This window comes from Anas acuta, chromosome 7 (genome assembly GCF_963932015.1).
Source record: "Anas acuta chromosome 7, bAnaAcu1.1, whole genome shotgun sequence".
NCBI lineage: Eukaryota > Metazoa > Chordata > Aves > Anseriformes > Anatidae > Anas > Anas acuta.
Genome location: NC_088985.1, coordinates 1,184,886 through 1,640,432, shown reverse-complemented (window position 1 = coordinate 1,640,432; position 455,547 = coordinate 1,184,886). Strand labels below are relative to the sequence as shown.

Genomic DNA, 455,547 nt, shown 5'->3' with positions numbered 1-455,547 from the left:
ATATGCAAGAAAGCCTGCGTCAGGATGGGAGTCCAGCCAAGTGCCTGCAGAGGAACCCAGTATTTCCAGAGGCTGAAATGTCCTCCATCTATTAAGAAGCTATGGTGGTAATTATTCCTATATATTCCCAGTGATGTCTTTCATGTCGATTCCATGTTAATTACTTTATACATCCTTTTTTGTTGTTTTCCCATTACGTGGCCTGATTTTTTGTTCTAACTTCTCTTTAAACGTTATTCTACATCCTGTTGCATTTGACAATTCTCACTTTTCCTGGCTTATAACCTAAGCTTTTTTTTTCCTCCAGTACTTGCTTTTTCTTCCTGCTACTTTCAGATTTGCTTTCTGAAGGATCAGTTTAAACTCCTCCCATAATAGCAGAATAACCCCAAGCCCTCGGAGCAGCATCTGTTTTTAAAAGGAAGCCATTTGTTTATCACTGAACTTGCAAAACTTTCATAGCAAAGATGTGTCTTTGTCTTGGAGAAATGTTGTTTGGATAGGACCTCAGGAGGTCCCTTGTCCAGGGTAAAATTAGGGAATGTACAACCATATCTATACTTTCACTTAGAAGGTGTATGCAAACAGAACAACCCAAAGCTTGCAAGTTAACATCAGTTGGCTGATTTCAGATGCTACTGGGATACATCAGAATGAAGACCATCTACATTTAATAATTAATCAGCAGTTTATTTAGAAGTACTGAGGCAAAATACTTTCAAAAAATTCCAATTTGCATTGCAAATGAAAATAGTAACTTCAAACAATGTATCAGGAAAATGTTGAGAAAAAAGTTAAAACAAGGAGATCTTTCTAGTGAATGTGATTACTCAGATGTTTTGGCAAATTGTATTTTGTTGTTGTCTACCCTTCTGCTCTTGCATCAATGCCCCTGAATTTTTAAAGCCTTTCAGTCCCACCTTTATTTTTATTATTATTTCTTTTTTTTTTTTTTTTTGTGATACAGCCTGATGACTTTGTTTTATTCTTACCTGTAATTCATATATTGTTCAAGGACTTGATAACAAAATTCAGCTAGCTCACTTGGAATCCTATTTTGTTTTTCAAGAGCTTTTTATATAACAGTAATTTTCTTATGAGGCATTTTTAACTGTCATCCCTTGTACACAAATGCAGGAACTACTTCACCTACAGACAAGTCAACTGTGTGCCTACTGGGTACAACAGCCTGTGGAACAGATCTGCTGCTTCTGGTCTTTAATTTCTTCTTCACTGCACCTGTTCTATGTAGTGTCACCTCAGGTAAAGTATGTCACAGCTGATCTCTCTCTGTACTGACACCCAGGCATTCTCTGCAGTGACCCAAGTGGGATGTGATCTGCCCCGTCGAAACCATCTGACATCACATCAGTGGTGTTTTCATCATTAAATCAATACACAAAAAAAGTACTCAAGTTCTCAAAATGATTGTGATTTTACCAGAGTAGTTAAATGAGAAATTTCAGTTTGTTTCTACTTATTGGATCAATATAACCTACATTAACAACAACAACAAGCTTTTGAAACAACTTTAGCTTCTTCAGCAGTACTGGAGGTTTCCCTTTTATTGTTCTGTGTGCTATAGCTCTCCCAAATAAGAAATGTATTTGATCAGAAAATGAATGTATCAATGTCTAAATTGATTTACAGAAGGCCTTCCTTTTTCTGCTGCTTCTCCAGCCTTTAATGGTAAATAAGATGATTATCTTATAGACAATATATATTCTTTAAGTCTGTGTAGAACATGTGAACAGTTTCCCCTTGATGATTTAATAGTGAACTAGATACAATCAGTGATGCTGACAGCTTTATTATTAATTTGAGGCTTACACTAGTTCTTATAATTGTCCCTCTTGAATAGAAAAAGGATAATCAATCATTTCACTGTAAGCATTTCATGCACTAGGCAAATACTATTGTGTTTGAATCACCGATATTGTAGGAAAATATTTAGGACCCTTCTGTTTATTCTCCCACTCTTAAAAAATGACATCTGTTTTGTTGCAATTAAGGATAAATGCAAACACACACACACAAGTAATAAAACCTAGATTTTCTCACTGCTATTTGACAGCTCTAGCGTGAACCTTTGAAAGAAATCCTCTGATGAAGTACTTGTTAAAAATTTTTAATGAGTGATGCAATTTTTCAGAAGTCAAGCAGGGTCAGGTGAGGTTGATGTCTCACTGATACTCTGTGGAATCCATATGTTGCATTGGGCTCTGTTTTTTTTCAGAATACTGAGAGACTATTATTTCTTGAACAAATATTTCTTTAAAATGGTGGGAAATACCAAATTCATCCTGCTTTAACAAACAGTTTCAAAACCTTTATGTTTTGAGCCTTCATCTCAACATTAGGACTTACTCTCAAACCTGATCCTACTAATGCCTCCATACCTTTAGTGTAACTGGAGCTCTCCCTGTTTGCAGAGATCTGACCTTGGCGAGGCGTTTACATGCACCGTGCTGATGTGGAGCTGCTTAGCGCAGAGCCATGAGACACTATCAGCCTACCGCTGACTGTGGGTCTTTCCAGTGTTAATGAGAGCTGGGCCTTAGTTTTCAATGAATATCTTCCCGTAAAAGTATGTCTGAAAGAAAAATGAACTGGAAATCATGGGTTTATACTGGGGGAAAAAAAAAAAAAGTGTTTGTGGCAGTGGCTGTTGCCCAAGCATTTGGTGTCCCTTGGCTACTTCAGATCACACAGCATGCTTCCCACTCAAGGACTCGTCTAGAAATTGGCAACCTAAGTTGCAACTCTTTCAGCACACTTTTTCAATTTGGCTTTGGCAGCCAAATATACTTTCCCATTTTGGGAAAGTATAAATAACTTTTTTTTTTTTTTTAATTATTATTATTAACATAAAAAAAAAGGATATTGCAAATTTCCCCAAAAATTGTAAAATTTAAAATCCAAAGAATTGATGACCTGGCTGGAATACAGAACTAGAAGGTCTCCACAGGGACCTATCATCGTTTGAAGACACATTACAGGAGTTAAGATGAAGGCCACACAGTGTGCTGGTTCGATTTTGACCATTGAGTGCTTTGCTATGAAACATGTGGTTGAGTCACCATCCCTGGAAGTCTTTAAAAAGTGTTTAGATGTAGAGCTTAGTGATATGGTTTAGTGGAGGACTTGTTAGTGTTAGGTCAGAGGTTGGACTAGGTGATCTTGGAGGTCTCTTCCAACCTAGATGATTCTGTGATTCTATGTTATTTTTGGTGAATTTCATTGTCCAGTCACTGCAGGCTAGTGGCAACTTCTCCAGTGATCTGAACAGGAGCAAGATGGGAAAGAACTGGTGTGCTAACAGCCAAAGGATCTGTGGTGTCTGAAGGCAGGAATGGGGTTACTGTTCACTGTGAATAACAAAACAGAAAGGGAAGGAGTAGGTATGAAAGGAGATCACCAGAAAGCAAGACAAAGTATTTGGAAAGACCAAGACAAGTGATGGAAAAGAAAATGATGGCGGAAAGGGGAAGCCTGGGAACGGTTTTAATAATTGGGCAAAAGCATGCAGTGTTTCTTTCCCACTCTTCTGGGTTTTGCCAACTTGCAGACCAAAGACTTCCAAGTTAGAGGTTGTGTTGTATTTTGTAGCCAATTCTTTCATGATATTGGCCACTTTCTCCTTAAACCCACTTAAACTTTTTGTATCTGTGGCATTTTGTAGCAAAGTCACACAATTTAACTTTGTGGAACTTTTAGAGCAGGTCCAGAGGAGGGTGGATGAAACCGTTCAGGCGGCTGGAGCACCTCTCCTGGGAAGAGAGGCTGAGTGAGTTGGGTTTTTCAGCCTGGAGAAGAGAAGGCTCCAGGGAGACCTCATTGCAGCCTTCCTGTACCTACAAGAAAGCTGGGGAGGGACTCTTTGTCAGGCAGTGTTGCGACAGGACAAGGGATATTGGCTTTAAACTAGAAGAGTAGGCTCAGATTTCCTCAGAGGGTGGTGAGACATTGGAACAGGCTGCTCAGAGAAGCTGTGGATGCCCCATCCCTGGCAGCGCTCAAAACCAGGTCAAAAGCCGAGTCTGGTGGGAGACGTCAGAACTGGATGGTCTTTAAGGTCCCTTCCAACCCAAACCATTCTGTTGTTCGATGATTCTATGCCGTGACACTAAATTCTTCTCTTTTTTTTTTTGAACCTGTCTCCAGCTAGTTTCTTCTGGAGTCCCTACATATTATACTGAAGTAATGGCAAAGAAAATAGACCCTGTCAAACTTTTTCAGTAACTGAAGATTTTAGTTAAAGACAACCTCCACATAACTTTTTATCCTACTAATTCCTGGCATAGTCATGCAAGTTGGACCATGAGATTTCAGTGGTGTTTTTTGTTACAAAGATCATCACTGCACGGTTTGAAGAAAATCTATCCCATGTATGTAGCTGGAGGTCAGGAAGAGAGGGGGCAGTCTTTATACTTAAAGGACTTTCAGAAATGTTCTAAAAGATGTTTTTGATTTGCTAGCCACAACAGTATTTGTCTACAGATAACCTCCGAGTCCAGGACCTAAAAGTAGGTTTTGTGGTTTCATTTAATATATTTGAAGTTTGGGAAAGGAACAGTATGATCTTACTCCATACACTAGCTGACCCCAAAATAACTACGAGCTGCCAATGCGACCAGGAAAACAAGGCCCTAAGAAGTCTTGGGAGCAACGCTCCTAGCAGAGCTTGGAAGGGATTAATACCATTGTCCTTGGCTCTGGCAAGATACCATCGAGGACACCGCACACCATTCTGGTCATGTATATTGGAAAGAAATATTACTGAAACCGGAGCAGAAAGTCACTATGGAGACTAGTGAGATGAAGGCTAAGAGAGACGGCATTTATGTCTGCAAATGCACAAAGGGTAAAAAGGGTAAATACTGTGGCGTAGGAGCTATTTAAGGCCAACACTGGCACAAGAACAAGCGGATATAAACCAGTTACAAATATATTTAGCATGAAAATCAGAAGAAGGTTCTGGGAACAGCTTCCCAGCGGGAATAATGGTGGCAAAAGATCTTAAGATGAAATTTGATACATTTATGAAAGAATTATATAATACAGCATTTGCAAAGGCTGAAGGCTGCAGAAACCCAGGAAATCCCTCCACCTTATGTTCCAGTTTATTTTGAGCCCCTAAAGGCAAAAACATAGCATTTCACTCTTCCATTCCTCTTCCTGCTCTAACCATCTGCAAGTGGACTTCAGCACCTCTCGTAAGGCACATTTTAAATTCAGTGTCTTGTTGAATCTTATCTCATGCTTTTGAATTCCTTCTTGCTGTTCCTTAGAAAAGTTTTGGAAAGGATTGCCTTACACATATTACAAAAATCGACATTATCTTTTTATACCTACTGTATTTTATTCAATCTTCCCTACTTGCCAGAGTACTGCTTATCATCAAAATTCCCCTAGTCTCCAACCAACATGCAAGCGAGCATTAACCGAGCTGCCCTGCTCAAACAAAAGCGAGAGCCATTCCCCGGGTAATGCAACTACTAAGCAAACCAGAGACATCCTGCTGGTGTTCCTGTGAGGACCATCCTCCCTGTGGTCTGACGGGTCTAGGAAAAACACAAAGTTTCTTAGTCAAGGTGTATTTCCCCACCAGCCTCAGACACATTTGAGATAAGCGTATCAATTAGTACTGGGATCTGTTCTTTAGGGAGATTCCTGCCTGTCTGGTTCACATCATCTGCTTTTCACAGAGAAAAGGGAAAGGGATGCTCAGGTTTTCCTCCTATCATCAGGCTACTCCTTCCCATCATGTCTCTCTTACAATTGTATAGGATTTTTTTTTTTTCCCCCACTCAACAGGGTTTCACTCCCCTTTCACTTCTGTTCCTTGCAGATTGTTGAAGGTATTCATCATCCCTTAATCAAAGGACTGCCTTCACCTCCCTTTTAAATAGGAACAGCCTTCCTCCAGAGGTGTGTTACCTTTGACCTCCATGGGATATCCCTTACTGTCCAACATGAGAACACTGCAAAGGGCTCTACATTCCAAGCTGCCTTAAAAGTATTTTCTTTTGAATGACTTTACTAGGCTAGGATTTCACCTGTCTGCACACGCAGAAGCACAAACCACCAAAACCACCAACCCAAACCCACGCCACACGCAACGAAGAAGCAGCCAGGAGCTGCCAGCTGAGACCCCCGCCAGGTCTCCCCCACAGAGCTCGGGCTGCCTGACGGGCGGAGAGCCTTGGACAACCCCGGCCATTTGCGGAAGCTTTTGCACAGCGGGGACCGAGCTGCTGGAGCTCGCTGCTGCTGCGGGAGCCGGGCAGGACCCGCTGCCCCCCGCTGCCCCCCGCGGCCCCGGGCTCGGGGGGGGGCTCGGGGAGGCTTCAGGGGGCAGCGAGGAGCGGCCCCGGGCCCGGCCCGGCCACTTCCGGCCGCGGGAGGGGGAGGGGCCGCGGCGAGCGCAGCGGGCCCCCCACGTGACGATCCGCAGCACCCCGCGCCTCCCGTATCCCTCCGCCCTCCGCGGGCTCTCCCCCCGCGGGGCGGCGGCGGCGGCGGGGCGGAGAGGGAGGGGAGGGGGGCGGGGGAGCGGCGCGGCGCGGCCGGGGCTGGGCGCGGGCGGCGGGGCGGCGACGCGGCGGCGGGGCGGAGGGACTACTTTTCCCGGGCGGCGGCGGCGGAGGGGGCGGGGGCGGAGGCGGGGCGGGGCGGCGGCGCGGCCCCTCTCGGAAGCTGCAGCCATGATGGGAGCCTAGCGCTGCTGGGCGCTGCTGGGCGCGGGGGATGAGCCAGGCCGCGCCGCCGGCCCGCACGCCCTGAGGAGTCGCCGCCGCCGCCCCGCCGAGCGCCCGCCCGCCCGCCCGGCCCCACCGCGCGGCTCCGGGCCCCCCGCCGCCGCCGCTGCCGCCGCCGCCGCCGCCGCCCCGGGCGGGGAGCGGAGCGGGGCGGAGCGGGGCCGGGCCGGGGGGGCGCCCCGCGCCGCTGTCACCATTGCTGGGGCCCGGAGCGCCGGAGAGCTGCTCTCTCCGCCTCCGCCGCGCTCGCCTCAAAGACGGCGGCGGCGGCGGCGGCTCCCTCAGGGACTCGGCCCGGCCCCGAAGCCTCCCTGCTCGGCCGCCGCCGCCGCTCCCGCCCCGGCAGGAGGAGGAGGAGAAGGAGGAGGAGAAGGAGGGGGGGGGGGCAGCCGCCGCCGCTGCCGGGAGCCGCCGCCGCCGCCGCGGGGGGAGGCGGGCCCAGCCGGGGCTGAGCCGCAGGCCCCGCGCCCGGGGCTGCCCGGCGGCCGCCGGCCCTCCGCCGCCGCCAGGCCCCGCGCCCCGCCGCCGCTCGGCCTCTGCGCGCTGTCCCGGAGCGGCCCCCGGCTGCCAGACATGACCGCCATCATCAAAGAGATCGTCAGCAGGAACAAAAGGCGCTACCAGGAGGATGGCTTCGACCTGGACCTGACCTGTATCCTCCCGGCGAGCAGCGAGCGGTGCGCGGCGAGCTATTGCATCAGACCCGCGCCGCGGTTACCTAACGCCCTCCCCGCCGCGCCTCGGCCGCCTTTTGTCGGCGCCGGGCGGCCCCACCGGAGCTGCGGCCCGCCGGGGCACGGCGCCGCTTCTCGCCGGGCGCTGGGGGCCCTGGGCCCCGGGCCCCGCTCGGGTCGCTGCCGGCCGTGTGGCAGGAGGGGCGAAGGCCGGGTGCTGCGCCCTCGGCCAGGCGGATCTCAGTCTCAGTCAGATGCAGCAGAGGTCTCGATTGCAAGGAACGGGCTTAAATTAAAGTTAAAAAAAAAAAAAAAAGAAAAAACTTACTTTCCTACCGTGACACGTAAACGGTGCTTTGGCGTGACCTCGGCTGCAGTAAGCACCAGGATGTATTTGAAACGAGAACGCACCGAGTTGTTGAAGAGGATTGCGAGGAGTGTGATTTTGGAACATGTTCCTAGCGTGCAGTTATAACTAATGAATCAGGCTGTGGGGAAGCCTTGCGAGTGTATTGCCTCGGTGGCCTTTGGAGCAGATGTGCAGTAGCAACAGCAGGCAGATGTTGAGCTCCAGATACCACGCAGAGTTAATGGCGTATAGGGGCCGTGCTGTGGCTGTAGCAGTCTTCATGGTGTAGACAGTTCATTATTGTATTTGAGAGGTTTTGATGTAAGAATAAGAACTGTGCTTGAAAGTTAGAGCCATCCTGGGAAAAATGATAGTAGGATGCAGACCTGGACTTAGAGTTTGATTTTTGCGTGGCCGTGTGTGGAGCTGGGAGTTAGGCCCAGCAGCCCTCGTGGATCCCTTCTAGCCCTTCCGTGATTCTGACAAGCACTCTAGAAAGAGAGCTTGCTGCTCGACAGCAAGGTCAGGGTGAAAATTAACTGTTTTTCAGAACTCACAGCAGATGCTACAAATATACAGCCCGGTTCCTGGGCAGGATCCACACCAGTTACTGCAGTCACTAGCACAGAGCTCAAGCTGTTATGTTGATGCTTGGCCTAACGTGTTGGTGGCTTCAAAAGGGCCTGAAAGGTTCTTGACTTCAGCAGGCTACTGCCAAGCTTTTAGTTAGGAAGCGCCCTCTCTGCTACATGATTCTTTCATTCTATTTGTGGCGTTGATAAAACATAGTTTTAGACTTGCCTTTGCAATGTTTGTGCTTGGTCATCTTTTTGCCCTAATCGTAGGCCAGCTGACACAGGCCAGAGCAGCACATGGTGCTGACTTAAAGACAGAAAATCTGAGTGAGATTTCTGATTCTCTGAGTAATGCGTTCGCTGGGAACTTGTGGACTATGGAAAGAGTTCAGTGGTGGCAAAAGGGCCAGCTTTTGGCTTCATCATTGTAGAATTCGGTGTTGCAGGTATCTTTGTCCAGATATACCATTAGTTGGCATAGTTTTTTGATGCAAACAGACCCTTTTAACTAGTAATCTGCTCTTGGCAAGAAAATTGTTGAATTTTGAACCTGGATTTTCTTACTCAGGGTTGCTAAGGATATGCCAAATGGAGTTATTAGCTTTTTTTTTTTTTTTTAATTGTCTCACTATATTCTTAGATTTTGGATTAGAGGTAGGCCACTGAAGACTCGATTTGGGCTAGTTTTTTCCAAAAGCAGCAACTGGCTGCAATTCTGTAATGGAATTAGTGGAAAAAGCTTTTTTTTTTTTTTTTTTAACCGTTGCGAAGACATTTTTGGAAGGAGCTTACACTCTTTTCGTAGCTGCACATTTGAACGGATAACTAATGAACGAAGACTGCTGTGCCTACAGTATAATGACTTCACTTGAAGGCTGACGTTGCTGCAGAAGTGAAAGTTTAATTTTTTTTTAATCACTATGCAGGTTTTCTTGGACATGCTTTTTTTTTTTTTTTCAGGGTTTTGATGGAATTGTTGCTCATCATATCTGGCACTTGGAAAATAACCTGCTTATTTCTTATGTCCATAGACAGAGGACTAGACCGGGAGTCAGTTCTCTGAGGGTGTGATGTCCAGTGAAGGAAATGAGCACCCCTGAAACTCAAATGAGGTATTTGGGAAGGCGTGTGGTGCGTGATAGGAGGACTGGGATTTCGGATCTCAAAGGAACTTCTCATCCTGTGGCGGAGCACAAAATTTTGAGACTGAAACAAGCGACCATCTGCACTTCTGCTGCTGCTGAACTCTGCTTCCCTGCGTTGCCATATCTGTGGGAGCATCCTGTGCGTACTGGTTCTTTTCGCGGCAGCTGTTTCTGTCAAGCTAAAAGATGTAAGAGAGGTGTGAGGCCTAGTGATTTGCGCATTTAGCTGGGCTGAGGGAAACCGCAGCACGGATTCCTCTTGCAAACAGTGGTTTGGTGGTAATGGTGCTTCCAGGATGGCCAGCAACTGGGCATTGCTACCTAGGCTGGGCAGGTGCGGAATGAAGCCCTCCGGTGAACCTGCTAGGGCAGGAGCTTGAATCCAGCTGAAGTGTGATCTGCAGACTGCATGCGGAGGTCTGTCTCGCCTCGTGTGCCTATCCTTGAGGTGGGGTTCACCTCTCGGTATCCCAGGTGGATGAAGGATTTGTGTCTGGGTATTTCAGTCACGGCTGATTCTCCAAGGCACCGTGGGGAACACCCGAGCCCCACAACACGGCGTGAGTTAGGTGCTGGAGTGCTAATGTACCTTTCATGGATCTGGGCGGGAATGTCTGGCTTTTTTTCTTACAGGCTGCATTACATCCTTTTAAAATGAGCACAGATGGATGTACATTGTATGTTGTACATGGGACTCGTGGTTTGGTTAAGAATGATTCATGTGTTGGTAAAGTAGGGTTTTAAGAAAGGGAAATAATGACTTCTCAAAATCAGTAGATTTGCATATACTAGATGAAAATAGTCCTATATGCTAACTGTGAAATGTGTCTTTAAAAACATATTGACATTACTTTTCATCTGATCAAATACCCTTGTCCATGAACAGTCTTTTTCTGTATATTTTGTGAAAAAATATTTTTGAAATTGGAAGAGGAAAAGGTCCTAACACTGGAGCCGCTAAATCGTCTTCTTAATACTTCATTTCAGACACTGTATTCCTGATTTATTTGGGCTTTTGTCTCCCTTCTGTAATACTGGATAGCTTTTGTTGCAAATGAGTGAGAAGGAAAGTTTGGATTGATAGATTTCTTCGAAGATGGATGCAATTTTTTTACGAAGAGAAGACCATTACATTGTCCGAGGCACTGTAATCTTTGGGATTTCTGAAATTGTACAGCTCAGTTGTTGAGCGTTTTTCTGCAAAGAGTTGTGTGCAAGTCCTACACGTTACGTTGCTTGCACGTGTCTTAGGTCTGTGCATAACTGAGTTTAGCAAGTGGCTTAACCATGTGAGACCAAAGTGAAAAATCAGTGCAACTGCTTTGTGCATTATAGCATTGTTTGAGCTGCCCTTGTATTTCCAGGCCTTCTGTTATGCGTGAGCATGGCAGACTAGGCTTAGCATGGGACGGAGCATGCCTGTCCTGTGCTTAATTGCAGCATGTGTTTCTCATGACCTACATATTGTATAAACTGCTGTAATATTCAGTGAAGATCAGCTGTTGGATGCAGTTTATTTCCAAGTCTTGCCTGTGTTTGTCTCATGTACTGGAAGGCAGAGAATGGTAAAATTGTGAGTGGAAGCTGCTTAGAATATAATACAGCCTCATGCTATTTGTGGTCCTAAAGCATTTTGCATTGTTAATAAAAAAAAAAAAAAAAAAATTATGTGACTCGAGTAAAAAAGGCTCAGCTTCCAAGAAAAAAAATGAACTAATGGCATAAGGTACATCCTGAGTTTAAAAATAGAGCTGGAAATTCCATTTGTTTAAAATACTTGCTTTCATTCAAAAACTCAAGTTTGTTAGGTATTTGTAATGAGTTTGTCTTGCCAGCAAGCACAGTAAGGGCTGGTAAGGGATTAGAAGACTAGAAATGAAGTGGCGAAGGGTTTTGCTGGTGGAAGAGTATTTCTTTGTTCATGAGTAAACCAGGTTACTTAGCTGTGTTAAGCACCTGACAGATTAATTTTGCGCATGGAGCCTGGATGATTTTGAGTGTTGGACAAGATGAGTGCTGATTTTGCTTTCTTTTTTGAATTTATTGTAAAAGTTTGTTTAAATAGCCGCTTCCTCAGAGTTAGATTCAGTTACCTGCTTGCTGTAGGATGTGTTTGATGCTGGGAAAATCAGTCTTTACATACTTCCAGGGGTCAAGATTTTGAGTTGTCCAGAGAAAGTAAGGTGTCGATTGGTGCAAGTTCATGCATTTTCTCTTCTGAGGTTAAAGATGTGCCTGTTGGTCTATCCGTTAGTTTTCCTTGCAACCAAGAAAACCTTTGACATCCTGTTGTACTACGTGCATACTTGTGGATAGTGTTGTTTGACAGCTGAAGCCTACACACAGAAAAACCCCTTCCACAGAGCGCTCGGTTGTGCAATCCTTGCTGCATCAGTGCAAAGAAGCCTCAACCCCTTTCTGCCCAGCTTTTCTGGTGCAGTTAAAGGTGCTTGACAAGTTAAAAGCTCGTCTCTTTGCACTTACTTAAATGGAGTGCAGGCTTCCTAATGAAGTACTTGATCTTGCATCATCAAAATTTTTTAATCAATGCACAGCGTTGCTGGGGACTGTTTGCACAAGCTAAACATGAAGTTAAAAAATAACCGCTTGTGTACACTTTTAAGTCAACAAAAGCTGCAAACTAATTCCCTGCTTCATGTAGTTCTGCGGTTTAAGTGATGGCTAAATGTTGCTTTTCAAGTTAAAGAGAGAAATGAGTACAGATAATGTGAGCACCTTGTAAAAATTTCTCAAACTGACCTTTAAAGGAAGAACAAAAAAAAAACCAACAAACACAACTGAGGCTATTTTTCATTGAAATCTGTTTATAAGCTTAGTTAAATGTGTAATATTCAGAACAGCCGAGGCGCATAACTTCCACTGACTTCATGAAATGCTTACGGTGTGTTCAGGGAAAGAATACAGCCTCGAGTGTGGCTGATACTGGCATGGTCTGATGTGTGCTGGAAGATCAGGTGGCTCTGGATGGCTGCTAGGCTGGTGATCGCTTGCTGCATCTTTTGTAAGACACCTTATTTTGACTACCAAAAGGTTTCAAAGTACAGCAAATGCTGTAGAGGACGCTAGTATTTGCTAAATGATGTGTTACTACGCTGCACAGAGAAGTACTGAATTTTCTATTTTTTTTTTCCCAAAGAGGTGATTGTATCTTTTGTTTTCCTCCTTACAGGATAATTTGGACACCTAAGACCTCTTTGTTGTTACGGAAGCAATTGGTATCACTCATTCAGTAATAATCTTACCACCATAATGTGTTTTAATAACACATTGTTGAAAACCCCTGTGCTAAAAAAGAGTAAGACTGCATTGAAACTAGACTTTGGAATGCAATAAGTATGAAATCAATTTTTTTTTTGTTTTCTGTCTACCAAGTTGCTTTTGCCAGTTGTGAATTTCTGAATGTTTTCTTAAATTATATATTTAAATGAACTAATATTTTAGCCATATTGATGCCACATAAGCTTACAAATTATATGTATGATACTGTAGCCTAGAGTGTTCCATTACAACATGTTTAAACAAGAAAATTGTTCTTGTATAACGATTTAAGGGACAATAGTTGTGTTCTAAGAAACTAGAGGGAAAAAAAAAAGGAGAGTAGAGACAATTGAGCTGTCAAATCCCTTTACAGTCCTAAGTTACTGTCATTAGTCATAACTAACCTAATTTTAAAGCCCACCTCCTTTCTAGCTCAAGTACCCAGCTAGTAATCTGGAGCTCAAAGGTATATGTGATTTGTATTTGCTGTGGATATTGATCTTGATTTGTTGCTGAATGGCTTTTCAAGGGGATAAAGTGGCTGTGGTGTTGAGCAGTGAGCAGAGATTGCTGGATATGTCTGGTGTCTCGTCACAAATCCTAGCGTAGTCACGGGTCCCTGTGCTTTGGTACTTCTCCGGTGGTTTGGGGCCTTACAGCTGCACAAGTGATTCCCGTGAGTTACTGGCATGGGTACTTCTTGACTGTAAGGAGGGAATTTATCTTAAAATGTGGGAATGTATGTACAAAGCCCCATGGAGCATGAGCTCTTCTGAAATGTGGATGTTTTGTGGGTAGCTGACTGTGCATTGTGCTCAGAGGTTGCTCTGAGTTGTATCTTCATCCAGACTGATATTTCAGATGCAAACAAATCCTTGTTCCAGTTCCAAATTCACGCTAGCATCCCCTTTGCTCCTGTAGTCATCTGCCTCATTTACCATCTTGTGTACAGAGCCATGAAAAAAAGAGCTTTGGAGAATGGAAGTACAATAATCATGCAATTAGGCCCTGTATCATACTGCATAAATCTAGGTTATCTTAATAACGATTTTTAGGAAGCAGAGCTAAAGTAGGGGGCTCTGTGATTCAAATGGTAATTGGCTGTGCAGCTAAAAAATTAAACTCAACTGCTGTACATTTGGGATGATGACTATTGCAAAAGCTGGCATTGTTCCCTTTAAAGATGAAGTCCCGGCTTCACAGCCCCAATGTGCAGCAGCGCATAAAAACTGCGTAATATCCAGTTCTTTGCAGTGAAGTGCTTAAGAAATGTCTTATAAACTTCATTCTGCCTTTGTAGGGATGTAATATAATAGGTTTGAATTGCTTGATTAATTTTTTTAGAGGCCTGTGCTTAATTATTTGCTTTGCATGGATATATACTGGGTGAGAATTGAAGCAGTTGGGTGTTTTCTCTTCTTTGGTTTCTTGTGTGAATGGGTGTTACTTCTCCAAGACATTTTACGTGCTAACATTAAGAGGAGGAAAACACTGGATCTTGTTAGAACTAAATATTATCTACTTAGGGCTGGGTGATTAAGAAATGGTTTATTAGGCTGGCCTTATGCCTGGTTTTGCTGCTTATCTTTGTATTCCTTTGTAACCGCCCCCTGAAATTAAGTCTTCTAATGCTGAAAAATTCATATAAATCCTATTTTTTGTAGTTTAAGTTTCATAAAGCTTTTTAGTGCAATGTTTGTCCGCCAGCCTGATAGCTATTTTAAATTCCCTTGTCTCTGAAAGTTTTGGATGTCCTTGCGAGAGAGTTGCGAGAAGTTGAGTCTGAGCCATTTTTCACTTCCTGTCAGTAAATATCAACGTAGTGACTCTCTGTGCTGAGTTCTTTTACTGAATAAAATTCTTGTACTCTTCTGTGGGTGTTTGAGGTTAAGATCCGCTGAAGTACACAGCGGTGCTTCTTCAGAGGAGCTCCTGCGGAGGGTGGTGGCATTCTGCGAGTGCCACCGGGGAGGTCCCATGCTCTGTTGTCAAAGAGCTCGTCCTGATTTAGGTTCATAGGCAAAAACAGGTGCATTTGTCACGTTGGAAATCTCAAACTGAGACACGAAAGTAGAGCTGTTTCCAAAAAAGAAAAAAAAAAAAGTTCTACGTGGCTTTTTCCAAAGCATGAGCAGAAGCAGGAGACCTTCCCAACTGCGCCCCTACACAATTTCCACCTCTGGCACTGGGGACGTCTCTGTCAGGGCTGTAGAACTGGAGCTGGCATTGAGTAAGGAGTCAAGGCCCTATCCATGGTTTCTCAGCTGAAGGCTTCTTGCAAATGTAATGTGAACATTACTCTGTCCTGTTGCATTGTTTCTTACAGTGCTGCTTGCTGTTGGCTTTTTTGTAAGGGGAAGGCTAGCTGCTCCGGTCTGGTAATATCATCGGCTCTGTTAGAGGGTTTTGCAGCCCTTCACGGCAAACTTATCTCCTTTACTCTCTGCATGACTGTCGTTCTCTGTGGTTCTGTACCATGTTGAAATGGAAGTTTAATGTGTCTGTGCTTGGTCTTTGTTAGAACAAGTTCTTTGCAGTGTAAACATCATACTTCTACATGCTTCTCTTGTTAACTGTTTTTGTATTTACGCTGGGAAGTTTATGAGGTTGAGATGGGTGGGGGTAGTGGGGGGGGAGGTGCCTGGTTATTATGTAGATCCTGTGTTTTTTCAGTCTTCTCGACCCTCTTAATTGTTCAGGAAAGCTACCATGTGGCTGAGAGCTCCAGGACACTGTCTCATACACCTTACAAAGCTAAAAGGAGAGATGCTTACTGTGGGAGTAATTTCCAAAGTGCAGTGTCATGAGCGTACGTAGGTCCGAAAGCCTGCTGTGGGATGGAAGGTTAGGATGTAGCTGATTCCTGAGGCAACCTGGCAATCCCATCTACTAGTAAATCTTCTGATTTACTCCCTCCCACTATGGGAATTTGGATATGAAGGAGTCACTTTTTTTTTTCCTTTCGTGTGTAGTTTGCTGCATTTAAATTACAAGCAGGGGGATTAAAAAGAAACAAAGGGTTGCACTTGAAATCTTGAGCATTAATGGGTTAAATGCATTTTTTCTAAATCATAAAATGTTTCTCTCGGCCACATCTGATTTGGTCTCTTTTCTTGTTCTTTAAGGCACAGACGGTAGAGTTGGCAAGTACAGCTGGCTAGCTACAAGGAATCCTCCTTTGCTCTGAAGAACTTTCTTCCTGTTCATTTCCTCTATACTTCCTGATTACCCAGACTTGTAGAAAACAGTAAACTTATTTTGTATTTCATGCTGGCTAATGGAAACGCAGCCTACTTAGGGGGGGAAAAAAAGTATGTGTATATATATACAAGCTAAATGGCATATATACTGGGAAACTTTTAGATTTGGTTGGGCATATTTTCCTATGTCTGTCTTTTTTTTTTTTTTATTGGTAGGGGTGCTGTCAAGAAAATAGCACTAATAAGGGTTTGGCCATTTGTCAGGACACTTAAATCTGTTTGAGGATGGAGTGTGGACACTTCTTGCAACACTCCCTCTGTAGCTTCAGGCTGTCAAGCTGTTGAACAGCTAGAACAGTTTTTTTTTTTTTTCTTCCTCTGTTTCTATGTGGACTTGTTTAAGCTGGAGTGAAAAGGGTTGAGGTCAGCGTGCTAACCTTGCAGAGCTGGTAGGGACAGATGTTCCGCTGGACCACATTGTGTTGTTACTGAAGTGCAAGTTCCTGAAAACTGCAAATGAATGAGGCAACAAAGCAACTTTGGGGGACTTGGAAGTATCCTTGTGCCTCCACTTAGCAGTTTTGCTGCTGATGGGATGTAGCTGCTGACAGCTTGGCTGTTGCCTGGGAGAGTAGGGGATGGCTTGCAGCACACGGGGCTGGTGCTGAGGGAGGAAGCTGAAGGTTGCTGTAGTGGAGCAAAACTGGGGTGCAAATGTAGAGTGGGTCAGCATCAGTACGTGCTCTGCTTGCCTGAACTGGAAGTGAAAATTTTCATTCCTGACAGGTTGCAGAGCTTTTTTCAGGCCTGCAATTCATTCAGCAATTTAAATCTGTTCTTTGGTAAATGAAATTTGTACTTGGAAAGTGGAAAATGTGAAGGTCACCAAAAATGGCCATCTGTCCTTACATATGGAGGTTCAGGTTTTGCAGTAAGAAGTTTTTAGTTCCAAAGCAAGATTTGAACAGTGCCCGTTGTTCACAGCTTCAGCAACATTCAGCTTGTTTTACATTTCCTTTTTAACAAAAGATGAAGTCTAATGACTGATGGATCCTCCTGCAGCCTTTGATTGCAAAGGGCTAATAGTTTTTTTTTGTTTTTTTTTTTTGTAAATTCTATGTAGAATTCTATGTATAGAATTCTATTCTATATGTAAATTCTGCACTGTGTGCTCTAGCATGCTTATAAAATAGGAAGATTAAGTCATTTTCTGTCTGTTTTTGTCTTAGAGCTGCCTTCATGAGCAGAGCAAGGACAAGGGTTTAAATGCTTACTTTGTTTGAAAAAAGAATTCATAAAATTGCTTAGAAATGCTAGTGAATAAATTTCTAGATACTGAGAACATTAGTCATTAAAGGAAAGGCTATGGCTCTGTATTTGTGCAACTTTTTTTTTTTTGTGGCTGTGTAAGAACTGGTAAATATTTCAGTATGCTTTTTTTTGGCCTGCTTCCATTATTAGGAAAAAAATGAATTTGTGAGAAAATTAAGTTATCTTAGCAGAGCAACACAAGTCATTTGCTTATGTATGTATAAAAAAATGAAATTTTCAGTGTATACTGCATATTCTTTAATTTGATCATCACATAATGTGAATATATAGACAGCTATTTTTGAAAATGATTATAACTGCTGATTTGCATAACGATACAGGATTTTTCTCATAGCAACTGGAAAGGCTGTCATCTTTAGCATGTGGGAACAATTTCAGGAGTTAAGGACCAGTATTTTGTTAAATCTGCTAACAGCATTAGAACAAACCCTGTGGTCCTGTTGTAGCTCTGTTGCTTTTGAAGCAGCATATAGATCGATTACTTCGGTTTGTCTTAAGTGTTGAGAAAGCATCACTTTTTCTTTGTGGCATTTGATATCTTAGCAAACTATTAGGTGCTTCCGTTTTTACATTTCCTTGGGTAAAGCTGAAGTTTTGCAGTTAGTAAGAAGTATGAACTTAGTAGGGGACAGCATTTTATTGTTTTGCTGATGTGTATTGTGCGTCATTACATGCGGTCTGTCTCATGTATTTTTTTATTATGATCACTAGCTAAAATCCCAACCTACAGGATTGCAAGGTTGCAAAAGGAATGAGTGCTTTACAATGTATTGAAACTATTTTTGGGGATCTCTTAGGAAAGAGCTACTTTGGCAAAATGTGGCAGGGATTTTTTTGTGTGTGTGTATAGTAAGCCTGTTTCAAATTCGTGATAGTTCTTGTTAGGTTAACTTTGTTTTTGCAGGCTAGCTGGAAGCATTATAGAGCTGTGTCAAAAACTGACTGAGGTCTCCATTCGTCTCTTTTAAAATGAGGCTGGAGTTGATAATGAACTTGTTGCATGTGTTCAATCATCAGTTCTCCCAGGTTTCTAAAATTATCAGTATCATTACTGATTTCATGATGACTCAGAATTCTTGCTTTGAATGTAAGCCCAGCTTCCAGGCTCCCTTGCAAGAAATCTCATTTGGTAGCGAGTGTTTTAATTTTGGCTTTGGAGATCAGTGTTAAAATCTCTTGGGTGTGCAAAGCGGTGACCCTGAACCTTTCAGCATGGTAACAATAGAAGAACTGGCCGAAGATGATGCTCTGTGGTGCTCCCATTGCATGTTTGGCTGATGGACAGTAAATCGCAGGCTGTGTCTGGGGAGGAGCACAGCATCAGGAGAAAGTGAGCTGGTACACATGCAGTAAGGATCATCCCCTTCTCCGTGCAGATTTTGCAGGAGAGGAAAGGGCGGAACAACCTAGTTTATAAGGCAGTTTTTTAATTAAGTGATGAAGCTGCTCTTTCTGCTCATAGACTTAGATCATCTATGTAGACAGTAACAGCGCTTCCGCTCTGTTCTTACATCACCAAGCAAACCTCATTCTTTGGCTGTGTGAACCAGCAAAAGGTTTTCGGAGCAGTGCCCTTCTTCAGCATGCTTGTAAGCGAGGCGCACGTTCAGAAGACGTGAAAGGATCTTCCCCAATGGCAGAAAAGCCTTTGTGAGGTATCACTTGCTTCTGCTCAGCGTGGATGAACCCTGCAGGCTGTCAGGCGCGCCATGGAAGCGTGGCGTTGGCTTGCTGCGGCCGCTGTCCTTAACGCCAGATCTGCTGCAGACAGCAGAGTGAGTCAGCAGTGGCATGCGAGTTGCATTCCAGTCTGATACTTGAAGATAATAAGTAAGGTACTTCAGGATGCTTATATTTAGGTGGAGGAGAAATTGGCTTGCCTGTTTAAAAACAATCATGTTTTCCTAAAAACAGAACCCCCACCAGGCTCGCTGTTGGATGTTTGTTTTTCAATAACACTTCAGCTTTTGTGTTGTCAGGTTCCAAAACCTCAGAGTGCACAACGTGTTTACTGAATTGGCATCAGTAAATTGATTTAAACTCATTTTTTTCTTCTCCTTTTGAAGTCTTTTTCCATTTGCTTTACTCTTGGCATTTTTGGGAACATCTTTTGCAGTACTCTATCTGGGTTATACATGCACCTCGTTCTAAGGCACGGTTAAGCCTAAGCATTCAGTCTGTTGGTTTACTCCTGATTAAAAGAAGAAACATGCACGTGCTGTGCATGTACTGCGTGTGTAGCACCCTGAGGAGCCGCGTTAGATGCCAGAGCCACGAGAAGGTTGTGCTCTGAAAGTGTGAGACCACAATGGTTATTCAAAAGCTTTTGTCTCTGCTCTGTCTGTTTGAGACTTTATAAGGACACCTGTGAGCCTGTGAAGTGGAGGTACTGATGAGAAAATGTTGTGTTCCTTTTACCTGGCATCAGGCTGCCTTTTTCCTGTCATGCATCAGCTGGGAGTCCTTGAAAGCATCTCCTTTCTTAGTCTTTCAGAGGTGAAAGCACACAGCAGAAGAAAAGCTACTGAATGAAAACCACAGGCTGAAATGCGTGAGGAAACCATGTAGTAAAACTCACAGTTGTAAACAGGAATTTGAGCAAATTGCATCGTGATTCTGGGCATCCTGGGCACCTGTAGCATAGCTGAAACAGTTTTGTTTGGATGCAGAACTTTAGGTTTTGATGGTGTGTGTCAAAATGTATTTTAACCCTGTTGCAAGCATAAATGCGTGTCCGCTATGGGGAAGTGCTGCAGAAAACAGATTAATATACTGCTTTTTTTTTTTTTAAGGGTAAGTTATGTAGCCCTGTTGCTCAGAGCAGGATGCACATGGAGGTGCTTTTGAGCAAAAGGCAGAGCTGGCAGTAGGTAGATGTGTGCTCTTGAAATCAGGAATGAGGAGGGAGTGATTGGGTGTGCTAGCTGAAAGTCAGGTAATTTGCTCTTAAGGGATAGACATGGAGCAGTTGTACATGATTTATAACCATTTTCTTACGCTTATGGCAAGTAGTAACTGATAAAACAGCAAATAGATTGCTAATTATGTAGCGCCTTTTGCTACTTTAACAAAGAGGTGTGGACTGCTTGCAGAGTAAAATGCGTTCAGAGTGAAGTTCAAAGTTTAAGATTTATGTGATTTGATAGTATCTGAAGTTATCACAAGCTCTGAATGCTAAGCAACTTAATGGTTGTTGTTTTTTTTCCTCAAGATAAGCTTTTTTTTTTTTTTTAAGGTTTGGGGAAATACAGAATAAATTGGAAACCACATGTAACACCCTTTCAGTGTCTGTATTTGAAACTACTACAGATATTTATTTGGATTCCTCAGCAGCTTTGATTTTTTTTCTAATTATTGCCTGCATTAAATAATCTTGAGTAGTCCAACTAGACAGATGTCTTAATACTTGGATTACCACACAGTAAATGCTAGATTCTTTTTTGAGAGTAGAAAACATTGTTTCTGTGTATTCTTAACATACTTGCAAAAAAAAATGTACAAAATTAAGTCTTCTAGTTAACAAGCTGTGCAGATCTTAGTCTGTGCTGCTTTATAAGGCTTGTGGGAGTTCTGCAAGGACAGAGTAAAGCAGTTTATATCCTATTTCAAGCTTTTATTTGTGTCCAGGTAGCTGGAATATTAGTATCTTGGAAGCTACAGTGTCTTCCGTTCTGCTGCTTACTCTTCGGAGGTTTGTTAATATTGCTGGTATTTTAACCATAAAAATCATTTTTACTGTTGTAGAATAATTCGGGTTGAAATGAACCTTTGGAAATCACCCATTCCAGCCCCCTTGTTTAAAGCAGGGTCAACTTAAAGCATATCATTCTTTGTTCTTATTCCTTCTAAAATTAGCCTGAGGAGGAGTATGTTAATGTGGTAGGGCACGGTCTGTTTTTGAGCTGCTGGTTTAATTTCTGTTTTGCTTTTCAGTGAAGGCTCTTCACTGCGTTATCTCTTCTGATGTTTAAAACTCAAGAGTATTCTCATTTCTTGAGTTGTGTTAAAAAAACAAACTAACATATATATAAAATATATATTAATATATATATTAATATATATAATATATAAATAAATACTAATTGTTTTCTGGTAAATTATATAGGGTTCTTTACCATGTTTGCTATGGATGTAAACTTTTATTTTTTTAATTTGGCCTTATTTAATAGCGTTTTTTTTTTCCTTGCCAAAAGATACTTATCCTGAGCTCTTTATCTCGGGTTGTATTGCTTTTGGAATGTGGGTTACAGGTAGTTCAGCATAAGAAACTACACTTTTTCACCAGAAGTGTTGTTTTTTTTTTAAAAAAAAATATTATTATTATTTAATAAACAATATCTGTAATCCTTTTGGGATTTGGTACATTCCCATCTTTTGCAGTATCTCACGTTAAGGCATTCAGAGTCACCTTAGCAGCTGCTGCAATTGGCCTGTTATGTAGAAATCATGAAAAGTGACAAAATGTACTGTTGCCAGGGTTTACATGTATGAAATGTAATTTTTTGTTTGTTTTGAATGGTATACCTATTTTGGGATCACTGGGGACTTTAACATAGCATTTAATTTGGAACTTCTTGCAATTTAGTCACACGACTATTAAAATAGTTTCCCACTGGATTAAATATGCCAGTCAAACTGTAGAGAGCGGTACATAGCATGGATACAATTTTAGTGAGATGATGTATGACAGAGGAGGATTACTTGATTCTGCTTTTCTAATGGAATACTTTTCTATTCAGTGTTAACTGCAGCTATCCAATGGTAAAGACTTATAATCAGTTATGTATGTGAATTGTAAGGAGACTTATATTGGATGTGGACAAAATACTGTATGTAGGAAACTTTCTATACTGTTTTTTTTTTTCCTGGCCATCCTTCAATTTTGTTTTTTGGAAGAGACCCATTATTGCTGTCTATATAATGTTGAATTATTCACATATGGAAGTTGGTCTAAGCTATTGCTCTGATTTTGTTACAGGAGCATATAAATATTTAGTGATGTTCATTTAATATTATTGCAGAAATTGTACATATTTTATAAATGTTTCCCTAACTCACATATTCAGATATCTATCCAAACATAATTGCTATGGGTTTTCCTGCAGAGAGGCTTGAAGGAGTGTACCGGAACAATATTGATGATGTAGTAAGGTAAGGCTCTATTTTTCTTCCTTTTAAGTTATTCTTGTAAATCTTAAGTATCCTTTTCTGTACTCATATATGTTCTGCTCAGGAAAGGATGTGTGAGCTGACATAGAAATGCTATAAATGCTGAGAATAGCTTTTTCAATAATTTTAGTCCAGGCTGCTGTACTGGGTTGATCTCAAATCTGCTTTTTCATGTGAAAAGCTGAACGCACCAAATTGTGTTGATGTAAAAGGAGGTTATTTTAGTTTAGAAAGATGTGAATCCATGCCTCTGTTTGTAGTACTGAGAGTTTACTCAAATAACTGATGGCAATTAAGGGTGTGTTTGCCCATAGCCTTTCTCCAAGTGATAAATGAGGTGATTGATAAGTAAATTTTGATTTACAGCAGTAAATTATAGGTGGCTCTGGATAAAGGCTTTTTAAATGTGGTTGCGTGGAAGAGGAGACACACTAGCTAAAATTCACGATTGCTGGTGATGCTTATAGTGCATTTTGTAAAAAATTTTGTTTTTAACGTATTACCTGTTCTTAGCTGCTGGATACATCTGTGGGGGATTACAGAAGCACAGAACGGTTTGGGTTGAAAGGGACCTTCAAGCCCATCTAGTTCCAGCCCCCTGCCATGGGTAGAGAAACCTCCCTCTAGGCCAGGTTGCCTAAAGCCCCAGGATGTGCTTAGTGATTTAGAAGCATCATAGAAATTTGCTTGCTTAACATCCCACCTGGACAATGCAACATTAGAAATGCCTTTAAAAGCTAAATACCTGTGCAGAAGAGCCAGATATTAGTCTGTTCAACATCCTGAATTCTGATTTATTTTTTTTTTAAGCCACTCTTGCTGCTTTTGAGAACATTGGCATTTGAGCTAGTAACTTAAGTAGCTTTCCAAGAGGCTTGAATTTTGGGAATGGGGGATGATGCAAGGGGCATGGTTGGGCAGTGGAGTTGGAAGTAGCTGAACCTGGGGAAGAAGGTGCTGCGTCCAGGTTTGAGGTGCCACAAAGTTTCTCAGGATAGTTACCAGGCAGAATTAGTGACGCTTGAATTTCACTGGTGGTTGTTTGCATCCAGCTTTGTGCTGAAATAAGTGCCTTGGTCCTCACACTTGGAGGAGCTGTGGCCCTCAGCTGAGAATAAGTCATCTGGAGACAGCAGCTTTGTTGAACGGCTGCAGTTGGATGCGGATGAGTTTGAGAGGGTTTCATTTTTGAATATTTAACTGTTAAGGCAAAGCTCACCATCCATGAGTAGCACTGAAAACGTCAGTCTGGCTTTGACCATGCTTGCAGCAGTGACCTTATTCTGTCAGGTGGTAGTAAAGAGTGGGTCATGTCGGTGTGGTTCCAGTTTGTAAATACTCCTACAGAGCCTACATCTCCACTAGAATTGTCGAGATGCGTGAAGCCATCGTGTCTAATACAAGGTTTGAGTTAGTGCAGACGCATTACATGCAAACTGAGCTTTCTCTGTCCTTTGGGATGGTTGAGGGCAGTCCCACAAACTCACATTGTCTACCCAACTTCTTTCACTAGCTGTCAGAGCCGCCTTTTCGTTGAGCTGATCTGGGTACTGCACCTGCTGTGTGACACAAGGGGTCCCCGGTGGGCTCCACCTTTGGAAGGTTTCGGATAGAGCCAAAAGCTGGGTTAGGAACGAATGGCATAGGCATAATCCAAATTAATAACAATAGGTAGTAGTTTTTGAAGGTCCTCTTATGTTCACAGCATTGATTTCAGTGGTTCCTACGTAAAGGAAAATTTTATTGGTTGAGTGTATAAATAAAATGTGTAAGTCAGACTTTTGAAAGGAAGTTACTATCAACTATTAATCCATAAACACTCTGAAAAGGACTAGTGACAGCCTAAAAGTGTGATGGAACATATATGGAGAGAGAAATTAAGTAGCTGTAGTGAGTTGGATGCTAAAGTAGTGTTATGCTTGGAGTATATATTTTTTTTTTCAAGAAGTTTTTATGTCGAAATTCAGTGGGTTTGAGCTCCGGAGCAATTGGTATTGAGCCATGAGGGATAGGCCAGTGTTTTTTTTCTGGACAGCTGGTGACCTGACACATTTAATGATAATGCTGGATGAGAAGTCAGGCTTTGAGGTACACTTTGAGGTACTGTGGCTGGAATTTAATAGATAGACACTTGTATGGAAGCTTACGCTTAGTCCTGTAGATGTTACTGGAGAAAGCAGAGTCCGCTCTTGTCGTTGTTCAGCATGTTTCAAACCGGTGGGGCCCTCTGGAATGAGCTGTCGGGTCCAGGTCTTCCTGAATCTCCCCGCGTCTGCCAACAGGGGCACCAGCAGCAGTTACTGAATACTTGTGCTGATGAAATTGGAGTCCCACACTCAGTGCTGCCCAAAGAGCATGCACATCTGTTCTCATTTGAATGCATCAGTTTAACCACAAAGTTCTTCTAGGTTCTTCTGGAATATTATGACTGATAACCAGAGCTTGTTTTTGCTTGAGCTTTCCAGGATTTTAGCAGCAAGTGTTTCTTTCAATTTGAACAGCATGTTCTGTCATGGCTAATTAAATTCCTTCTGGCTGATGTGCAGATACACACTGTTGATGATGTTAAGTGTAAACATTTGTATGTTATTTCTTCTTGAACATTGCCAGGTGACACATCATATATAATTATGGCAATTTTGATGAATCACGTTTGCAGTTTAGCCCTCTGAGGCTTGTAGGGAAAGTTTTCATTACAAAGTTAGCATGAAAACGAAATGAGTACAAGTGTGAAAAAAAAAAATTAAAATGGGCTTTCTCCTTTCTGAACCTGGACTGTCGCTGGGCACTGTTTGCAGATTTCAGTGGCGAATGATGGCCCTCTTAAAAAAACAGGCTTTAAAAATAAATGATTCTGGCCATTTGAACAGGATTACAGAAGTTACTTTGACTGCTTTTTTTCATTGGAAACACCACTGTAGCAAAATATTTTGCGTAGGTGATTGTATTGGAAGTAACTGTGTACAGGTCCTTCACGTAGTTGGTACTTTCTGTTTTAAACAAACGACACTTCCCCAGTTTAATATATTGATGCGTGAGTATCTTCTAAGTCAGCGCAAATGGTGCATCCAGTAAATGTTTCAGTTGCATGTCAGCTCTTGGTCCTTCAGTTGCACAAGTAGCCTCACTCCTACTGATGGCTTATTTGTACAAGGGAGGTTTGCAACATGCTGCCTGCCCTGCTTGGAGGTACCACAGGGCCAGCTGGAATGTGGAAAGCGGAGCTGCATGTGATGGATGTTGCTTTAATGATGCTGTAAATTAAGACCATAATTATTGAAATGTATATTAATACGTGCCTTTTTCTCCCCCTATTTAAGGTTTTTGGATTCAAAGCATAAAAACCATTACAAGATATACAATCTGTAAGTATGCTCATATAGATACATTTTCTGAAATAATGGGTTCTAAAAATAGCTTCTGAGTGAAAGTGGCTTGCTGCTGTACTGAAGCAGAATTAGAGATGTTTTGCACATTTCTTAAAACAATTAAGCTTGATTGAGAGCACTGTTACTTCATTTAGTGAAGCTGAGTGAGGTTAAATGAAATGCTGGTGTGTATTCATATTACTTGAACGCTTTTAAATGACTTGGCATCCAGCCCATCTAGAGCTTGTACCGTGTGATTAAGAAGTGAAAAGTAATTCACAGCAGGCTTTCTGTTAATATATTAATGTCTGCAGTGAAGAAGTTGCCAAATTAATACTTTTCCTGTATAGTTTGTATTTTTTGGAGGTATCTAACTGTATTGGTACCCAGGTTCTGGATGTGTTCTTCACTGTCCCTGTTCATTGTATTGACTAAACTACCATAGCAATCAGTAGCCTGATGGTTTCTCAGCTTTAGAAGTGTAACGTTTTCATAAGAAAAGTTAGTCATGCTAAAAGCTATTCTTGTTACAAATCAGAAACGCTTTCTTTTTTGTCCATTGATAATCTTCATATGCTAATTTAGCCTAATTTCATTTGTATGAACGATTCTGTCCTGTCAACAGATGTTGAAGGACAGGTCCTGGTTTTCCTCCCCCCCCCCCCTTTCTTTTTTTTGTTTTCCAAAAATCTGAGTTGAGAAATTACTAGTGGAAAAATTGCAGATACTTAGAAGCATATTGATTTAAAATAAAATAATAAAACACAAAGTCTTACTGGCTTAGAATAGCAGTATCCAGGCAATGCATTACGCTTTAAAAGGATGTTTCCTTTATCCTGAAAAAAATGGATCACTTGGAAGTGGAGACTCAAGTTCCTGCTCTGTAGCTTTTAAACATTGTTTCTGGCTAGAAAAGCCAGGCTATCTATGTCTTTGAGTGCAAAATTTGTACACATATTAACTAAATAAATGCCATTGGGTGAATTGCTGGAGCGTTTGGTCGTGCAATAGGAAGAAATTACAGCCTTCAGATATTTCAGAGAAGAGCGTCTCCTTGGATTAATCTGATCCTTTGTAAATAATTGGCCTGTTGTATCTCTTTATAAGAAGGAAGTAGGAGTTCAGGGGAGCTATATGACTACATCCAGAAGGATTTCAAGCACTGGTACAGGATTTGAGTTCCCTTAAAGTAGCGGTTATGTGAAATTGATAGTGATGTGTATATTGAGCAGTTTCCTTTAAAAGGATTTAGATTTTTCTGAACTGATGCTTAAATGATGTGAGTGTGGGGTTGGCCATTGACATGTCTTTTCTGTATCCTGTGGTCCTGTCAGCAACAGGGTCATGGCTGTGACCAGGAAGGTGCCCATCTTGGCAGTACTTTGCATTGGAGTTGCTTTAAATGTGCTCATAGGATTACAAAACCCTGATGATTGACTCCTTCCAAAATCCCCCCAGAATCTTCAGGTTTCATCAGGAGATCTGACTGCATTACAAGTCTAAATGTGTCTAAAAACCAAATGCTCTTAAAATGCTAAGCAATGGAAACATCCCCAAAGTGTATGCCAGTGGGATCTCTAATGTCTATATGCATGTGTTCCATTCAGGGGAGCTGGAGGATGTCTTGTACAGCCGTGTCTGGAGTTCAGCATCTGCTCTGTGCTGTGTACAGCTCCCATATGAGGGCATAGAGAGTGACATGGCTATGTTCTGTGCTCAGTTTCTATCCTTGGTATCAAGAAGACTATTTTCTATCCCTTATGGTATTCTACTTGGTACTCTCTCAAACTTAACAATTTGAAAGCTTTTTTTGCCCATGTGTGGATTTTTTTTTTTGTTTTGAAGAGTTTTGTCCCATAGTACCACATTGAACTGGGTGTTTCTTTAGAAGGAAGAAGGAAACTTTCTTGAAGAGTGCAGTTGGATAAGATGCTTTGTATTAACTGCTTTGCTTCCTAGCAGGCTCAACTTCCAAAGTTCAGATGCTGACTAACTTGTAACAGTCCTTTGCCCAGCATGGCTGTTGGCTGCTCCAGGTGTGGTGACTACATCTTGGGCATATTTCCAGCGTCTAACCTTCTTGAAGACTCAAGTGCAGATAATGTTCTTTTGAGACTCACCTGGTAGCTCAACCTACTCTATGACACTTGGCCCAGAGGTGTCAGCAATGTGTTCAGAGCTATGAAAACCACCAGACTTTTCCCTAGCAAAGACTTAGAGCCAGAAAAGCTCTGGAATTCAGAAAAAATGAAAACATTGAGTGCACCAGCAATGCCAGCAGATTAACTTCTGTCCCTGGTGTATGAGTCTCGTGGACAAAGCTCAATGCAAGGTCTGCAAGGCTTTGGTTAGGTGGAACAGTCATAAAGGTCAGAGCCTAAAAGTCTGTGTGTCTGAAGGTGTCAAGTAAGCCGTATACAGCTCCAAAGGTGGCAGTCAAAGCATACCTGTGAAAGAAAGATAAGTTCATACCCATCCTGAAACTGGTAGGGTTATTTGAACACTCCGAGGAGTCCAGGTTTTAACCAAAACAGAAGACCTAGATGTGTATCATCTACTGAAATGATCCCCAGCATCATGTTTAACCTAGAGTCCTGTTGTTTTGAGGGAGAGTTGTTCTCATTTTCCTTTCTGAACTATATTTTTCTCGTGTGACATAGGAGCACAGCACTTTTCCTACAGAGAGTAACTCCAAGGAAGATTACAGAAGGGCATCCTATTCTTATATTTTTTCCCCTTAGCCCCAACGCCTGATATAGCTTGTTTCCTTACGGCATGCCATTTTGGCTGGATTCTGTATATCTGATCAGTTCTGCTTATCCCTAGGCAAGTCATTCTGCGTGACTAACATTGTGTGGTTTGCTTTGCTGATAGCTAGAGTGGATCTTCTGTGGAGTAGTAAAATAGACGTTGGTGCAACTCCAGAGTCTTCAGAAATGTGCTTGTTTCCAGGGTCTGTGAGGGGGATACTGGCTTACTGGCCTTTTTTTTTCAGTTGACCTAATTTCAAGAACAAATGCCAAGTTGGAGAGCAGAGTCACCATCTGTTTGATAAAAGCGATCTGGATTGTAATATTCAGTGGTGTTTTCAGTTACCTGTGATGCTTGTGTCACAGTTCTGTAACTGAAAGAAGAGTGCTTTGCTTGGGTTGCACTAGCTAAGGGTCTTAAAAATGTCCTTGTGACTCCCATGACCCCTGGCATCTGTGTTGTTGCAGATGTATCTTGACACTTAGTTTGAGAGCAGTCAATTGGTTCACGAAGGTCACAGCCATCTTGTCCATATGTACTTATGTGGGAGCAATAAAGCTGCTGGAGTGGCTGGAATAGTTAATGCTACAGTGTTAAAAATAATAGTGTATTGCATTACTTGGGTGAGTGTCTCCATTGAGAGTCACACTGACCAAAACACACTGATGGACGACAATTACCATAGGGTAAGTAATTGCATTTCAGTAAAATAACTGATATTTTGTTGAGCAACTTGATGAATCTGCAATAAAATATTTTTTTCTGTATGTAATTTCTAGCTGTAGCTTTAAATCTTAATGATGATGTGTGTATATATATATATATATATATAATTTTCCATTATGTTGATTGATATGTTCCAAGGTGTGACATGTTAAGAGTGCTTCAGAAACTTGTCTTGAACTCTTGTCTTATTTTTCTTTTTAGGTGTGCTGAAAGACATTATGACACCGCCAAATTTAACTGCAGAGGTATGTTTTCTCTGTCTCATGCGTATTCTCTTTAAATTTCAGAGTTTATGGATGAAGATAGAATGATGAATAATAATTTAGGAGAGTTGGGAGTGAGGAATGATGTCAAATAGCATTTGAATTATTGAAGAAACATAAAAAAAAAATATCCAATTTGATGATTCTTTGAGATGATTTGGTTCTTAGATACTTTGCAGAACTACCAGAACCTGTGGGGAAACTTCTAGGGGCTCCTTTTGATGAGGCTCTTGGAGAGTGGAAACTGATGTTCCTGTTTTGTCAGTATGAATGCCCCAGGTAATAAATACTAGGTCCTTAGCAAGGACTTGACTTTCTTATTATTTATTTTATAACATCCTTCTAGTTTTAAAGAGGGTGTTTAGAACGTGACCAAAATGCAATTGGCTGCTTAAATGCCTGAGTATAGAGGAACTGAGGCTTTCATTTGTAAGTCATCTTTTCTCGTCATTTGTACTAATTATGTTGAACAGCAGTGTTCTGAAACCTTACTAAGCATGTACAAGCCAGAAAAAAGGTATCTTAAGATCTCCTTGGGCAATTTTTTGGGTAAGAGAAAAGGAATAAATGAAAAGGACATGCTTCTAATATAATGTCCAGAACATGTGCTTGCATTAGTTTATGCTTTCTGTTGTGGAGGTGCTTGGATCCCTTCACTGTAAATCCCATCCAAAAATGTTGTTTGTGACTGCACCATTTACAGGTCCTCTGCATAAGCTGTTCTAGGGAGCTACATATTTTATTTTATTTTTTGTTATTGCCAAATTAGTTACCTTAGATGACCACATTGGTGACTCGGGACTAACTTTTATTAGTAGCAGCAGAAAAAAACTTTAAAATCTTTGTAAGTGAATTAATTTCAAAGGGAAGTTCTCCTTTCTATGCTGTAGAAATTACCATAGTAATTCAGTTTTCAGCTTGAATGTTCTAGCATCAAATGCAAAACCAAACATTGAAAGCTCTTCAATGCCAGATGCTGGCTTTCTGTCCAGGGCTTGTGTAGTTTCTGAAGTACTTCCATGCTGGAAATTGTCTTATACTTTGCCACGTTTTTTTGTTTTTTCCCCTTATGTGCTATGGAGTTTTTCTTGAAGTGTCTTGGAGCTTGGAGAAAGGAATCAGAGCTGTTCTCCATGCAGTGCTCTCCAGAGTTAGTAACCTTATCCATGGAGTACCTGCCCTCTCCTCAAAAAAGTTCGAGACTCTACAGCTTAATATTTCCTAAGGTTGCTTTCTGACTTCTCGTCAGAACCATTGCCGTGCACCCATTTCACCAGTTCCTCATTCAGTCTTTGCAGAAAATCCTGCAGGGTTTGCCTGTGATTCCAAATCTTGGAGAGCATCTTCAACAAGCTGTTACTACTTGGGATTTTTCAGGCAGTTCTTTTGGGACTCCTTTGTCTCTCCGCTTTACAGGAGCCTTACTGGATGTGGTTAACATAGGAGGTGCTGCAAGTCTTTGATTCTGAGTAGTTTCCTATTTTAGGGGCTTCTAAATAAACTTCTTTCACTTATACCTGCTGCAAAAAGTAACATCTGTGTAACTTTGCATGGAATAGTCACTTTGTGTGTCTTTGCATCTTCAAAGTGCACGAATTTATTTATTGTACATTCATGTTCATTAAGCTTTGCTGCTTCTTTAAGAGAGATTACTCACTTTATCAGGCTTCCATTTTTGGTCTCCTGGGAGATAAGTGGACAGTCTGTACTGCAGGAGAATAAATTGTCCTTGCAGATCCCTCTGAAAGGCTTCAGACTTGTGCTACAGTGATTTAGCAGTTCCATAACTGCATACCTCACTTCTGCTCTTTAAGTCCTTGGGGATTCATCAAAAGGAGCCTTGTGTGTATGACAAGAGAGTAGTACTTCTGAAACAAATACAAACATATGCCAGAAATGAAATGTATTCATTTTTAGACCAGAAAAGGAAATGGTGTTTCTAGCTGAGAAATTTTTAAATGAACCAGACTTGTAAGGTCCCAAGTCTATCGATCAAGAATCGGGGTGTGCTTTGAGAAGTGCTGTTCTGACCAAACTAGTACATCTCTACGTAATTCTGCCAATCAGTGTGGCATTATCTGTTGTCTGATTTGATGAGTCAGGAATAGGTTTGTTTTGGGTGCTACTATCTGTCTGTTGCTTATTTTTTGCTCAGTGTTTTTCTTTATTTCTTACATGCTTGCGTGAAATACATACGTATGCACACGCATCCACATAAAAAAAGGACAACTGCGTTTGATGGTTTCAATCTTAAAACCCATAGGTATTGCAGGTGCCTTGCATGAGATTTCTTTTTTGATTACAATTACTTAATATAGAAATTAGTTTTGTTTCTAAACTGCTTGGAGCAAATTGAGTGTTCCCCATGTAGAACCAGCCACTCAGAATTCTTGCTGCAAAATTCCTGTCTCTGATCAGTGAGTGAGGTTTGGCCCTGCTTTCTCTCAGCAGGTAGTCTGTTGACTAATGGGTTTTCACAAGGTTATTCTTTGTGCCAGTGCACTCTTAAATTTCAGAAAAATAATGTAAAATAGAGTCTGTGCGACTTGTTTCAGAAGCACTGTGAAATAGTCTAAGATATGTGCTTATGTATTAATAGAGAAATGTCTGTGATGTGTTTAGTGTATAGTATGCTGCTGAATAACAGTGAAAACAAAGCTATATGTATATACATATAAGACAGTTTTTATTTAGAATGTTAATTTTTGTGTGTGCTTGTCCAAAGATGACACGTCTAGTCAAGCTTGCTGTAGTTTCCTTTTGAGATTTTGGTAAGTTTTTCTTTCTTGTTGCAGTTGCACAGTACCCTTTTGAAGACCATAACCCACCACAGCTTGAGCTCATTAAACCTTTTTGTGAAGATCTTGACCAATGGCTAAGTGAAGATGACAATCATGTTGCAGCAATCCACTGTAAAGCTGGAAAGGGACGAACTGGTGTAATGATATGCGCATATCTGTTGCATAGAGGCAAGTTTTTAAAGGCTCAAGAAGCTCTAGATTTCTATGGGGAAGTAAGGACCAGAGATAAGAAGGTAAGTTACTTTATACTTTTCCTGGTTGAGGTCAATTTGAATAGTCAAACCCTTAAGAAATGCTTTGTAATATCTGATTTGATGCTTAAATGCTTTAATGTTATTGGATCAGTATAGTCCCTCCTAATACAAAAGCTTTCTTAAGCAGCAGAAGCAATTAGCCACAACACTGAAAGTCTGTTTTTTTCTATCTCCTGTTCATGATGATCTGGACAGTTTATTTTAAATAGCCTTTTAAATAGTGTTCTGCTGTGTGTTGCATCAAATAGGTGGTTGATGAGTGAACCTTTTTGTTTAGCATTTTCAGCTGAAATGAGAGGATTATTCTAGGTTGTTTTGCCTGAATGGATGAGCCATTCAGTTCCTCAGGTTCTCCCAACTTCTGTGGTGTTGTTCTGAGATGCATAGTCATTAAAGTGCTTTTTACAGATGAATATGCCTACTGGAAGAGTATATCCAGTCTGCTGATGGATTCTCTCTTTTCATTAAAAAGCATTGTTAAGGATAGATACTGTATGCCTCAGAGCCTGCTTTGTCAGGGGCAGCCATTTAATTTCTTGTATTTCTGAGGAGTGGGTGGTTGTCATTTCAGAGAAATGATTTTTGTGGCGACAAGAGCTTTCTGTTAAGACCTTGTCAGTGGTGCAGACTGACTTAGCAGTAGCCGTATGTTGGACCTTTTTGGCTTGGTTATGCCTCGTTAATGGGAATTAAGCCTTTTTTTTCTTCCTGAAACCTTCTCCAAATATAATAACACGTATGATGCAAGGTCATTTCAACAAGCTTCCCTGCTTATCTTCCATCATTTCCTTGTACATGTTGGTAGAGCTTACCTGGAGAATCATCTCAGCAGGCCAATTTCAACCTATTGAAGTACCGAGTGCTCCGTGTTCCTGTAATATTTGCATAAAGTATTAATTTCAGAGTGTGTAGACCTTTAGTAAGTGGAGTTTTGTGTTTGAAGGCTCTTGAGAGCTGAAGTATCCCATAAGGAATTTTAGGATTTGGCTGTTGATTCATTAGAAGGAGCAAATGAACTCCTAGTTTGCTATTTTTATGAGATGGAGCTGCTATTCCATGTTCTGCTTTAGAAAATAATTGTGGTATGATACTAGAAAGGAGACAGTGTAAAGGTTTCCCATCACAGCTTCATGAGTGTTGGTAAGAGGGCATGATAGTGAATAGGAACAAGCTGTGTGATAAACAAACAATGTAGACTGCTCTTACTGATAAGGATTATCTAGAGCCAGATAAAATGACATGAAAATCACAAACCTCAACAAATACATGGTGAAGTATACTGTACCTCAGTTTCCTTTTTGTATGAAGAGGGTGGTATTTCTGCGTGTTACTGTTTGGAGGATAAGGTCGGTTAACTGTTCATTAGTACCTCAGTGGTCCCTCTGGCATGTTTGAGGTAGCAGAGGGTTTAGTAAACAGGAATAGTGAGAGCCCTGCTTAGCTTCACTGTAAATACTGTCTATAACCAGGAGCTTTGTTTTGGTTTCAATGTCTCTTCTGGAAGAGTTGATTTTTCCCAGCTCCACTTGAGCCTGGTTATCTTTATTTGGACAGTGGGCAGTATGTGATTCCCATCATTGTAACCGTAGCGTGTATAAGCAGGTATTCTAGGGTAGGTTCTGGGAGCTTTGTCTTCCCTTTCAGCCAGTGTTTCAGTATCACATGCCAACTGCTTCTCTAGGATTTGACACTTCGCCACACCTTTGTATAATTGACTTCCTGAACTCAAAGTAATTGAGACATCAAAGGAGCTGTTTGCACCCAGGGACAAGAAACTTTTTGTTGTTGTTGCTGGGCCAAGACATGCATGATAAAGGAAAACTGGCTTTAATTAGGTACCATATTTTCTTTAAAGCAAGCACAAGGTATGCACCTTTTGTATAGCTACTCAGAATAGTACAACTAAAATCACTGTAGCCATTAATGTGCATGGCAAAGTGAGTCTCAGGAGGGTTTAGTCCATGCTGGCAGGAAGTGTGAGTCTAATTGCAAGGGGAAGTATGACTAATTGGTCAAGAGGACAACCCCTGAGTACTTTTGTAGCAAGCATTTCCCAAGTGCGTGATGGCACAAGCAGCTTCGCGGAAGCATTTGCAACATCCAGCGAGAGTTGTAGATTAAGCTGACAATTCCTAGAGAGTCTGCTGATGTACTGTTTGTCCTGGGAAAGGTAGTGGGGAATAAGACATTGCAGAGCTTGAGTCTAAAAGGTTCTCTCTCACCTAAAAGTGATTTTTTTCATATAAGCTGCCTCATTCAGCTTCTGTAACTCATCATGGGAGGGATCCTTTTTTAGAAAGAGAGAATGGGAAAGATTACAAGGCACTGGATAAAAAATAGTCTGGTCACCACCACTGTAGCAGAATAGCACTGTTGCCTTTCTCTTTAAACTAAGGGAGATACTGTTCTCTGGAATTTGATAAATAATTGTGGTTGTCCAGCCTGTTTTTCAATCCCAAAATAAGTCTTCTAAAAAAAATGCTGCTGCTTCCACAGTTTGAACTGGTTAGCTTATCACCTCTTTTTTCCTTAAGATGGATACTGAAATACTACTGTGATGATGAAAACTGACAACTCTAGGTTCCTGCAGCTGGAGCTTTCTATTTATTCCCACATCTTCTGTGAAGGGTTTTATGGTGAGGATAGTCTCAGAAGGAAGCATGGTCTACTTAATGAATAGTTATCAGCTGGGAACAATTAATCAAATGCCTGGGCTGGAGATGATCCATTCAAGAACATTCTTTGACCTTCATATTGTTGTATTTGAGGAAAAAAATTCCTAATAGTGGTAACAAACAGCAGCAGTTAAATGTAACTGAAGAGGAATTAGAAACCAATTACTTCCTGTGAGGAAGTCTCAGACTGATTTTTTCAGCAGGTAGATATCCAATGTCTGATGTATCGGAGCTGATCAGTTATGAAGGCTCAGGTGACAAGCTCTGCTAAACCCGATGCCATAAGCTTAGTCTGAGGCTGCAGATTTAGCATTGCTTTTGCAGTAGGACACTTTATTGAAGTGACTGTGGGAATATTATTTCCAAAACTGTTTATTCTTCATAACGCTGCCCATGCTACAGCGAGAGGAGAACCACGAGGCAGCAGCTTATAATTCTGGTGACGACTACACAGCTCAGCACTATCGTTGAAGCTCTGTCTCAGGGACTAGAGGAGCTTGTTGGATGCCCATGAGGAAAAAAATAAAAAAAAAAAAGTTGATGGGGGTTGGTGTGAAATACAAGCAGCTCAAGGAGAAAGCGCTTAAACTGCTTCCCTGTTCTTTACTTTTCCTTGAATAAAAGTAAGTGGGGATTGATCGTACCTCTCAGAATATTACCTTGTTATGAAAGAATTATTTTTGAAAGTAAACCTTTTGAAAAATGAGTAGTTTTCTGTTCCCTTTCAACGTGTCTGATTCTGAGGATCTCAGGGTAAAGGCTATGTCTCTGGGGAGCGGAGATCTCAGATTTGCCTTCTTGGCTGAGAACTGTTTTTGCTTTGAGATCACCTGTCACTTTAGCCATATAAGTGGCTCTGTTCCCATCATTCTGGACCCATTCCTAGTTGCCTTGGTAAGGTGTGCTGCGCTTTCTTAGTAGGGCACATCCTTTATGGCATGGAGAAGCTATGAGCAGAGAAGGGAGGCATTTTTTTCAGCTGTAAGGCTTTCTTCTAGTTGGCAGTGTTGAAAAATTACTAACGGTTTGCTCTGACGGTGGGATTTTCTCAAGCATGAAGCTCAGATTCCAATAAAGCAAACTTGAAAGCTCCCTTAAGGAGTGCGTCTGATAACTACCAAGGTGACATTTGAACCAAAAGTAGAAGGTTACTTAAGAAGGCAGTTGTACAAGTCCTATAGGGAAAAGCCTTTTGTGTGATTTTTAAGCAGCCGAAGTGGTGTAACTCTCAACATTTTTAAAATAAAGGCAGGAAGATAGCCAAGTACTCTGGCTGTCCTTAGCATTATGGCTGTTGTGAGGTGAAGGAGATGTTAGAACTAAGTGTTTATAGATGCACTGTGTTGTGGACTTCGTGACTAAAATGCTCACAGATTCATATATGAAACCTTCTGTTATTTCAGTTTATTGCAATTTCACATTGTTTTAATAAGAAAGTGTACTTAATGATGCAGTTGCAAGTATACGGTATGGCCTGTTATAAAACATAATGCATTTTCTAAATTCAGTTTGTTTTCATCTTCTTTACTTCCTCTTGAAAACAGTAGCTATAAGAGCTTTGAAACTATTTCTTGAAGTTTAAGATTGTAGAAATAGCAATAAAAGTGTTTATTGGTTACATGGTCTCAAAGTAAGGGTTTACTTCAGAGTTGTATAACTCATCTGAGAAGTTCTTCATTTAACAATTTGAACCATCAGGCCCATATTAATGAAGCTTTCTACTTTTGATTTTCAAAATGCATTTCTGAAATGTCTTTAATAGAAGGTAGTGTCAGTCGTGAGTACAGTGATATTAGCAAACCAAAGAAGAGTTCTCTGAAACAGCTGTAGAAAAGTAATCCATGTACTGGTGCTTAAAAATTACAGAGGCCTCCTCACGGTGATGCTGGAAGTCTGTCATACCCAGTCTCTGAGGGCTTTATGTTCAAGATACAGAAAAGGTCGCATTCTGTACCTTGCTGTTTGAGATTGATGCTAGGAGATACCTACAAAAGTAGCTGGAGAACCAGTCAAGTGAAAGAGATGTGTACAACTGACTGGGGAAAAAGAGGATGTGCCCACAGGCTGTTACATTTTTGCTGTTTTTTAAGGTGACCAGGCTCCAACTAACTTTCTAGTCGCAAGAAAGAAATCCCTGAGGGTTGTTAGGAGCTAATAAAAGGTTTAATGATGGGTTTCTGTGATGGAGCATTCCCCTGCTTTTGAGTTACTACCAGCAAGGGTATTTTGTGCTGTGCTAGCCTCCAGCCTAACTGCCACAAAGGTTTGCTTAGCATAGACCATGGTGGTTTATTCTGTGTACTTTTGCTTACCTTATCATTCATGGTTTATTCATCTTTAGTTACATCCCTGGATGTTATGCAGGAGCCCTGTTATTCACTGCTAGCAAATGGTCTGGATGCTTTTTGACATTTGGTTTCCCTTTGTTTAGGGAGTAACAATTCCCAGTCAGAGACGCTACGTGTACTATTATAGCTACCTGTTAAAGAATCACCTGGATTACAGACCAGTGGCACTGCTGTTTCACAAGATGATGTTTGAAACAATTCCCATGTTCAGCGGTGGAACTTGCAGTAAGTACCCAGTGCTATGTTATTCTCCATTAGCTCATGTAAGAAAACAAGGCAGCATTTGAACTTGACTTTAAGTCACTTGTGTGATGCCACGCAGCCATGCTGTAAGTTACCATTCTGATATGTGATGTGAACAGCAGCACATCTTAAAGGATAGCAAGACCATATTTAAATACCAAACTTTCCAAAATCTCCTGTTTTATTGTTGTCTATTAATTTTCATTCTCCAAGGTGTAGTTAGTTGAGGTCTGTGACAGAGTTCTATGACCATTTTACTATAATTTTAATTTGGGAAATATGTAACTGTTTAAAGCTAAATAGTGATACCACATACATATATACACAGGTAGACATTTAGGTATTTGTTCCTTTTTTAAAAAAGCTATTTTTTAAAATACAGCAACTCTTGGGAAACATAAATTGCTGAAAACCATTATTTAATGGCGAGTTGGCTTCAAGTGACGTTATTCTTCCCATGATGGTTTTCAAAAAAAAAATCAGCTCTACTGGGTACATATCTAATTAACTGTGAAAGAAATTTTTCTTTATTTAAAGACTTTTATTAAATATTACATATACCTGTAAATGAATAATGTGGGTTGCTGGTGTGCAGTATGTTAGCAAGGAACAGCAGATTCCTTGAAACTTTCTAGCGTAAGTACATATTTACTTCTGTCTTCCTGTGGGCTGTGCTTCAGAGCAGGAAGTGCCTGACGTTGCGTGTTCATTTTTTGTTACAGTGGAAATGTTTTTTCTAATGTTTTGCTATGGGGATTAATGTGTAATTAATTCCAGTGCCTCTTGCGGCTCTGATTTAAATTGCACTATTAATGTTGTTGTAAGACAGTACCTGAACTCAATGCACGTAAGAAACAATCTAGCAGCTTGTCAGGCTAGCTGTATTTACAGAAAGAGGAGGAGGAAAGGAAGAGCCAGTGCCAGAAAGCCTCTGTCTCTGGGATAGTGGTGCGGAGGTTACAGGTTTCTGCATTTTCTCCTTATTCAGTGTTTTGGATAACTATTACTTGTAAAATCAAGTTACATGAAGTATTATTACAAGAGCATTAACTTGTTTGGCCGTACCAGGTTGTTAGCGTGCTGTTTTCGCTGTAGGATGCTGAGATAAATATTTGCTAAGCATGTAAGTGGACAGTACTTACCAACTTCAACATCTTCGTGTACTGCAACAATTTGTTTCTGTGGAGATTTCAGTGATTTTTCAGAATGTGAAAACAATGATGTAGTGCTCTTTTGTGGTGATACTGTGATAGATCTACTGTGATAGTACTAATTTTACCAATATATGGTATCCTTCAATCTTAATTCTGTCATCTTCCTTCTGTTTTGAAGTCACAGACTGAGCAGAGCCACGTCTCTTGGGCAAAAAAAAAAAAAAAAAAGGTTTCACAATGCTGAGGATTTGAGAGAGATAAGTAAGTGTTACGGATAGGCTGTTCAGCAAGATAGTGTGGGTATGCTTGGTAGAGATTCCCACAGCTCCACCGTGGTGGTTTCCGCATTGCCGTGAAGTCTGAGGCAGATATGGTTTGGTGCGTGTTGTCTAGAGAGCAGGTTACATCTGCTATTAACAGAAACCAGGAGTAAATGCAGAAGGATTTTGTTGAATAAATTTCATTCAATATTTATGGCTTTCATACTAGTTTCCATTGGCAACTTCCTAATTACATTTGCTTAGGCTGCACCAAAAAACCCCCACAATTTCAGCTGTTACCTTAATTGAGAAAGCTATGCTATGGCTGGCTCTGTTTTGTGGTGATGATTTACAGGACAGACTTATGGTCTACATCTGTATAGTCTGTTGTTGGTGCAGATTGGTTTGTGTATTAAAGTTAAATTTTGTCCTTTGATTTTGTTTGCGTAACAGTTCTGTTTGTGTAAGAATAGAAATCAGTTTGATCTGACATGACTGCCCACTCTACAGTGTGAAGATGAGACAAAAGAAAACAAAACCCCTCAGTTACATCCATGTAGTATAGAGATGAGAAGGACTGTGCAAGGAAAAATCAAGTAGTAGTTACTATATGTAGTCATTATATATTAAAAAGAAACAACAACTTTTCATGAATCCTACGGGTGCCTGAGAATATTGCTACGAAGTATGGAAATCTGTCATTTCCAGTGATATCCAGTAAGGTTTTTTATTGCCCTGACTCTTAGCAAATACTTAACTTCTAAAGTGCTGTAGGTTATTATTATGGTTCTGTTTTTTTTGTTTGTTTTTACACTTAAAGGCATTTCTTGCAAAGTGACACTCTGTTTTGCCATGCAGATCCTCAGTTTGTGGTGTACCAGCTAAAGGTAAAGATATTCACCTCCCCTTCAGGACCCTCAAGACGTGAAGACAAGTATATGTACTTTGAATTCCCTCAACCTTTGCCGGTATGCGGTGATATCAAAGTGGAGTTTTTCCACAAACAGAACAAGATGTTGAAAAAGGTTGGTTTTCTTGCTTTTCTGGAAAATGTTGGACCAATGCTGATGCAGGACTAGGATTTTGTCTGTTTTTCCGTGATGTGTAATTGCTGTATTTAATTCTTTCATGTCTAGTTTTCCCAGGTAGAGAATCTACTACAAAATGAAAGCTGGATATTTTAAGTCAGTGAAATTAAGTACAAAGGTTGGATAAAAGTTATGCTGGATATGTTTTGCAGTAGTTTGGGTAGTAGTGAGCAATCTAATTGAGGAAGAAACGTTCTCGTTCTAAAAATAGACTTGCATACTGAGCAAGTTAACTCCAGCTGTTTTCTTCACTAAATTTTCTTAAGGTTTTAGCAGGCACAGAAGATCTTGTTTGTGTGCTGATGGCTGATTTCTATCCATCTGTCAAATTTGGTTGAAGTTTCGAGATAATTGAGTTCCTACACACTTTGTGAAAATATCTCTGCAATCTATTCAGCCATCTCTTGAGTTCATATTGCAGTGTTTTGTTCAGCTGCAATGCCTTGACATCAGACGTTTAGAGAATTCACTCAGAACTGAGAATTTTGTCAGTATCTCAGTTGTGGGGAAAAAATTAATCTTGAACTTAATATGGCACCAAAATCGATGACTTCTTAAAGATAAATGTCTCATTGATTCTGGTGCTTGTGGAACTAGTTTGCGTCTACTAAAGGGAAGGGTAGGAATGAAATCTTGTTGATCTAAATATTAACTTTGTATTTACTACAAAAAACATATGATCTTTATGAATAGTTGTTTACTGTTTAAGTTATAAAACTTAAGAGCATTCTTTGAGCAAATCTTGTGTACAGGCAAAACAAAAAATGAGAAAATACTAGAGTGGATTGGGAGACAAACATAATGATAAGATGATAGCCTCCTAACTGTGCGTGCAGGGTCTACCTATTAGCATGCATGTGTATTACACGTCTATTTATTTCATGGGTTTGTTCAGTTACAAGGTACAGTTAACTAGTATAACGATAAATTTTCAGTAGCTAGAAATGTCCCCTTCAGCTGTTTGCAAAAGTTTGAACAGTTTATTAATAGGAATATTTTCTTCTGCTGCTTGTTTAACCAGATGTCTTAATTGTTCAGTGCAGCTGTGCAAGACAGAACTGTAAAACAAAGTATTTGGCAAATTGGAATGTCTCATTTTAGACATTAAAATTATTGATGCTTAAAGCTTCAGTGCACAAGAGAGAGTTTTGAAAGGAGCACCCAGATTAGTTTTGTGGGCTAGACTTGAGGAATACAAGGAGGAGATGAAACAAAACCCAAACATGTGAGTCAAGGTCCTGTCTTATCTGGTCTCTGTTCTATCTGAACTGGGAGTTGTGGTTTCTTTACTGTCTTTGGTAATACCTGGATTGCAAACAGACTTCATCAAAAGCATTGTGCTGCATTTCCCAGTCCCCAAGTAAGCTTTCATAACACCGATACATAGTCCTACTGGATCTTGGGTCTGTAGCACCCAGATCATATTCCTGCATTTGTTTTACCACTGCAGAGAGCACTGAGATCCAGTGACAGCATAAACTAGATGTCTTCATTGTCACATATTACTTCTGTAGTATAAATTCAGTCATCAAGAATATGTAGAAAAGTTCATGGAATTGTCTGCAGAAATGTAGCAAGCATGTTACTGTGCTGTAGCTTCATTTCAGAATGTTGTATCAGCTGTGGTTTCACTATTCTAGGTCTCTGTATTACAGACAGTGTGAAGGTGCTCCTTTTCTCAGTGTTTTTGGACAGCTGGAACTAAGAAATGCTGAGATTTTAAAAGCTGTTCTTTCTACATCTGCAAGCTTTCCTGACATAAGAATGGTCTCTTCTCCAGACAAAAGTCTTCTGTAAAGAAATCACCTTGATAATCTGAATCAAAAATGTGTTGAACATAATGTTTAAATGTCCTCAACCTTGTGTAAGAATTCAGGCCAAAAGAAAGTGGGTGTACAGTGTTAAATAGTTCTGATAAGACCACCTCTGCTAGCTCTAGTGTAAATGAACAGAAAAATTCAGGACATCTGTCGGGTGTAAGCATCCTAGTCTGTTTTATGAAGTCACTGCTGAGTTCTTGGTATTGAGAATTAGTGAAATACTCCATCTCTGATGTTTGCTTTGGCACCGGGGATAGTCCTTCCACATGGTCCCTCCGACACTGTGTTATGTAAAGTGACTAAGACGAGAGTAGGCCAAAGGTGAATATTAGTGGCTGAAAACCTATCCTGGTGCAAATTTGAACACTTGTCTCTGTACAAATGTTTCGCATCTGTGAAATCCCCTCTGTATGAGAGGTAGTGAAGCCTTTTTCTCTTCTAGATAAGTTGACTGTGTATTGTTTTTACTCAAAACCCCAAAAGAGAAGGCCTTCTGGTGTGGGGATTTATTGCAGACTTACCACTCTGGAGTGATCACCTAAGCTACGAGGAGTAGCTTAATAGGAATGACAGTATCGTATCTTTCAAAGATTCTGGCTTACTCAGACATGTTTATGGAAGCTATAATTACAAGTCTGCTGCCCATCACTGGTTCTTCTCTTGCAAGGTTTCTTCTTAGCAGATTTATAGGTAGTTGCTAAAGAAATTTTCTTGCACACATTGAAAGTCATCACATATCTACCAGTCAGCATTTTAGCTTTCCATAGCAAACCTAATCAAGAAACCAATGGCATAAATTTAACTATAATTCTTGATCCATTCTGGACCTTGGGCTGGAGACTGGCTGTATCTCATCTCTGGAGGTAGAGTATTTTGTGCCCTCCTGCTTGGTCTGTCTTGGTGTTTGATACAACTGAGGTCAGCTTAAGCATTCTGGTCAACTCATGTACTTACTTTCAAATGTCATAGTCCTCTACAGAACACTAGTATTATCTGCAGATTGCTCTAGTATGGAGAGTGCTCTTCAACTTTGATAAAATTATTGGAGAAAATTACTCAGCATGAAACAAAACAAGCTTGAGTGGCCATGCGACTTTGATGGTGCAATGCTAAGTGCTTAATGTAAAATCTAAATCAGTCATATTTCCTGTCTTTTTTAATGGCAAAACTTAAGCAAATTCATGTCTGCTGAGATGACCTTAGCTAAAGGATTATTGGTGTTGCTGAGAAGATCTTGCTAAGAGGGTGACTGCTTTGAACGAGTTGCCCTGTTTCAGCTCTGTCACAATCTCTACTACCTGTCATCAGCTAGTAAGTTCAAAACTTCTGGTCTTTCTTGTTTAGTAAAGTTGTTTTCTATATTCTTGGACCATTATTTTTTTTTCAGTGATGTAGTTACTTCCTTTCATTCTGTATGCTTGCTAATAAGAGAAAAAAATGGCATAAGACTTGAGTACGAGTGTTATGTATGAATTTCTGATAGATAGAAGTTAGTAATTTGTTTTATTTTTGAGTGTGTTTTTTGTTCCTTTGACCTATAGCTTGGCTCTTTTTCCGTCTCAAGCTGCTGATGTAGCCTGTCACAGATTGCTTCCACGTACCTGTCTGAAGCCTTTTGTTTCCAGTTATTGATGTTGACATGATAATTTTAAAGGATTTCAAAGTATCTGAATACCATTTGGTTCAACGAGGATGTTTAAAAATAACACAGAGGATCTTAGTCTTCCTGCCTGTAGAGCCTTGGGGTAAAGGAGACCTTTTTAGGAGCCCTTCCCTTATTGATGGAGGAGAAGTAGACTATTTGCTGCTGCTGTTCCATGTGGGCACCTGTGATGCAGTCAAGAGCACTCTGAGGAGTACCAAGAGGGATTATGGAGCCCTGGGAGCAGCAGTTAGGGAATCAGGAGTGCAGATAGTTTTTTCATCAAAAAGGGGAGGGGATTGAAAGGGCCAGTTGAATCTGGCAAATCAACAGATGGTTACAGGACTGGTGCCACATACGGGTTCGTCTGCCGAGACCATGGGACTTGCTTTGAGAAACCTGGTCTTCTGGGTCTACCTGTCAGAGAAGGGAAAAGAGCATTTTCGGTCGTAGGATTGCCAAGTTGGTGAAGAGGGCTTTAAACTGGAGTTGCTGGGGGAGGGAAACTTCAATCCATCCTGTTCCTGCCAGTTTGATGCTGGAGTCAGCGATAGATGCCCAGAGCCTGGAGAAGGATCATAGGTCATCAGGAGAACACCTGAAGAGCAGCACAGAGGAGTTCCAGCCAGTAAGTCAGCTTCATCAGGAGCCAAACTTAAATGTCTCTATGCTAACGCACATAGAATGGGGAATAAACAAGAGGAGTTAGGGATGTATTTATGCCTGCAGGGTTGTGACATTGCTGGCATCGTGGTGATGTGCTGGGATGGCCCCTATACTTGGAATGTTAGCATGGAAGGATACAGACTCTTTAGGAAAGACAGGCAGGGGAGGTGAGGAGGGGACATCACCCTGTCAGTGAGTGGTTGCAATGCCTTGGGGTCTGCCTGGGGATGGATGAGGAGCTGACAGAGCTGATGGGTCAGGATTACGGGGAGGGCAAGGACAGGGGACATTATAGTGGGGGTCTGCTAGAGGCCACCTGACAAAAACCCTGGGAGGAAGAGGAGCCCAAAAAAGCTGCTTGAGAGCCACCTCCACCAAGCTCAGGAGTGATGCATCCCAACAGAGGAAGTCGGGCAAATACGCCAGGAGGCCTGCATGGTTGAACAAGGAGCTCCTGGCCAAACTCAAAGAGAAAAAGGAGGCCTGCAGAAGGTGGAAGCAAGGACATAGCCTGGGAAGGATACAGAGACATTGTGTGAGCAGCCAGGGATCAGGTTAGGAAAGCCAAAGCCCTATTAGAATTAAATTTGGCCAGGGACATCAGGCACAACAAGAAAGGCTTCTATAGGTACATCAGTGATAAAAGGAAGATTGGAAAATTGTGAGCCCTCTCTGGAACAGAACAGGAGATCTAGTTACCTGGAATAGAGAAGGCTGAGGTGACCTTTTTGCCTCTTGTCTTCACTGGCAAGAGCTCCAGCCACATGGCCCAAGCCCAGAAGGCAAAGGCAGGAACTGGGAGAATGATGATGAATTGTCCATTGTAGGAAAAGGTTTGAGACCATCTAAGGAACCTGAAGGTGCACAGGTCCATGGGACCTATGTGATGCATCCATGGCTCCTGAGGGAACTGGTGGACGTAATTGTTACACCACTGTCCATATTTGAGAAGTCATGGTGATCTGCTGAAGTTCCCACTGACTGGAAGGGGGGAAACACAACCTCAACTTTTTAAAAGGGAAAAAAGGAAGACCTGTGGAACTACAGACCAGCCAGTCTCACCTCTGTGCCTGGCAAGATCATGGAGCAAATCCTCCTGGAAACTCTGCTAAGGCACATGGAAAATAAGGAGGTGACTGGTGACAGCCAGCATAGCTTCACTACAGGCAAATCGTGCCTGGCAAATCTGGTAGCCTTCTACAGTGGGGTTACAGAATTGGTGAATAGGGAAAGAGCACCTGACATCATCTACCTGGACTTGTGCAAAACATTGACACTGTCTCAGTGATATCCTTGTCTCTGCGTTGGAGAGCTGTGGTCTGATGGACAGACCACGCAGTGGGTGAGGAATTGGCTGGATGGTTGCACTCAAAGATTTGCAGTCGACAGCTCGATGTCCAGGTGGAGACCAGTGATGAGTGGTGTTCCTCAGGGGTAAGCATTAGGACTGACGCTGTTTAACATCTTTGTCTGTGACATGGACACTGGGATGGAGTGCACCCTCATCAAGTTTGCTGATGGCACCAAGCTGAGTGGTGTAGTCGACATGCTGGAGGGAAAGGATGGGATGCCATCCAGAGGGACTTGCACAGGCTTAAGAAGTGGGCCTGTGCAAACCTTATGAGGTTCAACAACGCCAAGTGCAAGGTTCCTGCACCTGGGCCGGGGTAATCCCAAACACAGGCTGGGCAGACAATGGATGGAGAGCAGCTCTGAGAAGGACCTGGGGGTGTTGATGGATGAGAAGCTCAACAAGGGCCAGCAATGTGTGCTTGCAGCCCAAAAAGCCAACTGTACCCTGGGCTGCACCAACAGCAGTGTGGGTGGCAGGGTGAGGAAGGGGATTGTCCCCCTCTGCTCTGCTCTCATGAGACCCCACCTGGAGCCCTGCATTCAGCTCTCGCCCCCAACATAGGAAGGACTTTGAGCAGTTGGACTGAGTCCAGAGGAAGGCTATGAAGATGATCAAGAAGCTGGAGTACCCCTCATTGTGAAGACAGGCTGAGAGAGCTGGGGCTGTTTAGCCTAGAGAAGAGAAGGCTCTGGGGAGACCTGATAGTGACCTTCCAGTACCTAAAAGGGGCTACAGAAAATCTGGGGAGAGACTCCTTGTCAGAGTGTAGTGATAGGCCAAGGGGTCATGGGTTTAAACTAAAAGAGGGTAGATTTAGAGTAGATATTAATTATAACTAGATTAGTAAAATCTTTACTCAGAGGGTGGTGATGCACTGGAACAGGTGACTTAGCGAAGTTGTGGCTGTCCCTTCCCTGGCAGCGCTCGAGGCCAGGCTGGATGGAGCAGCCTGGTCTGGTGGGAGGTGTCCCTGTGCATGGCAGGGGGTTGGAATTAGATGACCTTTATGGTCCCTTCCAATGCAAACCATTCTGTGATTCTATGATTAAAGAAAACTTGGGGCAATTGCTCTTAGGAAACACTGAAGAATTCTCTGAAAATGTCAGAAGACAACAGCTGATCCGAAAATGGTACAAGTTTCATCAGTTCCATTATAGTGCTGGCCTGGAACAGCTTGAAACATGTTCTTTATCTTCTGATTGCTGGATAGCATCTCCAAATTTCTTATCTGTTGCTGCAAAGTGATTAAGTGCCTGTTGGTGTCTCTGCAAAATGAAACTCCCATGAGGATATGGGAACCCCTGGATGATGGCTTAAATGATCTGGGATTTGGATCTCAGTCTGCAGTTAGAGGCAAATATCAACTCTAGAGTGAGGCATATTTTTCTTTCAGCCTGAGAACTGGGAAACTTCACAAGGAAGGTAGGGGTTATATGTGTTGCATGTCAGAGTATTGTATGTCAGAATATTGTGATTAAATCAGCTTTTGACCCAGGTGTCTGATACTGCATTGTAGATTTTATGATGCATACTTAGTTATGGGAAGAAAGAGATCTGAGATTTTTAAGGCGAATTCCTGTGATATAACAGGTGAAGTGAAGCAAAATACATTAAAAAAAAAAAGCCATGCAACACACACACACACACACACACACACAAACAAACAAAAAAATAGCTAATACTCTTTTTCAGAAACCTCCTGTAGTATTCCTGTGGGCACTTGTTTTGATACTCGCATTTGGTATATAAAGCCCAAGTTCTGTTCATGCTTTAATTTTTTAAAATCCCTCTCTTTGACCCATACTATGTCAATTTTCTTCATGGTCTTCTCTGAAATATCTTGGAGCTTTCCACTTTTAGCTGAAGCTGACAGAATCCTCACTTTGAGTAATGGGTTTTGCTTTCCAGCGAAAACAGTGGCAGTTACCAGCCATAAGAGCTAATTCCCAAAAGCTTGATCAGGTCTTCCCTCAATTTGAATGGCTATGCAATGTTCTAGTACCCATTAACTTAGTTTTTTAAGCTAATTTAGTTAGTGTAGCAGGGAAGGAAGGAGAATAACTTGATGGTTTAAAAAGCTGGAGGGAGATAAAAAGATAAATAACCAGCTCAGTGAAATTATATTGTTTCGTTTCTGCCCCTGAAGACCTCTGCAAATTTACCCAAAGGAGACAAAGTAAAAGATACCTGGTGAGAAGTTTTTGTCTTGTCTTCTCCAGGCTGTATCAGTAGGGCTGAGTCCCTGCAGCTGCTTGTTCAGGCTGGCTTTTATATACCAAATATTTTTTTCTGGTTCTGCTCCACCTGATCAAGCTTAAAACTGAGACATGACAAGACCATGCCTTCTGCCTCTGGCAGCATTTGTTTGCATCCAGTGACCTTGTTTGCTTTGGCACTGTTTTCCTCCAAAGCTGCTTCAGCACTGTAGGTATAAGCCATTCTCTTATTTTTTTTCCATTCATTGGCTGCAGTGTCATCAGCTTCATCCTCTCCTCTGCTGACCTCACTGGAGAGGTGGCGTGGCACTGAGGACCAGCACTGAAGTACATTGCTGCTTTTGCAGTGTGGTTCTGAAGAATGATGCCAGTACTACCATCACCCACCTACAAGAGGTGGGATCTCCTTTAGCTCTGGTCAGGGCGTGGAAATGCACTTTCTTTGTATCTTCTCTGGAGTTACAACCTCTCCATCAGAAATGAGGCTGCGGGTGGTATGTCCATTGCTTACTGAGCTGCTGGAAACATCAGCCACAGGCTTGTCTTCTCCTACTTTGTATCACAGAACCTGGACTTCCAGTCCTTCCTGTTCTGTAGCTGGAGGGCTGATGTCCTTGATCTTTCTGTTTTGACCTGTCTGGTATTTTGGTTTGAGCAGGAGTGGTCATATCCTTGGATGACTATGTATCTTCTGGGGGATTCATCTTCAGAACCCAAGAGGAATATGGACCAAGTTATCCTGAAGACTTCATGAGGATTTTGCCTACTGCCACTTCTCTTCATGAGGCATTATGAGGAGTAAAACCCTCTTTTCCAGGACATTCATCTTCTACTTCCAGACCCCAGGGTGGATGTTTTTAAGACTGTATATGAGGTAGCATTAGTGAAGAAGAGGGTGCTAAGTGTCTGAATAGGTTGGGCTTGTCAAGAACCTGCTGATTGCTGTATTGAATGGATGGCCTCCAACAAGACTTCCTAATAGGTGATGACATAACCGGGGACTTGGTGTTAGTGGCAAACATCTATCAGCCTTCCAAGACAAATGGAATCATAGCATGTTAGTCTGATAAATCAGGTACTGGTGTGTCGAAGTGGGTAATTGCTTAACTACAAGAAGTGCTTCTGGCTGACATACTCAACTTTTACCTTTCCCCCTTCACTTCCTTAAAGGTATGGGGTATCTCACAGGTGCCTTATAGAAGCACTTACTAGCTGGCAACTCTTTTTGTACGTCTTACCCTAGAGTACTGAAAATGGGGCTACTGAACTTCGGTGGGGAATGCAGGTAGTTGTTTCATCAGACACCTTTTAATTCCCAGTGTTTGCGTGCTTACATGTTTTTATTAGTTTGTGAGGAAGAAGAGCATAAGAAAAGCAGCAGCTCTTCCCAGTGCCACGGGAAGATGTGATGATTTACTGGTGCCCAGTTGCTTTCATCTGGGAAGCATGGTCATATGATGTGCACTAGAATCCCTTCTGTATCACCTCTGATGCCCCTCTGCTTTCCAGCAAAGGTGTTTAGCAGGGAAGACTGGACAGGACCTCAGTTTTCCTATAAGAAATTAGATCTCTCCAGTAAACTAAACATGTGAAGTAGCTTAGAAGGAATTGCTTCCTGTTCTGTTCCTGTATAACATCAAAAATATTTTAGATTCTGGTATGTGCTATCTCCTTTTTTTTTTTTTCCTTTCCCTTCTCATGTCCCATCACCTTTAACAGAAACGCAGAAATTTTGGCTATTGTGGGAAGGCTAGCTATTTGCATTTTGGATCTTTTGCCTTAAAATTCAAAGCAGAGTAAAATAGAGGGTTCCATTTAGAGGAACTAAACGTAGCTCAAGGCTTCACATAGAGAAGTGCTTAGTGTGCTAGTCAGAACCAGCCTATTAATGGTATCTGAATGTGGAAACATCTACATTTGACTGACAGAAGTAGCACAAGGGCATTCAGAGCTATCCTACAGCTGAGAGTGTAAAGGTTGATGTTCCTGGAAGTATTTTCAGGGATTATCTAGCCCAGAGCAGAACATTTCTTTCTGCAGGTTCTGTAGCTATGACAGCCCTGCTCGTCATAACGATGGATGTAATATACTGGCTGCTATCAGCTAGTTAGTTCTCCAGTGACTTTTTAAAATCAGTGGTACATCTGTATTTTGCTTTTGTACATATGTACATAGATACCTGTTGCAGTGTTACAGTGGATAATCTAACATGTGCCTTTCCAGATAACTGTTGATGGTCATCTATCAAGTTCTGCTTCTAGTTAAAGATTTCCTTTTGTGTAAAAGAGCAGCCCCTTTCAGAGTCTTACTGCTCTTAGCACTGGGCTGCAAGCATCGGACTGTTACAAACCATCTCCATAAACGAATAATGAGTACACTGTAGGAGTTCTGTATTGTGGGGTGTCTTTGCTCAATCTCAACTATTCTGTATAAAAATAAAGAAAAGCATGGTTATGAAGGGAGCTGGTGGTGGAATAGTCAACCTATGCTGGTTTGCACAGGTTGACTATTAAGTTTGGCTGTATCTTGGCCAAGGTATGAGCAAAAAAATGTCTCTGTGCCATGTGATTGGAGGTTTAACACTTTTTTAATTGCCGTCTGCTTTTTTTGTAGGTATGATTGTTTTTAAAACTGCCTTTTATAAGGAGTCACTTCTAAAAGCACAAATGGTTAAAATTTAGTTTAATGCAGAGTTTTGCATATTGTCTAGAAGAACTGGTGAAAATGTCTTTGCCTGCAATGTAACCAATGATGTACTGTTGTTCAAACAAGTTTCGTTTAATATTACTGATTTGTTTTTGACCAGTTGATGATATTAGTCAAATTAATATGCTGCTTGAGAATATTAAAGCAAGCTTGTTCTTTGTTTTTCCTCCCCTAGGACAAAATGTTTCACTTTTGGGTAAATACATTCTTCATAGGACTGGATGAAAATTCAGACAAAGTAGAAAATGGAAGTCTAGTTGCAGATCAGGAACTTGATGGTATTTTCAGTACAGAGCGCTCAGATAATGATAAGGAATATTTAATCCTTACATTAACAAAAAATGATCTAGACAAAGCAAATAAAGACAAAGCCAACAGATATTTCTCTCCAAACTTCAAGGTCAGTATATATTTAATGTAAACAAAGCTGAAAAGCTGCATGAAGTTGTCTCATTTGTTTGTCTTGCTTTATGGAGGAACCGTTTTAAACTGTTGTCTGTAGAAATGTAATGTGTGGGTTTGCCAGTATTGTTCCAAAGTTCTGGGTATTAAAATATATCTGCTTTTCAAGGAAGTCAATAGAAGGTGTAAGTTTTTTTTTTTTCCAAAGCTGGTGAGAAACTGGGAGAAAATGCTTACTTTTTTTTTTAAAGTATTTATTTAACCTTTTAGAAATGAGTAGTAGGAAACCCAGAGACCCAGGCAGCAGTCTTTTCTGTACCTGCTGCATTGCAATTAGCTACGTGTAATTCCTGAGTTGATTTACAGAGGCACCCACTTCATGAGAATATTTTATAACCTAATCTAAGTTCAGCTTTGAGGAGTGTGAACCAATGCCAACACTGTTGCAAAATGAGAAGAGCATTTTAAAGAATCTGATGTTGTCTGGCTTGCTTATAAAATACAAGTACTATTTGAAGGTAATTATCATAGTTACCTGAATGCTGCATGGATCAGACTTTAACATAAAAAAAAAAAAAAATTAACTGGTTATAGTGTTGAAAAAGTATTTTATTAATTCCTGTGCACTCATTAAAATCTCTGTGCTATCAAAGGTCCAGAAGTTAGGACAGTCAAAAAGCTAAGTGTGGCATGGCCCACTGCAGTGATATGTCCACCTGCTATAACTCAAGAGCACGAATAGTTGGTGCAGAACTCTTCCAGCTGGGCTTGAAAAAAAACCTGCTGTATTGCCAGTTGTTCTTTATTTTGTTAGGAGTGGTACTGGGAGGCTGGCTACCATTCGAAGAGATTGTTCTTTTGTTTCCAGATTAGGGAGAGGAGCACTTGTGTGATTCAGTGTAGTGAAAGGAGCCATGCTGTTCCAAATTTCACTTGTTAACCTGTGCTCTGTTAAAGTTCAGGTTCCCTTTTTAAATTGTTGTTTTTTCCTTTCCCAGGTGAAGCTATTTTTCACAAAAACAGTAGAAGAGCCATCAAATCCAGAGGCTAGCAGTTCAACTTCTGTAACGCCAGATGTTAGTGACAATGAACCTGATCATTATAGATACTCTGACACCACTGACTCTGATCCAGAGAATGAACCTTTTGATGAAGATCAGCATACGCAGATTACAAAAGTCTGAATATTTTTTTTATCGGAGATAAAAAAAAAAAAAAAAAAAGAAGAGTGACAAACTTGAATAAACTGAAAAAAGGACCTTTTTAAATGGCAATAGGACATAGTGTCAGATTACCAATTATAGGAACAATTCTTTCCTGACCAATCTTGTTTTGCCCTATAAATCTACAGGGTTTGACACTTGTCCAGTTGAATAAAAAAGGTTACGTAGCTCTGATAATGTATATACCTTTTTGTGTCAAAAGGACATTAAAACTTCAATTAGGAACTATAAAGATGGCACTTTCCCATTTTATTCCAGTTTTATAAAAGTGGAGACAGACTTAATGTGTATACGTAGGAATTTTTCCTTTTGTGTTCTGTCACCAAATGAAGTTTTGAAAAAACACGATTATACAGGTTCACATCCTGCCCCTTTTTTTGCACTTATGTGGCAACAGAAAAGTCTGCAGTTGGCTGAGAGATGTTTCTAGAAGGTTTTACTACATTCTAATGCATGTATTTTGGATTGGGGATGGAAAGTAATGCTCAGAAAGGAATATAGTCTGCTGGAGCTTGGCCTGTGTACCATATCCGGCTATTTACGTGCACCTTTCTTTAGCATGCTACCGTAATTCATCCTGGACAATTGAAGAGTCGCCGCTGTCACTGCTTGTTGTTTGTGCATTTTACTTTTTTTAAGTGTAATGGTGCTAGAAAAGGCAGCTAGGAGGAGTGATTCTGTATAGGGGTACAGGAATGAACCTTTACAACATCCTAAAGACCCACAAATGAAGGGAGAAAAATTATTGGGGTCACAGAAAGGAAACACAGCAACAATGACTTAACCATACAAATGTGGAGGCTATCAACTAAAATATGGGCTTGAAACAAATTGTTAGAAAATTTGACAATGATTTATTAATTGTTCTTTTTCTGAATTGTAATGGCTGCTCCATCTCCTGTGTAATCAAGGCCAGTGCTAAAAGTCAGATGCTATTAGTACATACATCAGTCAACACCTTACATTTATGTTACTAGTTTTTCAATCATATTCCTGCTGTGAATACTTAATGTGCTGCCTTGCAAGCTATTTTCTCATTAATATAAAATATTTTGTAGTGGTGCACAGGAAATTTCAATTGGAGATTCTTCAGGTTAGTGTTTGTTTTTAAGATTTATGATGCATTTATTAAATCAAACCTCAGTCAGCTGTTCCACCCCTTTGACCTTACACATTCTATTACAATGAGTTTTGCAGTTTTGCACACTTTTCTAAAAATGTCATTAACTGTTGGGGAATTTTACTTGAATACTCAGTACTTATGATGTTTTCTAAAAAAAAAAAGAAAAAGACATTACAGAGGAGACTAGTGTTGCCATGAATTCTCAACACTGCGCATACATGAATACACGTATTTTAAAAAGCAGAACTTGCCCCAAGTACATTGTCATTAAAAACAAACAAACAAAAAACACAAGTCAACTACGTTGTTTGCTGTTAAAAAGCACAAAACAAATTAGATTTCTAAGCTGGCAATGTTGTATTATTTGTTCATAGGGATGTAGCGAGGAGTAGGGCTTGAGATTTACTTTAAGTATAAAATTGACATGCCCAGACTGCAGATGACTTAACAGTACAACTACTGTTGTAATATAAATGTGAAGAAGCTGACAAAAATCGTTCACTCTAAAGTATGCCATGAATTGCAGTCCCCAAATTTATACCTTTTCAATTAGATTACTAGTGCTGATGTCAAAGTTCATTAGCTGTGTTCTTGCCTAGATAACAACCGTGTATGGAATCCATAAGGGCCCTGTACAGCAGCATTAATGGTAAGAATTTTGAATGTGACAAGGCAGGAATCACTCTTGGGTAAAGGAAGGTATAAAGTGCTTTTTTTGGTATCCATTGGTCAACTTTGCTCATCAGATTCATGATTCTAACAAAACTGATCGGTATCTTCTGACTTAGAGGTCTAATTAGACTATGGTATCTTACTGGATCAAAATTGCTGGTTCCAGTGCTCATTATTCTCATTGTTTTTGACGAGCAGGAGGTGGTTACCTTGGGACATGACATTTAATTATTACCCTTTCAATCGTGTTTCACTTTGTTTTTAGCGGTTGAAAAAAGTTGCGTTGGCTAATAAACAGACCTGTTGATGCTTTAAAAGTACTCAGATATTGACACTGTTCTGTGTCCCACTCTTGAGCTCATGATAATAAAATTGGATTGGTGTGATTCCAATATGTAACACTGAGGGCTGGATTGGAAATAATGACACGATGGGCTTTTGCACTGTTTTTCCTTTGGAATGTGAAGGTTGGAATGAGGGTTTTGATTTTGAATGTTTCGATGTTTTGAGAAGCCTTGCTTACATTTTATGGTGTAGTCATTGGAAATGGAAAAATGGCATTATATATATATATATTATATATATAAATATATATTATACATACTCTCCTATACTTTATTTCAGTTACCACCCCCATAGAAGTTGACAAGAATTACTATGACTGAAAGGTTTTTGAGTCCTTATTAAAACTTTATTTATGACAGTATTCATAATTAGCTTGAAACGCATTCTGTAGGTAATCTCTCCTTGAGTTTCTGGACTGTATGCTTAAACTTTTTGGATGTGCAACAGCTTACATGTCTGAAACTACTTGAAGGCATCACTTCTGTAAGAGCTTACTGTTAGGCCCTGTAGCGTCCCTGGTCATTGGTAGCCCCACTCAAAATATTTGCCACAGCTATTAAAGGGCAGTTGTATGAATAGCATCCGGATTCATTCCTGTGGCACCCATGGTAAACTGGAGTTTACATGCAGCATCAGATGTTTCAGCTTTCAAAGAAAAATAGGATGCTAGTGTGCAAGTTCCATGTTTAGTCATAGCAAATGTGTGCAATATGTTAACGATGCCTGTGGTTGCCACGAAGTGCCTCGTTTACCTTTTAAATACTGTTAGAAAAGTGTCATGCATGCAGATGGATGGGGTGGAACTGTGCACTAAAAGGGGCTCCAACTGCAGTGTTTGGCAGAGCTGCCTTTCTCTGCCGGTTCAAATTTTCAGTCTGTTTTCATATAGCATATATATATATAGATACTAAAAGAAAAAAATCAGTCTGTTAAGCAGCCTTACTCTGATTCAGCCTCTTCAAATACTATTGTGCTGTGCAACAGTGGCTCTGTGTGTAATGCTATGCACTGAGAATACACAAAAACAAAGTATGACATGTACAGGATAATGCCTCATACAAATCAGATGTCCGTTTGTTATTGTGTTTAACAACCCTTTATCTCTTAGTGTTAAAACTCCACTTAAAACTGATTAAAGTCTCATTCTTGTCACCGTGTGGGTGTTTTATTGAAGTATTTTGAGTGTGAAATGTTCAGATAATATTTTGCTTGTAAGTGATGCGATTTTCAGCATGGTTGTTAGAGAAAAGGTTGCTTCTAAGAGGAGCTCCTTGTGTGTAAAGGGGTTTTAAGTCAACTGTGGCTTAAAACCCTTTTATATTCAGGACGTTCAAAGAAGTGTAAACACTGGAAGTGCGGATTGCGTGCACTGACCTCTCAAAACCGTTTCTTTACCGTGATGCACTCACAGTGAGGCGTAGGACTGCTTTTATGGGAAACTAAATCATTTTTAGTCTCCAAGAGAACAGTATAAAATGTGCGTTACGTTATTCTTAATGTTAATTGGTGCGTTTCCAGCAAAATGAAATGAGTCAAGTCAGAATTGTTTTCCTAGGCAATCTCAGAACTGCAGTAGCTTTAAGTTGGCAATGAGATGCATTTTTATCTAGTGGAAAAGCCCTGCTCTATATGCACATGAAGTTCGAGTTTGTGTTTTTATGTTACTTGTTGCTCGTCTATTTTCAAACTAGGCTTTCAGCCCTAAATTTAAGAAATGCATGTTCCTTTTCCATTGGTGTTAGGGTTACCCTGTCAGCCTCTGGGAGGAGCAGAGCGATAGCTCGGTGGCCAGCCTCTGCATCTCCAGTGGTCATGGAGAGATGGTGAGGAACCAGAGTCTGCTTAGCACCTTGTGAGCACTCGGGAAGTGCTTGGGATTGTTTAGCATGACTCTATTGAGAAAAATAGGACTCAGTGAATTTAGGTATCTCTTGTTATTCCTGCTTCCTTCCTGCTGGTTTCAGTGTCCACCCGGTGTTAAACCTGGCTGAGCATCTCCCCAAAAATATCCATTAGATGTTTGGTGCCATGATGCTCTCTGCTCTTTGGCGGTGAGAGAAGTGGAAAGTATTTTTGGCGCTTTATGCAGGGTGGAGGTATTGCCAGCTGTATCTGGCCCTTTCCCGTGAATGACATAAAGATTTCACATTGTTTTAGTAAAACAGCAAGCAGTGTTACCCAGTCTGTTAATACACATTTCTTTCTTGGGTAAGCTTTTTTTTCATCCAGAAAATGGAAATAGAATAGGAAGAATGGGAAGCTTTCAGGAAAGTAGTCTGGACAATGTTCAATATGTCGAGTAGCTTCTTTAAATATATAGATGTATTCACAAAGGAATTCTAGTATGAAAACTGGTAAAAAGTACTGTTGAGATGTGGATAGAACATTCAATTTATACTTATCCTGTTGATGTTAGAAGATGCATGTGCTGATACTTCACCTATGGCTAAAAGCTGGTGCTTTGGTGAGCCTTTGTTACCTCTGGTGACAGCAGCAAATGGCAATGCAGTGTATGCAGATCTCCTTTTAGACAGTTGTGAAGTGTTTGTTAATAATTAATGGATCTTTTTTTTTTTTAACAAAAAAAACAAAAAAAACCACCTGTAGACTGAGTTATAAATCAGCCTACTTTTAAGAATGAGTTATGTTGGTAGCAGGCTCTTGTAAAGCACTTTTTCATGTTTTTTTTTTTTAGTTGATTGGCATTTTGGTTATGAAATGAGCGATGATATATGCTAGTGATGATGTTTCTGTATTCAACTAAGTGGGTTCTGTAAGGTGAGGTGCTGCTGAGAACCCCCTCTTACCACCTCTGCCTTTCTTGGTAACTCTGGTTCTGTTTTCTAACATAGATGATTCTATGATTCTGTGATTTGTGCAGTTGAAAGTATCTGGTTCTAGGCAGACAAGAACTTTCTTTATTAAAAAAACGAAAAAAAAACTATAGCTTTTTTTCTTCTCCTTCTTGGCATCTCTTGTGCCCTGTCCTTTTAGACTTTTCCTGGCTGCTCTCTTTTTTACGTTTCATTTTCTTTTATGTCTGTCATCTTGTTTTCTGCTTTTTTTTTTTTTTTCCCGTGTCTCCAAATTTTAGCTACCGGTAACTTTGCAATATAGGACAGGTAATTCTTTTTTAGCCTGTTTTTTACTTCTTTTTTGTTGCCATTATTTTTTGTATAAGAAACTTTAGTCTGAAGGCATGCTTTTAGGTTGCTTTTTTTCTTTTTTTTTTTTTTTTTTTTTTTTAAAAAAAAAGCTTGAAAGTGTCAGGATTGTGAAAGTTTAGCAAACGCGTTTTGGCTAAGTGAGCTACTGATGCACTATATGAACCTGCTTGCATTTATGTAGGCTAATGTGAATGATGGACACATCATATACTTGAGTTGGTTTAAACAACCTGCACACACACACAAATCACTAATTAACTGCTAGGCTATGTTTTCAAGCTGCAAGTGTTTCCACATGGCTTATATTTTATGGCAGAGTAGAAAAGGGTTTTTACCACTTTATTTTTTGAGGACATTTCTTGTGTTTAATAACTTGTCTTGCATCGCACAGCTTAATTCTGGTTGAAAGAGGTGACACTGCGCCTTCACAGGAAATCTTTTTCCATCTTCAGAGCCTGTTCATATAATAGTTTAAGTTGATAGAAGCTGTAGAGGCTTAAGTTTGTACTTTAAAATACCATTTGTATAATTCAGTCCGCTTAAATAGGCTCTGCTTTTTTTGGGCCTTCAATGAACTGGAAATAGTATCAGGATTAAGTGGGGCTTGGAAGATAAAGGCGATGAAAGCACATGAGAAATACTGGATCAGGAAATCTGGACAGATATCCAGGGTGCCCCTTCCTCCATTACCTTTGTGCATTAGAAGGAAAATGGCAGAAGAAAATGGGAAGGGTTCTGTGATGGAAATACGTGTATGAATGAATGTTTTCAGTAGAAATCAAGATTCAAGGATAAGGAAGTGGTCTTTGATGTAGGACAGGATTTGTTAATGGGAGAGAGAAACCCTGTGGGTGGAGGCATAGACCTTGTGAAAGAAGAGGGGTGACAGGGTACATTTAGAAATATTTGCTGAGTTTTTGTGACGATGGTATAAAACAGCTGATGAGAAATGTCTGAGGCATCTGGAGGGTTGAGTTTAAAAGGGAGATGAATTTGAGAGGCTGGCTTGGGCGTCGTTTGCTCTAAAGGTGCTTGGAACTGTGGAAACAGGATGGCTCACAGCTTTAGACTGTTGGAAAGATTGCAACCAGCTTTGGTAAACCTTGTCATTTGCATGGGAGGAGAGTGAAGAGCTGGTATAAAGATCACAAAGCAGTGCAAATAGATTAGTAGCATCCATTCACAAGCAAAAGGGAGAATTACTTGTGTTCTCTGAATATTAGCATTTAGGATTGGCATGACTTTTTCATAAGGTTTCCATAAATCCTGATACACAGGTCAAGTAGAGTAGCTCTGGTCCATGATTTTTCATTATCTGAAGGTTTGCTATTGTTCAGATCAGACTTATGGTTGGGCAATTGGGGTAAACGGAGCTGCAACAGCTGGAGAGGGCTGAGGGCCTAATGACACCTTGGATGAACTGCAGTTCCACTGGAAGAGTGGAAAACAGATGGGAAATGCTGAAGCGAGAAATACTGAGTAATACAAAGAAGTAGGAGAGGAGGGAGGTTCTGCCAGGCTGGGATTATGCAAACTCCAGGGAGTTGTCCATTCTGCTGGCTCTCAGCTTTGCTCTCCTGTGTGAAGGAATGAAAAGCTTTGTCAAAGAACAAGGTCATGGCTCGTACCCTGCTTTATGAACCTGGAAATTTGCTTCTTACAATGTCTCTCCAGGATGATGCCCTCCTTTCCCATTAAGCAAGTAGTGCGTACCTGTTCACCTGGCACCGTGCAGGTTGCTTTCTGCAAGTTTGGTGCAAGTGCTTTATTGCTTCATTATTCAATCCTTAGCAATCAGCACAGCTCCTGGCCAGTGCAGGTCCTGGACCCCAAGGTGGCTCTGGCTCCCCACCCTCACTCCCCCGTGAGCATGATGCACCCTGCAATGGTTTTGTTGGGGGATTTTGCCATCCTTGTTGCTGCTTCTCCTTCACTGTTGCTCCTTGTGCTGGAGGCAGCGTGTTGTGACTGTAGGAAACCAGGTGCTCCCAACTCTCACTCTGACTGCTACTTTCCTTTAATTTAGTGAGCTGACTACTGAGTCCCTCTGATGGCTGTTCGGTGGTTGTCAGCGTCTTGACTCCTGACTCCTCCTTCCTTGAAGCAGGCAAATGTGGGGCACCCATGGATGACATCCACGAGTCCTTTTCTTGTTGGGTCTGGGCAGCAACACTCCAGGAGGTGTCTGTCCTTAATTCCCTTGAGGGTTGAAGCAAAGAAGGAAGATGCTGCAAGGAACAAGCTTTGCTCTCAACTCTGCAGCTCCATTTGGCAAGCTTCTGATCCAGGAGGATGAGATCTGGAGATCTTTTTGTAGGGCAGTAATATAGGACCTGTCAAACTTATCAAGTGAGTAGGATTTAATCCTATAGAAATCTTTACTTTGTCAGAGTATCTCTTAACTGATATCGGGAAGATAATTTGATGTTGGCTGTAGAAGTATGGACTTCTTCATGCCAGTTTGTTGTTACTATTGCCCTGCAGTGCCAAGGCACTGTGTCAACCAAGCAGGGAGAAGCAGATCCTCACTGCTTTGCTGGGAAGGACTGAAGCTGGGGGTGCTGGCCACTGACAGTGAGATCTGACTCTCTGCAGTTAATTTGCCTGGCTCCTATGTATTTCCAGTGGACAATGGCAAGACTGCAGCACAGTGAGCAGTCAGGACCTGCACTAGTTTGTGTCTTTGCTGAAAGCCCCAACCTATGATCATGAGCCTGGCTGAGGCTGCTCACTCAGGTTGTGTGCATTGCATGGCACAACTTGACTATCAGAGACAAGGTTGAGGTTCTAGTTGAGCTGTTGGCCTCCAGAGGGTTTTCTGCCTTGTGAAACACTGAGGATGGCCACAGCTAGAAGCGGGAAGTGCGGTGCTCTCAGGAGAATGCAGCAATCCTGCAGGCGCTATTTTCAAAGTACATGGAAAAATTCGTTATGCTTTGCTGTGTTCTGTAGTTCAACCTCCTCCTTGGAGTGGGACTGAAGTCCTTTTACTTGATCAGGGCATTAGGTTTGGTTTTGCTGAGTTGTGATAACCTCTGAGGATATTTCTTCCTCCCCCTCATCTTCCTCTCTTCTCCCCTGTCCTCATAGCAAAACTGTGTTCCAAATATTGAGTAGGTCTTGCATTGAGGAAAGTTCTCTGGTCAGGTGGGTATAGACCCCTGGGAGGGGCTGCTATTCATCGCACAGGATTGACCCCTTTCTAGGATCGTGGGACACTTGTACCTAGCAAACACCTACTGCTGGATGTCCACCAGCTGTGCTGTTGTTCCTAGTCCCTTCCATGGTGTGCTGGCTGTAGTGCAGGTGGCTGGGCATGGGATGGAGAAATGGGTAGCAGTTGCTGTCAGATTAAGTCAATGTTTTAGCTTCCCTGCTAAACCAGATGTCTTTCACAATCGCCTGCAGTGGAAATGGGTTCAGGGATTGAGGAGTCCCTTCTGGGTTGTTACATCTGTTGTAGATTTAGCTTTGATCGAGAAAGCCAAGCTCTTGAGCAAAGAAAGAAAAAACTCCAGGGTTTAGCATGGCCAGGCAAAAGCCACAGTGTTCAGGGTCTTATGTTACATGTTTATCCTTTCCTTTGTGAATAAATTCTGGAGTAAGAAATTTGGATTATGTAGGTTCAGAGCAGTGCAAGAGCTTCAGGCTTCTCTGAGGAGGTGAGACTCTTTTCTTAAGGCTTTGATGCATTTTGCAACAACAGGAGATGGATAGGTGGATGCAGTCTTGTGCAGACGTGTTCCCCACAGTGCTTATTTTGCTCAGTACTCACCACTGGGTCTTGCCGAGGAAGTGGCACAAGGAGATGAATGTGCCCTAGAGCTGCTCCTGTTTGCCAGAGAGGGGCTGTGTAAAGCAGTGTGCCTGGGTAAGGAAATTAGTTTGGAATCTAGTAAGCATAAGAGAGCATTCTGAGGGATGTTTTGTACCCTGTACCAGTAATTGCACTTTCATCTAGATGCTGGGGCAGAAAATCTGTGCAACAGCACAATCAGGAGAGGAGGAGGTTGTCTGAGAGCTAAAATCATGTGAATGGGAGAAGCTTGACAATTGTCTGGCATTAAATTTGGTGTTTAATCATCATGTTTTTCAATTAAGATGAGTTGCATCTCTTTGACTGGAGAGAAAGTTTTGTTCTTTTCACCCATGAGGGATGGCCATGTAGCCCAGTCTTCGAGGTAAGTAATAGTTTTTTGTTTTTGTTTTTGTTTTTTTTTTTTTTTTTTTAAAAAAAAAAGAGGCCTGCTCTGTTTTATACATGGAAAGAGGAAGCAAGATAGGAAAGCTGGGAAAAGGTTTGTAATTACGAATTTATGCTTTCTTTGGGGAGGTAGTTGAAAGTGCTGGGGTGGCTGTAAGAGATTTTGCAAAAGGAGGAAGGAATGATCTGTTGAAAGGTGTCAATGTGACAAGCAGAAGAACAAGGAGGAGTGATTACAGAAAATGCAGCATAAGTCATTACTAAGAGAAAAGAGCTGACCAGTTATTCTTGAAACAGTGGTAGGAAATACAGCAGCCACTCCAGCTGGGTAAAGAAGCAGGCAGAGCAGGCCAAAATCAAATTACCTGTCAGCAGTAAGATGCCCAGAGTATTGTTTGACATACCAGTGGCAGCAACCTCATACTCTTGCCTTGATACTCATCGACCTTTTGAAGAGTGCATTTTTCTAATTGGGTTCATGACCTTTTGGCAGATGAAATGCAGTGTCCAGTTCACCTGATGCATGTCTATAGCTGAACTTTCAATAAATCAGCCTGCTTCCTGAAGCAGTTGTGGATGAGCTGGTTTGGTCTTGCATAGTTTCGGACCCACAAATTGGTAAGCACCATCTTGGCTACTTTTTTGGTGCTTTCATTTTGATGCTCTGTTCTCTGCAGCTTTGGGCAATTTCTCTCCATGAAGTTAGCAAAGAGTGACTTGTGGCAGGAGTGGGCCTGCCGCTATTTGTCACTGCCTTTTGACAAAGGCATTGGTGTTTAGCTTGTTTGCACATATGTTTGTTGAGCTACAGTTATTTGTTTAAAATTGTGCATATTCATGTACAGCGAAGCTTGTGAAGTGTTATCCAACTCTTCTCTTTTTATAGAGAGCCATAGCCATATTTGGTTAATATTTTCTGATGTCTGTCTTCTGAAAAGTTGAAGTCCTTCAGAGAAAGCGAGCTTCATGTAGTTGCAGAGAGTGGGAAGGTGAGTGGTGAGTCAAGGTGAGATGTGTTGACAAGGAGAAGCAAGGGAGATAAAGGATACTAAATATCCTAAAAACTGAGTATCTGAGAGCAAATTTAAAATACAAGAATCGAAAAGTTCAGTGCTGACTGCTTTACATTTTTTATTTTTAAATCTCAGCATCTTGCTGTAAAGACTTAAAATGTAAGAATGACTGTTTTGGATGTACATCTGTGTAACCATACAACCGTTTGGGTTTCTGACTTACTGAAACTGGTGTCGTGCCTCTGTGGCTGGAGGTTGGTTGTTCAGAGATGATTAAGAACAGGGTGATCACATACGCAATCAGCCTGTAACCAGAAACAGTTGGTGGCCTGGGACTTTCTGAGCCTGCAGTGGCTTGTCTATTTAGTAATCTTTTAATACATTCATCTTCAAAGCACAGGTCCAGTTTCCCCTCAAATTGACGTATAAACTCTTCGCATCTGCTACATCATTGGGCAAAGGTGCAAAAGGTCCTAAGAAGAGAAGTATGTCCTGTGAGTTTTAGTTGATCACTCCCAGTCCTAGTGTTAGAAGAGAGAGTGAAAGGCCAGTCCCTCCTCATCCCTTCTATACCACTTGTGATGTTGTAGCTCTTGATAAAGACATCTCTAGGCTGAAGGCTTCCAGTCTGATCTTCGCTTGGAAAAACAATACTTACAGGACAAACAGATAAAGAAAAAAAAAAAATGTCATGCCAGAAGCATCCCTTTAGGAGCTATTTGCGTGGTCACTGCATTTCACCTTGGATTTAACATGCAGCTATGACTACTGGTTCTGTACAGACTTTGCATTCCCCAAGAGATCGTTTAATTTTCAGTCTTCCTCTCTGTGACCGGAGGGAAGTAGTTAGCAGCACAATAATGACAGCTTGGTGAGGTGCAGATGGTTTTCCCCAGGGACTTAATGTGTCAGAAATCCTGCACGTGCAACTGCCACAGGTCTGTGGGCCACCGCCTGTGCCCAAGCTGCCAATCAATGCAGGGGAAGCAGTGTTACTGGTAAAAATAAATAAATGCTATTTCTCTTTGGACTGTGTGTTGAATTTAAACTAGTAAGGGTGTAATCATCAGTTTCTATCTCAAGCATATGGTTGCTTTTTTTTTTTTTATTATTGAAGCCCATTGAATAGCCTAATGTGAGACTGTTGCTCTTGAATAATCATTTTGAATAATTGTGTGGTTTAGCAGTGTGTACACCTAGTAATGCTTTTTTATCTCACGCTTGGGTTGGTGCTCACCTGTCTCTTCTCCACATCCATGAGATAACCCAGGCCTCCATCCCCTGCTTGGGGCTATCAGGCTCTGCAGCCCTTCCACCAGCATGCTGCTCCGGCACGGTGCAGACACCCAAGGTCTGAAACCTGCCCAGAGATGGGTGAATCCCCCACAGAGATCTTGCCCCCAGCCAGGCTTCAGTAACCAAGGCATGGGTTTCACGGCCTCTCTTCTCTTGCAGGCATCCTGTCTCGCCACAGCTCCAGCTTGGTTTTTGTTCCACTTGCTGTCAAAAGATGATTTCTATCTTATCTGTGGTCTTTCACCACGAGCTGATGTGGTCCCTTCTTTGATTTCTGGTGTGAGGCGCAGTAGCCCTGCTGTGCTCAGTGCAGGATGTAGAGCTGCTGAAGCAAAGCTGTCATCTGAGAAAATCTTTTTTCTTTAGCCCTTTTCCCTTTGTCCTTGCAGAAATAAATAGAAGTAGAGTTGCTCAGCGCGGTGTATGTGCTAACTTAGCTGCTGCTCTTGCTTTCTTTATATTGGGACTTACCTCTTTAGGGCTGCAAAAAACTAGCTGTAGTCCTTTAGTCTGACCTCCTCAGGCTTCCTCATTTCGAGCAATTTCTGCCTGTAAGCTCAGGAGGAGCTAAAGCATCTTTTAAAGGACTTTCAGTCCTAAATATGCTGATAAGTGAACCTTTCCAGCCTGGAGGTGGCAGATATCTGGCTTTGATCTAATGGGCTTGTATCATGGGAGCCTCTACCAAAGCAAGATTGCAGCACCCATGGACATCGGTTGGTGTAAACTGTGTACTTTTCCATTATGAACAGTAAATCCATAGTATATACCAACAGACAGCTCTCCCCTCCATGAACACACCCATTTACCACGTTGATTTGGCAGCAGAGGCCTAATACCCTTCAAATTGCTGGTGTACTGCAAGGTGTCCTGTCTCCTCTTGTATATTGCATGGTCCCAGACGGTGGTTTCCCCTCAGTGCTCTAATCTTCTTCCTTGTAGCTTTTCCTTGTATCCATCTGTTTTCTAGCTTTCTAGCTGGATTCCTGGTAATGTGTCCAAATCTGAAGGCTGTGATTCTTTTTTTTTTTTTTTTTCCACAAGTATATGCTAACTTTTCTCCATACAACAAAGCTGGTGTTTTTAATGCTAAACATACTGTTTTGATTGGGGCCCTATTTTGCATGTATGTAGCGACTGTTTATTTGTACCAAAGCTTGGAAGTGAATTCGAAGGAAAGGTGTTTCGGATGTGATAGATAATAGACCAGCTATGCCCTTGAAATGTGAAATTCACATAATTATTTTATCAAGTTAGACACTAAATAAGGAGTCCGAACTGTGGTTTTTGTTTTTCCTTCATCCAACAGCCAAATCTTTTTTGCCAACATGTCCCTGACAGTCACCAAAGGTGCAGAAGTCTGGCAAAGTGCAAACCACCAGGTCAGCATGGAACTTGTGTGTCTTCATCTCCTCTGCCATGTGCTGTTGGGCTTGCATGGCAAATCGCCCATTCAAATGGATGTTTTCCCATGGAAAAGTTTTGCCAAATTGGTGATGTTTTCCAATAACAACAACAAAAATATCATGGGCTCCAAAGACTTCTCACCTGTCAGTTTAGTAGCAATGAGGTTCCAGGCTGTGCTATAAAATTTGGCTGGAAGTCTGTATAATAGAATAGAAAAATATTCTTTTCCTCCCATAAGTGTGATTAGATTAAGAGGGCACGTTCACTTCCAAAACATGCTATGTGGAAGTCTAGTAATACCAAACTCTGTTCACATGTACAGGGACCAGGATGTGCAAGGTAGAGCAAGCTCTTCATTGCCAATGAGCTGGAAACTGATGTGGTAGAACCTGGAGTTAAGTTGAACATAGCAGCAACAAGGGAGCGGATCCAGGTGTGTCTGCTTGACCAATTTTGAGGTATTGCATTGAGTTAAATGATGCTGTTTTGCTATCACTGCTTGCTCTCTGGGAATGTGACAGTGACCAAAACTGGACATAAGGGACCTCTCAAATAGACCCTGCATGGCTTGGATTAGAGAGTTATGTTCCATGCAAGTCTCAAGAAAGCTTTTGCTTTCTTAAAGACATGTTATTTGTTCATGATGCTCTGTCAAAGGACTCGAGTTTTTAGCTTCAGATGCAAATCACTTGGCTGTCAGTGTGCGATTTGCTGCTGGCTCAGGTTTGGTGACCTGTATTTCTTTAATGAAATTGTCAGTAAAATTTCTAAGTGTCCAAGTCTCCTTCAAGGCAATCAGGGATTTAAGCATGGATGAAGGAAGGTTGAAGAAACTTGGGGTTTGCCCTGCCCTTCACTCTTGAAAAAGAGTCTGGGGGCTCCTAAAATACTCCAGATGTCTTTGAAAATGGAACTCTGTTTGCATAGATGTAACTGAAACCCATGTTTCTAAACAGATTCAATTAAACCAAGAACATCTCCCAGTGAATTTCATATGCAGTAGTTAGTGACTAGTAAGGTATTAGGCTTACTGAAAATTTTTAAATAATCAGAACTTTCCCATTGTACAAATCTTTCTTCAGTAGTACATGGTTTCACTATTGTATGTAACTTTATTCACTATTATACATAATAGTGATTATAGTTTCTTTAATATATATAACTTTCTCACATACAGTCATGTAAAATGTGCACTGGAACAGGATCCCCAGGGCAGTGGTCATGACACTGAGCCTGCTAGAGTTCAAGTGTTTGGACAATGCTCTCAGGTCTAGGGTTTGGGTTTTGGGTGATGGTGTGGTGGAGCCAGGAGTTGGGCTCAGTGATCCTTGTGGGTCCCTGCCAACTCAGGATATTCTATGAAATACTGCTTGCTTTCTAGTAGGAAATCTAAAATGAAAGCTTTGCTAAAAATATCAGTGTTGATTATTGTGTATAGTGATCGTAGGATAAGGCTTATGCATTAGATTTATTTGAGGGATATTTCCTCTTACAAAAAAAGTCCCTCCAAAGAGTAACAATACTTTCTCACAGAGGAAGATACAGAAAGTGATGTGTTGCTTCTGATATTATTCTGCATAGTGGTTGAAGGGATGCTGAGCATGCTTTCCCACATCAGAGAAGATCAGAGCAGATTTGGGATCTTGCAGACTGTGCTGGTATCTGTTAGAAATTTTCTGACCAATGCTATTTGTCTGAATTCCCAGGAATGCTGCTTGTTCTTCAGAATGGAAAAATGTTCTATTTTTGGCTGTGACAACTTTTCTGGGAAAAAAAAAAGTATTAAACAAAGCATGGCAAGGGTTCATGTGTGTAGGTTTTCATAGTGTGTGATGGGGATGGGGTGAGACTTAGCAAATAAGCTTCAGACAGATGCATGAGGAAGCTGTTAATGCTCCACTTGCAATTTAAGGCTAAGAAAATGCCTCATAAAGTGGATGATCTGGAGACCCTGGTGTGTTGGAGTGGAGGCAGACTTGGATATATGGGAAAATATCTCTGACCAGAAATATCAAAACAAATGAATAAACAAACATAGAAGCATATGTCTCCAGAATGAGAGAGATATGTGGTGGATCAAAAAACCAGCATCACTCAGATGCTTCAGGACACCCTGGATGAGCAAAGGACTTACAACATGGCAAATATCCTCCAAAAAGCCATTTTGAACCAGCAGCTCAAGGCTCCAGTTCCTGGTGGAGACCCTGGCTGGCAGTGCGGTTTCTTGCGTCTTCGCACCCATCCTGTGGCATTTCAATAGGAGAGGTAACCTCCTCTGGGGATGTGGAAAGATGTTGTGAGCTTCCATAAAGAGCAACAATTAGTTTTTATTACAGGTTGGCTGTGGTTACCTGTGTGCATGCCGTATGTGTGAGGTTCTTTGGCTGAAGAAATGTTTCCTGATGTCCAAACTGAATCTCTGGCCTGTGATCTGGGGCTGTGGCCCCTCATTGCATCACCTGTCACTTTTCAAGAAGAGCTTGACAACCCTCCTCCCCCATCCTTGCCCGTGTCATGATGGGGGCTGATCTCAGACCACCCCTCAGCCTGCCCATGGCCAGACCAAACAAGCCCAGCTCCCTTCCAGCTCCTCATGGGTTGGCTGCTCCAGGCCTTACCCCACTGGGCAGCCTCCACAGGGCCTTGCCTGAGGTCTTTGCATTCCTCTGGAACTAGAGACCATACGTGTAAGGAGCACCCAGATGTGGCACCTCCAGTGGTGAGTCAAAATGGACACATTTTAGCCCTGGATAGAGGGCTATGTCCTGCCTTTAGTGTGAACTAGTTCAGATTGGTCAAAAATTTAGGGGTGGGTAAGTACGTTGCAGATGCAAAACTGCATGTGTTTTTACACTGCTTTCCAGGAAACCTGTAGTTAGATACCAAAGATAATGTTACTAGGAAGGATCAGATTGGCTAATTTGCTTCTAGGTGATGGTTTGCAGGAAGATTGGATTGACTCTACGTTCTGCTCGTTTCTTCTCCTGTCATAGGTGACTCCGTGCACTTGAAACATTTCAAATGTTACAATGGATGTAGCTTTTTTTGCCTCCTTTTGAAATAAAAACATATACTGGGGAATCTTAAATCTGTTTGGAGTCTGAGATGAATGAGACTGAAACTACTTTCCTTTAGCAACTGCTCTACAAAAATTCTGGTTTGAGATCTCTGAAACGCTTTGAAGTAGTACTGAAGCAGGAAGTTAATTAGAGCTGCTTTGATATCTTACAGCATGTTTTAACAGCTGCTTCAGAGGCAGCTTGAACAGTAAGAGCTAACGTGGTTTAGTGCATGTTCATGAAATTCTGTTTTACCTCTACCAAAATGTCTCTGTGTATCACTGCTGTGGCTGGTTATTTTTTTCTTTCCTCAGAGTTCAAACTCGCTTGCATGGGGACTTGGGAAAATAAATTAACCAAACCTCTCTGGATTTTTTTTTTTTTTTTAATGAATGCTATGGTGCTGCAGCCCTGTTCTAAAATTTCCCCATTTCTCATTTCTGTTTTCAGTTGTCATTCTCTCAAGTTCTCCAATAGGCTAACATTTTCCGTGGTTTGTTTGCAATTAAATAACTTCCCTGGATATTTTTAAATGAAGTCATGGCAGTGAAGAGGCATGAGTAGCATGTTCTTCTTGGTAGAGAACACCTACTTAGTCCAAAAGCAAAGATTTCATCCTGTTGTTCAAAGGAAAAACATAAAGAAAAACATTAAATAAAAAAAAGTCACATGTTTTACTGTGATAATTAATGGTTGGATGTCGGCAATGTGCTTTGTCATGGAAAACAATTTGGAGACTTTTCTACCTACTGAAACTTTTTCTTACTGTTGTTGTAACTTTTATTCTTTTTTCTTGTCTGTTGACTTATTTTTAGACTATTTACAACTTGATTTTTGTGCTTGTTAGTTTTTTGATTGAAGGACTGATGCTGTAGAATCTGCATGTAGAATCATCATGTCCTACTCTAAGTCCTATTCCTAGTTCTTGAAGCCCATCTCTGTGTCACCCAGGAAGAAACTGAGAAAACACATACTGTTTGATGTGCATTGTATCATGTCTCCATTATGCTTCTTCCCCACCGAAAGTTTTAAGGTGCAGGAATAACACAGTGCTAGGGCTGGAGTAAGCTCTTCTGAGTTGCAGTGCAGCTTTTTGTTATGACTGCCTTGTTCTGGGCAGTGTGACAGGCTTTGTCGTAAACATAATGGAAAGGGCTGCACCTTTTCCTAGAACAGCGATTGCTCAGAGGTAGCATTTTGTGCTGGTGTGGGAGTTCAGACTTGCAGGCTCCAGCCTTGAAGCTCGAGCAATGCCATCACCTGCATTTCCCTTGGTCGTATTCTGCCTGCATTGGGTTGATCTTAAGCAAGGTCAATGCCTGGTCATAGAAAAATACATTGCTGACTGTGGAGAGACAAGTTATGTCTTTAGAAAAATAAAGACATGGATGTAAAAAATAAATGAATGGTGTGTGTGTCCAAATTGTGTACTTGCGACCTGCATCACTGTGCCTAAAATGGGGGGGGGGGGGGGGAAATGGTTATATTGGTCTCACACAATAGGACTGAAAGAAATCGGTGGTTTAATCACTCACTGAGGGGGGGAGATATCTGGGCTTTTTCATTGCCCTTTGCTCCTCCTCTTTTGGCTTTGTGTGAGCTTTTAGGGAAAAAAAATCTGTCTGGGGGCAAGCTGTAAACATAGTTGGCCACGGCTGTGATTCTGTGGTACTCTGCTGAAGTGACTCAAATTGGGCCAATTAACAACAGCAGGAGGATCTGGCTTTCCAAAATCTGTGACGAGTAGGATCAAAACATGCATTCAGTCCTATGGAAGACAAGCGGCCACCACCCATTTGTCCTCAAGGTGTCCTGCAGCAGAGCTGTAGGCCAAGGCCCACAGTGCCTGCTTGTGAGGCCCTGCCTCCTGAGCAGTAGACCTGGCCACGCGGCTCCTGCTAACCTGTGGTCCTGGGCCTGCCTGGTTTCTGCAATGCCTTTGGCAACATCTGCTTTGCCCATTAGAGCAACACTCCTCTCCTGGCCTCTGGCCCATGCCTTTGCTGCCATTGATTAGCAGCAATTTCCTTCCCAAACCTGAAAGTTTGCGAATGCCAGATTGGATTGCAGTCTGCCTGCCGTCGCAAAGCTGTGGTGTGGCTGTGTGCACAGATGTATAAATAGCACAGGCTCATTGCCCTCTTAGACGTTTCAGGAACTCTTCTGCTCACTCTGAAGTTGTGATTGCTTTTCAGATGTCTCCCCTTTGAGCCCATGCGTATAAACTTATTGCCCTGCCAACTCTTTGACTCCTAAATCAACGTTCTCTTATTTGCCTTACGTTCCTCCTGTTTAACTCCAGCAGCTGTAGTGCTAGACATCTCTTACCATCTTCATCTGCTCCCTTGACACCAACGTATTGCCCTGCAAAGCCCCTTGTAAGATTTCCCCATCTGGTTGCTGGATGAAGACCTCAGTTATTCCTAAAGCCAAAAATACTGCACTTCAGTAAACTGAAGCGAGGGCATGGTGCTGCTGTTAATTACATTTTGCAGATGAAGTGCTTGTAAGCAATATATTTGGTTAGAAACCAAAGAGATGATTAGGTGAGCTTTTTGGGAGGAGTGTGATATCTTTCTATGCTGTTCAATACAGGGCTACTCTCAGAATTGATGCTTCATTTTAGAGTGAAAAACGGTGCTTTTTTTGCAAGAGTCAATGGAACCTATCACAAGCCAAGGTGCTGTGGATAGGTCCCAGCAAAGACAGTACAAGGTATGTTGGAAAGGGGGCAAAATATATGAAATACCTTGTGGTAGATCACCTCATAAAAGTTATTGTTGCTGCTTCTGCCATCTTTGTATCTTATTACTAAGCATTAATTCTATTTATTATGCTATTTGTAGTTTGCAGGAAGCATCACTCGTTTCTCCTGTGGTGGAAAATTTATGTCTGTTTTAGAGTTCATGACTTACTTGCCTTTCTGAAAAGAAAGGGAAGTTGTTAACGTAGAACTGTTTTCTTATATAAATAATCTCTTATACCCTTAATAAACAAAACAAAACAAAAACCTCTCATCCAATGCACCAGATCTGTGACCCTTTAAAATTCTAGAAAACCAATTGTATTTAGATGTTTTGTAAATTAGCAGGCTGTGAACTATTTCCTATGTCATAAAGCCAGTGCCAAATCCTTTCACTGTTAAGTCTATACCCACTCTGGCTGAGCTCTGGTATTTGGGACAATTTCCAGAAAAATTAATGGACAATCCTGGATGAGCTCTTCTCTGGTTAGGTTCCTTGTTTAAGATAATCAGATAACCTCTAAATTTTCTATCCAGCCCCAAGAAGAACAGTGATGCAATACTGGCTGAGACTGCAGTGCAGTGGTCCAACTCCATTGTAGCATGTCCACCTCTTGCCCTGGTTGTCAGGAGTTGTAGTGGGTAAACAGCTGGGTGGGATGTGGTGTTATGGGCTCTACCTCTGTGACAGCCCTTGTGCTGCAAAGCTTGGCCCTGATAACAGGGAATCCTGGCATGCTCCCCACAAGGGCTGCAGGTCCATGGGACCTGGCTAAGGTCTATCCCTTTGTCCTGCTTGAAGCTGTCAACTCCTATCTCTCCCTGCAGCAGAGATGCTGTCAGTCAATGTTGCTTTTCTTGCCATCTGTGGCTGAGCCAGATGCAAGGCTGACAGAATAGGAGGGATGCAGCAGCTCGCTCAGCAGCTTAGAGTTCCCTGTCCTTAGGTGCCAGTGCTACCAAGGTGCTGACATAGCACTACAAGAAGACCGTATAGGTGAGGCCTATTCCATCTCTTTGAATTCAAACCCATCAAAGAAGTGAACCATTTCTATAGGAAGTGATGTATCTGGGAGAGCACAGGTTTGTGGGACATCAGCTCCTCTCTAAATAAATGGACACACTGGGTTGGTTTAACACAGGATGTGGCTGTATTAAAGTATGTCCAAAGGATATGACCAAAAGAAGCTGTACCTCTATTTAACATAGCATCATAATATGGAACCAAACCAAAGCATATGAGAGCATGAAGGAGAAATCTGGTGAAGTGTATAGTGAAAGAGAGGATGGTATTTATAATTATTAAAGAATAATTTAGATCAAAAGAGCTTTCTGGAGGCCTCTAGTCCAACCTTTGCTCAACGGCAGGCCAGCTGTGAAGTTGCATCATACCACCAATGCTGGATTCTGCCTGTAAATGGTGTTACTGAAATCAAGATCAAGAAGCTGATCTTGAAGATCTGCTTAGTAAGGCACATGGCCTTCACGATCCATCTTGTTTCAAATGGTAGCTGTCACCAAGTTGCTGCAAATGGGACAAGGGAGGAAAAAATGTTCTTGAATCTCTGCAGGTTAATGTCCTTCCAGGAAAAAAATGGTGCTTGGCTCACACTAGAAAACAAACAAAACCTCCCTGACTGTCTAAATTGCCATCTGCAGTAGAGGGAAATGTTTACCATGGCAAGCTTGAGGGTGATGCAGCCTGTCAGAATTATAAAATATTCTTGAAATTGCATAATGTTGTAGATGGTAATTCTACTTCTGGAAAGTTTCCTGTTGTAAATGAAATCTACTGAAAATCAGCTTGATACAGAATGAAGCTGCTCATCGAAGTAGGAATTAGCTGCTTCTTGGTCCCAATTTATTGAATCTTGCTCAAGGATACTCTACCAGATGCTCAAAACCCTGTAACCTGGTAAGGAAGGCTGCACTAGTGAAAAAGTCAAACTGACATAGAAGAGATTGCAAGATAACTACTTAAAACCAAACCAAGCCTCAAAACAGTCTGCAAGAGATGGAAATAATAAATGGAGAACCATGGCTGTGAATGAAGTGTTAGAAGTTGTTCAAAACGGACAAGGAAGTTAAAGGAAATGAGAAGAAATTTTTGGCCAGTGGCATTAAAATGAGAACAAACACCACTGTCCCCCTTTGCGGCTGCCAGTCCTCCCTTGTCGCCACCTGGAGACCTGAGCCTTCAGGTAGGTAGAGCTGGTTCTTGAAGAATGCAATTAAATAGTTTAAGACCATTAATGGTATTAGACCTTAGAAGGTAAATTACATCAGGATAAATTGACCAGGAAGGTGTTAGAGGTTCTTAAAATCAGAAAAATCTCCCTCAGGACCTTGTGCCAGTGAGCTGATATGAGAGAGGTGGTGGACAGATGCTAACCCCCTCCTACATCACTGCCCAAATGAAAAACAGCTTCAAGAAAGATTTTTGCTTTTGGATAAGCAACTTCTGAGAGCTTTGGAGAAGTCTGAGGAGCTCTGAGAGCTGCTGGGAGCTATTAAAATGCACCATAGGGGTGGTAACAGCTCCCAGAGAAGCTGCAGGAAGACAACTCAAACTGCTGTAAACATGCAGGTTGACCCAAGCAAGCCCTGGTGATTGTGTAATTCATACTGCTCACTGGGCAGTCACAGGAAAACGCATAGTCCAGCCTTTCCTGCTCATGACTGGCAAGACTTAAACATTGAATCTCATGCAGATTAAATAAATTTGATTCCTATAAAGGCATTGTATTTGGTCCTGCAGGACCATCTGAGTGGAAACATCTAAAAATGTGCATAAAATGCATTAACAGGTTTAAAAACTGTCTGGTGAGTCTGGACATCCCTGTGGAAATAATTGTAGAGTGTGATTCCCACAGTGAGGGTCTGGCCTGGACTGATTCTTTGCCATGTGTTATTTTGCATAAAAATATATATATATATATATTTATTATTATTATTAATTAATTATTGTTATATATATATTATTTACTATTATTATTATTTATTATTATATATATATATTATTTCAACATTCTCACATGAAGCATAAAGTCTATGCTAACTGTTTGCAGGTGGAAGAGGCCAAGAAGCCTGCTGACACTGGAGTGTCTGTCATGCTTTATCTAGCCTCCAAATCAGATGAGACCATATCCTGAAGCAAGCCAACACCTTCCAGCTTCAAACACTTCAATATCAGGCAGTGGGTATTTACATTGCACTTCATTGTCAGTGTTGTTTTCATGTTTTTATGACCTTCTGTGCTCGTGAGCTTTTTCAGGTGTTGACCCTGCTTCCACAGCAGAAATACAATTTTGTGGCAGTGCCAGTACTTGCTGAGCTGCATTCAGCCCCATGTTGCAGCATGGCCATGGATCACCTTCTGCTGCTCGGACTCCTGGTCCCAACATGTGGTGCATTCATATATCCTTGCACTGTAATACTTGTAATAACAATAGCATTGTCATTACCTCTTTTTTAACCTTGCTCTAGTAAAGGGTTATTTTGGAAGGGCTGATAAAAATGCTCAATGGAAGTTGTCTTGTAAATAAGCAGTCGCACACTAACAAAATTAAGGTAGAGTTCAGAAAGGCCAGGTAGCACAGAACTTGAGTAAATCCTGCAGAAGCTGCCTGTTTCGTCTGCTGCCACCACCGTGGCTGGCTGCGAAGCTGAATAACAGCCTTGGGAGCAAGCCAAGATGCTATTCTTAAAGTAAAAAGAACGAAAAGCAGGCATGCCAGAATGCAACATCTGTTATTGGCCTCAGTGCCTCAGGCTGATGTTGCAGTACAGTACAGACTGAAGTGGGGGCTGCAGCTCTCCTCTGCAGGTACAATGAAGTCCCTTTGCTGCCAAAAGCCCTCTAAGAAACCTTTTGAGTGACAAAGCATGGTGTCCGGCTGCATTCTGCCACCAATGGAGAGCAACGGAGAGAGTAATGCCATAGTGTGCTGAGTCATTGCTTCTGGCTCTGTAGCACTGATGATGGGTGATTCAAAAAAAAAAAAAAGGCAATTTTTTAGGACAAAGTTCCACTCTCACATCAACTTCAAATGGACACCAAGCAGGCAGTTTTGGGTAGAGCAAAGCATTCATGACTGCATATATTCTGAGAAAATGCAGGGCCTACCATGACATGAGTCTGAGTAAGGTTTAGTGCTGGGAAGTCCTAGGTAGGAAGACACCTTTAGAGGTCCTAGGGACAATGCTGCAGCTCCCTAGGTTGCTTGGGGCTGTCCCCAAGGATGGAGATCCACCACCATTCCTAGGGACACCCCTCTCACGAGGGATATCACACCGACCCACGCAACACTTAACACACTCAGGTAATAAACCAGTAAGCACAACCGTCGACACTTAAATTTTGGTCTATGTCTAGAAGTCTTGCTTAAATCTGCTCTCCTTTTTGAAAAATCATATACTTGTCACACAGCAATAAATTATGCCCTTGTTGAACTGTGATTCCCTAAGAGCAATCAAACCACTAATGATGGACATATGGTTATTTTTGGAAGTTGATTTCCTATTACTTGGTTTGTTTTCATTTTTTCTTGAGTGACTTTAACCGTGGAGGTCTGTGGTTTCTTTCCTGGATTTGATAACAGGGACAAAATAGAGACACTTGAAACTTCAGCGTGCTTAGCTACTTGATTCAACAGACTTTTGAAAAATTTTCTCACAGAAGGAATTTTGGGGAAGTAGGAGCTTGCCTATCAGATGTAGTTGTGATAGAGGACAAGAAGGAATGAAGAGCAGCAAGCATAAAGAAAAGAACGCAGAAAATTCATACTGAATCCTGATCTGACTTCAGAATTATTTCCTTGCTTGCTAAAATCAAGAGTGACTCAGCCCTGTTATTTGGCTGTGCCACCAAAGGTGCAGGCTAGACTTGCTCTTCAGGAGACCAGTGGGTCTGACTGGAGATGCTTCCAAAAAGAATTTGTCTTTAGAGGTGAAACTGGTGCCACTTGGTAAAGATGCTGTGATGATCTGATCTTACCCCTCTGAACAGCCATGGAGGAATGGGATCTGTACGGGTGATATCGAATGGAGAAATGAGATAGGGAACAGAAGAAAGGCAGGTGATGCTGGAGGGGGCCAAGGGTCCTGAGGAGTTGGTAAGCTGGTCCAGAACCAAAGCAGCAGGTCTGAGGTAGGGATAATCTGTATGTAGCACTGGGGAGGTCACATCTGAATCCAGGGGTTAGTTTGGGGCCCCCAGTACAAGAGAGGCGAACTGGAGCATGCCCAGCACATGGCCTCATGAAGCTAGGGGTGGGAAGGAGCCTAGTGTTTTCTTTCAAAAAAAAACGTAAATGGTGGTTTTTCTTTGTAAGGTAACAGGCTCAGTATTTTGAAATGGGTATAAGGAAATCCTCCTTGCAATATGCGTTTCTCTTCAGCAAAATGCAGGGAACATCTATACTCATATACCCAATAAAAATAAATAATCTTCCAGAGGTAACTGCAAGCATTTGTATACAGCTGCAGAATCAAGATGCCGCAGACTGACTCAAAGCACACAAGTTTGAGTGACTGATTTCATTTAGAAAGTTTCAAATCCACTTACTTTCCAACTGTGCTGGTTGCGTTCATTTATTAACTTCCTTCTCCACCTTATTTGCTGTGTGTCAGATGTTCACACCCAGGAAATGTGCACTTGCATAACTGAAACTTTTGCAACGTGAATGTTTAGTGATAACTTCACCTTCTGTTTTTTTCTAAACTGTGCTTTGCTGTCTCCATGGTACATGCAGATCTATAGTAATAGCATACTGTTAATTCCTTAGCTGAGTAAAACAGACCCACACTCTTCCTCAGATAGGTGATAAAAGCTCTGAAAAATAGCTGCATGTAGCATGGGAATTGGCTGTTTTCTGTGTGCATGGGGCAAATGAAGCATACTGACCAAAAATGTGAAGCAACGACAAGCAGCCAGGCCACAGATAAGAGCCAGGTCTTCTCCTGTTTTGATTCTTGAATTCGTTTGTTTTGTTTGAGTGATTGGCATTGTCTAAATATCATAGACAAGTGTTCATCTCAAGATCATTTATTGCATGTCCCATTAGGAAAAAAAGGATTAGCAGAATATTTTAATTAATACTCATGAAATAATTTTGTCATCTACCCATAAATTTCAGATTAAAGTTTTCTTCATTTGGTGGGTGCACATAAAGAAGGAATGTGCATTGCACCCTATAAAAGCATTGCTCGTTTTGAGCTTTGACATGCAGCTCCTGCACTCAGGAGCATGGATTCAGTCCCCCGTTCCTTGGTACCAGTATTTCTCTGTGCTTTCACAGCTCCTCACGTCACAAGAACTCAAGTCCAGGCTCTGCAACATTGTCAAGTTATGCATTCACACTCTGCTAGCACAGTCATCTGGATCACTTGGGAAACCTCAAACTAAAGACAGACATTACTTGCAGTTGAACATAGATGGGGAAAGCCTAATTTTGAGCTAATAAATTAGCATTTTTAAGTGCAAGCCTCGTACACTGGAGGGTACAGGGGCTCTGCTTCCACCTCTTGGTGAAGAGGGAGAACAGCTGGAGAACCACAGCACCCTGAGGAGCAGATGCTTACCTGGAGACGTTGTGCTGTCTGTGGAGAAAGGGGAGTAGTGGGCACAGACCATGCAGCCATGGAATAGGCCATCCAAAGAGCAAAGGTGGTCTTTATCCCTCTTCACTGCTTGTCTGGCAAACGCGACAGTTGCTCTGGTCCTTTGGCAGGGCCAAGGACTCCTCCTGATGGGGAGGTTGCCCAGGTGCATCTCAGGGTACCCAGGCTGGAATTTGCTGTCACCTGTCTGAGTGGGATTAGTAAATAATAGGGGAAGGTATAATTTGCCTGGTGATGTAGGGAAAGAAGAAATGCCCTGTTGTCTAGGCCAGTATGAACATACTGTGGGGGCTACAATGAGCTACCAGGCAGAGCAACCCCTGCTCCAGCATCAGAGTTACCATGAAGCACATCATTTTTTCTTACAGAGGCTCAATGATGCATTATTTTGAGCAGCATATATAGAGACTACCTGAATGATGCTGTCAACATCTGCTACAAGGCTGACAGTGTGGTTTCTTACTGAGCCCTCTATAATCCAGGGAGCTGAGCAGATTTTCTGTCTATATCTGCTTGAGTGCACCCTCAGAAAATCTGCAGATGATACCAAGCTGAGTGGTGTGGTTGATAAGATGGAAGTAAGGGATGTCATCCAAAGGGACTTGAACAGGCTGGAGTAGTGGGGACATGTGAACCTAATGAGGGTCAACAAGTCTAAATGCAGAGTGCTGCACCTGGGCCAGGGCAATCCCAGATGTGAATACAGACAGGAGAATAACTCATTGAGACCAGCCCTGCAGGGAAGCACTTGGGGCTTCTGCTGGATGAAAAGCTTGACATGAGCTAGCAGTGCACACTTGCAGCCCAGAAGGCCAGCTGCATCCCACGTTGCATCAATAGAGGAGTGGCCAGTAGATAAGGGAGGTGATTGTCCCCCTCTGCTCTGCCCTCATGATGCCCCACCTGGAGTGCTGTGTCCAGGTCTGGAGCCCCCGACACAAGAAGGAGGTGGGTCCAGGGGAGGGCCACAAAGATGATCAGAGGGCTGGAACACCTCTCCTATGAAGAAAGGCTGAGAGAGCTGGGGCTGTTCAGCCAGAAGAACAGAAGGCTTCAGGGTGACCTCATTGTAGCTTTTCAGTACGTAAAGGAGGCTTATAAAAAAGGTGGAGAGCAACTTTTTGCTTGGGCAGATAATGATAGGACAAGGGGGAATGGTTTTAAACTAAAAGAGGGGAGATTTAGATTAGAGGTTGGGAGGAAATTCTTCCCTCAGAGGGTGGTGAGGCACTGCCACAGGTTGCCCGGAGAGGCTGTGGATATCCCACCCCTGGAGGATTTTTAGGCCAGGTTAGATGAGGCCCTGAGCAACCTGATCTAGTGGGTGGTGTCCCTGCCTATGGCAGGGGCTTGGAACCAGATGGTCTTTGAGGTCCCTTCCAACCGGAGCTATTGTATGATTCTGTAGACCTAACTCATCTGAGGCAATTACAGATCTTGCACAATGTAAGAACAAAATTTTTCCCGATTAAACATATGTATCTGAGTTGTTATCTAGAGCATGCATTTCATTGCTTTTCATTTGATTGTAATCTCAAAAGAATAGATATATACAAAGATATAAGATGAGATGGGTTAGATTGCCATCTACCAAGGTGCTGAAACATGCACTGATGAGAGAGTTACATGGACTTTACTGGCTTCTGTATTAAATAGTTGTACACACAAATATTTCCTCAAAGAGATGAACTGACATGCAAGAGTCTTCCTTTTCAATATGGAAAGCTACCGTAACAAAATCCTACAATGCAATGAGCAGTCTTGTATTTACCACACAGTCACACATGCTGTCATCTTTAGAAAAGTGTTTGAGGTTCTAGAATGATCCTTATTCACTGAACTATGAAAAAATGTGTTCCTTAATTTATGATAATATTTCAAGGATGGTTTAATATGAGTATTTTACTTTGAGAGCAGCTTGAGTATTTCTTTCATATGTAGCATACTGAAGACGTTGTCTGAAACCGCAAACAGAATAGCCCCTGAAAAAATATTTGTGCCATGGCTAAAAATGTGGAAACAAGAGCTCATCAGGCCTTCATTTGCAATGTTAAGGCTGCAATGCTACATTTGGTGCACGATGAAGAGATACCACAGTGAAAAACTACGCAAAGGTTCAGAGGTGGAATCAGATACGCATCATAGTGGATGAAGTGACGCTCAGTGTTTTGCAATTTATAATCTGGGTTGGGTGAGAACGAATTACTGGTGGTAGGTAAAGCTTCTCCATCCCCAGTGAAAAAAGCACTCTGAAGGCAAGATGGTCAGTGAGAAGACAGTTTGGTCTTCTCACTGTGGAATCCCAGGAGAAGGATTGTAAGCCTGACAGGACCAATGTCACTTTGCAAATGATAATGGAGCCCAAGGGATTGTGGAAGTGGGGTCACAAGCTTGGAAGTGAAACTGGAAGTAGGGTCACCAGTGAAAAGAGTTTGGGAACCTCTGCTCTCTGGTCTGTGGTGGTGGTAAGAGCCCTCACAATGTTCAAATCTCTTAAAGGGAATGTCTTAACCACCAGGTCATGTTACCTTCCAAGCTCAATAAACTAGATGTAACCACAAGCCTCAAGAAAGGAAACCAGGAAAGAGAAGAGAGAGTTTTATCTCAGATTAGGCAGTAAACCAAAGGTGAAAAATCCAGATTCTTATGGACAAGCTGAATTGTAGCAAGAATTTAAGTCTCTGTGTACTTCTCCCATACAGTTTCTAAGCACAGGCTGCTGCTGATTCCTACAGGCTTCTATGAAAAGCTGAAGTTTAAAAAAATGCAAGTTTTTTCCAGAAACATTTTGTTGAGAAAAATCCTCAAAAGTACCTGAAATCATAGGTTTGCTAAGAAAATTTTAGAAATATTACAAGAAAATATAAATGTATTATTTCCAGCATGGTGGGACTTACAAGCATTCAGTGACTGTTTAGTTGAGAGTTTGTTAGCCCATGACTATGCACTGACTGCTCAGGTATTCTGAGCCCTTATTCCTACATATAGGCTGGTGTCCTGGTTAGTGTGGAGATTTATGGCCTGCTCTTGTCCTCCTCATCATGGGGGCTGCATAAATAACTCATGTGGTCTCACAGTTCTCATATTTTAACTTGTTTTAGGAGGAGAATATAACTGCTCCCTTCAAAGAAATCCCAGCTCTTGCTTATGATAGCTAGCCTTTTCATAATGTCATCATTTCTCAACTACTCTCATGATTCCATGACACACACTACAAGTGTGTGTCAGGGCATCTGGATTTTGGAACACCACAGATATCAACTTCTTCTGAATTACCGCTAACTTGAGAAAGGTGTTTTAAATACAGAGGACCTAAACTGCTACGAAAGATAGCATGTTGCTTAGAAATCAGGGGGAGCTACCTGTTTTCCTTCTTAGGTGAAGAACAGAAAGTTTCAGAATTTGTTCTGGATGTGGCTGGATGTTGTTAGGCGTCGGACTTCAATCCCAGGGAAATTCAGCTTTGAGATAACCAGCTCCACAAAAATTCATTTATTTGGTACATTTATTTGGTTTTAACTATATATATGCAAACCATAAACTATTAACTATATATCTATCTAAAATCTTCTATCCTTTTTGTGTCCATAGCAGAAAGAATAACCTTTATAGCAGCTGCCAATGGAATAAGATGTGCAGCAGAGGGAACAGCGCATTCTTCCTGCAACCTGAAGCTTGGCTCTGGTGGTGCTCACTTCAGGTGGCTACATGTGTGGTGTAGATGCCGCGAATGACTCACAGATGACTGCAATGCTTAAAACTTATTACAAGGGGTTGATCTGAGGTGAACAGATAAAGGAACGAGAAATTTTACATAGCTCCATGGATGGGTTTGCCAATGGCAAGGTAGAACTCGTTGGCCTCCCTCTGGCAAAGCTTAGTTTTACAGCAAAATATTCTTAGGAGTTCTGCTAAACTTGTGAAAGCCAAGTGAGGGGTGATGCCTGAGAGCAACACAAGGTGACCCCTGTATCCAGCAAACCAGACACGTCTGGAATGGTGTGTGAATGCAACCAAACAACCATGCAATCTAACACACTGAACTGCTGAGAAAACACCTTCAGAACCAGAATTTAGCTGGTGCATCTGGGTCATCCTATAGCTGCTCCTACAAGAATGTGTTTAGATCTATGGGATCTTTGCCTTCAAGCTTGCCCTGTTCTCTGTTGGCTGTATCTCTTGTGGAGAACCAGAAGAACTTCAGAAGAAATGGCTATGAGTTCTTATAGTCCTCAGTATTATTTCCAGCTCATTTCAGAGATGCAGCTTGCCCATTCTCATTCCATGCTGCAACTAGAAAGGGTGGATGGATTCAAGAAATGCCAAAACAATGCACATTTAGTATCAAATACAATTTTTACCCTTTGCCACTTGTCAGCAGCCCAGACACATAAACATGGTTGTACCCATATGGGTGCTGCAGCAGAAGAGACAGAAGTTCCAGCCAACACTCATGGAATTACTTTAACCTGATGTCAGCAGTACTGAACTGTCAATGGGTGATCCCTGTGTCCATTTGAAAAATACAAGGAATTAAAATGTTGTGAAAGCTCAAGTTTCCCCTGTGTCCTAGAGCAAAAGCTTAGGAGATTCCAGAAGCTGAAGTAGCCCTAGTTTCTTGGGATCAAAATTCACATCTGCTTTTAGTGGCTTGGACCTAACCTTAATGTAAGCAACTGCTTTGTCATGTTGCACTAGGACTCTATCTGGATGGTGTTGCAATGTCCTTTGGGCTGTGAGAGAAGACAGTGCTTGAAATGTGCATGTTTGAGCAAGTTCAATGCAGCCTGACTTCCTTTCTTGGATGAAGGCAGAGATTTGTGGGCTATAATATTGTAGCAGCAAACCAAATTGGTGTATAGAAACAAGGGCATGTCCCTATTCCAGTTGCATAAAAATGTCAGAGTGTGGAGGGTATATGAAGGTAGAATGAAGGCCTCATTTATTTTCTTTCCTTTAAAGTTTATTTTGTTAGTGTATTGTGTTTCTTGCTGCTGAGAATGATTTCATAATTACAAACATATGGTGAAAATTTCTTCGTATTGGTAGAGTTGAGATCTGAACTCAGGTCTCGTCTAGACTGTATTCCTGTGGCTGCCAAGTGGGTAAATCTTGTGGCATATTTTCTTGGCATTTTACCACAAGGAGCAAAGAGAATGGACACCAATTGTGACCAGAAAGACATTGATGTAGCCAATTTATTGGGTGAAATTATTCTAACCTTTCTTCTGTCAGAAACTGTGGTTACTACTGCTTTTGTGGTTGGGCTCATGCAGTGTGCCATGGAGCTGGTATGCAACGTAAACTTAGTGATACGGTTTAGTGGAGGACTTGTTAGTGTTAGGTCAGAGGTTGGACTAGGTAATCTTGGAGGTCTCGTCCAACCTGAATGATTCTGTGATTCTGTGTGTTCATCACTGCCAGCATATGATGACCCAGCTGGTCTACTGATGATCTCAAAAAACACGGTCTGTTTGTTTACCAGTTTTGCCAGGGATGGTTTTTCGAGCCAGACCCTGTAGCCATGGCCTAGACATTTCCTTCTGACAGAAAGCAGAATTGAGACTGATGTAACTACTGGTTTTCATGAGCAGAGGCTTTAAAACAAATTGTCAGAAGTTACAAAATGTGTTGTAGAACTGACAGTTCATGTTTTACTTATTAATGTTGTTCCAAATGTAAAACTGGAGAGTACTTCAACATCATTGTTACATTGCTCTTCCCCATGAGGAAAAATGCCTTTGGTCTGCTGGGAATGACAAACAATACTGGTGGAAGGAAAATCAACAAGGCTAAAATCAAAATGAGTGTATTTATAATTGCTTTTACCATGGTCCCTGGAAAGCTCCTGTTGCAAATGCAGGGTCCTGTAGGGTTAGATTCTATGCAGAAATAGAACAGAGCATAATCCCAGTCCCTGAAGGGTTTGAGCTATGTGGAACTGTTCCACTGAACAGATTGACACCAACATGCTTGATGAGGAGGTTACAGGCATACTTCTACTGTTTCTAATTGAAAAAAAAAAAAAGATTTTTTTTTTTCAATTGCAAATTATATTTCTTCCATCTTGTCAACGGCTCTTGGATGGCCACTGTGGAAGGATCCCTTTTGTAAGACAAAAAGGCTATAAAAGTAATAGAAATGAATGTCTGCAGCTGAAGAGCTTGGCTGAGACTTGAAAAGTTTGCTTTGGGTAGGATCCAGGTCCTGCTGAGGTCTACATGAGTTTTGCCTCAGTGGGGCCAAGCTTTCACCCTTGGAGACCATGTCCTGAGGAAGAATTTAGTCTAAAATAATTTTCAAAACTTGTTTGACTCACGTCCAAGTGTAGGTGTTTTTGTTTGTTTGTTTGTTTTGTTTTGTTTTGTTTTGTTTTGACTGAGTGGTGTTGCATTTCTGGTTGACTCAGATTGCTCCCCTTAGCATCTTCCAGCAGTGAGCTCTCAAGGAATTTCAAGCACAAGAGAGGATCAGATGTGAATGAGACTGCTGCTGGGTTCTTAAACCAACAGCTTCTACAGGCATGGTGCCTACTCAAGCAATGTATTTTTGGTGGGAGATGGGACCTTCGAGCCTCAGCACATGAGCACACCACACTCAGGTCATGGCCATGACCTGGAGCCTGGCTGAGGGTATGGCTGAGGATCCTGGCCATCTTTGGGAGATCCATCCCTCCATTCTACAGATGCTTCTGTGGGTGAAACAACTTTTTGAAAGAAAAACAAATAGTTAAAATAGTAAATAGTAAAAAGCATTTTGATTCCTACCACACATGCATGCTCTTCTTTATCATTTCCCCTATTCCCTGGACATTTTTCTTGTATGTCCCAGAGACCACATTGGAAGTAACTGCTATCAAAGTGAGGTGTATGCTGTTCTTCTTTTTCTGCACAGAGGAAGGACAACACACTTGAATATTCAGTCTCAGGTTGGGAACAGGTGAGACAGCACTATTGTACCCTTATTAGGTGCAACTTCTAGGCACATTTCATATATATCTTAGATATTTACTTCCTCGTAAGGTGGTGTCGAGAGGCAGGAGACCTTTTCTCCATTAACACCAGCGACAGGACCCGCGGGAACAGGGTTAAGCTGAGGCAGGGGAAATTTAGGCTGGACATCAGGAGGGGGTTCTTCACAGAGAGGGTGGTTGCACACTGGAACAGGCTCCCCAGGGAAGTGGTCACTGCACCGAGCCTGTCTGAATTTAAGAAGAGATTGGACTGTGCACTTAGTCACATGGTCTGAACTTTTGGGTAGACCTGTGCGGTGTCAAGAGTTGGACTTGATGATCCTTAAGGGTCCCTTCCAACTCAGGATATTCTGTGATTCTATGATTCTATGAAATAGATATATATATAGATATATATCTTATATATAGAGATACAGATATAGATATAGATAGATATATAGAGATATATATCTTAGATATATATCTTAGATATATATCTTATATATATCATATATAGATCTTGCTTTGTTGTGTTGCACCGGTAGCCAGTGATGTCAGTGTGGTAATGTTGGATTTTACCTCTCTGTATCAGCCTGTGAAGAAGCATGGTGTTATCAGTGGCCTTTTTCCTATGGTGAAAGCAGAAACGGCAAGTGCTTCTTTGATCATTCAGAACACGGAGTTGGGAAAAACAGTGTGTTCAGCCCACAGCCCTGAAACCTGTGGCAATATGTGGCTTGATGTTAAGACCTGCTTTAGTATCAGATTTAAGCAGTATATAATTATCAAGATTTAAGGTTTTATTCCTGAAGTTAATTTGTTCCATAGCAGACCCTGGCAGATCAGGTCAAAATTTTATTTATTTATTTATTTATTTTCTGAAATGGAGTGTGAAATCATTTTAACAGGTTCCTCTTTGAAAACCTTGAAAACTGTTTAAGAAATAGATTTACAGGCCCCGAGACTGTCCCATTCTGATGCGCTTGAAATTGTCCAGCATGGAGTGCATGATTTAGACTTGGAAAAAAAAAAGAACCTGTGCATTAGTGACTATAGTACAGGGGCTACCAGTCATCAAGAGTCTCCTTTAAATCTCTGCTGAGCTGTGCTCTCTAAAAAGTGTGAGTTTGTGTGGGGAAGAATAATAAGAAGGAAATCTGAGAAAATTGAATTTTATTTTTAGGAAAATAACTTCTTTTTGCTAGGAGAACTTTTATTTTCTCTGCTTTAAAATAAAGCAGTGATATGGTCCTGCTGTGCCTCAGGCTGTCCACTTTACATAAGGAAGGGCTGAAAAGATGGACCATCTGGAAGCCTGTGCAGGAGTGTGCCAGTGCTGTTCTATGTGGAAAAGAACCCTTTGGATGTATTTTTGAACACCAGTGAATACACTGAGGATTTTGTGTTGTGTGTTGGGCTGATGGGAACATCTCAGAGGATTTATGCTTAACATGATAGTGCTCACTGCTTCCTTCCTGTTTCATCCTGGGAAATGGCATTTCTCTCAGGCTTGCCTCCTTGCACTATGATTAGCACCAAAACCATATTTGTAGAGAATAGAGGGTGAAGAAAAGTGTTTTCTCTTGTTGTTGGTTGTTTCCCTGTCTGGCTTCCTCTGCAATCAGGAGAGCACTCTGCATTGCTGCTTCCACTGCTTCAATAAGGATCAGTTGCACTTCTCCCATGCATGGGTGATGGTCAATCTCACTCTTGCCTTCCCTTCCCTTAGCTTTGCAGGGATGACTGGGGGTGCTGCTGAAGCAGCTGATTTTCCCAAACTTTTGGGCTGGGACTGTTGCTGGGTGTGAGGATGTCTGCTGTCTGTGGGCTCCAAATTGTTTTGATCACATATCCTTATCAGTGAAAAAGTTTTGAGTGCACACCCAATATATACATGTTTATTTATTTATAAATGTATGAATTTATTGCATACATGCACTTCTGAAGTTCCAGTATTTCTTCCTGCACTTCAGTGCATTGTCTCATGTACCACACTTAGGAGATCACCGCTCTAGGTGGTCACAATACAAATGGAGCCTGGAGGCTGGTGGCTTGATCTTGGCCAGATCTGCTCTTTTCCAGGGCACAAGAAGACCTTCCACATTTGGTCAGTTTTTCTGGGAAGCCTGGAATCTCCTTGGTTCCTGCCAGACCTGCTTACTCAGCAGGCTTTGCTTCAGTGTTGCTTCTGAGATGAGGAGAAATTCCTCACTGTCCTGGGAAAAGGGATGCATCTCAAGCACATGCAGTGTTTCTCAGTGTTTCTCTGAGGTTGTGTGTGCAGGTGTTCAAGTCCCAGCCCTGCACATGCTGATGCCTATTTGGCTTAACCTGCACATTTGATTAAGACCATGCAAGGTGCTCTGTTGCTGATGATTAAGAGACCACTCAGGCATAAGGATTAGAGCCTTGTACTCACAAGCTTCTGCAGGGAAACACAAGCCAGCTCTTTCGTTTTAAAAAATGTTGGGCGACTTTTTATTTTTTTTTTGGGGGGGGATGGAAATTTTCATGAAACATACAAGATCAACTTCACCTCCTAAAAAACAATAAAAACCTCCCATTGCTTCGTGCACCCTCCATCAGGATATGACTCTTGTTTTTGGGTGGGTTGGTGGGCAGGAGAGGGACATTTGAGAGCCGATGCATTTTCTGGAAAGGACAATTGTAGGCAATGTTCCTCCTCTTAACATGGCCAATGTAGAAAGTGATGAAGAACTAAAGGACATCACAATGTCGTGGACATTTGTGCCACTAACTGCAGTTGCTTTTGTCAGCCATATGTACAACTGCATTCTTTTTATAGTACTGCATATGGCACTATCATAATTGATTTTTTCATGATTGATCTGACCTGTATCATTCTGTTCACTTTAGCAGAGCTAATTCAAACAGATTGAGATTAGGACTAAAAATATGGTCCAGTCAGCAGAGGAACCATACAGAGCCTGACTTCATAGCAATGATGATGCACAATCTGTTTCAGCCAGTTAGGTTTGTACTATTTATATGTAGTACATGGTCAAGGCAGTGTCTGTTTTGATTCCATTTGTGTCTTCCAGAAGCTGTGATATGTGGGGAGCAAGTGGTGGTGTGTCTATGCTGAAGATCACTCTGGTTCCCATGGTTTGAGGCCTTTCTGCCTTCTGCTGCCTTTGGCCACGTGAGCACAGCCATTCATTTCCTCCAGCAAGGCCAGCAGGTCTAGGACTGTGTGGCTCATGTCTCTGTCCATGCTGCAGTAACACTATGGAAACCACAAATGCAAAGGATTAGATCGGCAATGCCCCAGCCCTGGGCAGGAAGAGGTGATGGTCTCTTGTGTCATGTGCTAAGCTTCATAAGTGAGCTACAGAAATGCCAATGAAGGAAAAATGTGGAGTAGTTGAACAGAATCTATCCTCAGGTTTAGAAGCAAAAACCTTTTGGTGTTCTCTGAATCTCCCCTTGCTGAAACTGGAGCTTGGCTCTTTGGTTCAGATTCTCAAACAGTGGTGGCAGACTGTGGATGATTGAGAACATCAGGTATGGCCCTAAAGATTAAGAAGCTGCAAAAATGAATGGCAGCTACGTTCTCTCCCAGTGTTCTCAGCTGCAGCTGAGAATCTGGACCAGATTATTTTTGGCAAAGGGGAAAAAATAAGTCTCCCTAAAAAAAAAAAAAAAAAAAAAAAAAAAAAAAAAAAAGCAAATGTTGAGCCCTGGATCTCTTCTGTTGTATAGCAGCAGTGTTTTAGAACCAAAATCCACTTGCTTTGATCATTGATGGAAAAAAAAGAAAAAAAAAAAAAGAAAAAAAAAAAGAGAGAGAGACATAAAATGGATTTATTGTGAAATAATGGATTTGATCCCCAGTAATTCTTTCTTTGTGATTAACTTGGAATATTATTTTTGTGACCGGTAGAGTTGGACTATGCTGGCATAACAAACCAAAGCATGTGAGTTTAACTGCAGGATGAGGTTGAGCTGTGAATAGATCAAGTGAATTACTTGCACAGAACAAAGCAGCTGATGAATTTACAGTTCTATTTTTGATGACGCAAAATCTCCAGACAAGCAAAAACTACAGAAAAAGCTACCCCAGACTTACAGCAGAAAAGACCCCAGACCTTCTCTTCTCTCTTCTTCATAGCTGAAAATGCACCTGAGCTATTATGATCTGAGGACTATTGGCTAGAGCTGTTTTGAGTATTTCCTGCTACGAGAATTACAGTTTCTATCTGCTCCTGATGGTATGACTAAGAACTTTGGACTTTAAATGTTGGTGTAAGTTTCCTTGATTTGTGTATAGCCACAGTGCTTTCCCAAGAGATCTGGCAAGCTCCACTTTCTCTGCCCGAACAGTGCTGCATTCACACATCTTAGGTCTTCAGCACACAGTTAATTTGGCTGGATATGTGCTGAGAAGTCTTCCTGAGCAGTTTGTTATGGGTATATTAAAGCCAAATAGGTACAAAATGTGCTGTAAATCCTTGGTATGTAACTTCTAAGTCACAGATCTTTCACAGAAAGCTACTCCAAGAAACTTCTCCCACTTTTCCTGCCAAATTTTAACTTTCTGCAGTCGAGGTGGGCCTATAGATGGTTTCTAAACAGGGGGAGAGTTCTTCTCTATTATGCTTTGAAACAGCTGATCTTAAAACAAAACAAACAAAAGCTGTGAGACAGAGAGCAAGCTAAGGAAAGGGGGAAATATTCCTTGCCAGCCCCATTCTTGGTTTTGCTGTTGGACTCAAAACCACACTTCTGTCTGCAGAGGTCACTTCTGCAGCTGAACGTTGATCAGGCTCCCAGACTCACCTTAACCTTGGGAGCTGCCGTCCTAAAGTGGCATGAAAGGAGTAGGTGAGGAAGAAAAAAGAAAGTGAGCCCTTTAAACCCCCTTTGGAGATGGGCCACCTTAGTCTGACGGCCTGCACCAGCTGCGTCTGGCAACAGACTCGGACCTTGCACTGCTTTGAATGAGAGCCGTGTTGCCTTGCAGCCCTGGGGTTTCAGAGCTGTAGACTGCCCAGCCCAAGCAAGAAACACCCCAAGTGTTACCTTTTCTGACAGGATACTTACACTCTTTCAGGTGAAGATCCAAAGCCTTCTGGAAGCTCAGAGCTGTTCTGGGATGTACCCCTAAATGTAACCTATTTCTGCATATCTCAGGCTTGATATTTTGGTCTCTTAGGGCCTCTTTGCCTTTCTCTCAGAAAATGCTAACCCAGAAAGCTGCCTACTCTCTCCTGAGGGCTGCTTCACCTGCTGCTGCAGTCATTAACCAAGCACTGATGTAGGATTGCTGTGCAGCTCTCTGAGCTTGGGAAATTCATAGAGTGCCTGGATTCCCATTAGAATGTCTGCAGCTAGCATAGGGTTCCCTATAAAAAAAAATTGCAACTACTTCTTGAAACTGGGCAAGGTGTACCATGTAATCCCCCAGGAAGCAGCTGGTGACTACTGCCCATGTTCCAAGGTCTTGTGTTTCCTTTGTGGCATAAAAATGCATTAATTATTTCCATTTTTGGTTCAGGAGGAGTGAGTTATTTTTCCTCACAGTAACATATATTGAAGGATTACAAGTGGTGCACAAGGAGTTTGGAATAAATCCTGCTTGGATGATATTCAAAAGCTTTTCTTGAGTACACTGTGTCTGATTATTGCTGCTGACAGCCTTGTACACAGTGTACTGCAGACTTCACTCCAGTATAGCACCATTACATGCCACCTGGCAAAATCAGGGGTGTCAGTTGCTGAGATTCAAAGACTGGCATCAGCGTTTCTCCCCTGAAGCCCTTAAGAAACAGCAGGAGAGATGATTCAGTTGTGCAGCCCTCTGCCCCAGGGTGGATGTGTTGGTGCATGTGTCCTGTCTGCTGTGTTCAGGCAGAGCTAGAATCCTTTCCTGTGTGCACCACTGGTGAGGGTGCCCAGTGGGATTCCCAAGCCCTCATTACAAGTCTTTCCAGCAAATCATTCTGCTTTTTTCCACTCAGCTTGCTGTGCCTGATGCTTCTGCCTTCCTTTTCAGCCACACTGGGGAATGCTGCCTGCACTTCTCACTTTTCTACCATAGAACTTTGCAGTTGGATATTCCTTTGCCTTGCATTGTTCTCTGTGCCTTCTTCCCCGTCCCCCTTGTCCCCGTCCCAGTCCCCGTCCCCATCCCATGCATGCCCTTGGACAGAACGCACACTCAGCAACTTTGCAGACAATGCAGAACTGAGGGGAGTGGCTGATGTTCTGGACAGCTGAGCTGAGCGTCGCTCCAGAGGGACCTCGAGAAACTCAGGGAGTTGGCCAACAGAAACTTCCTGAAGTTCAGCAGTGAGATATGCAAAGTCCTGCCCGGGATGAGGGGGGCGGGGGCAGGAAAACCCTATGCACCCCTCCAGGCTGGAAATCAGTTGGCGGAGCAGCAATCCTGGAAAGGACCTGGGGGTTACAGTGGGTGCTGCACTGAATGTTGTCCAATCTGTACTCTCACCACAAAAAAGGCAAATCACATCCTGGGCGCAGTGGGAACAGTTTGGAGAGTGGATCAGAGGAATTTGTTATCTCCTCTATTCAATGCCAGGGAGGTCATATCTGGATACTGTGAGCAGAACCCATATAGGAAATGCTGGTGCTTGGAGTAGGTCTGTGATGCTCTCTGCTGCAGGATGCCAAAGGTGCTAGCAGTTTCCACGGGCTCAAAGAGAGATGGTATGCAACCACAGAAGATAGACCTGCTGGGAATACATCCCAGAAGAAAAGTATGCATGGTAAATTATACTGATACCCCCTTTAATTCAGTGATGGACCTGAGCTCCAAATTGCTGGAAAAAGCATTTTCTGAAGATGTATAGTTGCAGGCATGCTCTGTTCTTCAGTAGTAAGTACCTGTTAGCAGCAGATGCTGAAGGAGTGATAATACACAGATTTGAGCTGTAGCAATTTCTTTGTTCTTCAGCTTCTTCCTGGGAAGCTCTTCTTCATTGAAAAGAGTGACAGATGGATGGAAACGCATTCAGGTTTGCAGAAAAGTCAATTAGTGGAGTCTTGGGAGGCACAGGAAAAGTGGGATTGAAGAGTTTTGCCCCATGCCCTGATCTCATGCTCAGCAGGGCTGGGAAAACAGCTGCTCTGAAGAACTTACATCAAGATCTCTAACTTGGTGGATATGGATGTGATTTGTTCCTTCTGGTCTCCTTCTAGCTTGGTAGAGACCAGTGTGATTCTTGTGTCAATAAGTGGCCTTGAGCTGACTTTCATAGAACCACAGAATCATAGAATTATAGAATATCCCGAGTTGGAAGGGACCTATAAGGATCATCAAGTCCAACTACTGGCACCACACAGGTCTACCCAAAAGTTTAGACCATGTGACTAAGTGCACAGTCCAATTACTTTTTAAATTCAGACAGGCTTGGTGCAGTGACTACGTCCCCGGGGAGCCTGTTCCAGTGTGCAACCACCCTCTTGGTGAAGAACCTCTTCCTGATGTCAAGCCTAAACTTCCCCTGCCTCAGCTTAACACCATTCCCACGGGTCCTATCACTGGTGTTTACAGAGAATAAGTCACCTGCCTCTCCTCTCCTCTCCTCTCCTCTCCTCTCCTCTCCTCTCCTCTCCTCTCCTCTCCTCTCCTCTCCTCTCCTCTCCTCTCCTCTCCTCTCCTCTCCTCTCCTCTCCTCTCCTCTCCTCTCCTCTCCTCTCCTCTCCTCTCCTCTCCTCTCCTCTCCTCTCCTCTCCTCTCCTCTCCTCTCCTCTCCTCTCCTCTCCTCTCCTCTCCTCTCCTCTCCTCTCCTCTCCTCTCCTCTCCTCTCCTCTCCTCTCCTCTCCTCTCCTCTCCTCTCCTCTCCTCTCCTCTCCTCTCCTCTCCTCTCCTCTCCTCTCCTCTCCTCTCCTCTCCTCTCCTCTCCTCTCCTCTCCTCTCCTCTCCTCTCCTCTCCTCTCCTCTCCTCTCCTCTCCTCTCCTCTCTTCATTTCAGCCAGTCTCTGCAGGCACCTGCTGACTTTAAGATGTGTGTCCACAGTTGGTATTGCAAATCCTCTGTAATACATAGCAGGTGATGGAAAGCACTTCTTTGTTCTTGCAAACTGTTACCCTGCATGTGTATTGCATGAAGTGTGGGAACACATACAACAAGCTTAAAGTTAGTTTCCATTACTCATTGTTTTAGTTCTACATAGTCATTTTTCTTGCCTAAATGGAGCAGTCTGCTTTTCAGCATTGTGTGATAGAACTTATTTCTTTCTGTGACCTGGACCTGCTGACCTTGGAAGCAAGGTCACAGCTTGCTGATCTAGCAAGCCCTGATTTTTCTTATGCTCACCCCCTAATCATACAAAATAGTTCTCAAACATACCTACGTCATGACCTCAATTTTGATTGTCAGTTTGATTAAAAAAAAATTCTTTTCACAGAGAGAAACAGGCAGCTACAGGGGAGGTTATGCTCTTTTCAGCCCTGTTAGTGCAGGAACAAAACAAACCACAATGCACAAAACACTGCAGGCAATCCAAGGTATGATGCAGAGCCTGTAGACAATGAAATGCAAGAATGGTGGAATAATCACATGATAGAAACAAAAATATTCATTTCTACATGAGTGACTTTCTTTGGGCTACAGTGGAAGGAATATCTACCTGCCAGGGGGATTCTTGATGTTAAACATTAAAGGATGTGTATTTGCATTGAGGTAGTGTCTGAACTCCTGTCATTGCTATTCAAATGTTGTGGGTCCTATTCTGTTTTCATTTTGTGCTAAGAATTTTGTTGAAAGTATGAAAACCAAACAGCTGATTGTAGGAGGCATGTACAAGCACTGCTCTTTGTAAATCTGCACTGCTCAGTGAGCACCAATAGTTTGATGTCAACACACAGCAGCTGAGTATCTGCAGCAGAAACTTTTCTACATTTTCTTGCCTCAGTATTATGCCCTGTTATAGTTTGTTGTGCAGTAAAAGCCCCACTAAAAAGCATAAAGATTCAAAAGTTGTTTAGGTTTTGTAATCACAAAAGCTTGTAACAGCCACTGTCTGTCCCACTTAAATGGGAAGTCTTGCCAAAGAGATGTCCCTTGCCCAGTCTCACCAAGGTGTTCTAGTGTGCAGCCACATGAGGCTGGAGTCTTACTCTGTGGGTCATGGCTGCAGTCAGCCCCTCTCCTCCATGGTTGCAGGTTCTCTCCTCTCATGATTCAGAATGCTCTGCCACTTGGTCTCTGTGTTTAGCAAGGTCTTGCCCTGCTGAGCTGTCTCTTCTGCCTTCCCTAAAGACTTTGTGCTGCTCTCATGGACGGCGACAGTTCCACTTCTGCCTTTTCTCCAAATTTTTTATGTAACATGACACTTCATTTTTTGACTTTTCACACTTAAGCAGCTGGTGAAGGTTTCCTCCTACCCTGGAGCTGATTATGACCATGTGCCCTTGTACCTTTTGTCTCAGCCTCTCTGGTGACTTCTGGCATGCCTGTACCGTGGAGAAGATCATCTCAAAACTTCACTTGCTGCATACGGCTTTGAAGGGTTCTGTAAAGCCAGTGTCTGCAGGATCTGTTGTGGAGTCTCACAACAGGCTGGTTTTTTAGTGCAAAGAACTCCTCTCTGCTCCTTACCTGTCTTGTCTTGAGGCAAGCCCGAGGTAAAGTCTGGGGAGGTGGCACCATCTGCAGCTGTTGGGACAGGATTGCTGTGTGAGAGCTTGGGTTATGATGGAGACAGCTCTACTACCCTCCTCCAGGATTATCACTGCACTTCTCTCCCAGTTTGCACCAGTGGGTTGGAGTAAGACAATCACCTTCCCCTCTCTGTGCTCCTGCAGTTGGTGAGGCTCCTTGGTGGGGCACCAAAGATTGGGAGGGAAGTGTTTTATTGCCTTCAAGGTTTTTCACCTGTTTTTGTTGCCTAACTTTGGTAGAGAGAATTTTGCCCACCATTGTGAGTTCTCATGAATGAAGTCTGAAGGACTTCCCAAGGAGATGTAGATATCTGCTTATTGCAAAAGGAGCATCTTCCATGTCTGTTTGGATAAAGGGTAGAAAAAATCCTCAGTTCTTCAATGGACTTTCTGGACAGCCTATGTACAATTGACATCTCCTGTAATGCCACAGAAGGAAGCAACATCTCTGACCTTTCCTCCCCACTTTATCTGGCTCTATGTCTGTCAAAGATCTCTTGTCTGCTTTTCACAGTGACAGAGCTGCACCAGATATGCCCACCAGAGTCACTGGCTCTTGACCAGCTGTATGTTCATTTCACTTGCCTGCAAGCTTGGAGGGGTCTGAAGATGAGGCAACAGGCTGTAACTGTCTTGGATACTGGATTTTACTGTGGATACTGGATTTTACTGTGTCCTTACCTTGATGACTGGTGAGCAGCTGGACTATCCAAGAATGAGGAGTTTTGGGCAACTGGTCAATGCTCACAGTCTTTTTCATCTCGCTTTTGTGAGATTGATAAATGTCATGTGATTCACCGATGCCTGTGAAAGGATAACTCTTGGTCTGAAGGAGAATCATAGAATCATTCAGGTTGGAAGAGACCTTCAAGATCATCTGGTCGAACCATCACCCTACTACAAATGTCACCCACTAAACCATGTCTTAAAATTGTGTTGGAGCCCAGTTGTTCTCAGGAAAGTTCTGTAGAAATCAATTTCTTACAGGTTCTCAGATCCTGCTGTTCCCGTTAAAGTTCATTTGACATAAGACAGCATGGTGAGAAATTTCCTGGACAAATTACAGAATCACAGAATGTTTGAAGTCAGAAGGGACTTCTGGAGGTCATCTGGCCCAACCCTTGCTCAAGCAAGGCCACGCAGAGCAGCTTGCCCAGGACCACATCCAGAAGACTTTTGAAGATTTCCAACTTTTGTTGATTTCTACAACATCTCTGGGCAACCTTTATGTTAAAGAAGTGCTTCCTGATGCTTGGAAGAGACCTCTTGTGCTTCTTCTTGTCATGTCACTGGGCACCACTGAAAAGAGCCTGACTCTGTCCTCTTTGTGCCCTTCTTTCAGGTGTTTATAGACATTGATGAGATCCCCCTCGTCTTCTCCAGGCTAAACAGTCCCAGCTCTCTCAGCCCCTCCTCACAGTGGAGGTGCTTCTATAGAAACTTTTTTTCTAAATCATTCTATAGAGTGGTGACCACTGTATAAATCTGTGCTCATCACTGAATTAAAACTCAGTTATAAACAACATAAGTATTGTAATAAATAATATTATTTGGAAAAAATAATACTAATTGAAGTGTCCTGAGGAGGAGGTCCAGTGTGCAGCTTGCAGAACAATTGGTTCCTTTGCAGCTCTCTTTCCCAATGCCTCCTTCCCTCCTGGAGTCAGCCTCACAATGCATCCCCATGGCTAAATGCCCAGGGAAGCCAACAGCTCCAGGGCAGATTCTTCCATTGCTACAGGAGAGTGCAGGATTCATGTCCATGAAGCACACCAGCAGGCCTGAGGTGTCTGAATTACTTTATTAAACCTGTATCTTGTCTCCATCCAACCCATCAGACCCATAGAAACAATCCTCAATGTTGGCACCAGCAGAAGGAGGCAACGGAAGGAAACACTTAGCAGCTCCTTGTCATTAGCAAAAGGCTGATGTTGTCCATAGCAAAAGGCTGATGCTGTCCATACCTTCACAGAATCACAGAACGGTTTGGATTGGATTATAAAGATCATCCAATTCCACCTCCCTTCCCTTCCCTTCCCTTCCCTTCCCTTCCCTTCCCTTCCCTTCCCTTCCCTTCCCTTCCCTTCCCTTCCCTTCCCTTCCCTTCCCTTCCCTTCCCTTCCCTTCCCTTCCCTTCCCTTCCCTTCCCTTCCCTTCCCTTCCCTTCCCTTCCCTTCCCTTCCCTTCCCTTCCCTTCCCTTCCCTTCCCTTCCCTTCCCTTCCCTTCCCTTCCCTTCCCTTCCCTTCCCTTCCCTTCCCTTCCCTTCCCTTCCCTTCCCTTCCCTTCCCTTCCCTTCCCTTCCCTTCCCTTCCCTTCCCTTCCCTTCCCTTCCCTTCCCTCCAGCATGCCAACTGCGCCACACAGCTTGCTGCCATCAGCAAACTTGATGAGAGTGCACTTGATCTCACTGTCCATGTCACAGACAAATGCATTAAATAGTGCCAGTCCCAATACTGACCACTGAGGAACATCACTTGTCACTGGTCTCCACCTGGACATTGAGGTGTTGACAACAACTCACAAAAAACAAACACTATATTGTGCAAACAGATGAACCTCAGTGGGGAACAGCCTTGACACTTCCATGTTGTTGTATGATTTTTAAGTGTAAAGTTAATCAAGAAATCCCTGTAACAGCTCTTTGAAGTGTACTCAGCCAGGCTGAATCCTTTCTTCCCTCCAGCTGTACAAACGCCCACAGCAGGACAGGTGGGACTGGAGGCTGGGGAAAGAGGATGTCACAAAATGGATGGGAGCCTCAGCAAAGGGAACAGCATTTGCTGGGCTGGTACACATGGCTGGCAGCCATCCTGCCAGAGGAGGTAGGTGAATCCATGCTGAAACTGCTGGAGACCTCAGGAAGTCCTGGGAGCAAAAAGTGTTGACTAAAGCTGAAGATGGACAGGTTTTCTTGTTACATTTGCTTTTTCTTGAGATTTTAAAAAGGCTCTTTGCTAAAATGTCTTCTGTTAAATATGAAGCAGTGGCTAATAAATGAAGTACTAGGATTTCAGTTTCCATTTGCTGAACTTCAACATATTCTCAGCCAGGTTTCCAGAGAAGCACAATAATAGAGAGATTAAACCCATATATTCTACTATAAATGTATTGTATACGAGGATGTATCTGTTTCAGCATGCTAGCTATAAAATACTGGTCTAATCTCCCTGGGCTGATATTGCTTCAGTTTAGTTCTAACAGGTTTATTGCCCCCTTAGGAATGGAGACCAAACACATGGGCTCCTTAATCCAGGAACCATGAAGTGTCCAAACTCAGCATGACCTAACAGATAGAAGTTTCCAACTGTCATTGCAGTTGAATAATTGTTAGAAATGTTCATTAAAAAAGGTTTGAACAAGGACATGTCCCTGGCTCAAAGGGGTCTACGAGGTGCTGGGGCCAGACCCTGCTCCCAGGGGCACAGCAAGAGCACTGGAGGCATCAGCACAAGCTGCAACACAGAAATCACCCTTTATTAGGATCCAGACTTTTCAACACAGTCATTAGCAACCTGGAAGAGAAGAAGTTTGCTGCAAATGCTCTGTTTTGCATGATATCAATGCTGTAGGACAAGGGTGAAGGACTGTAGATCCATTAAGGAGGTGCAAAGTGATGCACACAGGAAAAATAACCTGAATGCCACATACGAGATGACAGGGTCTAGCAGATTATTGATATTCCAGAACGAGATCCCAGTGCTGTAGATAGATGGTCCTGTGAAAACACCAGTAGCATCAGAAAAGCCAACAAAGCTTAGGAAATCATCAGAAAAGGAAAAAATAATATAATGACACTGCACCATAATTCCTCCATATTCTACGTATTGGATGCTGGGTAAGGTTTTGGTCTTCCCCATCTCAGAAGGGGTAAAACAGAACTGGAAAAGCTTCAGGGAGGATGAAGGATGTAGAATGGTTTCTGTAGGAGTGACTGCATATGCCAGTTCTGTTTGTTGTACATGACCTCTCCTGCCATAAAAAATTAGAGAGCATCAGATGATGCTGACTTCAACTGATGGTAGGTTCAGACCAGAAAAGAGGAGTGGTTTCCTCTCCAGACTCATGGTTCCCCTGCAGGATTCCTTGATGCACAGTTTTGAGAATGTGATAAGTTTTTGTGAATTCGAGAGAGGGGGGTTGGGGGGAACAAGTTCATGGATGAGGAATTTGCTGAATGATACTGATCATTCTTCAGATGATCTATTTCATAAAATCCCTGAACATCAAAGTACCAGAAGCTGTGAGAGCACCCTGTGCTCTTCCACAGGGAAAATTCCCTGTGTGCTTTGCTTATTCTTATGCTCTTCCCCATATTTTTGGCCACAGTTCAAGACAGTATCCTGGGTTTAGTGGATTTGAGCCAATACAGCCATTTTCATGTTCTTTTGACACAGGAAATCAAAGAGACGTTCCCTTGTGAAGACGGATGTAATGAGCAAGGCATTGTGCATGAGTGATTTCTGTTTTACATCCTGATTCAAGCTAAACATTTAAAGATGAAGCCCAGAGTTCAAAGACTGAAGGATGGAAAAATTAATTGTGTGGAAGTATAAGTAAGTATTACATTTCAGAAAACTCATGTTATTAGGTTTCTCAGTAAAGGAAAAAAAAAAAGATACCTCACATATCTCACATTCGATCATTTATGAACTGAATCAGTAAGCAATACTGACAAGACAAAAGTCACTTGCACCAAAATGCTGTATAAGCAAAGAAACGCATGCAATTTTGCAGTGTGTTCACAGCATATTTTGCCAGCAGAAAAGGGTCTCAGTCTTCTGGGTGATTCACTTGCTGCAATTTGGCTTCACTTCAGGGGTGAGGGTTTCAGAATTACTCACAGCCATGCTAACGAATCGGAAGTCATATAACGAAACATGTTGCAGCTTTGCCCCCTTTGAACCCACAGACGTTCTGAGCAGATGACTTAAAAATGAGACCTTGCCACTATTTTTTTTTCCAGCTTGATTCAAGTTTCATACCAGTTTTGCACTAGTCCTTACTTTAAACTTATTTGTTTGCTCATGGCTGATATGAACGATGACTCAATAAAACAATCTCAGTGCTTCACTGTGAAGAGACAAGTGGGCTTTAATTATTGATGATACAGTGCTCTTAGTCACTACCCAAGCCTTGCCAGCAGCCACAGAGATTTTTCAATAATACCTTAAAGCAGAGTGTTGGGGGCATGGCCTGAATGGGACACAGCAGAGCAAACCAGAGGGAAGCATTTTCTCTAGGGCAGTGTTGCTCAAACTTCTAACAGGTGTAACTCCCTGACGCATTTGGATAATGCTTTCAGACATGTGGTCCGTGTTTCTTTTTTTTTTTTTTTTTTTTTTTTTGTGTGTGTGTGTGTGTTTTTTTTTTTGGGGGTGGTCCTTTGAGGAACCAGGAGTTGAACTCGATGATCCTTGTGGGTCCCTTCCAACTCAGGATATTTTATGATTCCCATTTAAGTCTACAGATTCTTTTCCCTCCTTACCTTGACTTTCTACCTAAGGAAGAAGTATGGTAAATGAGAAGGACATGTATTTGTTGGTAGGAGATGGGAAATAGTGATGATCCTGTCCTGAACTGCCTGGCTGGTGTGAACACTTGCAGCTGGGAACTTCTCACTGCTTTGCTGCAGAGGAGTTTGGGTTTTGGCCAAACCCGAGTACTAGAAACACATCTCCAAGAGATCTTACTCTCAAGAGAACATCATCATTGAGGTCATCATCGTTGCAGTGGGAGAAAACAGTGGAAAACCATTACATTCAATTTGCTCTGACTGTACAGAAATGCGTTCCTCAATGTGCTTTTAGTTCATCTTTTCCGTATGTACTTAGCTAGTTCTGACTTTTACAGTCCTGAGACAACTACAGAGAGCCAAGTGGTACTACTTTTTTATGACCTTGAGTGTTTTCAGTACAAGCTCAATGCACATTTGTTGTTAGAACTGCATATATATGTGTGGAAGCATGCTGCCTTTCCTGAAACTAGACTCTAACACAAGAGAGCAGAAAAACAAAACAAAACAAAACAAAACAAAACAAAAAAGCCCTCAGGCAGTCTGTATATCTAAAACACTTATGAAAGGAAAGATTTTAGAGCTAAATTCCATTAATTTTAAAGCCTCTGAATGTGTTCTTTTTCCTTCCACAACTGTCATTAAAAAGCTACTACTCAACCTGCATGGAGATGGATAGTTTCCTAAGGGAGTAAAATGTTTGCCCACCAAATCCTCCAGCAGAAGCTGGAGAGGTCAAAGGAGAGACTGCCTACACTATGGTAGGGATCCTGTTGGCATAGTTGCCTCAGTCTTGCAGGGCTGGGAGCTGTGGTAGAAAATACCTGCTGGGATCTAGTTCAGTGCAGATGGGCTTGCAAGACAACTGTAGCTGTGAAGCCACACAAAGCTTCTCTGCCTCACCAAATTCTGCTTCCAGGGGTAGATGCTGAGTCCCGGGGCATATCACATGAAGTCACCAGCCTGGTGATCGCAGCACAGATGTCACATCTTCATTCTGCCTTCATGGATGGTGCCTCCTCATTAGATCTGGCTGGAGCTCTGCAGGCACCAAGGCAGTGTGAGGCTCATTTTTGCTGTGGGTTGTTTTTCTCAGCATTGCAGTCATCTCTTTGTGGGTATTGAGGAGGATGAGCAGCTCTTGCATGGGAATGTAGTTTTCTCCTTGTCCATCACAGGACCACTGGTGACAGCCTCTCAAGTCCTCATGTTTTCTGAGATGGGGAAGCTTGGCATATTTTTCTCCAGTTTTCAACTACATGACCACCTTTGTTTGTTCCATGGAGCCTCCTTAGCCAAACGAATGTTTTTATTAATACTCATCAGCAAAAATATAAACAGATAATGATTTATGTCCACAGGCTCTGTTCTGATTATTTGACCTTTAGTTTCTATTGACAACAGCAAAGTAAACAATATCTGTAGTGTCTCAATGCTGATTTCATCCAGGAATAAACAAGAACACAAAATGCATACAGTGAGCTATAAGCTATTAAACCAGAGACCTAAAGCCATCAAAACTGGCAGCTGCACTAAAAGTGTCGATGCCAAGGGAGCAATGATTGTCCCTTGCAAAACACTGCTCTTTGCTCATCCAGGAGTCAGGGATGGGATTGATTAGCATGGATCTACCTAGTGGTTATAGACTTGAAACATTTTTAAAAAGTGCTAAACTGAACTTGAGACAAGCATCTTCCCTCCTGATCATCAGGTCAGGTTTTCAGATGAACTCTGGAGCCAGCAGTTTAGGAGAGTAAATGGGAAGTGATGCCTGTGAAGGCACCTTCTGGGTATCTACATAGATAAGTATCTTCATCTGAACACTTGGGCAGACCTCGTGGGCTCTGAGGCTGTCATCTACAATCCCTGAGGGCAAGACAACACTGTTAAATGTGTATGTCCCAGCACTAGCACTATAGTCACACAAGGTCAAGCTCTGCCCCTGGGTCTCCCCAGCACACCCAGAGACAAGTGGTGTTACCAGGCTAAGAACTGAAGACACACCCCAACCAATGATCAGAGAACCTCTAACAGGATAAACCAGAAGGTGCAAGGCTAGTTTTCCAAAAATGTTTGTTGTGGAGGATCACTTTGACAGACCAGAGGTTGAATGTTAATGGAAGCTGGGGCCTTGATAATAAAATAAAATAAAATAAAATAAAATAAAATAAAATAAAATAAAATAAAATAAAATAAAATAAAATAAAATAAAATAAAATAAAATAAAACAAAATAGAATAAAATCACCTTGTTAAGAAAAATGACCTATTATTGAATTAAAACAGGATGACAAAAAGCATGAGGGCCTTTGTTATAGCTGGAGTAAAGTAGCCAGAAGTTTATTGGAATGTTTTGATTTCATCATTGTGAATGCTTTTTTTTTAGAAACTAATGCCTGTTGCTAATCAGATTTAGCTCTGCTTTGGGCAACAGGTTGGACTAGAGACCTCCAGAGGCCATCTAGCATTAAACGATGATTATTAGGCAAGCGTTTTGCCTACAGTACTGGGCTGACTCACAGATGACTTTAGACTCACCAACTGCTTTCTACCACCTTGTTTAGTTACATATCATAATTTAGGGAACTCAAAGCTACAGCTTTTCATAAAATCACAGAATCATTAAGGTTGGAAAAGACCTACAAGATTATCTGGTTCAACCATCCCCCTACCACCAATGTTACCCACTAAACTATGTTCTTGGGCACTATGTCCAACCTTTCCTTAAACACCCCCAGGGGTGGTGACTCCATGTCTCCTAATTTCCAACCTGAACCTCCCCTGCTGAAACTTGAGGACATTCCCTCTAGTCCTATCACTCGTATCACGTAGTCCTATCATCTATGAGAAGAGGCCGACCCCCAGCTCCCCATACCTCCCTTTCAGGTATCTGGAGAGAGCAATGAGGTCTTCCCTGAGCCTCCTCTTCTCTGTTCTTGACGTTGTAGCATCATTACCAGACCAAACAGCCCCAGTGCCCTCAGCCGCTCCTCACAGGACTTGTGGACCAGGCCCTTCACCACCTTTGTAGCTCTTCTCTGGACATGCTCCAGGGCCTCAGTGTCCTTGTAATGAGGGGCCCAAAGCTGAACACAGCACTCGAGGTGCAGCCTCACCAGAACAGAGTACAGGAGGACGATCACCTCCCTGGTCCTGCTGGCTGCACTATTCCTGGTACAAGCCAGGATGCCGCTGGCCTTCTTGGCCACCTGGGCACACTGCTGGCACACATTCAGGCGAGCATTGACCAACACCCTCAGGTCCTTTTCCTCTGCACAGCTTTCCAGCCACCCTGCCCCAAGCCTGTAGTGTTGCATGGGGTTGTTGTGACCAAAGTGCAGGAACCAGCACTGAGCCATGTTGAACATCATCCCCTTGGCCTCTGCCCATTGACCCATCCTGTCCAGGTCCCTCTGCAGGGCCTCCCTACCCTGTGGCAGATTGACACTTCCATCCAACTTGGTGTTCTCCGCAAGCTTATTGAGGGTGCATTTAATTCCCTCATTTCCCAATGCTGAGCTTCTTGAATGAAGTCCTGTATGCCTGCCATAGAATTTATATAGGAGAGAGCTGTCTCTGGCTGTTGCTCTGAAGAATCACAGCTCTAAATTCAGCTCCTTCAGTGGATAAATGCAGAGCTTGTCAAAATACCAAGTGACTGACCATCCTTGTGCTGGCTGGTTGTGGTGGTCCACTGAATGCATACAGCACTTCTGAGTTTACAGTATGAGTCTATGCCTTGTGTCTTGTTTAATCTTCTGACATCTCAAGACAGTAATGTTTGCAATACTTCACAGTTTTGCTACAATAAACAGACACTTCTAATGCTGGAATGAGAAAAAAGACTTGTGGGAGGTGAGGGTTGGAAGCCCAGAGCTCATCTGCCAGCACCACCCATGGAGAGCTCGTTGTGTAGGAGCCATAATTCTCTCAACCAACTGGTCCTGGAAGGAGCTAGGCCAGTAATGGACTGAAGTGGGATGAACAAGAAACAAGCTGGGGCCTTGTTTGGGCTCTGCAGAGTGGCCTCTCCAAAAACACTATGTCCACAGAGACATTACCCAGGATCTCCCTACCAGGAGATCTTCAAGCCAGGACGGTATAACCTCCTCCTGATAGTCAGCTCCTGAGGAAATCACCCCTCCTGTGTCTGAAATGAAGGGTGCTCCAGCACCTGATTACATCCATCTTCCTGAAATGCAGCATTCAAGGTCTGTGCCCCAAGCTAGGCCAGAGATTCCCAGTGATTTTTGTGAGCTGCCTGAGGAAAAAAAAAAAACTTTTTGGTTGGGTCAAAGAGGTCAGTTTTCACTCGTGTCATTATAAGCACAGGCCACTCTGCTCTTTTTCTTTTTGAGATGAAATAACCAATATTGGTTTTTAAAGAGTAATTGTTAAGGTTGATATGCTGTCTTGCAGCATGTGCATTGCTTTCTGAGTTCATGTTCTCCAGGAGTTTGTTCCACATTTTTTTTTCCTCTGGCTTTTCATACCTTTGTGTCAAGCAGAGGCAAAATAAGGGGAGTTGGGTTTCAGGGTAATCTTTACAGCTGATCAGAAATTTTCCAGTAGAAGCAATTTCCATGCAACAAATAAATAAATGTCTATTTGACAAACCTGAAAAAAAAATCAGAGGGTAAGTCCCAATGGATCTTGCACTGGAGCAGTGGCTGGCTGCCCAGCTACCCCAGCAGGTGGATTTCTGCTAGAACCCCCCAAATCCCCTCCAGCCCCTGGGACCCAATTGGGCAAGAGGGACCTCAGTCCCCAGTTTTGAAGCAAAGCCAAGGGAATCAGTGATTCAAGAGGCTGGGGAAGGAGCTGGGATGGCAGCTGGGAAATAAGTTCTTGACTGCTCCAGGGTGGACAGCCATGGTGTTACCCACTGCAGGCAGCAGCTCCAGGGGATCTTGGAAAAAAAATAAATAATAAAGAATTAAAAAATAAAACAAAACAAAGAGAATCAGTAGTTTTGACTTTTCCACCTAATTGCAAGTCCAGCTGTGTGTTTCAAAGTACTGTTGGTGGGTATCCAACAACGCCTGTGCTGAGACGAAGCAGAATTCATCTCACCTTGATGTTTTTGATAGAGCCATGTTTTCCTCAGGCTGCTGCAATCAGCCTTGATCAATGCAGAACAACAGTAAGTGTCTCAGGTTGTTATGCATTTTGATGCAGGTATTTCTTAGGAATAAGTCTTGGATACTACATATTTGCAGACACCTCTGTCCAAAACCCACTCTAAACATTCACACAGGGATTTGCTGGCATTTCCCAAAAGCCCTTAGCAGGGAGTTGAGGGATCCACAAGTTTGAAGGTGCTGTTAGATAAATAAATGTCTCCTGAGAGCCTTCACCTTCTCCCAAACCCACCCACCATATGTCTTGGGTGAGACTGCTGTGTCCCAGGCATTTTACCCCATGGAGGGGTTATTTGAAAGAAGAATGTGGGCAAAGGATGTTTGTGCCTCTGAAAGCCACGGTCTGTCATGCTACACGTTATACACATCTCCAAGAAGAGCTGCCCAAACCAAGAGGAACAGCCCTCGCTATGTCTCACAGCCTGGAAAGGGCAGCAGCAAAACTCAGTGTTCTGTGTCTGAGGTTTGCACTGCATTTCAAGAAATGGCTTGGATTGGTTTTAACAGTATTTTAGCCTGCTTGGACAGTGTTACCTCTTCCTCTGGGCTTTCTTCATTTCTGTGTTGGGAACTTTTCTGCTTCCACTCCCACCTAACCTGTCTCACATCTCTCTTTAAAACACACCTCTGTGACTGCATGCAGAGCAGGGAGGTAAAATTCCAGATCCCATTGCTTTATAATCAGGGAGAATAATGTTAATTCACAGCTAGTCCAAAGAACCCTCAAATGCCAAAGAACCCACAACTAAAGTGAATATCTTTGAAGACTGTGCAAAGAGCCCTGATTTTATTATAATGATTGCTATTATCAAAGAATAATATGCACATCTCAGTTAAATGTTCTTATCTGAACCAAGGAAGACTAATTAACAGGCAACTCCATGCTTGATATAGTTGGAGGGTTACAGTAGCTGCCTGTGCCACACTGACCTTTTGGTAGATGTGAACTGGCTGGCTCTCCCATCCCTCCCCCACAGGCTGGGACAGCTGTAAACATCCCCATAATAATGACACAATTGTAATATCCTATTCATTTTACATTAAGAACCAGATCAGTGCAGACCTAGGTGGCCTGAGGGGCTGAGCAAGCAGAGCCTGTCCCTGCCCTCCTGCCACTACCCACTGCTACTTACCCTGGGACTGGAGACACCTTGGGGTGGAGATCTCCTGTCCAAGCCCCTTCTCAAAGCCCAGCCAACACCACAGTTCCTCAGGGCTGCGTCCCAGCACACTGGGGCTATTCGTGAAGACGGAGATTCCCTGACCACATGAGAAATGCTGTTTCCTCAGGGCTGTGTCCTGTGTTGCAGCTTGTGCCAGTGCCTCCAGTGCTCTTGCTGTGCCCTTGGGAGAAGGGTCTGGCCCCAGCATCTCCAAGACCCTTTCTGCACCATACTGCCTCTTTGCCTCTCACTAGCTCTTCCCATCCAGATTTTCCCCTGGGCACAGGAACAAAGTGTGGGGAGGAGGACAGGAAGATGCTGACGTGTGTGTTTGGATTTCAGTTTGGACACAGTCCAGAAAGGAGCACCAAATATTAGTAAACAGTGAAGGAAACATTTCTGTGTTTGGTGATAACTCCACTTCTCTATGGCAGCAAGCTTCAGTGGTTTTTTCATTAGAGAAAAAGACCTACTCAGTTGCTCTGCTTAAACTGGAGCAGCTCAGAGTCTGAACCCCTTCAGATCCCAGCCATCAAATTAGTTACTCCTCTCCCTTGGGACACATCAGCAACTTCTGATGATGTCTGTGCAGGGAGCCAAGTCCTGCAGAGCAGAGGGTGCATGCTCTTGTCCAGGGGCTTGCAGGACCCTGCAGCTGTCTCCAGCATCACTATAATGATCCAGGCTGAAAAGGAAAGGGTCAAGATGGTTGGCCTATTTTGTTTCTTGAAAGAAGATTATGAAGCAGTTTTCTTGCCATGTGCTAAAGAGGGAATTATTGCATGCCAATGAGATCTTTAAAGCAATGAAAAGGGGTCTAACTAGACCTGGAGGTTCAAGCTACACCACCTGTAAGGTTAGAAACAAGACCCAAGAGTGATTCAAGCACTGAAACAGGCAACTGAATGATGTTTCACAATTTCTCAAAATCCTCAGATCAACCCTGGAAGCCTTTTTGAGAAGAATAGCCACTAATCTTGCAAAAACTAGGGGAAGTATAATGGCACATGATTTTGGAGAACTGAATTGATGGCTCCTTCTAGCACAGAGAAGTAAACCCTATGTTTCTACACTCTTCACTGACTTCCCCTCAACAAGATCAAATTTGGGTCAGTGGATGGTTCATGGTCCTTGGTGGTACATGTTCACAAACCAGTTTTGGAAGACCTCAGCTGGGCACATGTCCCACACAGGCCCTGATGGATGTTGATTGGATGGAGGTGTCCCCAGCATCAAGAAGAGCAAAACTGAGAGGATGAGGGTCAAAACGAGACCTGAAAACAATTTTTGATGAGACAGATTCTATACTGGACAAAATGCTTGCCTGACCAACAAGGAACTGCAAATATAAATGACAAGAAGAAAGAAGCAGCAGGATTTGCCTGATTTTATGCTAAAGTTTATGAGATGGTGTGAGAAACCATATGACATAATAGTCTTGCTTGACTTGAAATGTCTGATCTTAGCATAGCTTATTAGCATGTCTATGGCTTAGCATTGCTAACTATGTAATTTCAATGCACTCTCCAAATAACTGATGTGTATAGCACTTAATATGCTAGGAACTGGTTTGAGTCAGAGAAATGATGTTCAAGGTAAAAATTCTTATTTAGGTAAATTGTGAGAGCTGGACCACTCTGGTTGTCCAATCATGTGGCTGCTTGTCCACACATCAGCTTGCGGATTTGAAGCCAGAGAGCAGCAAAGTGTCATGTTCCACAGGTAAAGCAGTACTCAGCTACCAGCTCAGAGCAGTACAGAAGATTGGGAAGGTAAAAAGCATACTAGAAAAACATCATCAATGACATCTGCAATAGTAATTATCAAATGCTAATGTACCCTACCTCTTAACACTAATTTGTTTTACGTGCTGCCTAATCCAGCTTTTTACCCAACAGTGTATATTATGAAAAACTAAAGACACAAATTGAGTTGCTCTTTGTCTTTCTCAGATATTTGCAAGTTATAGCAGCTAAGAATGAGAAGGGAGGGCAGCATGGCATGATGCTGATGAAGCAGGGAGAGTTTATGCTGGGCAAGCTCTCCTGGTCCTCTCTTAAGCATACTACATTGTGTTAGGATTAGGGTTAAGATTAGGGTAAACTGATTTCATAGTATGACAGGTAGATTTACTCTAGATGGGACCTATGGAGGTCTCAAGTCCAGCTCCTGGTCAGATCTGGGCTAAATCCAAAGTTAGACCTCAGTGAAGTTTCTTTGTAAATTGTCCAGCTGAGCTTGTCTTCACTTCTGTTTTAAACATTCCTTTTCATTTTACAGATCGAATGTCTTGCTTGCAGCTGTAATCTGAAAGAGCAACAAGAGGTATTGTAGCCATATTTCATTTAATTTCATGTGGTTTTCCTGGTCTTGTCAGGAGTCCTGTCCATGTTAGAGAGCAGCTAGGGAAAGGAAGAAGATGACTGAATGTTTTCTGATTCAATGAGTCCTGCAAGTCAGGAGGGAGAAGACAGCAAACAACATTGTCTTGCAAGGAATTAGCTTAGTGAAATAAACATCTGGCCTTATCCAAAAGCAAGGCAAAAGCCATAGACCATCTTGTGGTGGAGAAGATGGGTGGCAATTCTGAGTGCTACTTGGCAGTGAAGAAGTTACTGGATCTTTTTGGAGAACTGTTCTGAGACTTCTGAAGTTACTGGAAGGCCTTCTATTATCCCAGCAATTGAATATGCTTCCTTCTATTTGATCGTAAGCATTTCACCTAGCAGCACAGTTACAATGGAAAGCCTTGGTAAGTGGAACCAGAAGTATGCTTGTAGATGGATCCCACCCAGGTGAACCCATGCTAGTCCTAGGAAGAACCTTTGCAACATAAGTTGGCAGAGGCATATGGGCCAGTAGGAGCCTTGTTCAGCAGGTTAGGGAAGGTTTCAACCCTTCTTGTTTCTCCATAGTGGGTTTAGATGATCAAAGCCATCAGGAAGGGGCTCAACTCATAAGGTGGAAGGTAGAAGCTTACTGAGCTATGGAGCTAGGCTTCTTCAGGTGAGAGGAATCACCTCAAATATACACTACATCTCTGGTGATGCTAAACGATACACACGTGAGGTCCTCAGTGACCCATCAGTGTTCGCTGTTTTGGTTCCTGTGGATTATCCACCTGTTGGGTCAACCACACTGATACACTGGCCATGATGCAATTATCAATAGTCGTTAACAGTAATTACTCCACTGTTGTTGTTACTACTAATAGTGATAATAGTAATAACAGTAGCAATAATGGCACACTGCCATTATTAAAGGTGCTACTGACAGCCACCTTTGTGGCTGTTGCACTTATGGCTCCTGAGAGACCTCTGGAGTGGAGAGAGGGATTGTTTTGCCCAGTGATGAACAACATAAAAAGGATAAAGCACACAGCTTCCAAAAGAAAGGGCTCGGCTCTGCACGTGTGGGTGGCTGAGATGTCTGGAAGAAAGACTTCAAACTGACACACATGGTGTCAGCAGGATGGAAGGATTTTTCCTTTGTAGTTATCGCTCCATCCCTACATGCACTGTCAATAAGAACAACTCTGGGGTGGTACGCATGTAAGCTCTGCTTGCTTGCTGACAGTTACACTTTTCTCCATCTAGGATGTATTCAGGTGTGTTATCAAACAGATTTACCCAAGGTTGCTGGACTGGGTTGCATTTCATTTTTCAAGAAGGAAGGAAGGGAGCTACTGAATCTATTTACAAGCCAAAAAAATTGTACATTGGCTATTAAGGACAAAGTACACCATTGGGACCCACAATGTGCCTCTCTCCGGTGTTTACCACCAGGTGTTTAAGATTAGTGATGGTTTAGAAGATGCCATCAATGCTGCTAACAAATGACATGTCGCTTTGGGAACTACTGTCTCCAGTGAGATGACATCATGCAAATCACCTCCAGCTTTTGCCATTTGAACCTCCTTCCTACACCCTTGTCCTACCTTTTCCAGTTTATAAAGATAAGGGGCCTTGGGTGCAGAGAGACTGCTAGAATAGCAGCTCTCCCCCACCCCACCTCCCGAAAATACAGCTCCTTCCTACTGCTTTGGAGGCTGGCTCCATCCCGTAGGATGCCTTCACAGAGTGTGGGACTGCCAGAGCCCCTGCAGCTGCCTGGTCCGCCTTATACTTCAGCTGGGTTGATGCATCTGGATCCTTTTTTATGCCTTTCCCTAATGCCGATGTTTTGCTTTTTTATGAATCACAAATAAAGAGGAGCGTGACACCTGAAGTCTCAGCAGTGCCTGAGAGGTGACACTTCTCTGTGGTTTTATTTCAACAGCCAGCACACTGCTGTCAATGTGATGACCACCATGGTGGAATTAGATGAAATACTGCAATATAGCAATTAATGGACAGAGGCCTGTTATCTCCTTCACTTCTGGGTCTGGGTTGGCCAAGTGGGGCAGGACCCATCCCATGGGGCAGGGTGCTCTGAGCGACCCTCCAAACTGCAGCTGGAGTGCCGCAGAGTGAAAGAGATGGATGCAATTTGGGGTTCGGCACCTTATCAGTTTGCATGGGTGGGCAGAGCACAAACAGCATCACCTGGAAGTAACAGCCTAAGTAGATTAGGAACAATTCACATGTGTAATGGGTTAGACTCCCAGTTTCCCTTCTGTGGCTTTTCGTAATTCAAGGAATACCTGCAGGCTGTCTTAGTCCTTAGTGTGCTCTGGTTCAAGTATGTTTTGTTTGCTGTCCTCACTTGGTTGGTGTTGGGAGACATTGCTGTTGGGAGGTGGAAACACCTTCTCATCCTGGGCATCCTTCATCCCAGGAGCAAGGGATTTTGAGTGTGCAAGCTGTCTGCCCTGAAGGATGTCCACAGGACTGTTTTTATCATAAACCACCAAAAATCAACCCAGAACGTGTGGACTGGTTGGGGAGAGAAAAGCCCTGCTGACCACCCCACTCTGGATGGGTCCAAGCAGGGTTTTGGGAAAGAGATAGAAAACACAGCACCCACAAGGGAGTAAATCCAGAAAGGAAATGTGGCTTCCAGAAGCTGACCCTACTCACCAATCCAGAGACATGGAGCTAACACAGCCCGAGGAAATTCCTCACACAGCCTCCCCACATCTGTGGCTGGCCAGGGAAGCCAATGCTTGGATTTATGGAGCTTTGCTGTTCAAGCTCACCTCTGGTTCACCTGGCACAAGAAGATAAGTTTGCCAGTGCACTTCAATGAGGTTTAAAAATAGTTTTTACCCATCTGCTCTGCTTGTTGGGCTTAAATGAAGCTAACAAAAATGCGCTAAGACATAGATGGAGCCTGGCTCTTTTGCTAGCAATAGTCAACTGGGAATAAGAGCTACTTCCTTATAGCAGATGTGTAGCTCAAAGTTCACCATAAGTGCATTCATTTTGAGAGCACAGCACACAGTTTTCTGCAAGAAAACTAGGCTTAGCCCTTCAGGAGACTACAGAACAACTGATTTCATTATTCAGACAATAAAGTGAGTGACAAAATTAACCCTCTGGTCACTCTCCTAGTGGGGATTTGTTTAATACCCTTGGGTTTTGCATATATGTTTTGCTCATCTGTACTCAACAAGGGATGTGAAAAATCTGAGCATGCCATCCAGTGTCCCGTCTCTGCTTTTCTCACTAGTACATGAGCTAAGTATCATATTCCTTCAAAAGTCACTCATTGTGCTAAGGCCAGGTAGAGCACCATGCTCCACCACCAAGTCCTCTGTGTTTATGCTGCATCAGTGCATGCGGGTGGGGGGTTTCATCTACACATAGGACCTCCAGGTAAAACCAAAGCAACAAATCAAGCTTTTTTTTTTTTTTTTTTTTTTTTACATTACCCATACAGGAACAAATCATTTTCATAGACCAAATTAAAAAGTAATACTTGCAGGCAAGAGGAGAAGTACCATGAGAAACAGGTATTCTTAGATGTCTTTGAGGAAAGAAAAGAAATTTAAGGCATGGATTACTTTCCTACAACTGCTAGCAAACAAAACACTTCAACTTGTAGCTCTTTGTTAATTGTTTGGTCCAAAACCATGGCAGCTACTTCAAGGACTGTGAGAGTAGATGAGGCTGAACACCCTGGTGTTTAACAGTACCAGTGACTGGAAGGAAGGAGGTTTGACTCCTGGGGGGATGGATGCACACAACTCCATAGCACGGTCCTTGCAGGATGAGGCCCACCTGGCATCATGTTGCTGGCTAGCCATGGTACTGCGATGCCAGCAACAACACTGGTAAGTCACGGTCCCTCCTGTATGCAGCCATGCACCTCCACTTGGGGTGAACTGGGGGGCAGGTACCTTTGCAAAGCAGGAGGGGTGCAGGGAGCAGACAGATCCCTTGAATTTGCTGTCACTGTTTGCAGCACACGGTCCTGGAGATGCATGTGCAAGGAGCCCTTTTGAACAGCAAAACAGCCTGAAGTCACCTCCAGCCAAGTTCTGGTTAGAAAACCTGATTTTCTCCCTAACCCAGAGCTGTTACATTCTATAGCCCCTTCCTCTCCCCCCTCCGTTTTCCCTTCCCCTCCCCAGATCCTCCAGCCAGGGGACACTGCCTTAAATCCTGTATCGTGATACATTAAGGGTTTTGTTTATACCCACTCCAATCCTTTGTGGTTCACTTTCCCAACCTGATCTCCAAAACCTTCTTTTACATAAAAGGAGAGCAGGCTTTGCAGTGCCCAGGTGTGCTAAGAGAGACGGCAAGGGTGCAGGGTGCTGACACACTGTGTTTTGGACCAAAGTTGCTCCACCAGCTCCATAGAAATAGCACTTAAAATGCACAGCCTTTAATACATCTGTGAGTAGCTGGACAACAAAAATCCAGCAGTAGATCTCTTTGTACCAGTGATGAAACTCAGTGAGACCCAGTTTCTTCTGCAATGGGGAACAGCCACACACATATTTACTGCTCACCCAGTGGCAGATGCAAACTGAGAGGCTATGTTCCACTAGGTTTTGGGGAGCTGAGCTGGGATTTTGTGTAGAGTCCTGCACCTGGGAACAACCGCATGTACATGTATCAGTACAGGTTGGGGGACGACCTGCTGGAGAGGAGCTCTGAGGAGAAGGACCTGGGGGTCCTGGTGGATGACAGGTTGACCATGAGCCAGCAGTGTGCCCTGGTGGCCAAGAGGGCCAACGGGATCCTGGTGTGCATTAAAAGGAGCAGGTCAAGGGAGGTGATCCTCCCCCTCTACTCTGCCCTGGTCAGGCCTCACCTGGAGTACTGTGTCCAGTTCTGGGCTCCCCGGTACAAGCAAGACAGGGATCTCCTGGAAAGAGTCCAGCGGAGGGCCACAAAGATGATACAGGGCCTGGAGCATCTTCCCTGTGAGGAAAGGCTGAGAGACCTGGGTCTGTTCAGCCTGGAGAAAAGACTGAGAGGGGATCTCCTCAATGTGTATAAATACCGGAGGTGTGGGAGACAGAGGGATTTGGCCAACCTCTTTTCAGTGGTGTGGGGACAGGACAAGGGGCAATGGCCACAAGATAGAGCACAGGAAGTTCCGCACTGACATGCGAAAGAACTTCTTCATGGTGAGGGTGATGGAGCACTGGCACAGGCAGCCCAGGGAGGTTGTGGAGTCTCCTTCTCTGGAGATATTCAAGGCCCATCTGGATGCCTACCTGGGCAGCCTGCTCTAAGGAACCTACTTTGGCAGGGGGGTTGAACCCAATGATCTTCTGAGGTCCCTTCCAACCCCTTCAATTCTGTGATTCTGTGATTTTCTGTGCACTGACAAGGTGGTGAATGAGGAGGGCTGATCTCATCCCCTTCCCCTCTGCTGCAGTGAGGAAAGTATCTGTCAGGGCAGAGGCTGTGACCTATATTCCGGTGCTGACAATCACTTGTCAGCACTTCTTTTTTGGGGCTGAAAAGGGCAGAGGATGGCCAAATTTGCACAGGGCTCCATGCATGTGCTTTGAGCATCAATCCCATGACCCAAAATGCACCGGGGAAATGAGATCTCAGCCCTTGCAGCAAGGCGTACTTTGCTTCAAAGATCTTCATGTGTGTGATCTCCTGGAGGAGAGATCTGAGCGGCGATAGTGCTGAGGAAGGAAGGATGTTTTGGCACTGGCATGGGTGAGGGAGGAGGTGCCTTACATTTCAGCAGGAACCTGGTGCTGAAAACAATTTCAAGCTCAGCTGTGGTTTACCGCAGTGTCCTTGTGACTGGTGGGGTGCTTGGTGGCCAGCACAGCAGGGAACAGGGTCACTTTCACACAGCCAGGGTGCAAGCAGGCCCAAGTGATGCTTGTCTGTGCAGCTCCACCGGATCCCCCAGATCTTTGGAGCCATCAGAGAGGAGGGTGAAAGCCACAAGCTGCTCAGTGCACGAGGCTTTTCCTTGCTGGGTTTCCATATATTTTCTTCCATGTGAGGAACATTTCTCAGCCCTTTCTGAAATGTAATCTGGACCCACCTTGGGCTGGAATCAGAGTTCTGTCCTGCAATGGCTGCATCCCAAGCTGCCTTCATGGGGGTCATGCTTGGCAAGGACCCATTTGCTGTCCTGTGGCTGCACTGGGAAACACCAGCAGTATCACCACTGCCTGGCCTGGAAGGTGCAACCTAAATATCAGAGTTAAGCAAAATCCTGAAGCGGCTCACACTGAGGCCACGTGGTGAGACAGGTGGAGTGGCAGCAGGCGGCTCTGGGATTTGGGGGGTTCAGCTCTGCCTTGCAAAGCAGCTTACAAGCAGCATGTCCAAGCTGGAGTGTGGATTAGAGGCAAAAAACAGCTTTGTCCCCACAGAATCTTGGCATGCCGGATCAAGGAGCTCACTTGTCAGCTCAGAAAGTTCCCATTGTGCCCCCGAGAGCTCCAGGGCTCCTGACCCCTGCATCCGCCTCCTGGTTGTGCTGCATTTTGCAACACGGAATAGCCAAGCAAAATATCCCAAGGGCAGGAAGACCATGAGCAAATCCTGGCCTCCGGAAAAGCAGGTCTTGCTCCAGTGGCTTTGGCTGAAGGGATGTTTCACAGCTCAGTGCTATGGGAGCCCACCAGGTATGTTTATCTGGGAAGTGCCTCCCATCTGCAGTCACCTTTTAAAAATAAAACAACAAAGAAAAAAACACAAAGAAACAACAACTAAAACAAACAACCAAAAAATCCTAAGTCAACCTCAATTTATTTTCATGTGCGTGCACAAAAATACAGCCTGGTTCATTGGAGACATGCAATTTGTGAACCAAGGAGCTGGGCACCTATCACCTCTTCCTAGCTCATTTTAGAACTGGGCTACATTCCTACAGACTGCATCCATCACAGCATCATTATATCTTCCCCAGGGGTGCACAGTGTGTTTTACAGATCTGGGAGAGTTATTCTAACTAACAGCCACCTCTGTTAGGTGCAAGCACAGTCACAAGAAGACATTACTTTTCAGCCTGGCAGAGGCAGCCCTGGACAGAGCAGTTGGGATAGAGTTGCCCCCGCAGTAAGCCAGGTGTGGGGACATGTCCACTGGCCATGGCAGAGTCCTGGCCTTCAGGAGGTCTTCAGGATGGGCTTACAGGCTTGGGCTACTGAACACATCCACAGCTTCTCACCTGAGAACTAGTCCAGCCTAGATCTGAATGTTTTGCCCCCAGGCTCATCTCTTCCCACCACAACTCCTGTGGTGGGGGCTATCTGCTACCATCATCTGCCCACTCATGGGACACCAGACACGCAGATCTGTCCTTGCTGGAACTGCAGGTGGGAGCAATGGAAGCTCTTTAAGCATGCCATTAAAATCACTTTTTGGGGACAGGCTTTGTGGCACTGGTGGGCTCAGCCAAGTGATGTTCTCTGGGTGGAACTTAAAGCAACTGTGCGTTAAAAGGCTTCAAGCATTTATGACCCAGTCTTTCCCTGTGATGAGGAAGACAATAGAGCTGAAATGCTTTAATTCAGCTGAAGCATTTGGACTACTGGAAGGATACGTTTTGATAGACTGGCATGCTATTGGGAATGCTGGGAGCAATTACCCTTTGTTACTCATCATGATTCAAGTTCAGTCAGGATTCTGGCCTTAAAATCTCTGAATCTGTGATTTGTTTATTATTGGGTATTTTGAAGTCTAATAATGACCAAAGCTGTAAGATTGCTGAAAGAATGCGGTCAGAAACATTTCCACTTATCTGTCATTTGTGGTATTTAAATCTGCTTCTATTACCATAGCACTGTGAATGCATCTTTACTCCTTGAAGCATGCCTCTTTATGAGGCAGCTAGAGGAACAATGTAGCATTGGGTCAAAGATGGCTAATTTTCTGTTTTCTGCATGTCACACACTTTTCAGGATTGATCTTTATTTGGATTTTCAGTAGTTTGACTCAATTCCATTCAAAATTGAAGGAGGGGAAGGAAGTACAAGTTTAGTGTGGTTTAATGCAAAATCTCTGTATATTAAGGCTTGGACGAAAGGATATTGGTGGGATGGGTCCCCACTAATCATCACCATCATCACCACCAGCAACAGCTGGCCCCACTGTCATGGTGGCACCTTCCAGGGGAACTGAGTACCCAGCGGTAAATCCTTTTGTATGGTCCAGCACCACAGAATAAATGTTTTTATTTTGGCAACCAATTCCTGGAGGATGCCTAGGCCTGGATGGAAGCTGAGGAGCAATCTGAAAAATGTGGCTTCATTGCTTTTGTATGCCATCCTCAGTGAGCTATGGTTCATTAATGAAGGTTTTCCAGCACTGCAAAATCAAACTGCTTCAGCTTGGACTTTGGTTGCTTCTGAGCTCTCACTAGATCAAGCCAATACTAAATTCCTCACCAGATTAGATTTATTCCATTACCATGTGGCTCTTCTTGGCTACCTTCATCCTTGGAAGACAGGAATTCATGTGTTCTTGTATAAAATTTGTGCACATAAATGCTCACCACTCTTTCCTGTTTCTGAGCAACATGTAGTGATGGAAACCTAAGGTCTGGAGCTGAATGATGCCTACACAATAATAAAATGTAGTTTTAAACTTGGGTTCTGCAAGGAAAGAAGAAATAAATCAATAAAACCAGCTGGTGTCATGAAATATCCTTAAAAGATATTTTAAAAACTAACTTAAACCTTAAACTTTGGTGTCACTTAAAATACTCTATTAGAAATGGTCAAATGCAGCAGGAAACTACTGTGTTCAGTTGCCATGAATGCAGGATGTCATATTTTTGTGAAATGTGGGCATTTAAAAAAGAGAGGCTTAACTGTACTTATTTAATGGATGCAGGGTTAAAATTTTGCCTGCTGTAAATAATATTTTGATAATTTTAGTGCTGGAGTACAGAGAGGTGCTGAACTTGTGACGCATGACTGAGGAGGAAGGGCAAGTTAATATCAAATTTAGAATAAATGATTTGTTAATTTCTAAGCACTTTCAAAATTAATTTCCCAGACACAGTTTCGCAGCTTAAAAATACTTGTAACTGTGACAGTATTTTCAACACAATTACACTTGCTGTTTATTATTTTAGGATTTCAAATCAAATTCCTTGTTCATTCATTCGTAAGTGTATTTATGTTCTTCCCTACACCTGCCCCTGTATTTCTACACCAGTTTTGCAAAAAAAAGTATAGAGCTTCTAGAATTCACCTTGTTTTCAGACTGACTGTTTAAGTGAGTTTTTATGGTGGCAGTGATTTAATTCTAAGCCAGAAATGTCTGCAGTTTTCTTATTAACATGCTGCCATGGAATACACTTCAATTACTTCTCCTCCTCCTCCTTTGCCAGAGAAAGCAGCCAACCCATCTTCCACATTGGCTGCTCCTACCTGATTGCTCATTCACCTGGAGGTAGGAAAAGCTGCTCCTCATGCAGGGCAGCCTGAAACTGCAGAGAGCCATAATGCACTAGCCAAACCTGGCAAATACTGAACTATTTAAAGTGCATCTCTTTTCTTTTACTTTTACCTTCTTTTATCTTTTACTGTGTTAAACTTGTGTTACAGCCCAGATGTCAAGGTAAGTCCCAAGATGCCTTTGGTACAGCAGCCCTATTTCTATGAGAGCATTAGAAACATGCACAGCTTCTATTTCACCTTATCTCCATCCTTTATTCTTCCAGCACTGCTGGGCTGATGTTGCTTGGACCACAGCCAACACGGGTACCATCGTTTCAGTAGCACATCATTTCCAGCAGCAGCATCAAGCTGTTGAAATAAATGAGGTCTTCCACCACCCTGCAAATGGGGCTCCAGAACACTGGAGGTTAAGAGAGCTGGGTGGCAGAGAACTACAATCCCTCACTTTTTTTTTTTTTTTTTTCTCCAAGTTTGCCATACTTGGAGAAATAGAGTTTGAGTAGATGTTGTTAGACTTTGTGGAGGCTGTCCAACTTGAGAAGCATAGCAAGGCATGCCCCATCACTGATTCACCATGGCCACACCTGTGACCACTGCTGATCTGCACTGACAGAAATGACCACAGGTCTACGACACCTCTGCGATCAATCGCACATGTTCTTTCTTGTCATGTCCGGAGCTCCAAATACTCAAAACAGCAGCAAACTTTGTAGCTCCATGGGTTTTTATGCTCCTTCAGGTTGGGCTCTTCTCCTTGACATTATTTTCGTATGCTGTAAAAGCATCAGGAGATCTGACAAGGCTGTTAGAACTTAGTGGCTCTAACTGGAGATTTCAAGCAAAGTAACATCTCATAAAGCACATATCCTGGAAAATTCAATTAAGTTCCATTCCAAGAATTATTACAATACACCAATAAATCTTCCTTTATTACTTTATTAATTTCTGCAAGATAGAGGCTAGTGGTGTTAATACTAAACTAGAATGCAATCCATCATAGTTAAATCCATCATAAATCTAGACTATGTTTAGCAGATAACTGAAATTGTTATAAATGAGACTTCACAGCCTCTGCAAGACTCATGGCAGAATCTATGCAGCCATCAAAGTTGGAACAAGTAAATCCATCGCCCCCACAAATCAGGAGAGGTTGAGTATGAAGAATCATGTGTCCCAGACAATTGGGCACAGATTTTGTAACCTGAAAAAGAAAAGCATATAGGAGATGGAAAAGAAAGTTATTTTATTTATCTGAATTCCATGCCAAAAAGAACAGTATTACAGAGAAACGAGCCTTCATATGAAGCACTCCTTCCATCCAGATCTCAGTTTCTACCATTAACAATCGAAGTGCTGTAGTAAAATATTTATCTTGTGTATTTAAATAATTAGAATAAAGCTTTCCTGCATATGGAAATTTTACAGCCCTGTCGTGTCTTATTCTCAATGTGTTGCAGAAGAAATAAAGCCTGATCCTGGACAGAGGAAGTGTGGAGATCTCTAAGCCAAATGGAATGATGGTTACTTCCGACTTATCAATCAATTCCACTCTTGATCAAGATCTTAACCTGCTGGCCTCATGGCCTGAACTGTTGTTAGCACACATAAAATCAATAGACTGAGTAAACATAAATTCTGGGGGATTTGACTACTGTGTTTCTATAGATGTTGTCTTTATCTGCTTTCTCTAAAGTTGAACTAACCAGGGCTTTGCTGTCCTTCATCATCTGAGAGTACAGCTGCAGGAAAATGTGCAAGTGTTAATACAGCAAAGACATTTAATCCAAATAAACCAAGTCCTCTGCTCTCTAAACTCACAAAAAGGGCAAGCACAGGAACCAGGCACTAACAGCGCCATGTTGGAAATCCGGTCAAGGAAATCCATGGGCCAGATCTTGTGGTCCTGCAAGAGACACCACTCATGACACAGCAGCACAGAAAAGCCAGTGGATTTTTATGTTATCCCATGGAGCTCTCTTGATTTAGAATCACTGTGATGCCATGCCATGACTTAATGGACAGCAGGTCAGTAACAACGAACCACAGAGAAGCCAACAGAGACTCACATAATCTGCCTCTGTTCCTTTTCCCTATATATTTACTCTCTGTTGGTTCTTCTGAGATCTGTTGGGTGGGATGGCAGGGCTGGAGAAGGAAGAGGATCCTGCCATTTCTGAGAGAGCCTGCAACACAATCGGCTTGACCAGATGACCTTCCCAGATGGGAAGTGAGGTGGACTTTAGTGGAATGACTGTTATAATGACCTGTCTGTGCTCCATGCATACGTCTTGGGACTCTAGCTCTCCTGCATTGACCTCCTCTTTTATTGGAGTAGAGTAGCACTAAAGCTTTTTAGATATTGCCCGAGATACAATCAACACTTTGTAAATAATATGATGACAAGTTCTGAACAAGGTTGCTTTGATAAATATTTAATGTCATTCTCAATGCATGAACTGTATTTATTTAAAAAATAATATTTCAGGCACTATACCCTTTGTTTAAACTTGTATTTGTGTATTTGTGGAGTGGTTTTTCTAAAATTTAACAGACTTCGCTTTACCAATATCTATTAAGCTGAAGCTACATCTAACTCATGGAGAAAAGATCTCTTTTCAGTATTGTACTTTATGACAAATTTCAGTGTGTGTCAAACAGCGGAGTAAACGCACAAAGCACTTGTGTTTTAACCATGCTTTGCTGTGTCACATTCTCAACTGTTTCAAACCTATGTACAAAGACCAAATGTCCACATTGTACCAAGTCAGTACATCCTAGAGCAGCACCGATGTATCTCAGAAAGGAGGTAAGGTAGCCGGAGCAGCACTGGTAAGCATGACACCAAAGCAGGGTCAGTCAGAGAAAAAAAAAAGATGAGAAGATGACGGAGAGCTTGATGATGTAGTGATAAGGGGAGGAAGGTGGGAATTATGACAAAAGGAATGACAAAACAAGACCTATAAGGATGAAATGTTGAAATAGAAGAAAAATATCTAGAACGACAGAGGGAAAAAGGAAGCACAACAATAGGGTAGAGTAGAAACAGAGATCGAACCAAAGAGATCATATGGCATGATATGGAGAATGCAGTTTTATTTCCATGGCTCCTTTATTTTATGCCTTATTTTTGGTCCAAAGATATGTTTTGGATGCCTGTGCAGTAAACCATTACTGTATCCCATTGTGCAAGCATTAAATTCAGTGAACAAGATCTGCAGTCCAAGATATCTTGTTGAGCCCAGGGGATTTTTCCATTGACTCACATGTAGATGACCATTGGCAAGAAAAAGACCCAGAGCCTGAGAGCTGCCATGGAAATCAGTGCAGTACCAAAAATGATTCTCACTAAAAAAGCATTAGTTTTAGCCTGCACACATACGCATATGTAGAGAGGAAACGTGAGACGTAATGCACAGGTGTACATTGCCAACAGCAGACACTGTGAGTCTAGCCAAGTCTAACCGAAAATCCCAGACAGCCATAAATGTGGAGGAACAAGAAACCAGCAGAATGGATCCACTCTCCCAGCGGCAGGAGGGTCACAAACACAGACAAGGAAGACATGCAGCATTACAGGAACTGAAAGTAGCAGGGAGCTGAATTCTAGCCACTGCCGTGCTTCTAGTTGCCTTTTCCAAGAACACATCATCTGCCAAACACCCACACTTATGTTATTTGCTGTACTGTGTGTTACCAGAATGTTAGCATGTTCTTTAAAGGAAAAAAGTACCTGAAATGAATTTGTAGCCAGTTGTGATCCATTCATTCATCTATTACTCAAGTTGATGGAGGAGTCTAGCTGTGTAGTGTCAATCTGGCAAGAGATCTTCTTTCTCTAACTTTACATCAGAAGCTAATTTATGCCTACAATTTTCTATTAGATTGAGGGCAGAGAGCACATATAATGAAGAGACGTTTAGCACGAAAAGGCTTCTAGAGTGTTCTTCCGTCTTTAATACCCAATGCTTTTTCAATGCTGGCTGTACTGAACAGTTTCTGATTTGTCATACTGATCAAAGGATCGATATGTTCACATCTCAGACTGCATCTCTTTGCCTGTGTGGCAAGGCTATGCTCGATATAGTAATACATGTATTATGCAATAATAGTAATATAGGAGTGATCATAAATAGAGTGACTGGGAAGAGGAATGATTCTGTCCCTTCTTCGAGTTCCTCTAAAGGTGCTGTACAAAATGAATTCCAAATTACTGTCAGCTACACAACACAGCCTGTTCCATCTCCAACCTTGGAAGACTTCAATGCTCAGCTAGACAAAGCCACGGTGGAGATTGATCCAGTCTTGACAACAGTTCTGCTTTGAGCAAAAGGTTGGACTAGAGACCTGAAGAGATCCTTTCAGAGGTCTTCTCTAAACAGGTCCAATTTCTGTGATTCAGTGTTTTGCCAATCTCCCTTACAAAGTGACTGTCAAAGGAACATGGTGGCTAGGAAGCTGCTGGCTCTGAATGCTAATAGTGTCTTATTGCAGTTAGAGCAGGGGATACAGAATTGCAGCTGTGCCGCTAAGTAGTGTCAGTAGAAGTTTGGAAGTCCTAGTCCCTCATCTGCCATGGATAATCATAATGTCTGTGCTTTAATCCCAGGATTATGTTTGGTGATGTGAAAGATGCTACAGATGGATTTAATTAATAAGCAGGATAAATCCAGTCTGAAAGAGTCAGGGGAAAGATGCACCCATCTTATCAGTTGCCTTTGCTTCCTCGGCAACAGCTTTTTATAATTGAAAGTAAAGATAGCTGTAAGACAAAAAGGGAACTCTGTCTCAGATATTTAATTTAGGCAGGGATTATTTTATAGGGTCCCCACCTGGTGATAGAGATCTTTTATTGAGAAAACTGATCTGACCTATGCTAACTTATTTGCAACCTAGGATATGTCCACATTCAACCACCGAGTTAAAGATTGGTGATAATTCTTCCTGTGACACAGATATAAAGCACACGCAGATGCTGAAATAGGTGATTTTGATTAGTAGCAGCATAGTATAGTAGGCAACAGTGGCAGAAGAAAGTGGGAAGACCTGTAAGCTGTACAGTGTTTTGGTGTTTGAGAAAATAACAGATAATTGTCCAGCAATTTGATATCTGAATCTAATTTTTAAATAGGGGAACCAGGACGCATACCTAGTAATTTAGAAAGATGACAAATTTGAAGCAATTGTGGAAAATAAGCGTTCATTCCTGTTCCAACTACCTCTAAAAGATGAAGCTATAGGTATAAATTTATAATAAATGTTCTCCGACCGTAAGGAAAGAAATTAATTAGCTATGATTCAGGAAGCATAGGTGTTTGATGAAATATCATTGTAATATGAGGAATCTAAAACATGAAAGTATATATATTAAGATCATCTTTATACATCAACTGACAACAAATACTATGTACTGAGAAGTAATTTGCAAACTAACAATACCTAACTCACAGAAAAATAAACTTTGTGCTAATGAGACCAGGCTCTTAGATTGGATACAGATCAAGGGGTATGAGCAGACTTCACAGCAGTCATCTACAGTAACTTTTCTAGACTTCATAAAATGAAAAATTTTTAGGGAACTGCTTTACGTAAATATTTTGCACCAATTTCCACATTCAATTTCACCAGTGTAATTTAACTTAAGAGGCTTTGGGTAAACATGTAGATATACTCCAATACTTGAGGAAATTGCCAACAATTTCCTTGGATTTTTAAGAGAAGTATGTAAAATCTACATATTTTGCTATTATTACCCTTAGATAGTTTACTTTAGTATACTTAATGTATAGCATACTGTTGAATTGAACTGGGCCAAATAAAATAATAACAAATTTGGAGTATGTCCAAACACAAGAACTTCTGCTACTCTGTGGTAGGGTGGGAATTTTGCTAATAGTATCACATACTTTCGGATGCAGAAGAGACAGACTTAGTCATATTCTTAAATACCAACAAAAATCCCAGCAAAGCATGTGGGATTTGCTTCCTTCCTGTGCACTGCTCCCATTCCAATTTATCAGGAGTGTTGCATAACTTACCACTAAGCCAGGTCCACTATGCGAAAAGATTACTAGAAATGGTTTGGCTGTACCTGGCCAGCCTTGAATGCTGCTCAAGGCTACGTGGAGGAATACAATAAGGATATCAAATGACGATATCCTTTCTTCTTGAGGATGAAAACCACTGGACTGTAGGATGTTCTGTTTCTTGTGATGCCCTCAAAGTCTGTACTATGGCATTAACCAGGCAGCACCCTCCCAGATGCTTGTTCACCCATGTCTTACCTGTGAGTATCTCCATTTCTGACACTTGACACTAGCTGGTTTGGGCAGAGATGGCATAATGCTTTCCAGGTGGCTGAGAATTAACTGCTGTACCTCTGCAGGGTCTGAATCCAGGTGCTCACTCCCAAATGTCACAGTTGTGTGAACTACAACTGAAGGTCCAATTTCAGGAGACTCTGGAATAAAGAAGAAAGATACTTTTGAAAGATTACTCATTAATATTTTCCTTCCCTTGGTACTGCCCATTGTGCCTCTAGCCTACGAGTCACTAAGAATCTGCAGCACCACCCTGTTCTTCCAGCTGCAAAAACACAAGGAATAACAACACAAGTTGTTCGCGAGAAGTACAACGAAGAAATCCAGGCTTTTTGAAGAATTTGCAGTGGTTTTCTCATTGCAGTAATCCTGTATGTTCCTAGAGGAACCCCAAGGTACTCCCACACCCCACAGCTTGCAGCTGGAGGAAGCAGTGTATGATGTGAACACACTGGAAGCAAACTCTTCCTTTCCCCCATAGGTCTGACATTGGCACAAAGGCTTAAAAGGCATCAGGGTGGCAAGGAAGAGACAGTGACAACAGGACAGAGAGTCAGCATGACTGTGTGCCCTTGCAAATACCATGATGTGGCTGCCAAGAACTTGGGAGATCTAGCTGGCAAGCTGGCCGAGTCCTGGCCTGGCTTGAAACCAGCCCGGCAAACAAAGTGCCACCAGACTCCTCCTGTAAACTGGGCTTGAAGCTCAGCAACAAATTAAGATTAAGGCACTGGATGATGCTTTGTTTTGTTCTGAGATGAAAATGAAACTCCAAAATGACAATTTGAAATTTTATCTTAGAATTTTGATTTTTTTTTAAATTTCCTTTAAAAGGGTGCAAATGGGCAGGAGAAGGTGCGCCATGCTCTGAGCTCTGCCATGTCGCTGCTCACTTTCCTGCTCCGCTCCCTACCAGCCAGCAGCAGCCACACAACTCAGTTTTCACCAGGGGACTTCCAAACTGCCTGCAGTTAAGCTTTATGATGGAGCCAATGCATAAAGAACTGAAAGCCTGTTGGTACAGACCCACCACTTGTGCATGACCCGTTCCCCTGTGTGCTCTGCTCTTGCCCCATGTCTTGCTCCCCTTGGGTCTGCTGCAGGTCATGGAAGCAATCAGGGCCAGCAGGTGAGGACAACAATGCTGCAGGAGACCAAGGTGTTACACGGGGCAAATCATGTCTTCTGCCACTCAGCACTATCAAATCGCACAGAAAGTATCCTGTAAACAGCTGCTAGATATATCTGCCGTTACCAGGACACAGAGGAAGCAACCTTTCATGAACAACAATGAAGAAATTATCTCAGACACCTTTAATGGGACAATCTCTACAAGACAGACATACTAGAGTCACACACATGAAATTCATCAGGAGATGAAAATGATCGTTAAGGCAAAGGCCAAAAAAAAAGTAATGTTTGTTGCATTATTGTGAAAAACATCTGCTCACTCCATAATTGGTTGGATATTGACCATGCAACACAATTTACATAGTTGAAAGGCTACAATAAAACTAATACTTTACTTTCAGGGATGGGGAGAGGGGAAACAGAAGCCAGGGCAGGTTGGCTTGATAAATCAGTGCTTCCTCTTTGCCTGCCCACCTGAACCCAATTTTAGTTTTGTTGCTCTAGCAACTACCAGGACATCAGCATGTGGTCTACAAGCAAGCATGTCTACATGCAAGTTTTGGGGAGCATTAAAGCTTCAACACAACTTCTCTCCTCGGGCAAATACTTGCAAGTGAGCAAAAGTCAAAGAAAATAATTTCTCCCTTAAAAATACACCTAGCTGCAGCACAAGGGGAGGAAGCAAAGGCAGTTCAAGTGCTATTGCTAATCCCAGCAGACCTGGAGATAGCTGGGATTAGCAATAGCTTCGTTATTGCTGGGGTAGGTAGTTTATGGGTTCTCTGTAGTGAGCTACTTCTGTCCACACCAGTGTGTTGGCTTGTCACCTTGCAGACTTGCTCATTCATGCTACAGTCTCTGTACCTTCCCTTTTCAAGGATCTCCTTTATAAGATCCAGACAGACACCTCCTGCACTGTGAGCAGAGTGGGAACATGATGTCAGTCATGGCCATGACTGGATGTGGCTTCCTCTAGTCGATGAAACTCCTTGATATTTAAAAACATGTCAAATCATCTATCTTTCCAGTGATAAAACTGAATAAAAATAACACAAGGGCATGAGGACAGCCAATAAGAGAATTTCTTTATAATATCGGATTTTAAGGCTTGGTGATTTCGCTGTGCCAAGGCACTATGAAGGCCCAGCAGATCCTTGTGTGAGTCCTTCCTGCTGGGACTTTTCCACTTTGAATGAGACAGATGCATTTGGAGGAGCAAGGGCATGACCTGGATTCTGCTGTATTTCAGCTGAGGGACTGAATTCACAAAGCTGGTAGTTACATTCAGTGATTCCCTCTCACCCCATTAACCAGAAACACCCTCCTTTAGAAAGCAGAAAGCCTTTTCCAGCTAAACCTTTGTTTGAACTACCACATATTCTTAGAAAATATATTTCAGTTTCAGCAAATGAGCACTTTCTGACCAAAGAATCCACATGGAAAGAGGCAGCTGAACACTTTCCAACCAGTTCTGGCTATTGCATATCAGGCTTGATCAAAATCTTTATGTTTAATTTGTCAGTGAGGATATACAGGCCGCCTCCTCCTCCAAGAAGACAGCATATTCCAGCTTTTAAAAGCAACATTAATTTCCTTCTCTGGAAAACTTTAGGCTGATCATTTCAGATTACACTACTGAGGCACAGCAGGACTAAGTCCCAGCATCACAACATGAATGAAAGTGATGGCTTTCGCTTCAACTGGAAGGATACCTTCACTGAGTCTTTTTCTTGGGTAGGCCAGCTCAGCCAACGCTTACTCTTAAGAACTGGGAAAATGTGGAAAAATGGGTAGGGAGCTGTTTCCTGGTTGTGGTCAGGAATGCACTGTGAGGCCACATCTGAAAGCACCAAGCCATGGTGCTGCCTTTTCTTAACATTCTCTTTTTCCAAGTGAGGCACTTGTAAGAGCAGATCACTTCCTCAATTTGGCTTACAGGCTCTACTTTCAGCAAGTCACAGAATCACAGAATTTCTAGGTTGGAAGAGACCTCAAGATCATCGAGTCCAACCTCTGACCTAACACTAACAGTATGAACCAGTGCTCCCAGTATGGACTGGGAGGCGGCCAGGAGGCGCTAGGTACGCTCCCGGGCCCTCCCAGTACCGCATCTCTTTTCCTGAGTGGTTTCCTGAAGCATCCAGAGACTTTTAGTTTGTTTCCTATTTTAATAGAAGAAATAACTTCAATAAATCTTAGCCCTCAGGGGTGAAAAGGCCCATGATCTCCACATGACATGAATTTGGGATGAGGCAGAGCATATCAGGGGACTAAGACTGTATAGTGAAACAAGGCCTACTCTTGCCTAGAAGCAGAGACTCAACTGAAGGAAGCATCTTCTCCAAGCTCTGATGAACTGATTGCCTAACATCCAGCCTTAGACTTGTCTTCCAGCAATTCCTCCTGCCACCCTCAAGCCTGGTTTCGTAGGCCAGAACAGGACATACTTCTGTTTACATCAGCTTTTCCAAATGTCTGGAAAATCCACGGGAATGCTACTCCCGTGCTGTCTGTCCTTCTCATTTTCGGATGGAAAACAGGTATTCTAAATCTGACATTTCTACGCAGACTGTCAGGGACAGAAGACTGTTCCTGACTCCCAATAGGGGAAGCCTATTGGGTACCTTGGGATTTATTACAGTGCACATGGTATTTGGCAAATTCTTCCACACAAACTTGGTAAAAAGGCTCATTAAAAAATGTCTAAGCATTTTAATAACATAAACATTCATTGCTTGCTGTGACTTGTTGTAGCCAATGATTCTTGGACAGGGTCTGCTTCTTCCAAATCTCTCATCTCTTCCATAGCATGTACAAAACAAGTTTCAGGAAAACAGGCAGTTCGTTGAGTTTTTAATTCCTCCTTCAAGCTACTCATAGCTTGGAGAGCTTCCAGAGGCCACTGAGTCACAGCCTTCCAGTATTGAAATGTGCAGACTGCAGGGATCAAGTTTAGCCTCAAGCCCTTTTATTTCTTTCATTTTTTTTTCCTACAGAAATGCTGGCTAAGAGAAAAGTTTAAAATAGATTTTTCCCTGAAAGCAACGGGGGTATCTCAGCCTTGATACCTTAGAACTCTTTGATCAGGTATGTTCACCTGTCACAGGAGTAAAACTGGCACTTTCCTCCCAGTGTGTTTAGATCAGGCTGCAACAGCTAGTTTAAAAACCAAGGTTTCTGGCAGGACTTTTCCATGAGATTTTAATTTTCTTTATTTGTGGCAAGAAGCTAGCAGTCTATAGCCATGCTAGCAGATGACAAAGTAGCGTGGGAGATGTAGCAAGCCAGAGAACTCTCGGCAAAGTGAGGGGTAATGATCTGAAGGCAAATGGAAGCAGCATAAAAGCTTTCATCTGCTCCCAGTTCTCCCCCCTCTCATCCCAGCTGCACAGCAATTAATCCAATCAGTCGATGTGGTGGAAGGCATAAGACACCGGGTAGATCAGAGCTAGAGTGAGACAGCAGAGTTGGCTGGAGCTTATGCCTACTTAATTAGCAAGCAACTGCTCAGCCAGTGTTGGCAGAGTCCTTGCCATCCAGAGTTGCTGAGGGATCCCACCAAAAACTCAGCTGCAGAAAGCTTGTGCCTGGTGCTCCTTCATCGACTGCACAATCAGCCCAACCGGGTGTGCACCTGCCCCAGCCACTCTGGCCTGCCCCCACTCACTCACAGCAGGAGGAAAGGGACTTTATTTGCACAGATCCCCTTGAGGTCGCAGTCAGGGAGGGGAGTACTGGCAAAATCTCGTGCAGCTGCAGCAACTTGTACCCTAAGTTCAGACTCTCCTCTTCCCTACGGCATGTAGAAGATGGAACGCCAATATTACAGACTTTCTTTGTTTTGGTGTTGGTTTTCTCCTTTTCAGCGTGAATTTCTTTTGCTCTGCTGTGTCACACAGGACCAACACCAAGAGATGAAAAGCGAAGAACATAAAGATAAACACTTTCATGCTTCCATGTAAACAGAAAAGCACTGTGTGATCTGTGGCATATTGCCCTATCCCGCCAGAGTCCTGTCTGTGACAGTGAAGTTGTCACAGAACTGACTCAGTCCCTGCCTGGTCCTGCAGCAGTGCTGGGGCTGTGTGGACCTTGCAGATTCTAAAGCTGCTGGCTCATGGGGATGAGGAGAGGGGCAGAGTCAGCCTCTGATGCGGGATCCAGATTTAACAAAACCTTCCTCCTTGGGACATCTTGACCACCATGTTTTGGCTGCCATCACAACCTACCTGCAGTCATTCTGAGCAGCCTGTAGGGCTGAACAGTGTAGTAGGAATGAAGAACAATTCTCTTTTTTTGTCTCAAAGTCAACATATGAAGCTCCACCAGTCCCCCAGAAGTTAAAGACATTAGGGGAGACACTGAATCACTTGTGACCAAAGTACAGATGCACTATCAGCCTGACTAGCAGTATTTTCTCCTCTTAGCAAGTCTGAAACCATATCCATGGAAAAGGAGAAGGGATGAATTGAAAAGAAAGGAGATGAAAAAAAAAGTGAGGAATTGAAAAGTGAGGATCTATCTGCATCTTCCACATCCTAAAGGGAAGGTGACAGAGAAGACAGAGACAGACTTTCTTTAGAAGTCCAAAGCAAAAGGACATGAGCCAATGGGCACAACTGCAACAAGAGAAAATCCCAACAGGACATGAGGAAGCAGCACTTCTCCATATGACCGGGACTTCCCTGGCCCCAGGCTGCGTGGGGTCTAAATCCTGAGGGACAGCCCTGACTCACCTCGACATGGCCCTAAGCCACCAGGGGAGTAGAAGATTGCTGAGCCTGGTGGGATTGTGAAATCTCTGAAACCAGATGAGAAAGGGCACCAACATGTCGTAGTGTGAAGTAGAAACTGCCACAGGTAGAGGACGTATCAGCTATCTGGAAGGGGTGTCAAAGACAGGAAGCATGAAAGAAATTAAAACTCACCATCCACTACATTTCAGCCAGTTGTAACAGTGAATTAAGCACTAGCAGTCTGTTTTGAACTCTCGAGGGAAGCTGGTGTTCCTCCACAACCTGGAGATGAGGGGATGGGTATTTGTTTGGCTAGCAAGGAGGGGAGGAAGGCCATCAGCTTCTTGATATTTCTGGACTGTCTTCATACTCTTCATCAATTCCCAGCTGGAGAAAACAAAGGCTATGGAAAGAAAAAGAAAAACCGACTGCTGACAGAGCGAATTTATGCAGTATTAAGCCTGCTAGGAGTATAATCATCCAGAAAAATACTGGGGCTAATAAAAGATGTTCTGAAGAAGAGGACAGAAAACAGAGCCCAGTGCCATTCTCCCAGCACAGTGCTTGTGGCTTGTGTGTCAAGAACATCTGGGGTTAGAAAGGTGGCTTCTAGCTTTGAATAACACATTCAATGCAGAACACTTAGATGGAAGAGCACAGTATCCTGGGTGAAGCTGCTGAGCAAAGCTGCTCAGGCTAGAAGCATAGCTGTCACTATTACGATAGGATAAAAGACTTATCAGCCAAGCCCCTGCACTCACTCAGTACTGCAGGATGGTGACAATACGAATAGCCTGTGGTACCAAGTCCTCCCACAGAGACCTTGTTCTGCCCTGGGAAACATTCACATGATATTAAAGGCATCAAGTCAGCTCTTGCAGTGGCTATGTCCTCCTTACCATCAGTGTCAGGAAAGGAAGGGGTTTAAGATGAAAAGGGACACAGATTAAAAGTTTGCTGAGAAAACCAAACTAAACCAAACAAAACCATAAACATCCCAATAAAACAATACCACACAACTTCTCAGAGAAAACCTAATGTGGACTATGTTGTCCACCAAAGTATATACTCTCCCTTGTAAAATACAAAAGCTACTTCTGTGCTGTGTGAATCCAAGCCTAAGTCAGCGTTCAGAGTCCCTAAATTCAAAAGACATTTTAGAGATATAGGGCAATTAGCTGTGATCCCTAGGATCAAGAGGCCTGAAGCTGAATGTTTCTTTAGCTTAGAGAACATTCTCACAGCCTGAAAGTTGTAGGATCCACTTGGCAAGTGGTCAGCACAGCTATGTATATTGTTCTGGGAGTGTGATGGGTCAATAAGCAACCACAGTAGGGGAGGATTCAGTGGGCAACACGGATTTCTGTGCTTCAGGAAGAGGGCAGAGCACGGTGCTCCTGGGACTATTTTAAAGGTAGAAGGTAACTTGAGAACCATCTGTCTGCCCTTGAGACCAGCAGCGAAGACTTGGCACAGATGGAGAGCAGCAGATACCACTTCCCTTGCCATCTCCTAAGAAAGCAGAAGCCAACTGCATTTGTCCAAACAACTAAAATCCAGGAGTGAAAATCATGTCTGCAGGCCATCAGGGAGTATGTCTCACAGCTACTGAGCTAAAAGACTTTGAAGCAAGAAACCCTGAACCATAATAGATGCAGCTGCTCCCAGTATCCAGCAAGGTGCCAAGGATGGGGCAGACCGAGAGGCTGACCAGCCTCATGCCTAGAACTGGTTGGGCTAGCCTGGGACCAGAGCACACTTGAGAGCATGAGGCAGCATGTGCTGCAGCTGGTTGGACTCACTTCCCAGTTAATGTATCAGTATGTTCAGTAAATAATCACCAGAACACTGCCACAGAACCACAGGATTTAGGTAGGGAGGGACCTCTGGAGGTCTCTAGCCCAACCTCTTGCTGAAAACAGGGCCAGCTTCAAAGTCATGCTGTATTGCTACAGTTCCAGGGCTCAGTTGAATGGCTGGGAACTCTTCCAGCACTGGCATGAACAGCACATTGCTCCTTCCTAGGGGATCTACAGATGTCGGTTTACAACCTAGTCTGCAGAAGAGATCTGTGCATGGATGCAATAGGCACACATCTTCCACAGGGATGCTTTCTTCGTTCCTAGAGGAAGAGTGTCAAGTATTTTTCTCGTATTCCTGCCCAGTGACACAAAACCTAGAGTTAAAAAAAAAAAAACAAAACTTGTTTGCTTCCTGCCTCTAAGGAATGTTTAATTTGCCTGGGGGGATGTGTTTTGCTATCCAGAACCCATTCTGATTCTATATAACATGAGGGGAAGGGAAAGGACTTTATCACTGCCGTGTCAAACAAACCCTAAAAGCTAGGCTGTGAAACAGTGCATGGAAATATTGTTGGTCAGTGCAGAGAACAGCAGACAAGCTGGGCTCCTTCAGACAGGCTGGAGTGGTATCCCTGCTCCCTGGGAGGGACCAGCAGGATGAGTTTCTCTGATGGAAGAGAAGTCTACAAGCAAGCCTCATAAAACTAGAACCAAAATGAAAAAAGAATAGTGAATAATTTCAGCACACCTAGAAAATAAGCAAGAGAGATGGAGATTTCCTTTCAAAATGCCACACTGCTGTTTTGCAAAAGAGACAGATTCCTGAGTTATCCTTAACAGTTTTCATGGTTTGTATGGCCCCTTATTCTCCACGGAGTAAGATCTGCTGTAATTCGCAAGGCACAGTTTGGAAGACTTCCTGTAAAGAACAGCATATATTATATTCAGAAATTCAGCATTTCGTTAGACTTACAGATCGTTTCTCATTAGTTTTCCAAAAACAAGCAGGGTAGGCAGGGGATTACAAAACAATTGGCCAGGTAATGAGGGTAAAAACCTAAATAACTCTTTAACTCTACCGAACTCATATTTTGGTACTGAGAAGATAAAGGAATCTTTATTTTAAGTTTAAAAAGGATACTCAGGAATTACAATGATCCTGAAAACCTAAAAAATAAATCTTCCCTCTAAATTATACGACCTCACAATCCTTACGCAAAAGAAGTAAAGGAACTGCTTCCATTGTTGTGCGTCATCTATCTTTAGTCCTTCAAATGCAAAGAGATGCAAAGACTACAGCATTGCAGAAATGAGGTTTGAAATAATTTATACTGAAGAATTCCCACCATCCCCCTGACCAGTTATAAATATTGATGGGGTGTTTAAAGCAACCAATCACACAAATATTTAATATTCATACATACTGCACAGGGAATTCAACATACACTTCTCGTAGGCTCTTCCTTATGCAACTTTTGAGCACATTACATCTGTGGATGGAGACACAGTTTTACGATCAGCTGCTGAGATCCTCAGCTGATGCAAAAAGCCTTCCTTCTCAGAGGCCTGGTAATGGCTTATAATGCTCCAAATTACACTGCTAATGGCAGCATCAGAGAAAAAGCTTTGTTACTGATTCCTCTGCATAAACTGGGAAGAAAACAGATGTCACCCATAGCTATCAGTAAGGAACTAGTCAGAGTCATAACAAAGCCAACTGATGGCAGCACTCAAACTGCAGCCTCCTCTGATAGACAGGTGAAGCCATCTTGCAAAGCCAGCCCTGGGCTTTCCATGCTGCAGGGAAGAAAGGCAGGGGAAAGGGCTTGTATTTCTGGAGAATTACAGACCTGCCACTCTGCCCAGCCATTTGAAACTCACCGCCTCTGGTAACAAACTGATCTTGCTGAGGATGTGCCACACTACCCTGTATGCTGAGGATGTACTCCTCATAAGCACTGCATTCACCTCTGATGTGCAACAAAGCTAATTTTCATCTTAACACTGAAGTAATCGAGGGATTGATGCAGGCAGGCACAGAAGAAATACACACCACTGAATATAAAGGGACATTCATGCGTTAAGGTGCTGGCTGTTGGGGAAGGATCACTGTCTGAAAAAGCTCATCTGCTTCACCCAGGACACTGAACTCTGACGTAAATCCTAGTCTGAGCATTTCTGATTTCTCTTGCTGGACACTGACATTTTCATTGTTACCATAATCTTCCTCAGATGAGGAAGGTTTATGAATGGAGGAATGGGGTAATGATGAGTGAGTGGAACATTGTGCTAAAAGATCAGCAATGGCACTGAAAAAACAGTGAGTGAAAAAAGTTGTTGCTGTTCCCCTTATTGAAATGTTCTGCAGGTCAGATCAGCTGTTCTAGATGTGCCCCTCTTTGCAGATGGGTGCCAGTAGCTCCTGGAGTGCCTCCAGAAACAGCAGCTTATGCTGGAAGCAAAGTTATTGCAGAGATGAATAAAGTCACCACTGTGAAAGCCTGCTTTTACTGTTTCTCCAAAGAATTTAGCTTATTGGTCTGAAAAGATGGAAAATGAAGGAATGTCTGAACTGGCCAAAACAAAGATGCATCCATTCTGATATGCTTCTTCCTGCAAGGGCCAATAGTGAACACATAAAAAAGAGAGTAAGAAAAGCCAGATGCAAAGTGATTTTTTTTTTTTCTCTGGCATTGTCTCCTTGTTACTGACAATGTGCAGCTGGAGATTTTCTTACATCTCAGATAACATCTCCACTGTTGTGTTTAATGGGAAGTACCTGATGGTTAATAGCACTTACCGGTATTGTCCACCCCAGCTACCTGATTCTAGCTGTGCAGAAGAGGAGGACACAGCCCAAAGGAGAAAATCACCCATCTTTTCCTCACCTGATCATTTCTGTTGGTTCAAAGCACCAGCGCTGAGAGCAATGAATATGTAATTATAATTAAATTATCAAATAGCTATCTGCAGTATCTTTGATGGTTCCAAAGGAAATTCAACCAGAGTATTTGGGACATAGCACTAACAACTACCTAGAAACTACTAGAACATCAGTGTTGACACATACCTTTCTCATTGAGATTTCCCTCATATCATGGGAGAGATCTGTTTATACAAGTGAATTTTTCCAAGAAGAGCAAATTGGAACAAACTGGGGCCAGCGACTGAAGATGATTTCTCTCCCGTAAGGCCCTCCTCCTTGTGACTTATAAACAGTCAACCAGACTCCTTGACTGTGCTGTCTTTCTTGGTGAACTTGCGTTTTGCTGATCTGAACTTTGTTCCAGGAAAAGTAGTACTAGGATGAGAGAGCAGTGCATGTTAGTTGGAGCAGTATTTGTGGCTGTGAGCATTCCAGCTGAGCACAGGAGGATTGGAAAACATGCCTGTATCATGCTCAGTAGGGATATGCTGATATACAGAAATGGAGCAACCAAGAGAAGAAGCAAGAGCGGTCACCAAATGATTCATTTTTCTTCAAACACATGCATGGCTCTGCTCTAAATGGAAATACACAGACTCAGGCACTCAAACCCTATTAGACAAATTGGGCAAGGGGTACTGAACATGAAATTTACTTATTCATATGCCATTATCACCACAGCGCAGAGGAGCACAAGGTCCTGCATCTGTCAAAGGACAGCCCCATGTAACAAACCATTCTGAAAAGATTCTTCTACAAGTTATGGTGGATCCACCACTGTATTTAAGCCACCAGTGATGGCAAATCACATCATGAGAAGCACAGCCAGCAGATCTCAATTATTTATCAACCCTCTCTACTTGGCACCCACAAAGATGTACCTGCAGTGCTGTGTCCAGATAGTCCCTATCCCCTGCAGTGAATGAGGATGTGGAACACTGAACAAAAACAACGTGAAGAGCTCCCAAGGGCTGGAGCACACAGCATAGAAGGAGAGATGATGAAGGGAGCTGGGCTTGTTGGACCTGGTTGGGGGAGGCTGAGGGAGCAAGGGATCTAAGAGCAGCTGCATTGGATTTATGTGGGGAGAGTTTGGTAGCAGGAGGGCTGCAGGGGTGGCCTTTGTGAGAATAGACAAGGAAATCTCCATGTTAGAGAAGAACCACAGATCACAGAATCACAGAATTTCTAGGTTGGAAGAGACCTCAAGATCATCGAGTCCAACCTCTGACCTAGCGCTAACAGTCCCCACTAAACCATATCCCTAAGCTCTACATCTAAACATCTTTTAAAGACTTCCAGGGATGGTGACTCCACCACTTCCCTGGGCAGCCTGTTCCAGTGTCTAACAACCCTTTCAGTAAAGAAGTTCTTCTTAACATCTAACCTAAAACTCCCCTGGCGCAGCTCCACCTATCTTCAAAATGGACCCATCATTGGCCTGAGCTGTGCCACTGAGTGATGCTGGTTGTGCCTCTGGGAGAGCAGATTCAAGGCTTAAAAACATTGTGCAACAGCACAATGCTGGGAGTGATGAGTGAGAAAATGTGAGAGAAACAGCCCTGCAAACACCAAGGTCAGTGCAAAAAGATGGCAGGAGATGCTCCAAGTATGAGAGCAGAAGTTCCCCTGTGGCCTGTGGAGAGGAGAGGCCTCTGGTGGAGCAGACTGTCCCCCTGCAGCCCATGGGTCCCAAGGCAGAGCAGATCTCCATGCTGCAGCCCATGGAGGAGCCCACAGTGGATCAGGTTCATGGCCAGAGCTGCATCTCATGAGGGACCCATGCTGAAGAAGTCCTGTCCTGAAGGGTTGCACCCTGTGGTACAGGTCCATATAGAACAGTTCAGGAAGGACTGCATCCAGTGGAGGGACCCTACAGTAGAGGATGACGTTTAAAAAGGAAAATGTGAAGCCCTGCAACTGAAAGGGGGCTGGCCCATGCAACACTACATGCTGAGACTAAGGGAACAGAAAGCAGCTCTGCAGACAAGGTCTTGTTGTCCATATGGTTCAGAAGTCATCAGTGTGCCTTTGCAGTAGTAGTACTGCAGCCCCACTCCATCTCCATCCCTGAAGATATTCAAAGGCCAGGGCCTTGAGCAACATAATCCAACTTTGCAGTTGTATCTAACTTCAAACCTTGAGGGGCAGTAGGACCAGACAATCTCCAGTGGACCCTTCCAACCTGAATCACTGCAATTCTGACTGGCAAGGGCATTCGACACAAGCTGTAATATCCACAGGGTGACCCTTGGGAAGTTCAGACTGCAGATGAAGAAACACCTCTTTCCCCAGTGAAGGTGCAGCCCTGGGAAAGGTGCTCAGAGATGTGGGGTATCTGCATCCTGCTTTAAAAAAAAAAAAATAACAACAACAAAAAACTCAGCTAGACGAGGTGCAGCTGCTCTGATGTTGTGTTCGCATGGTCCTGCTCTGAGTGGGAGAAGAGATTGCTCTCATCATGTGTACCCAACACCTGAAACTGTGTGCGTGCTTGGATATAAGTGTGACAGGCAAGGTTTGCAATGCCCTGCCAACAGGTACTACCACCACTGGTGTTTATGGACTACAGTGAATCCTGACTGAACAAGGAAGACTAGAAACAGAAGTTTCCTAGGTCTAACTTGAAACATGCTTTAGCACAGTGAATTTTGTAATGTGTAAAAATTATCCCTTGTATTAAGCAGCATAAGATTATGGAAATCTTTCCTTAGTCTGTGGCAGTGCATCATAGTACTTCTTAGGTCACTGCAAAGGTGGAGAGATTTTCACCCCCACTTCACTAATGTGGCTAAACTTGGTAACCATCACAATGTGATCAAGTAATAGAATTGGGAAGAATTTTAAGTTCCTAACGTAGTCGATTAAACTCAAATGCCAGCAGATATTCCTGAGATACTCTATGCCAACATACTTAGCAGACTGTTTAGTATATGAAGTACATTTAATAAATAAAACATATAGCTATTTCACTGCCATCTTCCAGAAACAGATGAGAAGTGTCTGAGTTGTGGGATGTTCTCCAAGCTTTACTGAGCAGCTGTACAACATGCAGCCATTTCAAGGATTTTCCGTCATTATAAAAGCAAACTAGCTAACTGTGAATTAGACTGAACAGCCTCAATTATATAACTTGTTACTACTTCCAAACATGCTCAGTGGAAAGAACAGGAGTTGTAAAGTAATGGATGACGGGAGATAAATTGGCATGTATGTGAATCAACGTTTGAACAAAGGAACTCCAGTTCTTTCTTGGAATAGCAACATTTTGATGTTTTGAATCCCCTGACACTGGTTTCATAAATGCAGTAATGTAAACCATGTGCTGGGTGGTGATTTTCTGAGGACCTTCCCCTTTTCATTGTGTATTTTATTACAGGCCAAATGTGACATTAATTGCTATCCACTGCAGCTTGGAGTTAAATACTTGCTCTGTTCAGAATAGCAACACTCAATTAAACAGCATTTTTCATGATCTACACCCTCTATTGTCACTATCTTTAAGGGAAATAATGGGAGCACTGACCTATATTGCGTTTCTTATTATCGATGGAGATGAAGCGTATGCAGGGATTATCGGTGATGTACTTTGCAGCCCAGGGGACATCAATACACACACCAGCTTCATAAAAAAGTCCCAGAGCGTAGCGGGATGAGTAGCTTGTAGCTTCCAGTTGCTGCTTTTGCCTTTCATTAATTACTGTGGGAGAAAACAAAAACAAAAACCAAACACAATTCAGACAATTCCTTTTCTCTCAGAACATTAGATGTATGAATCCTGTCATTAAGCTTATTCCTTCCTGAAAATGTCCAGGCTGCTAAAACAAAGAATCTAATACTAAGCCTAGTGTTTTGCAATACTTTTTCTGGGACACCTCTTCATGAAGTTTTAATGGCACATTATGTAACATAGCCCCTTCATGTGCAATCTTCCCCCATCTGTTGGTGGTTGGTAGTTTGGTGGGTGGAATCTCTCCACTAGTCACCTCTGATTAGAAATTTGACGATAGGTGACTTTTTCTCAAATCTTTCCTCAAAATGTGACTACATATTTCTTGGTGTGAGTAAGAGGTCACAGTTTGTCCCTAGTACATAAAGTGAACGATTGTACAATTTCACATATCAAAAAGAATCATAGAATCATAGAATATCCCAAGTTGGAAGGGACCCATAAGGATCATCAAGTCCAACTCCTGGCACCACACAGGTCTACCCAAAAATTCAGACCATGTGACTAAGAGCACAGTCCAAACGCTTCTTAAACTCCAACAGGCTTGGTGCAGTGACTACTTCCATGGTGAGCCTGTTTCAGTGAGCGGCCACCCTCTCAGTGAAGAACCTCTTCCTGATATCCACCCTGAACCTCCCCTGCCACAGCTTGACACCATTCCCACGGGTCTTATCACTGGTGACTAAGGAGAATAGAGCAGTGCCTTCCCCTCCACTCCCTCTCGTGAGAAAGCTGTAGACCATGATGAGGTCTCCCCTCAGCCTCCTCTTTTCCAGGCTGAACAGAACATAGGAACTCTTGAATTTCTGGGAAAAACAGTCACCCTGCAACTTCTATGTTGCAATTCAAATGAATGAAAAAATCTCTACAGCATAGCACTTTAGCACTATATTCTTGGATTATAGTGACATATCCATACTATTAGCATATTAGTGATTGAAAACTAGTGAAGAATTTATCCTAAATATATATATATATATTCAACACAGTATCTGTCTGTGGGGACAACCTGAGAAAGTCTCAGAAAGGAGAAGACCTCACAAAGGGTTCAAAGCGAAGTCCAGTTACTTCAGCAGAAAGCATTTTAAGGTAGTTAAGAAAATTTCAGAACAATTATGAATCCATTTCTTCATGTGATTAACTCTCCTATCTTCTAATACAGTAAGATACGCTTTTTGCTTCAATTTTCTAGTTTCCATAAAACACTGCCCAAAGTAGTTTTAGCCCCACTATGCATTCAAATACTCTTTTATTTCATGCCAAAGAAGAACACTTCAGTTTGACATTGTGGAGTTAGGTACCACATCTCTCTTTGTACTACAACACGGATGGCCAAAGCATCTGAGAGCTGGAGTAGCAGAGGCAAGAACACAACATCATGGAGGTCTCATGGTCTTCACTCATACATGAAACTACAAACCCTATCAGCTTGTTTAGAGATTCAATATCGAGAAGCAAAAGAACACCAATCAAGGTGCTTAATTTGATGTGAAATTTAGCCAAGCCTGACATGATGAATGTGTTGTATGATGAAATTAACAGCTGATGGCTATATCCACTGGTGCACTTCTGACAGGCAGCAAACCACATAGGGAATGCATCAGGGATCAGCCCTGTCATGATCAGGGCTCTCGTGAAAACGTCTGTACACCCAAACAACGGCTATGTGCGTTGAGGCCCTGCTTCAAGGACATGGTCAAGCATTGCTCGTTGGTGGGAAGCAGAGAGTAATTTCTTTCCTCTGTGCTTCCACATGGCCTTTTCTTTTTTCTTTTTTTTTTTTTTTTTTTTTTTTCTGTTTCTGCTTTCCCTTTAGTTAAATTATTTAATTAAAAATAATGTTCTCTTGATAATTATTTTTCCCTTAATAAAATTATCCCTATCTCAACCTGTGAGTTGTTTCTTTCCTTTTCTTCTTCCCCTCCTTTTCTGAGGAGGGGGAGTGAGAGAGCGGTTGTGGTGGAGTTCAGCTGCCTAGCAAGGTAAAACCACCACACCTGGAGAAAAGGAGACTGCTCATGGAAGCAGTTGAGCCACCATCCCTGGAGATATTCAAAAGACATGTAGATGTGGTGCTTAGGGACAGGGATTAGTGGTAGACTAGACAGTGCTAGGGTAACAGTTGGACTTGATGTCTTTTCCAGTTGGAAAAGACACCTAGTTTTTGGACGTCTAGTTGTTGGACTAGAGGTCTTTTCCGACCTAAACGATTCTATGATTCTGAAGTCCCATGCTGGGTAACTAACATGGTCCCTCAGGGGGACTCCATCTTTGGGTACTGCTGCAACTTGCCAGCACCTTGAGCAACCAGATGGAGCTGCAAGGGTGGCCATGCTGGGAGCAGGTTGGCCTGGAGACCCCCACTCTGGAGCTGCCAGCTGGAGCCTGATGTGACTGCATATCTTGCCCATGCCACAGGCACCTCCATGTGACAACAACTGACATGCATCAAAGAAAAATACTGGCATGACTGACCTTGCTGTCATGACTAATTCTGCTGCTCAAAACTTGTAACTGGGAAAGCTTCATTGCATACTACGCCAGCATGTTTTTTCTCTGGAAACTGATACTTCCTCCTGGACCAAGGTGAGACTCTAGGAACCACAGCCATAAATCAAACCTCTGTGTTTGGAGCCGTAACATAGGGACTCCAGAGTCATGCCATGCCTGCCAGGGGCAGGTATCCAGCAGTGCTGGCATAGTGTTTTCCTGTGGGATGCACATCTGAGAATACATTCATTCACATTGAGAAGTCCTTGCAACAACTGCCACTGAATTTAAAGCCTACACACCACTGGTCTGCATCAAGGTCCATTCCCACTGCTACTGGTGTGCTTGCTTCTCAAGCAGCATCAAGGCTGCGTGGGTCTGGACTCTCTTTAATACTGTAGAAAACACGGCAGGGGTCTGGCTGCTGTTTTAACATGCAGGGGCTGTGTTTATACTAGTAAATGTAAAGAGACCATTCTCCAGCACCTGATAGCAAACTCAAGGGTGCAGCCATCTCAAACTGGGATGGCCACATCCCAGCTTCAAGTTTGCTGGCACAGACACTTGAACAGAGCATATCATAGAATCACAGAATCATAGAGTTGTCCTGGTTTCAGTTAGCACAGAATTAATTTTCTTCCTAGTAGCTGGTGGAATGCTGTGTTTTGGCTTAGGATGAGAAGAGTGCTGATAACACCCCGATGCTTTAATTGTTGCAGAGCAGTGCTTATACTAAGCCAAGGACATCTCAGCCTTTTGCTCTGTCCTGCCAACGGGCAGGCTGGGGGTGCAGTAAGAGCTGGGAGGGGACAGACCCAGGACAGGTGACCCAAACTAGCCAAAGGGGTATTCCATACCATCTGACGTCATGCTAAACAATATATAGGGGTGGCTAGCTGGGGGGAAGGGGCCGGACTGCTCGGGGTTAGGCTGGGCATCGGTCAGCGAGTGGTGAGCAATTGCATTGTGCATCACTTGTTTGTACATACTATTATTACTTTCCTATTATCACCATTGTATTATTATTGTTATTATTTTTATTATTATTTTGTTATTATTATTTTCCTGTCTTATTAAACTGTCTTTATCTCAACTCACGGGCTTCACTTTCCATTTCTCTCCCCCGTCCCAGAGAGGGAGGGGGGAGGGTGAGCGAACGGCTGCGTGGTGTTTAGCTGCCGGCCGGGTTAAACCACGACAGTCTTTTTGGCGCCCAACGTGGGGCCCGAAAGGTTGAGATAACGGCAGATCTGACCAGAGTGTGTTAAACTAAAATTGGTGTAAGGATTAGACCTGCTTAATAGTCACTTGTCATGATGCTGATTGCTTTAATCTCAACTCTGCTGCGCCTGTTTTCCAAATTGAGTATTATAGTACATTATTTTCCGTATTTGCTCTCTGTCGTGTTGTTTATCCTCTCCGGGCCCTGGTTTCAGATCATTATGGTGCTGTGTGTTGTAGCAATGGCTTATGAGACGATAAGATACCTGGTCATGACTCTAACTTGTTATTTGTATTCAGTAACATCGTCGACTCTGTACTTTGGAAACAGTATCTTGGAAACTGTTAGCAATTATACCTATTGTTTTTCTCCATTAGAGAGTCAATCTGTGGAGGGGAAAGGGGAGGATATTTTTCCTTACTTGCTTACTCTCCCTTTCTCCTTCACCACCCCTGTATCCTCCTGGGTCACTCTGCCTTCCTCCTTCACCACCCTCTTATCCCCTGAGCTTGTCACAATAGCTCTCCAAGATATTGAATATTTCTGGAATACTCAGAGTACCATAGTCTTGTTGTTCTGCCTCATGAATGCACTTCAGATTCTGCTTATAGTTAAACAACTACTTGGGAAGCTCTTCCGGAGATGTGCCCGGAGGCAGGATAGTTGTGGGTGGCAGGGAGTATGGGCGGATATGGGCAGGCATCTAGAGCAGTTGGCACCCCCAGTGTGTTGGAAATTCACCCCTGAACAATGGCAAAATCCTCAAAAACTGGCAGAATGCTTGAAAAAAAGGTGTCATGATTCTGGCAGTTCTAAAGTAACACAAATCATTGTAACGTGCTGGGGCCTGGCTCATGCCTATCGAGCTGCCATTGATACTGCTATCAACTTAGTGACAGACCCTGCGGCCACTCCAAGCCCTGTGACAGATCCAACGGCCACTGTGACCCCTACGGTGGACTCGGCAGCCGCTCCAGCTCCGGTTCCTGCAGCCGCTCCAGCTCCGGTTCCTGCAGCCGCTCCAGTCCCAGCTCCTGCAGCCGCTCCAGTCCCAGCTCCTGCAGCCGCTCCAGTCCCAGCTCCTGCAGCCGCTCCAGTCCCAGCTCCTGCAGCCGCTCCAGTCCCAGCTCCTGCAGACGCTCCAGTCCCAGCTCCTGCAGCCGCTCCAGTCCCAGCTCCTGCAGCCGCTCCAGTTCCAGCTCCTGCAGCCGCTCCAGTCCCAGCTCCTGCAGCCGCTCCAGTCCCAGCTCCTGCAGCCGCTCCAGTCCCAGCTCCTGCAGCCGCTCCAGCTCCAGCTCCTGCAGCCGCTCCAGTCCCAGTTCCTGCAACTTCTCCAGTCCCAGCTCCTGAAGCTGCTCCAGTCCCAGCTCCTGCAGCCACTCCAGCTCCAGCTCCTGCAGCCGCTCCAGCTCCAGCTCCTGCAGCCGCTCCAGCTCCAGCTCCTGCAGCCGCTCCAGCTCCAGCTCCTACTGCTGCTCCAGTCCCAGCTCCTGCAACTGCTCCAGCTCCGGCAGCCGCTCCAGCTCCTGTGGCCGTGTCAGAGAAACGAGCTGTAGCAGTGCAAGTTGACCCTGCAGAGGGTATTCCAATCCCTGTAACGGGGTCAGAGAAACGAGCTGTAGCAGTGCAAGCTGCCCCTGCAGAGGGCATTCCAATCCCTGTGGCAGACCCTGTAACAAAGTCAGAGAAACGAGCAGTAGCAGTGCAAGCTGCCCCTGTAGAGAAGGTGAAAATATGGTACAGAAATTCAAGTCGTTTAGAACGCAGAGAGTCTTCTGCCAATCCAGGTAAGGCTTCTGCCAAAACTAAGTATAGAGATGACGAAGATGATGACGACGCTGGGCCATCAAGGATTCAGGAGGAGGAAGATGAGGATGCCGAAAGAGCAACAGTAACTACCCGAAGCCTAAACGAGCGCGAGCTACGAGATGTGCGAAAAGATTTTGGTCGCTGTATAGGTGAGCAGCTTGTCACCTGGCTGCTCCGGTGCTGGGACTCTGGAGCCAATTGTGTGGAATTAGACGGCAGGGAAGCCAGACGGTTGGGATCCCTTGCTCGAGACGCCGGCATTGACAAAGCAATTGCAGATGGAGCACGACCCACCAGCCTCTGGAGGCGTCTCCTCTCAGCTGTGAGAGAAAGGTATCCCTTCAAGGAAGATATTTTATGTGTACCAGGCAAGTGGACCACTATGGAGAAGGGAATCCAGTACCTGAGGGAATTAGCCGTACGGGAAGTGATTTATGAGGATCCAGACCAGACACAAACATCCAAAGATCCAGATGCAGTCAAGTGTACACGACCCATGTGGCGGAAGTTTGTACGGAGTGCACCATCATCATATGCCAGCTCATTGGCAGTAATGGCCTGGAAAGAGGATGAGGAACCCACAGTGGATGAAGCGGCTAAACAACTCCGGCAGTACGAAGAAAGTCTCTCCTCTTCCTTACAGGCCTGCGTCTCAGCTGTGGAGAAACTGTCTGAAGAGGTCCACCAACTTAAAGAGAATCTATCTTCCCCCCAACCTGAACCAACCAGTGTCCAACGACCGAAAGAGAACACCTGGGAGAAACTTTCTGAAAAGTTTCACCAACTTGAAGAGAGATTATTCTCCTCCGCACCTGTACAAAGCAGTGTCTCAGCTATCAGGGGTAGGCGTTCACCCACACAAGGAAGACGATATAGTGGGTACTCACCCCGTGCCACCCTGTGGTTTTACTTACGAGACCATGGAGAGGACATGAGGAAATGGGATGGAAAATCTACCGCGACCCTAGAGGCACGGGTACGTGAGTTGCAAAAGAAAACAATCAGGAAAAAAGGATTCTCCGAAAAGTTTGCTGCTCCAACTTCCAGCAGACAATCCTTCAAACACAGAAACGAAGAAGATTCTGACCAGGATTAGGGGGGCCCTGCCTCCAGCCAGGGGGAGGAAAGGGACAATCGAGTTTATTGGACTGTGTGGATTCGATGGCCTGGCACATCACGCGCACAGAAGTATAAGGCTTTAGTAGACACCGGTGCACAATGTACTATAATGCCATCGAGCTATAAAGGACCAGAGCCCATCTATATTTGTGGAGTGACAGGAGGATCTCAGCAGTTGACTGTATTGGAGGCTGAAGTAAGTCTGACTGGGAATGAGTGGGAAAAGCACCGCATTGTGACTGGCCCGGATGCTCCATGTATCCTTGGCATAGACTATCTTAGAAGAGGATATTGCAAGGACCCAAAAGGGTTCCGGTGGGCTTTTGGTATAGCTGCCTTAGAGACAGAGGGCATTAAACAATTATCTACCTTGCCTGGTCTCTCAGAGGACCCCTCTGTTGTGGGGTTGCTGAGGGTCGAAGAACAGCAAGTGCCAATTGCTACCACAACTGTGCACCGGCGGCAATATCGCACTAACCGAGACTCCCTGATTCCCATCCATAAGCTAATTCGTCAATTGGAGAGCCAAGGAGTGATCAGCAAGACCCATTCACCTTTCAATAGCCCCATATGGCCAGTGCGAAAGTCTAATGGCGAGTGGAGACTAACAGTGGACTATCGTGGCCTGAACGAAGTCACGCCACCACTGAGTGCTGCAGTGCCGGACATGCTGGAACTTCAGTATGAACTTGAATCGAGGGCAGCCAAGTGGTACGCCACAATTGATATCGCTAATGCATTTTTCTCCATCCCTCTAGCAGCAGAGTGCAGGCCACAATTTGCCTTCACTTGGAGGGGAGTCCAATATACTTGGAATAGGCTGCCCCAGGGGTGGAAACACAGCCCTACCATTTGCCATGGGCTGATCCAGTCTGCGCTAGAGCAGGGGGAAGCTCCTGAACACCTGCAGTACATCGATGACATTATTGTGTGGGGTGACACAGCAGAGGAAGTTTTCGAGAAAGGGAAGAAAATAGTCCAAATCCTTCTGAAAGCCGGTTTTGCCATAAAACAGAATAAAGTCAAAGGACCTGCACGAGAGATCCAGTTTTTAGGAATAAAATGGCAAGATGGACGTCGTCAAATCCCAATGGATGTGATCAACAAAATAACAGCTATGTCTCCACCAACTAACAAAAAAGAAACACAGACTTTCCTAGGTGTTGTGGGGTTTTGGAGAATGCACATCCCAAATTACAGTCTGATTGTAAACCCGCTCTACCAAGTAACCCGTAAGAAGAATGAGTTTGAATGGGGCCCTGAACAACGACAAGCCTTTGAACAAATCAAGCAGGAAATAGTCCATGCAGTAGCCCTTGGGCCAGTTCGAACAGGACCAGATGTAAAGAATGTGCTCTACACTGCAGCCGGGGAGAACGGCCCCACCTGGAGCCTCTGGCAGAAAGAACCTGGGGAAACTCGAGGTCGGCCCCTGGGGTTTTGGAGTCGGGGATACAGAGGATCTGAGGCCCGCTATACTCCAACTGAAAAGGAGATATTGGCAGCATATGAAGGAGTTCGATCTGCTTCGGAGGTGGTCGGTACTGAAGCGCAGCTCCTCCTAGCACCCCGATTGCCGGTACTAGGCTGGATGTTCAAGGGAAGGGTCCCCTCTACGCATCATGCAACTGATGCTACATGGAGCAAGTGGGTTGCACTGATTACTCAGCGGGCTCGAATAGGAAACCCCAGTCGCCCAGGAATATTGGAAGTGATCATGGACTGGCCAGAAGGCAAATACTTTGGGATATCATCAGAGGAGGAGGTGGGTCGTGCTGAAGAAGCCCCACTGTACAACCAGTTGCCAGAGAATGAAAAGAAATATGCCCTGTTCACTGATGGGTCCTGTCGTATTGTGGGGAAGCATCGGAGATGGAAGGCTGCTGTATGGAGTCCTACGCGACGAGTTGCAGAAGCTGCTGAGGGAGAAGGTGAATCGAGTCAGTTTGCAGAAGTGAAAGCCATTCAGCTGGCTTTAGACATTGCTGAACGAGAAAAATGGCCAGTTCTCTATCTCTACACCGATTCATGGATGGTAGCAAATGCCCTGTGGGGATGGTTACAGCAATGGAAGCAAAACAACTGGCAGCGTAGGGGCAAACCCATCTGGGCTGCTGCATTGTGGCAAGATATTGCTGCTCGGGTAGAGAACCTGGCTGTGAAAGTACGCCACGTAGATGCTCATGTGCCCAAGAATCGGGCTACTGAAGAACATCAAAACAACCAGCAGGTGGATCAGGCTGCTAAGATTGAAGTAGCTCAGGTGGACTTGGATTGGCAGCATAAAGGTGAATTATTTATAGCCCGATGGGCCCATGACACCTCAGGCCATCAAGGTAGAGACGCAACATACAGATGGGCTCGTGATCGAGGGGTGGACTTGACCATGGACGCTATAGCACAGGTTATTCATGACTGTGAAACATGTGCTGCAATCAAGCAAGCCAAACGGTCAAAGCCTCTTTGGTATGGAGGACGATGGCTGAAATATAAATATGGAGAGGCCTGGCAGATTGATTACATCACACTCCCTCAAACTCGCAATGGCAAGCGCCACGTACTTACAATGGTGGAAGCAACCACCGGATGGCTGGAAACATATCCTGTGCCTCATGCCACCGCCCGGAACACCATCCTGGGCCTTGAAAAGCAAGTCCTATGGCGACATGGCACCCCAGAAAGAATAGAATCAGACAATGGGACTCACTTCCGAAACAACCTTATAGACACTTGGGCCAAAGAACATGGTATTGAATGGGTGTATCACATCCCCTATCATGCACCAGCCTCCGGGAAAGTTGAACGATACAATGGCCTGTTAAAGACTACCTTGAAAGCAATGGGCGCTGGGACGTTCAAAAACTGGGATACGCATTTAGCAAAGGCCACCTGGTTAGTCAATACTAGGGGATCTACCAACCGAGCTGGACCTGCCCAATCAAACCTGTTACGTACTGTAGATGGAGATAAAGTTCCTGTAGTGCATGTAAAAAATATGCTGGGTAAAACAGTCTGGGCTACTCCTGCCTCAGGAAAAGGCAAACCTATTCGTGGAATTGTTTTCGCTCAGGGACCTGGATACACTTGGTGGGTGATGCAAAAGAACGGAGAGGTCCGGTGTGTACCTCAAGGAGATTTAATACTGGGTGAGAATAGCCCATGAACTGAATTGTACCATGTTAAATAGTATATTATACTGTATGTTATCACTACCATGATTACTATAGGTGACTAATTAGAATGTATGGAAAAGAGTGTAACCTGAGCATGACATAAATGGTATGGAATAAGGGGTGGATAGATGTCCTGGTTTCAGTTAGCACAGAATTAATTTTCTTCCTAGTAGCTGGTGGAATGCTGTGTTTTGGCTTAGGATGAGAAGAGTGCTGATAACACCCCGATGCTTTAATTGTTGCAGAGCAGTGCTTATACTAAGCCAAGGACATCTCAGCCTTTTGCTCTGTCCTGCCAACGGGCAGGCTGGGGGTGCAGTAAGAGCTGGGAGGGGACAGACCCAGGACAGGTGACCCAAACTAGCCAAAGGGGTATTCCATACCATCTGACGTCATGCTAAACAATATATAGGGGTGGCTAGCTGGGGGGAAGGGGCCGGACTGCTCGGGGTTAGGCTGGGCATCGGTCAGCGAGTGGTGAGCAATTGCATTGTGCATCACTTGTTTGTACATACTATTATTACTTTCCTATTATCACCATTGTATTATTATTGTTATTATTTTTATTATTATTTTGTTATTATTATTTTCCTGTCTTATTAAACTGTCTTTATCTCAACTCACGGGCTTCACTTTCCATTTCTCTCCCCCGTCCCAGAGAGGGAGGGGGGAGGGTGAGCGAACGGCTGCGTGGTGTTTAGCTGCCGGCCGGGTTAAACCACGACAAGAGTCATAGTCATAGAGACATAAAATGGCTCCGGTTGAAAGGGACCTCAACGACCATCTGGTTCCAAGCCCCTGCCATAGGCAGGGACACCACCCACTAGATCAGGTTGCTCAGGGCCTCATCTAACCTGGCCTAAAAATCCTCCAGGGATGGGGCATCCACAACCCTGGGCTGCAAGTGTGCACTGCTGGCTCATGTCAAGCATTTTGTCCTCTAAAACTCCCAACTCTTCCTCTACTGGGCTGCTCTCAATTAGTTCTTCTCCCGGTCTGTACACATGTCCAGGATTTCCCCGACCCAGGTGCAGCACCTGCACTTGGACTTGTTGAACCTCATTCAGTTCACGTGGGCCCACTCCTCAAGCTTGTTCAGGTCCCTTTGGATGGCATCCCTTCCTTCTGTTGTATCAACTGCACCACTCAGCCGGGTGTCATCTGCAAACTTGCTGAGGGTGCACTTGACTCCATCGTCTATGTCATTGATACAGATGTTAAACAGCACTGGTCCCAGGACAGACCCCTGGGAGACACCACTTGTCACAGGCCTCCACCTGGACACAGAGCCATTGACCACCACTCTCTGGGTGTGACCTTCAAGCCAACTCCTTATCCACTGAATGGTCCACCCATCAAATCCATCTCTCTCCAATTTGGAGATCACGATGTCATGTGGGACCATGGGGTATCTGCTCCCTCCCTGTGTTTCTCTAGCTGTTATTTTTTTCGGTAATGTCTCCACTCTATTCCTCTCCACATCATGAAGACGACTAACCCAAGAGGCAGCTTTCTGCTCTCTCTCTTGATGTGACCTTACGTCAGAGTGCTGCTGATCCTAACTCAGGTTCCTGGCTGGTCTCCCCCACTCCATCACCACCTCTGCACCCACACAGGCTTTACCTAATCACCAGCATGCCAGAGGATCGAAGTCAGATGCCATCCCAAATCCCTTCTGAAATAAACCTTGAAATAACCCCCAAAACCTGCAGACTTCTGATTTCATGAATTTTAACATAAATACTTCTGGGGACAGAGAAACATGGGGGGCAGATAAAAGCAATGATCCACCCATGAAAGCCAGGAGGGGAAAGGAGGAGAAATAAGGCATGTGGCACCAGAGGTGGTGGTAGATTTGCCAGAGGAAGCCAAAAGACAGGCCTGCCCCAGGAGACAAGAGTAGCTGAGCAAAATGGGCTTTGAAGAAACCACTCTTCCTTCTCTGGTTCAATGCCCCCTCTGAGTAGGTGTGGAGACATCTGCTCCTGGACTTAGATCTTTTCAAGGAAGATCCATTCACAGAATCATGGAATCACCAAATAGTTTGGGTTGTGAGGGAACTTAAAGATCATCTAATTCCAAACCCCCTGCCATGGGCAGGGACACCCCCCTGTAGACCATTCCTCCTCATGGACCTCAGGAACTGCCTTGAATGGGCTTCTGCAGCATACACAAACACACACACTGTCCAAGGAAGAATGACTCTACACAACACACTCCAGAAAGAACAAGAAAGTGGCTGTTGCAAGAGGTGCTCTTCAAAGACATTTCTTCTCACTTGACCTTGATCATGTCCTAGCTGAGGAACCGTCGTGTGGACTTCCTCTCTGCACATGCTGCCTGGATCGTCAGCACTGAAAGCCCTGTATGCAACCTGCCCTTCCATGGTGCATTCTGCCTTCCTCCAGGCCAGCTGCTCCCCTAGGACCCAGCACACTGACGTCTCCTAGCTGTGCAGGGACTCCATGCCAAACCTCCAGTGCAGCCTGGCAGAGCAGCCACCCTGGGCTGCAGCAGAGCACTGGCTCCCATCCCAGCTTTTTACGCCGTTTACAGCTTTTACATTCACCTGGACACTGGCAGCTGTGTGCTTGCAGCCCTTGGCTACTGGGTGCCAGGTTTCCTTAGTGCTCTAAGTCTCCCACAGGCTGTCATCTCCTTCCTCTTCCATCCTTCCCCTCTTCCACAGCTTTCTTTCAGCTCCTGAATCCCCCAGAAATGGAATTTTTTGCGTTTGGCACAGCCTGCAATGAGGAGGGGATTACACATGGATATAGGGCTTGCTGGAGGACTGTTCCAGAGAAAAGGATGCCAGTGTGGCAGGGCCTTGAACATCCTGCCCTAGCGGAAATGTTCCCTGGCCTGTGCTAACTCCCCTCTCACGCTGTGATTTCAGCAGTACAGGCACTTGGTGACAGCATCCAGGAACTGTCTGGGGGAGCTCTTCATTGCCAAGTCCCAACAGCAACATTATCAAATTCAGCAGTGGTTTGTCCCAGTTCCTCCTGGCAGACCACAAGAGCCCGGACAGGAAACAGGGCAGCAGCTAAACACACAACGCGCAATGGAAGGCACAGTCAAGTGCCTGGGACATGTGTTAGTCATTTCTGTCCTACTGTAAGTTCAGAAGTGAGGGCTGCAAGGGCATGGCGGAACTCAGTGGCACAGCAGATGCCCTCTGGCTGTTGGGCATGGAATAGCTATGGAGGCAAATGAAATAAGGGAAGGGCCTGTAATGCTTCCACCAACTCTGTGCTTTGATGTCTACTTCCCTCTGCATTGTTGGGTGGCATCCTCTTTCAGCCTGCCACTGTTTCCTCAGCATTCAGCCTTTCTGTCTGCCCAAGATGTAACTGGATGTCTCTCTCTTTTTTTTTTTTTTTTTTTAAGGTAAGGACCCTGCACAGTTATGTTTTGAGGAGTCCATCACCACCAGTCCCCTTTCTTCAAGCTATAATAAACAGAATCATAGAATTATAGAATCATTTAGGTTGGAAAAGACCTCATAGATCACCTAGTCCAACCTTTAAGTAGTCACAATGCATTACGTATTCTTGCTGTGCTTCAGAAGAATATAAAAGTCCTATAAATGAGCAAATAAATACAAAGCTGTAATATCCCACCAAAAGCATTGCTCTTTGACACTCAGTGTGGTGGGGCCTGACCCCACAGATAAGCCAGAGACTGAAGGGAACCAGTCCCAAGAAATGGGATGGAAACAAAGGGGTGGTGCTGCAGCGTTACCCACCCACCCTCTACCTTACACAAGAAGCACACTACACCGTTTTCCTCTCTCCACTTCCTCAAACAAGCTTTTGCAGCCCTGGCCAGTATCAATCTGCATTGTGCACATTCAGGTGCACCGTGTCTAAACGTGCATGGAGTCACAGCTGAGTTCAGGCAATTCCTGGGCTGCTTAGGGTATGCCAGTGCCTCTGGTGCTCTCACTGCGCCCCTGGGAACAGAGTCTGGTCCCAGTGTCTCCAGGGGCAGATATCTGTAGGGAATTCCCCGGTGCCTCCTCGCCAAAGACACATTGTCCAAAGCATGCAGCTTTATAACACAAAATTAAAAAATTTATTAATTCATTTGCTGATGTATGTTTGCTAACCAATTCACTTAATTATTGCTTACTTTAAAAAACAAACAAAAAAAAAACACACCCTGTAGTTCACTGGATTCTAAACTACTGCAAATTTACAGGGAAGAGGAATTTTACATAGCTTGAGAAGACAGGCAACAAAGTGATGTCAAGTTTGAAATCAAACAACAAAAAACCTGAACTGATTTGTAAGACTGATGTTTCTTGCTTGTTTCATCCTTTTTATGTTTTAACAAGGACAACAAGTTGATCTAAGGACATTAACAGAGCTTTCATTTTGAATTTCCGTACTTTTATTGGTTTAAATGAAAACCAGACTGTTGTTTTAATGTTGTGTATGAAACCACAAAATAACTATTAATTTTTCCCATTCCAACAAAAATGGTTAAGATGATTTTAATAACACTTTGGAAAAAAAAACAGCTTTCAGGTCATGGAATTGTCTAGCATACAGAAGTCAGCCATAGTGATATTTTTAAAGCAATGCATAGAGACATGAAAATTGTACTTTTTCCACTGAAAAACTCAGCTACAGCTGCACTGGGAATGCCACTGAAGTAAATGTCCTCTGGAGATTTCATCACATCAAAGCAAGGGGTATGTATACTTTATTTGCTGTTTCTCTAGATGCTGACAGCAGAGTGGGTTACTTATCTATAGCACTCCATAAATATAGCCAAAGCCTTTTATCTGCTGTTCAAGTACTTTATTGTCACCTCGCTCGTACTGTGGGAAGGAGAGGACCCAGAGATCCCATTAGAGCCAACAAGAAAGAGGAGAGCCAAGGCTTCTGCTGGCAGGCAAGGAGTACAGGCACCATGCCATTCAGGAGTCCAGGACTGAGCCCAGCCTCCCATCACTGAAGCCAGGGAAGCAAAAATAAACCCATCTGTTCTTGTGGCCAAGAATTGATGATGATGACCATGGTGTCACTCTGGGATGTTCAGACATTTGCCAGGAAATAGAGGAGGGATTAAAATACGCACCTTTACCTGAAGAAAGGCACTGAAGAAGTGAGGTAACACCTGAAGCACTCGCCACCAGAATGTGGCAGGTATCAGAGGCTCTGGCAAGGACTGGAGTTGCAACAGCAATTTTAAGCAAGCAGAGATGGGAAAGAGAAACGATGTGAGGGCAAAGGTTTCAGGTCAGTATGGTGACATTAGCAGACAGTTCTCATGAAGTTTCATGTACCTGTTGCTGTAGGTCACAGCTGCTGCAGACAGGGAGAACTGCACGGAAAAACAGATGGTAAGATGAGATGCATTGAAAAAAGACATGTTTTGGAAAGTTTTGCTATTCCTAATTCAATAATTGTAAAAGCTTGTGTATTCTTATCTCCCAATCACGTTACCATGTGACTTCAGAGCTCAGATGGGATGCTTGCATCCAGCTCTTGCATGCACATAAGGATGTGAAGGCAAACTTGGGTAAACAATTTGAGATCTGGTTTGAAATACTTCCAGGGATGAGAGGGAAAATGCTCTATTTTGTTTCACTGTCTGGTTTTGTTTGGTGGCACAGAGGATGCTGCAGCCTGATGACTAGCTCTGAAGAAGATGACAAGCAGCCAAACATAGATTCAGCTTTGTCACTTTTCCAGTGTCCTCCCAACTCTGTGCAACTCCTGTTCCACATGGGCCTCCTTGTTGTGCTTAAGCCATTCCCACAAGCAGGTGTGTTCTATGTCACCAGTGGTTTCTGCTCAGCAGATCAATCCTGCTGGGGCTGTAACAAACCAGGAAAAATGAAAATACCCTGAAGGACACTGATTTGTGTCAATGGATGAAACAAACCCCAGCATCCATCCCCAAGAATCACAAGAGACAAAAGGCACTTTTACAGCCACCTTTTACTCCTCTCTGCTTAAGTTTTACTGAGCAAAATTTCAGTTGAAGCTTTGCCAGCAACTGTGGCTTACACAGTGTCTCTGCACCGATTACTACTTCGAAGTATTTGCCAAGAAAGTCCCCTTCATCTCCTGAAAGGCTCAGCATCAAGGATGGATAGCATGATGCCCCTGTGTCCCAGGAGGAAGCCACCTAGCTTTTGTCACAGACCCGTCACTGACCCCCAGCTTTTGGAACCTGAGCTTTCCCGTCTTGAAGCACAGCCAGTCCTGCACAACCTCTGGTCCCCACCTGTGACTGGATGGCAGAAACAGAAATAAAAATGCTCTGTCACTGTTGATCTCTCTCACCTTCTGGAAAAATTTGCTAGACGTATAGATTTAAGAAGATCTGCCTAATTTATAGATAATTTTGGTAGGTTTCATATGTTTGCCAGCAGATGGATTAACTGAAAATTGAACCTTTCATGTGGAAAGGAGCCCTGAAATCCCCTAATTCTCAGTATGGCCCTGGAGCATGAAGGTTTCTTCCAACCTTCATATTTTCTATACTTCATTTCTATGAGCATACACTCTTTTCACAGCTTTGCTCTTGATAACCCTGCAACTGATGCTATCCCCCTACAGGTTTTATAATTTCCTTGCCTTGCTCAAGCTTTTATTTGTAGCATCTGACTTGATGTGCTGACACAAATCTAAATACATCAATCAGATGTCATCATTGACACAAATATTTTTAACTGTCTAGTGATCATCACTAGTTAAAAAGTTTAAAAGGAAACACTGTGGTTAAACGGTAACAGATATTTTTAACCTGGGCATCTTCTTAACGGATTTTATTAGGAGGCTCACAGGCAGCTCAGCTAAGTACCTGGAGATACACCATTCATTGCCACAGCTGACAATGTGCTACCATATCTGTGTTTGGGAAATGCATTATGCAGAATGGCACGTTACCATACCCTGCACACAGTGAAGCCTTTTTGGCTGGCAACACCTTTTCATCAGCAGGCTTACAGAGACCTTGTACACAGTTCTCCAGAGCACAAAGGTGCTGCTCTGAGATCCCAGCTGAGTGGGGACAAAGGACAGACTTCTCAGGCAATCCCCCACTGCATGGTCATCGATGCTGGCACCACGCCACGTCACTGGCCCTCCACCATTGCACTGACCATTTCAAGAAGCAGGCTGTTCCTGCTTTTGCGTTTGCATAGGAGGGAGCAGAAGTTATGAGAAAGACTGTGTTCTCAAGTTCAGCTGCCTTATCAAACAGCTTGAGATTTTAAAAAATGCATCCTAACGGTTAAATGCAACCATGCCTATATTTGCATCAAACTAATGAACACGTTGCGATATAGTTTTCTTTTTCTTACTATGCTCAGCTTCTGCTAGAATAATCCTGTTTGGATACAGTGCAATGCTTCGTCCTGCAGGCACAGTGTCCAGACTCAGGATAACAACTTAAATCATTATTTCAAATTACTGCAGACCTGAGTGATGTGACAGAAAGCTGTTTTATTTAAGGTGTGTGGCACATGAAAGAAATACGAAGGTGTACTTTGAATGATTATTGAGTGGAAAAGAAAAATTATTGAGTGGAAAAGAAAAATGCTGAAAAAAGAGTATATAACTTTTTAGGTTTAACTTTTATAGGTATAAAAGGTATAACTTTTTATGAAGTCTCTAATGATTTTGAGAAGAACTAAGAGCTGTCCACCAGCTGCCCTAGACAAGATGATTATTATTAATTATTATTATTAACTCATTATTAAACCAAAACCTCTATCAATTTGCTTAAGAAACATTTACATTCATTTCCTACACTGCCACACGTTGCATTAGAGTCAACTTTTGCTACAAACAGTGAAATGGAACTGTATTACTGTTGGAACAGTGGACAAGGCTGGCCAAAGGGCAGGTGGCCAGGTGCTGCTGTCACTTGGGGGATAGGCAGGTGGCAGAGGAGAAGGGATGGGGAGATCCTCCATGGGACATTTGCTGAAGGAAGGGCAGTATTGCCCTGGGAGCTGATGTGCTGGGATGTGTGCACAGCCCCAGCTGCAAGATCCTGCCTTTTGGTGCTGCAGGAGACCCCAGCAGCTTGCTGCAAAACTGTGTTTGCTTCCCCCTCCCCTTAACTCAATCCCCGATTTGATGCTAAGGTCATACTTTCTCCAAAAAATCCCTGACTCAAATCACTAATCCTTTTTGTTCCTTTTAATATAATTCATTTTTTAAATTTAACAATCTTCCACCCTCCTGCCCCAGTTTGGTAGCTTGTTCTCAACCTGCAGCCTGCACACACAACTGAGGAGCGCTGCGCTGTTCTCATCAACCTGTATGCACAGGGTCTAATTTACATGATTTAAAGCCTATGCTTACATTAGACTATTTTTTGTTGTTCATTTGTATTAGTACTTTTGCATTTGTATTAACTTTTTAGACTTATTCTTTCAATGACTGGGTTGCGAGCGGAGAAGATGATTCTTAACCAATAATCTACACATCTCCTTAGCAGTGCCATGGTAAGCAATACAGGCCCTGAAGATATATATACAATGATGCCATATTCCATTTTAATCTCATGAAACCGCAGTGTATGTAATGTCCACACACAACATATCAGGGAAATGCTACTCACTGCAGTTTATTTTATCTATGGTCTTGATTCATTATGAAACCACAGCGTTTTGCAAAATTAATCACATCTTAGTTTATAATATTAACATCTGTCTAAGATTCCACCCTAGAAAGAACAGGATGTGATATTTATAAGCTATAAAATAAAGTAAAAATGAAGGGGGAGACGATAACTGACTTCACAACCAAACTACTTATCACCACATACCTGGGGGATGAAAGCCAGTCTCGTTCAAAAATTCAAAATGGTTCAAAATTAGCATTCTATAGCTAGGAAACTTCTTCCAGATTTTCCTGGAAGGAAGCAGAGAGAAATACCTCTATAGAGCCACCATGACAGACTGACTCCTTCTAAAAGGAAACAGGATACTTGGGATTTTCCAGGAGACCGGACTTACTTGCAGATTTGAGTCATTTACAAAGAATTCCAAGAAATTAGGCAATAAAGGCCAAATAAAATATAAATAACACACACACATTGTAAATATATATGTAATACGCATCTACATATACTACACATATGCACACTCCAGCTTCCACTTTCTAATCATTTATAGGTAGCAGAATATATAAGCTATACCATCATATAGCTCTCATAAGCATGTCTGCAAACAGTTTTCATACTATAGGCAGAGCAATACCTATGTGGTGTTGTGGCAAAGTCCGCTAGTTTCTGTGACTGACACTGAAGTTGACAGAAGACATCTTTGAGAAAATCAGTCTTATTTTATTCAGTTACCTCACTATAGATTTAAGATCTTATCTTTGGGCTAAGAGACTTGGAAAAGTTTAGCTAAAAAATATAAAATAAAGCTCATTGTCACAATCAGTCTGGATTAATTTACACATTCATCCAGATTCATCTTCCTGTTGTTCCATGTCATTATAGAGGACTCAGAAGAGCTTTCTTCGTACATCATTACAAAGTAGTACACACCGTTCTTTTACTCTCTCATGCCAAAATGTAAAAGCTCATTACTTCCATAATTTTAATCATAAAACATTTAGCAAATAACTTATGCACCTATTGTACACTGCACTGAGCTGCATAATAAAGTGAGAAAATTTATTTTCTCAGAGTACAACACTAGTTGCTGAAATAGCATTAAAAGCTTTTCAAGGCAACAAAGAAAAATGTTGGCTTACTGCTCTGTGTTTTGACTCGGATGGAATAAACACATAAATACATTGAATTAGATCTGCCCGATGTTTGCAGCTTCTGTGTTGCAGCTCCCCGCTGACTACACTGGAAGACCCTAACAGTATGTAAAGTTGAAACACAGCAAGCAGAGGCTCACCCACAAGATCTTAGTTCAGACAGAGTCCTTGCAACGCGTTCCTATTACTAACATCAAGTCAATACCTGTAATACAATATCAGACAGTGGTAATGCATGCTCACAGAATCGTAATTCAGCTTTACAATAATGGACAACAAAGATATTTCAATTTAAATAAATACTGGATAAAATCCTTTCAGACATTAATTATTAAGGAAGAATTCAGCCAGCCACTGGAAAGTGACTTAAGATTAAAAAAAAATTTTTTCCCCTCTCCTTTTCAAGCAGACAAGTATGTCTAGTTTATTATCAGGAGGACATAAAGGGAAAGAATAGGCAGAGTTGGTGCAGCTCAAAAAAAAACCCACAAGAATAGTGTTCAGCTTACAAAAATCCCCCTGGGGGAGTTTTGAGGGGATTTCTCCCCCATTCAGGCCAGACTCATTAGTAAGTTCCAGCATTACCTCTGTTTAGAACTTTCCTCTTTTTATTTTCTGTATCAGTCCAAACAGCTTCATTGGACTTAAGTTCTTGTACCGGAAGAGAGGTTTATACTTTCAGAGACTGCTAATACTATGCAGCTGTCTCTTCCAGGCTGAAGAATCCCAGTTTATTTAGTGATCCCTTGCAGGGAAGCTGCTCCAAGCCTCTGGTCATCATTCCCTGTGGTCATCAATCTCTGAACCTTTCTGAATGATGAAAACACAACTGCACTCAATACTGAAGATGCAGGCACACCAGAGATGTATATAGCAGCATCATTACATCCCCTTCTGTTCTCTATTTAATTCATGTTAAACATTCAAACACTCCTTGGGAGAAGCTAGCTTATATTTTTATTGGACCTCAGGCTCTCAATCAAATTTGATCATGCTGAGATCAGGTCTCTGCATCTCCATACGTTTTCCAGGTGAGGAAACACCATCAGAAGAAACTTGGCCTTATGAAATATGAGCAGGAGCCTGAGCAGACACTTCCTTGCCTCTGTCACTAACCTGCAATGTGGCTTTGTGCAAGGCACGTAACCTTTCCATGCACAGGTTTTCTAGTAAGGAAACTAAAATAATAATGATCTTTCTCATAATGTTGTAGAAATTAATTAATCACTTGCATCTAGACTCTAAATTCCTTCCTAAATAGTATCTGTAGTAGAACTGAAGTAGAAGATGTAATCAGGAAGTGGTCTGCTGCCATCCCTTCCTCTTGTGATAGTGGAGCTATAGTTTCCATATATTTTCTACTGCTAAGAAAAGTGTGTGTTAACTACCAGACCATCTGTCTGCTGCTTTAACTATTTAAGAAAAATGTCTGCCGGGGAACTTAATGACTTTACTCTTCTGTAGGGAATTTTTGGTCATCGATTCTACCGTTTCTTCTCAATATAATAGCTTTGTTTACTCATTTCACTGTAAACAGTTTCTTTTCATTACTATTATGACCGTAAATTTCTATTTGCAACATAGTCGAGCATACATGTTTCCATTCTTCACAGAATTTCTAGGTTGGAAGAGACCTCAAGATCATCAAGTTCAACCTCGAGTCCAATCCTCTTCCAGCGGATTAGTTTGGCCTGAAGTTGCCAATGTATTTTATCATCGAATAGGTTACCTTACAGCTCTGCTGGTTTCCACTCTCTTCTACTGAAGTAAACCTATTAATGAGGAACACAATGCATACTGATACATCTCTTGGAAAGGAGAGTTTTGAGCTTTTTTGGATCTAGTGAGAGCAGTGTTCTTCTAAAATGACTCTCCTGATGCATGGCCAGGCATATCTGCAATCACACTGACCTTGTAAACCACTTCACTGAAGAAACAAACTACACTGTATTCACTGATTTTGCAAAACCTTGAAGTAACTTGGACACCTGACTTTCCTAAGGGATATAAGTCTTGATGGTACAGTCAAACATTTACATGGATACAAACATGATTTAGTGTGTGTTATTTTTTAATCTGCAAAGAATTATTCCATTAAGTAGAGGATGGGAATCAGCTGTCTAATCTATTCTGCTTCCAACAAAGCAAGACAGGGACCAGTATTTAGGCAAACAAAACATAGCAAACAAGTCCTCAAATGAAAAGGGATTCTGAAATGAGCCTTAGTATGAAGAGTCCTGAAATCTCTCAAGAAAGGCAGATTTGCTGCAAGGACATGTTTTTCCCTGTTTGTTTTGCCCTCTCCCATGGTTTGGTGAGCTGGAAGCCCAAGAAATAACAAATCATATTGTTCGTGTCATCGCATGCTAAGGAAGGTGTCTACTAATTAAAAGGAAAAGGGATCGTCATCAGAAAGCTGCTGGTAAGAAGCAGAGGAATGGTACTGGCACAGAGACAGTATCGAGGTGCTAGAAAATTCATGACAAATCACACAAATATTTGTAGAATAAAGGGCTAAATTATATTCAGAGAAAGTCTGTGATTTTCTACTGTTGGGAGAAATCTTCTCATCATGAGCTTAAACACTGAATACATTTAAATGTAATTTAAACTCCCAATGAGGCTTTCAAGTCAATGTTTTCAAAGGCTTACAAATTATTTTAGAGGATAGGCTCATATTCCAATAAGCAAAGACTGAGAGAACTGTGCTAGCCTTGTCAATATGCTTGCACTAGGACTATGCAATAGGTTTCAGATGGAAGACAGTAAGACATAAGGCAGAAAGCGTGAAAGATTCAGAAGGATGATACAAGGCAAAGACACTATTTTCTCACCTTATTATCAGAGAATGCAAATCGTTGCTAAATGTAATCCATCACAAATACGCATGTGTAAATGCAATGCCCATACGAGGCCTATGCTAGCACTAGCGGCTTTCTGATTATCGGCACTTTGCCTAATTACATCTAATTGCTACTATAACTGCTCAGAGGAAGGCTATAATTCACCCCAAACACTTATTACAGGCAGTCAGTAAAAGTACCTACCTGCCCGATCAGTATTTTAGGGGATTGTAGGTAAGGAAACAAAACTGTAACATTTATTCTTTCAGGAAGAAAATACTAAAACTTGCTCTGTAAGGAAGTTGTTTTATATAACATACTCTATGATGGGAAAGTTTGTTTTTAGAAGCTGTCTGCACTGTAATAATTAGTTCAATAAAATTTGGGACACAAAGTTTCAGGAATCCATATCCTGAGATAAAACTGTATAGTATTAGAGCATCATGAGTGATGCTTTTTGTAATCATGTCATAAATATCTACACATGAAATTTTGGATGCAATTTAAAGCTTGATATTAACAAAATTATGTACAAAATGTAAAGAATCCCAGTACATTTGTTTTCATTTCAGAAATATTCAAAAAGCTTTGAAAAATAATGCCAATTCACTTGCTGGGGAGGAAGAGTCTATTGGACAATGGGAAATGCCAAGACTTCACAACTACCAGCCTGGACAGACATTTCCTGCACTAATAATTTCTCATTCACCACAGCTTTCAGAATTCATTCCTCCTTTCTTCTCTACAACTTTCCCTAGATAAACTGTTTTCTTTGAATCTCACATCAAGTTACATTGTCTTTAATCCCATCTACGACAACTGTGAAATATACAATAAACCCCTTCACGTAAATGAAAAGATGCAGGATGTGAAATGTCACTTAGAACTACATATGCTACACTTATACCATCCTTATGAGATTTGCATTTTTTTAAACATATATTTTGTGGCTATATATATATATATAAATATATATATATATATATATAAATATATATATAGCCACATATATATATATATTTATATATATATATATATTTTTTTTTTTTTTGTGTTGCTCATATTTTTCCCTGCAACTGAATTACTTATAGACTTTGTGGGGCTTTCCTCCCAGGAGTTCTAATACAGCAGAGACTGGAAAAGCTGAAACAAACAATTTTATCCTTTTACTATTTTTAGAAGCATATTTGAATTCCTAAGTGCATATTTTTGTAACTTAAAGGATGAGGGAGAAAGGAAAAAATACTTTCCAATATATTCCAGCACTGCAAATGTAAGAATCTGATGTGGGGGATGGAAAGGGATAGGCAGGAGAGAGAAGGGAAGAGCCCATAACTGAGTAAAAAAATGCAAGTGAGAGAAGTAGAAGAGACGAGAATCTAAGTACCAGGAGGTATGTACAGGAGGAAGACAACATGTATTTACAAGGCAATAGGGGAGGAGCAAAAGACAATCTAAAGCATGGTAGAGATAACCGATTTACAAAGGAAAAAGTTTAAGGAAAGTCACTTTTCCAAAAAAGTAAGAGATGAACTGAGAAAAATGTGAACTAAAAGAGGAAAACAGAACTGAAATAAGACAGAGGCAGAACAGAATAAAGGCTCACAACTAAGATTAACAGATACGTTTGTGCATTTCCATAGCAGATGTTCTGTCTCCTAAATTTAGAAGAGACAATGGGATGAATCCTTTTACTGAATTGGCAGCGTACTTTATTTTCAATTATGTGGTTTAATAATTAAAGTTGCCTTGGCTGGTGATAAATGTCTGAAAGCCTGTACCATATTCTGGTACCTTCACTCTGAGTACTGTGGTTTTTGGAGATACTGCTTAAGCTAAAACATTCTTCAACTGTCGTAAGTTTTACAGCAGATGCTGGTTTGAGGCTCTATGCATTTTCTTAAGGTAAAAAACTACAGTCGCATACCTAGGCAGGCTCTTCAGCTCCTGGTGTTTTCATACTAAAATTTAAAAGAATATTTCATATTGAAGTAAGGGACACAAAAATGTGCTGGTGGAACAGATCTAGTTTGTTGGGCACTGTTTGTTGGACATTGTTACTGACAGAAGTCCATATAAATGTAAATATTCACATAAGGTTCACAGATGTCACAGTGAACTTCAGAAAATGGACAACTAACTTATTTTGTTTCTGCATTTAGTTAAGCCTAAAAACAGTAATCTTTGCCTTTATGTGTCATATAACTCAGGCAAGTTCAGCTAACCACACTGGCCCTAACATTTAATGCATGGTTACCTGCAATTGCAGAAAACTAGACATCACGCCCTCAGAGGACCTCGGCAGCCCATGCTGCTACTGTTAGCACAGGTGTATCTGAAAATACAGCTCTGCTTCCCCAAGGATATTCTACAGACAGCTTTTGCTTACACGTTGCTCCTCACTGGCTCTGTATTTGGAACTCAAATGAGAAGTAAGTTCATAGGGTTTGTACTGGGTGCCTCCCATTATCAAACAGAGGTTAGCAGACCAGCTGTGTCTGTCATCTTCACAGCCGAGGTTTACAACTGGTAACTGCTTGAGCTTCAGTAGTGCTTGTATCCACAGCCTTCAGATTTCCTTGAAAGTTTACAGCAGTAAGTAGTGACATTTAATTTGTTAAGATTTTTTTGAGTTACTCTCTGTAACTTCACATTTGATAATAAAATATAAATTAAACAGAGAAATGATGTCACTGTCTCCCACCTCCCTCAAAAATAAAATAAAATAAAAAAATACAGGGAATACCTCAGGCTCTAGAGACATTGTCTGAATTTTAAAAGAAGAGTCTTTAAATATTTCCATTGTAACTGAAGAGAAGACTAATCTAGGGAGCTGCTTTTCTTCTCCCAGCAAATATACTACGTGAGTTGTGATTTACTCTTCCAAAGCACAGGACCGCACCAGAGTAGATCTCTTTCTATAAAGTATCTAAAAAAATTTAATATTCTGTAATTAAATGGTCAGCACCACCACCAGTCCCAAACAAGTTTTGACTTCATTCTGCATTTGCACAAAACATACCAAAAGGCCAAGACAATAAATGAATAAGCCTTAGCAGTGATTTAGGCTCACTAGCAGATGCAATTGTAAACATACTAAAAATGCAATGAATGCATAAATGTTCATTTGAATTATGGCCCAAATATAGAACAAAAGGAAGAGGACTTTATCACATAAAGATGGAAAACAAAGAACCGTTGAATACAGAAATACAGGACTGAGAAAGCTCTTACTATTTATAAAGACTTGACCAGGAACAAATAATAGGTAGTTTCCATTTGAAACTACAAAAGCAGCTGGCTGATCTCTGTGTGGCCTCTTTGATGCAGACTTTTTAACTTGTCTTGGAATTCTAGAGAAACCACAGAGATGTGAAATGGTTTGAATATTGTGCCAAAGGGAAAAATAAAAGTGACTCAGGTAGGGGAAGGAAGGAAGATTGGCCTGACATCAATCCCCAGGCATAGTGTGTGAAATCTGATGTGGAGATCACTAGTAAAACAAGCAGAATTAGTGACAACAACAACGTGACTCCAAAATAGGTCTTCCTCAACAAATCTAACCTCTCTTCAGAGTAACTGTCAATTTAGTTGACAAAAGCAACTACATATTGGCAATATGTGAATCTTTGTATGCCATGTAACTTATCTCTCTATGCTTAAAAGACAGCATAAATGACACTGAACACTGACAAAACATATGACAAATGGGTTAGGAACTAGTGGGCTGTCAGGTCTTGAAGTACAGCTGTTGGTGGGTATTTCCAGCAGATCTCTACAGAGACCAATAAGAAGCTTAAAAGTATATAAACAATTGCTGAAAAATTAATGGCAGTGAAAGTCACTAATGGCAAAGTCTATCTGAGCAGGCAGCCTTGTATGATCCATAACACTATGCAGGAAGCTAGAGTAGGAAGCAGGAGGAAAGCTTGAATTTGTGTGCTACGTTTATCAGATGGATAGTGAAAAGCTGTGTTAAACTCTACCCTCTGACACCAATCCAGATTTCAATGAGTTAGAAGCCATTTCATGCTTACTCACCTAGGCATACACTACTCCTCACTGACTTGGAGCAGAAATTATGGGATAGAGAGATTTTGAATGTTGGCTTTCATAGAATAGTTTGGGTTGGAAAGAACCTTAGAGATCATATAATTACACAACTCCCCCCTCCTCCCCCCCCCCCGCCCCAGCCCCAGGCAAGGACACCTTCCACCAGACCAGGTTGCCCAACCAACCTGGCCTTGAACAGTGCCAGGGAAGGGGCATCCACAACTTTGCTGGGCAGCCTGTTACAGTGCCTCACCACCCTCTGAGTGAAGAATTTCTTTCTAATGTCTAATCTAAATCTACCCTCTTTCAGTTTAAAACCATTACCCCTAGTCCTATCACTAAACTCTTTGATGAAGAGTCTCTCCCCAGCTTTCCTGTAGGCCCCCTATTAGGGGCTGGAAGGCTGCTATAAGGTCTCCCTGGAGCCATCTCTTCTCGAGGCTGAACACCCTCAGCTCCCTCAGCCTGTCCTCACAGGAGAGGTGATGTAGCCCTTTGATTATCCACATGGCCCTCCTCTGGACTCGTTCTAATAGGTCCACATCCTCCTTATACTGGGGGCCCCAGAGTTGAATGCAGTACTTGAGGTGTGGCCAAGTACAGGGAGACGATAACTTCCCCAGTCCTGCTGACCACACTATTCCTAATACAAGCCAGGATGCCATTGGCCTTCTTGGCCACCTGAGCACACTGCTGGCTCATATGCAGCCAACTATCCACCAATACCCCCAGGTCCCTTTCCACTGGGCAGCTTTCCAGTCACTCTGTCCCCAGCCCGTAGCACTGCTTGGGGTTATTGCGCCCCAGGTGCAGGACCCGGCACTTGGCCTTGCCGAACCTCTTAGAGTTGGCCTCAGCCCATCAGTCCAGCCTATCCAGATCCTCCTGCAGAGCCCTCCTACCCTCAAGCAGATCAACAGTCCCGCCCAACTTGGTGCCATCTGCAAACTTACTGAGGGTGTACTCGATCCCCTCATCCACATCACTGATAAAGACATTGAAGAGAACTGGCCCCAGTACCAAGCCCTGGAGGACACTTCTAGTGACTGGCCTCCAGCTGGATTTAACTCCATTCACCATGACTCCTTGGGCCTGGCTACCCAGCCAGTTCTTAATCCAATGAAGCATACACCCATCCAGGCCTTGAGCAGCCAGCTTCTTGAAGAGGATGCTGTGGGAAACAGTGTTAACTGCCCTACTTAAGTCTACGTAGAACACATTCACAGACCGCCCCTTGTTCACTAAGCACATCACCTTGTCGGAGAAGATCAGATTTTTCAAGTGGGACCTGCCTTTGATAAACCCATACTGACAGGGCCCAATCACTGGGTTGTCTTTTAAGTGCTGCATGATGGCACCCAAAATAATCTGTTCCATGAGCTTCCCTAGCACCAATGTCAGACGGACAAGCCTGTAGTTCCCCGCATCATCCTTCCAGCTTCTTGTAGTTGGGCATCACAATTGCTTGCCACCAGTCAACTGGAACCACCCCTTGACAGCCAGGACTGCTGAAAAAAGGCTTGGTTGATTCATGCACTGGGAACACATGAGACCATGCTCTCATAAGGAGAAGGAGTTCAGAGGAGAAACACAGAGTTTGCTGCACTGACATTTACAGCTGTACCTCTAGACAAGAGCTGTGAAGAAGCAGATGCTGCTCCCTCCCACCCTCACCCTACTGGACCAGTCCATATGACCTACATAAGTCAAGAGAAAAACACAACTTCCCTACATATAACAAAAGACCTAGTATCTAAGCTAGAAAAGGGATGTTCTATCATCTCTCAGTGATTCTGGTTCTTCACACTGTACAGTTTGTCACAGGAAACACAGTACTCAATTACTGACTAGACATAAGGCCATATAGATAAAATAGCTGCTATTATTTAACAAAACTGCTGTCAAGAACAGCTACCAAACAACCTCTCTTTTAAAAAGAATAACTGTCGGGTGTTAGTGAATAACTCACTCTTAAGAAATGGGCAGGCCAAAGAAGTTCCCATTTTGGCAGTAGAGCCATAGTTAAAAAGAAATCTTGTTTATACAAACTTTGAAAGAGAGAGAGAAAAAAGAGAGGAGAAAATAACTTTTACTTCAAAATAAAATATTCATTGTATCCCAGGTCGTGTAGTTGGTATGGAAATGTGTTGGTAGCAAGCTTCAGGGTGTGAAGAATGGATGTGAACAGCAAACAGCCTCAATGTATCATGGCAATGTCACCTATTTGAACTTGACCCTCTGGAATTAGTGCAGCCAGGTACCACAGATAGCTGCTTCTTCTTCTTCTTCTTCTTCCCAGAACGGATTCACAGAGCCTTTCTGCCATACCACTCGCAGCTTGGCTGACTGGCTAAGGGGAAGACGGGAGCCCACAAGCAGCTACGCATCTGAGTTCAAAAACCATGATGCCCAGATCCGTTCGTGCATCAGTGCACAGACCTGCACAAAGCGCTGGTAGCACTGCCATCTGCTGCAAGTGAACTGAATGTCAGCCAAACGCAGCACAAACACAGCTCACAGAACAAAATTACCTTCAGTTCTCAGGCATGGGTGATCACACAGAAAGCTATTAAGGGCAACTGTCTTTGCTGTGTGAAGCACTATGTTGTTAATGTCATCACTAAACTTCAGTGTCCCCAACTCCTGGCCAGGCGTAAGTGTAGGGCTCTGTCTATTTGCCTTCTGACTCAACTGTTCTCTTTCTTTCGCACTTTAAAGCTTCACTCACCAGTTACACAAAGTATAAAAGTACTTTTTCAGACATGATCAAAGCAGCTTAGAATTTACGATGACTCTTTAAACCTGGATTTAAAAAATAAACTCAAACCAAACCCACCATATGTTGCAGAATAAAAAAACTGATACCGCTATAACCACATGAAAAATACTATCATGATTCCTGCAAAAATGGTATTTTTATCTGAATAGCTGTCTGGCACAATCAAAGCTCTCTAGCAAAACATTGCCAGAGAAAACTCTCATAGCCCCATAATAGCAGACAAACCTGCGACAGGCAAAGAAAAAGTAAAGAATTATAGTAGAATTATGTCAGCAGATTAAAAATCTTCTGTGGAGTAATATTACATTTAAAAAAGACCAAGTTCTTGAATAAGCACTACAGAATTGGGACCAAGTATCTTTGATTCATAGCAGAAATCCCCTCTGTGGGGAATTCTACTGTGGGAAATCTGTCCCTGATGAAATGTTTACTGAAAAAACATCTAGGTTGCAAAGTAACTGCACCACTTCACTGGAAAAGATGATACCCATCACTTCCTCAATAACATTGCCATTTTATTATGTCCTATATCATTGTTAATTCATATCTAAGAAGGAAAGTAAGTTTCAAAAGATCTAAAATGAACACACTGAAAGCTGACCAGAAGTGCCACCACGTCTTAAAGTTACTGTTCAGCAGGTTCACCCTCAATCACCGGGAAATGACTTATTTTAGACAATTTCCTTCATTCTGCAGAACCTGAACTTGTCACAAAGGCAGCAGAAACACATAAAGTGAGTGGTCCGGGCTTCTCAGACAACCATTCCACTTCCTTGGATCAATTTGTGTTGTTTAAATAAAATCCAGAATAAGCAACTGAATGTTACCACGTTAACAGTAATTTAACAGCGTTGCTTTTCAACTTATATAGATAACCCAAAGTAGCAAACTTCTTCTGAAGGAATAAAAACCCAAAGAAAATCACATTGTGTGATTCAGTGAAAATCTTGTTACATTGCAGATCATCCTGCTGGAAACCTACCAGCACAGTTCCTTATCCTAAAAGAATCTCAGAATGATCAGTTACTGAAGGGAAAATCAATTACAGCTCAGTCTGTTCTACAAGAAATCACGCCATCTACCTAAAAAACAGCCCAGCTATCTTCAGTTTGGGAAAAATGTGCCTTTACATCACATGCAGAATCCTAAAATGAAGCAATGCACAGACATCTTCTGCAAGTCAGATACAAGTGTAAAGAAATCAGCATGATTTCCAGTGAGACCACTGCTAACTGCAAGGAAGCCACTCCCCTTTAAAGGCAGCTTTGCAGCTAACGTATTTGCTCACCTGACTCATCAGAAGTCAGGAAAAAACAAACATCCTGAAACAAAGAAAACTTGTCCAGTTTTCTGGCAGCAATTCTTTCTAAAAATCATATCCTGGACCTTAACAGAAGGTCTCCTCTTTTTAATTCACACAAAATGCACCTACCTCACTAAAACACATTTTTCCAAGTTTTGTACTTACACATCTGGATAAAAACAAAACTGAGCAAGAGTATCGTAGCCACATGTAATGTGTAACATGTGTAACATGGTTTACATGTTTACATGTAACATGTAAACAAACAATAAAGACACTTCAATATTCACACAACACTGAGTTATATGATGACCATAATGGGTATATCATGGTTAAAAATATCCTAAGCAACACAGTCAATGCTTGCCACTTAAATCTGCATTGTTTATTAGACTGAAATGTTTTATTTTTATTTAAAAAAAAAAAAAAAAGCTTATACCTATATGATCGAAGAAAGACTTCTTTGCAGCCATACTTACAAAAGAAAAAGCTTTTCAAATTAAGAAAACACTGTAAGGTTGAAGCTTTCCTTGTCCAAGTCTCAGCCTGCAGCAAATTTTGCAGTTGAGTAATAAACCCTTTTAAAATACGGTTTATTATGGAAATACTGTCAGAGCCTTAATTAAAGTAGGCGCCACAACACTAGAGCTGCTTACACAATACATGCAGAGAACATCAGGCACTCATTGACCTCTGCATTAAGTGCTTTTATTTCACCCTCCCATTTCAAATGGCATTGTCAATAAAGTCACCTGAATGAGATCACTTCTATATCCCACAGCACAGTCCATGGAGCGCTCGACAGAATAAGAGTGATTAACCAGCAGCTAATGTCACCAGCTGGTCTGAAACCATGAATGTGCATAAGTCTCCCACAACAGACCAAGGAATAATTGTTGTCTGTGAAATAAAAAAGGACCTTTAAACCAGACTTTCAGGTCTGAGATTTAATTCAGCTTTGGCTCAAATCTGCTGCAATCACAAAGAATTACACTCTCATGTCAACAATACCTATGTCTCATCAAATTTTAATAAAAGGTGAAATGCTGGCCTCATTGAAGTCACAGAAAATTCTGCCAATGGCTCAGAGCCCAAGTTTTACCCAACGTGAATTAGAGAACCATCTACTCTTCAGGTGATTACAGACTCTACAGAGGCTGATAAATAAAAAAATATTCTTAATATCCTCTTGTCAAAGAACTCAGAAACTGTGTATAAAACATGTTTAGTCCAATCAGTACCAGAAGCCGAGTACTCTGGTTTGATTCTCCCAAGCAGGACTGTTCCTAGCACCTGGAGTAAGATGGGAGGACTGTTCCTCCCATCTTACTCCAGCCTTCATTTCGGCATGCACACCATGTGTCTAGGCTTAATCCCACAGTTCCTTATCCCGAGGCAAACAGGATTCTTTCCCAGTCAATTATGTTAATTGCAAAAGAACTTGTCTCTCCCTAGGGAAACTGTGGGAAGATGGCTACATCATCATGCCAGAGATTCTGGCCACATCCTCAACACCACTGCAAAGCTGCAGGGGAGGACGGAAAAGAAGAGCCTTTTGCCTCCAGGTTTAACTAACGCTGTCACCTGTGCAAGAAAGCTGCTCTAAGGAGGAAAGAAGCAGGATGATGAATGTTGTCTGAACAGACAAGGTCTCTGAACACTATTTTGAAGGTTTTGTTGTGTTTTTGTTTGTTTGTCTTCCAGGCATATTCTCCTCTTAGTTCCTGCAATTGTTACCTGTGCATTAGTAAATGTCCCCACTGCTAACTTCCTTTTGTATTTGGTCTTTTCAAAAGCATTTAAAGAGAGCGCTGGACACCAGATATTTTGTGACAAGAAAACCAGTGGTATAAAGTATGTCTTGACATTCATGTTTATTCAGTGAAAAAAATGCAGAGTTAGCACATGCAACAAACCCTGTTTAGGAATATATGAAGACAAAGGATTGGAAAACATGTCTTCTAATGAAAAGCTCAGAAATAGAAGGCCAAGTAATAAGCAAATTGCTCTGGGATTGCATATTTATGGGAAACAAACATTTGATAGCTTTATGCTTTGGCAGACACAAGTCTAATGAGATCAAATGGCTAGCTAAGGCTAGACTGATTTAAAGGCCTGACATTTCTAACAGTGAGAGAAAAAAAACATTCAAGGGAAAGGAACGGAATACCCCCTGATCTTACCAAAAGCCTAACATCAAAAAACATAGCAAACCCCACTAACATACCAAGAATTGTTTCGATCATTCAACACAGAAGATGTATATGCCAAGACTGGGTATTTTTTACTTGACTGACCCCAATTAAAACAGTCTTCTGGCCTGCAGGAGACTGTTTTATCTGGTCATAGTGGTCCCTCTGGGCTTTCCAATCTATAACCTAATTTTCAATCACAGAACTGGACTGCTACGTACTCTCCTTGGTTCCATCCTTGGAAGTGTTATGCAGTACAGGATGTGGTAAATGAATGCACATAAAACTTATTTTTAAAGCTGGATGGGTTGAAATAGGGAGGAATGAATGTACTATATTTAATTCATTACTATATTAAATGGCATTCATCAGATGACACAGAAAGAGGCACATAACAAGGATCAAACAATTAAGATTTGCTGAGAAAATGCAGTAATTCTACTTATTTGGAATGAGTAAAGATGGCCTGCTCCCTCAGCCAGCCACTAGATTTTTTTTTTCCATTCATTGGCTCCCCCCAAAAGCCTAGGAGTGAAATACATACCTCCTGTGTCGGGTTTAGTGACATCATATTTAAGGATATACATAATTGAATGCAGGTCTCTGTCTCCCACTGACAAATTCTGGTGTTTAAAAGGAGGACAGAACTGAAAATTAACATGTTTGAGTGTGGTCTCTACATTCAGCATTTAACAAGCTCCAGTTTGCTTCTGATCATTTTTAATTTTTTCTGTATTTGCCAGACCAGAGGTGACCAAGTGGCTCTTCTACCTGCCTAACACTGCTGTGCTGTTCATGATTTCAACAAACTTCAGAGTTGGCAGAATGGGCTAGGTCTTCTGAAAGTTAGGGCAGACTTTTATATAAAATAATAAATTTACCTGGCCAAAAATTGCATTCTTTCAGGAGTGTCCAAGTCTATGTCCAACTTGCCACATGATTAACAGACAAGAGATGCTTTTACCTTGCATGTTTCTTTGAAAAGAATGTCTATGGTCTAAAAGAAATTTAACTAACGATAAAAAGTTATCTCGTTGGAAAACTGCAGGAATTGTGAAATGATCAACTTAATTCATAAAGACAGACACAAAAAAAAAAAGTGAACATTTGCTCATCGTTTTCCAATGTGGCTTCCGAAAATAAATGGTAAAGAACATTTCAATAGTATGTTTCAAAGTCTAGATAAAAACTGTATGAAAAAAACTAATTACAAATTTTGGGCAACTTATCTGTAAAAAAAGTTTTTAATTCACATTATGAATCTAAATGAAAGTATTGCTGTGAAATCAACAGTCTGCTATTTTTTATATGATAAGCAGACCTCTGTTTATTAAATATGAAGCAGCCAATTTTTATTCCACGAGAGCTGTCTGTGTAATTACTTTAAGTTTTTCTGGAAGGCAGCACTGCAGTGCTCTGGACAGACAGTCATTCTTTTAATCCATTGATGTCTGTACTTTATGAGCTTATGAGTGGGAGCTCCTTTAAAATTTACAGGAACGAACTATACACACAAAAAGAGCATACTTACAGCTAGACAAACAATAAATAGCTCAATGAGGTCAGAGTGTGATATTACAGCAAAGACTTGTCTAGCATGCCTGTATGTTATTTAAAAGTTCAAAAAGTCACATACATTTTTAACAAAACAAAAACACACATTATGTCTTTATTACTGTTGAAATTTAAAGTAGTAGCTTAGCAGATGGGAATAAAAACCAAAGTAGAAGTTTGCAATGTCCCATGTCTTTTTCTGCATGACAGATTTAAGCCCCATGCAGCTCTGTAACCAGACAATTCCCACTCTTCACTCATTCAATCTGGGATTTCCATAAACTACAAACTCCCTCTAACTAAGAGAAACTAAAAACAAAAATTATGCAAATCACTGCCCAAAACACATATCTGTCTGTAGCAGAAAGGAAAATGAAAATAATCTACACCAGTTTAAATTACACATAATTATTTTCTCTCACTTCAGTTAGCATAAGAGAAGCAGAAGAAGTCCGTCTGCTTTGTGGTTAAGTCGCAATGCATTTCACAAATTTACACAGTTCCTGCAGTAGATTTAAGGCTCATGAGTACTGTTCATGTTAAATTAGAAATTCCACAGTTTTGAAGAAATTAGTAACTCCTCAAAACAGAGAAGTTCAAATGTAGCTGTTTAACCACCCTACAAACCTGTTTAAAATAAATCCAGTTTGTTAAGTAGGGAAAGGAAGTAAAAATGTCAGCATCACCCCTACCACGTTTCCTCCAGTGGTGCATGTGGGGAGCAAATCAACACGAAAAGCATGCAGTGTTGTCAGCCCACAGAGAACTGTGGTTATCTGCATCTCTGAAATGGCTGGGCCTGTGATCAGGGCAGGTCCTGCTGTCTCCTGCTCCCGATTTGAAAAGGAAATTTTGCTGCCAGATTGTAGTATTTGAGAAAGGCCCTGGAGGGGGATTCCATGGTAAGGGCCCAACTATGCTAAAACGCTGAACAAATTCCCAGAGGAAACTCAGCTGCCACTGGGTCAGAGCTCATTCTGGCTCTCTGTCTCACAGGCTTTACATTTCTGGGATATGTAAGAGTAACCTCCAAAACAGAATCTTACTGTTGGACTCATTTCCCCTTATACAGCTGCATTTTTAGTGCATCCATCAAAAGCTGACCCACTAAAGCCCTCTCTGTAGATAGATGGCTGAATTTTTCAGTGGGGGAGCAGGCTTAACAGAACTCTTTCCCCTGTATTTGCAAATGAAAAAGACCATCAAAACACAATACCAAAGGGCATCACTTCATCTGGGCCTCCATGACAGAAGGAAACAGGACAAAGTAGGAATTAATGGTGGTTTCCACCAGAGCACATCTTCATACTACATCTTCATACTGTCACATCACTCACAGCTCTGGGACTTGCAGGTATCTAGCTACAGCACCGTCTTCTCCAATGAGCAGAGCCACAGAGATGGCAGAGGTCTTGTATCCTCAGGACCAGCTTCAGAACAGGGGAAATATGCTTCTAATTGAACCAAGTATATGTAAGGAACAAGGCTACAAAGACAGCTCACAAATTTTAAACTGATAGTGTTGCCAGCTCCAAAATGAAGCTATTAATTCCCCAAAGAAAAACAAAATGGCTGTTAAATTGCATAAAATCATTGTGGCAGCAGCAGAACTTGTTAATACTCTGTGTGGTATCCTTCATTTACTAGTGGAAGTTACAGCGATTTTCATTTCCAATGAACAGTTCCCACTTACCCTACTCTGTACCTGCAACTACAAGTGCCTTTGCCACCTGCCTGGTTGTTTGACTTGCAGCTGGTGAGTCCCCTTGTAGCAGCACAGAAGCAGCTGTGAAACACTACCATGCCTCTACTTACTTGACTTACTTTGGCAAGTTTCTGCCAATACCAGCCAGTCCTGGCAGCTGCTCAGGGATGTCTTAGTCAGTCCTCTCCAGCAGCCATTTCAGCCTGAAAGGTCTGCTAAGGGCTGTCAGAACAAGCCCCAATTTTTTTTAAATATATAAAAGCTTGTACTAGGCTTACATTTGAGAAAATATTTCATGCATTCATATTAATCAGTAACTCAAACATGAATATTTATGACATTCCTTTTATTTTTAATTCTTATGAATTGAAGATACAGGTTTTAGCCTGACTGCAAGCAAGACTATAAAAGCACAAAACCTGACAACTGGGGAAGTGATTCAGGCTACCTGAAACACCGCAGGCTTCCCCAAGCAGCTCTCTGCATGCAACCCACAGTAGTATTGCCAAATGAAAATTAAGACTAAGGCCGACACTCACAGATAACATCGCTGCATCTCAGCTTTGGCATCATCACACTGAGCATGCCAGCTGGCAATTTTTCATCTGGAAGATTGTGCACATCACAGACAATTTTCAAGTTAACATGGATCTGTGTACACATGATAGAAGTAAGAGCGAAGCCGTTCAAAGTTCTTTTTACTTGCCTAAACAGGCCCATGTTTAAAGGCAACATGAATAACTCTGATGCTGATCCATGTGCAGTGGTTAGCTTATTCTAAAATGAAATCTTTATCCTGATGTGATCTGATCACTGTATTGTTTATCCAGTCATACTGGATTCACTCCAAAATTTCAGATTGTCTGTTCAAAATTACCTGAGTTGAAGCTTGCTATGATCACATCTGGTTTACCCAACAGCTGTGTCTTACCAACTCAATTAAAAGAATTAAAACAAAGCCCCAGTACAAACTGAAGTCACAAGAAGACCTCACCTTCAAAATACTGAGCCAGATTTGCCCCTCCCACAGTTCTTGCGCAGCCCAGCTGGAGTCACTAGTATTTCTCATGGTCATAAGGGTGGACCTAAAGGGAGTACTTCATTTAAAATGGTCTGCAAGTGATAAGCAATAGCTAATTAGTGTCCATCTGATCTGCTTAACAGAAATACTCAAACAGCTCATTGTACTTGAGGGTTAAAGACATTCAAAGCCCTTGTTGCAAAAAAAGCATGATTAGATCCCACATTAAAACAGGATTAAAATCACTTTTAGCATGCTCTATGTTTCGGGCTTGGCAGAACCTAATTTATCAAAGAGTATGCAAGATTTCCCCTCGCAATTCCCCACTAATTACAAAAACTATGTAAATTCAATTTAAAAAACAAAACAAAACAAAAAACCTCTACATAAGAGATTTTTGTTTACTGTGCAGTCAGAGCCCTGTTTTAATTTGGTTGCCACAAACCTGACCTTCTCCCTCTCATCTTCTGGCTTATATCCTGCAAATATGTTCCACTGGCAACCTTGAATCCCACCTAAAAGGGCTTAATTTACTTCTGTTCTCCTTGGAATCAGTGCAGAGAAGAGACTGAAACAGATGAGATATACTGGATAACAGAAAAGGAGAAAGGAAGCTATAATAACATGATTTGTGAGGAACTTTTCATGGACAATCTTCCTATGAGGAACTATTGGCATTCCCGATGTTTCTGTTCAAAACTGTAAGATTGTTAACAGGCAATCTTCAAATATCACACACACACTTAGCCAACCTTGGGAAATTCTCCAATGAACTAGTGAGTCTTACAATTTCAAATTTCATATATACAGAGATATGTGCATTTGTGTATATATGGACACATATACAAACAATGTGTATATACACGCCTACATATACAAAAACATGCACCCATTATATATATACACCCTTAAAAACTGTGCAAACCTAAAGCACCCCTAAAGCTAGTGGAAATCAACCAGGCTTTCTCCAAGTCTTTCCACAAGTAGTCATCAGGGCTCAGGTGCTTTCAAAGAAACCTTTTACAGAATGAGCCTGCTAAGCTGCATGAGATCACTTCATACGGAAGCAGACTGAAAAGTGAAACAAAGGCTTTCTCTGAAATGGCCAGCACACTCCATTTTGCAGGGGTCATTCCTAATGCTCCAAAATTGTGCTTTCCAACAGTCTGAACAGCAAACCTCTGCAGGTAGCTTTTCATCTAGATCGTTGAAGTGCACAATTCTTACTAAGGCTCAAGGAATGTCTGAAGAGGGTGAGAGAAACCAGAGGTGCTTGCTCCCATGCTCAAAGGTAACAGCTTCTAGAGCATTGCTCCATTCCTGTGCTAAATGCAAACTGTCATACCGGCCACCTGCGCTGTACATTAAATCCCTACATACTACAGCCCAGACACAAGTACATTTGAATGATCTATAAAACAAGAATATGCCAGAAAATTACCCACAAACTTGTTTTTGCTCTAGTTTCCAGAATGCATAATCCCCTGTTACGTTTGTGCATATGAAGAATATGCAACACTCTCTTCATCGTTCTGAAAATATGTAGAGGAACATCTAGCAAACATCTTCAAATCTTGCATAAGATTTGTAATCCTAATAAAATTGATGACTCATGATTTGTAGCCTCAATAAGTTAAACTGCTGACATCAAAATCATTGCCAACAGTGAGCTGGCGTAATAATTATGTCCATTTATTCTTAGCTAGCCACCTGCCTCCCAAAAATAGAACCAGAGATACACTGTCTAATTAGAGGTGCCTGAATTACCAGGGTTCTTATACGAAAAAACTAATGAGAATTCAGCAGAAGGTTTCCACTGCCATATAAGAGTTCAGTAAAATATTCTCTGCAGTATTCAGAGTATTAAAACCTTAATTTAATGACTGGCCCCATGAAAAACTTACAACTTGCAAGTTTTGTCCTTTGATTTACAGATAATTCTTTTCATTTTGTGTGAGGGTGTTTTAGGCACCCTGAAATGAAAACGCACCTCAAAAAAGGATCACAGCCAGCAGGAATTTGTAAAGAGAAGATAAATGTTATAAACTGCATTGAGAGTTTTTCAAGTAAAATCCAGTGTAAATCTCAACAGTTAATTACTGTGCATTCCTAAAAACATTTGAAAGTTAAGGAAGGTCAGATTGCACATAACTATTTATAATGAAAACATGCCTACCACATCTGTGCACTACTAGTTTACTTCCTACTTTGTTAGAAAGCATCTCAAGAAATTGCAGAATTCTTTATGACATCAGAGGCCATATCTAGATGCACCTTTTAACTCAACACAAGTTCAAACTAATTCCTTCAGCAAGGACCTGATGTCCCTTTCTGTCCCAGCCAGTTGTGAAGGAGTGGTGGGTTCCTTAACGAAAACCTGCATTGCGTGCTTTTAAAGAGTTTAAACATCTATGTTGTGGAGTCTTCTGCATTAAAGATGCTGAATTTTCTCTCTAACACTGTTAAATCCCCAGCACTCCTGTTTAAGAGACCTTTTGCCATTGTCCTTCTGACTCTGACAAAAATTACAATCACCAACTGTAACCAGTTCCTTTCAGTGTTTTTTTGTAGCCTCTCCTGTCTCCGTGATTGGTATCCTTTTGCACACTGTCTCCTGCAAGTGAAGGCAGCTCTCCTGTTCTCACCTGCAAGGTGAGAACACACGGGCAGGTCAGCACTTACCGTAAATTTAATAGGGAGATTTGTCCTAAGAGGAACAGAGCAGCCTGGATGAACAGTGTCACAACAGGATGACCACAGCCTGGGATACATCATACAGGAAAGCTTGAGATACTGCTTGCTGTCTGAGTGGCACAAAGGTCTTCTAACCTCTCTCACTCCAGCCTTTGGTGCCTCTGTGGTCTGCTCTCATGTTCTCCTTGTTCTACCTCCATGTCCCCACATTGCTCATGTTCCACATCACATATTCCCACCAGGCTTATTTCTCTGACTCTCTCCCACGCTTGTGCCAATTGTCCTATCATACTTCCCATAGCTCTTCAAGCAGAGCTAGCATATAGTGAAAGGACTTTCAGACATCTCCCAGAAGCAAAACATGGCACTGGGGATTGATTACACAGAGGAATGAAAGCCTGGCAAGTGGTTGGGATGCAGAACAAAGTCTGGCTTCACACAGGAGAATCAATGCTTCACTCTAACTTGTGGGCAGGATTTATTTCTCTGCCATTTGGACACAGCAGAAGACAAATTGCCACCAAAGCAACAACCCCAGAGAGCTGAAACCTGAAACACGCAGCAGGTGTGTATCTTTGCACAACATACCCAACCCACCTTCCTGAAGTTGTTCTGTGATGTACCATGGCATCTTGGCAGAGAGACAGCAGCCAGCACGGACAGCTTAATGACAGTTAAAGCACGGAGTGCACTCTCAGTGGGGCTGCCATTGTCATCAATACGGCATTCTTTCTAACCATTAAAATTCTCCCACAATGGCTACTGAAATCATCAGGCTAGATCAGTACAGGCTTACTTTTACAGGAGGTTCTCCCCCTGCCAAACCCTGCCATATATTTAAATGCAAAAGGTGATAGATGAGAATGTAATCACATTATAAAACTTTCTGAGATGAGAAAGATCTGACTCTCCTAGACGGTGATACCATAGCTATTCCTTTTTGTGCTACTGCAGAGTTGATGAAACAGATGACTCACACACACACAGAGCACAATCAGAGTGTCCTGCTCACCAGCCTACCAGCATCTTCCGTATCTAAGTTCTGGTAACACTAATGTCCATGCACAAATCCACCACTGAATCTTCTGATGATTAGACTTGCTTTCACATGTTGATGGAAACAGAACTTTCTTGTACAACAGCGACTGACGGTCTAGGGAACTGGTCTGGAGGCTGTGCGCTTCATTTCCCAGGCAAACTATAGAAATTATGAAGATGAAAGCAGTAAAAACTGTTAGTCAGCATGACAGCCTTCAAGAGCACTGCTTCTCTCAGAAATGCAGTTCTTAGTAAAGCAGAAATGGCTGGTAAACCATTCAGGACTCATCCTGCAGACACCTGTAAGTACAATTTCATTTTATACACAGGGATTAGACATCATAAGGGAAGAACAAAACCTATTATTTCCTAAAGGTACTTGTTTTGCAGTCACTGCAAAATTCAGCAGTCTTTTAGGCATTCCAACCCACAATGGCGCCATTTGATTTAACATTTCCTTACAGATTGTTATTTTCTACAGCATAAAATACTACAATTGAAAAACTTTACATAAAGTACTAAAACCTAGTCAAGCCACAGAATGCATTACTTGCATCACCCCAAAAGGAACATTTATGAATATCAAAATGAAGCCAATTTTGGTACCAACTGTTTCTACATAAAAGAAACACTCACTTTGATTTCCCCAAACAGAAAAAAAAAAAAGGAAAGATATTTTTGATCATATAAAAATACAAAGAACTGATATAACCAACAAGGAAGTGTGGCTTGTGTGTGACACTATTAATCTATCTTGACTGAACAATATATATATATATATTTATTTATTTATTTTACTGTACTACCTCCCCTTTTTGTTTGCTGTTGAGGACAGATAAGTGCTACTTTCAATATCTTGGCATGGGACTTTCACTAAGCTCTAGGTACTGCAACAGCAAAATCTCAGTCCCTCAAGTTTTGTAGCATTTTACCTCAGGCCTATTTGACTAAAAGCTCTCAGCTCCAGATACGTGTTGGAAAAACAAGTACTCGGAGTACTAATGTTTTCTCTGTAGAAAGTGCCAGCTTGGTCAAACAAGGTATTTTCAAAATTCTGACAAAATCCCACAAGCTTCTGCCAACCATATACTAGGAGGGCAAACATGAACTGAGACAAAGAACACCACTTCTGAAACGTGCAGGGTATTTAAAATCAGAAGCATGAATGGTTAAGTGAGGCACATCTCTTGCGGGCTCCCAGCACAGAGACAAAAGGTCCACAAGAAAGTTAAAAGTGCTGGTGCTGGGGACTGCTTACTAACTGGAAATAAGTAGTAGTTTTTATACAAGCAAGCATTTAGGAGAAAAACATCCAGCGCAGACCCACAAATACAAACTAGAATTTTGTTACCAAGCAACTTGTAGCTTGTAAGCAGCAAAAGTGGATTCAGCTTTCTAGCAATGAAATTATTGTTTGTCCTTCTCTAGTGATGGCGTAAAAGCTACCAGAGGACACAAAGAGCATTGCTAAAAGTAAGTAATGATTAACTTGCCACAAAGTTGACCAGACACCATTTCTGAAGCATGAATCTTAAAGGGATTCAGCAATGAATGCTAACTTTTATAAATAGTATTTTATTGAATGTTGTAATAGACTCAACAGTTGTACAGGCTATTGCAAAACTTATTTAAGCTCTGTATCTGTGGAAGTAATGACTGTACTTCAAGTTTCGGTCTCAAAATTAAAAAGGTGGGCATAGAAGGGCTCGAGTACCTTTACTGATGCAAGACCCAACTTCAGTCAAGAAGAGATCTCCTCCACCATCCTCTCCAAAAACAGGGCTGACAGCACAGAGAACTAAGCAAGATTAAACCCAAAATGTCAGGAATATGTCTTGTTGCACACGACTTGGTCACCTTGCTGCCAAGATGATGGTGTCAGAGATGACAAAGAACGGAACAAGTGGCATACCATGGTGGCAAGAGCTGGGAGAGCAATGCTCAGTCAGAGCAATGTTTCTAACATTGCCAGCAGTAGACAGAAGAGCAGGTGAAAGTCCTTGTGCATTTAGCAGATGTAAAGTCAGAGTTGTTCAGCACTTACAACATCAAAATAACCTGTGAAAAGAGAGTGCTTTAACTACCATCCCGTGGTAGACGGATCCTGGAGGACACACAGATGGCTTGATCTCACGTGGTTTGACTTTTGACCCAATCCATGACTGGAGAGGTGTCCAAGAAAGCCAGCCTGACACCTAGATGGGTGTTCGGGGTAGCTTCAAGGGCTTAGGAAGACTCAGTCAAACATAGCACTCCATAAAAGCAAGAAGAAGATGGACATTTGCTGCAGATGGTTTAGTCAGTCTTCCCTGGGGCAAGGCTACACTGGAGATCTAGGAGGGATTGTATATAGAGACTTAAGATTACAAAGGGGATGGGAAGATCTTCCCTTACTGATGTAAAAATAAAAAGCTAGTCATCAGCATCTAACACCTTAGAAATTTTTATATGGAGAGAGACAGAAGGGACTTGTTCTTTTTGATAAATATTCAGAATTATTAAGTTTTCTTTTTAAGGACTTTTTTTTTTTGTCCAAAATTAGCTCAGAGCTGTGTCACCTTTCGTGCCATTTTGTCAGGTTTACTAAATTAACTTTTTGTTACTCTAAAGTGTCTTTTTAGAAAAGACTTAAAACTGTGCCAGGAAATAAAAGTGCTGGTTTTTTTTAGATGTGAAGGTATCTTAAATAACTATGTTGCTGTGCCTTTGATCATTTATGGGTGTAAGTGCTGTTGAGAGAAGTCATACCCTCTGTTAGTTTAGCAAATACAGCACAAAAAAACAGACATGCTTTCAGGCTCACTAACCTTCTCCGTCTTTTTCAAGCCTGAAATAAAAGCCATAATTGGCAAGCTAAGTACTAATTGAGAGCAATTGCTCTGACTGTAACTTGATTATGTTAATCAAGTAACAGTTTAGGAAAAAAAAAGATGATGGTTGATAGTAATTATCTTTCTCTTCTGCAATACTAACACATTTATCATGCTCCTCTTTGCTAACATCCTTCTACTAGATCGGCATCAACTACCTTGTCTTTCAAATTGTTTGACTAAAATACAGCTGTGCCTTCCATAGGCAGGGTGTTACGCAAGCTACATTCAGATTTAGTTTTAATTTCGCTTGTGTTCTTTCTCCCTGTAACAAACCCAACTGAGTGTGCAGGACAACATGAACAAAGTATGGAATCCAACATCCTCTTTCGTTGGTGATGATTAATTTGTGACAGTACTATTTTAACAATAGATGTTTTTTTTTTTTCCTCCTATACACTATTTCAGGGTTCTCCTACTCCTGCTTTATTATGGTTCTGAGAAAGCATATGTTATTGCATATTCACACAAATATCCGCATAAACTGGTAAAACGCTTTTTTTCATTGTTTGCTTTTTTAAGATGCCCAATATTTTCCATCAATTATAAGACCCATAATTTCTTCTGCTGACTACTTCTCACTTCTTCCTTCTATTCCTGAGTTCACGGATTCCATAATTTGTTTCCTCTTTTTCTTTCTGTTGGGACTTATTTTTATATGGGCAGTTCCTTATTTTATTTTATTATTATTTTTTTAATTTTACAAAGTTTTCCCCAAGTTAACCACCTAAAATCACAAATCCACAGTTACTCAACCTGTGTTGTGTTCTGCCAACTTGATGTTAAATGTTTGCTGCACAATTAAGACAGACTGATTTAAATTTTTTTGAGTAAAACAAGTACATGTACCTAAACTGCAGCTAAACGTACACAAAAACTGCAATGTCTTTTTTCAATGAAAGACATGCTTTGATGTGTGCAGAAATGACAGAGATAAGAAGCTCAAAATACTTTCCCATAGGAAGAAACATGTCAACTCTATTGCAGTCCAAAAGACCCTGCTCCTTTTGATTCTCAAGACACTCAATCAGCTTAGACCGTCAGTATAACAGAACTAGATAACACAGGACCCAGCACAAATCCTTACTAGAACAAGCTAATAACATTAATGGGAAGAGAAAAAAAAAAAAAAAAAGAAAACCACCACCCTCAAGTAGGGTAGTAGGTTTTCCTACAGCTAAGAATATAAAACTATAAGGCTGCAAGTAGTGATTGTAACAAAACATGATGTGTCAAAAGTTTCAAGAAGAAACTCATAAGGCCTTCAAGACTTCGTTAACAAGTTCCATGTGAGTAATTTTTAATCTGTTCTTCATGCAGAGAATGGGTTGACTCAATTGATTTGAATGTAAAACTGAATGTAAGGTTTTATTACACTACAGGCTTCCTCCCCCTCACTCCCCTGATTTCAAGGCCATTCAGCAGGCACAATTTCTCTACAAGCTCTGTTATTGTTAGGGACAAGGATTTAACTGATCACAGCATCACACAAATTTCATGACCCTGCAATCCAGTTGCTAGCATCAGTCAACATTATGCTTTTTAAAAACAAAGTTTGGAGTCTGCAGCTTTTAAGACAAATATCAATCCCCCATCCCATTGTTCTTTTGTGCAAAAGCAAGGTGGCACCCAGAGCATCCTTTCTTTTCTTTTTTCATTTCTACCCTTTTTCACAGTATCATAATTATACTCTTCTAATGTACAATGATTTTGACTTTAATGCTAGGCAATATATAGATTTTCATCTGTATTGCAAAGATTTAGATATTTTTTTTTGCACATGATGGCTTCATGAATATTACAACATCTATCTTATACCACCGTCTTCATGGTTCGTATCCTATTACTGTAACACACTACTGGCTGCATCCCTTCAAATATGAGTTGCCAATGAGTTGTTAGCTGCATTTCAAAGCAATGAAATAGAGAATTATGCACCACAAAAATAACAATTTATTATTACTCATCACCTTGGGAGATGATATGCTTTGGACTTGTGAAAGCTGATCATCATCTTCCGCTTCCCTCTTTTGTAAAAGAGATGTGTGTGAAGTGCTCAAAAATATGCAGACTGCTTACAGTCAATAACATTGCCACAACTGAAAGGGAGAACCCTAATAACAGATCTCAGTGAAAATGCGTGCAGGAGCATGCATGCCTAATCATATTGCAACTCTAGGTTTAAGAAAAAAAAAAAAAAGAAGCAAGTACAGGGGAGAACTTCAAAGTCAAAACTGGAACTAGAAACAAAGTGTACTAACTTTTTTTTGTAGCTGTCTGTTGTTCCCTTTTTATATCATATCTGCTACAGAATGCTGAAAATGGAACATAAACAGTTTCTAAATAATCTATTTTTAAAAATCTGTTTTAACAGTACCAAGAGATATTAAGCACTTGGATGTGACCAGACGAAGAGGCTGCAGTTTATCAGCATTTAAGTTAAACATCATGTAGTAGAAAACACAAAGAAACAATACGTTCATTTAAGGACAGATTCTCCCGTTCACTCGGGCACTTCAGTATTTGTGTTTGGACTAGTTCCTGTTACTCTCTTATTCTCCAAATATTCCCACATCATCGTTGAATTTTCTGATGGAAATTCACCATTAGTCTACATACAGAGATCTCAGGAATTACCTGCTCTCATACAAAGAAACATATTTTCCATCAAGAAGTATGTTTTTTCTACCATACAAAAAATAATTTACCTTAGTGAAATAACGTTTATCCTCAATGTAATAAACTAGTGCCACCTACTTTCATGTTTTTTTTTTCCCCATAAAAATATGAGCACACACATCAGAATTTTTTACTTGCTTGCAGAGCAAATGAGAGGGAGTGCGCTGCACAAGTAAGTCCAAAACTGTATGAAAGAGAGTATCAGCATTCTCCTTTTGCTGTATGCTGAATGAAGTGTTGGGGGGTAGATACCAATACAGGAGTGAGAGCCTGCACACACGTTTATTAAAAGCAGAGAAAAAGACATAAAATGGAATAGTTTCTCTCATCGTTGGGCAGGCTGAGTGCATGAGACACTTCACATTAACAAGAATTACAGAATCTGGTTTCCTTTCCCATTTTCTCATTTGAAACAGTTGTGAATTTGTGTCAACCAGTACCTGCAGTATATGTCTGATGTTTTCATGCCTGTCTAATACTTCAGTGATATTCACAGCACATACCTGAAGATGAAGAGGCAAAAAAAAATAAATAAATCCATTTTGCTAGTAAAAATAACTCAGTAACAAATGTAGTCTAGAGTCTGTTAGAAAGTGCTGCAATTTGACCTACTGGTTAAAGCCCTTGATGACACACCCTGCAGTATCAGTTCAGAGAAGCTATGAAACCACCAAACCATGTTGTTTATACATAGTAGATTTCTGTAAAACATGTCTCTGACACACAGTGCTAACAGTTTCTTTTACTGAAGCCATGTTCTTCTTTTTCCTTCCTTATCTTCTTTTAAAATACGTGCTTTGGTGACAAAGGAAGCCTAACACAGAACATGGTGTAGAAAGATAAACTAGCTCATTTTTCTCTTGTACCACAACTTTTTAGTGATCTAAAACATACCAAAGAGAAAATGACACAACTCTTCTTAGTGTAATATGCATCTATTTTATTTCCAGTTATGCAATGATCTCTCCTGTGAACAATGTTCTTTGCTTCACAGGTACTAGATAACATGCAGAGATGTAAGGCTGACTATTTGTTGCCATCATGGTATTGATCTACCCTTTTGTATCCTGCCTCCTATTAAGGTTGCCCTTAATGAAAGTGCAAAACAAAAGCAACACTTTCTAAATGTTGCAGTTCTGCAATGATGGAAAAATTCATATTGGGAAAGCAAGTCAGTAAGCCTAAAATGCCAGAATATTGTTCAAACGCTTGAAAAAGATAGTAATATTTCTCAGGGGTCAGTACTGGGACCAACTCCATTTAACATCTTTTTCAGTGATACAAACAGCAGGATTCAGTGCACTCTCAGCAAGTCTGTGGGTGGCACCAAGCTGAGTGGTGCAGTTGACATGCTGGAGGGAAGGGATGCCATCCAGAGGTACCTCACGGGGATCTGGGCAGGCTTGAGAAGGCCCTTGCAAACCTCATGAGGTTCAACAAAGCCAAGTGTAAGTTCCTGCACTTGGGTCTGGCCTTCTTCAGGTGGAAAACAGATTGAGAGCAGCCCTGAGGAGTACCTAGGAGGAGTATCTAGGGGTATTGGTAGATGAGAAGCTCAACAAGAGCCAGCAATGTGTGCATACAGCCCAGAAAGCCAACCATACCCTGGGCTGCACCAACAGCAGCATGGCCAGCAGGGTGAGGGAGGGGATTGTCCTCCTCTGCTCTGCTCTCATCAGACCCCACCTGGAGCCTGTGTTCAGCTCTGGAGCCCCAGCACAAGAAGGACATGGACGTATTAGAGTAAGTCCAGAGGGGGGGCAACAAAGACCATCAGGGTGCTGGAGCACCTCTCCTGTTAAGACATGCTGAGGGAGCTGGGGGTTCAGCCTCAAGAAGAAAAGGCTCCAGGGGGACCCGACAGCAGCTGAAAACAGGGTAGATTTAGACTGGATATTAGAAGAAATTTTCACTGTGAGGGTGGTGAGGCACTGGAACAGCCTGCCCAGAGAAGCAGTGGATGCCCCATCCCTGGCAGTGCTCAAGACCAGGCTGGATTTTTTTTTTTGCAGCCTAGTGTACTGGGAGGTGTCCCTGCCAATGGCAGGGGGCTGGAACCAGATGAGCTTTAAGGTCCCTTCCAATCCGAACCATTTTGCGATTCTATGATTCTACAAAAACTCCTCAGAGACTGTGAAAACACAAATGGCCACAGCATTATAGAGGGAAAAGTGTTTCTTTAGATTAATTCAAAAATATGTAAGTTTTGTGAATTTTACTAAAGGTTATTTTACATCACCATGTATCTAGAAATTGGCTGGTTTGTAGAGCAAGAATGCAGAGAAAGCACCAGATAGGACTAGATTTTGAGACAAGAAAGACTAATTGAACTTATCCTCTGTAAGTACCTGTGTGGTAAGCGTTAACCTCCATTTGTACAGGTTGAAATACCAATAAAGAGAAGTTAAGCTTCCCTCAAAGCTGAAAGAGAATGGGCATACAAATCACATTCACAGTACAAGAGTTGTTGTTAGACTACTTTTCCATTAATAACAGGACATTTTTCTTCAGACAATTTGCCTGATATTTGGATATACCTAAAATATAATCCACTAACAGAAAAAAGCCTGTAATGGATACAAAAAATTAAAGCAGCATACATTTGTTATGCCTCATCCACAACCATTTAGCTCCTTCATATAGCTTCAATTGTATCAAGTGCTCTGGATGTCTTGCTTATTTACTTGCTTTTGTTTTACCACGTATTCTTCCAGTCAGCATGTCTAAATCCTTCAGAAAGTCTGATATGAGAGAAAGGGTGCAACCAAATATGCATGTGTTATGGAAGCAGATAAGTTAAGCAAATTGTACATGACCACAAATGGCCTCTATGCCATGATTTATCCAACTTTCATAAATGAGAACATGCATATCATGCACACGATTTTAGACATACAATCAGGTATACAGTGTAAAAACCCATTTTCCCACATTTTCTTTAGTTTTTGTGTTTTTTTTTTTGTTTGTTTTGTTTTACTTTCTTAAAAGTAAGCCTCCGCTGCATATTATCAGTATTCAAAATGCAATACAACAAAAAAACAAAAAACTTGAAAGTTATTGACAGATCAGCTACAACCTAGCAGAGGATGAAAAAATACCAGATGGGGCAGAAGGAAGAATTCCTTGACATTAGTACATACCAAATGCTGTACTTAAAAGCCAAATTTTCCCTTCCCCCGGCACAACTAGCCCTTCCTTGGAAAACTGTTTTTCAACTATTGATGGTGACTATTGTCAGAGTTTGCTATTATAGTCAAAGGCAAAAATAGTAGAAGTTCTGATCTCAAAAGTCTCCTCAGACTTGCTTAGCTGCCTTGAAAGTGCCACTTAAAAGAAAGAAATGCAGGTACTTACTGAAAACTGAAGCCTAAACCCCATGAACTGTTAAAATACTTAGTATTTTGATATTTGACTATACAGAAAACTGCAAGCACAGACAGGGTGATGCAAAAAAAAAAAAAAAAAAAAACACAACAAACAACAACATAGGGAGATGATATTTATTGCTAAAGAAAACATGACAGAAAAGACTAAACATTCATTTAAAAGAAACCAGGTATCTATGTATCTCATTGCCTGTAAACACATACGTATCAGCAGCAGCTTCACTGACATTTATGAGAACTTAAGAAAAAATCCAAAGCCAAAAACTTAAAAATAGTATTAATATGAAATTCACGCCAGTAAGTCATCTGAAAATCCTACTTAGGTTGGTTCCAAAGCCCCATGCTACCATAGCATTTTTAAGCATGTAGGAGATGTGAAAGTTAACCATTTTCTCTTACAAGCCTTAACTGAAGCTGTCCACAAGGAAGCGTCATACTTTTTCCCCCCATGGGATTAATACGGCATTTTATCTCCTCCTAAAAGTTAAAGAAAAAGAGCTGAAGTGTTCTATTTCCGTTCTCAAGATCTGACTCTGTTTCTACTTCTTGGAGCATACGGGAAGCAGAAAGTATGGCATTGTGACTGCTATCATAGAGGAGAGATAGAAAAAACACACAAACTCCTGAAGAATGAAGGGACAAAAACCTTGATGAGTTTAAGTTAAAAAAAAAAAAGCTACCACCTTTGCTTCCCAAAATTATGACCCTTTATAGGCTTTTAAGCAATACACAAATTAAGAGTAGAATATCTTCCTAGAAGTATTCTGACAGCATCAGAGACCATTTATTAGTTTTCCTGGAAAAAGGTATAAAAGTGCTCTTCCTGCCAAGGTCCTGTTGCATAGGCATGACACAGACAGACTTACTTTTATCTAAAGACATCTATTACGTGATGCCTTAAGAAATTATTTAGGAAACACTAGCAACCTATGAAGTGCTAACAACACAGACATGAAGAAATGCCAAAATTCACAACTTACACATACAGGAGACAATTTCCATTCTCTCTCAACCTTGAGATTCTGTTTAAGATTCCGTGCCATACTGTGAAGGGATGATATGTTTCTGTAAATGCAAAGGAACACTAACATACAAAATATTAAAAATTACAATAAATTTGTTTGTTTTGTGTTTTTTCTTCTCTCCAAATTTAAAAAATCCACTTCACGAATCACGTTGCTTAAATGCATGTATGGGAAAGGACACTGAGGCCCCTAGAATTTTGATTATCAGTATTTAATTCTTCCAATGGTTCTTTGCAGATAAAACAAACATTCAAAACCCAAACTTGAAGAAACTCTCCTCGTTTTGTTAAGAATTGCATGGCATTTTCTTCAGAACAAAAAATTAAGCTTGTTTTGGTAATTGTATCTTATGGAAGCAAGGAACCTTTTTACCTGGTCAGTCACAAATTCTAGTAGTTCAGCTATTTAAAAGCAAGTGTTCATTTCAAACTTATTTTTTTTTGCCTGCTTCCAACATGTCTTTGAGCATAACATGTTATAAAATGGGAATGTTGGTTTTGAGCTTATTTTTGAAACAAGCATTTCTAATTCAAATTAAGTGAGTGCTTTTGATGAATATAACTCCTATTGTGCTGGTGAGAAAAGAACATGCAAACAGCCAGAAAAGGCTTTCTTTTACGCTTCATAAAAACATACATTGCTTTCTTGTTCTGCAGTCACTTAACAGTCTGCAAGACACTTAAACCACTTGCTGTCTGCACACTGTACACTTAAAGTTTGCCTCCCTGTATTTCCATAGGTAGCTAACCTGTTCAGCCTTTAGCTCACGTGCTGTTCATTGTCACTCCCTTCTGACCACTGCTTTTGCAGACACAATTGCAGCAGAGACTTTGCTGCCATATGCGGCTTAGAAATACTATGTTCAGCTATATTTCAGGGTTTGCTTAATCTGTATAAGGCACTGAATTTGAAACAAATCATTTTATGACTGCAGTTACTGTATATTTAAGTGACCAAGAGCTCAGGTCATGTAGTCATAAGATGTTGAAGTCCATGCATAGATTTTGTTCTGAGTCACTGTCCAAAAGCTAGAAATACTCACAGAATTATTTTTAAAGTCTTTTAGCTATCATTAAAATAAAACAGAAGCATCTCCTATAAAGCACAAATCAATGAGAAAAGATCAATAAATTCTTCTTTATGTACAGGTAAATGTTTATCTTCTTATATCTATCTCAGAGAAGTACCAATCAGACACATTTCAGCCCAGTTTTATTTTTAAACCATTACTTCTGGGAATAGACTCAGAGGCTACTGGTACAACAGAACTGACTCCGGACAGCCTTGTTCTTCTGAATAAATTAAGTAAAAGAACAGCTTTAATCCCTTTAAATAAGATAAGGTGTTCTTTCTTTACATTTTAATAATTTGTAGCAACTGAGTTTGTTGATGAAGCTCCCTATGTTACAGCAAAGTTAAAATCAACCAATCACACCACTTTTTCCCACCTAACCTATTCCATTTCCTATATCAATTAAGTGTTGGGATTGTGAAACTGCCTGCTTGCCCTGTTAGAGAACAGTGGATTGGGAAAACTACGATGCAAATGGTGCTTCCTAATCTATATTTGAAATGTAACCAACATTCAAGTGCACCTTGATCACCCTACAGCAAGTCTTGACCAGCAAGATCCACATACAGCCACCCACCTGACAATTGTTAATAAGCTACAAACTTGTGTTTTCAATTTTCTTGCCATCGGGTTTTACACACATGATGGCTTGTCATTTGGAGCAAAGTAATTCATAATTTCAAAGATCAAAATTTCAGTAGTCAATCAATAAAATCAGGCACAAAAGCAAAGCCCAAAACAACCTTGGCACAAACAGGAAATGTTTGAAGCTTACAACATCCAACTGCTATGCTACTATTAGCTAGTCCAGCCATTATGAATGATAGGAATTAGAAAGTGAAGAAACACTTGAAGTTGTTCTGCCAACCGCATCTGAAATAAACTTCTCAACCCCTTGAAACATCCATAGATAGGAACTCATGGCAGATGCTAGAACAGTTCCTAAAGAAAACAGAAATTATGATAAGTGAACAAGACCTGAAGGGCTTTGGGAAGTCTCACATCTGATTTTTATTATGAAGCTCCAACAATATTTACATTCTTCAAGCAAACTATTAAGGTATATGACAAATGAAAGATCTGTCATGTGATTTATGAATCAGCCTGGTGACCACCAATGGTCATCTGCTAGCCTTCAGGAAACTCATGTGGGTCAGAACAGTTGGATTGGTCTTGTAATTAGAAGTCCTGGAACAGAATTCATTCTCACAAACATGACATGGACATTAACAAAGTTTTGAAAAAAAAAAAATCATGCTACAATGAAATTGAAGTAAACCTGAAGAACACAGTATCATCAGTAATTTCTGAAACACTGGGTAAGGAAGACAGATTCTGTCTTCATATGAGGTGAGAACTACACTAGTCTGAACAAATTTTATTTTTTCAAACGGAACACAGTCACAGGAGACCTTCACAGTGTTTTGAGTATCTCTGGAAAGGTGGCATTTAAATAAGACTAGTGCCAAGGCAGCCAAAAGTAAATGTGGGCTTATAATACACCGCAGCTAAAATACTATCAGATTATAATATTCTGGATTGAAATTACAGAAGGAAGAGGCCATTGCTCAAGGAGCAAAGAACAGGGTATACGAAGGGGTAAAGGAAACACACCTTTATCCTGAAGTTTCAGCTTCTACCGTCCTGACCGCAGATTTCTCACCACAGAGGGCATTCCCATCTCTCTTGGGTTGCTAAGCTCTAGAGCTCACGCAATCACAGACTAAGTTGGACCAACTTGCTGAGGCAAGCACAAACCTTTTTTGTTATGGGATGTTTCCCCTAGTGTTAGTTTTCAGCCACATCAGTGAGCTGACCCATCAGACACATTCAAGACCAACAATATGCACTGTAATACTTCTGCAAAATAAAGGTTTACAGATGTTATCAGTGTGAGGTAAAGGTAAACTTTATAAAAAGTAGTCTCAATTACAGTGGTGTGAGTGAACAACAGCTATTAAAATTCTGTAGGAATCCAAGAAAATGCATCTAGTCTAGAGGCACTGCACAGAGCATTAAAAAAAAGTGTTCCAGTGAAGTGTTCCATCTGCCTATCTGATTGTAATGAGATTATGTGATAATGATAATGTGATTTTTTTTTTGGTAAAACAAAGATGAAACATCTGCAATTAAGACTACTGCAAACATACACTAGACTTAAAAAGATTTTCAACTCCATAAATACATTCAAGTTGTAGGTTTCATTTCAAAATGTCTATAAAATCCTCAGAGGTAGCCTAGGGTCACCTTAGCCCATGTCTTTCCCACATATGCCTAGCAGGTATGGTAACAGGAAAGGAGAGAGATCTTTTCTAAACATGTCTCCATACAAGTTTAACCACTGCCCCCACCTATAGATGAGCAAAATTTCAAACAAAAAGAATTTACTCAAAGTGAAAGGTGAAGAACTACATTATCACTGTCTCCCAAAAATCTACTGTAAAAAATTTTTAAATCCTTAACGTAAATTTAAAGTCTAATATAAATCCCTTGGCTAGACCTACCGAAGAGGTAGTTCTCAGTAGCACATCCAGGCTTCTCACAACACAGAAACAATCAGCTCATTAAACACATGTCCCAAGAAACATGAATGAAGAAGTTTCAGAACTGTTCAGTTTGTTCACATTTTGTGGCAGGGAAACTTCTTTTCTTTAGGCTCACAGCTTTGGAAAGATTTCTGTCTAAACACAATCCCTAGACAGTACCAAAGACTGTCTGTTGGGAAAAACTGAGAGGTATCTGTTTATTGTTTAGATAAACAAATTTCAGAGCATTTATTTCTTCTGTTCCGAATACGTCCTGTGTTCAAATACCATCACCTTTATTATTTAGAAAAAAGCTAACGTGTGCATATACACATGGGCTCATGTTTAGCTGATCTGATATTCCTAGGGTGCCAATTCTCCATTTGGAGATATACTACTGGAGCAACATGAAGTTGCTAAACAGGCATTAAATAAATTTTCCATGATTACGTCCCCTGGTGTTGCAGCATTCTGCCAACCAACACAGACAGTAAGGGCAGGAAGAGAGGCATGTTCAGGTTACAATACTTACAGATAGCCAGAGTATGATAAACTACATGTTTCAACACAGAAAAGCAGATTTGCCTCACAAGTCAAGAGTAATTTTTTAAAAGCAATTCAGCTAAATCAGCACAATCTGCTGCCTGTTTAAGGTGCAGTTGCTCTGAATCTCTCCTGGGACTACACAGGAAATCTAAGCTTAGCATTCAAACCACAGATTCATGAGCATTTCTTTGCCTATATGGCTCAATCAGTTGCACAGATCATGTGCTGCTCTCCTCCCCTTGCTCAAAGTGCATATTGTGCCAGTGAGTCTGCGGACCACATGGTGAACTGAAGATCACACACACAATCCTGCTAAAAATAACCTTTTGGGGCAAGGGTGGGGGAGGAAGCTACATTATTGTGGTCCCAGAGACAGTTGTGCTGATACAACTGCCTTGCTGGAGGAAGGGTAGAGCAAGTAATAGAGGACTGCTGAAGGAAACATTTCTGTAACATTACAAGGCACCAAAGAGAGATGCTCTGATGGTGTGTGACCCCTCTGCAGGTTTCCTATTAGGAGCTGTCATCCTTGATAGGCCAAAGAAAACTGGAGGCTCCCCTAGAGTGGGAAGCAGCTGCCCCACTCCCTTCCATTCTGAAGACAAAGGCAGCAGGCTTTTTCTTTTCCAGCACTGTATCCTTGTAAAAAAATCCATTGTATTGGATTTTTTTCCTCTCCAGATTTGAAATCTGTTAAATCAAAATTACAGCTTTTTACCAGACAAAATTGTGGCAGTGTTGACTGACAATAAAATGCGAAGTAGTCCTTTATCTAATACTATGCTATTTCATTCTCCTTTGCAAACCTCTCATGCTCACAAACATCTAGCTCAATCCTCAGACTTCTCAGATGAAGAGGGTCACTGGAATCAGTGTGGCAGTATGTTTAACTTTTGATAGGCTTTTAATGTGTTCTATTAACAACTGTGGGAAGAAGTCTATTATAATCACTCCCTATTAAAAAAAATAGCATGCACGGCATACTGTGATTTTTCCTGATATTGTGATTTCAGCTTCAGTAGTCTTTTTTTTTTTTTTTCTTTTTTTAAGGTATTCTCTAAGCAGGAAGGCTATACCTGAGCTGCAGAAGGCAGAGAGCGTATAACAGCTTAGCCTGCTTTAAAGCCAATGTTGTGGTTCCTAACTCCTCAACGCAACAAAAACAATATCATGTGTATATATATAGATATACTTCCTGGATTGGCAGGTCAGATCTACCTACAGGAGGGAACAAATTGCTGCAGCAGAAGGTAAGCACCAGAGCTGGCACTAGCGGAGGGAGGCAGGGACAGGACCTTCACTGAATGATAGGAAAAAATCACAGCCAGAAACCAAACACACTGTAAGAGGAATGTTACAGCTAAGGAGAGCTGTCTATCCTGGCACATCATTCCAACATCTCTCCCATAGGCAAGAGCACAGGGTTTCATGTCAGAGTAAGACATCATGCGTTTCTGCCAGAGCACTAAGAATCCGAATAGCCACTGTCACGTCTCCATCAGTGACAGCAATTTTATCCTGTTTTACCAACACTGATCCTTCCAAGATGACAACCTCAGTCAGAACTGGGATGCACCCATTTCAAATGAACGATGTGTTTTTAAAAGATCGCATTAATATCAACAACTACTCTCATGCAAAATTAGTAACTTAGTAGTATTTCCAGAAAGCACAAATATTTGCACTGTGTGACCTCAGTTTCTAGGGCCCAATAAGTAACTAACAATTCGGTGTATGTGTTTACATTAGACATTTTAGATATGTTAGGTAACAAGTGTAAACTCAAGGTCTGGATAAGCCCTGCTAAGATTGCTTGAAACTGGAATTACAAAATGGAGAATTTACCATCATCCTATCCAAAAATAAACTCATACAGAGAAAGCGCTCAGCAAGAACTTGGGACTGATGCAAAACTCTAACTTTTCATTCCTAATTCACATTTTAAAGCTTCCCTGTGTAAAGGTAGTCCTATTTTATTCATGTCTTCTCATCAGCTTGTATTATTTAAAACATGTGGGACATTTACACTGATGAAAAAATAGGTCAGGCTTAAAACAAAACACGCATAACTGTAATTATAAATTCCAAGTAAAGCAACTTAACACAAACATTCTGAACACACAAATATTCAGAACACACAAATAAAAGCTACTTGAGATCTTTAATTGCAAACTTCTTACTAAAAACAGAGCTGAAAGATAAGTTCGTTGAGCTCATTTGAAAATGAGCAAAATTGCAACTATTGATTCTTCTAACAACAGCAACCAATAAAACAGACCAGCATGTCTGAAATACTATTAGATAAGTATTTGTAAAATCTAGACCTTTTACTTTCAAAGTTTCTGCTTTTAACCACGTTTATTCTTCTTTTGACGCTGAATTTAAATTACAAAACTCAAACACATTTATTCATCTTTAATTTCCACATAACCACAATAATTACTACCAAAATATGCAAAGTCCAAATACGTGTAAGCCCAGTAGATACAGTCATGCAAACAGAATGTCCCAAGTATTATTTGATTGCTGCCACCTACTGTTGTTCCAAACATGTTGCAAGGAGCTAACCATTTTCCCCTTCTGCCTCGACCTGAACTATTTAGAAAGCTCAGAAAGCCAACAACTCTTGTCATACCACGTTATATAAAGAAGAGAAAGCAGAGGAAAATGAACACACTGCAAAAAGATTTTTTTTTCTTTTGATTATTTTTGTTTGGCAATTCTACTGCAATTTCTAATAAAGACAAAACACACACAATTTCTGAATTGAAACCAACCAAAGCAAACCAGTGAATGGTAATTTCATCAGGTACCAGTATACCAAAGAGTCCTAACAATGCCCATTTCACAGCCTACCAATTCAAGATACATCAAAGCTTATGACTTACAGTAGGACTAGTATTACTTCTCTCTGCTATTTCTAAACATGCACCTGATATATCCATCTAGGCATGATGGTTGCAGAAGAAATTAATAAAGATTGAAAATGAAGATGAACAAAGGTGAATAAATGTAAAAGGATTGACCATAGCAAGTCACTGTCTTCACTTAAAAATTGATAAATGCTGGCCACCTAGTCCAACCTCTGACCTTACACTAACAAGTCCTCCACTAAACCATATCACTAAGCTCAACATCTAAACGCCTTTTCAAGACCTCCAGAGATGATGACTCAACCACTTCCCTGGGCAGCCCATTCCAATGCCTAACAACTCTTTTGGAAAAGAAGTTCTTCCTAATATCCAACCTAAACCTCCCCTAGCGCAACTTTAGCCTATCCCCCCTCATCCTGTTGCCAGGCACGTGGGAGAATAGACCAACCCCCACCTCACTACAGCCTCCTTTAAGGTATCTGTAAAGAGCAATAAGGTCACCCCTGAGCCTCCTTTTCTCCAGGCTGAACAAGCCCAGCTCCCTCAGCCGCTCCTCGTAAGATTTGTTCTCCAGGCCCCTCACCAGCTTCGTCACTCTTTTCTTGACTTGCTCAAGCACCCTGCTGTCCTTGTAGTAAGGGGCCCAAAACTGAACACAGTACTCAAGGTGCAGCCCCACCAGAGCCGAGTACAGGGGGACGATCACCTCCTTAGCCCTGCTGGCCACACTGCTTCTGATACAAGCCAGGATGCCGTTGGCCTTCTTGGCCACCTGAGCACACTGCTGGCTCATATTCAGCCGACTATCCACCAATACTCCCAGGTCCTTCTCTGCCTGGCAGCTCTCCAACCACTCATCTCCCAGCCTGTAGCTCTGCTTGGGGTTATTGCACCCCAGGTGGAGGACCCAGCACTTGGCCTTGTTCAGCTTCATATAGTTGGCCTCAGCCCATCGGTGCAGCCTATCCAGATCCTCCTGCAGAGCCTCAAGCAGACCCACACACTTGCCTAACTTGGTGTCATCTGCAAACTTACTGAGGGTGCGCTCGATCCCCTCATCCATATCATTGATGAAGATATTAAGAGGATTGGCCCCAGTACTGAGCCCTGGGGAACGCCACTAGTGACCAGCCTCCAGCTGGATTTGACTCCATTCACCACGACTCTTTGGGCCCGGCTATCCAGCCAGTTTCTAACCCAACGAAGTGTACACCAGTCCAAGCCATGAGCAGCCAGTTTCTTGAGGAGAATGCTGTGGGAGACGGTGTCAGAAGCCTTGCTGAAGTCAAGGTAGACCACATCCACAGCCTTTCCCTCATCCACCCAGCGCGTCACTTTGTCATAGAAGGAGATCAGGTTCGTCAAGCAGGACCTGCCTTTCATAAACCCATGCTGACTGGGCCTGATCACCTGGTTGCCCCGCAAATGCCACGTGATGACACTCAAGATAATCTGCTCCATGAGGTTCCCTGGTACTGAGGTCAAACTGACAGGTCTATAGTTCCCCGGGTCTACCTTCTGGCCCTTCTTGTGGATGGACACCACATTGACAATGTTCAGTCTCAAAGAGGTTAAAAAACAGGGAAAAGACCCAAACTAATATACCAGCCTAACAAAAGATTCTGTCTGCAGAGCTTTAAGTATTAAAATGGAAACTTTGCCACTGAACATAAAATTGGGGATGGGAAGTATGCCTCTCCTGCCATTTCAAAATCTTAGTTCTCTGAATATCACATGAAAGTGATTTTTAGAAGGGGAAAGAATGGGATGGGGAAGAATGCCTCCCTGAAGAAGGTGTGGTTTTCCCTATTGCTCGCCTTCATTTCTGAAGCCAGAACGCAAATGCAAGAACTAGTAAGTCATCTCACTACAGGTAAAATTTTGCTGTTTCAAATTTAGAAACCTGCTCCCATTTGTATTATGCAACAGAATATTAAAGATGTCTAAAATAATAACCAAGGCAATAAACATTTGCCAGTCTAAGCCCAGATCAGTCACTAGACCTAAAGGCACCTACGTTAAGATTAAGCTGATTGCCAGGTCACAGCTGTTCAGCACAGTCATGCACAGCAACTCTGCCAGGGAGAGGAACCCACAATGTGCACCTGTAGGATGCTTTTGTTGAAGCACTTACCGACAAATACAGGGGCCTAATTTTCAGGACACATCTTTGAAAGCATTGCCATAGGTGCCCAAACTATTCTGTTGCTAAAGAAACATACTACATATTTAAGGCAAGCATTTATGGGACCACTGTTTAAAAATACAATATAGAAACACTTAAGTGTTCTCAAGCTGGGGAGAGTACTAGTATGAGAGTTAAGCTCCAGACTTCCGCAACAAAAGGGTGAATTTCTGTTGAGGCGACTTTCCACTTCTGATTAGCCATTTGAACACTCCAACTTGGGTTCTTAAACAAGGGTGTATCAAAGGTTAATTCCAGTGCTTGCTACTGGATCAAAGCCTCACCTATTCCACACAGCTGTTCCCATGCACCATCACTTATTTTACAGCCTTTATCTTTACATTAATGCTAACAACTCATCAATCAAAATACGGGTCCAAGGGGAGCACTTGAGTCTCCAGCATGTAGCAAAACTGATGTGAAAAGACTTCCCTAATGGCAACCTCACCGAGGAAGTGGTGGAGGAGAACAGTCAAGGATATTGAAGATCTTTAAAGTAGCTGCCACTAATTAAGAAATTGTCAAAACAGGGATAGCAACACCAAGGCAAAGCAGAGTATGTAGTGAAGGCTGGTTGTAACACGGCCTACAATCACTGCTAGGGAAATGGCCAAAGCGCTCTCTGTTGACGCTGCTCATCACAACCAGAACAGTGGCAGAGTTAACATCACCACAAGTTTGCCAGTCTATGTCTTTAATTTAGCCTCTGTGTCTGTCTTCTATATTATAAAGACCTCAGGATCAACAGTTAAGGTAGAGTTACTCCTAAATCCCCCCTTCACTTTAATCCCATTGCCTGCAGTCTCAGGCCAGTTGCACTTCCATCTGAGCAGACCTCACAGGCTGCTGCTAGAAGCAGAAAGTCAGCCCCTTCCTCCGGTTGGATGTATCTGAGGCACCTCCTGCTTCAGCTGTGGCAGAGCACAGTGAGAAGTGAAGTGATTCCTCCCACCCTGAGTGACAGCAAGGGGGAAGTCTGCAATGAGAAGCAGAAACCTCCCCTTCCAGGAGGAGTTGCAATTGCCAGTTCATACATTGCAAATGTACAAATATGTTTCTCGTTAGAAGCGCAATATTTTTTCTTTGCACTTGGAAAGTCAGAGCACACAAGAGACTGTCCTCCTCTCCTTAGAAGGAGGCAGGTCCAGAAGATGTGCAGGCTAACAACACTAGCAAGCAGGCAGACACTCATCAAGTCAGATCAGGTCATAAAGCCGAGTGAAAAAAAATGCATTTTACACTGTCACAGTCAGCTCAGGGTCAGAACAGGGAGCAGATCTGACTTGCAGTGTGACACCCACTCACTAATGCTGACAGGCAGCAAAAGCAGGACAACATCAGCACAGAGAGGAAAGGACTATTCCTTTCAGCAGCTGTCCAGTTACACCTGTCTGAACTCACCACAAAACTGCATGTTAACTCTCAAGTGAGACAGACCCAGGAAACCCTAATTCTCTGTCAGCAAAACTCAGCTCTTTGACATCCAGTCGATATAAGACTGAGATCTGGAGATACAGTAATGCACCCTGACTCCTTGGAAGTCAAGAAGGATCCAATACCTAGACCTTGTTCAGGCACTGGAACATCTCCCTTATATTCTCCTGATTATTTTCCCCTTGCTTCTTAGCCTATAGAAATAGTAGCACAGAAGCCAAGAGATCTAATGCTGGGGAACTCCAGAGTATGGGGAGTCGGTCCTGTTGCTTGAGATGAAAAATTAACGGTTGGGAATCTCTATTTGGCAAAGAAACTAGTCCCACACAGAGTAAAGACAGAGAGAGAAAAAGAACTGGGGAGAAAGGAAGGAGAAGACAAGACTTGCTGGGTTCCCGTGGGTAGAAGTTAATCCTGCAGTTATACAGAAGACAAAGATGCTTTTCACAACATCTGACAGTTCCAGCACCAGAGCAGGTGAAATGAACCATTCACCTTAACTACATCTTCTGAAGGGGACTTGCCTTCTTGTTGGACATGGAAGGATTCAATTTTCAAAACAAATTGCCCTAACAATGTTTTCAAAAGGGGGCAGAAATGCACGGTTGGTACATACTTGAAGGTTTTCTGCTTTCAGTGGTTTCTGGTAAATTTTATCTTTTTTTTCCTTTCTTTATATTACCATTATTTCAAAATGTTTCAAAGCATTCTCAACCAATGTAAGAGCCTCAGAGTGCCCATAAAGTCATATGATGTACATATGCCACAGATACTTAATCTTCACTCAGTCCCCATCCACTGAAACCGCATGGTAATTAAATGTGTATTAAATCCAGTTTATTCCAGAATACTCATCTTTTACGTGGCCATGTAAATTGGAAATTATTTTCAAGATGCCAAGGAATCTACGCCTAACTCCACTAAATCAGTCTATCTATTCCCACATTTTCACTTGCTGCTTTAACAAAGTGAAGAATGCAATCAATACCCAAGAACGTTCCTCTAGACACTGCTCTCAGAGTGACATTGAGCAAGTAGGGTACCAAGTACATGATTTTCATGAAACAATACATTTTTACCTTATATTATCAGACAGTACTACCACTTACTCTTTTCTCTTCCCAGGACATTCACTATCAATCCCTGTTGGAAGGGACGCTGGACAGAGCCACCACAGTGCAGTATTTGCCCTTTTAGTCGCACCACCAAGCAAACTGCTATCTTCTTAGGCCTGTCCCAATACATTTGTAGAGTCTGGACTGCTGAGGTGCTTGAAGCCCTGACACATGTGAGCTGACCAAATTGAACTGGAGTAGCTTGAGAGTTAGCCATGATGGCAAACACCTTCGAAGCACACGTGTATTTAAACGCATTAAAATCCAAGATACAGCACAACACAAGGAGCCAAGATCAGTTCTTCATCTTTAGAGTGCTGGTAGAGCTGCTACAAACCAGAGAGTAGAAAACCCATGCATTTTAAAGCGTCTACTTTGGGATCTGGCAGCAAAGAGGCAACAAGCCCTGTCAGACCAGAACTGACTCAGAACAGTCATGTGGCAGCACTGCTGCCAACACACTCCATTCAATGAGAGTTTATGAGCCAGATGCAGCATGTTCTTGGTACAACACTGCAGCTGAGGTGATAAATCCACACCCCAGTGCACTTCACATGGCTTTCCAAAGCCAGCACAGGCCTGGCTAGGCTTCCTGGCCTCTGCTCAGCATCAACCGTAAGAGCTGCATTGAGAAACGAGGACTTCCTCTCCTGGAAATCCTCATGAGGCCCTTCTGCAAGGGCTCCTTAATGTGGATCAGGTCCATGGTAACTGCATCAAATCTGCTCCCTTGCAAGGCGGCACCTCATGCTGCAGGGAGCATGCTGTGGACAGGCACTGAGCAGGGCTCACCAGCTGAATTTCAGAGAAAAGCTGGTGCTGCAAGCCACAGGCCGAGATAACACACCTAAGCGAGGAAAGCTGTTCAGACTGGAGCTTACATTCCTCTCTCAGCACAGAGCTGCTCCTCCTAAGCCTCCATGGCACTGTTAAACACATTTACCCCAATTAAGCAAAGTTTAACTGAGACTTAATCATGTTTGGGAAATACAACCCCCAAGGGGACAGCCAGAAACAGCAAACAAGCCAGAGGGTCTGAGATGCTTTCATCTTCTAGACTACAGATCAAAGAGCCCTGCTCCCTGCTTTTTTGTCCCCTGAAGGCCATATGATTCCATATGATTTTAGTCCCACTGAATGCCCCAAGGATTTTCCCTGCAGCACATACGTTATTCAAGTCTTACTCCCTGGGTCATCCCAAGTGCAAACATACCAAGGGCAGCAATGAAAAAAAAAAACACAAAAAAATCAGACTTCCACAAAGAGGTAGCAACAAGGAAACAACCAGGTCCAGACTAGCTGAGGATCTTGTCCATTTTGATAACTATTTTCAAGTTACAGAAAGCCTATCCTGTTTTGGAAGCCCCCCCCCAAATTAAATCGCAGATTTTCCATCTAGTATTACTGCTCATGCACAACACATATAGCCCCGCAACTACCCATCTCCTATCAGTTTGAGATTCATCATACTCTAGCAGAAATTAACAGGCAGCTCAGACTGTTGAGGGCTTTTTTTTTTTTTTTTTTTTACTATACATGAATCAATCACCATTTCAGGCTCAATACCTGCAGTTCTGAGGTACAAACTTACTGTTTACAATGTCACCTTGTAGCTGAAGAATTTGTGGAACAGGAATTGTGAGAATAACTACATCAAAGAGTTCTGGTGGTCCTGTTTTCCTGGAGACTTCCCATTTCCCATCTCGAAGAGAGATGTGAGTTACGTGGTATTCATAGAAGACATCTGCACCTGGTTCAAAAAAGAAGAGTTAAATACTTGTAACTGGATTCCATGGAGAAATACACAGTAGTTTCCCTTAGTAAGTGGATAGCTTTTAAACAGCAAAGCACACAGATGATCTTCGGGCAAAGTTTCACAAATTAGGTTGCTGAATTTAACAGCCACCATAGGACATTTAAAGAAGAGATCCTTACTGGTTGAAAAATTCTTTTAACTCTCTTGTACTAGGGCTGGCATTCATCTGACTCCTTACTGACATGATTCAGCTCAATAAACAGGTGGAAAACTATCAGCTGCTCTCGGACAGGTTCACTTCTTGTGGCTTTAGTGAGCTGAACCACCTCAGCGTGAAATTGGAGGAGCACAGGATGTGGCACAGGGTAAGGGTCCAAAGCATACATCCAGGAGCTGAAAGACAGAACTGTCCCCCTTTGCATATCTCACATATAGGAAGACAGTAGCACAATCATGTGAAAGATTAGGGACTCAAAAAAACAGCTAGTTAAAAGAAAGAAGTCCCATAAGACGTGCAAAGCTTGACTGTTCATAAAACTAACATTCTTCAAACCAGAGTTAGATCAGTTCACTAAGCAGTATAACATGGTTCTGCCACATTCCACCTACTGTAGTAGTTACAGTTAAAACTAGCAGGTATTCTTCTCTTCAAGTCTTTTCTGAAGAGATTTCAACACGGAAGGTTTACATACTAAGTTCTCATTTCTTCAAAACACAGGATGTAACTCACCACTGTGCTCCCAGCTGCTCGTGGAAAAAAAACAGCACTCACTTTATTCAAGTTGTATGCAGCTTAAATATCTTCTCAATTATCTGTGCAAACACAGTGTCATCTTACTCCCACTACATTATTTCTGTCCTAACTGCGTAGGACTTGCTAACCAAACAGGATAACCATAATCTTGGCTACTGGTCCAACAGTCCTTACATCTGTAGACATTTTTCATACGCCTGCAGTGCAGCTGAAGTCAGTGAAGCACCTGCAGGACTTGGAAATTTCCAAAGCTCTCAGATACATTTAACTACTTCAGTAACTTCAAGACATATATAAACAAATAAGGAACTTGAGCAATTTTTCAAATTTAAATCTCCAACTAGAACATTCAAGAACGCCATCAAAAACATCGGAATTAAAAACCTTAATTGCAAACAAAGGCATCTAAAAATTACCTGACTGCTTTAAATAATACTTGACAACTGAGGAGATGCCCTGAGGTGCCATGTAATTGCAAGAGTCTTCCTTCTCTACCATTCCTTCAATGGGTGCAGTCAGCGGTTTCAAGATGCCGTGAGACAGAAGCTCATCGAAGAAGCTTAAAAAGAGCAAGTGACAGAGATGAAAACACTGCGTGAAAACCAACGCCAGCTGTCAATACTTTCTCCAATTAAAGATGAGAAGCCCGACTGCCGAATCAATAAAAAACTGTTCCGTAGTCTCCCTGCTTTTCAGTCAGACTATGCACGACCGGACACGACGCAGCAAAGCCCCCGACCGGCCACAGGGCGGAGAGGGGGGGCGGGGGGCGAAGGCAAAGGCCGGGGGAGCCGCCGCGGGGGGGCACAGGGCAATCGGGGTGCGGAGCCGCTCACCTGCCGCGCCCCGCCCGCGGGCTGATGTACTGCGCTCCCAGGTCGGCGCTGCAGGCGGCGTCCCGCTCGCTGCGGCTCGTGCTCATGCGGCCCCCTGCAAGCAACGCTCAGATCAGATCACATCAGATCAGATCAGATCAGCTCCGCCCCGCCCCGCCCCGCCCCGCCCCGCCCGGCCGCCCCCAGCCCCGTCCCGCCGGGCCCACCTGCGCCGCGCGCCTTGTCCCACACGGCGACGCGACCCCGCACCGCCCCCCGCAGCAGCGCCGCGCAGGCGCCGCCCGTCAGCCCCGCGCCCAGCACCAGCACCCGCGCCATCGCCCGCCCCGCTCCGCCCCGCTCCGCCCCGCTCCATCGCCCGCCCCGCTCCGCCCCGCTCCGCCCCGCTCCGCCCCGCTCCGCCCCGCTCCGCCCCGCTCCGCCCCGCTCCGCCCCGCTCCGCCCCGCTCCGCCCCGCTCCGCCCCGCCGGGAGGCACCGCCCCCTGCCGGCTGCGGCCCCGCCCCTGGGCCCATAACCCCGCGCCTGGGCTGTCAAGGCTGCCTTGGGTTTTGTTTGCTTGTTTTCGAGCCCTTAGGTTTAGCGTAGCTGATCAAGCGTGGTGTTTGAGCCAGGGGAGGCAGTACGCTGCAATCAGGAGCATGGGTGGGATGTGTGCTAGAACTCATCCACCGAGCTTGACCTGTCATGGGAAACTGTCCCACAGCATTCAGCCTGGGAAGTGCACCGCGGCACTGTATCATGAAGGATACGGTGCATGCTAAGCCATCCCTGCACCGGTTATCCAGGAGTGCTTGGGGCTTGATCCACCCTGATGAAGATCAGCTTCTAAAGTAATCAAAACCTGCCCACCTGAAGGTGCTGCCCAGCCAGAACGACTTGAGGGTGTGACAGCTTCCAGAAAGTGCTGATGGGCCATCGCCAGCACCTAGAATTTTCCTGTAACCATACCTGGCACTAGCTTGATTTTGGCAAGAAGCTATGGCTTAGTGTTAGGAAAGAGGGATCCCAATGTATTGAGAGTGGAGTAGATAATGCTGAGGGGCGGTGGCAGGTTGGCACCTGGAGAAGGATGAAGTTTTCTTGATGATGGTCATAGCACACTAGTGGATACCAGTAGGCGACAACCAGCATGTTCTGAATTTATTAGCTTGCTGCTGCGGCTTCTTGGAGCCCACAGTCAGAAGCTGAAGGAACTTCACCTCACCTGTTGTCTTTGTAGAACTGCCCCTTCCACCTTTAACACACTGCCAACAGTTTGCCTTGTGGCCACCATTCAGGAAAACACATTCCTGTCCTGCCAGCCTGGAGAGTGTGTGACTGTGAAATGGTTGGATTACTGTCCTTACTGAGCTGCATAGGTGAGGGTAGAAGTGCCAGAGAACTGCAGATAGGATCATGGGAGCATGGGAGACACTATAACCTGATGCTTCAGCACACATCTTGCAACAGATTGATGTAAAACCAGATAGCTCAGGAAGCACTTCACAGCTGTGCCTTTCTTTTTGGTACTTAGGACATAGCTGTGGCAAAGCTGTAGAAGCTGTAGTCCTCTGTGGTCCTTGGGCCCAGGGTGCTCCCGAGCTTTGCATTCAGCCTTGCTCAGAGGCATGAGGTCCTGATTGGAAATTGATTGTAGCTGCTTTCCTCTAAAATAATCTGATGGATCATGCAATTATATCTCTGCCAGTGGGCTGAGCAGTGGTTTGTTGCTTGTTTATTTAGGAAAACGAGATTTCTCAAACTTCATAAATGTTTTGTGTAAGACCAAATGACCAAATACATTAAGTTTGCTTAGGAATGGTTTATTTTACTGAAGGTTTATCTGGATTCTCACTGGCAGCTTAATTTGTGAGAAAGTTAAGTAGAGTTTCTTGATAAAGAAAGTCTACATCGGTAGAGTTTCTTGGTGCATTTTCTTGGTAAACTGTGTCCTGGTGGAGGCAAATAAGAAGGTATTGACAAGAGAAGAGTATTAAGATAACCAAAACAGAAATATTAAGGATCAAGACAGAACCTTTGACACTGATTTTATGGAAAAAGATTATTAAACTTGAGTGCAATAGGTGGTGAAAGCACCTAAACAAGAATAGTATAGAACACTCTGTGCTCACTTGGTGACCATTATCTGTTAGCAGATAGAGTAAATGTGTTGCAAGAAAAAGCTCCATGAAGTGGGTGAGGACTCTTGGATGTGTGACATCTTTCTGTTTCAGGACCAAACACCTAACTTAAGTATGTGTGGGTGACAGAAAGCCCTGGATGAGGGGCATGATAACACACTCACTAGGAGCTGTGGCATAATAGCCTTTCTGAAAAGGACCTGGGAGAGGTGGTGGGTATCAAACTGTGTATGAGCCAACAGTGTGCTGCAAAGACAGAGGGCTTCAGACTAGGCTGCAGGAGTGGAAACATGGCCACCTGATCTCAGTCAGTTATCTCTGGCACAAGGGAGGTCACACCTGGCTGCCAGGTCCAGTTCTGCTCTCCCCAGTGCAAAACGGTTGTGAGACACTGGTGAGGCCCAATACAGGCTGGTAAAGTTGCAGCGTCTCTACGAGAGGTGGACAGAGCTGAGTTTATTGGGTCTGGCCACAGGCGGGCTGAGAGGGGTCTGCAAGCAGCCTGTGACATCTCAGAGCGCAAAAGGTGTTAGAGACAAAAGCCTCTCTGGTGCAGCACATAATGTGGTAAGGGACAACAATGTTGTGCCTTTGGATGTTGACAGTAGACCTGTAGAAATGCTTCTTGAGAGTGAGGAGCAGCCCCAGGACAGTCACCACAGAGCTGGGGGATCTCCACCCTGCGGAGTTTCCAAAACTTAACTGCTCAAAGTCAGGGCCACTCTGATCCAGTACTGGGGATAGTCTTGCTTCTAGTGGGACACTGGATAAAGATCTCTGGAGATCCATTCCCACCAACATTTCTTTGATGCCATGATTATGTGATCATTCTCAAGGGCCTCTCCTTGATGTTTAGCAAGAGCTGTATATGAGATTTGAGAGGCCTAAGTGTCTTGCAAGACTTGTGATAATGTTCTCACTTTTCAGGTGTTGTGGGACACTTGGCTATGAATGAAACCTTAGCCTTACATCCTGCAGGGAGGACAGTGCCTCTAGATGAGCCCAACCAGAATTGCCCTACCATTGCCCCAGAGTACAGACTTCCACGATCAGTTTCCTCAGAAGGTGTCTTACTCATGGAAGTGTGGCTTCTGTACTGTAAAAGTAAGATGCAAGAAGCGACCTCCAAGTCTCTAAATGATAAGCGTTTTTAATTTTTTTTTACTATGGCTATGTTTAAAGAGCAGACCCATTGCCACACCTTGTAACGTGCCTTGGTCCGCTCCAGTTTGACAGTCAGGACCCATCTTTCCCCATTGATCCTGCACTGTGATTTCAAAGCAAATCAATCCATGAATGTAGGGCAGAAGACAGCCACAGCCCTGACAGGGATGATGGGGAAGGATACATGTGAAGAGATGCATCTGCCTACTGTGTGTACGTACGATAGAGCTTAGATGCTCTTTGTGCTTTCCCATATGTGTGTGAAGAACAAGGATGTTGCAGTGGGTCAGCCCTGGCCAACAGCTAAGCACCACACAGCTCAGCCACTCCACTCCCTCTGCCCCCAGAGTGGGAAAGGTGGAGAAAACAGGAAAGGCAAAATGACAGAAAGAGAATAAAAAGAAGTGATGCAAAGACAATCATGCACCACTTCCTGTGAGCAGAACAATGCTCAGTCTCTGAGCAATGGCTGCCTTGGGGAACAGCCGCCCCTCCCCATTTTTTATTGCTGAGCATGACATTATATGGCATGGAGTATCATTTTCACCAGCAGCTGCCCTAGCTTTGTCCCATCTCTGCTCTACAAAGAAAGTTAATGCTGCCCCAGCCAATGCATCTACAGATCTTTTTAAATGGTTGCCTGGGATTTAATCTTAAATTCACATTTACCAGCTCTGTCCATACTGTTGTAAAACAGAGGATTGTAGAGCTCTGTCTGGCATATCATTGTTTCTTAAATACGGTATCTGCTATCAGAAAGCCATTTCAGATGCCGATTGTCCCTTGCAAGAACTTAATAATTTCTCTTGTAATAAATATGTAAAATGGTCATTGAAATGTGAAGCTGGGAACTTTCTTCAGGCTTATCAATTAAATCACTTTATTGATGGAAATCACCTTTAAATTTACATAATTATTTGCTGCCTAAACAATATTTAATAGGCCAGCATAAACAAATTCTGGGCAACCATACTTTCTAAATTATGGTATTGCCTAATCATTAATGTTTAACATCTCAATGTGTTTACATTTACTCTTCTCTGTTCTTGCTACCCCCACCCTTGAGATGGTTCAAATAGGGTTGTCTTAAGAGAGGTGACAAGTACTGTGCAGCACACCAGCGTGGAGTGGGGATTGGTCCCCAGCTGCTGCTATGTGCCACATCTCCATCCTCTGCCGACTCAGTATGCCCAGCATTGCTTTTGTGTACTGCCTGTCCATCAGAGGGACTGACATCTCACTGTCTCCTTTCACAGGAGCTGTGCGACCCTTTGGCCAGGCTGGTAGCCTTCACTTTTCTAGAGGTGGGTCTGGAAAAAATACTTGTGCAGCTGGGCTTCTATCTAAGCATGCATGTGTATGTGAACAGTGCATATGACTCTGGCTGAAGGAAAATGGCTGCAACCCAACTGTCTGTGTTTGGCCAAGGAGAGGGGAGTGAAGCCTGGTCTTCGCAGTCAAATCAGAGATTGGTCTACCACAGCTTTCTCTGCCTGGTTCAGGTGAAACAAGAGACTACCCAGGGGAAGCACACAGGCCTGGCCATTTTCTGTAGTCCGTCACCTTGATGTCGCCTAGCACCTAAAGCTGTTGGAGGGAACAACTCTGTCCAGCCCTTTCAGTGTCTGTTTACAGACCTATTGTCCATAAATCCTTTTTGACCCAGAAGTTCCCACTTGCTTTCACCACTTCTTGTAGAAGGTTAAATTTCTAGTTCACAAAGTATTTTTAAAATGTTTTCAACCAGTCTACTACCAGTATTTTTGAGTGACTCCTAGATCCTCTGGAAGATATCACAGAATCACAGAATTTCTAGGTTGGAAGAGACCTCAAGATCATCGAGTCCAACCTCTGACCTAACACTAACAGTCCCCACTAAACCATATCCCTAAGCTCTACATCCAAACATCTTTTAAAGACTTCCAGGGAAGGTGACTCCACCACCTCCCTGGGCAGCCTGTTCCAGTGTCTAACAACCCTTTCGGTAAAGAAGTTCTTCCTAACATCTAACCTAAAACTCCCCTGGCGCAACTTTAGCCTATTCCCCCTCGTCCTGTCACCAGGCACGTGGGAGAACAGGCCAACCCCCACCTCACTACAGCCTCCTTTAAGGTATCTGTAAAGAGCAATAAGGTCGCCCCTGAGCCTCCTTTTCTCCAGGCTGAACAAGCCCAGCTCCCTCAGCCGCTCCTCGTAGGACTTGTTCTCCAGACCCCTCACCAGCTTCGTCGCCCTTCTCTGGACCCGCTCAAGCACCTCGATGTCCTTCTTGTAGCGAGGGGCCCAAAACTGAACACAGTACTCGAGGTGCGGCCTCACCAGAGCCGAGTACAGGGGGACGATCACCTCCCTAGCCCTGCTGGCCACACTGTTTCTGATACAAGCCAGGATGCCGTTGGCCTTCTTGGCCACCTGAGCACACTGCTGGCTCATATTCAGCCGACTATCCACCATCACTCCCAGGTCCTTCTCTGCCTGGCAGCTCTCCAACCACTCATCTCCCAGCCTGTAGCTCTGCTTGGGGTTATTGCGCCCCAGGTGCAGGACCCGGCACTTGGCCTTGTTGAACTTCATGCAGTTGACCTCAGCCCATCGGTGCAGCCTATCCAGATCCTCCTGCAGAGCTTTCCTACCCTCGAGCAGATCGACACATGTGCATAGCTTGGTGTCATCTGCAAACTTACTGAGGGTGCACTCAATGCCCTCGTCCAGATCATTGATGAAGATATTAAAGAGGACCGGCCCCAGCACCGAGCCCTGGGGGACACCACTAGTGACTGGCCTCCAACTGGACTTGACTCCATTCACCACGACTCTTTGGGCCCGCCTATCCAGCCAGTTTCTAACCCAACGAAGCGTGCGCCAGTCCAAGCCAAGAGCAGCCAGTTTCTTGAGGAGAATGCTGTGGGAGACGGTGTCAAATGCCTTGCTGAAGTCAAGGTAGACCACATCCACAGCCTTTCCCTCATCCACCCAGCGCGTCACTTTGTCATAGAAGGAGATCAGGTTCGTCAAGCAGGACCTGCCTTCCATAAACCCATGCTGACTGGGCCTGATTGCCTGCTTGCCCTGCAAGTGCCACTTGATGACTCTCAAGAAGATCTGCTCCATGAGGTTCCCTGGTACTGAGGTCAAACTGACAAGCCTGTAGTTTCCCAGGTCTGCCCTCCGGCCCTTCTTGTAGATGGGCGTCACATTTGCTAGCCGCCAGTCAGCTGGGACCTCCCCCGATAGCCAGGACTGCTGATAAATGATGGAAAGTGGCTTGGCCAGCTCCTCTGCCAGTTCTCTCAGTACCCTTGGGTGGATCCCATCCGGCCCCATCGATTTGTGCACATCCAAGTGCCGTAGCAGGTCACCAACCAGTTCTTCGTGGATGGTGAGGGCCACATCCTGCTCCCCATCCCCTTCTGTCAGCTCAGGGTACTGGGTATCCAGAGAACAACCGGTATTGCCGCTAAAGACTGAGGCAAAGAAGGCATTGAGCACCTCCGCCTTTTCCTCATCTTTTGTAACAAGGTTTCCCCCCGCATCCAGTAAAGGATAGAGATTCTCCTTAGTCCTCCTTTTTGTGTTGATGTATTTATAAAAACGTTTTTTGTTATCTTTAACGGCAGTAGCCAGATTGAGATCCAGATGAGCTTTGGCCTTCCTAATTTTGTCCCTGCACAGCCTCGCTACATCCTTATAGTCCTCCCTAGCAGCCTGCCCACTTTTCCAAAGATTATAAACCCTCTTTTTTCTCCTAAGCTCAAGCCACAGTTCTCTGTTGAGCCAGGCTGGTCTTCTTCCCCGCTGGCTCGTCTTTGGGCACGTGGGGACAGACCGCTCCTGCGCCATTAAGATTTCCCTCTTGAAGAGCACCCAGCCTTCCTGGACCCCTCTGTCTTTCAGAACTGCCTCCCAAGGGACTCCACCAACTAGTGTCCTGAGCAGCCCAAAGTCAGCCCTCCGATAGTCCAATACAGCGGTTTTACTGGTCCCCTTCCTGGCCTCGCCAAAAGTAGTGAACTCCACCATTTTGTGGTCACTCTGCCCAAGACAGCTCCCGACAATCACATCCTCCACCAGTCCTTCTCTGTTTGTGAAGAGAAGGTCTAGCGGGGTGCCTCCCCTGGTAGGCTCACTAACCAGCTGCGTCAGGAAGCTATCTTCCACGCTCTCCAGAAACCTCCTAGACTGCTTTCTCTGGGCTGTGTTGTGCTTCCAGGATATGTCAGGGAAGTTGAAGTCCCCCACGAGAACAGGTGCCGACAGTTTCGCAACTTCTGTCAGCTGCCTGTAGAACTCCTCATCTGTCTCCTCATCCTCGTTCGGCGGTCTATAACAGACCCCGACCAGGATGCTTGCCTTGTTGTCCCAGCTGATCCTAACCCAAAGGGACTCAACCTTATCATTCCCAACCTCGAGTTCCACAACATTGAAATATTCTCTAATATAGAGAGCCACACCACCACCCCTTCTGTGCTGCCTGTCCCTTCTGAAGAGCTTATAGCCAGGCATTGCAGCACTCCAATGATGAGAGTGGTCCCACCACGTCTCCGTGATGGCAACCAAGTCGTAGCCTGCCCGCTGCACGATGGCTTCCAGCTCCCCCTGTTTGTTACCCATGCTGCGTGCATTGGTGTAGATGCACTTCAGCTGGGCCATTGCCTTATCCCCCGGCCTTGCCATTGTTCCCCCTGTCACAGCCCCAACAATCCTTGCTTCAGCCCCATCCCCCTTCTTACCTAGTTTAAAGCCCTCTCAATGAGCCCTGCCAGCTCCTGGCCCAGGATCCTTTTTCCCCTAAAAGATAGGGACCCGTCTGTGGCCATCAGGCCAGGTGCTGAGTAAAGTGCCCCATGGTCAAAAAACCCAAGATTTCTGCGCTGGCACCAGCCCCGGAGCCACGTGTTTAACAGGTGGGCTTTCCGTGTCCTCTCTGTACCCCTCCCTGCCACCGTAGGGATGGATGAAAACACCACCTGCACTCCCGCTCCATCCACTAGCCGTCCCAGCCCCCTAAAGTCTCTTTTGATAGCCAATGTTGATCCCAAGTAAAGTGATGCAATTCACATACTGATTGGCACTTACAAGTGTCCTTTTCTAAATGAAATTTAATTAATTTTGTCATTTTCACTATAATCACGGAGAAGAGCAAGTGACTAGAGGCTTTCTTTTCATGATTTTATTTCTGTTTAGGGAGTGAATATGATGTTGGCTCTTAAAAGATTATCAAAATCAACCTGCTGTCCTTACTCTGCCTCCTGGATAGACCTGGACAGTTGATTTAATAGGTGATGCAAACAGCATTGCAGTGTTACAAAGCTCTCCATGTCAGAGCAGCACCTCAGTTATACCATTTCCTGTAATGCAGTTGGGAAGAGATAAGTAGAAGTGGCTTGCACTTCTACTTGCACTAGGGGTTTATTTGTCATAACAGTTATGACACATCCTTTGTGTGCTTATAAAAGAAGGTCTGGCTCAGGGTCTGAGAACTGGGAAACAACCTAAAACACATTTTAATTACATAAGGGAGACAGTCTTTCATCAGATGTTGTAGTGGCTATATCATAACTGTATCATCCAGGAAACCAAGCTGGGTTATACTCGCTGCTGGACACTGATCAAAATCAAAAACTCACTCACACAATAACAGAAGAACTTAGACTGAAGGCACCCTGGTGGTTCCCTGTCCAACCCAGTATTTCGGAACCCAGGATACTGTAGTGGCTCATTTTTAAAGCCATGGCTAAACACTTAGCAAGTATATATTTGATATGTCTTGTGTTGCGTTCCTGAAATTTGTGTAGAAAGAGCCAAACGTCCCTTGATCCCCATCAGGTCAGAGTCTTTGCATGATAAGCTGGGGCCCAAAGGTGTCTTCTGGTCTCTATTGAGTGGAAGAGATACTTTAATCAAAAATAACAGGAGAAAGGTCAGGCATGTGATGTTGTCTTTTAACACACTTGCAATTCCCACTGGTCTGTAGAGACTACAAGGATTGGATTATTCCCTTGCCCCTTACTAGAACTCCTGAAATCCCATTCCACCTTCCTGAGCATATCCCAATTAGCATGTGTTTCCTGAGCCACTGCACACACAATAATGCTTTAAGACCATCTAAACCTCCATAATAAGTTTGAGTCCTTCCTTAAGGTATTTTCCTGCCCACATCTCTCCTTTCACTGCTGTGAATCACCTGTTGATGGCTTACAATGAAAGCACAGGTAGTACTTTACCACGTGTGTATTTGTCTGTGTGTGTTTGTGTGTGTGTGTTGGTGTCTCCTGAGCTTTAATCAGTGAGCAGTGTTTCTCTCTGACTATCAAGAGAGCATCTAGGTGGTATGAAATCAAAGCTGTTAGTGCAGGTGTGTTATGAGGCTCCCTTGCTTCTGACAGTAGTGACACAGTAAATGTGTTGTTCTAGGCAAACCGAGGATGTGGCTGGCTCTAGCTCTGATGTCCTTGGTCCATGGGATGCTATCTGGGCAGCAGCTCTTTGTTCCTATTTTCTAAGAATCCAGAAGCACGTATGAACATTTTGTATGTAAGTATGACAGAGATGGAACAGAGGCAGTAGTTGTGTGGGAACAGTCATATAAAGTATCAGTAGTTAAATACTAATTTAACTTTTTAAAAAACTATTAAACTTTTTACTTATGGATTACATTGATGGCGAGCACACTATACTTTGCTTTTTTCACTTACAGAGTGAAATGGTCTCCTTCTGGAGATACCCCAGTGAGGAGTATGACATGGTGACTGAAGATGGATATATCCTTCAGATTAACAGAATTCCTTATGGGAGAGAAAATGCTGGAAACAAAGGTAAAATTAACCTGTGCTATACAGAAAAGCCACACCTTAAGCTGTTGTCTTCTGACTGGAATACCAGGGCTTGTGCAGGAGGTTTTTCAAGATCCCAAGGACATGCCATGACTTTGGTATCTGTAATGTCTCTTTTGATCAACAAGACTTTGTAGGGAGAGTGGATCCCTTGCAGTGATGTTTTCTCCCCTGTGTGGAGGCCTGAGAGTGGGTGATGCTCCATGCACACCGCAGGTTGCAGTCCTGGCAGTGAACAGTGGACCATCCATCTTATCTACCAGTTCCCCGTGCACACCTTGGGTTTTCCTTGTGAGCCTCTCTCCTAATATCTGGTCCTGCAGCTGTGTGGCAGATTGGCAGAGCAGTTTGGTACTCCTTGAACAGCTGCCATGGGGCCCTGTAGTCCTATGAGGAGTGATAATGAGGGGAGAGCAGAAACCACAGTACCTGAGGGAGCTCCCTTAGCTCACAGGGAGCAAGGAGAGGGGAAAGAAAGGATGAAAGGTTAGGGGAACAACGACAAAGAGACTTGAGCAAAACTGGAACGTTCTAAATCAAAAATTTCAACTGAAAAGGGATGTCACAGAATTACAGAATCACAGAATGGCCAAGGTAGGAAGGGACCTCTGAAGATCATCCAGTCCAAACACCATACCAAGCAGGATCACCTAGAGCACATTGCACAGGATGGCATCCAGGCTGGTTTTGAATATCTCCAGAGGAGACTGTACAACCTCTCTGGACAACCTGTTCCATTGCCCTGTCACACTCACAGTAAAGAATTGGCTTCTCATATTCAGCCAGAACCTCCTGTTCTTATAATCTCACCTCTCCAGGCACCTCCATGTTTGCCTACAAAGTTACCTGGGCACCCAAGTTCTGCTAATGCAACTGGCAAAGCAGCTCTGCCAAAAGCCTGCTGAGATGCAGAGCATAGGTACCAATCTGCTTGCATCTCTGAAAATACTTGACCCAATTTTGCTCTTGGAGACAAAAGAACATGCTATGAGATGTCTCTGAAAAGGCAGCACTAGCTGGTTTTATCTAGAGTAGGGAGAGTAATGGTATCTATTGCTCTTATAATAGTAATCACATATTATGTGTTATAAATATTTATGATAGTAATTAGGGACCTGCCACAGAGTGTGGGAGATAAAGATTTGATTCTCTTCCCTGCCTCTGGGTGTTCATCCTCCCAGCCCTTGGAACGTGTCCAAAGTAAAGATAGGCCAGACAGGAAAACTTATTCTTCCTCCTTCTGAAATTCATTGTGACAGCAAAGAATTCACAAGCACATCTTTCTAGGTTGGTGAGACATCCCTGAGAGCAGAGATCTGCCAGCACTGTTTAGGAGTTAGAGAAAATAAGTAGAATTAGAAAACTGTTTTGTTTTGTTTTGTTTTGTTTCTTTGTATACTATCCCCCAGCTCTACATGTTGACATGTTGAGTGTTAGGTTAGCTACAGAGAAGATGAGAAAGGACGTTGGGGAATAAAGGGCAAAGCACTTTGAGGTACAGTGCACCTCGTGCATGTACTACCTAATGAACTTGTTTTACTGAAATCAAGGGAAGCAGAACTGCAAACTTCTGTACACTTAAAAAGTAAAAGAATTCCCGAGCTGTCTCAAATGCTGTCAGACAGTGTTGAGGGGAAAAAAGAAAGAAAGAAAAAAAAAAACAACATATTGTCATGATGCCTGTCTTTCAGGTCCAAGGCCTGTTGTATTTCTGCAGCATGGTTTATTTGCAGATGTGGGTTACCAATTTGCCTAACAGCAGTCTGGGCTTCATTCTTGCAGATGCTGGCTATGATGTTTGGATAGGAAACAGCAGAGGGAACACTTGTTCCAAGCAACATCAGGTCCTCTCTCCCAAATGTAAGGAATTCTGGGCTTTCAGGTAAACAGTGGTACTTCGAGGAACTAAGATACAAATGGCTTCTTTTGTTTTCAAATTGTTAGAAATGGCTCAATCTTCAAAATAGGATTAAATACAAAAAATAGGATTTATTAAAGGAATAGAGGTAAGCAAACAGCGCTGGGTGCACCGGGAGTCTCCGCTCCACCAGGACGCACACCAGTTACATGAAGCAGCTGATTTTTATGCTCCTAGACTAATACACATTCATTACTACTTCTAAAAAAAACAGGTTATTATAATTAGCTTCTGGGGTCCAGTCCCTCCTACTGGAGCATGTGCATCAGTCTCCTCTGGGGGTCTCTAGGGGTCTTTCATGCTGAAGGCTCGTAGTCTTCCTCTCCAAGTTTTTTTCTCGTCCTTCCCCTTTGTACTCCTTTGGCACCGTACCAAGTTTATAGAACATTTTCTGCAGGTCTTGTCTCCCAGCCGTCCTTCAGCTTCTTTTTTTCTTCTTCTTAATCTCTTGGCCACCTGGCCAGATACCAGAGGTTTTCATAGTATCCCATAACAGTCACTAGTTGTTATCAGTTGTTCTGAAACCCCCAGACATCAAAGACTTCATACAAACACAAATAACTTTCTTATTGACACTTCACCAGTAATTAAAACATTCTTCACCAGCCATTCACAGGGACAGCCACACCTATAGCAGTGTTAAGTTAATCTCGAAGAAGACAGAAAAAAAAAGGCTGTAACTGTTAGAAATAGAAGTCCGGAATAACAAAAGCAAACAGGTTCATAAATTTGAGGAGTATTTTCTGAAGACTTGATAAATTGACTAGAATGAGGGGGAGACTGGGACACACTGCATCTGTGGTTCAAGAATTAAATTGCCAGTGCAGGGCCCAGAGGCAGACAGGACTGTTCTTTATGGACAAGAATTGTTAAAACTTTCCTCACAAAGTGATGCTGTTCTAGCTTGGGGAGGAATGCATCAGGCTGAACTGAAGAGTGTCCTCTTATTTTAGGTGCATAATACACAGTTTTTAGCAATTGTGAAAAACCATGTGCAGTTCAATGTCTTTAATACCCCCAGAAGTCAGACCCTTGCTCCATCAGCCTGAACTTCCCATACTCGCACCTGAAAAGATTGTCTTACTGGACCTTCTTGTCTCTTGCAAAATAATACATTTAATTGGCAAGGGGAAGACAAGTATTTTACACAAAATGTTGGGAGCGGTTGCAGAATGGACACAAAATACATCTCAAAGGCAGTATTTTTCCATGTGTTTACCAAAGGACATACTAAGTAGCATGGAGACAGTTGTGGGATTGTCCTGCCCTCCCCATTGGTTTTGTGCTTTGTTGATGATTTTCATTTGGATGTAGGTAATCCACATATAAGTAAGATAGCAACTCTTCCTTCTGCAGCTTTGATGAAATGGCTAAACATGACCCACCAGCAATTATAAACATTATTGAACAGAAAACAGGACAAAAGCAGTTATGTTACATTGGTCATTCACAAGGCACCACTATAGGTAAGCTGGTGCGGAACAGCTTTCTGCTATATAACATTTCTAGTTTTAACTAGATATGCCATACTCTCTCTCTCTCTTTTTTTTTTCTTTTTTTTTTTTTTTCATTGTGCTGGAAACTGAATATGGATATAAGCCCATCATCAATAAAGTGGTACATGCTCTGCATTGCTCACAGAAATTACAGAGCAATTCCTGTTGCTATCCAGATCGGAGTTTTGGCCAATATAGTTAGAAAAATAATTAACTCTTGGAGTGAGCAGATGGCATTTCAGCATCCACTCTTGGACCTGTGATCAGGAAGGTTTTAAGCCTGCTGCTTTCCAACTAGTAAAGGTTCCCAGGCAGCCTTTTGTGAAGCAATGCTAACAGCAAACTTTCCTGCAAGAAAGGATTGGTCTGCAAATGTCATCTTGACCCAGCTAGCAACAGGGATACATGACAGTTGGACTGGATCACAGCCCACCCTGGGACAGTGAGACAAAAGTTCAGCAGGAGTAGTCTTGTTGACTGACCCTATGGCAATGTAGGATGTCTCTGTTATCTTTGAGATCTGTAAAGCAGTTCTTACTAAACCATGTACCTGAATGCCTTGAAAGAGTAAGCCTCTTTTTTTCTTTTTTTCTTTTTTTTTCTTTTTTCTTTTTTCTTTTTTTTTTCTTTTTTTCTTTTTTTTCTTTCTTTTTTCTTTTTTTCCCCTCTTTTTTCCAGCTTTTGTAGCCTTTTCCACTATACCTCACCTGGCTCAGAAGTTAAAATGTACTTTGCTTTAGCACCTGTGGCCACAGTCGCATTTATTCAAAGTCCATTTAAAAAGCTATCATTCTTTTCTGACTATGGTCTCAAGGTGTGTTGGTCCTTTGCACAGACTATTCCACATAGCCATAATGAATGTATTTTTTCATAGGGATTCTGAGATGACCTACATAGCAAATTTCAAATCATTTACAGAGAGATGAACTTTTTGCTCTGTCTGTTTTTATAATGAAGGGAATCATACATATCAGTCCAGAATCTTTCTATCCTGTCCTAAATTTTGTATCCACAATATTCTGTCAGAATTAGAGCCTAGAAGGTTGAGGTTATGGGCAGATGTGCAAGCAGCAGGTACCAAAATGTTGGAGCTGACTGCCTGGCTGATCCTCATGACGTTGCCCTCCTGCTCCCACAGATAGCTAACCTAGTTCACTACAGGGCAATTCCTGAGTGGAACCATATGGATTTCTTACCGAGTCTTGATGCAACAGGGATTTTGTATTACGAAATGGTCCATATGATGAAGAATCCATAAAGCTGCTGTTTTGAGGCTACAGTATTGCTACATTTTTGCTGGTATGTCTTTTAATATTAACACTATGTTTGAAGTATTTTGAAATTTTTGACTATTTGGACCACCTAAATGTAGTAGACTAAAATACTCTGCCTTTAACTAGAGCAGTGATGGGAGTGAGGAGAGGAGGCTGATTGCTGAGGCTGACATCAGGGTAGGCACTTCCTCTTCCCTTTCCCTTTCCCTTTCCCTTTCCCTTTCCCTTTCCCTTTCCCTTTCCCTTTCCCTTTCTCTTTCCCTTTCCCTTTCCCTTTCCCTTTCCCTTTCCCTTTCCCTTTCCCTTTCCCTTTCCCTTTCCCTTTCCCTTTCCCTTTCCCTTTCCCTTTCCCTTTCCCTTTCCCTTTTTCCTTTTATTTTCATCAGCCATGTTTCATTCACAAGGTACAGAAAGGTATAGGAAGCATAATTAAGGAATCTGGTGTTTCAGAAACTTCTATTTAGTCTAGTGTCACAGCTATGTTTCCTCTGAGACACAACGAATTTTGTGTAGCCTTTACTGTGTGGTATGCTTTAAAGTGCTTGCAATTCCCCTACAAGCACACAGACTTGTAAAACTGGGAATCTGGACTCCATCATAATTGAGTTTATTCCTGGCTTCAGCAGGGACACAAAACTCAATATTGCTGTCTCAGGACTGATACTGTTACCCCTGGACCTTTAAGACTAGCAGCATGGGTCAAAGAGAACTTACAGGCCTGTGATGAAAAAAACACTACATCTACTGAGAGGCGTTATGGTTCTAGTGGCTTTAAAAATCAATAAAAATGGCAATTAATCACATTTTGAATGTGTTTTGTTGTTGTTGTTTGTTTGTTTCCTCCCAACAGCTAAAAAGCCAGAGAGGATGAATTGAGAAAAATATATTCTGAAAAGCAATTACAAGACAGACAGTCCAACAGTCCTGTGATTCTGATATGCAATGTACAAAATACAAAGGAAAAAGGGCTTAAGGAATGTACACAGTGCCTATGTCTTAGGCTTTTTCTGAAATATTTTGGTAATAAGATTGAGTTATTTATTTTGAGTTGCATGTTTTCTGACTAAAGAGCTTTCTTCAAATCCAGTGTGTATACATGTGACAGACCAAGCTGTGCCACAGAAATCATCCCTGATAGTGCATCATCTATACATGCATGCTGGTAGTTGCCAAATGGCAGAGGGTTTAGTCTATATTTCAGTGAATATTACTGTCAATATCAGTAATTCATAAACAAATAACGTAAAGTCTGTCTACATTAAGAAATGGGTCATGTTTTGACAGGTTTGGGATAAGTTGTATTAAATTCATCTCAGCCAACTTGCTAGGTTCTGAGCATTTGTGCTGAACTAAACAATGCCAGCATTTCTTTGTATGGGCAAATACCTTAGAAAAAGTTTTTTCATTCCAGGCTCCCTACATACATGGAAAAATAGAGACTGAATTGTTAAGAATAACCATCTCCCATCCTCACAAGTCAGCTGTGATACTATATATTACTCTGTGATGGATGTTGCAAGTCTTTGCCCACTTGCTTTATGAATCCGTGTAATCTTTTAGCATCCATGGCATCCTCTGGAGGGAAGCTTCACAGAGTATCTCCTAGTGAAAAGCACAAGAGCACACCATACATGTATATTTATGCTGTGACACAGTGATGCTCTGTGCTTTGTCCTCTGCTGCTTTCTTCCTGTCCTAAGCCTTTCTTCTGTGAAGAACAAAGTAAGCCAGCAGAAATGAAAATGTAATGAAAGTTATTTATAAAGATAAATTTGCATTTGTTATGGTTTCCTTGTGCATTGCAAAGCCACACTGCTTGCAGCAAATAATTCATGCTTTAATGGTTTTCCCACTGTTTTCTTCCTAAATATGCTTCTTCTGCCCCATTTCAAGACATTTTCTATAAAATTGTCTTTTGAAGTAATACTCTTTGCCTAACCTTGTTTTTCTGTTTGTTCAAGAGAGTCTGTTTCCAGAATCTTTCAGTAAATACATTTATCTCCTCTATAAAAAATGATTTCTAAATTTTATCCCATGATCAGATTATCAGATTATGCAACTGTTGACTTTTCTATCTTTAAGAGATTCTTTAAACATCTTTCAGTAGTACAAATTCTAGCTTAAATTTATCCTGTTTAAACACTTTTTCTTTTTTTTTTTTTTTTTAAATAAAATTCTGTTTCCTGTTCCTCAGAAACAACTTGCTCATAGCAGAAAGGCAGCTTCACTTGGTGTATTGCCATCAGTACAGAAGGGATTTCTCCTAACTGCTTTGTTTCTTTCATTGTGTCTAAAGATGAGACACAATATTTTCTTTCTCTTTAAAAACTTTGAAACAAAGCCATGACCCAAAGCCTGATTGAAATTAAAATATATTAGCTTCCAGTAGTGAGAATCATTTGTAGATGAGAGACACATGGCACCATGCTGGACACAGGTGGTGTCCTGCATCTCAGGTATCACTGATCAGTGCAAAGCACAGTATTTCTGGAAGACCGGGTATGTCTTGAAAATCACACAAAGCTTGTCCAAATTTTGGAACTAGGACCTCTGTAATATGTTGGTATTTCCTCAAGAATATGCATTTGGGGACATTTTGTGCAAAGGAACATAACTAGTATTTACCAAGGGATCTTACACTGGTGTGCAGCACTGCTATGGAGTTTACGCATGCTTGTACGATGGCAGAGAGATGGGGTGCAGTATTTTACAACAGTGTAGCCTGAAGCTGCTTCTGGGATTATTTCAGATCACTGATGCAAAAGAAGCTGGGGATTATGGCAGGCATAATCCTTCCATGCTGCACTGAGTCTTCCTGGAGAAAAGTGCTACACAAAGCAGCATTTTGGCCCCCAGGTCTGCTCCAATAAGGTGTGCAAGACTCTGCGAGTGTTCAGACAGCCAAAATAACTGCTCCTGCAGCATGCATCAGCATGGGACTAAAACAGAGGCTGGGGCACAGCCGTGTTTGGAAACAGTGGTTAGTGAATTTTGTGGCTTGGATGAGCTTGCTGGTGTTTGAGGCAAGGAGGATGTGGGCTGCACAACTGTGAATTTGGATATCTTGACCATGGCTCCACAAACACAAAATCCAACACAAGTGGGTCCCCAGTTCTTTGTGCTCAGCAGATACATGGGGCCATGCACCACAGCAGGGGAGCTGGGAAACACAGCACAGACCAGAAATCATCAGCACACTGATTACCACCCAGAGGTAATTTTCCTGTGCTCCAGTCTGCTGATGCTATTTTCCACCAGCACTTTTGCTTGGATGCTGCTCTGCCATTGGACAGGTTTGGCTCAGCCACAGAGCCTCAGCTGCCCCAGCCTGGTGCTGGGCTGCAGATCCCAAAGGCTGCCCAGCCTCATCTGCTGTCCCTTACAGGGCCCATGGACAAGCAGATGGGTGCCTGGGGCTGCTTTCCAGTGCCTGGAGCTGCCTGGTGACTTTGGGTCCCTTTGTTAGTGTTTGTCACTTGTTTCTCCATTGGTCATCCTAGAGGGATTAACCCAACCACAGAGACACCCACCTTGGGCCTACCCAACAAGAACTATCACCTCTTTCACCCTGCAATGTCTCCAGCAAAGGTTTAGCAAAAGTAGTGGGCTGATTCCATGTTAAACACAATGTCACATCCCCAAACCCTGCCTAGGTTGTCCTCTTAGAATCACGGAATCATCTGGGTTGGAAAAGACCTTTAAGACCATGGTTCAGGCAATCAACCTGATCTACTGATTCCCATCTCCTCCAGGAGCAGAAGCAGTAGCTTCTCCCTCATGCCAGCTGGAAAATACCAGCACGAAACAAAGGAGTGAACCTTCCTGAAGCGCAACAACAGCATCTCTCTAATATGGGTGCAGCCATGATAGGAAAGGCAGATGCCTCACAGTGCCATGACGCCTTTCATTGGTCTTCTTCTGCAAGCTGCATCCTTAAAAGCTGCTTTCTTCTGAATAGTCATTGGCTTGGAAAGGGATGGAGAGGATCTTGGTTTAAATATCCCTCTTTTCTCTCCAGCTACCCACCCCACAAAAGTTTTCCCATGTCCTTTATAATGCACATGAAGATGCCAATTGTTTGCTCGCTTTTCCCTTCGGCCTCCTGAGAGTGACCAGCTCTGACCTGAGACATGCGCACACAGTTAGGACATGGTGTGGCATCTTACATGAGTAAACTGATGCTGCTCAAGTGCTGGCCAGGTTATACCCTATACTACCTACTCCTATTAAGGACTTTCATGGAAAAGATGACAGAGGCACATACTTTCATAACTAAAAATTCCTTCCATTAACCATGTATTTTAGCCAGAGGGCTTTTGTCATAGAAGATCCCGAACAGAAATTAAAGTGAAAAAAAGTGGTCTTGTGCTGACTCTTCCTTTTATGCACTGGAATGATCATAGTAGGAATGGAACAGCCAGAAGGAAAAATAGGTGGAAGCCAGAGGACTGACGGGGGGACAAAAAGTCAAGAGTGTTGTGAGATGTTCAGTTTCTTTCTGATGTTGGAGAAAAATGGAGGCATTGCCATCCAGACAAAGGGATCATACTGGGCACAACAGTATTTCACAGTATCTCACAAAATCACAGAATTGTCTAGGTTGGAAGAGACCTCCAAGACCACCTAGTCCAACCTCTGACCTAACACTAACAAGTCTTCCACTAAATCATATCACTAAGCTCTACAGGGATGGTGACTCAACCACTTCCCTGGGCAGTCCATTCCAATGCCTAACAACCCTTTCAGTAAAGAAGTTTTTCCTAATATCCAAACTAAACCTCCCCTGGAGCAACTTTAGCCCATTCCCCCCCCATCCTATCACTGGGCACATGGGAGAATAGACCAATGCTCACCTCGCTACAGCCTCCTTTAAATGTTTCAAAGCTACTTACTACTAAACTGTGAAGGGAGAGAACTTGAGAGTAAAAGTAATAGTAACATGTTATTTTACCTACACAGTGCAGTTCCTTTTAGCTACAAATATTATTTTATCTTCTGAATCTATGATAATTATGGAATACAATTGGTTCTTTATAATGTTGCTTTGATTTTCCATGATCTCCTGTTGAACTATGTTTTGTTTTGTTTTGTTTTGTTTTGTTTTGTTTTGTTTTGTTTTGTTTTGTTTTGTTTTGTTTTGTTTTGTTTTGTTTTGTTTTGTTTTTAATAGCAATTAGGTTTTATTAAATACATTCCTTTGGATATAGCTGACTTGCCTGGAACTATCCCTAGGCACGAATTTACTGTTGAGCACAGTAGTGATGATATGTTTTTGTTTCTTGTTTGTTTCTACGTTTGTTGACGTAGGCTATTTTCTCAACTTCAGAAGGTTTGGAGAAGTTTCCTTGTGTTTAGAAGAAACACAAGGAAATGAAAGAAATTTGTACCAAATATTTAGCATGTAAAAATAGTTGCAAAAAGTAACCAAAGGAACAAAATAAGCAAATGCTATTCTTCTTTATATATTCCTTTACTATTTTCTAATTGTATGAAGATTGGGATCAATATTTCCTATCAATAATGACAATTGTTTTAAAGCTTTCTGTGTCTGGTTAAGTAATGGCAGGCTTTATTTGGAAACAGTCAAGCTAAAGCAGGCTTCTGCAAACAGTTTAAAAGTTCTGACTGGTATATCCCACATAACTCAGATTGTATGTCATGTGGAATCAGGTAGATAAGGCTGCAATTTTCTAGGTCCTGCATTTTTGCCACCCAACCTTATCCATAAAAGTGGCCTAGAAGAAAGCTGGAGAGGGACTCTGTCAGGGAGTGTAGCCATCGAACCGGGAATAATGGCTTTGAACAAATGGAGGGGAGATTTAGATTAGATATGACGTGAGGAAGAAATTCTTCACTCAGAGAACAAATCACACACAGGAATTAGGGGTGAAAATGAACCTTGTTTCTGTTCTTTTCCATAAAGAATAGAATGAAATTACCAAAAACCAGTGCTAAAAATAAACCCAGGGCACAGGATGGGAGGTGCAGGGCAGTCCCTGTGGCCGAGGGGCAGCCTTTCTCTCTGGCAAGCCAAATGGCCCCAGGGAGCCAGCCCCAGAAAAGGAGCCCTCAGCCCCCCAACCCTCCTCCCTGTCCACAGGAGGGCATCTTTCAGGCCGCTCCCAGCACAGCTGCCTTTGGCCACGCATGGGCCACTCCATCGCAGAGGCTTGCTGAGGCCACCGTGGCCACCACTTTGCTGTGGGCCCTGTAAAACAGGCCCCCTGCAGCTGGCCCAGCACTCGCTGAGCATCTGGGCCCTCTGACTGCCAGCTGGGGCGGCAGGAAGGAGACCAGAAGAGCAAGGCGAGCAGCAGGCCTTGTGTGAGAGGACAGCCATGCAGAGTGGTGAAGCACCAAGAAGGAATGCACCTGAGCAGAAGGAGATGTGTTGTGGGTGGAAGGAGAGCGCCGGGGGCAAAAGAGACACCAGTGCCCGAGGGACCTCTGGCGCCCAGCCCACGGACACACACAGGCAGTACCATTGGCACCGCAACAATGCGGGGAACAGGCCGGCCCCTCACACAGCCAGCAACAGGGGGCCTGGGCCTTACTCTAGGAGCAACGGTGACGTGGAGCGAAGGCGGGAGCATCAGGCAGACAGCCGCGGGGAGCAGAGGCGTGCCCATAGCCCAGAGCACAGTGCGGGACCCAGAAATGGCCATAAACCAGAGGGCAGCGTCAGACCCATGTATTTCTCTTCATCTGTAAAATTAACCTTCTTGGGATGGCCTGGAAATCTTTAACTTTATGGACAATGCTTTTATATTACTTCTTTTAACATCAAACACTTTAGAGACATGGGTGCATAGGCAAATCATCTGGTCTCAGAAAAAGTGTCCTGGGCAAGTTCTAGTTGCCAGTTTATGTGTCATAGAATCACAGAAATGTTTGGGTTGGAAAGGACCTTAAAGCTCATCTGGTTCCAGCCCCCTGCCATGGGCAGGGACACCTCCCACCAGCCCAGGCTGCCTCCAGCCCCCTTCAGCCTGCCCTTGGATACTGCCAGGAATGGGGCATCCACAGCTTCTCTGGGCAGCCTGTGCCAGGGCCTCACCACCCTCGATTTAACACACATAGTAATTAAGGCAGCATTTCCTTTATGCATTTTGTTGCACATAGATGTAATAAATTTTCCTTGGAAACATTTAGGGAGGGATAAAGAAAGGAACCATGCTTTGGAGCATTCATCTAAGCAGCTCTTACGAGTATTTGTAATTGATCAAAGTTCATCATCAGAGTTCATAAGGGTCATCCACGACATCTGCTCATGAACCTTGTAGTGTACTCATGCCCAAAGCTCTTTGTCATCTAACCCCTCAATTCACCATGCTACAAATTTCTTCCCTCTTTAATGTTGCACATTTGAAAAAAATGATAAGTGTTGGGTATAATTTCATGCTGGGGAAAGAGCAATGAGCTAGTTAACCTCTCCTGGGTAAATTGAGTTGCTGGAATTTATTCTTGTCTTGATTTTTTGTTTGTTTGCTTAGACGCTGAGAAGCTAAACAGGATAAGCAAGAAAAGCTTGTCAAGAAATAGTTTGATTGGAAAATGATAGCAAGGTGGATTTATGAGGTGATGAAAGGCTTAACCCCACCTAGCTCCTCTTGCACATCTTTTCAGCAGAAATTCACCTGGTTTTGGACTTTACTGGGAGCAGTGAGCAGGCTCTGGTGAGCACTATCTCCTATTACTTTGACCTTTTCAAAGATTTGCTTTGAGTTAGTTATCTTGAGAAAGACCACCTATTTCCTGGCTATCCCGTTTGCTCATATGATACAAAGGTGAAACCTCCTGTGGTGGAATAGCTCCAGGCTTGTGGAACAGCTGCTGCTAGAGAGGGATGTGGGAATACTCCCCATGAAACCCATGGGAGGAAAATTGCTCCACACAGGCACTTATCTTTCCTTTGTGGGAATAAAAATGTTGTTTTTGCAGAGTTACATTGTTTAAAGGTAAGGAGTATGGTATTGAAATATGCTTGCAGTGATAAGAAACCTTAGCAGGTGAACTTGTCAAATTCAGACAACCAGACTCCTTAGAACAATTAGGCGAAAATCATGGTGTCAAGTCAGATAGGTGAAGAAACATTACCACTTTAAACTGTAAAAAAAGTCAAAAAAAGTTTGAAATTTAACAGGCCAGCAACTGAAGGCCATGCACTGTCTGCGAAGCATTGGATAGGTTGTGAACCTGGATTACCCAGTCAATGGGGAAACGGGAGGGTCCCAGACATCAAGAAATAAAGTATATAAACTGTGCTGTGTGACTGGTAGGTGTGCTCCTGCTTGTGGGGCGCTCACCATTGCAATCGCGAATAAATTACTACTTCACTGAGATCCTCACCTGAGCCTAAGTTATTGGCTACAGTGTGTTTCTCACACCTTGAGCTGTCCCTGGGACATGAGGGACACAGCACCATGCTTTGCCAGAGGCTGAGCTGCCCAGGATGGAACAACATGGCACAATGGGCCCCAGCACTGGCGAAAGGAGAGCCCTGGTGGCTCTTTCCCTCAGGCAAACACATGGCCCTGGGTCAGGGTTTCCTTACATCTAAGGCACAGGGACTGCAAAATGTTTCAGAGCAGAGGAGAAAAAGTGCCATCAGAAGAAGAAACTGCAGGGGAATCTACTTACTCTCATGCAGAAAAGTTTCCATTTGGTATATGAAAGTACCATATTCCCATGGGCTGGACATGACAACAGCTCCCTTCCCAATTCCAGGCATTCTCATCAAACATTTTTTTTTCCCCATTTCAGGACCAATGTTACCGTTATCTGCATTGCTCCAGCATGGCTTCATTTTAGATGGTAGCAATTGGTTTTCCCATTTCCCCAGTATTCCCCAGTACCAGCCTGGGCTCTGTCCTTGTGGACACAGGCTACAGTGACCTTCATTCTGCAGCATGCTAGGCAAGAGAAGCTGAACTACTTTGGCCATGTTCAGGGCAGCTCTCTGGGTGATTTGGGTCAGAACATGGATTCATGTGCTCAGGCCAATGTGGCAGTTGATTGTAAAACATGGGCAATCTCTTGGGTTTGTTTGTTTGTTTGCTTTGTTTATTTGTTTCCAGGTTTATAGCATTTTATAGCACAGCTGGCTAAGAAAATCAATATGTTCTTTGTCCTGGTTGCAGCTAGAATAGAGTTATTTTTCCTCCTAGTAGCTGGTATGGTGCTGTGCTTTGGATTTAGGATGAGAATAATGTTGATATCACACTGATGTTTTAATTGTTGCAGAGCAGTGCTTACACCAAGCCAAGGACTTTTCAAGTTCTTGCTCTGTCCTGCAAGTGAGCAAGCTGGGGGTGCAGGAGGGGCTAGGAGGGGGCAGGGGGAAATTAAAGCCATCCAGCTGGCTTTAGATATTGCTGAATGAGAAAAGTGGCCAGTTCTCTATCTCTATACTGATTCATGGATGGTAGCAAATGCCCTGTGGGGGTGGTTACAGCAATGGAAGCAAAACAACTGGCAGCGCAGAGGGAAACCCATCTGGGCTGCTGCACTGTGGAAAGTTATTGCTGCCTGGGTTGAGAACCTGGTTGTAAAGGTACGCCATATAGATGCTCATGTGCCCAAGAATTGGGCTACTGAAGAACACCAGAACAACCAGCAGGTGGATCAGGCTGCTAAGATTGAAGTGGCTCAGGTGGACCTTAACATAAAGGTGAATTATTTATAGCCCGATGGGCCCTTGACACCTCAGGCCATCAAGGCAGGGATGCAACATACAGATGGGCTCATGATCAAGGCGTGGACCTGAGCATGGACACTATTGCACAGGTTATTCATGACTGTGAAACATGCTGCAATCAAGCAAGACAAGCAGTTAAAGCCTCTTTGGTATGGAGGACAATGGCTGAAATATAAATATGGAGAGGCCTGGCAGATTGATTACATCACACTCCCTCAAACTTGCAATGGCAAGCACCACGTATTTACAATGGTGGAAGCAACCACTGGATGGCTGGAAACATATCCTGTGCCCCATACCACCTCCTGGAACACTATCCTGGGCCTTGAAAAGCAAGTCCTATGGCGACATGGCACCCCACAAAGAATTGAGTCAGACAATGGGTTTCATTTCTGAAACAACCTTATAGACACTTGGGCCAAAAAGCATGGTATTGAGTGGGTGTATAACACCCCTATCATGCACCAGCCTCCGCGAAAGTTGAGCAATACAATGGATTGTTAAAGACTACACTGAAAGCAATGGGTGCTGGGACATTGGAAAATTGGGATAGACATTTGGCAAAGGCCACTTGGTTAGTCAGCACTAGGGGATCTGCCAACTGAGCTGGACCTGCCCAATCAAACCTGTTACATACCGTAGAATCACAGAATATTAGGGATTGGAAAGGACCTTGAAAGATCATCTAGTCCAGTCCCCCTGCCAGAGCAGGAACACCTAATTAATCTCACACAGGAATCCATCCAGGCAGGTTTTGAAAGTCTCCAGAGAAGAAGATTCCACAACCCCCCTGGGCAGCCTGTTCCAGTGCTGTCACCCTCACTGTAAAAAAGTTTCGTCTCATATTTAAGCGGAACCTCCTATGTTCCAGCTTGCATCCATTGCCCCTTGTCCTATCATTGGGTGTCACCGAGAAGAGCCTGACTCCATCCTCCTGACATTTACCCTTTACATATTTATAAATATAAATGTTAATAAGGTCACCCCTCAGTCTCGTCTTCTCCAAGCTAAAGAGACCCAGCTCCCTCAGCCTTTCCTCGTAAAGGAGATGCTCCACTCCCTTAATCATCCTCGTGGCTCTGCACTGAACTCTCTCAAACAGTTCCCTGTCCTTCCTGAACTGAGGGGCCCAGAACTGGATGCAGTATTCTAGATGTGGTCTCACCAGGGCAGAGTAGAGGGGGAGGGGAACCTCCCTCGACCTACTAACCACACCCCTTCTGATACACCCCAGGATGCCATCAGTCTTCTTGGCCACAAGGGCACACTGCTGGCTCATGGTCATCCGGCTGTCCACCAGGACCCCCAGGTCCCTCTCCCCTTCACTGCTCTTCAGCAGGGCAGTCCCCAACTTTCACTGGCGTCTGGGGTTTTTCTTGCCCAGATGCAGGACTCTACACTTGCCCTCGTTATATTTCATTTTCTCCCCACCCAATTCATCCAGCAGGACGCTGGATGGCAGCACAGCCTTCCAGTGTGTCAGCCACTCCTCCCAGTTTAGTGTCATCAGCAAACTTGCTGCCAGTGCACTCCATTCCCTCATCCAAGTCATCAATGAATATATTAAACAACACTGGTCCCAGGACTGACCCTTGAGGGACTCCACTAGATACAGGACTCCAACTCCGTCCCATTAACCACAACCCTCTGGCTTCTTCGCTCCAGCTAGTTTACAGTCCCCTCGCCACCCTGTCATCCAGACCATGCTTTCTCAGTTTAACTGCAAGGATACTGTGGGAGATGGTGTCAAAGGCTTTACTGAAATCAAGATACACCACGTCCACTGACTTTCCATCATCTATCCACCCAGTTATATCCTCATAAAAGGCTATCAGTTTGGTCAAGCACGACTTCCCTTTGGTGAAGCCATGATTCACAGATTCACAGAATTTCTAGGTTGGAAGAGACCTCAAGATCATCGAGTCCAACCTCTAACCTAACGCTAACAGTCCCCACTAAACCATATCCCTAAGCTCTACATCTAAACGTCTTTTAAAGACTTCCAGGGATGGTGACTCCACCACTTCCCTGGGCAGCCTGTTCCAGTGTCTAACAACCCTTTCAGTAAAGAAGTTCTTCTTAACATCTAACCTAAAACTGCCCTGGTGCAACTTAAGCCCATTCCCCCTCGTCCTGTCACCAGGCACGGGGGAGAACAGACCAACCCCCACCTCACTACAGCCTCCTTTAAGGTATCTGTAGAGAGCAATAAGGTCACCCCTGAGCCTCCTCTTCTCTAGGCTGAACAAGCCCAGCTCCTTCAGCCGCTCCTCGTAGGACTTGCTCTCCAGGCCCCTCACCAGCTTCATCGCCCTTCTTTGGACCCGCTCAAGCACCTCGATGTCCTTCTTGTAGCGAGGGGCCCAAAACTGAACACAGTACTCGAGGTGCGGCCTCACCAGAGCCGAGTACAGGGGGACGATCACCTCCCTAGCCCTGCTGGTCACAGTGTTTCTGATACAAGCCAGGATGCCGTTGGCCTTCTTGGCCACCTGAGCACACTGCTGGCTCATATTCAGCCGACTGTCCACCATCACTCCCAGGTCCTTCTCTGCCTGGCAGCTCTCCAACCATTCCTCTCCCAGCCTGTAGTTCTGCTTGGGGTTATTGTGTCCCAGGTGCAGGACCCGGCACTTGGCCTTGTTGAACTTCATACAGTTGACCTCAGCCCATCAGTGCAGCCTATCCAGTCTCTCCACCTCTGCCTTGAGCTTAGCCACCATGGCGAGCAGACCTTCTCCCTGAGAACAGGCGGTCTCCCCTCTGCCCTCCCCTGGCAGCAGCAGGCTCAGGCAATCCCTGCAGCCAGAGGCCTGAACAGCCAGGTCTCTGGGCAGGCCCTCCATCTGGGTTGCCACAGTCTTTGGAAGGAGCTTTCTGCCTAGTGGACACCACGGTAGGTGTGTGATCTTGCAGACTGACAAGAGTTGGTGTAGAGGTCCCGTGCCCTGCAACACCAGCTGCACACTGGTGTGCACACGCTGCTGGCCCGTCCCTGCTCGTGGTGTGAGTTTAGGGACTGCAGTGTGGAACACACAGGGCATTTCTAGGCTATTTACCTACAGCATGAGCTCAGGCCGTACTTCACTCCTCATCTGGGTTCAGTGGCTCACATGCAAACCATGCGGTTCTGCACCCAGGTGCATACACACTCCTGGCTGAGTCAGTCTGAAGCCTCATGACCCTTTCTGAGTCCTGCAAAGCATGTGCCCCCTGTGAGAAACAAAAACAGCCTTGCCATGATGGTGTTGGAGCTGCCCTGGCCATGGGGACATGGGAAGGTATAGGCAATGATTCGGAAGCAGCTGTGCTCTGAGCCCAGGTGGCCATCACCCCAAGAGACAGACATCATGGGGAAGACAGACATCATGGCCTGGTGTCATTCCCCTTGATTTGCTGCAAAGGTATGGAAAAGTGCTGTGTCCCAACCACTGCCAGAGCTGGGGCCAATAAACAGGGGCATGTACTTATCTGTAGTGGGACTCGCTCTAGACCAACTACCACCATCTGGAGGTCCAACACTGGATCTAGGATCTCTTTCTTTCCTTTTTTATCTCTTTCTCCTTCCATCAAAGCTGCCAAGTAACCCTAGGCCTACCTCAATTTCCCATAAAGGTGCATAGCTCAGGTGGATATAACTGTGATAGTGCCATCATTGACACATTGACAGAATATTTGTTCTCCGTGTTCCTATTACAGTTAATATCTATGCACATACCTTGAATGTTATCTCACCTTAGTCTGCACTGAGTGAATTTGCAAATCTGAGTCACTCTCCCCACCTCCCCACAGGTGGGACGTGACAGCAAGGAGCTGCAAAACTGGGGGGCACATCCCTGGGGAGGCAGGCTGTCCTCAGAGCCAAGCGGTGCCGAGCTGCCGCAGCTCAGGATGCCTAAAGGAAGGACACAGCCAGCAATCACAGCAAATGCCACCCAACGTGGGGGAGCAAGAGAGGGGTGCAAGGAGACTTTGTAGGGACCAAAAGTGGGGGTTGGAGATCCAAGATCCCAGGGTGCATCAGAGGGGAACTTTCTCCCATCTGCAGACACACAGTGTGCAGTGTCAGGAGGACAGGCAGCCAGTCTGAGAATGTTGTACAGAAACCACCTATGATTTGGATGATCCCTTGCCTTGAGCCCCATGAAAGTGAAAGTCCTTCCCTCTCAGTACTACGGGGCTGCCAACCAGAGAGGAGAATGACCCTGGTCCCTGTAGTGGGTTTATGTGGCAAGGTTTTGGTAGCAGGGGGCCATAAGGGTGGTTTCTGTGAGAAGGATCTAGAAGCTGCCCCATGTTTGGGAAGGGCCCCATTGTTTTCCAGAGCTGAGCCAATAAGCGATGTTGTTTTGTGCCTCTGTGAGAGCATATTTAAGACAGGGAAAAAACACTGCGCAGCACAGCAGCTGGGAGAGTGAGAGGAGTGAGGAACAGCCTTGCAGGTGCCAAGGTCAGTGAAGAAGGAGGGGGAGAGGTGCTCCAGGCGCTGGAGCAGAAGTCCCCTGCGGCCTGTGGTGAGGACCATGGTGAAGCAGAATGTCCCCCTGCAGCCCATGGAGTACCACGGTGGAGCAGGGTTCCACGCTGCAGCCCGTGGAGGAGACCACGGTGGAGCAGGTGGCCCTGCACCGACGGAGGCTGCCGCCTGTGGAAGACCCCTGCTGGAGCAGATTCCGGGCCGGACCTGTAGCCCGTGGAGAGGAGCCCACGCAGGAGCAGGTGACCTGGCAGGAGCTGCTGCCCGTGGGGGAGCCAGGCTGGAGCAGTTTGCTCCTGAAGGATGGACCCCGTGGTACGGACCCATATCTGGAGCAGTTCTGGAAGAGCTGCTGCCTGTGGGAAGCCCACGCCGGATCAGTTCATCAAGAACTGCATCCCGTGGGTGGGACCCCACAGCACAGGGGACAAGAGTGACCAACAAGGAGCGGCAGAGAAGAAGTGCTGTAGACTGACCATAACCCCCATTCCCCCGTTCCCCTGCGCTGCTTGGGGGGAGGAGGTGGAAGAGGGTGGATGGGGGGGTGCTTTTGGCTTCTTTCCTTTGTTTCTCACTTCTCTAGCTTGTTAGTAATAGGCAATAAATCCTACTATCTCCTTATGCTGAGTCTGTTTTGCCCGTTACAATAATTACTGCGTGATCTTCTGGTCCTTAACTCAACCTTTGAGCCCTTTTCACATATTTTCTCCCCATTTCTCTTTGAGAAGGCGGAGTGAGAGAGTGGCTGTGGTGGAGCTCAGCTGCCCACTCAAGCGGAATCACGACAGCCCCACAGCAAAACCTGGGGCAAAAACAGTGCCCAGAAAGAGCAATGTTGTATAAAATATCTGGGGAATCTATCATGCACAGGTTCTTCCTCTGTGAAAATAATTTCTCTTTCCAACCCCTGCCTTCATTTCACAGTGCTCCTCCCACACAGCTTTATCTTAGATATACTTCATGGCTGAGTATCACACAGCACAGGAGGTTAGGATGGATAAATAGATACATAGATCTATAGAATGGATGGATGGATGGATGGATGGATGGATGGATGGATGGATGGATGGATGGATGGATGGATGGATGGATTGAGAGAGGGAGAGAGAAGGAGGGAGAGAGAGAAAGAGGGAGACAGATTTCCAACATACATGTTAAGAAAATAATGATATTCTTGGACAACACTCCATGCCATATTAAATTCGGCCTCCTAGGGCTTGTGGTGCCTATCTACCTCTCTGGTTTTCTTCCACTTCCTTCCAGGAAAAACATTCCTCTCCTTTAATCAGTGCTAACTCACATCAGTCTGTCCAGAGCAATAGACAAGGTCACTTGCCACCCTTCTTTCACATAAGCCCATACTCCAAAATACATGCTCAATTCCTGGAGTAGAATTTCAATCCAAAATGTCTTTTCATCAAACCGCATATAATGGCAATGCATTACAAATGTCAAAGGACTGTTGATTTTGTGGCTGAAGACAATCCCCATTGGCAAGAGGAGGGTTGTTTATCAGTGTTGTGTGTTCCCCAAGGTCTCCAGATCATTGTATGGAAAATGCAGCCAAGGGAGAAGATGTGTTGACAGGAAGTCTGGGGCCAGCCAGATTCCAGTATGTCCCCAGAAGGTCAATGTCTTGAGCCAGGAAAAGGGAAAATAAAAAAAGCAACTAGGGTCTTCTGCACACCTCAGCCCAGCAGGGGGGTACAAATACAGAATTATCTAGGCTGGAAGAGACCGCCAAGATCACCTAGTCCAAACTCTGACCTAACACTAACAAGTCCTCCACTAAACCATATCCCTAAGCTCTACATCCAAATGTCTTTTAAAGACTTCCAGGGATGGTGACTCCACCACTTCCCTGGGCAGCCCATTCCAATGCCTAGCAACCCTTACGGTAGAGAAGTTTCTCCTAACATCTAACATAAACCTCCCCTGGCACATCTTTAGCCCATTCCCCCTCTTCCTGTCACCAGACACGTGGGAGAATAGACCAACCCCCGCCTCGCTACAGCCTCCTTTAAGGTACCTATAGAGAGCGATAAGGTTGTCCCTGAGCCTCCTCCAGGCTGAACAATCTCAGCTCCCTCAGCCGCTCCTCGTAAGACTTGTTCTCCAGACCCCTCATCAGCTTCGTCGCCCTTCTCTGGACAAAACCTGGGAATGCCCACCAGGCAAAAAGTTGGAGTTAGGCTGTGATATGAGAGTTTATTTTAGTCTCTAGTCACAGAAAACAGGCAGAAATTAGACAATTATATTTAGTCCATTAAATCTGTGTGGAATAGGGTGACAGGAGACATTTTTAAGAAGGGAAGAAGAGAGTGGTAGACTTCACATAAAACTCATGCCCCTGAGCTTGTGGGAACAAATGGGTTCTCCATCCCAGGGCAGCACGTAGAACGTTCATGGATTTTTCTCCATCAGAGCAACAATCTGCCTGTACATGCGCTGTGGTGCATCCTGGCCCCAGTGGTGGTCAAAGTGGTTCCAGTCAGTAAAATGCTCATGATGAATGATGTTGGTGATGCGGGGGAGCAAGCGCTGGGTCTCTACAGGTGGATTCACCCAGTCCTCACCACCACTCCACAGAGCGGTTGGCACTGTCATGTCTTCTATCCTGTAGAAGGGTGGGGTGGTCTGGGGGGAAACACTCCAGTTATTCACAGCTCTGACCCTAATAATGCCATTAGATGGGGTCCTGGTGTACTCTGGACACACCAGCCACTGGAGGATGCAACCCTCATCCCAGTCAGCCAGCCTCATGCTAAACTCCTCCTCCTGCAAATGCCACTGACCTGGTTGTACTTCTCCTGATTCTTTTCCCTGTAGTCAAACTGCTTGAAGTCCCCAGTTTTGGCAGTCTGAAAAGCAAGAGCAAAGAGTCAGCTCCATGCAAGTAACAGGTGCCCTGGATCAGCGCCACCAGAAAGAAAGGACAGCTGTAGCGGCCAGGTGAGGTTGCCCAGCACAGCTCTGGTGTCCAGGTTTGCACTTGCTAGTGCTCACCCCAAACACTGAAGCAAAGAGAACATCCACAGGGTGCTTACCCAGGACTGGAGCAGATATCTGTGTGGCCCTGCCTTCGCCAGCCTGAAGCAGCAGCTAGCATCTGTGACTTTTGGGACACTTCAGTGTAGTAATTTCAAAATATCTTTTATTGGCTTTGTCCAACTCTACCTCTTTATCTGTCTCCAGGGTGAATGAAGGGTCATTGTAAAATATCATATTCAAAGATTAAAAACCATAGGTTGTAGTCATCATAAAGTCAGAGTCCCTACCTGTCCCCAGTGGAGAAGAGTTTTTACTGATGTATAGTCTGGAAAATGGGCTAGGTATACATCCAGTCGGCTCTGCAGGAGAAAGAAAGTTTTTTCTAAGTGATTTGAGAATGATGAAAATCTGTCTAGGCAAAAAAAAAAAAAAAAAAAAAAAAAAAATCATTCTGTTTTATAACTGCAATGTAATTTTTTATATGCAAAAGCAGCTTTATTCCATTCAGAGCTGAGTAGCTTTTAAAGGAGACCATTTAACCATTTCTTTAAAATGGAAATGCAACTGGTACAGTAGGTTTTTTTTCTTCAAACTTGTCACACAGTCATAGGTCAGCAGAAAATAAGGCATTTGCCTTGCATTTGCAGACAAGTCTACTACTGATTCTTACCCACAGCAGCATTTCTTAGGTTTAACATCGCAGCCCAGGGAATGCCACTGAAAGAACCCCCCAAATACCCACTGCCTTGAACAGTGATTTTTACACCTTAATTTTTGGGGGTTTTATACTTATTCCTTATTCTTGTATTGCTAACTCTGTAGATCATGCATTCAAACATAGGTTCATCTTACATAAGGAGAAACATTTTGATTGGTGAGTAATTGATACTACCTTCCCATGCCACCATCTCTCCACTTTCCCATGCAGAGCATATCTACTCCACAGCATCCAGGTAAAACACTTGTACCCAGAGCAGGCTGGGGAAGAAGTACCTGCCAGCACTCTCCAGGCATGAAGAAGAAGCCTTATTTTTTTGTAGCTCATTAGGTATTTCCACATGTCTAGGAAAGCTCAGGGAAACTGGAAATTAGACGTGTGGGTCACTGTGACCTGGAAGAGATAATATACCTACCGTGTTCAAGTTCTTCTTATTGTATCCACCAATAAGGAAGATCTCATTTTCACAAACTTCAGCTGTTAGCATGTTGCTGCATGTCTTGGCAAGTATGGCTCTTTCCTCCCTTCCCACCAGGGTCAGTTGTTTTGTTCCAAATATTGTCTGCAAGAGCACAAAGAAACAGGTCACTGTGTGTCGTGTACCCCTCTTCACAGGAACTGCCTGTCCCCAGTCAGCACTGACAAGTAACTCCTGAATACAGTTGACGCACAGTCACATCTGGGTCTCAGAGCAGCATAAACACATCACTGTCCTTTCCACTCCATGCTGTTGTCCCCATTGTCTTGGTGTACCGCTTTAGATGTACCAGCTTCAAAAGCTCAGCCTAGCTGTGGTCTGCCTGGGATAGCCAGACTCATGTAACTGGTCTGTCACCTCTGTTTAAAAAACAGTAATGATGGACGGGTAATGATGTTTTAGAGTGAAATGTGGCCATCCTAAACTGGAAAAAGAGGGACATCCCTGCTTTCTGGGATCTTCTCTCTCATCTCTTCACACACCTCTTCAAGATCTGGTGCAGGCATGGGCACAGTGCACAATGGCTGGAGAGCCACTGCAACACAGAGAATGTGACTTGCCTTGCTGAAAGTTCTTGAATTTCATTAATTCATTGGGAGTAGACAGGGTAATAACACACACACACACAAATATATATATATATTTGCATACCTTCAGCACTATGTCTGGTAAAAATGCTATCTTTAACACAGGACCTTTAGCATGATGAAAGGTGTAAAGAGGAGCCAAGGCAAAGAACACTTTGATTTTCTGAGCCAGCTGTGGCATGCTTGAAAATGCTATGAAACCTGAAAAACAGCAAGCGTTCACAATAATCTCAACAGCAACAACACTGATGTAGCATATGGCCCAATGCCCAGTCTGACTAAGGAAATCTCTGATGTGTGACTGAATGTTTTTTTTTTTTTTTTTTTTTTTTGGTTTTGTTTTTTCTAGAAAATAAGCTTATAGAAGGAGGTGGTGGCTCCTTGGTTTGACTAGCAGCTCAGAGCTGGGCTGGGTGGGGAAAGATCTCTTCCTCTGGAAAAGTGAACTTCTGCTTTGAGGGAAGGGAAAGGGGAGCATATCTGAAGCAAGGGTAAGGCATAAAATGTAAAAAGTTCTTTGCTGGTGGTAGCTTGCCATTAGTGTTTCTCCTTCACTAAGAGGTTTGGGTAAGTTCACCTTGGCTCTTCTCAGCTGTGGCTGAAGTTAAACCTCTTGAATCATAGAATCATAAAATTGCAGAATGGTTTAGGTTGGAAGGGGCTTTACAGATCATCTGGTTCCAGCCCCCTGCCATGCACAGGGACACCTCCCACCTGCCCTGGCTGCCCAAAGCCCCATCCAGCCTGGTCTTGAGCATTTCCAGGGTTGGGCCATTCACAGCTTCTTTGGGCAGCCTGTGTCAGTGCCTCACCACCCTCAGAGTAAATAATTTCTTCCTAATGTCTAATTTAAACCTACCCTCTAAAGCTTTAAAGCTTTAGTTTAGTTTTGAAGGCATGGGGAGTCTTGAGGGGTGGCAGTACCCTGGACATCCCCACCAGCCAGAGCCTGGTGCGAATGTGCAGTGGCAGAAAAGACCCGATCTGCCTGATCTAAAGCTCCTCCCAAGGGCAGCAATGAGCCCAGCATAGACCCAAAGGTTGCCTTCAACCTGGGTATGCCATGGGCCAACACAGCTCCCATGTGTAGCTGGCTCCTCCTCACCACTCACCCAGAGAGTTGCCCTGAGCGTGGCCAACGTAGTACAGCTTCTCCTGCGCAGTGTGCTGCAGAATGAAGGACACCATGGCTGGTACATCGTACATGGCCATCTCGTGGAAACTGGGAAGCAAGGGGAGAAGCTGGAGGGGATGCCTATTTACCATCCACTGGCTGTCTGCAGCCTCCCATGGATGTAGGGTGGGTGGTGCTGGCAGCCCCACATCCTGGCTTTGTCCTTGTGGTCCTCCTCACCTGAAGTCCCAAAACTCCTCCTGCTGGACAGAGAGGTTCAGGTGCCGCTGAGACCAGCTGTTCCCCCGGCAGTTTCCAATCCACACATCATAACCTGCGTCTGCTAGGATGAAGCCCAGGCTGCTGTTGGGGAGATTGTCCACCCAGTCGCCACCATCTAAACTGAACCCATGCACTATCAGCACAGGTGACCTGGATCCTGAAGGAGAAGAAACTGGATACTTCACACAAGAAAACCCCTTCCCAAATGGAAAGGAAAAGTTTTTACACACTTCAGTGAGCATTATTTTCTGCAAGCTGTATATTAAGTATTCCCTTCCCCCATAATTTGCTGGTGATTTTTCACTCTGAAACATTTTGCAATCCCTGTCCCTGAACTGCAAGGAAACCTTGACCCAGGGCCATGGGTTTGCTCCAAGGAAGAAGACACCAGGGCCCTCCTTCTGCTAGTGGTGGGGCTCATTCGGCCATGTCCCATCCAAGGCAGCTCTGCCACAAGCAAAACATGTGTCCTTTGTGTCACCAGGGACAGCTCACAGCTGCTTCGTCCCCACCAGCACTCACCAAAAACTTCTTTTTGCTCTTAGCTGCCAAAACCATCTCTAAAGGTGTGGGTGCTTGCACTGATTTCTTCTTGGACACTGCCCTGCCTCTGAGCAGGGTCATAATTCCACTCCACACTTGATGAAACTGAGCCCACCTGAGTCCCCAGCATCTCCTTTGCCGTGTGGAATTCGGTTCACACTGAGGAAATAGCCATCGTCAGTCAGCACATCATACTCCTCACTGGGGTACCCCTGGAAACGGATCTTCTGGCTCTGCAGGGACAGAAGGCCAATGGGAAAGGTGACCTGCTGGTGTCCATCAGGTCATCCAGACATGCTGCATCTACCCTGAGCCTGACCCAGAGACACCATGCTGTCTGGTGTCACCTTCACATGCACATGCAAGACCTGGAGGCCCGTCTACACCAGAGGAAGGCCAGAGTGGCCAGTTTCAGGCTGAGAGTATGAAGTGAGTGACAACAATAGAAAAATGGGGAAAACTTGGTTCCTGTGCCCTCCCCACCACTGTCCCCTGGGTGCTGACAGCGGGCAAGGAATGGGGAGAGGCTGGCAGGTTCTCTGGGGAGGACTCTGCCCTGCAGCACTTACGATGTTCATGAATTGCTCGGGGTTGTTGCGGCTCACTCGTCCATGCAGGGCGGCACCATGCAGCCCCTGGGCCAGGCCCAGGGCCACCAGCAGCAGCAACCACATCTCGCCACTCTGGGGGATAATAGGACTGGTGTGAGCAGGCCAGGAGCTGGAGGCACTAACCCACACCGTCCTGTGGTGTCTTGCTATGTCAGCATTGCTTCTCGGCATGTCCTAATGCTTCCCACCCCACCCTGCAGTCAGAAGCCTGCCCCCCCCACCCTCCCGAAGCAACTCGTGCTGACCCTAGCTTCTCTGTCCTTTCTCTGCCTTATATCATAGAATTATTTATATTGGAAAAGACCTCTTAGGTCATCTAGCCCAACCTTTAACCTAGCACTGCCAAGTCCACTGTTAAACCATGTAACTAAGCACCACACCCACACATTTTTGAAGACTTCCAGGGATGGGGACTCAACCACTTCCACAGGCAGCCTGATCTAACGCCTCACAATCTTTTTAGTGGAAAAAAAAAGAAAAAGGCAAAAAAAAAAAAAAAAAAGCAACCACCACTGTGGTTGATAGCTCATCTCCAGATGCTCCTACAGCAGCCCAAACGATTTCAGAACAGGACTGAAGGAAGAATGGGAGGGAGAGGAGAATGGAGGGATGGATTACAGTGGCCTTGTTCTCACCTGGCCCAGGTCTACATTGAGTCAGGAAAGACATTGCAGTCCATGCCTGAGGGCATCAGAGACAACTCATATTACTGAAATAACCACCTCAACAAGCAGCATGGATTACAAGGGACCGAGGAGCTTGGCCTGCGTAGGAATTAGCAGATGCCAGACATCCTCCCTAAGCCAGTCATAACAATATGCTTCTCACCGCTATTGTCCTGTCACAAAACTCACCATGAGTTCTCACACCAATTGCATTTTCCTGCTGCACGTGCCACATAGCAAACAGGTGAGGTGGGCAGCATTGTTTGTATTCCAGTATTTTGTGGTGTATATATATAAAAATAAAATGTGACCCAGTTTGGCAGTGAGTAAGAAGGAGTGCCTATCCCCTGTCCGGTGAGTTTGATGTACTGCGACATCCCTTGTCATATCTTTAAACAATGATGTTCTCTCTGTAGTCATTGACATTGAGATGGAAAAAAAACTGTCAAAGACCAACAAAGCTGCTTCAGAAATGCTGTGCCACGATAACATGCTTTTCTTTATTCATCAGAAGTAGTCCCTTTCTGGTACAGAAGACCTGTGAGCACAGTACTGCTTTTGGCCAACTGGTTTGAGTTTGGCCAGAAAAGAGGTAGATGATGTAAAGAGGAGCAAAAAGAGCAGACAGCCCCTAGGGAGTTTCAGACTGGACACAAGGAAGTGAGAGGTGGGGGCTGCCCCGAGACGCAGGGAAGCAGAAGAGGAAGGTTCTACACCTTGGTTTTCAAGGCTGGCCTGGACAAACCACAGGGCTATGGTTTCTGTGGCTCGTGGCCAGCTTACAACCCTGAACATTTTGTGATGAGGATTTCCTCCCTACTATTCCTATTGGTAGGAATACCTACCACCCCCTTGCCCAGCTCCTGAGCAGTGGGCTCTGGCAGCAGTAAGAAGCACTAAAATTTCCCATATATCTTGGAAGACACCACCATAACTGAAGGCTCTGCTGCCCAAGCCAATGTCATCCAGGTATTACGGTGGCATACCTCAATAGCTCAGACCTGGAATGGGCTCTGCCACAAAGCCCACACGTCTGTGAGATCACTAGCACTCAGCCATTTGTCCTGGTACTTCAAGAGAGTAAAGCTTCTGTGGCAAAGGAGGAAGGAAAGGGATTAGTCACATACCTGTGACATTCAGCTAGCATTAATAGGGGAAGATAACATACAGACCAAACAAAATGACAGTCTCCACCTCCTGCACCCAAGCCCTGGGAGTGCACAAGTTATCCAAGTTGCATCCATGACCCTGGAAAATTCCCTAGCTACTCAGCACAGTCCAGAGCCAGCCTGCAGCAGAGCATCCTCTGCTCCTACCCCAGAACAAGAGTCCTAGCAAGAGGACTTCATCTCATTTGGAGCTGCCACATCACATGATAGCACCCCCAGGCTCAGACCCTGGGTGTTATGAATCCATCAACTCATCTGTGGGTCCTGTCAGCATTTGCCCCCCATCACCAAGTCAAAGTACCTACCAGCGCACAACAACACATTTGACAAGAGCCCAATAGTCTGACCATGAGTCCATGAGGACTTGCATTGCTCCTAAGCTCACTGGGAAGCACCAAAGCTCATGCTCACAAAACCCAAAGACTTCAGGTGCAGAATGGCAAAGCAGACTCTACAAAGGAAACTTTAACTGTTATGCTCACCAAAAAGCCATGTGTGTCTCTAGAAGCAGAAATGAACAACCAGAGCTATAAACCAAGCCTTATGATTCAGTCAGGAACATTTCTTCCAGCAATAGCCTGGGCTAGAAGGAGAGTAGATGTTACAGATCAACCTGACCTTCTGCTCCAGGCTCGTCTGTGCAGTCGGGAGGGACAGCGGCACCAAGACAACTGGTCATCTTGGCTTATAAAGAGGAACAGAGAGGCTGGGACTTGTCCATCAAGCACCTGAAAGACCAATCTTGTTCCAAATACACCACCCTCTCTTCCTCTCCAGCCCTGTGAGTCAGACACAAGTGTCCTAAACCTCAGGGAGCAGTAGCAAAGCACCACATCTTGAAGGCAGATAACGAGCTGTTGGGCAACAATCACATCATCAGGAACACCTAGGCCTTGTGGCACCCTGCAATTGCGAATTGCATTTTTGGCATACCTCCTCATGGATATTCCAGCCACCTCATCTGTAATCCAAAGGGCAATGAATGTGCTCTGAGGTTGGAAGAGGTCACCAGCTGCTTGTACTTGTCTTTCCTGTTGCAGGTACCCACTAGCAATGCATGTCAGCTCTGCATGCCCTCAGCAGGCACAGGGACAACCACATTACCTAGAGAAGGTGACTCAACCATGCCTGGGTTAAAAGGGAAGAGACAGAGGCTCACCAAGGGAAGGAGGAATACCAGCTTCACACAGCACTGACAGTCTGACTTTTATTGCTTGGAAATCCAGATTGCAAAGCAAATCTCATGTGGGCTGGTGCAACCATCAACCTTCTGTGATAGCTCTGCATTCACAGGTCCCTACAACCACATGTCTCCCAACCTTACCACCACTCCTCCTGCCAGGAGAGCAATGGTGGCAGGACAGAAACTCTGGGGTCTACAGCCTAGCCTCCCACTTGCAGCAGGACTGTCACTGAAGCCATGGCTCTGGCTGAGGTGGACCTGTGTGACTGCAGAGCAGCATCCAGGCAAAAAACAGGTGGAGGAAAACAAGCATAACCAGACTGATAGTCATCCCTGAGCCAGCAATTAGTGCATTAACGGTTCCTGGTCTACACTGTCTTTCTCTCATGCAGTGCTCACTAAGATTGCAGCACAGGGGTCCCACCTTGGGGTATTTCTTCCATCTTTCCCATAATTGATATACTGGACATCTTCCACTTTCCAACAGCTGGGGAAAGCAGGACAGTCAGAGTGGGAGCTCCAGAGGTTCATGGCCCAGAGCCTCCCTTCCTTGCTTCATTCAATAGATCTGCAAGAGCTTGCTGTGAGGTTGGGACCCCCTCTTCTGTACAGACCTCCTTTAGACCTTTCCCTGGTGTAGAAGCAGCTGCCCAGCATGAACATTTCTGCTCTCTGAGCTGGGAACAGGGTTGCATTCTGCTTTGTCCACCAGCCTCTGCAGCTTTATTTCTGAATCAGAGATGGAGAGACCACCATGGGTCTTCTTCTGGGAACTGCTTTGGCTAAGGCTGGTAGACAACCCACCCATTTGGCATGGCAAAATCCAGTTACTGTCAGATTTGAATTTTCATTTCATTTTATGTGAAGTCAAACAAGAGCTGAAAATAGTCTCTGTGATGTTTGAAAGCCTTCCCTCGGTGCCACTACCCTGCCTGGGCATTTACTGCCAGCCACTGCCAGCCCCTGCTGGAGACATGTCTGCCCTGGACATACTGATGTGCCCTGTTTTTTGAACTGTTTTTTTTTTTTTTTTTTTTTTTTTTTTTTTTTTGTGTGTGTCTTTAATGGCAGCAGACATTAAGTGAGAAGGGTTCCTCCTGCCTGCAGCTTGTGCAAGTTCTAGGAACCACCAGCCTGACTGGGGACTCCAACTTGGTCTGAACAAGCAACAGCTGTGTTTGGCCAATGTTATGTCTCCACAGAACAACCAGAAGGTCAGGTCCTTTACAGTGAGCTTCAAGTCTAGAGCTTGTGTTGCAATGTCTCATCTGGGTTTGAAGAAAGCTCGGTCTGGGACTAAATTTGAACCTGCTCATTTCACAGCACGGCCATTTGATACCCAAGTCAGGCTGCATTATTTCCAGGGCCAAACCCTTCTGACCAGGGAAGGTCCCTTTCATATTCTGCTTTGTTCACTGCAAAAAGATGAGCATGTTTTGTGTACTGGCTCAGAGATACAGTCCTGGGCTTTTGAAGGCTTTGATTTGTCCCAGTTACCCTGCTCTTTTCCCATTTCATCTTTCCTGTCCTACACAAGCTTTTCTCTGAATTCTGACTCATGAGAGTTAAATGGCAAAATTTGTATCAGGAGGTTATTCAAGGCCATTGCTTTGGAAAGCAAACTGGACTTCTGTGGTCAGACAAGAAGTGATAGATCTATTGCAAACCACTGCCTGCAAGTTTGCCTGAGCAGCTTGCTCTTCCCTACAGCTTGAAGCCCTGATGCATGCCACATGAGAGACTAGGAGCTGCTAAGAACAGAGATTTTAGATGAAGGATATGGCAGGGGACTGTCCTGGCAATCCACAAGGCTGAGACTATCCTGGAGAGCACAGCCCCAGAAAGACCATAACAGCTTCCCCCTCTTCATAGGGTGTAGAGCAAGTCTTAGAAGTGGTAGGAAAAAGCTTTTGTGCACAGGGCAGGTGCTGAGGTGCAGAGCCAGGAGGGCAGAGGCAATGGAACAATGTTGTCCTCAGTCCTCAACACGGGAGTGCTGGAAAGGCTTGGTCAGGACACAGGTATCTCAGTGAAGGCTGATGAGAGATCTCCAAGTCACTAATAGCTGGTTGGGTAGCAAAGATATGGGAGAAACCTTGAAGTACAAGCATAGACACCACAACCTGTCCTGGCTGAAGATGTCGCTGTACCACACATACAATGGCAGCTTGGTTTTGACTGGAGTTTCCACTCCATGGAAGCTTATTCCTTGTTGAAACTGGGTGCCAGCACAACCCCTTCCCCCTCCTCCCCCTCCCATCCTCCCTGGGACACTGAGCAACCCTTTCGCATAGAGCGGGAGGATCTTCACCTTGATGATTGATATGTTTGTTCAATGCTATCCGAACAGCAAGTTTTGCTCTTGCTCCAGCTTGCTCTGAGGACATGACTGCAGACCACAGAGATCTCCTTCCCAAGTTTTTCATGGACCAAGCTGATCCACAGGTCTGGAAGGACACTTTGAGCATTGAAGGAGTTCAGGTAGTGATCATCTAGCACAGATGAAGACAGATCAAAGCACAAAGTGCTCCTAACTTTTTTGGGATGGTATCACCAGTGATAACACTTTTTCTTAGCATATTTTTCTCTGTCAGCATGAAACACCTTTGTTTTGGATGTACCTATGTTTATTGTGGTTTTCACCAATGGGATTATTTTTTGTTTGTTTTCCTAAATTGAAACACATATGCAAAAGCAGGATGTGGCACTTTGTAAGAGATTTGTTTAATGACAGGTCCTTTTCCCCACACCCAGCTGAGGTCCTGGAGGAAGAGGGCTGATTTGGTAACTCAGTGGGAAGCTAAAACCACTCACATGGCATTTCACTGAGCACAAATGTCAGGACTCACATCCAGGGCTGACAGCACAATCCAAGCAATCCAAAGGGCAGCGTTCATTTACCTGCAAACTCTTCTACAGTGGCTTGTGCAAACCAGAGCATGTTGTGGAAAACAGAGTATCTGCAATGCTTTTGGTGGAGATAGCATGTAGCAGAGAAGATGTAGTGTTTTGAAGAACATAGAGAGGATAGAGTGCAAAAATAGTTGGGTTTTGTGTATTTTTTTTTAATTTTGTCTTGTTGTTCTTTGTTTTGTTTGTTTGTTGTTTTGTTTTGTTTTTGAATCACCTGGGGGTACTGAAGAAAATGCAATGAAACCCAAAGAAGTATAAGAAGTATAAAATATTTGCTGGAACTTAAGCACCTACAAACACATACAAGAAAAGAGTGAAAACTATGCTGAGAAGTACAATGGAATTAAGTAGGTATTTCATTATCAACTTGATGATCCAAGGCTCCTTTTATGCAATATGATGTTACCTTGCACTGACAGCCTTAACCACAGGTATCCAAGAAAACATAAATACAAGTAAAAGGTTAAGAAGTGGCAGGGAAAGCCACTGGCATGCAATTGCTAGAGCAGAAGACACGCAAAATATTACTGGTTGTCAAGAAGAGGAAACTTTCGTAACAGCTTCCCATTTGGGGCAAGCTGCTTATGTATGGAGCAGACATTCTAATGACTTCTAATGGCCCTACAGTGTTACATGAATGGTATTTCCTGTCTCAACACTCCTAAAGTGTTGTCCCAAGAAAGGCCAACATAATAAATCATCTCTTGTTCAGTGACCTGCAGAGTAAGATCAACAGTTGGTGAAAGGTCTAGCTGCTTCGATGGTGAAAGGTCTAGCAATGCAGCAGATGTCTAGGAAAAAAAATCTTGTAAGTGTAATTAAGCAATAGAACAGGTGCCCAGAGTGTTGGTGAGATGTCCATCTGTGGAGATGCTCTGAACTAGGCAGGACAAAGTACTGAACAGCCTGGTCTGGCTGGAAAATTGCCCTGCTTTGAGACTAGGTAGAGACCAGAGACCTCCTAGGGTCTGTCTAACTTAACCCACGTCTGTATCAGGAAGAGCAAAGAGAAGCAGGAGAAATGTCGCACCTCATGATTGACACACTCAAAGCTGGACCACAGAAGACTGTTGGTGAGGAAGCTTCCTGAGCGGAGGCTTTGGTGGGACTAACCCCACAGGGTCAGGAGCTTTGCAAGGTGGGGACAGCACTGGGCAGCCAGGACTGCTGTGCTGAGCCACTCAGCTCCATGAAGCAGAGTCCTGCAGCAGCTCCCTACATGAAGCAAAGCATGTATCTGAGCACCAGAACTCCCTGAGCTCCTCCGGTTCAGCAGAAATGTCTGGCTGTCCTCTAGACTCACCATTCCCCATCCAGGCATCATCCAGAGGGACAGAACCAGGGATGCTGCTTTATCTCTGGGCAGCCTGATGAAGTGAAGCAAAGGAGGAAAGGGTTTAGAGGTCAAAGTGGATGCATTACCTGTGAACTTTTTGGGTGTCATATATGCCTCTTCTCCTGAGCTCTTCTGCAGCTACAAGGCCTCATGCAGTGCCCCAATTGCACCCATGAAGTTTGAAGTACTTGGTGCTGAGACAACAGAAAGTTTTATCTCCTTACTCCATAAATTGCAGGCATGACTTCCTTCATGTAACATGAGTAATGCTGGGTGTGTCTGCATGTGGCTCTGCAAACCCTCCAACGTCCAATGGTGTTTTAGGTAGTTCAAAAGACCTCACCGCTTCACATCTGCCCGGCAGCTACATTCAGGTGTCTACGTCTGCTGAGACCCAATTTTGACATCACTGAAGGCATCATTCCAGAATCTCATGTCTTCTGTGCATGGACCATGCTTCATTATGCATGATGAAGCTTTTCAAGAGCTCATCACAGCACACAGAGACCCAGCAGTAATGCAGAGACCTCTGGGCATTTTTGCCTCCAGTACTGCTCCTATAACACAGCCTTTCTACAGCTAGAGCAGGTGACACTGGCTGCACTTCAGCCCAAAGCCAAACCTTCAGGTGTCTGCAGAAGTCTCCTGCACAGGGCAGGGAGGCCCATTTCATCAACCCACTGATCCAGCAAGGGACCATCACAACCTATCTATCCCAGTAAGATGCTGTAGCACCAGGTCCACAGGCTGCTTCCTTATTTTGTTCCAGGAACAAGAGTGTCATCCAAGAAAGAGGAGGTCACAGTAGCTTGACATCTTTGATGGATCATCAGTTAAGCGTTCAAGTGAGATGCTGGCAAGGAACAACCAGTAGCTTTCACCTACAGAAACCAGCTGCTCTTGGCAGCTTGGTCATTGAGAAGGGCCTCTGGGAACCCTGGGAACTTGAGGCCCCAGAAAGCTGCCCCAGTTCCTGGTCCCTGGGCAGCTCAGACCATGGCCATGGCACAGCCAAGACCATGATGAGACCAGCCCTCTCGTGATGCCCATGGATCTCTCCCCCTGCCTCCAGAGCCCTTCACAGCCCTCCCTTGCTCCCTGGGGACCCCGAGGCTTTTGGCACGTGACCAACAAGCACTTTGTCTCCTTTTCAAGCCATCCATCCATGGCTTGCTCTTCCAGGAGGCTGTGAACCCTGTAGCAAAATTGTGTTTGGAGTCCCTTTATCTAGGGTTCATTAACAGTGCTTCAAACTGTGTGCCACCCAACAGATTGTGAGAAGGCAGCTGTGGATGGCACTTCATGCTGTTTTCTGCTGGAAAACAAACAAACAAACAAACAAAAACAAACAAACAAACAAACAAACAAACAAAAACTCATCCCCGCTGCATACGAATAGGGTTTAGACCACTGGAATGGTTCTGAGATGCAGGACTGTGTCTGGGGTATGAAGAACAACACCTGAGGACCATCAGCAGGAGCACAGCTCCCTCTCAGGCAGATGTCAGAAGCAATAAGAGCCCAAACCTAGGAACTACCTTGCCTGATACATAACAACAGGCTAAAAATGGCTTTCGCATTTGATTGCTGTTCAAAGATCAAAGCACTCAGTCAAACCCAGCTCCCAGCCTTGTTCCAGCACAGATCCATCTCCCCAGCACCTCCAGCATTGGAGACAACCTCCACCAGCAGATGTGACACGGCAGCCTTCCCCACCACCATGGCTCGAGGGTGTGATACTAATCCAGCCTTATCCTATGGACAGGCGTGGTGGCTCCCAGGTGTGGATGATGCTTCCCCTGGCCTTGCTGCTCCCCAAAGAGAGAGGACATGTTTTGTATAAGTAGGGGCAACACTGCTGTGGCCCGACAATGTGTTGCTTGCGGGACTGTGGTCCCCACAGATCTCAGGAACAGGATTGACCCTTTTGTTCTCCAGCAGCCTGGGTCCAGAAACCCTTTCTCCTTGAGCTTCCCCTCACATAAAGACAGACCTGTGTTTTATAGTGAAACCAAGCTATAAAAGGATGCAGACTATGAACATCATTGGAGAATAACACTAGCTTTTGGCTCAGAGGATGGTGAGCAGACAAACAGCATGTGCATGGCCATTAATCAACAAAAGCAAAGCCAAAGTCAAGGTGTGCTTTCCCTCACCAAGAAAGTGCTGAAAAATATGGAGGGACCTAAGGACACTCAGGAAGTTGCTCCACCAGTCCGCAGCCAAGCATCAGTCAGTCCTTAAAGTTAATGCCATGTTTCTGCCCAGCTGCCATTCTGCAATGCTTTACAAAATAGCTTCAGAGGGAGTGGATGATGGGGGTTTGCCATATAGCAATGGAAATGCACAAAACCTTGCTTATTTCTCTGGTGACAAAGGAGGACAGCAATCCAGACACAGAGGTGCTCTGTTTTTTGTTTGTTTGTTTGTTTGTTGTTTTTTGTTTGTTTCCAGTAGCGGACTTCACACTCTGCTGCTAACAAACCAGAAAAAGCCTGAACTCGAGCTTTTTGTTAAATTAAACTCAACAGTACAGAAAAGCCTCTCCTGATGTTCTTCAAAAGGAGCAAAAATAAGCTACATAACCAGCAAGAAAACAAGGAGGGAACTACAGAGGGGCTTCTTTCTTCCCCTCTCACTCCTCCACAGCTGCAAAGAGAAGAAATGCAGAGTCAACCAAGGCATAGTGGCAGTGCTGGGTAGCAGCAGACTCCAGAGGTCTGTGGACTGACCCCATCTCACACCAGGGCCAACTTCACAGCTGCAGCACGTTGCTGAGGGCCTGAAGCATAAATGAAGACTTTGCAGTCTTCCAGCACATGGTGATGGTGTTTTGTGCTGCTGTCACTGAAAGAGTACATCTCACTTTCCAGCTTCAAGCCCTCATCTTCATCTTAGAAAATAGAAAGTGTCTTGCAGCAGCAGATCTTTGTGCAACAGAAAGTCTAGCACAGATAAGGGCTGCTAGGCAGGCTCCATATCCTTGCAGATAAAGATCTTGCTTGCCACAGAAACCTCTGCTGCACCTCTACTGAGCTTCCAAGTGATACCCAAACTCATCAGACTGCAGGCTGGGGCACAGGCCTCCATGCTCCTCCCCATCCACTGCTGCTCAGTGCTATTGAAAAAACAGCAGAACATAACTACATTGTGATGAGCACAGTGAATGCATACTACCCACCCAGCTAAAGCAGCACAAGTGTAGCTGGTGGCATTACGGTTAATAATCAGAGAATCATAGAATCACAGAATCATTAAAAAAAAATGATCTCCAAGATCATCTGGTCCAACCTTTCCTTAAACACCCCCAGGGACAGTGACCACCACCTCCCTGGGAAACCCATTCCAATGCCTAATCCCTCTCTCTAAGAAATGTCTCCTAATTCCCAACCTGAACCTCCCCTGGTGAAACTTGAGGCCATTCCCTCTAGTCCTGTCACTAGTTACCTGTGAGAAGAGGCCGACCCCCAGCTCCCCACACCTCTCTTTCAGGTAGCTGGAGAGAGCAATGAGGTCTCCCCTGAGCCTCCTCTTCTCCAGACCAAACACCCCCAGTGCCCTCAGCCGCTCCTCACAGGACTTGTGGACCAGGCCCTTCACCAGCTTTGTAGCCCTTCTCTGGACACGCTCCAGGGCCTTGATGTCCTTGTAATGAGGGGCCCAAAGCTGAACACAGCACTCGAGGTGCTGCCTCACCAGAGCAGAGTACAGGAGGACGATCACCTTCCTGGTCCTGCTGGCTGCACTATTCCTGACACAACCAGGATGCCGCTGGCCTTCTTGGCCACCTGGGCACACTGCTGGCACACGTTCAGGTGAGCATCGACCAACACCCTCAGGTCCTTTTCCTCTGCACAGCTTTCCAGTCACCCTGCCCCAAGCCTGTAGTGTTGCATGGGGTTGTTGTGACCAAAGTGCAGGGTTGGACCAAGAGTGGCCTGTCCCATCCTCCTGGCAGAGAAGGCTCCATCCCTGCAGAATTTCTGCCCCGTGTGGCCATGGGCAAGCAGCACCCAGCCACCCCTCACGTCTCCTCAGGGCTGTGGGGAACCACCAAATGTCCTCTCTGAGCCAGGCCTGGCCTCCGCAACACCACGTGGATCCAGATAGTCCATGTTGATCATCTCCCTCACAAATGCTTTCACAGCACCCTCTGCTGCTCAGGATTTCTCTTATCCTTAGGAGATCACTATCCCGTGGAGAGCACACAGGCCAAGACTTGTCTGCGTATGTGACCAGAGAGCAGACAGCTAAAGAGCAAATAGCATGAAGCAGTTTAGGAAAGAGTGTTTAAAGAGGCTTTGGGCAGGAGGCCTCCTGTTATGGAGGAGGTCTGCTCTCAACGCTGCCCAAGGAGACTGGGGCCTGTGGAGCCACTGGGGCAAAGCAGCTTTGGTCCCCGTGCCACCAAGGCTGTGCACCCACCCAAGAGTATTTCTGGGAGCACCCCTTGGCAGCACAACTGGTGGGCGGCAGCTTGCATGGTGGGGGTTGGCAGTCCATGAGTAGGGAGGGTGCTTGGTGACCTTCTCTCCCCTAACTCTCTTGCCCTGGCACCAGCTCCCGTTGTGGTTTTCTTTGCAGAAAGCGCCTTCAGGAGCAGGAGGCTTTGTAAGGATTGCTGTCGAATAGATGTGACTTGGCTTTTGTCTAAACAAAGAGAATTTGGCTTTGGTGTTTCCTGAAAGGTCATATGTGTTTCAAAATACTGCGTTCAAAGAACAGTTTCAAATAACAACAAAAACATTCAGAAGTTTGGAAAAAAAAAATCTCAAGAAAATTTAAGACATTTCAGAATACATATATTTTAAAATCTCTGAAAAATTCCAATTTAGAACCCAAACAAGTTGAAAACTTCCATGTTTTCCTGAGGCTACCACTGCAATCAGAAACAGCTTCAGATGATTCCTTGAACCCCAAGTGCCCACGAGGTAGAGGAACTTTCTCCTACTAGTTCAGTGACTCTTGCTCTGGTTCACTGGTTTTCAGCCAGACAGAAGTCATATTCCCCTGCTCTATGGGCAGACAAAACCTGCATGTGTTGGAAATTTGCTACCATTACTCAGGCCAACTTACACTAGTCCTGCTGGGATTTGATACCTACCAGCAGCACAAATGATAAAGCAGTCCAACAGTTCGATTTGTGGTTGCTTTCAAGTAATATCCTCTTCTCTCTTCCCTTTGCTGGGATTTTGTTGTTGCAAGAGGAAAATAAAATAATTTGTAAAACCTCTGTGGTAAGCATGGCTTTTCAGCTCAGAATTCTTTATTTTTATTTTAATTTTGTAGATGGATTTTTTATTTTTTTTAATTGCTGTTCTACTTTCTTTGGACAGATGAGAGAAATGTATTATTTCTCCAGTAACAAATGCAGCCAGTAGGAAAAATAAAGTAACATTTTCAGGAGAAAGGGCAGTAATCCAAATATCTACAAGCATGTCAGGTCAAGGTGCTTGTGTCAGTGCTTCAGGAGGTGCAAGTGTCAGTGCTTCAGGAGATCTGAATGGGGCTGATTTTACTGGCTTGTTCACACCTTAATAGCCTATGCAATAATTCAGGGCTGATTGAGGTCATTCTGGAGGCCTTCCAGACTGATTTTATCAGTGCTTGAGGAGAGGGAGGGAATATTTATGGGGCTGCAGAGATGGCAGTAGTGAGATATGGGCTGGGACTGGTGCAGAAGGGACCCAGGGGACACTACTCCATCCTGGTAGCGTAGCAAGCCTCAGCAGATGTGCTGGGACCTCTCTGGAAAGTCCCCATCCCACACAAGAGTGCGCTGAGGGCTGAGATCACTGGGAACAACTTGGTGAAGATTTAGCTCCTGTTCTGCTCTCTTTCCATCAGGCTCAAGTAATATGGAAAGTAGTATGGGAAGTAACACAGACCTAGACTTGGTGCATGGGACCAGGAGTAGCCATGGCTAGATCAGGAAACTCTCTGAAGGCCTCTCCCCCAAAGAAAGGTGAGTTTCCTCGGTGTTAATATACGCTGGGGGGCAGGAGGAGTGGTTTGTTGTCAACATACTTGATCCTGCTTTTCTGCCTTTCCTCCGCTCCCTGCAGGGGAAAAATCAGGCTCTGTGCTGAGTCACTGCTCGTGAGAGGTGCAGCTGGGAGAGCTTTTGGCCCTGCCTTAAGCTAGTCATTAGTGAAAACCAGTCATTACAGCTTTGGATTGAGGTGGGCTTGTCTAGGCTTCCCAAAGAGCTCCTGTTTGTATTTTAACAAGCTCTGCTTGACCAAATATAGCAGGTATTAACGTCAGGAAGGACAACAGGAGCCAGACCCCAGATCACACTGCTCCCTCTTAAGCTGGGTCGTTGCAATATGCAAGTGCGTAGGCAGTTTGGCGAGGGGTGGAGCGTTGGTTTGGAAAGCAGTGCTGCCAAAAATCCACCCACAGCCCATGCCAGCCTTCGCCAGCTCTGCAGAGCCTCCCTGGCAGCAGTGGACTGAGGACACTGCCAGCTGCGAAGCAGTACAGCCCACAGGAGGCACAGTGGGCAGGCTCACATCACCTAGCAGGGGCCACATTAAGTGCACGCCAACACATGGAGGTAACCACACAGGTGGGGGTGGCCATGCACGGACACCCAGCAGAGAAAGTCACCTCATGCAGTGCTCCCAGCAGGCATCCCGCGTGCTATATGAGAAAGGGCATGTCCTCCTGATGAAACTGCTCCCGTGGGAGCGCAAGGCAGCTTCATCCCCAGCCCCTTCCACCCCGTTACAGGCAGGGAGCGGTCTGGCAGCAGCACACTGGCCCCATGGAGGCCATGGACAATGTCAGATCACACTGCACTGCATTAGGTGGGAATGTCCGATTTGCCATGTCTCTCTCCTCTTCTGGGTAATACTCTGACATGAGCCTGGGTAGGAAGGGTGTCTCCTTTTGGAGCGATTCCAGTCCTCGGGTAAGTTGCACATTAGTGGGAGAAGGGATTAGGGGGAGTGGCAACTTGCGTCACTGCCAGGTGCACGGAGGAGAGGGATAACAGCCAGGTGTGTGTGGGGAGAGTGCAGCACAGAAAGCACGCTCCGCTCCCTCCTGCTCAGCAGATCCTGGGAGAAAGGCACCTGCCCTGCTGCGGCAGACAAGCTGACGGGTAACCCTTTCTCCTTCTGCGCTTGAACTGCATCCGTGTGGGCGTCAGGAGAGAGGTGCAGTGAGCTGAAGGGTCCCGCGGATGGGGGGGACAACAGAACAGTTGTTTTCTGCTCAAGGGAGGGATGGTGGGGATGCTCAGAAGTCAGGAACGTGCTGCTGGTGCAAGAGGTTTCTCTCTGCTGCTGAGCTACCAATCACAAAGAGGATATTTTTCCTGGTTGGCTGATGCAAGGAAAGGTCCATCCTGAGCTAGGCTCTTCCCTTGAAATTACATGCTATTCCCGTGACGTTGCACCATGAAAAATGCTTTCTGCCTCTTTCTGTCTCCCCTTGCTTTGCTTTTCAATACAAAGCAACAAGACAGACCCAGGCATCTTGGGGAGTGGAGCCATCAGGAGCACACACAGCCACTGCCCTGCTGAGCCTCCCTCCTCTGCCTGCTGGTCCTGGTGGCCCTGCCTTCCTGATGAGCATGGTGAGAAAGGCCCTGCAGCTGCCTGTGGCTGACCCCAGCTGCCACAGGCAATGAGATGCCTGGCAACCCCAGGTGCAGGGAACCCTTCTCCCCGAGAGCAGGGAGGTTCCTGGGGAGGTGGGGGGTCTCCATTGGCTGGGCCATGCCACAACCACCAGGACCCAGTGCTGGTGATAGCCCTGCTGTGAGTAGGACATGGGCAAAAGACCTCCAAATGCCCCCTCCACCAGTGCAGCAGTGCTGGTGTGATCCTGCCCACATCTGCTCCAGAGACAGCAAAGGGAGTAGGTGGCCTTCTTCCCCACTGTGCAACCACCTCCTGCAGCAAGGAAAGCCAGTTAGAGATGATGGAAACCTGCTCACTCTCCTCCTTTCCTTGGCCAGCAAGATATTTTGCAGGGAGGCAGTGGGGTGGATTGCAGTGGGCCTTTGACTGGGCTGTCAGCTGGTCTCCATGCTGCCTCAGTGTGACCACAGCATGATCTGAGGTCCTTTCCGGCACTGACCATGCAGACTCGATGCCTGTGCTGTGAAAGCCACGCACATGAAGGAGCAGTGGGACCCCCATGTGGGCTCCTTAAAATGCGTGAAGTCTTGGTACAGCATTTGTGCTGTCAGGGAGAAGAGCAGGTCTCCTGGGACAGTACATCATGCTGGTTTGCAAACAAATCCAAAGTGTCCTAAGGTTTCTACAGTCTTACCTCCAGCCATAAAGAGAGCCCAACCAAAAGTGTTATAAACAAAACCTTGATTAGCCTAAAATTTAAAACTGAGTGATTTACTTCTGACTAGTTCGGCTAGTTTAAACAAATAATCTATTATTCTGACTATCTGAAACATCATTTAAAATGAATAGTCTGTAATCCTCTCCTCAAAGACCAGGAATGCTTAGGTGGGTACAGATGTATATGTGTATGTGCATGTAAATACTTTTTCAAAATACAAGGCTCTGACGGAGAACTTGTGATTAAAATGTGATGGAGTTTGGACCCTGACATTGTACAAGATAAGCAAAATGAGCATTTCTTAAAACAAATTGGATGCTTTCAACTTTAAAATTGTTTCACCTGTTGGGTGGTCAGATTAATCTACTAATAAAAGTATAGCACATGTCAAATGCCATTCCTGTCTCCTGTGCCAGCAAGATCAATGTCTCTTACTCTCATTATATTGACACTGTTTTGCAGAGAACCATGATGTGGCTGTTCTTCACCATTGCTTGTTTGATCTGCAGCACTGAAAAGTGCAATGCAAGCCCCGAGGTGTTCATGGATGTTGTAAGTCCTGCCTTCTCTCTGCTCTTTTCCTGATGTGCCAGCTCAAATCTTGGATATGTAAGGTATATACTGTCACAGTCTAGATAGGACCCATGGTCTCTGCATGTGTATTTTTACCAGAGTTTGGTGCCAGAGGATTATTAGACTTTTTGTCTACCTGTGTATATATACACACAGATTTACAGCTGGCATTTATGGGCAGTCTGGTCTGGGTCAACTGGTTTGATCCAGGCAGCTGTCTCAGGCTTGGAGCTTAACTCTCATTGCTGCCTAGCTCTTCATAGCCATTGATTGCAAAATAAAAATCAGCCCTGGGCCTTTCTTTACTAGACCTGAGTGAGAGAAACTCATACCTGCCAAAACTGTTAGCTGAAGTCATGGTATCTCCACAGCATTGGTGAGGGGACCTAGGGAGGTCCCTATACCACCCTCCTGCTGACAGCAGGAGTAACCAGATCTGGGACAGGGTGGCCAGAGCTTGGTGTGGCATCTTTCCAGTATGGAGAATCCCCACTTTCCTTCAGACCTGCCCCATGTCATCCCTCCTGTCCTGCAGGGTGAAATCATTCGCTACCATGGGTACCCCTATGAAGAGCATGAAATTGTGACAGATGATGGTTATTACCTCACCATACAGAGGATTCCTCATGGTAGAGACAACTCGGGGAGTTCAAGCACCTCCCATGATGCAGAGACACAAGGTTCCAGCATGTTTTGTGTCTGTAAGTGCCACAAGAAGGTCTTCTGGGTCCTGGGGCCCCGAAAACTTTGCTGGGCTGGAGGAAGGTATGGGAATGTCTGCCTCAACATGGGTGGGTCCTCAGATAGGCATCCTTCCCTGTCGAATTAGTCTTGGGAGCAGAAGAAATGCAGGTGCCCACCGTGCCAACCCTGTTGTTCCAGGAGGATCTACCCAAAAGAGGAGGGGAAAGATAAGGAAAATGAATGAGGCAAAGAAATCTGTCCCCAGACTTTACTCCAGTCCAAAGCCAGACAAACCCATGAACTAAAGTACAAGGGAAGCTGGAATATGGACCCATGAACCTGGTAAAGGTATTCTTTGTAGAGCCATTTATTACCAAAAACAAACCATGTGTCCAGTCCAATGCCATCTCTCCATTTTGGCTGCTTTCTGCTCCTGACTTGAGCTATTGTTTCAAAGGGAAAGGATGATGCCCCACTCTGGGCAGGGTGTCAATCTCCTGGGAAATGGGAGGACTGACATATGAACATGGCAGATGAGTGTAAGTCACTGTAAGTGAGTGTAGGGTTACTTTGTCATCTTACAGTGAGGGTCTGGAAAATAACATAACAAAGAGAAGACAAAGAAAAAGGAGAGGAGAGGAGAGGAGAGGAGAGGAGAGGAGAGGAGAGGAGAGGAGAGGAGAGGAGAGGAGAGGAGAGGAGAGGAGAGGAGAGGAGAGGAGAGGAGAGGAGAGGAGAGGAGAGGAGAGGAGAGGAGAGGAGAGGAGAGGAGAGGAGAGGAGAGGAGAGGAGAGGAGAGGAGAGGAGAGGAGAGGAGAGGAGAGGAGAGGAGAGGAGAGGAGAGGAGAGGAGAGGAGAGGAGAGGAGAGGAGAGGAGAGGAGAGGAGAGGAGAGGAGAGGAGAGGAGAGGAGAGGAGAAAGGACTTTTATATGAACCATTTCATGCTGCAGCCTGTGGTAGACCTCCTGTTTGAATTCATATATCCCTATGATGACCTATTGTGGCTGTGAATTTGGACCTGCTTTGACCAGGGAATTGGATCAGTCCTTTCCAAATCGAATCTTTCTATGCTCTCTTCTACTCTCTTCCTATGGCAGTTCAGGCTTTTTGGTGCTGTGTCAAAAAAACACATATATATTTTTTTTTTCTGGGGTGCTGGAATTTGCCCATATAGATTGAAGTGGGCAGAAATGGGTGGAGGAGATGCTTCTGGCCACCTCAAGTACCAGTGTCTCTTGTGATGGGGCTGTGCTGTGAGAGATAGACACAAAGCCTAGACTACACTGAACCAAACAAAAGGCACAAGGAGGAGGGTGGTCTCCATACAATGGGCACATTCAGTGTCCAGACAGACATGGGGCATGGTTTCCTTCTTCCTGGGGGTGTAATTTACCATGCTGCATTCAGTGTGGAGTCCCACCTTTTTTTTTTTCAGCTTCATTTTATCAGTTTTCTCTGGCCTGGGATTACCAAAGAGCTGACACGTTCACCAAAAACACATCGCCAAAGAGGCTGAAGGTCACAGGCAAATTATTCTCCCTACACTGCAGTCAATTCTGCAGTGGGGCACTGACAAAGCAGTATCGGAAGTGTGAATAGAAAGTTATGTTGGAGAAAATGACCCTTTTCTTCTTTCTTCAGCTCCAAAGCCTGCAGTGCTCCTGCAGCATGGCCTGGTGTTGGAGGGCAGTAACTGGGTTACTAACCTGCCCAACAGCAGCCTGGGCTTCATCCTCGCAGATGCTGGCTATGATGTCTGGATAGGAAACAGCAGGGGGAACAGCTGGTCACGCAAACACAAAGAGTTTGAATATCGCAACGAGAAATACTCAGCTTACAGGTATTTTCAATGAAGCTACAGAAATGCCATTAGATCTGCCCAGGAGTGTTTTCAGAAGAGTAAGCAGGTATCTGGTACGGTGTTGGGCTCCTAGCCCTGGCCCTGCAGTTTCCTTAGACTGGAGAAGTGGCTCCACCAGCGCAATTGCATAAGCTGCCCTTGGGCATAAAGTTTACTTTCACCACCAAGACACGACCGGGGTGCCCGTATCTGCTAGAGACCTAGCAAAAATAGCCCTACCCAAATAGTCTTTCCCTAATTTAGCCTTTGCTGCAAACAAATCAATTCTCAAAAGTGTTCATGCGGCTGGGGCTCCTCCAGGTGATAGGAGCAGATGGCACATTCCAGAGCAAATGTAGTAATCTTTTATGGGGACAAATAGCAAATAAACTTTGCCACTCAGAGGTGGCAGCACAGATCCTGCGTATGTGCTGGTGGGAATACTACATGGAAAAACTTGTCATGGCATGCCTATTACTCTCATCATGCTAATAGTTTAGTTACATTCCCATCTCTGTTGCAGCTTTCATGAAATGGCCATGTATGACCTTCCAGCAACAATCAACTACATTTTGCGGAAAACTGGACAGGAGCAGTTATACTATGTGGCTTACTCTCAAGGCACCACCACAGGTACTTATGACGGCATCAGGATTAGGTTGGCTGTGCACCTCGTGTATAAGTTTATATTATATTTGTGTATAGGTTTATATTATATTTGAGCAGTGGTGGTCCAAAAACTGTTGCAGCATTGGTTTTTGATTAATCCTGCTGTTGCCAGAGCCTGAAGAAGGGCTTGTGGGAGCTGCAGCTGGACTGTACATTCAAGCTAGGAGCTGAAATGCATCAGCAGCAAAAGGTCCAGGTCAGGTCACCAACATGCACTTGTTCTTGCATGTTAGAGCACTTTCTAGGGACTCTTCCAATGGACACATGCATCAGGGAGCCAAAACTCACACATAAATAGCAGGGCAGCGTCTGATTCCTTCTCACTCCCACAGGTTTCATCGCATTTTCTTCCATTCCTGAGCTGGATCGCAAAATCAAGATGTTTTTCGCATTGGCTCCTATCACCACGAGCTCAAACATGAAGTCACCCTTGGTCAGAGTGTTTGACCTTCCTGAGAGTCTGGTTAAGGTAGGTTCTCGCCACACACTCTCCTGGTTTTCCTGTTGGTCAGTCCTTGATTTAGCACTTGAGAAAGGTCCTACCAAAAGGAATGTTTGCCCTGAAACACATGAATTGAGAGGGGAAGGTGAAAGTCGCTTTCATTTCCCTGCTCTCTGTGTGCCTTTTGCGTTTAGCAGGGTACATTTGTAATTGTAGTATTGAACCTGGGGAGCATTAAACCATGTAAAGCATCATGCTGTCCAGTCCTAACCAGATAAGAGTTATTTCTAGATATTGTTTCTGAGTCCTTCCTTCTAGAAGAAACTTCTTCTAGGAAAGATCCTGGCTCTTCCAGGGCCCTGATCTTTTTGGAAAAGGCCGAATTACAAAGCACAGCAAAGTTGTGGGAATGCAGACAGCAACTTCCAGGGGTGAGCAGATTTCTGGTGGAACATCTGGAAGAGAAATAGGAGTGTGAGCCCTTCCAAAGGGCAGGGATGGAGCTGCTGACTCACCTCCTACCAAGCTCACACAGCAGGCTTGGGGGTGTAGGGATTCACTGCTGACAGCCACCTCCATGTCACATCCTAGTGGTACAGCGTGCTTGCAGCTGCCAATCCAGGGCAGATGCACAGCAAGTTCAGGTGGTTGTAGATGTCCCAGTAGACAGAGCCTTGCTCCCCATTTTCCTGACCTACATGGCCACACAGAGTGCAACATCAGCCACACAATGTAAGACCCCTGGTCCCCATCTTTGGTAGCCAACATCTCCTGAGGGTTGTTCTGGCTTTGTGAGCTCTCCTCTGCGTGCTGCTGAAGCACTGTGAACCATGCTGACTGATGCTTCTGCATTTTGTAGTTCATTTTAGGACACATACTGGTCTTCGATAAGGGCGAGATTTTGCAGCAAGTGACTTCCCGTCTGTGCGGCTACACATTCTTTAAAAGCTTTTGCTCTTTGGTCCTTTACTTGCCTGGTGGGTTTACCGACAGCTTAAATGTGGTATGTATGCTACTGATTACTTGTTAAGTGATCCAGTTTCTGACTGTTTAAGCCTGATTTGACTGTGCAAACAATGTCAAGGAAAGCACAGTATCCTGTTTTCACTGGCTGTCTGAAGTGGGGCAGGCAGTGGAGCTGGCCACCTGCACAGCAGACCCCCCAGCGCAGAGATTGTGTGAAATGTTCTGGGACCCTGTGACTCTTACGTCACCTAAAATACTCCAAGACTTGACACATGTAGTGCCTCAAAGCCAAGTAAAGCAGCACCATCAGCTAGCTGCCTTCACCTGCCTTTTGCATCTTTCATTCACCGAAAAATCTGCGCCCAACAGGGCCAGCACTGCAGCAACCCAGGTTGCTTGTTGCTGTGTCCAGGTGAGTTGGGGCTGTCCCCGAGGATGGAGACCCCCTCACAGCTTCATGTGGGGAAGGGCCATTTCCTCAGAGCCAGATCCTGTCACAATTGTCTCCTGCAAGTAAAATCAGTGACAGGTCAATGGAGGTACCTAGGTTGGTCATGGATAGAGTCAGAGCTAGGCCACTATTTCTCAAAGAAATTGATGGTGTTATTCCTTAATTTTCCAAGGAGGGAATGCTTTAGAAATAATGTGTAGAACTACTGTGATGTGTTGCACATTGTCTTTGCAACAGGGTCCTGAGCACAAGATACAGTTTTACTTTGAAAACTGCATAGACTCGTAATCTGACCCAGCATCCCATGAAAACTGCCAGGCTTACCGAAGGGATCTGTACAGCACCCTTCATGCCGCTGTCTGCCTGCAGTGTTGGTTTGTATGACATGGGGCTGAGTCTTGACTTCAAAGAGATAAGATAAAGCAGTTTGTGCAAATGAGAGCCCCAGCTAGCCTGTGTGAGTCAAAGACATTGTATTGCTACTGAACAGGATTAAATTTATTTCTAATGGGATTTCCCCAGTGCAGAGAATAAATATCTCCATGGTTTCTTCCAGAGCCGCATAGATGTCTACTTGTCTCGCTACCCTGATTCAACATCCCTAAAAAACATGTTACATTGGCGCCAGGTAATATTTCCTGCTATAGAATAAGATAGCATGCAACCAGGAACCATATTCTTCTCTCTAAGCTGCCAAGGACCTCTTTTCATTACTTAGGTATAATCCTCCATTACTTTCCCTGCAGAGCTCTATGAGAGAAGGGGGAAATTTGGCATGAAATAGTTGTGCAGATGCAGTTCTTTTGGCCGCAACTTTCAACAAAAGATGACTAGAAGACTTTAGAGCTGCTAGGAGATGGAGAAGGAAGGAAAAACTGGTAATAAATCATAACAAGAGATATTAGAGTAAAGGCTAATAGACGAGGGTCAATAGATCCAGTGTCCAAAACAATTAATCATTGAAAACATGCACAACTTCTGTTGTAGCCATGGACCATGACAGACAAAGGAAACTTGCCCAGAGTTAATGACATGTGCCTTTTTTTGATGATAGCTCTTGGATGTGTGTTAGGTGCACTGTGTGTTTCTGGGGCTTCAGCCTCCAGGCATCTATGCTCTGCAGCTTACCAGTCACCCAAGAGAGGAGAGAGGAAAACCGTGAGCAATGCCAAGGGAACTTACAGGCCATGCTGAAATCTTCCTAGGAGTCGAGCTCTCCTTGTGAATGACAATATCACACACAACAAGCAGCATCCTTGAGCCCTGGTGGCAGGAGGGAGCAGTGGGGTCTCCTGGCAACCGCAACCATGCAGTTGTTCCCTCTGACGGCTGGCAGCAAGCCCCAGCACTGGGCGCCAGCTGCTGAACCTCCTCCAAGGAGCAGGCAGCTTATTGCACAGAGCTGGTGGAATGTCCTCCTTCTGCAACTGTTGATTCCTGTTGTTATCAAGTGTTGGTCAGACTAATTAAGTGAAAACAAAGCATCTTGTGTGACAGCAGAAGCATGACAGGAAAATACAAACTGGGACACAGCTCATGCTTCCATCCCAGAGGAATGTGAACTCTGGTCCCCTGCTGACATTTGAAATGATGGCACATGCAGTGCTTCAATGCAAAACCTTCCTAAAGCATTTCTGTTCAGTTTCGATCAGTTTATTACCATTTAGAAATGAAATACGTAATTTCTAGGGCATCAGCATGCTTGATTTGTCTATCTTTAGTGCTATTAATAGACTATGCCGTCAAAAATAGCTTCTCACTGATATTTGAAGCTATGCAGGGTTAAATCATCTATCCACCCTTCCTCACCTGCTTTTATCTTTCTCATGGTCTCATGCAATGCATGGAAAATAAACATAGCTCTCCTCTTCTAGCTCTATCAAACAGGGGAATTCAAATATTATGATTATGGCAGCGACAATGTGCTTCATTATAACCAGGTAAGAGAAATTCATTCTCATTTGTCAATAGGAAAGAAAGAAAGAAAGAAAGAAAGAAAGAAAGAAAGAAAGAAAGAAAGAAAGAAAGAAAGAGAAGAGAAGAGAAGGAAGGAAGGAAGGAAGGAAGGAAGGAAGGAAGGAAGGAAGGAAGGAAGGAAGGAAGGAAGGAAGGAAGGAAGGAAGGAAGGAAGGAAGGAAGGAAGGAAGGAAGGAAGGAAGGAAAAGATTGCTGTGAAATGAAAATATTGCTGTGAAATGAAAATATTGCTGTGACTGAGACTGAATGTTATGGGATTTATGGAATTTACCTTGTCATATGGGATTCTACCTGTCTTATAAAGAAGAGTTGTGTGATGTCATTCATTGGTGATTTTTCGTCTGTCTGGTGAAATGCGTGGGAGTCCAAGACATAGTCAAGATCTGCAGCGATATTTTCTGGGCCATTTCTCCAGATAGGCAAGAAATTCCAAGCAGCAATCAAGAACACTTTGTATCTTCAAATTGTCTGTGACTTCACAGGCTTTTCTTTCTCAAGTAATATTATTTATCTTCCAGAGCACACCTCCTTTCTATGAACTGGAAAATATGAAAGCACCACTTGCTGCATGGTACGGTGGCAAGGACTGGATTTCAGCCCCTGAAGATGTAAATATAACACTGCCTCGTATAACCAACATGGTGTACAAGAAGTATATTCCCGAATTTGTCCACTTTGATTTCCTTTGGGGTATGCAAGCATATGAACACGTATACAAAGAAATTCTTGAACTGATGAAAAAGAATGCCTAGAGTTGGAAAAGTGGCAGTAATTGTTCATTTCTCCTTTATCTTTGGGGGCTTCTTTTATTTGAAGAAAAAAAAATAAGGAAAAAAAGAGGGGGAAAAGGTTCGTTAAACTGCTGCACGTGTTGTGGGATTATTATTACTCTGGCAAGTGAGGAAAATAGGCCAATCCCACGATCAGAGAATCACATGGGATTTAGGTTAAGTAGATGGAGGTCCTCGCAGAAGTTAGGCATGGACTTTCGACTCTGAGTCTCTCAGATGCCTCACTCACATGAGTTTCCAGCAGCAAGCAATTTCTGTGGAGCTTGGCTCTTGGCTGCTGCTGTAGGCTCTGGCCTCCCTGTGGCTGGGTTCCCAGCTGCGAACAACAGGATAGCAGCTCGGCTCTGTTGTGCATGCTGGTGTTTCAAGAGTGTTCAGATGGGACCACAAAGTTCATTGCTTTACAGTCGGAAGGAGCTAAAAACTTTCTGCTAGTAATAAAAAGAGCTAGTACTGCTGATTCAGGTGACACCAAACTTGATATACACAACAGGGTTTTCAATAAGCTGTACCGAGAAAGACCATTTTGCACCATTTCATGTAATAGTCCCAAGGTCCAAACCCAGCAGGAAAAGTCACTTTTTGCTGAGTCTCAGAAAATGTTTTGGTTTTCTTTATGTGTGAGAGAGAAGAAGAGTCGGGAGTCTAACTCTGTTCTTAGCCTCTGGATTACCCTTCATAATACAGTATTGATTAGGGGAGGAATGGTGAATTTGCCTGTTTGTGCAATGATATTCTTAAAATATGTCTACAAGCAAGCAGAGCAAAGGATAAGGCACTTTTCCCACAAAGATGTATGAAAAATAATAATAAAGCAAAAAGGGTCCACTGGGCTCTGTGTGGTTGTACTGCCTTAAACCTCTGGAGGAGCACAGATCTCTTGTTGTATGCAAGCAAGGGACTTCAGCTTGTCCAGTCCTCCCCCTGCTCAGGGACAACTTTCTGTAGCTTGCAACACTGGCAGGTGCCCGCTGCCCACGATGCCCCTAGCATCCACGCACCCTGAGAGAAAAGGTGGGTGGCAGAGGGCAGGATGGAAGTTGAGGAGGGGTGGGAATGCTCTCCCCAAAGGTAAGCTGTGGGTGCTTCCATCCAAGAGTCTAGAGGTGGTGGGATGTGGCTGCTGGCACTTGTGCACATCCCTGCAGGACAACAGTAGCAGGCTCTGTCTGAGTCTACGGAAATGATCAAAGGAGACCAACTGTAAAAACATTCACTCCCCATCCTTAAGGCTAGAACAAAACAGGACTGGGCAAGGTAATCATACCTCCCACCAGACCAGGTTGCCCAAAGCCCAATCCAAACTGGCTTTCAACACTTCCAGGGATGGGGCATCCACAGCTTTTCTGGGTAGCTTCTTCCAGTGCCCACCACCCTCACAGTAATGAATTTCTTCCTTGCATCTAATCTAAATCAACTCTCATTTAGTTTAATACCATTACTTCTCGACAAAGTATCCCTCTCCAGCTTTCATGTAGGTGCCCTTTAGGTACTGGAAGGAGCTCCAGTGATAGCTAATCACTTGTTGTATTTATAATGACATCTTTTTCTGTGTGCGTAGTTATTTACTGCAGGGCTCTGTCCTAGAGTAGCATTCCTCCAGCACTGCAGTGGATCTCCATGCAAATGCAAGACTCTTCTATCCTTGTAAATAAACATACAAAGCTTGGCAAGACTTTTCCCAAACAGACTTCTGAACAGCTTGTAAGAACTTAATTATTTTTAGTTAAAAAGTACTAATTTATTCATTCTGAAGGTTCATAAGAATTGCAGCATTTTCTTTCCAGTCAGTTTAGAATGTTTCTGCCACTTCTGTAACTGTCTGAAGCAATGCTTGTATTGAATTTATTTAATTCATTCCCACGATGGAGTGTTTTGATGAAGTTCTTTCCAAACCAGGTTTTAGAAGTGCCTTGCTCCCTATGGAACTGGTACTTGTCAACTACCACGTGTTAAGGTTTCAGCAGTAGTTGAACTAGTGCATTTGGGAAGGAAAGAGAACAGTAAAAAATCAAGGTGCTTGTAAGCATAAATATTGTGATGTTCTGTCATCTCAGATTGCCTTGATCAATAAATGGACTGAGTTAACTGGGAAGCTGTGCTGATCTTGGAGGGACTGGAGTCCTTGCCCATCTGAAGCCTGTTGTTTTCACAGCTTGAGCTTTCTCTTGGCAGAACAAGGATGTCTAGGCACTGTGAGGGCTGGCAGCTCCCTGGGAGCTGGTCAGCAGAAAGATGAGGGGGATATTTTGGGCAGCAGAGCCAGGTTTCCCCAACCAGCCCCTGTCCCAGAACCTCCATCCAGCAAGGGAACAGAGCAGGATGGTGGCCAAGTGCAACTAAGACTCATCAGGCAAGTCCACAGTGATGACATAGGTGCAAGATTAGCCCCAGACAGCAGCCCATGGGTCGGGGTCCAAACCAGCTCAGTCTTTCACTCTTAGACTTCACAGCCTGGCATGAGGTCTTCACCATCCCAGCAAGTGTATTCATGGCACAGTAATGCTCCCTTTCTATTCTCCAGGGGTGAGCAAAGGAAAAAAACCTCAACCATACACCTGCATATCTGGAGGGTATTGCTCATTTAACCACTTAGCTTTCTTCCAGATTTTCTCAGGAAAAGCAACTCATGATCTGCTTGTGCACAGTGTGCCAAGCAGGAATGGCTTAAAACATCCCATTCAAAACACAGTAATCACATCATATTTGCTGACCTGTAATTTTCTATTATCGTCACAGCCAATGTAAAAGAAGCAGCAGGCTCATGTGCCTTTGTGTGGAGCATATGGTCAGCTCACAGGGCTGTGTCCACATCAGGGAGGTGGTGAGTGCGTCTGCTACGGAGTCATTCCTGCTTGAGGATTATGCAGAGGCACATGCCTAAAATGAAGATGTGCTTTTGTAAGTAATCCTAGGATTGTTTTAGTATTTGCTTTAAGCAATTTACTGGCCTACGGTGCTATTTAGAAACTGAATTGTACGGAGATTAAACTAGGACAGGGTTTCATCAAGCCATGTCATATGGTGCACTGCCTTTTCATGTTTCTCTGATCCTTAACCGCAAGCCTGAAAAACATCTCCCGCAGTCACTGGCATTGCTGAGTAGATTCAGAGTTTTTCTCATTTGAGGACACGTAGATTTCTTGGTTTAGTAACTATCAGCAATTTCTGTGTTATTTACAAAGTTATTTCTGAAACCTCTTTCAAGATTGCTAGATGAACGCTTGGAAGAAAGAATGGGTTATTGGTCCTGGAGACTTGTATTTTTGTGCATTGGTACATTAGACAGATGGGAACAGGATGAAGCCATGGAAAGTTACGTTTAGCCAAAATAATTATGAGACATAACTAATTCCAGTACTCTTCATTAGCCTGAGTAGGTCTCTGTTCCTGACTGCTGCAACTCACCCTGGACTCTGTTGTGTGGGTCTTGTTACTGCTTCCTGAAGGTCTCTGATTGCCTTGACCCTAAGTCAGACTTTCTGCAATACATTGAAAAACAGGCCCAAGAGCACTAAAATGCCAAATTTGAAAAGTTAATATTTTAATAATATTTTGAATTATTAATATTAATTTATTAAGTTTTCTGAAGTTGCCCAAGTCTGTTCATAAACAAACCAAACTATTTCAATGTTAGACATGCTTTAAAATCAAGCGTACAGTTAAGAGAGATCAGAAAAGTACAAGAAGTTCAGGATTCTTCTGGATTCACCTGAGCAAAGAAACAGGAAGAGAGGTGAGAGAAATCACTGGTCACCATATTACAGTTATTTTGCAATAAACCTTAAGAAACATGTAAGCTCTTGTTGATTCAGTTTCACTACTGTGTATAAAATGATTGCATGAACAACTATAGCAAGGTGTTGTGAAAATAATTCATTGTTTCATCAAGCTTGACTGTGCAACTCTAACATGGGTAAAGTCCCTATTAACTGTTTAATCAGAGATACTGGTGATATACCAGCCTCATGGAGGGGCTTTAAACTAGAAGATGTACAACTAGATAAGCAGCACTTTCCTTATCAGATTTTTCACTCGAGCAAGGTTGTTTAAGTTTATTGTGACGGAATTATATTTATCTGGCTGGGATTACAGAAGAGTCTGTCATTCCTAAAATCAGGATGATACTGTCCTTCCCAGCTCAGGATGCCAAGACCAGACAACAGCTAGTTAAGCATCTCCCTACTTGTGATTTGCCTACCCTCATGATTGGTAAGCATTAGCAGGTAGAAGGTAACAACCAGCACATTGGACATACTACCTGGAAGCTGTTACATGTGTGAAAGCACCAGGAGAATTGACAAAACAAGAGTTAGAAGAATGGTATGCATTGATCTGGTGTGCATTGATTGCCGAGGACATGATTAACACCAATCACTCTCGTAAGCACTGAGGAATGTGTTGCTTGCACCCTGATGTGCCACAGAGAAGGTGACTCACTGGCAGAAGACACGCGCCTGACAACAGAACAACAGCAGAGGAGATACAGTACATCTTATGGGCTGTTTCTCTTCCTGTTATCCCAAGAGGATGACAGGTTATAATCCCAAACAAGAAAATGAAAGATGCCCATCGTTGCCTAACACTTATGAAGCCTTAAGTAAATAAGATGCAGAGCCAAAACATCACACCACAACTTTTGTCTTCTAAAAGATCTTAGAGGCCTGTCCTGGAAGGAGTTGGCCTGGGTGCTCAAGAGGAACCCAGAAGGCATACTGACAACTCAACAGTGGCAACCTTTGCCTTCCATGTCACCCTCTGGTGAACTTGGCCAGACCGCTTGGACACACACATTTTGGCCCTGCTGAGAGTGTGTGTGTGTGTTCATTGGTATGGTTTACTTGCTTAGAAAGTCAAGTAAAATGTCTTTCAGTTTCTAAATGCTCTTGAGTTTTCTTAAGTTAGATCCTACAACAGTACTGTACAAATATTCCATGAGTGTGATTATGTGTTTAATCTTAAGATGCTCATGATAGTCTACCCAATATTTGCTTATGCACCCTACCAGGTATTATGAGGCCCTGGCACCGTAGGTTCATACCAGTGACGATTCACAGTTCTGTCAAATGTACATGCACAGCAGTGTCATGACAGTGTTGTTCTTTTTACCCAAACTTGCACCTACCTGTCAAAATGTTCAGCTCTGGTCCCCTAACCTCAGAAACCTCTAGGGTCCTCATTTCTTCCTTTGACTAAGCTAAACAAGAATTTCTCAGTAAAAAGCTAGCTGCTTTTTGTTTGCAACTTCTCTCTTTCCTACCATAGATATGGTAAGTACCAGTGCTAAATGCTACACCAGCCACAGTACGGATACACCACTCTGGCAGCCTTGTCTCTTGGCCAGAGGACACTGGAGAATTCCCTGCCAACTTTTCAACCTCTACTAGTCACTACTGCTAGTATCTAGTACCTCCACCACATAGCTAGTACCTAGCGGAGGCAGAAAGCACATAGTGGAGGCAGAAAGCACCTAGCGGAGGCAGAAAGCAACAGACATGACAGTAGATGAAGCAGCTGACTGTACAAGTAAAAGGTGAAGTCTGTCTTGATGCCGTTGAAGGAAACCAGAGGGTAGTATAGAGCAACACAGGCCGGGTGCTGGTTTCTCCATCCACGGGACATTGTTTAAACACTCTTAGGATGGATGCTGGAATTGTCCTCTACACGACTTGTGAAGTTTATCTTATATAGTGAGACTTTGGTGTTCACAAGAGGGGGAAGACACTTAAGAGGCACAAATATGGACAGAAGTGAGGTAATGAAACAGCAAAGGCTTTCGCACACCTGTTGTGGGAAAGTTGTACCCCCACACATAGCTCTTTTCAGTCAGTGTTGAGCACTGATAAAAAATTAGTCTTGTGGATGGAGTAACCTGTGCATGTTTTAAAGAAGTGTGTCAGCTGAGTGTGTTTCACAACTCACAGACTGTTCCTGGGCTATGGCTGGTATGAATATTAGAAGTCAACCTAATCCTTATCCAGGAAATATACATGTAAGCAGAGCATCTGGTAGCAAGACAAAGGCTTGGACTTTTGGGTGGCTACAGAGCACCTACAGAAAAGCACAGGTTGTAGCATCATGGGCTGCAGGTGGAGAAAGAGCATCTTTGCTCTGTGTAATACACATCACTTCAGCCAAACAAAGGCATTGCACAAGCTCTCCTTCTCTCTGCAGTCCATTGGCAAGATGCTAAGGTTGGTGCTTTCCCAGAGAACATTGCAGAGGTTTTGCAAGTTGCCAGCTGCAAATACAATACTGCTTGGGCCTAAGAGGTATGTAGAGGCTGCCTGGGCCGCTGACACTTATGAAGGATAGTGTAATGGCCTAGTGTTTTCCACCCACACAGCCAATGAAGTCTGGCCTGACACTCACGCGCGAGGATGGAGAGGTCAGCACGCTTGTGTGGCCTCATGAATCTGGTAGAGAGACAGACACAGCTGCTGTTTGTCCACATCATTTCATGGGGTCTGTGTGCACAGGTAGTGAGAGCAGCCTGAGTCTTCTCCTTTCTCCACAATACCTTCTAAGAGGCATTCCCATGGGCACACGGGAGTTAGGAAATGACCTTTTCGAAATGAAATATTTGGATGTTTTTTACTGTGGCTATCATCAGCTTAAGATGAAATTCCATAGCTGAAATTCCTTACTGCGTCACCTCAGCTGCTTCTGAAAACGTAATCCGTTGCAAGCCTGAGAGTTATGACCACAAGACCAAGTGGAGGAAGTTATCAAAGATATGACCCATGCTCACATCCCTTAATTGGAGGACACATGATGTGGTCCAGCGTGGTGCCAACGTAGCAGGGCTCTGACACAACACACTCCTTTTAATGCTGGTGTTGATAGAGCTGCCACCATTCCCACCACCAGCCTGATCAGATACGACAGTGCGCTCTGCCTGGTAATGTATTTTACTGTAATTCAGATTTGTGTTGGAGCTATCCTAAGGGTGAAAAAGCGTTGAATGTGTTTTTTTTTTTTTTTTTTTTTTTGGTTTTTTTTTTTTTTTCAGTAACTTATCTCTAGGTATTAACATAGAGAGAGTTATTGTGAACACTGGGACTATTTCAGAGGGCAGATATGTCTCATGGTGTGGGAGACCCACTGGGAGGAGGATGAAGGAAGGTAGAGAGAAAACAGATGGCTGGTGATTTGAGAAAACAGACTTGCAGCTCATGTGACTAAGTAGAAGTTACACTCAAACTTTTAATAGACTGGTGAAGCATTAGAAATCACATATAATATTAACTGTGTTACGAATATATCTTTGTTCAGGGCAAGAGATTCTAAGGTGATCAAAAACCTTCATTTTTATTTTATTTTTTTTTTTTTATTCAGGCAACACTTATTTAATAAATAGTCTTTCCACAAGTCTCTAGTAGTTTCAGTTCATGGGACCCTTGGTGGCTTCCGTGTGCAAAAGCTAAGCAGTAAAGACACAGCAAAAGTATAGATATGTGTTTCTTTCGTAGTTCAAATTCTTATTTAGGATTAATTCCCTCCATGTGACAATTGGCCCAATGGTATTTTCCATCACCCTAGTACTTGCATTATATCATCTTTTTATGATTAAAACTTCAAATGGGTCTTGCCCAGTTCCCGATCCAGCCTGTGTGGAGAAGCATGGAGAGCCCTGCAGGGAATCTAAATGAAACATGGAGATGGGAATCCCCTTTTCTTCCCCAGCACAGCCTGTCATTTGTGATCTACAGGTATACAGTTATTAATGAATAACAATAATATAATAATAATATTTTACACAGGTGCAAGATGTGGTTGTTCATTGCAACTTTGTTTTTGACACAAGCAGTTGCCAACTCAGAAGATGTCATGGAGCACACAAAGGGTGCAAATCCTGAGACAATCATGAATATTGTAAGTTCAGGAGAAGCCTGAATTTCCTCTCTGTCTGAAGGTTTGCAGATATGTAGCTAGGGGAAAGAGGATTGCAGAGGGATGGAGGGTGTGTGTGGAGAGGGCTTGTGTAGCTGTGTGTGCTGGGTTTGTACAGCTGAGTAGTATTATGCTGCCTCAAAAACACCATTAACAAGCCCTGCTTCCTGAATGAATCTTTTTCCTCCCAGCACTGAGTGCAATTATAAGCAGGTCAGTTAGAGGAGGCAGTAATCACAATGTGGATTGGATCAGATTTCTTCCTTGAGGGTAGAAAGTTTTGCACACTCCTCTTCTCCTTGTTCAAACAGCTTGGCATTCTCCCATTCCCCTTAATGAGGCTGGAGCTCAGCCAGGAATTAAAAGCCCCACAAGTGAGCCTAAAACGGAGCCAGCGACGGTGGTGCTGCACCAGGCACAGGCTCACCAGCACACCAGTCTGGGGGTGGAGGCACCAGGGCAGGGCTTTGCATCCAGACCCCTGCTGGCCCCACTCCCAGCTGGGCCAGCACTGCAGATCCAGGAGGCTGCACCTTTAGATGGACTCAGGAGTTTGGCAATGAAATTGCTGAAATCAGCCTCTTCCAGCAACCATTTGAAAATGCAAGCGTGGCAATCTGTAGGCTTGATTTCACTGGACTGAAATGTCCCAATCTGTTGAATTTTCAGCATAGATAAAGCTTTGGCAGAGCCACATGAATCCTGTGAAAAATCCTACGGAGCTTGTCCTGTTGCCGCAAGAGGCACTTCCAGTCAGCCCAGCTCTGCAGGATGGATATGCCCACGATCTTATCTGCCCCGCCAGCTGGCTCAGAGCGTGACATGACATGTTTTGCTGCTAGTATCAGTAGCCAGTAAGCCCTTTTGCTTTCAGCCCTCACTTTTGGAGGAATCCAAAGACACGTGCTGCATGTTGCAGCTGGGCCATGCTGTCTCCTGACCCTGAGCAGCCCCACTCCTGCTCAGACACTGCCCGTGCCTCCTCATCCCTTGCAGACATCAGCGTTTGGTATTTTCAAACATTTGATTGGTTTTTCCACCTTGTTTTTTGTTTTCTCAGAGCCAAATGATCTGCTACAAAGGGTACCCCAGCGAGGAGTATGAAGTCCTGACTCGTGATGGTTACTATGTCATCCTGAACAGAATTCCTCATGGGAGAGAAAAGCCTGGAAATGGAGGTATGGTTCTGTTTGGCAAGGAAGCCAGCAAAAAAAAAGGCATAACCCACTGATCAGCTACCTGAGATCTGTGTGAACGGATGAAATTTATCCAGCTAAGGGAGTATACGCTGTTAAAGCTAAAATACTAAATCCATGGCACTTCTCCAATTTGCAGCCGAGGTTTTGCCAGCCAGCAAATGGGTGCAGCATGGAAACCTTTTTTATCAAGCAGCAACTTGGCTTCAAGGCTCAGAGGGTGCAGACATATCTTGGGATAATTTAGTTTTACTTTTTCCTCCTAAATCCGTGACTTTGGAATCTGTACTATCCTGGGGACAGGCCTGTAGGCCTGAGCTTTTACATGGTTGCTGTGAGCTGCCCGTGGCCACGGCACTGAGGGGATGGGCATGTTGGACCAGAAGGACTTGGGAGAGACAACAGCAGCTCTCCAGCTTGAGACAACCAGGATAATAGCCACAAGACAACTACAGCAGAGATTTCCTAATGTCCCTGATCTGATGTCTTACTCCAGGCTTCGTCTTCTCAAGACGTCATAACAACATGCATTGCATGTTGTCTGACCATGCAACATGGAGGCTTTCTTAGCCTGAATTTGGGTTAAGTAGGGGGATTCTGTTTCAATGAAACATGCTGTTTCTCTTTCAAATCCAGGCCCCAAACCAGTTGTGTTTCTTCAGCATGGGCTACTTGGTGAAGGCAGCAACTGGGTTGAAAATCTGTCTAACAACAGCCTTGGCTTCATACTAGCAGACTCTGGCTATGACGTCTGGCTGGGAAACAGTCGGGGAACACGCTGGTCCCAGAGACACCAGCATCTTTCCATTGATCAGGTTGAATTCTGGGATTTCAGGTAGGCTGGAGTGGATTACAAAAGCTGGCAAACTTTCCCATCTGTCACCAACCTCTGGGCAGAGGTGGGTGCCTCCATGCAGGCAAGTCAGAGCATATAGTCCCAGACATGGCCTCCCCCAGACCTCCCAGTGGAAGCTGGAGGCAGGAAGGCTGGAGATACCTGTGCAAACCCAGCTTGTGATATGGTGCCAGCATCTCCAGGCAGTGGGGTGCTGCAGCCTCTGTAGGTCTCCACCCTGTGGAGACATCAGCTTGCAGTAGACAAGCTAATAACGTAGGTCTGCATTTCACCATATCACTCTAAAAGACACATGGGCAGGAATTCTTGAGAAGCAGAGCAGGTGCTGGCACCCTGACCTGCAGAGCCAGTTGTGGGTCTGCAGAGCTGTCATGTGTTGCACCTGAAATGCTGTGTTGCACTGCTGGCTGGGGTCTGCACAGTTTCCCAACTACAGTTATGGGAGGACTAAGCCTCTTCAAGGAACGATGAGGCCATGGCAGGAGAGATGCCTTTGGACCTCATGTAGTTCCACCCACCACAGAGCTCTTCTTGGCCATGAGAATTTTCTACTGGAAAATTACCCTCAGATATCAAAGCCTTCTGTATATGTACCTTGTAACTGACATGCTATTCCTGTATTGCAGTTTCCATGAAATGGCTATGTACGACCTCCCAGCAATGATCAACTTTGTTCTGCGGAAGACTGGCCAGAAGCAGATATATTACGTGGGCTACTCTCAGGGTGCCACTATTGGTGTGTTAGAAAGGGTTGGACACCACCTTTCTCTCCACAGCAGGGCCCGTACCACCTTGAAAACAATAATTTTTCTATATGTGAGCAGAAATTCTAGAAAGGTCCCATCTTTGTGGACAGCCGAGCAGGCACACGAAGGCAATGTCCAGAAGGTCTCTTGCAGTGAGGAATCCCTCAGCAGCAGTGCTTTCTATAAAAGAGAACTGCAAGGACCAGCATGCTCCAGAGCAGTAGGAAAATTTCTTGGTGACCTCAGTAAGCTCCTGAAAATCAAATTTCAGCCCAGAAAATCGAATTGCAATGTTCCACACCAAACACAGAGTCATTTTGCATGGAGGTCACAGTTTGTGCTTTCTGATGAAACACGCATTGTTGTTGTTTTTTTTTACCAGCTAGGCCACCACATGTATGGGAGGACATAAGAGAGAACAAAGACCAACAAGTCTCATAGTGTTTTTCTGTTTTCTCAGCATTCATAGCATTTTCATCCATGCCAGAACTGGCTCAGAAAATCAAAATGTTTTTTGCCCTGGCTCCTGCAGTGATAATTACGCACGCCAAAAGTCCAATCATGAAAATGTCATTCCTGCTTGACAGACAATTCAAGATATTTCAGGTATGAGATTGGTCCCTACTCTACTCCCCTGAGCTCAATTTTAGTGACAGTGAGAAACAAATCCAGTGCTTTCAACCCACCAGAGAGGTGGAGTGAAAGAGAAGAGGCAAGAACATCGATTTCCCCAGCGTGCCTTCCACCAGCACACAGGCAACACAATGTTCAGTGACCTGCACACATCCCAGCAGGGTGGAGGGTAGAGGGAAGCAGGTTTTGCTCTCACAGGCACCCTGTGCAGCACATCCCCTCACAGGACAGCTCGTGGGGACACTGCAGGGCTCTGGCCAGCTGGGTTGCGGGAGACAGGCTGAGGGGTGGGTGCAGAAAGAGAAATGCAAGCAGTTATCTTTGCCCTTTGTTTCCCCAGCTCTTGCTGGGCCAAACGGATGCCTCACTGCGAATGAGGAAGCTCTGGAGATTTCTTCCTGATCTATGCAGGCACCCAGTCTTGCACAAGCCCTGTGCCACCCTGTTGTTCCTGCTGGGAGGCTACAATGAGAAGAACCTCAACATGGTATGTGTGCCTCTGTACCCCTCTTGCTGCCACCCCAAAAGGAGAAGTCCACAAGCTTTCTGCACTTGCACTGCTTGTCCCCAGGAGACATGCTGCACCTCCTGGCAGTGCAAGGAAGCACCACAGCCGTGCCAGAGCAATTGATTTTTAATGGAAATTACATTTCTGAACCTGAACCAAGTCTATAGGCAGCACAACTCAGCAGTGGCTGTTTTGGAAAATGCATTGTCTGGCAACTGTTGTCTTTGTTCCTAACTATTTGCAAGGAATGATATCTTGAATGTTTTTCCCTGTAGACCCGGCTGGATGTATACACAGCCCACTATCCTGACAGGACATCTGTCAAAAACATGATACACTGGGCCCAGGTAGGTTCTCTGAAAGAGAGCAGAAGGACACTGAGTGTGTGAAAGTAAAGTCACCAACACAAAGTTCTCTCGCAGCACCCTGCACACAAAACACTGCTGGCGAGAAGGGTCACACAGGTGCAAGGGTAGCACCAAATCATGTGCAACCCATTGCTTTGTGAACTTGGACACAGGAGGTCAAATCACCACCCCTGTACAAGAGGAAGGTCCGGTTCTGTGGGGATGCTACCCCACTGTGAAACACCAAGCACCCTCTTGCAAAGGAGTCCCTCAAGGAGGCTTTGAGATGCAGGACTTTTGCAGCTGCACTCAGGGGCCCCACTGCGCATCTCACTGCAATTTGGTCCTCTCCTCCCAGGTGATGACCTCAGGAGACTTCAAAGCCTTTGACTATGGTAGTGAAAACCAAGCCATATACCACCAGGTAGGAGGAGGCTGCAGCGCTGGTGTTGGGAGGAGGGAGGTGGACAGGTGGCAGGGGCGGGGGCCGGGGAAGCCCCCCTGCGTTCATCCCCCAGGATGTCCCCATCCAAAACCGCTGCCAGCTTCACACCGAGTCTGTCCCAGGTGTTGCAGGGCTGGGTTAGCTTGTGGGGGTTCTCAGACGTGTCTGTGTCTCTCCAGGAGACACCTCCCTCCTACCAGCTGGAGAAGATGACCGTGCCCACTGCAGTGTGGTCAGGAGGTGAGGACTGGGCAGCCGACTGGAGGGACGTGCACCTGCTGCTGCCCCGCATTGCCCACGTCGTCTCCTACGTGCACATTGCTGACTGGAACCACTGGGACTTCATCTGGGGTTTGGATGCCCCCGCGCGCCTCTACAGCCACATCCTGGCCCTGATGGAGAGGTCCCGGTAGAGCAGGACCTGGCTCAGCAGGCCAGTTGCATCTGGACACGGGGAGGCTGGGGGCCGGGAGCAGCCCCTGTCTGTGGCAGAGAGGAGATGGATGGAGCCAAGCCTTCCTCAGCCGCCACAGGGGGCTCGGGGTGGATGCGGGGAACATGGGGCCAGCTGCCAGCGGTGCCACCGCCAAGCCGCCTGCTCCTGCTCTGCACGCCCCCACCCTGCTGCGTGCTGCAAAACCCATACCCGCACATACAGAAAAACAAAATAAATATAAATAAATAAGCGAACACGAGCCGGGGCTGTGGCGCTGCCGCAGCTCCCCACGGCCACGCAGATCCGGGGTGGCCCCGGAAGCGGCGCGGGCCCCATGGAGGCCGGCGGCGGGCGGCGGGTGCTGGTGGTGGGCGCGGGGCTGGCGGCGCTGGGGGCGGCGCAGCGGCTGCAGGGCCCCGGCGCTGTGCGGCTGCTGGAGGCGGGGAGCCGCGCCGGGGGCCGCATCTGGAGCCACCCCTTCGGTAGGGAGCGGGGCGGAGGGGTGGAGGGGGGGGGGGCTCCGAGCTCGGGAGCCCCGCGGTGAGCCCGTCCCCCTCCTGCAGCCTCGGGGCTGGCGGAGCTGGGCGCGCACTGGATCCACGGGCCCTCGGAGGGGAACCCCGTCTTTCGCCTGGCCTCCTGCTACGGCCTGCTGGGGCCCGGCGCTGCCGAGGAGGAGAACCAGAGGGTGGAGGCCGGGGGGCACCCGCTGCTGCCCTGTGTCACCTACGGCAGCTCGGGGAAGGTGCTGAGCCCCGAGCTGGTGAGCAGCACCCGAGCCCTCTTCTCTGAGCTGCTGGGCTCGGCCCAGGCCTTCCTCCGCGCCAAGGAGCTGCCTGCTGCCAGCGTGGGGCAGTTCCTGCGGGCAGAGCTCGCCCGGCTGGCCCCCACCTGGGATGAGAATGAGGACAGCAAGAGGCTCCGGCTGGCCATCCTCAGCACCTGTCTCAAGCTGGAGTGCTGCATCAGCGGCACCCACAGCATGGACCTGGTGGCCCTGGGGTCCTTTGGGGAGTACACCTCGCTACCCGGCCTTGACTGCACCTTCCCAGGGTAAGTGTAGGGCAGGGAGCAGAGGGGAGCTCCTGGTGGGGTCCCACACAGGGTGACCAAGTGGGGCAGGCAGGCATCCCGGCTGTCATCCTCTCCCACAGCGGCTACAGCAGCCTGCCCGACCGCATGCTCGCAGCTCTGCCTGAGGGCACCGTCCTGCTCAACAAGCCAGTGAAAACCATCCAGTGGCAGGGGTCCTTCTGTGAGAAGGGGGATGTGGCGAGGATCTTCCCTGTCCGGGTGGAGTGTGAGGACGGTGACTCCTTTCTTGCTGACCACGTCATCATCACCGTCCCACTGGGTGAGACCACCAATTCCCTGCCCGGCCCATCCCTTGGCACCCAGTCCCTGCCCCACACCACGAGGGGATGTTCCTGTGCGCTGCTTCTGGCTGGCAACGCTGAATATGGGCAGGATTGGCCTGAGCCCCTTCCCAGCCTCCCCTTCCCATGGACCATGAGGATAAAGTATCCCAAACCCAAGTACTGCGGCCCTATCCCCTTCCCTGGATGCTGCATCACCCTGCTGAGCCCCACTGCCACCCCAGGCTCAGTGAGCACCTGGATTGCAGTGGAAGGAGCTGCCTGATCTTTTCTCTGTAGGTTTCCTCAAAGAACACCATCACGACTTTTTCCAGCCCCCCCTGCCCACGTGGAAAGCCGAGGCCATTCGCCGCCTGGGCTTCGGCACCAACAATAAGATCTTCCTGGAGTTTGAGCAACCCTTCTGGGAGCCCGAGCAGCAGCTCTTGGAAGTGGTGTGGGAGGACGAGTCACCCCTTGCAGAGCCCAGCACTGACCTGGAAGCCAGCTGGTTCAAGAAGCTCATCGGCTTTGTGGTCCTCCAGCCACCAGAGCAGTATGTGGCTAGGCGCTTCAGCCCCACGCTGTGGCATCTCTGCGGTGCTGGCAGGCAGTGCTGTGTTTGGGCACCTTCAGCACAACGTGAATGAGCATCTTGGTCCTGTCTGTGGCGTCAAGCCTTCACAGAGCTGCTGTCACCTCTGGCTGCAGCACAGTGGGAACGGTGGTGTTCCCAGGGCAGAGAGGGCTCTTGCCTGCGCGGAACCAGCCCCATCGCCTTCCATCCTGACAGGTGCCCTCCTCTCCCTCCCCCAGGCTTGGGCACGTCCTCTGTGGCTTCATTGCTGGGAAGGAGGCGGAGTACATGGAGACGCTAAGTGATGCAGAGGTTCTCCGCACCATGACCAGCATTCTCCGCAAGCTGACAGGTACCTGCTCCCCTACCCACTGCTGCCCAGTGGGGCAAGGGTGACTGCCTTCAGAGATGGAAGATCCCCTAAATCTCCATGCAAGAGCTCCCAGGCTGCTTAGGCAGAAAGCTGGGGGACTCTCCCAACACCCAGAGTGGTGATGGGAGGACAGGTCTCAGCTTTGTCCCCGTGTGTGTAGGGAACCCAAGCCTGCCTGCTCCCCGGAGCATTCTCCGGTCCCAGTGGCACAGTGCACCCTACACCCGGGGCTCCTACAGCTACGTGGCTGTTGGCAGTTCAGGGGATGACATTGATGCGCTGGCCCAGCCTCTGCCTGAGGACGCATCAGACCCCAGGGTAATTATGCTGGGAAATGGCGGGTGGATGGGACCCATGGGACAGCCGCCCTGGTGCTGTTCTTCTGACTGGGCAGATGCGCGGGGATGGGTGGCCACAGGTGGGAACAGGGTACCCCAAGAAGGACAGGGAGATGGCTTCTGCTCTGTTCAGGAGTCTACGACGCTAGAGTCCTCCCGCCAAGCTTCAGGGATGAGGGGGGTACCCCATTCCCATACACTCCCATACACTTTGGGGATGTGCAGCTCCCCCTCGCCCGCTCCCCAGCACCCTCAGGCCACGCAGTATTCCTCCTGGGCCTCTGCCACAGTGCCTGCGGCGCACAGAGGTGCCCGCCTCCTGCTCTCCGCACAGCACCCCCCCCCACGCCGGACCCCGGGGACGGGAGGCCTTTGGGTCCTGGGGGAGCTGTTTCAGGGGAACCCCCCCCCCCCCCCCCGGGAGCTCACCTCCCCCCGCCCACCTCCCCGCAGCCGCTGCAGCTCCTCTTCGCCGGCGAGGCCACCCACCGCACCTTCTACTCCACCACGCACGGGGCGCTGCTGTCGGGCTGGCGGGAGGCCGAGCGCCTCAACCGGCTCCCGCGAGCCGCCGAGCCGCAATAAACCCGCCTTGCCGCAGCGATCCGAGCCTCCTTTATTGAACCCGGCGCCGCCGGGGGGGGGGTGGCCGCCCGCGGGGCCCGCAGCGCCGCTAGTACCAGTTGGTGCTGGCGATCATGAAGCGCACGTCGTCCAGCGGGGCCGTCGCCGTCGCCGTGGCCGGGCCGGGCTGCGGGGCGGGCTGCGGGGCGGGCTGCGGGGCGGGCGGCTGGGGGGTGGCGGCGGGCGGCTGGGGGGCGGCGGGGACCGCGGGGGGCGCCCCTCGGGCCCCTCCCGGCCCCGCCGCCGAGGCTTCGCCCCCCGCCGCAGGCGCTGCAGGGCGCGGTGTCGCCATGGCTCTCGGAACGGCGCGGGGCGGGGAGAGGCGAGGCCCGGCCCCGGTCGCGATCCCGCCCCCCGCCGCCCGCTCCTCCCTTCCGCGCCCGCTGCCGCTGGCGCCGCCATGCCGGGGCGGGCGGGAGCGCTGCGAGCGGCCGCCGCCGCCGCCGCGGGCGGGCCTGGCTGGGGGCCCGGCACCTTCCGGGCTCGTTTCGACTTCGGCGGTCGCGACGTGGCCTCCTGGTTCCCCGGGCACATGGCCAAAGGTGAGGGCCCGGCGGCGGGCGAGCCCCTCGGCGGGCGCCCCGCCGCTCAGCACCCGGCGCTGCGTTCCAGGGCTGCGGCAGATGCGGGGCTCCCTGCGGCGCGCAGACTGCCTGGTCGAGGTGCACGACGCTCGCATATCCTCCGCCACGCCACCCTCCCGGCACCTCGCCCCGCGTTGACACCAGCACCGTGTCCCATCGCCTCCTGGTGCCCTGGCCCAAGTCCCTTAACCTGCCCCCCCCCCTCCCACCCCCCCCGTACAAGCCCTGTAACCCCTAAATTAGCCCCCAGACCCCCCCCCCCCCAGCCCTTCTGTTTTCCCCAGTATCTGCCCCCGCTGCCAGCACACGGTTGTTCACCTTAGCAGCGAGCACATCCCGCTGTCAGGCCGTAACCCCATGCTGCAGGAGGCACTGGGCATCCGCCCACACGTCCTGGTTCTGAACAAGATGGACCTGGCCGACCCTCGCCAGCAGCCGGTGAGCACGAGGGGTGCTGGAGCTGGCCGGGGTCCTGTGGGGCCACTGCAGGACAGTGCCAGAAGTGCCTCTGCTTCCACAGAAAGTCCTGGAGCAGCTGAAGCAGCAGGGATGTCCGCACGTTGTCTTTGCTGATTGCCAGCGGGACAGCAATGTCAAGAAGGTAACGGGGACAGCAACCCCAGTGTGGCTCCTCGCTATGCCGTGCTGTGGGGAGGTGACACGTAGTAGCATGCCTGGTGACCAGCATCACTGGCCCACGGTATTCCACATCTCCAAGGCTGGCTCCAGTTGGCCAAGGTGCCCCATCCTCTCCTTGGCCCCAAGTGAGAGCCCTTCTCCCTGCTTCCCTGCAGATTGTCCCCCTGGTTGCCAAGCTCATCAGCAGCAGTCCCCGCTACGACAGGGCCGAGGTGAGAAGAGATGAGACTGCAAGCATGTGTGCAGTATCACTCTGGGCCTGCGGTCTCAGTGCCCCACCAACAAGCGGGTGACCAGGGAACCAGGGCTGCAGGCACCTCCCTCTCCTGCTGAGGAGAGGGTGCTGCATGCCTGGAAGTGCTGGCAAACACTGGGCTGCTTCTGTATGGCTGCTGAGGTGTAGCTGGCTGGTAACAAGCTTCTGCCTGCACGTATCCCCCTTCCTTCCAGAATGCTGAGTACAACATCATGGTGATCGGTGTGCCCAACGTGGGCAAGTCGTCACTCATCAACTCACTGCGGAGGCTGCACCTCAGAAAGGGTATTTCTCTGGCGCAGGAAGGAGCCACTGGCATAGCCGTGCCGAGGCACGTCACTTGTTTCCCTCACTCTCTCCTTTCCCCAAAGGAAAAGCCACCGCAGTCGGTGGTGAGCCGGGTGTCACCAAGGCAGTGCTGACCAGAATTCAGGTACTGTTCCTTTTCTCCCTGCCAGCTGGGTGGGTACTGGCCTTGGAGAAGGGCCTGAGAGCTTGCATGTCCTCAGAAGCCTGTCAAGGTACCCCGTTACTTTGCATCAAGACTCCAATGAAGAGCTCAGCTTGTTAGTGGTGTCACCACCCCTGCCTGAGCCTGTGTTGCTAATTACTGGACCACATGTCCCTGCCTGTATAACAGCCCCACTGTCCCACTGCAGGTCTGCGAGACGCCCCTTATGTACCTGGTGGACACTCCTGGAGTGCTGCCCCCGAAGCTGGGGGACGTGGAGACGGGCATGAAGCTGGCACTGTGTGGTAAGATGCATTCAGGGCCTGAGCTGGCGCTGGCCACTGGGCAGAGCAGCGCCACTGTCCGCAGCCAACACTTGAGGGCTTTGTGTCTGGCCTAGTGTCCACAGGTGATGCATGGGTGCAGGGAGAGGTGACAGGGCTGGGAGTGGGGCTGCCGTAGCGCAGAGCTGAGGCAGGCTGAAGGTGCCGGGACTTGCCCTCTCTTCCAGGAGCTATCCGTGACCACCTGGTCGGGGAGGACATCATGGCTGACTACCTGCTATATACACTGAACAGGCAGCAGCAATTTGGGTGAGCATGGTGTGGAGACAGGGAGAAGCTGGAGGCACCACCTGGGCTAGGTGGCAGCCACGTCCTTCTGGCAGGTACGTGCAGCACTATGGGCTGCCTGAGGCCAGTGACGACATTGGGCATGTGCTGAAGCATGTGGCGCTCATCCTGGGCAAGACGCAGAAGGTAAAGGTGCTCACAGGAACAGGTGAGGAGTGTGGGGCATTCTGTGGTCTCGGGAGTCTTGTGTGTCCTTGGGTTTTGGGGGGTTGTAGGGCTGTGGACTCTGCTGAGTGCTTGCACCAGCCTCTGGCACCTTCTTTCACATTAGCTGCCTCCTTCTCCAGGGAATGTCAACGTGACGATGCTCAACTACTCAGCTGCTGCTTACGAGTTCCTGCGTGCCTTCCGTGCCGGACGCCTGGGCAGGGTGATGCTGGACTGAGGGATGGGGTCAGCGTGGGCTCACCAAGGGGTGCAGAGATCTCAGCAGCAGCAGGGAAGCAGGCCCTGGTAGCATGGGGGGATGATTAAAGTGGTTCTTGCTGATCTGTGCCTTGCTGGAACTCATGTGTCTTGGGGGTGAGGGGGTTGGCTGTGCCATGGGCCTTGCCCTGTAGCGTTGCTATGGGGGATGAGGTGCCTCAGTGACGGCTGTGGCCACCCTGCAAGGACTGGGGGAAGTGGGTGCCTCGAGCAGAAACCAAACACTGCAGTCACAACCTCCAGCCCCAGATGAAACCACTGCGGCCCTGGAACAGGGGCTTCAGCTGCCCCAGGGCACTCAGCTTGTGCCACCCATCCCGTATTCGGTGCCTGGGCTGCAGCCAGTCGCGTGTACTTTCTGCCTGGCTTTATTGCTGCGTTGTCACTGTCAAACCATCGAGAATCCCACGTGCGAAGGTGTGGTACAGACAGGGGCGTCTGAGGTGGTGGGGCTTAACATTGGCGCAGGCAGGCCATGAGCCCGGGGCTCTGTGGGGTCCGGGCCCACAGCGGGGGGCACGTCTGGTCCTCGCTGGGGGATGAGCAGGATCAGGCCACCAAGCGGTGCAGGAGGGCAGCGAGCGGGCAGAGCCAAGAGCCAACCTGACCCCAGGCCACCCAGCCCGGGGCCACCGAGGTCCACGCGCCGGCTGTCGCATTGCCCTCGCGATACTCGATGCCGTCGTCAGGCCCACCGCCCAGCCGGCCTTGCTGCAGCGCAGCCCCTGCTGCCGCCCCGCCAGCAGCCGCCGCCGCCGCAACCCGCAGGGCCCCACCGTAGCGGGGCAGGGCCCTGGGCCGGCTGCGGGCAGCCCCCCTCGCCCTGCCCCGCGCGGAGCCCCGCGCACCCCCGCGCCCGCCCTTGCCGGCGGCCACATCGCAGAGGGTGGCGGTGAGCAGCATCAGCGACCAGCACCACGCCAGGCGCCGCCTCATCCCGCACGACCTGGGCCGCATGGGTGCGTGGCGGGCATGCGAGCGCCTGCGGAGCGTGCCGGGGCTGCACGCCTGCCCTCGCTCATGCGACGCTCGCAGGGTGCGCGCGCACAGCACGTGCGGCAGTGCACGGGCTGCACGCGCGCGCCCCGCCGAGCCTTGCACGTGCGTGCGCGTGCACGCACGGGCTCACACACATGTGGCACAGCCCCGTGTGCTCCCGTGCCCCTCCGGCGCGCCCGCCCGCGGGTTCGCGCTCAGCGCCGAGAGGAGCCCGTGGGCAGCGCCGCGCCGGCCGCGTGCCCGTGCCCGAATCGCGCCCGCGGTCGCGCGCGCGCGCTCCCCGCTCCTTCCCTCCCGCGCCTCGGCCGCGCGCTCACCGGGACAGGGCCCGCCGCCGGTTCCCCTCCGGTCCGTGCCGCGGGAGGGAGCGGGGCTGCGCGGGGCCGGTGCGCGCCCACGCGCGGCGCGGCGCGGGGCGGGGCCGCGCCGGCCAATGGGCGCTCCGCGGGGGCGGGGAGCGTGGCCGCGCCCCCGCGCTCCGCAGCCATGGCCGCCGCCGTGCGCGCGCTCCTGCGCCCCGCAGCCTCCTGCCGCCGCCTGCGCGTCCCCGTCCCCGTCCTGCTGTCAGCGCGGGGCTGCAGCAGCGCCGGTGAGCGGGGCTCCGGGCGGCGGGAGCGCCCCTCGGGGCAGAGGGCGCCGCGCCCGGCGAAGGTCGCCCTGAAATGGCGGCGGTGGGAGCGGGGGGACGCGGGGGGCGCGGGGCTGCGGCTGGCGGCGGCGTGACCGGCTGCCGGGCCGCGGGCAGGGCCCCCCTTCCAGTTCCTGCAGGTGCAGAAGGCGGGGAGCAAGGGCAGCGTGGGCCTGATCCGGCTGCAGCGGCCGCAGGCGCTGAACGCCCTCTGCGAGGGGCTGATGGCGGAGCTGCGGCGGGCGCTCGACGCCTTCGAGGCCGACGCGCAGGTGGGCGCCATCGTCATCACCGGCAGCGACAAGGCCTTCGCAGGTAGCACCGCGGCCGCCCGCCTCCCCGCCCTGCCTGCCGTGGAGTCCCCGTGCCACGAGCACCCCTGCTCCCATTGCAGCCGGCGCGGACATCAAGGAGATGCAGGGCAAAAGCTTCCAGCAGTGCTACGGCGGCGCTTTCCTGGCTGGCTGGGACCGGGTGGCCACCGTCCGCAAACCCACCATCGCTGCTGTCAACGGCTATGCCGTGAGTGTCCCCGTGTCCCTGCGTGCCCTGTGCCGCGTGCCCCACGCCCGTGCTAACCCCGCTGTGTGGCCAGCTGGGCGGCGGGTGTGAGCTGGCCATGATGTGCGACATCATCTACGCTGGGGAGACGGCACAGTTCGGGCAGCCTGAAATCCTGCTGGGGACAATCCCAGGTGAGTGTGGGTGGCGCAGCTCCCTCAGCAGGGCAGGGACAGCTGGGGGTCCCCTCCCGCTGTGCCCATCACCCCTTCCCCAGGTGCTGGTGGGACGCAGAGGCTAACCAGGGCGGTGGGGAAGTCGCTGGCCATGGAGATGGTGCTCACTGGGGAGCGGATCTCAGCAGCGGAGGCCAAGGCAGCAGGTAGGGATGTGAGCGAGGCCAGCATCACGGCAACACCCCCCCCAGCCCTGCTGCCAGCTCCCTGCTTGTCCCCTAGGTCTCGTCAGCAAGGTCTTCCCCGTGGACAAGCTGCTGGACGCGGCCATCAGCTGTGCTGAGAAGATCGCCAGCAACTCCAAGCTGGTGGTGGCTATGGCAAAGGAATCTGTCAATGCTGGTATGGGTTTTTAGGGGTAGGGAGCACCGTGGGAGGTGCTGCCTGCACGGTGTCCCCATCTTCTCCCCCTGTCCCAGCCTTCGAGACAACACTGGCGGAAGGGAACAGGACAGAGAAGCGTCTCTTCTATGCCACCTTTGCCACCGTGAGTGTAGGGCCAGCCCTGGGTGCGTTGTGCGGGTGGAGCAGGCCCACGGCCTCCCCCACTCCAGCCTCTACTCTTCCACCAGGATGACCGCAAGGAAGGGATGACGGCGTTTGTGGAAAAGCGCAAAGCAAACTTCACTGACAGCTGAGCTGCGATGGCACAGGTGTCGGCTGCCATTTGTCACCTGTGTGCCTCAGCTGGGTGTACACCCCACCCCCAGCACCACATCACCCCAATTACCTCTGTGCTGGGCAAGGCGCTCCCTGTCAGGGAGTTCAACATCACTATTAAAAGGCTTTCCTGGTGCTGCCACAGCATTGGTGTCCTTGCTGGTAGCCCCGCAGGGGTCCGCCCAAGCTGGGAAGTGTTGGGGTTTGCTGAGATCCCCACACTGCACCGGGGTGATGGGCTGAGCCCCCCCCCCAGCCTGTCGAAGTTCCCCAAAGCTGAGAATTTTGGGGCTGCGCTGTGGTACAGAATCATAGGATCATTACGGTTGGAAAAGACCTCCACAATCATCTGATCCAGCTGTCCCGCTACCACCAATATTACCCACTAAAGCCACATGTCCCTAAGTACCACATCCAACCTTTCCTTAAACACCCCCAGATAGTACAGAACTGTAGAACTGTGCTCCTGGCAGAAACAAGGAGAAAACCAGGATAAGGAGTGCGGAGAGGTTTTACTGGGGGGCCTGGGGGGGGCAGAGCCTCTCATCTGCAGCCCAGGCAGGGCCACAGTTCTACTCAGCCATGGTAGAGGTGGTCGCGGTCCTCCTCAGGGCCATTCTGCACCTCCATGGACAGAACCAGGGGTTTCCCGAGGTCAGCAGGCTCCTCGGCCTCGGCCTCCACTACGGAGTGGTAGAGGTAGTCGCGGTCCTCCTCCGGTCCCACCTGGACTTGGGGTGACCCTGCAGGGGGGAACAGAGGTTGTAAGTGGCCAAGGCGGTGGCAGAGGGCCTGGGCGCTGCCAGGGCAGACCATGTTACTTGCTCCAGCATCCTTGGCCCATTCACCTTGCTCTGGTGGCTCCACCGCTCTTCGACCCAGGAGGCTGGAAGGGAGAGCAGAGGCAGCATGTAGGACAGCAGGGCAGGTAAATCACATGTAGCAAGAGCAATGCATTCCCCCTGAGGTGTCTTATGCTTGGGGGTGTTGTTTTGCCTTGCTGCTTTTCCCAGCCAGATCCTCCACCACCCCCCTGAACAGCGGTGCCATGATATTTCTTACATTTCCTTCACCTCATCCAGCTCCATGTCTGCATCCTCCCCAACGGGGCCACCGAGAACCTGCAGGAGAGAGGGGGGCATGCATGAGGGCAGTGGCTCCTCGCATCAGGGTTCCTTGCGCCACAGAGGCTCAAGCTCACCTGGGTGCCCCCATGGGCCAGCAGGAGGAGAGCGGTGCCCAGCAGGACGGCCGTGCTGCACAGAGCCATGGCTGCCTCTGCCCACGCCTGGCCTTTGCCCTGCACTTTATCCTCAGGTGCGGTGCAGCCACGTGTCGCCTGGTGCTCCGTGGGGAAGCAGTGCCAGTGCACCCTGCCCTGCACCGCTGCACCTCCACCCTGCCATGCACTGGGACACGTGCACTTCACCATGCACAACTGCAGCTGCACCCTGCCGTGCACTACTGGGCTGTGTACGCAGGCGGGTGAGCAGTACAGAAGGGGGTCGTCGGTGTTTTAAGAAAGGAATTGGCCGCCAGCAGGACATTGAGATGGTCCGTCCGTGTGGGCCTGTGTTATGTGGCTCGCACCCAAAGCCCCAGGGAGGTGATGGTGGACACGCTGCATTTTGACCGTGTTATTCCAAGTGCTGCGCGTGGCTTCAGTGGCTATAGCACTACCAGGACTGCTGCCACTGTAATGGTTAAGCTAGCAGCTGCTGGGGCCTGGAGCAGTGCATGAGGCTGTGAGAGTGTGCGCATTTCCTTAGCAGCATCTCCTACACCTGACAAAGCTTTCTGCTCACCTTGTGCCTGAATCCCAATGGGATTTTGGTGCCACCTCCCACCCGTTGCAGCAGGATGGTGCTGGTGGGTGCCAGCAGTAGGCAAGTAGCAGGTGAGCAGCAGGCAATCCTGTCATTTCAGTGCATTGGGTGGAAATGGTGAGTCTGGGGCTTGTCCTCTGCTCTGACCCTCAGGTACAGCTTCTGAATGAGGCAGAATAACTGTGAGGAGAAACAGCCTAGAGCTGGCTGCCTTTTCCTTTGTTGGGTTTTTGTTTTGTTTTCCTTTTCTGGGGCATAAAACCTCTGCAGCAAGCCAAAGCTGCTCAACCACCTCTTCTTCTTGCAGTGCTGGACTTGGGCAGTGCTGGAGCCAGAGACAGCACCTCCAAGATTCATAGAACAAAATCACAGAATGGTTTGGGTTGGAAGGGACCTTAAAGCCTATCCTGTTCCAACCCATGCCATGGACAGGGGCACCTCCTATTACACCAAGGTTGCCCAAAGCCCCATCCAACCTGGCCTTGGGCACTGCTGGGATAGAGCATCCACAGCTTCTCTGGGCAGCCTGGGACAGTGTCTTGCCACCCTCACAGTGAAGAATTTCTTCCTCATGTCTAACCTAAACCTATGCTTAGTTTAAAGCCATTCCCCCTTGTGCTATCACTACATCCCCTGACAAAGAGCCCCTCTCCAGCTTTCCTGTAGCCCCCTTTAGGCACTGGAAAGCTGCTATCAGGTCTCTCTGGAGCCTTTTCTACTCCAGGCTGAACAATCCCAGCTCCCTCAGCCTGTCTTCACAAGAAGAGGTGTTCCAGCCTCTTGATCATCCTCGTGGCTTCCTCTGGACCCTCTCTGACAGATCTTTCCTGTGCTGGCTGCTCCTGAACTGCAGCTGGGGCCTCAAGAGTCCTGTCTTCTGCAGCACAGGGTTCCCAGGCTGGCAAAGTAGGGGGAGCTGGAAAGATCTCCGTCGTTGAAGGATGCAAGACCTCAGGGTGGTGCCCACCCACATCCTAAGTCCACTGATAGTTCCAGTGACTGGAGACAGCCCTGGAGGCCTGGCATCCCCAGCAGCAGCACTGCCAGGGAGGAGCAAGCTCCAAGAGCCACCAGCCACAGGGTTATGTGCCACCAGAGACATGCCAGGGATGCCAAAGCTAAGTGGGGGTCACACCACATGCCCTTCACTTCCTTGCTTGAAATAAAGTTTTCTCAATGGCACCAGCCACCCAGGAAAGGCTGGCCCATGGACTCTGCAAAAAGCTGATCTCCCCAAAAAAGAAGCAGCAGTGAGCCCAGAGTCTGTGATTATGATTTTTACTTCTTTTTTAAGACCAAGGGTGGACACTCAGACACTTAGAGTCTGGGAAAAATGAAGATGTTTCCAGGTGGAAGCTTCAGAGCTAAACATACAAGGGGGAGCACTGAGCAGCAGACTTGGTTTCTCCCGTGTGATCTTCATACCTCAGCGCACCTGAGCCTGCAGGTTCAGAGACTTAACATTTTCAGTTATCTCAGCATGGAAATATCTCATTAGGGGCTTCCTGCTTTGGGACGTGCTTTTTTTGATGGCCTGCCTCTGCTGCTGGAGGTCCCAGGGCAGCGCATGGCGCTTGCTGCACTGCTGAAGTTGTGGGTGGTGGCAGGCACCAGATGTGGGGTGACATCCCTCCTTATGTAATATCCTCCACCCCACTTGTCCCTACCAGCACCTGTGCTTCCCTCTGCACAGCCTTCACTCTGTCCCTGCCCTCCCTTTCCACATTTCCCTCCACTTTACTCAGCTCCGGTTGGTTTGTTGGCCAGGGACCACTGTAGCTGAGGAGCAAGGATTAAAGCTGGACAAACCAGCTGTTTTAATCATAATGAAACATTTTAAAACTCACAAGGAAATCACTTATGTCCCTTTAAAAATTGCTCTCTGCTCCTATTTGCAAGGCATTTCCAAAGCCTTTTTTTTTGCCCTTTGTTTCTTCTAGAGAGCAGAAAGGGAAAAAAGCAATTACAGATCCTAAGCTTCTTGGATAAATGCCATACCAGCAACCTCCTGTGATTATTTTTTTTCTTTATGGATGGAAAAATCATCTCCATCATCAATTGATTTTGGAGTTATTTGGGGCAAAGGCCAAAGGTTCCTTCTGCCTTTCTGGCTCCACCTGCATTGCAAGACAGCACCTTTACTCTCACCTCCACATTGCACCACTGGTGCAGGCTGGAACTTTTTGCTAATAACTGGTGACAAGAAACTGAAGTCCACCCCACCCCATGTCCATATGCTGTCGGAAGGGCTGTTTGCACCATCATCTTTCAATAATGCTGCTAGAAAACATCAGACGAAAAGTAAGCTAGACTGTGAAAGTGTTGTGCCTTGTTATCTAGGGGCTTTCAGACATACTCTGCTCAGTACACTTAAGGCAAGATTGCAGAAGATACAGGTATGGCAAATATAATGTTTTTTTCTGCATGCATGGTTTCACTCAGGAGCAGCGCAGCCCTAAGCCGCTCCAACAACAGCCCTTCTCAGGCACTGCTCCATACAAACACAGTTCTGCAGGGGCTGGTAGGGAAGTGTGATACTCATCCAGCAGGCCAGCTGATGGGGTTGGGAGGATGAAGGGCTTCCTAGAAGATGGCATACAGTGGATGTTTCTCTGTGTTACCCCTGCTGCATTTTTGGCAGTGATTAAGTCTGTGCAATTCTTGTGTCTGTCTGGAGTTCAGAAAATCATTTACCAAGATCAGGCAAGGTATGTCTAGAAAGTTGCTACTACCCAGAGGAGTCCTGCTGATGACGAGACACAACAACTCGGCAGCACAGAGGCAGACAAATTTATCTGTAGCTTGGTTTTGGGGGTATCAGAGAAGAGAGCTTTGTGGCTCATGGAGGATGAATATAAACATGGCTCTGCTCAGAAATCCTCTCCAAGGGATGAGGTATGCAGACACAAAGGGACCGTAGCAAAGTACCTCCCGAGATACTTATGCATCCCAAACCGCACAACCCCTGTTGTCTTCTTTCCACTTTCCTGTAAGGGAGTGGATCCTTGCATGTGACTGCAAATATTCCTGCATGGCCACGGCACCATCAATAATGTTTGCTGGTGGTGGCAGATGGTACATTTTCATCTTGTGATTATCTCTAGTGCTTCAGACTTTCTTCCTTGGGCCTTTGAATCCCCTGGTGGCACCTTGCCCAAAGCAAATTGTGGATGGGACCCTGGAAAGAGAGACATCTGTTAACACGCATTTGTGAGATCTTCACTTTTCATGTATCAGCAGAGGTCCTGCTGTGACCATTCAATTATCAGGAACAGTCATGCTTTAAAATGAGAAACTGGCTTAGCCCAAGAATGCAAGGCTGGAGTTAAATGAGTTAAGTGATCTTTATTTGATACCAGTGCAGAACTGACTGCTGCACAGAGTAAGACTTGAAGCACAGGGCTCAGTTGCAGCCTGTGTTAGGAAGTCTTGCAGAAACAGACACTTATTTCAGCTTTTGCCAGCAGAGTAAGCACTGCAGGAGCTCTGTAGGACACAGGTTTCTAGTGCAAAGGTCTGGCTGCACACCGATTCCCCTGGACAAGCTCTCAGTATGCTTATAGCCAGTCCATTTCCCAGCACCCATGCCCATCCCTTAACACCCCACCTCCCACAAAGGCTCACTGGGATGTTTTTTGTCTTGCATGATTTCCAGCACACAGGATGGGAAGAGCAAGGTATCACAGACAACAAAGCAAAATATGGGGGAAATACTGTCTTCTTTTCCATTTATTCTGCACATTTCATTCATGTGCTGGAGGGCTCTCCTCTCTCTTCACAAGCAGTCACAAGCTGTTACAAAATGTAATATGCCACTGGGCAGTTAGAGTGTTTGTTTTTGTGGAGGTGTACGATTGCGAAAAGCAGAAGCAACAGGAAAAGTGACGCCTTTCAGCAAAGTCTCTTATGACCAGGAGCATCATGTCAAATTCAAGACAGCTTTTCTTCCTTGCTTATAACCTGTTACTCCTGAAAAAGCAGTCCAGTTTAAAATGTCACTCTGTCAGTCACTTAGCATCACCTTACCCCTGTGTACATGTAAAGCAACCGTTTTCTGTCACATAGACCATTACATGCTACTGTCAAAAGCAGACCCAGTAGGCCGTAGCATATTGGTCAGCACTTTCAGATATGGTTTCACAACTCAGAGTTGCGAAACAGCATAATTTTACAGACAAAGTGAAGTGCAAATGCCAATGAAAGTGTGAGGGAGCTGAGGTCCCTGTGTGGCACTCTGGCACAGTTGTGGGCACACCACGCTTCTTCCAGACTGCAAGCCTGTCTCAGATGCAGCAAACTCAGAACAAGGTATCCCTTCACTAGCTGGAATAGTATAAGGAAAACCTGGAACTATGGGTGCTGAGATAGCTCAAGGATACTTGAACTATACTGACCATTAACACTGTCACTAATACGTCAGTAATCCAGGTGCTGGGAAGAGCAGTGCTGCTTCTGTGACCTTTGGATCACATCACATGCTGCCACTATGTGTAGATTTTACAGTAAGTGATAAAGATGATTTCAAAAGTCAAGGCAGTATTAGGCTGTTCAGATTCAATTTTCTGTAATGCTTTTATCTAAAATAACCAGAAAATACAGCAATGCTGATCTGGCCTTGGAAAAGGTAAGTAGGGTGTTCACCTACTTTATTTATACCTTGTCCCACGAGCCCAGAAAGCTGCAGCCAAACACACCAGCTTGGCCCAGAGTCAGCTAGGATGGGAAAGCGCTACAAAGCAGGACAGAAACTTGTTTGAATACTTTAGGGCTTAGACTGCAACAGAATTACCTTCAGACCCATGCCACTCTGCAGTACTCTGGGAAGAAATCACCAGCTGGCAGAGTAACAGAAACAACTTGCTAACAAGGCTTTCACAGCATACACACACTTTTTATTCCTTATGTTTTTCTGTTTTCTAAAAAGGGCTTTTAAAAATAAATAGAAACATTACCTCTTTTATCGTCGATACAGAGACACCCTGAGCTGTGTTGCAGTATGAAATTAAGATGGTACGGTCCCAACCCTGGAAATTTTTGCCTGTGAAGGCAAGTGGTACAGACCTGGATTTATAGAGTCGTTTCTCTGGCACTGTGGGGCTGGGGCTGGCTGCAGGCTGAGGGATCTCCATTCTCTCACTGGGCCCTACTTCCATGGGGTCCACTTGGAATTGCTCCGAAGTCTCCATGCTGACATCCATTGGCACACTTGCACCCTGCTGCATGGGACAGCTCATGTGCTTGGTGCCACTGCAGAGACAACATTTTGTATCCTTTCTCAGCAGATGCCATGTGAGCCCAGAGCAAAGGAAACAAAAGGTATTTCACTATGAAGTTATAAAGCAGGTCAAGTCAGACTTCTTTGAGTTATTGCATGAAAGACATTTGGCTGCACAAAACACCCACAGAGGCCATAAAGCTGCTTGAGAGCTAAGCAAAAGTATTTAGCACTGCTGCATTATAGCATACAGCTTAGTCCCTAAGTTTTATTCTTCTATCCAGAAAGCATAACTTATTCACAGGCTTGATTCCCAACTGACGTTGGACAGGACCTCTGAAGGCCTTTAGTCCAATCCTCTGCCTCAAACAGGATCTACTGTATGACTGGAGCACGTCACCCAAGCAAGTGTTGAAAGACTCCATAGACCCAGGCTCCCTGTCCCTTTGGGCACCCATCACATGGCTGCACCCCCATGGCAGAAAGGAAAGGAATTTTCTCTTCATCCCATCATCCAGGTCACTGATGATGGTTTTAAGCAGTATCAGTCCCTGTATTAATCCCTGTAGTAAGTGCAGCGCTCGCTCAAAATGAGAAGCCAGCTGAGAAAACCATCCACTATATTTACAAAGGCTCCTTGTGCTCTACTCACACTTCTTGGGAGTGGAATATCACGAAGAGTTGCAGATAAGGCAGTAAACATGCAAAAGGTGACGCAGAGAGACATTGGACTTTGCATTTAAACTCAAGAAAGCATGAGAGAACTAAGACACACTTCAACGTTAAGATAAGGCAAAAAAACTTAATTTCTGAGTCTAACTTGCTTACTCTGGAAAGGGAGCAAACCAGCAGAGAAGCACAACACTACCTCTATGTGGGAAAGCCGTTGTGATATTGCAATTCAGCAGTTACCTTTTCACTTTCTTTGGTCTACCAAATCGGAAGTCAGCGGGATAAAGGTGAATGGTGACCAAGTGATCCTTTCTGTCTTTGCTGCTCTTGAATTTCTCTGTACAGCCTTCTACCAAGCACTTGTACTGAAAGACAGGAAAAAAAGACATCACTGGCAAAGGCAACCTATGGGGGATGCAGGATCATTTTGGTGGGTTCCCCTCCTCCTTCATAATGTCTGAATGGAGCAAAACTAGAAGTTAAAGAAAATGTGGCTTTCTCAGTCTCACTGCCTTGCCAGCAACCTGCCACACACAGGGCAACTGCCACTTCCATGGGACTCATCCAATGGAAGACTCACCATGTTCTGTTTCTCAGCCATTATCTGGAAAAGTGAGTCATGCCACTCCAAGATGTGGATATCCAAGAGATGCCCTGAAGGAAAGGAGCGCTTGCAGAAGGAGCAGACGTTCCTGTGCAGTGTGTTGTAGTGGTGCTCGTAGCCCTCCAGGGTGTCAAAGACCTGGGAGCACCCAGAGATGTGACAACAGAATTCAGACACCCTATGAGGAAATTAGGACATCAACAGTATGTTACAGCCATACTCAACATATAAATTAGTGCCTTAACATAAGGTGTGTGTATCTCTTTAGAAGATTTTATTTAACTGTGGCCTTTTTAAGAAGGAAGGGGAGAGGAAGAATTGCGGCCTGCAGCTCCCTCACGAGGGGAGCGGAGGGGCAGGCGCTGAGCTCTGCTCTCTGGGGACAGCGACAGGACCCGAGGGCACGGCATGGAGCTGGGACAGGGGAGGGTCAGGCTGGGGGTTAGGGAAGGGTTCTGCACCCAGAGGTGGTTGGGCACTGGGACAGGCTGCCCGGGGACTGGGCACACAGCACCGAGCTGCCGGAGGTCAAGGAGCTCTCAGACACAGGATTTGGGGTTTGGGTGGTGCTGCGTGGAGCCAGGAGCTGGGCTCGGTGCTCCTTGCGGGCCCCTGCCAGCTCGGGGTACGCGATGGCTTCTTCGCGAACAATCCGAAAACCAGCCGAAGGACGCGACGGAGTTAGGATCGTGGCGGCGCCGCTCGCTGGGGTCCCTGTCGGCTGCCGCAACCCCAGCACCGCACCTGGGTCTCTCTGCCTCCTCGGCCCGGTCCGTCAGGGCGTCCCGCAGGTACAGGTGCCTCTGCACGTCGCCGCCCTGCAAGAGGAGAGGCGAGCTGGGGGCTGCCCGCGGCCGCGCCGCTCCCCCCTGCCCCCGCCCCGCTCCGCCTCACCTCCAGCAGCGGGTGCTGCGGGCCCAGGCGCAGGCGGCGCGGGGCGAAGGAGAAGGGCGGCCGCGGCGGAGCCCGGCAGGGCGGCGGGGGCCGCTCCCGCGGGCGGCCAAGCAGCGCCATGGGGGCCGGCCGGGCAGCGCGCAGGCGCTGGCAGCGCTTCCGTGGGGAGGCGGTGGAGGCTTCCGGGCGGGGGCCCGCGGCGGGCTCGGGCTCGGGCTGGGGAGCGGGAGAGGGAGCCGCTCGGAGCCGCGGGGTGAGGACGGGGCACGGCGGGGCGGGAGGGGGCCGGGAGGGGGCCGGGAGGGAGCCGGGAGGGAGCGGGGCCGCCGCTTGGGGCTGGCCCCGGGGCGGGGACCCACCGCTCGCTGGTTCCTCGCTGGGCGGAGCTTCACGCAGGGGCCTTCAGGCAGCCGTTCCAAACGGTTCTTTTTCCGTTTCTCATTTCATTTTTCTTTTTTTTTTTTTTTTTTATTTTCTTTTTTTTTTTTTCCTTTCTTCTTTTCCTCTTTTCATTTTTCTCTCTTTTATTTTTCGGCAAGCCCAAAGCGCGTCCGTGCGCTCGCTGCTCAGCACGTCTAAGGCTTGCGGTGGCGAACCCCTCACTGCTGGTTCTGTCCTGCTCTTGCACGTGTGGCCTTCCTAGCTGCAGGCTTGAACAGTTAATTTTGCGTTCATCCGTTCGTAATAACGGGCAGCGGAATGTAAAGACCCTTCAGCGTGGAAGAGCTGCCGTTGAGTAACCCCAGAAGCAATGGGGGCATAGACAGTTTCGGCTGTGCCTGCAGTGTGTTGCTCAGCACGCCAGCTCTTCTCGTAAAGAGACAGTAACTTGGCAGCTCATGGCACTTCCATGATGAAAAGTCCTCTGCTGGTTCACCCGCACCTGAAGTGAGCAGAGGTAAACCAGGCCAGATGCAGAGTTGCAGTTTTGCTTGCTTTCTCCCCTTACGCGTATTTTTTTTATCCCAATTAAATGTACCCTGTGGGCTCATAATAAAGTTAGGAAATGTTGGTTTACATTTTTATGAAGCAAAATAATACCTCACTGCCTTTCTTTCTGTGCACCATACGGTTTGTAACCTCGGGCAGAAATATGAGCGAGTTCCGCATCCACCACGATGTTAATGAGCTGCTCAGCCTGCTGCATGTCCATGGAGGGGAAGGAGCCGAAGTGTACATCGATCTTCTGCAGAAGAACCGCACACCGTATGTTACCACCACTGTCTCTGCACACAGTGCTAAGGTAAATGCTGTGCTATAGTCACGGCTGAGATGTGTTTAAAGTCTTACGGGCAGACCTACTGAAGCATTGTTCCTCCTTTGCAATTGCTGCCAAAAGCGACACGGTCTCCCACAGTATTCTGCTGGAGAAGCTGGCAGTCCACAGCTTGGACAAGTACATTCTTTGCTGGGCTAAAAACTGGCTACGTGGCTGGGCCCACAGAGTGTTGGTGAATGGAGTGAAGTCCAGCTGGTGACCGGTCACCAGTAGTGTTCTCCAGTGGTCCGTGTCAGGGCCCTTATTCTTTAATATGTTTACTGATGACTTAGATGGGGAAATTGAGTGCACCCTCAGTAAGTTTGCAGATGACACCAAATTGTGGGGAAGAGTCGGCCCTTCCAGAGGGTAGGAAGGCCCTGCAGAGGGGCCTGGACAGGATGGGTCGATGGGCAGAGGCCAAGGGGATGAGGTTCAACATGGCTAAATGCTGGGTCCTGCACTTTGGCCACAACCCCATGCAACACTACAGGCTTGGGGCAGGGTGGCTGGAAAGCTGTGCAGAGGAAAAGGACCTGAGGGTGTTGGTTGATGCTCGCCTGAACGTGTGCCAGCAGTGTGCCCAGGTGGCCAAGAAGGCCAACGGCATCCTGGCTTGTATCAGGAATAGTGCAGCCAGCAGGACCAGGGAGGTGATCGTCCTCCTGTACTCTGCTCTGGTGAGGCAGCGCCTCGAGTGCTGTGTTCAGCTTTGGGCCCCTCACTACAAGGACATCAAGGCCCTGGAGCGTGTCCAGAGAAGGGCTACAAAGCTGGTGAAGGGCCTGGTCCACAAGTCCTGTGAGGAGCGGCTGAGGGCACTGGGGGTGTTTGGTCTGGAGAAGAGGAGGCTCAGGGGAGACCTCATTGCTCTCTCCAGCTACCTGAAAGAGAGGTGTGGGGAGCTGGGGGTCGGCCTCTTCTCACAGGTAACTAGTGATAGGACTAGAGGGAATGGCCTCAAGTTTCACCAGGGGGAGGTTCAAGTTGGGAATTAGGAGACATTTCTTAGAGAGAGGGATTAGGCATTGGAATGGGTTTCTCAGGGAGGTGGTGGAGTCACCATCCCTGGCAGCCTTTAAGGAAAGGTTGGACATGGTGCCCAGGGACATGGTTTAATGGGTAATAGTGGTGGTAGGGGGATGGTTGGACCAGATGATTTTGGAGGTCTTTTCCAGCCTCAATGATTCTATGATTCTATAAGCTGCTGGCTCCATGAAGACAAGGCATCCTACGGAGAAACTAGGCATAAACTCTCTTCAGTGTGATTTCTTTGTGTATAACCTCATCTGGAGTCTTGATTTTCAACTTAGGGTAGAAAAGATCTCATCAGGAAAAGATAAAAAAAAATAAAATCCTTGCATCTTGGAGGAACTGGTGAAAGAACATGAGGTTTGCTAAAACTGGGAGAAAAATTAAAAGGAGCTTATTTTGTGCCTGTGATGGTTGTTTCAAATTGTAATTAGAGGGGTTGTTCTCTGAAGAAATAAAACAAATGAAAAATAGTAATCCTATGAAATGGGATTGTCTGAACAATATCTGACTTTCTTTCTGAGTACCCACCATCAGGGATTTAAAGCCTGACACTCTCATGACCAGGCATACTTCCATGGCCATTGTACTCCAGACGTACTCATCATTTATGTTACAGCTATAATTCACTGAAATGTAGGAAGGTTAAAGGAGGAAGCGGCACTGCTGGAGATCCGTAGTCCAACCCTTTGTTCATAGCAGGGCCAACATCTCAGCCACAGCAGATTGCTTAGCTGTATTTTGAATACCTTCAAGAGATTCCTCCGTTTCCCTAGGCCCCATCCCAGGGCAGCATTGCTCTCTCAGTAAAGGACCCCAGGGACAGCTTGGGCTTTCTTTGGTGCTGTTTGTGTCAGTGCCTCCTGTGCTTTTGCTGTTCCTCTCATGGCAAAGTCTGCAGCTCCTCTGTGAGCAATGGGCAACATGCTGTGCCCATGCTCTGGGTTCAATCCTTTTTGTTCATATCTCTATTGTTAGTGAAGCCCCCAAAGAGGACCTGATATCCAAATGGGGCTTCATTGGTACCAAGTGCCTGCTGATACAAAACTATTGCTTCAGACTGTGCATGTGCAAAGTCAATTCTGCTACAGATCTTGTGCTTTCCATAATCTTTTCACTCCTGCGGTACCATGGCCATCACCTGTAGTTCTAGGACCCTCCCACACCTCTGTTGTAATTATTAGTAGGAAGCCAATGCTGTATCATTCAGTCCAAAGCCTATTCCCTGAAGTATGTTGGAGCCAGCACTAGCCTACACCTTGTCTCCATCCTTGCATAATGCTCCTCCCTTGAATGCTGTGATGATAATGTCTGTTAAACATTTAATATTAACTTGGTGTTTTACAGGTTAAAATAGCAGAATTTTCTCGAACACCTGAAGATTTTTTAAAGAAGTATGATGAGCTGAAGTCTAAAAATACAAGACATCTAGATTCTTTAGTATATCTGCTGTCAAAGCTCACAGAAGATAAAGAGGTTTGTTTCTGTATTAGAACTGAGTTTGCTATAAGTACTCAGAAGTAGTAGCAATGCAGTGGTCTTAAGTGCACACACTTTCTGATGATAATGTTAGGTGAAATGCATTGAAATCAACAGAATACAACCAGTTCTAGCATTTTCTGTTAAATATAACCAGTTCTAGCATTTACATTAAAGCACTCCTGAGAATTGCACTCCTCTTGACATAGGCCACTTTAAGACATGATACTGGGATGTGAAGACCTGTGGTCTGAAGCAGCATAACCATCTTATGGTCAGATGTTTTTTGCTTTATTACATGTTGACCAATATTCACAAAATCTCTCCTTTTTTTTTTTTTTTGTGTATGTACAGACACTCCAGTATTTGCAACAAAATGCTAAAGAAAGAGCGGAACTCGCAGCAAATGCAGTAGCCAGTGGCAGCACAAATTTTTCCATTTCCTCATCTACTTCCAAGATATCTCTACAGGAGCTTGAGGAGCTACGCAAGCAGCTAGGCAGTGTCACAGCCAACTCCAATGTACAGCAGGTACTAGCGTAGTCTCTTCCCTAGCCTTGGGCACAAAATCTTTCCCTACTGCTTGCATGTAGCTGTGCTCTTTCTTAACTTTTATCGTCTAGTGGAATTAAAAATGTTCCTATCCATGCAGATAATATAAATTCTCTCTCAAGATGTGTTAGTCAAATTATATTAAAGCTTTGTGCTGTTCTTCATAGAAGTAGCCTTTTCTATTTAAGTCAGTAAAGGTGAGTTGATTTTAGGCCACAGCAGTCCTTAGTGGCTGGGATCAATATAATTTCACTTTCCCATTTCAAACTACCTCTTTAATCTGTGCAGGCATTTCCTTTTCTGCCTGTAGTAGTGCTTACTCAGGAGCCCAGCAGCCTTTATGACTTGTCCCATCCTTGCTGAAAATTCTGCTCTCCCAGATATGTGGGTGCAATGCCTCACATAATCATTCCACAAGTGGGCACAGCCATTCTTTCTGCTGAGCTATTTGAATGAGTCTTCCGGTAATAATCCCAGTCAAAGAGGAAAAAGGGTAAAAACAGACAAACAAATGAAACAACTGTAAAAGTAAACTTTAGTATTGTAAGGCTTAGAAAACAGATAGGCAAATGTTTCATTATCAGTAGGCCAGAAAGTTCAAAGGGATGATTATTACTTAAATCCAAATATCATTTTTCCTATAATCAGTTATATAAATATCCATTTCCTAGCTATGCTTAGGCATTTTGGCTGCAGAAGGCACAGGAGCAACAGTATGAACAGTTATTTGGACAGAAGCAAAGATGATATATGGGGAGAAGGAGAAGAGTGGGGGCTCAGAGTTCCATAGTGAGTAACTGGACAATATGTGCAAATTCTTCTATTTAAAATTTTGTGATTCCTGTTCTCCTCAGAGTTTCGGTTTTGTTTCTGTTTTGCCTTTTGGCTGACTATTCAATAAAATCTGTCAAGGGACAAACCTCTAGGCTCTGAATGTTTCTGAGATGTAGACCTTCTTGTGAACACTCAGAAAACACATGCCAGAGTCTTTTCAGTCTGTGCCACAGCAGCTCTTTGCCTGAGGTCTGTGGAGGCATTGCCGTGTCTGTATTGTGTGTGTTGTCTGTTCATATTGATGGGGTGTGAATACTCAGGTGCTCACTCTGTAGGGGAACTCTCCATGTTTAGGGATGCCTACAGGGTTTCTCAGCTTTAAGGGCTTTGAGTGCATGTGATGATGGGGAGTGCAAACCCCCCATCTTCTGTCAGGCAGTGATGAAGCTGGTCTTGTTCCACAGATATTTGTGAAACGCATGTCTCCACAGACTGTTTGCTTGACTCATCCAAATCCACAGATGTTTTGTGTCAAGTGGTTGATTTAGATCATGAAGGAAAGACAAATTTCTAGTAAGATAACTTATGTTTTTAATAGGATTTATGTGTAGACTTGCTGTAAGAGGAGAGAAGAGTAAGCAGCGTTCCCTAGAATGTATAGTTGAATTACAAGTTGGTTTCCCATGCATGCTTTTCCTTTGAGGCACAGATATGACTCTACAACCAAAGGAATTGAAATGGCAATGTAAGCCAATTGAAAAGATTTATGCCTCCCTGCTGCTCCATTTACGCTTTCTTCAGGCTTACAGAGCTGAAACTCTCATAAAAAGTCTGATGCTCAGGGTCATTGGGTCATTGTGACTGTATCAACTCACGTAGCGGAAATATCTCAGTTGCACTCTTACAGAACTGTTACCTGCACTGAGGGTGGCTGTTGTTTTGTCCCTCCAGGAGAGAGATCCTGCATCTCCCTGCTGGCCTAGCCTATGGCTGCTGCTCCTCTGTGGGGAAAAAAGGTCTCCTGTCAAATCTTACTATCCTGAGAATATTTGTGGGAATGTTTGGACCTCATCTGTCTTTCTTCTTGGTGTTCCAGAATTCCAGCTCAATCCAGGAATCAAACATGTTTTTTTTTTTCCCCTAAATCCAGTACCTCTGAGTTGAAGCTTGCTGGAGAAGATCACTTCTGTTCAGAGGCGCTTTGTGAGCTGTTGTAGAGACGGCGGAGAAATCCAGAGGCACAGCTGTCACTACAGAGAGGCTCCCAGGCAGATAGGATGTTCTGCAAGGCCATGAATCTGGTGCCTCTTGGGTCTGAGGACCTTGCACCAGGGTTATGCCAGCACTGAGGTTGCAGCAAACACCAGTAGAACTGGTGTTGTCTGGGGGAGCAGTACCGTGGCTGATTCTTGTTTGGAGGATTTTAAGACCTCACACTGAGCAGCTCTTAGGATGTGAGGAATGGTTGGGGTCAGCCCCAGGGTGAATGAATTCATTCATGAAAACACTGTCCTTTAAGATGCAAAGCTCATGTTTGCTTGCCTCCTTCCCACATTCCTCTGAGTCCTCTGAGACCTTCTATGAGAAGAAAGTAAAATGACCCTATATATATCCCATTTCACATAAGTGTTTGTGGAGCTTAAGGAATAGCTTTTATAAGCATGTCCCCCACGTTTGTGCACTTGTGGGTGTGAATGTTCATGTAGGTTACATGTCGTGCAGGCCCCTATAGCTGAGAATTAATCTTTCGCTCCATTTATTTTACTGACAGATATCCAGAGCTGGGGATGAAAACTTTTGACATTTTAAGAGCTCAATTCCTTCACTGACTGATTCAGAGTAAAAACAGCATTATTTTCCACCAGTGGATTATCAGGATTGCATTTCTAATACAGCTGCTCACTGGGCACTCTGCAGAAACTGAGTTCAGAAGTGTTCATTTACCTGTCTGCAAGTGCTCCTTGAATAAGATGTTACTGCTTACAGCTTCTCCAAGTAGTTCGCTGGCTTTTATGTGATGCACTTTGCAAACTAATAAGATTCCTGGTGCTTGTGCAGGTCCCCATTCTGCTCCCATATCTGTGCCATAGCACCGAGGCTGGTGGGGAGGCATACAGCAAGGCATTATTTGATGTATTCTCCAATAAAAAGAATGCCAACTGTATAAAAAAATCATCTCTGCAGCACTGAGACCAATAGACTAGATGGTACTAACAGACAATAGACTAGATGGTACTAACAGACCAAATCCTGCGCTGTGCTACTGTAACATCAGTTATTCTATTTTCTGTTCTCAAGGTAGCAGCTTCAGTCAATTTCTGCTTAAAATTCAAAATTTCTTGCACTTCTGAAGATCTCTTTCTCCCTCTCTCTTTTCCCAACAGCCTCTTGAGCTTACACGAAAAGTGCTCCGAGATAAGCAAAACAAGAAGAATTCAGGTCAGCCTGTTCCAGTATTTCCATCCTGGGTATATGAGAGACCTGCACTTATTGGCGACTTCTTAATTGGCACCAGTTTAAGCACTGACACAACGGTACCTATAGGTATGTGATACACAGGGAAATTTACCTTAACATGTTATGTTCCATTCAGAAGTGCCATGATGAAATTCAGATTTCATCACGCTCTGGATGAAAGTGGCCTAAAAGCAAAACATGGCTCCTTGGACTCTGCAGATGAAGACCAGGGTTCCAAAAAAACAGAACAAAACAAAAGCATACAAACAAAAAACAACAAAACCACCACCACCGCCAACAAACTCACTTTCTTCAGTGCTTCTCCTGTGCTGAATTCCATCCCCATTGTTAAACCACACAATGTAATCTGTTTTGTGTTTTCCCAGTCCTTTTTCTTGAGTCATAGCTTCCATAAAATACTACTGTAGGAGAATCATGTCTCTCTTCTCAGCTGTATTTGTAGTTGTACCTGTCAAAGGAGCCGTCATTAATCCATCCAGCTCAATCTCCTCTCCAGTAAGACTATAAAATACTTCCCGATTTGCTCTCGTTTCTAGCCAGAGCTGCAAGGGACCAATCTTACCCTATTGTGTTATAGCTTTAAGCAGAGTTGTGTATAGAACTCCTGTAAGAAACCTGTAGTTTCTTTCTGATGTGAATTTGGACTGTGTGGAACATGACAACATTAGGCTCATTCCTGGAGGTGCCCCTAAATAATGACACATAAATAATCTACCATTGTGTTTCTGCTGTGTCCTCTTGGGATGTTCTTTAAGGGTATGTTCCTCGCAAGCTCAGAACCATTTATTTTGTCAAAGTTTGAAAAAGGCCAGTATGGTTTTGCTTGCATACAGATCTTCTTTCTTTGAGATGCTGATTTGGATAGCAGGGCTGAGTGTTTCCCTGTTGTCAAATGGTTCTTTTAGCTGCATGGGAGTTTTAAGCATGCCTGATGCATACATTTTACATGCTTTTATTTGAGTCTTTTGAATCATACATGACTGAGACTCTGTCATATCTTCAGTTAAATGTTTTTTTTCCAGGGATTAACTAATTGTGTAGTGCCCAGTAACCACTGGTGAGTGACTGTCAAATGACTGTCAAATGCTGTACCAGCACATACAGTCCTACAAACTGAGAGGGACTGTTAGCTAGTTTCATGAGATAAGGTTTGCCATAGTGAGTGCTGTAGCCACTCTGATCCGGTCCTCCGATATACTATATTACATTTCAAGTTGAGTCCTTTATCCTTCTTTGTAGGCTGTAGTTGATTGCACCATTCAGAGACCCTGCAACTTCTGGTTCACCTGCAGCTTTTGCTGAGTTAGCATTTATTTGTGTCTATATTTAAACTGTATATTTGAATGTTTCAATGAGGGAAAGTAGGGGGAGTTGTCAGCAAGACTAGAACTCCTCAGATCCAGTATAACTGAGCCCATTTCAGTGAAAGGATCGGCAGTGCAAGTGATGTTTTTGTGGTCACAGATGTCAGATGTATAGCCCTGTGTGCCTGGTTTACTTTGAGTATAAATGACCAAAGGACTCTTTTTTCCCAGAAAGCAAGGTAGAAGATTTTGGAGCTGACCCTAATTCTGTTGTATTTCTTTGTATCTTGGTTCAGCTTTGGCTGATCTTTGTTCTCTTTGTATGGTAGTATGTCTTCTTTTAAGCTTCAGGTTTTCAATCAAAATGATACGAATGATAAAGTAGTACAATGGCATGTTCTGATTGTGTGCTTTTTTGTCTTCCCTTTGAAAACAGGTACTTTGCCATTAGCCTCTCAGGAATCTGTGATTGTGGAGGACTTGCTATATGTTTTGATTGGCGTGGATGGAAGATATGTCACAGCACAGCCTCTTGTAGGCAGGCAGAACCGAACATTTTCAGTTGATCCAAACTTGGACTTGTCCATCAAAGAGCTGGTGACCAGGATTCTTCCTGTAGCAGCAAGTTACTCTGCTGTCACCAGGTACAGAACTGACATTTCCTCTCAAAGGAGGATGTTCTCCTTTGAGCATCAAGATGTAGAATATAGCCTGTCGTTTTGCAGACTGTGACTTCCAAGCTAAATTGAAACCTTTGGGGGTATGAAATAAGAACGACACCTTATTTGAAATGGTTTTGACTGCATTTCTTTTTTTCTGACTTTTTCCTCTGTGCTGTGTGTTCACTTTTACATTTACCACACCTTTGCTGTATCCAAACACTGTCTTGTTGCGTTCAGACAAAGGAAAAATGGGTTGTGTTTTTTTATTATGGCTTGTCTCTTCCTGCTTTGCTATGGATTTCTCTTTGTTTCCTGTCTTTTGATCTCCTCTGGGCATCCAGGACTAAGACAACCTTTGTGTCTGCTGCTGAGCAGGAGACACAACCTACTGCTGCGTAGTTTCTGGTAGCTACCTTAAGTAATGTTGAAAGGCTTTAGGATAAGGTACAGCTCACTGACAGCAGACGTTTGTAGTGTGGATGTCTGTGTTTGATTTGATGTCCCTGAAAGATCAGAAAAGAGAAAGAAACGCTTTAAGGAAACGATTTATCTAGTCTCTTTTACCCAACTCCTCAATGTGACTTGTATTTGGAAGCATCTCTCTTTGTCCACTAACTGTGCTGGGTCTGGCTGGGATGGAGTTAACATTCCTTGAAGCAGCCCACACAGTGCTGTGCTCGGCACATGTAGGTAGAACAGCACTGGTATCACACCAGTGTTTTGTCTATTGCTGAGCAATACTGGCACCACATCAGGACTCCCTCCAACCCCCCCCCCCAGGAGCCAGCAGGCTCTGGGTTGGCAAGAGGTGGGGAGAGGACATAGTAGGGCAGCTGACCTAAACCAGCTGAAGGGATATTCCATACCATATGGTGTCACACTCAGCAAAAAAAGGTGGGAAAGAGGAAGGGGTGCTCTCGTTATGAAAATATCAGTCCTCCCAAACAACCGCTACACTGACTGAGGTCCTGCTTCTCAGGACGTGGCTGAACATTGCTCATTGATGGGAAGTAGTGAGTAATTTCTTTTCTCTCTGTGTGCTTCTGCGCAGCTTGCTGTTTTTTGTTCTTTTTTTTTTTTTCCATCTTCCTTTTCCCTTTAATTAAATCTTCTTTACCTCAGCCTGTGAGTTTTGTTTTGTTTTGTTTTGTTTTTTTCTTTCCAGTATACTTTCTTCTTCCCTCTTCTGCTTGAGGACAGGAGGTGAGAGAGCAGTTGTGGTGGAGTTTGGCTGCCCACCTGAGTAAAACCACCACACTAATATATATGAAGCTGTCTATGTCTGATGAGATGAATCCCTGCTGTGGCATGGAGAGTCAGAAGCTAGCAACAATGTTTTCCCCAGTGTCTGGGTCCATGATACTGCTTCCTTTCAAGATCTTTTCCTGTCTTCTAATCTGTTTCTTATATAAAGGCAATCACCTTGAAAATGGTGGCTCTCACTTTTTATAGTGGTTTTACTCTAAATTCTAGATCCCCTGCAGTTTGAGAGGAAACATTTTCCCATAGCTCTCTGTACTAAGAAACTTGGTGATGAGAAGTAAAGAGGGGGGCACAGAGCAAATGTGAAACATGAAACTCCATCTGAAGACTGGTATGCTTTGCAACACATGGTCTGTTCATGTTTGTATAACCTTCTGAAGTTAAAGTGCTTGAAAATGATGGAAATTGCCTTGTCTACCCAGAAGTTTCCATTTTGCATTTTGCAGGTTTATAGAGGAGAAGTCTTCCTTTGAGTATGGACAGGTAAATCATGCTCTGGCTGCTGCTATGCGTACTCTGATCAAGGAATACATGATACTAATTACACAGCTGGAACATCTTCAGAGACAGGGACTTCTGTCACTGCAGAAACTCTGGTTTTATATCCAGCCCACAATGAGGACTCTAGAGATTCTTGCTTCACTTGGTAAGTTTCAAAAAATACAGTAATTGTTTTGACAGATGCATGACAGTGGCTTCTGAGAACTGTACATAGTAACAATACAGACATGGCATGTATCATTATGTCAAGAGGCACTGCATCAGCAGTGGCCATCTCCTGCACCATGTATGGTGGAAAGGCAGAACAGGCCCTCTCTGGATACCTCAGAATTACACTCACATGCTGAGTGATGAGGCACAGTTGCAACCAATTTGAGAACATATATTGCTTGCACATCTCACAGGAATACTGCCAGGCAGATAATCCTTCCTACAGGAAAGAATTGCAGCACTTTCATTAATAGCATTTTAATACCTTCAATTTCTTACTTCATTGTATAGTTTCCTCAATAATTTTGATTAAATTAAACTATCTGGAATGAGAATACTTTCATATTTCTGTCTACTAAGCCCAGAGGATTTATCTGGACATAAAAATCTGTTTTACATAGAATCCGAAGTTGGATCATCCTTCCTGGTATTCATGTTTCCTGAAATTTTTAGGTTTCTGGAACACAACAGTTAGCCATCTACATTAAGGTTTACTTCAATCCAAAATTCATGACAGTACTGTATTCCATTTCCTCTGTCCCTTACATCCCTTTTGCTGTGCAAAGTATAAATTTTACCATCAGCTTACCCAAAATCAGGTGTTTCAAGCTGCATGTGCGACTAGCTCAGTGTTATGTTGGAGAATGGATGTACTTTTGAGATTAGAGGTTTGACAAGCAAGTCACTGAAGTGTAGGATTCTTTCATTAGTGTCTGGAAAAAAGATCTCTGTATATGCTTCAGCACAGAAGCCTTTCGGACTTTGAGCCATCAGATGCTTTGTGTCTGCCTGAGTTCAGTTCTCCTTGTTTGGAGAGCTGCTTTTCATTATTGCTTGTTTGTAAGGTGGATCATTTGGGATTTTATTTCAGTGTGTTTCAGGCTATAGGCTTTTGGCTGCATGGTGGAATAACCTTACATCTTCACAGAAGTACAGGAGGAGTCTACTGCTGACTAGGAGAACTGTTGATGTCAGCTAATCAACTAATAAAGTCATTAAGTTTGTCAGCATAGCTTGTGCAGATAATTTGTGTATTTAAATATAGAGCCTTGTGTCTCACACACCTATATTTTTTAATTTTAGCTACTTCTGTGGATAAAGGTGAGTGTATGGGAGGATCAACCCTGAGCTTACTCCATGATAAGACTTTCAACTACACGGGAGACAGCCAGGCCCAGGAACTGTGTCTGTATTTAACCAAGGCAGCCAGTGTGCCTTATTTTGAAATTCTGGAAAAGTGGATATATCGAGGCATCATTAATGATCCATACAGGTAAAGAACAGCTAAGGAATGAAAATGAAATCAAAAAGTTAAGAAATACTGTTTCAGTCTTTGGTTTTTACATTTTCTAGTGTACTTGTTGTGTACTTGTCCCTCTGTTCTATAGAGTCTGCATAGCCTAAGTGCCCAAACTGAGCAGCAGTAGGTACACAAGGCAACATTGCCTGGAAGGGGAGCTACTGGAGTGTGTTTAACTACATTTCCTATTTGATTCAATAGTTAAGCAATCAGGGGCATGCTCACTTGTTTTATAGCACAATAGTTCAAATGTGTAATCCAGTCAAATTCCACCTTACCATGCTTGTCCCACTGAAATTGTTCTCCGTCCACATCCACATCCCCTTCAGGACAGGGCTAAACCCTGTTCTCATAAAGCGCAAGTGTGATAGCTCACTGAATCTGTGTTAATGTAGTCCACTAATATGATCACCTGATATGAGTTAACGACACTCTCTAAAGTTTCTTGACTTGTAGAATCATTGAAAGCATTTTTCTGTTCTTAATAGTTTATGCAACACTCCTGTTGCATATGGAAGTGTTTTCATTTCTTCACACATTTTCAGAATCCTAATGGGGGAGAAACTAAAATAGATTAAAAAAAAAAAAGCCTTCCTGATAGTGAGAAAGCAAAGGCCAGCTTCCTCACCTGTACACTAACAGCCAAATAACATTTAGGCTTGGTTTCTGAGCCCTGTAAAATTCTTTATCTGTGATAATTGATTGCAGATTAATGCAAACACTCCACAAAATGCTTCTCTTACTACAAATACAGACTAATTTCAGTTCTCAGTTTGAATTTATCTTCGTGAGACCTTGTTTCTGATAGATTATATTACCAGTTTACAGCTCAAAAAAAGTAATCCTCATTGTACCACTTCCTGCTTCTAAACATCTCCTTTAAATGTTCAGTGAGTTCATGGTGGAAGAGCACAAGTTGCAGAAGGAGAAGATTCAGGAAGACTATAATGACAAGTATTGGGATCAAAGATATACTGTTGTACAGCAACAGATTCCATCGTTCTTACAGAAAATGGCTGACAAAATACTAAGCACAGGTCGGTAAAGATATGTTTCTGATATAAGAGAAATCTAAGATGACCATTGCCATTCTTTACATAAAGATGAAATAAATGTCATCACATTTTGCCAGTTCATGGGGTTATCCAGCGCAACTTCTCAGAGGAAAAGAGGAAATTAAAAGGAACTCCAAATCATGTAAATAAAAAAATGTTTGAAGGAGTACAGCAGGAAGAGGAGCTTTCTGTCTTACTCCTCTGTTACGTGGGTACAGTTTTCTAGCAGCTAGCTACATGGCTGAGGTTTGGACATACAGTCTTAGTTTGGGCACTTGAAGGAAGCGTGCCACCCAATGGTTACCATTGTTCCCTGCCATAAGTACAAACTCCTCAAAAGCTATATCTGAAGTACAGCACCAGATTTTCAGTTTATGGCTGTCTGCAAAGGTGTTTTACCAAAACACCTTTTTTTTTTTTTTTTTTGGAAAACTAAAAACTTTTCTGAATCACCTTAAATGTGGTATTAGTAGCCTAATTTAAATTCTGTATCATCTTTTGAAAGGCATTTAAATCCTTTCCAGCTTTCTGTAGAACTTAATATAAACATTTCACAATGTATCTTCTGCTTCATGGTAGTGATTTGGAAGCTTCTGTCTTGGAGGCACATACAATGTTGTGAATATTGGTAATTCTTTCTGTTTTATTCCAGGGAAATACTTGAATGTTGTGCGAGAATGTGGACGTGATGTTACCTGCCCTGTGGCTAAAGAGGTCATCTATACTTTAAAAGAGCGAGCGTATGTGGAACAAATAGAAAAAGCATACAACTATGCTAGCAAAGTTCTTCTGGATTTCCTAATGGAGGAGAAAGAGCTGGTGGCTCACCTGAGGTTTGGTTTATTTTCTTAAATGTATGTTAATTAGATTGTTTCTGATAATGAAAATAAGGTTTTAAAGTTAGTTCTCTTTTCTTGGAATATTACTGTTGCAGGAAGCACGGCTGAAAGCACGACAGACACCAGTTGAGTCAGATCATGCTGCTCCATTTTATTGCCTGAATAGCCTAACTTTTATAGTGAACTTTACAGGGGCGGACAGTGTTTCACACAAGATTATTGGTCAAAAGCACTCAGACAAACAACTATAAGACAACAACCCCACCTGCAAGAAAAGAACCCCCCTTGTGATTAGCAGTCAGGAAAACAACCCCCCTTGTGATTAGCGGTCACGTAGACCTAGTCCTTAAGGCCAGCTGCTGGTAACAATATTTTTCTGAGTTCCTTAATTGGGCAATGTGAGAGTCATTGCCGTGGGAACTTCTCACAGTTACCCTGGTAGCTTGGTTTGCTCAGCTACAGCAGGCCATGAGATTTTCTAAGGCCTACTTCTGGTTGCTTAAGGCAAGCTCAGATCGAACAATTGTTCCACGGACTCATGTCCAGGCCCTGTATGCCAATTCCCAACATATTACTATTGTATTAGCTCTGTTCCTGTTAGAAATGTTGACCTTAAAAAAAATAAGATTTTTTTTCCCCCAAAATAATAAAAAATGGCGTAAAATCACAGAAATGTTGGGTGCGAGAGACTTTTAGGGGTCTCTAGTCCAACTTCCACCTTGAAGGCTACCACCAAAACTAGGTCAGGGTGGCATTGGCTTTGTCTAGCCCAATACTGACACACACCCCCACACCCTGTGTGTAACCACAGTATTTTAAGACTGTGCTAGTCCCATTTTCACTCTGAAAATGGCAGTGATCATGTGTGATCTTTGGCCAGATGCTAATACCATCTTCCAGCTCTCCTGTGAGGTGTTTCTGGACTCCTGGCCCACTGCAGTTAATTCTCCCTTGTGCCATGTAATAATTGAAGTTAATGCATCATACTATAGCAGAATACAAGTACATGGAATACTTCAAAAGTCAGCACAGATACTTAGACAGGAGAGTTCAGGATTCTACCCTGAGTTAGCAACTGCCTCTTGGATGGATCTGGGCTCTGTGGAGGCTGGGTTGTTTTTCAGGAGAGCAGCAATATGATCCTACACTGCCTAGCAATGTAGTGCATACCTTTTTTCTTACTGTGCATTTTTACAGGAAGAAAAGAACAGCACCAACCCTGATACGAGTGCACAAAAGCATGCTGACTGAGGTGATGGGATGGAGGGGAACGTGAATAAAAGACTAGCTTTCAAATGGGTTGTTTATATCAGTGCATTCTGCAAACAAGTAAAAAAGTTTGTTTTTTAAAAATTTAATCAGTTATCCTCATTTTCCTGAGCAGATCTATAAAACACTATTTCCTAATGGATCAAGGGGACTTTTTTGTTCACTTTATGGATCTCACAGAAGAGGAGCTTAAGAAGCCTGTAGATGACATCATAACTACTAGGTTAGAAGCTTTGCTTGAATTAGCCTTGCGAATGAGCACAGCCAACACAGATCCTTTCAAGGATGATTTAAAGGTAAGAATGTACGTAAGCAGAAGATAACTGAATCTGAGCAGAAGGCCTGCTATTGGAAAAATCAGCATGCCTGTAAGAAGCTGCTGAAAGTGCAGTCAATGAAAACGGAATTAATGCCTATATTTCTGCAGACCTTCTCTGAGTTCATTCCTGTTTCATCCACATTAGCAGTGGGAAACACTTGTCCTGTGCAAGGGGGCACATTTTCTTGGCTGATGTCTGAACACAGAGAAGGTGCTTTTGGTGGCATCAAGATGAGATGGGAGCAGTAGCATATGTCTCATGCTTGTTTTCAGCTTGGATGCCCGCTCTGCAGTCCAAGGAAATATCTAATTAGATGTCCTGACATATAATGATTACTACATCTCAGGTGAAAGTCAAGAGCTTCTGCTGTAGTATTTTACAGAATGTGAGTTGGCACAGAAGCTGCACTTGGGGAATGTGGAATCTGAATTGACCTGATAGAGGCCGAGGGCAAGGTAGAACTATTGGCATAGTGGCATGTTATATGGTGATGGTCAAACACTACAGTGACACTCTGCTGTCTGCTGTAGCACTGTCCAGATCAGACCATTCACCATTGTATTCTAGGTTGATCTGATGACTTGAGAGCAACTTGGATAAAATGCAGTTGTTCTGCCACATAGCTCTTGCTACGCAATAGTTGTGAGTACCCTATTGACTTCACTTTTTTCCCGTTCCTTCTTTATAGATTGATTTAATGCCCCATGACCTCATTACGCAGCTCTTGAGGGTGTTGGCCATAGAAACAAAACAGGAAAAGGCCATTATTAGTGCAGATCCCACAGAGCTCACTCTCAGCGGTCTGGAAGCATTTTCTTTTGACTACATCGTTAAATGGCCTCTGTCCCTTATTATAAACAGGTAAAGTATACATCCACTGGAGGAAAAAAGGCAGAAATTTCTGTATGGGGTTAAAACACATTTGCAAACAGCAAAATACTGCAAAGTCAATGTCTTTAAAGTTATGTTAAAAATCAACCAGTAGAAAATGCTGTGGGGTTTCTGAGCTCCACTTATAGACTATGGAATATCGTGTGACAGTACAGCCCCAACAGACTATGCCAAAGACATACTTGGAAAGTCAAGGTTCCATGTTAAGTGGAATCTCAGCCTGGTCCATGGTCATCTTGTGACCAGTTTCCCAGTGTTCATTTGTCCACGGCTTTTTAAAGAATCTCCCTGAGAAGATCTTCATTTGAAAGTGAACTCTCGCTAGAAGGTTTCCATGTTTCCAGTCAAACATTTCTTAGGTGTAGAAGGGCAGAAAAAAAAGTCCTTTCTGGTAGCCCTGGTTACAAACTAGAAGGATACGGTCTGTTGCTAGAATTACTGTATAAGCCATTTTGCATTTAATGGAATTAGGAGGAACCAAATGGTTAATTTTTTTCTGCAATGTGTCTCGTGTTCTCCTGGAGGAACACTGGCAGACATGCGACTGTGAGGCAGGGCAAATGGGACAGGCAGTGTTATGTGAAAAGAGTGACAGATGTTGATTGCTAAATGCCAGTAATTAGCTTATCCCCTCATTTCTCCTTTAAAAAAATCAGTTGACACAGCGGGACTTTCCTAATGACATGATGCTTTAGAAATTACGTCTCTTTCTCTCAAATCAAGCATATTAACTTCGATGGTAACTATGGAGTGAAAATACTATATGATGCAGTTTCACAAACTGTGTCGACTGGACCTCTGTAGACACCTACACAGAAGTGTCTGAATGCAAACCTGAATCCAGTCCCAGATACTATAAATAAGCATCCCCATCTGTTTCTAGCAGTGCATTGCTGGCACAGTATTGCTGCCTGTAGCTTGGTTACAGTTTTTCTTCATCTTTTTGGAGAATCCTGGTGAATTGTTTTGGCAGTTATTGCAGTCTTAACGTACCAGATATAAAACTACAGTCTTTCAGCCCTCCATACCAGTAGGTATATGAGTGACCTTTCTACAGGTGGCTCAATGGAACTGGAAAAAGAGTCTGGTGAAGTACCTTGTGGCAGGAAGTATGGAGGAGGGTCTCCTTGGAGAGGAATTCTTTGGGATGATTGCAAATGTAATTTTTTACTTTGATTTGAATTATTTCAGTGCAGATCTGTGTGTATCTGAAGGCGTAAGGAACATATTGTGTTCCTTTGAGCAGCTTCAGCCTTCATAGCTTACTTAGTCTGTCAATCAGAAAAGGGCTTAATCTGAATGTTTTTCTCCTTTCTTTCCAGGAAAGCTCTGACAAGATACCAGATGCTTTTCAGACACATGTTCTATTGCAAACATGTAGAAAGACAATTGTGCAACGTTTGGATCAGCAATAAGACAGCCAAGCAGTTCTCCCTACATTCAGCTAAGTGGTATGGCCTTTTTTCCTGCTGGGTCAGTTGTGAAGCTTTGGTTTTCCTTGTTTCCATGTTAGTCAGGTATGTCATGACATGAATCAGATCATTTTGACAGGAAACAGATCATTACAAATTTCTGACAGGCTAAGAGAGGTCAGAATATAACATTTTAGGTTTCAGTGGAAAGTGTCTGCTCAATAATCTTTGTGCTGCTTGACTTGTTCCTCTTTGTTGACCAGAAGTTTAGGAAAGGAAGCCAATGATCTTTAGGGTTGGCTCATTACATACCAAGCACTTACAGCAGAGTACGTTTGTGGACATTGTCTTGCTCGCTACTTTAGCATCAGCTAAATTTAGTTAATTAGTTAAGGCCCCACTAGTTTAAAAGCAGCTTCTTCTTCGCTTCTAGCAAGGCCACTATGCAAGGACTCGTGACCTTCACATAGCTTGGCAAATGTTTGGGATTTTGGTGTCATACCAAGTGAATAAGGTAAAATTGGTGGGGTGTTTTCCTAAAAAATCATTCAAATCATTGTTCCATCTGTAAGGGTAGATTTTAGTCTTTGGAGCTGCACACTAAGTGCAGGGGATGCCTGTTTGGAGCACGAGAGAGGTGCCAGCACTGCAAGGCAATCCCTTCTGCCTTGCCAGTGGCACTTCCTTGTCACAAGGTGACCTCAGCTGCCTTGGACCTGACCTCAGCCAACATGACTGTAGCTCTGGTTCCTCAGTAATTGTAGAGGAGGTTAGTGGAAGAGACCTGTGGTGGTCTCTAGTGCAACGCCCTGTTTACAACGTGACTGTCACCAGCAGTGGACAGGTCATTGTGGCTGAAAACTCCTAGGGTAGGTATCCCTCACCTCTCTGGTGGCCTGTCCCACTTTACTGAAGTCAGTTCTTAGTTTGGCATCACAGTGTCTGTGTAAATTAACACTGAAAGAACCTGTATATAATCATGCCATTCTGCCATAGCCTGCAAAGGTGAAATTGCATTAAATGCCACTGGTGGCAGGTGATTTGATTAAATTTAATATTTTTAAGTATTCATTTAACAAGCAAGCATTTATAGGCTAGAAAGAAACATGAGCCATTTATCTTGTTATATTTTACCCTGCATGCCTCACTAGATAGCTACACCAGTAAAATGGCTTTAATACTGTCCATTTATGGCTGAGTATGAACAAAGATTCAAATTAACTGTCCAGATTCAAAATTAAGGGAAAGACGTTTAAATAAGTGGAAAATAATCAGAGATGTTTTCCATTAACTTTATAATCACTGTCACACTGCAGCAGTGAATTTGCTAGGACAGAAATAGTTAGCTCTCTGCTTCGCTTGGTTGTGCAAGCTTAGTGATAGCTCTCCATGGCATTTGCTAGTTCTAAGTTGTGTGGGTGTGATTTTTTTTCCCTAGGTTTGCTGGTGCTTTCACACTGCGGCAGCGGATGCTGAATTTTGTACAGAATATCCAGTATTACATGATGTTCGAAGTGATGGAGCCAACATGGCACATTCTTGAGAAGAACTTGAAACTGGTGAGTGTGCATGCTTGAGGGAAGTACAAAGAAAATTCTTAAGTTACCAAATTTAATGTAGGGAAAAACTGCTTAATTTCAGTTACTGTAGGCCACTGTTCAGTATTTTATTGAAGACGCTTTGTTTGATGAACTGTTGTTCTTATCACACTACAAACTCTGCTGCTGTTCTGCATAACCTTTCTGCTTTGTTAGCCATGTATCCCTTTCCTCTCGTGCATCCTCCTGTCTATTCCCAGCTCTCATACTCTTCATCCTCCTATGGAAAGGTGGTGTTCTACTGAACATCACTTTACACAGAGAAAAGAAACCTGTGGAAAAGGAAGAAGGATGGTGGGTGCAAAGATCACAAGCAGGTCTAGGCATCGTCAATTGATTCATTGAGGTACACGAGAAGTAGCTCAACATGCCCTAGAGCATGTCTCAGAGGTCATTGTCAGAAGCAGGATGCCAGCCTAGAGCTTTGGTCCAGTGCAGCACAGCTGTCCTGGTTTGTTTCACTAATGTTCTGTCCTGTAATAGGCTTCTAATATTGATGATGTCTTGAGCCATCATACGAGCTTCCTGGATAACTGCCTGAAGGACTGCATGCTAACCAATCCAGAGCTGCTGAAGATCTTCTCCAAGCTGATGTCTGTCTGTGTCATGTTCACAAACTGTATGCAGGTATGTACAGCCTCCCCATTTTTACCACCAGTTGCTTTGGGTGCCAGGCAGCCCTGACAGTCCCTTCTTTCAACTCTTACCCCTCTTGTCATTGGTACATATGGAAGAGCCTCTCTTTCCCCCACCAACAGGCTTTAAAAGCTTTGATGGCTCAGACTTTTCCTCCAAGTGGTTTCTATAGCTTCTCCCTCTGCAAAATTGCCTTTTTGCTCTTCTATTTTAGTACTGAGATCAGGTTCATATGAACCTCATTACCTCTCTTCATCCATTTCTGCAGCAGAATTAGAGGTGTAAGTTCTGCAGTTTTTAAGATGCTCTCTAGTTTTCAACACACTGTTGTAAGGACCTGTGAAGACTGTTCTCCTTAGGCAGATTCTAGCCAGCATGTCAGGGAGCCTTAAAACAAAACAAAAAACCCACCTTCCATTGGGTTAAGTCAGTTTTGTGTATTAACTTTGTAATCTCAGAGAGTTAGCTTCCGCTGGGATTAGCTAGCATCAGGGCTAGCAGGATTGAATCAACCTCATGGTTTGCAAAGTGGAAAAAATGGGAGCTCACTGTTTCTCCAAACCTATGTCCTTCCAAGAGGTTCACCCAGAGCATGAAGCTGGATGATGAGATGGACCGGCTCACCTTAGAACATGGCACAATGCTGGGCCCACCAACAGAGGAGGAGCGTGCTGAAGAGTCCACAAAGAAGAAGCTGACTAACAAGGTGGGGCGCTGGGGGAATAGCTCAGCCTCTATCAATGCTGCCTGGGGCTGCAGCTTGGTTAGGGTGTCTTTTGTGCCTCCTGCAGATAGACCATTTGGTTTCCAGAGCACCACTGGTCCCAAAAGCAGAATCTTCACAGAATTGTGGGCATTTTTGAGGGCACATCGAGCACTGATGGTGCTCTCAAAGTCTGCTTTGAAGACCTTGTCTCCCACAGAATTCACTGCACTTGTTTTTAAGTTCTTAGCTGTGTTTTCAGATGTGCAGTGGATACATGCAGGCTTTCTGCAGCTAAAGAACTTTCCTATTTCCAGACTTGCATTTCATGACAGATAAGCCAAAAAGCTGTGAGTGTGACAGCCTTTCATATCTGGGGTGTTTGTGTTGTCCGTATTCTTGTCTGTTATTCCTGTTTGTGTTGTTTGTATTCCATGTCTAGAGGTACGCTTACTAAGCCATTTGTTTGGCATGCTCTGCTGTTAGCAGACTGCCTACTGTCCTGCTGAAAGCCCCTCTCTAGCACAGAGGCACTAGAGTCCATCACACTGCAAGGCAATGAGAGCACTCCAGAGGTTGCAGCCTGGCTTAGGTAACACTCCCCTTTCTTCTTACTGACTTATTCTACTGCCTGAAAATAAGCAACAGCATGTATTTGAGGTTTACTGTACTGGGATCTACTCTGATGTTCTCCCTGATAGGCAGGACAAGGTTTTTAATTACCTAGGATCTTGCAACTGCTTTGGAGATCTTCTTTCAGTGCCTGAGTGACTGTTAAGTTTTATGGCAATATTTTTGAGCAGGTTAGAAAAATGGAGGGAATGGTTTCATCTCCTTAGCAAGTGTGAATCAGCAAATGTGAGACTACTCATCCTTTGTTTTGGTAGCTTTTAGCAGAGCACGCTGACAACTTCCACCTGACATCTGGCTTCGAAGCAACAATCAACAAGTTTGATACTAATTTCTCTATGCATCTGCTGGACCTGTTGGACAAGTTGAGTGTTTACAGCACCAATGACTGTGAGCATAGCATGCTCAACATCATCTACAGGTGAGCCAGTAGTTTCCTCTCAGTAACTTTCCCTTCTGTGGTATTCAGATTCAGCCCAGCAGAAATGATTGATGTTTATAATTGTGCATCTCCATTAGTGATAACACTGAAATCACAAGAAACATTGCTTTGCTTTTCAACCCATACCTTTAAAAATAATCATTTGGATGACGTGATTTTTTTTCTATTAATGTTGTAAATCTAATACAAACGCTAGTTTTCATGGGGATTATCTCATTGATTAGACAGATTTTTTTCTTAATATGTTAGCTAATTCATGAATGCAGCATAAATATTCCAAAATGAGAAAACCATGCAAGAGCTTAATCAAAAATGCCTATTTTGATAACAGCTTTTAACGTTTATGGCTGGATTGTGTTTTTCAAGAGTTAAACACTCATGAAACCGGTCAGCCTGCAGATTGGAAATGCTCAGTTGAGGCATGCGCATGACCACAGAATAAGAATCACAGAATCACAGAATTTCTAGGTTGGAAGAGACCTCAAGATCATCGAGTCCAACCTCTGACCTAACGCTAACAGTCCCCACTAAACCATATCCCTAAGCTCTACATCTAAACGTCTTTTAAAGACTTCCAGGGATGTTGACTCCACCACCTCCCTGGGCAGCCTGTTCCAGTGTCTAACAACCCTTTCAGTAAAGAAGTTCTTCCTAACATCTAACCTAAAACTCCCCTGGCGCAACTTTAGCCCTTTCCCCCTCCTCCTGTCACCAGGCACGGGGGAGAATAGACCAACCCCCACCTCACTACAGCCTCCTTCCCTTTCCCCCTCCTCCTGTCACCAGGCACGGGGGAGAATAGACCAACCCCCACCTCACTACAGCCTCCTTTAAGGTATCTGTAGAGAGCAATAAGGTCGCCCCTGAGCCTCCTTTTCTCCAGGCTGAACAAGCCCAGCTCCCTCAGCCGCTCCTCGTAGGACTTGTTCTCCAGACCCCTCACCAGCTTCGTCGCCCTTCTCTGGACTTGCTCAAGCACCTCGATGTCCTTCTTGTAGCGAGGGGCCCAAAACTGAACACAGTACTCGAGGTGCGGCCTCACTAGAGCCGAGTACAGGGGGACGATCACCTCCCTAGCCCTGCTGGTCACACTGGTTCTGATACAAGCCAGGATGCCGTTGGCCTTCTTGGCCACCTGAGCACACTGCTGGCTCATATTCAGCCGACTGTCCACCATCACTCCCAGGTCCTTCTCTGCCTGGCAGCTCTCCAACCACTCATCTCCCAGCCTGTTGCTCTGCTTGGGGTTATTGTGCCCCAGGTGCAGGACCCGGCACTTGGCCTTGTTGAACTTCATGCAGTTGACCTCAGCCCATCGGTGCAGCCTATCCAGATCCTCCTGCAGAGCTTTCCTACCCTCGAGCAGATCGACACACGCACCTAACTTGGTGTCATCTGCAAACTTACTGAGGGTGCACTCAATGCCCTCGTCCAGATCATTGATGAAGATATTAAAGAGGACCGGCCCCAGCACCGAGCCCTGGGGGATGCCACTAGTGTCTGGCCTCCAACTGGACTTGACTCCATTCACCACGACTCTTTGGGCCCGCCTATCCAGCCAGTTTCTAACCCAACGAAGCGTACGCCAGTCCAAGCCAAGAGCAGCCAGTTTCTTGAGGAGAATGCTGTGGGAGATGGTGTCAAAAGCCTTGCTGAAGTCAAGGTAGACCACATCCACAGCCTTTCCCTCGTCCACCCAGCGTGTCACTTTGTCATAGAAGGAGATCAGGTTCGTCAAGCAGGATCTGCCTTCCATAAACCCATGCTGACTGGGCCTGATCGCCTGCTTGCCCTGCAAGTGCCGCATGATGACACTCAAGATAATCTGCTCCATGAGGTTCCCTGGTACTGAGGTCAAACTGACAGGCCTGTAGTTCCCTGGGTCTGCCCTCCGGCCCTTCTTGTAGATGGGTGTCACATTTGCTAGCCGCCAGTCAACTGGGACCTCCCCCGATAGCCAGGACTGCTGATAAATGATGGATAGGGGCTTGGCCAGCTCCTCTACCAGTTCTCTCAGTACCCTCGGGTGGATCCCATCTGGCCCCATTGACTTGTGCACATCCAAGTGCCGTAGCAGGTCACCAACCAGTTCTTCGTGGATAGTGAAGGCCGCATTCTGCTCCCCATCCCCTTCCACCAGCTCAGGGTACTGGGTATCCAGAGAACAACCGGTATTGCTGCTAAAGACTGAGGCAAAGAAGGCATTAAGCACCTCCGCCTTTTCCTCATATTTTGTAACAAGGTTTCCCCCACATCCAGTAAAGGATGGAGATTTTCCTTAGTCCTCTGATTTGCATTGATGTATTTGTAAAAAGATTTTTTTGTTGCCTTTAACAGCAGTAGCCAGATTGAGCTCCAGATAAGCTTTGGCCTTCCTAATTTTGTCCCTGCACAGCCTCGTAACATCATTATAGTCCTCTTCAGTGGCCCACTCTTTTTTCCAAAGATTATAAACCCTTTTTTTCTCCGAAGCTGAAGGTGCAACTCTCTGTTGAGCCAGGCCGGTCTTCTTCCCCGCCAGCTCGTCTTTGGGCACGTGGGGACAGACCGCTCCGGTGCCATTAAGATTTCCTTCTTGAAGAGCACCCAGCCTTCCTGGACTCCTCTACCTTTCAGAACCGCCTCCCAAGGGACTCTACCAACCAGTGACCTGAGCAGCTCAAAGTCAGCCCTCTGGAAGTCCAATACAGCAGTTTTGCTGGTCCCCTTCCTGGCCTCGACAAGAGTAGAGAACTCCGCCATTTCGTGGTCACTCTGCCCAAGACAGCTTCCGACCACAACATCTCCCACCAGTCCTTCTCTGTTTGTGAAGAGAAGGTCTAGTGGGGCACCACCCGTGGTAGGCTCACTAACCAGCTGCGTCAGGAAGCTATCTTCCACGCTCTCCAGAAACCTCCTAGACTGCTTTCTCTGGGCTGTGTTGTGCTTCCAGGATATGTCAGGGAAGTTGAAGTCCCCCACGAGAACAGGTGCCGACGATTTCGCAACTTCTGTCAGCTGCCTGTAGAACTCCTCATCCGTCTCCTCATCCTCGTTCGGCGGTCTATAACAGACCCCTACCAGGATGCTTGCCTTGTTGTCCCAGCAGATCCTAACCCAAAGGGACTCAACCTTATCATTCCCAGCCTCGAGTTCCACAACATTGAAATATTCTCTAATATAGAGAGCCACACCACCACCCCTTCTGTGCTGCCTGTCTCTTCTGAAGAGCTTATAGCCAGGCATTGCAGCACTCCAGTCATGAGACTGGTCCCACCACGTCTCCGTGATGGCAACCAAGTCGTAGCCTGCCCGCCGCACGATGGCTTCCAGCTCCTCCTGTTTGTTACCCATGCTGCGTGCATTGGTGTAGATGCACTTCAGCTGGGCCATTACCTTATCCCCCGGCCTTGCCATTGTTCCCCCGGCACAGCTCCAACAAGCCTTGTTTCAGCCCCATCCCCCATCTTACCTAGTTTAAAGCCCTCTCAATGAGCCCTGCCAGCTCCTGGCCCAGTATCCTTTTTCCCCTTAGCGATAGGGACCCGTCTGTAGCCATCAGGCTGGGTGCCAAGTAAAGCCCCCCATGGTCAAAAAAAACAAGATTTCTGTGCTTGCACCAGCCCCTGAGCCATGTGTTCATCAGGTGGGCTTTTCGTGTCCTGTCAGTACCTCTCCCTGTTTATGCTTCCAGCAGGGTGATGGAAGCTGTATCTCCTGGTGATGCTGTACCATGGAGATTACCGGTGCAGCCTGTTCAACTGTGGGCCGCTGGTGTCCAGGCCAGGAGTCACCCTCTACCAGATTTATTTGTGTTTTACAGACCACACATGAGTGTTAGCTGTGTCAGAAGGTTAACTCCTGAGCCATGGAAGCTGTGGAGGCAGTTCTTTCAAGTACTGAGAACTTGTTTTTAAGAGCACTTCCTGCTTCTGAAGAAAAGAGAAGTATGGTGATTCAGCAGGGTGTGGGAAAACAGAACTCTTCCTTATCAGTTTGCGTTGAGGATGGTGAGCTAAGCCGCAACAGGCTGTTCTGAACAGGGTCTGAGGCCTTTGCCCTCAGGTACTTCCATGCCTCATTTCTGTTCAAGGGTTGCAGAGGAAATATTGGGTACTGGGTCTTTATGCAGTCAGGACTTTCACTGTTGTTAAGTCCCCCAGTTTGGACCATCTAGGATCATGTGAGCCCTCACCAAGACATTGGACATAGATTTACTTGAATTACAAAGCAGATGTCCCTATTTTCTCAACTGGAATTCTGTGTGTTAGCAGGCCGTACAAGAGAGTGTCTTTCTATTTCTACAGGCTGCTAGATAATGTTTTAAAAAGTGAAAGTCCCACGGTGAATGCCCAGACTTGACATTTAGCTCTCATTCAGTCTGTAGAGATTATTGGATTGAGTCCTGGACTCTTTGGCAACAGGAACCCAAGAAGCAGAATGGAGGTGGTTACCATCTAAAATACCATACTTGAGAGAGAGAAAGAGGAGTTTGTAAGAAATACTGGTCTTTTCTTTTTTTAATTGACTATTTGTTAAAGATGATTGTCAAAATGTAAAATAGGTAATGGATACCTTTTATTCATAATTCTAATACTTTTATTGAGTTAATCCTGAATAATATTTATTCAGTGTATAGAACCTGTACATTTTTACTGAGTAACTGAGGATCAACTGTCATATATGTAGCATCAAAGAACAGAACACAGATCTAGGCGTGTTTCTTCAAGCAGTGAAGCACACACATAATTCAGATTTTCAGTATGCTGAAGATGCTCAGGTGTCTTGGCTTCATCAACAACAGTGCTGGCAGGGAGCTGCCAACTGCAGAAAATGCCCAAAGTTTCTCTTTCACTCTGCAGCAGTCAGAAGGAGAATTACAGCCTAGGGAACTGTCAGATGGGTGACTGATTTCAAATACTCTGAAAACTTTACTCGTCAAGTGCAGCTAGCATTCATCAAATAACTTTTCTTCACAAATTTGGAGGCAACAGCAATGACTGAGCTTAGAGTAAGACCAGTAGAACATATGAAGTGATGGAAAAATACAGCAAATAAAAGTTCCAGCCGAAGAACAAGAAACTGAAGTATAAGCTGGGTTTGAGGAAGCACCAGGCAAATTCTTAAGAAAGTTATCAAAAATAATTTGATTGTAAAAACAGAGTTGAATTGGAAAAGGATGTAAATGAGTCCTGGCCTTACAAGCCCTTAGATTTGAATCAAAATTTGGTAAATATGACTGCCTCAGTGTTGCATTTCCTTTTTATATTATTTAAAGGACAAAAGAGATGTAAGCTTTTCAACCAGGAGAAAGCAACCAGTAAATTCCATCTGTTTAGGCTGCTTTCCACAGTCTCCAAAAATGTCAAGGAACACTTTGTTGCCATTTATGCAAGGTTGTTAAGCAACATGAAACTCAAATATTATGCCCATTCATTGAGTATTGGAACAACTTATTTGAGAAATGAAGAGAGTAACTTTTGTGTGATTCACACTCTTATCACTTGGTGTTCCTAGCGCATACATTTTGAAGAGCTCCATGTGTGTTACATGGCTTCATAGTGCAGAGAACAGCCTAAGGAAGGCCACAGCAGGAGTGGAGCTGGGTGTTTCTGTGGCATATGAGACACTTGGATTGTTAAGGACGCAGTTTTATGGTAGTGCTGGTATTGTCTGTTTTATAGATACATTTAAATGTATCAGTGATACTTGTGACTTTGCCTCAGCAGCTTTCAGCCAGTTGTTTGCTTCAACCATTAATCTGTTTAAAACATAATTGTTTTAACAAAAAGATGGTGGTAATGGAAACTGCATTTCATAGTAGTTACAGTAGATAATTTGGTAGATTTCATGCTATGCTCCTCATACAGGAGTTCAATGTTTAAGGAGATAATTTGGGAAGGAGAATGTACTGCGTGTCTTTTCACAGAATCACGGAATCATCTAGGTTGGAAGAGACCTCCAAGATCACCTAGTCCAACCTCTGACCTAACACTAACAAGTCCTAAATTTAGTCCTAAAAAAGTCCCATTTTCAGGACATAGCTACTGCTTTTGCAGTCAGGGTAATGGTGGGGATGAATTAAAGCCCAGCTTTCCTCAGATGACATGTAGGGTTGCTCCTTGGCCACTCAGTAAAATGCAGCACTTCCTCATACAGTCCTTGCAGGTGCCTGATGCCCATATCTGTCCTCTTGGTCTGTAGTGAGGGGCTTCCCCCAGCAGCATGCTTCAGCACACACAGAATCCTGCTGTGGCTGGGCAGCTGTTCCTGTTGGCTTTAGTGGCTCATTCCCCCAGAGCAGGGCACACATCTCTGGTGCATCACGGCACACGTGTGGCACAGGGCAGATGCTGATATACATGGCTTTGGTTCAGACCCCCTCCTTTCAGCAAACTGCGTCCTGAAATTCATATGGCCTGTAAAACAGTCAATGTGTTTTGGGGACCCCTTGCTGCCTGTGAGCACCCTGACAAACGTGCCGCAGCACTTGTAAGCTCACAGAGGCCATGGGCAGCATATCCAGCTTGCTGCATGCCACTGTTTGGGGCAGGTGAGCAAGGAGGCTGATGAACTATCTGCCTTTTGTCTCTCAGGTTGGACTTCAATGGGTTCTACACAGAGCGTCTGGAGCACATGTCTGCTGAGCGGAGCCAGAAGGCAGCTCCCCTGCTTCCCCACACAGCCATAGCTGCCCAGTGAAGCCCTGCCACTGCCCACTGCAGCTGCTGTCTCTTCTGCACCAGTGGAGAACAGAACACTCAATCGTTTCCAGCCCTCTACACTCACTGTGAGCTGGAAACAAACCACAAGGGTTATAGCAGAGAGACAGGGGAATATATGATCTTCTGGATTGTATGTGTTGGGTTTTGCCTTCTGAGGCTTTTAAGTCCCCCTTTTTTTAAACTGTATTGTAAAATGATGTATTCGTGTGTTGTAAAATAAAAATAAAAAAAAAATAATAAAAAAAATAAAAATTAGGATTATTTTTCAGTTAATAACTGACATTGCAAATTAGTCTTTACATGACTAAATCCTGGTCAGTTCACAGAGGTCTGGCTTAGCTGCATGCAGCATTGTTTTGTGAAGACAGCCCAGCTGGGTGGCTGCTGAAATGGAGCTGATCAGCTGCTCAAACTGATGAAGTGGGATTTGTAGCTGGTAAGAAAATATGTGATACTCAAATCATGTTGTCTTGAGTCCTTCACAGAAGCACTTGATATCTGTGGGGTTGTGCAAGCATAAGAATTGCACAAGCCTGTTTGGGAGCAGGTATAGTAGTGGGCAATCATTGGTATCTACATTCAGGATCAGTTTAAACAGTACAACAAATAGCTATGAAATGTTAACTTTTAAAGTTAACAACTAACTTCTAAGCACCTATCTGTGAGTAACCCCAAGATGTCCTGGTCACACCAGCACATGTACACACATGGCTCACTGTCCTAGGCAGAGGTGGTGATGCTGGTGGGGCAAACCAAAAGTGTCCCAGCAGCCTTCAGCTCCTGCTGTTTATATGCGGAGCTCTACACCCTTCTTACACAGTTTTGTAGGCTGTCAGGCTGATTGCTGCTTTGCTTCAAAAGGCCCTTTGAAGCTCCCTGGGTTAAATCCAGTTGTTGGTCATCTCTCTTGTGAACACCCTCCAGGTTTTTCTGCATCCTGCTTCACATGCATATGCCATTTACACTCATATTCTTATAAGGTGTTGTCCTGGCCATTGGCCATGGGGAGAGCGTGCAAGCTTCCTCCAGTGTCCCCAGCATGAGAACACACTGACAGGTAACTTCAGCTGCCCCAAAACTGTGACCCAAAAGTGGCTATACCCCCCAGGTATTCAGAGGGTGTATTCAGAGATACACCCTCTTCAAGGGCAGGCCAGGTTGGACATCTTCCTGCTAGCACAGAGCAGGAGGCATCTGTGTGTCTTCCCTCCACAAAGGGCTGCATAGCCTTCTTGTGCCAGGAGAGTCGCAAGGAACAACTGTCTGAATTCAGCAGCCTCACATTCCACGGGTCAGGTCTCAGTGTCTGGAGAAGCTTGTTGTTGCTTGACCAGTCTGTATCTCTCCTGTGAGCCAGGCTGCCTGCAGTGGTCTGTGGTTCTTGCAAGGCCTGCTCAGCTCTGCACAATTTGCAAGTGCAGTCATTGCAGTGGGTACAACTGTAATAGAAATAATAATATTGTTATGATCAGACGTGGCTAGGAGTGTTCGGGTGAAAGTAATGAAAGGAAAAAATAGGCAGGAAAATGGTTCTAGTAGGTAGACAACACCCGGCTGCAGGCCACCAAGGTCCCTGAGGCTCCCCAGGACACCCTGGCCAAGAGGCAAAAGACTGAGTAAACCCCAGTGAATTGCAGTGGTGACACAGGACAGAGCCACTGGCCTGAGGACATGAAGCAGAGCCACAACCAGCATGTGGTCCCCGAGCCCAGGAGACCCCAGAAGAGGAGGGGGACTCTCCAAGCAGTACCCATCCCCAGGTTGTAGCGAGGAGTTGGAGGCCAGTGGAGACGCAGGCCTCCAGAACCCAGCAGCTTTGGGTCATGCGAGCCCTTGCGAAGGAGCCCATGACCACAAGCAAGCGACACCGGCCGCACTTCCCTCCCCAGGGCCAAGATGCGGTTCTCCTCCACGGCCACGGGGCAATTACAGCGCCTGCAGCCGGGGCTGCCCCCGTCACCATCCCCCCCCCCCCGAGCCTGACGGCTGTCCGGAGCGAATCCCCGCCATGGGAAGCAGGGGGGGGGCCCTGCTGCGTTCCTCTTGTGGTCTCCCCGCCCCGGCCCCACGGACCACCCCCCCCCTGCCGGGGGCGGCCCCATCCGCGGCCCTTCTCGCCTCGTCCCGTCCCGTCCTGCCGCCCGTGGGTGAGTCACGGCGGGCGGGGGCTGCCGGCGCGGAGCGGAGCGGCGCGGAGCGGCTGGGGCCGGGCAGTGCCGAGCCATGGTCCCGACGCTCGTCCTCCGGCTGCTGGGGCTGCTGCTGCTGCTGCTGCTGCTCGGCCACGGTGAGAACGGGCGGAGGTGCCCAGGGCTCTGGGGGAGCTCGCGGGTGGGTGCGCGGGGAGGCTCGCGGGGCGGGGCAGCAGCGGGGTTGCTGAGCGGAGGGGTGCTGGCTCGTCAGGACGGCTCGGTCGGGAAGATTTCGACCGCTTCAGACGGGGGGCAGAGCTCCAGTGCCAGGCTGGCGGTCATCACTGCCGCTGCCGCCCCACACTCCAGCACTGCCCCACTCTCCATCACCTCCTCACTCGCCATCACCACCCGACTCTCCATCACCTCTCCATGTGCCATCCGCCACCTCACACTCACTTGAGGACAGGGGATGGCAAACTGGGACTGAGCCCAAGTGCCTGGCTCGTCTCCTACAGCCAGAGAAGCCCCCCGTCTGACACTGGTCCCCACCACAGATGTGCTCCCGGTGACCTCTGTCCTGTGCCATGCTGCCAGCCCGTTGCAGCATTATGCAATTGCACCTGGATGAAACTCCTGTGAGAATGGGGGGAAGGGGGATTTGTCATCGGCAGCCAGAGATGTGCTGGCGGAGAAACTGTGACTCAGCCAGCCGAGGGGGAGGCAGCAAAGGCTGCTGGCTCTGCTCGGGCACCATGTGTGAGGCTCCAGGCACCGCAGACAGGCACTTTGCTCCACTGCTGGCCTGGCTGGCTCCCTCCTGTGCTGAGGAGCCTCTGCTTTCAGACATCAAAAAACGAGGGTTGCAAAGGTAGCAAGCTCAAAGCACAGATGAATTTTGAATTTTCCCCCTTTGAATTTTCTAGGCGTCTCTAGTGGACCAGAGGAGGAGCTGGCCCATGTCGAGCAGTATGAGATGGTGATGCCACGCAGGGTGCTGGAGCCCCGGGGGAAGAGGGACCTCTCTGCATCACCTGTAAGTAGTGTCGCCTCCCAAATTCCATCTCTGCACAGCCACCTTCACTGCCTCTCAGGGTGTCCAGCAGGGTTTTGGTCAGCAGAGGTCAGAGCTCAGAGCTGGACCTCTTTAGCCAGGTGTCTGCACTGGTTGAATGATACTGCATGTTCTGTCCACCATGTGGAGGTATTTGATCACAACAGCTTTTCTGGATGGTTTCAGGTCAAAATAGGGGCTGATAGCAGGAAGGACTCTCTGGAAGGGCAATGTTTAGTGCTTTCTTTGGAGATGTTATATAGTGTGGCTGCCCCTTCCAGTCTTGCACTGATCTTGTGACATCTGGTCTTTACTTAAATAGGAGTTTGCAGGTTGTTTGCTTAAGTTTTTTTGTTTTGTTTTGTTTTAATCCTTTGGGGCCAGGAAATAAGAATCAGAAAGTTTCAGAAACCCACATGAAAGAAACTCTCTTTTTTTTTTCTTTTTTTTTTTTTTTCCAGAAACCTTGTAATCTGAGGGAGGGAATGGGGTTTGACTTAGGAGTTTTGAGTGCTCAGGTAGGCATTCATGTGATGTAGGCCTTGAACTAAAGAGGCTTTCCACATTGCCTTGGAAGAAGTGAAGACCAGCCGAATACATGGATTTGTGTTTTAAGAGTGAAAAGCACCAATTTTAGCACCTGTGGTGATGGAAGGGTTGAGGACATTTGTTTCCTAGTAAACTCTTCATACAGCATGTTCATCCATGATTCAAACCCTTTCTGATAAAACAGCTTCAAAAACACTCCCCAAAAGCATCTGTTTTCTCTGCTCTAGAAACCTAAACTTGTCCATGAGACAAATGTTGCTATTTAAAGACACCATCTGTGCCACTGGGCATCTTTGCCCCTCTCTTTGCATCTCTCTGCTCCCCCACAAGAAAGGGTCCTGGAGGAGGAGCATGAAGGGCTTTGAGGAACTTGGGCTGGACAAGTCCTCCTGGATGGTGCCAGCCAAGCCTCTGATGTGTGGCTGGGTGAATTGTGGGGAATCTCTATCATGTTTTTTTTTTTTTTTTTTTTTCTTCATCTCCTCACTCTGTGGTTGTCTCCAAGAGACGGCCGCTACTCTGCCCTCTGAATTGCTGTTCTGCAATTTCTTAAAGCCTCCAGAACTGCCAACAATAACACAGCACCACTTTGTCTGCGGGTGCTGGACAGACATGTCATATGGGAGACATTGTTCATGAGAGAAGAATTTGCCAGGAACCTGTGAGAGCGTTTTGTGGCCAGCAGCCGATTGCTGCCAGCAGCAATGCAAGCTGGAAAGACAGGCGGCAGGAACTGAGGGTGACCGAGAGCAGGAAAACCCCTCTACCTGACCAGACTCTGTGATGACTATAGGTACCATCACCATCCACCCAGGCAGAAGCCAGACACCTCATCAAGGAGGAATGTGAGCCCTCACTTTCCAGTTTGCTTGAGTCTCCACCCCAGGATCCATAAGAGCTGAGGATGCGCCTCGGGGTACTGTCTCCTTGCTGCAGCAGTGGCTGAGGAGGTCTCAGGTCCTACATCCCTTGCTGTCTCTCCCACCAGCCCCAGGGAGCTGGTATCTCTGGAGGTCTCTGTCCCAGCCTCCAAGGGAGGGGGATCACATGGGATCTTTGGCCAGTGGAAAACAAATCTTCTCATAAAGGTGGAGCAGCCCTGCTCTCTGTGGATATACAGCATCTCCATGGGGGCCTTGGCCCCACTGACCTGGTCCTAGGGACCAAAGGGTGTGCTTGAGACACTTTTGGGGCCCTTCCACCAGCACTGGGGGGGAAGGAGGGATGGGGGAGGAATCCAACACAATGAGACTGAACTTTACCGTCAGTAGCAGACAAGAATCCAAATAAGGTTATTTTCTATTCATCATATCCGTGTTAGATCAGGCAGAGATAAGGAAGACTCTGCTGATGAAAGCAGTTGGGCACCAAGGATCTTTGTGGTTCAGCCTGTGAGTAAGTTCTGAACTCAGTCCCAGAAAAGGAGCTCTTGTGACTGATGAGCAGGAAACTTCAGTTTCTGATGTGGCCATCTGCAGCCATGTGTCAGACATGGAAAACCAGCCTTTGCTGACTCAGCTTCATTGCTGGCGACCTGCTTGTTATCTCAGGATGTGCTGGGGATTCACATTATTGCCCGCATGCTTTCTTTTTGTCTGATTTCTTGCGTCTTTGCTGGATGCCTTCAGGGTGAGCTTGCATGTGGCCAGTGAGGAGCAAGTCTCCCCATCCCACAGTTGCCTTCCAGCAGGAAGGATGTGCAAGATCAGGGCAATGGAGCCATCCTTTCTGCAGTTTGTGTTGACTTGTGCCATCATCTTGTTTCCTGCAGAGCACCTACCCAGACCATGTCCTCTACAGCATCCAAGCTGAAGGCAGGGACTACCTTCTGCACCTAGAGAAGAACAGGTGAGTGTGGGTGGGCAGGCCCTGGGCAGGCTCACTTACCACCCTGCTGCACATGTCACTTCTCTGGGGCCCAACATCACAGCTCTGGCCACCAAAGCCATCAGCCCAGACCCACACTGGGAAAATAAATCCAAGCCGGGAGCTCTTGGGAGTGTCAAGTGTGCTGTGGGTCAGGTGGGTTAGATTTGGCTTGAGAGGTCTGGAGCAACATGGAACCCTTCTGCCTTGCTTTCTAGCCATCCTCTCTCCAAAGCTGATGTTTCTCATGATGCTGCTCCCTTTTCTGATCTGCAGGGAGCTGCTGGGACAGCATTACACTGAGACACACTACTTGGCTGATGGCACAGAGATCACAGAGAAGCCAGATGTCCAGGTATGGGTCTGGAGTAACAGTAGCCTCCTGGAAGAGGAGTTTTTGGGTCACCACCAATGACACAGAGGCTTTATCATGCTTCCTGGAGGGCTGAGATGCCTCCAAGGCTGAGCTGAGACCCACTCCAAGCCCCTGCCATGGGCAGGGACAGCTTTCACTAGATCAGGTCACCCAAAGTCCCATCCAGCCTGACTTTGAACACTTCCAACAGTCAAGCTTCTCCAGTCAGCTTGTTCCAGTGTCTCACACACACTGTAAAAAAATTCTTCTGTATTCTTCTGTGATCTAAATCTAACCTCTTCTAGTTTAAAACCATTTCACCTTGTCATAGAGCTACAGGCACATGTAAAAAGTACCCCCCCACACCAACTTTCCTGCAACCCGCCTTAGGCACTGGAAGGATGCTAGAAGGTCTTCCTGGAATTTTCTCTTCTTTAGGCAGAACAACCCCAACTCCCTCAGCCTGTGTTCATAGGAGAGGTGCTCCAGCCCCTTGATCATCCTTGTGCCTTGTCCAATTCCTTCTGGGTGACATCAGTTCCCAGTAGCATATCAACCACACCACTCAGCTTGGTGTCATCCACAGACTTGCTGAGGATGTACTCAATCCCACTGTCCATGTCACTGATTAAGATATTAAATAGTATTGGTCCTGGCATGGACCCTTGAGGGACACCACTTGCTACTGGTCTCTGTTTAGACATTGAGCCATTGACTGCAACCCTATGGAGTTGCATCATCATCAGTTGGTCTTCCCTTGCCCACTGATGTAATCACGCCATTGCAGAAGGCCAGATTGGTAAGACACAATGTTATGCACCTCTTTTCTGTGTTTCAGGATCACTGCTTTTATCAAGGCCATGTTGTGGGGTACACAGACTCTGCAGCAAGCATCAGCACCTGTGGCGGGCTCAGGTAGGACCTGAGGTTTCCCCGGGGCACAGTTTGGTTGGGGGCAGTACGGAAGAAAAGGGAAAACAAAAGACAATCTTTCCCCACATTCTGGGTGTGCATGGCTCTGTGGCTCAGCGCCTAGCAGGGAAAAGAGCCGCAGAGTTTTACAGTGTCACTTCTGGGGGAGTGATTCATGGCACCAAGTGAAAGTGGAAAGCTGAGCAGGACAAGAGGTCAGGGCAGGCAGCACTTTCCCCGGGTCTGTGAATGGGACCAGAGCCATCCACTCTACCACACCAAATTCGCTCTCCAGTAGCGAGCAGTGGTTGTGTTTGTAGGGACCCTGGCTCAGCACAGCGTGTGCATACATGGGACATGTAATATGTTTGTGTAGCAGGAGGACGACATGTTCACAGGCAGGACAAGCAGCATAACGATACACACAGAGAATGGGATAATACAGGCGCAGAAAGATGAGACATAGTTGCAGGGAAGAGGCACAAAGTCCCTGGCTTTTCCTGTGCACAGTGGCTAGGGATTAACATATGGCCCAAGAGCTGCTTAGGGCTTTTTGCTGTTTGTGATGTCCTGCACGTGGCCAGGAGGACCTGACTGCCACAGCCTGTGAATGACCTGTAACTCATCCCAACTACCTAGGGGAGCCACAGAAGGGTGGGTTAAGTGGTGGATGCTTTCCTGTATGGCTGTGTGTTGTATCACAGGTGCTCACAGGGCTGGCGTGTGTTCTGTCCATCCTGCACAGTGTCTGTGAGGCTGCTGGCATGACACCGCCCCAGCCTGATGCCTGCCCTCTCTCTTGGCAGTGGCTTTTTCCACGTGAATGAGACCACCTTCCTGCTGAAGCCTCTAGAGGAGGACAAGGCTGGCTGGCATGCGGTGTACAGAGCTGCCCACCTCAGGACAAAGCGCAGTGCATGCCAAGAGGCCGGTGCCACCCGGAGTATGCACCTGGAGTATGACCATGACCCTAAAATTGCTGCACCCATGAAGCTCTATAACTGGGTTAAGGATCACATTGCTTCTCCTTGTCATAGCTGAGTTTTTGAGAGCCTAGGGTCTGTGAAGCCCAGGAGAGAGCTGGGCCATGCTGCATTGCACGGAGATGCTTCCCTCCCCTTGCCCTGCTCCTTGCCTGGCACAGTCCCACACAGGGTCTCACAGAGCCTCTCGCCTGCCTTAAAGCAGTAGCAGGCTGGAGCTTTTCCTTGTGTGTTGGAAGATGTCTGAAACACCTGGGCCAAATAACATCAGAAAGCAGAGTCAGAAGAACCTCTAGTCTTGCACTGGAAGATGCCTGAGGTTCCAACAAATCCCACAGGGCTCAGCAAACCAGAGAGCTGTGCTTTTCTCTGCACTCACTTTTGTCTTCCCTTCCAGAAATCAGCCCAGTTACGCAAGGGGCCCCGATATGTGGAGCTTGTCCTGGTTGTAGACAATGAAGAGGTAAGGGAGGGTGAGTTCATGCTTTCAGTCTTACATGGCTGCTGGGAACTGGAAGCCAACTTGGGAATCTCTCTGTGTCCTTCCCCTAGTTCAGAAAATACAAGGACTTGCACAGGGTGCAGAACCGCATGAAGGAAATTGTGAACCATGTTGACAAGGTGAGACCCAGGGTGCCAACTTACCTTCCTTACTCCTGCAGTGCTAGCACGGGCCCCGGTCACCCCAGTCAAAGCTGGGAGAGATCTGTGGTAGAGCTGGAGCCAACCTCACACCATTAGATAGGTGGGTGACCAACTCTGCTGGCCAGTAGGGTGTGCAAAGTAGGCATTGAGGCTCATCTCTACCTGGAGTCCTCAGGAGCATGTGAAGCCTGCCTCTGAGCTCTCTGTTAGGTACTTTACATGAGGGGACAGCAGGGAATTTCTTCTGGGACCATGTCCTACAGATGCCCTCAAGAAAAGGAAGGACCTGTCTACATAGTTTAGCCCAGCTCATGCTAGTTTTTGAGGGGGACTAGAGGTGCTATACCTCATATAGTATTGCTGGTGGGGGGGCCTGGCTGGGCAACAAGTTCCCAGGGGAGGTGAGACTGTTACTCTGCTGCGTGGCTAAAGTACAAGCACTGTATTCCTTTGCAGCTTTACCAGCCTCTGGGCCTGCGTGTGGCCTTGATTGGCTTGGAGGTGTGGAGCAACAGGGACAAAATCACAGTCAGTCGTAATGCAGAGGTGACACTGGAGAACTTCCTCCGCTGGCGGGAGACGGAGCTGCTGAAGAGGAAGCAGCACGACAATGCCCAGCTGATCACGTAAGCAGGCTGGATGGGTGCTTCCGAGCTGGCACAGAGATTCCATGCCCATGGTCACTTTTCCTTCCCACAGTGGTGTAGACTTCTATGACACAACCGTAGGGCTGGCAAAGAAGCTTGCGATGTGCACCAGGGACTCAGGCGGTGTCAATCAGGTGGGTCCCACTGCCTAGGCACATGCCACAAGGGCTGCAGCAGAGGTCTCTGAGGTACCTGAGCAATAAAAATCATCCCAGAGTTGCTGTATGGACATGGGGCTTCTCATACCACCTGTCACATGGTTGGGACTTGACTTTCAGTTGGTCTTTCGTCATCTTGTTTATGCTTCTCATCCATTCATTTCTCCCCAGGGATGACATCCTTTACTGGAACATAAGCAGTCAAATGTGTGACATGCAAAGCAGCATTTCAGGGTATCTGCTTTATCTATGCTGACTTACACCCCTCAGAGCCCAGTCTGGAGTTCTTCAGAGGCTGTGACACCAGGCTCAGCTTTTTTCTTCAGTTACCTCAGTCTACAGAAGAGAAGGCTGTAGGGAGATGTTATAGCAGCCTTCCAGTACCTACAGGGCTACTAGAGGAAACCTGTGGAGGGACTTTTTTTCAGGGTGTGTGGTGATAGGAAAAGGGGTAATGGTTTTAATCTAAAAGGTGGTGGATTTAGATTAGGAATTAGGAAGAAATTCTTTACTCAGAGGGTGGTGAGGCACTGGAACAGGCTGTCTAGAGAAACAGTGGATGCTCCATCCCCATTTGGAGTCCTGTATCTAGTGAAGTCCCTCAAGGGTCAGTCCTGGGACCAGTGTTGTTTAATATATTCATTGATGACTTGGATGAGGGAATGGAGTGCACTGGCAGCAAGTTTGCTGATGACACTAAACTGGGAGGAGTGGCTGACACACTGGAAGGCTGTGCTGCCATCCAGTGTCCTGCTGGATGAATTGGGTGGGGAGAAAATGAAATATAACGAGGGCAAGTGTAGAGTCCTGCATCTGGGCAAGAAAAACCCCAGACGCCAGTGAAAGTTGGGGACTGCCCTGCTGAAGAGCAGTGAAGGGGAGAGGGACCTGGGGGTCCTGGTGGACAGCCGGATGACCATGAGCCAGCAGTGTGCCCTTGTGGCCAAGAAGACTGATGTCATCCTGGGGTGTATCAGAAGGGGTGTGATTAGTAGGTCGAGGGAGGTTCCCCTCCCCCTCTGCTCTGCCCTGGTGAGACCACATCTAGAATACTGCATCCAGTTCTGGGCCCCTCAGTTCAGGAAGGACAGGGAACTGTTTGAGAGAGTTCAGTGCAGAGCCACGAGGATGATTAAGGGAGTGGAGCATCTCCCTTATGAGGAAAGGCTGAGAGAGCTGGGTCTCTTTAGCTTGGAGAAGACGAGACTGAGGGGTGACCTTATTAACATTTATATTTATAAATATGTAAAGGGTGAGTGTCAGGAGGATGGAGTCAGGCTCTTCTCAGTGACACCCAATGATAGGACAAGGGGCAATGGATGCAAGATGGAACATAGGAGGTTCCACTTAAATATGAGACGAAACTTTTTTACAGTGAGGGTGACAGCACTGGAACAGGCTGCCCAGGAGGGTTGTGGAATCTCCTTCTCTGGAGACTTTCAAAACCTGCCTGGATGCATTCCTGTGTGAAATGATTTAGGTGTTCCTGCTCTGGCAGGGGGACAGGACTAGATGATCTTTCAAGGTCCCTTCCAATCCTTAATACTCTGTGATTCTGTGACCACATTTCAGTTCTTGTTCCATAGGACCACAGCATGGATCCTATCGGTGCTGCATCCACCATGGCTCACGAGATGGGACACAACCTAGGGATGTCTCATGATGAAGATATTGCTGGCTGCCACTGTCCTGTAATCAAAGATCAAGGAGGATGTGTTATGGCAGCGAAGATCAGGTGAGTGGAGAAAATGTGAAGAAAGAGTGAAGAGTAGCCTTGGGCAACAAATATTTCTAGATCTGATGAGAGCTGGAGTGAATCTTGGTAGACTGTCAGGTCTGGGAGAACATTCACCACTTTGTTAACTGACCTTTGCTGGGTGGGAAGGGCTGCAGGTGCTCCACTGTGCTCACTACTGCCTGGTTTTGTGCCCCTTCAGCTTGACTTATCCCAGGCTCTTCAGCAGCTGCAGTGAGCAGGACATGTGGCAGTTCCTCAAGGACCCCAGGACCAGCTGCCTGCTGAATGTCCCCCAGGCGGATGAGCTGTATGGGGAGCCAGTGTGTGGGAACCGGTTTGTAGAGCGGGGAGAGCAGTGCGACTGCGGCAGGCCAGAGGTACAGCCTGGGTGCTCAGGAAGAAATGGGGTAGCTGGGACCTGAAACCCCCTCACTCAGACTCAGAGAGGGTTGTGCAAGCTTCTTTCCAGCCTTTGGGCTTTGCAAGACCTCCTGACTTGCCTGTGCTCCTTATGTTCATGCCAAAAAATAGCTTGGGGAAGGCATTTGTTAACTTAGATGTGTGCCCCCCCACCCCTCATGTAGCTGGCTGTGGTTTTAGCAGGAGCATTCCTAGAAAAGGCATCCCCAGGGAAACATCCCCCAGCATGTCCTCAGGAGAGATGGCCTAAGAAAGGGGACATCAGAACAAATTGTCCTCGCAAGAAGCGTGTTTAGCTCTTCCTCATCCCAGTGCAACACAGTGGGAAGTTTTGTGACAAACTGCCAGGGGACATCTCCTGTGCTGGGACCTGTGGGGAGGAACCCATTGCCTTCTTCATGCAGTGAGCGCAGAGATCCTCTGTGTCATTCTTGGAGATTTGCGAAGGGTGCTACCTTTCCAGGGGCCCAGGTCATGTCTGTTTTCCTCCAAACTCCATATCTTATGAAAAATCTATTGTAGTCTTCTGGTTTTATGATGGTAATGTGGGTAAAGATGCTGCAGGAATAGTTCACACTCACAGTGCAGGGCCCCAGTCAGGCAGTGCAGAGTTTTGGACCAGGATGTTGCTGTGCTTTTGCCCCATGGTTCAACCTGGAGCCATTTTATGCCTATGATGGTTACACTGCCCCCCCAAAAGAAGGAAAGAATCTTTCAGGGGGCATTTGGAAAAGTTTCAGCCCCTTCCTGTTTTGGAAGGCTTTTGCTGCTCTCTCTGCAGTGTGGGTTTGTGGCAATGGTGTTTTTCTCTTGGGAGCTTGCAGCTAAAGCAAATCTGAGACTTGTCAGTCCTGTGGTAATGAGAGGCCCCATGCAGCCTTGGTCCTTGGTCCCACCAACACAGGCCCCATGCAGCTTCTCCTCCTCCAGCCACTTTGGACTCTGCTGTCTCAAAACCAAGCCATTTTTGGCTGTGTCTCACAGGAGTGCTTTGATCGCTGCTGCAATGCCACCACTTGCCAGCTGAGAGAGGGGGCCGAGTGCGCACAAGGTGACTGCTGCCAGGACTGCAAGGTACTGTGCAGGGATGGAGACCTGGTGGAGGCCTAGTGTTTGGCTAGGGCATGATGCCCGCTCTCCCCCACCCCCCAACTCCAATTCCTGACGAGCTTTGTGGCAGAGGAAATGCATGCCTACAGCTGCCAAAGGGCCTGGAGGACCTCTGCTGCTGTCCAGTTAAAGAAATGCCTTGATATGGAGGGACAGGACAGTAAGAAGACCCTGGGGCAAGCCCAACCTAAAAACAAAACACAAGGTGTTGCATGGGGGGAAGTACTTAAGTACAGGAACAACTGGTCTCGTGGTTATGTCCCCTTCCTGTGCAGTAGCTCAGTCAAAAGCAAACACCTTTGTACCATCTTTGGCAGAGATCTGTCTGTGGCACAAGCCACCGTGTCTGGATTCCCCTTTCTGGGGGTGCAAAGAGATCCTTTGCAGACCTGGGTGCTGACAGGCTCTGGCCTGGATCAGGGCAATGGGATGTGGTGCCCGTGTGGCTCCTGACAGCCTTCTTTCTGCACAGGTGAAGGCTGCCGGCACAATGTGCCGGGCCAGCAAGAATGACTGTGACCTTCCAGAGCACTGCACTGGCCTCAGCTCCGAGTGCCCGGAGGATGTCTTCCAGGAAAACGGCATCCCCTGCCAGAGTGGCAATGGCTACTGCTACAACGGGGCCTGCCCCACACATGCTGAGCAGTGCCGTGTACTCTGGGGTCCAGGTAGCATTCTTCCTCTCCCCCCACCTTGGGAGAGGGCTGGTGGTTGGGCAGGCAGTCCTTGGTGTCAGGGATGGCCTGTGGTAGCTGCCCTCATGTTGCTGTCAGCTGCTGTTGGCTTGCTGCAGGCTCTGGCTCCACATGATCCTTCTGTTCTGTGCCTCCTGCAGCAGCCCGAGTAGCTCCTGATGAATGCTTTAAGCAGAACAGCAGGCAAGACCTCAAACTCCACTGCCTGACTGAGTCTGGGAAGAGGCCCTGCAGCCCCAAGTAAGCAGCAGGGAGCCTGTTTTCAGTTCTGACCCTGGGGACCAAGCAAAGCTCCTCAGGGCTCACAGCTGCTCTGCTGACAGGGATGTGAAGTGTGGCACTCTGCTGTGCGTGAGTGACACCACCAGTCCTGTCCTTGGGAGCGGCTTCTTCACTCTCTCCTTTGGCCAATTCAAGTGCAAAGCAGCCCTAGACAGCAACGATGGCAATGAGATGGTGACTAACCTCAGGCTGGTGCCCACTGGCACCAAGTGTGGGGAGGAGATGGTGAGTGGCTGGGGGATGTGCTGGAGCAGTGGGAGGTGACTCCCGGCCATGGGGCTGTGCTCAGAGCCTCCCACCCACCCCCAGGTCTGCTACGCTGGGCGCTGCCAGAACCTTCTGGTCTATGGCAAGAAGAACTGCTCAGCAAAGTGTAACAGCCATGGGGTAGGTTGTGCTTCCATGCTCCCTGTGGCTGCAGCTATCAGGGCTCTCCATCTCCAAGCAGCTTGGCTGGTAGTCCCTGCCGTTCACTTTGCCTCCTTGCCTTGACTCTGCCCTCCCTGGTTTCAGGTGTGCAATCACAAGCGGGTGTGCCACTGTGAGCCAGGGTGGGCACCACCATACTGCCAGCACAAGGTTTTGGAGCTCACACCAGGTAGGGCACCTTGTGCACGTAGCCAGCATCATCTCTCTGAGCTTTGTGCTTGTGCCAGGGTGGGAGTGAGGAACGAGGTCAGTGTCTTGCTGCCATGCTGGCCACCTCTCTGTCCCCATGGGGCATTCCTGGCATCAGGGTGCCTGTCCCAGTGTCAACTGTGTCTCTGTTAGGGAGCAGCAGCATGGTCCTGGCTGCTGTGCTGTCCGTGCTGGCACTCTCCAGCATCCTGCTCGGTGGAGGTGTTGTTCTGCTCAGAGGCAGAGGGATGAGGTACTTCCAGAAGGGGTAAGAAGGCCTGCAGCAGGGTTAAGCTACAAGTATACAGGACAAGCTCAGGGCTGAGGGGCTGCAGCAGCCCTTGTTGCCTGTCAGTCCTTTGCCTCACAGGACCTCCAGCAGAACCACCACTGGCCTCACCAACCCGGTCTTTCAAGAGGGGAACCGGCTGCAGCCCCCCAGCAGCCAGCTGTCCCACTGTGACATCAGCAGCCCCAAGCTGCTCAGCACCACCATGGCCCCACGCAGCACCCAGCCCCTGGTGCCCAGCCGCCCGGTCCCGCAGGTAGGAGTGCAGCATGAAGCCCTGGGGTGGGAGCTGAAGTGAACCTGAGTGCCAGCTCATCCACATCCCTCTGTTGGGTGTGATGTCCCTGCCTGATGGACAGCACCATCCCCGCTCCCTGGGGCAGCTGTTCCTCTGCCCTGAAGTCTGGCTGCCGTCCCTCACACAGGTCCCTTCCCAGCACCCAGAAGGACTCAAGTCTCTCCCCTCCTGTCCCCAGGAGAGGCCAAAGCCACCCAGGAAACCTCTGCCAGCCCTAAAGAGAAAGGAGGTAGGTGCCCCCAGTACAGCACTGGTGCTGGGATGGAGCTGGGGCTGGTGCCTGGAGAGCAAGGCTGTGCAGGCTCACCTACAGGGAGTCCACTTCACTTTTGCCTCTTGCCCCTCTGCCCAGCCCTGTGGCGTGGTGGCAGGAGCAGCATCGCCATCACCACCAGTGCCTCCCACTAAGCCTCCGACCCTCTTGTCTCAGCCATGCACATCCCTGGTATTGCCCCAGGTGAGCTGTGCCCAGTGCCCCTCAACACCCAGTGTCACTTCTGTCCCCTACCAGCAGCAAGAGGCCCCACGGGGACCTCACGCCCCACCCCACCAACATCCCCTTCATTGTTGCAGCTGGACATCCCCCCCAAAGCGGCCCTGAAGCCGACAGCAGCCAGAAGGTGATCTGGGACATGTCTGTCACTGCGGCAGAGGAGGTGTGGGTGCTGGCACTTTGGCAGGATGGCTGAAGGCTGCTGCATCTTGTGTCACTGGTACTTGAATCGCTTGCTGAACCTCCCTGGATATCATCCATGTTTACAGATACTTGAATTGTGCCTTAACAGACTTCGTGGCTTTATGAATTGCCCAGACAGCCATGAGCTGGGGGCTTAGTGTCAGAGGGACACCAGCAGCAGGGACAATGCTGACACTACTGTCCCCCCAGAACCCTCCCCTCCCGCAAACAATGCCTGCTTTCTCCCCCAAGCCCCTCTTGGTGCCGCTGATGGGACAGCTCTGACTTGGAGGCCAGCCTTGGTTGTTACAGGCTGTCATGTGCTCTGGGTGCTGCTGCCTTCTCCCTACATGTAGTGAATGTGTCCTGTTCCTCATATCCCATCCCTGTTGAGGCCACAGTAAGGAGCTCCTGGCCCTAAACACCCTGGGGCGGCACAATGAGGATGCTGTGTAGACCTGACACTTCAGCCAGGGCCAGCAGCACCACACATCTTGCAAGGGGCTCTGGCAGGTCCGAGCCAGGCTTGGCTTCACTGTGGTGTCCCTCCCCAGCAGGTTTTTAGCTCTGAAGTTACCACTCAAGCTACTGATCTCTTGAAATGAGATTTCCCATGTGTGTTTTTACTGTGGCCATTAATTTGATTACACAATCATTTTCAGCCATTTGTTGTGAAATTGATCCCATTTTTTTTTTACATCATTTAAGTTGAGGGCTTTTATACAAATAAAAGACTGAAGACAGTGGTGGCTTAAGGTGTCAAATCATAGCTTTGGGGCAGGAGGGGGAAGACATGATGCACCACATTGAACTAGAGCCATGTGAGGACAGCTCTGGGCTGCAGGGCTTGGTGCTAATGGTGCTTGGCAAGAAGGTGGGCAAGGGCAAAGTGCTGGAGCTGAATTGCATCCTGTGCCAGAGGTGCAGGGGCCAAGTGCCTTCTCCCAGTTGCAGGCAGTTAGATGAGCGTGGCGGTCACAAGAAAAGCCTATGGGTCCCTTACATCTCTGCCCAAGGACTCTGTCCCTGGGAAAGGTCCCATGCTAGATCCTTGTGAATCACATGGCTGCAGCATGTGTGGGAGCCCAGCTCCCACTCCGAGCTCTGGGGGTGGAGGGCAGAGACAGAACAAGCTGTAAATACCATGTTCACTGCACAGCTCCACGATCCTGTGGTTCTTTGAGCTTGGGATGCTTGAGGGGCTTCCAGTGTTGCAGTCAACAGGAGACACACGAGAGGCAGCATTACTGCTGTGTGAGCAGCAAAAAGCGACACCAGCTCTAAGACACACAAAGCCACCAAAGAAATGCTAACAAAATAGTTTTATTGTTTTTATAAAAAGAACACAACACTGTGCATGTAAACTTGAACATATGTATAGTGCTTTTTATAAAGAAGGTGCTGATCAAGGAGCAAGCCCCTCTAGTCACAACAGCATGCAGGCCCTTTTGAACAGAGAAAAACCAGTTCAAAGCCATGTTCCCCATTACATCCACATTCTCACTCACCCAGCTGAGTGAGAAGTAAAGCCCATCTCAGGTGTCAAGGTGCTCATTCAGCTGCCAGCCATGGCACCTCACCCTTTGCACATCCACTCAGGCTCCTCCATCAAGTGGGGCTGGAGGCTTTTGTGCAAGGCACTGAGCATCATGCAGATATTGCTGCAGGATCTCAATCCCCAAGAGCATTGATGACCCATCCATAAGACAAAGGGTGGAGGTGGCAGATGCACACCTAGCCAGATGGGGACAACATTTAGCCAGAGTGACAGCCACTGGAGGCAAACCCACACACACACCTGGATGGCTGCAGGGGCAGGAGATGGCTCAACCCTTCCTGCACTAGCTACCCTTCTCCCTGTGTGGGGGTCTTGCTGTAGTGATCTGCAAGCTGCCTTGGTGTCAGCTCAAGGTTCCCTGATGCCCTTACTCCCCAGAACCTCCAGGCTAGCATAACCCACCTTTGTCTGCTCACCTGTGGCATGACCCCTGGGGTCTGATGCCAGCACTAAGCAATGCCTAACCACAGGCAATTCTGTAAACTCTCTAAGAAGGGCTTCTGTTCATAGAAAGTCAGCATTCATCTCAGAAGCCAGCCAAATTGATGAGGAGAGGCTGTGTTTCTGCTGCAAAGCGACTGCCGCAAGCCAGCAACACTGAAGAACTGAGATGTGTCTCCACTGGCTCCACAAAGGACTTCCCACAGGGAAAAGGGGGGTCTTGTAAATCCAAGAGTACTTCCAGGAGCCACTCCAAACACCACAGACACAAAGCATGCTGCCATCCCACCTCTGGCCTGTACCCTTCCCCAGGGGCAGGCCCTGACAGGTTTAGAAAGGCTAACCCTGTGCCTGCCTGTTCCTCTCCCATCACCAGCCATGGGATTTCAGCACCCTTCTTGCTTCCCCACCTCCATGAGGAGTCCTCAGGGCCCTCAGCAATCCCTGGCCATCAGCACCTTTCCATCCCTGCTCTGCAGCAGGAGGACACTGCTCGCTCAAACCTTTGTCAGCAAAGAGACAAGCTCCCCCTCCAAAAGCTCTGCTTGGCAGTCCCCAAGCACTGCATCTGTAAGTTGCACAGAGGCATGCAACCCAAGTGCCATGCACATGCATCCTGAAGCAGAATAGTAACTAGGCATTGGGAGTCTGCAGATGGAGGAAAGAAAGGGTCAAAACATCCCTGCTCTACTCCAGAGATGGGTGAGAAGCAGCTGGGCAGGAACTGAGAAAGGGTGTGGCACCCTATGTTACTGAACTTCCTCAGGGGGTGACACCACCATCCTTTCAGCCAACGAAGCTAAACAGTATAAGCAAAATAGCACTGGAAGAACTGACACACACACACAACTACCTGGGGAGATCATTAGCAGACACGTTTATGGGCAAAAGCTAAGTGAGTTCCTTCCCTTGCCAGAAGACTGTAGATGGTGCTAGGGACAGAAAAGCAGGAATGTACAGATATCCAAGGCACATGGAGTAGAGGTGGTCTCTGAACATGCAGTGGGTTAAGAGGCAGACAGCACTGCAAGCAGGGGCATGGCCTTCTGGCTCAGGTCCTTGCCAGTGACTTCTTCAGACATCATCTTCTGAGACTGTCACAGAACACAAGAAGAAACAGGTTCTAGAAACAAGCACATCCTCATAGGCAAAGGGGAGCATGGAAGAAGACGAAAGCAGATTATACAAACAGATTTCATCCCCCACAAGGAAATTCACCTTTGCTGCATGCCTCTTCTCTCACCCTGAATTGATACACAGGGAGCAGAGAAATGGGTACATCATGACACATGCCAAGGCAGGAGGTCATCCCACCAGCATCGCTGAGTCAAAAACCTGGGAGGCAGCAAAGCCCAGCCAGTGCCTGTGGGACTGGAGACAGACTCCCCACTGCAGCTGGTCAAGGATGTACAAGGCCAGTCCAGCTTCTTGGAGTGATGAATGCTGCTCTGGGGAGTGGCAATGCCCTGCCAGCTTTGCAGCTGAGGAATCAATCTGCTGCAGAGCAGGGTAAACTGCACAAATGGGATGGAGAGTGCAAAGCAGCACTGGGCTGGACAGGCTGCCTGCTGACCTCAGGCACCTGGTTATCTGCCTGGCAGTGGTCTGTAACAGAAGTCCATCTGAGGAGCAGGATAATGACAAGATTCCTGCACTCCACCCCAAGAATTTCTTGCATCTCTCATCAAGTCTTTTCCTTTGCTTTGCAGCAGGCAAAGCCACGTAAATTCAGCACCCTTTCTGTGGTGAAAAGACCTAGAGGGAAGCTGCAATCTGACCAAAGATTTCTCAGCTCTGGATCCTCTGTTCCCAACCAGCTGCTCTGAGGTGTTCCACACACTCTGAATTCTGGTTTAGGGAGCAAGGTGAGACCCAGCCACCCAGATTAAGTGTACTGCAGTCAGTCATGGCCACCCAACATGAGACTCTTGCTTGGAGAAGGGGAGTTACAGAACCCCATCAGAGACTGCTTGCTCTGAGTTATCCACTTTCCACTGCCTACAGGAAAGGAAAAGATTATGGCTATGCAGATCCTATTCAAATAAACTATTCCACACCAAACCACTCCTTGCTGAGTCTTGCTCTGAGCAAGAACAGGCAGCCTCTACTGGCCAACTACAGAGTTCTTGAGGAGAGTTGTGTCCCGTAAGCATAAATCTGCCTTGGAGTCCACAAAGTGAAGCTTCCCTGGCAAGACGAAGGAAAACTCTGCTTAGCCTCAGCGAGAGCACTGTGGAACAACCAGTGTGCAGCCATGTTGCACTCAAAGCCACATATCCTACCTCAAGGGTAATGCTTGCTAAATAATTGCACCTACTGCAGAAGGCTTTCCCGGTGACCGTCTTTTAATATTCCAGTATAGGTATGTTAGTACAGGATTATCCCTCATTTGGAAGCACCAATTTAATAGGGAAGAAACGGAAGAGGCAGAGCACTTGCAATGTGCTGCTAGAAGAAAATCAACCCAACTGCCACCTATATGCAAGATGTCCACATATGCCACACATGCCCCACCAGCACAGGGCAACATCCCCATTCACAGCTGGGAAAGCTGTCAAGCTATACCAGGTCTCTTTCTACCTCTGTCAGCCAGTACTTTCCTTTGGTTTGAGGTGGCTTTCTGCAGAGGTGTCTGGGACTTCCTGTGAAGAAAGGCTGGTTTCCTGGGCAGTCCTCAGTTCAGCTTGCTGAAAGGCACAGGAATCCAGAAACACATTGGGGATGCTGTCACCAAAATACAGCTTGCTGTTTGTAGCTATCGCCTGATACTTCATTAGTTCCAGATACTCTGGGGTAAGTTTCAGCTACAAAAAAGAAACCAGAGACTGTAAGAGACAACTTTCTAGGGTTGGCATCATTAGATGGAATGTGGCCTGTTAAATCTAGTGGTTTGTTTTTTTTTTTTCCGATGCTGCCCACCTGAACCTAGTCTGTGCAGAGAAAAAGAGTAAGCAAGTCCTCTTCTGACCAGCTTTCAAGTGCTCACCTTGTTGGAATCAGCCAGCTTCCGAGCAGTGTAATATTCTGCATCTGCTTTTGCTTTCTCTCTTGCTAAGAATGCAGCATCTAACACAGCAACAGAGGGTGGACAGGAAAAGAAGCATTAGGAAGTGAACAAGTACAGCGTGCCCAGCATGGGACAAACTAACCCAGGTGTACCTGCGACAGCTCTGCTGCTAGGCACCTCCACTTCTGGCTTCTTGGAGAGGTGATCTCATGCTACTGCACCCTTTATTATTTTTGTAGGGCAGTATTGCTTGCGAGCCCAGTTTGAGGCTTCTCAACCCACAACCACCCTTAGGCTGAAAGATGCTCCCAGCAGCATGCCAGCACTACGGTTACCTTCAATCTCAGAAATTCGCTTCTCAGTTTCCTTCTCCATAATCTTCTGTTGATAGTGAATCCTGGCCACCTGAGCAGCTTTCTCTGCCTCTGCAATCACAACAGGCTCATCTCAGATATTCAATCCTCAAGGCCTGAGCATTAGCACCCTGACCCCATACCAGGTCAGGGACATGCTGCCACGCAAGTGATTTGCCCTCCGCTGCCTCCCTTTCTGCTTGGGTCCTATGGTCCTGTATAGGTTCAGTGCGTTTATGCCTCAAAAAACAGTTATAGAAGGACAATAGTGCTGACGCTTCTAGTACTGAACTGGCTGACCCCCTCCTTTTACAAATATGTCAATGTTCCCTGACTTGGGGACATTTTAAAGCCCAATCAGTTTTGCTGGCAGAGCTGTTAACTCTTGATCTGCTCCAGCAGCAGCCATGCTGCAGGATGGAGGCACTCGTTGCTCTGCTGCTGTGGGGAGGGAGGTGGGAAGTAGATACAGCAACATAAACACTCCTATTTTCTACTGTCTCTGACTGTTGGCACACCTTCCATCAGGACAAGGTCCTGTACCGACTTCCTAGGGGATGCAGGAATGGAAACTCTGTCTAGTCCCAGTCTGCTGGTACTGACTACTCACTTACCAATAAGCGCTTTTTTTCGGTCTGTCTCTGCCTCCTTCTCTACTACCTTCTGCTTCTGGGCTGCAATGAGCAGCTTGGTCTTCTCAGCTTCCCTGTACAGCAAAAGACAACATTGCATGAAAACAGAGCAGGGGAGCAGTTCTGCAAACAAGGGCAGTAGATGCCTGGGTGGGAAGATGTTGACCAGATGTCAGTAGCATTCCCTTGCAGCAATGAAGGCTAGCTCTATCTTCAGCTGCACGAGCACATGAATTGCCAGCAGATCAATGGAAGGGATTATTCCTCCTCTTTATTTGGCACTGGCAAGGCCACATCTGGACACTGCATATGGTTTGAGGACCCCCACTGCAAGGGAGGCATCAACAAACAGAAGCAAACCCAGGGAGGTTCTAGTGATGGTGGGTGGAAGACATGTATATGGGGGGAGGGGGTATGTGTGGCCAGGATGCAGAAGCAGGGCTTGCTCAGCTGCAGGCAAGGAGGCACCAGGGTCCCGAGGGCATCTCCTCTGGCCCAAGGGGGTCCTGGAGATACTGTGGCCAGACCCTGCTCCCACGGGTACAGTGAGAGCACTGGAGGCACCAGCACAAATTGTAGCACCAGACACAGCCCCAAGGAGACAGCCCTTCCCATGCAAGCAGGGTGTTTCTGTCCTTGGAGACAACCCTGATGCTCTGGGACATAGCCCCAAGGAACTGTGGTGTTGGCCCTGCTTTGGGAAGGGGTTTGGACAGGAGATCTCCACAGGTCTGTATCAAACTAAAATCTTTCTATGATTCTTTAAGTTTGCAGACAGGAGCTTGCAAGCAAAGCATAAGGACTCCAGAACCCTGAATTTAGTTTATCAATCTTCTACAGGTTCTCTATAGATTAGTGTCCCCTCCATAAGGGAGTAGTAATGTAGCCTTGCTACAGACTAACCATCTAATAACCATGAAAGGCTAAAAGGCTTCAGAGTGGAAGAGATATGGAAATGGAAAAAGACTGCACAGGTGTACCTAACTAAGCAACTGCATGGCTAGAGTCCACCTCTCACCTTCTGAACACGAGGCATAAGCCTTCCAAACCAATTCATACAGTTTTAGGTGTTGCTACTCACATGAGCTCAAAATTTCTTCGGATGGCTTCTGGGATTTTGGGTTTCGTAACACGAACAGCCTATGGAGAAAAAAAAAAAATTGTGGGTGCATTTTAGATTAAACATTTTGACAAGATCTGCATAGCTATGAAATGTCTTTGCAAAACTGGACATCTTCAAATTAACCCAAGACCACACATAGAGGATTCCAGTCCTTGTGTACAAGACAGTTGAGTACAACCACTTTCAGACAAGTACCTTACATTTTATTTCCTGTCTCTGCACCTTTAATGAAACCAAATTGATCAAGTAATGAATGTGGAAGACTCCTAAAGAGGTTCACCAACTTTGCTAGAAGCCCAGCTCTCCATCCCACAGATGGGAAGACTCCTCAAGCATCACCAGACAACAGTTCCCAAAATAGTGCTCAAGAAAGGGGCTCACCAACCCAATGAAATTAAATTGCAGGAGTAAGAATTGCAAACAGAGGCAGAGCCACAAGCTCAGTAATGAGTTTTCTATGAGAAAAGCTTGCAGAAGCTACCATGCAATGACAGACATTGCAGTGAAGACACAGAAGAGCAGCAGGGCATGTGGCAACTGGGCACAGCTGCTGCATGTGACCGCTGATCACCAAGAGCAATTTGCATGGCAATACTGATACCACATGGCCAGAGGCAGAGCCAGTTGCTGAGCTGCTCTGCAGAGGGCTCCCTCTGAAACAGGAAGGAAACATCTAGAGATAAGACCAAGAGCTGATGCCTCCCAGCTGTGATATATGGAGTAATAATTCGGGTCAAGAAGATGGTTGACATTAATAAAGAAGGGAGTGTGACCATGGGGGTCGGCAAGCCCCGTGGTTGATGATAACATCAGACTCTTAATGATGAGGCCATCAGGAGCGTAAGAGAGTTTAGAGGGAACAAAGAAGGGTGATTCAGGAGATGCCATGCAGTCTCGGGGTTGCTTATTCTCCAGCCATTACAGCATGGAAGTTGCTGGGTGTTTGCTGTTACTGGGCAAAGTTGTTTGAGCAATGAAAAGTTGTTTTGAAAAGAACTGCTATGGGGCGAAGGGTATAAGAGGGGAACCTGTCCTCAAGATAAAAAGGAATGACAGGCTAGCAGAACAGAGACCAGGACAGGAACAGGCACATTGATCACCTCATGAAGATAGGTTCGGCCAAACTCAGCAAACTGCTCAGAGAAGCTCATACAGAGAGTCACTGGAAATAGGCGCACCGGAGCTGGGAAGAAGCTCAAGCTGAGAGAAGTGGAGCCACGCACAAAACTGCCCCTCGCTGGTAAGCAGTTGTGCATTATGGGGAATCATACTTCCTTAGAAACAAAGACTGTCCTGGTAACAATCAGTTTATGATCCTGAAATATGGGACCAAATTAAGGTCAAGGTGTGGGACTCTACAAGTAAAAACGACAAGGTTGCGGTGGGATTGCTCGGCACCTGGTGAGCAGTCTCTGAGGCCTTAAAGAGCCGCGTGGGGCCACAGTCAGAAACGTGGGGTTTTCCAGACAGTGAGGGAGCTGCAGGCTCGTTCACTGATCTGACTGCTATGCCATCGGCACCTCTGCTGCTACAGCCATCGAAGGCTTTTGTTGTTACGCCCCCTGGTGACCTGGACGTGCCTTTTGACCCAGGCCCTATTGGCCTCAAAAAGGAGATGGGTATGTTTTCCCTCAATCTGGGAAGAATAAGATACATAAGGCCCAAGGGCCGAGTTGCTTGACAACTTAAAGCGAGACATATTGTTCCCATGACTAGTCCTGGAATTCTCTGGTGTTTGTAATCAAGAGAAGAAATGGAAAATGGAGACTGTTATAAGTCATAGAAGACATGGGAGCACTTCAGCCAGGCCAACTATGCTCCCCGAGTCATGGACATTAATAGTAATAGACTTAAAGGATTGTTTGTTACCTTTTCTGATTGTACATACGTATAGGTGTACTCGGGTTTAGTATGTAAAAGCAATGTTATGTTTGTGTGTGTGTGTGCTGGTAGAGCACAGACTTCCCGTGCACCCAGTGCTGTTTACTTGCCTTTTATAAATATTACTAAATTCAGATTGAGTCGAGACTTCATTTATAACACAGCCCATGCGCTGCCTGGTTCATTAGGGAGCTTTGCAAGATGCAGATTGACACAGTCCATGGCAGTACGATGGCTTCACAACCCTCTTGTTTTAGCTCCAGTGCACATCTAGCACCGAACTTGCTGCTCACTTCTCTCTGGGGCCAGCAAATCTGCAAAGAACAGATCTGAACTTCCACAGAGGGGAACATCACATGGACACATCTGAAACAAGTCTTTGCAGGTGGTAAGAGAAAGGGAAACATTTGTATGACAGGTACTTCAACCCTGTTACATGCATCCTGCCTGGAGAGAAGCAGCCAGCCTGGCATCACAACAAGACACTCAGGAACAACTGCTGCTTCGCTAAACAAGCAAAGCAAGCAGATTTATGGGACTTCAGACCAGAACACCTTTCAGCGAAAGGATTTTTTTTTTAAGCTCCCAGCAGGAACAAAGCCTCTCCAAGTTCCTGGAAAGGTTCTGCATGCAGAAAGCTCGCCTCAAAGCAACTCCCTCATGCTTCCAGCCACAGCAGGCTACATAGGGGTATATTACTTCTACCTCTGTAATACCACCAGCACCAAAACAAAGACTGGTTTCCAGAAGTGTGGCTTTTCAAACATGGTCAAAGATTCCTTTTCACAGTTATTAGGAACCTCCCTTGCTGGCTGTAACCTTTCAAAGATAAGTGAGTAGCTTCACAATGTCAGGAGGCAGCAACTTGGACCCCTTGGATGCAGCAACCCGCCTCGTTCCACCCATTTGTGTATTCCCATCTGCCTAAGTGGTTTCTATGCTCAAACATCCTCTACTGCAGGCAATGCTCTACCTCTGCAGACTGGCAGCAGGTTAAGGACCTGAGCAGTCTGAGGGCAGGCCATGCTGGAAAGAAGTGATGGGTGAAGAAGGTGCCAAGTACATGAGCCTTTTCCATGTTCTTAGCCACCACATCCTCTGCCCCACAGTACAGTAGGCCTACGGCTTCTTGAGGCTTCCTCTCGCTTGGATGCACCTCCGAAGCCCTTTATGTTGCCCTGCACATCCACCATTAAGTCCAAGCCCCAGCTCACCTATCCCCTTTTGTAGGCAGTTCACTTTTCAACTCAGTTGGGAGCACTGTGTTCATCCATACCAGCCTCCTATCTTACCTACTGACTTTACACAATTTGTGATGTCCTTGACAGTGAAGCAGACTCCTGCTCCCCTTGGCCATCCACGGTAAGTTACTCATGGGACCCTGCCAAACAGATCTTACACGAAGTGAACTCTGTTCTCCTGAAGTCCAGGCCTATATATGTTCTCCTATTCATATTGCTTCTCTAAGAACCTTGAACTTAGCATCTGCTACAGATGACACTGCTATCTGACTTCACCTCTCAACCAGATCTTGCTTCTAAAAGGTCCAGCAGAGCATCTCCTACAGTGCTCACCAGTGCCAAAATACGTATTCAACACCCTTCAGAAAATATGGTGTTGCCTGCAGCCAACCCTTTCTGCCCTTCCAAAAAATATGTCAGTGGTTAAAGCTCTCCATGAGTTCTGGTGATAATGATGCTTCCTTCGGTTTTCCTCATGCAGCTTTACCTACTTCATTCTTCACCCAGCTAGGGTGAAAGTCTGTAGCAGAAAAGGACCACACCATACCCAGTGTTTGCCTAGTCTTTACCTACACAGTATCTCATCTCTTGTGAGCTATCCCGAACAAGCCGTGGGACTGCAAACAGGCACAGGTTTCCAGTTGCACATTTTTGTTTCCCAAGATGCACCCGTTTGTTCCCAGACACACAGGAAAAGCCCAAGAATGTACTGCTATCTGAAGGAAAGTGCAAAAGCCTGCCCTACAACACTGTCCCTAGACACCTTCTTACTATCCACTGGCCTCCGCTTCTCTTAGAATCATAGAATATCCTGAGTTGGAAGCGACTCCTAAGGATCATCGAGTCCAACTCTTGGCACCACACAGGTCTACCCAAAAATTCAGACCATGTGATTAAGAGCACAGTCCAATCACTTCTTAAACTCCAACAGGCTTGGTGCAGTGACAACTTCCTTGGGGAGACTGTTCCAGTGTGTGACCACCCTCTCAGTGAAGAACCTCTTCCTGATATCCAGCCTAAACCTTCCCTGCCTCAGCTTGACACCATTCCCACAGGTCCTATCACTGGTGACTAAAGAGAACAGATCGCCGCCTTTCCCCCCACTCCCCTTCGCTAGGAAGCTGTAGGCCACGATGAGGTCTCCCCTCAGCCTCCTCTTCTCCAGGCTAAACAGGCCAAATGATCTCAGCTGCTCCTCATACGTCTTCCCCTCTAGGCCCTTCACTATCTTTGTAGCCCTCCTCTGAGACACTCTCCAACAGTTTCATGTCCTTTTTGTACTGTGGTGCCCAGAACTGCACACAGTACTTGAGGCTGCATCAGTGCAAAGCAGAGCAGGACAAGCACTTCCCTTGACTGACTAGCAATTCCAACTCTTCAGACTGTGGTCAACATTCCACTCCACTAGGAAATAAAGTTTTTTTTTATCAAGCAACTTGGAGGATTCGTCAAAGTTTCATCTACATTAAATAGTTTTAATAGGACCTTGAAATAAATGCTGTTAAATCCCTCTAACACCACCTTTTCAGTAATGAATTAGGAGGGACCCTTTATCAGGAAATGTAGTGATAGGACAAGGAGTAACGGCTTTAAACTAAAAGATGGCAAATTTAGATTAGATGTAAGGAAGAACTCTCTACTTATGATGGTGGTGAGACAGTGGCACAGATTGTCCCAAGAAGCTGTGCATGCCCCATCCCTGGAAGTGCTCAAGGCCAGCCCAGATGGGGCTTTGAGCAGCATGGTTTGGTGGAAGGGGGCCCATGGAAGGGGGCCTGGAAGGAGATGATCTTTCAGGTCCCTTCCAACCCAAACCGTGCTATGATTCTATGAATTATTAAGAAATAATAAGAAAAGATCTGAGCTTTTAATCATGATGGTAATTTTGTTTTATGAAAATCTTCCATAGGAATGCTGTGAGCAATGTACAGTTGGATATTTGGAAGAACAGAGCTATCTCATCTTTTTTGGTAAGATACTGCCTGTGGCTGACTCTTGTCAACAGAGCAGCCTATGGCAAAAATAAGCCTTAAAGCAGAAAGCAATATTTATTGCAGCACTTCATATGCTGTCAAAGGGAGGCTCTCTGTCCCTGCACAGCCAGCTTAGCTAAATGTCGCAATAAGAATAGTGAAACAGATTTAGTTTCTTTCTTCCCCACAGTGGAAGTTTCCAGAGACTTCCATTTTAGCCCTTGCAAGCCTAAGGTTTTCCCAGTTGGTTGCCCTGAACTTCAACATGACAAAAAGCTGGCAGGTCCCATAGCCTGACTAAGACTAAAGACGATTTTCTAACATTAAACAGAAAATCAACCAGGATTCATAACATTTCAAAGTGGTAACTGTCACATGGAGTCTTCAGCTGACAAACCTCACATCTCCAGGCTCAACTATTTCACGAGGTGGAAAACAGAAGCAAGAAACTTCATCAATACAGTAAAACATGAGCAAATGAGAGGTGGAAAAAAATATGTTTTGTTAGGCAAGGAACCTACCTGGATAGTAAGACCTGGTGCCATGACATTGAGATCTTTCTGCAGGGCCAGCTTCAGATTCTCATCTATCTGATCTGTTTGGAGGACAAGAGAGAGACCAGTTAGCTTTTATCACCATTTCTCCACTTATCTCCATTCTCCATCATTTATCTCCATTATCTCCATCACATTATCTCTATTTCAGCGTTTATCATCATTTCTCTGTGTGGCAACAAGTCAGCTGGCTTTGAAGAGGCATCTCTATGGTGCAAGATAAAAAGACTTTTTGAGTACATTGCTTCCTCTTCTATACTCCCTGGAAAATACTCCCAAGAGTAGAACCATAAGAACCACACACTAGTGCCTCTGGAAAAGTTAAACTACTGATGAATTCATGATACCTGAGCTGAGGGTAAGTGGCTTTCGGGGTCTCAGAAAGGAAACATACCCAGAGCACACAGCAGAAGCCCATCCCTCCCTATCCAGAGCCATGCCAGTCCCATTGCCAGCAGCAAGCTCTGGTCTTGAGGGACATGCAGGATCCAATACTTGCCACTGAAAAAAAATGTATTTCTGTCACTTCCAAGCTCCAGAAAGATTTTTCCACTAAACTGGACAGTTACAATGGGATTAAACTGCACGTACCATCAGAAAACTCCTCTCTGACTACAGATATTTGGCAAGTCTGAGTACAGCATTCAAAGATCTACTGTTTCTTAACATTCAAAGTCTGACAGCCTTTCAACTTCCAAAGTGATAAATCCGTTTTCCCTTCCTCCTTCCCTCAAGAAGGAACATAATGCTGTTATGCCTTTGGAGCCACAGGCATATGCCAAGGTCAGGGCATTGGATCCCAGGAGCAGACCATTAAATGGGATAATTCCTGAATGACTGATACCCCTTGTGAAAAAACTAGAGCAGTGCAATGAACTGCAAGCATGTCCCTTCTGGCTCTTCCCTGCCAACAGTCAGAATTAAGCTTTTTAAGTAAAGAAGTTAATTCAGCAACAGAATGGAGGCTTAAAATATAAGTGAACAAGACAGAAGCATCATCATAATGAAGACAATGAGCATGACTCCATGCACAGTAGCAGAGAAGCTACTTAGTATATCCAGAATTCAGTCCTAAGTGGAAGAGGACAAATCAAATCCCACATATAGATGGGGTAAGACAAAGAAATCCAAATCATTAAGGAGTAAAGCTACAAAGGAAGTAGCATACAGATATATAAGGAGATGGTTTCTAGACTACAACTTCAGTACAGAGGCTGTTTGCTCACAGGAAACTGTTGTAACATATTCCACAACAGAAGAGGGAGACTACACAGACCTTGGTAGGTGTGTCCGGCTGCCATCCACTTACCAAACAGCTCGATGTATACTTCCTGAAGAGTATGAGCACTGCAGAACTGATTCAGCTCATGATGAATTTTATTGAAGATCAAGGTCTTATCGTAGTCCGCAGTGTAATTTTTCACAATATCATACACTGAGGAAATAAGAGAATTATCTCAGCTCACCACCAGCATCGATCGCATCCAGTGACTCTGTTGACATGTACTGCTTTCTGCAATGCCTGAACCTCAAAATGACAGCTCAAGACATCAGGAAACTAGTACAGCAGTAGGTCACCAGAGACTTAGGGGACGTCCATCCTTGGATGTGTCAGGACTTGGTCGGACACAGTCACAACTGCCCAGACCAGCCGTTCATGATATGCCTGCAGCAAGCAGGAGGGAGGTCAGAGGAGAAACCCGCAGTGGTCCTCTCCACAAGCACTGCTGGAGTTAAATGACTTCAAAGAGATGAGTCAATATAGCAACATATTTTGTCAAACATCATCCTGTTTTATGATCAACATAAACAAATGACGCCCGTTCACAACCCACATGTATAGGAAAGGACACTAGAAAAAAATGAAAAAAAAAGCATCATTCCTACAACTGTAACATGAAAAACGCCTCAGTAACACAAGAGTTTTGCTTTAAACTATGCTGCTGAAGAAAAGCTGTCTGGGTCTTTGGGTTTGGCAGCTGGTGAAATAAGGTAAGAGGCTCCTGCATGGGCTTTGCCTTTGTAATGGTCTCAGCAGTTGAGCTGGCAAGCACCTGGGAGCTTTGCTGTGTATGCTGAGTTTCACAGGTCTCCCTTCTCTTCAGCTCCAAGAAACAGGATTGCTCTAGCACTTGCCACAAGCAGCCTAACATTCCCAGATACTTCAAGGGAGAAGCAGTCTTAGAACTTATTGTCATCTCTGCAAATCTATGTCTCTTTGAAAAGCTTGCAGACACAAACATGAAACTAAGTACTAGGAACCACAAAGGTACTAAGACAGAAAAAAAGGAAGCAGTGCTGCAAACCAAGACAGAGCTGCTAGAGGATGAGTGAAAACAGTCACAGTGCTGCTTGTTGAAACAGGACAGGAAAATACCTGCATATGGTGCCAATTTATTCACAACTTCTATTCGGTCAATGTAGATCATAACACCGCCACTACAAGTGAAAAAGAAGAGTTAATGGATTACTAATTAAATTGTTAACACTGGTTTGCATTTAAAGCAAAGTTGTCTTTTTTCACTTTTTATTTTTTTTTTACCAAACTCCGTTGGAAACTTGCAGTTAATTTTTACCCAGGACAATTCTGACCTCTTGAGCATTTTGCAATCAGATGGTAGCAAGCAAGCCCCAGCTTTGCACAGACTGGTCCCTCTCTCTGCATAAATCAAAAGCCTGTTTCAACAAGTCTGCAAGGCAGCTTTCACTTCACCTTATCTCCTACTCAGCCAACAAAAGGAATATACCCTCAAACAGGAATGTAGCTGCAACCATCAGAAAGTTGGAGTCCAACACAATGAAGGGAAGGCAGCAAGGACAGCAGGTATACCTGCTGCAAGCAGCAGGGCAGCCTGTTTTACACAAACTGGAGACAGATTGCAGCTCTTCTAGACAGCAAATGCATTTAAACAGAAAATCCGCTTGTTTAAGTTCACTAACTCCAGCAGTAACTGGACAAGGCCACTGTCAGAAATGAAAGAAAGAAAGCATGTAAGAGATTTTAGTTTGCATTCGTGTGTCACCATGCCACACCACAGCTGCTCTGCAGCAGTAACACAGCTGCAGAAAAAAAAAAAAACAAACAACAAACAACAACAACAAAAAACACCTCCAGATGCTGACAGGAAAGAACCCATGACCCTCCTGGTGAGACCAGGCACTGTCAGATGGGCCAGAGAAAGCTGGCAGAGCTTGGTCCCACGAGCACTTCCAAATGATAACAGACTACTGGAGCTACTGCTCATACTCCACAGCAACAGCAGTGACAATCCAAAATAGAAGAGAAAGCTCTGAGCCAGCCCCCAGGAAGACTCACTAGCCATTTATTTTAAATCCGTGGCACTAGATGGGAATAAACTATCATCAGCACATGGACCTCCTGATCCTAATGGTCTCCAGACTTGCCTCTCAGTCCAAGGCATTAAGAGGCATCCAATGTACTTCCACTCCCTTTCACTACCTTAGCCTCTATTAGAGCTCATCCCTACCTTTAATTTATGAAATTAAATGCCATTAAATTCAGGCCTTGTTTATGACACAGGTAAAAAGCACAGACTCTGCAGTGTAGAAAAAACAAACCTGTAACAGCTCTTAACTCTCTCAAGAGCACGTTTTAAAAATATGATACTCTCTGTTTTACCCTCTGTTGAAAGGCAGGGCACAAAGAATAAGTTTTAGCAGAAACCATTAAGAGACAGCTGCTCTCTAGATGTGGATCTCATCCAGCTCCAAACTAAGACTCTCTAGTGTTTTAACTCAGATGTATTCCCCACAACAAACTTGGTTTCTTATTTTATACTTTTTAACCTCCATCACTTAAAAAGTTAAGTCTGCAGAAAAATTACTTTGCCAGTTTTAAGCCAAATCTTATTGCAAGTGGGCAGATTGAAACAGAGAATCATTTCTATGCTCTTTTAGGAGAGGTCTGCCAGGCACAGCCTGTGCTTGTTCTACAAACCAGTGTGCTTCACGGTAAGCTGCTATCTGAAAAAGATGATGATGAACTGCACTTGTCTGCTGAGAGGTAAAAGCCAGCAGAATAGACATTCATAGCTGAAGATAGCCTTATTTCCTGGTGAGATAACACTCTAAGGAGAATTTCTCTCTTTTTTTTTTTTTCCTCAAGATTTCTTTTTAGGCCATGGTCATTCCTACTGGCTCTCTTAAGAATTATTACTTTTATTTAAGACAGGCCTTCAAAGTCCTTCACAGATGTGTCAAGCTATATGAGCAGTTATAACAACACGGTATGTGCATTTTTCTCCATCTCATTCATTCTGCACTCTGTCCCTCCGTGCTCAAAAAAATTACTATTTCTCATTTCAAGTGACTTCCAACACCATTCTGCAGGATTTTCTGAACCTGCTTTCATCCTAATGATTTGCTCCAGTCACCTTTTAATGCTTCCACAAGGACAGGGAAATCCAGTTACCATCTTGGCTTATCTTCAAAACATCCTGGTGAGGAACCATAGCAGAGAGCGTGGGTTTCATCCACTCCAATCCCCCAGTAGAGCAATGCTGCACATTTTAATACTGGGGTCCTTTTTGCATTTCAATTTTATGGGGCTATTAGAAGCAAAATGATAACATCTCATACAATCTGTCTCCTACGCAGCATGCATATGCAATTCCTCATCACCTCATGTGCAAGAAAGGCACCTCAGGTCAGAAAGGACTGCCTGCTGACCCCAACCCAACCAACACTATCTATAACTCTTCCAAGGATCCCAGCCACCAGTGTGGGTCAACAGAGGGGGCATAAGCGAGTATGCCCGCTGAATAAGCGGGCCACCTCCTTCCTCACTGAAGGCGCAAGCCTACAAAACAGTTAACACTGTTTTACATTCAGCCAGCTGTTGAAGCATCTCATCTAACACTGGGCAGCATGGATGGTCTTTTGGACCTTGCTGATGTAGATCCAGGAGCCAAACTGGACTGTAACACACTGACCTTAAGATGAGCACCTCAGACAAGATCTCCTCGCAAACAGCCTAGTACAGAGGATACTGGTAATCTACTGGGCTGCAGGAGACAGCATCCTGGGCAGTTTGGGGACAGTTGTTCTTGCAAAGCACCATGCACTGGTTTGGGATGAGAATCCAGCTGCTTTGGTACCTACAGCTTAAACATCATCTAGGATAAAACTCTTCCCATTTCAGCAACTGACATCCACTCAAAAAACACCCCAATTCACAGAAGCATGCTCCTTGCCAGATGCAAGGCAGGGTGACTCTTACAGTACAGCTCCCGCAGGGACCTCCGGTGCTTACAACTCTGCATCATAGTTTCTGCAGCCTCTCACGCACTGGAATTTGCAGCCTCTGTAGTGGTGACTCACAGGGCCCAAGGTCCTCATGTCAGAGCTGCTCATGAGGTTGGTCAGACAGAGCAGCCCTGAACTGAGCAGGCTCTTTAGTCAGGGAGAGAAGAACAAGAAGAAGTCCATACGAAGTCTGAAAGGAGAATCAGCACATTGGCTATGTGCATCTGGGAGTTTAAGCATGTGGCCGTTTGCTGTATCATCTAAGAGATGAAACCAAGAAAAGATGCAGGGAATGCTGCTAGAAAGAGACCCATGGTAGCAATGTCTCTACTACAAACCTTCAGCAGTACCTGTCAGCCCTAGCCACAAAACAAGATGCTCTTATTCTGGGTACTGCTAAAAAAAAAAAATAAAAAAATGCCATCCCTAACTTTACAGGACAGGTGAAAATGTACAGGGGATGCTACAGGAGACTGACAGACTAGCAGGCATTTCAGTAGAATTTAGCCTCATACATTTCAGGATTTTAGCTTGTGCCGGGCCAGGAGAACTCAAGGGAAGAACTAAGGATGCTGCCATAAAAGAGGCTATAAAAAAAGCAAACCTTCAATGCTCACTGCTAGAGCTGACCACAGACAAGACCAGACCAGGTTAGGTAATGACAGCATACAAAAACAAGGCTTAAAGGTTAGACCTGATAAACCTAACACATCCACTTGCAATCTGTACAACACATTTTTCCACACAATTAGCTAACAGGAATCCATCCTAGAGCAGCATTCCTCTAGCACTCTGCGTTCCTGCCTACGATCTTCAGCACAAGCACAACACAACTCTCACACCTTTGCAAATAAACATCTAATACTACAAATAAAACATCTATAATATTAATACAAATAAAACATCTAATGTTACCTGGGTAACAATACTACTTAGTGTCTTGGCTATTTACTGTTTCTTGGCATGGTAAAACCTGTACAATATTTAGCATGTGTCCTTCCACTTAAGTTTGTAAGAAAAATGCCACTTACCTAATTCTCTCATGTAGTATTTGACTAAACTACTCTCAACCTGTTTATTATATTGCACAAGTAATAATACATTTAGTGACGTATTCTTCAAGTCAATTATTTGGAATACCTTGCTCTTCTACAACTAGTTTCTTGAGCTCTCCTGATTTCTCCTTTATTTTGGAGATGTGCCCTGAGGAAACTGAAGAACTTCCCAAGGAAGTGAGAAGGCATTTTCTTGTCAGGGAAAAGTCAGAAGTCTCCGACACTAGAGGCAATCACATAATTGATTTTCTTCATAGCTTACAGCACATAAATATCCTACCTTCTGTAATGAAATTACATTATCCTACCTGCTGTAATGAAATGGTTTTAGTCTCTGGGGTGACAGCTGTTCTATGGAAAACATACATCTGGTGCCAAAACATTTTAAAACCTCTATTAAACATATTCATTTAATACTGTAAAGTACAAATGGGACAAGTAAGGCAAAAATTGGAGATGGGCACCCACACAGCCACTGGAAATCTTCTCAGTGTAGATGAGGATACAGGGGACATGAATAAGGTGGAAGAGAAACCAGCCTTTGAAGTCTGACAGTTCAGAATACAGTTACAGAACTTTTAGGTGTTTAGGGTCTACTCTTTTAACAAACTCTGAGCCTGGAAGGGATCAAATTTCAGATTTGATCCCTTCATTACTTATAAACAAATGTTTTATTACAGAAATTTAGATTCAAAGCTTTGGCACAGAGTGGCTTCAAACTTTGATTCCAAACGCAGAAAATTTAAATGCATAAAAGAAAATACAGAAACTCATTCTAGTAATAACATCTTAAAAATGGACAGATCTACTGGGACCTTTGGTCTGAAGTATATTTAATTACTAAGAACTACTTCAGCTGCTGTTTGGTGTATTTGAGCATGCCTATTACCTGCAACTTCACAATGACTTGTAGTGCACAACTGAATTCTGCAACTCTGAAACTTAGCAGGAGCTTAATGAACTTGGTATATTAAACTACAAAGTTTAGCTGTTAAATGACAGAACTGCAGAACAACTGTCTCTGCTCAAGCAGGGACAGAGCAGTACAGTTTAATTTTGACTGCATGTCTACCGTGGTTAAGCTTCAGCAGAAATCTGTTAGGTCTGTTGAGACGGCTTCCAGGACAATGTCTCTGGCCCAGAGGTGTGACACTGTTTTACAAAGTCCAGCAGTTGAAATATTATTGATACTTATAAGCCAAAGAAGTTAGCGTTAAACACATTCTTAAAACTCTGCTCTGACAACTTATTTTTAACCATGCCATTTAAGACATGGAAAAATCACAAGTCTTACTTCTCTTCCAGCAATTACTTTTCATTTGCACCCAAAGATTCTTTACCTAACAACAAAGCCCTGTCTGCAGCTCTGAACAGTAGCATTGTTTACAAACACTCCTGTAAGAAGTTTAAGATCTAAAATTTAAACCTGTTAGCAATCCATAAGAATTCAATGTTAATATTTAAGCCCAAGCAATGTCTCATGACTTGCTATAGGAATAATTCTAAGAAGAGATCAAAATCAACTTTGCTTTATTTAGGATGTCACTAGTGTTCAACTTTTAAATTTCAGCAGGGTTGCTATGTGTCATTATTCAAGTCATACTGGCAGTTTTTTTTTTTTTTTTTTTTTTTTTAAACAACCAACCAGCCAAAAAACAACAACAACAACAGAAATATTAAGAGTACATTACAGTTAAAACACAGGAAGAATCACCGGTCTTGATTGATCCTGCAGGAACAGATTCAGTGATCCCTTTAACTTGAGAATGAACAAACAGACCAGAACCTGCAACCCAACTCAACTTGCTCTCTACTTCTGTTCTTGCTCTACTTGTTGGAACTATAAAAGGATCAACTTAATTATGAAGCAGGCAAGGGCCACCCATGCATAGGCTGTCTCTTTAGCCTGCCTCTTCCTTTATGTCAGGTGAAATGCTTATTCCAAAAATGCCCCAACTATCCCAAGAAACTCATTTTCTTGAACTGTTTTTGACATGAACCATCTCCCCATCAGGAGGGAGGTTTCCTATTCTCCCATTCATTATTTACTTTTGCCCACTGCAGGAGTCAACACTTGTATGGGCCACAAGCCTCAGATTAGAAATACTGCAAAACACAGGGCAGTCCAAGGCATGACAACGGGTTAGCAGAGTAACTGAGGGAAGAAAACAATAACAAGTTAAGAGAATATCACTGGAAATGCAAATGATCTCTGAACATAGATTCCAGTGAAAGCAAGAACATTGTCTCCCATACCTCTGCTTAATTTCCACGTATAATGTATGTGTTCATGTTTGGGACCAATTTTAGGGTAGGTGCCTTTACTTTTCAGCCTCTGTGTCACAGTACTATATACAGTCGCAAGCTACGCAACAGAACACATCTGCCCATCACCAGAAGAAATACAGAGAAAAAACGTACCTTGTCCCACAAGGCACGTTTTTCACTTCATCAGTCTGCAACGTGGTCTGAAATAAAAAGACAGCCAGTGCTCAGAAAAACACCATGTTCTCGAGGAAGATTGCACAGTATCCAGTCCCTTACAACCATTACATAGGCATCTGGAATAAAAAACATGTCCTCTGCCTCCCTCATGACTTCTGTAGGTGTGAGCTGAAGACAGACTTTGTTCTGACTGCATTTTGGGAGATAGAATGCAGCTGTGCTCATTTCCCTACTCATACTTCCTGCAACTCTCCTGGCAAACAATCAGGCCACAAATGCAGACTGTCTTCCTGAAGCAAGACATGTCTTGTCCAAGCAAGGTACATGCACTAAGGCACCCAGGTGGTGGGAACAAAAGGTTTCTGAGGAGCTGTTGCTCCAACTGCCAACTCACTGAGCCTCTCTGGAAACACCAGTTACCTAAGTCACCCCTATGCAGCACTATCCCTTCTGATGTTTGCTCCCACACACCCTCTTCCAAGATGAGGAGGCACTAACCTGCACAGATTTGAAGGTGGTAATGAATGGGAGCATGATGTGGTAGCCTGGTCCACTCGGACTACTTAACAACGCACCACCCCTAGAGAGAGAGAGAAAGAGAAATGCAGAAAAAAAAAAGGCAAATGGAGAAAAGATTCAAGCAAACAGAAAATACTATGTGCTGGTTCTGAGAGAAAATGTTCAAAACACCAAGAGTCACAGCTTTGGTAGGGCAAATTACATTACTCACCTGCTCCAAAGTTGCAGCATCAACACAAGGTGTCTCAGAAGAAGTCACTGCAGGCCTGTAACCTTATAGACTACAATACCAAACAGCAAGCTGGTGAGCATAAAGCGAACTGCCCTGACTACACAACTCACCTATGAAAGAGCTGATTCTGCATCAGATGCTTGTCTATTGCCACTTAACAATCATTTTCTTCAGTCCTGTGAGCAGTTAACTTCTAGAGATAGCAGATACTGCTAAAATCCTCCATCACTGGCAACATTGCAGAGAGCTTCAAGAATACAGATTTTTCTTCCCTAAATAGTTGACTGGCAACCATAGAAAAATCCAGTTGGTGTGATACTGTCAGTTTGAATTTCCACAAGGCATTTGGTACAGTCCCTTACCCAAAGCACAAAACAAATCTACAGTCTCCTGCGTGGTCAGTTGGTTAAAAGACAGGAGGCACAGAAGAACTCTTAAGTAATGAATCCACTCAGTGCATTAATGTCTCCTGCAGCATCCTACTTCAACGCACTTGTAATAAAAGGAAAAAGCAGCACAAAGGATGCCCACGATGGCAAATGTGAAGCGTAGAAAGGATGTAACAGAAATATGGCAGAAAAAAGTTTGAAGTAAAATCTGGTCAACTGGTGGCATTTAGTGACTACGACCACTATCTCTCTTGCTCTGCAAAGAGTATCCGCAGCAGCTGCAAGCCCCCTGTGAAACTCGGACCTGAGTCAATATTCTGGATGGCCTGGGACAGAGGTAACAGCACTCAGGATGAGAGAAAGAGGGTCTACAAATAGGAAAGGACTGGGTGGACCAAGAACACTGACTTTAAGCTTTTAGATCCAAGTTATGACTGGAAAAGTCATCTCATAAGAAATACGAAAAGTAGCTCAGGATTCAGAAAGACCAAAGTTCACAATGGCTCTATACACGGACGGGCTTTCTAGACCCACGTTGTTGAAAGAGAGCAGAAACAACTCAGCCTGCCAATGTCTGAGCAAAACCCTGGGAAAAAATCAGAGGGGAGCAATCACCTCCAAACGTGGTCCAAGGGCCGAGGAAGAAACCTAGCAATAGGAAAAAAAAAAGCAATGAAAAGCCACGGACACCTTCAGAGCGCTAGAAGGAAACAGTACCTGTAATACACAGCCAGGTGCCCCTCCTCAACCTTGTGAATGGAGGCGTACAAGAAAAAGACGAGAACTCCCGTGGCAGCTGCAACTACGGCTCCAGCCTGGGCCATGGTCATCCTTGCAGCACCTGCGGGACAAACACAGCACAGCTCAGCGGGCGGCGGGGCCGGGCTCCCGCCTCCCCTCCCGCTGCCCCTTTTGCAACTGGAAGCAGAAGGCCTGCTCAGGCCGGCGATGCGGGAGGCGCCCCCGCAGCACCCCAGAGGCCTCCCCCGTTCCCAGCGCCGTTACCGCCTCGGCCGGCGCGGTCTCTCTCTCCCCCCCCCCCCCCCCCTCAAATTATCGCGACCTTCCTTCGCCGCCCCCCGCCCCGGGGAGCCGCACACCCCACCGCCGCCCAGCGGGTTGACCCGGGACCGGCTCTCACCCGTTGAACCCGGCAGAGCCGTCCCGGGGGGAAGCGCCCCCCGGCTCCCCGTACTGCTGGAGGCAGGCGCGGCCCCGTGCCCGCTGGACGCCGCGCCCCCGGCTGAAGGCGAGGCCGGGCCGGGCCGCGCCCGCTGCACCCGCGGCCCAACGGCTCCCGCCACGCCCCGCACGCAGGCTCCGCCTCCCCCTTCCCCCCCCTTCCAGCGGCGGACGAGGCGCCCGCTGATGGCGTCACGGCGCGGGGCCGCTGCCCGGTTGCCCGAGCAGAGCGGCAGGACGGCTGCAGGGAGCCTCGGGGCAGCGTTTATTTACAATCAGCTCGGGTTAAAAACACACGGCGCCCCCGCGCGAGCCGCTCCAGCCCGTCCCCTCAGCGCAGAGCCCGGCAGCGGCGGCTGCTCCCTCGGTGCAGCGCCGCCCAGCTCCGTGTGGTAACGGCCGCCGTGTGTCCGTTGCAGCCGTTGGCACCGGCTCGGCTGCGGTTCCAAAAGGCGAGGCGAGGGGGCTGCTGTGCCCCTCCGTAGCCCAGCAGCCTCTCTGCAGGCAGCAGCACGGCAGGGCCCAGCGCTACTTCAGCCAACTCCAGTCAAACCCCTGCAAGAAGAAGCAAGGAAAGGGCTGGTGAAGGAAGCAGCTGCTCCATGCCTGCGGGCGAGGCGGTGACCAAAGGGTTCCTCACAATTTCACTGCTTGGTTTGCCTCCTGGGCAAAAGTCCCTGTCCTCATTACAGCACTCGGGCACATCACAGGCTGTACTGTGAAGTCACTTTGGAAATTATAGTCTGTGAAAACATGATTTTGGAAATTACATTGTGTGTCTGAACAGAACCTAGTGCTGCTGGTCCTAGTGACTGTACAGATACTGCAAGAACGCAAAAGAAAAAAAAAAACTAAAGGCTCCAAGTTGTACTTCTGTAAGAATATAGAAAATAATCTTATAGCTATTCTTTTTTTCCTCTGTGTTTTTCCAAGTGAATTGAAGAGGACGAATTTCATGCTCTGCTGCTTTTCTGTTGCCCAACTTCTGTTTCATGATGCAAGGAAAGCAGGAAGGAAACCAATCATAAACAATCTTCAATGGACTGTGCACTTAGTCACGTGGTCTAAACTTTTGGGCAGACCTGTACAGTGCCAGGAGTTTGACTTTATGATCCTTATGGGTCCCTTCCAATTCGTGATATTCTATGATTCCATGATTCTATGCATAAACAATCCATATGCTCATCTGCAGAGCACGATGGCACCACAAGCAAACAATCTTTCTGGGTTAAAATATACCAGAGATAGATGCTGCACCTTGGAATGAGAGGCTGGAGAGGACAGAGATCAACAGATAAGTAGGCACTCACAGGTCTGCTTTCTCCTCTCCAGCAACAGCAAGGAAACACAACAGGAAAGATTGTATTACAGAATTGATACCAACCCTGTCAGGGCTGAACAGAGTATTCAACGACCAATAGCTATGTATAATTAAGGCTGTTTTCTTGCTAACATAACTACTTTCCATTATTCAGTGGCTAATTTCATCCCTCATGCATATTGCTCAATGCCTTGGTATTATGAAGTTGTCTGCACCTCCTACTAATGAGTTTTCACTTGCTGATGAATTTTCATTTCACTGAACTCATCCTGAATAACTTAGTAACTCCAACAAACTCACTTCGCTGTTTACTATGTTTCATAGACATTTTAATGTTCTGCTGTTTATGAATTAAAATGTTTACAAGAGCTCCATTTCGAACATCTTCATTTCTCCAACCCTCTGTTCCTTGCTATTTTGGCAGTTACAAGTGGTAAACAGCTTTAACTTTTTATCCCATGAGAACAGATGTTAGCCCTAAGGAGACACTATAAGAAGCTTTTTGAAAATCCAAGGTATAGCATGCCAGCAGATCTTACTTCTCCACAGATCAGTGACTTCCTTAGAAGACTACAATAAATCTGTGAGACAATCTCACGCTGACAGAAGCTGTATTGACACTTCTCCTTGATAAAAAGGTTGATATACATGCCTAATTGTTCTTTTCTCATTGTATTTATATAGGTGTTTCTATGATATAGCCTCCAAAAACAGGTAAGAACCTTTTCTAGAAACCTGGTGTTCTGTGGTGCTCTTCATCCTCCCAGTAACTGAGCTCTTTTAAGCAGTAACTTACCAGCCTTCACCAGTAGTTCAGGAACAGTTTCAGATCACATCAACACTTCTGGGTGATCTTTATCTACTTTTTTCATGTCTTGGTATTTCAAGCACAGACTAATACAAAAAGCCTTCCTAGGACTCTCTAAGCCCTGCTTCTGCCACAAGGAGAGCTTCATTTGATAATCAGAAAAGGGCTCTCAGAATTGGAGAGCCCTGCCCACTCCAGTGAAGGGATGTGAACCACAACAGTCTTGTTGAAAATGAAACCAATATTCTGATCAAACTCTACCCGCCGGAGAGTCTCACTCTGTGCAGTCTAGCCAGCTGACACTGTTCCAAGTACTACTTTCCATAAGGACCAGCATGTTAGCAGAGTCCAGGGGAGTGAAAGACATCATGTGGCAGCCACAGCAATTTGCATAATTATAAATTACCCTATTTAAGGAGGAGTTATCCACACCCCAAGAGGATCTTGTGGCTTTTAAAAATCAGGTCCTCAGAAATACACCGACAGACTTACCATCATGCTGTTACTCTGCTCTTGTCTTGCCTCCTGCAAAATACTGCTGAAGCGGTCGAGATAATTCAGATTCTCTTCTATCACATCAATAAAATCTTCCCTGTAGGGAAAGCACAAGAGGACAGATTTAAAAGACAATTAAAACTGATGTCAGTAGGCCCTGCACTGAAGAAAACAAAAAACAAACAAACAAAAACGACACAAGAACTAATTGTTCTCTGCAATTGTAGGAGCTGCCTTGTAGTGCACAAAACGTGCCTTGATGTGGCATTGTGCAGATCCTGACCCTGGATTTGCTCTTCAGAGGCAGTACACAAACCACACTGAAATCCAACCTTAACAGAACCTGGGAAGCAAACTGAGTACAAAGGGACTGGAATTAAATCTCTCAACTCTTTGTACAGTGCCTCACAGTAAAGCCATAGTTCAAAGAGGAGCTTTGCCGGAGATCACCCACTAAAGGGTGATCAATGCACATCCCTTGGAGGTGGAATTTACTCTGCAGCAGTAGACAGAAAAGACAAAGTAGCAAAAGTTGCTCAAGTTTCAAAAAACTGACTTCCAGCAACAGCCTTCTTAGAAAACGTGTACCTTCAGAACCTAAATATTTCCCTGACAACCCAAAAACAAAGAGATGGCCAAATGGTTTGATAAATTAAATGCTTGTGTTTATAACCCCTGCCCTGGTCAACAAAATCATCATGCCTGCAGATCGAGTGCTGAGCAGTCTTTGAGGAGTGTCTTCTTTTTGTTAGGCTGACTGGAAGTAAAACTATTACGGAATTCAGAAGAGCGGGAAAAAAAAAAAAGACATAATCCAAACCCCTCAGCTCCTGACAACTCTCCTACTTCAGCTAGGACTAGCTGATAGACCTTAATAATGAAAGTTACCCAACCACAAGACTAAGTAATCTGACATGAAATAAATTAATTGTACAGTGCTAGCTGATGGAGATTCCAAGCTCTAGCTGAGAGTAGTTTGTAGAACTTGCACAGGACCAGAGTGTGGAAGTCTGTGAATAAAGTTAACCTAACTTCTGATTTTTATAGCATTAGTAACTTACTATTACTAGGTATTGAAAGTTTTTTGAGAAGGATTAAAAAAACAGATATTGAACCAGATGGACTGCTTACTAATAACCCCAGCTTCAGACATCCATTCATACAATTAAGACTTTTTAAAATTACTGAAGCTGTCTGTAACAAGCACTAAATATAGTCTGATTTATCTAGGACTTCTACCAGAACTTGGATATGAAAAGAAACCGGCCAAAGTCTAATTTTGCTGTGGTCCTCTGGGCCACTATTGTGGTGTAGCCGGAAGGAAGTTATTTAAAAATACCAGTCAGGAACTGAAAAACATTGCCTTCAGAGGCCATACAGTATGCCATAACACTCCTTGCCTGTTCTCCAAAAACCACCACATGGGAAGCAAAGACATGTCAAAAGGATGGGCCCCCGAACACTGGAGACTTCAGTGGTAGAGGACAGGATTTCAGAGTGTACGCACAAACAATAGTTACACTGGCTCTTTCTCTGCAGCAGCATCCTTTCCCCATAGTTCTTACCCATCTTCGGGAGTTGCCATAGATGATAGTGGGTGAGGTACATGTTCCGAGGAGCTCTGGGGGAGCCAGGTGGCTGCAGAAGTTGAGGCTGCCCCTTCCAGGCTGGAGCTTACCAGTGATCGAGAAGAGCTCTGAGTCTAGGAAAAAAAAAATTGATTTGCTGTAATAGACAAAATGAAGAATTTAGTCAGGCTTTCTTTGTATGCAAGACTTGTGATTTAGGCCCCATGAAATCCACTTGTTATACATACCATCTGAGCAAAGTCTACAGCTAGCAAGTCAGCTGACAGAACCCTCAGTAAATTTGCAGACAACACCCAACTGGGGAGAAGAGTCAGTCTGCCAGAGAGAAGGAAAGCCCTGCAGAGGGACCTGGACAGGATGGGTCAATGGGCAGAGGCCAAGGGGATGATGTTCAACATGGCTAAATGCTGGGTCCTGCACTTTGGTCACAACAACCCCATGCAACACTACAGGCTTGGGGCAGGGTGGCTGGAAAGCTGTGCAGAGGAAAAGGACCTGAGGGTGTTGGTCGATGCTCGCCTGAACGTGTGCCAGCAGTGTGCCCAGGTGGCCAAGAAGGCCAACAGCATCCTGGCTTGTGTCAGGAATAGTGCAGCCAGCAGGACCAGGAAGGTGATCGTCCTCCTGTACTCTGTTCTGGTGAGGCAGCACCTCGAGTGCTGTGTTCAGCTTTGGGCCCCTTGTTACAAGGACATTGAGGCCCTGGAGCGTGTCCAGAGAAGGGCTACAAAGCTGGTGAAGGGCCTGGTCCACAAGTCCTGTGAGGAGCGGCTGAGGGCGCTGGGGGTGTTTGGTCTGGAGAAGAGGAGGCTCAGGGGAGACCTCATTGCTCTCTCCAGCTACCTGAAAGAGAGGTGTGGGGAGCTGGGGGTCGGCCTCTTCTCAAAGATAACTAGTGACAGGACTAGAGGGAATGGCCTCAAGTTTCACCAGGGGAGGTTCAGGTTGGGAATTAGGAGACATTTCTTAGAGAGAGGGATTAGGCATTGGAATGGGTTTCTCAGGGAGGTGGTGGAGTCACTGTCCCTTGGGGGTCCCAAGGAAAGGCTGGATGTGGTATTTAGGGACATGGTTTAATGGGTGATAGCAGTGGTAGGGGGATGGTCTTGGACATCTTTTGATGATCTTGGACATCTTTTCCAACTTTAATGATTCTACGATGGTTCTGCAAATAGCTGGTGCCAACTGCACATAAGTCACCTGTGCTATGCATGGCATGTATTTTACAATGAGGAATTTGGAGGAGGTGTCTATTGGGTTTACATGACAAGGTTTGGGTAGTGAGGTGGGGGTGCAGGGGTGGGCAGGAGCTGTCCTGTGTTAGAGAAGAGCCAGCTCCAAAAGAGACCTGCTGTGGGCCAGAGTTGAGCCAGTGAGCAATGCTGGTTGAGTCTCTGAAAGGGCACATTGAAGAAAGGATAAAAAATGCTGCACAGCAGCTGGAGAAAGTGAGTAAGAAAATATGAGGGCAGTAACTGTGCAGACACCAAGATCAGTGAAGGAGGGCAGGAGGTGCTCCAGGTACCACACAGAAGTTCCCCTGCAGCCTGTGGACAGAACCATTGTGATGCTGTCTGTCCCACTGCAGCCCATGGAAGAACCCATGCTGGAGCAGGTGGACGTGCCTAGAAGGAAGATGCAGCTTGTGGAGAAGAACCCATCCTGGAGCAGGTTTGTGGAAGCAGATGCGACCTGTGGGGGACCTATGCTGGAGCAGTCCTTTGCTGAAGGACTCCATCCCATCCAAAGGAGCAGCTTGGGAAGGAATGCATCCCATAGGAGGTACCCTGCACTGCAGCAGGGGAAGAGCATGAGGAAGAAGGAACATCAGAGATGAAGCATTATGGACTGACTGCAACTCCCATTCCCCATCACTTGTGCTGCCCAGGGCAGGAACAGGCAGAAGAACAGAGATTGAAGTTGAGTGTGGAAAGAAAGGGAGTGTGAGCAAAAGTGTTGTTTTTTTTTTTTTTTTTCTTCAGTTCTCACTGTCCTACTGTTATCAACTGGCAAAAAATTAAATTAATCTTCTCCAAGCTGAGTCTGTGATGACTGATGGTAATTAGTAAGCAATCTCTGTCCTCATCTCCAACCACAGGTTTCTTCATTTTATTTCTCTCCCTGTCCTGCTTTGGAAGGGAAGTGAGAGCACAGCTGGGTGGGCATATGGAGGCCCACCCACTGTGATATGCCATGTCCTAAACTGTGAGCCATGCACATCAGCAACTATTTTGAGTGTGTAAAGGTTATGTTTCCTATGCTAACCTTAAATGTTAGCATGTGGAAATCAGGAGATTGTTTTGGCCCTACAGTCACTAGAAATGATGCATAAAAAGCCATGTATCCTTACAACACCTTATACTATTCAAGAAAGCACCTATTTCACTTTTGCAGCAATACTATCATAATGATAGGTTTATAAGAGCAGTCTGGAGTTCACCTATCTACTCTGCGCTGGTGCGGCCTCACCTCGAGTACTGTGTGCAGTTCTGGGCACCACAGTATAAAAAGGACATGAAACTGTTGGAGAGTGTCCAGAGGAGGGCTACGAAGATGGTGAAAGGCCTGGAGGGGAAGACGTACGAGGAATGGCTGAGGGCACTGGGCCTGTTCAGCCTGGAGAAGAGGAGGCTGAGGGGAGACCTCATCGCAGTCTACAACTTCCTCGTAAGGGGGTGTCGAGAGGCAGGAGACCTTTTCTCCATTAACACCAGCGACAGGACCCGCGGGAACGGGGTTAAGCTGAGGCAGGGGAAGTTTAGGCTGGACATCAGGAAGGGGTTCTTCACAGAGAGAGTGGTTGCACACTGGAACAGGCTCCCCAGGGAAGTGGTCACTGCACCGAGCCTGACTGAATTTAAGAAGAGATTGGACTGTGCACTTAGTCACATGGTCTGAACTTGGGTAGACCTGTGCGGTGTCAAGAGTTGGACTTGATGATCCTTAAGGGTCCCTTCCAACTCAGGATATTCTATGATTCTATGATTCTATCCCAGTATATGCCTTCTGGTGCTACATGCTCAGGGAACATAAGAACAAGGCTCATGTCGTGCCATGTCATGTGTACTGTACTCCAGCCTCCAGCAGTTTGCCATCTGAGGACTCACTGGAACCAACAACTCTTTTACTGGACTTCTTTTCCATTAATTTGTCTAATGCCTTTCTAAATCTGTGTGAACTATTAGAATCTCAAACTTCCCTTCTCTACAGGAAAGTACCGGTTGTGTGGATATATATATATATATATATATATTTTTTTTTTTTGGCCGTTTTGATCTTGTCTCTTCAGTTTCATTTGATGTTCCCTGGTTCCTGTAATGGAAGGAAGAGCCAACAAGTAATCCAAAAGCTACTTACGCAAGCAATTTTGAGCAAATGCCATATCTCCCTTTGTCTTTTGCCCTGCATCTGCATCACAGAGTTATCAGCTTCTTTGATGTTATTTAAAGCCACTTCAATCTTTGGAAGCAAGTCAATAATCTTCTGCTTGCAGCCCAAGAGCTTGCTGAAATTAAAACAAAACACAGTTACTTTTCTACTTGTGTGGCAATACACTTTGGCAAGACCAAGGTTGCCTCATCTTGGGATTCATGAAAACACCTGTGAGAACAGCCCTTTCCCTTAGCACAACATTGTGATGCAGGTACAATAGCCACAAGACTGGAGAGGCCCCTGGACTTTGCTAAGTCCAGTTAAGACTCAAAAAAGTGGGCAGACAACACACAACAATACCCAGAATATAAGCTATTCTTATATGAGATAAAAAAATTGGTCCTAATGACGATGAACAACAGAGAAACTCAACCACGGTGTGGTGTTTTAATTTTCTTTGGTCTGTGCTGGTCTCTGTGGGCTGACCATACTTTAGCTAGCAACTTTTTTTTTGTGGCATAAGCTACATCTGAAAGTAAAACTAGGTCATGTTTTGTTGATTACTGAGATATACATATTATTTCTTTTGTTGATCTCTTTGAAAATTTAATGAACAAATCAATGTTATCTTCTCAACTGTTACAATGTTCTTTATTTTTAAAAAAATTAATCCCAACCTAAGCACTGGCAGAATTTGTCCCATTTTAGAGCAGCCTCTTGGCTGCTAACAGTACAAACCATTACGTTCTCCTCCCTTTTGCTACTAGTAGCATACATTATCTGTATTTTAAAAGCGTTAGGTGGAAATTCAACTCTGACAAAGGAGCAGAATTAATACTGCTATGAGAAGTTCACATTTGTGAACACATCATCTGGGTTCTGTTCTCCATGGTTTTCCTCTCCTTTCCTGCTACAAAGATACAAATACTGAAAGCTGCATTTGTTTGTTTTTCTGCATAAATACCTGAGATGGCCGAAAAGTTCCTTGAGAACTCGGTCTTGACTCTGAACTGTCTGCACAATAATCTTCACCATGTCCGTGCTGTCACTGTAGGCATGATCTGGAAGGGACATCAATCACCATATAAGTATAATACTCTTCAGTGAGGAGCCACTGTGGATACAGATGCCCAGCACCAAGGAAAGTCACTGAATACGTGCAGTCACATAAACAAACAATTAAAAAAATCTGAAATTAGCTAAAATCTCTCATTAGGCACAGCTTTTCCTTAATGTCTCTTCTCTCCACAGATATGTATACAATTCCAGCAACTCTTGCTGCCCAGATACTGGTTTCAGTAAGGTCTGCATGTGGCTGCCAAACACGTAAGTAACTGACTCTTCCTGCTCATGAGCTACTATGTTCAGAACACCTAACACCCAGACATGGGGCTCCATCCAGTATAATTAAGAGGTAGGAGCAGGAGAAGAAAAGACTGCTCTTTGACTGGAGTGATGACAGAGCTCTTCCTGAATCTGGGGGGAATAAAGGACTACCCTGTAACTGGGACAGGAAAAAAAATGCCTGGAGGCAGACAGACTTCTTCAAGGCTGATGCTCCAAGTCTGAAAATTGTAGGACAAACTCATGTCTGAGGAACAGTGCTACAGGAATTTGGGAGCGCTCTAGGCTGAGCAAGAAGAAGAAATCAGTTTGAGGTATGCTCTTGAGTCTGGGTAGCTTTAATACAATCATTTTCCTTCTAAACATTATTTTCAGGGTTGCAGAATTTGAGTTCAGAAAAATTAGCAAAAATTAGTGGTCAGGTACAAATTCAGAACAGTCTTTGAACAATCTACTTCCATACCTGGTGGTCTTGTTTTTAATTGCTTGTACAGGTCTATGGCTCTCTGTTCCCTTTGAAAAGAAGAAAATTATTCGTACATGTATCAACAAAGAGATGACTCAAGAAAAAAGCAAACAACATAACAACATTATAATAAAGTTATGCCTTGCTGAACCTTATACTTTGGAGATGCCACCTTCTGTTGCAAGTGCACAAGTATGGTATTTGGGATACAGTTAACAGTCTTCCTGTGATGGAAGTCAAGACTTTCTTAAATGCAGTCTCTCTTTTCCTGTGATTATGCGTTTTCTTCTCAGACAACCACACTAACTGGAGGTTATTTTTAGTGTCAAATTTTCATGTGGCTCAGATGTGTATTCATTCTGTGGTATCTTTAATTGTGAAACTTAATTTTCAACTATAGGTACTTCTGCACAACTGCCTGAAAAATTCTTGTTCCTGTTCTGCTTACTTTGCCTGGGCAATTTCACAGTGAAATTCTGCAAACAGAAAGATAGCCATATCAAAAACAATAGAACAATAGTATTTTTCTTCTTCCCATTAAGTCTATGTTCTTCCTCTCAAATATTTCAAAAGACGAACACTGAACCTTCTACCTTTGAACAAATCTTCGCTTCTAAATCAGAAGTTGGTCACAAACAATCAGTTTAGCCAGTTTTGACACTGCACTTTAGGCTCTCACCAGGCCTCTTTCCTTAATTGCCCCTAGACCACCCCAATATGGTTCCATCACACAAGTTTCTTCTCATGTACATAATTTCTAGCATACTGGACAGTTATCTGTCTTGAGACTCGTGCTTAAGGCAAAGATAGGGAAGAGGTGCTCTTTTCTCCTGTTGCACAGGGAAAAAGAGGTTAGCATCCAGTGCACATCCAGTTTGATGCATCGCACAGGATCCATAGGAATCTTGTGGATGTATCAAATCTTAAGTTGATGCTCTGTGTTATGCTTTGCTACAGCCTAAAAAAAAAATAAAGATTATGAGACCCAAATTGCTCCACTCCTCATTAAGAACAGCAGCACAGAACTTCATCTTCATAGCGTTAGACTAGTATAATCCACAACTTAGGGCATGCTTTAAGCACCCTGAAAATAGCTGATGGAGTCTTCCATGGTCCAAATACTAAAAACAACATTTTAGGAGGCACATTCATTAGTTTAAGCTGATCTGAATATGGGCTACTGCTGCAAGAGGTGGCTTCTCCCTTCCAGTGCTTCCTCCCCTGAAAAAAAATAACTTTAGCTGATCGAGCTCTGCAGAGGGACAGGGGAGAACATGCCATGAACAGGCATGTTTCCTCTCAGAATATTCAATACAGGTTAAATTAACAGATTTAACCTTGGTGGTTATTTGACCCCTCTTATAACTGTCACCTGTGCTCTCAACAACAGCTTGAACTATAATTGCTTCCTAGCACTTCTTAACATCAGTAGTATCTGTTCACTCTTTCATGTTTTAATGCTTTTTAAAAAACAAATACTCAAGTTCCAAAATATTAAAGTATTCATGAGTTTTTCATTTTCTCTGAAATCATACTAAAGTTATTTAACATGATTTTACAATGAACTCCTAATTTTCTCACGAAACATTGTAAATTCACTCTTCCCCAGTGCCAAAAGAAATCCTCTGCATTTTTGAGACCAAGATATTCATATTTTGGGCCCATCCTATTCTTAGATGAAGTCTCATAGTCAATGACAGAAAAGCATCCTGTTTTCTCCAGCTGTGTTCTCCAGGTTTCCCCAAGTCTAGTTATTGTGTGGCTGCAATTAAGTTAGATAAGCTAGGTAAGCTTGCTCCTGTGACTTCTACTGTGACTAATCTTTCTTGGACATCTAGCTTTCTGACAGATCAGTGTCAATCTGCCTTGCCATGTTGCTAACTGATCAGTTAATCTTCAAGATGAAGGCAAAGCATACATCACAGAAAGTGGGACTTCCCCTCTTACCAGCAGAATGATCTTAAACTGACTGCAAAGCTACTCTGTACACTCGGTTTGCATAAAAAAAAAAAAAGCGAGGACCGCATTTCTAAAGTGTTGACAAAACAGCCATTAAAAAAGACAAAAAATATCGCTCAAACACCGAAGTCCACAAAATCCATTCATGTACAACAAAAACAGCAAGCAAAGGACTTACAGACTCTCCATGACTTCTCCTTGGCGTCTTGCGTATGGACTCTTCTGAAGCTCCACAATCTCTGTGTGCAGAGCCATAATCTGTTCATCTAGATATCCGATATCTTCAGCCTAATGGGGAAACATAGCTGCAAATCAAACTGAAGGAGATAGAAACTACCAGAATACACACTTGGGGAACAGGCAGACTTCAGCAGACAAAGGCTCTTCAACATGGCTGCTGCTGTAATAACTGAGGTCATTATTAGTACCTTCTCAGTGATGGTATCACCTCCATCCACATCTCTGACAATCACACTGGATGGGAAAAAATAACTTCTATATAAATCACAGTGCTTTAAGATGCACACTTCAAACACACACTGGCTCTACAAATGTTCCAGCAACGGAGAATTTTTCCCCTGCTCTTACAGAATGAATGAAGGATGTTCTCATTTATTTCACACCTCCATATGCTGGGGGCGTAAAATAAATCTGCATTTTGGTCTGATATATTTCTAGTATTTCATACCTTCTTCAGAGCAAGGTACCAACCTCATACCAAGCTCCCCACGTGACTTAGATGAGGCAACCATCAAGAAACTTCTTAAGCATGAGGACTAGCCAAGTGGTGCCTGACACGCACCAGAGGTCTCTGGTAGCATGGTAGAGAAGACACAGGCTAACATCTTTGTACCATGGACTGGGCATGGATCACACAATATAACTGGATGGCAAAGAAACTGCCTTCCTGATAAAGTATTTTGCCGTATTTCAGCTTTTTCTTTCTGACTTGGGGCTGTAGGATCTGCAGAAGGAGTATTTTCTGGAATGTACTTGGTGCTGAAGCTGCAGAAGTACTTGGCATGAGTCTGTGTAAGTGGGATGTGACCCCTTGACCAGAAAAGGACATCTTGAAAGTAAAGAACAAACCAAGAAGAGGAGAAGTCACGCATGGTCAAAAGAGACTCAGACTGTGAGAAAAATGTGAAGTTAACCCTGTTGTCAGAGTCTCTATCTGGAGCACGATGGCTCACAGACTGTGTCTCACAGAAGTTAAGGTGCTCTCTAGATAGTCTAAGATACCACTGTATACTAAGTGGTAAAATATTTTCCATTCCTGATAAACGTTATGTGGTGTGACTACTTATTGGACTACACAGCTTGAAGACAGAACATAATTCTGATACTCTGAAAAGCAAACAGATGTTGATGCTTTTGGTTTTCTGGAAACAGCCATCAACAGCTTTCAATTATTCTGCTAGAAGCAGCTTCCATTCTATCTTTCTTGCTTTCTAGAAGGAACTGTATTGGGTTTACGTGACAAGGTTTTTGTAGCACAGGGCTGTAGGAGTGGCCTCTGTGCAAAGAGAGCAGGAGTTGCCCCCATCCTGGACGGAGCCAGTTCCAGCTGGCTTCAAAAGGTACCTGCTGCTGGACAAAGCAGAGATGCTATCAGTGGTGCTGTCATAACCTATTTAAGGAACGGCAAAAAATGCTATGCAACAACGGTGAGAGAGGAGTGAGAAAAGTATGAGAGAAGCAACCCTGCAGACACCAAAACCAGTGAAGGAGGGAAGGAGGTGCTCCAGATAGGAAAGCAGATGTTTCCCCGCAGCCTGTGGAGGAGCATGTCAGAGCAGGCATCCATGCTGCAGCCCGAGGAGAGCGCCCAAAGGAACAGGTGGGTATGCCCTGAAGGAAGCTGCAGCTTCCATTAGAAAAGAAGAAGCAACAGCCTTTGACAATAAACTTTTACACTCATCCTACTTCTGAACCTAATTTTCATAGCTAGAATTTTACTCTTTCCCTATTAAGGTCTGGACAGAACTGTAAGCAGAATTAGTCTGACTCCTCACTGCTTTCAGTGGAAGTAGAATTAAAATGCTCATTCCTCAAAAATGGAGATCAGAATTCTAAGCAGTAGATAAATTTCAACTAAACCTTCTTGTAGGACTAACTAGCTGAGAAACAGAAAGCCATTACATCAGCTCAGCTGTCTACAAACGAAGACAACGTTCTACAAACGAAGAGGTTCTTCACTGAGAGGGTGGTTGCGCACTGGAACAGTCTCCCTAGGGACATAGTCACTGCACCAAGCCTGTCTGAATTTAAGAAGCGTTTGGACTGTGCTCTTAGTCACATGGTCTAAAACTCTGAGTAGACCCGTGCGGTGCCAGGAGTTGGACTTGATGATCCTTAGGGGTCCCTTCCAACTCAGGATATTCTATGATTCTATGATTTAATTTCTTTTACCAAAACCTAATTTGCATATTTACTTGCAAAATCCAAACAAATGTATGTCTGTACTCCTCAATGAAGTAATGCCATTTTGAAACCACTGTTTAGTAAGGGATTGGTACTATTTTCAGCTTCAGCAATGCAAACTTGTGTGTGTAACAAAACCAACAAAGACTCTTGGCTATAGCAACGCTATTTCTTCTCTGCAATAAATAACATTTCTGTAGTCCACCATCCTATACAGACAACTGAGTCTGGTGAAATTTGCATTTGTTTTGTTCAAACCAATAAATCCAAACAACCTTGTGACTGAGGACTGTTTCTTTTCAATGCTCCCACCTGTACCCATGATTTTCGCATTCTCACAGCATAAAGTGTATCAAATAGACTAAAGGGACAAAGCAACACACGACAGTTGAAGTTGCTGTCACATCCTTTACAGAGAGATAACAAAGTCTCTTTAATATCACCTACCTGGGCACACTGTGAAGCCTTCTCTTCCATCTCCTTCCATGCTTTGAGCATCTTTTCTGAAGCTTAAGCGAAGAGATTTGTTAATTTAAAAAAAGCTATAGATAACAAAAATAAAGCATGACCTGAACTTTGCATCTATCAGTTGAATTTAAACACAAACAGCATAAGGCCAAATCTCCAAGCAGGAGCCATAAATCCGGAGATCAGAGAGAGCCAGCAAAGCCACAATGTAACAGAAATTCCAAGCTGACTTTAACTTGAAGCAAACTGTTTGATAGGATTTCACTGTTTGCAAGCACTGGTCTAAAATGGCTTTGAGTCTTTAAACACCATTATTAAGCTCAACAACTGCGACATTTGATTAAACACAGACTGTACAAAAACAGTTCAGTGAGTACTGCTATTTTCCATCATCATCCTTCTGTCCAGTTATAGTTTTTGACTCAAGTTTCACTTTCTAGCCATATGTCCAAACTATGCATAAATTGCTACTGTCCCCTGAATAATATTTGTAATATCCAAACATTTCTACAACATTAAAACTGCAGTTAGGTCTTTTTTTTACCTAATCTCTCAACCTGACTTGTGCTACCTCCTGATTCCAGCCACCACAAGATTGCTCTTTCAGCACTGTTCAAAACAGGTGTTACAATTACCACCTTAGTTTCTTTTGCCACAGATGGTTAGTAGCCCTCCTACTGCATATCAAGTGCAACAACTCTGCCCTTCACTTTATGCCCACTGACCATTCCAAATCAGTAAAACCTTGAAAAAATAAACAGCAAACACTTACAACATGAGTATGTGGCAGAATGGGCACTGTTGTATATCTTAAATTATAAAAAAGTGACATCATTCACAGGGAGCCATGTGCTACAGCAGCCCAATGTTCCTTTATTTTCTTGGCTTAATATTAGTGGGGAACTAACTACTTGTTTCACTGTGCCTGAAGGTACACAAACATCTTTTACTTATTATCTTCCTGCCTTTGCTTGTGTCAAACTCTTCTCTTGCATTTACTCCCAGCAAAGACATAAAGATGCTGAGGAACAGAATGGCAGCTCCTGCATTCATTTTCTTTTAAGCTAGCTCCTACCCATAGTCCTTCATAGTCAACCTGATCCTTTACAGGATCAGGAAAGAAACTCAGGCGAGTATTACACAAATACGTACATATGCCATAAGCCATCTGGTCGCTGTATCTCTCCAGGTCGAGGCGAATGCTCTGACGAAAGAATTCCAGCTTTGCTTTCAGTTGCTGAGATGCTGATACCATATTGTTTTTCATTTTGATTAGGTTGGCATTATACCGAAGGAGACTCAGCCTAACAAGTGAAACAAGAACAGCACATGTTAGTTGAAAAGTGTATGTGGACTTATGTAGCCAGAGCCCAAAGAAGCTGTCACATCACCTGAAGGAAAGACACAGCAAAAAATTGCCTAGGATCTTTGGAACAGGGAGTCTTGGTGGGGCCACAGACTCACATCCACAGAAGCTGCAGGTGCTCAGCAAGCAAAAGAGAAAGTACTTCCACAGTTCCTCCCTCCCTCCCTCCCCCCCCAATTAAACACTCTTCGCAGTGTGGACTACTTTTAGCATATATGGACTCCTGTAGCACATGTGGCTCCGTGTGAATGATGTCACAGAATTGAAGGGGTTGGAAGGGACCTCGAAAGATCATTAGGTCCAACCCCCCTGCCAAAGCAGGTTCCTTAGAGCAGGCTGCCCAGGTAGGTGTCCAGATGGGCCTTGAATATCTCCAGAGAAGGAGACTCCACAACCTCCCTGGGCAGCCTGTCCCAGCGCTCCATCACCCTCACTGTGAAGAAATTCTTTCACATGTTGGTGTGGAACTTCTTGTATTCCATTTTGTGGCCATTGCCCCTTGTCCTATCCCCGCAAACCACTGAAAAGAGGTTGGCCAAATCTCTTTTTTGTGGGAGGTGTGTCTCCCACACCTCCGGTATTTATACACATTGAGGAGATCCCCTCTCAGTCTTTTCTCCAGGCTGAAAAGACCCAGGTCTCTCAGCCTTTCCTCACAGGGAAGATGCTCCAGGCCCTGTATCATCTTTGTGGCCCTCCGCTGGACTCTTTCCAGGAGATCCCTGTTTTTTTTGTACCAGGGAGCCCAGAACATGGTCACAGTACTCCAGGTAAGGCCTGACCAGGGCAGAGTAGAGGGTGAGGATCACCTCCCTTGACCTGCTCCTTTTAACGCACACCAGGATCCCATTAGCCCTCTTGGCCATGAGGGCACACTGCTGGCTCATGGTCAACCTGTCATCCACCAGGACCCCCGGGTCCTTCTCCTCAGAGCTCCTCTCCAGCAGGTTGTCCCCCAGCCTGTACTGATACGTGTGGTTGTTCCTTCCCAGGTGCAGGACTCTGCACCTTAGACCTCATTTGTTTTTTTCCTGCCCATCTCTCCAGCCGGTCCAGGTCTCACGGAACTGCAGCACAGCCTTCTGGCGTGTCAGCCACTCCTCCCAACTTTGTGCCATCGACGTACTTGCTGAGGGCGGACACTACTCCCTCATCAAGGTCGGCGATGAAGATGTTGAACAAGATTGGACCCAGCACCGACCCCTGGGGAACACTGCTAGTCACAGGTCTCCAGTTGGATTCTGCGCTGCTCATCACCACCCTGTGAGCTCGGCCAGTCAGCCAGTTCTCAATCCACCTTACTGTCTGCTCCTCTATCACACACTTTCTCAGCTTTGCTATCAGGATGTCATGGGAAACAACAGTATTGAAAGCCTTGCTAGTCAAGGTAGATGACATCCACTGCTCTCCCCTCATCTACCCAGCTGGTGATGGCATCATAGAAGGCAACAAGGTTGGTCGAGCACGACAACTTCCCCTTGGTGAATCCATGCTGACCACTCCTCGTAACCTTCTTCTTCTCTTACAATTGCCTGGAGATGGCATCCAAAACAAGCTGTTCTAATACCTTTCCAGGGACAGAGATGAGACTGACTGGCCTGTAGTTTCCTGGATCGTCCTTCTTGCCTTTCTTGAAGACCAGAGTGACATTGGCTATCCTCCGATCTTCAGGCACCTCTCCTGTTCTCCAGGACCTTTCAAAGATGATAGAGAGCAGTTCAGCAGTCACCTCTGCCAACTCCCTTAGCACACGTGGATGCATCCCATTGCGACCCATGGATTTGTGTGCATTGAGCCCACTCAGACGCTCCTCAACCACTCCTTTGTCAACAAGGGGGGAGATCTCCACTTTCAAGAATCTTTCTCCTCCCTCCACAGTTGAGGAGTCCCCAGGGGGGAGTCCCTGAAGCAAAGAAAGCATTCAGTATCTCCGCCTTCTCAGCGTCTCTCATTACCAGGACACCCCCCTCATTCAGCAAGGGACCCATGTTATCCCTAGTCTTCTTTTTACTGTTTACATACTTAAAAAAAAAAAAAAAAAAAAAAAAGCCTTCTTATTATCTTTTATCTCTTTTGCAAGCCTCATCTCTCGGTGGGCTTTAGCCTTCCTTGTCATGTCCCTGCAGGCCCTGATAACACTTCTATACTCCTCTGAAGAGGACAGGCCCTTTTTCCACATTCCATAAACCTTCCTCTTCCTTTTGATCTTACCGATGAGCTCTTTGCTCATCCATGCAGGTTTCCTGCCCACCTTCCCCAATTTCCTACTCTTAGGAATGCACAGATCCTGAGCTTGGAAGAAATGCTGTTTAAATGTAGCTCAGCTCTCAACATGCACCCTTGCCTTCTAGCAACCTAGCCCACGAGATACTCCCAAGCAGGCTTGGAAGAGGTCGAAGTTGGCTCTCCGAAAGTCCAGGGTAGCAATCCCACTTTTAGCCTTACTTCTTATGTCACCTTTTTTTTTTATCATTTGAGATACAGAACAGTGCCCATTCTGCCACTCAGTCATAGGATGAAACCTAAAAATGTAGCAAACAGTTCCGTGGATTCTGTCACCAGTTCCATGGATTCTGCAAAACAACTGTACTGGGCTGCGCTGGCAGGAGCACTGCCAGCAGGCTGAGGGAGGTGATGTGATCCCTTCCTTCTGCCCTTCTGCTCAACTGCGGTGAGATCACACCTGGAGTTGGGTCCAGGTTTGCTCTCCCCAGTACAGGAGAGATGTGGAACTACTGCAGAGAGTCCAACGAAGATGATTAAGGGACTGGAGTCCCCCTCCTATGAGGATGGACTGAGAGAGCAGGGACTGTTCAGCCTGGAGCAGAAAAGGCTGACTGAGGATCAGCATGTGCAAATACCTGAAGAGAGGGTATAGACTGAGCCAGGCTCATTTCAGTGGTGCCCAGTTACAGGATAAGATGCAATGGGCCAAAAATGAAAACACAGGAGGTTCCATCTGAACATCAGGAAACAAGCTTTTACTGGGTGGGTGACGGGGCACTGACACAGGTTGCCCAGAGAGGTTGTGGGGTCTCCCTCCTTGGAGATCTTTCCAGGTTGTCTGGATGTGGTCCTGGGAAAGCTGCTTGAGCAGAGGTTAGACCAGATAACCTCCAGACGTCCCTGCCAAACTCAGCCATTCTAGAAGTCTGTGACTATATTCAATGTTCAACTTTCTTTAATTATTATTAACATCAGGAACTACGCAGTAAAATTCAAGGAGTGGAACTATTTCCAAGCCCAGAAACTCTTTATAATGTAAAAGTACAGAAGAGCAGAGGGCTGTAAAAGTTTTGGTAATCAAAAGTCCCCTGAGATGTACATTTCCATTCAAACAGTCTCCATGCTTACGTAATACTTACTGTATCTCCAGAATTAGGAATAACAACTTACATGGCAGCTCTCTGGCCCTGGAAAAGCCTGCTATAATCTTCTTTTAGGCCAATCACATAGTGAACTGCTTCTGCCCATACCTTGCGCAGCTGAGAAATTGGCAGTTGGATTTTACTATCCTGTACTGAATGCAAGAAAAACATGACTGTACATAAATGAAAGAACAACTGTAGAAAAGGAGTCTAGTGCTTACACCATTCCCAATTCCTGATTTAGGTGGCTAAACTAAGAGATCAAGGCATGTAAGAGCTGCTTATTTGTTACATGGTGATGCTTAAGCACATACATGTATAAGCTTTTCATGTTACAGTTCCCAGGTACTGGCCAGACAGTAGCTCATGTTTAAACTCACAGCTAAGATTTCTTTGAGCATTTTGGTTTTTGGCACTACAAGTCATGGACTAACACCACATGAAACACGGCAGAACCCATGACTGGTTTTATCCAATAACTCTGTTACCTGAAGTACTTGCTTAAGCTATCAAAACAAATTTAGTTGCTCTCTTTAACCAACTGACACTGGTCACTGTCCTGACACGTGTTTCATCTGAAATTGACTTCCAATCTTCTTTACATTTCCCTCCAGATTCCTGAAGTAGATACCTAAGGAAAAGATGTAGGATTCACATGGATTCCCCTATAGAGACGAGGAACTGTCAGTACACTGGTATATCAGTGAGCATGCTGTAAAAAGCCTTAGCCCCAGGATACATGTATTCAGCAGAACAGGGCAATACAAAGGGATTCACCAGACTAAAACAGTCCAACATATAGAAAACAAACAAACACACAGAATCAACCTGAGTGTCAGTAAAAGGAGACAGGGAAATCCTGCAGAATCAGGCCAAAAAAAATAAATCTATTTAACAGTAACTGGTACGTGTCATGAGGCATTTCCTTTACACGCAGCATCCTTGCAGATGTCTCCTGTCCTTTGACACTGTTTTTTTCTTTTGTAGAGGTATAGTAGGTCAGGCAATAAATGCTTTGACCTGTTAAATCTACAAAACATGGAAATACAGCACCGTAGATGAAACTTTGTTAGGCTGCTCCAGGTTCTTGAACAGTTCTCTTTGAACTAGAGGCTGCCCTTCAAGATATACACAGAGATCTGTAAGACAAATCTACCTCCATATTAAGTGAGAAGCAATGCTTTCAGGTCCGAGGGGTCCTCCAGCATTACTTACCAATGTAATTTACACAGTCGGACAGACTCCGAGAAGCAAAGGGTCCATCATAGACAGTTTTGCTTTTATCAAACAAATAGACCATATAGCTATCCCAGCCTCTCTGGTGAGGAAAAAGAACATGAACGTGAGAAATCCTGGTTACAACATGAGTTAATTATTGTTGACAGAAACTCATCTGGTACCTTAAAAAAACACATTTTAATGGATCCTACAGAAACACAGGACCATTTGCTAGCAAGTTACTTTAAATAAAGATTTAGAGTATAACCACAGGAACCTAATTTACATTACCCAATAAAGAAAATAATGCTGCATAGAGTAAACTCCCCAGTGGGAAGAGAACAAGGCAATTAATCTTTCCTAAGATTTTACATTTCCTGAGAATGTGAAAGGCATTAAATGAACAGAATCATTCTTACTACGCCTTCAATAACACATTGGGAAGCAGGCTTCCGGGGGTCCAGGCAAATTCCCGTTTCCAAGAGCAGTTCCTGATTACCAGTACTTATTCCAGTTTCATACTCAATCCGAGTCTGAAGGGAATGAAGGCTTTCCTCGGGATGCAAGAGAAATGAAACAATCTTGGCAGAGGTCATATTTAGGATATGTACTATCTGTAAAAAGAGTACAAGTTAATTACAAATCACTGGCTGTCAAAGACAAAGGATACAAAAGCGTGAGAGGGAACATGTAGCAATAAGTGGAAATTAGGCTAAGAGCATAATTTGAGTTTTGATGGCCACAATAATCAAGTAGGCTGAAGGAGCTGGGCTTGTTCAGCCTAGAGAAGAGGAGGCTCAGGGGTGACCTTATTGCTCTGTATAAGTACATTAAAGGAGGCTGTAGCGAGGTGGGGGTTGGTCTGTTCTCCCATGTGCCTGGTGACAGGACGAGGGGGAATGGGCTGAAGTTACGCCAGGGGAGTTTTAGGTTAGATGTTAGGAAGAATTTCTTTACTGAAAGGGTTGTTAGGCACTGGAACGGGCTGCCCAGGGAGGTGGTGGAGTCACCATCCCTGGAAGTCTTCAAAAGACATTTAGATGTAGAGCTTAGGGATATGGTTTAGTGGGGACTGTTAGTGTTAGGTCAGAGGTTGGACTCGATGATCTTGAGGTCTCTTCCAACCTAGAAATTCTGTGAAGTAAAAGCCCCATAACAAAAAATTCAAAGCCTGGGCCTTTAACTTTTAATGTCAGAGAAAACTATCATCAAACCCAGTGACAGCTTTTGTAAGCCATTCTGCAGCTTAATTACATCAACAGAATAGCAACAAGCTAGAAAAAAGGCCATCTTCAATCCTGTTGTTTTTGATGTTAGCCAACATTGCTCCTAAGAAGGGGAGTCTCACATCTCTTAATTCCTCCATATAAAAAAAAGCATTTACACACCTCTGCATATCTTCTCATTGCTTTCTCTAGTTTTACTGTATCTGGGTGGAGACTGCAGGACCCAAACCCCACCACAATATACAGATTTTTTCAAGTCCCAATTATTGGCACATTTCTTGCTTCTGTCTCCAATTCCTCTGGAATCCTTCCAGATCAGACCGAACTGTCCTCTGGCTTCTGCACGCACTCGCCTCAGCTAATCTCACTGCAGCAAAGCTCCAACAAATTACTTGGAGGGGGACAGTCAAGCGAATACAATCCTTGCTCTACTACACATAGTAGTACATGGGCCTGGAAATCACAGCATCAGTAACAGTGTTCAAAAATAACAGTCATTAGAAAATATTAAACCATCACTTGAGCTTGCTGAGTCCTTATTAAGGTGACAGGCAGGAATATAGGGCCATTCTTCTAGAGAGATTAATATAACTGGTGATATTTTACCTTCAAATATGTACTGGACATGCTGCATATATACTTCCCAGTATCAACAAAAACATTCCTCATGATCCACAAGTTTGATGATGCCAGGATTATAGCCTTGCTCCACTGAATGCAATTTCTGTCCTCTGCTTTCAGTAAACCCAATAAAACTACGCTCACCTTCAGATTGAGTATGTGATCCATTACTACGAAACATTTTGGACGACTGGTCTCAGGATCAAAACCTCCACCCCTCTGTTGTGGATCCCAATTCAGCATCAGTTGCAACCAGTTTTCCATGGGTTCTACAATTAAACTAAACAATAATAACTTTATAAACAGAAGAGTGATGAGAAAGAGAAGACAGATATTCTGCCACGCTAAACCCACTTAGGATACCAGAGTCTTACAAAAGCAGTAAGGTTACAAGGACATCTCAAAGAATAGTACACAGTGCAGAAAGCTCAAAGCACTATGTAACTCTGTATTTCATTCTCAACTTCAGTACTTTTCCTCGAAGTTTGCCTGGGTCAATGAGTTGTGCTGCACCTGCTGGGCACTTTAGCACTTGTGTCTTTAGATAAGTGACAAATACCCTGAGTCTGACTTCTGACTTGATTAGAATTCTTTATTCTTCCTTATTTGGGTTGGAGGCACTCCCAGAGGTTTCTCAGTCTGGGCATTGCTCCCCAGCAGGGCCAGTGCCACAGATCCAGCAGGCTGCACAGGGCTGTATCAAGGATATAAGCATGAAGAATTCCCACTGCCTGGGCCTGTCCCATGGATGCATTACTAACATATGAGGAAACTTTTTCTTATGTCAAATTTCACTTCCTTTTTTTTAAACTTGCACTGTGGCCTTCTGTCCTTTCATTTTGCCCCCTGTTATGAGTCTGAATCCACTGTCTCTGTAATGTCCCACTAGACAGTGGGAGACAAAAATTAGATCCCCCTTTGCCTTCTTTGTCGGTCTGAACAAGCACAGCTTCAGGGACATCTTTTTTAATACACTTGGCAGGCTCTGACCATCTTTGTGCCCTTTGCTGGGCTTGCTGCAGTTTTTACCCATCACAAGTACTAGAAGCCTTTGCTTTCACAGAGCAGCTAATTCAAGTACCTGTGACTAAGTTATATTAGAAGTGCTTAAGACCTGGTTTATGATATTTAATACCATCAAATTTTCAGGTAGATAATACTCAGTGGCCGTGTGATAATGGGTGGAAAGCAGTGACAGAGCTCACACGGCAAGGTGAACTGCTACCATATTATTTATAGCACCACTCTCATTGGAGAGCCCAAACTATCAAAAAAAGAGCCACTGTGGCTATAGGCTATTCATAGAATCACAGAACGGTGTGGGTTGGAAGGGAACTTAAAGCCCATCCATTTCCAAGTCCTGCCATGCACAGGAACACCTCCCACCAGCCCAGGCTGCCCAGAGCCCCATCCAAGTTGGCCTTGGGCACTGCTGGGGTGGGGCATCCACAGCTTCTCTGGGCAGCCTGTGTCAGTGTCCCACCACCCCCACAGGGAAGAATTTCTTCCTAACGTCCCAATTCACCCATGTTGTAACCCCCTGTTGTGGTTTAACATGGCCAGGAACTAAGCACCACACAGCCATTTGCTCACCACCTGCTGATCGTTGCCCAGCCTATCCCCAAAGCAGCCGGTCCCCCCACCGAGGCCAGCCCTCCCATATTAATTGTTCAGCATGACCCCAGATGGTGCGGAATACCCCTTTGGCCAGTTCGGGTCAGCTGTCCTGGGTCTGTCCCCTCCCAGCTCCTGCTGCACCCCCAGCCTGCCCACTTGCAGGACAGAGCGAGAACCTGAAAAGTCCTTGGCTTGGTGTAAGCACTGCTCTGCAACAATTAAAACATCAGTGTGATATCAACATTATTCTAATCCTAAATCCCAAACACAACACCATACCAGTTACTAAGAGAAAAGTTAACTCTATCCTAACCGAAACCAGGACACCCCATCATAGCAGGCCACCAGATTTGTTAGGCACAATCTGCCCTTAGTGAAGTCATGTAGGCTGTCACTAATCACCTCCTGATTTTCCACGTGCCTTGGTGGAGTTTCCAGGAGGATCTTCTCCATGATATTACTGGGCACAGAGATAAGACTGACTGGCCTGTAGTTCCCCTAGTCTTCCTTATTTCCCTTATTAAATACGGGGCTTATGTTTCTCATACTGTATTACTTAACTGCAAATGGTAGCTTGCCTGATGGCTCAAACAGTGTTTAGAAGAAAGACGGACCCTTCTGTTAAAAAGGCAAGCCAAAAAATATCACTTGTAATCACATCATCACACTTACCCACAGACACTATGAGGCTGTGGCAAATGAGTACTAAAGCGAACTTCCCCATTCATCTCTTCAAAAGCAAATATGTGCTTTGGATCCTTCTTCTTGATTTTTTCATGCCTAGAAAATAATTTGTGGATATACTAACAGTTTTACTTTTGTAAAGGGACAAGTTAAATTTGGCATCATCAGGAAGTGCCAAATTATAGCAACTTTAGAAAATAAACTGTTCTTTCAGTGCAAAGAAGACATTTCCAAACAATCCACTTAGAACAACTACCTCCAAGAGGAAGAAACAAACCCTTCCAATTATCTCTGCCTCTGGAAACATTTTCACATCTGCTTGCAAGGACATCTGGAGAGCATTAAACAAAAGGATCAACAGGTAACCCTTCACTGACCCCAGGGCAAGTTTTCCGTATGTTGGAAAAAGTGGGACAAATACTGAATTACTAAAATAATAATGTTTATTCTGTTGCAGAATCACCCTTTTAAATACCTGGCTTACATACAGTACTGATATTGCAAGGCAAGAAGTGGAAATACATAAATAAGCATCTCTGCCCCTTGTTGTAGCTATCACAGAGCAAGAAGAAACTTCCACATGCAAGTTAAAGTCTGTTAGTCCTCACTTTTGTGAAGTTATTTAAAAGCACATCCTATGTGTTTACTACAGAACACGTTGTCTTGTGTGCGTTATTTCTTGCCAAAACATAAGTAACCTCACAGCCTAGGCGAACATAGGACTGTATGACTCCTCCCCATACCTGAAATTTTTCTGACTCTGCTGCTGCCTCAATGCACCATCATTTAACTAACTGACTGGTTTATAATTTTTTTGATTCAAATTTCCCTTTCGAAGGAACTGCTATACCCAGAGGCTATCACATGAGGTAATCAGCACCTATGACAGTATGTATAAATAGCCAATTGAATCACCATTGATGCCATAGAAGAAACACCTATTTCTCCAAAGCTGAACAGACCAACAGCCTCACCATGCAACCAACAATAAATCTGTCATTCCGGTTCACACAGCCCCCTCACTACACACTACAGGTGTTGGGTCCTCTTGAGAATGTCTTACCAGGTGAATGGCTGTAGATTATGTAAGAAAGGTCGAAATCCTGCAATGCACTCAAACACCATCGTTCCAAAGCTCCAGTAATCAACAGTAACAGAGTAGGATTTATTCTCAAAGAGTTCAGGAGCCTAGAAAACAGCATAAAAAGACATTTTGAAAGCAGCGTTTTCAGGCCACAGCTGCCCTGACAGCTGGCACTGGTGCCAGCCCCAGTGCCAGCTGTAGGCTGACAAGGGACCTGTGCAGGTTCTGACACATGCTTCCATGATTCTATAAAATGTGGTAATAACAAATTATTTATATACATCACCCACCTGCCTCCCTCACCTTACCAAATATTGTAATGTTCCAACAAATGAAGTGCATAAACTTCCTTGATCCAGGTCCTTTGCATAACCCAGGTCTATTATTTTGTGAACAATCTGAAAGCAGATTAAATAGTTCATCAAACAACAAACAAAACAAAACCTGTTCAGTGACATCCAGAGCATGCACCTAATAAAGTGGAAAGAGAACAGAAATTCCAGAAAAGGTCCATGGTGAAACTCTGAAATGTGACAGTGTTAAAGCCTGCTGTTTCGCCATGTAAGCTGGCCTCATTCACCTAACTCAGCTTAGACTCTATTTATAGAGCTTGGCCAGTTATAGCTTGGCTGTATCTAGCTTTCTATCCTGGCATTTTAAGTTATTTATTAAAACAGTAACAATAAAGAAAACCCCTTTTATTAAAAAATCCCCTAGGTTGTCTATTTTAACTAGTTTGATTGTATATGCAACTGTCAACCCCACAAACGTACCGTTATCATAAGCTACAATCTCATATCTTTCATATTCTGTTGCATTAAAGGTTCTTGAATGGAAGCAGAAGTTGTTTGACATGGTTTTCAGAATAAGCAGAATAGCATTTGATTCTCCAAGAAGATGTAACTTTTCACAAATTCAGAGTTGAGTTTTCAGCCCAGTTCAATGCCAGAAACTAACCACTCTCTTTTATTTCTCTCAGGCAAAACAGAGATGCTGACAATTTCTAGAAATGACAGCTGGAACACCGCTGACAGAGGCCACATGACCTACCTTCCCACCTTCATCCTGTAGAACAATGTTTTCAGGCTTCAAATCTCTGTGTATAATTTTGTTTTCATGCAAATACTGGATACCAGACCCTGAAAGACACGTGTGATTTAAGAGGGAAAAAAACACACTGATTAAAGACATTGTTAATAAAAATCTAATGTCTCTGATTTTAGAGTTGACAGCAGCACATTTTCACTTAAAAGCGTCACTCAGAACTTGACTTAGATTTATAAGCTTTAAGCATACAGATACAGGACTAGACAAGCCCTGTTCCTCTGCTCTGCAAAAATGGAGGCCATTGTGGGGTTTAGATCTTGTGGTATAACCACAGGTCAAATCCCTTGCCTTAAAGGAGAGAGAGAACAGAGATGAATTATTCTCAAACTTCACAGTTACAACATGAACCATGACATGCAGACAAGAAAAAGGTCTCTAAAACATGCAGACCGTCTGAAACCTCTCTACGTGTCCTCTGTTCTAAGACATTGGTAAATAAGGACAAGATAATGAGAAGGCCTATTTATACTTTTAAGACGTTATGCAAAATACTGTTGTAAGAAAGCACTGACATTCATTATGTAAATGAAACAAGTCCAGCTTTCTTTTGACCTCGAAGTACTGCCAAACAGTGGCTTACAAAGTGTCTCATAAACTTACACTGCGCCCTGAAGAAGTGCAGTGCACATCATTGCTTCAGGGAGGAGACTGTCCAGCTGTGGTAAAACAGAAGCACAGCTGGAGCTAAGGACTCACATCTGGGTAGCCTCTGCTTAGGACTGCATGGAGCAGCAGCCCCATCCGTAACAGCAGCACTGAACTCACTGGCTTAGGGAATCCCTCTCCTGCTGGGGAACCGGTGTGCTTGAAGCAGCATCGCTTTTGTCACTCCCACCCTTAAAAACGTTAATTCCATGGTTGCTTTAAGCTGATCTACATGGGGTCTGTCCCCAGAATGAACACACGTTCCTGAGCTCTCCTTTCCCAGACACAACTTCCATGGCAGCACAAGCATTTATCGGGCTGTGTGATCAGCTTGATCCCGGAGCTGATCCAGCTGGAAAAAAATAAATCAGGTTTTAGCCAGGCTGGTTTCCAGAGCCTACTCCTCACATTGTTATGGGTGAGGCTGGAGGGAACAGGAGCACTCGCCCAAGAACAGGCAAAGGGCAGGATTTTGCCCTGTGGCAAGTTGCCTTGAGGTGACTGTATAGACACTAGCAAAAAAAGAAACATAGCACAAATCCTGCCGGAGAGAAGGGGAAAAAATCAAGTCCGTCCAAAGAACAATGGAGGCTGCTAAATAAAAGGTTTTCTGCTAAGTATCTGCCACAGGACAAATCCATAGACAAAAAAAGACTTTCAAAATCCATTTTTTTTTTTTTATGTCATGATTTTTCAGTCTTGGAGATGTCCAAGTGGAAACAACTAAACAAAAAAAGATCCTGTGAAAGACCCAAGACAGGTATTTTCCTCTCTCCATCATAGGGTACTTTAAATTTTGCTATGCGAAAGGTATTCAGACTGCAAATTGTGTTAATCCAGAAGCCTAGTACTAACCAGCCATGCCTGTAAATTCATTATGGCGTTATTATAAGGGAAAAATTCAACCCGTGTGGCTTATCCACAGTTCAACACTTCATCCCATCAGAGCCCAGCCTCCAGCCTTCACTGATTTATCACTCATTTACACACTTAACAGCTTTTCACTTGTGCATTTCTTCTCCATGGCATTTTCAAATGCCTTGGAAGCCACTGCAGACACAGAAAAGCAGCTATAGCATGAATTTAATACAAAGGCAGCAAAACTCTGCACGTGGAAAAGGAACAGGGATGAAGGAAGATGGGAGTTGCATCCAATTTGGGAAATTCAGCTGCAAGTCCTCTGAGCACTGGAAGGAGAGAAGCATGTTGCTAAACGGGCTGTGAATGTGGAGAGGCCTTTGAGTTCATGCACCTGATCCGCACCTCCAACACTTCTGAGTTGGACTGTTTCCTGTGATTTTTCAAGTGGTGTCATACCCCCCAACTTGAAATGGCTTTTTTTTTTCTTCACCAAACACAATTTCCCTGCTACTAAGCAAACACCACATAGACAAGCCACACTGCAATTTTAGTGCTTCTCAGATTGCTTCTTGCTTTTAGGCATGCACAAGTTGCTTCAGCTGACATGGAGATTGGCATCTGCAGAGCCATGAATTGAATGTTCAGAACAGTAAAACTGCCACCTTAATGCTATGGTTACCAACAAATGATCACTGCACATTTTTTCCAGTCCCTTCCCACAGACATCATTAGTGCAAGTTTCTCATCTCTGTGGTCAGGAGGGACGGACACAAAGTCCATCCTCTGGAACAAAAGCCCAATTTGTTTTTGCTCCCTGATCTTGTTAGTACCCTTCTCAGGGTCAGCTGAAAAAGCAAAATGCCATTACACATAATAAACACATAAAAACAAACAAACAAGAAAGACAGTAGACTACATACCAATGTCGCTAAGCAGAGACAGTATTTGACTTTCCTTAAGTCCACAGCAGTTTTCTGGTTTGTTTAGCAGCTACAGTAAAGAGAAAGATGTTTATACTCATAATGCAACAGTTAGTAGTCTAGAATGTCATCTTACATTCCCTGCCCACATGTCACAGAAAACAGCCATAGTTCAAATGTAACTCTAGTTGAACAGAGTGAAATAAAAGAGGGGATGGGAGGAAAGAAAACAAGTTCAACCAAACAAAAATTCACTGCACTGAGTCAGGGTTGAAAAGAGTTGGGCTGCTAGAATAATAGCACAGAAGCATAAAAGCCATCTGAAGGCAAGAGACTCAGGCAGGGCTGCATGCAACTTAACCAAGCCCTGTTTTGGAGCACCGTCTCCTTCCTGACTGCTCTCCCAAAATGGCAAGAAGCTGCTCAGCACTCAGGCACACTGACTCCGAGATCAACCACATGGTTAACCCTGAAGTAAAAAGCAGATCATGGACCACAATTTGGAGTCTCAGCTCTGCACCCACTCTAAAGTGCTCCTTTATCTCTCCTCTCCCTTGCCCTGAGTATTTTTCCTCTAGAGAAAGGTGTGGTAGAAGTGCTGCAGGACACCCCCTCCTAAATTACCGTCTCAGACAGTGAACACGCCCTTGAATCAATCGGCATGTGATCTGTTTTTTTTTTTTTTTTTTTTCTTTTTTTTTTTTTTTTCACTGAGGACTCTTATAAATGACTGAGGTACCCTGTGCTCTGCGGCCACCCAATGTACCCTTGTACTTCTGCCTGCCTCCGACATCGCAGGCACAAGCAGCAGTCAGACTTCTACAGGAAGAGAAACCAAACTTCACCATCCTGCTCCCTGAACTCTGGGTGTTGCTCTACTGAACAACAAAGGAGGATGCGGCAAAGTCAGAAATCAGGCTCAGAGCCCTAAAAAAGCACAAACAAAAAATATGTGCATAGCCCATATACAGAAGCTGTCTTTATAAAAGATTATGGATGTGTAATGAGAAATTAACAGCTGTACAAAACACAATGCCAAGCAACCGGAAGAGAAGGACTCAATGACGAGTAGGATCAGAACTAAGAAACCATGGCTATTTTTTTAAGGAACAAAGCATTACGTATGATCAAGTGAAATAAAGCATGTTACTTCTTAAATTGTACCACTATCTATGCTTTAGAAATTAAATACTGCACTGAAGGTAGAGCTAATATAACCTCAAATTTCTTGGGCTCCAATTTACCTTTAAGTGTCCCCAAAACTTTTCCATAAATACAACACCCAACTGTCACCATTCTTTGGAATTTTCTTTGCAATATGCTACTTTCGTGCGCACCCACTTCCTTTAACTGCCAACCTTTCAGCCTCTTAATGTCCCAATAGTTTCAAACAACACTAAAAAATAAAATGAGACTAAATAAGTTACACATTAACTGCTGCCACAGATACGCAGTTACTGCATTCAACATCTGCTCACATTTCCTAGTTCGTCTGCTATGTAGCTCCAGAAATAAAACCAAAATTTAACAGAAAAAGTTTCCCGACTGCTTAAATAATCTAACTTCTAAGCAGATGTTAAGCAACAGAAATTTACTTCTTCATCCATACACAAACAGCTGCTTCCTGAACTTAACTATCTACAATGGAGATGGAGCATGAGCTCCTCTCTGGCCATGCAGCTGCTGCCTTCCTCTTGAGTGCTGCTGCTTTGCACAGGGGGCAGTTCCCAGCTCAGCAAGAAAGAATCTGCTAAAGCCTCTGAAATCCTAGTGGCCCCAACCCGGTACGAAAGAATTCTTCCTTAAGCAATGCAACACCAGAGAGACACAAATTAATTTTAAACAAATACAGACACAGAGCAACAAAGCCAGACACAGTGGGTGCTAGGATCTAGGCTGCAGGAAGCTTCACTAATGCTGAAGCAGTTCTGTGAAAGGATACACTGCTTCAAGATAAGGTAATAGGGATTGCTGTCTGTCATCTGGCTTCAGTAGTGCAAACCTTACTTTCCCACTCATGATCACTGTACATTTACTTCCCTGCACTTGTACTAAAAAGAGAAGTGCCACAGAACGTACAGGGTTTCACAGATGACCACAGCTATGGACACAGCATTAATCGCACTCATTTTGCTACACAGTGCAAAGCAAAGCAAACATTACCTTACGGAGGTCACCCCCTGAACAATACTCCATTGACAGACGAGGAACACCATTAACAAGAAAGTTCATCTCCTCAGGAACTTCACAGGCTTTTACTACATTGGGATGGTTCAACCTAGGCACATGGAGATCTTGATGAAAACTCCAACTCCTCTTTTGGAAGAAGGGGAATAAGAATTGCCAGCTAACCAGGTTTTTTGTTTCAGGTGTAATTTCTGTTCCCCAAACATACCCCTGCTAAGAAGTGCCACCTACCAGTTAGTATGCAATTGCATAAAATTTCTACTTTGTGTCATTCCTGACCACTGCAGGGGGGTTGGAACTAGATGATCTTTAAGGCCCCTTCCAACCTAAACCACTCAATGATTCTGTGACTCTATGAATACAGAAACCAGCAATAAGCAGAAATATCTCAAAGCCAAGATATAAGACTTTGATGGTAAAGATCCAGGTTTCTTAATTCCTGCACATTCCCTGAAAAGTCATTTTGTATGTGTCTCTGCATACGGGTACAGCCTCTTTCTGGTCCAGGGGTTTCTTGAGAATATTGTCTAACTATATGGGGGGAGATGGAACCAGGTGGGTGAAACACATGTACACTAGAAAGGATTCATTTCTGCAACTGAATTCTAGCAGGGGTCCCCCCAGCTACCTCTAATTCACTACTGCTCAGAATAATGACGGAATTAGATGATCTTTAAGATCCCTTCCAACCAAAACCATTCTGTGATTCTGACAAACGTATCAGGGAGAACCTGAGGACAAATTCCTCTTCTGTACACATCCCAACCCCCCTACAAGCCAACACAAGAGCAGCTGCAGACATGTGTCTGAGTGTCTGTGCTCGGCAACTAACGGGTTTCTATGAAAACGTTATCGGGAGCGGCAACCACCCAGTCCCAGCCCAGGTTGTGCTCTGAAGCCTCCTTGGTGAGTGGCCTCCTTGGCCACCAGGCCAGCGAGGCGCGGCAGGAGAGCTGGGTGGGACAAGGGCTGCTGGCAGGATGCACCGACCCCCGCGTCCCCAGGATGGGGTCAGGCGGCCCAGGCCTCGGCACCCACGGGGAAAGCCCCGGCCCGGGGCTGGGAATCGCAGCTGAGGCGACTCAAGGGCCGTGCTCCGCACTCACTTCTTCATGATGTCGATCTCGTGACACCAGCGGTCCTTGTTCTTCACGCTCAGCTCCAGCCGGCACGACTTGACGGCCACCTTGGCTCCCGTGTCCTGCGGGACGCAGCGCCGTCAGCGGGCTCGCTCCCGGCCCCGGCCCCGGCCCCCCGCCCGCCGCCGCCCGGCCCCACCTGGTGCTGGTAGAGGCACACGTTGCCGAAGCCGCCGGTGCCCAGGCGGTCGCGCATCTCCCAGAGCCCGCAGCTGGCCGCCGCCTGCCCGCGCGGCGCCGAGCCGCTGCTAGGGGGGCCCCGCTCCGCGCCCCGCTCCATGGCGCCGCAGCCGACTCCGCGCCCGGGCAGCTCCGCCTTTATTGCCGCGTCAGCGCCGCCGCCCGCCCGCCCGTCCCCCCGCCCCGCCCGGCGCCCCGGCGTCACTCCGGCAGGGCCAAGTCGAAGGGCTGGAAGTCGCGGCGGAAGGCGCGGGCCTGCGCCGCCTCCTCGGCCCGCCCCGCGGCGCAGCGCCGCCAGTCAGCGCGCTCCGGCAGCGCCAGCAGCGCCGGGCTGGCCAGCACCGCCCTGCGAACACAACGGGGCCGCCTCAGCGCCGGGCAGCGGCCGGCGGAGGGGCCGGGGGAAGGGGGAGAGGGAAGAGGGAGGCGCCCACCTGCCGAACTGCAGCGGGAAGCTGCGGCGGATGCTGTGGAAGAGCTTCTCGCCCGTGTCCAGCTCCACGTAGAAGTATGGCGTGCCCGGCCGTGCTACCTGCGGCGAGGGGAAGAGGGAGGCTGAGGCCTGCGCTCTGATCGCCAAACGCCCCCTGCGATGGGTTTCCCTGCCGATTCCTCACCACTTGCCTCCCTAGGTGCCAGGGGAACTCGTGTGTCCCCCAAGCACTTCTCCGAGACTATACAGACCCAAAAGCTCAAGCCTTTTAGTTTGAAAACACATGCAGAGCCTATCCATGTCTGGTAGCTACTCTAAAGAGCAGACATTGCCTCACAAGAGGCTCCAGCTCCATTACTTTTACACGGGAGCCCAACAAAACAAGCAAACCCAGACTGCAGCACGCATTCCACACTGCATCAGTGGAGATCTCAAAAAGTTAACTTCCAAATCTAAGAAAGTGGTGGATTGAAAAGTCTTAGGAAAAGAGGCAGAGGGAACTAGGGTTTCGTAGCCTGGAGTAAAGGAGGCTCAGGGGAGACCTCACTGCTCTCTACAACTACCCCAAAAAAGGCCGCAGTGGGGTGGGGGTCCATCTCTTCTCCCAAGCAACCAGCAAGAGGGTAAGAGGAAATGGCCTCAAGTTGTGCCACAGCAGGTTTAGGTTGGGTATCAGGAAGAATTCCTTCACTGAAAGGGTTGTGAAGCAGTATTTGGACAGGCTACCCAGGTAAGTCCCCATCCCTGGAGGTATTTAAAAGATGTGTAGATGTGGTGCTTAGGGACATGGCTTGGTGGCAGACTTGGCAGTGCTAGGCTAACGGTTGGACTTGTTGTTCTTTTCCAACCTAAACAATTCTATGATTGGTTTCTGCTGGGTTCACAGTCTACGCTTGCCACACAGGGCACTGGACAGAACACTACTATAATATTTGTTGCAGTTTAATTCTGCAGATAGCACTACAGGGACATTAAATAACAGAGCTTGGGTACAAATGATCAGAACTCCCTGGCTAAGCCATCCCATGCTAATATGCCATATTGTAGAGGAAGAAAGGAAAATTACATGAAGAGAGTACATTTGTACTTCTCAGCTGAGAAACTGGCCTCAAAGCTTGCATGGGTGGCTATAAGCAATTGTAATGACTAAGAAAGCAACCAGCATGCACAGTGGATGTTGTTTCAGGCTCCTGCTGCAGGTATGGACTCCCTGTGACCACTTGGTACACACAGAAGAACCCTAAGTCCCTGCTGACTCACTTCTCTCACCATAACAGGAAGATTTAAAATTCTTATCTGTTGGAAATTAAAACTACCTGATGTGCACTGACACTGGAAAAGGGGTTGTTGATCTCAGGACGAGTAAGTTCAGCAAGCCTTACACAGAGCTGAAGTAACATGACAAGGGCTATTTCTTAAATCCCTGCCCTCTGAATCATGTTTGTACATCACCCTTGTGTCTTAGCTGTATTTTGAGTTTTGCCTCTAGCAAAAGCCATGCTGAGGAAACCAGAGGACATCTTAGCATTCCGCATTGTGACAGAAGTGCTAAAAGAACCTAGAAGCACAGACGTGTGTCAAATGGAAAGAAGACCCATGCTTTAGGCCCTCCATAGGTAGTCAACAAATGCTGTAGGCAGACAAACCACTTAATTTTCAGATAAACAATGCATCTTACACTGTTTACAGGAACTTTACCTGCAGCAGAACACATTTGGCATGGGGGCTCCAAATCGAGTCTACCATGGTCTGCCTCCAACAGCTTAACCTTACCCCACAAAGTGATCTCATGGGGAAACAGAAGCCCCAACAGGGCAGAGGTGAAGTAAAGTGGAAGTGAAACCTTGTCTCATACTTGCGTGATATCCGAGTGCTCTGGGATTTCTAATAGATCAATCTGTTGCTCCCGTGCCTGTGTAATAAAGGACTCTTTAATGTCTTCGGAAGTACAGTCCAATGGGACAGGAATTACCTGGAGAGGGGAGACAACATTTCCAAAGAGATGAGTGAAACAACTCAAAGCAAAAAAAGCATATCAATCCATCATTGGAGCTGGTATGCTCCTCAGTTCTGATCAACATCATCAAACAGGAATGGTGAGCACCTCCCTGTACAGACTTAAACTTATGAGAGATTTTCTGTGGGAGGTGAGCAAAAAGCTGAAAACTAGGAGTCTGAAGAAGTTCTCAGCACAGCCTCCCTCCTTTCTGATCTCTGTGGTAGTTCAAGGCCGCTCTGATACAGTAACAGATCTGCCAACTCCAGAAGCTACCACAAGGAGCCAGTGACTGATATACATGGAAAATAAAACCAAAGGGTTGGTATGACAATGACCAGAGTTCTGCATATATCCTTAGATTTTCAGTCTACTCCAGTTACACTGTGAGCACCAAGAGCCTCTGTATCCATGGGAGCCTATCAGAGGAAGAGCAAGGTCTCGTAACTTGTCTGGAAATCATGTGGGCTTTTAAAATCAGGTCCAAGGGAAAAGTATTCCTTATTCATTCAACACAGTCAACACTGTGCTGCTGTACCAGGAAGAATTTAAGGGCTGTGGCAGAACCATCTCACTGGTTTTATTTTTATTTTGCCTGTATCTGTGGGCAGAATGACTTCTCCCTGTACTCTGAAAAGGCACAGAATGAAGAGGGAAAGCTGAAAGTGAGCTTTCTCTTTCAATTTATTCAAGCGCAAGGTTATACTCTCTTAAGGTTACACTAAAACCATACCTGTAACTGCAGATGCTGACTCTTATAGTTTCTTTCAAATAAAACATATCTCTTCCCCTTGCTTCTGAAAAATTCCTTCAGGGCAGATTTGTACTTGGTCACTTCTTCCATCACCTCTGGAGACAAGTCAACCACCGACTGACAGTGCCCAATAGGCAAAATCAACACGTGATCAGGTAGCAAGCCACCTTTGGCCAGAGCAAGATAACACTAGAGTGACACAATACACAACAGTTACTCACTGCAAGCAACACTTACTGGTGTGCTGTGCAAATTTACTTGTGCTCTCCGGCTGTGCTCTAGGTATCCCCCAGCCTAGCTGTTTTACCTCAGGAACAGTAGTCTTTTACCCCATGTCACTTATTAGGGATTGTCGAATAGCAATCAATAAATTACTAGCAGAATGAGAAAGGAAAACGAACTGCTGAATTTATAAATAAATAACACTCTTCTGAATGCCAGAGAATGCAAGGTCTGCAGGAAAACAGCTGAGTGAACTTTACCACTGCTGCTAGAATTTCTCATCATGACAGGAAAATTCACTTGAAAATTTATACCTACTTTTATACTAAAAACATGGACAAAGGTGTCCTAGGAGTTTGAAGTGGATTATTCCATACAGTAGCAACAACTTGAGTCAACAAGTTGCTCAAGTAAATATACCAGTGACTTAATTAATCTCCAAGATGTACTTTGAAATGTTGGCTTAAAAGCCGTCTCATCTTCTGCTTAATCTACATGTGACAATATTGGAACCAATCAATGCAGGGGCTTTTGGCATAATTCCAGACAGTACACCCCCTTGTCAGCAAGGTCTCAGTTTACACCAAATTCATAGTGGAAAAGTTCTGAATTTAGTAACTGAAGCAAATCATGAAGACTGCTACAGGAAGAACTCAGCTCTGCTGATGGAGCAAAATGGCCACATTTCATACTTGAAAAGACTTCTGCATATATACCTATGTCTTCCGTGGAGGTGTGTGTGTGTGTGTGTGTGTGCAAAGTAACTTAAAACAAAAATAGGAGTCAGTTCCAAACAGATTGTTTTCTTCTTTTTTAACATTTAAAATTAGAGACAGGTATTTTATATTGCCACGCATTAGCATGATTCTGCTGTCATGTCGGAAACTGCTACGGGTACTTACATGCGTGCCAATGCTAACGACCAAGTGCTTCTCCACTTCTGGGCTGGCAAGGCAGAACCAGCAAGGCCCTGTGGGCTGTGCTTTATTGGGAAAGGAAAAATAACAGGTTTTAGATAAAAGCTCATTGGTCAGAACAAGGTCTGGCAGAGCTGAATTTTCCAGCCACCTTTACCAGTTGATGCAGTGCTGAAGATGTCAAAAGGTCACAGCCCTGGGAAACAGGATCTGGCCAGAGAACATTAATTCCCATTAAGTGCTCTAATTTACTGGAAGAGCACTATGTCCAAGAATTTTGTGATTACAGCTCACTAATAAAAAAGCACCACTCAATTCAAACACAAATCAAAATGAGTTAAAATTACTGTATAGATATAAGGGTGCTGTCAAACACACGTGCTTGTTTTGGCCTGTTCATCACACTCAGAACATCTGAATTCACACACGAATCGCAATACTTGATCTGATCTTTAATATAAACTAACGGCACTGATAACCTAGGCCTCTCATTAGGGTTAAACACTACATTCACACCCTCCACCACAAGCTTTGCACAGGAACAGACAACCAGCTTTGCAAATGCAATACATGATGGGGCTCTCTCAAGAACCACAGGAAACCAAAGGTCCAAGACAAGGGTTCATTTCCAAGCAAAACAGTGTATTGAGGCTCCCTTCGCACAACATGAAACTCCGGAAGATTTTGGAAGTTATATGAATGTGCACAAGAGCACGCTATGTCCCACAGAACAAGCTGGTCTGCAGAACTGCCTGCTGTCAAGTGGAGATGCCGGTCTGGTTCACAGCGTAAACGGCATTAGCCCAAGACTCACAGTTCAACTAACTTTTAAACTATATTTTTGACTCAGTTCAACTAACTTTTAAACTATATTTTTGACTTTTCTTCCATCTGTTTACTGCCAGTTTTTTAGGAAACAAGGGATTGCTCATTCCTCTGTATACCTACATTACCTAGTACATTTGCAAGGTGATATCATAGAGAGCCCAACAGCCTGAGAAAAATGAGGAGGTCAGATGGTCCAATACCTTCAAAGAAGCGTTTAGGGGAGGAAAAAAAAAAAAAAAAAGCATCCAGACTTACAGGGGGTTTTGGCTTGCTTAGGTTGCGAGTTCCCTCTTTCTTTCCCATCTGAGGGACGTTTCTTTCCTTGATGTTTGTTCAAATCAAAGAAAAACTGACACGCTGGTTCTTCCTGTTTAGAAAATGAAAATCAAAACCCATTCATTGTATCTGCATCCCAGAGTCACAGTGCATACAAGGATCTGCTGTTTTCCTGAAGAAGTGTATAGCCATCTAGAAAAACCTCAATATCCTGGATCAGAACGGCTTCAACTCTCCCACTCATGCAATAGCCTTTGCCAGCCTGGATACATAACCTCAATCAGGGAAAGAGTTATGGGAGAGCTGCCACAAACTGCTACATTTCCCTGCATAGCCTCATGTCCAACATTCAGAATTGGTCAATTCTACAGATGATTCATATCTCTTTTCACTTCACAGCCAGTGCTAAAATGATGGCTTTATCTCTTTGTGGCTAGACTCACAGCAAACTCACATGGAGTCTGAAATCATTTGAGTAAGCAGTAATTTAAGACAGAACACCTGAGCACAGAGTGAAACCAGAGCAGCTTAGTGCAGCAGTACCTCTGCACACACAAGTGCTTTTGTGGTCTTCTGTGCCTCCTTTCGTGACTGTCGGTATGGATTTTCTGTGACGTCTTGTGGCTGTTTCACTAGCTCTGCAGGATCCATCAAGCTCATTGGAACAATGCTGAATGCGTAGAGATACTGGAAAGAAAACAGACTGCTCAAATGCAAGAAGCTTTTGCCACGACAGTAGCTCTGAAGAGGTTAGTTCTAAACTACCAAGATGTCCCTCTATACCAATATTCTGTAACTTTCTTGAGGGGAGAAGAGAAACGGATTAAAAAAAACCAACAACAACAAAAAACAACCACAAACAAAACACCCATCCCACCCCAAAAGATATTTTAAACAATTTGTAAGGGTTCTCATAGAACTTTGCTTTTTTCCTAAAGCAGCCCATGGGAAGGGAAAATTAAAGAAGCTGAGGAAGGGAAAGGAATGGCAGTTTCCTAACCATTTTCCTCTGCAGCAGTCTTCACAGCTAAATGCCACTCGACCAGGTAGAGAGAAACAAAGGAGTATCATACACATCTTGCAGCCAGTTTTGTTCTGACATGACAGGGGTATTGTTCTGACATGACAGGCAAATGATACGTTACTGAAGTGAGACACCTCCACTTCAGCAGAGCTTTTAAGTGATTTACACTGTCTTCCAACTAGACAAATTTGGGGTTACTGCCCTGTTATTTGTACTTGAGAAAAGAAAATTCAAGAGTGCCAATACCTTTTTCTTGCTTGTATTGCCAACATCAGCAAGAGCAATAAACCTGCTCACATGCTGTGGGGTCTCCTGTAGCACTGTGTGATTTCTGTAGGGAAACGAAATGTGATTGTATTGGCACATACGTAAAAGGACAGTGAGAAAATCACACGTCCTCCATGAAGGCACTCAGATACCACATCAAACACGTGAAAGCCTTCACTGAGAACAAGGAGGTTTGAGAACATAAAGACTCATGGGATCTAATGACCAACAGCTGTGCAGACCAAAATGGCATCTCACTGCAGACCAAACATGGAGCCAAGAGGACAATTCACTAGACTGAGAACAACTACATTTTTGAAGTGTTTTTGCTGTGGCAAGAGTATTATGCAGCATTCACAAAAACAGCCTTAGTTTTATTTGTAGGTTGTTCTGACACCTTCTTTATGTCACTAGTCACATTTTGTATATGAAGTTACAATTGAAGACACCAAACTCTTAAACATATGAGAGCTCTTCCACAATACACTTTAGAGATATACCCCTAAATTAGACTGAACAATTTTGAAATAGGACTCAGGGCAACTAAATTGGCATCAGATTCACAGTGACATACTTGGATCAGCATCATTAACAATAGCACAATTTTTGAGGCAGCAGGCATTATAGCCATAAGAGATATCTGAGAAACAATCTTGACTCATTGTTGAAAGAAGTGAGAGGTTTAAAGGGGTATCATGACTTCATAAAATTACCTTAGAGATTTCCTCCTAAAGAGATTTCCTTCAAAAATTGAACTCTCATTACAAAATAAATGAGATTTCAGAGGGTCTCACAAACCTGTAAGGAAGTCTTTCATAATAGGCCTTCTCCAGTGCAGCAAAGTGATACCTTGGTTTGAGACTTGCAGCTAGATCAGATATTAATGTGGAACCATGTTTCTTGGTATTTATTTTTCCCTACAAAATATAAAACAAGTTTTATTTTAAAAACTCTGTCAGGTTACAGTGAAAAGAAGTTGTTTTATAACAAAATGCTTGCTGGATACTTAGAGGTTATGACTACAACTGTTGCTATTCCTTGTAGCAGGAAAGTAAAAATGGCTTCATCTCTTATGTCCAACCCAAGCCTACTCATTTATTCCATTCTGTGGGCTCAAGGTTTGCATCTACTCATTTCACCAATTCAAATTTGTCCTTTTTTTCTTCTTTTGGTCTCGTGAAGCCAGTGCAGCATATAATGAGTTTTGGCAAACACCAACACACATCAAAATCATTAAAATGAGTTTTAAGCACATGTCCAGAGTGTCAGAGCTATAGTCCATGAATCAAGTGAATAAGAAAATGCTGAAGTTTCCTGAGGAAGCAAAATGTTATCCCACTCCCGTCCCTAAGACATCAGAGCAAACCAAAATACCAACAAAGAGCAGACTTCAAACTGTTATCTTCGGTGAAGGTTATTTTTGTCCTGTCTGTTCCTTATTAGCCTGAAAAGATACTTCATTATTGAGAAGTAAAGTAGAGAACAAGGGAATCTCAGACTTATTACAGAAATCTTCAGATCATGAACTACACATTTCAGTAAGATGCCTATTTTAATATCATTATTAACGTATTCATCTCTTAATCCAAGTGAGTATGTTTTCAGAAATTAATTTTGAAGGAAACCAAGATCAGAACAATATGCTGAACAGAGGATCCTCATGTGGATTTCGAGGCACATTTTTTTTTCTTTAACGTAGAACATCCCTACACCTTGATTCTCTCCAACCACCTAGTCTTGTGGGGTTGGCTTTTTTATTTGTTTCATTGTTTTGTAGATGTTTGCTTTTTGAGGGGCCTGGGAAGACAGTTTTTATGCTTTTACAGGGAGGATCATATCTCCCCCTTTTGCATGTCAGAAGATGCTGAGAAGAAGCAAAAAGTCGTCATTTTGTCATACGTAGCATTCCTCACCAGGGAGGTTTCAGATCATCTTAGTTATGACTGGCAAGTCATTTCTGCCAAGCAAACGTTACAACTGTAAGTTGTACACAAACTAAACACCCTCAAAATTCAGACAGAGGAAGAATCAGACCATTTAGTACAACTGACTGATACTTAAGGAAATAAACACAAACACTTGAAAAGTTTTGAAGGGTGCAGAAAGATGACTTTATATCAAGTAATAAGGGAGGTGGTTAGAACACAGCATTCAACAGAGACTAACGGCATGTGGCATGGCCCCACAATAACTGCATCCAGTTGAATGCAGAGCAAAACCTGTGAGTAAATGAAAACTGTTTACTCTGATTTTTCTATCACAGAAAGATAAAACACACTGAAATTTCACAAATCCACCTCCCCATCTGTCCTTAACTTCATTGCTGAATAAAAGCCAGAACATCCAATGTCCATTTTTCACTCTCAACTTTAGCAAGCCCTTGGAGATGGCCCAAGGAGTGGGATTCAACTTTGATGTAAATGACAAAACTGACAGCTACTTTGGTAAAGCTGAAGTTCAAGAGCATCAAGAATGCTGGGTGGAGAGGGAAAAAGACATACTGGGAAAACACTTGCAGCCCTCATAGCAACATCCACAAAAGGCGAAGGTTGGATCTGGTTCTTCACAAGTAACATTTCTACAGCTCTGGACTTTTGCAGTGCCAAAGGGAAAAATCCTTAAGATATATTCTCTATATCTGAGGCAAGTTTTAAGCAGCAGCCTGTGTTTGACAAGGTCAGCTGGCAAGAGAGGCACCAGGACAGAGAAAGTACAGAGTAAGCCTGATACAAGTTTCCTCTAACAATTAAAGAACTGAAGGGAAGAAATGACTCTTAAACCAGAGCAGTTTCCTCCATCACCTTCATTTAAGACAGCCCTCAACGCTGGATTGAAGTAACCTGTAAAAACAGAGCAAGCAGCTTTTACTTAAACCCACTGATAAGTCCTGCTTTGGAACACTGCTTTGGGGTTCAAGAGACTCATGTTGACTAGATTCTATGTGCAGAGCTACAAGAACAGAACAGTGCCATGAAGGGACTATTAAAGAAAATAATATATGTACAAGGAAAAAAAAACAAAAACACAACAAACAGAATTCAAGGAAATAACTTAGCCTTTCCATGGATTATCACAACTGTGATGTTTCTTAAAAAAAAAATTAAAAAAATAAAAAATTAACAGAAACCTAAGTTTAAGGTAAAGCATGACCAGTTACAGAATGAGCAAGGATTACTCACTCCAGAGACAGCAGTAAAGACATCTAAGGATTAGGATGATTTTTTTTATCTGATGAAACAGCATTAGCACCCTGGCAGCCTGAAGGCTTACAGTAGACTATGGAGAAAACTGCAATCTAGGCTTTTTGTGGGGTCATTTTCCTGCAGTGGGCTTTGCCTTTGCACAACCAAGGCAAACCAAACATTTCCACTTGAGCCTTCCAACTGCAATGCCAGGATCTCAAGGGGGTCAAGTCTGTAGGACTCAGGAAGACTTTGCTGAGAAAATAATGATTCCAAGGGAGCAGCACTGTGAGGACATACAGCCTCACAGTCTGACCACAGCACCTTGCTGTAAGCTTTACTTATTGGACCTCAACTTTTCTACACAAATGCTAGTAATCTCCACAGAAAGAAAGCCTAAAGGCAACTCTTTCCATGTCCAAAGGCAATTAACCCCCAAAGCCCTTACCTATGTAAATTCCAGCAAAGAGAAGGGTCCTTCTGCTAACAGCTAGAACAAGCAGAAATGCAGTCATTTGCTAAATTTATCCAGAAACTCATTCCACTAGAAAACATAAGACTTACCGGACTGTTGGCAAAATTCCCCACATCTCTGGGCCATGGAGACGTCAGCAATATATCCACACCCTTGAAGTTTGGAGTTGATAACAAAGATGTTTTTAATTCTGTCACATCCTTTGAGCTAAAGCTGTAGGCAGGAGCTGGCTCATCCTGGGACTCAGTGCCACTCAGGTATGCAATCTGCAGTCCAGAGGTACTGCTGAAAACACCTCGACGGCCTGCACGAATACAAAGGCAAGCACTTAAGAGATTACTTGCAGTGTTTAAATCTGATCTGTGTCGTAAACAGAGGACCAAATTTAGCAGTCATGCCTTACTTTGACTGAAACTTTACTTATGGATAGATCATTTTCTATGTTCATAAACATGCTGTAGTGCAATGGCAACAAAGAGTGCAACAAACCCTGATGACAGTACAGACGACATTTAGACAACTCCCAGTTCTTCTTTCCTCACTGTTACCTTACCTCCCAAAAATCAATTGATATCGAAAGCTTGGTATAAAGACTGAATAAAAAAAGCCAACTGGAAGTGCCTTCATTTGTTACTATTTTGTCAGGCAGCATTCTAGAAAGAAATCAGCTTTTCATTTTGCTACAGCTTCATTACCTTTAAAGATGATACTTACCTCTGCTACTCCAATACAGTCTTATAACACAACAAAATCATGCTTCACATAGAAAACCTTCACCGCACAGAGATGGACACAGGACAGGAATAAATTGCTCTCACACAAGACTCTAAACCACTCTTTCTTTTGGTTAGCAAAATTCAGAGTGTTAGAAAACAATAAAAAACTGTGCTTTTTCCCATTTTACAGAGCAGATATCAGCCTTTTAATGTGAAGTTCAACTCCAGTCTTAGCGTCAGAAGGCTTGAAGCAGTAAAATCAGAAAAACTTCATGAAAGCATTATCACTCGACTATATTACCTAAATAAGTGATGTTCTCAGCTAATTCACAGCCACTGGAGTCTGGAAAATAGCGCACAGTCTCTTGGTTATTAGCGCCAAGCACAAAGGTTTGAATTGGAGCTGAGGGAGAAAAGACAATTGGTCAGGCAATTGGTCTGGTGTAAATCAAGTACATTAAGAGAAGCTCAGTCCACATGTACTAGGAATCACAGCCATCAATTCACCATCCAGACACCCCTTCCTTCAAGTGGGCTGAAAAGCAATAAGCCCAGAACAAGTATATAACTTTCCTTCAAAGTAAGGCCCCCAAGCCTGCTGCTTCAAAAAAAAAATGCTTACCTCACCAGCTGAGAACAACCTCTGGTTTAACTACAACTAGCTCTGCCATCTGCATATGATGTTCTGTGTAGGAGCATCATCTGCTCCTATATGATCCACAGCTCTAAGAATACACATTTTCCCTAGGGTGATGTTAAGTAAATACACAGGGACACCTGGTGATTCACTTTAAGCTGATCTAAAATCCTGTGGCTACTGAAAACCTGCAAACCACTGATATTTTTATTAGGGGAAAAGGTCAAGAACATCACAGTTTTGATTCACTTGGCAGAATAACTTGTTACATTATATAAGGTAGAAATTCTTTACTCTGAGGGAGGTGAGGCACTGGAACAGGATGCCCCATCCCTGGAAGTGCTTAAGGCCAGACTGGATGGGGCTTTGAGCAGCCTGGGCTGGTGGAAGGTGTTCCTGTGCATGGCAGGGGGTTGGAATTAGATGATCTTTAAGGTCCCTTCCAACATAAACAATTCTGTGATTCCCTCTCAACATGTGCACAAACCATGGCCCTTGCAAGGCCAGGAACTAGTCGATATATGTTAAAAATAAAAACAATGTGAAGTACCAGTTTTAAATTCTCTAGAGCTAAGTGATCAGTAAAGACTGTACTTATGCTGTTTGGATAAATCAATTTTCTCAAGCTACTAAAAGTTAGAAAAAGCAATGGCTGCTGTCAGAGAAACCTCCTGTAGATTTCCTGCCAGACCAGCATGGCAGTAAGCCTGTCAACATCTCACGTGGTCAGGCCATACTAAGCTTTTCCCTGAATGAAATCCAGCAATAGCTTTCCACTTTGGAGCACAGAGCTGCAGCAGTATAGCAACTCTGTCACAGCTCTTGCTCGACTTGTGCTTGAAGTTCCAGCTCCCACCACCAAATGCTATGAGAGACTGATTAGCCTCCCTATATTAAGTCCTTATCTATGAGTTGCATACAGGACAACTGTCGTCCAGACAGCTCACACAAGCCAGGGTGTAACTCTGGTGAGCGTTGCAGAAGCAGAGATGAACAGGAAAGCCAGAACCCTAGCTCCCTTCTGGCTCTCCTTGTGCCAGAGTTAAGAGCCAGAGCAATGCTGAAAAGGAAAGAGGAACAAATACTCATAGAAGTGTATCATGAGAGAGCATCTCCCTTGTAAGAGCCATGTGGAAAGAGGCAGAGGAGAAGCCCACACAACATTTTTCATACCCACAGGCAGAAAACTACCTTTGATGCCCAAGCCATGAAAGGACCACTTGGAGACATAACATCCTCGTGCTTCTGAGCACAGAACTGGTAGTGGAATGGGTTTGATTTTAAAATAAACCCATCTTTCCCTCCTGCATGACATTTTCCTACTTTAGCTGAGTTTAACTACTCTCACATTACAACCTGTACAACTGAATTCAAACACCTGTCACAATGAAGCAGGTAAGTGGGTTGCTAAATAGGACAATCCCCAGCACATTAATGCATATGCCATCCAGAACAACTTCTTCCTTACCTTTCTTGGCCCCTGTGCGATACTCTGTCCATTCAGGGTCTGAAGGAGAGCCAAAGAAATTCCCAACACACAAAAGCATCTAAAAACATTGCATAAAGTGAGAGTTGCTACAGAACCACAGCAAGGTACACTCACAAAGATGTTTCACCACACCATGACACGCATCTCTTCAATACCATTTCATTTGGTAAGGAAACACCTCTCTGCTCTTTGATGTCACGAATTAAAGGCGTAAGGGAGACTTTACTGCATTTAAACCTAAAAAAGGAAGAGTTGCTCGCCCGCACGCCCAGCCTGCAGCCTTCTGCTCCCCCAGCACCTCGGCACAAGGCCAGCAAGGCCGACGGCCTGCAAAGACCCCGCCGCCAGCCCCCTTGCCCGCGGGCACGGCACAGGCCGGGGGGGGGGGGGGGGCGGCCAGCCACCTCCGGGACAGCCTCCGCCCCGAGCCCGCTGCGGGAGCCGAGCGCGGCGCCGCACCCCGGCACCGCTACCCCCGCCCCGCCGCAGCCCTTACGTCGAAGCGGCCGCTCTTGTCCTGGATGGCCCGGACCCGCCCGAAGAGCGCCTCCAGCCGCCCCTCCGCGTCGCCGCACGCCAGCCTGCGGGAGACAGAACCTCAGCGGTTGCCGCGGCACGACCCCGCCGCGCCTCGGCCGCCGCTTCTCCCCCGCCCCGAGCCCGCTCCGCTCACACGCGCAGCGGCGCCGCCATCTCGGAGCTGCTCGGCCCGGCCGCCCTTCCGGGTGCACCGCCCACAGCGCCCCGCTGTCGCCACCAAGCGGGAGAAACAGCGGCAGCCGGGCAGTAGCGGCTGGGCTCGTCCGCGGCGCGGGGCTGTGCTGGTCTCCCGCAGCGGTCTCCGGGACTCGCCTGATAGGCAGTAGGAGTCGCTTGCGTGGATTTACGAAGGGGAAATCTTCTTCACCAGCCTGGTGAAGGTCCTTCTGCAGCTTGGGGGCTGCCTGCAGCCTCAGCACAGCCGTAAGTGGCGCAAAATCGGTGGGACCGTCTGAGAAGGCAGAGGAACCTCACCAGCCTGAAAGAAAACTCGTGGGGTTCAGTTAAAGGAAACACAAAGCTCTGCCCCTGCGGAAGAGGAGTCCCACGCACTAGGATGTGCTGGAGGCGACTAGTCGGAAGGCAGATCGGTAGAAAAGTCGATGGGGCTGGATGGGATCCACCCGAGGGCACTGAGAGAACTGGCAGAGGAGCTGGCCAAGCCCCTATCCATCATTTATCAGCAGTCCTGGCTATCGGGGGAGGTCCCAGCTGACTGGCGGCTAGCAAATGTGACACCCATCTACAAGAAGGGCCGGAGGGCAGACCTGGGAAACTACAGGCCTGTCAGTTTGACCTCAGTACCAGGGAAGCTCATGGAGCAGATCCTCTTGAGAGTCATCATGTGGCACTTGCAGGGCAAGCAGGCGATCAGGCCCAGTCAGCATGGGTTTATGAAAGGCAGATCCTGCTTGACGAACCTGATCTCCTTCTATGACAAAGTGACGCGCTGGGTGGACGAGGGAAAGGCTGTGGATGTGGTCTACCTTGACTTCAGCAAGGCTCTTGACACCGTCTCCCACAGCATTCTCCTCAAGAAACTGGCTGCTCATGGCTTGGACTGGTGTACACTTCGTTGGGTTAGAAACTGGCTGGGTAGGTGGGCCCAAAGAGTTGTGGTAAATGGAGTCAAGTCCAGTTGGAGGCCAGTCACTAGTGGCGTTCCCCAGGGCTCGGTGCTCGGTGCTGGGGCCGGTCCTCTTTAATATCTTCATCAATGATCTGGACGAGGGCATTGAGTGCACCCTCAGTAAGTTTGCAGATGACACCAAGTTAGGTGCGTGTGTCCATCTGCTCGAGGGTAGGAAAGCTCTGCAGGAGGATCTGGATAGGCTGCACCGATGGGCTGAGGTCAACTGCATGAAGTTCAACAAGGCCAAGTGCCGGGTCCTGCACCTGGGGCGCAATAACCCCAAGCAGAGCAACAGGCTGGGAGATGAGTGGTTGGAGAGCTGCCAGGCAGAGAAGGACCTGGGAGTGATGGTGGACAGTCGGCTGAATATGAGCCAGCAGTGTGCTCAGGTGGCCAAGAAGGCCAACGACATCCTGGCTTGTATCAGAAACAGTGTGACCAGCAGGGCTAGGGAGGTGATCGTCCCCCTGTACTCAGCTCTGGTGAGGCCGCACCTCGAGTACTGTGTTCAGTTTTGGGCCCCTCGCTACAAGAAGGACATCGAGGTGCTTGAGCGGGTCCAGAGAAGGGCGACGAAGCTGGTGAGGGGTCTGGAGAACAAGTCCTGTGAGGAGCGGCTGAGGGAGCTGGGCTTGTTCAGCCTGGAGAAAAGGAGGCTCAGGGGCGACCTTATCGCTCTCTACAGGTACCTTAAAGGAGGCTGTAGTGAGGTGGGGGTTGGTCTGTTCTCCCCTGTGCCTGGTGACAGGACGAGGGGGAATGGGCTTAAGTTGCGCCAGGGGAGTTTTAGGTTAGATGTTAGGAAGAACTTCTTTACTGAAAGGGTTGTTAGACATTAGAACAGGCTGTCCAGGGAAGTGGTGGAGTCACCATCCCTGGAAGTCTTTAAAAGACGTTTAGATGTAGAGCTTAGGGATATGGTTTAGTGAGGACTGTTAGCGTTAGGTCAGAGGTTGGACTCGATGATCTTGAGGTCTCTTCCAACCTAGAAATTCTGTGATTCTGTGATTCTGTGAAAAGGGCCTGGGCTGAGACAGGGAACAAGATAAAGGATTGTTGGTGTTTAACCCAGTCGGCAGCTAAACACACAGCCGTTCGCTCACCCTCCCACCTCCCTCTCTGGGATGGGGAACAGAAACGGGAAAGTGAAGCCTGTGAGTTGAGATAAAGACAGTCTATTGAGACAGGATAACAATAATAATAATAATAATATGTACAAAACAAGTGATGCACAATGCAATCGCTCACCACTCGCTGACCGATGCCCAGCCTAACCCCGAGCAGCCAGTCCCCCCACCCCGGCTAGCCACCCCTATATATTGTTCAGCATGACCCCAGATGGTATGGAATACCCCTTTGGCCAGTTTGGGTCAGCTGTCCTGGGTCTGTCCCCTCCCAGCTCGTACTGCACCCGTAGCCTGCCTGCTGGCAGGACAGAGCAAGAAGCTGAAAAGCCCTTGGCTTCGTGTAAGCACTGCTCTGCTACAGTTGCCACTGCAGGCTTCCATTCTTCTGCATTATTGGATTCCCTCCCTTCTCTGTGTACTTGTAGGGGAGTTTCTGTTTGTTTGGCTGTGGGTCCACTACAGACTACGCTTGGAACCAGCTAAGTCTTCCTGAATCTCCCTGACGTTACACAGCCTTCTCACTGCCTCCTGCAGCTGAGCCATCCAGGGGGTCCTCCCCCTGGGCACATTTTTTCAGGCAGGTCTACTGCCTATCCTTGCCACAGGAGAAAGATCTAGGCATTATCTCCACTCTGAGGTGTGCACTGCAGTCTTTCCCTTCAGCAGCTCCATCTGGGTGGAGGCATCAGCCAGCACTGGTGTAGATGGTGCAGAGCCCCAGCTGGAGCTTTACTCTTGGATGAGTCCTGCACATTCTGCCTTAAGGCTCAGGTTGGAGGAGTGCCCTTGAGCAAAGCAAATCACCACTGAGCAGTCCCCAGTTCTTGGGTTAAACATGTGTTGAGTGTCCCACTCTGCCAGTACAATAGCCGTCTTTCTAAGAGGTGTCCACCCTGTGCCCTTCCACACACACTGCATCATAAATTGTCCTCCCTGGTCGTCGCTCTCTCTAGGGCTTCCTTTTATAAGTGTGGGGGTTGGTCACTGTTGTTCCTGGCACTGCCCAAGCCCCATCAGCTGCTCTCATGAGAGCTGCCAGCTGTTAGCGGTTCTGTCACCCTAGGCTTTCCTTGGTAGAGGAAAATATCCCGTACAGTGTGAACCTTCACTCTGCTGCAGATTGTTCAGGCACAAGTGTTGATCACCACAGCAAGTGATTTAGACACATGAAATTCAATGTTGATACAAGAAAACACTTTCTTACTGTGAGACTGGTCAGACACTGCAACAGATTGCTCAGAGAAGTTGTGTATACAAATCTGAGAAACTCCAAACTCCGTGGACTGTGTATTGAACACCAGCTCAAGCTGATGCTGCATGAATGCGTAGGTTGGACTAAGGGGTCTCTGTGCTTGAAGGAGCTTAAAAAATATAATGCATTTGGTTCTGTCTGACTTTCACGGAAGCACTCAGCAGCCTCTTTTGTCACTCTCCAAAGCCTCAAGGTCCTCCTTTCTCACGCATTCTCCACTTCCCAAGCAGAATAAGAAGAATAAGAGTCAAGACCTGTGAAGCTGTAACTCTGCAGTTCCTGGCAGGGAAGAGCTTGACCTTCCCTTACTGGATGAAGTCCCAACCCCACTGACTTCCCCTGGTGCGGCAGGGAAGCGTGTGAATCAGCACACAGCAGCTTCACAGAGACCCACTGCAAAGCCACATTTGACGAACCTCATCTCCTTCTGACCAACCTCATCTCCTTCTATGACCAGGTAACCTGCCTGGTGGATGAGGGAAACCTGTTAACGTAGTCTACCTAGACTTCAGCAAAGCCTTTGACATGGTCTCACACAGTAGTCTTCTGGAGAAGGTGGCAGCCCATGGCTTGAACAAGTACACTCTTTGCTGGCTTAAAAACTGGCTGGATGGGCAGGCCCAGAGAATGGTGGTGAATAGAGTTAAATCCAGCTGGTGACCAGTCACCAGTGGTGTTCTCCAGTGGTCGGTGTCGGGGCCCTAACTCTTTAATATGTTTACTGATGACTTGGATGGGGAAATTGAGTGCTCCCTCAGTAAGTTTGCAGACGACGCCAAATTGTGGGGACGTGTCAGTCTGCCAGAGGGTAGGAAGGCCATGCAGAGGGGCCTGGACAGGATGGGTCAATGGGCAGAGGCCAAGGGGATGATGTTCAACATGGCTAAATGCTGGGTCCTGCACTTTGGTCACAACAACCCCATGCAACACTACAGGCTTGGGGCAGGGTGGCTGGAAAGCTGTGCAGAGGAAAAGGACCTGAGGGTGTTGGTCGATGCTCGCCTGAACGTGTGCCAGCAGTGTGCCCAGGTGGCCAAGAAGGCCAACAGCATCCTGGCTTGTGTCAGGAATAGTGCAGCCAGCAGGACCAGGAAGGTGATCGTCCTCCTGTACTCTGTTCTGGTGAGGCCACACCTCGAGTGCTGTGTTCAGCTTTGGGCCCCTTATTACAAGGACATTGAGGCCCTGGAGCGTGTCCAGAGAAGGGCTACAAAGCTGGTGAAGGGCCTGGTCCACAAGTCCTGTGAGGAGCGGCTGAGGGCGCTGGGGGTGTTTGGTCTGGAGAAGAGGAGGCTCAGGGGAGACCTCATTGCTCTCTCCAGCTACCTGAAAGAGAGGTGTGGGGAGCTGGGGGTCGGCCTCTTCTCAAAGATAACTAGTGACAGGACTAGAGGGAATGGCCTCAAGTTTCACCAGGGGAGGTTCAGGTTGGGAATTAGGAGACATTTCTTAGAGAGAGGGATTAGGCATTGGAATGGGTTTCTCAGGGAGGTGGTGGAGTCACTGTCCCTTGGGGGTCCCAAGGAAAGGCTGGATGTGGTATTTAGGGACATGGTTTAATGGGTGATAGCAGTGGTAGGGGGATGGTCTTGGACATCTTTTGATGATCTTGGACATCTTTTCCAACTTTAATGATTCTACGATGGTTCTGCAAATAGCTGGTGCCAACTGCACATAAGTCACCTGTGCTATGCATGGCATGTATTTTACAATGAGGAATTTGGAGGAGGTGTCTATTGGGTTTACATGACAAGGTTTGGGTAGTGAGGTGGGGGTGCAGGGGTGGGCAGGAGCTGTCCTGTGTTAGAGAAGAGCCAGCTCCAAAAGAGACCTGCTGTGGGCCAGAGTTGAGCCAGTGAGCAATGCTGGTTGAGTCTCTGAAAGGGCACATTGAAGAAAGGATAAAAAATGCTGCACAGCAGCTGGAGAAAGTGAGTAAGAAAATATGAGGGCAGTAACTGTGCAGACACCAAGATCAGTGAAGGAGGGCAGGAGGTGCTCCAGGTACCACACAGAAGTTCCCCTGCAGCCTGTGGACAGAACCATTGTGATGCTGTCTGTCCCACTGCAGCCCATGGAAGAACCCATGCTGGAGCAGGTGGACGTGCCTAGAAGGAAGATGCAGCTTGTGGAGAAGAACCCATCCTGGAGCAGGTTTGTGGAAGCAGATGCGACCTGTGGGGGACCTATGCTGGAGCAGTCCTTTGCTGAAGGACTCCATCCCATCCAAAGGAGCAGCTTGGGAAGGAATGCATCCCATAGGAGGTACCCTGCACTGCAGCAGGGGAAGAGCATGAGGAAGAAGGAACATCAGAGATGAAGCATTATGGACTGACTGCAACTCCCATTCCCCATCACTTGTGCTGCCCAGGGCAGGAACAGGCAGAAGAACAGAGATTGAAGTTGAGTGTGGAAAGAAAGGGAGTGTGAGCAAAAGTGTTTTTTTTTTTTTTTTTTTTTTTTCTTCAGTTCTCACTGTCCTACTGTTATCAACTGGCAAAAAATTAAATTAATCTTCTCCAAGCTGAGTCTGTGATGACTGATGGTAATTAGTAAGCAATCTCTGTCCTCATCTCCAACCACAGGTTTCTTCATTTTATTTCTCTCCCTGTCCTGCTTTGGAAGGGAAGTGAGAGCACAGCTGGGTGGGCATATGGAGGCCCACCCACTGTGATATGCCATGTCCTAAACTGTGAGCCATGCACATCAGCAACTATTTTGTGTGTGTAAAGGTTATGTTTCCTATGCTAACCTTAAATGTTAGCATGTGGAAATCAGGAGATTGTTTTGGCCCTACAGTCACTAGAAATGATGCATAAAAAGCAATGTATCCTTACAACACCTTATACTATTCAAGAAAGCACCTATTTCACTTTTGCAGCAATACTATCATAATGATAGGTTTATAAGAGCAGTCTGGAGTTCACCTATCCCAGTATATGCCTTCTGGTGCTACATGCTCAGGGAACATAAGAACAAGGCTCATGTCGTGCCATGTCATGTGTACTGTACTCCAGCCTCCAGCAGTTTGCCATCTGAGGACTCACTGGAACCAACAACTCTTTTACTGGACTTCTTTTCCATTAATTTGTCTAATGCCTTTCTAAATCTGTGTGAACTATTAGAATCTCAAACTTCCCTTCTCTACAGGAAAGTACCGGTTGTGTGGATATATATATATATATTTTTTTTTTTTGGCCGTTTTGATCTTGTCTCTTCAGTTTCATTTGATGTTCCCTGGTTCCTGTAATGGAAGGAAGAGCCAACAAGTAATCCAAAAGCTACTTACGCAAGCAATTTTGAGCAAATGCCATATCTCCCTTTGTCTTTTGCCCTGCATCTGCATCACAGAGTTATCAGCTTCTTTGATGTTATTTAAAGCCACTTCAATCTTTGGAAGCAAGTCAATAATCTTCTGCTTGCAGCCCAAGAGCTTGCTGAAATTAAAACAAAACACAGTTACTTTTCTACTTGTGTGGCAATACACTTTGGCAAGACCAAGGTTGCCTCATCTTGGGATTCATGAAAACACCTGTGAGAACAGCCCTTTCCCTTAGCACAACATTGTGATGCAGGTACAATAGCCACAAGACTGGAGAGGCCCCTGGACTTTGCTAAGTCCAGTTAAGACTCAAAAAAGTGGGCAGACAACACACAACAATACCCAGAATATAAGCTATTCTTATATGAGATAAAAAAATTGGTCCTAATGACGATGAACAACAGAGAAACTCAACCACGGTGTGGTGTTTTAATTTTCTTTGGTCTGTGCTGGTCTCTGTGGGCTGACCATACTTTAGCTAGCAACTTTTTTTTTGTGGCATAAGCTACATCTGAAAGTAAAACTAGGTCATGTTTTGTTGATTACTGAGATATACATATTATTTCTTTTGTTGATCTCTTTGAAAATTTAATGAACAAATCAATGTTATCTTCTCAACTGTTACAATGTTCTTTATTTTTAAAAAAATTAATCCCAACCTAAGCACTGGCAGAATTTGTCCCATTTTAGAGCAGCCTCTTGGCTGCTAACAGTACAAACCATTACGTTCTCCTCCCTTTTGCTACTAGTAGCATACATTATCTGTATTTTAAAAGCGTTAGGTGGAAATTCAACTCTGACAAAGGAGCAGAATTAATACTGCTATGAGAAGTTCACATTTGTGAACACATCATCTGGGTTCTGTTCTCCATGGTTTTCCTCTCCTTTCCTGCTACAAAGATACAAATACTGAAAGTTGCATTTGTTTGTTTTTCTGCATAAATACCTGAGATGGCCGAAAAGTTCCTTGAGAACTCGGTCTTGACTCTGAACTGTCTGCACAATAATCTTCACCATGTCCGTGCTGTCACTGTAGGCATGATCTGGAAGGGACATCAATCACCATATAAGTATAATACTCTTCAGTGAGGAGCCACTGTGGATACAGATGCCCAGCACCAAGGAAAGTCACTGAATACGTGCAGTCACATAAACAAACAATTAAAAAAATCTGAAATTAGCTAAAATCTCTCATTAGGCACAGCTTTTCCTTAATGTCTCTTCTCTCCACAGATACGTATACAATTCCAGCAACTCTTGCTGCCCAGATACTGGTTTCAATAAGGTCTGCATGTGGCTGCCAAACGCATAAGTAACTGACTCTTCCTGCTCATGAGCTACTATGTTCAGAACACCTAACACCCAGACATGGGGCTCCATCCAGTATAATTAAGAGGTAGGAGCAGGAGAAGAAAAGACTGCTCTTTGACTGGAGTGATGACAGAGCTCTTCCTGAATCTGGGGGGAATAAAGGACTACCCTGTAACTGGGACAGGAAAAAAAATGCCTGGAGGCAGACAGACTTCTTCAAGGCTGATGCTCCAAGTCTGAAAATTGTAGGACAAACTCATGTCTGAGGAACAGTGCTACAGGAATTTGGTTGATGCTTGCCTGAACATGCACCAGCAGTGTGCCCAGGTGGCCAAGAAGGCCAACGGCATCCTGGCTTGTATCAGGAATAGTGCAGCCAACAGGACCAGGAAGGTGATCGTCCTCCTGTACTCTGCTCTGGTGAGGCAGCACCTCGAGTGCTGTGTTCAGCTTTGGGCCCCTCATTACAAGGACATTGAGGCCCTGGAGCGTGTCCAGAGAAGGGCTACAAAGCTGGTGAAGGGCCTGGTCCACAAGTCCTGTGAGGAGCGGCTGAGGGCGCTGGGGGTGTTTGGTCTGGAGAAGAGGAGGCTCAGGGGAGACCTCATTGCTCTCTCCAGCTACCTGAAAGAGAGGTGTGGGGAGCTGGGGGTCGGCCTCTTCTCAAAGATAACTAGTGACAGGACTAGAGGGAATGGCCTCAAGTTTCACCAGGGGAGGTTCAGGTTGGGAATTAGGAGACATTTCTTAGAGAGAGGGATTAGGCATTGGAATGGGTTTCTCAGGGAGGTGGTGGAGTCACTGTCCCTTGGGGGTCCCAAGGAAAGGCTGGATGTGGTATTTAGGGACATGGTTTAATGGGTGATAGCAGTGGTAGGGGGATGGTCTTGGACATCTTTTGATGATCTTGGACATCTTTTCCAACTTTAATGATTCTACGATGGTTCTGCAAATAGCTGGTGCCAACTGCACATAAGTCACCTGTGCTATGCATGGCATGTATTTTACAATGAGGAATTTGGAGGAGGTGTCTATTGGGTTTACATGACAAGGTTTGGGTAGTGAGGTGGGGGTGCAGGGGTGGGCAGGAGCTGTCCTGTGTTAGAGAAGAGCCAGCTCCAAAAGAGACCTGCTGTGGGCCAGAGTTGAGCCAGTGAGCAATGCTGGTTGAGTCTCTGAAAGGGCACATTGAAGAAAGGATAAAAAATGCTGCACAGCAGCTGGAGAAAGTGCGTAAGAAAATATGAGGGCAGTAACTGTGCAGACACCAAGATCAGTGAAGGAGGGCAGGAGGTGCTCCAGGTACCACACAGAAGTTCCCCTGCAGCCTGTGGACAGAACCATTGTGATGCTGTCTGTCCCACTGCAGCCCATGGAAGAACCCATGCTGGAGCAGGTGGACGTGCCTAGAAGGAAGATGCAGCTTGTGGAGAAGAACCCATCCTGGAGCAGGTTTGTGGAAGCAGATGCGACCTGTGGGGGACCTATGCTGGAGCAGTCCTTTGCTGAAGGACTCCATCCCATCCAAAGGAGCAGCTTGGGAAGGAATGCATCCCATAGGAGGTACCCTGCACTGCAGCAGGGGAAGAGCATGAGGAAGAAGGAACATCAGAGATGAAGCATTATGGACTGACTGCAACTCCCATTCCCCATCACTTGTGCTGCCCAGGGCAGGAACAGGCAGAAGAACAGAGATTGAAGTTGAGTGTGGAAAGAAAGGGAGTGTGAGCAAAAGTGTTTTTTTTTTTTTTTTTTTTTTTTTCTTCAGTTCTCACTGTCCTACTGTTATCAACTGGCAAAAAATTAAATTAATCTTCTCCAAGCTGAGTCTGTGATGACTGATGGTAATTAGTAAGCAATCTCTGTCCTCATCTCCAACCACAGGTTTCTTCATTTTATTTCTCTCCCTGTCCTGCTTTGGAAGGGAAGTGAGAGCACAGCTGGGTGGGCATATGGAGGCCCACCCACTGTGATATGCCATGTCCTAAACTGTGAGCCATGCACATCAGCAACTATTTTGTGTGTGTAAAGGTTATGTTTCCTATGCTAACCTTAAATGTTAGCATGTGGAAATCAGGAGATTGTTTTGGCCCTACAGTCACTAGAAATGATGCATAAAAAGCAATGTATCCTTACAACACCTTATACTATTCAAGAAAGCACCTATTTCACTTTTGCAGCAATACTATCATAATGATAGGTTTATAAGAGCAGTCTGGAGTTCACCTATCCCAGTATATGCCTTCTGGTGCTACATGCTCAGGGAACATAAGAACAAGGCTCATGTCGTGCCATGTCATGTGTACTGTACTCCAGCCTCCAGCAGTTTGCCATCTGAGGACTCACTGGAACCAACAACTCTTTTACTGGACTTCTTTTCCATTAATTTGTCTAATGCCTTTCTAAATCTGTGTGAACTATTAGAATCTCAAACTTCCCTTCTCTACAGGAAAGTACCGGTTGTGTGGATATATATATATATATTTTTTTTTTTTGGCCGTTTTGATCTTGTCTCTTCAGTTTCATTTGATGTTCCCTGGTTCCTGTAATGGAAGGAAGAGCCAACAAGTAATCCAAAAGCTACTTACGCAAGCAATTTTGAGCAAATGCCATATCTCCCTTTGTCTTTTGCCCTGCATCTGCATCACAGAGTTATCAGCTTCTTTGATGTTATTTAAAGCCACTTCAATCTTTGGAAGCAAGTCAATAATCTTCTGCTTGCAGCCCAAGAGCTTGCTGAAATTAAAACAAAACACAGTTACTTTTCTACTTGTGTGGCAATACACTTTGGCAAGACCAAGGTTGCCTCATCTTGGGATTCATGAAAACACCTGTGAGAACAGCCCTTTCCCTTAGCACAACATTGTGATGCAGGTACAATAGCCACAAGACTGGAGAGGCCCCTGGACTTTGCTAAGTCCAGTTAAGACTCAAAAAAGTGGGCAGACAACACACAACAATACCCAGAATATAAGCTATTCTTATATGAGATAAAAAAATTGGTCCTAATGACGATGAACAACAGAGAAACTCAACCACGGTGTGGTGTTTTAATTTTCTTTGGTCTGTGCTGGTCTCTGTGGGCTGACCATACTTTAGCTAGCAACTTTTTTTTTGTGGCATAAGCTACATCTGAAAGTAAAACTAGGTCATGTTTTGTTGATTACTGAGATATACATATTATTTCTTTTGTTGATCTCTTTGAAAATTTAATGAACAAATCAATGTTATCTTCTCAACTGTTACAATGTTCTTTATTTTTAAAAAAATTAATCCCAACCTAAGCACTGGCAGAATTTGTCCCATTTTAGAGCAGCCTCTTGGCTGCTAACAGTACAAACCATTACGTTCTCCTCCCTTTTGCTACTAGTAGCATACATTATCTGTATTTTAAAAGCGTTAGGTGGAAATTCAACTCTGACAAAGGAGCAGAATTAATACTGCTATGAGAAGTTCACATTTGTGAACACATCATCTGGGTTCTGTTCTCCATGGTTTTCCTCTCCTTTCCTGCTACAAAGATACAAATACTGAAAGTTGCATTTGTTTGTTTTTCTGCATAAATACCTGAGATGGCCGAAAAGTTCCTTGAGAACTCGGTCTTGACTCTGAACTGTCTGCACAATAATCTTCACCATGTCCGTGCTGTCACTGTAGGCATGATCTGGAAGGGACATCAATCACCATATAAGTATAATACTCTTCAGTGAGGAGCCACTGTGGATACAGATGCCCAGCACCAAGGAAAGTCACTGAATACGTGCAGTCACATAAACAAACAATTAAAAAAATCTGAAATTAGCTAAAATCTCTCATTAGGCACAGCTTTTCCTTAATGTCTCTTCTCTCCACAGATACGTATACAATTCCAGCAACTCTTGCTGCCCAGATACTGGTTTCAATAAGGTCTGCATGTGGCTGCCAAACGCATAAGTAACTGACTCTTCCTGCTCATGAGCTACTATGTTCAGAACACCTAACACCCAGACATGGGGCTCCATCCAGTATAATTAAGAGGTAGGAGCAGGAGAAGAAAAGACTGCTCTTTGACTGGAGTGATGACAGAGCTCTTCCTGAATCTGGGGGGAATAAAGGACTACCCTGTAACTGGGACAGGAAAAAAAATGCCTGGAGGCAGACAGACTTCTTCAAGGCTGATGCTCCAAGTCTGAAAATTGTAGGACAAACTCATGTCTGAGGAACAGTGCTACAGGAATTTGGTTGATGCTTGCCTGAACATGCACCAGCAGTGTGCCCAGGTGGCCAAGAAGGCCAACGGCATCCTGGCTTGTATCAGGAATAGTGCAGCCAACAGGACCAGGAAGGTGATCGTCCTCCTGTACTCTGCTCTGGTGAGGCAGCACCTCGAGTGCTGTGTTCAGCTTTGGGCCCCTCATTACAAGGACATTGAGGCCCTGGAGCGTGTCCAGAGAAGGGCTACAAAGCTGGTGAAGGGCCTGGTCCACAAGTCCTGTGAGGAGCGGCTGAGGGCGCTGGGGGTGTTTGGTCTGGAGAAGAGGAGGCTCAGGGGAGACCTCATTGCTCTCTCCAGCTACCTGAAAGAGAGGTGTGGGGAGCTGGGGGGTCAGCCTCTTCTCATAGATAACTAGTGATAGGACTAGAAGAAATGGCCTCAAGCTGCACCAGGGGAGGTTCAGGTTGGGAATTAGGAGACATTTCTTCTCAGAGAGAGGGATTAGGCATTGGAACGGGTTGACCAGAGAAGTGGTGGAGTAACCATCTCTGAGGGTGTTTAAGAAAAGGTTGGACGTGGTACTGAGGGACATGGTTTAGTGGGTGATATTCGTGGTATAGATTGGACCACATCTTTGGTTCAGATCTTGAACATATTTTCCAGCCTTAATGATTCTATGATTCTATGATCTACAGGAGAGGCCTGGGAGCCCCCATCCCTACACACAACAGGATTTCTCTCCAGTTCTGAGGAGTCCTCCTTTCTGTGAGTGATTGACTTGGTGTAGGCATATCTGCGCTCTGACCTCCCGCTATGGCCTGCAGACATGTGCTTCTCAGGGTTGGCCTTGGGTCCTTTGTAGGAAGCCCTCAGAGGTGATAAAGTTTTTCCTGAGGGTTATTCACTCTCCCCAAAACCAGAAGGATGTCAGTAAACAACACACATCTGTGGCCAGGATCTTCTGAAACTGTTGAGAAGAAACAGGCAAGAGGCCTGCCAGGATCCTTGGTCTTCTGAGTTATAACTGGGCTTGTTCTCAAGGATCATGTTGCCTCACTGAGAGGCTGAAAAGGAGCCAAGCGCTCCAGATGAGAAGCAACCTTGGCTGGGCTTGCAATGAGGTTGCGATTTGAACCTATGCATGGAGAGTACGATGGACTGATTAGCAGTGCAGCACCTTCACCACTCATTGATCTCATCAGCCAGTTGCAATGTCTGTAGTAGCAGCTTCTAATCCTCTTGCTCTTGCTAATCCTTCACTAGCCCCTGCTCTTGCTGATCCTGCTGATCGTGCTCCTCCTGCTGTAGTTGATACTCTTCCACTTACTGCTCTTGCTGCTGCACTTACTGTACCTGCTACTACTGATCTTCCTAATGTGTATGCTTCTGCTCTGCTTTTGCTGCTTCTGCTGCTGCTGCTCCTGAAGTGCTCCCCTAAGCTGAGACGTCTCTGTGCCTTGAAGGCCAGGCACTAAGAAGGGAAAAATGGTGCAGAGGCTAGGCATCATGTCCCAGTGGACCAAGCTGAAGGGGTGGGGCTCTCTTGCACTACGACAGACAACTCCTAGAAGGGCTGTTTACTTAGGACTGCGACCATCAAGACAGACTGATTCCAGCCCTCTGGATCATGCAGGCATGGTAACAGAAAGCTGCCCACTTTGGCACAGATACAGTTCAACGGCCTTAAAAACCCAAGCTGTCTATACAATGTGTGCTATCTTCTATATCACAGCCTGATGACAGACATTTTGCAAACACACTCTCTCAGCCAACAGAAGACCTTATGTCCAGTGAGCAGCTGGGAGCTGGCACCTTCTTAGAGGGTAAATGCACGAAGTCTCTTCCTGCCTCCAGCAATGGAGCCCTGAGGGTTGCCTCTGTCTTGCCCCTTGGCTTTCTGTACCTGTTGCAAGACAGGCGTTGCCCCGTGTGGAAAAAGTGTAGGAATGCTGACTTTCTACAGGCTATGCAAGATACTTTGGCTTGACGTTCTGGCTTCTTAGCACGGTGTTTATACAAAATTCCAAAAGTGGAGAGACAAGATGGTTGTGCTGCCTTTGCGAGGGACCTAGATCGACTTTGGAAAAAACTCATCATGCTAAAAATGAAACAAGGGCACTGCTTCCCCACGGATGGTGGAGGAAGATGCCCGGTCATTGTTTAGAGAGTGTCGGCAATAGCCCCGGAGCCTTGAAAAGAGCTACGGCTGACAAAGAAGGCCACCCAAGCCCCGTTTCAGGTGAAAGAAGCTACGCCTTCCCACGTTCCCTCCCAGAAGAGAAGTCAGGCGTGGTTGTCAGTTCCGGGCCATTTGTGGAGGACGAGGGAGGAAAAACTAGTGCAGCCCTCTCCACAAAATCCACTCTGAGCAGTGAGGAGACAAGAGGCAAAGGGAACTGAACTGAGACTTACCGATTTCACAGAGGAGAGCAAGGCCCAAGCAGAGGATAGAGCAGCTGGGAGCTGGCACCTTCTTATACTGCAGCCCAGCGCCTCGAGGCAGCTGAAATGGCATGATCGTGAAGCCCAGGCAGAAAGGGTAATTTGGACTTTCAAAGCTCTGCTGGCAGATGAAAGACATTCCTCCTTCCCCTGAAATGTTTGGCTGTCTTGTTGTGCCACGTAAGGCGGAAGAGAGTTGCTTGACGGCAGATCTGTTTCTGCCTCAGACCAATTCTCCATTTGAGGGCTCATTGCAGGTGCTGGTGAAGACGTGCAGAAGGCTCAGGCCACGAGCAGGGGTCGCGCACATCCTCCCCTTGCTGGGGATCATGGCCACCACTTAGGACTTTTTTTTAGGAGCACTGATGAAGGGACGTCTCGAGCGTTTCCATTTGACAGGCGGAGGCCGAGCCTGAGCAACAGCGGTGCCCGCAGCCTATGGAGGAGCTCAGAGCACAGGCAAGCCTCTGCAGGAGGACTGCCCTGCAGGACAGGTGCCCTGCAGGAGGACTGCCTCTGCAGGACAGAGCCTGGAGGAGGCTCAGATGCGCTGGGGTGGGCGGAAGGCGGTGGTCAGACAAGGTCCCCTGCAATCTGGATAGAAACCCTTGTGTGTGTGCAGGGCGAGGGACCCTGAGGCCAGTTGCTGCAGTGGGTCAGGCCTCCCCGTGGCAAGTCTCTGCTCCCCTCCGGCCTCAGTGACGCATGCACTTTGGTGCCATGCAAAGGGCAGTTCAGCTGTTGCCTTCAGCCACGGAAGGTCAGAGTGTTTTCTTGGGGAAGGGCGCAGCACGTGCCTTACCCAACTAGCCGTACTGATTCCACAGCTGAGGAGAGGCCAGAGCTGCACGGGGCCCTGGAGAGTGATGAAGGAGGCTGCTGAGTCATGTCCGAAAGTGAGCCGTAACCAGGAGAATCTGCTGGCTTCAGCACTGTCTTGCCAAGCTGTCTTGCCAGTCATCTTGGCACCGTTCCCTGGTGGGTTGTTTTTCCGGTCACTGACCCAGAGGCTCTGGCTTGTTTTCTCTTGCTAAGGGACAGCGAGGCACATGCAGTGCCCTTTAATTGCAAGGTGGCATCAGCAGACCGCTTTGCGCTTACCTGTGAGTCACCAGAAAGTGCTGAGGCATTGTAAGAAACCTCAGGTGAACCTCGGTGTGAGTCATCCACACGCTGGTATCCGGCATGCTGGGGACAAGGCTTCCGGTGTGTAAGTGACTCTGGTCACGACCCCACGTCCTTGTACTTGCAGAAACATAGCCTTCCTTGCAGGGTTGTCACGGCCATTGGCATCTTGCCCGACCACTTGGTGACGCCTTGAAACGCCATCCCGCTCCCTGATGAAAGGGCAGACAAAGGAGGACAGCAGAGACGTGCCCTGACATACTTACTCTCGGTCACTGGTGGAGCACAGACCAAGAAGAGGAAGGTTGCTGTCCTAACGTGGCCAGGGGCTGGAAAGGCAACTTTTCTGATGGGCCGGTGTGCCAGAGCACGGGACCGAGGCAGCAGCCGCTGAGTGGCACCGCGTGGTTCAAGCTGTCACCCGGCAAGATATGGAGGCGACCGTGCTGGTTTGGAAAGGTCCGGGGGACGCTCTAAGGCCCGGTGTGGGTCTCCAGCCCCGAGCAATGGCTAGAAAACTGTCAGGAGATGTCCCGTGCTCCTTGGGAAGACAAGCCACGCTCTCACTTGGGCAGAATAGTATCTGGTGGCAAGAGACCAGGACAGAACCTCCGCTTCTTACGTGGTGCCTTCTTTGTCACCAGGCAGGACTATACCAGAGCCCTTTAGAGCTGTGGTAGCGCAGGTAGCGAGTGCCAGTGCTGGGCTGCTCTTCTCCACGGCCTGCCATCTTGCCCTGCTGCTGGCTGTGGGAGGGGTGTGGCAGGCCTTCCTCTACGGCGTGAGGAGCGTGTCCTTTGCTGGGACGGAGTGCACCCTCATTCATCAAGCGTGCAGCTGGTACCAAAAGCGGAGGGACAAGACGGTTGCGCTGCCTTTGCGAGGGACCTGGAGAGGCTGGAGACCTGGTCTGAGAGGCACCACATGAGGTCCGACAACAGGAGAGGCAAAGTCCATCACCAGGGGAGGAGTTACCCCAGTGTTACGCCAGGAAGTGGTGGTGAAGCCCAGGGGTCAACACTGGGTCTAATCCTCTCTTTGTCTTCATGAACGACCCAGACCGTGGGGCAGAGTGTACCCTCGGCAAGTCTGCTGATGATCCCGAACTGGGAGGAGTGTCTGATGCAGCAGAGGGTCATGCTGCCTGCCAGAGCAACGTGGACAGGCAGGAGAAATGGCCTGACGGCACCTGATGGGGTTCAACAAGGCGAAGTTTGAAGTCGTGCCCCTGGGGAGGAAGAAGCAGAGGCACCATGCCATGCCGGGAGTGCCCAGCTGGAAAGGAGCTCTGCAGACAAGGGGCTGGAACAGCGATGGTCTCCAAAGCAGAGGTGGAGCTGAATTAGGCAAGAGGAAGGGCTTCTGCAGAGGAAGCCCTTGTTGTTCTGAAGAGGAGGATTCCACGAAACGCAAGTGTCCTGATGAACAAGGCAGGAGAACTAGTGACAATCGACGTGGAGAAGGCTGAGGTACTCCGACAAGTTTTAGCCTCAGTTTTCCCTGGCAGTGGCTTTTCCCTGGGCCGAATTAGGAGCAGCGCTGCCAGCAGCTTGCTGTGATTGTTCCCCTCAGCTCAGCTGTGGTGAGGCCACAGCTGGAGGACTGGGTCCAGTTGGAGGCTCCCCAGTGCAGCAGAGGCATGGACAGAGCGGAGAGAGACCAGTGAGCGGCAGCCGAGCCACTCCTGGGTGCAGGACTGGAGCATCTCTGCTACGAGGAGAGACAGAGAGCTGGGACTGTTCGTCCTGGAGAAGAGCGGGCTCGGGGGAGGGGGCGGAGGGGAATCTCCTCGCTATATATAAATCTGCAAAGAGAGGGTCCAAAGAAGACGAAGCCAGGCCCTTTCCGGTGGTGCCCAGTGTGTCCACCCGTCTCTAGGCAGCCTTGCTTGAGCCGGGGTTTGGAGCAGGTGAGCTGCAGAGGCCCCTCCCAAGCCCTCTGCGAGTCTGGTGTTCTTGCAAAGACTTGAGCCAATGCAGGGTCATTCAAAAAAGGGGCCTGAGCAATCGGGAAATCGTGAAGCAGGCTTTGCTTTGATGGGCTTTGCAAGCCCAGGCTCTGTCTGCCCGGCTGGGTGAGGTCGTGGGTGCTGTCACGATGCAACAGGAGAATTTACGCGTGTTGCGTTAAAGTGTAAGGAAGTTTGGCAGGACCTACCCGGCTTGCGTTTCAGCTTGTACTCAGAAATCAGAGGGGCTTGGGGTGGCTGGGCTTAGATTCCGAGTGATGCCCGATTTGGCACTGTAAGTCCAGTTCCATTCGGTCTATGAAATTACCCCGATCAGGGATGCACAAATAGCAAAATACGCTTTCAGCCCAGTAAACGACTGGTGTAGTTTATTGAAGCAACAGGAGTACAGGTTCTTTTGGATTGCCGGTGATATCTACACTGTCCGCAAAAGCACGTGCAAATGCCAAGAATATGACAAACGCAACCCGAATACGACACACGTGCTGACTTATGAAAGAACGCTATAGAGAATGTTAGGATTGCCGGGGAAGCACTCGGTATAACCAAGAGGTGGAATCTCACCCAATAGGCGTCCCTGGTGGAGGGGGAGGGGGAGGGAGGGACAGGTTCAGCCTCTCGACGGATCCCAGAAGTAAGCGATGCCCTTCCAACTTGTCTGTGACCGTGACTTCCCCTCCATTTTCCTTCTCTTGAGCCATTTTTAGACTATTTTCTTACTTCTAGGTGGAGCCTGAGTGACTCTAGTCATACGTGTCTTCGCTGTGATTGGCATAAATTTTTCTCGCTTTTTGTTTACAGGTATAGGCTGAGAGGAATTGAGAATGCATGCTCAGTGAAGGGTGGTCACACCCTGGCAGGCGGGTAGCCATTGGGATGGAGGTGTGTTGGCATTATGATGAGATTATAAGGAGCAAAGTTCACCCAGAGGACGTGATTTGGCAGTTAGACTCAGGGCTGGCCATGCAATCTGTCAGTTCCATAGTACCATCCGATTCCCTCTCCCTGCAGTGACAGCATAGAGCCTGTCTGCGGAGCCTTCACTCCGCACCAGCCTCCGCGCTATACCTCTTACAGTCAGCACACCAAGCTCCCGTGGCGTTGCCAGTACCTAAGGCTGCAGCCTTTGTTGGCAAGGGGACCATCCTGGAACAGATTCCTCGCATATCTGCCACATCTCACGTTGGAAGTTTCCTCAACGCTGAACCTCCTCTTAAGAAGTGGACAAACGTTTGGCCTCAACAAGTCACCTCCAGCACTTAGTCCACAACACGGCCCATGGGTGTATAGAGATGGCAATGGTGGGTTTGAAGGATGCGGGACAAGGACACAAGGACACGCAGGCTCTATTTTCCAAAACCCTGTGTTTATTACAGATCAACAGCAATCACCACTAGCAAGTCTCCTGTGATTAAGAAGGCACATGGTAGATATAAGTAGATAGCTAGATAGTTAGATTGATTGATAGCTAGGAAGATAGGAAAGAGAGAGAGAGAGACAGCGAGGGTAAGCTGCTCTGTGTGTATTCCTCGTCAAACCAAATGTATGTCCGAGCTGGATCAGGACATTACTGGGGTTCCCCCACAAGGATGAACTCGCTCCCTTCAAAACCTCCTTCATTAGGCGTGCTGACTACATCCCTTGTTACACTGTCCCGTTTGTGGGGAGAGGGTAAAGGCACGCAGTCTCTTCCTGCCTCCAGCAATGGAGCCCTGAGGGTTGCCTCTGTCTTGCCTCTTGGCTTTCTGGACCCGTTGCAAGACTGGCGTTGCCCTGTGTGGAAAAGGCGTAGGAAAGCTGACTTTCTACAGGCTGTGCAAGATACTTTGGCTTGATGTTCTGGCTTCTTTGCAGGGCGTTTCCTTGCAAAGTAGCCAGGGCCAGTGTCAGCCCTCACTGATCCAGCAATCTGTTGAGCCCCTGCTGTAGGCAGTGCAGCCCAGGGACATTCAACAGAAAACATGGGCTTCCTTCCTACTTTGCTTTGCAGCTTTTGAGGCATGCCAATGAGTAATGATACTCTGTCCAAACAAGCTCTCAGCCCACAGATGACCTTATGTCCTCGCATGTATTATGCGAGGGATGAAAGACAAGGCTCTTTCCAACCCTGCAGACTGCAGACAAGCACGGGGTTTTGGAAAGGAACGAACTCGCTTGCCTACTCAGCTGCCCGGGATTTGAGAAGAGGGGAGAATGAAACAAGACTCCAAGGGCGATGCTCCATGTCTTTAATGAGAAAATCAAAGGCAAATGCGAAAGATGAGAGCTCAAGCAATGTACTTTGGATGTTCAGCAAAGCTCAGAGAATGGCCCTAATGCTCGGAGCAGGCTTTGGGCATGGATGCTCCCCGTGCCCACCTTATCTGTTGCACCACCTTGTCTGTCCGGGAAGCTCAGCCGGGAGGGACGACAAGGCAAGTGGACAGTTCACCAACTCTAATCTACAGCGTCCTTTAATGGGAAAAAGGCAGAGAAGAAGACCATTGAAAGACCAAGAAATGCATTTGCCACGATGTGGAAAGCTCAGAGAAGGGCTCCCATCTGAAGGCACACCCCCACGCCTGGGATGCTTCTTTTTCAATTGCCCTTCAAGGCAAAGGGGAGTAAAGGTGGGAAAGAGGGCAGGCGGATGAGGAGAAGGAGGAGGCTGGCACAGGCACCCGCCTCCAGGCACGGAGGTGGAAGCTTGGCTCCTCTGCAGACCACGGCCGTGCTCTCAGGGCTGGCTCCAGGGCTCCCTTGGAAGCTTGTGGCGCTCGCCCACAGGCAGGTGATGGACGCGCTTTAGCAGAAGAGATTGCCCCGTCCTAGAGGACCGCAGAGCCCGCGGCCCAGCCCTGACCACCCAAAGCCCCCCAGGCCCAGGGAGCCCCCGGCACTGATGGGCACGCTGCCAGCGCTGAGCGAGCTCCCCACGGCAGCCGATGCTGTGGATCCCACGGCTGTGCTCTGAGGGAAGGAGCTGAGGATTGGGCCCGGCAGCGTCACCAGGACTGGCGAGGGCTGAATCGCAACGCTGGAGTCAGCACACCGGAGGACACACGGTTCGTTGCAGCTGTTTGCAAGAGGAGCTGGGCCGCAGGCGGCTGGCAGGCACGGGCTGTAGCACGACATGTCTGGCGGAGGAGGGAGCTGACCCTGCAAGACGGAGGCGGGAGGGAGCAGAAGGCGTGAGCTGTCGCAGCCTTTCAGTCTCCCCCAGCTCCCAGCTTAGCACCTCTCGTGAGCTGGGAGCTCAGCGGAGAGAAGGACCTAGGCGAGGGGCCTCGTTCCGGCAAGCTATGTCTGGCAAGAGGGTCCGCCATGGCGCCACGCTGTGTTTGGGCAGAACAGCACAGTGCAGCACAATGCAGTAGTTGTGCAGCACAAGACACTGTGGTAGCACGACCCAGTTGTTGAAGGCCCTGCCGTGGCACCAGAGGGGGTGTTTGTGGGTATTTGGGTGGGCATGCGGTGTGTAGCTGTTGGTAGTTTACGGGTGATCACAGAGGGGGAGGCTCCCCCTGTGCAACTCAAGCTCCTGTCCAGCCTGTCTCACCTCTCCCCAACGTGCCCAGTGGAGGCCCTCTCTGGCCTCCGCTTGCTCCATTTCCAAGGGTACATCTCCAGCCTGCAAGGCTGTTTCCTTCGCGACCTACAACAAGGGTTCTGCTCCGCCTCGAAGGCTGCACTGGAAAATTTGCCAGGAAAACGCGAGTCCTCAGTTCACCAGCTCCCGAGGAGGTAGGAGGGCCTGGATGCAAATTGTTTCTCATCGGTTGAGTTTAGCCTCGCTGCTAGTGCCTCAGACAGGGCAAGATTTTCTACTGCAGACCAAGAGGCTCCCTCTCGCCACCCCGCTGTGAAGGTCTTGCTCATCAGCCGCTGTTCCCAGCAGAAGGCAATTTACTCTTCCAGCATCTGGACCTCAGTTTGTTTGCTCTGACGAATAGGTCTCCTCCCCCTCGCAAGCGCCCTGGTCTAGTCAGGTAAACTCCTCTCTCCCACTTCTTTCAGCGGGGGACAGCTCTGAGTAAAAGACAATGGGGCTCCTGGGGACATTAGCCGCCATACTGCCATACGTCTGGGGTGCCGAGGGGGGGCAGGGGTTTGGTCTAGGTCTACTTTGGAAACTCCTCATCATGCTAAAAATGAAACAAGGGCACTGCTTCCCCACGGATGGTGGAGGAAGAAGCCCGGTCATTGTTTAGAGAGTGTCGGCAATAGCCCCGGAGCCTTGAAAAGAGCTACGGCTGACAAAGAAGGCCACCCAAGCCCCGTTTCAGGTGAAAGAAGCTACGCCTTCCCACGTTCCCTCCCAGAAGAGAAGTCAGGCGTGGTTGTCAGTTCCGGGCCATTTGTGGAGGACGAGGGAGGAAAAACTAGTGCAGCCCTCTCCACAAAATCCACTCTGAGCAGTGAGGAGACAAGAGGCAAAGGGAACTGAACTGAGACTTACCGATTTCACAGAGGAGAGCAAGGCCCAAGCAGAGGATAGAGCAGCTGGGAGCTGGCACCTTCTTATACTGCAGCCCAGCGCCTCGAGGCAGCTGAAATGGCATGATCGTGAAGCCCAGGCAGAAAGGGTAATTTGGACTTTCAAAGCTCTGCTGGCAGATGAAAGACATTCCTCCTTCCCCTGAAATGTTTGGCTGTCTTGTTGTGCCACGTAAGGCGGAAGGGAGTTGCTTGACGGCAGATCTGTTTCTGCCTCAGACCAATTCTCCATTTGAGGGCTCATTGCAGGTGCTGGTGAAGACGTGCAGAAGGCTCAGGCCACGAGCAGGGGTCGCGCACATCCTCCCCTTGCTGGGGATCATGGCCACCACTTAGGACTTTTTTTTAGGAGCACTGATGAAGGGACGTCTCGAGCGTTTCCATTTGACAGGCGGAGGCCGAGCCTGAGCAACAGCGGTGCCCGCAGCCTATGGAGGAGCTCAGAGCACAGGCAAGCCTCTGCAGGAGGACTGCCCTGCAGGACAGGTGCCCTGCAGGAGGACTGCCTCTGCAGGACAGAGCCTGGAGGAGGCTCAGATGCGCTGGGGTGGGCGGAAGGCGGTGGTCAGACAAGGTCCCCTGCAATCTGGATAGAAACCCTTGTGTGTGTGCAGGGCGAGGGACCCTGAGGCCAGTTGCTGCAGTGGGTCAGGCCTCCCCGTGGCAAGTCTCTGCTCCCCTCCGGCCTCAGTGACGCATGCACTTTGGTGCCATGCAAAGGGCAGTTCAGCTGTTGCCTTCAGCCACGGAAGGTCAGAGTGTTTTCTTGGGGAAGGGCGCAGCACGTGCCTTACCCGACTAGCCGTACTGATTCCACAGCTGAGGAGAGGCCAGAGCTGCACGGGGCCCTGGAGAGTGATGAAGGAGGCTGCTGAGTCATGCCCGAAAGTGAGCCGTAACCAGGAGAATCTGCTGGCTTCAGCACTGTCTTGCCAAGCCACAGTCATCTTGGCACCGTTCCCTGGTGGGTTGTTTTTCCGGTCACTGACCCAGAGGCTCTGGCTTGTTTTCTCTTGCTAAGGGACAGCGAGGCACATGCAGTGCCCTTTAATTGCAAGGTGGCATCAGCAGACCGCTTTGCGCTTACCTGTGAGTCACCAGAAAGTGCTGAGGCATTGTAAGAAACCTCAGGTGAACCTCGGTGTGAGTCATCCACACGCTGGTATCCGGCATGCTGGGGACAAGGCTTCCGGTGTGTAAGTGACTCTGGTCACGACCCCACGTCCTTGTACTTGCAGAAACATAGCCTTCCTTGCAGGGTTGTCACGGCCATTGGCATCTTGCCCGACCACTTGGTGACGCCTTGAAACGCCATCCCGCTCCCTGATGAAAGGGCAGACAAAGGAGGACAGCAGAGACGTGCCCTGACATACCTACTCTCGGTCACTGGTGGAGCACAGACCAAGAAGAGGAAGGTTGCTGTCCTAACGTGGCCAGGGGCTGGAAAGGCAACTTTTCTGATGGGCCGGTGTGCCAGAGCACGGGACCGAGGCAGCAGCCGCTGAGTGGCACCGCGTGGTTCAAGCTGTCACCCGGCAAGATATGGAGGCGACCGTGCTGGTTTGGAAAGGTCCGGGGGGCGCTCTAAGGCCCGGTGTGGGTCTCCAGCCCCGAGCGATGGCTAGAAAACTGTCAGGAGATGTCCCGTGCTCCTTGGGAAGACAAGCCACGCTCTCACTTGGGCAGAATAGTATCTGGTGGCAAGAGACCAGGACAGAACCTCCGCTTCTTACGTGGTGCCTTCTTTGTCACCAGGCAGGACTATACCAGAGCCCTTTAGAGCTGTGGTAGCGCAGGTAGCGAGTGCCAGTGCTGGGCTGCTCTTCTCCACGGCCTGCCATCTTGCCCTGCTGCTGGCTGTGGGAGGGGTGTGGCAGGCCTTCCTCTACGGCGTGAGGAGCGTGTCCTTTGCTGGGACGGAGTGCACCCTCATTCATCAAGCGTGCAGCTGGTACCAAAAGCGGAGGGACAAGACGGTTGCGCTGCCTTTGCGAGGGACCTGGAGAGGCTGGAGACCTGGTCTGAGAGGCACCACATGAGGTCTGACAACAGGAGAGGCAAAGTCCATCACCAGGGGAGGAGTTACCCCAGTGTTACGCCAGGAAGTGGTGGTGAAGCCCAGGGGTCAACACTGGGTCTAATCCTCTCTTTGTCTTCACGAACGACCCAGGCCGTGGGGCAGAGCGTACCCTCGGCAAGTCTGCTGATGATCCCGAACTGGGAGGAGTGTCTGATGCAGCAGAGGGTCATGCTGCCTGCCAGAGCAACGTGGACAGGCAGGAGAAATGGCCTGACGGCACCTGATGGGGTTCAACAAGGCGAAGTTTGAAGTCGTGCCCCTGGGGAGGAAGAAGCAGAGGCACCATGCCATGCCGGGAGTGCCCAGCTGGAAAGGAGCTCTGCAGACAAGGGGCTGGAACAGCAATGGTCTCCAAAGCAGAGGTGGAGCTGAATTAGGCAAGAGGAAGGGCTTCTGCAGAGGAAGCCCTTGTTGTTCTGAAGAGGAGGATTCCACGAAACGCAAGTGTCCTGATGAACAAGGCAGGAGAACTAGTGACAATCGACGTGGAGAAGGCTGAGGTACTCCGACAAGTTTTAGCCTCAGTTTTCCCTGGCAGTGGCTTTTCCCTGGGCCGAATTAGGAGCAGCGCTGCCAGCAGCTTGCTGTGATTGTTCCCCTCAGCTCAGCTGTGGTGAGGCCACAGCTGGAGGACTGGGTCCAGTTGGAGGCTCCCCAGTGCAGCAGAGGCATGGGCAGAGCGGAGAGAGACCAGTGAGCGGCAGCCGAGCCACTCCTGGGTGCAGGACTGGAGCATCTCTGCTACGAGGAGAGACAGAGAGCTGGGACTGTTCGTCCTGGAGAAGAGCGGGCTCGGGGGAGGGGGCGGAGGGGAATCTCCTCGCTATATATAAATCTGCAAAGAGAGGGTCCAAAGAAGACGAAGCCAGGCCCTTTCCGGTGGTGCCCAGTGTGTCCACCCGTCTCTAGGCAGCCTTGCTTGAGCCGGGGTTTGGAGCAGGTGAGCTGCAGAGGCCCCTCCCAAGCCCTCTGCGAGTCTGGTGTTCTTGCAAAGACTTGAGCCAATGCAGGGTCATTCAAAAAAGGGGCCTGAGCAATCGGGAAATCGTGAAGCAGGCTTTGCTTTGATGGGCTTTGCAAGCCCAGGCTCTGTCTGCCCGGCTGGGTGAGGTCGTGGGTGCTGTCACGATGCAACAGGAGAATTTACGCGTGTTGCGTTAAAGTGTAAGGAAGTTTGGCAGGACCTACCCGGCTTGCGTTTCAGCTTGTACTCAGAAATCAGAGGGGCTTGGGGTGGCTGGGCTTAGATTCCGAGTGATGCCCGATTTGGCACTGTAAGTCCAGTTCCATTCGGTCTATGAAATTACCCCGATCAGGGATGCACAAATAGCAAAATACGCTTTCAGCCCAGTAAACGACTGGTGTAGTTTATTGAAGCAACAGGAGTACAGGTTCTTTTGGATTGCCGGTGGTATCTACACTGTCCGCAAAAGCACGTGCAAATGCCAAGAATATGACAAACGCAACCCGAATACGACACACGTGCTGACTTATGAAAGAACGCTATAGAGAATGTTAGGATTGCCGGGGAAGCACTCGGTATAACCAAGAGGTGGAATCTCACCCAATAGGCGTCCCTGGTGGAGGGGGAGGGGGAGGGAGGGACAGGTTCAGCCTCTCGACGGATCCCAGAAGTAAGCGATGCCCTTCCAACTTGTCTGTGACCGTGACTTCCCCTCCATTTTCCTTCTCTTGAGCCATTTTTAGACTATTTTCTTACTTCTAGGTGGAGCCTGAGTGACTCTAGTCATACGTGTCTTCGCTGTGATTGGCATAAATTTTTCTCGCTTTTTGTTTACAGGTATAGGCTGAGAGGAATTGAGAATGCATGCTCAGTGAAGGGTGGTCACACCCTGGCAGGCGGGTAGCCATTGGGATGGAGGTGTGTTGGCATTATGATGAGATTATAAGGAGCAAAGTTCACCCAGAGGACGTGATTTGGCAGTTAGACTCAGGGCTGGCCATGCAATCTGTCAGTTCCATAGTACCATCCGATTCCCTCTCCCTGCAGTGACAGCATAGAGCCTGTCTGCGGAGCCTTCACTCCGCACCAGCCTCCACGCTGTACCTCTTACAGTCAGCACACCAAGCTCCCGTGGCGTTGCCAGTACCTAAGGCTGCAGCCTATGTTGGCAAGGGGACCATCCTGGAACAGATTCCTCGCATATCTGCCGCATCTCACGTTGGAAGTTTCCTCAACGCTGAACCTCCTCTTAAGAAGTGGACAAACGTTTGGCCTCAACAAGTCACCTCCAGCACTTAGTCCACAACACGGCCCATGGGTGTATAGAGATGGCAATGGTGGGTTTGAAGGATGCGGGACAAGGACACAAGGACACGCAGGCTCTATTTTCCAAAACCCTGTGTTTATTACAGATCAACAGCAATCACCACTAGCAAGTCTCCTGTGATTAAGAAGGCACATGGTAGATATAAGTAGATAGCTAGATAGTTAGATTGATTGATAGCTAGGAAGATAGGAAAGAGAGAGAGAGAGACAGCGAGGATAAGCTGCTCTGTGTGTATTCCTCGTCAAACCAAATGTATGTCCGAGCTGGATCAGGACATTACTGGGGTTCCCCCACAAGGATGAACTCGCTCCCTTCAAAACCTCCTTCATTAGGCGTGCTGACTACATCCCTTGTTACACTGTCCCGTTTGTGGGGAGAGGGTAAAGGCACGCAGTCTCTTCCTGCCTCCAGCAATGGAGCCCTGAGGGTTGCCTCTGTCTTGCCCCTTGGCTTTCTGGACCCGTTGCAAGACTGGCATTGCCCCGTGTGGAAAAGGCGTAGGAAAGCTGACTTTCTACAGGCTGTGCAAGATACTTTGGCTTGACGTTCTGGCTTCTTTGCAGGGCGTTTCCTTGCAAAGTAGCCAGGGCCAGTGTCAGCCCTCACTGATCCAGCAATCTGTTGAGCCCCTGCTGTAGGCAGTGCAGCCCAGGGACATTCAACAGAAAACGTGGGCTTCCTTCCTACTTTGCTTTGCAGCTTTTGAGGCATGCCAATGAGTAATGATACTCTGTCCAAACAAGCTCTCAGCCCACAGATGACCTTATGTCCTCGCATGTATTATGCGAGGGATGAAAGACAAGGCTCTTTCCAACCCTGCAGACTGCAGACAAGCACGGGGTTTTGGAAAGGAACGAACTCGCTTGCCTACTCAGCAGCCCGGGATTTGAGAAGAGGGGAGAATGAAACAAGGCTCCAAGGGCGATGCTCCATGTCTTTAATGAGAAAATCAAAGGCAAATGCAAAAGATGAGAGCTCAAGCAATGTACTTTGGATGTTCAGCAAAGCTCAGAGAATGGCCCTAATGCTCGGAGCAGGCTTTGGGCATGGATGCTCCCCGTGCCCACCTTATCTGTTGCACCACCTTGTCTGTCCGGGAAGCTCAGCCGGGAGGGACGACAAGGCAAGTGGACAGTTCACCAACTCTAATCTACAGCGTCCTTTAATGGGAAAAAGGCAGAGAAGAAGACCATTGAAAGACCAAGAAATGCATTTGCCACGATGTGGAAAGCTCAGAGAAGGGCTCCCACCTGAAGGCACACCCCCACGCCTGGGATGCTTCTTTTTCAATTGCCCTTCAAGGCAAAGGGGAGTAAAGGTGGGAAAGAGGGCAGGCGGATGAGGAGAAGGAGGAGGCTGGCACAGGCACCCGCCTCCAGGCACGGAGGTGGAAGCTTGGCTCCTCTGCAGACCACGGCCGTGCTCTCAGGGCTGGCTCCAGGGCTCCCTTGGAAGCTTGTGGCGCTCGCCCACAGGCAGGTGATGGACGCGCTTTAGCAGAAGAGATTGCCCCGTCCTAGAGGACCGCAGAGCCCGCGGCCCAGCCCTGACCACCCAAAGCCCCCCAGGCCCAGGGAGCCCCCGGCACTGATGGGCACGCTGCCAGCGCTGAGCGAGCTCCCCACGGCAGCCGATGCTGTGGATCCCACGGCTGTGCTCTGAGGGAAGGAGCTGAGGATTGGGCCCGGCAGCGTCACCAGGACTGGCGAGGGCTGAATCGCAACGCTGGAGTCAGCACACCGGAGGACACACGGTTCGTTGCAGCTGTTTGCAAGAGGAGCTGGGCCGCAGGCGGCTGGCAGGCACGGGCTGTAGCACGACATATCTGGCGGAGGAGGGAGCTGACCCTGCAAGACGGAGGCGGGAGAGAGCAGAAGGCGTGAGCTGTCGCAGCCTTTCAGTCTCCCCCAGCTCCCAGCTTAGCACCTCTCGTGAGCTGGGAGCTCAGCGGAGAGAAGGACCTAGGCGAGGGGCCTCGTTCCGGCAAGCTATGTCTGGCAAGAGGGTCCGCCATGGCGCCACGCTGTGTTTGGGCAGAACAGCACAGTGCAGCACAATGCAGTAGTTGTGCAGCACAAGACACTGTGGTAGCACGACCCAGTTGTTGAAGGCCCTGCCGTGGCACCAGAGGGGGTGTTTGTGGGTATTTGGGTGGGCATGCGGTGTGTAGCTGTTGGTAGTTTACGGGTGATCACAGAGGGGGAGGCTCCCCCTGTGCAACTCAAGCTCCTGTCCAGCCTGTCTCACCTCTCCCCAACGTGCCCAGTGGAGGCCCTCTCTGGCCTCCGCTTGCTCCATTTCCAAGGGTACATCTCCAGCCTGCAAGGCTGTTTCCTTCGCGACCTACAACAAGGGTTCTGCTCCGCCTCGAAGGCTGCACTGGAAAATTTGCCAGGAAAACGCGAGTCCTCAGTTCACCAGCTCCCGAGGAGGTAGGAGGGCCTGGATGCAAATTGTTTCTCATCGGTTGAGTTTAGCCTCGCTGCTAGTGCCTCAGACAGGGCAAGATTTTCTACTGCAGACCAAGAGGCTCCCTCTCGCCACCCCGCTGTGAAGGTCTTGCTCATCAGCCGCTGTTCCCAGCAGAAGGCAATTTACTCTTCCAGCATCTGGACCTCAGTTTGTTTGCTCTGACGAATAGGTCTCCTCCCCCTCGCAAGCGCCCTGGTCTAGTCAGGTAAACTCCTCTCTCCCACTTCTTTCAGCGGGGGACAGCTCTGAGTAAAAGACAATGGGGCTCCTGGGGACATTAGCCGCCATACTGCCATACGTCTGGGGTGCCGAGGGGGGGCAGGGGTTTGGTCTAGGTCTACTTTGGAAACTCCTCATCATGCTAAAAATGAAACAAGGGCACTGCTTCCCCACGGATGGTGGAGGAAGAAGCCCGGTCATTGTTTAGAGAGTGTCGGCAATAGCCCCGGAGCCTTGAAAAGAGCTACGGCTGACAAAGAAGGCCACCCAAGCCCCGTTTCAGGTGAAAGAAGCTACGCCTTCCCACGTTCCCTCCCAGAAGAGAAGTCAGGCGTGGTTGTCAGTTCCGGGCCATTTGTGGAGGACGAGGGAGGAAAAACTAGTGCAGCCCTCTCCACAAAATCCACTCTGAGCAGTGAGGAGACAAGAGGCAAAGGGAACTGAACTGAGACTTACCGATTTCACAGAGGAGAGCAAGGCCCAAGCAGAGGATAGAGCAGCTGGGAGCTGGCACCTTCTTATACTGCAGCCCAGCGCCTCGAGGCAGCTGAAATGGCATGATCGTGAAGCCCAGGCAGAAAGGGTAATTTGGACTTTCAAAGCTCTGCTGGCAGATGAAAGACATTCCTCCTTCCCCTGAAATGTTTGGCTGTCTTGTTGTGCCACGTAAGGCGGAAGGGAGTTGCTTGACGGCAGATCTGTTTCTGCCTCAGACCAATTCTCCATTTGAGGGCTCATTGCAGGTGCTGGTGAAGACGTGCAGAAGGCTCAGGCCACGAGCAGGGGTTGCGCACATCCTCCCCTTGCTGGGGATCATGGCCACCACTTAGGACTTTTTTTTAGGAGCACTGATGAAGGGACGTCTCGAGCGTTTCCATTTGACAGGCGGAGGCCGAGCCTGAGCAACAGCGGTGCCCGCAGCCTATGGAGGAGCTCAGAGCACAGGCAAGCCTCTGCAGGAGGACTGCCCTGCAGGACAGGTGCCCTGCAGGAGGACTGCCTCTGCAGGACAGAGCCTGGAGGAGGCTCAGATGCGCTGGGGTGGGCGGAAGGCGGTGGTCAGACAAGGTCCCCTGCAATCTGGATAGAAACCCTTGTGTGTGTGCAGGGCGAGGGACCCTGAGGCCAGTTGCTGCAGTGGGTCAGGCCTCCCCGTGGCAAGTCTCTGCTCCCCTCCGGCCTCAGTGACGCATGCACTTTGGTGCCATGCAAAGGGCAGTTCAGCTGTTGCCTTCAGCCACGGAAGGTCAGAGTGTTTTCTTGGGGAAGGGCGCAGCACGTGCCTTACCCGACTAGCCGTACTGATTCCACAGCTGAGGAGAGGCCAGAGCTGCACGGGGCCCTGGAGAGTGATGAAGGAGGCTGCTGAGTCATGCCCGAAAGTGAGCCGTAACCAGGAGAATCTGCTGGCTTCAGCACTGTCTTGCCAAGCCACAGTCATCTTGGCACCGTTCCCTGGTGGGTTGTTTTTCCGGTCACTGACCCAGAGGCTCTGGCTTGTTTTCTCTTGCTAAGGGACAGCGAGGCACATGCAGTGCCCTTTAATTGCAAGGTGGCATCAGCAGACCGCTTTGCGCTTACCTGTGAGTCACCAGAAAGTGCTGAGGCATTGTAAGAAACCTCAGGTGAACCTCGGTGTGAGTCATCCACACGCTGGTATCCGGCATGCTGGGGACAAGGCTTCCGGTGTGTAAGTGTCTCTGGTCACGACCCCACGTCCTTGTACTTGCAGAAACATAGCCTTCCTTGCAGGGTTGTCACGGCCATTGGCATCTTGCCCGACCACTTGGTGACGCCTTGAAACGCCATCCCGCTCCCTGATGAAAGGGCAGACAAAGGAGGACAGCAGAGACGTGCCCTGACATACCTACTCTCGGTCACTGGTGGAGCACAGACCAAGAAGAGGAAGGTTGCTGTCCTAACGTGGCCAGGGGCTGGAAAGGCAACTTTTCTGATGGGCCGGTGTGCCAGAGCACGGGACCGAGGCAGCAGCCGCTGAGTGGCACTGCGTGGTTCAAGCTGTCACCCGGCAAGATATGGAGGCGACCGTGCTGGTTTGGAAAGGTCCGGGGGGCGCTCTAAGGCCCGGTGTGGGTCTCCAGCCCCGAGCGATGGCTAGAAAACTGTCAGGAGATGTCCCGTGCTCCTTGGGAAGACAAGCCACGCTCTCACTTGGGCAGAATAGTATCTGGTGGCAAGAGACCAGGACAGAACCTCCGCTTCTTACGTGGTGCCTTCTTTGTCACCAGGCAGGACTATACCAGAGCCCTTTAGAGCTGTGGTAGCGCAGGTAGCGAGTGCCAGTGCTGGGCTGCTCTTCTCCACGGCCTGCCATCTTGCCCTGCTGCTGGCTGTGGGAGGGGTGTGGCAGGCCTTCCTCTACGGCGTGAGGAGCGTGTCCTTTGCTGGGACGGAGTGCACCCTCATTCATCAAGCGTGCAGCTGGTACCAAAAGCGGAGGGACAAGACGGTTGCGCTGCCTTTGCGAGGGACCTGGAGAGGCTGGAGACCTGGTCTGAGAGGCACCACATGAGGTCCGACAACAGGAGAGGCAAAGTCCATCACCAGGGGAGGAGTTACCCCAGTGTTACGCCAGGAAGTGGTGGTGAAGCCCAGGGGTCAACACTGGGTCTAATCCTCTCTTTGTCTTCATGAACGACCCAGGCCGTGGGGCAGAGCGTACCCTCGGCAAGTCTGCTGATGATCCCGAACTGGGAGGAGTGTCTGATGCAGCAGAGGGTCATGCTGCCTGCCAGAGCAACGTGGACAGGCAGGAGAAATGGCCTGACGGCACCTGATGGGGTTCAACAAGGCGAAGTTTGAAGTCGTGCCCCTGGGGAGGAAGAAGCAGAGGCACCATGCCATGCCGGGAGTGCCCAGCTGGAAAGGAGCTCTGCAGACAAGGGGCTGGAACAGCAATGGTCTCCAAAGCAGAGGTGGAGCTGAATTAGGCAAGAGGAAGGGCTTCTGCAGAGGAAGCCCTTGTTGTTCTGAAGAGGAGGATTCCACGAAACGCAAGTGTCCTGATGAACAAGGCAGGAGAACTAGTGACAATCGACGTGGAGAAGGCTGAGGTACTCCGACAAGTTTTAGCCTCAGTTTTCCCTGGCAGTGGCTTTTCCCTGGGCCGAATTAGGAGCAGCGCTGCCAACAGCTTGCTGTGATTGTTCCCCTCAGCTCAGCTGTGGTGAGGCCACAGCTGGAGGACTGGGTCCAGTTGGAGGCTCCCCAGTGCAGCAGAGGCATGGACAGAGCGGAGAGAGACCAGTGAGCGGCAGCCGAGCCACTCCTGGGTGCAGGACTGGAGCATCTCTGCTACGAGGAGAGACAGAGAGCTGGGACTGTTCGTCCTGGAGAAGAGCGGGCTCGGGGGAGGGGGCGGAGGGGAATCTCCTCGCTATATATAAATCTGCAAAGAGAGGGTCCAAAGAAGACGAAGCCAGGCCCTTTCCGGTGGTGCCCAGTGTGTCCACCCGTCTCTAGGCAGCCTTGCTTGAGCCGGGGTTTGGAGCAGGTGAGCTGCAGAGGCCCCTCCCAAGCCCTCTGCGAGTCTGGTGTTCTTGCAAAGACTTGAGCCAATGCAGGGTCATTCAAAAAAGGGGCCTGAGCAATCGGGAAATCGTGAAGCAGGCTTTGCTTTGATGGGCTTTGCAAGCCCAGGCTCTGTCTGCCATGCTGGGTGAGGTCGTGGGTGCTGTCACGATGCAACAGGAGAATTTACGCGTGTTGCGTTAAAGTGTAAGGAAGTTTGGCAGGACCTACCCGGCTTGCGTTTCAGCTTGTACTCAGAAATCAGAGGGGCTTGGGGTGGCTGGGCTTAGATTCCGAGTGATGCCCGATTTGGCACTGTAAGTCCAGTTCCATTCGGTCTATGAAATTACCCCGATCAGGGATGCACAAATAGCAAAATACGCTTTCAGCCCAGTAAACGACTGGTGTAGTTTATTGAAGCAACAGGAGTACAGGTTCTTTTGGATTGCCGGTGATATCTACACTGTCCGCAAAAGCACGTGCAAATGCCAAGAATATGACAAACGCAACCCGAATACGACACACGTGCTGACTTATGAAAGAACGCTATAGAGAATGTTAGGATTGCCGGGGAAGCACTCGGTATAACCAAGAGGTGGAATCTCACCCAATAGGCGTCCCTGGTGGAGGGGGAGGGGGAGGGAGGGACAGGTTCAGCCTCTCGACGGATCCCAGAAGTAAGCGATGCCCTTCCAACTTGTCTGTGACCGTGACTTCCCCTCCATTTTCCTTCTCTTGAGCCATTTTTAGACTATTTTCTTACTTCTAGGTGGAGCCTGAGTGACTCTAGTCATACGTGTCTTCGCTGTGATTGGCATAAATTTTTCTCGCTTTTTGTTTACAGGTATAGGCTGAGAGGAATTGAGAATGCATGCTCAGTGAAGGGTGGTCACACCCTGGCAGGCGGGTAGCCATTGGGATGGAGGTGTGTTGGCATTATGATGAGATTATAAGGAGCAAAGTTCACCCAGAGGACGTGATTTGGCAGTTAGACTCAGGGCTGGCCATGCAATCTGTCAGTTCCATAGTACCATCCGATTCCCTCTCCCTGCAGTGACAGCATAGAGCCTGTCTGCGGAGCCTTCACTCCGCACCAGCCTCCACGCTGTACCTCTTACAGTCAGCACACCAAGCTCCCGTGGCGTTGCCAGTACCTAAGGCTGCAGCCTATGTTGGCAAGGGGACCATCCTGGAACAGATTCCTCGCATATCTGCCGCATCTCACGTTGGAAGTTTCCTCAACGCTGAACCTCCTCTTAAGAAGTGGACAAACGTTTGGCCTCAACAAGTCACCTCCAGCACTTAGTCCACAACACGGCCCATGGGTGTATAGAGATGGCAATGGTGGGTTTGAAGGATGCGGGACAAGGACACAAGGACACGCAGGCTCTATTTTCCAAAACCCTGTGTTTATTACAGATCAACAGCAATCACCACTAGCAAGTCTCCTGTGATTAAGAAGGCACATGGTAGATATAAGTAGATAGCTAGATAGTTAGATTGATTGATAGCTAGGAAGATAGGAAAGAGAGAGAGAGAGACAGCGAGGATAAGCTGCTCTGTGTGTATTCCTCGTCAAACCAAATGTATGTCCGAGCTGGATCAGGACATTACTGGGGTTCCCCCACAAGGATGAACTCGCTCCCTTCAAAACCTCCTTCATTAGGCGTGCTGACTACATCCCTTGTTACACTGTCCCGTTTGTGGGGAGAGGGTAAAGGCACGCAGTCTCTTCCTGCCTCCAGCAATGGAGCCCTGAGGGTTGCCTCTGTCTTGCCCCTTGGCTTTCTGGACCCGTTGCAAGACTGGCATTGCCCCGTGTGGAAAAGGCGTAGGAAAGCTGACTTTCTACAGGCTGTGCAAGATACTTTGGCTTGACGTTCTGGCTTCTTTGCAGGGCGTTTCCTTGCAAAGTAGCCAGGGCCAGTGTCAGCCCTCACTGATCCAGCAATCTGTTGAGCCCCTGCTGTAGGCAGTGCAGCCCAGGGACATTCAACAGAAAACGTGGGCTTCCTTCCTACTTTGCTTTGCAGCTTTTGAGGCATGCCAATGAGTAATGATACTCTGTCCAAACAAGCTCTCAGCCCACAGATGACCTTATGTCCTCGCATGTATTATGCGAGGGATGAAAGACAAGGCTCTTTCCAACCCTGCAGACTGCAGACAAGCACGGGGTTTTGGAAAGGAACGAACTCGCTTGCCTACTCAGCAGCCCGGGATTTGAGAAGAGGGGAGAATGAAACAAGGCTCCAAGGGCGATGCTCCATGTCTTTAATGAGAAAATCAAAGGCAAATGCAAAAGATGAGAGCTCAAGCAATGTACTTTGGATGTTCAGCAAAGCTCAGAGAATGGCCCTAATGCTCGGAGCAGGCTTTGGGCATGGATGCTCCCCGTGCCCACCTTATCTGTTGCACCACCTTGTCTGTCCGGGAAGCTCAGCTGGGAGGGACGACAAGGCAAGTGGACAGTTCACCAACTCTAATCTACAGCGTCCTTTAATGGGAAAAAGGCAGAGAAGAAGACCATTGAAAGACCAAGAAATGCATTTGCCACGATGTGGAAAGCTCAGAGAAGGGCTCCCACCTGAAGGCACACCCCCACGCCTGGGATGCTTCTTTTTCAATTGCCCTTCAAGGCAAAGGGGAGTAAAGGTGGGAAAGAGGGCAGGCGGATGAGGAGAAGGAGGAGGCTGGCACAGGCACCCGCCTCCAGGCACGGAGGTGGAAGCTTGGCTCCTCTGCAGACCACGGCCGTGCTCTCAGGGCTGGCTCCAGGGCTCCCTTGGAAGCTTGTGGCGCTCGCCCACAGGCAGGTGATGGACGCGCTTTAGCAGAAGAGATTGCCCCGTCCTAGAGGACCGCAGAGCCCGCGGCCCAGCCCTGACCACCCAAAGCCCCCCAGGCCCAGGGAGCCCCCGGCACTGATGGGCACGCTGCCAGCGCTGAGCGAGCTCCCCACGGCAGCCGATGCTGTGGATCCCACGGCTGTGCTCTGAGGGAAGGAGCTGAGGATTGGGCCCGGCAGCGTCACCAGGACTGGCGAGGGCTGAATCGCAACGCTGGAGTCAGCACACCGGAGGACACACGGTTCGTTGCAGCTGTTTGCAAGAGGAGCTGGGCCGCAGGCGGCTGGCAGGCACGGGCTGTAGCACGACATATCTGGCGGAGGAGGGAGCTGACCCTGCAAGACGGAGGCGGGAGAGAGCAGAAGGCGTGAGCTGTCGCAGCCTTTCAGTCTCCCCCAGCTCCCAGCTTAGCACCTCTCGTGAGCTGGGAGCTCAGCGGAGAGAAGGACCTAGGCGAGGGGCCTCGTTCCGGCAAGCTATGTCTGGCAAGAGGGTCCGCCATGGCGCCACGCTGTGTTTGGGCAGAACAGCACAGTGCAGCACAATGCAGTAGTTGTGCAGCACAAGACACTGTGGTAGCACGACCCAGTTGTTGAAGGCCCTGCCGTGGCACCAGAGGGGGTGTTTGTGGGTATTTGGGTGGGCATGCGGTGTGTAGCTGTTGGTAGTTTACGGGTGATCACAGAGGGGGAGGCTCCCCCTGTGCAACTCAAGCTCCTGTCCAGCCTGTCTCACCTCTCCCCAACGTGCCCAGTGGAGGCCCTCTCTGGCCTCCGCTTGCTCCATTTCCAAGGGTACATCTCCAGCCTGCAAGGCTGTTTCCTTCGCGACCTACAACAAGGGTTCTGCTCCGCCTCGAAGGCTGCACTGGAAAATTTGCCAGGAAAACGCGAGTCCTCAGTTCACCAGCTCCCGAGGAGGTAGGAGGGCCTGGATGCAAATTGTTTCTCATCGGTTGAGTTTAGCCTCGCTGCTAGTGCCTCAGACAGGGCAAGATTTTCTACTGCAGACCAAGAGGCTCCCTCTCGCCACCCCGCTGTGAAGGTCTTGCTCATCAGCCGCTGTTCCCAGCAGAAGGCAATTTACTCTTCCAGCATCTGGACCTCAGTTTGTTTGCTCTGACGAATAGGTCTCCTCCCCCTCGCAAGCGCCCTGGTCTAGTCAGGTAAACTCCTCTCTCCCACTTCTTTCAGCGGGGGACAGCTCTGAGTAAAAGACAATGGGGCTCCTGGGGACATTAGCCGCCATACTGCCATACGTCTGGGGTGCCGAGGGGGGGCAGGGGTTTGGTCTAGGTCTACTTTGGAAACTCCTCATCATGCTAAAAATGAAACAAGGGCACTGCTTCCCCACGGATGGTGGAGGAAGAAGCCCGGTCATTGTTTAGAGAGTGTCGGCAATAGCCCCGGAGCCTTGAAAAGAGCTACGGCTGACAAAGAAGGCCACCCAAGCCCCGTTTCAGGTGAAAGAAGCTACGCCTTCCCACGTTCCCTCCCAGAAGAGAAGTCAGGCGTGGTTGTCAGTTCCGGGCCATTTGTGGAGGACGAGGGAGGAAAAACTAGTGCAGCCCTCTCCACAAAATCCACTCTGAGCAGTGAGGAGACAAGAGGCAAAGGGAACTGAACTGAGACTTACCGATTTCACAGAGGAGAGCAAGGCCCAAGCAGAGGATAGAGCAGCTGGGAGCTGGCACCTTCTTATACTGCAGCCCAGCGCCTCGAGGCAGCTGAAATGGCATGATCGTGAAGCCCAGGCAGAAAGGGTAATTTGGACTTTCAAAGCTCTGCTGGCAGATGAAAGACATTCCTCCTTCCCCTGAAATGTTTGGCTGTCTTGTTGTGCCACGTAAGGCGGAAGGGAGTTGCTTGACGGCAGATCTGTTTCTGCCTCAGACCAATTCTCCATTTGAGGGCTCATTGCAGGTGCTGGTGAAGACGTGCAGAAGGCTCAGGCCACGAGCAGGGGTTGCGCACATCCTCCCCTTGCTGGGGATCATGGCCACCACTTAGGACTTTTTTTTAGGAGCACTGATGAAGGGACGTCTCGAGCGTTTCCATTTGACAGGCGGAGGCCGAGCCTGAGCAACAGCGGTGCCCGCAGCCTATGGAGGAGCTCAGAGCACAGGCAAGCCTCTGCAGGAGGACTGCCCTGCAGGACAGGTGCCCTGCAGGAGGACTGCCTCTGCAGGACAGAGCCTGGAGGAGGCTCAGATGCGCTGGGGTGGGCGGAAGGCGGTGGTCAGACAAGGTCCCCTGCAATCTGGATAGAAACCCTTGTGTGTGTGCAGGGCGAGGGACCCTGAGGCCAGTTGCTGCAGTGGGTCAGGCCTCCCCGTGGCAAGTCTCTGCTCCCCTCCGGCCTCAGTGACGCATGCACTTTGGTGCCATGCAAAGGGCAGTTCAGCTGTTGCCTTCAGCCACGGAAGGTCAGAGTGTTTTCTTGGGGAAGGGCGCAGCACGTGCCTTACCCGACTAGCCGTACTGATTCCACAGCTGAGGAGAGGCCAGAGCTGCACGGGGCCCTGGAGAGTGATGAAGGAGGCTGCTGAGTCATGCCCGAAAGTGAGCCGTAACCAGGAGAATCTGCTGGCTTCAGCACTGTCTTGCCAAGCCACAGTCATCTTGGCACCGTTCCCTGGTGGGTTGTTTTTCCGGTCACTGACCCAGAGGCTCTGGCTTGTTTTCTCTTGCTAAGGGACAGCGAGGCACATGCAGTGCCCTTTAATTGCAAGGTGGCATCAGCAGACCGCTTTGCGCTTACCTGTGAGTCACCAGAAAGTGCTGAGGCATTGTAAGAAACCTCAGGTGAACCTCGGTGTGAGTCATCCACACGCTGGTATCCGGCATGCTGGGGACAAGGCTTCCGGTGTGTAAGTGACTCTGGTCACGACCCCACGTCCTTGTACTTGCAGAAACATAGCCTTCCTTGCAGGGTTGTCACGGCCATTGGCATCTTGCCCGACCACTTGGTGACGCCTTGAAACGCCATCCCGCTCCCTGATGAAAGGGCAGACAAAGGAGGACAGCAGAGACGTGCCCTGACATACCTACTCTCGGTCACTGGTGGAGCACAGACCAAGAAGAGGAAGGTTGCTGTCCTAACGTGGCCAGGGGCTGGAAAGGCAACTTTTCTGATGGGCCGGTGTGCCAGAGCACGGGACCGAGGCAGCAGCCGCTGAGTGGCACCGCGTGGTTCAAGCTGTCACCCGGCAAGATATGGAGGCGACCGTGCTGGTTTGGAAAGGTCCGGGGGGCGCTCTAAGGCCCGGTGTGGGTCTCCAGCCCCGAGCGATGGCTAGAAAACTGTCAGGAGATGTCCCGTGCTCCTTGGGAAGACAAGCCACGCTCTCACTTGGGCAGAATAGTATCTGGTGGCAAGAGACCAGGACAGAACCTCCGCTTCTTACGTGGTGCCTTCTTTGTCACCAGGCAGGACTATACCAGAGCCCTTTAGAGCTGTGGTAGCGCAGGTAGCGAGTGCCAGTGCTGGGCTGCTCTTCTCCACGGCCTGCCATCTTGCCCTGCTGCTGGCTGTGGGAGGGGTGTGGCAGGCCTTCCTCTACGGCGTGAGGAGCGTGTCCTTTGCTGGGACGGAGTGCACCCTCATTCATCAAGCGTGCAGCTGGTACCAAAAGCGGAGGGACAAGACGGTTGCGCTGCCTTTGCGAGGGACCTGGAGAGGCTGGAGACCTGGTCTGAGAGGCACCACATGAGGTCCGACAACAGGAGAGGCAAAGTCCATCACCAGGGGAGGAGTTACCCCAGTGTTACGCCAGGAAGTGGTGGTGAAGCCCAGGGGTCAACACTGGGTCTAATCCTCTCTTTGTCTTCATGAACGACCCAGGCCGTGGGGCAGAGCGTACCCTCGGCAAGTCTGCTGATGATCCCGAACTGGGAGGAGTGTCTGATGCAGCAGAGGGTCATGCTGCCTGCCAGAGCAACGTGGACAGGCAGGAGAAATGGCCTGACGGCACCTGATGGGGTTCAACAAGGCGAAGTTTGAAGTCGTGCCCCTGGGGAGGAAGAAGCAGAGGCACCATGCCATGCCGGGAGTGCCCAGCTGGAAAGGAGCTCTGCAGACAAGGGGCTGGAACAGCAATGGTCTCCAAAGCAGAGGTGGAGCTGAATTAGGCAAGAGGAAGGGCTTCTGCAGAGGAAGCCCTTGTTGTTCTGAAGAGGAGGATTCCACGAAACGCAAGTGTCCTGATGAACAAGGCAGGAGAACTAGTGACAATCGACGTGGAGAAGGCTGAGGTACTCCGACAAGTTTTAGCCTCAGTTTTCCCTGGCAGTGGCTTTTCCCTGGGCCGAATTAGGAGCAGCGCTGCCAACAGCTTGCTGTGATTGTTCCCCTCAGCTCAGCTGTGGTGAGGCCACAGCTGGAGGACTGGGTCCAGTTGGAGGCTCCCCAGTGCAGCAGAGGCATGGACAGAGCGGAGAGAGACCAGTGAGCGGCAGCCGAGCCACTCCTGGGTGCAGGACTGGAGCATCTCTGCTACGAGGAGAGACAGAGAGCTGGGACTGTTCGTCCTGGAGAAGAGCGGGCTCGGGGGAGGGGGCGGAGGGGAATCTCCTCGCTATATATAAATCTGCAAAGAGAGGGTCCAAAGAAGACGAAGCCAGGCCCTTTCCGGTGGTGCCCAGTGTGTCCACCCGTCTCTAGGCAGCCTTGCTTGAGCCGGGGTTTGGAGCAGGTGAGCTGCAGAGGCCCCTCCCAAGCCCTCTGCGAGTCTGGTGTTCTTGCAAAGACTTGAGCCAATGCAGGGTCATTCAAAAAAGGGGCCTGAGCAATCGGGAAATCGTGAAGCAGGCTTTGCTTTGATGGGCTTTGCAAGCCCAGGCTCTGTCTGCCATGCTGGGTGAGGTCGTGGGTGCTGTCACGATGCAACAGGAGAATTTACGCGTGTTGCGTTAAAGTGTAAGGAAGTTTGGCAGGACCTACCCGGCTTGCGTTTCAGCTTGTACTCAGAAATCAGAGGGGCTTGGGGTGGCTGGGCTTAGATTCCGAGTGATGCCCGATTTGGCACTGTAAGTCCAGTTCCATTCGGTCTATGAAATTACCCCGATCAGGGATGCACAAATAGCAAAATACGCTTTCAGCCCAGTAAACGACTGGTGTAGTTTATTGAAGCAACAGGAGTACAGGTTCTTTTGGATTGCCGGTGATATCTACACTGTCCGCAAAAGCACGTGCAAATGCCAAGAATATGACAAACGCAACCCGAATACGACACACGTGCTGACTTATGAAAGAACGCTATAGAGAATGTTAGGATTGCCGGGGAAGCACTCGGTATAACCAAGAGGTGGAATCTCACCCAATAGGCGTCCCTGGTGGAGGGGGAGGGGGAGGGAGGGACAGGTTCAGCCTCTCGACGGATCCCAGAAGTAAGCGATGCCCTTCCAACTTGTCTGTGACCGTGACTTCCCCTCCATTTTCCTTCTCTTGAGCCATTTTTAGACTATTTTCTTACTTCTAGGTGGAGCCTGAGTGACTCTAGTCATACGTGTCTTCGCTGTGATTGGCATAAATTTTTCTCGCTTTTTGTTTACAGGTATAGGCTGAGAGGAATTGAGAATGCATGCTCAGTGAAGGGTGGTCACACCCTGGCAGGCGGGTAGCCATTGGGATGGAGGTGTGTTGGCATTATGATGAGATTATAAGGAGCAAAGTTCACCCAGAGGACGTGATTTGGCAGTTAGACTCAGGGCTGGCCATGCAATCTGTCAGTTCCATAGTACCATCCAATTCCCTCTCCCTGCAGTGACAGCATAGAGCCTGTCTGCGGAGCCTTCACTCCGCACCAGCCTCCGCGCTGTACCTCTTACAGTCAGCACACCAAGCTCCCGTGGCGTTGCCAGTACCTAAGGCTGCAGCCTATGTTGGCAAGGGGACCATCCTGGAACAGATTCCTCGCATATCTGCCGCATCTCACGTTGGAAGTTTCCTCAACGCTGAACCTCCTCTTAAGAAGTGGACAAACGTTTGGCCTCAACAAGTCACCTCCAGCACTTAGTCCACAACACGGCCCATGGGTGTATAGAGATGGCAATGGTGGGTTTGAAGGATGCGGGACAAGGACACAAGGACACGCAGGCTCTATTTTCCAAAACCCTGTGTTTATTACAGATCAACAGCAATCACCACTAGCAAGTCTCCTGTGATTAAGAAGGCACATGGTAGATATAAGTAGATAGCTAGATAGTTAGATTGATTGATAGCTAGGAAGATAGGAAAGAGAGAGAGAGAGACAGCGAGGATAAGCTGCTCTGTGTGTATTCCTCGTCAAACCAAATGTATGTCCGAGCTGGATCAGGACATTACTGGGGTTCCCCCACAAGGATGAACTCGCTCCCTTCAAAACCTCCTTCATTAGGCGTGCTGACTACATCCCTTGTTACACTGTCCCGTTTGTGGGGAGAGGGTAAAGGCACGCAGTCTCTTCCTGCCTCCAGCAATGGAGCCCTGAGGGTTGCCTCTGTCTTGCCCCTTGGCTTTCTGGACCCGTTGCAAGACTGGCATTGCCCCGTGTGGAAAAGGCGTAGGAAAGCTGACTTTCTACAGGCTGTGCAAGATACTTTGGCTTGACGTTCTGGCTTCTTTGCAGGGCGTTTCCTTGCAAAGTAGCCAGGGCCAGTGTCAGCCCTCACTGATCCAGCAATCTGTTGAGCCCCTGCTGTAGGCAGTGCAGCCCAGGGACATTCAACAGAAAACGTGGGCTTCCTTCCTACTTTGCTTTGCAGCTTTTGAGGCATGCCAATGAGTAATGATACTCTGTCCAAACAAGCTCTCAGCCCACAGATGACCTTATGTCCTCGCATGTATTATGCGAGGGATGAAAGACAAGGCTCTTTCCAACCCTGCAGACTGCAGACAAGCACGGGGTTTTGGAAAGGAACGAACTCGCTTGCCTACTCAGCAGCCCGGGATTTGAGAAGAGGGGAGAATGAAACAAGGCTCCAAGGGCGATGCTCCATGTCTTTAATGAGAAAATCAAAGGCAAATGCAAAAGATGAGAGCTCAAGCAATGTACTTTGGATGTTCAGCAAAGCTCAGAGAATGGCCCTAATGCTCGGAGCAGGCTTTGGGCATGGATGCTCCCCGTGCCCACCTTATCTGTTGCACCACCTTGTCTGTCCGGGAAGCTCAGCCGGGAGGGACGACAAGGCAAGTGGACAGTTCACCAACTCTAATCTACAGCGTCCTTTAATGGGAAAAAGGCAGAGAAGAAGACCATTGAAAGACCAAGAAATGCATTTGCCACGATGTGGAAAGCTCAGAGAAGGGCTCCCACCTGAAGGCACACCCCCACGCCTGGGATGCTTCTTTTTCAATTGCCCTTCAAGGCAAAGGGGAGTAAAGGTGGGAAAGAGGGCAGGCGGATGAGGAGAAGGAGGAGGCTGGCACAGGCACCCGCCTCCAGGCACGGAGGTGGAAGCTTGGCTCCTCTGCAGACCACGGCCGTGCTCTCAGGGCTGGCTCCAGGGCTCCCTTGGAAGCTTGTGGCGCTCGCCCACAGGCAGGTGATGGACGCGCTTTAGCAGAAGAGATTGCCCCGTCCTAGAGGACCGCAGAGCCCGCGGCCCAGCCCTGACCACCCAAAGCCCCCCAGGCCCAGGGAGCCCCCGGCACTGATGGGCACGCTGCCAGCGCTGAGCGAGCTCCCCACGGCAGCCGATGCTGTGGATCCCACGGCTGTGCTCTGAGGGAAGGAGCTGAGGATTGGGCCCGGCAGCGTCACCAGGACTGGCGAGGGCTGAATCGCAACGCTGGAGTCAGCACACCGGAGGACACACGGTTCGTTGCAGCTGTTTGCAAGAGGAGCTGGGCCGCAGGCGGCTGGCAGGCACGGGCTGTAGCACGACATGTCTGGCGGAGGAGGGAGCTGACCCTGCAAGACGGAGGCGGGAGGGAGCAGAAGGCATGAGCTGTCGCAGCCTTTCAGTCTCCCCCAGCTCCCAGCTTAGCACCTCTCGTGAGCTGGGAGCTCAGCGGAGAGAAGGACCTAGGCGAGGGGCCTCGTTCCGGCAAGCTATGTCTGGCAAGAGGGTCCGCCATGGCGCCACGCTGTGTTTGGGCAGAACAGCACAGTGCAGCACAATGCAGTAGTTGTGCAGCACAAGACACTGTGGTAGCACGACCCAGTTGTTGAAGGCCCTGCCGTGGCACCAGAGGGGGTGTTTGTGGGTATTTGGGTGGGCATGCGGTGTGTAGCTGTTGGTAGTTTACGGGTGATCACAGAGGGGGAGGCTCCCCCTGTGCAACTCAAGCTCCTGTCCAGCCTGTCTCACCTCTCCCCAACGTGCCCAGTGGAGGCCCTCTCTGGCCTCCGCTTGCTCCATTTCCAAGGGTACATCTCCAGCCTGCAAGGCTGTTTCCT

General features: G+C 45.7%; 16 protein-coding genes, 2 long non-coding RNA genes and 1 other non-coding gene across 50 annotated transcripts; 11 read left to right on the top strand and 8 right to left on the bottom strand.

Moving 5' to 3' along the window:
* The first annotated feature begins 6,768 nt into the window (after positions 1-6,768).
* Positions 6,769-55,736, top strand: PTEN (phosphatase and tensin homolog). The gene is made up of 9 exons (XM_068687859.1): positions 6,769-7,413; positions 22,382-22,466; positions 25,805-25,849; positions 29,531-29,574; positions 32,388-32,626; positions 37,754-37,895; positions 40,186-40,352; positions 50,995-51,219; positions 52,220-55,736. The coding sequence occupies exons 1-9, from the start codon at positions 7,335-7,337 to the stop codon at positions 52,403-52,405; spliced, it is 1,212 nt and encodes a 403-aa protein (XP_068543960.1). The 5' UTR covers positions 6,769-7,334; the 3' UTR covers positions 52,406-55,736.
* Positions 55,737-96,941: 41,205 nt separating this feature from the next.
* Positions 96,942-102,452, top strand: LOC137859156 (uncharacterized). Its single transcript, XR_011098178.1, has 2 exons — positions 96,942-97,518; positions 99,091-102,452. It is a non-coding gene; the product is annotated as an uncharacterized lncRNA (long non-coding RNA).
* A 13,167-nt stretch (positions 102,453-115,619) lies between these two features.
* On the bottom strand, positions 115,620-205,085 carry RNLS (renalase, FAD dependent amine oxidase). Of its 6 annotated transcripts, XM_068687864.1 has the most exons (8): positions 204,945-205,085; positions 204,739-204,832; positions 204,319-204,461; positions 202,984-203,142; positions 138,735-138,908; positions 124,578-124,753; positions 118,534-118,644; positions 115,620-117,483 (listed from the first exon to the last, which is right to left on the bottom strand). In XM_068687864.1, the coding sequence occupies exons 1-8, from the start codon at positions 205,054-205,056 to the stop codon at positions 117,448-117,450; spliced, it is 1,005 nt and encodes a 334-aa protein (XP_068543965.1). In that variant the 5' UTR covers positions 205,057-205,085; the 3' UTR covers positions 115,620-117,447. The 6 variants fall into 6 exon arrangements, with proteins under 6 accessions (XP_068543965.1, XP_068543963.1, XP_068543966.1 ...); XM_068687862.1 differs by lacking the exons at positions 115,620-117,483; positions 118,534-118,644 and adding an exon at positions 119,213-119,497; XM_068687861.1 differs by lacking the exons at positions 115,620-117,483; positions 118,534-118,644 and adding an exon at positions 119,516-120,199 and having other exon boundaries at positions 202,999-203,142.
* A 6,024-nt stretch (positions 205,086-211,109) lies between these two features.
* LOC137859541 (gastric triacylglycerol lipase-like) lies at positions 211,110-219,529 on the top strand. Its single transcript, XM_068688702.1, is given in 8 exon segments — positions 211,110-211,146; positions 212,235-212,488; positions 214,722-214,839; positions 216,640-216,739; positions 218,132-218,241; positions 218,950-218,994; positions 218,997-219,085; positions 219,314-219,529. Coding segments are annotated over 8 exon segments (969 nt in total).
* Positions 219,530-234,140: 14,611 nt separating this feature from the next.
* LOC137859132 (lipase member M-like) lies at positions 234,141-285,815 on the bottom strand. Of its 4 annotated transcripts, XM_068687805.1 has the most exons (13): positions 285,645-285,716; positions 260,675-260,946; positions 259,584-259,633; positions 257,797-258,080; positions 241,002-241,115; positions 240,548-240,665; positions 239,848-240,046; positions 239,606-239,715; positions 238,558-238,694; positions 237,844-237,990; positions 236,998-237,069; positions 236,515-236,580; positions 234,142-236,356 (listed from the first exon to the last, which is right to left on the bottom strand). In XM_068687805.1, exons 4-13 carry the CDS (start codon positions 257,818-257,820, stop codon positions 236,123-236,125), a joined length of 1,221 nt encoding a protein of 406 aa, XP_068543906.1. In that variant the 5' UTR covers positions 257,821-258,080; positions 259,584-259,633; positions 260,675-260,946; positions 285,645-285,716; the 3' UTR covers positions 234,142-236,122. The 4 variants fall into 4 exon arrangements, with proteins under 4 accessions (XP_068543908.1, XP_068543906.1, XP_068543907.1 ...); XM_068687807.1 differs by lacking the exon at positions 241,002-241,115 and having other exon boundaries at positions 234,141-236,356; XM_068687806.1 differs by lacking the exons at positions 259,584-259,633; positions 260,675-260,946 and having other exon boundaries at positions 285,645-285,756.
* Positions 255,289-265,824, top strand: LOC137859134 (lysosomal acid lipase/cholesteryl ester hydrolase-like). 2 transcript variants are annotated; one of them, XM_068687812.1, is made up of 10 exons: positions 255,289-255,417; positions 257,082-257,171; positions 257,728-257,893; positions 259,519-259,717; positions 260,241-260,350; positions 260,719-260,855; positions 261,688-261,831; positions 262,802-262,873; positions 264,120-264,185; positions 264,741-265,824. In XM_068687812.1, exons 2-10 carry the CDS (start codon positions 257,088-257,090, stop codon positions 264,972-264,974), a joined length of 1,212 nt encoding a protein of 403 aa, XP_068543913.1. In that variant the 5' UTR covers positions 255,289-255,417; positions 257,082-257,087; the 3' UTR covers positions 264,975-265,824. The 2 variants fall into 2 exon arrangements, with proteins under 2 accessions (XP_068543913.1, XP_068543912.1); XM_068687811.1 differs by having other exon boundaries at positions 264,120-264,882.
* Positions 272,784-278,246, top strand: LOC137859138 (lipase member M-like). Its single transcript, XM_068687819.1, has 9 exons — positions 272,784-272,888; positions 273,967-274,084; positions 274,739-274,937; positions 275,585-275,694; positions 276,165-276,310; positions 276,678-276,824; positions 277,121-277,192; positions 277,551-277,616; positions 277,817-278,246. The coding sequence occupies exons 1-9, from the start codon at positions 272,784-272,786 to the stop codon at positions 278,048-278,050; spliced, it is 1,197 nt and encodes a 398-aa protein (XP_068543920.1). The 3' UTR covers positions 278,051-278,246.
* PAOX (polyamine oxidase) lies at positions 278,379-281,318 on the top strand. The gene is made up of 7 exons (XM_068687803.1): positions 278,379-278,555; positions 278,637-279,126; positions 279,228-279,427; positions 279,729-279,984; positions 280,245-280,357; positions 280,539-280,696; positions 281,170-281,318. Exons 1-7 carry the CDS (start codon positions 278,408-278,410, stop codon positions 281,299-281,301), a joined length of 1,497 nt encoding a protein of 498 aa, XP_068543904.1. The 5' UTR covers positions 278,379-278,407; the 3' UTR covers positions 281,302-281,318.
* MTG1 (mitochondrial ribosome associated GTPase 1) lies at positions 281,727-284,391 on the top strand. Of its 2 annotated transcripts, XM_068687810.1 has the most exons (11): positions 281,727-281,882; positions 281,953-282,019; positions 282,260-282,362; positions 282,445-282,525; positions 282,719-282,775; positions 283,014-283,104; positions 283,191-283,252; positions 283,479-283,575; positions 283,782-283,863; positions 283,938-284,050; positions 284,190-284,391. In XM_068687810.1, the coding sequence occupies exons 1-11, from the start codon at positions 281,741-281,743 to the stop codon at positions 284,285-284,287; spliced, it is 993 nt and encodes a 330-aa protein (XP_068543911.1). In that variant the 5' UTR covers positions 281,727-281,740; the 3' UTR covers positions 284,288-284,391. The 2 variants fall into 2 exon arrangements, with proteins under 2 accessions (XP_068543911.1, XP_068543910.1); XM_068687809.1 differs by having other exon boundaries at positions 283,938-284,391.
* ECHS1 (enoyl-CoA hydratase, short chain 1) lies at positions 285,782-287,496 on the top strand. Its single transcript, XM_068687816.1, has 8 exons — positions 285,782-285,916; positions 286,073-286,270; positions 286,350-286,477; positions 286,551-286,650; positions 286,734-286,838; positions 286,915-287,034; positions 287,112-287,179; positions 287,265-287,496. The coding sequence occupies exons 1-8, from the start codon at positions 285,814-285,816 to the stop codon at positions 287,328-287,330; spliced, it is 888 nt and encodes a 295-aa protein (XP_068543917.1). The 5' UTR covers positions 285,782-285,813; the 3' UTR covers positions 287,331-287,496.
* Positions 287,497-290,440: 2,944 nt separating this feature from the next.
* On the bottom strand, positions 290,441-296,799 carry ZNF511 (zinc finger protein 511). The gene is made up of 6 exons (XM_068687818.1): positions 296,564-296,799; positions 296,414-296,487; positions 295,646-295,847; positions 295,306-295,430; positions 294,240-294,425; positions 290,441-292,356 (listed from the first exon to the last, which is right to left on the bottom strand). Exons 1-6 carry the CDS (start codon positions 296,681-296,683, stop codon positions 292,287-292,289), a joined length of 777 nt encoding a protein of 258 aa, XP_068543919.1. The 5' UTR covers positions 296,684-296,799; the 3' UTR covers positions 290,441-292,286.
* TUBGCP2 (tubulin gamma complex component 2) lies at positions 296,684-326,127 on the top strand. 4 transcript variants are annotated; one of them, XR_011098171.1, is made up of 19 exons: positions 296,684-296,816; positions 297,653-297,806; positions 300,201-300,329; positions 300,687-300,863; positions 304,043-304,202; positions 305,877-306,084; positions 307,812-308,011; positions 309,160-309,349; positions 310,268-310,413; positions 311,084-311,264; positions 312,655-312,835; positions 313,548-313,720; positions 315,073-315,267; positions 316,601-316,721; positions 317,244-317,387; positions 317,974-318,102; positions 318,987-319,150; positions 321,644-322,010; positions 325,747-326,127. XR_011098171.1 is itself a non-coding variant. In XM_068687782.1 (18 exons), exons 2-18 carry the CDS (start codon positions 297,657-297,659, stop codon positions 325,850-325,852), a joined length of 2,688 nt encoding a protein of 895 aa, XP_068543883.1. In that variant the 5' UTR covers positions 296,684-296,816; positions 297,653-297,656; the 3' UTR covers positions 325,853-326,127. The 4 variants fall into 4 exon arrangements, 3 of the variants coding, with proteins under 3 accessions (XP_068543883.1, XP_068543881.1, XP_068543882.1); XM_068687782.1 differs by lacking the exon at positions 321,644-322,010 and having other exon boundaries at positions 315,073-315,201; XM_068687780.1 differs by lacking the exon at positions 321,644-322,010.
* A 1,815-nt stretch (positions 326,128-327,942) lies between these two features.
* On the top strand, positions 327,943-342,045 carry ADAM8 (ADAM metallopeptidase domain 8). Of its 15 annotated transcripts, none has more exons than XM_068687785.1 (23): positions 327,948-328,162; positions 328,934-329,043; positions 331,382-331,458; positions 331,753-331,831; positions 332,670-332,746; positions 333,550-333,748; positions 334,124-334,189; positions 334,279-334,347; positions 334,828-334,997; positions 335,071-335,152; positions 336,763-336,911; positions 337,114-337,291; positions 338,265-338,408; positions 338,917-339,112; positions 339,280-339,379; positions 339,463-339,646; positions 339,731-339,808; positions 339,935-340,019; positions 340,193-340,307; positions 340,410-340,584; positions 340,754-340,855; positions 340,979-341,083; positions 341,200-342,045. In XM_068687785.1, exons 1-23 carry the CDS (start codon positions 328,099-328,101, stop codon positions 341,248-341,250), a joined length of 2,655 nt encoding a protein of 884 aa, XP_068543886.1. In that variant the 5' UTR covers positions 327,948-328,098; the 3' UTR covers positions 341,251-342,045. The 15 variants fall into 15 exon arrangements, with proteins under 15 accessions (XP_068543900.1, XP_068543899.1, XP_068543897.1 ...); XM_068687786.1 differs by having other exon boundaries at positions 327,949-328,162; positions 340,395-340,584; positions 340,805-340,855; XM_068687788.1 differs by having other exon boundaries at positions 327,953-328,162; positions 338,319-338,408.
* A 564-nt stretch (positions 342,046-342,609) lies between these two features.
* ERLIN1 (ER lipid raft associated 1) lies at positions 342,610-365,268 on the bottom strand. Of its 3 annotated transcripts, XM_068687814.1 has the most exons (13): positions 365,071-365,268; positions 364,688-364,811; positions 363,561-363,630; positions 363,329-363,410; positions 362,807-362,853; positions 356,443-356,504; positions 355,375-355,500; positions 354,033-354,106; positions 348,375-348,433; positions 347,276-347,367; positions 346,644-346,733; positions 346,288-346,367; positions 342,610-346,105 (listed from the first exon to the last, which is right to left on the bottom strand). In XM_068687814.1, the coding sequence occupies exons 3-13, from the start codon at positions 363,578-363,580 to the stop codon at positions 345,887-345,889; spliced, it is 951 nt and encodes a 316-aa protein (XP_068543915.1). In that variant the 5' UTR covers positions 363,581-363,630; positions 364,688-364,811; positions 365,071-365,268; the 3' UTR covers positions 342,610-345,886. The 3 variants fall into 3 exon arrangements, with proteins under 3 accessions (XP_068543915.1, XP_068543914.1, XP_068543916.1); XM_068687813.1 differs by lacking the exon at positions 363,561-363,630 and having other exon boundaries at positions 365,112-365,264; XM_068687815.1 differs by lacking the exons at positions 356,443-356,504; positions 363,561-363,630; positions 364,688-364,811; positions 365,071-365,268 and having other exon boundaries at positions 363,329-363,416.
* Positions 365,269-365,402: 134 nt separating this feature from the next.
* Positions 365,403-397,781, bottom strand: CHUK (component of inhibitor of nuclear factor kappa B kinase complex). The gene is made up of 21 exons (XM_068687800.1): positions 397,581-397,781; positions 397,409-397,503; positions 396,279-396,393; positions 394,116-394,185; positions 391,633-391,721; positions 390,891-390,980; positions 390,562-390,686; positions 389,487-389,594; positions 387,342-387,477; positions 385,770-385,964; positions 385,348-385,450; positions 384,161-384,284; positions 380,551-380,702; positions 379,378-379,439; positions 376,685-376,794; positions 374,545-374,594; positions 373,702-373,798; positions 372,723-372,870; positions 369,342-369,478; positions 367,774-367,873; positions 365,403-365,707 (listed from the first exon to the last, which is right to left on the bottom strand). The coding sequence occupies exons 1-21, from the start codon at positions 397,719-397,721 to the stop codon at positions 365,681-365,683; spliced, it is 2,274 nt and encodes a 757-aa protein (XP_068543901.1). The 5' UTR covers positions 397,722-397,781; the 3' UTR covers positions 365,403-365,680.
* On the bottom strand, positions 397,781-411,657 carry CWF19L1 (CWF19 like cell cycle control factor 1). 2 transcript variants are annotated; one of them, XM_068687801.1, is made up of 14 exons: positions 411,511-411,657; positions 411,334-411,418; positions 410,817-410,895; positions 409,013-409,114; positions 408,085-408,299; positions 405,137-405,255; positions 404,318-404,402; positions 403,591-403,734; positions 403,027-403,138; positions 401,929-402,008; positions 400,784-400,993; positions 399,910-400,026; positions 398,056-398,153; positions 397,781-397,967 (listed from the first exon to the last, which is right to left on the bottom strand). In XM_068687801.1, exons 1-14 carry the CDS (start codon positions 411,528-411,530, stop codon positions 397,823-397,825), a joined length of 1,611 nt encoding a protein of 536 aa, XP_068543902.1. In that variant the 5' UTR covers positions 411,531-411,657; the 3' UTR covers positions 397,781-397,822. The 2 variants fall into 2 exon arrangements, with proteins under 2 accessions (XP_068543902.1, XP_068543903.1); XM_068687802.1 differs by lacking the exon at positions 397,781-397,967 and having other exon boundaries at positions 398,064-398,153; positions 399,898-400,026; positions 411,511-411,656.
* On the bottom strand, positions 400,191-400,333 carry LOC137859979 (small nucleolar RNA SNORA12). The gene has a single exon (XR_011098698.1). It is a non-coding gene; the product is annotated as a small nucleolar RNA SNORA12 (small nucleolar RNA).
* A 919-nt stretch (positions 411,658-412,576) lies between the features above and the next one.
* Positions 412,577-417,431, top strand: LOC137859480 (uncharacterized). The gene is made up of 2 exons (XR_011098333.1): positions 412,577-415,345; positions 416,960-417,431. It is a non-coding gene; the product is annotated as an uncharacterized lncRNA (long non-coding RNA).
* On the bottom strand, positions 415,729-423,380 carry LOC137859479 (inhibitor of nuclear factor kappa-B kinase subunit alpha-like). 2 transcript variants are annotated; one of them, XR_011098332.1, is made up of 4 exons: positions 423,089-423,380; positions 419,157-422,257; positions 418,178-418,325; positions 415,729-416,214 (listed from the first exon to the last, which is right to left on the bottom strand). XR_011098332.1 is itself a non-coding variant. In XM_068688551.1 (4 exons), exons 1-3 carry the CDS (start codon positions 423,196-423,198, stop codon positions 419,738-419,740), a joined length of 666 nt encoding a protein of 221 aa, XP_068544652.1. In that variant the 5' UTR covers positions 423,199-423,361; the 3' UTR covers positions 418,090-418,325; positions 419,157-419,737. The 2 variants fall into 2 exon arrangements, 1 of the variants encoding a protein (XP_068544652.1); XM_068688551.1 differs by lacking the exon at positions 415,729-416,214 and having other exon boundaries at positions 418,090-418,325; positions 419,157-420,145; positions 422,110-422,257; positions 423,089-423,361.
* Positions 423,381-455,547: the final 32,167 nt, after the last annotated feature.

Excerpts from the sequence above, each read along its gene's own strand:
- PTEN (XM_068687859.1), top strand. The coding sequence starts at position 7,335 with ATGACCGCCATCATCAAAGAGATCGTCAGCAGGAACAAAAGGCGCTAC. Across the intron at positions 22,467-25,804 it reads AATATTGATGATGTAGTAAG|GTTTTTGGATTCAAAGCATA; the intron begins GTAAGGCTCTAT and ends CCCCTATTTAAG. Across the intron at positions 29,575-32,387 it reads CGCCAAATTTAACTGCAGAG|TTGCACAGTACCCTTTTGAA; the intron begins GTATGTTTTCTC and ends TTCTTGTTGCAG.
- RNLS (XM_068687860.1), bottom strand. The coding sequence starts at position 205,056 with ATGGCGCGGGTGCTGGTGCTGGGCGCGGGGCTGACGGGCGGCGCCTGC. Across the intron at positions 204,833-204,944 it reads GGACAAGGCGCGCGGCGCAG|GGGGCCGCATGAGCACGAGC; the intron begins GTGGGCCCGGCG and ends CGTTGCTTGCAG. Across the intron at positions 124,754-138,734 it reads TAATAAGAAACGCAATATAG|AGTCTCCTGAAATTGGACCT; the intron begins GTCAGTGCTCCC and ends TCTTTATTCCAG.
- LOC137859134 (XM_068687811.1), top strand. The coding sequence starts at position 257,088 with ATGATGTGGCTGTTCTTCACCATTGCTTGTTTGATCTGCAGCACTGAA. Across the intron at positions 257,894-259,518 it reads TTCCAGCATGTTTTGTGTCT|CTCCAAAGCCTGCAGTGCTC; the intron begins GTAAGTGCCACA and ends TTCTTTCTTCAG. Across the intron at positions 262,874-264,119 it reads ACATGTTACATTGGCGCCAG|CTCTATCAAACAGGGGAATT; the intron begins GTAATATTTCCT and ends CTCCTCTTCTAG.
- LOC137859138 (XM_068687819.1), top strand. The coding sequence starts at position 272,784 with ATGTGGTTGTTCATTGCAACTTTGTTTTTGACACAAGCAGTTGCCAAC. Across the intron at positions 272,889-273,966 it reads CTGAGACAATCATGAATATT|AGCCAAATGATCTGCTACAA; the intron begins GTAAGTTCAGGA and ends TTGTTTTCTCAG. Across the intron at positions 277,193-277,550 it reads ACATGATACACTGGGCCCAG|GTGATGACCTCAGGAGACTT; the intron begins GTAGGTTCTCTG and ends CTCTCCTCCCAG.
- PAOX (XM_068687803.1), top strand. The coding sequence starts at position 278,408 with ATGGAGGCCGGCGGCGGGCGGCGGGTGCTGGTGGTGGGCGCGGGGCTG. Across the intron at positions 278,556-278,636 it reads CATCTGGAGCCACCCCTTCG|CCTCGGGGCTGGCGGAGCTG; the intron begins GTAGGGAGCGGG and ends CCCCTCCTGCAG. Across the intron at positions 279,428-279,728 it reads CATCATCACCGTCCCACTGG|GTTTCCTCAAAGAACACCAT; the intron begins GTGAGACCACCA and ends TTTTCTCTGTAG.
- MTG1 (XM_068687809.1), top strand. The coding sequence starts at position 281,741 with ATGCCGGGGCGGGCGGGAGCGCTGCGAGCGGCCGCCGCCGCCGCCGCG. Across the intron at positions 281,883-281,952 it reads CCCCGGGCACATGGCCAAAG|GGCTGCGGCAGATGCGGGGC; the intron begins GTGAGGGCCCGG and ends GCTGCGTTCCAG. Across the intron at positions 282,526-282,718 it reads GGGACAGCAATGTCAAGAAG|ATTGTCCCCCTGGTTGCCAA; the intron begins GTAACGGGGACA and ends GCTTCCCTGCAG.
- ECHS1 (XM_068687816.1), top strand. The coding sequence starts at position 285,814 with ATGGCCGCCGCCGTGCGCGCGCTCCTGCGCCCCGCAGCCTCCTGCCGC. Across the intron at positions 286,839-286,914 it reads AGCGGAGGCCAAGGCAGCAG|GTCTCGTCAGCAAGGTCTTC; the intron begins GTAGGGATGTGA and ends CTTGTCCCCTAG. Across the intron at positions 287,035-287,111 it reads AAAGGAATCTGTCAATGCTG|CCTTCGAGACAACACTGGCG; the intron begins GTATGGGTTTTT and ends CCCCTGTCCCAG.
- LOC137859132 (XM_068687804.1), bottom strand. The coding sequence starts at position 285,815 with ATGGCTGCGGAGCGCGGGGGCGCGGCCACGCTCCCCGCCCCCGCGGAG. Across the intron at positions 240,666-241,001 it reads CCGAGCAATTCATGAACATC|AGCCAGAAGATCCGTTTCCA; the intron begins GTAAGTGCTGCA and ends CTGTCCCTGCAG. Across the intron at positions 240,047-240,547 it reads AGGAGATGCTGGGGACTCAG|GATCCAGGTCACCTGTGCTG; the intron begins GTGGGCTCAGTT and ends CTTCTCCTTCAG.
- ZNF511 (XM_068687818.1), bottom strand. The coding sequence starts at position 296,683 with ATGGCGCTGCTTGGCCGCCCGCGGGAGCGGCCCCCGCCGCCCTGCCGG. Across the intron at positions 295,848-296,413 it reads GAGGAGGCAGAGAGACCCAG|GGTGTCTGAATTCTGTTGTC; the intron begins GTGCGGTGCTGG and ends ATTTCCTCATAG. Across the intron at positions 292,357-294,239 it reads AAACGACTCTATAAATCCAG|GGTCCCATCCACAATTTGCT; the intron begins GTCTGTACCACT and ends CTCTCTTTCCAG.
- TUBGCP2 (XM_068687780.1), top strand. The coding sequence starts at position 297,657 with ATGAGCGAGTTCCGCATCCACCACGATGTTAATGAGCTGCTCAGCCTG. Across the intron at positions 304,203-305,876 it reads TGACACAACGGTACCTATAG|GTACTTTGCCATTAGCCTCT; the intron begins GTATGTGATACA and ends CTTTGAAAACAG. Across the intron at positions 308,012-309,159 it reads AGAGATTCTTGCTTCACTTG|CTACTTCTGTGGATAAAGGT; the intron begins GTAAGTTTCAAA and ends TTTTAATTTTAG.
- ADAM8 (XM_068687784.1), top strand. The coding sequence starts at position 328,099 with ATGGTCCCGACGCTCGTCCTCCGGCTGCTGGGGCTGCTGCTGCTGCTG. Across the intron at positions 334,348-334,827 it reads TTGTGAACCATGTTGACAAG|CTTTACCAGCCTCTGGGCCT; the intron begins GTGAGACCCAGG and ends ATTCCTTTGCAG. Across the intron at positions 340,308-340,394 it reads ATGAGGTACTTCCAGAAGGG|TCCTTTGCCTCACAGGACCT; the intron begins GTAAGAAGGCCT and ends GTTGCCTGTCAG.
- ERLIN1 (XM_068687813.1), bottom strand. The coding sequence starts at position 364,800 with ATGACCATGGCCCAGGCTGGAGCCGTAGTTGCAGCTGCCACGGGAGTT. Across the intron at positions 362,854-363,328 it reads CCACCTTCAAATCTGTGCAG|ACCACGTTGCAGACTGATGA; the intron begins GTTAGTGCCTCC and ends TTTTTATTTCAG. Across the intron at positions 348,434-354,032 it reads CACCAGGTCTTACTATCCAG|GCTGTTCGTGTTACGAAACC; the intron begins GTAGGTTCCTTG and ends TTTTCTCCATAG.
- CHUK (XM_068687800.1), bottom strand. The coding sequence starts at position 397,721 with ATGGAGCGGGGCGCGGAGCGGGGCCCCCCTAGCAGCGGCTCGGCGCCG. Across the intron at positions 384,285-385,347 it reads CGACTGTGTAAATTACATTG|TACAGGATAGTAAAATCCAA; the intron begins GTAAGTAATGCT and ends TCTTGCATTCAG. Across the intron at positions 379,440-380,550 it reads CCAGATGGCTTATGGCATAT|CTTCAGAAAAGATGCTCAAA; the intron begins GTACGTATTTGT and ends TCTTCGCTTAAG.
- CWF19L1 (XM_068687801.1), bottom strand. The coding sequence starts at position 411,530 with ATGGCGGCGCCGCTGCGCGT. Across the intron at positions 403,139-403,590 it reads AAGCACTTGTGTGTGCAGAG|GAAGAACCAGCGTGTCAGTT; the intron begins GTACTGCTGCAC and ends TTTTCTAAACAG. Across the intron at positions 398,154-399,909 it reads AGCACTCGGATATCACGCAA|GTAGCACGGCCGGGCACGCC; the intron begins GTATGAGACAAG and ends CCCTCGCCGCAG.
- LOC137859479 (XM_068688551.1), bottom strand. The coding sequence starts at position 423,198 with ATGTCCCTTCCAGATCATGCCTACAGTGACAGCACGGACATGGTGAAG. Across the intron at positions 422,258-423,088 it reads GAACTTTTCGGCCATCTCAG|CAAGCTCTTGGGCTGCAAGC; the intron begins GTATTTATGCAG and ends TTTTAATTTCAG. Across the intron at positions 420,146-422,109 it reads ATTTGCTCAAAATTGCTTGC|GTAGCTGGAGAGAGCAATGA; the intron begins GTAAGTAGCTTT and ends CCTCTCTTTCAG.